The sequence below is a fragment of the Heptranchias perlo genome, chromosome 32 (assembly GCF_035084215.1).
Source record: "Heptranchias perlo isolate sHepPer1 chromosome 32, sHepPer1.hap1, whole genome shotgun sequence".
NCBI lineage: Eukaryota > Metazoa > Chordata > Chondrichthyes > Hexanchiformes > Hexanchidae > Heptranchias > Heptranchias perlo.
In genome coordinates, this window is record NC_090356.1 from 8566594 (window position 1) to 9143309 (window position 576716).

The 576716-nt window shown below is 44.5% G+C and overlaps 1 protein-coding gene across 2 annotated transcripts; it reads right to left on the reverse strand.

Moving 5' to 3' along the window:
* Positions 1-19523: 19523 nt before the first annotated feature.
* Positions 19524-404745, reverse strand: agrn (agrin). 2 transcript variants are annotated; one of them, XM_067970302.1, is made up of 36 exons: positions 404159-404745; positions 391824-392085; positions 188847-188894; positions 151652-151867; positions 139441-139665; positions 136871-137095; positions 133052-133258; positions 122831-123052; positions 109413-109607; positions 104017-104217; positions 98005-98150; positions 94379-94484; positions 89860-89967; positions 88086-88250; positions 86607-86750; positions 85578-85702; positions 80577-80682; positions 74915-75304; positions 72539-72670; positions 71217-71344; positions 70173-70287; positions 69910-70029; positions 66246-66611; positions 63392-63584; positions 60294-60509; positions 58272-58501; positions 55972-56106; positions 52084-52180; positions 50613-50777; positions 49002-49113; positions 41226-41342; positions 39881-40070; positions 35500-35587; positions 24148-24372; positions 23580-23683; positions 19524-22525 (listed from the first exon to the last, which is right to left on the reverse strand). In XM_067970302.1, exons 1-36 carry the CDS (start codon positions 404354-404356, stop codon positions 22368-22370), a joined length of 6180 nt encoding a protein of 2059 aa, XP_067826403.1. In that variant the 5' UTR covers positions 404357-404745; the 3' UTR covers positions 19524-22367. The 2 variants fall into 2 exon arrangements, with proteins under 2 accessions (XP_067826403.1, XP_067826404.1); XM_067970303.1 differs by lacking the exon at positions 122831-123052 and having other exon boundaries at positions 404159-404744.
* Between the last annotated feature and the right edge of the window lie 171971 nt (positions 404746-576716).

Genomic DNA, 576716 nt, shown 5'->3' on the forward strand with positions numbered 1-576716 from the left:
ACATGGAAAAGACAGCAAATGACCCGTTATATTAAAGACAGATAACATTTGTTCGCTGGTGGGGTAACGTGTAGCGTGACATGAACCCAAGATCCCGGTTGAGGCCGTCCTCATGGGTGCGGAACTTGGCTATCAATTTCTGCTCGACGATTTTGCGTTGTTATGTGTCTCGAAGGCCGCCTTGGAGTATGCTTACCCGAAGGTCGGTGGCTGAATGTCCTTGACTGCTGAAGTGTTCCCCGACTGGGAGGGAACCCTCCTGTCTGGCGATTGTTGCGCGGTGTCCATTCATCCGTTGTCGCAGCGTCTGCATGGTCTCGCCAATGTACCATGCTCTGGGGCATCCTTTCCTGCAACGTATGAGGTAGACAACGTTGGCCGAGTCACAGGAGTATGAACCATGCACCTGGTGGGTGGTGTCCTCTCGTGTGATGGTGGTATCTGTGTCGATGATCTGGCATGTCTTGCAGTGGTTACCGTGGCAGGGTTGTGTGGTGTCGTGGACGCTGTTCTCCTGAAAGCTGGGTAATTTGCTGCGAACAATGGTCTGTTTGAGGTTGGGTGGCTGTTTAAAGGCGAGTAGTGGAGGTGTGGGGATGGCCATAGCGAGGTGTTTGTCCTCATTGATGACATGTTGAAGGCTGCGGAGAACATGGTGTAGTTTCTCCGCTCCGGGGAAGTACTGGACGACAAAGGGTACTCTGTTGGTTGCGTCCCGTGTTAGTCTCCTGAGGAGGTCTATGCGATTTTTCGCTGTGGCCCGTCGGAACTGTCGATCGATGAGTCGAGCGTCATATCCCGTTCTTACCAGGGCGTCTTTCAGCGTCTGTAGGTGTCCATTGCGTTCCTCCTCATCTGAGCAGACCCTGTGTATTCGCAGGGCCTGTCCATAGGGGATGGCCTCTTTGACGTGGTTAGGGTGGAAGCTGGAAAAGTGGAGCATCGTGAGGTTGTCCGTGGGCTTGCGGTAGAGTGAGGTGCTGAGGTGCCCGTCTTTGATGGAGATTCGTGTGTCCAAGAAAGAAACTGATTCTGAGGAGTAGTCCATGGTGAGCTTGATGGTGGGATGGAACTTGTTGATGTTATCGTGTAGTCTCTTTAGTGATTCCTCACCGTGGGTCCATAGAAAGAAAATGTCGTCGATGTATCTGGTGTATAGTGTTGGTTAGAGGTCCTGTGCAGTGAAGAAGTCCTGCTCGAACTTGTGCATGAAAATGTTGGCGTATTGGGGTGCGAATTTGGTCCCCATGGCTGTTCCGTGTGTTTGGGTAAAGAACTGGTGATCGAAGGTGAAGACATTGTGATCCAGGATGAAGCGGATGAGTTGTAGGATGGCGTCTGGAGATTGGCTGTTGTTGGTGTTGAGTATTGATGCTGTCGCAGCGATGCCATCATCGTGGGGTATACTGGTGTTGAGTGCCGAGACGTCCATCGTGGTGAGAAGTGTTCCTGGTTCAACTGGTCCGTGGGTACTGAGTTTTTGTAGGAAGTCTGTAGGGTCGCGACAGAAGCTGGGGGTTCCCTGTACGATGGGTTTCAGGATGCCCTCGATGTATCCAGAGAGGTTCTCACACAGGGTTCCGTTGCCTGATACGATAGGACGTCCGGGTGTGTTGGCGAACAAATGTTATCTGTCTTTAATATAACGGGTCATTTGCTGTCTTTTCCATGTTTCTGCCTCTCTATCTCTGTTTTTTTTTGTGGTTTGTATATTCGGAGACCTTGTAGGTAACACCTGTCTGTCTGCACACTGATTGCCTTGGCAACGGGCAGTTGGAAAGAATGTCTGTAATCACCAGGTATTGTTCTATGATTTATAAATGCGAGAGGTTCGAGGATTTCATTTCCACAGCATTCACCTGAGGAAGGAGGAAGCCTCCGAAAGCTTGTGAATTTCAAATAAAATTGCTGGACTATAACTTGGTGTTGTAAAATTGTTTACAGTTATTTTCATGGAGGGATTAATCCATTTAAGTTAAATGCCTTAACATGCCTACCTGACCCATGCTAATTAGGTGCCCTCCCATTGACCAACTCTGCCAGGGTCAGTGCTGGAAGGTGCTGTGGGGCACAATCCCAGCATAACTAACAGGATTATGAACTGAGGAATTTTGGGGCCATTGTATTTCTGGGATAAGTAAATATGCAGGTGAGCCTTACAGCTTCATTGTATCTTGTGCTGCATCTCTAGCAACAGAATTGTGCAAAGACTGAACCTATCCAGGGAAATATTGACCAACTTGTATTACTTTATCAATGAGAGAAGAATCAATCTCCCTCAGGCAGTCAGAGTAATGACAGCTCTCAATTTTTATGCTACTGGTAGCTTCTAGGCCCCAACTGGAGGCACCCAGGGTGAGGGACTATTCATCCACAAAACAATAAAATAAGTCACTGTTTGACCATGCCTCTGTCATTATTTTAAAAGAGGGATTAATCCATTTTAAATAAGTGGCTTAATGCCTCCATTAAAAATAAATGGTTTGATACTTCCATTAAATGCAAATATAGGAATCTCATATGAACATGTTAAGCATTTGTCCATTGTCTCCAACATCACACGTGCACTTTTTTATTTTACATTTTCATTTTTTATTTGTTATGTGTAACATTAATGAACACTCAAAATTATTTAATATATCAATTAATATATCCTCTAAACTATGATAGCTGGCATCATTCCAACTGTTCTAAAAAACAAAGAATTGCACTATAATTTATCCCCACATATGTTACTATCATACAGTGTTAGTAAAAGTACATTTCTTTGCAGAAAGGAAAAACTTTCAATTTCACATTTTTGGATCAATATCTGGCCATGTTTATTTCAAGCTTCTGCGAGATGAATTTTCAGAGGGGAGGGAGGAATAATAATTCACTTAAAATATACTAGTACTTGAAAGATCATGGTCATCTTACCTGATGGAGAGTAGTGCACATTCAATAGTATATTTACATTTTCAAACCTTTGATTTTTAAAGAACATATTCTAGAACTTCAGCAAACTACTGTACCTTAATATCAATTTTCCTTATTGAGGTAACAACATATTGCAGACAACACAGGCAGACAATTCATTCCACAATATACATTTATTCTTCTAAAGCCACAGGGTGACTAAACTCTAACCGTAATGGATTATGACCCTTCCACCTACTTTGATTAACAGAGCTTTAGTTACTCTTTAATAATTTCCTTGAGCACAGAGCCATTGGTTCTGAATTTCTTGTTGGAATGTTAAGAGATCAGGAATGCAAATAACATGTTTTTTCTGTTTACAAATTCTAATTTAAATTTGAATTATGGACTCGCTCATACACCATGCCATATAATCTGTTAAAAATTAATCAAATTTTGGTATTTATAGCCAAGTGCCAATGAACTTGAACACTGTGCTTTTGTTCCAGGGGGAAAAATGGGCTCAATTAAGTTACAAAGGCTGAGTGTCTGGAGAAAAGATGTGACTCAAGCATCTTTGTCTCTCAGCTGCAAAAATCAATTTGTATCTGCTGTATGTAGTAATTAGGTTTCTCGTGACATTCAGTCCAACACAAAGACCCTTGCTAACTATCGGCTGCTAATGCTGTTCAGCATTCTGCCTTCCATCACAAGATCACAATACAATTATGCTTTGTGAAAAGGTCTGAAAGCCACATACTTTCCTTATGTTTTAAAATGCACAAGTTTTTAAACTTATTTAGAAACATATTCATTTTTGTTTATGGCACTGTATTACATAAATGCACATTAGGAAATCTGTAATACCAATTACTTAATTTTCTGCAGCATGTTCTGCAACATTTTGTTTCGTGACACAAGCCTTGAATTCAACTTACTCTCGGGTTCAGATGTGTTATTGTAAGAAGCTTGCAGTTCTTCTCAAGCAACATAATGTTTTATTTTTAAATATTTACTAATGAAGTTTTCCAACTAAATAGGTGTTGGAATAAGTTCTTAGTGTACAGCCATAAAACAAAGCATCCACAAACTCTAGCACAGCAGCAAAGCTATTGTTAGGATACCTTGGGTCCCCTTCAATACAGTGTATGTAGGAACCACATTGTGCTAGAAGAGGCTTGAGTCATATGCAACATGTTACTCTATGTTTACTGTTGCAGCCAAACTGTCATAATTTTCACTTTTATCTTTATTTTTGGGTACTCAAAATTTTAGGTGCCTGTGTGACGACAGTCATTGCAAGTTCTTGGCTTGACTTGCACAAGTGCATTTTATTCTGGAAATAAAATGCAAGAACTGTGTATTTTTATTTGACCACTGAACAAGTGCAGAATGATGGGTTACCCCCGCAATTGTGTCTGATGAGTAGCTCTGCTTTCTACTACTAATGTCCATGAAGATTGGTGTTAAAAGAAGCCGAAAAACAAAAAAAAAGCACTAGCAGTAAATTGTTGAATTTAGGGCTATCTCCCCCTTTATGCCATAGATGCTAGGTCAATTGAAGCTCTCAAAACTGAGATTAATAGATTTTTGGTAGGTAGGGGTATCATGGGATGAAGCAAAGGTGGGTAAATGGGATTGAGGTACAGATCAGCCATGATCTAATTGAATGGTGAAACAGGCTTGAGGGGCTGAATGGCTTACTATGTTTGTAGGGGGAATCATCACTTGGGATTGAGGGGACACACAGGAAGTACTTCAATGATAAAAATGCTCTCCTCTGAGAGGAGATATTCCTACATGTGTTGAGTGAAAAGCAGCCTGCGGGAGACATGGCAAACCCTAGCTGGAAAATTGTATCTAAATCAATTTCCCATTACAGTGAGCAAAGATCAGCATCTAAAACCAGGTGAATACTCCCCCTCAAGAGTGGCCTTCTCCTTTAATGACTAGTTTCCCACAAAATTATGTTTACGTACATATTGGGAGCTCATACCTAATATTAGTAGAATTTTTTTTCCAGTCCTCTCCTCGTGACACTGACTCATACTGGCATACTGGAGTACAGTTCCGTCAGTGCTAGCAGCCGCTAACATCTTGGCAAAGTGCGCATTCTTTAGATGAGTCTGGACAATGAAGGTAAGGATGTTATCCATAGGGAGTTCGTGTGTGGGGGGAGGGGGGTGGTGGGTGGATGGGGGAAGAGAAGAGGGGATTGTAGCTGAGCCTGTTCTTGCCCTCATCCAACGTCTTACATGTTAACATCCAGCAGATACTGCTTGGTAGGCAACAAAAGTATTACCCTGGTCGAGAGTTGCCAATGTAAATTCTATCACCCCTACAATTACGCAAGTTGCAACTCAATTTTTTTTTTAAATTGTTAAAAGTTTGATCATTAAATGACATCACATTGTGTAGTTGAATCTGCAAGCAGTAACTGCTTTGCATTAATCACAATGATATTATTGACACTGGAGTTTCATACCCTGTCTTGTGGCTACAATTGGTATTTGAACCTTTCACAATAGTGATCATTTTTGACAAATCCATTTATAATCATGTGAACTTGAATAAGGTCAGCTCAAACTCTCTTTCCAAATAAAACCGGCTGAAATTCCTTAACCTTTCCCCAAAATTTAAATTCTCAATCCTCCTGAATCATCTTTGTTGCTTGCCTTGTATCATATGCACTGACTTGAACCAAAGATTGGGGGAGCAAGATTGAGAAATCTTGCGCACAGTCAGATGAAAAGGCCATTAGTGAAACAAAAGTAACTACTAAATAGATGCCATTAAGCATCCATTAAAATTAATTCAGTAACCTTTGCTCTAGCAGTAGCTAGGGAGAATAGTCCTACTTAGTTCCTAAGTACATGCTGATCATCAGCACAGCCTGACTATCTGCTCCAGACAATGCATTTGAGAGCATGCTATGAATGAAGCGTCCAGCCTGGCCTGCTAAACTCCTTTGCCTGACCCAGTCTCTCTGCCTAGTCTGACTTGTATCTCCTCACTTGTGAATGCCCAGCTGCCTTTAAGTATGAGGAAGTCAAGGCTCAGAAAGTGACAACAGTAACTTAAATTTAACTATGATGTGGAGATGCCGGTGATGGACTGGGGTGGACAAATGTAAGGAGTCTTACAACACCAGGTTATTGTCCAACAGTTTTATTTGAAAATCACAAGCTTTCGGAGGCTTTCTCCTTTGTCAGGTGAGTGTGGGATTCCATGGAAGGTACCGCATATATAGTCAGAGAACAATGCCTGGTGTTCTCTGACTATATATGCGGTACCTTCCATGGAATCCCACACTCACCTGACGAAGGAAAAAGCCTCCGAAAGCTTGTGATTTTCAAATAAAACTGTTGGACAACAACCTGGTGTTGTAAGATTCCTTACATTTGTCCACCCCAGTCCATCACCGGCATCTCCACATCTTAAATTTAACTAACATCTTCAAGTTACAAGAAGTGTCCTAGCCCATGCTGAGTATGTACTGTAGTTCCTTTCTCCTCCTTGACTTCCTCACTTGGCAGCAGCTCTACAGACATAAGGGCAGAACGGAGGTATAGGCCCAGTTAGTTGGAGAGGCTGGGTGTGGCAGTGTAGTTGGGTGAGGGTCAGGCCAGGCAGACATTGGGTCAGACAGCAAGGTTGAGTGGGCCACAAGTTCGCCATGTAGCCATGCTTGCAAGTGCCTTATCTTGAAGCAGTTAGTTACCATAGAATAATTTGCTTTTTAAAAAACTCATTAAAAACAAAACTATAAAAATTACAATGCTGGAAATCCAACCACCACCAACAATGGTCTTGGAATTGCTTATCCTGCACCAATTAATCTCTAGAATACTTTCTCCAGGTTGCAAGTTACAACTTGAATCTTATCAAACAGTAAGACCTGAGCAAGGGCCAAACTTCCCACACATCTACCATTTTGAGGATGGTTAAGCAATGCCCTTTTACTGCAGTTATGTACTTTACTGGCCATTTCATAGATCTGAAGCAAAACAATGGCCCAGAATTTGCTGTCAAAATAACAGTGAAGCAAACGGTGCTCGCTGTTATTTATGCGCAAATCGCACAGCAACTTCGGACGAATTCAATGTGAAAATCCGGAGTTGATGTCAGAGATGTGCCGCTCCGCATTAGCTTTGCGAAAACAGCATCTCGCTGTCTGACTCACCATTGAAATGCATTGAATGGTGTGAAGTTCCTGTACTTGCGTGATAGATACGAACTAAACTTGCCACAGAAGGTTAGGGCTTGTCCATTTCAGTCTAAGTACCCTTTTTATTGGCGTGATAAGCATTAATTATTGCCAAACAACCTCTCTGTCACTGAAAATTTACTATTACAGGCGTGGAGTCTCATTCCTTTAGGTTTTAATTGTTCTTGGAGATTTTTTTTTTAAATTAATTTTTATTTCTTTTTCTTTCTCTCTTTTTTTCTCTCTCTCTTAATCCAATCTTTCTTTCCCTCTCTTTATTTCTCTTTCTGTACCTGATTTGACATTGAATTCACTATTCTAACTTACACGTCCTTGTTCAAACTCTGCGTTGCTCATTTCACAATCCTTCAATCTGATTGGTTAAGGAGATACACAGTTGCTTGCCCTGTTCACACAGATCCCAGATGCTCTGTAGAGGGCGCCGCGCTGTTTCCCTCTCGCATTTCCATCAACTTCCATAACAAAATCTCATGGAAGTTAAATGGGTATGGGCAAGTCTAACTAACAGTGGACGCCGTTCGTTGACCAGTTATAGCAAATTCTGGGCCATTATAACTCAATTACTTGGTTACAGTTTTTAAGTTAATGTTATTGATGTCTATTTATCTATATTATTGAAATGTTTGTGTCTGTGGGCATGATTTTGACTCTGAGCCGGGAAGGGGACGGGGTGGTCAAATTGGGGACGGGAAACTCAGAAGTATGATTTTGACATAAGGACGTCTTTTATTTCTTTTTGTCGGTTTGCCGTCCGACTGACTGGCCTGATTGATTGGCTGGTCTTAGTCGGACGAGAGACCTACCAGGGAGAGGACACGTTCAGGTAAGTCTTCAGGTAAGTCTTTGTTTGTATGGATGGGTGGGGGCGCATGGGTTGGCATGGGGGCATAGGGGTCACAGGGGAGTCACTCATGGAGGCAGAGATTGGGGGTCAGTCACTGGGGGGGCGTCGGGATCAGGGGTCATCACGGGGGTCCGCAATCATTGGGGGGGTGGAGATCGAGGTCGGGGGTCCACGATCATGGGGAGAGGGCAAAGATCGGGGTTGGGGGGGGTAGAGATTGGGGGCTGGGGACTGCAATCGTTGGGGGGGTCGCTGCAGGTAGGCTTGTTGGGCCTAGGGGAAGCACTCCTGCTCCTCCAGGCCCACAAGCTGTGCCAGAAAGGCACCTACCTGTTAGTTTCAGGCCTGCTCTCCTCCTTTCACGTGGCGTGAAAGAGAAGGTCCGGGAATCCCGCCCCCCACCCCGGAGGTTGAAATCGGAAACGGTGGGAAAATGGAGGCCCGCAGACTCCTTGAAAGGTTTTAAGGCCCAACCTGCCTCCTGGGAGCGGGTTGGTCGCCTGCCCCTCATCCCGCCCCGGTGAAAACCGGAAATGGGCGGGTTGGAGTTGGGTTGGGGGGCGGGCCTGAAATGGTTGCAATTTTGAACGCCCCCCTGCCCCCAACCCACCCGTGTTTCATTTTTTAAATCGTGGCCAGAGTGTCAGCAATAATGTATTGTTGTAACACGCTATAATTTCAGAGTGCCTCCAGCAGTACTGATTGGTCCATGCTAACCACATAATCACAGACCAATAATCAATTCCACAAGAATCCACAGGCAGTCATATTTGTTGTTCTGACTCTGCACATATTCCCATTTTACATATTAATTATCTAATTCATCTAATAAGTTTACATTTTTACATTATTTCTAGTGTTGTTTATCTTTTCTCCTGAAAACCAGGTTGTGTCCTACTCAGCCTCTCTCCTCTGACTGTGACTGCATACTAAGGTCCTGACCCACTTAGCCTCTCTTCTCTGACTGTGACTGCGTACTAAGGTCCTGTCCTACTCAGCCTCTCTGCTCTACCAGACCTATTCCAAGTTACATCCTGCGTCCAGCACGATTGTGGAGCAAGTACCTGGTAACTGAATATAAAACATGAATTTAAATAGCAAATTAGAAGAACTGAACATACAAGAAAATACAGAGTCAAACAAGGAAAAGAAAAAGAAAGAGAAAAGCAAAGCAAATTCAAAAAGTAAAATAAAACACAAAATGAAAAGTGTGTGACAAGCACATGGACTTGCAGACAGAAAGAGACCAAAAGACAGATATGGAGAAAGACACAAATTAAATGAAAGGTATTGTACAAGAGGCTTTTACTTCAGATATTTTCCTTGGGTTCAGCGCCAATGGCCATACTCCCTATGAACTGGAGTTTACGTTTATCTGCCTAATATCTGGGTAACTATAGCGAGTCCAGGGGTCACAGAAACCTTTGTCACTGTAGGTTGGCTTACTGATTTTATTGCTCCCCCACTTCCCCACGTGATTTCCTTGACTTCTGAAAGCAGTAGAATAAATATTCTATCAGACCATGGCTTAGGCTATAAACTACCAAACATATTTATTAAACAATAAATAGATGGCCAACAGTAGCAAATACAAACAGTAGATTTACAGTTATATACAGGACATTTCCTCCTTGGAATAAAATGACCAGTCACTTTTCCTGTGCTAAAATTTCAATGCAAGTGAAGTGTCTATGGATATTGTTGAAATGGATTTTCAGAAGGCATTTCATAAGGTTCTGCACAAGAGATTATTAGCAAAAATGAGAGTGCACGGAATTGGAGGTAACCTTGCAATATGGATCCGAAGACAGAGTATAGGGATAAAGGGTTTGTTCTCTGATTGGCAGGATGTGACAACTGGGGTTCCCCAGAGATCTGTACTGGGGCCTTGGCTTTTCACCATATATAAATGACTTGATAAAGGAATAGAGAGAGAGAGTTGTATATCTGAGTTTGCAGATATACTAAGTTAGGAGGCACAGTAAGTTGTGTGGATGGGAGTAGGAAGTTACAAAGTGACATAGACAGACTAAATGAGTGGGCAAAGCTATGGCAGTTAGAGTTCAATCTGGGGAAATGTGAGGTCAACCACTTTGGAGCTGAGAATGAAAAATCAGATTAGCAGCTGTGGAGGAGCAGAGAGATTTATGTGTCCATGCACAGGAATCTCTAAAAGCTAGTGCAGAGGTACAAAAAATAATCATAATGGAATGTTGGCCTTTATCTCAAGGGGGTCGGAATTAAAAGTGGGCAAGTGATGCTTCATTGTAGAGCCTTGGTCAGACCCTATCTGGAGTACTGCACTCAGCTTTGGGCCCTGAACCTCAGGAAAGATATATTAGACTTGGAGGAGATGCAGCACAGATTTACCAGAATGGTACAAGGTTTAAAGGATTAAAATTATAAGGATAGGTTGCATAAATTTTTTAAAAATTCAATCTTGGGATGTGGACGTCACCAGCAAGGCCAGTATTTATTGCCCATCCCTCGTTGCCCTTGAGCAGGTAGTGGTGGGTCTTCTTTTTGAACTGCTGTAGTCCATGTGGTGAAGGTATTCCAACAGTGCTGTTAGGTAGGGAGTACCAGGATTTTGACCCAGCAACAATGAAAGAATGGTGATATATGTCCAAGTCGGAATGGTGCGTGACTTGCGGGGGGGGAGCTTGGAGGTGATGGTGTTGTCCTGGAAAGCATCGAGCTTCTTGTGTGACAACTGGCAAGTGGAGAATATTCCATCACACTCCTGACTTGTGCCTTGTAGAATACAAATGTGGCTTGTATTCCCTTGAGTTTAGAAGGTTGAGGGGTGACCCAATCAAGATATTTAAAATGATAAAAGGATTCAATAGGGTAGGGTCAAAGAAACTACTTCCTCTGGTGGGGGATTCCAGAACAGGAGGGCTTAATCTTAAAATTAGAGCTAGGTCGCTTAGGAGTGAAATCTGGATCTCACTCCCCCAAATTGGCTGTGGATGCTGAGTCAATTGGAGCTTTCAAGAGTGAGATCGATAGATTTTTGTTAGGTAAGGGTATCAGGGGATATGGATCATAGGCAGGTAACTGGATTTAAGTTACAGATTAGCCATAATCTAATTAAATGACGGAAATGGCTTGAGGGGGCTGCATGGCTGACTCCTGTTCCTATAAGGTGTTGGCAGGAGGGAGAAAGGTGGATAGGCAGTTCAATTTGGAGGCAGCCAGGGACCTACAAAATTAGTTAAATAAAATGTGCAAATGATAGAATAGTGACAAAAGAAATAACTTGTATTTATATAGCACCTTTCACAAACTCAGGACATACTTTTATCTCTTTGATAAATAAACTAAAGACTTTTTAAACTCCTCCCATGCTTTCTGTTCACATTCTTTAATCTTATAGCCCCCTTTGGTATTCTTGCACTATTTATGGGTCAGCAGGTTGTTCTCCAATCTCTGCCTATTTCACTTATAATCCAGCCATTAATGGATGCACACAGGTTGCTTCAGAAGAGTTTACCTGTCTGTATTCCTTTTCTATGGTCAATTGCTGAATCTCTACCCCAATGCCACAGTCCTTGTTGGGTCTTGTTCCTAAAAGTTCTTATTTTCTAAGATTGGAAACCCATTTCCTACCACTGCATGGTATAGCTCATTGCAGCACCAGTGTCCCTCACTATCACAGTGCCCAAAAGATTATCTGTACATATTTTACCTTTTGTTTTTAACCAAAGAATCTGTCAGCAGATTAAAAAAACCCAGAATAGTTGATATCTAACAAAACCTGAAGAATTCCCTGCATTGCATTGCTATATTAAGCTCAATCCACTTCATTCAGTAATATGAGCTATTTGTGGTTGTCTACTCATGTCTGCTGTGGTCAAAGCTGAGACTGCCGTAACCACTATTAAAAGAATGGACAGCATTATTTCCTTTCCCTGGGCCATATTTGAAATGGTGCCTTCAGAAACGACCTACAAACATCGAAACTTGAGGTGTTATTCTGCTGCAACGCTTGACTTCTGTTGCAGTCCTGAAACAAAGATTTTACCAGTGCCAGAGAAGTAACTCATTCTCTACACACTGTTTGTTGTGAGGTTAATTATTGCAGCCCCAATCCACCCTGTGCACTGCAATATCAAGAGAATTCGAGTGGGAATGAGTCTCACTGGGGTCCTTAGTGAATAAGCAGAGAAATGTTTTTATTGTTTAGATAAGTATAGCCAGTTCAGTAGAGTAATGAGTTTCTGTTATTCAGTTGACCGGTCTGAAATGAGTACAGAATCCAAAGCTTTATAGTGCAACCCAGGGGAAAACATTCACTGTGGAGAAAATTCCAAACTATGATCTGGGGTTCATTTCTCCACTGGGTTTTTGGCTGAGTGCCCATTGCCATAGGCACTAAACCTGGCTGAGAATATCAAAAATGGAGGTGGCGATGGGAATTGCTGGTGCAGATGGAAGTTCACTTTCTCTGGAGAAAAAAAAAGAGAAAAAAATCTTTGGCAGCAATTTAATTTTTGTCACTTTCAAGCTTGCTAAAGCCAATTAAGTCCCATTTGTTGCAATTCTGGTTCCACTGACACTGCCCTTGCTCAGTAGAATTCTCTTGTGCTGTTTGCCCTTACTTTGAACTGGAGCATAAGTAATGGAAGTTCAGTAAATGCTGTGTACTTTACACAATGAGCAGCATTGGTATTTTGTGCATAAGCATAGAAGGTTATAAAAGGAGTACGGACTGCATAGAGCCTTCACGCCCCTGGTATCAGACATTCATTGTAACACATCTATCACTTCATAAGAACTTGAGAAATAAGAGCAGGAGTAGGCCATATGATCCCTCAAGCCTGCTCTGCCATTCAATAACATCATGACTGATCTTCTACCTCAACAGGTAGCTACTACCTGGATATGCCTATAGAGAAGCGCATGCAACACCTGTAGTTACCCAAGTGAGATGGTTACCGAGTTATGCCACATCACATGGTGCCACAGCTGGGGAGGCAATCCACCGTGAGCACTGCTGTGCCTGTAGCTCTTAAAATTATCACAGCCCTGAATTTATTGTGCTTCAGGTCATTTCAAGCCACCACAGTGGATTTGTCAGTAGTGAGCTGCCCCTTGGTACACCATTATGTACAAAATGTAAGTTCTGCTATAGCACACATCATGCTATGTACAATTTTGGTACTGAGCCGCAGCAGTAGAGATCCAGGCAGGAAAGACATCTTTGATACTGACAGTTTCCCAAGGGTGCAATTGCACACACAGACACATGCCATACAAAAATAGACAGGGATATTACGCAATCAACATTGAATTTCAATATAGATAAGTGGTACATTTTGGCAGGAAGAATAAGGAGACCACATACTCCTTTCTCCCTTATGTGTTTATCTAGCTTCCCCTTAAAGGCATCTGTGCCATTCGCCTCAACTACTCCTTGTGGTCGGGAGTTCCACATTCTAAAATAAGAGTCTAAATGGGGCAGAGGAGCAGTGGGATCTGGGGGTACAGATACATAAATCACTAAAAGTAGCGACGCAGGTTAATAAGGCCATAAAAAAAAGCAAACCATGCACTGGGGTTCAGTTCTAGAGGAATAGAATTGAAAAGCAGAGAAGTTATGTTAAACTTGTATGGAACCTTGGTTAGACCACACTTGGAGTACTGTGCACAGTTCTAGTCTCCATATTATAAAAACGATATAGAGGCACTGGAGAAGGTGCAAAAACGATTTACTAGGATGATACCAAAACTGAGAGGGGTTTACCTATTAGGAAAGATTGAACAGACTGGGGCTGTTTTCTCTGGAAAAGAGAAGACTAAAGGGTGACCTGATAGAGGTCTTTAAGATTATGAAAGGGTTTGATAGGGTAGACGTGGAGAAGATGTTTCCACTTGCGGGTGAGACCAGAACTAGGAGCCATAAATATGCTAGTCACTAATAAATCCAATAAGGAATTCAGGAGAAACTTCTTTACCCAGAGAGTGGTTAGACTATGGAACTCGCTACCACAAGGAGTCGTTGAGACAAATGGTGCCGATGCCTTTAAGAGGAAGCTAGATAAACACGAGGAAGAAAGTAAGAGAAGGATATGCTGATGGGGTTAGATGAAGTAGGGAGGGAAGAGGCTCGTGCGGAGCATAAACACAGGCATGGACCTGTTGGGCCGAAAGGCCTGTTTCTGTGCTGTACATTCTATGTAACATGTATCAACCGTGCGCATCCTTCACGTTAGTGCCAGGTCTTCTGTTTGTTGACTCTTGCTTTCTGCAACTTTTGAATATTCAACATCTGTTCCAGAGACAAGCTGTATGGATGGTCCCCAGGGGATCCGGCTATCCTCGTTGACCTTGGCTGATGCCAAGACAACCAATACCGCTGAGAAACACTATAAGGCCCATGACAGAAACACTGCTCAGTGAGCACTTGGTTTAAAGTCTTGAAGCAACAATTCTGCCACTTAATTCACCTGAGGGCACCTTGCTACACTCCCGAGATGTCGTCCAAAATAGTGATGGTGTGCTGCATGCGCTATGCTATCAACATTGAAGGAGAGATGCAGAAAGCCGATGACTTGGGGGAAATGACGATTGTCCTTTCTGATTATCTTTTGCAGTACTGTCCTGCGGCCTGCAGGGAAATTACAGTCCCTTCTTAGCCCCAACAATTGAAGCCAACGTTCCTGTATGATGACACTGATTTTGTCTCTTGCTTGTTTGAAAGAGGCTCGCCATCCTAATGTCTGTCAGGGTCAATGCATGTCTATTTCACTCACAAAGCCATAATGCAATATTTCATATGCAGTGACTATAGAGGAATTACTGATGCTGGTGTGTGTTAGGGTAGGGGCAAGGAGTGCTTCAAGTACAATGCTTTTAATGTGAGGGGGTTCCCCTGTGCTCACCTTCTGTGGATTCTTACAGGTGTTCCTATAGCTTTATCTCCACCTCTTAAGTGCTTCCCAGCCCAAGGGAATAGCTGCAGACACTGCCATATTTACTGGAGCATGAGGGTTGCTGGATGAAAAGGTTTGCTACTTCTATGCACAAACAAGGTTGAAGGCCATGAACCAGTCCCAGCACTGGCACAGAAAGTTGCTGCCCCTCATCAAAAGAACTTGGAGCTGTGTACACCAGAACAAGTTACGTTGGAGACTTGCCAGTAGGAATGCTAATTGTAATTTTTGTATATGGACATTGATCTATAAACCATAGGAAAAAGGATCAGATAGTGCTTGGACCTGTGTCAGTGGGGATCTTTGTGGCTTCACATTCCTTCATTTGTTAGTTGAGGCTCTCCGCTCTTACTGCCAAACTGTCAAAGCCAGTATTGACAGTTTCTTGCCCTCCACACCCAGTTTTATCCAGAGCAGCTAAGTACGTAGGGACTCAGTTTGCATGCACTGTAGCTATGCCTCAGAGTTTGCAGGTACAAAGTACCATGTCATCGTAGATCTGGGTGAACCTCTGCTCCGTGGTTCTAGCCAGTTGGCCTATGTTGCAGTGCACCTGTCTCTTGCATTCCTGCATAGCAGAGACTTGCATTCAAACTGCATTCCATGAAGCCAAATTATCTTTCCATGCCCACATGTTCCAGAATCTTTCATTCCAAGTAATCTACACAGAGATCTCCATCCCTAGGAATCATAGCAGGAGACATAGGCCTCCATAAAGAGCCTGCTGCCCTCTCTGCAGACTGCTCTGGGTCTGCTCTCGACCTGGTGCTGCACTACCATCACTGGGTTAAGTGTGCTCTTGTGAGAAAGTGAGGTGCTATTGCTTGTAGGATTAAGAGAATTGCATTGTAAAAGTGATGGTGTGGGCGACTGCGGGTTGTGTGGAGATGCCACGGGGCAGTACCTTCGCCTGTTGAGAGAGCACAAGTGAAATAAGCCGTGTTATACATGGTGCAATGCAGTCATAGCAATACCGTTGATGTAGAAAAGCCTGCATGCTTCTGAAGGCCAAGTAAATTTTCCATCTACGTAGCAGATACTATGGCTACACAAATACATACCTCCACCACCGAGGGGACAACTTCCATGAACGTTGCAAGCCCAATAAAGTCAAGCACGTGCCCTTCCCAGGGATATCACAAAAACGGCCACCACCAGTTCCTGAGCTGTAGCATTGGTTATCACCTTGGCCTGTATCGACCAGAATGACATGAAGATCACTATAATGCATTTTATGGTAGAGATTATACTTTGCATATATTCAGTTAAATGTTGTTTAACAATAACTATGCAGCTCACATTGTTCGTTTTTGCTACTCAAAATGTTAACATGCCACACAAAAATGAAATTGGCCTTGAACAATTTTATAATCACATTAACTTCCCATATATGCATCAAATGCTCAGCCGTTTTACTGCTGTGGGTTCCCGTAGTGTATTGGCTCATTTACTCATAAATGCCGAACCTATCACTTTATATGGCATGCCTTTGAGGTGACAGCTTCACTCATCTTGTTCCCTTAAGGTATACTGTATTAATTAGCTGTAGCTATAGCAACAGTACTCTTCTTACTCTACTAACTGAATAAACTATGCTGCTGTACAGTGCCATACAATTTCCATCACAATAATTTACCTTAATGGTTTTCCTGGTATCACTGAATTTTTTCTGCAACTGCTTCTCCTGCTTTCTGATAGTATTGACTCCCTGTGCCATCTCTTCAATTGCAGTCACCAAGCCTTAGTTATTCTATGACCTGCTGACCTAAAAATTTGTTGCTGGCAAGCCAGCAATTCATTCACATGTATAGATATAACATGGTAACAAAGCACACTTTCATGATCTAGCCAGTGGCCATAATCTTTCCTGTTTCTTTGCTCTCTGCAGCTATTTTATTGGCTGCAGTCATTTTTAATCACAATTATCAGGGCAGTTAAGGCACAATAGATGTCTAACAACCTATGGACTGATTGGTGCTTATTTTGTCGCTAAGGTAAGTAGTACAGATAGGGGTAGATTAACACCCAAGATGATTCGAGCTGCATTTGGGTTATGCTGGCAGCTGCTAATTGTCATTAGCAGCCTTACTAGTAACAACTCAACTAGTGGAGGAATTAGCCCCTAATGTGATGCAGGATGTTACTGCTGCAGTATAAAATATTGTGAGTTGACTCCTGTGATCCCTATGCTGTTGCAGGAAAACAGTAAAGACAGGGTAAATATATCATTGAGGAATATGTAAAATATTGCATATTAGGTGAAAGAATTAAATAAAGTTAGATGCTAGGCTGGGTAACTTGAAGTAGTAATGAGATGAGTTATGATGGGTCAAATGGCTTTTTCTCATTGTTGACATGTTCTTACATGTCTCTCCAAAATGAGGGTTGGGAGGAGGAATGCAAAGAGAATCAATTATATAAGGCCACACAAGAGCATTTGAGAGAAACTTGGAAGCTGGTCACTTGTTGAGCAGAGTTTAGTGTGTGAATGAGAGGACTGAAGCAGCAAAACAAATAAAACTAGGCCAGAATTTCTCTGACATTTCATTCTAAAACTTTAATAATACAATTCTTTGAAAAATACCAGTCAAGATGATAGTATTTTAAAAGAAATATACCCCGCATCCAAGAAGTTAATGGCCTACTTTTTTTCCTGTCGAAGAAGAGTAGGTCAAATGGTGGACCACCCCAATTGCAGTCAAGCAAGTTAGACATTCTATCATAGGGCTGCTTGACACTCAGATTTTCCCTACCTCAGTTAGATGAGATTTTAGCTAAGCTATTGGCTGAAACATCGTGCAGAAATAAAGAGTTCCTACTCAGAGGAAAGAATCATGCATTGCTTGGACAGCTCTGAGTCATGCTATCCAATTGAGTTGCAATGACAGCAATTGTCAAGACTCATGGCCCAGATCACCTCATTCCTCGTTCAGCTCAAGATGATAATTTTGATGGTGAGCGATACACACCAGAGAAAGGAAAATTGACTTTTAAAAAAAAAAGTTATATAGCTACTGATACACATATGCACCTTTTTCTCTCATTTAAGGTTGGTTTTACTGGGTGGTTTTACTTAGTGAAACAGGATTTGTGCAATGGCCTTATTTAGAAAACTGGCTCTGCACCAAGAATGCTAGCTGATGCTACCCCAATGCATAGTCTTGTCCCAGGTTCTGTGAGCAGTACCATCAACAGGCATAGGCCACACGTTTTTCTCTTGTGTTGTTACTGACTGGCGGCAGTGCCTTTGTTGTACCCGTGATGTACCAATGTTACATGAAGCAGGAGTGAATACTCAAAGGACCATGTAATTTTCCAGATCGTCCTGTACATGGCTTTACAGAATGAAATAACTGTCACCTCATGCAAGGGTTGGACTTTGAAAACAATAACTGAGAAAAAAAATTCTACAGAAAAGTTGCAATGCAGTAGATATAAACATAGAAATTATCATTTGCAATGTTAGCATAATACTCTTAACACATTTGTATGATACATTAATTGAGGTGTCAACCTGTGATTTTAAACATGTTAAATACCTGTTAAAATAGCAAATAGAGGAAGATGCATTAATAGCTTTTGTATGCCAATATCACAAGCTATAATTTCTAGGCACAGTGTCTTCTACTGCAAAGTTATTCCAAATAGCTGTTGCTGTGCAGTTTTGATGAAAATCATAAATAAAAACAGAAAATGCTGGAAATACTCAGGTCAGGCAGATTCTGTGGAGAGAAACAGGTACTTATGGGGAGGAGAGGAGGGAACAGGGGCGACTTGTCGCAGCCAGGATACCCGGCAGTACAAGGAATGTAGAGGCCCTGCCGAATTTAATGGCAGCACCTCATTTGAATGTTTTTTCTCCGTTCCATGGCTGGCAGACAGATTGAGAGACTGGCTGCCGGCTGGCTGGCCTGCAGATTGCGGGGAGGTGGTCAGCCTGGAAATCACAGGGGGTCAGCCAGGAGATCGCGGGGAGGGGGGAGGCTGATCGTCGGACCGCGGCAGGCTTGCTTGAGGGGCCGGGGTGGGGAAGCACTCCTGCTCCTCCTGGCCCACAAGCAGTGCTGGAAAAGTACTTACCCGCCGGCAGTTCTCACCTCCCTTTAGCTGCCAGGTTTCCCGAGCCCTGGGAAACCAGGCCTGCTGCCGTTAAATCTGAGGCATGCAGCCTCATTAACATATTTAAATTACTGACCCACCTCTTGAGTGCATGTTACCTGCCCCCAAACCCACCCTGGTTAAACTGGAAGTAGGCGTGTTGGCGGCGGGTTGGGTCGGGTTCCAGATTTTTTTAGGAATTTAACCCCCCCCCCCCCCCCCCGCTGGTCCTGGGGGTGGTTACAATTCCCCCCAACGTTTAGGTCGATGACCTTTCATCAGACCTGAAGCGTTAACTTTGATTCTCTCTCCATAGATGTTGCCTGACCTGCTGAGTATTTCCAGCATTTTCTGTTTTCATTTCAGATTTCCTGCATCTGCAGGAATATTTTGCTTTTGTTTTGATGGAAATCATATTGGGAGTAGGCCAGAAAATTCCTCCAAACCAACAATGCACCTTAAACAAACAATTAATTACCACTTTCCACACCAACAAGAAGGAAACAGAAATCAAAAATATTTGGAAGTTTTACACTTTATTTCATGATGATTGGACAAAAGACACGAGTAATAAAGTTAGTAATGGTTACATCATGCTGATCATATACTGTGCACTGTCCTTACAGATTAATTACAGCAGTTTACAATGGTCATGTACCTGAAAATACACTGTATGGAAACACATAAATAAAACCAGCAATTCTTTTTTAAAAAAAGGGCTTGAATATTTTTTACACTAGAGTTAAAACACCAGCAGTAAAACATCAAATAAAAATAAGTGCACAACACAAGGTGTGCGCGGTGAGGTTCACCACAAGATTGGTGAACTTGGCATTTAAGGCATTTCTAGAGCCCCCCTTTTCTCACAAACATTTTTGAAGACAAGACACAGCATTTGGAATGTTTCTGCTTATGTTCTATTTCTTCAATTCCCAACGTTGAAAAAACATACAAGCTCATTTTAGTGACCCCCTCAACCCAGTGACCAGCATTTTAGTGTTGTCTTCTCATCTGCAGCGGGCAACAATGATGAGGTAAGCAACATTATAAGGACAACAGACCACACACAGACTGCAAACCTCACCAGTCATTGCAAAGGGTCAGAGATTACATTAATAACCATAACAAGCAAAAATGAGGAAAAACCTGTAACCTAATGACAGTAGTAGTGACTGAAACCATGAGAACTACAAAGTTTAATTACTGGCCTAACAGATGGTAATATCACACAGTGAGGACCCATCATCTTTGCAAGTGATCTCATTGCCTTTCACGGAATAACTTTTGGCCAAGGTGTGCAATAAAACAACATACTGACTGCAGCACTGTGAAAGCTCTTGAAAACATCAGAAGAGCATTCCCTCATTCCCCTCCATGGCAATCACTTCTGTTTGTCCATCTTGCAATGATTTTACTTTGATGGATGGACGCATTCCATTTCCTGGTGATGCTGTGCCTCTTTCTATTCCTAACTGCATTCTTACAGGCTACCTCCTCACAGGCTTATACAATGATATGTATTCGAATGTTATACAATATAAAGAAATTCTGTGAATACACACTAGTTGTTAAGGCTGAATTTTTAAAAAAATACCTTCTATGGAAGAAAAAACATTTAAAAATAAATCAGACGATAGGGCCAGAAATAAAATAATTGACACCACTGAATAATGCCGATGACAAAATATCACAATCTGAATCAATGCACATTGCAGAGACCAAATTTTACAGCAGTCTAGACACATTTATGGCCACTCATGCCACTTGCAAAATCCTTGGCATATTTCATAGTTCATGAAAGCAAAGCTCATTTTCGCAAACTTTTTCCGACAGCCCGTTGTAATTTTAAATTACCTACTGGGCACAGCTTTACAGCAGTAAACTCACAACCTGTGCCCATGTGTTTTCCATTGGCCAAGTCTGCAGGTGGAGTACATTACAGCAAGCAGCTAAGGAGAAAATGATATTATGGGACTGGCTCAGTAGCATGCCACACATGGTACAAAGCTATTCGCTTTTTTTGAATGTTAACTCCAACGGGACGTCACACATCTTTATCCATTAATCTTAAAATGTAGGCATTTTTCTTCCAGTCCAAGACCATTAAAAAAATGGACCACCAGCAGGCCACATGCAATCTCACAAGTGTTAAGTGAAAGGTATCGGTTACATATTGGTCCATACTACATACACTATACACAGTGGGCAACACAAGTGGGAGGTGGTACAGTGGTAAAGTGTAACACCCACACAATTTGTGTCTTTACATATAAAAATATAGACAAATGGAATAGCGAATTCAGGAAATTATATCAGTTTGACTCCACGTCTTGTTTCAAGTGTCTTGTTAATGGAATGCAGTAAACGTTTACCTCAGTCTGTAGGACCTCAGCACAGAACCACGGGTTATTTTCTTATGCACAGGCTGAAGGAGCACTGCATGTTTTGAAAAAAGCTTTTTCTTGATGGAGAGAGAGGAGCAAGCTGCTCTAATAATATTTAATACATTTAATAGTTAAGAAATATTGAATGATCTGATCTAAATGATGTTTTTCTTTCCTGAAACTGCAAAATAATCAAAAGGTTTATATTTCTTTCCTCTTGGTCTCACCAAAAACATGTTAACTCTGAAGATTGAAAAGCAGTTGTGTTTATGAGTTTGTATTATGAAATAAAGAATTTTAAGAAAAAAATTAAGAACTTAGAACTATGTGAACTATCCAGACCTAATTTGAAAATTGCCACTCTGATTTTGGAAAATTGAAAGTGGATGTGTTAAAAAAGGAGATACTTGTCTCTTTAAATCTAGCTGCATATCTCTTTCTCTAATGATTTCTCATCTTCTATGGCAGGGATACAGCTTTTTCTCAAAACACCACTAGTGTTGGCTAGTTCAGTCTTGCGATATATCTAATCCTTGAACAAGTACATATTCGAACGTAAACGACACAAATTATTAAAAATATAGGAACAAAGAGACTGGAGCATTATTGTGTACAACAATTTGATGCAAAGGGTCAAATCTGAGTAAATACATTAGTGATGTTCAGACTGCAGGTAGCAAACACTATAGCATTTGACTCTTCCAGTTGCCATAAATAAGAAGAGCCTAACCACTAGTTCTTAGATTGTGAAGCAAAATGATTCAAAGAAGGCAGCAGGTAACACCAGCACCAAATTTCACAGGTTCAAGTATGACTGAATTAACTGTGTACAGTGTAATTGTAGCCTAGGACATTTTGATCGTTTGGTTCGCTTGTGAGATCAGCTTGATATACTGCAACAAAACATTTTCAATATAAAAAGCAATAAAAGTATACAAAAATAGAAAATAATTACAGCAATAGGCATGGCCTGTTCATTATTTGGCTGGACAGTGTAATATTGTGGGATTATTCAAGGCGTCTTCTACTAGCTGGAGTTCCTGACGATCAATGATTACATCCTTTATGCAGCCTATGAAACCAGTGCTGTAGGCCTTTGGCAGTCTATTTCCAAGTGCCAGCTTCTCAATTCCTCCTGGAAAAAGGGGGCAATTATCTGTGAGAACTGTGTACAACTTGCATGCTCTATGAAACTAAAAGCTTTGCGCAGATATAAATTGCTAATCCAAGCACTTTTGCTGAAGGCAGATCCCGCTGAATTAATGGGAATATTGCATTACAGGCCACAGAACTCTTGGTTCTAATGACACAGATCAATACAGTTGATCCCGATTAATGTATAACATAACCAGTGTGTTAAAATGGGTTATGCTTAGCTCAGGATGTCCATGGTCTGTATGTTTAGAAAAAACACACACACTTTGCAAGTCATAAGAAAATTGTTTGATCAGCACATTTACAACATTAATTGTCAACTGCACTTTGAAATTGGCACATGTTCAATCCCTGTCCACTCTTTGCACAGGAAACTTCACTGAGCAATTAAAATAGGAAATCTGAGTCACTGGTATAGGAAGTAGTAAGTGTTTCAAAGAGAAATTCTACGGTACATTCCTAAAATTTACTGCATACACTTACTACATTCTCTCTCATCTCAACTGAAAATTAAGTGTTCTCCAGTGGGTTTAACACATAATCAGTCTTTGTCCAACCCGTAGCCATTTATGAAGAACTAGTGAAGTCATTGCAAATTAAACATAGAGCTCAAGCAAACCAGACTCTCCCTCCCCCAAACAATACTATTCCACGATATCACTCTCACACTCACTTCTGAACCCTCAAACACACAAACCTGTCAACTCATTCACATAACCCAAGCATGCTAGGACATCTGCACTTGTTTTTCGTTTTGAACTTCAGGATCACTATAACAGGCAGTGTCACTTCCATAAATGGTAGCCTGGGGTCCCCTGGTGATTAGCTGAGCCAGACAGGCCGAAAAGGTCTTCGGTTCAATCCCTGGTCTGTGCTGAGTTAACTGATCTCAAATGAGCAGTTGTGATGGGAAGGGGTTGCTACAAGTTAGCTTCAAGGCGATAGGTTTCATTGAGGCTAAATGTTTTGCTGTCTGTTTACTGAGAATGTTTATGATGGAATTCTAAGCAGCATTCATCATCTTTCCAACTTACCAAGCCAGAGTGCTCCATCAGTGTCCAACTGTGTGGCGCCAAAAGGAGAAGACCCTGTCACAGGGGCTTCATTTCCCACCTGCAGAGTCCCATATCTGTGTATTCTGTTGGGTGACCAGAGAGGAGGAGAAAACCACTCATTTTAGTGAACGGGAATGATCAAGAATAATTCTCACGTTAGACAACTGAAATTAACAATATAAACCACTCACTAGTGTGCAAAAGTCAAAATCTGATCATCACACTGGACATTGTAGATCTTAAACCTTGGTTATACGAACCTAGAAATTAGTGTTCATGACATGAGGGAATGAACATTTAACACATTCGTGTGACATTCCTCTGTCCTCTATTTTAACAAGTATTAATTACATTTATTTTAATGGTTTGATGTCACTGCTAAAATAGTGGAGAAAGAAATGTCATAAGGATGCATTAAGCATTCAGCCATTAGAATTGGCAATAGTAATTTCTATAGATTTTTCTAGCTCCCCACCCTCATCTTAATTTTATCCGAAGTACAATTAGTAAAAATTCAAATCAAAGACACCATGCATGGTATATTTACCTGTTAGCTTTAATCCTAACCCACTGATTTGTGTTGACTGGAATTGTAGACCAGAGTATGACTGGTTTAGATCCAAGGTCATAGGTCATCTGCACATACCCATCAACTATAGCAAGTGCAATGTAGTCAGATTTCTCAGCAATTTTTCCACTCCACAGTACCAGTCCTTGTGTTGCTTCTGTTTTGATGCTCAGTTCGAAGTAATTAACTTGTATAGCTTTTTCACTGAACAGAGAAACAAAAATATATTAAAAACAGGCACAGAATTTCAAATCTGTATTTTACACAATGGAATGTTGTAGTGCTAAATATTCACGACAAAGTATCACCTTTAGGGTCCACTAACTCCTCCGTCACTGTGACTCAATGTAAATTATTATTCACTGCTATCAGTTCTTAATTTAAATTAAATATTGCCAAAAAATTGTCTAATGGCCTAGATTTGCGGCTTTTGGAGTTTAGATGCAATAAATATTGATGGGTTTTAGCCAGATTCAAGAAAGTGGGATATTTGCAACTAAATTTCTGTGCTCAGCTCAATCGCATATCTTCATGTACAGATTTGAACAGGGCTACAGGGCACACTAGTGGTAGGAGCAGAACATTGTATGTAAGTAAAATTTAAAGGAATGGATCAAATTAATGGGGAGTGTCGCAACAGGGTGACAAAAATTCTGAAAGCCTTTGGAGAGCCTCTCAAAAGGCATCTTTACCCATTAGCAGCCTTTACCGAGGCCGAAGAGGCAGGGGTCTAAGAGAAGACAGGCAAAAATGAAGGGATAGGAAACATGAGTCTGCAACGTGACAGAGCAGCCTAGTATCTAACCTCCTGTTTGAAGGCTGATAACGTGGAGGTACCACTGCATGAGACGGTTGTGAGTACGGTGATCCTCTGTGCCACTCCATGGTGCCATACCCATAGGTCAGCATTGCAGCATGCCTGCAAGGAGGTGGAGCCAAGTTTCAGGCCACAGCTGATTAATATCACTGGAAGTGCCAACCGTATGCTGCATGGTAGCTGCAGGTACCCTTGCAGAAAATGGCATAACTCTGCTTCTGCTTCTTTGCTGACCCAGATCCTAAGAAAAATACTCCCCACACCATTGCCAGGTGATGTTCCAGTGCCTGCAAAAATAGTTGGTGGTATCTTGGTAGGTATGCCCAATCAGGCTATATGTCAGCTCTTGATTACCCAGTCATGCCATCTTCTTCCAAGCGGTCAGACAGGATAATTCCCAGTGGGAACCCATTGGTGCCAGTAACAGCACGAGGACTGAAAAAGAATTTATAATTGACACAAAGGCTCATGAGAACCTAACAGCCATTTCTCTTCATTTGTTTAGGCAAAGAAATGACTGAAATACAGTTTCCCTAATATTACAGTTTTATTTCCCTAACCTTAATGCTACCTAACAACCCTGGACATGCGTTTCAAATGTTTGACATCCTGCACACTAGCATGGCAGGTAATGGCAAGCATGACTAACCAGCCCAAAATATTTAAAGGAAGTGCCCATCTGTTTGAGCTGGGTGCTTCCTCTGCCGTTGGTTTCACCCACTGGAGAATGCACTGGGGTGAAAAGTGGGCAGAGCTCTATCAAAGTAGGGGTTTCCATCCATTTTCCGCTCCTGGCCATTTGAATACAGCCTGATTTTTGGGTGTTATAAGTCGGAAAATCCAGGCTAGGCTAGTGAACCTAAGAGGGTTAATAGACCATACTGGTTATTAGCAGGGCCACAGACACAACTTCCAAAGGTACAGAACATTTAAAGACCAAATAGCATCAAACACATCATCATAAGGCCTTTAGGGTTAAAGGAACTGAGAGCAAACATAATTGCTGTGCAGTTTGACAAAACTATATATAATATAATTTGATATGGGTTTAAATATCATAGATTCAAATCCACACCAAATGAGTATTTATTAAGTGTTTATACAGGAATGCCAGTAATCTGATTTTAATGTTCACACAGTTTAGAACTGTAGTGTCACCGATAGATATATGCGATGAAGTCTCTAATGAAAGCTACAGCGTGTTATAGAGTCAACAAGCCAGGGAGATGCACTCTGTTTGCCTATTTGGGGAAGTTTACTCATCGAGGTGGCATCAGACTGCAAGAGCTGCAATCTGGGTTACTTGACAGGACACTATAAAATCGGCCCTGCAAGCTGGTTTTCATCCAATGAAAATCATTTTTGGATATAGTTGCTCCCAATTGCTAAATGAATAGTGGGAGCAGGGAGGCAGAAGAATAAATATTTGAAGTTTAAAAAATTATGCGGAAGGTTAAAACTGATAACATAGAATAGAGTGTATGTTAAATAGAGAAAAAGAGAGAGACAGACAGATGAATGTCTGTTTGGTTGGAATGGTGATTATGGCTGACATCAGCAATATGAAAGGGAGTTAGACAGGCATAAGGTGAGAATATTAATTGAGGAATGTATGTAGGGAACTGTTTGTTTCTGAACTCTGGAAATGGCTAGGTGAGCAGAAATGGTATATTCCAGTACTATATAGTTGTATATTTCTCATAAGGAACAAGACAATGGGAGAGATAAAAGAGCGAAGACAGGGCAAGCACAAATAATGACATGGAATACTCTATCAGAAACAGTGGTGGAAACAGAATACATAATAGCTATGGAAAGAGAAGTGGACAAATATTTCAAGAAAAATACGAAAGGGAATGGGGAATGAGAGCTGGCACAAGTATGAGGGGGCCAAATGGCCTCCTTCTGTGCTGTAAAATTCTATGATTCTAAAATGCCCTTGTAGCCATTTCTGTTATGTGAAAGTCAATGTCTCAAGACATCATCTAAAATAAAATGATAATTTTAATCATCAGTATATAGAGGACTGCTGTAATGTCAGAGTGCTCAATGACAAGATACTCTTTCAATCGATCCTGATAAATGTATATTATCAGGGTTGCATTTTTTTTTGTTGGGCGGGGGGTAGGAGAAGAGATGTACACTCTTTTTCTGATCAATGAGGAAGAACTTGCATTTATGTAGTGCCTTTCATGTCCTCAGGATGTCCCAAAGAGTTTCATAGCCAATGTATTACTTTTGAAGTGTAGTCATTGTTGTAATGTCGACAAAGCGTTAAATTAGGCAGCTCTTGATAATTATTTAACACAGCAACAAATTCCTAAACTCGTGGTAATTGTGTGAATATCTAGTGAATTCACTGGATAGTATAGATTTATATATCCAAATCAGACAGGCTGAAAAATTCAATTGTACAGCAAGTTCAAGTTAGCTCTCATTTTCTTTTTCAATTAGACCCAAGACATCGTGATGAAAGCCACCAGACACAGGAGGACAGCCACAGACAAAAGCAGTGAATGTAAGCATGGTGAAGACTCACCTTTGTTCCGAGGGATAGTCCATGAATTCAGGACTTAGGGGGCAGAAAGAAAAATGCATGCATGCAGTAAGTAGCAGTGAAGATTTTTTAAATTGCTGAATCATTAAGGGAAAGCTAAAGGAGACTATCTGTGAAAAGCCAGCTTTGACCTGCACTAACCAATATATGTAAGCTCTAAAATAAAAATCTGAAAGCACTGAGAATAGAAACATTAGAACTATTTTTTAAATTAAAGCACTCCAGACAGAATGGATCGTCAATAATGGGATCTTAATCTTACCAAAAGTAAAAATCAGGAAATACTAATATAAATGTAAAAGATAAAGCTAAAGAAAATTTACAGTAAAATGTTGGTGCAACAACATACTACACTGCTGGTGGAATAACAGGGTTCATCTGCCCCCTCCACTCCAACAGGCAGCTCACAATGGCATTAAAGGATGTTCAGGAATAGGTTGCCTGCCAACCTTTCTCAGCCACAGATGGTGTGTGAGACAAGCTGACCCATGGACGGAAAGAGATAGCTAATAGAAGGAAAGGAAATTTACCATCCAATTTTTAAAAAGACAACAAAAAAAAACTCTTAAAAGAAGTTGAATTATCATTCAGGGCCCCATTCCAGTTTGATCGCCAAGATTGTCAATTTACTGATCTCTGCCCTAAAGCGGGCAAGTAGAAAGGGACAGTAGAAATAGTTATGCTAAAAAAAAATCGGAAACATGGTAGCCTCCCCTAATGGCTCAGTGCTGAGTTAGCTGATCTGACATGGGGTGGCAGCATGCCTTGGCTTCCCCGAGCTGGAAGTGGGGGGAGAAACAAATCAGCCAAGGGTTACTACTCTTGATCACTTCACAGCGACCCCAACTGTAAAGTGGACATTGAGCGAGGGTAGGATCGGCCATGGTAGTGTGGCCTCCCCAGTCAAATAGCCTGCCGACACTCACTGTCTAGGCTGAGGCATGACGAATTTGTAGAACTGTACTATAGCACGTGGGAGCAACAAGGGGGGAAATTAGGAGGAGGACAGAGAATCAAAATGAGGAGTAACCATAACTAAAGACTTGAATTCTTAATCAAAAAGCAAAACCAGTTTTAGCTAAAATAAGTAATAACATCTATATCTGCAACACATATATGTTTTGACAAAAGCTTAAAAACGTCTGATGGATCATAAATGCTGCTAGAATGCATTCTCTGAGGCAGCACAATATATCATTTTGATACATAATATCAATATTTAATGATATATCTTAACAGATTTGCACTATTACATGGAGAGTCAATGATATAGCACATAATGATATATAATTGCACCAAAGTTCATGGGGTAGGTTTAGGAGTGGAGGACTTCTGAACTCATCAAGGTGAAATATGACTGTGATGGAGAAATGGAGCACTCTTCATTTTTACACTCAGTGATGGCATCAAGCTCTCCCAGGTTAGACAGATAGTGATAATTATCCAGTACAAGGTTCATTAGCTCTGGAAACTATATACAAGGAGATAGATACTTACCTCAGAGCAACATTTTATTACATGGATATCTGTTGTGAATCGCTGATTATAATCTTTTCGGAGGGGTTGCAATCAAGCACTACTCATTTTTTTAAAATTCATTCTCAGGATGTGGGCAGTGCTGGCAAGGCCAACATTTATTGCCCATCCCTAGTTGCCCTTGAGAAGGTGGTGGTGGGCCTTCTTCTTGAACCGCTGCAGTCCAAGTGGTGAAGGTGCTCCCACAATGCCGTTAGGTAGGGAGTTTGACCAGGATTTTGACCAAGCGATGATGAAGGAATGGCAGTGCTATATGTCCAAGTTGGGAAGGTGTTTGACTTGGAGGGGAACCTGGAGGTGATGGTGTTCCCAATGCGCCTGCTGCCTTTGTCCTTCTAGGTGGTGGAGGACATGGGTTTGGGAGGTGCTGAATTGGGCCTGAATGGACTAAAAGCCACTGTGCTTTATAAAGCTAGTCTGTAGTTTAAAGTAAATCCTAATCTAACCTCATTTAAATCCATTTGGTTTTAAGTTAGATTTCTTTGTAAAATATATTAAATAAAATAGACTCTTCAAAAGCCTGAATGTCGATATTAAATTTGCTGTTAATGGGGAAATAAATTTCTACTGTCAAATAAACGTTGCCCTATTCGGGTGATCACAAATTTAAATTTACTACATTAATATCCTGGTCAAACTTATGACATGCTCCAGGCACTCTCATGAGGACCATGTCCTCCATTGTACTATTGTATCCCCCTATCTAAGTACGTTCCTCTATAAGGAAGGGTATGATGAAGCTAAGAAGGGTTAAGATTCCAAAAGAGAAAGAGTACATTCCCCTTTGTTTTACTCGTAATGAAGAAGTGAAAACTTTACCAGATCATTTTAGAAGTGTTACATTTGACACCTGCTAATGATACAAGCTCCATCTGTTTCTACTGCACCATAGGAGGAAAGAAATATTATTGTATTATGACAACTGTCTTTGCTACCGCCTGCACGCCTTGGCACGCAGAAATCGAATGTCTCTAAGCAAAATCAACATTGTGCAAAAGTGTTGGCATTCTAATGCTTTGCTTTGATATTTCCCATTTTACAGTACATTGTTCCCTTCTTATTCAACCCAAACCATCATAAGCTGATCAGAGAATGTGAGGAAAAAAAATCAGAAGGTGTTGGAAAAATAGCAGATCCATCAACAAACTGAAGGAAAAAAATCTGAACCATTAATCTGTCTTTGCTCTTTTCAGATGCTGATGGATCTACTCTCTATTTTCAAAATGTAAGTTTTTGTTTCAAACTTGCAGCATTTGTATATTTTTCTTTTTATCTCCAAGAATGTGAAACAGTATGTCTGGAATGAAACCCATGACATCAGTGAAAAGGCCATTAAAAGGAACACCACATAAAATGGAACAAAAACAATAATGGGACATATTCAGGAATCTGTCCCATTATAGATAAACTTATTTAGTGTGTTGGCACCAATATGCTGCAGGAGAAAGCAAAACAATTGCACTTAAGCCAACACAATGTTGGGTGATGCTCTTAATTCATCACTTCAAATCACTCCCACCATTACCACTGCCAGAGACAGACCTGTAAACACGAATCCTTCGCCTCAGTATTTTGCACTCTCCAGATACAATCTAATTTTGGAAGACAAAATCCATAATTGCACTGTTGAGTGTTTTTCACAGTGCAAGAGGACATTGTATGAAAATTTCACACACCCACCACTGGAACTCACAAAAGGAACATCCCACCGTTAAGCAAATACTGATGGAGAATCCTTTGGAAGTGGTTCAGATAGCAGTCTAAAAATGCTGCGTGACTGTAGTCTGTACAAATGGCACAAAAGTGAACAATTAGTTCCAAAAATACTAAAAGCTTTGGTGTAACTAGTTGTTCTTCCCTGCATCCACCCCCCCCCCCGCAAAAAAAAACTTGTTGAGCCTAAGATCAGTGAAAAGTATTTTTACTTCATTTGAATTCTTGCAATGCAAGGCTTCCTCATGTCGTTTGTCACACTGTTTGCTGCAGCTATTTTCAGTGCAGCCTCTACCAGTTTGCATGCGTTTTCTGTGGAGAGTTGAAGTCTCTTTCTGATCACTATCAATATGTATGTAAACATTCTTTAGTAGTTTTACAGGCTTTGAATCAAAATCACACAAGTAATTTTCTTAAAACAATTCATAATTTTATAAAGTTCATTCTTTGACAATAAAAACTCCTTCCTAGCTGTAAAGGGATGACAACACTCAAATAAAACTAAAAAAAAGCACAAGCAGGAAATGCCAGAAATATACACGCAGGGTCAGTCAGCATCTGTAAAAAGATAAGTTAATGGTTCAGGTGTATACTCTTCACTACAGCTGTTCTGACGACGGATGTACACCTGAAACATTAACTTGTCGTCTCTCTTTACGGTTGCTGAGTGACCAGTTGTCTATTTCCAGAGAAGATGATCAGTTTTCAGCTTCTGCTCTTTGGATGTCTGAACTAAGATGAACCAAATAGCTTTCCTCGTTTTATCTTGTGAAAGGAACGCAACGTGTGTGGGCATGTTGCTACATCCAAAACTCTCAAAATATAACACAACATTTTCCACTTCCTGCTATGATCGCTAATTAACTGCAGATGAATGGCTAACTAACGGCAGATTTATCTATTGCTCCAGTATGTGCGCTCATGAAAAAAAAACATGTGTTTGGTGAAAAAGGAATTTGTCAGACCTGGTGAGTATATTACAGAATTTCTGCCTATTGAGGTGAAAGATGTACATGTAACCCAAATAATGCTCATTTTCAAACTGAATCCAATGTCAGATGACAAGAAATAATTTGCAAAGTATACTTTACTGAGGTGTCCGCTTAGAATCTGTAAATAGCATTGTAATGAGGGAGAGCTACATAAGAACATAAGAAATAGGAGCAGGAGTAGGCCAATCGGCCCTTCGAGCCTGCTCCGCCATTCAATAAGATCATGGCTGATCTGATCCCAACCTCAAATCTAAAGCTGAAGGAGATTTTTTTTTTAAATGTTTAGTTTGAGGTTTTTTTTGTTGAAAGAAATAACAAAAGTAAATCATTGCTATGTCTGCAAGGAAACAATCAACCACTTTGCTACTGCTACCACTAGAATTTCATTGACTTCTTAAAAACAATTCTGACTAGAAACACTTCAAATCAAGAGTTTCTCCCTCCCCCAACCCCCCACCTAGCAGCAAAAAGATGAAAGCCCTGATTTTAACTTGGGGTGCGAGTGCGACGTGCAGGGGCTGGAGCGGACGGGAAGCGGCCATGACGGTGCCAGCGGCCATTTCAACTCATGGGCCTCGTTACTATATTGCAGCACGGGCGCCCACCCAAACCTGGCGAGAACGACAAGGTGGCCAGCAGGCGGGAGAGGAATGTTGTGCGGCAGGAGAGAACTATCCCCAGCACAAGGTACGTGGTGACGGGGGGGCGGGGGTTGGGAACGGAAGGCGATCGTGGTCAGGGGAGAGGGAGGGAAGCCTGGGGCAGGGGAGACCCAAGGTTTCCTCGTAGGGCCTGGAGGAGTATGCCTGCTCCTCCTGGCCCACGATAAAACCGTAAAAAAATTAAAAACTTGAACTCACCTGGGCATCTTCTGGCCCCAATTGTGCCTGCCTCCTGGTTTCACTGGTGAGTCCGGCATTGTGCGCGACTTGCCAATCCATAGTAAAAATCATGTCGGGATCTAAATGACGTCATCGGACCCCGCCTTTTAAATATTAATGAGGCCCCTGCCTGCCGAAAGCCTGGCAGGTAAAATGGAGGTGGCCGCAAACACATTGAGAAATGCCCACCTGCCATTTTAACCACCCACCACTGCTTCAGGTGGACGGACAGATAAAATCGGCCCTTAAATGTCTGAGCATTTGTTTTATTCTCTGTTATAAAGCAGGTTTTAAAAAGCATTTTGGAACGTAATACAAAGAAACCATTGTTTGTTAAATAGGACGTTGCTCACTTACAACTTGCATTTATATGGTGCCTTTAACGTAGGAAGCTGAAATGTTGCAGCGATGAAAAATCGAGGATGCGCAAGAGGCCGGAATTGGAGAAGCACAGAGATCTCGGAGGGTTGTAGGGATGGATGAGGTTGCAAAAATAGGGAGGGGCACAGCTCTGGAGGTATTTGAACACTAGGATGAGAATTTTAAAATCGAGGCGTTGCCGGACCGGGAGCCAATGTAGGTCAGCGAGCATCGACCTGGGAGATAGGCGAACGGGACTTACAATGCATTCAGGTCTCACAATCTGAAGCAACAAACATACAGAATAATATCACTCTTATTTTTTTCAAATTAATGATCTTCAAACATGTGGCACAGTGGCCAGGGAGGTTTCTGCCCGTGCTACTCACATGCTGAGCTACTGATCTCAAGCAGGTTGCCAAGAGAAGGAAGAAGAAAGAAATAAAGGGATATTTTCCTGGGTTTGCGGCCAGGTGCAGCGAGTATCAGAATATTGGTTGAGTTCCTTTACAGGTGTGGGCTCCAACCTGCCTGATATTCACTGTGCCCTGGGCACAGACCCAGCTAAATTTTCCCTATGGAGGACGTCATCCAGAAGCACCTGTGTGCACTCCCCACAGCAACTAAGTCTCATGGTGGGCTGGGACCAGGTCAATCTTTCACTCATGGACAGTGCACTGCACAGAAAAACTCAAAGATCAGGGGAGAAATATAGTTTAATCTAAAATTAGGGGTTTTTGTGGTAATGAGAAAGAAAACTCTTATTCTTGCTACGCAATTAAAAATAGTCAAGTGGCGATCGGTGTGGGGGGGGGGGGGCATGCGGGGGAGAGGAATTAATATCCTGGCAACACCAGAAGTAATTTATTTCAAGCCATGAGATACATGTTGTGTTTCTGGCAGTGCATCACACTTAAAAAGTCTCCAGAAAACTACTGCAGGAGATACGGAGATCTGTGCACAGCCTTTGAAGACAAATGCATGAAATAGTCAGAAACTATTCGACATCTTCTATTAAAACTGCTTTTATTTTGCACAAGGCCCGTGCTACTTACTGGCACTGGCTTCTGATGCGCAGGTCTTGTGTGGCTGGATGCAAGGCCCTTAGCGAATCCCGGCACGTTTGCTCTTGGGTTGCAGCTGGCTGCACCAGATGTGTGCATCAGGCGACAGTGCCACTGGCACACGTCCTCGTACAATATAAAAGCAGCTTTAGTTATATATAAATTACTCAGGAGGGAAACAACATAAGAAGAACACACATTGGAAAATTGCAAAGTGTGAAAAGTCAATCATAACGCAGCTATGAAAGCTCCGACATGCCTGGGGTGCATTGGCTAATGTTTATATTTCATAACCTGCCACTCCCAACTGTGCACCTTTTACATACATGTCATCTCCTTGCATATTTGATATTATGGTCATGTAAGCATCGCAGGGAAAGGGATAGCAATATAAATGAGTTCAGTATCTGGACATTGTACTTACTCTGGAATCTCATTTGCAAGATGGCTTGAGAGTAGAGAAAATAAGGACAAAGAGACATAAGAGACAAAACAGACACCACACAATGATAAACTGGGACAAGCACAAGTTACAGTTATTGAAGGACAATTTTTAACAACCAAGATAGAACAAAGGAAGCTGGAAGGTTTTTTGGTGACCACAATGAATAACAAATCATTTGTGGATTATCGTAAGGATTGACCAGTTACATATGAACACTTAAAGTGACACACAATATACTTCAGCGTTAAAACAATTTAAAAACCAAAAGCCAGACTCTATGCTTTTGTGGGGTGACACTGGCCTCCCTAACCTGACTTAGCCTGGACTGACATTTGAACCCTCCTCACTTCAGTGCACAAGTTCTGTCAAGTCTTGGAAGGGGCTTCAGGGCTGCAGCTGCCTTTCAGGGCGAGTATCACCCTGTAGAAATTGATGTCTTATTTGTTGGTCAGAATGTGACCTTGAAGATGAACATAGCCCAATTTCCCTTGCTCCCCAAAGCAGGAATTGCAACCAAATGCAGCATGACTCCTGTGATACAAAAATCAGAACTCTTGCAGGGACTATTAGTTACAGAGATGAGAGTCTATGCTTTAAACGGATGTGCAAATTGGGGCTCAGACACGTCTACAGTTGTATGAGCAATGCAAAATAATCATTCTGGCTTTGGTTATTTGTTCCTGATATTTGTGGGCTTTGTCCTCAGCTAGTTAAAGAAGTGTGTTGACAAAATGGTGAAAAATATTGATGGGCAAATTAACTAAAACACCTCAATGTGTACCCAGTTCCATAGTGTTAAAGCAAAGGCCTGAGAGCAGGTGTGCTGCCTATTTCCTCAGGTGGTGAATGGTGCAAGGATACCCAAAGTTAGGGAGAAAATAACTTTCAAGTCAAGTAGGTTTTTGATTATGTCAAATACTGAACATTGTATTCAGCAATCATTCGTGTACGAAAAACATGACGTACCTCCTCGTTACTGAATTGTGATATTCTATAAATGTCCGTCCATTAAATGCTATAGATTCACTGTCCCCTGCAGACTTTTCCTCAAGTGCTGTAGAAATGGAGAAAAAAATAATAGTTCACAAAAATTACATGCAATTTTCATTTTCAGATTAAGACTGTTTTCAAATACTTGGCAGGCAATGAATGTCCCATCAAGGGCACTTGAAACACATTGGTTTCCAAGTCCGAACAGAAATGCATACAATGTAAAATTTCATAACTGAAAGGTCTCAAGTCATATCTTTAAGTAGCTTATGACATTATAGCATTTGCTTGTGGGCCTGTTTAGACACAAACTGAAATCTAGTCAACCCATATCCTTAGTAACAGGAGACCCAGAAATAAGGCAACAGAGCATGAGCTTAAAATAACGATGGCTTAAGCTTGTCACGCTTGGACACATCTCAAACTGGCTTCCCTGAAAGAGAAGTCCTGCTTTGTGGGGGAGACAGCTCCATGTCCAACACATATGAGCAGAAAAGCTGGGGTGAATTAATTATGCATCTGCTGTACTCAAGTGCACCCACACACATTAGTGTTTCATTTCCTGTCTGTTCTATAATTTGTAGGATATATTAATGACATTTTTTTTTAAAAAGGGATTTGCTGATGGCTACGTCAGCCACTACACTGCCCTATGTTGTACTGACTCATACAAACTAGGAAAGTCCCAGGTCTGATTCCCTTCCTGTATCGAGTTAACTGATCTGGTGGCTGTATGAACACTAACTGGCTGCAATTCCCCTGGTTTGGAGGGGTGGGGGAGGGGTAAATAAACCAGCTAGGCTGTCCACTCCCAATTATCACGAATTACCCCCTGCTGGGGAATGCGCCTGAGTGGACTCAGCGGATATCAAGCTCATCGATGGATGCCCCCCCCCCCCCCCCCCAATGATCGCACAAGCCCATTGATAATGCATTGCCTGGGCTCACACAGAGTATCGTCACTTGAGTGAAGTATCACATGGCACTTGACTTCCTAGAACTATAGCCCAGCACAAGACAAAACCTTCAAAAGAGGAGGGAAAAATCTAGCAGAAATAGAAATAGGAAAGTACTGCTTTCCTCCTGAATTTATATTTGTGAAGTTCAGTCACTGTTGGGTCTGAGAAAGAGGTTTCCGCAGGCCATGCATTAATGAAGGTTTCCCTTCGATAGTATTGACCAAAGACATCTGAATCAGTCAGTCAAAGTGGCAACAATTTGTACAAAAAAAGTCATGCAACTGCATTTAGCTAATTATTTAAAAAGTCATAGGCTAATGCTTAGATTTACACAAGGTCCAGTACTTGTAATGATCCTGTAACCATGTACAATATGACAAATACACGCATTACTCGTTGCTTTTAAGAGCATATCTGTGCATAAGAACATAAGAACATAACAAATAGGAGCAGGAGTAGGCCATATGGCCCCCTTGAGCCTGCTCCGCCATTTAATAAGATCATGGCTGACCTTAGACTTCAACTGCACTTTCCCACCCGATCTATCTCAGTCTTGAATATACTCAATGACTGAGCACCCACAGCTCTCTGGGGTACAGAATTCCAAAGATTCACAACCGAGTGAAGAAATTACTCCTCATCTCAGTCTTAAATAGCCGACCCCTTATCCTGCGACTATGTCCCCTAGTTCTAAGCTCTCCAGCCAGGGGAAACAACCTCTCAGCATCTACCCTGTCAAACCTCCTCGGAACCTTATATGTTTCAATGAAATCACCTCTCATTCTTCTAAACTCCAAAGAGTATAGGCCCATTTTACTCAAAATTAAGCAGAGGCATGAAGCAAGATGAAGCACAGGAGCTTTCTGTACACAACATTCATTTATCGATATTAACGAAGCAATTAGGGCTCCCATAATGGTCTGGTAAGTTTACCCAATGAATAGTCAAGGCATGCAGACCAGGAGTTTCCCAGCTTTGGTCGCCTGTCTGTGCCAAGTTAGTTGATCCATAATTGGGTGCCATGATTGACCTCCGCTGTAGGTTAGCCAGGAGAAGAATTAGCCAGCGTTCCCACTCCTGATCACTATGTGGTTGACCCCAGCTGAAAATGTGTGAACGTCAGGTGAGAACAGGAACAGGTTTGAGTTTGATGCACCGTACAGGTAAGGGGTCTGTCAACACCCACCAAGGTTGACAGGTAGGAAATGGCCACTTTGATAAGATACTGGAAGGTCCCTAGCACCTGTGCGAACTGCCCCCACCCCTCGAGAAAGGAGTCAATGGGCTCGATATTTGGAGGGAGGCGGGTTGGCAGCGGGAGGGTCGACTGGGAGCGTGGGTAACACGCCCAGTGAATTTGGGGTGCTCCGCACGCGATTGCAAGTAAATTGAAGCCACTTACCTTGGCTTCTGGGTTTCGCGCTGGAAAGCTGCGCAGCAGGCGGACTGCACACCCGCATCATAGGCTGTCAGCTGGAGGAGCCCTATTTAAAGGGGCAGTCCTCCATTGACTGATGCTGCAGAAAGGAGCCAAAATTACAGCATGGAGCAGCCCAGGAGGAAGGCTGCTCCCAGGTTTAATGATGCCTCACTCCAGGTCCTACTGGATGGGATGAGGAGGAGGTGGAGGACAGAGATCATCTCCCCGGCGGACGGGAGGAAGTGGCCTGCTTCTGCCACCACGAAGGCCTGGCTCGAGGTGGCAGAGGAGGTCACCAGCATCACCAACATATCACGCACCTGCATAGAGTGCAGGAGGCGCTTCAATGACCTAAGTAGGTCAGCCGAAGTGAGTACTCTTACTCATTCCCTACACTCCGTCTGCCACATCACTGCCCCCACCTCACATCTCCTTCTGCACTGCCAACACTACTCTATCACATCACTCCTCACACCCACTCAAAGCTTATCCTCATCTTACCTGCACTTACCTCGCCAGTACTCATCCTACCACGACCACTCAATCCAATCCTCATACAATCTCATGGCTCTATCTCATACTCACCCTCTGATACATCTATTTCATGGTCAGCCTCACCCAACCTGCCACTACCTGTGCTGCAGCCACAGGGCATGCATCACGTATGTGTCGCAGGAAGCGTAAGGCAAACGTGTCGTGAGCATGAAGGGGATGCACAAGGGTGTTTGAGGGTTTGTCATGGTTTTTACTTATATTTGATTTCTGATCAACTCATATTACATATTATATTGTCACCACTACTGCCACGTCTTGGCCATTCTTGACTGGCTTGTGCAATAATGCCCTTTCCTGAGGATCAACATGAAGACCCACACCTGATGCCACCCACTGTGTCACTGCAGAGTGGGTGCAGGTGTATTTGCAGGGCTCTTTTGTGCAGACGACTGAGAGACGCCGGCAATGTCCCTGGTGGCACCCTGGAAGGATCCGGAGGAGAGGTTGTTGAGGGCAGTGGTGACTTTGACAGTGACAGGTAGGAAGATGGTGCTCGGGCCAGCCGGCAGCAGCTCGGCAACAAGGAGGCTGCAGATGTCCAGGACTACATGTCGAGTGACTCTGAGCCTCAGAGAGGTCCAGGAAGCTGAGCCTCGGTCTGTAGACCCTGTGGCGAGGGTAGTGCCTTCTGCGATGCATCTCTCTCTGTGGTTGCCCTCCCTCCTGCTGTGCAGGTGGATGTGTCACAGCACTGTGTTGTGGAGCTCCACATGTCAGAGGTGGACGGCGTGGCCGGCGAGGCTGGTGATGCTGTTCGTCCTCCGAGAAGGTCATGACTGCAATTATGGCGGCCCCCATCTGGAAGATGTACGTTTGAGGGGGTCTGCAAGGTAGGTAAATGTGTCTGCACACCGGGGTTGAGATTGCAAGTTGGTGAATTTTAGTGTTAGGAGGAGGGTGGTGGAGGCCAAACTTTGTCCAAAGTGACAGAGTGGCCTCCTGCAATGAGTGAGGGTCTCCCCCCTCTGTCAAATAGATCTCTGCAGCTGCCACAGGCTGGTGACTGCAACACGTCCATTTCAACTGGGAGTGTTTCCCCCAGTACGGGTAACATGCTCAGTTTGGATGAAAATCCCACCCCTCCTAAAATATCCTCCAAATCAGGTCTGCTAATGACCTGAACTATCAAATTAATTGCTTTAAGTGGGATCCCGCCGGCTTTAATTGCCGGCGGGAGTCCCGTATGCGGGGGCTCCGCGCGCATCTAAGCGAGTCATTGGTGAACCCGGAAGTGGGCGGGTTGGAGCCGGGCTCCGGACCCGCCCCGGGAATCCCCGATTTTTGGAGCCCCCCCCCACCCCTGCCACAAATGCACCCGCTTGGATGTCTGAAAATCGAGCCCAATGTCTTCAGGGAGAAAAAACAGAAATGAGAAAAGAGGAGACAGCTACCAGATCTTCATACGAAACAGGGATTACTCTACCTTTTTCACACTGTGACCCCGAGAACCCGCGCTGGCACATGCAATCATATCCCCCGAGTCTTGGACTGCAGATTCCGCCATTGTGGCATGGACTACGCCTCATCGTGCAAGGATGCGAATGGTAGTTGGAGATCTCCATGGCTTTTCTAATGTTTTCTTTTTTAAGGAGTGGAACAGATTTTATTGAAAGCTAGGTACAAATACAGAAGAAAAAACAAAGATAGAAAATGGTTATCACTTTTTAAGCAGGAGAAAGACACAAAAAGCATTGACTGAAGAAAGTACCTCAGTGAGGCTATTTTGTTTTGATGAATTTAGTTCCAAAAATTCAAGCGTTTTATTAAAAACAGAACTCAACCCACCAACTAAATAGACATCATGGTGCAATACTTTGGAGCATAGGAACATAGCAACAGTCGGCCATTTAGCCCCTCGAGCCTGTTCCGCCATTCAGTTAGATCATGGTTGACCTGTATCTTAACTCCATCTACCTGCCTTGTTCTGTGATCCTTGATACCCTTGCCTAACGAAAATCTGTCAATCTCAGTTTTGAAATTTTCAATTGACTCCCGGCCTCAAAAGCTTTTTGGGGGAGAGAGTTCCAGATTTCCATTAGTCTTTGTGTAAAGATGTGCTTCCTGACATCACCCTGAACGGCCTAGCTCAAACTTTAAGGTTATGTCCCTAAGCATGGACTACACCTAATGGGATGCGGTTCATGTCTGTAAACTCCCACACTGCTGAATACCCAATCACAGCCATGTTGCTATGGTGAATTGCTAAGTGGAGGCCAGGTGCTCTAACCCCTCCCCTGATCACCAGCTCGGAATGCCTTTGGAGAGGCCCAACCCAAAAGTTTGCCCCTGTTCTTTTAGTGTAGTTGGTGCATGGGTAAAAAAGTATGGGTAAAGAGAGAAAAATAATTTGGGGGAAGACTGGGTTTCCACTCTTACAAAACAGAAAAACAAGGTGTATTAAACTAGGTGCTGAGCATTGAAGGAAAATAAAATGCACACTCTGGATGCCACTATGCCACCCCCCTTGGATTTTACTGTAATCATGAAAAAAAACATTGTTCTAACTCATTAAATAAAATTCAAGGTCCACTACAAAAATACATCCAAATCATGATTCATAGAACATATTCGCAACAAATTAAAAACTGAGTAATGGTCAGCGCAAATGCTGAGAAAATACACTTATGGTAAGAGTAGGCTCCGATCCAGGAGCAAGTGACTTGAAGTCAATTAGGGGGAACAGCTAATCATTTTGAATCAGTTCTTTGTCCTGAATTCCTACTTGAGGCCAATGCAATGAAGCTGTTAAAGGTTCTAAATATATTTACCTTCTGAATGGCTCCATTAAAGCCAGATGTGATAGCAGCTGCACGGGCAAATTTATTGAAATCCGGTGCTCCACCCACATACAAGGGTTCCTTGAGGTTCAGCGCTGTGTGTGGGGCCTTAGGACGAAGAACACCTTAGATTTAATCACATGATCTTACTGAGATGCTATTTGTTTAAATAATTATGCATCAAGGATGAAGCCAGTAGCAAAACATGGCACAATATTTCAGCTAAAAGTCAGTCTGTCACCGTAACGGTAAGGTTCAATACTCATAGTTCTTTGTTAAAACTGAAGAAGCTGCATTGCTGCACTAGAGGGATGTACCTAGAGCTTTTCACTCCAGTGTCACATTTTTAATACAAGACTAAATTAATTGTGTTGAACATGACGGACTGATTTTAAGCTTCAGTACGATTATTAGCGGTGTAAATCTGTTACGATGGAGTTATATACTAGTCAAGATATGGGATGTTGCTAGGAAGGAGACTTTCTGAACAAAACCCAAATACAGTTCATGGGAAGAACGAATAACTGAACAAAAATCTCGGTGAAATGGAATTGAAACCAGGCCATTCCGGTGTATAGCAATATCACTGATTAACACTACACTGTTAAAGTCTGTTTCTGATTACAAGTCAGCCATTTGTGGGGTTTTTCTGAGAAGAAATTCTACTTACCTCATTTCAACGCATGCTTATGATTGACAAGGGTAAAGCTAGGATACTTTATAACAGACGGCTATAAAAAAAAATAAAGCGGACCTTTTTGAAGTATCCTAATATAGAACTGCTTGCTTGCTTAAATTGTATGAACATTGTGCGAGATGGTTTGCTGTTAGTCGGGAAGGTGCTTAGTCAAACCCTCTTTTTCCTGGGCTCCCAATTCCACCCTCCCCAAAAGTTAGTGTTAAAGGCTTTCAAAAATACCAGCTAACAGCTGGTGTCTACGAGTAAAATTCCAGTTCAGATCACACCAGTGGCTTGTTCAAACTAGCATATATTTAAAATAGAGTCCTACACATGACAAGACAGGATTATAAATGGAAGTGTTCTTATTAATTAACAAAAACACTTACGGATGTCCTGGACTATTTACCTTCTGTTCTTCCTCCAATTTTTCAGTTTCAGCTGTCAGACATGAACTTAGGCCTCAGGGTAGAGCAAAGGCTCAACATTACTGTAGTTTAATGTAAATGTGCCAGATAACACCTTCTTTGGGGCAGGTGGTGTTTAAGAAAGAACGCTTTGCTTTCATTAGAAAGCGTACATTTCGTTTTCACAGTGCACAGTATTACTAAGTGGCAAACTTGGCCTTCGCAATTTCATTCAAAATCCATGATCATTTGTGAATATGCTAATGAATATTTTTTTCGGGGATTACAAATAAAATCCTTTTCACAATCCCAGTCAAGTGCTAAGATCAACGAGTAACCAGAAACAGACCATGGGTAGGCAAGTGAGCTCACGTGTGCCAAATGGAAATGCAAGACTAGATTAAAAATGTATGTGATGAGTGAATAAAGTCAAACAAATTCAATAAAAGCCGCATGGACACACACAAAAAGTAATGGCATGTTTCTCAGGTTAGTGGTGACCTTCCTTTTTTAAAGATAAACGTTAAAATATAAATACATTCTAATAAAAACTAATACAGGTATGTCGGTTTTTAATGCACAAAACATTACTGTACTTATTTTAAAGCCACTCAAGGTCTAAATAGCCACTTATTTAGCTTTTTTTAAAAACCGAAGGTATTACTAATTGTGAAATTCACACTGAAATGCTAAAGATGGATTTATGTTAATATTTTAACAAGGTGCAACTTTATTTTCCACTCATTCTGAAACTCACGATAATTTATTGGATCCTCAAAGTGGTAGTGCTCTATTCAAAAAGAGAGTGCTGGAAATACATAGCAGCACCATCAGTGGTAACTGCAGGAAGCAACTCACTGGGAACCTAGGTCCTGTTCCCTTCTCTAATATCAGGAAATTGGGCACATTTTCATGAAGCCTAATTGTGACTAATACGACCTCTTTATGAAGAACGTTCTTCCTGTGTCATTACTTTTTTTGTCAAAATAATTTCTGTATTTATTAGTGTCCTTATTCCACTAAGCTGGTAATTTTTTTTTATAACTTAGAAGTTTTATTCTAAGAGTATTATGAAATTCCACACTGGGGACAATGATAGCATAAATGTTCCCTATTTTCAGTTCATACTATGTTTGCCATGTTTTAAGAGAAAAAGACCGTTGACATGTACATTTGTTGGGAATGTTGTTATGACATAAACCAAAAAAAAATTCTGTGCTGTATGTAAAGTTTTTAATGGTTACTGGCTGTTTAGCTGATAAGATACAACTGTGTGTAACTCAGCCTTTATGGCCATTGCTCAGGTACTTCCTGTGGGGAAGTCATCTAATTTGGTTCATGCAAAGTTTGATTGTAGCAGGTGGTAAATCCCTGGCTCCTGCCCTTGCTAAGAGGCCAGATTGTCAAGGTCAGAATAAGACATTAAATGATAGGCTTTCATTTTCTTATACTTTTTCATTTCAGGTAGAACCCATTATCAGAACAGATCTACTATGAATTTTTAACATTTTCTATTTTATTTCAGACTATCAGAAGTTCAATTTTTCTTTTTATTTATGCAATAATATTCTATTCTTTTACTTCACTTTACCTAAAACCATACCTATTCCCCCACCTACGGTGAATGAAAATTCACATCTCAGAAGCTTTTTAGGAAGATGAATATAATGGTGGCATTCAAGTACAAGAACATGTGGACTTTGTGCTAACAAAGTCAAAAATGCTGCCACACTCTCTGTAGTAGAGATGAATTTGTAATCTATTAGTTTATAAAGATGTCAAAGAGATCAGATCATCACTAAACTAGTGGATCTTGCATGGTGCTCACAGCAAAAAACTGGGACTCTGAAAATTGAGTTTGTTGTAAAATAAGTGTACTTTTACTTGTCTCTGTATGTTGCTTCCTTGCTTATGCCTTTATTTTTCCTTTCTTAGGCTTTTATTTTCTTTTATTCCCCTCAATTCTTGCCAATTTTGGCTTGCTGTTCTATTCTTTCTTGACTTTATTCAACCTTTCTTCCATCTTTTATTTTAGTGCTTTGTCCCCTTTTGACACTGGTTTCATTTTTCCTGTTATCCATTTTGTTTTAGAATTATTTGCTTTTAAACGTTGTGCTTTTGTTCTGTTGTAACTCGGAGACCGAGCAGGTTGTGTGCTAACTTCTGCGCTGCCTGCAGGGAACATGATATGATGGCATAGAAATAGTTACAGAAGCAGAGGCTTTGAGCAAGGGTCGAGTGTAGGCGGCGGCTACGGTCAGGGAGTGTCTTTATTCAGGGCTGCCCATGCAGCTGGGGCACCTGGTAATGGTGCCAGAGACACTGTGGTTAGAAACCAACTGAGTTACTGCCTATTTCCTTCCCCTACCTGCCAGAGTGCAATGTGATAATACGAGAGCAGCAGATGACAAGGCTTTAGAATAGAAATTGAGTGCAGTGAGAGGCCCTAGCTTGGGTGTCTCTTCCAGAGCAATCCCTGGGGCCAGAGTCTGAGCAGGGCAACAGAGTCACTGTAGATAAAGGTGGTGGCAAAAGGAGATTGTTTGGTAATGCAGATCTGCAGCAGCTCAGACACATTTGAGTGTTTTGAAAGCACAGTTCGACACTGAGGCCAGAGCTGGACAGGAAAAGGAAAAGGCCATCTGGCATTACTATATGGATTGAGACACACCCAATCTCCACTTCCACTTCGCCTGCCTTTACTGTCACTAATATTTAATGTCCTGAATTTTGAAAAGACTATATAATGTAAAACTATATGTTCTACAACTACCTCTACGTTTAGCAATGGAATTGGATGAGCTTAGAATGGGAAAAAGTTGTGATTGAATGATGAAATCAATTTTTTTGTTTTTTTTTTACCTTACGCGATTTCTTAAATCCAGAAAGCACATCAGAATAAGTACAGAAAACACAAGAGAAAAAAGGGCATCAGTAAGGAGTAAGGTAAAGAATACATATTAAAACACACAGCACCCAGCCAAAATATAAACAACACTCTAATGGTTGCATGTCTTTTTGTGGAGGAAACGAGTTAGAGATAACAATTCTCCAGATGATTTGCATTAATTGCTCAGATAGTAAAAGCATTCACTACAGAGTTTTGGGTATCACTCATGGAGCTACATATATATATATATATACATATGCATGTGTTTGGTTGAAAATTAAAAAAATTCATTAAAACCACTAACCATGGATAGTGGCCAAGTGACCTGCTCCTGGGCCATTCTAAATAGTACGTGAGGGTAATGAAGGGGCTAAATTCCATTCCTACCTCCACTACCCCCCCACACTCCCCCATCCCACCCGCTCCTGGGGAAGAACCAACTAGCCTCCTCTCAGTGTCTCCCCCAGTATGGTGAGATGGGAAAATCACTGTGCAAACTTAAATCCTACCACTCTGTGGTACAGCACACTGGAACACCAACATGCTCCAACATGATAGCTATTTTTAAAAGATTCGTCTCTACACAATAACTTTTTCCATGAAACCTATTTTCAGCCTCTTGATTCAACTGGAATATATGTGTCAGGCCGCTGTATGAAGATCTACTGATCAATACGCACCCGCCTCGAAATTCGACCTCACAGTACCTGTTTTTCGGATGCTAAACGGCTTCCTAAACCTCCAATATGGCGGGCAGGATATTCATGGTCATTATGAGCCAGTAGTGTGCCGCCCACCATATTGGTGTAGGCAACAAAAAAAAAAATCGGCGTGCAGGGCCCACGCCTGAAACAGGCATTAGTCCCTTTGCATATTCAACAAAGGGGCCTAACGTCTGTTTGAAGCCCCCTCTGCAATACTATATTATTCTTATCACAGTCGATGCCAGGCAGACTGCAACCAACAAGATAACTTTTAAAAATATGCTTACCTGAATGTGGAGCTCGGAGGGGCAGGAATGCTCTTCCCGACCCCACATTAAAACTACACGGTCCACTGCTGCCCATCGCCCCCCCACCCGATCGCCGCCACTACCCCTCATCCCCGATCCCGGCCTCTGCCCACGCCGATCGCTGCTACCCACCCTTCCAGATCACCGCTATCCTCCCAACCTTTAATTACCCACCTGAGGGCCACTGCTGGCACCGCAGCAGCCCAATCTTCAAGTCCTCTTCACTGGTGAGTTGCCTGGGGATGCCTATTAGGTGTTCGAAGCTTGCTGGCTCAATGATAATGAAGCCCGAAGCCCAATTTCACGTGTGCCTCGGGCCTATCCATTCAGGCACAGGGATCATTCCCTGCGGCCCCATTTTTGGGTGCACTTGAATTTCTAGACCACTGCTTATAATCAGTTTATAACCAATGAAACTTTCAATATCCAGTAATAGAAGATGCCACCCACTTCTTTCCATCCCTGGTAGATTTAAAATGCTGACCACCTGGCAGTAAGTCATAGATGGGGGTTTTTATGAGGGAGGAAGAGTTTTTGGTTTCATGACTTCAGTGGTTTGGTCTATGCCTCATCGCACTTGCATGCACACACCACCCACACATCTGCTACCATCTCAAGAGCTCATAGTCTTAGCAATCCTCTGCATTCAAACCACCAGAAACTCAAAATCTTTGAACTGATACAGCAACGAGAACTCCTCCGCACATGAAGCCCTGACTAAAAGGGAAGAGTTTCTTTTCTGCTCTCCTGTATCAGAACTGGTCTTAAACTTCAGTGGTGAAATGATCCCTTTAGCCTTCATTAAGTTACTATGAATATTTCCCAGGCATTTCTTCTGCCTTTGGTCAGAGTAGTATATGTTCATTTAGCCTACCGGGTTGCCATTCCTATCCGCCTGCCCCTCCCCCCTCCCCACCAAGAGAATTTTGGAGCACATAAGTTATTCAGGATCCCATTCATTTGTAAATTCTACTCTCCTATGACATCCTAAGAGCACTGGGGTTTCATGCAGGAACTGTGTTTGTGGTGGCTATTTTGGTTGTCATGGCCACCAGGCTACTTGAATACAGAATACTCGGCCCACTAAGTAAAACACAGCTGATTAAGATTCGCACTAATAAAATAGAGAGAGGAAAGAAACAAGGGCAATGTAATCAAATAAATGACAACCACTAAAAAGTTTATTGTAAACCCTCAACTAATTCATTACCCTTAGTGGACAGCAGAATTTTGTTACTCTTCACTGGTTCCATTCACATCCCTGCAGGAGCCACTTGGAAGGGTTAGATGGTCTGGGCTGCAGGTTCCTTCATAACTACAGTCACCATTATTTGATAATCAGCCACCAAGTGGCGTGCTTGTGACAGAGTAAGATGACAGCCAGAATTTGCCTTCCCTCCTCATTACAAGCATTTTACAATTGGCATGCAGCATAGCCAAAACACCAATACCTTGCTCCAAACAATACTGAGATTCCTTGAGTAACTGGCAGCCCTTGCACAGAAACCTGCACTCCTCTGGTTGGGAGACAGGTGTCAGTGGTGGGAGAACCCTTTGGAAATTTAACTAGCAGCTCTTGGGTTGAACAGCAGCTTCAGTCAGAATATTCTTTGCAGTTGTATCAATATGCTCGTATTTTCAATCTCATACAACTGCTAAAAACATTTCTTGTATATTTCTGACAACAAATATATGTGGCTCTCAAATATAAGCTATTTTTCAACACTATCACTCAACATACCACAATCTTGGATATAGCAGGCATGGTTTAAGGTCGTATTATTAGACCATATAAACCATTTCAAGGCAGCGCAGCAGATTGGAGTGCCAATACATGGCACCATGGATTGGTGGGACATGGGTTTACTATAAAAAAGCAGAGCCCAGTTCCTTCCTCAGGGGAGGAAGGGGCACCCCAGCCCATTTTCAAATACCTCCTACTGGCTGGTTTCGGAGCAGCATGGCACAGGAAGACCCAATTGGGGCAAGTGGAGAGAAAAAAAACTGAAGAGAGAATGTTATCCTGAAAAACACATTCCTGCACCCCATTTATAACTCAAATTCCACAAGAGAAAGTACATAGAACACCCTCTCTAACACATCCTCTGCTACAGAACACTATGCTCTAGCACAGCCACCAACATGTATTGCATTAACACCCGCATTAATCCAGAAACCAAACCCGACACCCTCTTCCTCAAAAACCAGAAGCCCCAAGGTTACCTCAACCTCATCCCGAGAGAAATGATATAAAAGCCTGGAAAAGCTTCAGCTATAACTGGTTACAGTGATATTGACCAGTGTAGTCATGGCCTCCAAGTGTATTTCAGAATTTTTCTCCACCATTTAGATTGGCACAATTCTCTCATAGGAGTTTCTAGAGGAGGACTGCAGCATTCAAGCTATTCAAGAATAAAATAATTGAATATTTTATGGCAAACTTTTAGTCCATGGCACACCAGGCACCACAGAGTGGGTAGTTATATCAGGAATTGCTGGTTTGTGTATTTAAGTAGAGAAGACATCCTTATTTAACCATATGAAGGTGTTGGTTAAATCTATCCAGACATTGAAGAGTTGCTGCTTTTTGAATCAGAAGCTCATATCTATTGGCCCAAAGATTGTATAATTTGTTGAGAACCTGATGATAATAAACCGACAGAAACATCCCAGCCATAAGAGATAATCTGAAAATACAGCCGTAAAGTCAGACGTGACCTAGCACATTTGAAACCTGAATAATTTGCAGCTGACAATAGGAGGATTCCTTTCTACCTACCGGGGACTCGCCAGTGATGGGTTCACCCTTATTAATGGTCATTAATCCTTTCCGTCCATTTCTTTCAACAGTAACCACATTCCAAACATTCAATGGGATGCGTTCCTTACTCCTATTTTAAGAGAGGAAAATTATATAAGCCATTTTCAGCAATGAAAGAAAACAAGTAATGGCATTTCAAGTATTGTTAATTAAGGCAACAACCACTGCAGTAGCAACATTTGTATTCTATCACGAATACGTGCACACAAGAGCTGATTTTCCAAGTATGCACTGCCGACAGGGAGCTTTCTGCCGGCCACACATCAGGAAATTCTGCTCGCGATTTTCCTACAGTCATGTTTGGTGGGTGAGGCTCTCTGCTGCCCATGAATACTCGGAAGATTAGTCCTATGGGGCCAGTTCATTGGACTGGATTTCACAATCACATACAGAATGTAATTTAATGTGTTATGGATATACAATAGGAAAACAGTAGACATAAACTCTACCTAGGGTTACCAAGCCACCAGAATTGTCCTGGAGTCTCCAGGAATTGAAGATTAATCTCCAGGACACTGCTGGGAGCAACCCAGGAGAAAAGTCATCGGGGCTTTAAAATAAATCATTTTCTTTCAACACTTTTGTTTATTAGTTATAAAAATGCAGGAGTTGGAAAAGAAAAGGCTGTTTGACTAAAACTCAATTGGGTAATGAAGAGCCTGATCACTTTCTAATTGATGTGGGAAGACGTTGCCCACATGTTGGGTGACCAATGGGGGAACCGTGGGGATGGGGCAGTTGGAGGGAGGTCGTCACGTGATGAAACCTCTAGGATTACATCCAGCCAGAATTGGTAACCCTAACTTTACCCCATGAGTAAGGAAGGCTCCAAGTATATAGGACAGTCAACCAAGTAGGACACATTAAGGCCTTTTTCATGAACTTTATATCCTATTGTTTCTTTGCCAGCGTATGTTAGACTTTTGACCAAAGATGTAAATACGAGTGAGCAGTAGAGTTATTAAAAATGAATGCAGAACCAGCTATCATCTTTGCCAATATTTGCGAAAGATGGGTGAGTTAGCATGTTACAGGTTTAGCTTTCACAAACTTTCATTAAAAAAAGATTTAAAGTGTATGTGGTATTCTCATTGCTTACTTAGATAGCCCATAACATAATGGAACAACATTTAACTTATGCATGTGAATTCTCACCTGTGCAGGTTGTGATTTTTTTTTTCACCCAAATCTAATTAAAGCTATAAGCACTGCATAGAAAAAGATATAACAACAAAAGCTTGCATTTATATAGCACCTTTAACGTTGTAAAACCTCCCAAGGCGCTTCACAGGAGCGTTATCAAACAAAATTTTAACACTGAGCCACATAAGGAGATATTACGACAGGTGAAGTAGGTTTTAAGGAGCGTCTTAAAGGAAGAGAGAGAGGCAGAGAGGTTTAGGGAGGGAATTCCAGAGCTTAGGGCCTAGGCAGCTGAAGGCACAGCCGCCGATGTTGGAGCGATTAAAATAGGGAATGCGCAAGAAGCCAGAATTGGAGGAGCGCAGGAATTTGGTAAGAATCTTACTGCTACAGTAAATCAAGATATTGTACATTTTTCAGCATTACCTGATTACTGCTGGTCCTTTACCAAGGTCGTATTTAAACTCTAAGTAACCATCACGTAAATTTAATGAAACAAAGTCTCCACGGCCATCTGTCTTCTGCCCGTTGTAAAATATCATTCCACTGCGATCCATTGCCAAGAAGACCACCTCCATGGACAGCTTCTGACTGTAATCAAACATCACATTTACTGTCACATTAATAAATAGACAGTTTTTTTTCTCACTCATTTCGACTACCCTCTGGAATTCTACAGTCTCCCAATTCACTGTCCACATTCAGAGTCTGAATGGTCCAGCTAATAGATGGCTCCATGGTCACCATCAATATTATTCCTTCATCAACCCAGCAGCCAAGGAGATGCATTTGAAGAGTGAGGGAAAGCAGCCCAACAGCTAAGATCAAGAAACTGAACTTATTTTCCTGAACTTGGGAACACCGGTCTCCCAACTCATCAACCTAATGCTCCTGCAGTGTAGATAAACCCTAAAGTTCTTCCTCTTGCACCCTGAATATTTTTGAGAATGTATCACATCAAACTGCCAATTCCAAAGATCATTTAATCAGATATTGATAACAAAACAATGGGAAACAGCCTAGTTTGCTGCAACTGAACAGATGTCCCTCAAGCTGCTGTGTGGAAAAGTTGAGCAGTTTAATAGTTATTTGGTAATTTAAAGATTATTTAAACTTTCTACACCTTCCCACTTCGGTAGAATCTAGCGTCCCAGTGGTCCAAAGTTCAGCAAACCCCAAGTTAAATTATCAGTGCCTACTCTACCTCCCTAAAAGGAGTCTTACTCATGTACCAATACTGGAATAATAGAGATTTTGGTAAACAAGGTGACCATTTCATAACTGTACCATTATGGGGTGCCCAAATACTCCAACTGCAGCCTTACTAATGTCTTGTACAAATTTATCCTTACTTTCCTTTTTCATTCAATGCCAAACTATTAAAGCCAGAATCCCATTTACCTTTTTTTTATAGGTTTTTTCCACCTGAAATCCTACTTTTACAGATCATTGTATCTGAGCTCTTAAGATTTCTCAGTTCTTCCACTCCACTGAGAATTTCACCATTTAAGGTATATTTACCTTCACTGTTCTTTCCCAAATTGTATTACTTCACATTTGCCACTTATCTGTTCCGTCCCCTAACCTGTTAATATCTTCCTGTAGTCTTTCTGTATTTTTCCACACTGTTTGCTATGCCCCTAAATTTGTACGGTCAGCAAATATTGATTCCATTCCCTCTCACCTGACCATTTACAACCTTTTCAGAAGCACAGCAATCCAGTTTGAAAAGTAGCCAAAAGGGTTTTAATTTGGTAGCTAGGTTAAAAGATGATCATTGTACGTCTTTATTTTGGAAATTGTTTGGAAGAGAAATTTGGTGATTTGTAAACAGGGGCAGAGTACTGGCAGAGTCTAATTTTGGGTTTAGCACTTTGCTAAGCATCCTTGAACTCACAGCAAGTCGTTGACAAACGTGTGGATTCCATTCATTTCCAGGTATGAAAGTCCATTAAACTCTGGGATGAAGGCAGTGGCCTGGTTCTGCTCAGCTTCTAACACAAAAGAAAAGAAGTAGCTGTAAATATAACAAAATCAAACCTAATGTGGCATTGGCTTAGACCTAAAAATATTTCAAATAAATCTGACCCAACAACAGACAATACTGAAAAGTTTAAAATCTATATTTTAATTTTTCTTGCCATAATTATGGTGTGTGTAAATTTTATCATGGGAAGACATTGGAAGTCATACAGGATAACGCAAGACTAAATAAAATAGAAACAAAAGGTTATTCAGTCTAACAGTTATTGACATTGGGTGAGAACGGAATCAAGCTTGGCAGTGATGCCACCCATGGTGGAATAGTCTACTGGTACTCAGCATCTAGGCTCACAAATGAAGTATGGTCAATTGGATGAGATACCAGAGGACTGCTGGCTGCAGTGGAATTGCACCTCCGTTTCAACAAATACCTTCAGATACATGAGAGGAGAAAACTGGGTGGAATGTACTCCATCACAAAGGAGTTCTATCGGCGGCGGGGGGAGGGGGGGGGAAGGAAATTTCACTGGGGGAGGAAATTCACACAGTTGGGGGGGGGGCAGGGGGGAAGTTCCACTGGAGTGGTGGATCACTGGGGTTGGGCGGGGTGGGGGGTGAGGAGCGGGTTTGCGGGGAACTAATTAATACAATCTAGAAAAGTTTCAGGCTTGATCCTTGACATCAGTCAGAGTGGTAACGAAAGGCACTACAACTACTAGTTGCAGTGCTTCTGAGCTAGGGAAAAAGAAGAAAAGAAACGGAAAAAACCCTCAGCCAGGCCTCTGGCTCCTGATTGCCATCGAGTTACCCCTGCTGGATGCGTGAATATTCAGTGAGAACTGGACTGGATCTGTTCTAATCCCCCACCATGATTAAATAGCCTGCTGACACTCACTGTGTAGGCTTCCACATGAAGAAATGACACTTGGCTACGGTACTACAGGGCTTTGGTGGATACCAGGAATGAGCTCACTGCTTCCGCTCTCAGTTATAATTGATATGTATCCGAGTTAAAGTAGTCACAGTTCATTACACTAGCAGTTCAACTTCAAGACTTCCAATTTAAAATGGATCTCCAATGGCTCACAACAACAACTTGCATTTATCAATCAGCTTCTTACATGCAGGGAAAGCAATGCACCACCTTGTGTGTAGTGCGCCACACAGACCAGAAAAATCAGATTTGAATCTTGGTCTGTGCCAAGTTACCTTTTCTAGGGGGACAGCAATTTGGGCGCTACTGGACTACAAAGGGAGAAAAAAAAATGAGCTAGGGCTCATTACTGATTGTTGCACTGTGATTCCTGCTGAAAAGTGTATGTGTGAAAACTCTGGTGAGGACAAGATCAGGCTTGACTGTAATCCTATCCATGGCCAAATTATATGCCTCCATTCTCTGTCCAGGTTCATACATGAAAAATTGCCCCTTCGAACAAGTACCAGAGGCTGTCAGTGCTCTTAGAACTGTATCCTAGCATAAGTTAACCCATTCAGTGCAGGATTGGTGGGGGGGGTGGGCAGGGAAACAAATTGGGGGAAAAAAAGTTTTCCTGAAACTATTTCAAAGTGAAAGCAGCATTCTATATCTGCAATTTTGTCATATGGCATTCCATACTGTCACAAAACAACAATAAATCTCTATCTTGCTACATGTTATAGGGAAATAAATTTCCGTCACAATGCTATTAAATGTATAAATTTCTATTTATTAAATAGGCCAAAGGTTAAAAGAAATCTGAACGATCACTTACATTTGCAAGGTGTTGTTAAGACTGCATGGAATATTCTTACTCTCGAGCTCCCTCAATGAAAGAGTATCCACTCAACCAAGAACACAATATTCATTCTTTTAGCTCTTCTTCAGTTGTCATTTATAATTCAGCACACACTGCTTTGAACCTTGTCAACGCTATAGCACTCTGCATTCTCTTGGGAAAGGGTTGAATAGCTTGAACAACCCTCATGTAGCATGTTAAATGCAATGTAGAGTAGTTTCCCAAAATAATCAGTTTAAAGAGGCAACGTTCAAGTTCCAAGGGGCGGAAGGAGAACAAATGGTTTCAAACTGGTTTATATTTTATGTGCTTTTTTAAAAAAAAATGTTTGGGAGTAACTCTCTCCTGCCCGCCATCATAACTATATACTTCAACCTTTTGCCCCTTCATCTAGAAAGGCACATAAACCAGGTCACATCGGGCAGGAAAGTGGAGTTGAGGTAGAAGATCAGCCTTGATCTTATTGAATGGCGGAGCAGGCTCGAGGGGACGCGTGGCCTACTCCTGCTCCTATTTCTTTTGTTTTTAATTCAGCTAATAGAAACATATCCATAGAAGCAAGAAAAAGCCTTCTTTCTACTGACGTAAGAGTGACCCAGTTCAGTGCAGAGTGCAGCAAAACTGTCTTAATGGCCAAACAGCCGTAAGTATTAACTCAACTGTAATTTTGTAATGATGTGGAGATGCCGGTGATGGACTGGGGTTAACAATTGTAAACAATTTTACAACACCAAGTTATAGTCCAACGATTTTATTTTTAATCCCACAAGCTTTCGGGGGCTTTCCCCTTCCTCAGGCGGTGTGGAAGTGACAATTTCGAAATCTTCGCATTTTAAGATCACATAACAAAGCCTGGTGATTACGGCCTTATCTGAACTTAGAGCACCACTTAATGGTGAAGTAATGAACAGCAAGAACTGTGCACACAGATACCCAAGCCACCACCCACAATTTCAGCACGAGCCTCACCATTATCCTCACTTTTCCACCTGTCTAAATGAGTAGATTGTAGGAGTTTCACAATTTTTTTCTTCCAGCCTATCTCATGTAACCAAGTCCCCCTTAACAGCATGAGAACTAAGAAATTAGTATATCAAAAAAATACATCAGGTATGGAATAAGTAAAGACCGTTCAACTTGTGAACTCTTTTTCCTCTGCAGGATTTACACAATTTACACTTCAAGTGCTCTACCCAACTCAATCTCCTGAGTGAGGCAACCAATCAGAGATAAGCCTTCAAGAAGTTGAACCTCTGTAAATCAAGCAATACTCAAGAGATATTTGATTAAACTCAACTCTGACCAGTTACATTCCACAGATCAGACTTGCATGGACCAAGTGACACATGAATCCGCCATATTGCAAAGGTGCTATGATCATCTGTGTCTTTCCTTAAGCTTAGCATCTTCAATCCCCTCCCTAATCAGCTGTTTATTGAGACCTGCTGGATGCTATAATTAGAAACAGCAATTCCTTATCTCGCTTTAAAAGTGAGACCTATTCTAACGTATGTATCTTAGCTAATTACTGATGTCACTCTTAATGCTTCTCCAGTCTTGGCAGCATTTGGTCAATTATTCAGCTTTCTTTAAAAAAAAGCTAACTATTTTTGTTTTACACCAGAGGGAGAGGGAATTTTAGCCGAACTTGAAACTTGTCATTTTCTACTCATGTCCTCAAATCCCCAAGCAGCATCATAAACTACTGGCTTAAAAAGACTATGATCACATCCTCTCTCAAATTTCTCTTCTCCAACGATAAGTAACAGTGTTCACAGTGTCTATGTTTGTATTTTCACACCAGTACAAGTTTCAAAAGGCCCTTTTACATTAACAATCCATCATTAATCAATTTGTACAAATATTTTCAACTTGATTGCACACCAGTTTCTAATGAAAGTGCTCCTGACTGAACACTAATAGTTATGATTAATCTTAGTTCCAACTGTAACAATGCTGATCATTAAATTGAAGGCTGATGCTAACTTCTCATTCGCTTGATTTGAAAACTCCACACTAGATCATACCTCTTTCACAGAATTCTCCCTCACGTCCCATTGGACATTCACACTTCGCTCCGCCTTCAGGTAGTACCAAGCATGTAGCCGATGGATGGCATGGATTGGGGTCACATGGGTTGTGCTCATCTGCACAAGTTGGTCCTGGAAGGATGCAAAGTTAAATATAATTAACTGCTTCAGGCTATTAGCAACCAAATAGCATCTTACAATCCAAATTTACATTATACAGGCTAGCAAACATGGGGGAATTAAAACATTTTTAATGAGGAAGGCAAGCGACACTGGATTACTCTTGCGCACACTTTCTTATTAGGCAGCTCAAGAGCCGGTTTGGCAAAGACTTGTATGTTGCACTTTCTGCTCCATCAGCTAGAGAATGGGGCATGGAGGTGTGAAATCTGAACGATAGAAAATAAACAACAATGATGAAAGGAAGTCTGGTGGCAGAGTATTTTCTGTTCAAAGAACATTTTCCACTGCCCCAGTTCTTCAGAAACTCAAGCTTTGTGGCAGATTTCAGCGTCTGAAAATGGAACACTTTGGACACCCAAAGGCAGCATTCATTCACTCTGCCCCAGCAAGGTTCCTCAACTTAACCTCAGTGAGCACCTCTCACTGCACCTAAAGGTTTTTTTTGTTTCCAATGTCAGATATGCTTGTGACCTCTCAGACCAAAAAAGCCATTTCAGTGACGGTTCATGATGGACAGTTTTGTACAGTGAACCTCGGAACCTTTCAAACATATTTGAAGCAGAACCCACATAACTAAAAGAAAGGGCAGATTTTTCAACCTATCAGTTTGAGCTACTTCAAAACTAGGCTCCAAGGATAAAAGGACAGTGCATCAACCAATTGAGACATCCAGTTCCCTCTTAAAAAGGGCAATTTCTTATAAATTACTAAACATGCAGAGCTCAGAAGCCCAGTTCATTTTCAATACATTGAGACATCAGTGTCAACAAGCAAACGACTTTCATTTTTACTTCTATCCTTTGATGGATTTTTTTTTGTTGTTAGCTGTGTGCTGACACATGCAGAAAGCCATCATCATGCTTAAGAGATTCCAAACCTCAGCTACTGAGAATTGCACATAGGCACACTTTCTGTTTTGTCTGCTGTTGCTCTACGCGCTCTCCCTGTAGGGACACACCCCACTTAGTTAACAGGTTAGCGACAGCCAAGGCCTATGGAAAGTTTGCGCAAGGATACGGCTGGAACTTAACTTGTTAGAATTGAGCAGCATATTAGCACAGAACACCGGTAAGCTGCCTGTTGTTTATCCAGCTAGGACCACCCTACCTATTAAGACATTTGCCTTCAGGGTTATCTGGAGCCAAGTTGGAACAATCCCAGCTCCCAAGTGACAGGATTATTCACCCAGGACCCATTAATGAGCCAGGCTGGCTGGCCAATCACCAACAGTGCTGTGGAGTACTGCAGAACCTGCCTCGAAAAATAAAGAAGCAAATTATATTTTTAAGTTTTTAGCTCTAAGTGTGAAACTCCTTATCTCCCCTCCTCCTATAATCTACAAACTTTAAAAACCAAGCTTGACATCACTACTTTGTCATTTACCTTATCATCCCTCCCATTCTTGGTGATGTCCTGGTTGGATTATACAAACTGGAAAAAGCAATATTAAAAACCTGGCACCCAAAATTCTTGGGCCGGAGAGGGCAGTGCAATGGCAGCATTTGACATAGTACTGCCAGGTCTCTGCTCCTTTTTTCTCATGCTGCCAAATTCCACTGGAATTAGGCACGCACTTCACGGGTCAGCTCCCGCCACCACCGCGCAAACATCACCAGACAAGATGGGACTGGCAAGATGATACCACCAGTCAGAAGTCCCAGTTACCTCCAATGCTAAGTACGCTTGCATATGCGGCAAGACCAGATTCTGGCCGAAGTGGGGCCCATAACTTCCATCAAATGCCTGTTTCCCCGTGACAATTGATCGCAGAGCAGCTGGGTGCTGTTGAGAAAGCAGCAACTTTGAATGTCAATTTTTCCCATTTTTAAAAAATAAAAAAGTCTCTTATAGCCAGACCAGCCGGCCCCAAATAAAGGAGCTGCTCTGAAATTCTTGGAGCCATTGCCAGCGCGGATGATCCAGTGACACCAGAAATGGCCTGGTTGTCTATCCTTCTCCCACGCAAATAACCCTGAACCCAGGGTTTGGGATGGGGTCAGGGCTGCAACAAATTGGTGGCTGGAAGAGCCCAGTGATTTCGGGCCGCTGTGTACGACACTAAGAAAGAGCAATATTGTTTGATTATATTTTGCCTTAAGTGTCAAAGTGGTTACCTGAAAACCCGCTGACGCACTCACAGTGGAACATCCCTGCCTCCTTCACATGGCACTTGCCATTATTCTTGCACGGGTTGGGATGACAGGGGTTGTTTCCACACTCTCCTACCCCACTGCCATACAGGACATCACTGCCCTTTTCCTGCAAGTCATAGACCAGATTATTGACATCGAGCAGCCGGATGCAGCCCTTGAGTCCCTTTGTTGCTGCTGTTCTCTCAGTAACACTGGAAAAATAAAAAGCATTTTCATAAAATCTAGAGAAGTACCATAAGGCAAACAATTGACACTACTAGAAATGGAAGTACAAGTGTACAATGTAAAAATTCACGTAAAAACAAAAGCAAAATACTGCGGATGCTGGAAATCTGAAATAAAAACTGAAAATGCTGGAAAACATTTGTGGAGAGAGAAACAGAGTTAACGGGCATGATTTTATCGGAGAGCCGGGAAGATGGCGGGGGTGGGGGACGGGATTCCTGACAGGAAACCTGGAAGTACGGGTTCCTCGGACATCCTTACAATTTTGACGTAAGGACGTCTTTTTTTTTGTATATGTTTCCCACCCGACAGGCTGGCCTCAGTCAGGCAGGAGAAGGGGAAGGAAGAGATGTGAACAAGTAAGTGTTAGATGGAGGGAGGGGGTCATCAGTGGGGGGAGGAGGGGGTCATCAGTGGGGGGAGGGGGGGGATATCGGGGCTCAGTTATCGGGGGGGATCAGGGGTCATGGAGGGGCTCAGTCATCGGGGGGAATCGGGAGTCATCGCAGGGGTCGGAGATCGTGGGGAGGGGGGTCGGAGATCGTGGAGAGGGGGAGGGGGTCGGTCGACCACGTTTGTAGGGTTGCTGCAGGTAGACTTGTTGGGCCTGGGGGAAGCACTCCTGCTCCTCCGGGTCTGGCTCAGCTATGGTGCCCCTATGGTTGAATAGCTTGGCAACATTCTATCAAGGTTGACATATGAATAATAGTCACTTGGACAAGGTATCGGAAGGTGACTAGTCTGTGGAACTGCGTCCCAGCAAAGAGTGGAATTCTTCAGGACGATGGAAGGAGGAAATATATTTGTGAAAAAAATAGTAAAAGCAACACAACACTCTTTCCTCCTCTTATGCCTGGGTTTACCATATAGCACAAGTTAGACCATCTGAAATCTGACCATTAGTTTGCAATTGAGTGAGATAATCTCTATGAAGGGTAATGGACCTCTCATCACTGGGCTTGCAATCTCATTGGTGGAACCCGCCAAGTCCCCTTTATTACCCGTACTGTCACTTGAACCCCTGGTGGTTTTATAGATTCCATGTTGTCAATGGAGGATCAAATATGGATCGAGTATATTGAGTTTCGGTCAAACAATGAAGCCAAATCAAGGGCGAACAAAATGCAACCAAACCAGGATGTAGTTTCATACCAGACTCTCATCAATGGAACACTACAATAAATCAATCCTTTCACAATTCTATTTTTACTGACATTCCAACATATGATTAATATCGTTGAAAGAACTAGCACAGTCCCAGGAATGATTTAAGTGATTCTTATAGAATCATAAAATCATTCAGCACAGAAGGAGGTCAGTCAGCCCATTTTGTCTATGCCGGCTCTTCGGCTTTATAGGCCATTTACGACTAAGAATCTGCACTATTGCACTTTTTAACCACACTGACCCTGAAAACAGAAATGAGTTCTGCGGCAATCTGAACCCACCACATCAATACACCACAGATGAAGCGTGCATCCCCAAAACCTTGCATCTACCCTAGTCCAGTTTAATCTGGGCAAACATCACAGATGCATTTGCAGAACCCGTGCGGAGACTGAATTACCAAACTATAATAGGCACGCAAAATGCAATATCAACTGCAGTTATGCCCAGTAGCAGAAGCTTACGTTCAGCATACAGTCAGTCAAGTATTTCTGAAATTGCGAGGGCAGCTTGCAGTTATATAATAAAATTATTCAACCTGACATTCTAAATTGAAATGATTCCTCCTAGGAAAAAATAAAGAAAACTTACAGTGCCATTTCATCTTCTGGGGCTCCTCCCAGGAACAGATCTGTGTCCAGATTTAGTCCATCTGTTCCAGCAGGACTTTCCCCAATCACATGTGATTCACCGTCCACCGATAGCATTCCACTGCGACGGTTGCGATTCACGACTACTTGGTGCCACTTTCCAGGTTCTATCAGTGTTTTGCTGGTGATGATGCCGGTGCCAGAACCAGTGTTAAACCTTTAGGGGTTCACAGAGAGAAACAAATTTACTAAGGCAACATCTCGAAGCAGGTTGAAAATTCAGTATCAATCAGCATCTCGACTCTTCAAGCACTGGCTTTCTCAGAGGGCTCCCTTAAGCAATGTACTCGTTTATTGCAGTTTGTGTGTTGTAACAACCTTCAACTTCATATCAATTTCCCTTAGCTAACAGTTTTGTTAATAAAATCTGCTTATGATTGACACACCCCATTACTTACTACGGGCTAGTGATGGAAAAAAAGACTTGCATTTATATTGCGCCTTTCATGACCTCAGAACGTCTCAAAGCGCTTTACAGCCAATGAAATACGTTTTGAAGTGTAGTCACTGTTATAATGTAGGAAACGCGGCAGCCAAAGAGCGTACAGCAAGATCACACAAACAGCAATGCGATAATGACTAGGTATAACACCGGGGAGAACTCGTCTGCTCTTCTTCGAAATAGTGCCATGGGATCTTTTACATCCACCTGAGTGAGCAGACAGGACCTCGGTTTAATGTCTTATCTGAAAGACAATGCAGCACTCCCTCAGTACTGCACTGGAGTGTCAGCCTAGATTATGTGCTCAAATCCCATAGTGAGACTTGAATGCACAACCATCTGACTCAGAGGTGTGAGCACTAGCACTAAGCCTCAATGGAGTTGGCGGACTCCTCAATCTTCAGTCATTTACAGTTGAAGGAATGCTTCTGAAGGCTTCTAGTAGATGTTCATTGTTTACTCTGGGAAGTGTGGTCAAGTGATGTAACCAAAGGCAAATCCAAGTAGCAGTAATGTAAATGGAAAGGCAGATATGCTTCATTATGCTAATTGAATAGCTATGTGGTATTATGAAGGAGCTAGACTTATGCAATAGGCTAAGCATATGAATTACATTCTTAGCAAAGCAGCAGAGTTTGTTTTCCTGGGGTGGACCAGGCCTAGAAGTGATGAGAGCCCAAGTATTGACGACCATTCTGTATTTCAGTGCATCAATGTCGCTTGGACATCTATTAATGAGTTCCATTTGAGGAACAATTAGCATCATCATCTAATGGTTCAGGCTGTGTAAAATAAAACTGTGTAAAATAAAAGAAACTAAGACTGATAAACATACATTTCAAGTATGCTGAAATCTTTGGAGGTCCTATCACCCTCACCAAGAAGCAAACACATATATTTGGAAGCCGTCCACTAAAACTGAACTCAGATATTTGAGGGAATTTGTGCAGGTACTGCCAGTTTTTCCACCAAAGTTCGAGAAAAGTCTAATCATTCCCACTTCATCAGAAAATAACCTGGATGCAAACTGTTACCGTGTGTAATGCTCTGCCTGGTTAACACAAGCAGAGCATTAAGCAGTGGAATGCTCAGTTCGTACTGATGTGCAGTTAATGCCACTGCCCAAATACTCCTGGAGAAAGGACACTTGAAAGCAATTCTGAGAAGATGCTGAGGGTAACCTTGCATTTCAGCCCTACACGTAATAATCAGGCCATTTGTTTAACAGTACGGGGTAGATTTTCAACGCTGCCTGGGTGTAAAACTGGTATTGCGCATTTCAATGGAAGTAAAATGGAAGTAATTCCAATAACAGGTGGCCAATCTGCAATACCAGTTTTACAGCGGAGTGGCAAATTGAAAATCCATCCCTACATATTAGCAGACCCTTTAGAAAAAACACTGTGTACTTATTCACAGTATTAGGACAGCCTCAGAAATGTAACAGTTATTATCAACAGCATCAACTTGCAGGACATTTCATAAATAAGTATAAGGAAAATTAATGCTGAGCCAAGAAGGGAGAGGTTAAGAAGGATAATCGAAACCTTGATCAAAGAGATCGGCTTTGAGTTTTTTTTTAAAAAGGTGCAGAGAGAGGCAGGGAGGTTTAATGCATATGCTTTGACCTAATTTCTTTCTCCCTTAAGCTATACATGACTACATGGAGGATGCTAACATGGGAGAAGAAAAGGTAAATATGATTCTGGAGCTCAGTGAAGAGGACAGGCCAACTGAGTTGGGGTTATTCTAACTGGACATGTTCCAAGTTTTTTAAATGCTGGAAGACATTGATAATGTGGATTCTGGCAGGTTATTTAACTTAAACTGCAGTTGCAGCACTAGAAGACACATATACAAAGTTAGCTCTAGAAATTGAAAATGTCCCCTTCCATCAGTAGTAGATATCTGGAACAGACTCCCAAGAATGAATGCTGGGTGGGCATCTGGTTATAGAAGGGACTGAATGTTAGAGGGATAAGAATGTTCCACATATGAACACAAGAAGAAGACAAGGAAAGTCAAGTGTAAGAAAAGGCTATTTGGCCCATTGAAGCTCATCCAATTAGTATCTTAAATCTCCCATCATATCATCCAGCTGTATTTTAAACAATCCAGATGTTTTTGCCTCTACTACCATCTGGTAGATTATTGCAAACATTTATTACCCATTGAGATGATTAAATACTCTAATAGTTGGGATCTGGTGCTCTTGCGACCACGGTAATAGTTATCTGTGGAATCCTACTGGTAAGGGTGTAATAATATATTAATCCAATTTTTACACTAATGTCTCAAGAAAAAAGGGTCAACGCCAAGATAAAATTTCATATTTTCCTCCCTTGAATATTTAAATTAGGGAGAGTCCATGGCTGAGCAAATTGTATATGAGTTACAGTGAGACATGGATATATACAACATATGTGGTTACAATGGAATGTGTACTTTTATAATGTATATGGTTTGCAATGGAAGGAATGGTCTTTTCTTATTTCATGCTTTGCATAATTATAAAATTATCAAAAATACAGACCATTAATCACACCTTTACTTCTTGGGAAACAATTTGCTTCATTTAATAGTAATGCACATCTTACCTTAATTCCACATGGCCCCTGACAAGGGCTAGCGAGATGAAGTCTTTGCCTTTCTTCTGTCCATTGTACAACAGTAAGCCATCCAGGTCAGAGGCACGGAATTCCAGACTGATACGCACTGTGTAGTATGCCTTCATAGTCTTAAATGCCAGGTAAGACTTGCCACCAAACTCAGGTAAATAGTATACAATTGCTGTTAAAAATAAAACATGTCGTAACAGAATTCAAGTGTCAGCACCTGCTGTAGTTTCTGTACAAAGTACATTTTTAAAATTACTTATATTAAGGTGATTAACCAATTAAGTTGTATTTTCAAAGAAGACATCAAAACAGTTTATACACCAGAAACAATGGATAAATATCTTTTATACTTTTTATCTTTTTGCGTCCCTTTTAAAATAATTCTGTTACAGATGGTCTGTAACTAGTTTTTTGATGTTACCCTTTCACACTAATCCTAAATGAGAAACTTTTAAGAATGTTAGCTTCAGTTAGCTTCTAAATTTGAGTCTTGAGGACACTATATTAATTGTTAGACTCACTCTGTGAATCCAGGTGCCCAATGTTTGTAGCTTATTCTACAATTTAACAAGCCCCTTTATTACTTGTGTCTTTGACTCCCCTTGAACCAGTAACAATGATGAAATGATGAAACCAGGCACAATTTACACACTCTGGGAGATCTACAATTCCAATACAGAAAAACCCTGCTCCAATTTCTTTATAGCAAAAAAAAATTGGTATTACCATGTTCTAAAATGAAAAGATATTTACTGCAATAGTAATGACCCAGACTTTGCTGTGGCAGGGCATCAAGTTATTCTTGAGCTTGCATGTTTAGGTATTTAAATTTTTCATCTGGCAAGTTACTGAAAGTGCGAGCTGATAAAACCAGGCATCTGGGACCTGAGTGAACAGGGCAAGTAACTGGGTATCTCCTTAACCAATCAGACTGAAGGACTGAAAAATAAACAGCGCAAGGACTGAAAAGGAAGTGTAAATTAGAGTGGGTGAATTCACTCTAATGTCAAATCAGGTACAGAAAGAGAAATAAAGAGAGGGAAAGAAAGATTGGATTAAGAGAGAGAGAAAAAAGGGACAGAAAGGAAAAGTAAAACAAAATTATTTTTGGATTCAACATTTTTAAAATCTCCAACAATTAATATCTGAAGGAATGAAACGCCGCACTTGTAATATTTCATTTTCAGCACCAGAGAGAGGTTGATTGACAGTAATTAACACTTATTACATCGATAAAAGGGAACTTACACTTGAAAATAATAAGACTTAACTTTAGTTCGTATCTACCGTGCAAATACAGCAACTTCACGGCATTCAAAGCATGCCAATGGTGAGCCAGACAGAGAGATGCCGTTTTGCGGAGCTAGCGGCAGAGTGGCATTTCTTGGACAGCAACTTTTGGATATTCGCCTTTAACCGCGCATCTGCCTCTTGCCTGAAGCTGCTGTATCATTTGCGCATAAATAACGACGATCGCCATTAGCCGCACCGTTATTTTGACAGCAAAATCTGGCCCAATGAATTGCATGTGGTAAAATCATATAGCCAGCCTCTGAAGTAGTAGCTTGGCACAATGTGAATTTCAAGCAAAAAACACAGAAGATTATAATAAGGCGAATCAGCATGGACACCACTTCAAGTAACAAAAAAAATTAAACAGGTTGCTCAGCAACATATTTGTCTGAAAAAGACAGCTGATGAGGCCAACAGGTACAGAAGAGGAAAATAGGTCATACTTCAATCGCAGAATATTCAAAACATATGCACTTATTCAGCTACTTCCTTCCCCCAACCCCAAAAGAAAACCTGAAGGAGTTATGGGTTGCATCAGATGAAAAGGAAAAATTTACAGGGCTATGGGGAAAGAGCAGGGGAGTGGGACTAATTGGATAGCTCTTTCAAAGAGCTGGCACAGGCACGATTCTATGAAATTAATATGGTTTACGATTTACAGGACCATGCTGACGAAATACAATGCTAATAATTTGATGCACACTGCTCACTTGATAAATATCGTTAACTTAATAAAGGACTCTGGTTAGTCTCTTTAGTTCTACATCTTCTAGGTTCCCTCAAACAATAACACAGTTGACATGATAAAATAGGCTACATCATGCAGATCCACAATACCAACGTGACAAAAGCCTGATTAGGCTCTAAGGTGCTGTAGCGCAGAGTGGGCAGACCATAAGTTTGTGCCAGAGATCCTACAGGCAGAGTTCCTGATTTCAGCCATAGAGTCATTTGGAGGTGACAGGCAGAGGTTAGTCACTTTCTCACAAGAAGGGACGAAAACTGGAAGGAATATCATCTCCAAGCAGACCGTCACAGAACAGTGTTGGCAGAAGTCTAGAAAAAGGACACTGGCTCAGGAGTAAAATCTCTGAATGCAGATTCAATCACTGGTCTATGTTAAGTTAGCTGATCTCAGCCAAGATAATGGTAGGATGCTACAATTGGCCACATATGCCTGGGTTAGAGAAGGGGGGGGAATAGTGGCCACTGTCCACTCTCCTGCTTGCTATGCAACGATCTCTACTGGAAGTGTGCGAGAAGGGATGCCGGGGGAAGATAGAATTGGCCTCTGATGCGATGCCCTTCAGTCAAATTGTCTGCCACCATTCTCTAACAAAGTTGAGTAATGGCCATTTGGGTTGAGGTACCAAAAGCCAACAGTTGCCTCCTAAGGTCTACACCAGTTAAGAGTCAACATCATCAGGGGGAGTGAGGAAAAATTGGAGAGAACATTTCTTTTGGAAAAAAAAAGTCTCACCCTTAAAACCATTATTTAAAAAAAAATATAAGACCCCATTATCATTTCTGCATCTCTTACTTCGCTCACAAACAGCTCCTCCCTTTCCAGCCGGGCAGCTGCAAGTATAATCCTTCCCATCATCTTCACAGGTGCCTCCATGGAGACAAGGCTGGGAATCACAAGGCTTGGGAGTCTTGATAACAGGCGGTTTGGCTTGAACTTTCTTGGAGACAAAGGGCCTCCTGGTAGTGGCTGCCTTTGTGGTGGTTGAAGGAGTAGTAGAGGGCCCCTTGGTGTGCAGAAGAGGTTTAGGCCGTCTTGTGGTAGAGGGAGGCCGCTTGGTAAATGCCAGTGGGAGGGTGACCAGTGTAGACGCGGTGGTTACCGGGATTGTTGTGGCTGCTGTGGTTGTGCTGGTGGTTGTAAACAGCACTGGTGCCCAATCTAGAATAAAAATAATCAAATAGGAAAACTCATATACACACTAAATTAAACCACCTGTCCCATAAATGTATGGCAACAGAATTAAAAAGATTTATCATTTTGTTAATTATAACAACAACAATTTGCATTTATATGGCGCCTTTAACCTGGTAAAATGACCTAATGTGCTTCACAAGTGCATTATCAGACATAAATGAATTATATCCACACAATAACGTACTTTTTAGAATTAAGAATATATTTTTCATATACAATTCAGATCCTTGTATTACAATAATCTAGCTGATTTAATTTGTAGACCTTCCATTCAAAACTGCATTATTTATTAATCTTTGTTTGAGTCATACATTATCCAGGGAGGATAAAGATACTTGCAAAAAGGTAGCAGTAAGCCCCCTTTGTGACCCAAAATAACTAGAAAAGGAAAGGCAAAAGGGAGGTGGAGTAATACCAGCAGAATCGGGATTAATAGTTCTTATGGTATTAAGGGAAAAACAAGATTTAAGAAAACTACCCCTCCTACCCCAGATCATTTGGATGGTTTAAAGGTTAAGCAGTGAGCATAACATCCACTACAAGGAATGGATATAAAACACACAACTAATGCATATTTATAGTGCAGAACCTCTCTCTCCTCTGGTTGTCAAGACTTCAATACCAGTACAAGGTGACAATGGACACTCTTCTAGGTGTCTGTCACAGGAGAACAATTCAGAGCTTATGGCCTATGCAACACAGGCTTGTGAATTAGCACACAAGCTGCAAACCCAGTCAACAAACATATCCCTGATGCTAAAGGCCCTGAGCACATAAGAGGTGGGAGTATTCCATTCTTCTGAAGGGATGAGGGATGAAGCAAAACAAAATGCAAACAAAACACGGGGGTTCATTTCTAGAGGAATACAGTTCAAAAGCAGATAAGTTATGTTAAAATTATATAGAACCTTGGTTAGACCACACTTGAGAGTACTGTATAAAATTCTGGTGTCCATATCACAAGAAGGATACAGAAGCACTGGAGAAAGCGCAAAAAAGATTTACAAGGACGATACTAGAACTGAGAGAGTATAACTATCAGGAAAGACTTATCAGGCTGGGGCTCATTTCTCTAGAAAAGAGAAGACTGAGAGGAAGGAAGACTAGGAAGGGGTTCGATAGGGTGGACGTAGTGAAGATGTTTCCACTTGTGGGAGAGTCCAAAACTAGGGGGCATAAATATAAGAGAGTCACTAATAAATCCAATAAGGAATTCAGGAGAAACTTCTTTACCCGGAGAGTGGTGAGAATGTGGAACTCGCTCCCACGTGGAGTGGTTGAGGAGAATAGCATCGATACATTTAAGGGGAAGCTGGATAAAAACATGAGGGAGAAAGGAATAGAAGGATATGTTGATAGGGGGAGATGAAGTAAATAGAGTGGGAGAAGGATCGTGTGGTGTATAAACACACGGGCTTCCTCCCAGGGTCCAATGACCTGTTTCTGGGCTGTAAATTCGATGTCATTCAATGTAATTTCCAGTATGTGTTGCCAGTAGGCAAGTCTCACCATCAAGAGCGTCAAGTCAGAAAACTGCCCTTAGGAAGTGCACTTTTCCATAGTTCCAGAAGAGTTAGAATACAGTCCTAGACAAATGTTTTGAACATATGTAACATAATACTCAGAATAAAGTGCTTTTAAAATTCTGGCTTTTAACCAGGCAAATAGAATGCGATATTTTCTGCTTTAGATTCAGTAACAGTTGAAAGGAGCTCTACATCTGTTCTCTGTACTGTCAAGCGCCACAGTCTGTACATTATTTATATTATAGCTGCTGGGGTACAAGTGCTAATTGTGTATTGGTGCTTTCACAAGAGGTATGACGACTGCCAGAATTAAGTAATTACACTCAATGAATATAATTTGAATACATTTAAAATATATAAATTCAGAGGGAAGAACTTTTTTTTTTAAAGTTGCATTAGGAGCAGAGGAGATACAAATAGAAAAAAGACTAGCAGAGTTTATTTTATCGCTTCCTACCTGAAATGTTCCTAACCATGGAAACGGAATTGATTACGTCCGCAGACACAAACCCTTGGGCTTGAGAGAGGAAAACAGTGCAGAAACAGCAAGAGCATTGCAAAAGCACCAATGCCTTTCTTCAAAGTGGAACTCTGACCTTTTCCTGTTTTAAAATTTCAAGAGTGCATTCGCAAAACACAATGGCCTGTCAAGTGTACCACAGCTTGTACATATTGAGAACTTCAGACTATAACATTCCATCTTCCCACCAGCAGAGGGTGACAGTGCGACTCTTTCATCCAGTTTAATCTGGGTAGAACTACATAATTACAGTTATGCTCCATGCTGCATGGAACCTCCCAGACAATTTTTAGCAAATAAAACGAGAAAACAGCTGTTCCAGTTATCAGCCTAATCTCGGCGGAGGTGTTCTTTCAATAAAAAAATGTACATCTGCAGAGCACAGTCTGATCACAGTGAGGTCGTGTTTCCCAGAATGCGTTGCGAGATGTGCTACCCTTCCCTGGTGGTGAAAAAAGCAAGCTGAATTTCTCCACAGTACAGTACTGCAAGATATGGTTCAGGACACTTGGCAGAAGATGGTGTTCATTTGCAAACATTACAATTAAAAAATGGATAAAGAGCCCTTTTATATGACAGGCTGGTAGGAAGAAGGTATATTAATAGAAATCAAATGGTATTATTGGACTCAAAAACAGAGCACTAATCATTTACCCGGAATGTTATAGCCTGCACCTTTAAAAAGCAACACCAAAAGAGATTGCAGTGTGGTTTCCAAACCACACAAACCAAAAAGGTTCACGGTTCAGGCTTTTGCCTGTGGTATTAAGTCTTAGCTGAGGTGGTTGTGGTCCTGGAGGGATGAAAAAAAGAAACGATAATTGGCCAAGGCTCCTGCTCTCGGCTGCTTTGCACTGACCCTGCTGAAAGTAGGTGTATGGATGTCAAGTAATAATGGGACCTGGCTCAGGTTTGATGTCTCCCAAAGCTAAATAGCCCACTGACACTCACTGTAGGGGAAAAGTTTGCAAGCCTATGGGGAAAGGTCAGGGGAGTGGGACTAAATGGATAGCTCTTTCAAAGAGCTGGCACAGGCACGATGGGCCGAATGGCCTCCTTCTGTGCTGTATCATTTATAATATATAAACCCAGACATGAAAGATTGCTACCGCCTATAGAAACCTAGTCCAGAGAGAGTCTTCACCTTTAGCAGAGAAGGGATAAAGGGAGAAATCTGAGCAGGGGGAAAATGGAAAGAAAACAGAAAACACATTACCAAAGTCCACGATTTTGATGTTGTCCTGTTCTGGTTTCTTCACAACAATAGATTTCTTCCTGGACAGCCTCACCTGCTGAAGTAAAGCCTTTTGTACATCATGGGAAGTGTAAGTTGTTCCTGGGAAGATTATAAAACATAATATTGATATGGTTTGATAGTGCAACTAAAAAACAGGTAGCAAGAACAAATTTCCAGTAAACATTTTTGCTGTTTTCTTGCAATTGACCCATGTAATAGGTTGGCTCATTTTGTGTACTTACTTGGATCAAAATGGACTTCAACAATGGTACGCACAGAGTTGCTTGGTCCCAGACCACGGACTCGGACACTCTTAAAATCTTTCTTGACATTTGAGTTCCCCAAGAGTTCATTCAGCTGGATGGAGTTGAGATTGTGGGACACATAGTTAAACAAGCAGATGCTAGAAGTGATCCAAACTTGGCTGAAAACAATGTGATTAATCAATTCCTTTTCAGAAATAACCCCTACCCCGATTGTGCAACCAGAATTTTGTGAGGAGTAACCTCTTTGCACTTATTTAAACACATGCCATACCCCCAACCCACCTACTGACTGACTGCCTGCCCAATCTTAGTTGGGCCTACAAAAGGTGAGGAGTGCAGCCAATGTGGACTTAAGGGAAACCTGAGGGCGAATCTCCCTGCAAAATTCTCAAGCAGCTCCCAAAGATCAAGTGAAGAGCAATATTAGCAGATGCCTGTAGTGGAGGTTTTATAATGAGGACACAGGAGGGGGATAATGGAGGAAACCCCATTACTGCTTTGTACCATGTTTGATTTTAATTTTAAAACATTTTTTTTTTAAACTGAAGAGTATCGGCTATACACCTTATCCACAGAATGACAATGAAGATTTATTTTACTGCACAATAAAGGCAATAGCAGCCATGGACTGAATGGAGATGAATGGCATTCAGGGAGGATAAAGCATTTTCCACAGGTTGCTGGTGAGTGAAGAGGCCAACCCTAGCGTTCTGCGGCACTAATACTCAATTCATTTTTCATAGAGAGTAAAGATAGCTGACTGTGGGCCAATATCTTCCAATGCACGGCAAATAGATCAGCTTGGGAAATGAGATAAATCCACAAGTTAATGGCCATGATGCAGAAACCAGTACCCATCAAAACTTAGCAAGCCAATTTTTTTCATTCGTATGAACGGCCAGCTTTTTGATAATTAAGCTCTGCACTTGGTATCCCTGAACTTTGCTCTTCCTTGGCCTACTTATTTGGTGCAAATCAGAGGAGAAGAACATAATTCATCAGCTGTCAACCATCACTTACAGCACTTTCAATACTTCTGGCAGTTTCACCAAACAGTTCAGACTTGGGGTCATCCATCTCTGGTGTGTAAAAAAGTTCTTGACCCTCGACCTCTTCCAAAATGAGAACTCCTTGGAATACCTTAGTAGCTATTGAAAGCAAAAAAAAACAGAGGGAACCTGGCATTAGTCAATACCCTAGTGAGCATATGATAAATAAGACTGTATCACTGGCTGATTTCAAAGTGAATGGTTGGTAGTGCCAGTCTTAAGGTTAGTAGGATGACATATTCTTTGAATTAGTAGTTCAGAGGACGCTTAGAATAGGTGTACATGTAAATTTGGTTCGTAACGCAATGCCATAAATACCAGATGTTACCACAAGTTTTGCTCCACAGCTCCGAACTATTGAGGTTGGCAAGAAGTTAAGTAGACAAAGAGAAAGAATCGTTAGAGAAGAGACAGGTTTAAACCAGCAGGAAATGAATAAAGAAATTAAATTTCATTTTTACATAGAAATTAAAACACACTTTGCATCAGTGGCATTCAGATTCTGCACTTTCATGTAGGGATGAATACATCACTGATTGATTCAATTCCTTCTATTATATGAAATGTCATCATTTACTTAAGTTCTTGATTGGAGGTTATGGAGAGGAGGAATTTCTAACGCATTTGTCTGTAATGAATTCAAAATCTATAATCTTCAAAGAAGGAAAACCTATTTTCTAGTGCAATGTTCACACTGTTTTCATGTCAGATTATATTTTCAGAATTTTTGTAAATTTCCAGCCTGCCTTTTTAGGCTGGGTATGTACGTGTAGGTAATTGGGAAAGTAAATAAATTGCTCAGTTCACAACCTAAACAGCTGAAATATTTTAATTAACCAAATGAAAAAAACACTAGGGTTTTTTTGTTCCTGTGTGCTATTTCTGTGCTAAATTTTTGTGCTTAAGATAACACAGACAGAAATTTAACATCTGCATTAACCAATGCAGTAAACGACACATGGAGAAAATTGTATCCCACAGATTCACTACATGCTTTTTGTTTCTATATTGCTACAAATTCTGAGATTTTTTGGAATTTCTATTCCAGAATCAATTTTTAAGACAATAAAGCCTAAATTATCTGGGTACACGTTGGGGCAGCCCATGCTTTATTGATAGGTGCTGGCAATGGGCAAGGTTGCCCGCCATCAGCGTGCACTCGGAACATGACTCCCTCATAATGCAGTTCACTCAACACAAGGCATTCTGACAAACACTACAGAGCACGCTGGCCCTGGACAATCGCTAATTATCTCAGCCAAGTGTGGTTTTTGCATTCTTCATGGCACTTACGTGGACAGTTGTTTCCCTCACCATCCAAAGATGGTGTTTTTCCATCGGGGCAACAGCCGAACTCCGTGTTATCACACGATGACCTTTCAATCGGGACAGGTGTTGGAGCAGCTATTAAGGACTCATTGAAACCTATAGATAACAAAGACTAAACTGTAACCTAGGTCAACTGAATACTGAAAATTAGATGCCATTAAATGCATCTTTTTAATATTCTACTTAAGCTTATACGCTCATTAAAAATAATGGATCTGATAGTCCCACGAATAAAAACTGACATTAAACCTTGAAGCCAGTTATTTTAACATTGTTGTATATTATATAAAGTTATGCTGTCCATATATTAATGCTACATAATAAGACAAATTGGAATAATTTTTATTGTCTAAATCCTGATCATATTATCCCATTCTCTAAGACATAGGTGGTGAAATCGAGTGATATTAGCGTATAAACATTTAGCACAAATCATATAAAATTACTTTGTCCACTATTTTAAAAGAGGAATTAACACATTAAAAAATAAATGGTTTAATGCTGTTAAACCAATGGACAAAGGAATTTCGAACAAATCGGCATGATGGGCCGAACGGCCTCCTTCTGCACAGTAAGATTCTATGATTGAACATTTGGATAGTGCGATTTCACAATTTTCGTCCCTAATCTTGAGTATTTTATAAAAATTGGGTTTAACAGAAGAGAAGAGTGAACTTTTATCTCGCATTTGTAAATGACACACCACAGAAAAAATGTTGCCTTGACAACCGATAACACTCTACGATGTCATGAGGTCATTGCATACCACACGCATCAATCCAGTAGGGTTGTCATCACAGTCACTTACTTAATATTCAGAACATTGTTAAATGATGTTTTATAGCAATACACATGGCACAAACAAAGAATAGGGTGCAATTCTGTATGTAGTAGAGGTTCGTCAGACAAACCCAATGGAAGGCATGAATTATTTAGTTGCGTCTGCCTGCTTGATAAATATTATATCCAATGAATCCTACTCTGCACCTTCTATTTACAGCAACGGGTTTTAATGTATATTCAACTTAACAGAATTACTTGAAAATACACTAAAGGCAATTCTTGCACTGCTTTTGAATTACAATTTTACATTCTAACCTTCAGATTACAGCAAATAGGCGCAGACTAAGTTCAACTGCAACAAGAGCAGAGGTATCACACATCTAACCGTATAGTTGCTGGGAGCACAAAATGGTAAGTTTTACTTTCAATAGGAACGACAGATTCCCTATAGCTAACTGCATGTTTGAAAGGCTCCAGTTTGGCAAGTGGCCGATGACTTTGCATTTCAAATTTTAAAAACAGAGAGAGTATTTTAGGCAGCAATGTTGCATGGGAGATGGCCACACACAAACTGTAGGAATTTTTTTTGAAATTTTACTACTGGAATTTGTGCTGACTCACAAGACTCATTTTCAGGCTATGCTGGGTATAATATGGCCTTATGGTTACATAGGAGAGTCCACATGTATAATGGCCAAGCTGTCACTTCTAGAACCCAATTTCTGTCTTTCATTTTGTTGGGTAGGGTTGGGTTTACTGAGCAGTTTTTTTTTTAACATTTCTCCTGTACCAATTTTGATCGCCTAAGGTTGGGGGGGGGTGGGGGTGGGGAGTGGGGTCGAAGAGGAATTTCCCAGATTTTTTCCCCCAAATTGGCCTGGGTTTTTGGGTCTGGTTTTTTGCCTCTCCCAGGCGGTCACATGGTTTTGGGTGGGGTGGGGAGTGTATATATTGTGATGCACAAGGTGTCACAAATTGTTTGGGACAGCCTGGATGGACCAGAAAGGGTCTTTTCCTGTCTGTCATTGTTTGTATGTTCATTGTTCGTGCTTCAGGCTTTGTACGTGTTGTTCCATCATTGATACAGCTCTCAACTGCAGTTAGCAGTTGTAAACCTTTACACATAAAGTGGTAGCATTAAATTTCGACCAGATTTACAATTATGAATTTCACATAGTGATCAACTCATTGGCTTAGATCCATCTAAACTGCTGAAGAGTATTTCAGCTTTCAAAGGCGGTATAACATCCCACACTTAAAGCAGTGCTGTATGATCACACACCACTAAAAAGGAGGGAACTCTTGCGAAAAAGTAATTGTGTTTTCCTCCTGTAACCTAGAGTTGAGTTGCTTTGTGCCACCAAAGTCAACTTCTTTTTTTGGAGGAGAGGTGAAAGAGATACGAGGCTGGCTTTAAAAGTTAAGCCTGTATACATTTGTTCCAATAATTCTAGGACATCATAGTTCTATTTTAGCACTCTGTGCAGCACTCCACAATAAACAGACACTCTCATTCATCTCCGACTTATCTTACCAAACATTATCAATTCACATTACCCAAAGGCTCAACTCCACTAGCTTCTAGATCACCACTTGCTTCAAGATCTGTATCCCCACTGAAATCCCCACTGCCTGACTGATCAGGGGGTTCAGATGGATTGACTGAGGTCGTAGGCCGGGCAGTGGCAGGGTAGGCAGTGACAAAAGGACCTCTGGTTATCGTGGATGTCTTGGCTCGGACATGTGGTCTCGTGGTGTGTGTAGGCCATGCTGTGGATTTAGGATTGGGCATTGCTTCAAGGAGTGAAGAGTTCGTCTTTTCAACCGGTGCTGAGGGTATGATTTCTTCCCTTGTTGAAGATGTGATTGTTGATGGGGACATTTTCAGCCATTTGGTTGTCTGAGCAGAGTGTGTGGTAGGAGCAGTGGTTGGTCTCGATGGAGTTCCTGTATAGAGAGGTGAGATAGTTTCTATAGTCACAGAAGTAAATGAAGGGATGTTTAGGAAAGCATAGCACCAAAAAACATATAGGTACAGCAGGCTTTAAGAATCGGATCCTCAATTCAGGAAACCCCTTTATCCTAAAAAAAAAGGAAAGTGCATTTTAAGCTATGTACACACAGCTTAGCTTCAAAATTTCATCAGGCAGATAAGTGAATCTAACCATGTGGAAGCATAAATCTCTTGCATTGTCTTTAACTCTTTGAGACTGAACATCCAGTGCAATTTGCATGAAATATAAGATGGTTATGGTTAATTGCAGAGAAACAGATGGTCTTGAGTCATTTTGGGCTCCTACACAAGAGACACAACCATTAGCCCATGTAAAGGCCCCCAGAACAGTGAACAGACTTGCAAGCACCTCAATAAAGCATCTATTATTTTTATTGCCTTTGTTCTCAACAAATGGTTGTTTTTATACAAACGCGACTATAAAGAACAAGGAGGTTATGAACTCGGGCCAGGTAACGCATGAGTTGAAGTTTCACAATGGATATTTGACCTGGCAAATATAAAATTATAGGAGGGAAAAAAATCTAGATATTTAAATACAACACCCATGTGGTGTTTTTCAGAAAAGAGAGGTAAAGTACCCTATATTTTATAACTAGCATATAGCAGCTGCTCTACTCCCTGAAAATCACAGCAGTAAATGTTTTTCTGCATCAATGGCCATTATGGCTACGTAACACAAGACTGCCGTGCCCGCCCATGTCATCACGACAACTGTCTAGGTCTTCAAGAGATCATGGCAGACATTTGCAGGCAATGGCAAAGTCCAGAGCTGCAGGAAAGATTAGGGCACTGTAGCCACTTGTAAGTGACACAACCGTACATTCAAATCTGTATAAGATGACCATTGCACTGGGTCCACGTTTCAGAATGTGAATCAGATACTTCCGATGACTATTGCAATAACTATTTGAACTTCCGTCGTCGTGATCTGGCATGTTTTCCAAACCTGGACACGTTTGGGCCTCAGAATTTGCTTCCAACCGTAATTCCATAGTCAACAGCTTTTTTTAAAATTCGTTCACGGGATGTGGGCGTCGCTGGCAAGGCCGGCATTTATTGCCCATCCCTAATTGCCCTTGAGAAGGTGGTGGTGAGCGAGATTTTACAACTGAGTGGCTTGCTAGGCCATTTCAGAGGGCAATTAAGAATCAACCACATTGCTGTGGGTCTGGAGTCACATATAGGCCAGACCGGGTAAGGGCGGCAGGCTTCCTTCCCTAAAGGACATTAGTGAACCAGATGGGTTTTTATGACAATCCGGTAGTTTCATGGCCATCATTACTGATACTAGTATTTTAATTCCAGATTTTTATTTAATTAATTGAATTTAAATTCGCCAGCTGCCGTGGCGGGATTTGAACTCATGACTCTGGATTTTAGTCCAGGCCTCTGGATTACTAGCCCAGTAACATAACCACTATGCTACCGTACCGTAAAGGTGATTTATTTCTACTGCAGTTCTCAAAGGGTTAAAGAGGAAATAACAGCATTTTAATTCACAGGCACCGAAGAGAAAACAGCTAGTGGATTTCAGAGTGTATTTTCCACAGTAGTGTCTCGTACACGATTTACTGAACAATCGTGGCTCTCAGAACAACTGGTACAAATAATTGTGGACCTAACAGAATAATCTGTAAGAGAAAAACGGTGTAATAATCAGTGAAACCTTGATTTTAAAAAAAACTGCAGGAGCGGCAGAATAAGGTGGCAGTACGCACTAACTCATTAGCATTAACATAGAATAATGGTTATCAGAAGTTACATGTTACGTGCAGCCAGAAGTTACTACGTGGCACCTCCCCTACTGGCTAAGTCAGTAGATGAATTGCCCGCTGTGGTGCTGAGCCATGCAGACCAAGAAGGTCCAAGCTTCAATCCTTTGGACTTTGCTAAGTTTTCTGGTTTCAGCTGGGGCACTACTTAGGGCGCTCCAATTTGCCTCAGGACTAGGCTCAGCTCTGATGCCCTCTGCATCTGAGCAGCAGCGCCAATGCTCAATTGTCTGGTTTCACACGTGACGAAATGCCACTTGGGCACGGTAACGTATTCCAATATTCTCCCTCAGGGGAGCGAGGGGGAATATTGGAAAAGAAACGTAAAATAAAAATACAAGAGGCTATTTGTGACATGACATGAACTCCATCAGATCGGGCCAGAATTTGTTGCAAATAAGGGCAAGCTAAAGGCACTCGGTGTTAAAGAAAAATCCAGCAATTTGTGGCAAGGAAGAGCTACTCCGTGAGTTGCGTATCACCGCAAATTGCTGGATGATTTTTGCCGCTCCGCCGTCAGCCTCGTGAAAACGGCAGCTCCCCCTCAACCTCCCCGTGAGTGTTAAGAAATTGCTTGATTTGCGCCATAAATACGAATTAAACTTGCCACAGAAAGTTAGGGCTAGTATTTCACGGCGTAAGGACACTTAATGATTTTTTTTATTCGTTCATGGGATGTGGGCATCACTGGCGAGGCCGGCATTTATTGCCCATCCCTAATTGCCCTTGGGAAGGTGGTGGTGAGCCGCCTTCTTGAACCGCTGCAGTCCGTGTGGTGAAGGTTCTCCCACAGTGCTGTTAGGGAGTCCCAGGATTTTGACCCAGCGACGATGAAGGAACAGCGATATATTTCCGAGTCGGGATGGTGTGTGTCTTGGAGGGGAACGTGCAGGTAGTGTTGTTCCCACGTGCCTGCTGCTCTTGTCCTTCTAGGTGGTAGAGGTCGCGGGTTTGGGAGGTGCTGTCGAAGAAGCCTTGGCGAGTTGCTCCAGTGCATCCTGTGGATGGTACACACTGCAGCCACTGTGCGCCGGTGGTGAAGGGAGTGAACGTTTAGGGTGGTGGATGGGGTGCCAATCAAGCGGGCTGCTTTGTCCTGGATGGTGTCGAGCTTCTTGAGTGTTGTTGGAGCTGCACTCATCCAGGCAAGTGGAGAGTATTCCATTACACTCCTAACTTGTGCCTTGTAGATGGTGGAAAGGCTTTGGGGAGTCAGGAGGTGAGTCACTCGCCACAGAATACCCAGCCTCTGACCTGCTCTTGTAGCCACAGTATTTATAAGGCTGGTCCAGTTAAGTTTCTAGATTTACGTTCCTGCAATGCCACTCAACCTTGGAGGCCCAGAAAGGGAACAATTGAAACTGGAATCTCATTCCTGCAGGTAGTAAATTGTTCTTAGAGGTTTTTAAAATGTTTTCTTACTTTTCCTTTCTGTCTCTTTTTTCTCTCTCTTAACCCTATCCTTTTCTGTATTTAATTTGACTCTAATTCACTATTCCCTAACCCATCGCTTCTTTCTCTATCCTTAAATTTCATTGGTTAAGGAGATAGGCTGTTGGTCGCGTTATTCACCAAGGTCTCAGATGCCCTGTTATCAGCTCGCCCTTCCAGCAATTTGCGACGCAAAATTCATTGGAGCTGAAGGGTAAGGAAAAAAATTCAACTCACGGCACACGCAAATTCTGGGACATTATTACCTTTACATTAGTCCAGTTGATTGTTGCTGTTTAATTTTAATATAAAACATATATATAAATAAAATTCAGAGAGTTGTAAGACTCGGTTTTCGCCCTTTTTTTTGCTGGGAGTGACGATCAGGAGTTGACACAATTTGCTAACACGTTTCACATCACTGGTCCGTGCTGACGGTCAAAGGGAAGGATCAACAATTGTTAAAATAATGCACATGTATCAATAATCTGCAGTCTGATTCCTGGAAAATCCTATAACCACTTTATAGGGTAAATTCACCGGATGTTGCGTTCTCAGCAGGGAGCTAAGTTCAAAGGGATCACTTGTTGCTGATAGGGTTTCAACACAACAGCGGCAATTCCCTAAACCACACTCCCTTCAAGCATAGCTCCTCACCAGGTGTGTGGGACTGCTTTACCATGTATTTTACTAACATTGGTCTCTGGAGGCTATTTCCCCGTACAGCCGCTGCATCGAGCCCAAGGCCTGCACAGCATCTAGTCAGACACTAGCTGCTTTTTTCTATTTGAATTCCAACTTCATTGTAAGTTCTGGCTGCAAATAGAACACTTAGATGGAAAATATTCTTCTGCTATCTTACTTTTCATGTGAATTTCTATTGGGTTCATGAAATTGGACATGAAAGTTGCCTATCTTTGGATCCAGTACTCAGAATGGATTCATGTTGGTGACTGAATTTCCAAAGAATCTTTTGTACTTAAGCATGTTCTTTGCAGATATATTTTTACTTTGATTTCAGTACAGCCTATCAGTCCTAATTTCTGATATCAACTTGGACAGCTGCATTATGTTCAGCCAAAACCCTAGCTATAGTTAGAATAGTAAATGTTTATTTGGTTCGATATGCAAAAAATTCCGTTCCAAATTACTTTGCATGCAGGTTCCACCTGGTTTACAGAACGGAGGAGCATGGATTCAACAAAGTTACAACAAGTATGACAGTGCAGCAGAGCCTCGCCATCATAAGGTCAGTCATTCAGTCTTTTTTGCCGGTAGGAGGCCAACAGCAAACGCAGAATCGAGTCAACCTAAAGCAGCTTTTACACCAGCCCTCGTTTAGTTTGGATTGCAGGAATCACAGACACAGCGGGCAGGTTTTCGTCTTCACTGCTCGGGCATAAGTCTGGTGGAGAGGAGCGCCCTCCCATTGTAGAACCCGTCCGATCTTCAGTCCATTGATTTCAAGCAGTTTCTACAACTGGGGCGGGGGGGGCGGAGAGATCTGCTCCCTGCTCCGTCAGATTACCACCCAGTCTCTAAAGGGTCGATTTTGCTGGTGGGATAAAGGAGCTGCAATTATCAGTGTTAATGGGGGAGAGGTGCTGGCTCACAAACTGGAATCCAAACTGAACGAGCACTCGTGTAAAAGCTGATTCAAATCTGCACTTCTTCGAGGAATCAAAAAAAAAATCTACTCTCGAGTAAAGCATTAATCAGTAACATCACCTTTCCAATGGGCTTCTTCCAGAAAGGCTTCACTCTGTATTCACATGCCATGTAAACAGGGCTATATTGTCATGAGAAGAAGTCAGTGAATTTTTCTTTATTCAAAAGAGGGGACATACTGCTTTTTAGTTCTGCAAGCTTCATTTGGGCAGGCAAATCCAGCACAGGGAGATTCAGGCATCTATGGCAACCATCCATAGTTTTGTTTCCCTCCTCCCTACTTTTCCCTTCCAAGTTAAAATATCACACTGTGCTTGGTGAACTTCCTTACCTTGACAAGGCCCCTGGTGTGTAATTGTGATTACAGTGCCCTGGCGGCATGCAATGGTTTTGAGCTGGCACTCGTCAGCGTAGGTTATACCATCGGAGCCACAGACCTGATATGGTACAAGGAGGCAAATAAGCAAAGGTTGCATACACATCACGATTAGAATTACATGCTAAAGAACATAGAAGCATAGGATCAGGAGTAGGCCATTCAACCCCTCGAGCCTGTTCATCATTCAATTATAAACAATTTTACAACACCAAGTTATAGTCCAGCAATTTTATTTTAAATTCACAAGCTTTCGGAGGCTTCCTCCTTCGTCAGGTGAACGATGTGAAAATGAAATCCTCGAGATGAAATCGCATTTATAATTCACAGAACAATGCTTGGTGAGTACAGACAGTTTTGTAACATCACCTTTCCAATGGGCTTCTGAGTGCTTGGTGAGTACAAAACTGTCTGTACGCACCAAGCATTGTTCTGTGAATTATAAATGCGATTTCATCTCGAGGATTTCATTTTCACATCGTTCACCTGACGAAGGAGGAAGCCTCCGAAAGCTTGTGAATTTAAAATAAAATTGCTGGACTATAACTTGGTGTTGTAAAATTGTTTACAATTGTCAACCCCAGTCCATCACCGGCATCTCCACATCATCATTCAATTAGATCATGACGGATCTGTACCTCAACTCCCTTGATACCCTGACCTAACAGAAATCTATCTATCTCTTGAAAACTTCAACTGACCCACAACACACAGCCTTTTGGGGGAGCAGGTTCCAGATTTCCACTACCCTTTGTGTGAAAAAGCACTTCCTGATTTCACTCTTAAATGGCTTAGCTCTAATTTTAAGATTACGCCCTCTTGTCCTGGATTCGCCCACCAGAGGAAATAGTTTCCTTGTGCCTATCTTATCTAATCCCTTGATCATACCTCAATTAGATCACCCCTCAACTGTCTAAACTCAAGGGAAAACAAGCCAAGTTTATGCAAGTTGGCCTCATGATTTAACTCTTTAAGCCCTGGTATCATTCTAGTGAACCTGCGCTGCACCCCTTCCAAGGCCAACATATTATTCCTGAGGTTTGGTGCCCAAAATTGAACACAGTACTCCAGATGGGGTCCAACCAAGGCTCTGTACAACTGAAGTACACTTCCTCACTTTTGAATTCCAAGCGCCTTGAGATAAAGGATAACATTCCATCAGCCTTTTTGATTACTTTTTGTACCTGTGCACTAGCTTTTGTTCATTTGTGTACATGGACGTTTAAATCCCTTTGCTCCCCCACAGCTCCAAGTCTCTCACCATTAAGAAAATATTCAGATTTGTCTTTCTCAGATCCAAAGTGGACGACCTCACACTTCCCCATGTTGAACTCCATCTGCCATAGCTTTGCCCATTCACTTAGTCTATGTCCCTTTGTAACTTCTTGCTCCCATCCACACAATTTACTGCACATCCAACTTAGTGTCATCTGCAAACTTGGATATACAACTCCCTATTCCTTCATCCAAGTCATTAATATATAGGGTGAAAAGAGCTGAGACCCCAGTACAGATCTCTGCGGAATGCCACTCGTCACGTCCTGCCAATCGGAGAACAAAATCTTTATCCCTACTCTCTGTCTCCTCCAACCAACCAACATCACAAGGTTACCTTCAATTTTATGCACTTTTATTTTTGTTGAAAGTGTCTTGTGCGGAAACTTATCAGAAGCTTTCTGGAAGTCCTTATTGACAACATACATAGACAACCCCCTATCCACCATGCTAGTTAGTGATCTCCTCAAAAAATTCAACAAAATTAGTCAGACATGTCATACCCTTCATAAATCCATGCTGACTCTCTGATCAGCTCATACATGTCCAGGTGCTTAGTCCCTCTGTCCCTGACGATAGGTTCCAGTAACTTCCCCACACCTAATGTTATAACTGACAGGTCTGAAGTTACGTGGTTTTTTCCCTTTTTAAATAATGGAGTGACATTTGGAATTTTCCAATCCAAAGGCTCAATTCCTGAATCGAGTGAGCTTTTGAAAATTATGACGAATGAATCTGCAATTTCCTCACCTATTTCTTTTAATACCCAGGGGTGGAGATTTGTCGATCTCAAGTCCCATTATTTTCTCCAGTACCATTTTTTAAACTTATATTAAACCCACTAAGTTCCTCCCCTTGGCTTATTTTTAGGTTACCTTGTACCACTGATATTTTGTCCTCTTCCTCCACTGTGAAAACAGATATAAAGTACGAATTTCACAAATCTGCCAATTCCTTATTATTCATTATAGTCTTGCCTGCTTCTGTCTTTAATGGGCCCTTTACTCTCTTTCTTTTAATTAATTTATAAAACTTTTGCTATTAGCTTTGATGTCCTATTTTTCATATTCCTTTTTTTGCACCTCATTACCTACTTTGTATCCCTTTGTTGCTTTTTATAGCTCTCCCAATCTGATGGAATTTTTTCCTTGCGTTCGTGTAAGCCTTTTTTTTAAGCTTGATACTGTCTCTTACCTCGTTTGTTGATCATGGTTGCTTAACTAGATCAAAAAAGAGGGGACTGATGCACTGTACCAGGCTTAAAACCTCCAAGTATTCCGCTCTAAGTCCCAAGGAAAAACAAATTGCCCCTAATACTGTGAATATTATCAGTCTACATGAAGTCAGGCTCTGAGCCTGACTGATACATAAGGGATGGTAGCAGACAGGACAAAGTGTGCATGAAATTTGGATTTGGGAAGTGGGAATGGTGTCAGATTATTAGTAAATGCAAGGTTATATCGACTTGCCAGACATCACCCTCCAACCAGACCAATGACATTGGAGAAAGTGTAAAATCACCAAAAATTTTCAAAAGTAGTAAAAGTTCACTAAAGACCTATACTAGACTATCACTAAAATGTCCACAAATGGCACCAATTTGCAGTGAAACAAATTCCAATAAACGGTGATAAAACTTGCTGTTAACGGTCAAAACCTTCGCCAACGGTTAGAGCAAAAGAACCAAAGTCTTATATAAAAAGTGGGCAGAAAGATTACTTGATCCAAAATGGCAGTGCAGTGGGCATCTATCTCAAAGTGATTGTGCCCTTAGGTGATTCTCTCCCCACCCCGGTACAATACCAAGAGCTATTTGTATGCACAAGTTGAAAAATTAGGAAAAATTACCTTTACACAAATTTAGAACTTCTGATTTTACAACAACTTGCATTTGTAGTGCACCTTTAACAAAATAAAACATCCCGAGACTCTTGACATAGCAGGGATCGGACTAATTGGCAGCGGATTTAGGAGAGTTGATCAAATGTATGGCCGAGGGGGCTTTGAACGGCAGGGAGAGGAAAGAACAAATTTACGTTTATATAGTGCCTGTCACATCCTCAGGATGGCCCAAAGCCAATAAATTACTTTTGAAGTATAGTGAATGTTGTTATGCAGGCAAAGGCAGCAACCAATTTGTACACAGCAAGGTCCCACAAACAGCAATGAGGTAAATGATCAGTTAATCTATTTTGGCTGAGGAATTAGTTTAGGCAGGGACACCGAGAACACTCAACTGTTCTTCTTTGAGTAACGCCGTGGGAAAGATGGCAGCTCGAACAATGCTGCATCCTCGGTGCTGCACTGAAGTTCCAGTGCTTAATTCCCAAAGTGGGACATCAACCCACAATCTCCTGACTCACAGGTGAGTGTTGTAATACTGAGCCACGTTCACACTTCATTGCAAGGCAAAGTGGTTTGGAGAGGGAAGAACCAGAGAGTAGGATCTAGATATTGAAAGCTGTGCCACAAATGAGGAACACCAGGAGAAGGGGAATGCACAGGAGGCCAGAATTGGAGGACTGTATGCCATGGGCTGGAGGAAATTAGAAAAGTGGGGCATGGCATGAAGGGATTTATAAACAACAATAAAAATCTTGAATTTGATGCATTTGAAACAGGGAATCAGTGGAGTTCAACAAGGAAGAGGGGATAGATGAGCGAGACTTGGTGAAGGACGTGATATGGGCAGCAGAGATTAGGATGAGTTCAAATCTGTGTAAGGTGGAGCTGGGTTGAATCTAGCGACAACAAAAGCATGAATAACGACTTTTGGTGATGGAGAATAAGGAAGAGGTGGAGACTGTCACATTGTGGCGAAAGTATGCGTCTTAATGATGGACAGAATATGGGATTCGAAACTCAGCTCAGGGTCAAACAGGACACCAAGACCGCATAGTGTCTCCTTCAGCCTGAGTGAGCCACTGGAGAGGCGAATGAAGTTTGGATCAAGAGTACAGAATTTTTGGTGGGACTCAAATGAGATAGTCTCTGCTTTCTCAAAGTCCCATCTACAACTTGGTCAGACAACACAGAATTGTTCATGGAAGTGAAAGTGGCGGCAGAAAGATGGAGCTGGCGGTCATCAGCATACATATGGAAACTGATCCACGGATAACATGTCCGAGGGGCAGTATGGAAACGATGAAGATGAGGAGGGCAAGGGTGGAACTGTGGGATTCTCTGATGGTGACAGAGCAGCACCAGGAACCAACACTGGAGATGTGCTGGAGAAATGCATGATAACAAAGAATTCAAGAACTTTGGAGAGGAATGGGAAGTTAGAAATGGGACAGTCGTTGGAATGGACAGGAGGTCAGAGTGGGTTTTTTTTTTCTGAGGGGAGTGATGACGAGGGTTCTGAAGGAGGGGTACAGAGCTTGAGCTAAGGGGGCCATTTATGATGTCAAAGAGCCCTAGGCAGTCGATGGAGCAGGATTTTAATGGAATAATTTGACAAGTTCACATTCACGGTGCATTGCTTTGTTGACCAGGAGCACATTTTGGGAATTTGGGTGGAAAATTATGGGGACCGTTTCCCCGAATTACCGGTAGGCACTCTGACGGGAGAAGCTCAGAACCCGGGAACGCAAATTTATTAAATATACAATGCCATGGTTTTCTCCAATTTGGTAATTTGGGGCAAAGGTGAAAATAAGAATGACACCAATGAAGTCTTACCTTAGACTTTTTACTTTCTGGGCAAACGGGAGGGGGACATTCACAATGAGCTCGGCCAATACCCTCCACACAAGTTGCTCCATACTGGCAATGAAGATCAGCACATGATTTGGAAGCAGATGGGTCTGTGGGAAAGTGGAAATAAAATTTATTCAACTCTCCCTTCATTCACTTTCCGGATATTTTTGATGCATTCGTCATCAGGGCAGCAAAGTCAGGAAATCAAATACTATTTCTCTCTGCACCTAGTGACGTAGAACCAACAAAGGGGCAACAAAAGACCAACAGGCCCATCAACGCTCACCCTCTAAAGTGGAGGTCAGATGTAAGATAGAGCTCCACTTACACTGCTCCTTAGAAAAGCACCTCTGTTCCTCACATTTTCAACAGTCAGTGGCCTTGTAGCCCAACGTTTGCATTTGTAGGTAACTTGGCTCTCTAGAGATTCTTAAAATAGAAACAGAAAATGCTGTACATTCACAGCTGGTCCATCAGCATTGGTAAAGAAGGATAGAATAATGTTCTGGGAGCGGACCCCTTCATCAGGCCATGAAGGTTTGACAAAAGGTCTGCAATCAAACATTAATCTGCCTTTTCTCTCTTTAGACATTGACAGACCTGCTGTGTATTTCCAGCATTCTCTCTTTTTATTATTTTATTCCAATTGCTTTGTAATCATTTATATTCATCTCTTTTCTATATAGGCTGATATGTTCATGATTTTTTTTTTAACCTGACCCAATCTACTGCACAGCTCAGGGTTCTACTGAATGACTTGATGCTAATTATCACCACAATTCTGGGTGCTCAGAGGCTTCACAATTCTTGACCTCCTGAGAAAAGTGTTGTCCCACCTGTTTGTTGGGTTGCAACCAATGGGACAACACTCTGTCCACTTAAACTCTCTGAAATCTAACACTTAAAGGGTATCTTGTTTCAATAAAACCATCTCAACGTTCAGGTTTTTACAAGAAATGTTTAACAGGAATTTGCTTACTGTACCCATCAATGTGCTTGAAATGCTCTCACCTTTATCACAGCCATTCTGCCCCAATTTACTTCCATCAGGACACTGGTTGCACTTCATTCCAGTGATGCCTGCTTTGCAAGAGCACAGGCCAGTCATCTGCTCACAGTCATCCCGAACAGCCCCAACAGAATCACAACTACATGCTGTGCAAGGAAGAGAGGGAATGCAACAATGCGTTACCGCAGAAAGATACAACAGAAACACTGTCATAGCATCAGTGGCATGTGACAGAATCTAAATCAATAAGAGCTTTCAACTTCTCTGATCCTTAAAAAGATTCAATTAGGAATAAGCCAGTGCCATGATATAGTATAGAAAATCTGTTCTCTTCAAAATAAAGGTGTCAGTGCTGGAGAACTAAACATATTTCCATTTCTGACACTCACACCAATCATTTTCTGGTAAGTTATAGCACGGTTAGATCTAGAATAAAGCTCCTTCTACTCTGCCTCAATAATGTACCTCATCACCCACTCAACCTGCTGCAACAATAGTGTTTCCACTCTGATGAATTTATGCCTGTTAAGAACTAGGGCAAGACTGCCCCAAACTCTTTTCATTTTGGATTCTTGCAGATTTAATTAAAAAATTACAATATTCTACCCTTCTCTCCTGAAGGTGCTCACTCTTGCTGGGATTTGGTTCCACGGACATTGACAGTCATTGTCCAATTGGCCATTCTTCTGTTGTGAGCCCAGTGTCAGTAGGTTACTTGATCATGGAGGGCATGAAAGCGCACACACAGGCACACATGCACACACACACACACGCGCGCACACACACACGTGCGCACACACACACACACACACACACACACACGTGCACACACACACACACACACACACGTGCACACACACCTTCCACTAGATGTCAATGGATAGCGAGCGATCAGGAACAAGGACATTGTCTGATGGTCCCCTCCCTAGTCTGGGATGCTGAGACTGATTGCAGTGTCCTACCTGCTACCCTGGCTGAGACATTCATAATTTCAAAGCCCAATCTGGAATGGATTTAGTTACAGGTTCCAGAGGTGAAAGAACTCACTTCCTCAAGATGAGGTGATGAGCAGCGGTGACTCACTAAAGTGGACTTTGTTTGTGTGTAAGCCTGAGCGATGAGTGTTGGTCCCCTAGTATCCACACTCAGACACTTGCAGCAAGGGTCACTAGATAATATTTCTCTTTCCCAGTGAGAACACTGAGCTCAGTTGTAATACTACCATTACCCTCACTGGCCTACATAAGGGCAATTAGGGATGGGCAATAAATGCCGGCCTCGCCAGCGACGCCCACATCCCATGAATGAATTAAAAAAAACATAAGACAACACAGGTCCAGCACTTTCCTGATGTGTGGCACAGTATCATGTCAGGTGGTACATTCATTGATCCATTTGGGCAGGAGAGGAATGGGGGAAGTAAAGAGGACTCCATCTTTAGATTCTACACTACAACTAAAGCGCCCTTAAGATTCACTTACGAGTACATCCGCTCTTCTCGTCTATGACGATACCACGGAAATTCCAGAACCCAGGTTCACAACGGTCACATTTCAGGCCGCCCACACCTGGCTTACACGAGCACTGACCAGTGCTTGGGTTACACGTTCCACTGTACGATCCATACTTATTACACTGACAGGTGCCTGGAAAGGTCACATCAAAATCCATTCTCCATTACTCTCTTTGTTTGTAATGAAGCAATTTTTTTTATTTGCGAATAAACTTTCAAAATGAGTACACAAAAATAATAAGAGGCTAGACAAAAGTACTGGGTGTTAAAACAAAAAAGGCACACCGTTCCATGAATTGATCCATGTTCGGAGCGTATGCCTGGAACGTTAGCACTTTCTTGCATGGGGGTAATTTTTGAATTTTGCACATCAGAAGTGGCTTTCCCCACTGAGAGCACATAAAAGAAATGTGGGCACAAATTACCCATTGTGCACATTTTGGTTGGATACTCATAAGCATGACATGGCAGTATACATTGTGGATGTGCAAAACTCCCCAGTAGGATTGCAAAGTCAAAGAATGACTCCTTCTGTGTGACTATCCCTTTACAATACAGTAGTCACCATAAACCCGAATTTAGGTTCCATTGACCCAAATGGGGTCTGAAAATCTTCCACCCTACTCCGCTGGCGGAAGTGAAACGCAGTGGACATCCATGAACTCTACAGAGGGCCCCCACCCCACAAGTGCTGGCAGACAAGCAGATAAGCCCTCTTTATAGGAAGGCCAAGCCGAACAGGCGAGTAAATGGATTTCCGGGATCTCCCCGGTCAGGACCCCGGCCCTGGAGACCCCACAAGACCCCAATTTGACCCTGTGGAAGACCCGGAGACCGGGATCATCCCGGCGTCCAGGTTGCTGGTCAGGAGGGAGGCTGGGCCGAGGAAAGTCCTGGTGTGGAAAATTACTCCCTTTGGCTTTGGCTCTGCTCGCTCTGATGTCAGGGATCTGTGCCCCAGTCCTCACGGGAAATTGCTGGTCTGGGCTGGCACTGCAGTGTATCTGGGTGTCACAATTCAAAAATAAACAGGATATATACACAAGCTCATCATCATTTCACCACTGGCACCGCACAACATGCCAGAAATAAAGTTCTGCATCAACAGTCCAGGGACCTTTCAGTCCCCAGGGAAAGAATATCTCATTGGTGAGGGTGTTGCCGTTATTCTGTCTCTCATCAGAGAAGCCTGCCTTCTGTGGTTGTGGAACTCAAATTATGGGTCTTTCAAGTTCAGGGTGTTAACTGCAATAGGAAACCACCATATGATAAGATATCCGTTTGCTTAAAGCTACTTATATTACAGTTTTTTTTGTTGTGGATAGAGGAAACTGGCATCTATGCACCCTTGTCCCGATATATAGAGCATCCTTGTTCTGGTCTCTGAGCAGCCCTGTGGGAGACTGGTTCAGGATCCAGGCCTGAGAGCTCATCCTTAGTTGGGTACACAATGCTCTTCTGAATAGTCAGAAATTCTTCTTGCACAGGTACGGAGAGAAGCAGTTCCAGGAAACGCTCAGTGCAGCCTTCTTCCTGAAACAGCAGGGATAATTCTAATTGTTGCTGCAGGACACTGATGAGAGTACAAACATGGCAAAACCATTGCCTGAATCAGACAGTAGAGTTTCATCAATACATGCCACCTGATTGTGCAATCAACTGCAGGAGAAGCAGTCCCCTACAGTCTGGCTACACCCCTGCAAAGCAAAAGCAGTTAGATGTAACACTGACATACAACTCACTTGGACAACCAGCGAGGCCGACTCCTTGGGCAGCAGTTACATTATCAAGACAACAGCCGTAGACCGATTTGCTGCAGTGCTGTTGTGGGGCAGATGGCGGTATTACAACTGCAGAAAGAGAAAGCAAAGAATTAGATTAAACAGATAATGTATTGGACACATTCTAAAACAAATTTGCAAAACACATATTTAGTGCCGATTTGTGTTTTATATGACGGACATAGAATGTTTGTTTTGTCACCAAGTTTCTTCTGTTCCCTCCTGTACTAAAGCGATTGAATCTTTGCTGGGGTACAGGAAGATGGTGGGTAACATGCAGTAGGTTGGAGGTAGGTATGCAAAGTTTGGCAGTAACGGGGACAAAGTTGTGGTGTTTTGGAGCGGTTTTGATGTGGGCGTTGGATTTTGATCAAACTGGGAGATGGTTCTGGTATGTAGTCATGACGTGGCAGCGGACACTGCAATTTAGTACGGGGAGGGAGGGTGGACTATGGGATTTGATTTATCGAATGATTCTTGCGATCGGGCAGTAATGCTGGGGTAGGTGGGGGAAAGAGTTTGTAGGTTTGGCAGTACTGGGGGTTCCCAGAGTTATGACAGCACTGGTGGAAGGGGACCATTAGGGAGAGGAAAGTACCAGGTGCTGTCAGCATGGCCGACTGTGGGAGGGTACGAGGAGTTAATGGCCTGCAGGGAGCTCCACCTCTCTGTTGCGCATTTCCAGACCGCCAGCTTGGTTCCCAGACTGATGGCAGTTTTAAACATGGAATTGTGTGCTAACTAAAAGACTTTTAACACAGAATAAATATGTGTATGTAACATATACACTCACAAAAATAACTAAATATTAAAACTTTGTGCCATCTTGAAAAAGCCATCATGTCATCAGTAATAAATATGTACAGCAAGATATTCCAGTGGTTAAAAAAAAACCTCTGCTCCCTTTTAATTTAACCTGTCCACTGGTAGAATTACTTCCAGGCCATACTCAGGGTTTTGCAGTGTTTCTGTATCAGCTTTGGTTTACTGATGTGTTTTTAATGCAATTATATCTTGTTTCATAGCACTTTAAACAACTTAAGTAGGAAAACAGCTGATCCCAGCCATTTCCAGCCCACATTGCATCTGGTTCTACACTCGAATCACATAGAGTCATAGAGTTATACAGCACGGATAGAGGCCCTTCGGCCCATCGTGTCCGCGCCGGCCATCAAGCCCAGTCTAATCTAATCCCATATTCCAGCATTTGGTCCGTAGCCTTGTATGCTATGGCATTTCAAGTGCTCATCCAAATGCTTCTTGAATGTTGTGAGGGTTCCTGCCTCCACAACCCTCTCCGTCAGTGAGTTCCAGACTCCAACCACCCTCTGGGTGAAAAAGTTATTTCTCAAATCCCCTCCAAACCTCCCGCCTTTTACCTTGAATCTATGCCCCCTTGTTATAGAACCCTCAACGAAGGGAAAAAGCTCCTGAGTATCCATCCTATCTATGCCCCTCATAATTTTGTACACCTCAATCATGTCCCCCCTCAGCCTCCTCTGCTCCAAGGAAAACAAACCCAATCTTCCCAGTCTCTCTTCATAGCTGAAGCGCTCCAGCCCTGGTAACATCCTGGTGAATCTCCTCTGCACCCTCTCCAAAGCGATCACATCCTTCCTGTAGTGTGGCGACCAGAACTGCACACAGTACTCCAGCTGTGGCCTAACCAGTGTTTTATACAGCTCCATCATAACCTCCTTGCTCTTATATTCTATGCCTCGGCTAATAAAGGCAAGTATCCCATATGCCTTCTTTACCACCTTATCTACCTGTTCCACCGCCTTCAGGGATCTGTGAACTTGCACACCAAGATCCCTCTGACCCTCTGTCTTGCCTAGGGTCCTCCCATTCATTGTGTATTCCCTTGCCTTGTTAGTCCTTCCAAAGTGCATCACCTCGCACTTTTCCGGGTTAAATTCCATTTGCCACTGTTCCGCCCATCTGACCAACCCATCTATATCGTCCTGCAGACTGAGGCTATCCTCCTCGCTATTTACCACCCTACCAATTTTTGTATCATCAGCGAACTTACTGATCATACCTTTTACATTCATATCCAAGTCGTTAATGTAGACCACAAACAGCAAAGGCCCCAGCACAGATCCCTGTGGTACCCCACTGGCCACAGGCTTCCAGTCACAAAAACAACCTTCGACCATCACCCTCTGCCTTCTGCCACTAAGCCAGTTTTGTATCCAAAGTGCCAAGGCACCCTGGACTCCATGGGCTCGTACCTTCTTGACCAGTCTCCTGTGCGGGACTTTATCGAAGGCCTTACTGAAATCCATGTATACCACATCCACTGCGTTACCCTCATCCACACGCCTCGTCACCCCCTCAAAAAATTCAATCAAATTAGTCAGACATGATCTTCCCTTGACAAAGCCATGTTGACTATCCCTGATTAATCCTTGCTTCTCCAAATGGAGACTAATTTTGTCCTTCAGAATTTTTTCCAATAATTTTCCTACCACTGATGTTAGGCTCACTGGCCTGTAGTTCCCCGGTTTTTCCCTACTCCCCTTCTTGAATAATGGTACTACATTAGCGGTTCTCCAGTCCTCTGGCACATCCCCTGTGCTACAAGCTGCTTGAAAGTGAATCCAGGGAACACTGGTAGGCAACAAACATACTGTGGTTTCACAGTTCCCTTATCTTAGTTGCAAACTCTCAGTAACAGATCGACAGATCATTTCTGCAAGACATGGTCAAATCTTCAACACTGCCATTGTTCAGGACCCAGAATGTTAACACTAGTCATGATGTTGCCTGGCATTTCTGGATTGGGTTTCTGTTACAGACCAGAGTCACATTTTCACAATAATGTCACAAGGATGTAGTGACTATACTGGATCATTTAACTCATGTTTCTTAGTCAAAGTATTTTTCTGCATTATACTTGTCTGGTCATAACTTATGATTTTGTCTCTGATTGAGTTACATGATCAGCTTCACTGGTGGTAACATGTCATTCAGTCTCCTCAGTGACATCTCGCACTCCTACTGAATGGGAAGCAGATTAGTGTGGGCTGAACACGGCAAATAGGATATTAAAGGGTTGTTGGTGAGTTAGGTGGCTGTAATTCAACTGAGGAGCTCTGAAGGTGTCCAAATGTCAGAATGATGACGGTGCAATTCATGATTGGGAACCTCAAGCCTGAATTATAGCCTTAAATTTACACCAGTTATTTTGGTCATTTACTCAAATAGCTACTGATTAGTTTAAGAGGGTCTCACCATCAGCAACCCCCTCAAAGATCAAACAGTTACAAAAAAAATTCAACAAATCCAACATTTTTTTTTCCTTTATATATTTTGTTGCTAAGCACCATTAGAAGTTTTTTTTGGATTTCTTCACTGTGGTAGTGTGATGAAGTTGAACTGACTCCATAATCTAGGCTCCTTCAGTTCAACAACAACTTACATTTATATAGCATCTTTAACGTAGCAAAAACGTTACAAGGCGCTTCACAAAAGCGTTATCAAACAAAATTTGACACCGAGCCACATAAGGAGATATTAGGACAGGTGACCAAAAGCTTGGTCAAAGAAGTAGATTTTAAGGAGCGACTTAAAGGAGGAGAGAGAGGTGGAGAGGCAGAGAGATTTAGGGAGGGAATTCCAGAGCTTAGGGCCTCGGCAGCTGAAGGCACGGCCGCCAATGGTGGAACAATGAAAATCGGAGATGTGCAAGAGGCCAGAATTGGAGGAGCACAGAGATCTCGGAGAGCAGTAGGGCTGGAGGAGGTAGCAAGTGTTTATTTAGTTCCTCTCTTTACGTTGGCCTCATTATCTCCAACCCCTCATAATACTATTAATGTCAAGGTTTTCTACAGCAATGAGCTGGCACAGGACTGACACACCACAATCTGCGCCGCAACATCTGAAGTGGGTTTGTGCAGGAGCGGTGTTTGCTTTGCAGGGTTCCCAGGCAAAGGTTCGGTTTGGAGCCCCTCCATTTTATAGACAATGATACTAAATGCTACCTACTTAATGTGGTGTCAAATCCATATACGTACGATCGTCAAAAGGTGTGTTTGCAGGTGGTAATATAAAAATAGTTGACAAAATGATCGGGAATCAGCTTGTGTTTGATCTTGGCAGAGGTGGCACAAATGAAAGTGTAAATAAACAGATTGTGACTCCATGGCAACAGATGGCCACAGTACAAGGTATTAAGAGCTTTTCCTGACAGCTGACTACTGGAACACATTAGAAATAATTCTCTAGAGATCTTCGGCAAGCTAAATTACTTATCTATTGTCATTGTATTATTGTGCTCCATTGTAAAGGAAAACCTTTAACTTGAGGGAGAGACTCGAGGAGATGTTATCGGAACAATGTCATGGTTGAGTTCCCTACCCTATATAAAATGTCTGCATGAATGATGGTACTAATTAGATTACAGTGGATTGGTGATAGGACGTGTGTGTGTGTGTGTGTGTGTGTGTGTGTGTGTGTGTGTGTAGACAGGACTCACCCTCACAGGAGCCAGGCATAATGACGTGGAGGTCCTTTTGTATCGCACAGCGTGTCATCCTCAGTGCACACTCGTTGTCATAGGTCACCCCATCAGACCCACAGACCTAGCCAGAGAAAGATAGTCAGTCTCATATCACAAAGGAGAAAAAAACAAATTTTAAAGGAAAAGTACTAAACACTGTTAAAAAGTAGCATTGGGCAAACTGAAACATCTGTTCCAAGTTGGATATCTACAGCATTCCCAGCAGAATCAAAAAGGGACAAAACCTTGAACAGAAATATTTCTGAGGAGAACAAAAGGAACTTTGTTCATTTCACAAGCTGTACAACATTTTGTTACAGCATTTTTTCCCCCTTTTGAGGAGGAGGCTAGTTTTAAAGATATTTTCTCCTCTTCCTTTGGGTCTCCCTGTTCTACACATTATCTCCAGCCTAGTGGGCGGGTGAGCTAGTCTTTGCTAATGGTTCTCCAAAATCAGCTACTAAAGTACACACAAGAGGGGGTCTCAAAGCTCCTTGCTCCCTTCCTGGCCTCCACTAAGCGGCTGGGATAAAATAAATCAGTGTGCAGGTCATAGATCCATGTCATACATACTCTGTGGTGTAACATATTGGGCATTAAATGTGTAGCGTCACTGCACTGCCCTGAAACTGATCAAATATTTACTAGCCTCGTCCCCAAAGTTTATCCACTGAGTAGCTGAGCCCTAAAGAACTTGCATTTATATAGCGCCTTTCACGACCTCAGGACGTACCAAAGCGCTTCACAGGCAATGAAGTCTTCTGAAGTGTAGTCACTGTAGGAATGCAGGCTAGGAAGGTCCTCTATCTATGCTAAGGTAGCTGATCTCAGCTGGGACAGCAGGAGGAGTGCTGCAATTGTACTTAGTGCTTCTGGGTTAGGGTAAGAAGCATTTGGCCAGGGTTCCTCCTCCTGAATGCTATCCAACAACCCCTGCTGGAAATGTGCATGCCTGGACATTGGATATGGATCACAATAGCCTGCTGACACTGCCGTGCTCAGATTTAAATAACAGCCACTTGGGTGAGGGACGAGAGGGCACCTGGGGCCTGTGGAACAGTACCCCAGCAATGAGTCCATGCCTTCAGGAAAGGAGGCAAGAAAGCTGAAAAAAAATTAACGGCCCACAAAATCAACAGAAGAGATTGAAAGTTTTCCACTCTTTTCTCCCTCGCCTTTTAACACCTTGACTGACAAATATAAATATGGGTGCTGTACTGGTTGCTATTGACAACACCTTCACCAAGGCTTTCCAGATTACAAATTCCATGGGGCCAAGGTTTGGTCCTTTGTTTTGCTGCAGGAGGGTGGAAAGGAATCTAAATATCAATGAAAATTTCAATGAACCAGAGGGAAATAGGCTATCAATTCAATAATGTAGTAGCTGGGAGTTGCAGTCTCTAGTGGCAAGAACAGTACAGGTCCAAATGGATTTACATTTGACCTCTCACCTCTATTTCAGGCAATTAAAGTCACAATGATGCTTTTAAGCCTAAAAGTGCAGAGCAATTTATTTTACAACGGAAAGAAATGAATAGTACCATGGGATCTTATACATGCACCTAAACGGGTGGATGGGGACTCGATTTAATATCTCATCCGAAAGATGGCACATCTGACAATGCAGTGCTGCCTCAATACTACACTGCAGTGATTATAACATAAGAAATAGGAGCAGGAGTAGGCCAATCGGCCTCTCGAGCCTGCTCCGCCATTCAATAAGATCATGGCTGATCTGATCCTAACCTCAAATCGAAATTCATGTCCAATTTCCTGCCCGCTCCCCGTAACCCCTAATTCCCTTTACTTTTAGGAAACTGTCTATTTCTGTTTTAAATTTATTTAATGATGTAGCTTCCACAGCTTCCTGGCGCAGCAAATTCCACAGACCTATTACCCTCTGAGTGAAGAAGTTTCTCCTCATCTCAGTTTTGAAAGAGCAGCCCCTTATTCTAAGATTATGCTCCCTAGTTCTAGTTTCACCCATCCTTGGGAACATCCTTATCGCATCCACCCGATCAAGCCCCTTCACAATCTTATATGTTTCAATAAGATCGCCTCTCATTCTTCTGAACTCCAATGAGTAGTGTCCCAATCTACTCAACCTCTCCTCATATGTCCACCCCCTCATCCCCGGGATTAACCGAGTGAACCTTCTTTGTACTGCCTCGAGAGCAAGTATGTCTTTTCTTACGTATGGACACCAAAACTGTATGCAGTATTCCAAGTGCAGTCTCACCAACCAGCCTAGTTTATACGTTCAAGTCCAGGAATGGGACTTAAACCCACAATCTTTTAATTCAGAGGTGAATGTGTTACCACTGAGCCAAGATGACACAGCATGATAAGCAAAAGTCATTTGCCTTGGGGAGTGTAAAAAAAAAGTATAATGGCATTGAATGGAAATGGCATCGATCTATACAAGTTCTAAATCCGACCCAGTGCACGAATGCTCTGGGTGATAAATTTATAAAAAAGGTTGCATATAGTGACACCATTAAGTCCTGGCTAGAATGGAGATGATTGGGTAATTCCCCATCAATCACTCCTGGAGGCCACACTGCTGTAAGTGACTGGGATTGATTTTACGCACATAATTTGTATTATGTAACTATCCTCCACTCACTGCATTTTGTTGGAGAAATAATCCTGCTTTTATCAGGAGACTTTGCTGTAGTTTTGGTCATGAGATCTGTTTACTGTAGTTCATAGAAACTCTGTTTAAATAGACTCTGCTGAGTAAATAGACTGTTTACTATAGTACGCTGTTTAAATAAACTCTGTTTGCTGAGTAAATAGACTATTGACTGTAGTGCGCTGTTTAAATAGACTCTGTTTGCTGAGTAAATAGACTGTTTACTGCAGTGCGCTGTTTAAATAATGTTTGCTCTAAGTCCCTCCCTGCCTCCAACTCATTATTAACTCAGTGGTGTCAACATTCACTTTGTTTAAAAAAAATCTTAACAAAATGGGCCTCAAATTGACACATATGGTTATTGAAAAAAAATCAATGCAAGTTCCAATAAATAATAGTAATGTCACTGCTGGCATCCCCCATTAATCTCCCTGGTCACTGCAGGATTCAGTCCAAAAGAGGAAGGAAACAATATCTATGCCCATTGTGAGGCACAGAGGTCGACAGGTGTCGAAGTTATTAGGCAGAATGAAATGGTTAGTTAGGTAACTGAGCTTGAAATTTGTCCTGCTCTTTGTGTTAAGTCTCACCCATGAAGAAAAGTTTACAGTCAATAAAATGTAAAACTGGGCAAGCTCATTTTTTATTAGCATAATTCTTCCTTTCCGGAAAGGTGCATTTCAATAGAAGGCTCATTATATTGGGACGATACTGAAATACACATTTCAAATTAAAAACTCTCGATTTCTGTACTAAAGTAGCCTGAAGGGTTACCTGAGTGGCAGCATTTGTAATTTATAAGTACAGGAACAGTAGGGTAGCTTATCATCAATCATCAGGATTCCTTTTGTTTTTAAAAGAACAACAGGGATAAAGGAATCACTTTTCCTGACATTATTACAAGGCTTCATCTTAATTTACAGAGCTGCCTGCAGCGGTAACGGAAACCAGAATAGTCATTACTCACAGGATTCCGAGGGACGTTGCGACAGAAGAATTCACAAACACATCGGTCATCCTCTGTGTCCTCATCCCACATTCCTCCATACTTCCGGCAGCGTTCCTGCTCGCATTCATTGTCCTCACCTGATCCAGACCCTCCAGAACCACATTCTGTCAGAGCAAAAAAGACAAGGGGCCCGATTTTACCAGGGGTGCGGGTTCTCGGCGGGTAGGCCAGCGCGCCCGGTGAAATTAGTGGGTTGCCCGCGTGATCGTAGCAGGCAACACACTAATTGGATCCACTTACCTGCTCCTCCGGGTTCCCCGCTGCTGATCTGTGCGTCGGGCGGGCTGCGCATGCGCAGTAAGATCTGTCAGCTGGAGGCGCTCTATTTAAAGGGGCAGTCCTCCACTGACAGATGCTGCCACAAACAGCAAAAATTACAGCATGGAGCAGCCCAGGGGGAAGGCTGCTCCCAGTTTAATGATGCCTCACCCCAGGTATCATTAGATGGCGTGAGGAGGAGGGGGAGGACAGAGATCTTCCCCCGGCGGGCGGGAGGAAGCGGCCTGCCTCTGCCACCAAGAAGGCCTGGCTCGAGGTGGCAGAGGAGGTCACCTGCGCCACCAACATATCGCCCACCTGCATACAGTGCAGGAGGCGCTCCAATGACCTCAGTAGGTCAGCCACAGTGAGAACACGTAGTCTATCCCCTACACTCCGCCTGCCACAACACTGCCCCCACCCCACATCTCCTTCGGCACTGCCAACACTACTCTGTCACATCACCCCTCATACCCACTCAAACCTCATCCTCATCTTACCTGCACCTACTCACCTCGCGAGTACTCACCCCGCCACTACCACGCAACCCAATCCTCATACAATCTCATGGCTCTATCCCATACTCACCCTCTCGTGCATCTCTCACACGGCCAGCCTCACTCAACCTGCCACCACCTGTGCTGCAGCCACAGGGCATGCATCACATATGTGCAGTAGGCAGCGTAAGGCAAACGTGTCGTGAGCATGAAGGGGATACACAAGGGTGTTTGAGGGATTGTCATGGTTCTTACTTCTATTGAATTAAAGAACAACTCACATCACACATTATATTGGCACCACTACTGCCATGTCTTCGCGAATCCTGTCCGGTTTGTGCAATAATGCCCGCTCCTGAGTATCCCTATGAGGACCCACCACTGATGCCACCCAGTGTGTCACTGCAGAGTGGGTGTAGGTGTATTTGCAGGGCTCTTCTGTGCAGACGACTGAGAGACATCGGGGGTGTCCCCGGTTGCAGCCTGGAAGGCTGTGGAGCAGAAGTTCGGGAGGGCAGTGGTGACTTTGACAGCGACAGGTAGGAAGATGGTGCATGTGCCAGCCAGGAGCAGCTCGGCATGAAAGAGGCTGCAGATGTCCACGGCTACATGTCGAGTGACTCTGAGCTTCCGTGTGCACTGCTGCTCAGAGAGGTCCAGGAGGCTGAGCCTCGGTCTGTGGAACGTGTGGCGAGGGTAGTGCCCTCTGCGACGCATCTCTCTCTGCGGTAGCCCTCCCTCCTGCTGTACAGGTGGATGTGTCACAGCATTCTGTTGTGGAGCTCCACGTGTCAGTGGTGGACGGCGTGGATGGCGAGGCTGGTGAGGCTGGTGATGCCGTTCGCCCTCCGAGGAGGTCATGACTGCAGCTACGGCGGCCCCCATCCGCAAGATGTACATCTGAGGGGGTCCGCAAGGTAGGTACATGTCTCCGGACCCCGGGGTAAGTGTGCAGGTTGGTGACTTCGACCATCAGGAGGAGGGTGGTGGAGGCCAAACTTTGTCCCAAGTGACAGAGCGGCCTCCTGCAATGGCTGAGTGTCTCCCCCCCAACCTGTCAAATGGACCTTTGCAGCTGCTACAGGCTGATGGCTGCAACACGTCCATTTCAACTGGGACTGTTTCCCCCAGTGTGTGAAACAGTCCCATGTTTATCCAAAATCACACACAGTCCCTTAATCAGGTCAGTTAATGACCTGAACAACCAAAGTAAATACACTCAAGTTGCATCCCGTTGGCTTTAATTGCCTGCGGGATTCCCACCAGCGGGGGCTGCGCACACACCCCCGTACGTCAGCGCGGAACCCGGACGTGGGCGGGATCGAGGCGCCATCCGGTCCCGCTCCGGGATTTCGGGATTTTCGGGGGCCCCCCGCCGAGAACGCACCCGTTAGCGGGTGCTAAAATCGGGCCCAAGCAAAACACTACTGAGATGTGACATTGGCTCAGAAAGTGAAGCTAAGGGGGCAATTTTAACCCTACCTACCTGGTGGAAACCGGGAGGGTGGGCAACTTAAAATGCCCCCCCCGTGAGCCACCAGGATGCCCGCCATCTGATTTTTAACTTGCTCTCCCAAGTAGGGGGCCAAGGACGGCCACCCAAAGCTTGTGGGGTCCTTCCTTTACATATACATGTCATCGGGACCCGACTGCAATTTTAACTCGGGCTTGAGTGGAGGAAAAACAACTCTTATCTTCACAAAGAACAATGATCAACAAATGCCAAGGCCAGGGATCCGAACACTGCCATCTATACTGGAAATCAAGCCTATCCCTGTTCCAGAAGAAGGATGTGGAAAACTTTTATTTGTGTGCTTAGAAATGTAAAACAAAGGTATAGAAGGAAAGAGAGAGGTAAGTAGTAGAACTAAAGAGTCACTAAAGGGGAAGATAAGCCTGGTTGAGCATTCTAGTGTGGGCTCAATGGTGAGGTGATTATCACTGAGGTCAAGATTTTAGTAAACATAAATGTGCGTTTGGAGAACGTGTTCTGAATTATGGCCACATATGTTTTGAATTAATAGAGTGTTACATTTAACAGTGTTCTCTGACAAGTTTAATGTGAACATAATAAACATTCCCATTTATATGTTTGCTAACATCAAAATAAACTGCCAAAGCAGCAAGTAACCAAGTACCTGCTCCCCATGGAACAATGTGTAAATGCACCTTCTGTTGTGTATTGAGTGATACAGACCACGATCGACTTCAAAAATCCTCACTCTCAGATCCTTTCATGTCCTCGATTTCAATTCCTTCCATCACCCAGCTCTTCCCTTTTGAAGAGCTCTGGCCAAAGTAAGTTAACACAGGCGATGAAAGTAAGTTAACACAGGCGATGAATCATTGAGAAACCCTCACCTCAACCAAGAGATTAATTTCACCACCAGGCATTGAACCATGTTTAGAATTAGAGAGTTGCTTTCTAAAGCTACACTTTATTTAGAACTACTCCGTTAATTAAATATTAAAACCTTGTAGAAATGGTCATACTTTGCATCCTGTTTATAGATTAGTCATCTGTGTTCTTCACAGTTACAATCCTCCATAACAAACCCTTATTTAACCTGCACAGGTCTTTCTGGTATAAACATTTGTACATCTTTCAACACCAGAAGAATCAATGCCATATTGATCTCTGGGTATAAAATAGCTAACTGTTTCCACTAAACCACATTTGACACTTTAAATCAATGCTGTTTTTCCCACACAACACTCAGGAACAGGCATAAAGCAAGAATTTACTTTTAAACTTTCAGCCCACCCCCTCCAACTCTTTAACACGAGCAAATATCAAATGCTCACATTTCTGTTTACATTTAATCTTTCTTGTTGTTAATGGCTTTCTTCCTACTTCTGCTACAATTTTTTTGTACTTAATGTTGAAGAGGTTTGTGGAGCCAGTGTGTCATTAGTCTACATTATCGAAATGAACAGTAGCATTCCTACTGTTCATTTAGATAAGGGGTAACTAGGTTGTTCCTACTCATATACCAAGGCTAGGAATCTCACAGCACTAAGTAAATCACAGGCCTCCTTATTGTTTCCTGAGCCTTGGAAATCAGAGGAGATTATATAACATGACAGGGGCAGTGAACTAGGAAATTTGAAATGCACCAGGTTATCTATCTGTGAGTGCAGTGCACCAGGTGATCAGCATTCTACATGCTTGGCTTCCTGTACTTTGTCCATTAGCCCCTGGGCAGAAACTCATATTGAACAAGTTTCCACTTGAGCAGCAATAAATCTCTTTAAATATCTCCAAACATTGCCATTGTCCACATTGGCAGTCCTGGGCTTCTTAGCAGAGGACTGACTATTGAGCTAGTTGGAAAAGAGAATGGCAGTCCCTTTGCCAAACCAGCTGGGGGAGAGGGGGTCAGGGTCAGGGGGAGAGGGGGTCAGGGTCAGGGGGAGGAGGGGGCAAGGGACAAGGAACTGCCTCAAACCAGAAAGTACAGTAGGAAAAAGATTGGGAAAGTCTAAAGGGGGGTTTAAGGATTCTCCCACACAAAGCCAATTGGAAAGGACGTTAAATTTCACCAAACCTTTCAATTCCAATGGAGCCAGTCTGACAGTACATGTTTCAGAAAGGGGAAAGGCCACATTTTCATTTTTTAGCCAACTTAAAGAAACTTTTAGCATAGGGGGGGGCGGGGAGCAATAATTTAGTACATACGCAGGTTCGGTCAGCTGCATCATCCAGCCTCCTGCTGCGATGAGTAGCTGGTCTTTCTATTTAATGAGTACTTTTGGCAGAGTGTGAAAGACCAATAAAGCTGTCTTAATAATTCCTGCAATGATTCCCACTGTCTGGAACTTGGCTTCAGTGGACTGATGAGTCTAGCACATGGTCAAGGACATTGCAACTGGCAAGTGCTGGTTTCCCATCGCTTTATGAAATAACTATTGAAACATATTCTATGAGGCTGCTTTGTGCTGTTTAGATGAAGCCATATAAAATTTAACAATGGTTAGCAGCAGCTACACTGCAGATTGAATTGCCATTTCCCAGTAAAACCAAGCACAAAGCACTCCAGTAACACATTGTTCATGGTACATCACCACTCTGTTTATACAACAGGTGTTACAATAAATCCTGGATCTTACCAGACTTCAGTGAAGAATGGCAAGAGAATCATTCTTTCTGTTCAGTAGCCAGAACCCATCCTAATTTTTCACCCTTCGCAGCCCCCTTCCCACCTGTCTTTGTCCAGTGTCATGAAACAAAACATTGACACTCTGGGACTCAATTTACAAAAAGGAGACTATTCCAGACTGAAACAGTCTCAGAAATTCAATAGCTGTTCTCCATTATTGGCTTTCTCAGTAGGGCCATCAGCTGCAGTGGGGGAAGCAGAGAGAAAGGAAGCTAACATGAGATAACAATGGGGTGTTACGAGTACCAAGGGTGCCTCAGCAATCCTCATTACAGTAACATTTTTATTCTAAAACATTATCCAGGTTCCAGTGTTAACAAAAGCTTTGAATTAAGCAAATGAGAGGGTACCTTACTGAGATATAGAACATACTAAGTGAAGTAGAAAAAGGTTAATCCTGAGCACTATTTCAAGTTAACTCATGGCTACAGGACAAGAGGACCAGGTATAGACTGGTAAAAGGCAAGCTCAGGACTGATAGCCTGAAACACGTCTTCACACAAAGTGATTAATATCTGGAATGGTATGATGGGCAGGGTAATGGAGGCAAAAACTCTGGAGTCATTCATGATGCTGTAATGGGAGGATGGGCTTGATGGGCCAAATGGTCTCCCTCAGCTATACTTTGATCTTTGCGAGTTTCCTGTGTTACTGGGGCTGAGTTATGAGTTGTCTATGGGGGCAAACTAGCCAGGTTAGAAATAACGGAATTGTGAGGATGGAATTTTACTCATTTAACTTTGGGGGATCAGAGGGCATAGACAGCATTTCAACCTCACCCTCTGGAGGTTGAATAGGGGGGGGGGGGGGGGTACAGTCCAGATTGTGGAAAGAATGGGTTTGATGGGACAAATAGCCGTTTCTTGTTTCATGCATTCTGTTTTCCTTATAAACAGAGTACACCGTGGTGGGGGGGGGTGGGAGGAGAATATTCCATTCATGATCCAATCTTCATAACTTGTTCAGATATCTACCGTGAAATTACCCAAGTAGTGCAGTACTCCACACCGTCCTTTCACAAAAATGCAACACGCTAATTTACATGAGGTTCATACCATCATCACAAGGACCTTCTTCTGCAACCTCAATTTTCTTTTTCTGCTGGCAGGAGGCAGATTGCAGATCACAAAGGTGCATGTAGGTGATACCATCGCTCCCACAGACTGACGAAATCGGTTGGTTCTTGCACCTTCGGCAAACACACTGGCTGTCGACGCACTTTGCTCCAAATGAACATATGGCGGAGCCGCATTGCTCTGAGAAATGCAACGGTGAGAAGGTGAACAAGTACCAACAGAAAAGAATGGGAATAAGACAACATTGAGACGTTTTTATGCACCACCCGAAAAGGTATTACTCTGCTGTAACAAGGAACTTCAACAGGCAACAGGGGCTGTGACTGGAATAATTTCGAGTTTTAGAAGTTAAACAAGCTAGATGCCTGCACTAGATCCATTCTTAAATAAATCATGATATTCTAAGAGGGATACTTTAGAAAGTACCAAATGACCTGTCCACTTCTGCAGGAGATTTCTTGTCTCTTCCATCACATGAATTAAATTGCTCCCAAGTGGTCCAGTGAGCAAATACATCATGTGGTGTAGCACTGAAACATACAGACCAGGAGGTCCCGGGTTTGACCCCTGGTCTGTGCCGAGTTAGTTGATCCCAGTCAGGGCAGCAATTGTGGTGATACAATTGACCTCTGCACCAGTGGGCTAAGGAGGTCGAGAAGGGGGGGGGGGGGAAAAAAAAAGCAAGGGATCCCACTTTTAATCACCATCCTGTGGACCCTTGTGGGTACTGCAGAAGAACAGTTGGATTTAGCCAACCATCTATGTGAGCGTTGCGTGAGAAGAGTTGGGCTTAGTCAACCAAGGTCAAATAGCCAACCAACACTCATTGTCTAAGCTGACTATGAGCTATGAGATTGGAGGCGTGCTGATACCTATGGAACCATACCCCAGAAAAAGTCCCGAGGGATAAAATTGGAACAAAGTAATTTTTAAAAGGCACTGGATGAGCACTCTGACCCCACATTACAACACAGAACCCACATTGTGGCTGCAGTAAAATGATAGTCATACTGAAGGCCTCAATCAGTACACTAATACGGGGCACGCCACATCTCACACCTGTAAGTTCTGCAACATGGCAAATCTCTCTGACCACCAGGGGCACTGCTGAGCAGAGGCGAGGTAATTTCACACGGTCAGTAACAAGGTCGCAGAAATAATCAAGGGGCTAAATCACCTGCTCCCCTCTGTCTGCCATTGACAAGCAAAGGCAGGGATCTGCCTGACAGCAGATTACCTCCCAATCTTCTTAGCTGCAGAATGGTGCATTAGAATTGGCACAAGGCCCTCCCTCCACTTGGAGAAAAACTGTTTAATTACCAGATTTGGGGGGGGTGGGGGGGGGGGGGGAAGAAAATTTAAAATATGAAATCACAACAATCTGTACATATCAGCTTTACTAGATTTTCCTTCACTTTATTCCACCACCCTCCCCCCTACGCTATATTAGTTTTGATTTGCCTTTTTACAGGGATTCTCACCTCCTTGTGCCCTCCTTCAGCTGGGAGGGTAGAGTGACAGTGGGCACAGCCAACTTCAATGCCACCAGTAATGCTGCTCTCTGACAAGCTGACAGATGTCACTTGTGCAGCAAATAACACAAGATGTCAGTCTTTCTCCAGCACTGCACCAAGAAGCTGAGCCAACAACAGGCTGAGGCTGTGGCAGGCAACACAGGGCTCCAACCCACAATCATCCAGCTGGGAAGCAGTAATCAGCGAGGTTGCTGGCCTATATTGATCCTCCTCCCCCTTTTCACCTGGCTAAGTGTTATGCGCCCCCTCACTCCCTTCAGGGAAATCTGATTGAGGCTCTGCCGCAGCTAAAGGTTCTTTCAGTCTCATCTGCAATAAACTGCAGCAATTCCAATGACCTTTGTAGCCAGTCTGCGGAGGCTAACATTCATATATACTGCTAACGTTGTGTACCATTGTTTAAAAAGGGAGCGAGGGATAGACCGAGTAATTACAGGCCAGTCAGTCTAACCTCGTTGGTGGGCAAATTATTGGAATCAATTCTGAGGGACAGGATAAACCATCACTTAGAAAGGCACGGAGTAATCAAGGACAGTCAGCGGGGATTTGTGAAGGGACGGTCGTGTCTGACTAACTTGATTTAATTTTTTGAGGAGGTAACAAGGAGGGTCGTTGAGGGTAGTGCATTTGATATAGTCTACATGGATTTTAGCAAGGCTTTTGACAAGGTCCCACATGGCAGACTGGTCAAAAAAGTACAAGCCCATGGGATCCAAGGGAGAGTGGCAAGTTGGACCCAAAATTGGCTCAGTGGCAGGAAGCAAAGGGTAATGGTTGACGGGTCTTTGTGTGACTGGAAGGCTGTTTCCAGTGGGGTTCCACAGGGCTCAGTACTAGGTCCCTTTCTTTTTGTGATATATATTAATGATTTGGACTTAAACTCGGGGGCATGATTAAGAAGTTAGCAGATGAGACAAAAATTGGCCATGTGGTTGATAGTGAGGAGGAAAGCTGTAGACTGCAGGAAGATATCAATGGACTGGTCAGGTGGGCAGAAAAGTGGCAAATGGAATTCAATCCAGAGAAGTGTGAGGTAATGCATTTGGGGAGGGCAAACAAGGCAAAGGAGTACACAATAAATGGGAGGATACTGAAAGATGTAGAGGAAGTGAGGGAACTTGGAGTGCATGTCTACAGATCCCTGATGGTAGCAGGACAGGTAGATAAGGTGGTTAAGAAGGCATATGGAATACTTTCCTTTATTAGCTGAGGCATAGAATATAAAAGCAGGGAGGTTATGCTGGAACTGTATAAAACACTAGTTAGGCCACAGCTTGAGTACTGTGTACAGTTCTGGTCACCACATTACAGGAAGGATGTAATTGCACTAGAGAGGGTACAGAGGAGATTTATGAGGATGTTGCCAGGATTGGAGAATTTTAGCTATGAGGAAAGATTGGATAGGCTGAAGTTGTTTTCTTTAGAACAGAGGAGGCTGAGGGGTGATTTAATTGAGGTGTACAAAATTATGAAGGGCCTAGATAGAGTGGATAGGAAGGACCTATTTCCCTTATCAGAGAGGTCAATAACCAGGGGCCATAGATATAAAGTGATTGGTAGAAGGATTAGAGGGGAGCTGAGGAAAATGTTTTCACCCCGAGGGTGGTGGGGGCCTGGAACTCACTGCCTGAGAGGGTGGTAGAGGCAGAAACCCTCAACTCATTTAAAAAGTACCTGGAAGTGCACCTGAAGTGCGGTAACCTACAAGGCTATGGACCAAGTGCTAGAAAGTGGGATTGGGCTGGGTGGCTCATTTGCGGGCGCGCGGACACGATGGGCCGAATGGCCTCCTTCCGTGCCGTAAATTTTCTATTATTCTATAATCTATGATTCTATACCTTCTGCTCCCTGTGATAAAGAAAAGAACTCACAACTGCAGTCAGTTTTTTTCCAATCTTCAATGCGGTCAAATGATACAGTACAGGGCATGTGCATTAAATCAATCAGTTGGGGAAAAGCATGATCAAAAAAAAAGGTACATTCCAATTAGCTTTTAACTGGATTGCTTCTAATTCAATATTGAAACATAAAAATACATGAAAGGATGGGACACTGCAGCCTGCACAGCTGCAATCAGTGGTACTCTCAGGTGGGCCCCATCAGGAGACATGCTTAAAAGGGAATTGTCTTCATCAAAAGGTGTTTGACAAAACATTTTCTTTTCATTTATTTACAAACAGACAATGCAAAGTGTAAATATCAATTGCACATTGTTGCACCACTTATTGTCCTGGTCAATATTCATCCCTCAAACAACATCACTAAAACAGATTATCTGATCAATATCACATTGCAGTTTGTGGGAGCTTGCTGTGCGCAAATTGGCTTCTGCGTTTCCTATAACAGTGACTACACTTCAAAAGTACTTCATTGTCTGTGGTGCGCTTTGGGATGCCCTGAAAGGCATTATTTAAATACAAGTTCTTTCTTTCTTAAGCAGGCATCATGAGATAACCAGCTGCTAGGTCTTTCATGGGTTTGCATGGCAATAATCATGGAATCATAGAAAGTTACGGCACAGAAGGAGGCCATTCAACCCATCGTGTCCATGCCGGCCAAAAAAGAGCTATCCAGCTTAATCCCACTTTCCAGCACTTGGTCTGTATCCCTGCAGGTTACGTCACTTCAGGTGCACATCCAAGTACTTTTTAAATGACTTGAGGGTTTTTGCCTCTACCTTAATGTCCCCATAAGTACTGCAGGAACTGATTCCTGTTTCTCCCCATCCAGGTGAGACAGTGAAGCTCATCTCTGGAGAGAAGCACAGGCAACACGAAGAATTGGCTACTGGGCTGCCCAACAAACTAGATGCTTTTAACAGATTAATGATGCAATTACTGCATTTAAATAAACCTTTCATCAAAACTAGCACAATATGGACTTCAATAATAACTGAATAACATTCATCTCTTTTTGTCAATGTCACAGTGCACTAGTACCTTTCAGTGAATCTGTTAATGCATCAAGGACATAATGTGTTTTGTCAGCCATCAGACATGAAACATGGCTCAAAACACAAGAACATAATAATGTGAGAATGTTATGTACATAAAAATATCAAAATGCAAAGTGAGCTCAAGGCTCTTTGTTTAGGACACCACTCAAAGCTTCTTCGACAGCACCTCCCAAACCCGCGACCTCTACCACCTAGAAGGACAAGGGCAGCAGGCGCATGGGAACAACACCACCTGCACGTTCCCCTCCAAGTCACACACCATCCCGACTTGGAAATATATCGCCGTTCCTCAAAATCCTGCAACTCCCTTCCTAACAGCACTGTGGGAGAACCTTCACCACACGGACTGCAGCGGTTCAAGAAGGCGGCTCACCACCACCTTCTCAAGGGCAATGAGGGATGGACAATAAATGCTGGCCTCGCCAGCGACGCCCACATCCCATGAATGAATAAAAGAAAACCCTTCAGTTATCATTACTAATAAAACTATTTGCATTTATATAGTGTCTTATCACATTGAAATGTCTCAAAGTACTTCACACAATGAATTACCCTTGGATTGCAGTAAGTATTATGTAGGTAGACGCAGCAGGAATTCTGCATCGGCAACATCCCGCAAATCGTAATGAGATGTGCGACCACTTAATGTGTTTTGTGGTAGTGCTGATTAAGGGAGGAATGTTGGCCCAGACACTAGGAGAACTCCCTACTCATCTTCGAATATTGTCACAGGATCATTGGCATCCATCTGAACCACACGGAACAGGCAGGCTGAGCCCCGATTTAACGTCACATCAGAAGTTGGGATTATGGGCCTTGTAACTCGGTCCCAGGTATGGGTTAATCTCTAAAAATGCAAAAAATTGCAATGCAAGAGGACTTACTGCATTCTCCCTGGGTTGCTACTTGGATGTCTGCTTGCTTGATACAAGCCCTAACGTGCAGCTCACATTCATTCTTGTACGTGCTGCCGTCCGTGCCACACACCAGCTGCTTGGAGCTGACACATTCTGTAGAGCAAACGCACTTTCCCGTCTCTGCCTCGCAGATGGCACCAAATTGGCAGTTTCCACAGCGATCTGGAAACAAAAAAAAAACATGACGACATCACTCGAATGCTAAAGTAACCCTTTTTCCTTGCAGATCAGCGTCAAAAAAAAATTAAAAATTAAACAACACAAAAATCCAAATTGATTCATAGACAAGTATGTACTGAAACTGTGCAGTAAGGTACTCAACATTAGGAATATACAGATACTGAATATGCTAAGATATTTCATAGTTCCCTGTTTTTGACTCCTCAGTACAGTTTCCTGATAACTTGAGGTTGCAGTAGAGCCCCAGGAAGCAAATGCCACGGTGTCCAACCACAGTAATCAGGTTGCATTTTGCAGAGAAAGTTGGTATTATTAATAAGGTGACAATATCACATAGAATGTACAGCACAGAAACAGGCCATTCGGCCCACTTGGTCGATGCCGGTGTTTGTGCTCCCCATGAGCCTCCTCCCACCCGACTTCATCTCACCCCATCAACATTTCCTTCTATTCCTTTCTCCCCCACATGTTTATCCAGCTTCCCCTTAAATGCATCCATGCTATTTGCCTCAACTACTCCTTGTAGTAGCAATAAGGATCAACTATTTGGAACAACAGTTCCAAATGCAGACTACACTATGAAAGATTTATGGGATGACTGCCAGCTCTGCCTTGATGCTCTTAAGAATAGAATAAATGACAAGAATGATATAGATGAGATAAGCCATTTGATCAATCCAACCAGATAAAAGCCTATTGTCCCCCCATCACAGCATCCAACTGCTACTTAAATAATTCCAAGGTTTTCACCACTTACTCTGTTACTACTGAGGTCATTTTTGGTTCCTCTGAATGGGAAAGAGTTACAGAACAGATTGAAGGCTGAATAGAAATGTACTGCATGCATACAGCTAAAAAAGGGAAATGAGGCCTTTTGCTAACCTGAGTAGGAGCTTCTTTATCTCAGCCTTGATTTTATACATCTCCAGCAACAAGCTGAATGAGCAGAATCCATTTACATCACTGACTCCAACAGCAACCAGCAACAGGCACACTTAGTTACAAAGGATAGACTTCCAAATACAGGAGTAATGTTGCTTTGCCAAGAACCAACAGAAAACAAACAGTAAACTCTAATGTCAGCCTCCAGTAAGGCGAGTACCTGTTCCCCAAGAGGGAACTGCTCCACTGAATCAATGGCAGCCATTCACATGGATCTATTTTAATAAAGTTTTCTTTTTCCATTATAGATAGTGAACCTCCCTCTGCAATACAACAAACCTTCTAAAAAGAGGCAGTCCCCTAAATAGGTCACTGGAGTACTCTTCTTCCCCTGAGGCACTTCAATCATTAACAAATCAATGCAGACGTATTCGTAACTAGCTGAAGAAATTAATTGATAACAGTAAATACTATTGTGTTTCAAGTCTTTGTAAAACCTACATGGTTCACAAGCTTGATATGAAACACGGACTCATGTGTCCAACAGTGTAGGTCGTGAATCCATTAATCAGTTTGATTCAAACATGAATTCTACTTGACTCACAATAATCTAAACAAATGGTATTGAATTTATGGAGACTTGGGATCTGATAAGAGATACTGGCTCAACAGATCTCTTATTGTGCTAGTCATGGCAGAGAGGTTACTGGGAGGGATTTACTTTGGTGAAGTAATATACAGAAGGGTAAATTCTGCCAGGCCCTGGACATATTCAATGTACATCAGAAAATCGTAGGTGCGCTGCCCATGATTTTCGATATGCATGACTATGTCAACATGAGAATAGCACTCCATACTGCACCAGTGCGATACCTTTTCCATGTCCCACACCAGCTATTCTCTGAGTGAGATTACCAACTAGTGCCAAATTAGGGGCAGTTTTACACTCTAGGCCCATGCCCAGGAAGAGACGGCACAAACTCATTTCACATACAACTCTTGCAGCCAGCTGACACAAAGTGGCATTTATCCCATCAACCTGGGCTGGATTTGGACCCAGGTCCCAGAGGTGATTTGGATCCAGGTCCCATAGGTGAAAGGCCAGTTTTGAATCCACTGTGTCAACCAGTCCCCTCCCCATCTCAGGGGAGATAGAATTTAATAAAATGATTTCCTTCAGATAAGCAAACACCCTCTACGCATGATCCAGTTCAAGGTTACACTCGCTCAATTGCAATATCCATTTGTACATTTAAATTAAGGTCATCTCATGTTCAAATGTGATGGTTCGATATCAGCATCACCTGTCTCCTGAGTTATAGAGATAGCTGTTTCAATAGCATCTCAGATTGTTTATTAAGGCGTGTTATTGATAATACACTCAGCCCTGCACTAAAATTGCAGAGAGATTAATAATAGTACGTGACAATGGGTAGAAATTGGATTCAATATAAAACCTTAATGGAATGTCATTCTACTTGCTACACACAATAAGCTGTGAAGAATCCAACAGCCCAGACTGGCACAGAGGCCACAGGTTCTACGCAGCTGCCATAATTCACATTAACAGAATATTATACATCAAATGGCAAGATTAAGCAGTTTCACAGCGAAAATGGAAAAGCAGCAAATTGAAAATAGACACATTTATGCGGAAATAATTTAACCCATAAAATTAGTAACAGCCACAAAGTTATCCCCCTGGGAAATAGTTGTTAATTCAGAAAGTTCTTGAAACCATTCAAAACCAATTGAAACATGAACAGAACCAAAAGGTACACTCGACTGTGCAAAAGAGACGTTGTAAATTGAAATTTTCACCGGGGAAGAGATCGTGGTGGGGGGCAAGGGGGAGAGATCGCGGTGGGGGGCGGGAAGGGGGAGAGATCGTGGTGGGGGGCAAGGGGGAGAGATCGCGGTGGGGGGCGGGAAGGGGGAGAGATCGTGGTGGGGGGCAAGGGGGAGAGATCGCGGTGGGGGGCGGGAAGGGGGAGAGATCGCGGGGGGGGGGGAAGGGGAGAGACCGCCGGGGGAGGGGGAAGGGATCGCCGGGGGAGGGGGAAGGGATCGCGGGGGGAGGGGGAAGGGATCGCGGGGGGAGGGGGGAAGGGATCGCGGGGGGAGGGGGGAAGGGATCGCGGGGGGAGGGGGGAAGGGATCGCGGGGGGGGGGGAGGGATCGCGGGGGGGGGGGGGGAGGGATCGCGGGGGGAGGGGGGAGGGATCGCGGGGGGAGGGGGGAGGGATCGCGGGGGGAGGGGGGAGGGATCGCGGGGGGAGGGGGGAGGGATCGCGGGGGGAGGGGGGAGGGATCGCGGGGGGAGGGGGGAGGGATCGCGGGGGGAGGGGGGAGGGATCGCGGGGGGAGGGGGAGGGATCGCGGGGGGAGGGGGGAGGGATCGCGGGGGGAGGGGGGAGGGATCGCGGGGGGAGGGGGGAGGGATCGCGGGGGGAGGGGGAAGGGATCGCGGGGGGAGGGGGAAGGGATCGCGGGGGGAGGGGAAGAGATCGCGGGGGGAGGGGGAAGAGATCGCGGGGGGAGGGGGAAGAGATCGCGGGGGGAGGGGGAAGAGATCGCGGGGGGAGGGGGAAGAGATCGCGGGGGGAGGGGGAAGAGATCGCGGGGGGAGGGGGAAGAGATCGCGGGGGGAGGGGGAAGAGATCGCGGGGGGAGGGGGAAGAGATCGCGGGGGGAGGGGGAAGAGATCGCGGGGGGAGGGGGAAGAGATCGCGGGGGGAGGGGGAAGAGATGGCGGGGGGAGGGGGAAGAGATGGCGGGGGGAGGGGGAAGAGATGGCGGGGGGAGGGGGAAGAGATGGCGGGGGGAGGGGGAAGAGATGGCGGGGGGAGGGGGAAGAGATGGCGGGGGGAGGGGGAAGAGATGGCGGGGGGAGGGGGAAGAGATGGCGGGGGGAGGGGGAAGAGATGGCGGGGGGAGGGGGAAGAGATGGCGGGGGGAGGGGGAAGAGATGGCGGGGGGAGGGGGAAGAGATGGCGGGGGGAGGGGGAAGAGATGGCGGGGGGAGGGGGAAGAGATGGCGGGGGGAGGGGGAAGAGATCGCGGGGGGCGGGGGAAGAGATCGCGCAGGTGGGAAGTGGAGACCCCGCCGGGGGAGGGGGAGAGGGAGAGAGATCGCGGCGGGGGGAAGGGGATCGCGGCGGGGGGAAGGGGATCGCGGCGGGGGGAAGGGGGAGAGATCGCGCCGGAGGGGAGGGGGAAGAGACCGTCGGGGGAGGGGGGAGACCGCGGTGGGGGGAGGGGAGAGACCACGGGGGTGGGAGGGGGTGAGACCCTGTGGTGGGTGGGGCGGAGAGACCGCCAGGGGAGGGGAGGGGAGGGGATGGGGAGAGACCGCCGGGGGAGGGGTGTTGAGGGGGAGACCGGGGGAGGGGAGGGGGAAGAGACTGCCGGAGGTTGGGGGGAGGGGGAGGGATCACTGGGAGGAGATCACAGGTCGGCATCAGGTCATGGGGGAGCCGGGCGATCGCGGGGTGGGGGGAGTGGAGTTTCGGCAAATCGCAGTAGATTTGCTTGGGACCCGGGGTGGGGGACGGGAAGGGTGGGGGGAGCACTCCTGCTCCTCTTGGCCCACAAGCAGTGCTGGAAAAACACTTACCTGCTGGATCCGGCAGTTCTCGCCTCCCTTTAGCTGCCAGGTTTCCCGAGCCTGGGAATCCCGGCCTGCAGCCGTTAAATCAAAACAGCTGCTAAAATCTGAGACATGCAGCCTAATTAACATATTTAAATTATTGACCAGCCTCTCGGGAGCAGGTTACTCGCCCATCCCGGTTAAACCAGAAGTAGGCCGGTTCACAGCGGGTTGGGGCCGCCTTTCACATTATTAAGAATTTAAGCTCCCCCCACCCCCACTGCCGTCCTGGGGGAGTTAAAATTCCCTCCAATGTCTCAGAACTGATTCTCCTCCCTCCTGTCCAATTCTGATGGTTGGTGTAGGATAATGAGGGGGGGTGGGATGAGGAAGGTGGGAGAATTACCCTTTAAATAGAGGCGGTGCTTTGAAATTGATGGTTATGAGACATTAGGGGAAGATTTCCTGTATGTCAAGGGTAACAAAATCAGAATCATGTTCTTCATGATGCAGTTACCATTTTATTATATCAATTCTGAAGACAAAATCTTCATTTCGTTGTCGCGGCACAGTAAAGGATGCTTTCACTCAACATCCGACTGTGCTCTATCTGACTTGAAATTGCTCATGGCCCAGACTGGTCCCATTCTCCAGTGCTCACATCTATCACCTTGATGGTCACAAAAGTTCACCAAAAACAGAAAGTGAACAGAGTTTATTCCCTACATTTACCTTCCCATTTAAGTACTGTAAAACACATCTTCGATTTTTCTCCCGTTGTTTCCCAAATTTAAGAATAAAATTTTGGGAGGCATGTCAGATTTTGTTTTTCCCATTAATTTAAAAAGAGATCCTAAATATTCAATAAGTTTGGTTATAATGGATCCCATGCATATCGTGCCCTACTTCTGTTTTTATTTCTGAAGAACTAATTAGGTTCCCTTTTGTAATCTGGCATCACATCTGCACTGTCAGCTTTGCCAGTCGGTGCCCATTGTCTATTTTAGACACAAAATTTGCATTCCATCATTCTCCTTATTATCACTGTCTTTGTACATCAGTCTGATGCAGTTCCTTCTAAAGGAACATACAAGCAAAGCTCTCGGAAACTAAATCGCAGCAGTAGCTCCGAGTAATGACTTAATTTGCAGTCGTTCTACAGCGAAAATGGTTGGTCTTGAACATTTCTTTGCAGCATTCTGAAGTGACAGTATGTGTTCTCTGTCACTCTTCCCATCAAAGTGGAAGTGAAAAGTGAAACCCGCTTGAGGTTACATTCTGGAAAAAGTGGACTTGCAGTTCCCGGGGCTGAAATCGCGGTCAAATTTTGAATGCTGTTGCTTCTTCTCAACTCACCTGTAAAGAACCCCACGACTGATGCTGGTCATCAAACAGAGGCCTCAGAATAACAAATGTATCACACATCAGGACAAGCATCAAAATCCTGAACTTTGAGTACAAAGATAAGGGGGGTGATTTTAAACCCCATGAACGGGTGGGTTGGGGGCGGGTGGGAGTTGAAAATAGTTGTTTTTTGGGATGTGACCGCAACCCGGCTTTATCTCTGGGTTGTGGTCGCATCCCATTGGGAATGCAAAGTCGGAAAATTTTGCGGTTGCGACCCAAAATAAAAACCCCAACTATTTTCAACTCCCACCTCCCCCCCGAACCACCCATTGTTGGGGTTTAAAATCACCCCCAAGGAGTTCCAAACACTAATCGTTAAAATGGAGTGAATATTGATACCACTGTGTCAGCCAATAAGTTGGGGGCAGGGCGAGACTTGCAGTAGTGCGGCGGTCTCCAGATGCGATTGCCGGGAGACTCACCCAATCATCTCCATTCGGGATCAAATTTGTTGGGAGCTACTCTTGTACTTCTTCGTTATGACGGTCCCATTCCCAGTCCAACTCTGGATTCAGCTGCTCCAACCCACCTCTGGGCCCATCTCTCTCCTTTCAGGCCACAGCCTCATCATATCCAGCCTATCCCGCAGTCAGGCCCCCCCACCCACCACCCAGCCTCAGTTAGGGGTTGCCAACTTTCGTTGGACGTATTCCTGGAGTTTTCATCACATGATCCACCCCCCCACAACCGCCCCACCCAGTCAAACAGCCATTTATCCCCCATCTCCAATATTTTTATAACTAATAAATGGAAGCGTTCAAAGAAAATGAAAGAAAAAACACACCATTTCTTTAATGTCCCTAAGATTTTTTTCCCGTATCAGCCAGGAGATTAATTCCTGGAAACTCCAGGAGGGTTGCCGACCCTAGCCTTAGCCCCAGACAAGCCCCCTCCTATTCTCAATGCCTGCGCGACACTCTCCAGCTCTGCGTCCACCTCTAACTACAGATTATATTTTTGTAAAAAGGAGTATCCACTACTACTGACTGGCAGTAAACATTTATTAACATGGCTTGTTAAGACTGCAAAATAACTCCCCAAAGTGACTAAAAATGAAAATATCCAGGAATGAGATCAGGTAAAGAAGCATATGTGTGTGTGTGTGTGTGTGTGTGCGTGCGTGCGTGCGTGCGTGCGTGCATATTTACAACAGCTCTCACACAACTGTTGCCATTGCAACACTAATCAGATCACAGCAGGGTTATATAAATTTATTTAAAAGGAAACACCAACCTATTTTTCTTACAAAAAGAGGGAGCGAATATGAGAAGAATCAGAGAGATATACAGACAATTTGCATTTAGATAGCGCCTTAGGGGAAGTCATGTCTGACAAATTTGCTTGAGTTCTTCGAGGATATAACGTATAGGGTGGATAAAGGGGAACCAGTGGACATAGTGTATTTAGACTTCCAGAAGGCATTCGACAAGGTGCCACATAAAAGATTATTACTTAAGATAAAAAATCACTGGATTGGGGGTAATATTCTGGCATGGGTGGAGGATTGGTTATCGAACAGGAAGCAGAGAGTTGGGATAAATGGTTCATTTTCGGACTGGCAACCAGTAACCAGTGGTGTTCCACAGGGGTCGGTGCTGGGTCCCCAACTCTTTACAATCTATATTAACGATTTGGAGGAGGGGACCGAGTGCAACATATCAAAATTTGCAGATGATACAAAGATGGGAGGGAAAGTAGAGAGTGAGGAGGACATAAAAAACCTGCAAGGGGATATAGACAGGCTGGGTGAGTGGGCGGAGATTTGGCAGATGCAATATAATATTGGAAAATGTGAGGTTATGCACTTTGGCAGGAAAAATCAGAGAGCAAGTTATTTTCTTAATGGCGAGAGACTGGAAAGTACTGCAGTACAAAGGGATCTGGGGGTCCTAGTGCAAGAAAATCAAAAAGTTGGTATGCAGGTGCAGCAGGTGATCAAGAAAGCCAACGGAATGTTGGCTTTTATTGCTAGGGGGATAGAATATAAAAACAAGGAGGTATTGCTGCAGTTATATAAGGTATTGGTGAGACCGCACCTGGAATACTGCATACAGTTTTGGTCTCCATACTTAAGAAAAGACATACTTGCTCTCGAGGCAGTACAAAGAAGGTTCACTCGGTTAATCCCGGGGATGAGGGGGCGGACATATGAGGAGAGGTTGAGTAGATTGGGACTCTACTCATTGGAGTTCAGAAGAATGAGAGGCGATCTTATTGAAACATATAAGATTGTGAAGGGTCTTGATCGGGTGGATGCGGTAAGGATGTTCCCAAAGATGGGTGAAACTAGAACTAGGGGGCATAATCTTAGAATAAGGGGCTGCTCTTTCAAAACTGAGATGAGGAGAAACTTCTTCACTCAGAGGGTGGTAGGTCTGTGGAATTTGCTGCCCCAGGAAGCTGTGGAAGCTACATCATTAGATAAATTTAAAACAGAAATAGACAGTTTCCTAGAAGTAAAGGGAATTAGGGGTTATGGGGAGCGGGCAGGAAATTGGACATGAAGCTGAGTTCGGATCGGTCAATGCCCTGTGGGTGGCGGAGAGGGCCCAGGGGCTATGTGGCCGGGTCCTGCTCCGACTTCTTGTGTTCTTTAGATTTGTGGTTGGGATCAGATCAGCCAGGATCTTATTGAATGGCGGAGCAGGCTCGAGGGGCCGATTGGCCTACTCCTGCTCCAATTTCTTATGTTCTTATGTTCAACGGAGTAAAACGTCCCTCAGGAGCGATTATCAAACAAAATTTGACACCAAGCCACATAAGGAGACACTAGGACAGACCAAAAGCTTGGTCAAAGAGGTAGGTTTTAAGCAGCGTCTTAAAGGAGGAGAGAGAGGTAGAGAGGCGGAGAGGTTTAAGGAGGGAATTCCAGAGCTTAGGGCCTAGGCAGCTGAAGGCACGGCCGCCAATGGTGGAGCGATTAAAATCAGGGATGCGCAAGAGACCAGAATTGGAGAAGCGCAGAGATCTCGGAGGGTTGTAGGGCTGCAGGAGGTTACAGAGATAGGGAGGGGCGAGGCCATGAAAGGATTTGAAAACAAATGGGACTTGGTCTGAATTAGGATACGGGCAGCAGCGTTTTGAACGAGCTCAAGTTTATGAAGGGTGGAAGATAGGAGGACGGCCAGGAGAGAATTGGAATAATCAAGTCTAAAGGTAACAAAGGCGTGGATGAGGGTTTCAGCAGCAGTTGAGCTGAGGCAGGTGTGGAGACGGGTGCTGTTACAGAGGTGGAAGTAGGCAGTCTCGGTGATGGAGCGGATATGTGGTCGGAGGCTCATCTCAGTGTCAAATAGGACACTAAGGTTGCGAACGGTCTAGTTCAATCTCAGACAGTGTCCAGGGAGAGGGATGGAGTCTATGGCAGGGACCGAAGACCAAAGACAAATGAATATATGAGAGAGCAATACACTAAGAGACAGTGGAAGACAGACAGAAAGGAACGGAGGTAGAATTAGAAAATAGGAGCACAGAGACATAGTTACAAGAAGAGATTTTGAGAGCCATGTCATGGTAGATCAGCTAATCTAAATGAAGCAATCTGAAACACAAACTTTAATGCCTCGTTTTTTCAGGGGATCATGTCCTGGATGTGTTGAGCAGAATTCCCCTCATCCCACTGGTATAGAATCATACAGCACATAAAGAGGCCGTTCGGCCCATTGTGCCTGTGCCGGCTCTCTGAAAGAGCTATCCAATTAGTCCCACTCCCCTGCTCTTTCCCCGTAGCCCTGTAAATGTTTTCCTTATTAAGTATATATCCAATTACCTCTTGAAAGTTACTCTTGTATTTAACTTATCAGCAACAAAAATGAAATGTCTATTAGGGCAAGACTACAGCCGGATAAATCTCATTTCATTTGTCACTGTGAACTATCCTGAAGTGACAAGCAGGCGTTAAGACAGTCCAGGATTGTAATGGATATCCATTTGCCCAGGTCTCTGAACCCAGGAGAAAATACATAGACAATTTGTGTCAGTATTCAATGAAGACTGCCCTGTGACCTGTGCTGCCCTCAGATCTGAAATGGGACAGCCAAAAATTGATTTTTTTTTTAAAAGCCTAATGGGCTCCAGTCCCTCCGAAACCTGACGACGTCCCTGCCGTCTTTAACACTGAACGCAAAGATGGAGTAGCAGCAAGAAGGCTGATGGAGTGTTCATGTTTTCATGTTCTGCAGTCCTCACCTTACACATGACTGTAACTGGGAAACTCATCGATAAGAGAGTGGGAATAACCAGGCCTTAAACCTACCATCATCTAGAACACGGGTCTCCAACTCTGGCAATTCAGCCACCAGGAAAACTCACTTCTATTTGCACTTATATCCCTTATTTGCTGGTTTGTATTTTGTGGGCCTTGAGGTTTTGAAACAGCTGTTGTACCATTGGTGGGTAAATCCATTTTGAACCAAAAAAGGATCGATCCGAGTATTTTTTAAATAGTGAAAAGTTAGGAACAGTGGTGGTCCAAAGAGATTTGGCAGTCCATGTGCAGAGATCACTAAAATGTAGTGATCTGGTACAAAAAATAATTAAACAGGCTAATGGAATGTTGGCCTTTATAACTAGAGGGCTAGAATATAAAGGGGAGGAAGTTTTGCTACAGCTATACAAAGCCCTAGTTAGACCACATCTGGAGTACTGTGTACAGTTCTGGGCACCGCACCTTAGAAAGGATATATTGACCTTGGAACGAGTGCAGCGCAGATTCTCCAGAATGTTACCAGGACTCCAAGGGTTAGATTATGAGGAGAGATTACATAAACTGAGCTTGTATTCCCTGGAATTTGGGAGGTTAAGGAGTAATTTGATTGAGGTTTTTAGGATTTTGAAAGGAATTGATAGGGTAGATAGAAACTTTTTCCGCTGGTGGGGGAGTCTGGGACAAGTGGACATAACCTTAAAATCAGAGCCAGGCCATTCAGGAGAGAAGTTAGGAAACACTTCTTCACACAAAGGGTGGTAGAAGTGTGAAACTCCCTCCCACAAAAAGTAGTAGATGCTAGCTCAATTAATCATTTAAAATCTGAGATCGATAGATGTTTGCTAGCCGAGGGTATTAAAGGATATGGAGCCAAGGTGGGTAAATGGAGTTCGGGTACAGATCAGACATGGTCTCGTTGAAAGGCGGAACAGGCTCGAGGGGCTGAATGACCAACTCCTGTTCCTGTGTAAATCCTAAATCAGAACACCTAGATTTGTCAGTATCAGCAACTTGACATATGTGTACAGTCACAGGCACAATGGGCCGAACGGCCTCCTTCTGTGCTGTATGATTCTATGTAAATTAATGGGAACATGAATGAACTTTATATGTAGCCCGAGGTTCACTGTACGGACCTAGGTGGCCAATAAAGACAAAAGTTTAGACACCCCTGACGTAGAGTATGTGTGGGCCAGGTAACCAGCAAACTCACAGAATACTGGGTACAGATCTAGGCCTTATAATTTTTCAAGGATAATTCATGACTTTGTACTGCTCACAAAAATTGTTTTTAACCCAATGCCCATTTTTCAAGCAGTAAATGAAGTGAGCGAATCATTCATTACTAACACAGAGTCTGGAATAAATCCATTAATCAGTCCATTGTTCTGTGGCCTCAGATTAATAATACCACAGAGGCCATCAATCCTTTGTTGCACAGCAATAAAAAGCATAAGCAATACCTGCTAAATAACTAACAGCCACTCAGCCAGACACCCACTCCCTCCTCTTTTAATTTACTCTCTGACCTCTTTCAGTCAGGAGCCACCTGGTAGCCCCAAAAGATTAGGTCCATCTGCCCATCTATCTGGAGGACTGGGACATATGTTGGCAGCAGTTTACCAAGTGACCATAGAGTAGGAAAATCAATTACTGAATAACCATTTCAACAGACTACATGAACAACCCAACACACTTTTTTCTCTCCACCTGCCGTCTTTCAGCTTTACGCTCATGGCAGGCATAGAATCCAGTCCTTTCCATCATAAAAGCATCTCTATTCACACAGTTGATAGCAGCCTTGAAGAGGGAGGAGACAACCATCATCTATTTCCTCAAGGTATTCCACCTGAAAGGCTAGCCCAACTCACTGCAACCAGTGTTGGTGACCTTGAGAGTCGGTCAGTACCATGGGTTTCAACCTGTGACTGTCTGGGCAGTGAAGCCCATGCTGTTATTCCCAAACTATCAGATCAGCCGCCTCATCTAAAGCCCTTCGTGCTTCAAGAAATTCTAAAGTAATATAGCAAAAGAGTGGAGCACAGAACCAATTTGTCTGCAGGATGGGAACGTGTGATACTGAAAATGGGACCAGACCAAGGTCGCCAACCAGAGTCTCCAGGAATTAAAGATTAATCTCCTGGACACTGCTGTGAGCAAAAACCCAGGAGAAAAATCATAACGGCATTAAAACCTGTGGGGTTTTTTTTATTTTCTTTGAAGACTTTTGTTTATTAGTTGTAAAAATATTGGGGATGGGTTTAAAAAAAAGGCTGTTTGATTGACAGTCAAGAATCATACAATCAAGTGATGAAGTCCGTTCGTTTCCCAACTGGTGAAGGAAGACGGTGAGGATGAATGTGTCGGGCAACCAATGGTGGGAGTGTGGGAGTCGGGGCGGTCAGAGGAGGGAGGTGATGTGATGAAACCTCCAGGAATATGCCCAACCAGAGTTGGCAACCCTAGATCAGACAGGATAGCATTCAAAGACAAAATGCACTGATGAGCAGAAAGAGAAAATACTCATCGGAGTCTGTCTCCGTTAGGGATGAATGTCGGCTGGGTGCTGACCACTGTTTACCATTACCAAGTATTCAAGAGTGTGACAGCATTGTGCTCCATCTCTTGATTTCTCCCCACATCCTAAGATAGGATTCTTTTCTTGTTCACTTCATAAAGACAATAGGCTGGGTGAATCCAGTTAGGATTCGAAGCTAGGACGCTGGGAGTGAGGCACTCAATCTAATCTGACACTCCATGTGGAACATTATTATGTATATTAATAAATAACTTGATTATATCCTTTTGAATAACCTTAGTCAGATAACTAGAGTGGGAAGGAACGGAAATGGCAACAACCACTGGGAATGGAATCATTAGAAGCCTAAAAGACAAGTTTGCATTCGTGAAAAATGGACAGAATAGAGCCGAGAATTATTACACTACAGGATTTTGCACTGCAAAACTGGCGAGGTTAGATTTCCAACCCATTTCTTTCTAGTACAAAATTTCTTATACAAAATGCAAAAAGTAAATTGTGGAAATAAAATTAACAGCTATTAACACTTTTATTTTTTAAAAATTCAGGTACGGATTTGAATAACTATATTTTCGACTTACCACAAGGACCCTTGTGTTTGATGTTGATGTGTTTTTTCAGAATACACGCCATGGCCTCTAATTCACACTGATTTCCATATGTATACTCATCGCTGCCGCAAACAGGCTCGTACACGTTCTGGCAGGTCTGCTGGCACTCACACACAGCTTTGTTATTCTTCACAATGCATTTGGACCCAAAATAACATTCAACGTTCAGGCAGGGGCTTATAGTGTTAAGGTCTGTTTGAAGAAATCAAGCAGGAGGTTATTTCAAGGTTTTATTTACGCATTGCCATTTGAAGTGGCTCGGTTTACAAGTGACCAATAATCAAAGCCTTCCAGCATTTTCTTCATCCATCCTGGCCTTCTACTCAAGAGTACAAGGACACCTCATCTACTCCAGATCTGTTCTCACACTTTAGGTCAGGGGGTGTCCAAGTTACAGCCCCCTTGGCAATCTGGCCCATGAAACCCAGGCAGCTCAGTTTCTTTTCCACTTATATTTCTTATTCATTGATTCATCCTGTTAGAATTTCAAGGGACTAGAGATTAGAAAAGGGTTGTTGCCTCATGGTGAATACATTCTAAGACAGAAGACCTGGATTTATTAGTGTCAACAACTTGCGATGACATAAATTGATGAAAACATGGATTTTAAAATTTACTTTGCCCCCTCGACTCTCCATGGCTCGCACCTAATTAGCCCATGACGTCAAAAAAATGCAGACACTCCTGTTTGAACTTTTGTTTACATGTTCCCAGGAGCGGTTTCCTAAACAGTTAAGTTATATTAAAGGGGCTATATCATCTGGAAAAGTTTATGCACGAGTCCAAACTAGATTTGTAAACCAGGCATACCTAATGATGTAATGTCACCAACAACCGTTTACTTACAGTGTTGTGAATTTTGCTGAAATTAAAGAACTGGAGCAGATACAACACTAGCTGCAATCCAAATGGCTCTCCAGTCACAATTGAGGTGACTTTTTAAGTGCTGACTGTTATACAACTGGCATAAAAACACCAATAAATTGCTGATTGACTGGGCTGCTGACTGGTGTAATATCTCATTTACATTATACCCCTGGTGCTGTACTGCAAGCTCAGCATTCAAACATCTGCAAATTCAGGAACTATACTCTACACTGCAGGTCTTTACGATGAGACATGACTACGAAACAAGACAGGTGACTCCAGGCTGCTCTCATGCAGCGCTTTCTCCATCTACTGCCTTTGTTCCTGCCACACTAAATTTAAAATAAAAGTTAAAGTTTTTTTTTTCTCTTTAGCTTATTTCAACTTAAGTATAATAAACTGGGGGGCAGTCAGCTAAGGCGGGGAAAATACAATGTGAGGGAGGGTGACTGGGACACTGTCAATTTGGTAGTGGAATCGATCTTCCTATTTACACCAGTCAGCTCCCATGTACCTCTGAACTGTCCCAAGCTTGACTCTACCTCTTCAGGCGTATCTCGTGGACTGGGAGCCAACTCAGGAAGAGCCAATTCAGGATGTCAACAGTGCAAATGGGAGCCAAATTTCCACTTACTTCACCTCCCATTCGCTAATACAAATAGGCCAAACAGATTAATCAGGCAATGCCAATCTCCCTCTGAAAAATACCACAAGAAATAAGGCACAGCTCAGTGTTTGGGGATGAGAGGGCGAAATGCAGCAAAATATACTTCTCACAAACAGCTGTCGGGGGGGGGGGGGGGGGAAAGAGAGTGGGGGGAGAAACAGAACCTAGAAACCTTTTGCTTAAATCTCTGCCTGTGCCCCTCTTGCTCTCCTGAAAGTTCAAATTCACAATACGGATGATTCCAGGGTACTGGAAGGCCCCACTGCCCCATGCACATGGGCATTATTCACCTATAACCTTAGACAGAAGATGCCAACTGGCTATTTGACTGTGGCAGGCATCATTGTCACACCTGATTTTGTTCTCAATGGACACCACTCACTCACACTCACTCAGAGGACTTGCAGGGGTCACTGGAAGAACCATAGTGGATTGTTTCTCTCCCTAGCCCAGGAGCACTGAGGCCAATTGTGGTGCCTCAAATCGCTGCCCCAACTGAGTTTGTTATTTTTTTCAAGACAGAGGATGTGGAAACCATCCAGGAAAGCTGGGACTGATCAAAAGTGCTGACTGATTTTGATCCATTAAAACACCCTTTCAGGACTGAAAAGGTTTGGTTGTTGGAAAACAAAATTGGTTCTGCAGGTCTCATTAGAACATCAGGTTCATCTGCCCGAGCATCATTATTGCCTACAGTTGGAGTCTTAGAACAGCTGTAATACCTCACAGCTGCATGGGCAAACTTTTGGTAAAATGTGAGAATAGAGCCCAGTTCAAAATTTCCGTCGTTCAGACTTCATGAAAGAGCAACATTTTTAAACCAGTTACATGGCTCTGATTCTATTTTGATGTCAACAGTGCAACAGTCACAACTCACAGTCAAAATGCCAACTCAGCGGTAAGGAGAAAGCAATTGTGGCATTGGTTGGGCTAACGCAGAATAACGGACCAGAGTGCCCCCCATCATAATTACTGTGACATCTCAGATGGTTATTAAAACGGCTTGTGTCACAAATACTCTCACTTTAGTGACCATCAATAGTAATCGATAGTGCTGCAGGCAGGGCAGCACTTTTGAAAAATCCGCAATAATCTTGTTGAGTTTCTCCATTACTACTTCATAAGGGAGCTGGGGATAGTTTCGAAATCACATGTGGCCTTTCCAATGCTGCTGCTAAACTGTGCAATCATTTGTTGACATCACCAGAACTTGATTATAGGTTCAACAAGTCTCTCTCTTGCCATTTAAATCCCATTGAAATCAATTCAGACTGAAGTACACTAGATCAGTGTTTCTGACTGAGCTTTCAGTAGTGCAGTGAAATTGCTGATGTGTAGAAACAATGCTGGGTTTAAAAGAACACTGTGATAACTGAACGTACTGAAGGATAACTCCTGCAGCTAATCTAATCTTCCACTTGTGAATTAAGAGGGAGAATAACATTAAATTCTAATATGCCTATCTGTTTAAAGGGCTCTAAACAAACCTCGTGCTCTTCTGCACTGAACTGGTTGTAAACTGCGATACAAGCTACAGTATTTAGAATAAATAAGGCCAGGGAACAACTTCTTTAGAAAGATGTGAACATCTGGATTGTACTGCTGGCCTCATTACACAAGAGCCAAGTGCAAACACAGAATGTGGAGAGGCCACTTACCCTGCTGCTTTCCACGGATCAGGTGCGATTCGCAGCTCTGTGGTCTTAGCCCGACACATTTAGTCTCCTGAGGAAGGTGAGTGTAATCTCCTCCTCCCTAAGCCCAGATGTAATCAATCGAACAAGACCAATGTTGCTCAACCCAAACTGGTTGCTTCCCACAAGCGATACTCCAAAGCCCCAAATGGACCAAGATGTCCATGTGCAGCATTTAATTATCTGCACGCACACATATCCCTCTTCTACTGCATTCTGCACCACATATGCACCCAGATCCTTTCTGAACGAGTTAAATGAATTGTAGGTGTTAACAGCTTTTGATAGGGGGAGATTAGTTTGACCAATTTTACACTGTTTCTAGATCAACAACTGTAGTCATAGGCTCTTACAGCGCAGAAGGAGGTCCATCATGCCTGATCCAGCTCTTTGAAAGAGCTATCCCATTCTCGGCTCTTTTCCCATAGCCCTGCAACTTTCTTGCCTTCAAGTATTTATCAATTCTCTTTTGAAAGTTATTACTGAATCTGATTCCAGATCAGAACAATTCACAGTGTAAAAAAATTTTTCCTCATCTCTCCTCTGGCTCTTTTGCCAATTACCTTCAATCTGTGTCTTCTGGTTACCGACCATCCCCGTCACTGGAAACAGTTTCTCCTTATTTACTTATAGTCCTCAAAGGGTTAAACAAAGCCTTGCTAGACCATCGACTTTCTCGGTTGATGTTAAGGGGCAAGCTAACGTGACAAGCAGCCAGTTCTTTAAAAACATCTCCTCTCATCCCCCACCACTCCCCTCCCCTCACTTACGATCCCGACTGTGCGAGCAGTCTCAAGGCCATCAGAGCACCAGCAGGCGTCTCCAACACATATGGAAACACTCGCCAAATGATGCAGGGAGAAATAATTCAGCTCAGCAAGCCACAAACCCTGGTGTTAATGCTCAGACTGCGTGTGCACTGGAAGAATGAAGATCACCACCAAAAACCCGAAAGAGTAAGAAAGCTGGGTAGTCGAGCACACTGTAAAGCGATGCTCCATAATAATAATAAAGATCGATACGTACACATGTGAGGCACGCAGATCCCACACACGCAAAGCAGCAAAACAACTGGGTGTTAAAAGAATCCTCTCGGTTACAATAATTTTCTGCCCTTTTTCTCCTACTGCCCCTTCTCCCTTCCTCTCCTGACAGCACTGGTTTATACTGGGTTCCATCCCTCTCGTACTATATATACACAAATGGTCATTCTTCATGCATGAGGCTGCTTGACCGTGGGGGTTATCACAGCCAAGACCCATCACATCATCAATCAGCATCCATGCACAAGCACTCAAAAGACAGCTGGGGGTGAATTGGACAAGGGCGGGGATGCAAAACAGGCAGATTTGCTTTTGCCACCTGTGAAAGGACACGCTCGATATCGTTCTATTGAAGTCGATGCAACTGAATGTGGGTGGGGCGTATAAAGGACGGCCAATACGATACCGCCTGTTTTGATACCCACCCATGTCCAATTTGACCCCTCTTGCGTTTATATACCACCATTAACACAGGAAACATCTCAAGATGCTTTACAGGTGATGGTGTGGGAGGAGGGAGATGCAAGGATAAATATGAAATAGATAAAAAGGATAAAGGAGCAGAGGCTGAGCTATGGTAGGAGAGTTGGGAGAGGTGACCAAAAGCTCAGTCAAAGGGGTGCGTTTCGAGGAGACTTTTAAAGGTGAAGAGATGAAAGGCTTTAAGAGAGTGAGTTCCAGAGATTAGTGGCCAAAGCAGCTCAAGCTTTACCGTCCATGGTGGGGTGAAAGGAAGAGAGGGTGCACGGGAGGCCAGGGGTGGGGGACTGAAGGCTGGGGGAGATTGTCAATAAAGGGTGGGACAAGACTTTGGAGGGATTTGAAGACAAGAACCAAGAATTTAAATTCAATGCACCTGGGATGCGTGGAGCCATCGTTGGTCGGTGAGGATCAGGTGGCGGGCGAGCTGGGCTGGATGTGAACGCCCGAGCTTTGAACAGCACCATGTTTCTAGAGAGTGAGGGCTGACCTGGAGGACACTGGAGTCTTAGCTTCAGCAGGGGTCAGTGATCAGGAACAGACACCATGGCTGGTATTTTTCTCCCTAGGTCTAGGGGTGCTGAAGCCATTTGTAGCACCTTCCCCCCTCCCCCAATAATTTTCAGTCTAGTCTTCGAAGTAAGATTTGGTTCTTCGTGACATATCGTCAAAATTGGCATGATGAAGAATTTTAGGGATCAAGGCATCTGGATGTCTTAGGATCTGGAATGCGCTGCCTGAAAGGGCGGTGAAAGCAGATTCAATAGTAACTTTCAAAGGGAATTGGATAAATATTTGAAAAGGTAACATTTTCAGGGCTATGGGGAAAGGGACTAATTGGATAGTTCTTTCAAAGAGCCGCCACAGGCACGATGGGCCGAGTGGTTTCCTTCTGTGCTGTATTTTCTATCCTGGAGATGTGGATAATGTTATTTTAAATTAAAGTGTTGATGATGGCAGTCTGGTAATTGGCTTCACTCATTGCCTGTTAAGGATGAAACAAAAGATAAAATAGTTTCCTTATATAAATTAAGGGAGCAGCTTCTGGGCGAGGTCAGGAACGATTCTGAAGACCCCTTGTTTCTGTGGTGAAGCTTCTTGTGAGACAGGTCTCCATTTTCTACAGGCTAATTCCCCAATCGGGCGTTACAACGCAGGGAGCATTGGCAGGGAAATCACGGGCCTGCAGGTTTTCCAAGGTTACTGAAGGTCAGATTCAGTGAGAGAGGTGATTGAGAGTCAATCACCTCTGAAACAGAACCTTATCACATTATAGGGCCTTGCTGTGAATTTGAGTTACAACCAATCGCATCCGCCCAAGGGTAAAAGGTTGCAGCACCTTGGACAGTCACTTCGTAAAATGAAATTGTATTTGTTGAAGTAAAAAAAAATGCGCACTACAAACTGAAAAATCAGATGTTGACAGGTGTCAGAACCCGTCCCACTATAACTGTGAACCTGATACCTAGTAAGCAGTTAAATCACAAGGGTTTCTGCTCATTAACCCAGTAAGTACAGAATGTACGGGTTTCAAAATACCCACACCATGTAGCATGGACAGAGATTATTTCCCGAAGCTTCTAATGATGAATGTGACGGGGGGTAAAATTTGAACAGTCCAGACTGAGGAGTGCCTTGATGCTTTTTTTACTGAGAGGGTGTGGGATGGGGGAAATAAAGGGAGAGAGGAGATATCGCAGGGCAAACTACATGCACATAAAGATTACTGAAGGGAAGTACAAGACTAATGGGCAAATCACGCTGCGGTTTATCACTAATGAATGCAGTAACGCCTTCAGACTTCTGGTATGTTAATGAGCCAGCTAACTCTTTCAAAAAATAAACCAGTTAATGCCTTGGTTACAAGTGGATAAAAGAATTTCATACTAAAGCATGTATGCTTACATGTCTTAACTAATGATCGCTAAAACTCTTCTTGATGTCAATTCTGACGATATATCGTATCACAAAAATCTGATTCATACTTAGAAACTGGACTGAAAATTAATACACTTGTTACTAATCACAGATTAGCAGCAAGAGGGTTGAGTTGGGGGGTTGGGGAGAGATCTTTAGGGGCTGACAGCTTCCTTTTGGAGATTGAAGAACAATATCCTCAAAAGGTTACATCATTTTTGTGTCTTTAGGATTTTGGACATCACGTAGAATTAATAAGGACCCCAGGTAGCCTGAGACAGGGACATTTACAAGTGAAGCACATTTACAATGTTCAGTCTATTTTTCAATGCAAATGCCAGCAGTAGTTGCAGTAGTTAAATGAGATGATGAGGATAGATTGATGAAATTGAACACATTTTAACTGTATACAAAGGATGACCGTGTTCTGCTTTGTGAATAAGTACATTTTGCTCCAGTTAAGTATTCAGCAGCCCCCACCCACTGTAGGTCAGTAATTGCTTTACCTTGGAACAATCGATGCACAGACATTACAATATGAAAGAAGCTGTCAAGACACTACAGGATGGAGCTAGCATCGTGTCTAATGAACATTTCGAATCCGATTTACTGTCAATCTGTCTGTGAGTCCCACTTTTTTTTTAAAAAACACCCTTTATGCAAACTTGCATAACATGCACACAGGACAGCTTGCAATCAGCACACCAGGCATCTGGGTAGCTGTTACATGCACAGTTTAAGAAGCTATGATTCATGAAAGACAAGTGTGGTCCATGCATGACAGAAAGAGGCACATACAGGAACACATACACACACACAGATACTGTAGGCCCAAATCGCCCACAACCAGCAGTTTGGGGGATTAATTTATCTCATCACTTTTTTAAACAAAACTGTACAGAATGACCGAATCATTTTGAGAATTGGCCTCGTCGCTACTTGGAACGCAAGGCTCAATGATTATTTGAAGCTGAGCATTAATCCCTCTGCTCCGGCCAATTTGCTGTCTAATTGGCACGGTCTGCTACTGAAACCCTCATCCACGCCTTTGTTATCTCTAGACTCAACTATTCCACACTTACACACACATTGGCAAGGTGTCACTGGATAGCAACCGGGAGCAGGAACTCTGGCTGCTATTTCCTCTTCCTTATCCCATGATGTGGAGATGCCGGTGATGGACTGGGGTTGACAATTGTAAACAATTTTACAACACCAAGTTATAGTCCAGCAATTTTATTTTAAATTCACAAGCTTTCGGAGATTTTCTCCTTCCTCAGGCAAATGTTATCCCATGCATAGCAGACAGCAATTTAGCACCTCAACTGCTGCTTCTAGCTGAGATCAGATAACTCAGTGCAGGCGGGAGATCCAGTCTGACACCTTCTACCTTATATGGCTCAATACCACAACAAGCAATGTCTTAACTGATCGGCCATTATGGGAGCCAAATCGTTAGGTTACAAACTATACAGAAATAAAATTAAAACCTGAAACCTGAATTTGTTTATTTCCTCACAAAATCCCATCTATCATTATTCTCGGCTGCATCAAAAAAAAAACATTCCTCGTGACTGGCATTTTATGACGAGCTGACAGGAAGGAATCTGCCATCGAGGTGGATCAGACATTACTGCTTTCCCCTGAAGTACAAAGTGCTCCATCTAGTTGCATGGATCGACACGCACGCTTCTGAAGCTCAGCCAAGGACTGGATTGGAACTGGAGCCCTCCAATTAGGACGAGGCTCTATCGTCAGGGTAGCTTAAATATTCTCTTGCCCAGTTTGATACCAATCGAGTCCTCAATTTATGACAGTGGGGTTTCATGTCGCCATCTGTCGAACTGCTGTGCCACAAACTTCATGCATAACACCAAGAGCACGAGAAATATTATCTGAACAGAAATGAATTCACTGAAACGTTTAATGATCAGATATATTCAGTAATGCAGCCGTCCATTCCTATCCCATGCAAATTGACTGTTGTCAGAAGGTCTTTTAAAGATCAACTTAGCCCTTACACTTGTCTGAATATACGCAAAGGATTTCGTCATTTTTTAATATAATTGTGGTTTAAAAGGGGCATAGTCTTTGTTAATTTTTAACAATTCATTCTTGGGATGTGACCGATGCTGTCAAGATCCATTTATTGCCCTTGAGAAGGTGGTGGCGGGCCTCCTTCTCGAACCGCTGCAGTCCATGCGGTGAAGGTGTTCCCACGGTGCTGTTAGGTAGGGAGTCCCTAGATTTTGACCCAGCGTCGATGAAGGAACGGCGATATATTTCCAAGTCGGGATGGTGTGTGACTTGGGAGGGGAACTCGGAGGTGATGGTGTTCCCAAGCACCTGCAGGCATTGTCTTTCTAGTTGGTGGAGGTAAATGTTAGACAAACGAATCCGTCAAAGACTGGAACCTGATTATGTATTTATCAGATCGTGTCACAAATACATGACTGTTCGGAAAACCACACACAACCATCTGAGTTGGTGTTCCCTCTCACTCACCAACTCAACAAATCCAAACAGGCAGGACTTTCCCCCCTCCCCGCCCCCATATCTTGCAACGTGCCAATTTTAGGAGGAAAATATTTTGAAACCAGGATCTTTTTGGAACTACAGTATCAGAAAAGGTACAAGCAATGCATTCTGAACAAAAAGAGCCCTCCAACCTTATAGAAGCTCTCTAGCTCCTTGTCAGCAGAAAGCAGGAGACAGAACATATCGAGAGCTTGGGGATGTATTATTTGAAAGATCCAAAACAAAAAATACACAATCTTAGAAACATTATAATTCATTAAAAGCAATCAAGAGCTCTTTTTTTTTTTAAAAACTGTCCTTTCTATATATTAAAAAAAAAGGGTGGGGGGAACTGAGGGCAGCATTTGAAACGATAAGCTCCTTTCCTGTAAGTATTTTTTTTTGTTGCATTCTTAAGAGCAAATCCTTCAGGGTCGGGAAAAACCTGACCTTTCCCCTCACTTGACAACTTCTCCTGACCCTGGTCCAGCAGGGCCACATTCAAGGTCCGAAGAGCCCCTCACAGATAAGGTCAGAGGTCGAACTCGCAGAGACAGTGGCGCGCCGCTCCGACTGTGATTGGACAGTTTCCGAGACAAGACAAAAAGAGGTGATCGTCAGTGAGACACTGCATACGAGAAAACACATTTAAAAAAAAAGAACACACTTGAAAATGCAGCAAGGGAAACACGCTGATGGAACTGTGGCCTGGCACTACCAAATGTAATGGGCACGTAGAACGATGTTTTAATGTGACGTGATGGGAATGGATTCAGAGGAGAAATGGGAGAGTGGTGAACAGGAACTACATTGCAACATTAATCCTACTTCGCTTCTGTCGAATTGAAAAGACAACATTTAGGGACAAGGGAAAGGGTATTTTTTTTAAAGTCACAATGAAGCAATGCAAGTACGCAGCATTTTACAGAGGTCACGGCAACACAGAGCTTTACATCCCAGGCAAAACGTTCGGTTGCTCGGCAGAGGGGTCGCCACTGCTACTTACCGCATGGGCCCTCATATTTGACTGGAATGAGGGCTCTCTGCTGACACTCGGCTTGCTTGCGCTCACAGTCATTGTTGTAACTTTGGTTGTCCTGACCGCACACAGGCTTGTAGGCCCCGTCGCAAACGATGCGGTCACAGGAACAGCGGACGCTACCCCTTCGGTTGAGGCACACGGCGTTGAACTTACACTCATCTTGGCACTTGTCTGTAATCGAAACAGCGAGCAGATTTTAACGCTACAGTAGGAGACTCTGCGGTAGAGACCTGTGAGATGTTAGGACAGCAGAAGGTTGTACAGCTCGACAAAAAGTCACTTTAATAACGATTCCACCACCTGAAGGGATAATGCTAAATCTGTACAAATCATCGGTTAGGATAGTGTACTTAGTTTTGGGGTGCCTTACTTTAATTTAGGAAAGATGCCAAAGGGTGCAGAAGAGATTCACTAAGATATCAAGGATGAGAGGCTTTAGTATTGGGAAGAGACTGGGGAAACTGGGCTCTTTTCATTAGAACAAAGAAGGTTAAGGGGAGAGCTGATAAAGCGGTTCAAAATTCTGGAAGGTTTTTATAAAGTAAATTGGGAAAAACTGGTCAATTAGTTGGTAAGTAGAGGGCTTAAATTTAAGATGGATAGTCACTGAAGGGATAAGTTAGGGAATAAAATTACTCTGAGGGGACATGGAACAGCCTACCAGAAACAGTGGTGGAAACAGAATCCATAATAAAAGGAAAGTGGATAGATATATGAAAAAAAAACTTAGAAGGATATGGGGAAAGGGCAGGTGAATGGGACTAAGTGGATAACTCAGAATACGCACAAGCACAGTGGGCCAAATGGCTTCCAGCTGTGCTATGAAGTTCTATGATTCTATGAAGAGATCCTTATGATCTCAGAAACAGATGTGCATTTGTGACTCTCCGTTAGATTGCAGTAAGGAACAAAAGGATTTCAGGGTACCGCAGGGTGGTAGGGCGTAGGTTTCGTTCCTCCGACTCCAGCTCCACTGAGACAATGGGACAAGGCTAGGCATCTCCCTGTTGGGGTGGGTTCGTGGAATCAACGGGGAGTCGCTACCTGGCAGGTGCCAAGAATGGCAGTCTCTGAGCAGATTGCCACTGTGCTTACTTGGAAACCGCAGGTCCACAGCTCTGGGAGGGGGAGAGGAGGGAAATGTGGCATTTATATGGTGCCTTTGATGACCTCAGGATGTCCCAAAGTGCTTCACTGCCAATGAATATTTTGAAGTGTAGTCACTGTTGCAACGTATAGAAACTCAGCAGCCAATTTGCACACAGCAAGGTCCCACAAACAGCAATGAGACCAGACAATCTGTTTTTGCTGATGTTGGTTGAGGTCTAAATGTTGGACGGGGCAGAGGGAGAACTCCCCTGCTCTTCGTCGAATAATGACGTGGAATCATTTATGTCCACCTGAGGGCAGACAGGACTTCCGTTTCACATCTCCTCCTAAAGACGGCACCTCTGAAAGTGCAGCACTCCCCCAGTACTGCATTGAAGTATCATCCTGGATATGTGCTTAAGTCTCTGGAGTGGGGGTTTAAACCCATGACTTTCTGGCTCAGAAGCAAGAATGCAGCCACTGCACTAAGGCAAACACCCTTGTGAGCGGTGTATATCTTACAGGGGTCATTGTGAGGTGAGGCTCCCAGCACGAGGCCTCGCTAAGTGGGAGCAGGGGTCGCAGAATTGATCCAATAGTGTTATTGGCCCTGTCACCATCCCACGTTCCCAGCTAGTGCTCCACAATGAGAGACGGCAGGGGATTGGGATTAAAAAGATGACGGGTCCAGCAAAATGGTGCAGCTGTGTTCAATAGTGTAGCAGTTGTGGTACCGAACTCGCAACCCAGAGGTCCTGAGTTTAAAATCTCATCTCGGCACATCATGAAATTTAATCCAATAAATCTGGTACTTCGTGGGCTGGCATTATAGAAAAATTAACATGATAGCTGGTGGAACGCGGTAAAAACCCTACTGGTTCATTCATGCCCTTCAGGCACGGGAAGCCATCACCCCTAACTGGTCCGGCCGACACACGGCTCCAGTCCACTGCTGTGTAGGTGACTCTTAACGCCATCTGAAGCAGTCCAGCAAACCACTCAAGCTGTGAAGATTAGTGCTACAATGAGTGCAGCCCACTACCACCTTCTCAGGGACGGGCAATTAACATAGCCTTGCCACTATCATCCACAGCTCGAGAACAAATAAAATAAAACTTAATTCTGCACTTGGTCTCGTATCGCCTGAGGATAGGGGCCAGTGAGAAAAGAAACCGGTTGAGTTTTGTGCTCGCTGACCTACATTGGCTCCCAGTCCAGCTACGCCTTGATTTTAAATTCCTCATCCTTGTTTTCAAATCCCTCCATGGCCTCGCCCCCTCCCGATCTCTGTAACCTCCTCCAGCCCTACAACCCTCTGAGATCTCTGCGCTCCTCCAATTCTTGCCTCTTGCGCATCCCCGATTTTAATCGATCCACAATTGGCGGCCGTGCCTTCAGCTGGAATTCCCTCTCTAAACCTCTCCACCTCTCCTCCTTTAAGACGCTCCTTAAAACCTACCGCTTTGATTGTCCTAATATCTCCTTATGTGGCTCGGTGTCAAATTTTGCTTGATAACGTTCCTGTGAAGCGCCTACATTAAAGGCGCTATATAAATGCAAGTTGTTACATAAGAACATAAGAAATAGGAGCAGGAGTAGGCCAATCGGCCCCTCGAGCCTGCTCCGCCATTCAATAAGATCATGGCTGATCTGGTCCTAACCTCAAATCTAAAATCATGTCCAATTTCCTGCCCGCTCCCCATAACCCCTAATTCCCTTTACTTCTAGGAAACTGTCTATTTCTGTTTTAAACTTATTTAATGATGTAGCTTCCACAGCTTCCTGGGGCAGCAAATTCCACAGACCTACCACCCTCTGAGTGAAGAAGTTTCTCCTCATCTCAGTTTTGAAAGAGCAGCCCCTTATCCTAAGATTATGCCCCCTCGTTCTAGTTTCACCCATCCTTGGGAACATCTTTACCGCATCCACCCGATCAAGCCCCTTCACAATTTTATATGTTTCAATAAGATCGCCTCTCATTCTTCTGAACTCCAATGAGTAGAGTCCCAATCTACTCAACCTCTCCTCATACGTCCGCCCCCTCATCCCCGGGATTAACCGAGTGAACCTTCTTCGTACTGCCTCGAGAGCAAGTATGTCTTTTAAGTACGGACACCAAAACTGTATGCAGTATTCCAGGTGCGGTCTCACTAATACCTTATATAACTGCAGCAATACCTCCCTGTTTTTATATTCTATCCCCCTAGCAATAAAAGCCAACATTCCGTTGGCCTTCTTGATCACCTGCTGCACCTGCATACTAACCTTTTGATTTTCTTGCACTAGGACCCCCAGATCCCTTTGTACTGCAGTACTTTCCAGTTTCTCGCCATTGAGATAATAACTTGCTCTCCGATTTTTTCCTGCCAAAGTGCATAACCTCACATTTTCCAACATTGTATTGCATCTGCCAAATCTCCGCCCACTCACCCAGCCTGTCTATATCCCCTTGTAGGTTTTTTATGTCCTCCTCACTCTCTACTTTCCCTCCCATCTTTGTATCATCTGCAAACTGTTGTTGTTGGGGAGCATCCAGAGGGATTTTTTTTGAAGAAAAATTTGTAAATATGTTAAAATTAATCAGTAGATACAGCACTGAATACGTTTAGAATATCTGAACTTAAGAATTTGACTTCCACACAACAGAGCAGGTTTACAAAGACAATCTACGAGTTACAGTGTGTGACAACTGACCTCTAGCCTGACAGGGTCCTGAGCGAATTTTCTGAAGGTTAATGCCTTTGATGGCTCCTATTCTCTCCATGGTACACTTGTTGTTGTAGGTCTGCCCGTCGTCTGCACAGACCGGGTTGTTTTCCGTTGGGCAGCTTTCAGGTCTCGACAGCACCTCGGGTTTGCGAGCCCTCGGGTGTACGCGGCATGCCTTATTCAGGTCGTTCTGGGCATCTTTGCAAGGGTCTGAACACAAAGGAAGAAGAAGTGCAGTTACAGACCGGTGAGGATCCAAGCATTACTCCCCTATCTGCCTGTCAGTGTTTTTAATACCATATGCACTGAGGCACTGAAGCTTAACACCCATTTATCCAACAGCTGCAAACTCACAGTTATGTGGAATTACATAGAATTTTACAGCTCAGAAACAGGCCATTGGGCCCAACTGGTCTCGGCTCCACACGAGCCTCCTCTCACCCCTCTTCATCTAACCCAATCAGTATAACCTTTTATTCCTTTCTCCATCATGTACTTATCTAGCTTCCCCTTAAATACATCAATATTACAATTTAGCTTTCGAGGACAACACATTCCAGGCATATTTAAGGGGGGATTTTACGCTCCAAGCTGCCAGCTAGGAGCTTCACCCACTGGGAGTGCAAAGCAGAAATTCAGACATTCACCGCCTGCAATTTTCCAACTGTTCTTTTTCGGTTGGAAAAGCACGCACCCAAATTTCCGATTCGCGATACTGGCAGCACAAACTTGTAAAATTGTAAAAGACACATGATCCTCGCTCTCTGATAACTGCGGCATTGACTGCACGGTGAATCAGCACCAGTCAGTCATAACACTCAAATGCGTTTCTTAGAATCACCTTCATCCATCACTCCTCCTTACCGCAGAGTGTGGTTCTCAGCATTAGTGGTGGTCTTGGCTCTCGATTCATGCTGATTTGGTAGTTCTTAGCTGGCATAGTGTTGGTGTGCCATAACCAGCAACACTGGGCTAGCAACAGGAAAATATGCCAGGGCTCCATCAAGTTGCCAATTCTTCCCAGAGTCCATTTCCACGGGTGCCAGTCGCCCTCCAGAACCTCACTCCATCAGCCATTCTTCGCATGGGTGACTCAACAGCAAGCATTGGCAGGCTGTTCTTTTGTGCAGGGCAGTACAGCCAATTTGTGTGTATATATTGGGGTAAATTTTAACTTCCAGCCCAGAAGGGAGCAGGGGGTGGGGGGGAGGGAGCTTTCCGGGTGTGAAACCTGGAAGGAAAGTGGGCGGGTCGCGATCTGTGATCACAACCATATGATTGCACTTGTGGGTTTCGCACCCGGCAGCCAGCCCAATTGACGAGTTGGGGGGGGTAGTAGATCGGAGGATTGGGGGGGGGGGTTTGGGGAAGAGGTCGGGGGTGGCCAGGGAGATTGGGGGAGGAGAGCTGGAGGTAGGTGAGGGTCCACCATGGTGGTAGGGGGGGGGTGTGGGGCATTGGCCAGTCACTGGGGTCCTGTCGACCAGGTGAGCTTGTTGGGCCTGGATGAAGCACTCCTGCTCCTCCAGGCCCACAAGTAGTGTAATAAAGGCCCTCACCTCATGGATCCGGCCCTTCCTGCCTGCTTTCACCAGACGTGAATGGGAGGCGATGGGAAATCCATGCAGGTAAGGTTAAATTAATTTTAATGTTACAATCCACAAAATTTTGAGTACCTCAAGTATCTCAATGAAGTACACTGCCCTTTTAAGTATCGGCCTGCCAGCTTTAAGTGGAGGTGGGACTTCCTGGTATCTGCTCTTCACATGCAGACAAAACTGCCTGGGTTAAACCCAGAAGTGGCCGAGTTGGAGCCGGGATGCGGTCCCGCTCTGAAAATGGAGGATTTTTACTCCCCACCCGCTCCCAACCCACCCGTTCTTGGGGCTTAAAATTTACCCCATTATAACACCCACACACCACAGTAGGACACCAATGAGGGGCAAGGCTCTGGCCGATACTTCTCCTCGCTAGCCCAGGGCACTGAGGCCAAATGTAACTCCTTAGGAACAGCAGTAGCCCAGGCCATTCAGCCCCTCAGTCCTGCTCCACCATCCAATCTCTTCATGGCTGATCTGCACCTCAACTCCATTTTCCTGCCTTTGCTCCATATCCCTTAATACCCTCGCCTAACAAACATTTATTAATCTCACTTTTGAAATTTTCAATTGACTTACTATCCACAGCCTCTTGTGGGGTGGTGGGGTTGCTGGAGAGTTCCAGATTTCCACCATCCTTTGTGTGAAGAAATGCTTCCTGACATCACCCCTGAAAGGCATGGCTCTAATTTTAAGGTCATGCCCCCTTGTTCTGGACTCCCCCAACCAGAGGAAATAGTTTCTCCCTATCTGTCCTCTCAAATTCTTTAATCACCTTAAACACCTCATTTAGATCACCCCTTAATCTTCTATACTCAAGGGAATACAAGCCTAGTCTATGCAACCTGTCCTCAATTTAACCAGGGACTAACTTATTCCACCCAGTGGTCTAGTGACTTTTTTTTTCCCTCCGGTAACTTAAAGATTGTTCCTTCAGATTTGCTCCTCCTCACTCACCGCAGGGCCCGTCGGACTTTTTGTACACGTTCTTGTGGTCGTCGCAGGCGTATTTGTTGAGCTCACACTCGTTTTTGTAATCCTTGCCATCACTGCCGCAAACCACCCTCTCCACTTCCCTGCTGCACGTCGTGGGGCAGATGCATTTGGCCGACTGGCCATCGGACGACTGAATACAAGTGCTGCCGTATCCACAGGTCACCTCACTGCAGGGGTCCTTCAAACCTGAGATACAAAAGAAACAAGTGGCCTTTAAAGCAGGTACAGTCAAGCATCTCCTTTTGATTTGAGTTGCGCAGGTCATTGTATTGTTGGTTCTATTTAATTGGGTGCTTTCCAGCTCAATTTGGAGTGCAGTTATACTGCAGCTTCTGCATTGCTGCTAAGCAATACAGAAGTGACAGTGCAACTCAGAGCTCTATTGGACTCTGGAGCCAGTGGTACGAGACCTCTCTCTTACTCTGCTTGGGCTTGATGTCACATGGTGTAGAATTGCAGTGAAAGGTCAAGCTGGGCAGTGAAAGGTCAAGCTGGGCAGTGAAAGGTCAAGCTGGGCAGTGAAAGGTCAAGCTGGGTTTTAAAAATGGTCAGGGTGTTTGTTGACCTCCAGTTACTTCATAAATTAAACTCTCATAACATGTTCAGGGTTTACCATCCAGCAGGGGCCTCTGTACATGTGTAGACAGAACTCTGCCCAGAGTGCAATTCACAGTCAACAGGATAACTCTGGAGCTGCTGACCGTGAATCACAACTTGTGCAGCTACTGGCCTGAGACCGGTAACCCAGCACAACGGCAGCTCGTTTGCTACTGATAGCACTTCTAAACTTAGAGGCAATTTGCAAATATAAATGAAGCAGAGCTTCTGCCATTAGAGGTGGGTGGTTTTGATCCTTGCCTCCGACAGCAGCAAAAAGTAACACCAAATGGCTTGCTGTTGGAGCCAGAGATGGCCAAAAAAGATGGCTGCTGCTGGGCTGAGCAATTGTAGCATTCTAGTCTGCCTCCATTCAAGTGGTACAGTGGTTCAAGTAGTAATGTGGCTCAGTGGTAGCACTCGCGCCTCTGAGTCAGACAGTTGTCGGTTCAAATCCCACTCCAGGGATTTGAGCACAAAATCTAGGCTGACACTCCCAGCGTGGTACTGAGGGAGCACTGCATTGTTGGAGGTGCCGTCTTTCAGATGAGAGGACGGACCGAGGCCCCGTCCGTCCTCTCAGGTGGACGTGAAAGATCCTCTGGCACTATTTCGAAGAGGAGCAGGGAAGTTCTCCCTGATATTCTGGCCAATATTCATCCCTCAACCAACACCAAAAACAGATTATCTGATCATTATCATATTGCTGTTTGTGAGATCTTGTTGTGCACAAATAGGTTGCCGAGTTTCCTACATTGCAACAGTGACTACACTTCAAAAAGTACTTCATTGGCTGTAAAGCGCTTTGGGACATCCTGGTGTCATGAAAGGCGTGGTTTTAGAAACCACTTTGCAAGATGGAGGGAACAGCTTTTGGAGCAGTGGCACCAGGAGCCAGTACTGGGCGTGGTGGGTCTCCAATGTGAATGCAGCACAAAATCGGCAGCCAGATGACTGGAACCAAGGCGGATAGATGGAGTTCAGATCCAGATCAGCCACGACCTAATTGAATGGTGGAACAGGCTCGAGGGGCTGAATGGCCTACTCCTGTTCCTACGTTGATCACTGGCTGCCCCAGCCCACAATAATCTTTGGGGGTGAACTGCGGAAGCTCAGAGGGATTACCTTCGCCCTTCAATAAATACAACGGCTGATTTCCCGATTCCAGCGAGGTGTGGCGCTCGCAGTGAGCGCTGGTCAGGAATTCGCGGGCCTGCAGCCCCGGATATTCCATCAGTTTCCCGGCCAGCACTCGCAGTGAGTGGTGCTCCTCGCTGGGAGCGCCCAATCAGGGAATCAGCCCCACAGTGTTTATTAAAAAATTACTCTGTGAAAATTAATGCAGCAAAACTGGATACATAATTGGGAAGATTAATGAGCTAAAAATTAATTGATTAATAGTTTTGTCACTAAGCCAGCTGGTATGGTCATGCTCCAGTACCAATACACACCCAATACAGTTCTTCACCCCTCATGCTGACAACTTCAATAAAGTCAGCAACAAAATACGCTCGCTGCTTTTAATGGCTAACTGCAGCAGCTGACACAATATCAACCATACCACACGCAAATAGCCATTTCTCTGTGTCTCGCTGGGCCTGAACAGCGATAGCTTCTTATTTGGCTCTCGGGGAGATTGCGTCCGAGTCCTCGCTCAGCATCAACATTGAGACGGAGTCCTGCACCTTTTACTGGCCGTCAGCCAGGAATGTGAACATTTTTCCTCTCAACAACTATGGGACACCGAGGCCAATTTTACACCCACGACCGCTGTGCCCGGGTGAATTGTGGGAGCACCTTCACCACCCAGACCGCAGCGGTTCAAGAAGGCGGCCCACCATCGCCTTCTCAAGGGCAACTAGGGATGGGCAATAAATGCCGGCTTCTATCAGCAACGCCCATAACCCCAGAACGAATATATAAAAAAAATAATCAGTGCATATTGAGGATCGGTTTGTATGGTTCACTTCCAAACAAGGCAACGTGCTTACTAACTGAACCCTGGGGAACTATTCCTTCAGTTTTAATGCATTATTGTAGTAACTGATACATCAACTAAAGCAGTGCCGTCTGACTGACAGAGGGTTCATTCAACACAAACATCGGCAAGGTTGCTCTCCTCACTACTCCAACAAACCACATCCATAGTGACTGCCAGGGGGAATTTCAGTATTCAGAGGGTTAGTAAGAATATATTCTGATTTATACGAGTGTTTAATGAAACCCAGTGCAGATTTTCCACTGATCTTTTAATTACAGACAAAAATCAATGGAACCGATTGCCACAGGTTTAGCTCAGACTTTACAAATACAGCTTGCTGGGATAAATATCATGGGGAATATAAATAATAGCCTATCCAGGGTGGGGGGAAGAGACTGTGAACAAGCGAAGACGCTCGATTGGAGTACCTTGGGGCATGGGTTTCAGTTCCATCATCACTGCACCGTGTGGTGATTGGTGTTAAATTAGTCACCATATGTCCCGACTTGGACATGTATCGGCCGTTTCTTCATCGTCGCTGGGTCAAAATCCTGGAACTCCCTACCTAACAGCACTGTGGGGGAACCTTCACCACATGGACTGCAGGGGTTCAAGAAAGTTCACCACCACCTTCTCAAGGGCAATCAGGGATGGGCAATAAATGCCGGTCTTGCCAGTGACGCCCACATCCAGAGAATGAACTTTTAAAAAATTAGGTCCAATCTAAGTTTGCGGAATGGGGATGGAGTGGGGAGGGGGATATCAGTGAGTTAGACATTGGTCGCCATCGGATCTGGTTTCAATCCACTTTGTGTGTTGGCTCTAAGGTCATAAGTGAATTGAGTTTCATAGACTCAAGACAATTCCTGGTGGACAAGGGCTCACAGTACTGCTCGTAAATTGACACTGACTGACAACCTTGCTCAACCTGGCCTTAGGATTGGTATTAAAAGTGGGAAATGTCACACTGACAAAGAATGATGTGCAGCCGAGGTGCACAGAGCAGAGTGAAGGGATCCTTACACTGTATCGATACCTGACCTGGGAATGATTGATGCTGACACTGGGTCCCAGAAATAGGAAAATGTTCCGTTGCCTGGTGCTAATGTCCCTCGCCTCCATTAGTGTAAAAAATAAAATTTAAAAAAAAAATCACACTTTCACTGCCAGGACATCTTAAAAAAAAATTGTAACCTGCGACAAAATAAATCTCCAGACTATGGATCATTCAGGAAATGTTATAAAATATTTCTGCTCCTCTGCTCATTATCTAGACAGCCCTCCATGTGGAGATATTTATCCCATCACCCTGTGGGCAGGATACATCCTCCATTTTCCGGGATTCGCTGGCTGTTTCCCCTCCCCGGGGAGCTTGATTAATTGCAGTTTTGATAAAAATGATAACTGCCGTTAATCACTTAACAGCCTGTATCAGTGCCACATGTTTCAGAAGGTACCACATAGAGATTGAATCACTGTCAACTGATTGTAGGAGGTTCCGTCGTCCATTGTAAGGCATTGAGCTCACTGCTCCCTCACACTGTGGCAGGAAATGCTGCTGCTTTTAATCACAAATGCGCTGCCCCACAATCAACTCTCGGTTCTTAAAGTTGACTCTCCAACATTCACAAACTATCTATTTGTAGTGATTGTGAGAGGAAATGTACATTTCTAAAGCTAATAGGGAATTCTCACGTTCAACTGGGGCAAGATCTCTGCGAGGGGAGTGAGGCAGAGGAGTTTCACGTCACATGTAATAATGACGTTGATTTTCCTTCCGCCTTCTACCTGGACCCAAGATCATCTGAAGTGTTGCTCCGCCAGCCCTGACCTGAACCTGCTGGTATTTCCAGGTTCAGATTATTACCCTAGGCCCAACACTCCCCTGGTGCAGGTCCATCCCTTGGCAGGGCCTTGCACGTGGAAGGCAAGCCCAGGAGGCCCGCAGCAAGGATAATGGCCTCCAGCTTCAGGACCTTCTAGATGCGGTCAAAAACAGCAACCAGAAGTCCCTTGGGCCCTGAAAACTCTGCTGCACCTGCAGGGAAGAAGCAGCCTACCTGTTTTGGGCCTCCAAGACCTTGTTCCTAGTCCCTTCTCAGATTGCTGGACCTGGATGGGCTGGGTGCAAGGAGTAAGGTGCACTATAATAGGATGCAGCTCTGTTTAGGCCTCTGCCAAATGGAGGCCCAGGAAAATGAGATGGGGGTGGGTGGCATTCTGACACAATTCCTGCCTAATTACAATTAGAACTGCTCTGGATGCAAGTACCCCGCTCCCCCCAAATCTATTTCTTAATTTATGTCAATAACTTGGATTCAGACGTTCAGTGCAAACTGATCAATTACATGGATGATACCAAACTAGGGGGGAAGCTGGATCTGAACACACTGCTTAAGGACTACAAAATGAGATGGACAAAATGTGTAAATGGGCAGATCAACGTCAGGTGAAATTTAACATGAAAAAGTGTAAAGTGCAATGCACAGAAAAAAGAATGGGCGAGGTACATACTTCCAAGAATGATGCTGAAATAGTCCCAAATTTTGGTCAACTACATACGCTACAGTTCACACCAGGGATGGGAATAAAGAGAATCACAAAACAATTAAAGAACGAAAGGCGATGATGTTTTAGTCACCAAGTAAAGGAGATGAAATACAAATAATAAAAGACGCTTGCAAATTGAGCAATGTCACCTGCAAAGCTCTGATAAGTGAAAATTGGAATAGTGGATAATGGTTTTTCCACTGTATTCAAATAACCTTCCGGCATAATGTACCTTCCCTTCATTGAAAACAAATGAGTAATTAGCAGTAGGGGAACTTTAAAAAAAAAATGTATATATCAAAGCAAGTCTTATTAAAATAACTAAATCTCTCAGTATATAATTAAATGCAATTCGCAATGGCTGGAGCAATTTAAGTAAATATTCTACAAAAGCGTCACCTGTAGCAAATGTCTGATTTAATTATCACTGTGGCTAGCTCTCATCAAGCTTCCACTGGTTCACTGCCGACCACCTCCTCAACTGTGTATTGTTGTTTGACAGGAAGCCTGTTTCGTGGCACTGAGAGAAGAGTCACATCTAATTAAGGAGACAATATTCTTGCTGCTGGCGGATGAGCTGTATACCACAACCCAGTAATTATCAAACTTACCCACTAACGCTCAATACTATCGTTCACACATTCCTAGCACTTGTCATGATGGCTGGAACGTCAGCAATTCTGCAGGTTATTGATGGCATCCACACGCTGAACCAAAAAAAAAAATCTGTTGCATAATTCATACTGAAACCTCGCCTAAAACTCCACTCTGGTTCTCACTCTCCAGCCTCATTCATATTATCCTCCTTGCCTGTCCCAATGTAGCCGGTACATCTCCTGGAATGACTGCTCCTATCCCTGCACAGTCAGCTCAGTAGTGCCCCAAGGTTCTATCTGGGATTCTCTCCTATTCCTCGTTTACATACTACCTCTTGGCAACATTATCCATAGGTATGGGTCCCACTTCCATATAGATGCTGCCAACACCCACCTCTACCTCCCCACCAGCACCCTCGACTCCACCATCACTGCTGTGCAGTTTGACTGCTTTTCCGACGTCAAGGCATGAATCAGCCTGAACTTCCCTTAATTTAACATTGCCGAGGCTCAAGCAATGCTCTTAACGCCCACCAGAAACTCAATAGTCTAACCCACAACTCCATCCCCCTCTCTGGCTGCTCACGCTCACGCTGAATCGAATGGTGTGCAACCTGTTTGACCCTTAGCCGAGCTTCCAACCCCACGTCCTATCAATTAACAATAAACCTTTCCAACACTGGCCTCCCATACATCAACTCATACTTGTCCACAACTCCAACACTTGCATCCTAAACCACATTAAGCCCCACTGCCCCATCAACTCCAGCCTCAACAACAACAACAACAACAAACTTGCATTTATAGAGCACCTTTAATGTAGTAAAACGTCCCAAGGCGCTTCACAGGAGTGATTATCAAACAAAGTTGGACACCGAGCCACATAAGGCGCTATTAGGACAGGTGACCAAAAGTTTGGATAAAGAGGTAGGTTTTAAAGAGCGTCTCAAAAGGAAGAGAGAGAGGTAGAGAGGCGGAGAGGTTTAGGGAGGGAATTCCAGAGCTTCTGGCCTAGGCAGCTGAAGGCACGTCTGCCAATGGTGGAGCGATGTAAATTGGGGATGCGCAAGAGGCCAGAATTGGAGGAGTGCTGAGACTGTAGGGCTGGAGGAGATTACAGAGATAGGGAGATCTGAGGCCGTGGAGGGATTTGCAAATTGAGGCTTTGTCGGACCGGGAGCCAATGTAGGTCAACGAGCACAGGGGTGTTGGGTGAATGGGACTTGGTGCCTTCACCAATTGCCGTTGGCTTCCAGTCCCCCAACACAATGAATTCAAAATCCTCATCATTGCTTACCCCACCCTCCTCTGCCCCGCTGCGTCATTAAGTACCCTGCACTCTTCTGACTCTGGCTTTCTCTGCATCCCCCACTCTGCACTCTGGGAGAGCCTTCAGTCGCCTGGGCTCTACCCAAACCCTTCAGCCTTGCTCCCTCTTTCCCCAACTTTAAAAGCCTTCTCACCACCTACCTCTTCAACCACATCCGTGGCCACTTCCCCCAATTCTGCTCCTACTATTGCTGGCTGTGCATTCTGCTGCACAGTGCCTTGGGATATTTACTAGGGTTCCATAAAAACCCAAGTTGCTGTTGTCCTACTCCGAGACCGCAGCCAACAGCGGTTACTAGATGTAGAACCATACAGCACAGGAGGCCATTCGGCCCATCATGGCTGTGCCAACTCTTTGAAAGAGCTGTCCAATTAGTCCCCTGCTCTTTCTGCAAATTTTGTTCCAACAGCGTGGGCTGGATTTGAACCCAGATCGCAAAGATGAGAAGCCAGTATCTAACCCACTGCACCATCCAGTTCCCAAAGAAAGTATTAGATATAGGTTGAGGGGGTGTAAATCATTCAGAAAGTACAGTGGGAGGTGAGTTTGCTGGTCTCAGTTGAATTGGGGTGCTTTAACTTGCTACAGTGTCTCTGGTCTAAGAAGGGGGGAGAGAGAGGGGAATGAGTCTGAGTCACTGCTCCCAATCCTTTCCTGTGAATCCTACTGTGACGTGCATGCATATGGATTCTGGATGAGGACAAGATTGGACTTCAAGAGTAGGGGAGAAAATTTGGAAAGGGAGGTGAGGGGGTGGCGGAGGGGGAGGGCGGAGGGGGGGGGAAGAGAAGATAGAATTACATAGAATGAACACCACAGAAACAGGCCATTCTGCCCAACAAGACCATGCCAGTGTTTATGCTCCACACGAGCCTCCTCCCTCCCTACAAATATATAAAATATATTATATATACACACACACAAATGTATATCTCAATGGGTGACACCAACAGTAACAGCTGCTCTTCCTACTTCCTCCATGGGGTGGCGGTGTTATCGCATTTTATAAATAAACAATATTTCAGCAGTAGCTGTAATCCTTGCTTCTTCCAGACGTGGCACTGTGGCCTCTCTCAGCCTATTACAATAAACACAGCGAAATGACATTTCCTCTGATCAACCATGAACAATGTCACAGTAGATTCACCGTTGTTTAAGAAAACTAGTTTGAGAACAGAACAATAACTTTCCAGTAGCAATCACCCCCTTTAAAAGGCCCTATATGACTTCTTAAAAAAATGACGTGCTTGTTTGAATTTCTGAGTCAAAGTTTGGAGCTGACTGCCTCCTCACGCTATCCTAACCATTTGAAGAAAATTACTTTATAATGGCGTTATATTTCTGCCAGTGCCAATCTGCTGTGACATCACTTCATTCAAACTCAAGATACATTCTGAGCTGCAGTTATGTTATCAAATACTGTAAGGGAAAAGGTCAGTCTAATTTACACAGTGACTGCAGAATTTAAATCTCATATTCAGCACCCCAGGCACAGCTGCTGTGAGCTGGGCCCGGCCAAACACCTCATTAACTCATCCCGCACAGCCAGCTTTGGCATAAGCAGCTCTGTGCAGACAGCCTGGGACCTAATAAACTTCATTACAGGAAACCCACCAGGTCGGCCTTTTGCGCCGCTCTCCGGGAGCACAGACGGTCAGAGGTGAAGAGGCCAAAGTAACACCAAAAGAATCATCAACGCAAACCATTTCATATAAAGTCCAAACTGTGAGCCCCCAGACCGCGCGGCCCTCCTCAGGCCGGAAACCCTTGAGGCAGCAGTTAAATTTAAATCAGGCTCCCAATTGCACAGTGGGAGCCTGATTTAAATATGTTGAGGAAATGTCCCGCCTCTCCACGACACGCGACCCGCGTACGCAGCAGGTTGGCGTCGCGTTCTGCGGTTTTTAGGGTTCAACGCCCCCCCCCCCTCCCCTCCTCCGACCTCCTCCCCCCTGTCGTGGGGGGGGGGGGGGTTAATATTGAGGCCAATGTCTATGTTAGTTACTTCAACCAAGCAAAATTCGCTGGCTGCATCTTCCAGGAAAGAAAAATTGGCTGCAATTTTCATAACACCATGGGAAACAAATTAAAACAATTGTGCGGTGATGCAGATGTAATGAAGCAATAGCAAAGTGTTGGAGCAAAGCTAACTAGAGGTCGCTTCACAGTTGCAGTCATTATCCCTCTTAAAGTAGATACAAAATAGAAAGCTCTAACTAGCAGGAATCACTGAGTGAGGTTTGTTACAATAAGTGCTAATGATCTTTCACAGTGTTAAAGAGCTGCTGTTGATCAGGAAATGGAGAGGCGACATCTAACGGAAGAGGAAGATTGCCAAGTGAGGTGAACTACAAGCACCACAGAGGTCGGGCACCAGAGGTCGGGCACCAGAGGTCGGGCACCAGAGGTCGGGCACCAGAGGTCGGGCACCAGAGGTAAAGTACTGGTCCTCTTACTGCCAAGAGTGCCATTTCTTATTGTGCTGGTTGGGATTTGTTGTAAACAGATTCCCTCGCCTCTCTTCTGCCCTCCAATTGAGTACTGCGTTGCAGTTCTGGGCACCGCACCTCAGGAAGGAGATATTGGCCTTGGAGGGGGTGCAGCGCAGATTCACCAGAGTGATACCGGGGCTAAAAGGGTTAAATTCTGAGGACAGGTCGCATAGTCTAGGTTTGTATTCCCTTGAGTTTGGAAGATTAAGGGGTGATCTAATTAAGGTGTTTAAGATGATTAAAGAATTTGATAGGTGTAGATAGAAAGAAACTATTTCCTCTGGTGGGGGAGTGCAGAACAAGGGGGGCATAACCTTAAAATTAGAGTCAGGCCGCTCAGGGGTGATGTCAGGAAGCACTTCTTTACACAAAGGGTAGTGGAAATCTGGAACTCTCTTTCCCAAAAAAGCTGTTGAGGCTGGGGGTCAATTGAAAAATTTCAAAAGTGAGATTGATAGATTTTTGTTAGGAAAGGGTATTAAGGGTTACGGAACCAAGGCAGGTAGACGGAGTTAAGATACAGATCAGCCATGATCTAATTGAATGGCAGAACAGGCTCGAGGGGCTGAATGGCCTACTCCTGTTCCTATATTCCTATTTGTCTAATAGGAACAGCTCATGATGTCTCATAAAATTACCAGATAGACACAGGTGAGGAAGGAAAGGACTAACTCGCAATTATATAATCACACTTTTCACGTCCTCTCAAAGTCCCAAAATGCTTCACAGCCAATTGATTACTTTTGAAGTGCAGTCACCGTGGTTAAGTAGGCAAACATGGCAGCACAGAGCAAGGTCCCACAAGTGAATAAAATGGCCAGCTAATCTATCTTTAATGATGTTCGCTGAAGCAAGAATGTTGGCCTGGACACCAGGAGAACTCCTTGCTCTTCTTGGCAATATTAGCAGATGACCATATAAGAGCTTGTATGCTACTCCCCTGCCTGCTATTTTAATGCATAAGAGAAATATCACAGTAAGTGTGTTAAGCATTTGCCAACAGTGGTTTCAAGCCTTCATACAGAACAAAACGCAAAAAAAAATTTTTGCGGAGGCAAAATGAACCAGCTCCTGAATCATTTGAAGTGTTTATTTTTAAAATTCATTAAAAAAATATATATCTGTCAAGCAGCAAATCTTGCCGTTTGAGGACAGGATGCGATGGATAGAAGGAGCGAGATAACAGCAAAGAGCAGCAGCCACAAGGTCACTCGAGCAGAATGTTAAATCAGCACAGCTTCTTATCGCGATGAACTCAAAGGGAAGTTCCCCCATGTTTTGGCAGGCTGGAAGGGCAGCATTGCGATACAACAAACCTGGTGGGGGACAGGCTACAGACCCACGTGCCCTTGTGGAGAGAGGCAATTGGAGAGAGGCTCTGATAACAGGTTTTTTTCTGTTGGATTCTTGACGAGCTCGCCAGACGTGGAGAGAAATCTCACCACTTGGTCGGTTGGCGAGAGCAGATTTCGTGTCCAGTAAAACATTTATAGTAACAACCAGCAAAAAAAAGGTGTCATTCTCCAGTTTTATCCTCCCCTCCCCCTGATCCCCCCACGCCCCCCCCACCCCCCCAAAGGCTTGGATCTTTAGGGGTAGTGGGCGTATGGCTCCACTATGACAGCTTACTTCCTGTATCTTGCCCCCAAGCGAGCCAGAGACAACAACTTGCATTTATATAGCACCTTTAACACAGTAAAACGTCCCGAGGCGCTGTATTTAATGCTGCTCGCTCTACTTTCTGGAAGCGCGATATTTAACGCTGTACCCTGTAGTTTCTGGGAACTCTGCGTTTAATGCTGTACCCTGTGGCTTTTGGGAGCCCTGTATTTAATGTCGTACCTCCCAAAGCCTGAACAAGATCTTTTTCACTTCTGGATGTGTGTGTTTCTCTCATTTCTGTTGTTCAGTTGGTAACACATTCCCTCTATAATCATAGAACATTAAAGCATGGAAAGAGGCCAATTGTGCCATCTTGTTTGCCTCAGCTCCCTGATAAGCCTATCCACATAGTCTCATTCCACTTTCGCTTACCATTTTTTTTTGCCGCGAATATGTGTCCACTTTCCTTTCAAAAGCTATTGTGGATTCTGTTACCCCCGCTGTTTCTGGTAGGGCAATCCATGTCCTAGCAACCCTCTGTGTAGAAGAGTTTCCCCTAACCTCTCCCTTTGAGACAGAAGGTTGTCGGTTCAAGCCCCAGTCCAGTACTTGAGCACGTAATCTAAGCTGACACTTTAGTGGAGCACCGAGGGAGTGCTGCATTCTCGGAGGTGCCGTCTTTTGGATGAGACTTTAAACTGAAGCCCCGTCAGCCTGTTGAGGTGAGCATAAGAGGCAATGTTCGAAATGTGATCTGGCTCCATTCCTCCCTCAACCAACAGGACCCAAAAAAAAGCACAGATTAATTCATCATTCATCTGATTTGCTGTTTGTGAGATCTTCCTTTCACAATTAGCTGCCACATTTGGCTAAATACCAAGTGACTATGCTTCAAAGGCAATTCATTGGCTGTCAAGTGCTGATAAAATGCCAGATGAATGCAAGTCCTTTCTTTGCTTGTAGCTGGATGTTCTTGTTAAAATCGAGACATCGATTGTTTTCCGAAATAAATCTTAAGACTTACCGCAAGGTCCTTTGCTAATAACCTTGATTCTCCGCTGCTGGATGCACTGGGCCATGTCCAGCTCGCACTCGTTACTGTACGTGGAATAATCCGACCCACAAACCGGGGCCACGACAGATGGGCAGACGCCTTTCTTGCAGACGCACATTCCCTGGGCTGGCTCTTTGGGATCTTTTTCACAGACGGCTCCAAAGCCGCAGAGGAAACCTCGACACACTGGGGAAGGAAGGGGAGAAGGGCGTCAGAGACTTCACCTTTCTGATGGTTACAGATTCCGCTCCACTGCACAAATTGGATTGAGGTTAGAGTTAGAACGCAGTGTGAAATGCTCATCAATTGATCAAATATAATGCGAGTAGAACAATGTTTTCCAAGCATTGAACAGTGATAGGGTACAAAAATAGCAGAGATTGTACCTGCTCAAACATCTAACGCTGCAGCAACATCAGCTTCAGAGGAACATTAGGAGCAAGATTTTTGACTGAAGAATGAGACCACTGAGCTTCAATTATTTTTACATACATAGTATGTACAGCACAGAAACAGGCCGTTTGGCCCAACTGGTCTATGCCGGTGTTTATGCTCCACACGAGCCTCCTCCCTCCCTACTTCATCTAACCCCATCAGCATATCCTTCTATTCCTTTCTTCTTCATGTGTTTATCTAGCCTCCCCTTAAAGGCATCTGTGCTATTCAACTGCTCCTTGTGGTAGCGAGTTCCACATTCTCACCACTCTCTAGGTTCAGTTTCTCTTGAATTCCCCATCTTATATTTATGGCCCCTAATTTTGGTCTCCCCCAACAAATGGAATCATCTTCTCTACTTCGACCCTATCAAACCCCTTCATAATTTTAAAGACCTCTGTCACGTCACCCCTTGGCCTTCTCTTTTCTAGAGAAAAGGCCCCCAGCCTGTTCAGCCTTTCCTGATAGGTATAACCTCTCAGTTGTGGTATCATCCTTGTAAATCTTTTTTGCACCTTCTCCAGTGCCTCTATATCCTTTCTGTGGTATGTACACAGTATTCTAAGTGTGGTCTAACCAAGGTTCTGTACAAGTTTAACATAACTTCCCTGCTTTTCAATTCTATTCGAAAGAGAGCGATAGCTCAAAACAGATTAGCTTTCTAAGTGTCTTTATATTACTTTTCTGGTTTTCGGTTCCTAGAGCTGCCCTCCATCAGACCCTGGCCAGAAACGGAGTGGAGGACCTGATGGCAAAACCAGGCTTAAAGTGGGTCTCCTACCGCCGCTGGGACAAGACACGACGCGGCCCCTTTTACATTTCCAAATGAGGCCAACGATGAGGGAACCGTGCGTATGGGGTAGGGTCAGCTTTCAGAAGGCAAAAATATCTTTTAACCGAGATTGGAAACTTGACAAGTCTGCTTGAGCACGGCGGCAAACACAGAAGATACTGGGCCTGCACACAACGGGTCTGTCCGCATCTGACAGGAGTAAAGGCAGGTTAACATTTGGGCGCAGACCCTTCCATCAAAACTAGAAAACGGCATATAAACAAACCGCTCTACAGGGCTGAACAAAACGAAGGAGGGTAGGGAGAGAAAACAGGTAAATGCCAAGAGTCAGAGATGCTGACTCCTGTCACAGAGAGCCAGCGACTTGGTTTAATGTTCTCCAAATCGTTCTTTTTAAAAGAAGTGAAATTTGGTGAATGTTTTTAAAGGGATTTTAAATTGCTAATTCTGATCAGGAGGCACTTCTTCACACAAAGGGTAGTGGAAATCTGGAACTCTCTTCCCCAAAAAACTGTTGAGGCTGGGGGTCAATTGAAAATTTCAAAACTGAGATTGATAGATTTTTGTTAGATAAGGGCATTAAGAGATACGGAACCAAAGTGGGTAGATGGAGTTAAGATACAGATCAGCCATGAGCTAATTGAATGGTGGAACAAGCTCGAGGGGCTGAATGGCCTATTCCTGTTCTTATGATGAATGATCTACACCTGACACATTAACCTATCTTTTCTCCTTATAGATGCTGAGAGATCTGCGGTACATTACCAGCATTTTCTATTTTTGTTTCAATTTTCTGGGGTGTTTTCCATCTCTTTTTATCTGCCTTGGTTCCGGTCAGAACTTTACGATGCCAATACGAACCAAGGCAGCCCATAATACTTTTGTTGCAATTCAATATTTCTCATTACCCCGAGGTCAGGTCCATCTTTAACGTCAATTAATCAAGTCTTTGATCTGGTTGTCCGCTGGTGCAAGCTTTCATTACTTGGAGTTTTATTGTAGGATTGATGCATTATTCTTCAGTTGTGGCAGCTTTGTAATTCCAGTACTTGTAGATACAGGTAATTGGAAATAAACAACTGTGTGTCTAATGAAGAGGTTCCACAGCGCCAGATCACACGGCTCTAAAGTCTCTTCTATATTCTTGATAGGTACAATTTCCAGAGGTATCCTTAAAATTGTGCCCACCATTCAACAACAACACTGACAACTTGCATTTATATAGCGCCTTTAACGTAGTAAAACATCCCTCGGCGCTTCACGGGAGCGTTATCAAACAAAATTTGACACCAAGCCGCATAAGGAGATATTATGACAGGTGACCAACAGCTTGGTCAAAGAGGTGGGTTTTAAGGAGCGTCTTGAAGGAGAAGAGAGAGGTAGAGAGGCGGGGAGGTTTAGGGAGGGAATTCCAGAGCTTAGGGTCTAGACAGCTGAAGGCACGGCCGCCAATGGTGGAGCGATTAAAATCGGGGACGCGCAAGAGGCCAGAATTGGAGTCAGCACAGAGATCTCTGAGGGTTGTAGGGCTGGAGGAGGTTACAGAGATAGGGAGGGGCGAGGCCATGGAGGGATTTGAAAACTCTGATAGAATACAATATTGCACCCCGATTTGGGGGGGGGGGGCATTGGGTTAGACACCGGCCTTTCACCTCTGGTTCGAATCTCACCCAGGTTGAATTCTCTTCTATTTGTTAAACTGCAGGGGTCCTATGTGAAATGAGTTGAGACAGTCTCAATCCAGATGCTACTGGGCTTGGGCCCCCGTAGGACAAACCTGGAAGTGTCTGGTCTCCTCTGAACCACACCCAATCTGACGTTGGAGGGCTTGATGGGGACACTAGATGCCAGAAATGGAAAATGTTCCACTCCTCAGCACCAACATCCTTCAACTGGATGAGAACAAAAAAAAAACCTTTCAAGTATTCGTGTAAGACTACAACGGTTTCTGCAATGCTTTGATCAGGAGTTGCTGTCCCGCCCAAGAGCTGGAAAAGTCGTAACTTTAAAGGTTGAAATGATTTGTTTTTCTCTTGTACGGAAGCCGCACTGAGAAAGAAGCTCCAAGGTCAATGGCTAAGCGTCAACTGAGATGGATTATAATTGGTATCTGGAAGTTATCGCTCCATTACCTTCTAGTAGCTGGAAGAAATTCCATCATTTTCCCTTTTACCTGTAGTTATTCCCTTCCCTCAAAAGATTAAGTTGGCCTGTCAGAAATGGGACGCTTAATGGTCAATTGGTCTCACCCTGGTCACACACATCAGATTCTAAGTACCTTAAAATGTCTGAGAGCCCAGTGAAAATTTGATCATACGTCAAGAAGAAGCTATTTGCTGTGTTTTCTCCCCTCATTTTAAAAAAAAAATGTCCCTAATTTCTCTCCTCAATTGCCCCAGTACAGTTTCATGGGTGCCGGCAACTCATGGAACCTCACTCATGCCCATTCTTTGCGTGTGGAGTCGGTTGGTGAGCGTTAGCAAGTCATTCAACCATTAAAGGCATGACAGCGGAGCCCACCCCTGTTCTCATCGAACATGCACATAACATGCACTTTCTAGTAAAAGGTCACTGCATTGGGAAGAAGAACAGAAACCATGGGCGACTTTCCCGCTTCCCAGCTCCGAGGCACAGACCAGGAAGCAAGCCTGGGATCTTCTTGTACCCATGGCTTAGGACTCAGTGGTAGCATACACCTTATTAGAGAGCTTTCACACGGCAGCACTCCACTGAAGGGTCTGCGGTAGCCCATGGCAACTAGAAAGCCTTTAATGTATTCCCATGAGGAACCAAAGTTTTATAATTTCCATGTTATCCAGTTGCTAAACTCAGATCAACTTGAAGAATACAAATGCCACGTTGTAAAAAGGAAGCAATTGAGCGCAAGTCTCCAGGAACAGGAATTCCATCCCACCCCAAGAACTTTGCATTGTTCCCTTTCACAGAACCCATGGTACACAGACTCACACAGTCCCCACAGGCACCCATTAATAATTCAGACTGATTACCAGCCCCAATTCAGTCACATTTTACCCACGTTATCCCCTCCAGAGCGGAAGGTTCCAGAAGCTGGCTCAGCAGATTCCAATATTTCATAAATAAATATTTGACCCAATTAAATTGTGACTCAAAGACAAAGGACACATTACCCTTTTTTAATAAATTTAATTATACATAAGTCAATGGATAAACATGAAAGTCAAAGCCTCCCTCTATTCTCTCCTCCCCAAAATGCTATTAAACTTATATCAAGGTAATGGTTAGGCACGTTCACTTTTCCGGTTTGCCTAGGAATACAAATCAAAGCTCTCATTACAGCTACAATTCTGCCTCCGTTCTCACTGCACTGACCCAGATTGAATGTCATGCACCAGAACCAATTCCCACTGACGCTGGCACTCTGCGAGTTTAAAGGCACAAGCTGAAGGGCTCAGTAGAGAAGGCACAGAAGCTGCTTGGTGATCAGCACCATTATTCACAATACGCACAAACACCCACTGTTAAAGGGGCACCCTCTTCAATGAAGAGTGTTGGCAATTTCTTTTTTTAGTATCTTGGGATGTTAAAGGCACTACATAAGTGCAAGTTGTTGTTGGGGAGGTAACTAAGCCCCCCAAAAAAACGTGCATCATTTCCGTTCAACCAATGATGTGATTCTGGTTAGTGCTTGATGTGTTTGTAAACAAAATAACATTTCCTAAACACTTCTTCATCAAGACAAGGATCCTTGTTTTTAATCTTCTAATCTGCTCCTCTTTTCTTTCGAAGGGGCTGGGATTTGCTTTCTCAGGCACCGGCAGACCCCGGGTCCCTCAGCGGAAGCGGCCAGCCTCCGAGCGTGAATTTAGACAGCGAGTGCCGGCGGGTAACCCGCCTGTCGAGTGCAGCTGAGCGGCGCTTGACCCCGTTATCGTCGAACGTCCGTGAGCGCGGGGCACCTCGCAAACACCGGGTAGCAATCAGAGGCAGGGACCGTGGCTGGCTTTTCCTGCCTCTGGCTTAGGGATACAGCGGCGAATCGTAGCGCTACCACCAGTGAAGCATTCGGAGCAGGCTTGGGGCAGTGGAGTGGAGAGCGAGCAGTGAGCACAGGCAGGGCGCGGTGTGAGTGGAGATCACAGGCGGGAAAAGAGAAGGCTGAAGGGTGACGTGATCGGGGTCTTTAAAATTATGAAGGGGTTCGATAGGGTAGACGTAGAGATGTTTCCACTTGTGGGGGAGTCCAAAACTAGGAGCCATAAATATAAGATAGTCACTAATAAATCCAATAAGGAATTCAGGAGAAATGTCTTTACCCAGAGAGTGGTGAGAATATGGAACTCGCTACCACAAAGAGTAGTTGAGGCGAATAGCATAGATGCATTTAAAGGGAAGCTAGATAAACACATGAGGGAGAAAGGAATAGAAGGATATGTTGATAGGGGGAGATGAAGTAGAGTGGGAGGAGGATCGTGTGGAATATAAACACACGAGCTTCCTCCCAGGGTCCAATGGCCTGTTTCTGGGCTGTAAATTCGATGTCATTCTATGTAATTTCCAGTATGTGTTCTCGGTGTGTTCTTGCCACCAAGAGCGTGAAGTCAGAAAATCACCCCTAGAAAGTGCGTTTATCTCTGATACCACAAGGAGTATTTGAGGCGAATAGCATGGATGCAATTAAAGGGAAGCTAGATAAGTACATGAGGGAGAAAGGAATGGAAGGATATGTTGATAGGATTAGATGAAGTAGAGTGGGAGGGGGCTAGAGTGGAGCATAAACACCAGCATAGACCAGTTGGGCCAAATGGCTGTTTCTGTGCTGTAATTTCTATGTAATTCTATGGAAATAATTATAATACCATGCCTTGAACCTTTTAAGTATTTATTTTGTGGTGGCGTAATCCTTTAATTGAAGAAATACCAATTATAAGCCTGGAAATAATGATACAAGAATCAACAGTGGAGTGTCAAGGAAATTAAATAATTCAATGACTGAGCCTAGAAAATATACACTCAGAAGGAGCAACTTGCCAGCGCAGTAAAATATGAGGAGAAGAGGAGGTCAATTGAAGTCTCAGAGACGGGCGAGTTGGGATAGGCTGGGAATGGGACGCAGAGCAGTCACTCCTTGGCACGTTGAAGTGAAGGACTGGGTAGCTGAAGAGGCCCAGGCTAGGACAAAGGCTGTCAGAGGGCAGGGGTCTCATTCTCATCTCAGGGTAGGTGAGTTGGGAACCGGAGGGACTGGGAGAAGGACCACATACGCGCACAAAGACACGGTGGGACAAAGTTGAGCAGATGGACACCAGGGCATTCTTGCGGTGAATGGATTCAAAGCAAGTCTTTGTCCAGTTGTTGGCTGTGGAAAGTGGAGTGCGAGCCGGGGGTGGTGGGAGGGGGAAAGAGTATACACTAAATTCTAAATGGACACTAAAGCCTGGCAGGATGTATCACCTTGCATAGAGGACGGGGGAAGCAGAAGGTTGAGGTTTGACACCAAGTTTATCGATAAATCTGATATTTTTCCTTGTGTGCTTGTTACCTGAACTTTATGTTTCGGAGTTTATAGTGGGATGAGTGAGGGGACTGTCATGGTGGCAAAATTGGCCAAAACGTTTTGTCTAATATGATTGCTGAATAACTGAAATGCAAAATAACCAATTAGTAAGGAGAAAAAGAGAGACTTAAAGCGAGAGGGAACCTGCATTTATATAGTACCTGTCACATTCTCAGTGCAGTCATTATTGTTAAGTCGGCAAATGCGGCAGCCAATTGGCTCACAACAAGATCCAATAACCAGCAAATGGTTTATTTGATTGAATGAATGACGATCAAATCATTTGTTTTGTTTTGGTGGCGTTGGTTATGGGGAGGGGGGAATGTTGGCCAGGACACCGGGAGAACTCCCCGCTCCTCTTTAAATAGCGCAGTGGGATTTTCAACATCCATCTGAGCGGGCAGACGGAGCCTTGGGTTTAACACCTCGTTTGAAAGACAGCACCTCTGGCAGTGCAGCACACCGTCAGCGCTGCGCTGAAGTGACAGCCTGGATTACGGGCTCAATTTTAAACGTAAATTGCGGGTGCGTTGGGGGTGGAGGGGCTGCGAAAATTGCAAAAATGCAGAGCGGGTTCAGAAGCCGGCTCCAACCCGCCGACTTCCGAGTTTCCCACAGACGCACCTGTGTGCACGCGGGCTTCAGGCAAAAATAAACAAGATAAATTAAATAAAAAACCATCGCACAAAGTTAAAACACAAAATCAACCTAACTTTCCACCCTGCTCCGATGTCCGATTTCTCCTTCTCAGCCCCCGATGTCCCCCCACCCCCGATCTTCCGCTCTAGCACCGGATGAGGTCTCTCTCTCTCATTCTCTCTCCTCCCCCATCCTTGGCATTGCAGCATCTTCACCCCCGCCCCCTCCACTGCCAACCCACCACCATTTCAAAATTGAGCCCCATGTGTTCAAGTCCTTAGTGAGGCTTGAACCCAAAACCTTCAAGACTCAGAGGCAAGAATGCTACCAACTGACACTTGTGAGAAAGAACAGTGACTGACAACTTGACTGGCTCTATGTATGATGCCGGACACAAAAAAATTTTAATATAAAGTTATCTAACCTCCTCCATATTTCAATAACTGTGGTATTTGATAGATTTCCCTTCCTACAGGTCTTTCTAATTTAAATTAATCTCCTTTCCCAGGGTTTTGCTGCTGCTCTCACCCATGGACTTCTTTGCTCCACTCAATTCCATCTTTTTTTTTTATTCGTTCATGGGATGTGGGCGTCGCTGGCGAGGCCGGCATTTATTGCCCATCCCTAATTGCCCTTGAGAAGGTGGTGGTGAGCCGCCTTCTCGAACCGCTGCAGTCCGTGTGGTGAAGGTTCTCCCACAGTGCTGTTAGGAAGGGAGTTCCAGGATTTTGAACCAGCGACGATGAAGGAACGGCCGATATATTTCCAAGTCGGGATGGTGTGTGACTCGGAGGGGAACGTGCAGGTGGTGTTGTTCCCATGTACCTGCTGCCCTTGTCCTTCTAGGTGGTAGAGGTCGCGGGTTTGGGAGGCGCTGTCGAAGAAGCCTTGGCGAGTTGCTGCAGTGCATCCTGTGGATGGTACACATTGCAGCCATTGTGCGCCGGTGGTGGAGGGAGTGAATGTTTAGGGTGGTGGATGGGGTGCCAATCAAGCAGCTAATTATTACCAGGACAATTTGAGTCATTATTTGGCCTTTTCAAATTCCATCTTCCCACCCTTACATTATGAAACAATTTTTTTTATATAATTAAAAATGGTTGTTGCTTATTCCACAGGCTTCTTCATGCCTTGCCCCAGTTTACTCTTTCATTTTCCGCCTGTTTCCCAAACGAATGGCAATGTTTACAGGTTCTCCTTATCTAGCTGACAAAAGGCATGACCTGCTGAGAGCTCATTCTGCCATTATATTCATATACTCGCACTAGCCAGCGCAGCAATTACTGGATAATGATCAGGAAGAGAACGCTGGAGGAATTTTTTCCCCTCCCTCCATTGTAGCCTAGGGTTGCCAACCCTCCAGGATTGTCCTGGAGTCTCCAGGAACTAGGAACATAAGAACATAGGAACAGGAGTAGGCCATTCAGCCCCTCGTGCCTGCTCCGCCATTTGATAAGATCAAGGTTGATCTGTGATCTAACTCCATATACCCGCCTTTGGCCCATATCCCTTAATACCTTTGGTTGCCAAAAAGCTATCTATCTCAGATTTACACTTAGCAATTGAGCTAGTATCAATTGCCGTTTGCGGAAGAGAGTTCCAAACTTCTACCATCCTTTGTGTGTAGAAATGTTTTCTAATCTCACTCCTGAAAGGTCTGGCTCTAATTTTTAGACTGTGCCCCCTACTCCTAGAATCCCCAACCAGCGGAAATAGTTTCTCTCTATCCACCCTATCTGTTCCCCTTAATATCGTATAAACTTCGATCAGATCACCCCTTAACTTTCTAAACACTAGAGAATACAACCCCAATTTGTGTACTCTCTCCTCGTAACTTAATCCTTGAAGTCCGGGTATCATCCTAGTAAACCTACGCTGCACTCCCTCCAAGGCCAATATGTCCTTCCAAAGGTGCGGTGCCCAGAACTGCTCAAAGTACTCCAGGCACGGTCTAACCAGAGTTTTGTGTAGCTGCATAACTTCTGCCCCCTTGTACTCTAGTCCTCCAGATATAAAGGCCAGCATTCCATTAGCCTTATTGATTATTTTCTGCACCTGTCCATGACACTTCAATGATCTATGTACCTGTACCCCTAAGTCCCTTTGGACATCTACTGTTTTTAACTTTTTACCATTTAGAAAGTACCCTGTTCTATCCTTTTCTTATCCAAAGTGGATGACCTCACATTTGTCTACACTGAGTTCCATTTGCCACAGTTTTGCCCATTTACCTAATCTATCAATATCGCTTTGTAATTTTATGTTTTCATCTACACTGCTACACTGCAGATTAATCTCCTGGACACTGCTAGGAGCAACACCGGGAGAGAAAATCATAGCAGCGTTGTTAAAATTGTGTGGTTTTCTTTGGACACTTTTCTTTTATTAGTTCTAAAAATATTGGCGATGGCGGGGAAGTGGGGGAAGGCTGTTTGACTGGGCGGGGCGGATGGAGGAGGGCGGTCATGTGATGAAAGCTTCCAGGAATGCGTCCAACCAGAGTTGGCAACCCTATTTGTTATAAATGAGCGCAGGTGCTATCACCACCCCAGCCGAGACCAGCTAACTCGCCACAGATTGCAGGATGAAGTTGGGACCTTCTCGATATGTACCACACCGGATAGGGCATTTACTCAGCCACTGGGAGTTCAGAATTTTTTTTTTAAATCACGTTCTCTTCTGTAGTGAGTCCAAGTGTCTGTTTGGCTCTGTTGGTCGCACTCCTTATCGCGGAGTCAAAAGGTTGCAAGTTCGAGCCCCACTCCAGGACTCCATAATCTATGCTGATGCTTCAGTGCAGAACTAAAGATTGCATTTATATAGCGCCTTTCACGACCTCAGGAGATCCCAAAGCACTTTACAAACAATGAAGTGCCTGGATGAGTGCAGCTCCAACAACACTCAAGAAGCTCAACACCATCCAGGACAAAGCAGCCCGCTTGATTGGCACCCCATCCACCACCCTAAACATTCACTCCCTTCACCACCGGCGCACTGTGGCTGCAATGTGTACCATCCACAGGATGCACTGCAGCAACTCGCCAAGGCTTCTTCGACAGCACCTCCCAAACCCGCGACCTCTACTACCTAGAAGGACAAGGGCAGCAGGCACATGGGAACAACACCACCTGCACGTTCCCCTCCAAGTCACACACCATCCCGACTTGGAAATATATCGCCGTTCCTTCATCGTCGCTGGGTCAAAATCCTGGAATTCCCTTCCTAACAGCACTGTGGGAGAACTTCACCACACGGACTGCAGCGGTTCAAGAAGGCGGCTCACCACCACCTTCTCAAGGGCAATTAGGGATGGGCAATAAATGCCGGCCTCACCAGCGACACCCACATCCCATGAATGAATTTTTTAAAAGTATTTTTTGAAGTGTAGCCACTGTTGTAATGTAGGAAACGCGGCAGCCAATTTGTGCACAGCAAGATCCCACAAACAGCAATGAGATAATGACTAGATAATCTGTTTTACTGATGTTGGTTGAGGGATAACTATTGACCAGGACACTGGGGATAACTCCCCTACTTTTCTTCAAAATAGTGCCATTGGATCTTTTATGTCCACCTGAGGGGGTGGACAGGGCCTTGGTTTAATGTCTCATCCAAAAGATGGCACCTCCGACAGGGCAGTGCTCCCTCAGTACTGCACTGAAGTGTCAGCCTGCTCAAGTCTCTGGAGCGGGATTATGAACCCACAGCCCGCTGACTCAGAGGCAAGAGTGCTACCAACTGAGCCACAGCTGACACTGTTAACTAACAACAACAATTTGCATTTATAGCACATTTAACATAGTTAAATGTCCTGAGGCGTTTCACAGGAGCACTATCACACAAAATTTGACACCGAGCCACATAACGAGATATTAGGACAGGTGGCCAAAAGCTTGGTCAAAGGTTTTAAGGAACAGAGAGAGGTAGAGAGGCAGAGAGGTTTAGGGAGGGAATTCCAGACCTTAGAGCCCGGGCAGCTGAAGGCACGGCCGCCAATGGAGGAGCGATTAAAATTGGGGATGCGCAAGAGGCAAGAATTGTTGGAGAGCAGAGATCTCGGCGGGCTATCGGGCTGGAGGAGGTTACAGAGATAGAGAGGGGAGAGGCCATGGAGGGATTTGAAAACAAGGATGAGTATTTTAAAATTGAGGCGTTCCCGGACCGAGAGCCAATGTAGGTCAGCGGGCACAGGGGTGATGGGCGAACGGGACTTGGTGCGAGTTGGGATACGGGCAGCAGAGTTTTGGATGAACTAACAAGTTGCTGCATTGACAGGAGTGCCGCTTTATCGGATCAGGCTGTTCAGGCGGATATAAAAGATCTTGTGCCACTATTCAAAAAAAAGAGCAGGGGAGCTCTTCCAGTGTCCTGCCCAACATTCATCATTTAACCATCCCCCCACCAAAAAATGATCAACTAGTCATTCATTTCATGTGTCATTTGTGGGGTTTTACTGTGCACAAATGGCCACCACATTTGGCTGCGTCAGCAGTAATTCATTGGCTTGGAAGTTTCTTGGGATAGCGTGAGGATGAGAAAGGCGCTGTATGAATGCAAGTTCTTTCTTTCTGTAGCCCCATTTGCCCAATGCTGTCTATGAAACTTTGAACGGAGTTTGAACTTTGCATGAAATTATTTGACTTTGACGGTGGAGGTACAATTTGTAAATATACACGTTTTACGACAGATTTACTTACACATCTGTTAACGGGATACAAGATCTATTAGTGGAATGAGTGAGGGGACTGTGAATCTTGTTTTTGCCACACAAAAGTGTTTCACAGCTTAGATCTACCTTGCACTAGACAACAATAGTTTTGCAAATCCTCCAAAAACCCATGTCTTTGTGCAGTTTGCTTAAAGTCCATTCCAACCTTTTACAAAGAGCAGAAGCAGTTCAAATTGATGTGACAGACACCAGGGCAAGTTTTGTCTGTCACTTAAATCCCACTTAATGCGAGTGTACACAACCGTGCATGAGTGCTTTTTTTTTTAAAAAGGCAAATGATTCCTCTATTCCCAAGGAACCCAGTTCCCTTGAGCCAACTTAACAAAGACTTTTTGGCAGTGCATGGTGTCATGTGTTGGAACATGTGTAGGAAAGATAGAGCAGGAGGTAAGAGAGGAGGGGGAGTTGCGTTCTTGATTAGGGAGAACATCACGGCAGTAGTGAGAGGGGATATATCCGAGGGTTCGCCCACTGAGTCCATATGGGTAGAACTGAAAAAGAAGGGAGAGATCACTTTGATAGGATTGTACTACAGACCCCCAAATAGTCAATGGGAAATTGAGGAGCAAATATGTAAGGAGATTACAGACAGCTGCAAGAAAAATAGGGTGGTAATAGTAGGGGACTTTAACTTTCCCAACATTGACTGGGACAGCCATAGCATTAGGGGCTTGGATGGAGAGAAATTTGTTGAGTGTATTCAGGAGGAATTTCTCATTCAGTATGTGGATGGCCCGACTAGAGAGGGGGCAAAACTTGACCTCCTCTTGGGAAATAAGGAAGGGCAGGTGACAGAAGTGTTAGTGAGGGATCACTTTGGGACCAGTGATCATAATTCCATTAGTTTTAAGATAGCTATGGAGAATGATAGGTCTGGCCCAGAAGTTAAAATTCTAAATTGGGGAAAGGCCAATTTTGATGGTATTAGACAGGAACTTTCAGAAGTTGATTGGGAGACTCTGTTGGCAGGCAAAGGGACGTCTGGTAAGTGGGAGGCCTTCAAAAGTGTGTTAACCAGGGTTCAGGGTAAGCACATTCCTTATAAAGTGAAGGGCAAGGCTGGTAGAAGTAGGGAACCTTGGATGACTCGGGAGATTGAGGTCCTAGTCAAAAAGAAGAAGGAGGCATATGACAATGCATAGGCAGCTGGGATCAAGTGGATCCCTTGAAGAGTATAGAGATTGCCGGAGTAGAGTTAAGAGAGAAATCAGGAGGGCAAAAAGGGGACATGAGATTGCTTTGGCAGATAAGGCAAAGGAGAATCCAAAGAGCTTCTACAAATACATAAAGGGCAAAAGAGTAACTAGGGAGAGAGTAGGGCCTCTTAAGGATCAACACGGTCATCTATGTGCAGAACCACAGGAGATGGGTGAGATCCTAAATGAATATTTCGCATCAGTATTTACGGTTGAGAAAGGCATGGATGTTAGGGAACTTGGGGAAATAAATAGTGATGTCTTGAGGAGTGTACATATTACAGAGAGGGAGGTGCTGGAAGTCTTAACGCGCATCAAGGTAGATAAATCTCCGGGACCTGATGAAATATATCCCAGGACGTTATGGGAGATTAGGGAGGAAATTGCGGGTCCCCTAGCAGAGATATTTGAATCATCCACCGCTACAGGTGAGGTGCCTGAAGATTGGAGGGTAGCAAATGTTGTGCCTTTGTTTAAGAAGGGCGGCAGGGAAAAGCCTGGGAACTACAGACCAGTGAGCCTGACATCTGTAGTGGGTAAGTTGTTAGAGGGTATTCTGAGTGACAGGATCTACGGGCATTTGGAGAGGCAGGGATTGATTAGGAACAGTCAGCATGGTTTTGTGAGAGGAAAATCATGTCTCACGAATTTGATTGAGTTTTTTGAAGGGGTAACCAAGAAGATAGATGAGGGCTGTGCAGTAGACGTGGTCTACATGGACTTTAGCAAAGCCTTTGACAAGGTGCCGCATGGTAGGTTGTTACATAAGGTTAAATCTCACGGGATCCAAGGTGAGGTAGCCAATTGGATACAAAGTTGGATTGACGACAGAAGACAGAGGGTGGTTGTAGAGGGTTGTTTTTCAAATTGGAGGCCTGTGACCAGCGGTGTGCCTCAGGGATCGGTGCTGGGTCCACTGTTATTTGTTATTTATATTAATGATTTGGATGAGAATTTAGGAGGCATGGTTAGTAAGTTTGCAGATGACACCAAGATTGGTGGCATTGTGGACAGTGAAGAAGGTTATCTAAGATTGCAACGGGATCTTGATAAATTGGGCCAGTGGGCCGATGAATGGCAGATGGAGTTTAATTTAGATAAATGTGAGGTGATGCATTTTGGTAGATCGAATCGGGCCAGGACCTACTCTGTTAATGGTAGGGCGTTGGGGAGAGTTATAGAACAAAGGGATCTAGGAGTACAGGTTCATAGCTCCTTGAAAGTGGAGTCACAGGTGGATAGGGTGGTGAAGAAGGCATCCAGCATGCTTGGTTTCATTGGACAGAACATTGAATACAGGAGTTGGGATGTCTTGTTGAAGTTGTACAAGACATTAGTAAGGCCACACTTGGAATACTGTGTACAGTTCTGGTCACCCTATTATAGAAAGGATATTATTAAACTAGAAAGAGTGCAGAAAAGATTTACTGGGATGCTACCGGGACTTGATGGTTTGACTTATAGGGAGAGGTTGGATAGACTGAGACTTTTTTCCCTGGAGAGTAGGAGGTTTAGGGGTGATCTTATAGAAGTCTATAAAATAATGAGGGGCATAGATAAGGTAGGTAGTCAAAATCTTTTCCCAAAGGTAGGGGAGTCTATAACGAGGGGGCATAGATTTAAGGTGAGAGAGGAGAGATACAAAAGGATCCAGAGGGGCAATTTTTTCACTCAAAGGGTGGTGAGTGTCTGGAATGAGCTGCCAGAGGCAGTAGTGGAGGCAGGTACAATTTTGTCTTTTAAAAAGCATTTGGACAGTTACATGGGTAAGATGGGTATAGAGGGATATGGGCCAAGTGCAGGCAATTGGGACTAGCTTAGTGGTATAAACTGGGCGACATGGACATGTTGGGCCGAAGGGCCTGTTTCCATGTTGTAAACTTCTACGATTCTATGTACTGTCACACAGTGCTGGAATATGCCAAATGCAGTGCAGTGCAGTGCTGGACACAGGTTTGATTCCCCCACACTGCTTGTGTTCTCATCTCAGCCACGTTGCCATGAAGAGATTTACCCAAGGAATCAACACTGGGGCTGCTCCATTCTCTAGCAGCCAATTCAGAGCAGCGTTGGCTGAGCTGGGAGCAGGTTGTCCAATTACACAATCAGCTACAGCTGGTGAATGGCCTAGGAATGTCGGAACAGCAGTGAGAAAGAAAGCAAGCCTCCCATTTATATAACATCTTTCACAACCTCAGGGTGGCCCAAAGCACTTTACAGCCAATGAGGTACTTTTCTGAAGAGTAGTCAGTGTTGTAATGTAGGAAATGCACAGCTAATTTGTGCACAGCAAGGTCCCACAAACAGCAATGAAATAAATGACCAGTTATTCTGTTTTAGTGATGTTGGTTGAGGGATAAATATTGGCCAGGACACTGGGGACAACTCTCCTGCTCTTCTTTGAAATAGTGCCATATACGTCCACCTGAGAGGGCAGACGGGGCCACGGATTAACGTCTCATCCGAAAGTTGAGTGGACCATCTGACTCAACAAGTCTGCTCTGCCTTTTTGCTAGAGATGGAAATTCCCTGCCTTCTCTCCCTGTCTCTTAATACCTTTACTTAAATATCCCCCATTTAAACACCTCAGCTCATTCTGCAACTGTGGCCTTCTGAGACAGTGAATTCCACAATCTCACAAACCCTTGAAGATTTTTTTTTTCTGGATTCATTCAACCGGCTTAGTTTAAATTCCAAATTCTAATTACGTCCACTTGTTCTGGATTCCCCAAGGGAAGAGTCGTTCCCGATTTAACCTGTCGATTCCCTTCATTATTTAAAACATCTTAATCAATCTGTGTTGTAGCCCTATCCCTGTGGAGCAAAGACACCCCCCTCTGCAAGGGCAAGACTGCTGAATATACTCTCAAGTGTCTTGTTTAGTCTCACTGCTTCTCTATCGTTCAACCTGTAAATAAATGTGTTTGTTTTAGCCTGCACACATTGCCCTGATGAGAGTAGTCAATTCCACCTTTCAAAAGTCAGAGAAACTTGGTGGGCATCTCATGTGACTGTCAGTGGTCGATACAATTAAGGAGCAATTGGTAATCCCAGGCACACTACCTCAGACGCAGCACAGATAAGGCCGCAAGTCGAATGAAACAAGACTATCTCTGCTTATCGAGACCGTCCTTTCACAAGAAAACAAGGAACACAAGGCAGAAGAGTTGGGAGGAAGTCTGAAAGTTACGGTAGATGAATGAATATTTCTTTTACTGCCCCTCCACCAATCAGTGCACTTGGGTTTTGATGCCATTAAGATGCATCAGTACTTTGAATTAATTGTAGTCTTGGCGTGCAATAGTGACTGAGGGGAACAGGATCGTTAAATAATTCTGTTAAATTAAGGGTGCATGGGGATATCAAACCATCTGGAGGACTCGCTACTCATTAACTTTCTAACAGATCCAATTGCATATTTCACTCAAAAACACAGTCTAATGGAATGTTACTATGAATTCAGTTCATTTTAACATTAAAAGCTTCAGCCATAGTCCTAGTTCCCAGTGATTTAATCAAGATGCTATAACACTGCGTTTTAAATGGGGGTTTTTTCTTGCCAATTTTCTACCTCCCCCTCAAAGCACTGACTCCTCGTTGGGTATGGTGCTAAGTGGCCGTTACACAAGTGACCCTTGATGGTGAGTGTTGGCAATTTATTCAACCTTGGGGGCATCAGAGGCACCGTACAATTATGATCTCTGCAACTGATGGAAAACGCCAAGATGACAGGTTGGTTAGCTGAGAAACATAAGTACAAGAGTAGGCCATTCAGCCTCTCGAGCCTGTTCCGCCATTCAATTAGATCATGGCGGATCTGCATCTTAACTCCATTTACCTGCCTTGGTTCTGTAACCCTTAATACTCTTGCCTAACAAAAATCTATCAACCTCAATTTGAAATTTTCAATTGACCCTCAGCCTCAACAGCTCTTCAGGGGAAGAGAGTTCCAGATTTCCACTACCCTTTGTGTGAAGAAGTGCTTCCTGACATCACCCCTGAATGGCCTAGCTTTAATTTGAAGGTTAAGTCCCCTAGTTCTGGACTCCCCCACCAGAAGAAATAGTTTCTCTCTATCTATCTATCCTTTAATCATTTTAAACACCTCAATTAGATCATCCCTTAATCTTCTATACTCAAAGGAATGCCTAGTCTATGCAATCTGTCCTCAAAATTTAACCCTTTTAGACCCTTTATCAGTTAGCCTGAGACAAACTACTAATTTGTTAGAAGCCCTAAAATAGAATAGCAGATTACAGTACTTCATGTAACTTTACTTCATCTACGTAAAAACAAAGTTCCAAACAGTTTTCTTCCAAAACTTAGATTATGCGTCCATGATGACGAGTTTTACGTGGAACTGAACTCTTGTGGAAAACACTGAAAGACAAAGACCACCAGCCCAAGGTACATACCCCTCTTCCCTCCAATGTTCAAGCTGGTACAAAGGAAGACACAAGAAGTACCCTCAACAAAAATCAAAACTGTCAATAAAATTGATTGCAAAGGCATCGGGGCAGAGTCTCAAGAGTCCTGACGCAAACAATTCACAGAGCTTCAGGACAATAAAAAAAAACTGAGCCTTGTTCACAGGACCCCCTTAAGATAAAATTCTCATCCTTGTTTTCAAATCCCTTCATGGCCTTGCCCCCTTTCTATCTCTGTAACTTCCTCCAGCCCTACAACCCTCCGAGATCTCTGCGCTCCTCCAATGCTTGCCTCTTGGGCGTCCCCGGTTTTAATCGCCCCACCATTGGCGGCCGTGCCTTCAGCTGCCTAGGCCCTAAGCTCTGGAATTACCTCCCTAAACCTCTCCACCTCTCTGTCCTCCTTTAAGACGCTCCTTAAAACCTACCTCTGTCCTAGCATCTCTCTATTTGGCTCAGTGTCCAATTTTGTATGATAACGCTCCTGTGAAGCATCTTGGGGGGTTCTACTACGTTGAAGGCCCTATATAAATGCAAGTTGCTGTTGTTGTAGCCCAGTGATCAATATTAGTAACAGTGACATCAACACACTCAACAAGCTTACAGAGTCACCATCTTCCCTCCACCCAGAGAAACAATAAGAGCCAAAAATCCGTCTCAAAGCATAGAGGCCATTTTCAAGTTGTTACAATATTGGTGTAGCTCCAAATGCCAGAAAAAAATGTGCAACGTAGAGATCCTCGTGCCTGTCGTAGCTAGATTTATATTTATTGCATTGAGTCGGCAAGGAGGAACACATTCATTTTCTTAAAAGAAAACCATTACTGCAATGCTCCACATTTTTCATTGTTGAGATCCTGTCAAGAATGCGACAAGAGTGCACTGCACAGCTGAACAAGTGCCATTATAACGAATGGCTGTCACAACAATTTGAGAGTGCACGTGAGGGGTTGATGGTAGGATTACAGCAATATGATCTCCTATCTGGAGATCCGCCCTTCTATCTGGAAGGCAGTGACCGAGCCCTCGTTAACGGGATCACTGGAGTGAAGGTAACGGAAGCTGTGGTAGGCTGTCCAACCCACCCAAAGAAGGGTTAATGTCATCTTCTGTTAAAGCTTATAGTAAATTAAGAGAGGCACTTCAATGAGAGAAGGCAAAATAAAGAGTGAGCATATGAAGGAAAACAAGAGGGTTGATTGTAAACTACAGATTTTCAAACTGGGATCTCCTAATCCTAGGGATTCTGTGAGGGGAACCAGCAAATTTTTTTGAAGTCATTTGTATTTTTCTATATTTGTTGACTTATGGGCACATTTCAGTTCCTGGACTCCAGGTGGGTTTGCCAACTCTGGTTGGGTGTATTCTGGAGGTTTCACCACATGACCTCCCACCTCAAACCGTCCCGCCCCCACACTCCCGCCATTGGTCCATCCTCTGGGCACACAGCCTTCCCACGACCAACTGGAAAATGAACAAACTCTGTTACCCAATTGGATTCATCTTGACTGTTAGTCAAACAGCTTTTTTTCCCCCAATTCCAATATTTTTTTACAAATAATAAATAAAAATGTTCAAAGAAAATGAAAAAAAAAACATAATTTTTTTAATTCCCCTATGATTTCTCTCCCGGGTGTTGCTCGCAACAGTGTCCTGGAGATTAATCTTCAATTCCTATAGACTCCAGGACAATCCTGGAGGGTTGGCAACCCTAATCCCAGTACATGCCCAACCTGATGCCATGAGCAGACTGCAGCACATTTGAAGGTTTCATCTGAAATAGAAAATGATCAACGGGGAACAGAAGGGGATGGGGAAACAGTAGAGAGTGGGGAACAGCGTGCAAGGCAGTCGCAAAACTTGTGATTCGCTCTCAACTCCGTTAAATTTTGTAAGCTTCAACGTAAATACTTGCAAGTAACATTGAAAATGTAATCACACTGAGTGAATCAGGGTTGTTGGACTCGCAGAGGTATAAACCGTTGCATGGAATAATTTTTGCATTCGGAGGTAGAAGGTATTATGGATTGGGTATTTTTGAGCTGCCTTGTGGCTGCATGAGAAATCACTGTCCCATCAGCTGCATGAAATGATATCATGAGAGGAAAAAACTAAATTTGCTAGTGCAAGAATTGGTAATCTCCAATTATTGTGAAATTGTTCTCGCGTAAATACGTCATTGCGATTGGTCTTTAATCCAGATTCTGCCTGAGCCAAAAGCAACTAAATTATTCAAGTCCCTCTCACTAATTATAGAGTAAGGACCTGGTCCTTGTCTCAAAAAGTTGGACATCCCTGCTGTGTATGGGCAGAAAACACATTCCCTAGTGATAGTACTGCTCTCCTCTGGGTAGCGGACATTCTCCTTCAGAAATTAGGAAAGGGAGATCCCCTTCATTCTGTTCATATTTGCAAAAAGTCCCGGAAAGTGTCAATATTAGCATTCTTCCACCATCAGTAAGGCTCGAAAAACTGATGTAAACTAACGTGATTAGCAGTTATTGAACACGTAGTCACATGTCCGCCACAAACTGTCCTGTATCACTAATTTGGAAGAGATTTGAGCGGTACTACTGCCAGCAAGCACTTCTATCCAACGATCACACCATTTTAAAACTTCAGAAAGCCCTACTGAAAGGGCTGAAAGCAGACCCCCAGTGCACAGCCATGTTGGATATGGATGTTGCTACGGAAACCGTGGCATAGAGTGGTTCAACTATTACCATTATAACCCTGCTCCTCCCCCATAAGACTGTTCGCTCACAAAGGATAATAAATATCAAAAGAAAAATGTTTCACATTACAAATTTAAAAAATAGCAAAACAGCAACTATGGATTTTTTAAAAATCTAGTATAAAACAATGCAGCTATTTGGATCAATAGTATGTCATTTAGTTATGAGGAACATGTCTGGGAAGAGTGGCCCTTTTTATATACCCATATTGGACGTTTAGCTGTACATACTCTATAAATATTTTTGGTGGGTGAATGAACAGTAAAAAGGAGGAGGCATAATTTTGCTTCGAGTTATTTAGTCAGTGAAGGTTTGTCAGTACTATACATGTGTTGCTCTGTTACAAGCCTCAAGAGACATTCCTGCATCAGCTCCTGCTGTTGCTTAGCAGAATTACCAAGCCAGCTTTCAAAACTCATTTCCTCTCCAATTTATCATTTTCATCATCCCTCTAAGCAGGAGCAGCAGAAGTATGGACATACCCAGCACCAACCACGATCGTCCAAAATAAAAAGGAACACGTGCTGAAGAAAGCATGATCGGCACAGAGGTTAAATGCTGTGCTCCCGTGCCCATCACGAGGCACTCTGGCCTCTGGGCTGAAGATTCACTTCAACAAAATCAAGGCTAGCAGACAGACCAAGCACCTCTCGGACTAAAAATCGGTGGTGCTGAATTCTGAACATCCTTTGTATAAAGGCATATTTTCGTCATTGCAATGACATTGACTCACAGCAGTGTTCCCTGTGCAGATCATAAAGTTACCAGCTCACCCACAAATCGGCAGCAACAAAGACCCACTTTTTTCCTGGGTCTCTGGATCTGCTACCGGCACTCCAACCTCGACCCTTGACCTGCTGAACACACCGTGTCAACGTGCTTGCACTACGATTTGAAATTGATGCAAGTACACGACACACTGGGTCAGCTTGGTCCTTGCTCCGGCCAGAATTCTGACCATCTTAAAACTGAAATCATGTTCCGAGAAGGAACATACTATTCTGTGCCATTGGAGGAAGCCAATTCAGAAAGGGCAAGGCTGGTTTTCTGTGGGTGCCTCCAATGGATCTAGAGGAAAGCAGAACCATTGGACAGTATATAAAAATGAGAGACCAACATAGAGGTGTGGATCTGATGCTGATCTCAATAACCCTGGAGTTGGTACCAAAACACTAAAACCATTTGTACCAGTTTTAAAAGTAACAACGTTGGTGGGGGAGGCAGAGAGGTGGGAGGGAAAGAGCAGGAAAGAGACCGAGAAGCAATATTCTTGTCCAGTTTAAAGAAGCCCACTTATTTATTAACACTCTATCAACTAATTTCTTTTGCCCCCCCTCTTGCTTCATATAGCAGAGTATCACTTGGGGGCACGATATTGGGCTGTCGACTGCAAATTATTCCATTTCGGAGTCTGTGTTTGAAGAGAAAAGGTCACCATGAATACTGTATGAGAGCTGGCTGTTTGTCACCATGGTGATAAGTGAGGCCTAATATCCAGCTGAGACCTTCATCTGCTTCCATTTACCCCGTGGGCTTAAGTATTGTTGCACTGTGACAGTTTAAAAAAAACACACCCAATCAAAATATCTGATATTCAGATTATAGTTCCTATCATAGTTTTTCTGTGCCAAATGATTTTTGATATGAAATTTGTTATGCATAGGGTTAACTACTCTGAAGCAGCATGACAGCCGATGTTAATTTTTTTTTACAAGTTGCTGGCAATTTTATTTTCCCTGGTGGCAACACATTTCAGTCCAGGCTGACTGTAGAAACACGCTGATTTAGATACTATTGCTGTCTTAATTAGCCATGAGTGAATGGCCTGTCACTGAATAGTAGCTCAGTGTAGGACAAAAAGGAAGAGAGAGAGAGGGAAAAAAGAGAGAGAATTCCCACTTTCAATACAAGGACAAAGTGCAAATCTGACTCCATTCAAATGTTTTGTTTTTGCTACTGAACCTACATACACACGCACAGATACATATTTATTACAGGGATTCCAAGCTTTTAGATAAAATCCAGCGGTCTTGAGGACATCTTAAGATTTCAATGTTCAATCACGTGTCATTGTGGTGAGACATTGGAAGCTCATGATTTTCTTCCCATCCAATCCTGGTTCAAGTTTGCATCTCCCTGGCTGGAGTGTCACCATTCACAACAATCTCACCTCCAGTAGTCTGCTGGTAACATTGGAAAGCTTTTTGTGTGTGTGTTTGTTTGTGTGTGTGTGTGTGTGTGTGTGTGTGTGTGTGTGTGTGTGTGTGTGTTTTTAATATCTATATTAGGAGCCTACACACCAACTGGAACAGGCCATTTTGGTCCATCTGGCCAGCCCCAGAGATCCTTTAATATTAGATGCACTTTGAACTCTGCTGTGGTGATGATATCTTTATAAACTCAAAAGATGGGAAGGGGGCAACATTGCATTAAACTGAAATTGCTGGATCTTTGATTTACGCAAAAATCGTTTTCTTCGCATCAGACTAAATGCGGAGCAGTTTATTTTTTCATTATCTTTGATGCTTTATGTTACTGAAGGAAGCATGAACTCTTCATGGGACATTTAAGAATTCTCTGAGCAAATAAAAATGTACAAAAATGTCTTGGGATGTAGAATATAACTGTCACTTTAGACTATTTAGTGCTGAAATGTGCTCCTTGCGTCTGTATTGGAAACGGTAATCTCAATTATCCCTTACTACCATCGGGTATGTACAGTGTGACTATGCACCATGCAGGAACAGACATGCCTGGGATGGCTAGAAACCTCCAACTTGAGGCGAAAAGTTCAAGTTGAGAGACACTCTGCAGTTTGAAATAAATCAAGACTCGCATTCATCTGTAGTGAATTACACTGAAGTACGGTGAGCGGTCACAGAATCGTAGAAAGTGTTGCAACATTCAATGATTCTTGGTAGGTAGGCAGGCAACCATTTTGCAATCAGCAAGATCCCACAAGCAGCAATGAGATGAATGCCCGGATAATCCTCTTTTTCTCGTGTTGTTGACCAAAGGAGGCATGTGGGCCAATAGAAGCCCATGCTCTTCGAATGGTACCGTAGGATATTTAACTGCAGGAACAGGCAGATGAGGCAATGGAGTAATACAAACATCTGAAAGATGGCAGCTTCAACAATGCAATGCTCCCTCAGTAGAGCATTTGAGTGTCAGCCCAGATTACGTGCTCAAGCCCTAGAGCGGGGCATGATCCCACGAGCTTCTGACTCAGACGACAATGCTACCGACCGTGTCAAAGAGGCAAATCTCATGGAAAACCAAATCATTTTCATTGTGAATTTCCAGTGTAGCTTTTCATGGAAACTCAAAGCTGGGGGTATTTTTCCCTGTAATTGTTGTATTAAGGTAACATTTTGTTTTGGATTGGTCACTGATTTTTTTTCAAAATTACAAGCACCCACACACTATAGTTGTATAATACAAGTATTTTTATCTGTTCCTTCACTTTAGTGTTTCAGTTCATTTTGAGTGCATACTATCTCACTATGTATCAATTAGGCCACCGGTTCGAGGCAGATTGTTCCAGCAAGGAGACTGAAGATGGAGTTTTGTTAGCAGAGGCTGAACAGCTGAATAGAATATTGTTTTGAACCTGAATTATTCTTTTTTTTTCAAATCAACCTTGGATTACAAAGAACCCTAAAACAAGTTCAAATGTAGGAACATCACACAATAACGTCCATTTATCAACTAAAATGCAGCATTGTTTCTGAAAGATCAAGTCCGTCCATACTGGAAACAGGCCAAAGTGAACAAAGGCGACAGTGAAAAATGGTTTATGTGTACGTCAAAACAGCACTGACAAAAACTCAAAATTGAAAAAAGAAAACCCACCTCAGCCTATTGCCGTGGGCCCCATTTTTATAGACATAAATCTCAATGTTTTGACATTTCCAATCTTTGTATCTCGCATATTTTTGTTCTTTCAGTAACTGAACATCAGCAGAGTAGGACACCAGCATTAAAACACCGAGGTGCTAACAACAGGTTTATGATTTCTTCAGCTGTTTATGAAAAATATATATATATTCCCCTTCTTTTTCCACCAATTTTCTCCCCTCCTGAACATAAAACTGTTGTCTCCTTGCTGGGATAGAGTTTCAAGCGTCCTAGGCACACTCTGCTATCCTACCTCAGTGGTCATTATTCACGTTGAGCCCCAACAGTGAATGTTTGGTTGGCCATCTGACCTCAGAGGATATCTCCGCCAAATCCAATCCTCTCCCCACACAAAATCCACACATGCTCACTTCCAATAAAAGTTTGTGGGGAACCAGTCAGAAGCAGGAACCGGGTCTGATATCAAACATGGAATAATCCTTGTCTGTATGGCTCAGTCTTTATTGCCTTAACCTCGCTGTGATGCGGAGATGCCGGTGATGGACTGGGGTTGACAAATGTAAAGAATCTTACAACACCAGGTTAAAGTCCAACAATTTTATTTGAAAATCACAAGCTTTCGGACGAAGGAGGTAATCTCCGAAAGCTTGTGATTTTCAAATAAAATTGTTGGACTATAACCTGGTGTTGTAAGATTCTTTACATTAACCTCGCTGAGCCATTTGGGAGCTGTCACAAACAGACAATGGAAATTTGTTGAGACCATCAACAACCAATGGAAACTGGAACGGACTCGTGTTCATCAACCAACCACTGCAACATATGATGCATAAACACTAGCTCTTAAATGTAAAGTGAAGCCAGCAGTACAGTAATAAAAAGACCTTTCCCCCACCCTACAGTCTAGGTTTAGCACCCTACCATACAGACCAATAGGTCTACCATACAGACCAGAAGATCTCCTAGGTTCAACTGTCTGGCTTGTGCTGAATCAGTAAAGACAACAGATATGGAGGTCTTATTTAGCTTCAGCGACCCTGGGCTGGGATTGGGAAGGGGAGAAAAAACACAATCAGAGTTCCCACTCTCAATTGCTACCCAATGACTCTTACTGAAAGGTGCACAAGGGTTGGAAATCAAGTGAGGACAGGATGGGACTCAGCTGTGTTGCCCTTCAAGGTAGATTAGTTGTCTGATACCATCTAGGCTCACATGTGCAGAATGGCCTCTCTAACCCCCCTAGAGTCAGCACCTCAGGAGAGAGGAGGCTAAGCAGCTTGAAGTTGTTGTATATCTGGCAATTTCAGTTTCCATCATCTGGAGGTAGTTTATTAAGTTTGAAGCACAACCCTTGCATGGTCCTCACTGTCTTTGTAAGTGGCCCTGCGAGCCTATGTGCTGGAACTAGTGACTTGTGGTTTGTTTGGAAAGAGTTAATGAAAAAATACTTTCATAAACACCAGAATTTATTGTACCTGGAAGGGCTGAAATAGGCTAAAGAACTTCAATCAGCTAAATCAGTTAAATCAAGGCAATTGCATTCTCAAAATTGAAATGATGTCAACTCATTGCTCTATTTCTATGTAACAGTTGGTTAGTCCAATTACCCAATCAAACTATCATTTGTGTCACATCTGCGAAGAGCAGTTTTATTTCAAGCAAGTAATCAAAGTTGTCAGTTGAAAGCATTTTTGGAAAAGAAAGAAAATTAGATCCATCAGAGATGGTCAATTAATCTGGGATATATGTAAAAAGGCTTTCAGGAACAACTCAGACTTCACTAAATCAGAAAGACCTGGATGTCAGACATTTAACTCAAACACTGTGCACCCATGTTCCCACCTGCCCCAGATGAACAAATTTCACTCCAATTTTCTCCTACTCCTTTCATACGCCCCGTTCAAACACTTGTGCAGTCAGAAGCACGAGCAAACTAGTTGCAGTTAATGGGTAAAGTCTCGCGGTGCACTAACGAACTGCACCATCATCTATTGTTGCAACTCCAGGCCGACATTCAACGGTTCCTTCTGCCCCAAATGGTGGCCAGGGTTGGTCAGTGTCACACTGGAGAAAGGGAGGCCTCCGACCCGTGCTGCTATTGCCACCCGCCAGACTAGAAAATGCATTACAGCAGCCACAAAGATCAGTCAGGCACAGGTGGCAATCTTTTGCGCTCGGTTGACAGACGTTTCTGTCGAAGCACCAATCCCAGGTGTCAGCCATGACTCAGTTGGTGGCACTCTCGCCTGAGTCAGGAGGTTGTGGGTTCAACTCCCACTCCAGGAACTTCAGCACATGATCTATTTCAGTGCAGTGCCGAGGGAGTGCTGCACTGTTGGAGGTGCCGCCTTTCAGAGGTCTCTCAGGTAGATGGAAAAGATCCCACGGCAATAGTTAGAAGACAAGCAAGGGAGTTGTCCCTGGTGTCCTGGCCAACGTTTATCCCTCAACCAACGTCACCAAAACAGGTTATCTGGCTGTTATCTCTGCTGTTTGTGGGACCTTGTTGTGAGCAAATTGTCTGCGTTTCCTACGTTACAACGGTGACTATACTTCAAAAGTACTTAATAGCCATAAAGCACTTTGGGGTGTCTTGAGGTTGTTAAGTGCTATATAAATGCAAGTCTGACATTTTTCTTTTAAATACCAGTCAACTTCCATAAACAAAATGGAAGGTCTGGGTTGACAGTTCCTTAGCATTGCTGACAGAGTCACACAATCTTCAAATGGACCACTACCTTTACAAGCTACTGTCATCATGAATACGGTTTGATATGATGGGAAGTGATGACCTTGTTAAATTTTTTATATACATTCCTTCACCGTCACATTCAATTTTTATCTGTTACCATGTTATGACACTGCAGTGCCACCACTGGTTGGAGAATGCAATTACATAGTGACATGTTTACATAGGTAAGTTCCCATTATAAATTTGGACTTGGGAATTTATAACGGAAATATAAAAATAAGAGAATGTATAACTTTACTGAATTATGTGTGGTGCAATCAACCTTCTAACCTTGCTTTACCTGAAGACTACACTTGGTCCCAACTCCTGCGCAATGCAAGAGATCAACTCGTCTTATTAATATTTAAAACACTTCTTCTTCACTACGTGTATCTTTTTATTTGTCAACCGGAGGAAAATGGTGTGTCATTCTACATGAAATAAAATTCTGTGCAATTTGACTTTGCAACAGACTTTAAAAAAAATTGAAAAGCGAAGAGCATTTGCATCTACCCACATCACACTCACTCCTCTTACATTCACACGATGCACCTCTTTAGTCCAGATGACACATCCTGCCTTGTTGCTGCCACTTTCAGCACAGTCTGCTTTACGAATAATTTAACAAAACTACACAACATACATTAAATAAAGAGCAGTAACTATTCTAAAATAGTTCCCTTCGCAGGAAATCTCTTGTGACAATTAAAGGCTAATGAAGCTCTCCCTGATGGCGAGTTGAGCAAATCCACTGCATCTTGTGAGTGAACCACACAGATCAGGAAAGTTTAAGATTCAATCCCCGGCCTGCGCTCAGTTAAATGATCCGGCCATGGATTGCTAAAACTCGCCTGGACGAGGGAAGAGAATACAATCAGGCAAAGCTCCCACTTCCTACATGAAGCCCTGCTTTATAGTTTTTAATTGCATAGAATTACATTCAATTTACAGCTCAGAAACAGGCCATTCGGCCCAACGGGTCGATGCCAGTGTTTATGCTCCACACTAGCCTCCTCCCACCCTACTTCATCTCACCCTATCAGCATAATCGTTCTATTCCTTCCTCCCCTGTGTACTTATCTAGCTTCCTCTTTGGGATGTCAGACAAGGACAGGACTAGATTTGATCATGATACCTCACCCCTCCTCCACCCCTAGCTCAATGCCGCACACTGCCTGGATTCATAGGCGAGGATTGGCCCTCTGGATGAGGTATTGGAGGGCCATCAGCACCTACGGGGCCATACCTCAGCAAGAGTCGATCATTTCGAGAAAGGAGGGAAGAAAACTGGAGGGGAAAATCTTACTGGATCATCGAATCCCCAGTCTGTGAATTAAAATATGGAATTGGCTTATTTCAATGAGAATAGAAACTCACTTAACATTCTAGTTACAGTTCCTTCACGCTCTTCCCGGCCCCATTTAACCTACACAATGTGGCGGAGATAAGCAATACTTCTGTTCAATTAGGAAGCACTAAAAAAAAAACTGTATATCTGAAATAGAAACAAAAAAATGGAGGAAATGCACAGTAAGTCCATCAGTATCTGAAAACAAAAGCCAGTTTTACGTGTCGGTGTAGAGTTCTATCAAAATGCTCAAAAAACATTAACCTGTCTTTTTTTCTTTCCACATGCAATTGGACCTACTGTGTATTTCTGGAATATGCTTCTTTATACTGGGTATTACTTGAATGAATCAAGATTTTCTTTAATTGCAATCCTTATTTTAACCACCATTTTATGTACCTTATTTTAACCACCATTTTATGTACCTTATTTTAACCACCATTTTATGTAGGTGTGGGTAAAGCAAAATCAACAGCAGCTCCCTGAAAATGTTCCCTGACTGCAAATGGAGGTCCACCAAGCTTTAATAGGTTTCATTCACCTGGCTCCCTGGTGTCAGTTTCATTCAGGGGAGGAAGCGCCAACCTTAGCGTGTTACACAAGATGCTTTAATACCACGAAAAGTCATCTCTTTTTTGCTCTGGGTGAATACTTTGGCCGTTCAGGTCAAGAGGCAAAACGTGATCCTTTCATTACGTTTTTCTGTCAAAAACTAATTTGAGCAGCTCATGGTGCAAATATCATCTGCAATGTGTGGAGATTACACTGCAGCAGTGCCAGCCTAACCAGTCACTTCATATCTGCAATAACAGAATCCGCTGCGATATCCTATTTCCAATATAAAAATGTCTACTGTGTGTCTGTCACACTCCAGACACCAGACATCACCTCTGTTACAGATGCAAAAACCATGTTTTAAAAAGAGAAATAGCCAGTAACTGCCCTAGAGTCTAAAATTTACAAGCAGTTGTAACTGCTCTCTGACCCCAGTATTGTATAAATATCTCCATTTTCTTAATTAGAGCAATGACTTTAAAGGCACAGGGTTAGCAACTAAAGAATGCACCCATGATCAAGACTCCAGACTGTTAGCAATGCCACGGGTAATCCAAAAGTAAGTATATAGTAATCATAGAACTACAGGGAGATTGGCCCCACGCTGGAGTCAGGAGTTTATCTCGTCGTTCGTGTTGTGAGCCAGATAACAGCAACATGTGCTTGCCCTACATACTGAAGGAGGTTGTGTTCGCTGACCTACACTGGCTCCCAGTCCAGCAACGCCTCGATTTTTAAAATTCTCATCCTTGTTTTCAAATCCCTCCATGGCCTCGCCTCTCCCTATCTCTGTAACCTCCGCCAGCCCTACAACCCTCCGAGATCTCTGCGCTCCACCGATTCTGGCCTCTTGCGCATCCCCGATTTTCACTGCTCCACCATTGGCGGCCATGCCTTCAGCTGCTTAGGCCTTAAGCTCTGGAATTCCCTCTTCGCCTCTCTCTCCTCCTTTAAGACACTCCTTAAAACCTACCTCTTTGACCAAGCTCTTGGTCACCTGTCCTAATATCTCCTTTTGTGGTTCGGGGTCAAACTTTGTCCAATAATGCTCCTGTGAAGTGCCTTGGGACATTTTACTACGTTAAAGGCGCTATATAAATGCAAGTTGTTGTTGAAATGAAGAGCTAGAGAGAGAAGAAAGGCTGAAAACATCAACGATGGGGTACTGTTCCCAGTGAGAGGCCAAGTGGTACATTATTCTACTGTGGGGGAGCGTTGATTCTATTTAATTAGATGGATTTTTTTTTAAGTTAGAGGGGCTGCCTCCCCTGGAGACACTTCTTTTTTTAAAATAACTCTTATGCTCAAAGGAATGAGGGACAGTAACACTGGGAAATGGAACTCCTTCCTAATTTAGTCTTCCCGAGTCAGAGTTAAGCATTCTCACATTAAGTCTAGTAAGGTTAAGTGCAGAGTAAAGTTCCCCCACTATTCTGCCCCAGTCTCAGAAGAACACCACCTGTCTTTTGGATGAAACATTAAACTGAGGTCCTGCCTGCCTGTTGAAGTGGACGTAAAAGATTTCATAGGCACTTCTTCTCCAAAGAAGTGCAGGGATTTCTCCTGATGTCCTGGCCAAAATTCATCTCAATGAACACCATCAAAACAGATTAACTGGTCATTTACCTCGTTTGCTGTTTGTGGGATCTGGCTGTGCACAAACTGGTTGCCACACATACCAACAAATCAACAATGATTACACTTCAAAAGTAATTTATTGGCTATAAAGTACTTAGGAATGTCCTGAGGATGTGAAAGGTGATATATAAATGCAAGTTCTTTGTAACTGCACCAACCATTTCTTACACTTGTCATCTGCAGCTAGTTTATAGCCGATGAAAACTTGTTTTTTCTAAACTTTCTTTTCCCTCCATTTTAAAGGTGGAAGCAAGTTTAAAGTTTTGTTGATATAGAAAAAAAAGTTAGGAAAACTAAGATAGTTTTAGATTAGGAAGAAAAAAATAAAATTGAAGTTAAAACACAAATAGGACAATGGCAATGGAAGGGGCAATGGGAGAAAGAACTCAATGGGGGTGATTTTAAGACGGAGCCGGGAAGGGGGCGGGGGGTCAAATTGAGGTCAGGAAACCCATTAGTACGGGTTTCCCGGACATCCGTACGATTTTGACGTAAGGACGTCTTTTATTTTTGTGTTGTTGGTTTCTTGTCCGACAGACCGGCTGATCGACTGAGACCAGCCTGTCAGACGGGAGACCAGCCAGGGAGAGGATGTCTTCAGGTAAGTCTGCAGGTAAGTCTTTGTTTGTATGGAATGGGGGGTGGCACGGGGTGGCACGGGTGGGCACAGGTGTTGCGAGTCATGGGGGATGGGATCGGGGGTCAGTCACGAGGCGGGAGTGTCGGGATAGGGGGTCATCGTGGGGGTCCGCGATCGGGGGTCGAGGGGTCCGCGATCGTTGGAGGGTCGGTGCAGGTAGGCTTGTTGGGCCTAGGAGAAGCACCCCTGCTCCTCTGGGCCCACAAGCTGTGCCCAACTAACTGTTAGTCTCGGGCCTTCTCACCTCCTTTCACGAGGCGTAAAACAAAAGGCCCGGGAATCCCGGCCCCCCAGGGTTAAAATCGGAAATTGGTGAAAAATGGAGGGCTGAAGCCTCCTTGAAAGGTTTTGAGGCCCGACCTGCCTCCTGGGAGCTGGTTGGTCGCCTGCCCCTTGTCCCGCCCCGGTGAAAACCGGAAATGGGCAGGTTAGGGGTGGGTCTGAAATGGTGGCGATTTTCAATGCGCCCCTGCCCCCAACCCGCCCGTTTTTTAATTTGAAAATTGAGCCCAATGTCTTATCTGTAGTTTACATTATTCCTAGTGTTTATCTTAGTAGTTTGAATTGCAGTAATAAAGCTTTTCCTGAATATCACAGCATTCTGTGCATAAACGGAATACAAATCATTCAGCCCAGGTTACAGGAGTTTCCCTCGGCCTATCGGCAGCCTGAGCACTAAACCATTTTCTTTCTGATAGGCGATTTTAAAGTGTAGTCAAATCACCATTGGAAATATTCTCATCATCAGAAACTACCACTGAAATAGAAAGGAGAAAGAACTTGCATTGATATCGCACCTTTCACGATCTCAGGATGTCCCAAAGCACTTTACAACCAACAAAGCACTTTCTGAAGTGTAGTCACTGTTGTAATGTCGGGAAACGTGGCAGCCAATTTGCGCACAGCAAGATCCCACAAACAGCAATGAGATAAATGGCCAGTTAATCTGTAAAACGTAGAATTCGGTACACAATCTGAGGGGGCACTCGCGGACCATCCCCTCTTCTCCTGTGGCCCTTGGCAAACCTTCCACAACATGTGGGCTTTGGACCTCCATTCAAGGCCTGCCTACCCTGGGATCCAGCATTGTTGCCTCGCTGTTTTTTGTTCTCCAGCAGAAGGTATAAAGAGTCCGTCATTAGGGGGCAGGGCTGGACCAGCATCTGCACAGTAAGTGAAAGGGGGCCTATTAAAAGAGACAGCTGGGTGCGTGATATTTCTTCCCTATGGGGAAATGCTTGGCCTTCACGTGGCTGCTGCTCACAGCTGCACGACTGAAATCACTGTGTGGGGAGACTGCTGGTGCAAACCTGCGTCCTTGTCAGTCACTCCTGTGGTGTGCGGGCGAGACATCGATTGGGATTGGGGCGTTTGACAAAATAATTAGCGACTGTTCATCAGCAATTTCATAAATGCAGAAACCCTGATTGGGCAGAGAGCTTTAGCAATATTTAGTGTCCAGTTGGAATATTGTGAAGACAGGATAATGTCCCTCACTAAACACGAATGTAATTGGGGATTTGCAAGCATGGTGAAATGCGTAATCCAGAGAATAAGGAATTTGGGAAAAATAACAATTGAGGGGAAATGTGAGCGGCTTTTAACTGTCAGGAGTAAATATAATGGGGCAGAGACAAAAACGTTTGGCGTGTTCAATTTTCAATCCTGAAAGCAAAAACTTTCCCTCATGAGGCATTTGCTTAAGTGCAACGAAGCCGAAATTGAATTTGTGAAATCTTCCACTTTCCACAGAAAACCTACACCATAAAAGCACTTACTTTACTCTCTCTCTTATTTGCCATTGTTTCCTTTATGTAGAAAAGCAAACGCAAAGACCTTGAGGAGATTGCAGGTTGACTTCAAAAACAGCTTCTATTTATTCCGATCCCAGTTAGTCCTTTATTTTATTATCAAATACACAAATCTCAAAGCAGTTAGATGAGCCCCAATTTTCAACAAGAGAAAGGTTAAAGTCCATTGTCAGTCTTGCCACCCACTAGCTCTGGTACTGTGAACTGGTAAACAAAATCCTCCAGGCACTTAAAAGGTTCGTCTTGGATCCAATTAACTAAAAGCTGCATTATCTACATTAATTATTAAATTTGTTGTTGCTCAGTAACTGGACAGAAACGATGCTCAAGCCATGTCACGACTGTGGTTTATTTATAATGGCGGGCTGATTTATCTTAATCCCTTAATAATTACAAGTTGCACAAGGAACAAAAAGTGCACATTTCTGTCAAGTTGCTGAAAAAAAAAGAAAACAGGAAAGAAATGTGCAGGGAACTGAGCTGGCCGCTTGCCAATATTGCTAATAGTTGCTTTGTGTGGCAAAACAACATTTTAATCTGCCTAATAATATGCCAAGAGGAACAGTGTCACAACTTCATGGCATTTAAAGTCACAGCACCCAGCGCTCAGATTGTTCAAAGTGGGAGTTTGAAATTACGAGTGCCGTAAACCGACTTTACAGACCAGAATCTGTTTCCCTGCATTTGCTTTCACATCGGTGGCTGTGATCGTCTGAGCTGTGATTAACACACAGGTGCCACTGACCTATGCTTCATGCCTGCTCACCCCTGCCAATTACAGAACTGGCAGCTCGCAGAACAGAATGGAGGTTGGCACCTCTCAGTAAACTAGACGCTCAGTAGAATTTAAAAAAAAATACCTTGATGTTTGACATGCATTTCTCTTGATGGCCGGAGGTACATCATTCATCGTGTCAAAAATATACATACTGTAAAAATATATTTTTAAAATGGCCTACTGCAGCTTCAAATATGGCCAATATATTTTTCGAAGGATAAGGCAAATAATTTATTATCGCTCGGATATCATTATTATCACTCTTCACTTTTTATGCAATTGTGTTGGCCTCAAGCAACAAATGGTACAACACGCAGTGAGTGCAGACACCCATAGGATGTTCCACTGCAGTCAATTCACCTGCCCTGCCTACTGTCCAATTTCAGGACGAGTAAGGGGATAAAAAAATGATCGAAGATACAGATGCGGTCTATCACCACAGTAGCGTGTTACAACTTTCAATAATACATAGAGCCTACTTTTGGAACACATGCAGCCAGCGGGATTGCATATCGGGAAATCCCCATGGATTTTCCGCCCATAATGGATGGAAGCCATCTTTTAATGTCTTTTATACAAAGTCTGCTAGAGATTTCTAACAAGAGCCTCTCTAGGTCATCGTTTTCCAATTTTTGCTGCTCTTGAGGGTTCAAAGATTAGCATCAGTTCAGTTTGCCAAGCGTTAACATTGCCCACATTCTCCTGTTAGCCAGTGCATAAAATTAAATTGCCAAAATTTTTTTTTAAATATTCGTTCACGGGATGTGGGCGTCGCTGGCAAGGCCAGCATTTATTGCCCATCCCTAATTGCCCTTGAGAAGGTGGTGGTGAGCCGCCCAATAGCGTACAATTTGCCGAAAAAGTGTTATTGGAGGAGAATTTAGGAAATATAGAGACAAGAGTAGGCCATTCAGCCCCTCGAGCACATTCCGTCATTCATTTAGATCATGGCTGATCTGTATCTTAACTCCATCTACTACCCACCTTGGTTCCATATCCCTTAATACCCTTGTCTAACAAAAATCTGTCAATCTCAGTTTTGAAATTTTCAATTGACCCCCAGCCTCAACAGCTTTTTGGGGGAGAGAGTTCCAGATTTCCACTCCCCTTTGTGTGAAGAAGTGCTTCCTGACATCACCCCTGAACGGCCTAGCTCTAATTTTAAGGTTATGCCCCCTTGTTCTGGACTCCCCCACCAGAGAAAATAGTTTCTCTCTATCTACCCTATCAAATCCTTTAATCATCTTAAACACCTTAATTAGATCACCCCTTAATCTTCTATACTCAAGGGAATACAAACCTAGTCTATGCAACAATTTCCATTGGCTGCATGTATAAAATTACCAATCCATATTTTTAAGCTGTGTACTATGCAATAATTTTTTTTTTCAAATACACAAATTTTTCCCCCTCAGTTCCCTTGTTAGGGAGCAGAGTTAAAAAATAATGTTGGTATCTAGCCTTATATGTATTGGTCCAGATCAGTCCCCTAGCTCTGGGGCCAGACAAAGGGGATGAAAGGTTCTTTTACCTTCAACAGCTGTTACTTGTCCTCGACGAGATGAGTACAGACTGTCTCGACACAGATCCCAGACGATGCAAGTCCTCAGCATGAAACTGCTCTGAATGGTGCCGCACTGACACTAATTGAACAGTCTCGCTGTATGTGGCACGGATGGTTCGTATGGAGAAATAGCACTTTGCCACCATGTAACCCACTTCTTGAAGGGCAGCGACTCTTGCTGGCATCCCTCATTGGGTTGCCAACTCTAGTTGGGTGTATTCCTGGAGGTTTCATCACATGACCTTCCGCCTCGAACCATCCCGCCCCCACACTCCTGTTATTGGTCCATCCTCCAGGCGCCCTGTCTTCCCACAGCCAATTGGAAAGGGAACAGGCTCTTTTGATACCCAATTGGATTAATCTTGACTGTTGGTAGAATAGCCTTTTCTCCCCATCTCCAATATTTTTATAATAAATGAAAGTATTCAAAGAAAATGAAAAAAACACAATTTTGTTGATACCCGCTATGATTTTTCTCCCGGGTGTTGCTCACAGCAGTGTCCTGGACATTAATCTTCAGTTTCTGGAGACTCCAGGACAATCCTGGAGGGTTGGCAACCCTAATCCCTCTGGTACCTCAGCCAAGTGGCCATTGTCAATGTGCGTGCCTGGACTGTGAGGCATTCCAGGAAGGAAAATGGGAACCTTGGCTGACTTCTCACTGCCTAGCCCAGGGACACTGAGGCCAATGGTAACATTGCAGTCACTGCTATACAGACCAAGAAGGTCCCTAGTTTCATACTTGATCTGTGTTGAGTTGAGTGAGTTAGCTGATCTCACCAGAGCTGGCAGTAAGGAAAGTAACAACTGGCTCAAAGCAACAAAGCAAAACCAAAAAAGAGGAAAGGTCGGATCATTATCCTGTGACTAACATAATTGCACATGTTTGGAACAGGGTTGCCAACCCTCCAGGATTGCCCTGGAGTTTCCAGGAATTAAAGATTAATTTCCTGGACACTGCTTTCAGCAACCCTGGAGAACAATTATTGGGCCATTAATAAAAATGTTTTTTTTTTAAATTTGCTTTGAACACTTCTCTTTATTAGTTATAAAAATATTGGCGATGGGGAGAAAAAGGCTGTTTGATTGACAGTCAAGATTAATCCAATTGGGTAATGAAGAGTCTATTCACTTTCCAATTGGCCGTGGGAAGGCAGAGCACCGTGAGGATTGACGTGTCAGGCGACCAATGGCGGGAGCGTGGGGGCGGGGTGATTGGAGGTGGGAGATCATGTGACAATACCTCCAGGAATAGGTCCAACCGGAGGTGGCAACCCCCTCGTGTGGCAGTCGGGTGAGAGTCGAGCAAGACTTACAAACCCCAGAGTCAAGTATCCCATCAACATGCACAGCCCAGATTCGAATGTGAAGAAGGGAGACGTAGGAGAGCATATCAGGAGCGCTCCCTTATCCCAGGATGAGCCAGTGACTTCAGGAGATGAGGAGTGGTAAAAGGATTGGAATTTATTTTAAAAGGCATTATAATGCAGGCCAGCGAGTTACCGAGAGTAAATAAATCAGATTACCTGTTTTTATTACAGGGAGTCCCAGGATTTTTAACAAGTGCTTTGAAGATCGCATTCTGCGATTCGGTTCCATTTTTGCCTGATTATAAGCTCACAGTTATACTTCAAACCCAGGGAAGAGACGTTCAAACACTCTGCACCCAAACAAAACACTAATTTAAAAGTTCTTCCACCTGTGATTTGCAAAGTTGTTCCTTTTAAATCTCGAGTAAAGTTCACTTACCATCCTGTGATGTTGGAGGTGCTGGAGTGAAGTTAATCACAGGTTTATCTGGGAAAGAAAAAAAAAACACAGCGCCATTACAATTCATTCAACGTAACCAAGAATATCAGCCACAACATAGGCCCTTACCCCAGAGAGGATTCGAGTAGGAAGCATTTCAGCACCTTGCTTCAAGCAAGTCAATGATTTACTTCATTCGGAGTGATTTAAAGATTTTTCTATGGTTCCGTGCGTTTCCCCAATTGTTCTTTATAACAAACACCATCAGACAGACATTTGTAGAAGCACATTTATAGATGTATCGAGTACTGTCAAACCAGTAGTGTCACACAGTTACATTTTTCTTCTAAACAATTATAGGAACATGAGTAGGCCATTCAGCCCCTCGAGCCTGTTCCACCATTCAATTAGATCATGGCTGATCTGTATCTTAACTCCATCTACCTGCCTTGGTTCCGTAACCCTTAATACCCTTTGCCTAACAAAACTCTACCAATCTCAGTTTTGAAATTTTCAATTGACCCCCAGCCTCAACAGCTTTTTTTTAGCTAGGTCAACTGAAAATTTCAAAACTGAGATTGATATTTCAAACCTATAGATGTCGACCCTTTCAAAAAATGCTTGCTTAGAAAAAGAAAGATCTGGCTACCCTCAACCATTCTGAAGAGTGTGCATCGCGATTAGGAAAACCCCTTAGCGTTGGATATCCACACCTGGTGAACTCCACCCCTCGCAGCCCACCTTCCCAAGTGACTATTCTTCATGTGCGAGTCCAGTCAGCGAGTGTTGGCAGGATATTTAATAGAACAGCAACCTAGCGCACCTGACCTTGTCTCAGTTGACAACCACACACTTTCCAGCAGGGGTTATTGGATGACAATCAGGAGTAGCAACCACAGCTTATCCCCAGGCACTGAGGACAATTATAATTTGAGTCAGCTGTGGCTCAGTGGGGAGCATTCTCACCTCTGAGTCAGAAGGTTGTGAGATCAAGTCCCAGTCCAGGGACTTGAGCACAAAATCTAAGCTGACACTCCAATGCCAGTACTGAGGGAGTGCCGCACTGTCGGAGGTGCCGTCTTTCGGATGAGACATTAAAACGAGACCCCCGACAGCCCTATTAGTGCCCCACTAGAAGAGCAGGGGAGTTCTCGCTGGTGTCCTGGCCAATATTTATTCCTCAACCAACACCCTAAAAGAGATTATCTGGTCATTTATCACATTCCTGATTGTGGGACCTTACTGTGCACAGGTTGTCTGCTGCGTTTCCTACATTACAATAGTAACTACACTTCAAAAAAGTTTGGGACGTCCTGAGGTTGTGAAAGGTGCTACATAAATGAATGGAGGTCCAAAGCATATGGGGAACCAAGTCTGCCAAGGGACATAGGTGAAACAGAGATGGGCCTCGAGTGGCCATATTCTGAGTACCATTGGGTCAGTGGGTAAATGCCCCAACTGAATAAGCCATAGAGACCAGAACAGTCAGCGAGTGTTGGCAGGATATTTAATAGGACAGCAACCTAGCGCACCTGACCTTGTCTCAGTTGACAACCACACACTTTCCAGCAGGGATTATTGGATAACAATCAGGAGTAGCAACCACAGCTCATCCCCAGGCACTGAGGACAATTATAATTTGAGTCAGCTGTGGCTCAGTGGGGAGCATTCTCACTTCATGTATGAGCCCAAGCTGTGAGTGTTGGCAGGTTATTTGACCATGTGGGGGGATGGTGGTGGGTATCATTTCTAAGTTTGATCCTTTCCTAACTAATGTACTGTTTAGAATGGGGCTTTTTTTTATTTGTTCATGGGATGTGGGCATCGCTGGCAAGGCCAGCATTTATTGCCCATCCCTAATTGCCCTTGAGAAACCTTGCTCTGTGCTGAACTGCTTATCTCAGTTGGGACAGCAATGGATTGCAACAATTGGTTTCAGTAACCCTGGGCTGAGCACAGGGGAAATCAGTCAGGGTTCCTGAGCCCCATTCTAAACAGTACATTAGTTAGGAAAGGATCAAACTTAGAAATGATACCCACCACCATCCCCCCACATGGTCAAATAACCTGCCAACACTCACAGTTTGGGCTCATACATGAAGAATAGCCACTTAAGTGAGGTATTAAAGGATCCCTGACACCACCAGAACTGAACCAAGCAAGAGACAGTGTCGAGAGAAGGAAGAGATGGGGAGAAAAGAGAGGGGGGGAGCGAGAGAAGAGAGGGGGGGAGCGAGAGAAGAGAGAGGGGGGGAGCGAGAGAAGAGAGAGGGGGGGAGCGAGAGAAGAGAGAGGGGGAGGGCGAGAGAAGAGAGAGGGGGGGAGCGCGAGAGAAGAGAGAGGGGGGAGCGAGAGAAGAGAGGGGGGGGCGAGAGAAGAGAGGGGGGGGCGAGAGAAGAGAGGGGGGGGCGAGAGAAGAGAGAGGGGGGAGCGAGAGAAGAGAGAGGGGAGAGCGAGAGAAGAAAAGAGAAAGGGGGGAGCGAGAGAAGAAAAGAGAAAGGGGGGAGCGAGAGAAGAGAGAGGGGGGAGCGAGAGAAGAGAGAGGGGGGAGGGCGAGAGAAGAGAGAGGGGGGAGGGCGAGAGAAGAGAGAGGGGGGAGGGCGAGAGAAGAGAGAGGGGGGAGGGCGAGAGAAGAGAGAGGGGGGTGCGAGAGAAGAGGTGGGGAGGGGGTAGTGAGAGGAGAGGGAGGCATTACCATCACTGAATCCCCCAACATCAACATCCTGGGGGTCACCATTGACCAGAAACTTAACTGGACCAGCCACATAAATACTGTGGCTACAAGAGCAGGTCAGAGGCTGGGTATTCTGCGGTGAGTGACTCACCTCCTGACTCCCCAAAGCCTTTCCACCATCTACAAGGCACAAGTCAGGAGTGTGATGGAATACTCTCCACTTGCCTGGATGAGTGCAGCTCCAACAACACTCAAGAAGCTTGACACCATCCAGGACAAAGCAGCCCGCTTGATTGGCACCCCATCCACCACCCTAAACATTCACTCCCTTCACCACTGGCGCACCATGGCTGCAGTGTGCACCATCCACAGGATGCACTGCAGCAACTCGCCAAGGCGTCTTCGACAGCACCTCCCAAATCCGTGGCCTCTACCACCTAGAAGGACAAGAGCAGCAGGTACATGGGAACAACACCACCTGCACGTTCCCCTCCAAGTCACACACCATCCTGACTTGGAAATATATCGCCGTTCCTTCATTGTCGCTGGGTCAAAATCCCGGAACTCCCTACCTAACAGCACTGTGGGAGAACCGTCACCACACGGACTGCAGCGGTTCAAAAGGCGGCTCACCACCACCTTCTCAAGGGCAATTAGGGATGGGCAATAAATGCTGGCCTTGCCAGCGATGCCCACATCCCATGAACGAATAAAAAAAACTAGTGAGAGGGGGTGGGGGGGAACGAGAGGAAGAAAGGGAGTGGGAGAAAATAGAAAAGAAAATTACACAAGGCATCTCCAGTTCTTTCTCTTGCCCGGTGACAAAGGCCAAGACCTTAAACACAGTTTAATAAATGGTCATTCTTCATCAATATCAGAAATGTAAATAAAAAGCATTTGAATCAAGCACATTGAAAAGCTGAAACGAATGCTTCCTGAAAGAAAATGGCCAACACCATGGTAACTCATTAACATATGAAACAATTATAAAGGATTAAATAATAAAACACAAGCTGAAAACGATGGGAATTATTCAGAAGCATATTTACTTTTGATGCTCCTATGGGAATTGGTTCCTAAACCGTTTTACCCTGATGCCCCATTGAGCTATCCCACCTCAGGGTTTCTTACTGCCACATATCATTGTTGAGCTGGAAGATCTCATGGACGTTTTCATAATTTCCAATACTACCTCTTAATTAGATCAGAGCTGCTCTTACTACAGCAAGAAGATTGACAGCCCAATCAGACCAAAGGGACTCATCTTATCCTAAATGCAGCTGGGTAAGCTCTTAAAGCTCCTATATTACAACAGTCACTGCATTTCAAAAGTACTTCATTGGTTGTAAAGTGCTTTGGGACGTCCTGAGGTCATGAAAAGCGCTATATAAATGTAAGTTTGTTCTTTCTTATTACAGACACCCGCCCACTACAGGAGTCCAGCTAATTGCAGATGGTTCAGTTCTGCCTCCATTGGCTGCACTCAATCAGGATTTGCAATGCACTGTGGCATCGTAGACCCATAAAATTACAGAGAATAAGGTACCGCATTGTAGACTCACAACTAAGGACAGGGCATATGGAGTCAGGGGACAGGTAGCAGAATGGATAGCAAGCTGGCTACAAAGCAGAAAACAAAGAGGAGGGGTTAAGGGTAGCTACTCAGATTGGCAAAAGATGGGAAGTGGTGTTCCACAGGGATCGGTGCTGGGACCACTGTTGTTCACCATTTACATCAACGATTTGGACTCGAGAATCGGAAGTACAATTTCAAAATTTGCAGATGACTTGAAATTGGGGGGGGTGCAGAGGAAGAATGCATTAAAATGTATGAAGACATTAATAAACTTACAGAGTGGGCCTGTAATTAGCAAACGAATTTCAATATAGATAACCGTGAGTTGGTGCATTTTCGTGGGAAGAATAAGGAGACCACATATTGTTTGAATAATAAGAATCTAAAAGGGATCTCGGGGTACAGATACACAAATCACAAAGTAGAGTCGCAGGTCAATAGGGCCAGAAAAAAGGCAAACCAAGCACTGGGGTTCATTTCTAGAGGGATAGAATTGAAAAGCAGAGAAGTAATGTTAAACTTGTGTCGAACCTTGGTTAGACACTTGGAGTACTGTTAACAGTTCTGGTCTCCATATTATAAAAAGAATATAGAGGAATTGAAGAAGGTGCAAAAAAGAGATGCTGAGGTATCTCTACTGAGGGAGTGACCTGATAGAGGTCTTTAAGATAATGAAAGGGTTTGATAGGGTAGATGTAGAGAAAATGTTTCCACTTGTGGGGGAGACCAAAACTAGAGGTCATAAATATAAGATAGTCACTAATAAATCCAATAGGGAATTCAGGAGAAACTTCTTTACCCAAAGAGTGGTTAGAATGCGGAATGCGGTACCACAAGGAGTAGTTGAGGCGAATAGCATGGATGCATTTAAGGGGAAGCTGGATAAGTGCACGAAGGAGGAAGGAATAGAAGGGTACGCTGATAGGGTTGCATGAAGTAGGGAGTGAGCAGTCTCATGTGGAGCATCAACTCCGAGTGGCTTGTTTCTGTGCTGTAGGCTCAATGTAACTCAATGTGAGAACGACATAAATGTGCCGGTGTTTATGCCTCCTCCCACCCTACTTCGTCTCACCCTATAAAACTGTGGGTTTAGGCTTCTGTTATTAGATGTTAGGCATCCTGTACATGCAGGAGGCCGGTCCTCGGTATTTGTACTCTATAATTAGGTCTGCGTTACACAACAAAGCACAGTGGCACTAGAGACCAGCACCTGCCGGAAAGGTTGTGACAGAGAGACAGAGGAGTCATTTTCTTGAGACAGCAATACTTTACGAGGGCAAGTGTAAAAGTTCACTGTCACTTCACGATTGGGACTTGACAACAACAACAACTTGCATTTATATAGCTCCTTTAACGTGGTAAAACGTCCCCCAAGGCGCTTCACAGGAGCGTTATCAGACAAAATTTGACACCGAGACGCAGAGATATTAGGACAGGTTGTCTAAAAGCTTGGTCAAAGAGGTGGGATTTAAGGCACGACTTAAAAGGAGGAGGGAGAGGTAGAAAGGTAGAGAGGTTTAGGAAGGGAATTCCAGAGTTTAGGGCCTAGGCAGCTGAAGGCCCGGCCGCCAACAGTGGAGCGATGAAAATCAGGGATGCGCAAGTGGCTAGAATTCGAGGAGGGCGGAGATCTTGGAGGGTTGTAAGGCTGGAGGAGGTGACACAGATAGGGAGAGGCCTAAAGCACAACCATCAAACTACCTCAAATACCGCAAGTGAATGGCTCTCATCTTGCCATTTTGCTCTATTGACCAGCCTGGAATTTCAGTCTTTAAGCATCATTAACCTATATTTAGATATGGAATGAATACCTCTCAACTGCCATAAACATGCCAACTTGAATCTTCTTAATAAAGACCAATTAACACTAGTAGTGCGCCAGCATTCGTGTGGTGGGAAATCAGAAAATTAATTTTAAATGGAGTAACGGAGCATCAGATGCAAGAATAATTGAACAATTATGAGCATTAAACTTTTACGTACATCCAGTATGGAGATGAAGGGGTTAAAAAGACCAACATACTATCCTCAAACATAAGGAAGGTTAAAGGTTACTGAAAAAAATGACCGTGTATTCTATTTAATGACCCATTGCCCTCCTAATGGAATATCATTAAGCTGCCGCACATTCCAGTCACTCAGATCTCTGATATAGTAGATTTTGTGTCAAAAATTCACTGTGGGATTTTCTAAGCTTTGCATTTGATCATAGCAATAATTGCACTAAAGCTATCATTCTATATCCATTTCATTGCAGTCTGGTACATAACCAATGATTATATAGTATGAATGGGAAACATATTTGAGACATAAATCACAGCTATGTCCCTTCATTATTTCAGCGTGAATTCAAAAGAGAATGAAAAACTAGCTCAAATATCCGACAACACCACGTTAGAGAATATCCATGATTTCCCCAAAAAGCTACAAGACACTGCCCCGGACTCCATTCACGTAAAGTTCACCAGCCCACAACGCCACTTCATTCAACTGAGGCTGCTGTTGTGCCCAGCAAATGGAGGGAGACCTTGAACCATGCCTGTGGGATTGTACAGCTGGGAGTGCCAATGGGCCTCACTGGGTCCACAGACATCTCATAGCCGATGAACAATGCAGCCGGTCTCATTTACATCACCCCTAATGCTTGCTCTGCATGCATCAGTCCAGACAATTTACCGGTGGACTGGATTTGAAGTGGGAATGGCATCAACAGCATGTCTCTTAAATGTAATTCAGTTGACAATTAACATCCCTTCTCCTGATGATTTTTTTGAAAAACATGTTTGCTTGAACAGTGGTGGGTAGCAGATGAAGCTGGCACGAGGTAAGGATCCTAAGGGAGCTGAACATCAGCAGCCATCTCAGCATGTGGAAACTTGGTCCTAACTTGGCCCTCGCTGAACTACAATTGCTCCCTGTTCCCGATAAAAAAAAGGAAAGACTTGCATTATTTATACAGCACCTTTCGTGACCTCAGGACGTGCCAAAGCGCTTTACAGCCAATTATGTACTTTCGAAGTGTAGTCACAGTTGTAATGTAGGAAACACGGCAGCCAATTTGCGCACAGCAAGATCCCACAAACAGCAATGAGATAACCACCAGATAATTTTTAAAAAATATATAAACTAATGTTGGTTGAGGGCTAAATGTTGGCCAGGACATCGGGGAGAACTCCCCTGCTCGTCTTCGAAATAGCGTCTTGGGATCTTTTACGTCCACCTGAGGGGGCAGACGTGGCCTCGGTTTAACGCCTCATCCGAAAGACAGCACCTCTGACAGTGCAGCACTCCCTCAGTACCCACAACCTCATGGCCCAGAGGCGAGAGTGCTACCACTGAGCCAAATTTAAAACCCTTGTCCTCATCTTCAAATCCCATCGTAGCCCTGCCCACCTTATCTCCGCTTCATCTCCCACACCCTTCAGTCCTCTGACTCTGGCCTTTTGTGAATCCTCTTCCCTTTGCTCACCATTGGTAGCATAGCCTTCAGCCAACTCTCTGGAACTCTTTCCCGAAATCCCTCTCGGCTTTCCCACTTTCTCTCCATCTTTAAAAAAAACTCCACAACCAACCTTTCAGTCACTCTTCTAACTCTCCCACCATGGCTCGGCATCCTTTTATCTAATTTATATTAATTTTCTTTCCTCTGTCTTGGGGTGTTTTATACGAGAAAGACATTTATATAAATGCAAGTTGTCATCAGTTCAGCTCCCTCACCATTCTGGTCTCAATAATTTCTCCCAGCCACTTCCTTAATGAAAGCATCAGAACTCAGTTTAAAATGGTTGAATGCAAAACAAAAGCACAATTCTTTGCCGTTTGATTTTTAAAATGGGTATTGATGGCGAGACTCCCCTTTTTAAATTCCACCCCACCCTAAACTATTCTGGCGCGGAAGGGGAGGGACAGTGTGATTTGTTGTGAATACGTTTTTTTTTCTAAAGGATCTTTTTATGGAGCTGCTGGAGCCTGGCCTTTTGTTACAATCATTCCCTGTGGTCCTGCCAGATACCAGAGTCATCAAGATGCTACCCAATTGTTCGGAGGGAGGGGAATACAGGAGGACAGTGGTTCAGAGGTGCACTTGATCCAGTGCCGTGCACCGCAGACCCACAGCTCCAAAAATACCAGAGCCAAACTGATTTAATCCCAGCTACTGTGAACAACTAGCAACCCACATCTAAATCCCTCCAAATGTGACCAACTTATAACGGTTCAGGTCAAGCCCACCCGTAGTCAGGAAGAAGAAGTGATGCTGAGACTCACGTGTGCAATCGTCCTTTCCTTTGATTTAGAACAATGCTATGAAGCAATCATGAATGGTCAAGTCATCCTGCACCGTAGAACACAGGCTTGATATATTCATCACAACACCGGGCTAATCATTCTGCAGTTAAATCCTTTACATTCATAGCGCAAGCTATTTTTTTTCCTCCTGCCATCTTCCTACCCCCTTCTCCCAAAGTAGCTGACTCTTGCTGGGGCTCCGCAGGCGCTGGACACCCTCCAGTGTTTTGCCTAAATGGCCATTCTCCATGCATGAGCGCAGGTGGTGAGCAGCCACCAGCTATTCTACCACAAGGGAGCATCTTAACCGTCCCAGTTCTTCACCCAACATCTGCATGCTCGTAACTTTCCAGTAGAAGTTACTGGGTTGCAATCAAGAGAACTGCCCCACCTCTGGGAACAAGGGTACGGAGGCTAGTTGTAGTACCCATGTCGCATCCTGGCTGAGATCAATTAACTTAGCAGAGACCGGGAGAACCTAGGACCTTTCTGGTCTGTAATGTTCAGTACCGACCGCCAGGCGCATTATCCAACTGGACCACCAGGACAAGACTGCTATTTTCAAACAGGAAACACTAGTAAACTGACCCACCATCAAAGTCTTTTTTCCATTTATTATACAATTGTCTCAAATCTCCCCATTTGGCATTCTATGCTTCTGAAGGTGTTAATTAAAACCTTTTATTAATCTTTCCTTCAAAAGAATAATATTTGCATATAAAGTGTCCTTTGCTCTTATGATATTACAATTATTCCTTTGAAGATTGCAGTGATACATCTACATCAGAAAGCTAATGAAGAGCTTTGAAGTACAGTAGTTTCCAAATGTCCCCATTTGGAATTGATTCAAATGAGGCAGCTAAACACCTAAAAACTATGATCTTTATATTGTGAGTTACAGTAAATTTCCTTTCTCTCTCCTCTTTTAGTTATTTTCTCACCATTCTCAATTGCAGCCCCAAGTCACACACCATCTCAATGCAGGGTGGGTATCTACTTCCAACCATTTCATCCGGTTACATTCTCTCCTTAAGGAAAGATGTAAGGCCTCTAATTGGTGCTGCTCCCTGGTCCACTGGTTGAAATCAGGAAGTCACCATGTGAGCAAATCGTCAGTGCAAATTCACAGTTTACTGTGGCACGGAGAGTCACTAACCAGGGCAACTTACGGCCTTTTTGATAACATACCTTGTGCAGTTGGGGGAGTGGCACTTAATCATTGAATCGTACAGCACAGAAGGAGGCTGTTCAGCCCATCGTGCCTGTGCCAGCTCTTTTCCCATAGAGGAGACCCATGACCTACAAGTGCTGCTGTTCTTGTTGACCTGTTGCAAAAGGAATGTAGTGGGCCTGCTATAGGGCATGCTAGAAGGCCAATATGACGGAGGCCTGGGCTTTCTGCTGTCTCAGATACCAACTCTCAGGACCCATTAGCACTCAGTCCCTAGTCTCCTTTTGAAGGTGTAAAGTTCTACTTACTACTGTTGGGTGCTTGTGGTGACAGGAGTATTCCATGCCCATCCCATATAGCACACGTTGCCAGGGTAAATCTGCTTTAAGGCTAGAAATGAACCCAGGCATACCACCTTCTTCAAGGTAGCAGAGCTTAGCTGTGCAACTACATAGAGATTAAAAAAAACAACCTGAATAATTGATGTAAGTCATGAAAAGTAAATTGTACATTAACAATTCAACATGATTTAAAACAAGGAACACTGCTGAATTCTGCATTCAGCTGTCAACTATCTTTGAAGACTGGAAGTAGCCCAACGTACAATTGTTGAGGAAGAGCAGGACGGCGAAGCCCAGCGTAGACGTAGCCAACAGAATCAGGCAGATGTTGCATGGGATCATGAAGTACCGCACGACCAGAGAGACTTTATGCTGGTACATTCTGTCCCGATGTGCAGGGGGCGTGGGATACCGGCCGCTGGTCATACCACACACAGTTCTCCTCACAACCCGAGACAATAGTGAGCGCGAGACCCAGGCCTCAAGGCAGGAAACAAAACTTTTCAAATCACTGCTTCCATCCAACCTTCTTCTAGTTTACGGACATGATGTTTAAGACTGTGAGAAACTGGCCAAAGCTGGTCAAACATCTTCCACATCTCTTCAGTTTCCATATTCCCTCAGAAAATGATCCATGTCGCATTAATCCGGTATTTATTGTAAATTCACTTCCCTTTTGGAGTAAAGCGGAGGCAAAAAAAAAATTCCCAAGTCTTCAAGTGGTGCATATCGTGGAGAGACCAATTCTGTTGCTCACATACAGCATGACAGTCCCTTAATAAATTCACACCACATGTGAAAGGACTGCAAGGCTGTAAGACAGCAGACAGGCAGTTCATCCAGCGACTGCCATTGCCCGTTAAAAATGATAAAAGACACCACACAAGGGACAGGCTTAGCCACAATAGCTTCCTAGGGTCAATTGGCTAGCAAATCTATTCGCAAAGAATGGTCCTCTTTCAGCCGTCCCATTGTGACGAGTTTACTATTAAACAAAAGTGCATTTTCACCTTTATTTGTATTCACTTCTGAGTCCCAAGCCAGTTGATCTCAAGTCAAATTCTTAAGAGGCATTGTCTATCTCCCCACAATACCAAAGCTGCTGTTCCAAAATCCACTTGTCCTCAGTGTCACAGTTGCACAGATTTATCTCCTTACACCCAATGCCTAACTACCCTCCTTAAAAATTGAACCAAGAATACTTATCTGTATGTAGTGAAAACCGGCAGCCTTCTATGTTGGTTAGACACTGACCAGGCAATAGTCACGACTACTGTCTAACAAAACAGAACCTCTGCTTTCTAGCAACAAACCATCTCGTTTCAGGTGCAGCACAAAGTCTCTTTACTGCCACTGAATTTTTTTTTTAAAAAGCAAGATTTTCAGCTTCTGCCTTTGCTAAATGCTACCGAGAGACAGCATGCCTGAAAAATATGGGCGTGGGGCAGCTTTCAGGAATCAAGTTTAGTCCTTTCAGAAATCTGCTGGTATTCCCCTTGTTTTTGAACAACTGTCTCAATCACGCCTCGTTCTTGGAATGTGCCTGCTCCGTACGATTGTCATTTTGCTTGTCTTACGACTTCAAGCACTCAAGTTTCACCAGTTTAAGCTGAAGTCTTTGGTTTCAAGTGCCAGAAAACGTTTCCTGGTACATTTACCTCAGGAATGGAAGCTTCCTTTTTCTTCCTGCAAGAAGCACCTTTTAGTTTCTTTTCTCTCTCTTCACAATCTTCTCATCTTACCACGAGCCAAACCCCCTAAAGGCAGCAGGTAGTCCGTGACCTCCCCTTCTGAAGCAAAGCAAGTACGAAGACCGACAAGCATTCAGTCCGTCGTCACAACAAAAGACCTCGGCAGTTTATAGTCACGGCTTTAGACAGAAGCTTTTCGCCGCTCTGCATGCACACAGCAGAAGAGGCATCGGCAACAAAGAGAGCTTTTGGGAATTCTCTCCTCATCCTCCTATGGGAGTGCCGGAGCAGAGTGAGCAGAAAAAACCGGCCAGCAGGAATCGTTAAGCACTCACTACAAACACATCATGCTCTCCTCTCCCAACTAACATGCAGTCCCTTGTGTGTGTGTGTGTGTGTGTGTGTGTGTGAGTGACTGACAAAATGCTTCAAGGAAAAATCACGCCTAAGCAAATGGAAATGAAGCCCTCGTCACGAATCCTCTCTCGTAACTCAGAGAAACTTCACCTTTTGGGAGGGGAGGGGAGGGGGAAGGAAAAGGGAAAAAAGAAAATGCATTACTGATAAAGCTGTTGAGAAAGGGAGGAGCTACACCCCAGCTGTTTCAGCTCCAGCTTTCAGAGTTTAATGGAGCTCTGCCTCCTGCACAATACTTGCACTTTTCCAAAGCACATATTAATAATCTTGTTGTTATCCAAATGAAGAATATAATAAAGCAGGACGCTGACACAATAGAAACCTATTAACAGGATAGCAGATCTAAGATTCCCCAGACACTCCCAGCAACCAGAAATGCTTCAAGCAACACAAAGCAATTGGGGTCAGTTTAGACTGGCAGCTGTCTGTGCTTGTCTGGGATCATTTAACATACAGTTCATACTTCAAAAATCCCTGAATTCTGGCACAAACCTGACTCCAAGGAACTACCCATCAGCTTTTATTTTTAATAGTTACATTTTCCCAGTGTCACCCAATGTAGACTTTTACTATCGAGGTGTGGCAATTGCCTCAATTAATTCCGTGAAATGACGACATTGCTTATCTGCACTTTCTAGAATGCCAGGCATAAATGAAAAATTAGTGTTAAATATCGAAAAAAATGCTCTTCAGAATGTTTGCATAATGCAATTTATGGTTAAACATAACGTCCATCACCATAGGGCTGTTATTTTAACAGAAGTACGTAGAGTCCCCTTCTATTACAACTATGCCTCCATGGGGTGCGGCGCGACATAAACGTGACAGAGTTGCATCCCTGCAGGGGGCTGCCCCCTCTCGTGATGTGTTTTTTTTTGTTTCGTGTCCCTGGAGACACTCCGTCAGCCGCGACAAATCTGACGCAGCTCGTCATTAATCCGACTGTGTTGTTGTGGATGAGCTGAGCTCCTGCTTCACAGTGCTCACCTGATAGGGCCTTCCCCTGACACGCTGCAGCCAGAATAGTAAAGTTATGAGCATGACTTGATATCAACTGTGCAGTTCTGTAAATATTAATGAGGTATCGCACTGTAACGTTTAAAGCCCGTTCGCGAGGTCCTCTTAACACTGGAGTAGGAACGTCACATAAAAGCTTTAAAGCAACTGTACAGCTGCAGTTGCCCTAATCCCTGATTCTACCCTGCAGTATAAATTAGGCAAATTTAGCCCAATGGGAAATAAGTCCTATTTAGGAACAATCTCTACGCTTTAAATGGGAGAATTAATGACTGTAATCTACACAGATTTTTCCAGATTATTGGACTGAGGACCAAATCCCGTAAAGGAACACTCCAGGGTGCTTCTCCCCAACCCCCAGACCCCCAAATCAGCAGGACGTTACTCGGGATCTTATCTGATTTGGTAAACCCAGATGCGCAGTTTTGGCTTTGCCACCTTTAAAAAAAAAATGAAAGAACTTGAGGTTCTCCGAGATGGAATTGCGCCTATGGTTCGTAAGTCAATTAACTGCTTTGTCTGGAAGTACCACATTCAAAATGGATAGTCACACACAGAAGCGACTGGGAATGTGCAAACAGATCACTCCATCGATCCGAAGGGAGATGCAGCACAAATCGTAGGCACAATTTACACATGGTGCACCTTAAGAGTAATTTTGTTTCAGCGCAAACAAGACTAAACCTATAAGGAATTTGGCAGACGTGGTACCATCGAATTATAATCTGAACACCCACCCGTAGATTTTGCTTTAAAATTGACTTCCTGCTCCCTGCAGAACAAAATTTGCTGGTACATTAACAGACACTAGCGATAGCAGCATAAGGTTACCAGAGATCATGCATTTGAAAGCCTTGACTGAAGACTGAAAACACCTACAGATCCACTTACAGCACGTGACACCCCCCCCTCAGAGCAGAACAAAGCCGAGTGCTCAGCGGGTGTTAAATTTCAAAAACGGGAAAAGCCCTGAAACCTGCGTTAAGTAACTTAAGATACTAAAAGGGCCGACCACTCCGCATGTTTAATTACTGGACATGTCCACAATCTGCCAAAGAGGGTGACAATCATTATAAAGACAGCTGGGATTTCAATGGTGCGCATTCTGCTCTCCCCTAAGTGCACATCGTGGTGTTGGCTGTGCTGACTATTCAGTCTGCCCATTTATTCAACAACACAACTTATTGCTGAGGACATTATAAGGCGCAGTGTACTTGAAGTGCCTGAATTGTTCAGATAACATTTTACATTAAGGAAAAATATGGGGCTGAAACCTACATTCTGAATGAAAACCATGTTATGAAAATGGATCTCAGCATGATTTTTGCCTATAATGGGCACTACATTATATCAGTGTTAAAACCCGTGTACAATATACGGGATTTAAAAAAAAAAGACATGGAAACATATAGGAGACGAATTACACAGATAGTCAAAGGTCTGGATGGTACAGTATTTAAAAAGCCTCGGCGCAGTGGGTAACACTCTTGCCCGAGTCAGAAGGTTGTGGGTTCAAGTCCCACTCCAGAGACTTGAACACATAATCAAGGCTGACACTTCAGTGTAGTACTGAGGGAGTGCTGCACTGTCGGAGGTGCCATCTTTCATGAGTCGTTAAATCTAGGCCAAATCTCACCACATAGGTGGACATAAAAGATCCCATGGCACTATTTTGAAGAAGAACAGATGAGTTCTCCCTGCTGTCCTGGCCGATATTTATCCTTCAACCAACATCACTAAAACAGATGGTCTGGTCGTTAGATCATTGCTGTTTGTGGGACCCTGCTGTGCGCAAATTGGCTGCCGTGTTTCCTATATTACAATAGTGACTACACTTCAAAAGTACTTCAATGGCTTTAAAGCGTTTTGGGACGTCCTGAGGTTGTGAAAGGCGCTATATAAATGCAAGTCTTTCTTTTTCCATCATCACCCTTGGGACTGAAGCTCAAATCCAGCTCACACCTATGGGATTAAAGTTTTCTCCCTGCTACCTGCAAGGATCCAATGAGAAATATGCATGGGCAGTCTCAATCCAGTCACCAGTGGGCACAAGTCTGATTTCCAAGCCAAAGGAAGCAATACAAATGTTACTTTCTGTGATTGATGCGGCCATTACTGTGCGGCCTAGGACTGCCAACTCTGGTTGGAGGCATTCCTGGAGGTTTGATCACGTGACATTCTGCCCACGTGATGTCTGATCACTTGACATTTGATCGCATGACCTCTACAAAAGTCATTGCATTTACCGTATAACGGACGGGTCCCCTGCAGTTGAGTATTTTTGTTCGTGTTATCGCCCCAGCAGCTGTTGTGCGAGAAGTTCCAGGAACCGGGGGGCCAACTGCGAGCAGGGAATCCGAGGGCAGAGAAGAGGGAAAACCAAGGAACTCCCCCTCCTTTCCAGAGACCCCCCATTTAGGAGGTCCCGAATGCTGAGACTCCCCGAATGCCGACTGTACTCCATGCGGTCGAGGCTCTCTGTGGGTGACGTCACCGAGCCAGAGGCTTCTCCAACAACAGCTGGTGACATCACTGAGCGGGGCGGGGTGGGGGGGAGGGGAAGGGAGGATGCACTGCGGAACTCCTGATCCTGGGAAACCTCCCGTCATCCCGGGAGAATTGGGAATCCTAGTGCCGCCCCCTACAGCCAGATAGATAGACAGAGCACCACTAGCTGCTCCAGAGGGTCTTCAGGTCAATCTGTAAATTGCTGACAGGAGCCCCATTCAGGAGGTGGGAATCAGGTTTGGATGGAATGGGTTGCTACCTGACTTTACCAAACTCACTCAGCTGATGCAGCAAGTGACAGACAATCTTACAAATCAAGCTCATGGCCTAGAATAGAAGACAAAAATTCAATGGCTTAACTCTTGCCCTGTTGAGAGGTACAAGAAGAAAGAACTTGCATTTATATAGAGCCTTTCATAACCTCAAAGCGCTTTACAGTCAATGAAGTACTTTTAAAGTGTAGTCACTGTTGAAATGTAGGAAACGTGGCAGCCAATTTGCGCACAGCAAGGTCCCATAAATAGCAATAAGATAATGACCAGCTCATCTGTTTTGTTTTTAAGGTGTTGGTTGAGAGATAGATATTGGCCAGGACACCAGGGAGAACTCCCCTCCTCTTCTTCAAAATAGCACCATGGGATCTTTTACATCCACCCAAGAGAGCAGACAGAGCCTTGGTTTAATGTCTCAATAGAAAGACAACAACATAGCACTCCCTCAGTACTGCACTGGAGTGTTAGCCTAGATTATGTGTTCAAGTCTCTGGAGTGGGACTTGAACTCATAACCTTCTCGACTCAGAGATGAATATGTTACCCACTGAGCCACAGCTGACACAAGGTAAAAGGTGGTTTTCTTGCTCTTAGTTCATCTTAAGAACCAACAGCATCTCTACAGAATGACTTGTGACTCAAGTTGAAAAACACATTTCTGAAACAGAGACAACTTTTATTCATCAGCACGCTTCTGAATATAAAATTGTTTGCAAATAGGTTCATGAAACATTCAATTTTGCAGCATCAGAATTTCAAATTTTGACCCCATTTAAGGATTTAACTAAGGATTTGCTAACCTCAGTTTGCAGGGTCCTACTTTGCCTCTAACATTCTGAAGTGCACGTTTCCAGAATCTTTCTTCACTCAGTGCCCAATTGATGTATTGTTGATATATATACACATTTTTAAAGTCATTACATTGAGCTTTAGTACTTCTTTGTCGAAGCCATTTTATTATTTCCCTACCTGTTTTCGCACTGCTTCAGACATTTCTCTAACTATTGCAAATGCACTGGGTACGTTAGATGCAGATCTCTTGCCATTTTAAAGTCACCAGGTTTTTTTTTTATGGGTTTCTATGTTTGACTAAGGAAAGCTACTTAAAGAGGTTTTGCCACTGCGAGTCCTTTAGAAAAACCACAGCAAGCTGTTAACAGAATTGCGCACTGATCCACATAGCAGGAGCCTTTTGAGCAGCAAATATCGGAAGCTAATTTCAAACTTTACACATGGAATACTTGAAAAAAATCTTAAATCTATGCTGAATTGCAATGTTTTTTGCTCTCATTTGCTTCCCTCTTCTCTTGCCTTTTGAGATTTGGTTGCTTGTGCTTGGGTAGGGTTGCCCGCGATTGGGCGCGGTTATTTTGGAGTTATGCTTACTCAAGTTGTGGGTAAGGTCGCCCGTGCTGGGGTACAGCCATCCACTGCCCTCTGGTATCTCGCTCCGAGTAGCAAGACAGTAAATGTCAGTAGGCTATTCTATTACGGAGGGCAAGGCAGCCAAGCCAGAAACCTGTACTTACCCAGTGTCTGCACGCACCCATTTATAGCAGGATAGCAAACAAGAGCAACAATCCAGACTGATTTTTCCCCTCTCTATATCAGGGGTACTGATGCCAACTGCAGCACCCAAACTACTATCCAAGCTGAGAATAGCTCACTCAGCACAGAAGACGTTTTGGTCTGTATAGCTCAGTGACCTTTACCTACTGAATCATGAGTGATAATGTTGAAGAATCAGGATGTACAGGCATGATCCACATTATAGCTGCAACAACAACATGCATTTATATAGTGCCTTTAACATAGTAAAATGGCCCAAGGCGCTTCACAGGAGTGTTAACAAACAAAATTTGACACCGAGCCACATAAAGGAGGTATTAGGACAGGTGACCAAAAGCTTAGTCAAAGAGGTAGGTTTTAAGGAGCGTCTTAAAGGAAGAGAGAGAGGTAGCGAGGCAGAGAGGTTTAGAGAGGGAATTCCAGCTGAAGGCACGGCCGCCAATGGTGGATCGATTAAAATCAGGGATGTGCAAGAGGCAAGAACTGGAGGAACGCAGAAATCTCAGAGGGTTGTAGGGCTGGAGGGTTGTAGGTTACAGAGATGGGGAGGGATGAGGCCATGGAGGGATTTGAAAACAAGGATGAGAATTTTAAAGTCAAGGTGTTGCCAGACCGAGAGCCAATGTAGATCAGCGAGCACAGCTATGGTACATCACTTATATTGTAATGCTCGTGAGCACACACTGCATTGTGTGGCAATGTGCATGAATATTAATTCCACAGTAGTCACCAGGCTGCAACAAAAATTAGTTCTGCAGCAACTAATTTGTGATTGGCACCTGTTTCAAGTTTAGGTTATTGCCTCTTGGGCACAATAGTCATTCCCATAAGCAGCATGAACGTCTTACGTTTAGGGGTGTAACAATAGTATCCCCTTGAGATCTGATCTGGATAATCGTGTCTTTTGCACTCATGCTTCGAAAGTGGCCAAAAAAAATTTGCCAAGACGAGGCCAAATACTTTATTTCACAGCACATGGACAGACAGAGCAATGGTTATGATTGAAATAAATTAATCCCAACAATACAACTTGCCTTAATAATACAAAAATAATGAAATTGCTACCCCACAAGTGGGTTAAAACTTGACTTAAACAAAGTAACTCCTAACCTCCATTCTCCTTCTGAGCATAGCCAAAGCTTACCCCCTCGCAGCTTTCCGCTTTAAAAACCTGACTGGCTTGGCAGGCTTTCTGAACCTCATTATCTGCCCATGCCTTTGTCTTTAATTATATCTCCCAGTGATCCCAGCTGGAGGGGCTCAGGGACGACTCAATACACCGGGCATGAGGTGTTTACCACTTGACAAGACAAGCTGACAAGTTGCTTATCGTTCAGCCTTCGGGGGAAAATAATCTCCATTAACATATTAACTACGTTTCATCTAGGTGTGTTTTCGTAAAACTTGCGCGAATACACTATGCTTTAAAACCCCAACATTTAAAAGTAACTCTTTATACAAATCCCTTCTATGGAAAAATGGTCAAAACCCCCCCCCGTAATGTGACAGACACACACACTACAATCATCTGCAATATCCGATAAATTGTACTACTACTGATAGCGGTGGAATTGTGCCCAGTACGAGTCAGCGCCTACAGCAGGGGAGGGAAGCAAACCGGACAGGGAGGGAACAAGAAACCAAACTCTGGCTATATTGACTTTCCGCTTCTGCTGATTAATTAACCGTTTGCAACCGTAAAATGAATTGCAACTGCGAGCACAAAGGCAGCGGTGAAGGTAAACTGCCGGTGAGCATGACAGTCGATAAGGAGCTAAGCAAAAGTAAAAATTCAGTGTCCAATGAGGTGCAGAGAGCTGCACTCAGTGCAATGCAGCAGCACAAATGCTTAGAACAGGCACTTGGGAGTCCTGTGGGATTAGGAAGTACCATCATTGTCGCACTGAAATACATCATTGGGCCACAGTTAACGTGTTTCCGTGTGATTGATTTTCTGTTTGAATACTCTGTGCTTTTGGTTGTGGTGTACTGTGGATTCAAATCACAAATTATCTCACTGAAACATACAAAATTCTTACAGGGCTCGACAGGGTAGATGCAGGGAGGCTGTTTCCCCTGGCTGGGGAGTTCTAGAACCTGGGGTCACAGTCTCAGAATAAAGGGTAGGCCATTTAGGACTGAAATGAGGAGAAATTTCTTCACTCAGAGGGTGGTGAATCTTTGGAATTCTCTACCCCCAAAGGGCTGTGGAGGCTCAGTCATTGAGAACATTCAAAACAGAGATCAATAGATTTCTAGATATTAAAGGCATCAAGGGATACGGGGATAATGCAGGAAAATGATGTTGAGGTAGAAGATCAGCCATGATCTTGTTGAATGGCGGAGCAGGCTCGAGGGGCCGGATGGCCTATTCCTGCTCCTATTTCTTATGTTCTTAAATTCCCCATCAAGAAAAAACACTTTTTTTGGGGGGGGTGGGGGGATGTAGGCAAGCAGTAAATTCCATGAAGGTTCTAAATTTTTGTCAAACAAGCATGAAAAGAATAAATAAAAGCTGTACTGAACAGGACAGCAGGGGAAGTGGGAGTGGGTCAGACCAGTGGATATCATCTATGATTGAAGATGAGGGTGAGGTGTGGAGATATGGTTTTGTGTAGCCAGTTGGTGTGATCTGGAACGCACTGCCTGAAAGGGCAGTGGAAGCAAATAAGCAAATTCAATAGTAACTTTTAAAAGAGAATTGCATAAGGGGAGAAAATTGCAGGGCTATGGGAAAAGAGCAAAGGAGTTGGACATCCTGCATCATAGGATCATGAAATCTGACAGCACAGCAGGAGGCCATTCAGCCCATTGTGCCTTTACCGGCTCTGGGAAAGAGCTATCCAATTTGTCCAACTCCTTTGCTCTTTTCCCATAGCCCTGCAATTTTCTCCCCTTATACAAACTCCTTTCTCAGCTGAGCAAATGGACCAGAGCCAGGGCAGTAATGGAATGTGCTCTACAAATATCCAAGGGCTGGGAGGGGAACTCGAAACATATTCCTGGGATCCTGCTTCTGATCACTATCCACTCCCGGGGTGTCCAAACCACAGATCACATGCAGCTCACAAGCCCTAACATCAGGTCCAGGAAGCCTTGGGAACTGGGTCTATATCAGATAGACTTCTTACTCTTTCTTGAATTTGAATTTGGAACGGTCTCTCTCAGTGCTGTTCCCTAACTGGTGGATAAATCCTGAATTCGAACACCAAAAGCAACTTGCATTTATATAGTGCCTTTAACATCGCAAAACTTTCCAAGGCACTTCACAGGAGCGTTAACAGACAAAATCTGACACCGAGCCACATAAGGAGATATTAGGACAGGTGACCAAAAGCTTGGTCAAAGAGGTAGGTTTTAAGGAGTGTCTTAAAGGAGGAGAGAGAGGTGGAGAGGCGGAGAGGCTTAGGGAGAGAATTCCAAGATCCTTAGTTCCACCACGAGATATGTGAATCTATTTACATTTACATTTTATACCTGGCTGACAGGGCTTCATGATACACACCTCAAAAAGCTCATAAATACAAAGAGTGTCAGCTGAGGATAGGATTAAGCTTTTCTGTAACGCCCCTCGAGTGGTCAAAAAGACTTGAGGCGACATACTGTCAGCACCTGTGGAACTGTAATCCCAGCAAGACTCAGGATGGAAAGGGTAAAAAAAAAAATAACGCACAGATCAAAAAATAAATGAACAGTATGCACCAGGAGGTGGAGATACATGGACCTACTCCCCTACCCCTTTCCCACAGGATGAGTTCCTCCACTTTGCTACCCATTCAAATGAGCGGATATATATCGGTGATTTCTTTTTTTAAATCTATAATTTCAGCTGCATCTAATGCCGTTTACTTGTGGCTTTAAAGTAAAACGATAGTTTAGACACATTTAGGTCTGGGTGCTAATTCTCAATACACAGTTGCCAAGTCATTAGCGGAATTATTTTTATTATTCAATTCTGTACCAGGACCCAAATCTCATTTAAAAGACTGATTAACCAAGTTGTGCACTGAGTTGCCTCTAGGGAAATCAGTGAATCCTTTCTGTTTCTATCCCCACCGTCTCTAATGAATTCTTATCAGACTACCTCTTGCCTGATTTAGAATGTGCATCCAACAATATTTTGGCCTAGCTCAGTCCCTTCAGCGTGGCTAAGGGAATCGGGCCATTCAGATCACATTACACTGGCCACAGCTCCATTAATCCTTTCCTACCGTAACTGGATTAAAGTGTGACTCGGGGAGGGAGGAGAGGGTCAAACATCGACAGAATGGTGAACAGCTTACATCGACAAGTAGCCAAGCTCTCCGGTAAACTCAAATATCGCAACAGTTAACCATTTGGGACGAGGCCTCGCTGGATTCACACCAAAACAAATGGATTCTAATCCAGCAGTTTTCCTTGCCAATTTTCACCCTCCCTTCCCCAAGTAAAGTACAACCAGTTCCAGTCGTCTCCTGGTGCCTCACCCCCCAGGTGACCATATATTCATCTGCAAGCCTCGCCAGTGAGGGGCAGCAGGCTTCTCCATTGCGGAAAGCTCCATAACCAAGCCCAGTGGTGTTCTTACCTGACGTCCCACAAGCATACACTTTATCTGGGGCCATTGCATGGTGATGAAGAGTGGGAGCTCTGGCTGATTTTATCCTCACTGACCCAGGACAAATATAGCGTCCTTACCACACTTCTCTCCCCCTACCCGCCCACCACCCCCCCCCAACGGAGATCAGCTACCTCAGTATTGAGGACATCAGGAGATGTAATGGATGTCAAGCATATAATTTTTTCAGATTTGAACAAAAAGCCTCCAAAGTGATACTGAAATTGTCTTATTATTTAATTTGTACCATTTCATCCTCCTAAAGACCACACCTCGAGTATTGTGTGCAGTTTTGGTCTCCTTACCGAAGAAAGGATACACTTGCCATAGAGGGAGTGCAGCGAAGGCTCACCAGACTGATCCCTGGGATGGCAGGACTGTTGTATGAGGAGAGATTGGGTCGACTCGGCCTGTATTCACTCGAGTTTAGAAAAATGAGAGGGGATCTCATTGAAACATGTAAAATTCTGACAGGGCTAGACAGAGTGGATGCAGGGAGGATGTTTCCCCTGGTTGGGGGGTCCAGAACGAGGGGTCACAGTCTCAGGATACGGGGTAGGACATTTAGGACTGATTTGAGGAGAAATTTCTTCACTCAGAGGGTGGTGAACCTGTGGAATTCTCTACCACTGAAGGCTGTGGAGGCCAAGTCACTGAATATATTTAAGAAGGAGCTAGATAGATTTCTAGACACAAAAGGCATCAAAGGGTATGGGGAGAGAGCGGGAATATGGTATTGAGATAGAGGATCAGCCATGATCATATTGAATGGCGGAGCAGGATCGCAGGGCCAAATGGCCTACTCCTGCTCCTATTTTCTATGTTTCTATTAAAGGCACCATCTCTCGTTAGGGTTCCTCGGGTGCTGGCAGTCTTCTAGCAACTCGCCCAAATTGCCATTTTCCTGGAAAGTTGAGCGTTGACAGGCTGCAGGGGGGGGGCGGGGGGGGGGGGGAGATTGAGTATCATGGCTAATGTGCTCCCCTCACATTCACACGTGTACTTTTGAGCTCGGGGGGGGGGGTCACTGGATAGTGAACAAGAGTGGGAACCTCCTTAGCTCATGGACGCTGAGCCAAATTGCAGCATCAACACTGCACTGGTGGAAATGAAACAATTCAGCAAACACCATGCCTTGGACTTCAGAGGTCCATTCAGCTCAGTTCCACACCACACTACATGATGACAATGATGTATTAATTATTGACATCTATATTTGTTGCTGCAGGATTAACCATGCAAAACTCCCCTCCTAAACCCTCCACCTGTCTCCTTGTCTCTCTGCCTTCAATTAAAGAAATGACTTAATCTGGCTGATACACATCATATAGACTGTCTGTTGGTTTAATTCAAGAAGATTTTATATTGCAAATATTTATTGCTACTGTTGTGCTTAGATGGGGGAACATCTCACAGTTCACCCAAAGTGATTAAAACAGGTTAATTAGTTCCTAGGAAGGTGAGGTCAAGTCATTCAATTCAAATACAAATACCTTCTGTGCTTTTTAAAATATAGATTTGTTGAAAGTATATATTTGACTGGCAGGTCTATTTGAGTTTGAGAGCTACATTTTTGAATTTCTTTTTCTCCAGCGAAACTTCAAAGGATTTTGAAAGAAAACCTTAGGGAATCGAAGACCGGTTGTTCCATCCTTCTGGGAAAGATCAAGTGCAAGAGAGAGAGAAAACGACTGAGAGAGCGAGCACGCACGAGAACAAGAGTGAAACAAACCCTCACCATGCAAGGTTATGGTTAATGATCTCATTTGAAGTCCAATTTTAGCACAGGAGGCAAAACTCTTGTTTTTTTTTATTCGTTCCCTGGGCACGCTACAAATACCTAGACACTGGGCAGGTAAAAGCGCACTCCATCTCATGAGAAAGAAGGGAGCACTACAGGAGTGATCCTCAGCACTAAAAACAAGAAAACATCTCAGGTAAAAGTCCAAAAAGATAACAGGCACTAATCCATTAGGAAACTCTCCTTCTGCACAATCCGATTGGGAAGAATTGCTTCCGCCCATCCCCCGCCCCTCCCCCCCCCCCCCCTTCAACGATACAGACAGGAAAATTAATAAGTCAAAGCTGGAACTGGACTCTCAGCCACTCTTCAACTGAGCGTCCAACACTCCACCAGGCCACACAAAACTGATGGTCAAAACAAACAGCACTAGAAGGCCAAATAAAAAAATAAGGCAGAACAGAATTTTCAAGCAGGGAGATGGTGCTAGAATAAGAGCCACTTTTGAACATTGACCAGCCAGCATGGATTCATTGTTGGAACCTCAAGAGATATACCTGTTACTGAGAACTTCCCAACCAGCTCCAGATAACCCTGTAAGCCATAGGTTTAGCATATATGTAATCAGTTATGCTCCAATATATACTTGGACATCCCCAAGCCATTGCAGTTGCCAACATGCGCCTAAGATCTCTGGGCTGAGGGACGTGGGGCGTTTTCCTATGGGACAAACCGAGGCTTCACCTGTCCGGATTCCCAATAAGGGTTGCACGGGAGGGGTACTCTCCTCACAGCTTGGTGACTGTCACAATTTCAGACTTCCCCTCAGTTAACTTTCCCCCATTCAGTGCCAATGTCCATTCCAGTAAGCGAGGATTCTGCCCGTTTCAGACACCCAGCTGACCAAAAAAAAACAAATAAATGAACAAAACAACAGCCAAACGCTAAAATTTCTTCAGTAAACACATGAGGAGATACATTAATGCTCAGGAGATAAACATTTAATGGAATTGTTACCTAATGTCTATCTCACTTACAGTTACACGCTGTGAACAATAAATATTCCTTCACGTGCTTTTCCCCTTTTAAGCGAGCTCTCTGATAGATCATGTTTTAAAGTTCACACCTGGCTGGCAGCCTCATTTTGTTGCCCCATGCAAATAATCCAGAGACATAAGATCTCCCAGGCATGAAAGTTAATGATGCGACCTTTCAGTCAGGCCAAATTAAAGCCAAAACAACATCAAAAATCCCAATTGCCAGATTCCCATAAACATCTGACAGGGGCAGAGAGGAAATAAAAAGACTAATTGAATTTCTACCAAATCCAAAGGTGAAAGCGTAGCAATTAAATCGCCATGGAAGGCCCAGCCATCCAACCGGGCTCTAATCTGTTTCAAATCAAGTCCCACTGGGTATCTCACTGCGAGACAGGAAGAGCTCAATCAACTTGGAGACATGCCTCGAGCACCAGGCACACTGGGCTACGCCACAGCAACCCCTTTGAACAAAGGCCTCTGAAAACAGGCGGACATGATCCCTAACCGCTGGAATGAAGATGAAAAGTATAAAAGAGCTAATTGCTGCATTATCCAATTTGCTGAATTCAAAGTCAATAAAAAAGTGAAAATTTAATCTGCCTGAAAAAACCACAGCGCTAAAAAAAAAAAATGAGAATCTATCCTAGTATAGGAACCTTCCTTAAAATACCATTCGGTACATAATTTGGACATAGCTTCAAGGACTTAATTCTGTGATATCCCGTTGTTGTAGCAGTAAAGCATCATAGATGCCGCACTTCAAAATTTACATTTGACTCGTGCTGATCCCATGCTTGCTTTGCTTTTGTTCCATTTTCGCACGCCATGAAGTGGGTCTGGGTTAATTCCAGCTACTCGTGATTCTGTTAACAACCCCGAACTGGTGGCCAAACACAGAACAGTGGTAAGTCAGTCTACACTGCGCTCATGCACCTCGCAGCAGCCCGGTCAGGAACCCGGGCCATTTCTGTCAGGCAGTGGTACTCATGGAGGATTTGGGAGGTGTTCGATAGAGCAGCATAATTTAGACAGACAACAACAACTTGCCTTCAACATAGAAAAATGTCCCAAGGCTCTTGACAGAGGCGTAGTCAGCCAAACAATTGACACTGCGCCAAAGGAGGAGATATTAGGAGGGGTAACTGAAAGCTTGAAACTGAAACCCTTTGGTTTTAAGGGATAGTCTTAAAGGAGGAGAGATAGAGAGGTTTAGGGAGGGAATTCCAGAGCTTAGGATCTAGATGGTTGAAGGCACAGCTGCCAATGGTGGGGCAAAGGAAGTGGGGAATGCACAAGAAGCCAGAGATGGAGGAATGCAGAGTTTCTGGATGGCTATAGGGCTGGAGGAGGCTACAGAGAAGGGTGAGGCCATGAAGGGATTTAAGCACAAGGATGAGAATTTTAAATTGGAGGTGTTGGGGGGCCGGGAGCAAATGTAGGTCAGCAAACACAGGGGTAATGCGTGAGCGAGACTTACTGCGGGTTAGGATACGGGCAACAGAGTTTTGGATAATCTGAAGTTTATAGAGGATGGGAGGCCGGCCACGAGAGCATTGGACAAGGGACTTGGCAGCAGATGAGCTGAGGCAGGGGCGGAGAAGGGCGATGTTATGGAGGTGGATGTAAGCATCCTTTGAGATGCAGATGACCTGGGGTCGAAAGTTTTGCTTGGGGTCAAATAGGACGCTAAGGTTGCAAACAGTTAGCTTCAACCCGAGACAGTGGCCGGTGAGGGGGATGGAATGGGTGGCGAGGGAACTGAGTTTGAGGCGGGGTTGAAAATGATGACTTCAGTCTTCCAAATGTTTAACTGGAGGAAATTGCAGCTCATCCTGGAATGGATGTTGGAGAGAGTCCTGAGGCAGTGGAGGGGTTGAGAGAGGTGGTGCAGAGGTAGAGCTGGGTGTTGTCAGCATAGCTATGGAACCTGGTGCTATGTTTTGGATGATTTCGCCGAGGAGCTGCATGTGGTCGAGAAATAAGAGGGGGCCAAGGACATATACTTGGGGGATTCCAGAGGTAACGGTGTGGGGGCAGGAAGAGAAGCCTTTTATAAGTCTTGGGGAAGCGATCGAGATATTAAGATCAGAAAAACCAGCTAGAAATGACCCGAGTTTCTTCTCCTTTTTATACATTTTTGATACTTTGAAGTATGATAACTGAAGAGTGAGCTGTTTAGCACGTGGGCTGTTTAGCACGTGGGCTGTTTAGCTAAGTTAGCTGAGCTCAGCTCCTGTAGCAAAGGGGCCAATACAGTGAACGTGTGTTCCTGGGGTGGTGGGGTGAAGAAAATCAACTCGGGTCCACGCTCCTGATTACTGCTCTGCAACTCCTCCTGGAAGCATTGATGCATGACTATCAATCAAGGGCAAAGGATTGGGTGGGATGTTCTCATGGTGAAATAGCCCACCAACATTTACTGTCCATGTTCATGCATGAAGAATACCAGAACCTGTATTGTATCCCAGCATGAATCCCCAACCTCAGGAGAAGATGATTAAAAGGGGGGAAAATCTATGGAAAAAACAAACTCTGGTAAACTCATTCTCGGTGCTGTTCCCTCCCAGAGAAAGCCCGATAACATCTGCCGAATGGAAATCCTGAACAACCTCATGAAACAGTCCCGACTGTTGAGGAAGAATTTTTCCAACAATACCCATGGGATGTGGGCGTCATGGATTGGTGTAAATCTGGAAGTTCCCCAAGAACCGAATAGTTAAATGAACTGCAACGTCATTGGTAGGACACCATTCAGGACTTCACTTGACACCCAGGGGCCACCAATTCTGAAAATTACTCGGTTGAATGGAGAATCCGACAAATAACCCTCAACAAGACGATGCCTCATTCAGCCTCACCTACTAAACAAGTACTGCCATGTCCCCCAACTCAGCCCACCATGTTGATACTGTATAAGGCCATTAGAAATTTGCTCACAGAGATCTCCATGCAATCCAGGAGTCCAACCATGATTTAAGGAAGTATAAGCAACTCAAAACTAGGGGGTTATAAATATAAGATAGTCACTAATAAATCCAATAAGGAAATCAGGAGAAACGTCTTTATCCAGAGAGTGGTTAGAATATGGAACTTGCCACCACAAGAAGTAGTTGAGGCGAATAGCATTGATGCATTTAAGGGGAAGCGAGATAAGTACATGAGGGAAGAAAGGAATAGAAGGATATGCTGATAGGGTTTAGATGAAGTAGGGAGGGAGGAGGCTCTTGTGGAGCATACGGCATAGACCAGTTGGGCCGAACGGCCTGTTTCTGTGCTGTACATTCGATGTAACTCCATGTAAGTGAATTATTCAAAAGGTGTTTAGAATGTTGAACACTGTGCCACAAATAGTGGTTGAAGCAGAGGCCATAAAATCTTTTAGAAGAGAATTGCCTAAAAAGGAGGAATATTTAAAAGTGAGGAATGAGTAGGAGAGTGGAGTTGAATTAGATGGAGAAAAACAGCAACACAGACTGGATGGTCTAAAATGTTCCAAGTTCCATCACTAGTCTGTGTTGACCTCAGCATCCTTCGATGGGCGGGGGGAAAACCAGCCAGGTTTCCACTTCCGATGGCTATCTGTCACTCATACTGGAAGGGGAGACTGGGCAAGGACGGATTCCCCCCGCCAACATTTCATCAAGTCTCATACCTGCATAAGGGGCCAATGGGCTGGCCAGTGCCCACAACATTTAAGAATAGGTGAAGCAGGTGGTTGAAGGGAAGGAGAATAAAACAATGGGCAAACAGAGTAGACAAATTGGATTAGGACTACTGCCCATGTGGAGGATAAACACTGACTAGTTGGGCTAAATGGCCTGTTACATGTTGTAATTTCTATGTAACTCTAGGGCATGGGCACTTGAAAACAAAGTCAACCCAAATCAACTAGCAAATCAGACGGGAGCTCATCAGAGTAACACAAATAAATTCATTAAATGTTCATACAGTAATGCATTTTATTCCCACCCAATATTTCCCCTCCTCGCCTGAAGGCATTGACTCCTTCATGAACCATAGAAAAGATACAGCACAGAAGGGGGCCATTCGGCCCATCGTGTCTGTGCCTGCTCGAAGAACAACCAGGTGCCCATTCTAATCCCACCTTCCAGCACCCGGTCCGTAGCCCTGCAGCTTACAGCACTTTAGGTGCAGGTCCAGGTACTTTTTAAAAGAATTGAGGGTCCCTGCCTCCACCACCAATTCGGGCAGCGAATTCCATACACCCACCACCCTCTGGGTAAAATAGTTTCTCCTCATGTCCCCTCTAATCCTTCCACCAATCAGCTTAAATCTATGTCCTCTAGTTCTTGAACTTTCCGCTAGAGGAAACAGGTACTTCCTGTCTACTCTATCTCGGCCCCTCATAATTTTGTACACCTCAATCAAGTCACCCCTCAGCCTCCTCTGCTCCAAGGAAGGTATGGCTGCGAGGGTCAACACTCTGCCAAATTCTACGACCTGCATCTATTTCTGCATACTGACCGTTCTAACGTAGCAAAGTAGTTCTGATACGATCTTGACATTATTAACCTTTTAAGGCTGCAATCGCAAAGTTTTCAGTTGATTCTGAAAAGCCTCTGCTCTCAAATTTGGTTCCCACTGCCTGGGATTTGGCTGGATGCGGCTGGTCCAGTTAAGCCTCTGGCCAACGGTGACCTGCACAAGGTGTTGATGGAGGAGGACTTGGCAACGATGGAGGTGAAGGGGAGATGGTTTGGTTGGCGAGATGGCTGGGTTTTCTCTTGCTCGAGGTAGATGATTACCATCTGAAACTGAGGCCTCATCTATCTGTTGAGGTGGGCATGAACGATCCCATGGCATAATTCAAAGAATAGCAGAGCTCTCCTGCTGCCCTGCCCAACATTCTTCCCTCAACCACCACCATCAGAAAGAGATTTAACAGGCCACTTCGCCTCCGACCAACGTGGCTGCAACAACATTTCAACAAAACGATTCACTGGACGTGAAGCACTTTGGGGCAACTTGAATGACATGATAAGACACTACATCGAGACATGTTTGTTCTCTCTCATGCCTTTCGTAGGCCTGTGAGGGAACGCATTTGAACTTCCACCACATTGGGGATGCCCCTGGGTGGTGGGGGCATTTCCAACCTCACTCGGGGATGCGGCCTCAGGGAGAATGAATGAGTTGGGGGGATGCTGAGGTTTTAAATGGAATGCATGGATTTTCTGCGGTACAGACTGACAAGATGTTAAATACGGCTTCAGAGAGGATTTCTTTTTGTTTGAGCATCAAAAGATTAAATTTAAATGCAAATGCTATCCATCTTGTCTGCTTATCTTACCAATTAAAGCAGTTTAATCACTTTAAAGATGAAGGATGACTTTACTCCGACGAGGCAGACTCTGCCGGCGATTGGCCTTGCAATTTTTATTGATTAATCTTGTACGTGATGAATGTTAATGCTCCTCGAATTCAGCACGAGCTGTCTGGTGATAATGAGATTCGCCAACCAAACCATCAAAAGAAATAAATCCAGAAGCCTGAATTCCAGTCAGAATGCCTTTAACGGTGCTTTTGTACTTTGCGAGATCCCTGCCAGTAACACCTCATTCTTCCCGTCTGCTGTTCCACTCCAGGGGCTTGAGCACAAAAAATCCAGGCTGACGCTCCAGTGCAGTACTGAGGGAGTGCTGCACTGTCGGAGGTGCCGTCTTTCGGATGAGATGTTAAGGGGCCAGTCTGCCCTCTGGTGGATGTAAAAGAACCCACGGCACTATTTTGAAGAAGAGTAGGGGAGTTCTCCCCAGTGTCCTGGCCAATATTTATCCCTCAACCAACATCACTAAAAAACAGATTATCTGGTCATTTATCTTATTGCCGTTTGTGGGATCTTGCTGTGCGCAAATTGGTTGCCGCATTTTCTACATTGCAACAGTGACTACACTTCAAAAAGTACTTCATTGACTGTAAAGTGCTTCGGGATGTCCTGAGGTTGTGAAAGGCGCTATATAAATGCAAGTTCTGTCTTTCTTTTCTCAGGGAGTCTCGACAGCGACTGCACGAGACCCAAATTTCAGCAACTCAGCAGCACCAGTGGAACAGAAAGGACCCGTATCAGGGTTTCTGGCACGTCGTCCAATTCAGCCCCAACCCAGACTAACAGAAAAATATTCAGTAAAATAAATCTCGAGGGATTCTGAAAGTCAGAAATCTACACGTTGCTGTAACGTGAAAACGAGCTCGTGTAGAACAGCCACCTTCTCTTAACGTTTCCCTCGCTTTGAATAATTTACCCTACATTAACGCAGTGAAAGCGCTTCTGATTTTTTCCGTTTGCACGTGTTGGGTGAGTTCGGGGAACAGCAGCAGCACCAGGACAACTGAGCATGTGCGGGATTTAAGGCGGTCCTGTTGCCCCAACACTGAGTTTCCTACTTTCTCACTGACCTTCTCTGTTGGCCATTGGGAGGTCAGTGCAGGCCAGGAACCTGAATATCTAATTATTGGCCTGTGCTGAGCACTGAAAGCAAGATGACTTCCACCAACTATTTACATTGGTTTTTGCACCAGGAGGTAGGGAACAAAACCAACTTGCAAAAGGTGTGCTCCCTTATTTATGTATTTTTAAAAACCTGTAGCTTAGTCTTTTCCACATCCTTCACATGCAGAGAGAGAGAGATAAGATCACTTCTGCGGGTATCACAGGGTTGGATCCCGAGCCTGGCTCCAAATGGGCAAGAAAAGGAGACACAGAGAGAGAGAGACAAAGAAACCAAGAGAGAGAGAGAGACAGACAGAGAAACCAAGAGAGAGAGAGAGAGAGAGAGACAGAGAAACCGAGAGAAAGAGAGAGAGAGAGAGACAGAGAAACCAAGACAGAGAGAGAGAGAGAGAGAGAGAGGACGGACAAGGGGGGAGAAAGAGCGAGGGGGGAGAGAAAAGAGCGAGGGGGGAGAGAAAAGAGTGAGGGGGGAGAGAAAAGAGCGAGGGGGAGAGAAAAGAGCGAGGGGGAGAGAAAAGAGCGAGGGGGAGAGAAAAGAGCGAGGGGGAGAGAAAAGAGCGAGGGGGAGGAAGAGGAATTGAAGAGGAGAGAGAGAGACGAGAGGAAAGAGGAAGGAAAGGTATAACAAATGCAGAAACACAATGCAGAGTATTCTATAGAGCCAGACAGATTTGCAGCAGGAATGAAAAGTGTCCTTTCCCCTTGGTGACACTAGTACAGGCTGTTCAGAAGGTGAACTGTAGCTCCAGGTTTTAGCAACAAGCTTCAATATCTGTCGAAATGCACTGCAGATTTTGCACAAAATTGCAAATATATTTAGACAATTTTAACTGCCACCCCAGGAATACAGCCCTGTACCAGTCTCCCACAAATAAGGAAGTAAAAACTATATAAATAGGTTAAAGATGCTAATAAATGTGTTGCTATGGGTGGAGAGCGGGGCAGTGAGATTAGTTTTGGACTGCTCTAAAGCAAGAGCTGGCACAAGCACGATGGGCCAAATGGCCTCCTTCTATGCTACTAACCTCTATGAAAATATGGGGCTGTTTTTAATGTTTTTGCAAAATTGAAATGGTGAGGAAATTATACAAATTAGAATGCAGCATCAATTAATTGCGTAGAGGCTACAATTTAAAAATCATCCTTTATTTCAATATGTGGAACAATAGTGCTCCTTGAATCCAGAATATTGATTGCTGGTCTGAAGCAAACCTGCAATTACACATCACACGGCTCTGCTGGTCATCCATTGCCACCTGCTGGAGCCTAGTTGTATTACACAGGAGGATGTTCTTACAAAAAGCCCCAGTGTTTCGGATTTCTCCCTCTCCTCCACCTATCCCAACTTCTTCGCCTTTCTCTGCTGCAGACGACGACTCTCACTAGGGTACATATGCAGTGGCAGCCCTGGAGAGCCTCACCTAAGTGGCCATTCTACGTGTTAGTGAACAAATCAACTTGGGAATAGGGTCGCCAACTGCGGTTGGACATATTCCTGGAGGTTTCATCACATAGCCGTCCGCCTCCAACCACCTCACCCAATCAAACAACATATTTCCCCCCATTGCCAATATTTTTATAACTAAGGAACGAAACTGTTCAAAGAAAATGAAAAAAAACACACAATTGCCTCCAATGATTTTTCTCCCGGGTTTTTGCTCGCAGCAGTGTTCTGCTGATCAATCTTTAATTCCTGGAGACTCCAGGACAATCCTGGAGGGTTGGCAACCCTACTTAGGAAGGGCTTGGAGAGTGGGGGAAAATTGTGCTTACGTGCAACACATTCAATCTTCAAACTCATTCGACTGAAGTTAAAGTACCAAATTAAAACTCTGAAGGGGTTTGCCAATTTTCAAGAGGATGACGTTGTGTTGTATCTTTTTTAAAAAGAAAATTTAAATTCATTCTCTGGATGTGGGCATCGCTGGCAAGGCCGGAATTTATTGCCCATCCTTAGTGGCCATGAGAAAGTGGTGGTGAGCCGCCTTCTTGAACCGCTGCAGTCTGTCTGGTGAAAGTGCTGTTAGGTAGGGTGCTCCAGGAACAGCGATACGTGTCCAAGTCGGGATGGTGTGTGACTCGGAGGGGAACGTGCAGGTGGTGTTGTTCCCATGCACCCGCTGCTCTTGTCCTTCTAGGCGGGAGAGGTCGCAGGTTTGGGAGGTTCTGTCGAAGAAACCTTGGCGAGTTGCTGCAGTGCATCCCGTAGATGGTGTACACTGCAGCCATGGTGCGAGGGAGTTTCTGTTATCCCAAGCATGTACACCAGCATCCTGGCCAAGACCTAATGAACCAGCACTCCGTCTATCAGTCCCTGAGGTCCCAGTGGATGTTAAAGATCCCATCACTATTTGAAGAGTTTATCTAGTGTCCTGGCCCACATTCCTTCCTAAACTAAGAGAGATCAACTGCTCATTCGTTCAATTGCTGTTTGTGGGATCTTGTTGTGTATGCAAACAGTGCCAAGAATCATTGCTCTTAGAAGTGCTTTGTGCTGTTTCTCTGAAACAGGACAATAAACTGCTATATAAAAGCAAGATTTTACTTTAATAGACTGCAAATATAAACATTCTGGCCCTGAGTGTTATTTGTTTGTGTGTGGGAGGGGGAGGGAGAGATAAGGAATTATGCAGACTGCAACTTGACTGACCTCAACCAGAGTGACCACTATCTTTGCTGGGCTCGTTTCACTGGAACCATCTCTTCCCACATCTCCCCTGAACGGAATCTGCAGTCATGGTTACAAAAGTAGCAAAGCATTTCATGCTTTCCTCCCTATAAATGAATGTGCCAGGACAAACTAATACTGGTCATTCTAACCAGGAATTTGTGCCAAACAACACAACTGTGGGAGAATGCTACTCAGCCTCTTCTAATCTCAGAACTGCTTTCTCAGCACTCACGAAACATCTAACTCAAACAGTTTTCCATTCAAATCATGGTTTGTCTAACAATTAGGCCTCAGTCTTGTGGTTAACTCTTTAAAACAACCAATAAGGTCGAAGTCCTCAAGCTACTCTGGTGTCTTTCCCCCATGAAATTTTAATAATTCTGTCTCATCCCCAGAGCAATCCTTGTATAAATGGGTTAGATGAAGAGGGGCAGGAGGAGGCTCATGTGTAGCATAAACGCTGGCATAGACCAGTTGGGCCGGATGGCCTGTTTCTGTGCTGTAGACTCTTTATGTAATTCTATGCAACCTGGTTCTAGGCAGAAACCAAAACTCAAAACTTCACATCGCCTTGCTCCCATGTTTATTTTATTTTTTCTGCCACCACTTATAGTCACTTCTATACTGGTCCTGGTTTAGCTGGGACCACCATCCCCGAGCCTGGCCCCAGCATCTACACTGCTAAATCCAGCTCCCTCACTCCAATTTCTCGTGGGTCTACGTATCAGTCAGTTAAGGGAGGTGGATTTAGCAGTGCAAACAGGACCAACTCCTGCAAACTAAAACAGGGCCAGTGTAAAAGTGACTCTCCCACCTTGACAACTCACAATTCCCATTGCTAAAGGGAGGGAAACTGACTAGTTTATGTGAAATTTGCAGAGACCAGGGGGATTGGGGAGAGGGGGATAATTTTAATCTAACTCGCCAAGCAGGAAACCCACGGACAGTAATATCGGGTGGGGTGTAAAGCCAGGCTTGCACCCGATCCCATAAACTGATCACCAAGTTAGGTTAAAATCGTCCCCCTGATGGCAGTTCTTGAGACATGGGCCTCCGATGCTATAGGGCTCACCAGATCAGGTTTAGATGAAATAGGACCATCAGTCCATCTGATTTCATCCTTCCAGATACCAACCCCACCTATCTTCCCATTGCAGCCTTTGATGTCCATCTCAGCAAGTAAAAATGACCTTGGACCCTGGTTTAACGGCTCATCCAATGGATACCATCTCTGACAATGCAGTCGTCTCTCAGTACTGTTTTGGAGTTTCAGCCTAGTCTAGGCACTCAGACCCACAACCTTCTGACCCAGGGACTGGGGAACTACCAACTGAGTCAAACAGATGTTGTTGGAGAGTCGAATCATTTACATTAAACGGCGCTTGTTCTATTCCTGGGAGTGAACTCCACGCGTCACTCACCCCTTTTATATATTCAGCTTGGAGTGCTGGTCTCCGATGTGTAACACAGAGACCAGAGCGCTAATACAGGGCACCATCTCCACCTTCTGTTTACTTTGGCAGAACAGTTATCTTTAATCTGAGGGAAGATACATTTTTATGGGTGTACAATCCCATTGGCTTCCTTAAGGTCCCACACAGGACTCATCCAACAGAGAGAGACCAGTGAGCCTGCAGTAGGCCGGACTCCTCCAGTGTAAACACTTAAAAGATCGTCAAATATGAAGATTACACTCCCACTATCGACGGAACTCTGTCAATCTGGAACTACCTTTACACTGACCTGGACTGGCTACACACACTTAGATTAATGGTAGTTTAACTATTGCTAGAATCTTGATTATGGGTCTGTCCCCTACAGACGCCAAGAGGTGCATGCTCCTCTTTGTTGTAACGACAGTAGACCTTTGGCGAGGCAGGATTTCTGCCTGCCTAATGACTGTACCCCTGACCCCGGCCAATTTCCTCTTGATGAGGCCAACTAGCATAATTTGGGCGGCTGGTCCATCACGGCCGCTTCGGCCGAATGCAATGTACTCCCCCCTCCCCGTGTCACAGTTTAGAGTTGCCCAGCTCATGTCAGGGTTCCTTGGTCTGTAACGCTAAGAATCCAACAGACCCGGACAACACTAGACATTGAAAGAGCCACATTTTTATAAGGTACTTACAGGCAGGAATCTATTACATGTTCGTGGGACACATGATCTGCTTCCAGATCATTATGAATGCTGATAGGAGACAAGCCTGAGTGATGCAAATCGACCTGGCAACAGATCGAAGGAACACATTCCGCCTTCTCTCAGTGCGTTAATGCACCAACATCCTGTGTCACCAAGATATTTCCAAGTAATCCAGGTTCTCAGGGGAGAGAAAAGAAACATGATACAGTGCAACTTATGCTTCTACCAACTAAAAGTGTTGCTTGGTAGCATTCTCAACTCTGGGCCAGAAGGTTGTGGGCTGAAGTAACACAATGGGAGCTAAGCATTTAAACTAGGCTGAGACTCCAGCCCGGTGTCATGTTGTTGAAGATTGGAGAAGAGCAAACTGGCTTTATACAGCACCTTTCTACAACCTCAGGATGTCCCAAAGTGCTTTACAGCCAATTAAGTACTTTTTGAGGTGCAGTCGCTGCTGTAATGTAGGAATACGGCAGCCAATTTTGCGCACAGCAAGATCCCACAATGAAGTAACGACCAGATAATCTGTTAATAGTGATGTTGGTTGAGGGATAAGTATTGGCCAGGATGCTGGGGAGAACTCCACTACTCTTCTTCGAAATAGTGCCACTGTTACGCCCACCTGAGAGGGCAGACGGGGCCTCGGTGTAACGTCTCCACCGCAAAACGGCACCTCCGAGAGGTGCAGCACTCCCTCTGGGTGTCAGCCTGGATTATGCGCTCAAGGCATTAAACCAAGGCCTGCAAACTTTAAAGATCCCATTGCATTAGTCAAAGGGCATGGGTTTCTCTCACCGTCCTGGCCAATATTCTTGCCTCGACCAACACCACCGTGACAAGAGTGACTGGTGAATCATCTCAGCGGCATTGTGCGATCTTTCTGGCTCAGAACGGCTGCCTCCTTTGCCTAATGAGTTGCTGCCCATCGAAAGTAAACAGGCATTCTGACGATGTGCTCTCGAAGCCCACGCCTTTCTTTATTTCCATGAAGTTATTCCGCTAACACACTTGCAAGAAGCTAGCAAGAGGAACAAGATGGAAGAAGATTTTAGCTCGTTCTGATCCTCACTCCAATCTCTGCCAGACTTCCAGACGCAGTTTTAATCGCACTTTCAGTCACTCTTTTTTTTTAAAAACACAGGATTAAAACGTCCCAATCAAGAATCTTCATCACCTGCTACATTATATTGAGACCACATGAGACCACCCTCGAGACCAACACCCAGGGCATCGAGAAACTGCTGTCAGTCTGGGAACTTATTAGAAAATAGTAAGTGTATGCAATAGGACGTGTGAACTGTGTGGCACTCGGACACTTGGAATCGGTGAGCTGGACTGGGTTTCTATGATGTATGGCCACCAGGTGGAGCCTGTGCCACAGACCATTCCCAGTTCCTCTTTTCCTATTTGAATAATACTGGATGTTTGGAACATTTCAGCCAGTGTTCGGAGAAGGACCCCCTCTGGCTGAGAAACCGGCCGTTCCCAGATCTATTACAGAATGGCATTGTTCCACAGATCTCACTTTATTTTTTTTTAAAAAGAAAGTTCCCTTTAGCTTCGTCGGGCGTGCTTTGGTCCAGTTTTCCCGATCAGCACTGCTCCCTCTCCAGTCCATCACATTCGCGTAGAGCGGTTAGGTTTTGTGCGCTGCTGTTTCTCTTCGCAAGCGGTGCTGTTATACGACAGCTCTATTCAAGAAGGTGCAAAAAAAAAAAAGATTTACAAGAACTGAGAGGTTATACCTACCAGGAAAGGCTGAACAGGCTGGGGCTCTTTTCTCTAGAAAAGAGAAGGCCGCCTCATAGAGGTCTTTAAAATTATGAAGGGGTTTGATAGGGTAGATTTAGAGAAGGTGTTTCCACTTGTGGGGGAGACCAGAACTAGGGGCCATAGGTACAGGATAGTCGCTAGTAAATACAATAAGGAATTCAGGAGAAGCTTCTTTACCCAGAGAGTGGTGAGAATGTGGAACTCGCTGCCTGATGGAGTAGTCGAGGTGAATAGCATCGATGCATTTAAGGGGAAACAAGATACATACACGAGGGAGAAAGGAATAGAAGAATATGCTGATAGGGTGAGATGAAATAGGGAGGGAGGAGACTCGTGATGGAGCATAAACACCGACATAGACCAGTTGGGCCGAATGGCCTGTTTCTGTGCTGTAAATTGTATGTCTTCATTTCAGTGGTTTTCCAACTCCCTGACGTATCGATAGTTTTCAACAGACAGTTCAGGCGAATATTTGGGAAAATTGTGAGTTTGATTGGTTGGCAATTACTTATTAACAGTCCGCTCTAGTTTTCTCCCTGCTCCCACTCCTCGAAATGTTGACTCCTTGCTGTGCTGAGATTCCAGCACTCACTCAAGAGACCATTTTTCATTTGATCATAAACAGCAACTGTTGGCAGGATGTTAATCATGGAGGGCAAACACAAGCCCACTCCCAGTCCAATTCCACCCCGTCCTCCCTGAAACCCGCAAATACCAGCAGGGGTCACTAGGGTCGCTATCTGGAGCTAGCCCTCTGGTTTATATTTCTCCCTCTGTAGCCTAAGGCACTGAGACCACACGTAGACCTTGAACGCAGAGGTCAGCTAACTCAGAACAGGCTGCCATCATTAACAAGATTGGGTTCACATAGTAATGTGCTGAATCTGACATCCTCTTGGAGAGTTCACCCACCCAATGCTCCTGAACTCAAGGCGCCTCGCCACTGACTCCATCCCACTCTCCAACCAAATGTCTCAGGCTGAACCAGACTGCTCGCAACTGTAGCATCCTGTTCACACCAGAGCTGATCTTCCAATCTCACATCCTTTCCAGCACAAAGACTGCCTATTTCCACCCCTTTAACATTGCCCACCCCCGTCCCTGCCTCAGCCCATCCACCGCTGGAACCCTCATTCATGCCTTTGTCACCTCCAGGCTTCATTAATCCAATGCTCTTTTAGCTGATCTCCCATTCCTACACCTTCTATAAACTTCAGCTCATCAAAAACTCTGCTGCCCATATCCTATCCGAATGCCCGCTCACCCATCACTCCTGTCCTCACGGGCTTACACTGGCTCCAGGTCCCCCAACACCTCAAGTCCTTGTATCTAGATCCTTCAATGGCCTTGCCCCTCCCAAGCATATCCACTGACCCTTGCTGGAACAGGATAGGATTGACCTTAGTTTCAAGATGTCCCATAGTCATTAGCCTGCTGACAATCATTGTCAAGTTTCACATATGGATAATAGTTAATTGAACACGAGAGCAATGCGAACTGTACCCCTGTACCCCAGCAAGGATCGGTGGGGATAAAAGAGGGGAAATAAAATGAAAACCTATCGGGGGGAGTTTATTCGAAAAAAAAGGAGTGCACCTATAATGTCACTCATTCTTTCACTGACTAATCAGAACTAAGCTTATTCGTTGAAAACAATTTTTAAATCTCAAGATTGGAAAAGACTTTCGGTCCATCTAGTTTGCCTTCCTGCTGTCCCAGCAGTTGTTACCGATGACGTGCTTCTCTTCACGATATTTGGCCCTACATTCTCCCACAGTGAGCTAATCCAAAATCCAACCATCCTCTCACTTTATTTAACGCCCATGAGTCATTCGGAAGAGAAGGATTACAAGAATATCATGCATGAGTAAAACCGTTCAGCCCATCTTAATCCAGAAAGGCTCTCCAACCAGGTCATTGCAGCACCTAAATGTTTATAAATAATTCCTGAGCTTTTGCTTCCACCACTCCATCTTAAAGCCCGATTGCAAGTGATGATCACTCTTTATGTGGAGAACGTGCTAATATCAGTCATAAATTTACTTTCTACTGTTTTGAACCCATGTTCCTTTATCATACTCTCCCAACTTAATTTATTTAAAGTTATATATAGATTTATCTTTTCCCCCATTCCCTTATCTATGATATATTCCTCCAAAGGATCACTTCTCAGACACCTCCTTATCAGGTTGAAAATCTCAAGTTTCTTCGCTCTTTCCTCATAACTTAGTCCTCTGACAGTAGGGATCAGTCTTCTGGCTCTAGTCTCCACTGCCTACAGCATCTGGATATTTCCTTTAAGGTGTCAGATGTGGCTCAGTGAGTAGCACTCTCACCTCTGAGTCAGAAGGTTGTGGGTTCAAGCCTCGCTCCAAGCACCTGAGCATAAAATTTAGGCTAATACTCCCAGTACAGTACTGAGGGAGTGCTGCACTGTCGGATAGTGCCATCTTTCGGATGAGATATTAAACTGAGGCCCCTGTCTGCCCTTTCAGGTGGACATAAAAGACCCCATGGCACTATTCAATAGAAGTGCAAGGGAGTTCTTCCTGATGTCCTAGCCAATATTTATCCCTCAACCAACATCACTAAAACAGATTATCTGGTCATTACCACATTACTGTTTGTGGGACCTTGCTGTGCACAAATTGGCTACTGTGTTTCCTACATTACAATGATGACTACACTTCAAAAGTACTTCATTGGCTGTAAAGCACTTTGAGGCGTCCTGAGGTTGTGAAAGGTGCTATAGAAATACAAGTCGTTCTTTGTTTCTCGTCAACCAAAAATGAACAGCGCTCAAGGTTAGCGTCTGGTTGTACACCAGTGATCACTCAAACCCTCATTTGCAGCATAGCATTACTGAAATAGATTAAATTCGCATCAAATAAAAAACCCTCACTATGCCTTCGACCTCCTTTCTCCTCAAAAATGTGCGGAAACCATCTTTCAATCGGGTATCCATGGTTAAAAGGGACAAAAATCAAAAGGCCTCGTGTGCTTGAAAGACTGTTAATTGAGACAAGAGAGTGGCCAGCGTGCTCTTTAGATTAGCTTCTGTCTAGCAAGGATCATTATTCAGCTGTGAGAGAGACTGTAGGGGATGCTGGGAATCACAGTTTAAACAGATGCTGGGTCCACTTTATGAGGCAAACAACGAATTATGTTTCGTGTCCTTCAAAGGCGACTTAATTAAAAAGCCCCAACAGCTGGTAAAACTCCAGCGATTGGCCAATCGGTAATTCGGTCTCCGGGCAGCAGCTCAAACAGTACAGTACCACGTGTAGTCAAACACAATCATTGCACGGGGCCAAAAACGGTCTCCGTTTTTGAGGGCTCACCTCAGTTGTTTAAACTCAGGGCTTCGTTGGATAGAGAGAGAGAAAAAACATCGAACAAAAGTTTTGTCAAACCCAAGGCAGTTAGAACAAGGTTTGTCTTACATTCACAGAGTCCATGGAGATTCTTGCACCAGACAGGCATCTCTCTCATAATATCAAAGGGAGCTTTAAGATCGCAGCTACCAGCTAGAGACTGCTCACAGGCAGTCACCAGTTCACAGGGCCTAGCTGAAACTTGACATCTTCTACCCAGGAAAGCAATGCGCTCGCGTGTCCACGATGTCGAAACATTTCAATCCATTGCAGGTAGGTGTAAACTGTATGCAGGAGGTCCAAGGGGACTTTATACACCTAGGAGGCTCGTCCCACGTTGATCTGGAGTCAGGTCTGGCCCCGACTCTGGATTTACACAACTTTGATATTGGTGTAAAGCAGAAAACCGCTGCTGAGGCTATAACGTAAATACTCCCAAAGCGCCAGAGAAACAAAACCTGTGTTAAAGGAACATATCAGCGTGAACTGAAGACCTTTCCCACTGACCCTGCTGTTAGTTTTAAACTCTCTTGTTTGAATATGATGCAGTCTGGTGTGAGTATTTAACCCTCAAGTCAACGGAAGACAAGTTAGAACTTAAAAGAAAAACTGGTCATTCATCTCACTGCTGTCTGTGGGGCATTGCTGACACAAGATGGCTGCCACATACTGCCTACTTAACAAAAGCAACTATGCCTCAAAGTAGTTCATTGTGTGAAGCGCTTTGAAAAGTTTCAATGTGATGAGGAGTTATAATAGCACAAGTATTATTATTCTAAGCATTATTTTCAATTTAAAAGTCAAAAATTTTAATCGAGGGTAAATTTTATGATGGCAAGTCTTGTACACCGAGAGCGCACATACACTTGCACTTTCCAGTAGGGGCCACTAGATAGCGATCATGAGTAGGAACAATGACTGGCGTTTGCCCCTCCCTGGATCCAGAGGGGCTGAAGTCAATCATTGTGTTGCTACTATTGCCCCATTGTCCTCACTCACTCAGGACAAAGGGAAGGTTGAATCGGAGAACTTCGGAGGTTTGGTATGGGTCAGTCCCATGTCACGCCATTTACCCACTGGAGGAATTTGGAGAGTAGTTGAGTTCAGCCCAGATAAGGGTTTCACTGGTACATGGGCTGAGGTAGGAGTGGCAGGGGGCAGGAGAGCCTTGCTATGATTTCTTGAAACCAGCGGAGTTTAAATACCCCTCCCCTCCACACAGCACATGTTCTGCACCTCATTTTGTGACAGCGGAGAAATCGACTTGTACCATTCCATCTTTGGGGTGACAATGGGGAACAGAGAGATAATTTAAAAATTCAGTGACGCTGGGCTCCCAGAGCAGAGAATCTCTGGAGGGTAGTGTAGGTCAAAGAATCAGGGCTATAGTGTTATAGCCCTATCTCTTGACATGTGCCCCCATCTAGCGAGACTCCACTCTGCAAGTGAAGCCTCATCGAACTTGCCCTGTCTTCTAGAGTTCTGTTGCACAACTTTCCAGAGATTTGTCTGAAGGGTGTAAAATATGATAAAAATATAAATGGGTACTGAATCACAAGTTAAAGAAATTGCGGTTTTCTCCTTTTGGGTTATTGCATTCACCTGTTGTCCACTTTCAGCTCATTTGCTTTGAATTTGTTTGCCTCTTCACAAAAACACTCGGAAAGGTTGCAGATCAATCTTTGCTCCTTGTACTTTTGCAAAGGATCAAGGTCACAGAGATGAATTATTTAGATAATTTTGTTCCCATTATCTTAGAAACAGAATTGTCTCTGCCAACTAATTACTTCCCCCGTCTTTCCCTTGCAACCTCCTTAATGTGCAAGTACACGAAGCAAGATCCTGATTGTCGGTGAAAAGACAAATCAGATTGTGGCAAATGACCTGGAATTAGACAAGACAGAAATGTGAATGAAGCATTGAGTGTCTGAAGGAAAGGAGTAGGTTTTGTCCGAACTTTAAAGCGCCGTGCATTTCCAATTAGGAAACAAAAAAACAAAAGCAAGTTTCCATAGAAATTTGTACAAATCTTCACTCTATGACATCACTATTGCCTGGAACTCCATGCACTGAAGAATCAGGAGAAATCTCCATCAGCTCCAAGATGCAATAGTTTGAGCTGGATTTCCCCATAATGCTGCAATACATGATTCAGAACACCTCGTACAGACAGACTGTATGAATTGTTGATATTTACTTTGCTTAAAGTAGGGTTGAATTCTGCTTTATGACCATAAAAGTGTCAGCTGTGGCTCAGTGCCTCTGAGTCAGAAGCTTGTGGGTTCAAGTCCCACTCCATTCTGAGGGGTGGACAGCCTGAGGTTGTGGTCCATATCGGTGCCAATTATATAGGAAGAGGGATGAGGTCCTGCAGGCAGATTTTAGGGAGCTAGGAAAGAGATTAATAAGCAGGGCCTCAAAAAAGGTAGGAATCTCTGGATTACTCCCGGTGCCATGCACTAGTGAGTACAGAAATAGGAGGATAGTGCAGATGAATGCATGGCTGGAGAGATGGTGCAGGAGGGAATGCATCAGATTCCTGAGGCATTGGGACCAGTTCTGGGGGAGGTGGGACCTGTCCAAGCTGGACGGGTTGCATCTCAACAGGGCTGGGACAATTATAGTCACGGGGAGGTTTGCTAGTGCTGTTGGGGAGAGTTTAAACTAGCTTGGCAGGGGGATGGGAACCTGAGTGTAGATTCTAGAAGCAGAGCTGGAAATGGAAGGCAGAAGATTAGTAAATGAGCTTGGAAGGCAGAGAAAACAAAGGCTAAAAAATAGACAACAAAGGAGTTTGGCAGTGCTTAATGGTATATACTTCAATACAAGGAGTCTAGTGAATAAGGCAGATGAGTTGAGGGAACGTGGAATTATGATATCATAACTATTACTGAAACATGGCTTAAAGAGAGGTAGGAATGGCAGCTCAACATTTTTGGTTACAGGGTATTCAGACGAGGTAGAGAGGGGGATTAAAAAGGAGGGGGGTGGCAATATTGGTTAAAGAAACATTTATAGCTGTGAGGAGGGATGATATGTTAGAAGAATTATCAAAAGAAGCCATATGGGTTGAGCTAAAGAACAAAATAGGGGCAATCACACTACTGGGAGTGTACTATAGACCACCGAACAGTCAGAGGGAGGTAGACGAGCACATATGTAGGCAAATTTCTGAGAAGTGCAATAACAATAGGGCAGTAATAGTAGGGGAATTCAACTACCCTAATATTAACTGGGATACAATCAGTGTAAAATGTATAGAGGGTGCAGAATTCTTAAAATGCACTCAGGAGAACTTTTTTAGCCTGTACATAGCAAGCCCAACAAGAGAGGGGGCAGTTCTGGATTTAGTTTTAGGGAATGAAGCTGGGCAGGTGGAAGGAGTATCAGTGGGAGACCAGTTTGGTGGTAGTGATCATAATTCAGTTAGATTTAGTGTAGTTATGGAAAAGGACAAAGATAGAACAGGAGTAAAAGTTCTCAATTGGGGAAAGGCCAATTTTACTAAGCTGAGATGTGATTTAGCAAAAGTGGACTGGAAACAGCTACTTGAAGGTAAATCAGTGTCAGAGCAGTGGGAGGCATTCAAGGGGGAGATAGTGAGGGTTCAGAGCAAATATGTTCCCAAAAAGAAAAAGGGTGGGACTGCCAAATCTATAGCCCCCTGGATGTCAAGGAGCATACAGGGTAGGATAAGGCAAAAAAGGGAAGCTTATGTCAGATACCGAGAGCTCAATACTGCAGAAAGCCTAGAGGAGTATAGAAAGTGCAGGGGTGAAATTAAAAAAGAAATTAGGAAAGCAAAGAGAGGACATGAAAAAATATTGGCAAGTAAAATCAAGGAAAAACCAAAGATGTTTTATAAATGCATAAAGAGCAAGAGGATAACCAAGGAAAGAGTAGGGCCTATTAGAGACCAAAAAGGTAACCTGTGTGTGGAAGGGGAAGACCTGGGTATGGTTCTTAATGAATACTTTGCGTCTGTCTTCACTGGATAGCTCTTTGTCGGCCGGCACAGACAGGATGGGCCAAATGGCCTCCTTCTGTGCCGTAAATGTCTATGATTCCACATGTTTTAATGAAAAAAGCCCCTATTTGTACAAGTTTTTCCACTGTATTTCTTCACACTAGGTAGCATGCTAGTAAATCTGTGCTGTACCCTCTCTAAAGCATCAATATCCTTCCTATTGTCTGGAGCCTAATACTGCACATAGTTCACTAACGAGGTCTTATGAAGGTTTTATATAGGCTCATCATTTCCCTCTTGGCTTTTAAGTTCTATACCACTTGTGATAAAACCTAGAATTACATTAGCTTTTTTAAATGGCTTCATCAACCCGAGGTGATGCCTTTAACGTCCTGTGAACCTGTACCCCCAAATCCATTTGCTCTCGCACAGCACCGAGCCAGAGTATAATTACTGTTTATTTTACCAAAATACATCACCTCACTCTTACTGAATTCCATCTGCCACATTTTTAGCTTATTCCCTCATCTTAGCCTTCTGCAGTTTCTTTTGGTCTTCTAAAGAATCAACTATCCCTCCTATTTTGGTATCACCTGCAAATTTTGACACCACTCCCTCTGGGCCCATGGCCAAATCAATGATTTACACAGTGAATGGAAGAAGTGTTTCCAGAACTGAAGCCTATGGGACACCACTGCCTACATCCAACCACTCTGAAAAAACTGCCTTTATCTCCTGTTCTCTCCATTCTAAACTATTTTTAATCCAGTTTGCTATCCTTCCCCTAATTCCATACTCTTCAGTCTTCTTTAGTAATCTCCTGTGCGTCGGAGGCCTTCCTAAATTCCAGATACACCATATCCACAGCATTTCCCCTATCTGTCATGTCTCTTAACTCCTCAATGAATTCTATGAGGTTTGTCAAACACAATCGTCCCTTGTGAAATCTGCGCTGTGCTTCTATCAGTTTTCTCAATTTCACCCTTAGAAACTCTAAAAATTTTCCTCACCACAGATGTTAAGCTAACTGGCCTGTCGTTACCCAGATTAGCTCCATCTACCTTTTTAAAAATGGGTACTACATTGGCCTACTCTCCAGTCCTCCACAGTGAATAGAACCCTGAAATATAATTTCTTGGGCCTCCGAAATTTGTCTCCATCATCTCCCTCAGCATCCTGGGAGATATCCGTGCTTTGTCATCCTTTAGCCTGATTAACGCAGCCACATTTTTTTTCTTTTCATCCATCGTAATATCACTCATCTTGCTCTTAAACACTTCAGGATTCACCTCCTCTCCGATATGCTTCTCGTTAGTAAAGACCGACGCAAAGTACTTATTAAATACCTCTATTTTTTGATCAGCTACAAACTGACAATTCTCTCCTCTCAGGGGTCCCACCATGCAGTTCTCTTTTTACTGATATATTTCACTGTTCCTTTTGATGTTTTCTGAAATTTGTCCTTCCTACTCCCCCCTTATCTTTCCTTATCTTGCTCTCAACCGCTTTTTAAAAAATTTTCATATTCTCCTTTAGGTTTTTAATTATTCTTCTTCTGGTCCTTATAAGATCTCCTCTTCCATTTTAATTGGTTTTTTAACCTCTCATTTATCCATGACATTATAATATTAGTAGTTTCCCTCTGTTTTTTAAAAAATGGAATATGCTTATCGTACCGTTGCAATCTTTAATCCCGCTGTTGCTCCACAGGTCCATGTACCAATGTCTCCTTCCACCTCACCTCAGTTAGCTCGCTCCTCATCTTTCTAAAATCCGCTCTAATCATATCTGATGTTCTAGTTTCTTTTCCCCTTTCTAGTTGGGTCTTAAACTTTATCTTATTGTGCTTTCGACTCCCAAGGTGCTCACCCACATTTAGCTCATCTAACTGATCGACTTCATTACTCACATGCTGACAGAGTTAGTGATAACGCTGACAGGGTGAGATGAAGAGGAGTGGGATGAGGCTCATGTGGAGCATAAACGCTGGCATGGACCAGTTGGGCCGAATGGCCTGTTTCTGTACTGTAGACTCAATGGCTAGGATTTTGACTCGGAGCCAGGAAGTGGGGGGAGAATCGAATTGCGGACGGGAATCCCGGAAGTAGGGGCTTCCCGGACGTCCTTACGATTTTGACGTAAGGACGCCTTTTAATTTTATTGTCGGTTTCTTGATTGACAGGCCGACCTCAGTCGGATGGGAGCAGGGCAACGAAGAGGACGTGAAAAGTTAAGTCTTCAGGTAAGTCTTAGAATGTATGGATGGGCACAGAGGGCACCGGGGGTGCGGGAACGAGGTCAGTCACCGAGGGAGTCAGTCATTGGGGGGTGGGGGGGAAATCGGGGGTCATGGGGAGCGATCATCGTGGTGGCCCATGATCATTGGGGAGGGGGGTCCACGATCGTTTGGAGGAGGGGGTGAGTCGTTGCAGGTAGGCTTGTTGGGCCTGGGGGAAGCACTCCTGCTCCTCCAGGCCCACGAGCTGTGCCAGAAAGGCACTTACCTGCAGCCTTGGGCGTTCTTGCCTCCTGTCACGCAACATGAAGGAGAAGGCCTGGGAATCCCGGCCCCCAGAGGTTTAAATCAAAAAACCTTTCAAAATGGAAGCCCATGGCCTCCTTGATAGTTTTTAATGACCATCTCGCTTCCTGGGAGCGGGTTGGCTGCCTGTCCCTCATCCCACTCTGGTGAAAACAGGACATGGGCGGGTTGGAGCTACCATAGAACCAGAGAAAAGATACAGCACAGGAGGGGGCCATTCGGCCCATCGTGTCCGCGCCGGATCGAATTGCAATTTTCAATACCCCCCCTCCCGCCCCCAACCCACCCGTTTTTCACGGTTAAAATCCTGCCCAACGTATCGATGTATGTAACTCGTAACCAGATCTAGCCCTTGTCGGCCCAATAACATACTGCTTGAGGAAGGAGTCATGTACACATTTTAGGAATTCCAGTCCCTTTTCTTCATTTACTTCCTCTCTGTCCCAATGAGAATTAAAATCTCCCAGAATGATAATTTTGTTATTCCTACTCAACTCTCTAATCTGACTGCAGAATCCCTCTTCCATTTCCTTCCCACAATTTGGAGGCCTGTAATATACCCTACTGATGTAACAAGTGTTTTTTTAAAAATCCAACCACGCTGACTGTCTGTATTCCTTCCTCGTCTACAGCGTGTGTTCCCTCTTTTTACCAATATTGCCACTTCACCTCTCTTCTTACCTTTTCTATCCCTCCTAAATATATTTCATCCCGATACATTTATTTTCCATTCCTATTCAGTTTGCCACATGGTTTCTGATAATGCTATTACGTCTAAACCTTCCTGTAAAATGATTACTTCCAGTCTCCCCAGTTTATTTCTCACACTATTGCAATACATGCATTTTCATCGATATTTTTCTCTTTCTTATTAAAACACTACTCCTTTTCCCATGATTTTTTTTGTCTAAACTGTTCCCGCCAAACAACTTGTATTTGAAACCATGCTCTGATGATTCGGGTTGACCCTCGTTTACACTGCAGAGACTTCGGTGAAACGGATAGCAATCAAGCATGCACACAGCCATCTGACACGTGCGGCTCGCGTTCATTTGCTGGCCATGAGGGTGGGCGGTTGCAGAGACGAGAGGGACCACACAGCCCAGCAATTTGCATTGTCCACCACCAGTGCTTTGTATCTAGGGACAGGGTTGGGGAATCACTTCACAAGAGAGTGTTCCATGCTTTTAAATTCATGTAAGCCACCTTTTTAATGCAAAGCATCATTGTATAAATGGACCTTTCTGGCTGAATGCATGCTGCAAGCACGTTGATCAACCAGCTTGGACGCTTGTGAGGTGAAATCCTGCTTACACAAAAGGCTGATTTGCTTCCTCTCGCCCTTCCGTAGCCCAGGGGCACTGAGGTCAATTGAACTTCCTATACAGGTGCCCCAGCTGAGACCATATCACTCAGCACAAGCCACGCATCGAACCCCCCTGGTCCGTGTGGCCCAGCTGGTCATCAGATAAACACGCTAAACCACTGGGGCAACCTCCACTTCCTGACCTTTAATATAAACTCTGCCAATTACACATGGCAGGGCTGGGCTCTCATTTCAAGTCCATTTTGGTGCCAACTGGTAGTGTGAATTCTTAACATAGGACAAACAACATCACTACAAGTTGATCACAAGAAAGTCTGCAGTTGATTAGATGAAATTCAATGTCTAGTCCGCAAGTCATTCTGGATCAAACATCTGGAAGAAGGAATGCAAAATGTTTCCGCTCTGTAATTTTAGTGCTCGCCAAAACTTGTAGCTGATTGAATATCACCGATGGAACCAAAAACTACTAATAAGAGACTAGCCCTCACCCTGTTTGTTTGAGTTAAAGAACAGATTGAGCCTAAATACAGTCAAATGCTGGTTTCCTTGAACTTGCAAGGTCATGAAATGCTATCCTTGGATTAGGTTTCTGTAAACTCCAGATAAAATGTCAATTGGCAAAGCTTTGCACCACAGGTCATTTAAATTATCAACTCAGCAATGGGCAAGAAAAAGAAGTACATGCACAGAATACATGCCAAAAATCCAAGGATTTTTTTTAATTTGTTCATGGGATGTGGGCGTCGCTGGCGAGGCCAGCATTTATTGCCCATCCCTAATTGCCCTTGAGGAGGTGGTGATGAGCCGCCTTCTTGAACCGCTGCAGTCCGTGTGGTGAAGGTTCTCCCACAGTACTGTTAGGAAGGGAGTTCCAGGATTTTGTCCCAGCGACGATGAAGGATCGGCGATATATTTCCAAGGCGGGATGGTGTGTGACTTGGAGGGGAACGTGCAGGTGGTGTTGTTCCCATGTGCCTGCTGCCCTTGTCCTTCGAGGTGGCAGAGGTCGTGGGTTTGGGAGGTGCTGTCGAAGAAGCCTTGGCGAGTTGCTGCAGTGCATCCTGTGGATGGTACACACTGCGGCCATGGTGCACCGGTGGTGAAGGGAGTGAATTTTAGGGTGGTGGATGGGGTGCCAATCAAGCGGGCTGCTTTGTCCTGGATGGTGTCGAGCTTCTTGAGTGTTGATGGAGCTGCACGCATCCAGGAAAGTGGAGAGTATTCCATCACACTCCTGACTTGTGCCTTGTAGATGGTGGAAAGGCTTTGGGGAGTCAGGAGGTGAGTCACTCGCCACAGAATACCCAGCCTCTGACCAGCTGTTGTAGCCACAGTATTAATGTGGCTGGTCCAGTTAAGTTTCTGGTCAATGGTGACCCCCAGGACGTTGATGGTGGGTGATTCGGTGATGGTAATGCTGTTGAATGTCAAGAGGAGGTGGTTAGACTCTCTCTTGTTGGAGATGGTCATTGCCAGGCACTTGTCTGGCGCAAATGTTACTTGCCACTTATCAGCCTGAGCCTGGATGTTGTCCAGGTCTTGCTGCATGTGGGCATGGACTGCTTCATTATTTGAGGGGTTGCGAATGGAACTGAACACTGTGCAGTCATCAGCGAACATCCCCATTTCTGACCTTATGATGGAGGGAAGGTCATTGATGAAGCAGCTGAAGACGGTTGGGTCTAGCACACTGCCCTGAGGAACTCCTGCAGCAATGTCCTTGGGCTGAGATGATTGGCCTCCAACAACCACTACCATCTTCCTTTGTGCTAGGTATGACTCCAGCCACTGGAGAGTTTTCCCCCCGATTCCCATTGACTTCAATTTTACTAGGGCTCCTTGGTGCCACACTCGGTCAAATGCTGCCTTGATGTTAAGGGCAGTCACTCTCACCTCACCTCTGGAATTCAGCTCTTTTGTCCATGTTTGGACCAAGGCTGTAATGAGGTCTGGAGCTGAGTGGTCCTGGCGGAACCCAAACTGAGCATCGGTGAGCAGGTTATTGGTGAGAAAGTGCCGCTTGATAGCACTGTTGACGACACCTTCCATCACTTTGCTGTTGATTGAGAGTAGACTGATGGGACGGTAATTGGCCGGATTGGATTTGTCCTGCTTTTTGTGGACAGGACATACCTGGGCAATTTTCCACATTGTCGGGTAGATGCCAGTGTTGTAGCTGTACTGGAACAGCTACAACACTGGCATCTACCCGATTGAAACAAACTTGATGGGGTGCATGGGACGAGGGGGAGAAGCACCAACACTTAGTGCAGTTAGTTCTGTATAGGTTATGCATGTTAGATAGTCAGATTCACTCTGGATCAGAAGGTTGTGGATGTCAGCCCCACAACAGGACTTGTGCCCATATTTTAGGCTGCCACTCCAGTGCAGTACTAAGTACTAGCCCTAGAGTGTCAACCTTTGGTTGAGACTTTAAACCAAGATCCCATCCACCTGTTCAACAACAACAAAATCTTGTATTTGTATTGCGCCTTTAATGTAGAAAAACATCGCAAGGCACTTCATTGAGGTGTAAGGGTCTTAAAGGAGGAGAGATAGGTGGAGAGGTTTAGGGAGGGAATTCCAGAGCTTAAATCCTAGATGGTCGAAGGCATGGTCTCCAATGGTGGAGCGAAGGGTGTGGGGGATGCACAAGAGGCCAGATTTGGAGAAACAGAGTTCGCAGAGGGTTGTAGGGCTGAAGGCGATTTTCGAGCGAGGGAGGGGGAAGAGGCCATGGAGGGGTTTGAACACAAGGATGTAAGCTTTAAATTGGAGGCGTCAGGGGACTGGGAGCCAACGTAGGTCAGAGTTTTGGATGAGTTGAAGTTTATGGAGGATGGAGAATGGGAGGCTGGCCAGAAAAGCATTAGAACAGTCAAATCTGGAGGTGACAAAGTCACAGATGAGTGTTTCGGCAGCAAATGGGCAGAGTTTGGGACAGTGATGGGCGGCTACGGAGGTGGAAGAAGGCAGTTTTTGTGATGGAGTGGATATGGGGTCGGAAGCTCAGTTTGGGGTCAAATAAGACACAAGTTTGTGAAAAGTCTGGTTCAACATGGGAAAGGTCGGGGAGGGGGATGACGAGGAATGGAGTTTCTGAGTGGCCCAAAGGCGATGGCTATGGTCAGCCCAATGTTTAACAGGAGGAAATTGAGGCTCAACAAGGACTGGATGTCGGAAAAGCAGGTCGACAACACAGACGGTGGAGGGGTCGAGAGAGATGGTGGAGAGGTAGAGCTGGGTGTCGTCAGCGAAAACATCTAACCTGACGCCATTATTTTTGGATGATGCCACCAAGTTTCAGCATGTAGATGAGGAGGGAGCCAAGGATAGATCCTTGGAGGACTCCATTTGTGCAGGGGCAGGAAAAGAAGCCATTGCTGGAAATGCTCTGATGCGATAGGTAAGTATGGAACACAGTGAGAGGAGTTCCACTCAACAGGACAATGGAGTGGAAGCATTGGAGGAGGATGGTGTGGGCAACCCATGTCAAAGGACACAGAGAGGGCAAGAGGAAAGATAGTGCACCATGGTCACAGTCACATAGGATGTCTTTTGTGACATTTGATTAGGGCCATTTCAGTGGCAGTGGTGGATACCAGATTGGAGAGATTCAAACATGGAGTTGCGGGATTTGGGATGCAGTAACATTCAAGGACTTTAGAGATGAAAGGCAGGTTCGAGATGGGGCAGTAGTTTTGCAAGGACAGAGGGGCACAGGGTGGGTTTCTAAGGAGGGGGCTGCTGACAGCAGGGGCACAGTAGCATGGGAGAGGGAACCATGTACAATGTCAGGCTGATGTTGGAATGGAAACAAGACGATGATGGGGTTAAGTATCCTGGTAAATGAGATCAAATTTGCCAAAGGGCCTTCTTCATCTGAATTTAGTAATTGGCAATAACGAGGAGATTAAGCCTGCAGCTGTCACCTGCACTCAGGTTATGGCAGGTACTAGGCTGAAGGAGAGGCTTGGTTGTTAGAGTTTGTCAAAGAAACAAGTTTAGGAATCTGTAACACTGAGGTACAGAAGCAATAAGCAATTTCTGCATTACTTATAGGGGAAACAAAAAAAATCAATTTCTCCAATTAGCCATGAATTGATGATTTGTTAAAAATACCGGTCTCAATCCAACTCATTACTACCCCTCAATCTCACTCAAAGAGGGCACAGGATGGCTGGTGTGGGAAATGTAAAAATATCAGACTGGTGCAGCAGAGGCTCCTCTTCTGAGGTTGGGACTGAAGCACATTGTTGGTGCAGAGTAGATGGAGTTTTTGTCTCTATCCAGCCATGCTCTGAGTGTGTTTTAATGAGCACAAAATTCACCCTGAAAAGTTAAGCAAAATATGACTCTCAAATACTATGACTTTTTGATAAGAGTCAAAACCCATTACTCTCAAATCACCATGTACCACAAGCAGACCAGATCTCATATCAAGTTCAATCACATTTTGCACCCCTGTCTGACAGTGTGTGATCTTACTACATTTCCACTACAATCCTTGAAATATTCTCTGGATGCGCTATCATCTAGGAATTAGTCAAAGTGAAGGCATAACCCCATGGATCCAAAACAATGATTGTTCTTGTAAATGAAGGAATGGTTGAGATAAGACACCAGTTACTCACCATAACTAATCTTCCTGTGTCCTAAAAGCAGCACAAGATAAAAAAAGGAAAGACATAGAGTAAGAAAGACAACCCCAAACTGCTTCACATCCAATGAATTACTCTTGCAGTGTAGTCATGGTTGTTATGCAGCTAAACACAATTTGCACACAGAAAGATACCGTCAGCAACAAATGAAATGAATGGCCCATTAAACTGTTGAGGGAGAAATGTTGGCCGGGACGCTGGAAAATCTCCTTCCATCAGTGCCACAGGATGTGAACAGACAGTAAGGATCTCATTTTAACATCTCATCTGAAAGACAGCACCAACAATGCAGCACTCCCTCAGTGCTGCTGGTGCATCAGCCTAGATCAGGTGCTCAGGTCCCATCAAAGGACTTGTACCCACAACCTTGTTACCCACTGTATCAAGTTGATACCCATATCCATTTAGACAATTATATTTAGATAAATACACCTTCCAGGAGCACAAAGTAAATATATTCTCATGACAGTTTGAAAAAAAAATGATCAGCATCAATGTTTCATGCAACTAAGCGAAGATGGGGGTCTGTAACAAAATTAAAGATTAAACGACCAACCTTTCAACTTCAGCATTATACAGGGGCATTGTTACAGTCTTCCTGAGCCTGCTCTCTCGAGACCCCCACAGCGTGCAAGAAAACTAATGGTAGTCCCAGTTACACTCTTCATTATTTACTTCTCTTGCTGTCAATGGTCAAGCCTAGCCATCAATAAATTGCCAATAGCTTCCTCCTCCTTCACCTCGCTTTGACCTCCCAAAAAGGTCCTAGGTTTTCATAGTGGGCAGCGTATCATTTATAATAACATCTCATCAAATACAAAATTCATGGCCAGATTGGTATAGTTTGTTTAAAGGGGAGTGACTCTTTAAACACTTTAAACATAGAATCGTACAGCACAGAGGAGGCCATTCAGCCCATCAAGGCCTGTGCTGGCTATCAGTTTGCAGTTTTCATGGAAAATTGGATAGAATCGTGGACCAATTCTTGAAGTATTCTTTGTTGCTTCTCAATACGCAGCCCATATAAAATCCCGTCATTAATACATTGTTCGACACGACCCCTGGAAGAGAGGGATGCTGTCTACCATCTAGAAATTGGTCAAAGTGACGATATAACCTAATGGGTTCAAAAGTAATATAACAGTAGTTGTGAATGGAGGAATGATGGGCTGAGATAACACACCAGTTACTCACCATAATTAATCTTCCTGTGTCCTTTACGCAGCATAAGATAAAAAGGAAAGGCAGATGAGAAAGAGAAAGACAAAGCTTAGTAGTGACTTCAAGATACACTTAAGATTGAAAAACACTGAATTATTACTTAAAGGAGCAGCTTTCTTAAATGAGGGCATATAGTAAGAAAGGCAACCCAAACTGTTTCACATCCAATTAATTACTTTTGCAGTGTAGTCATAGTTGTTATGCCACCAGACACAATTTACATACAGAAAGATCCCATCAACAAATGAACTGAATGGCCAATTAAACAGTTGAGGGAGGAACGTTGGCCAGGACGCTGCGAGATTCCTTGTTCTTCTTCCGATAGAGACACAGGCTGTGAACGCACAGCAAGGATCTCATTTTAACATCTCATCTGAAAGACAGCACCAACAATGCAGCACTCTCTCAGTGCTGCACTGCTGTATCAGCCTAGATCAGGTGCTCAGGTCCCAGCAGAGGACTTTTACCCACAACCTTCTGACTCAGAAGCAAGTGTGTTACCCACTGTGTCTGGTATCAGCTGGGTTGTACCTCGGTGTCAGGATCGGCTGCTAGGTTGGCAACACTTTCATTTTTATTTATTATGATGAGTTACAAGAGTGCTGGGTGTGTGAGGAGCACAAAGCAAATATATTCTTATGACAGCTTGAAAAGAATGGCAATCAGCATCAGTGCATCATGCAACTAAGTGAAGATGGGGCCTGTAAGAAAATTAACGATTAAATGACCTACCTTTCAACTTCAGCATTACACAGAGGCAGAGCTATGCTCAGCAACAGTTACCTGTGTCTGGCTGTGTCTCCCACTTACTCTCCCACTCTCCATCTCCCCATCTCTCTTGCTCTTCCCCCTCTCCATCTGCCCTTCTCCCCCTCTCTCCCTCCATCTCCACCTGCCTCCCCCCCTCTCTCTCTGTCTCTACCTGTCTCCCCCCCCCCCCCCCCACTCTCTCTCTCCCCGTCTTGGTCTCCCCCTCCGTCTCCCCCTCTCTCTCCATGTCTTGCCTTCCATCCCCGTCTCTCCCCCTCCATCCCCCTCTCCCTGTCTCTCCCCCTCTCCCTGTCTGTGCACGTGTGGAGAAGGGCAGAGTGGGCGCCCAAGTGCAACCCGAGATCCTGAGATGAAGTCGTTGACACTTCTACCATCCTTCTGTCTAGACATCTCACCTCTGCTCAGCGCTAAGCCTGCTGTGTTCGACAGATCAATGTCTGAGGAAGTTGGACCGAAAGTGTCAGCTGATACTGGGATACTAAACTTACCCTAATCTGTAACACAGTGCACTAACATGTCACACTGCAGGTCTTCACTCTCCCACTATTTTGCTACTGTTGAACCAGCAGCTGAAAATCAACCTTTAGTCATAGTCTCTCTTTGCCTTAGTGAACTACAACACCGTACAAATTAGCATCAAACTGTCTTGCATTAAATGTTGGGCCACTAAATGCTCCTCTACAGTTGCTAACTGGAAGCAATCTTCTACAGTGCAGGTGAGAACGGAGGCGGAACCAAAGCAGTCTCTTTCCAAGGAAATCAGAAACAAATGGACGCTATCTATTGCAATGACCGAGCTCTTATAATATTTTGGTCAAAAGGAAATCTTTTAAATACACATTTCCTTGTTCCAAGCCCATACGACCCGCTATTCTGCCTTTGTTGGTAAAGCTGGCCGACAATGACACTCTGTGAATTGATAACACATGTCGAAATCCCTGGAGTGTTGTTGAGATAACATATGTGCGCCTGGAAAAAAAAACTGTAAAAGACACAAGGAGGCCTGGTGTGAATGGGAACTGATTTATATTTCCATGGAAAAGTGAATGTGCTGATGGAGGGCAAGGAATTTGAATCTACAGGACGGTATTACAATAAACTTATCACTCAACAAACATTCAGAGAAAAGATTTGTCTGCCAGCTCCCTCGGCATTGGGAAACGATTCCAAGCCGTAACATGGTTGCATAAAACAACTTTTAAAAAGTGCATTTCATTTGACTCAAAAAAGGCTGAGCATTTGGCTCCCTGTGGTTCACTATATTCTACTAGAGCAATAAAAGCAGCACCAACCCTGCTGGTCCGCCAGTAAATGGACTGAAAGTAAGATCTTCCTGTAAGGATTAGCGAGACAACAGACAGCGTTTTTACCCACTAGCCCTTTGAGGCTGCTGCTCGAGTTCTGGCTATCGTTGACATTCAAGTTTACCAGCTGTTTGATAACACTCCTGTGAAGTGCCCAGGGACGTTAAAGGCGCTATATAAATGCAAGTTGTTGTTGTTGAATGCCAGGAGTTGGTTCAGTTCCAATTTTGGCCGCTAGGTGGGATTCCCTGCAGCAAAAGCACTCCCCAGGCCAATGGGAGGAAAATCCCTGACTACCAGCTCACAGGAGCAGAGAAAATAGTTTCCTTTCCCCAATAGAGACAGGAACAAAATGTATTTGCGAAGGAAGCAAGCGGCTTCTTCACAAAAAAGGAAAAACAAACTGTACGGCTGCGAGCCACAAGGAAGTGGGTTGTTGCTTGCCATCCAGTCAGGACCTGGTGCAGGGAGAACCCAAAACAGTATTCAAAACCATTTTTCTCTCCTAAAGACATTGGCTGCTTGCTGGGGTACAGGGTGACTGATGCTGGTCTCTGTCCTGTATCCTGTAACCGACCATTGTCCACGTGTGAGGTTTGACAACGAATGTAAGAAAGCTGTTCAAGGTGCAAAAAAGATTTACAGGGAAGATACCAGAACTCAGAGGTTATAACTGTCAGGAAAGACTGAACAGGATGGGGCTCTTTTCTCTGGAAAAGAGAAGGCTGAGGGCTGACCTGTTAGAGGTTTTTAAAATGATGGAGGGGTTTGATAGGGTAGATGTAGAGAAGATGTTTCCATTTGTGGGGGAGTCCAAAACTGGTGGACATAAATATAAGATAGTCACCAATAAATCCAATAGGGAATTCAGGAAAATCTTCTTTACCCAGAGTGATGAGAATGTGGAACTCGCTATCACAGGGAGCAGCTGATGCGATTAGCATAGATGTGGGATAGCATAGATTTAAAGGGAAGCTAGATAAGTACATGAGGGAGAAAGGAATAGAAGGATATGCTGATAGGGTGAGATGAAGTAGGGAGGGAGGAGGCTCGTGTGGAGCATAAACATTGGCATAGACCAGTTGGGCCGACCGGCCTGTTTCTGTGCTGTTAATTCTATGTAATTCTATGTAAGTGAAGGGGCATCACAGCTGAACCCAATCCTGTTCTATCCCCTTCTCTCCTGAATGCAGTGATTTTTTGCTGGGTTACAACTCTAACCCATTCAATTGGCCATTGCTCTTTTTCAAGCCTCGATAGTGAGTGTCAACAGACTATTCTACTACGGGGGGCATTGCAACTGAACCCAATCCCGACCTCACCCAATATCTGCGCACCCACACTTCCAGCAAGGGTCACTGGACAGCAATGAGGTGCGGAACTCCTGGCTAATTTACCCCTCCCTAACCCAGGGGGCTGAGGGAACGCTTTTAGCAGATATGCTGCTGCCACTAAGTCAGGGATTGCACACGTGACCTTCCTGGCTTCTACAGCTTAACTACGCATTGGATAAACTTACTCAGCCATCAGAGCAGCCGATCGATTAGAAAAAAAACAATTTAAAAAAAAATTTGGACTTAAGAGCTCAATTTAAACAACAAAATGATCATTACGGAGGGGTGAGCTTCTTTGAAAGGTGGAGAAAACCCCCAACTATTGTGTTCTTTTCTTAAAAAAATCATTCTGGAGATATGGGCATCACTGGCTTGACCGGCATTTATTGCCCCATCCCTAATTGCCCTTGAGAAGGTGCTGGTGGGCCTTTTTCTGGAACCAATGCAGTCCGTGTGGTGAAGATGCTCCCACGGTGCTGTTAGGCAGGGAGTTCCATGATTTTGACCTAGCGACCATGGTTATTTGCTGCAGAAAAACACAAATTGATTCATGCTCCATCAGTGCCGACGAACTGGGCAATGAATTTATCTGGAATTGCTGAAAAGCATCAACCCCGAAGTCCACAATACAGGGGCAAAACACCCAATAACATTTGGGGGGGGGGGAGAAAAAAACATGACTCCCTCCTGTAGCACAAACAAGTTTTTCTTTTCGGAGAGAAAAAAAAATCTGCAGAAGCTGAGTTTAGTGCAGAAAACACCTCCGTACTGCTCCCTTCCCAACATCCTCGGGGATTGGCAAAGACGGCCCATGCTGAAACCATTGCCATGGCAACTAGGCTTTCATATGGAGATCACTGCACTGAACAGCCTTTGATTGGGCCTTTTAGGAATGACAGAATACGAACAGGTCACTCAATGGAGCACTGCAGGATATTTCAATGGCTTGTCTGCAGTTGTTCCAAAACTGAGGTTAGTGGACAATACTGGAATGTAAATCAGATAACACAAACACAATGACTGTGGAGGTTCTTTAGTCCCTTTTGCATTATGGTAAAAACCAAACAGTTTATACTTAGATATACAAACTGTGGAGCTTTGGAAGCTGCAAGTGCAGCATTTTATATTCAAAAGTCCATTATGGGAAAACTGATTCAGGCACTCTACTTGAAGTGTTGTAGATTGACACCAAGGGGCTGCCATAGAGTTTCAAACTTTTCAAGCACATAATACCAGGAGTTGGGAGACGAGGCGGAGCAAAGCGAGAGAGTGAAGAGCTTTGTTCTCTGAACCATTTTCAGTCCGAGAGCTTTTATTTAAAAAAAAAACCTACATAGGATCAAAAACCGGCTCTAATGGAGAAAGTCGAGAAATAGTCAATGCTGATGAAAGTGGAAAGGTTGGGCTCTTGTCCAAATAGCAAAGATGCTGTTTTATCAAAGGAAAAATGCACATAAAAACCGTTAATGCCTTTCTGTTTCTGCCACAGGAATTTTACAGGGAAAAAACCCCCAGATAATTCATGTTCCCTCATCTATTACGACCCCATTAATGATTCTGTTCATACCTTGCTGCCGAGCAGTAATGAGGTCACTGTAACAGCAACAGAACATTCCTCTGTTTATCACATCCCTGTCTTTTCATCTCTCACTGAGCCCAAACCCATCACGTCTACCTGTGCTTACAGCACTGTCTGCATTGAGATCCAAGCATCAAAAAAGCCAGTCAGGTAAGTTTTCCAGCACCACAGGGAGCTCACAGAGCCTGACCCGGGCAATCAGATGACTTGAATGAAGCTGCTGTGTGCTGCCAAAACCCAAACAAGCTATCGGTGGTTGGGGGGGCCTGATTGATGAGCCCGATCATCAGTCCACCCCCAGAGAGATGGAAACCCACCTCTACCTGGAGCGCCAGATCAAATGGCCTCAGATGAACATGTGAATGAATTAAGAAGTGCCATAGAAACAAGGGTTGTCACAATATTGGATTCCAATTGGGCTGAAATTTCTTTTCTGCAGCGACAACTTTCGTAAACTTAGTCTGACCAAGAACAGAACAAAATAAAATAAAATAATCCCTGCCAACAGTTTAGCAGTTCCAATTTTTCCACATTTATTGAAGGTCAAACGTACCAGTTGGACATTATAGGAGGTGTCACTGGATGGTGACCAGCTGTGGGTGCTCAGGCTGACTCACCCCCTCATCTCCCATGCTCAGCCATACTGTCCCAGCCACAGATGTCAACAGCATCATTTTATTTTGGGAAGAACACTCCTGACATTCAGTCATACTGTGATCCACGCTGAATTGTTGTGAGCGCCTTGGTGGCTCAGTACGTAAAAGCACGGCCTGTGTGGTTCCAATAGTCCACACAGTATGTTTCCCTGGTCACCAATTTTGGCTGGGGTTGGGGATGGGGGGGTGGGGGGGGCCGAAGAAAATGTTTAATTACATTACCTGTGCAGTTGTTCATCTGAGCCAGGGCAGTGGCTGGGACAGTATGGCTGAGCATGGGAGATGAGGGGGTGAGTCAGCCTGAGCACCCACGGCTGGTCACCATCCAGTGACACCTCCTATAATGTCCAACTGGTACGTTTGACCTTCAATAAATGTGGAAAAATTGGAACTGCTAAACTGTTGGCAGGGATTACCATTTAAATGCATTACTGAGATTATGGAGTTGCTACCTGATTGATTGGAGTGAAATACAGACTTGTCATCAGCTGGACAGAGACTGAGGCATGCCAGAGCTTCAGGAATTAGGCAACAACGATAATACAATTAAAAAAAGCTTCAAAGACACTCCCGAGGAAACCACATACGCCTCACCTGCTGATTAAAAGTGCCCATTTTAATCTGGACGGGTGCCTGGTGCTGAGGTCCAGCCACTGTTCACTGATTAGGGATCTAACAACTTCCTTACGTTCAAAGCCACATCCCAACATTCAACAGTGTTAACTCATTGATGAAACCACTCTGTTTATTCTTCAGGGTGGTTTCACCAACTTGGTCGGATGGGGCCGGGGCGGGGGGGGGAAGAAAAAAGGAGAAATGTAACCATGTTATTAAAATAAAATGTTGCCACAAGCCCACCTGCCCAAGATCCATGTTGTTTTCCGCTTTTCACACCAATTTTCCCCCCCTTCCTGAAGAAGTCAACTCCTTGCTGGAGTATGACTCCCTAATCCTGGGCCACCGCGATTAACTGCAGCTTCCCTCTAAGCACTAAAGCTGGGAGCGGTTTACTCAGTACAGGCCAGGGATTGAAGGCCTGTTGGTTTTAACCACTCTTCCTTGGTCATCATTATTTATTGCATTAAAGGGGTGATGCGTTCTACTTAAATGCCCCATAATCTAAAATGTAATAAAGGCAGGTATTTGGCCTGTCTCAGTCACATTTTGTCTGAGGGTGATTATTTTTTTTCTGAAAAGGTGTACGTGATAGTTAAGGAAATGGAATCTGGAATATTGTTACAAATTGAATTGTAAGATTGGGTGAAGGGGATACAAGTTCAAGCCAGATGAGGTAGGGTGGGAGGAGGCTCGTGTGGAGCATAAACACCACCATGGACCTGTTGGGCCGAATGGCCTGTCTCTGTGCTGTACATACTATGTAATCCTATGTAAAAGGTATCTGTGATATTCACCTGAGATGCAGAGACTAGGACAGATATGAGTGCCAGCAAGATACATCTTCCCCCACCCCCCCTCCCCTCCCCTCTCCAACATTGTATATTTATGTTGGTACTATATCAGGGTGAGAGTATTATTGGGCTGAGAGTATACTCCAGTAGGGTACTGGGGGCGAGAGTATACTCCAGTAGGGTACTGGGGGCGAGAGTATACTCCAGTAGGATACTGGGGCAGAGAGTATACTCCAGTAGGATACTGGGGCAGAGAGTATACTCCAGTAGGATACTGGGGCAGAGAGTATACTCCAGTAGGATACTGGGGCAGAGAGTATACTCCAGTAGGATACTGGGGCAGAGAGTATACTCCAGTAGGATACTGGGGCAGAGAGTATACTCCAGTAGGATACTGGGGCAGAGAGTATACTCCAGTAGGATACTGGGGCAGAGAGTATACTCCAGTAGGGTATTGGGGTGAGAGTATACTCCAGTAGGGTACTGGGGTGAGAGTATACTCCAGTAGGGTACTCGGGTGAGAGTATACTCCAGTAGGGTACTCGGGTGAGAGTATACTCCAGTAGGGTACTCGGGTGAGAGTATACTCCAGTAGGGTACTCGGGTGAGAGTATACTCCAGTAGGGTACTCGGGTGAGAGTATACTCCAGTAGGGTACTCGGGTGAGAGTATACTCCAGTAGGGTACTCGGGTGAGAGTATACTCCAGTAGGGTACTGGGGCAGAGAGTATACTCCAGTAGGGTACTCGGGTGAGAGTATACTCCAGTAGGGTACTCGGGGCGAGAGTATACTCCAGTAGGGTACTCGGGTGAGAGTATACTCCAGTAGGGTACTGGGGGCGAGAGTATACTCCAGTAGGGTACTGGGGTGAGAGTATACTCCAGTAGGGTACTCGGGGCGAGAGTATACTCCAGTAGGGTACTCGGGGCGAGAGTATACTCCAGTAGGGTACTCGGGGCGAGAGTATACTCCAGTAGGGTACTCGGGGCGAGAGTATACTCCAGTAGGGTACTCGGGGCGAGAGTATACTCCAGTAGGGTACTCGGGGCGAGAGTATACTCCAGTAGGGTACTGGGGTGCGAATATACTCCAGTAGGGTACTGGGGTGAGAATATACTCCAGTAGGGCACTGGGGTGAGAGTATACTCCAGTAGGGTACTCGGGTGAGAGTATACTCCAGTAGGGAACTCGGGTGAGAGTATACTCCAGTAGGGTATTGGGGTGAGAGTATACTCCAGTAGGGTACTCGGGTGAGAGTATACTCCAGTAGGGTACTGGGGCAGAGAGTATACTCCAGTAGGGTATTGGGGTGAGAGTATACTCCAGTAGGGTACTCGGGTGAGAGTATACTCCAGTAGGGTACTCGGGTGAGAGTATACTCCAGTAGGGTACTGGGGCAGAGAGTATACTCCAGTAGGGTACTGGGGTGAGAGTATACTCCAGTAGGGTACTCGGGTGAGAGTATACTCCAGTAGGGTACTCGGGTGAGAGTATACTCCAGTAGGGTACTCGGGTGAGAGTATACTCCAGTAGGGTACTCGGGTGAGAGTATACTCCAGTAGGGTACTCGGGGCGAGAGTATACTCCAGTAGGGTACTCGGGGCGAGAGTATACTCCAGTAGGGTACTCGGGGCGAGAGTATACTCCAGTAGGGTACTCGGGGCGAGAGTATACTCCAGTAGGGTACTCGGGGCGAGAGTATACTCCAGTAGGGTACTCGGGGCGAGAGTATACTCCAGTAGGGTACTCGGGGCGAGAGTATACTCCAGTAGGGTACTCGGGTGAGAGTATACTCCAGTAGGGTACTCGGGTGAGAGTATACTCCAGTAGGGTACTCGGGTGAGAGTATACTCCAGTAGGGTACTCGGGTGAGAGTATACTCCAGTAGGGTACTCGGGTGAGAGTATACTCCAGTAGGGTACTCGGGTGAGAGTATACTCCAGTAGGGTACTCGGGTGAGAGTATACTCCAGTAGGGTACTCGGGTGAGAGTATACTCCAGTAGGGTACTCGGGTGAGAGTATACTCCAGTAGGGTACTCGGGTGAGAGTATACTCCAGTAGGGTACTCGGGTGAGAGTATACTCCAGTAGGGTACTCGGGTGAGAGTATACTCCAGTAGGGTATTGGGGTGAGAGTATACTCCAGTAGGGTACTCGGGTGAGAGTATACTCCAGTAGGGTATTGGGGTGAGAGTATACTCCAGTAGGGTACTCGGGTGAGAGTATACTCCAGTAGGGTATTGGGGTGAGAGTATACTCCAGTAGGGTACTCGGGTGAGAGTATACTCCAGTAGGGTATTGGGGTGAGAGTATACTCCAGTAGGGTATTGGGGTGAGAGTATACTCCAGTAGGGTACTCGGGTGAGAATATACTCCAGTGCTACATCAGCGGGAAAACTACAACTTTTTTTTTGTAAATAATTTCAAAATTGCTTATTTAATGCTCGCCAGTGCTCCTATTTTGACTTGTAGTGTTTAGTTTGTTGAAATAAAATGTGGGAAAAAAAACATGTCATCCTACTTCCAACAGAAGCTTGACATTAAACACAAAGCATATCAGCTAATCTGTACTCAGAGATCATTCATTGCCATCTATCTTAGTCATTCCCCTTCTTAATCTAACACGTTTCAGGAGTTGTTTTTTCACGAACTAAAGCAATTGATGGAATCCAGAAAGTATGTCGTCAAAACAAAACCACGGAAGACCATTGTCTGCCTGAGACCAGACGTTGGCTTCAGTTTGTTTTAAATAACGTGGCTTACTCTGCTGTGGCCCCCAATCTGTCTCGTGCACTATCAAGTAAACTATCACGTCAGGCTCTGGCTGCGTCTGCTGATAAAATTGTTTGTAGTGTTTGGCAAACCTACATTGCCTGTATTGGACAGTCTGCATGAACTGAATTCAAACTGTAGAGAAGCTAAAATGGCCAATTACAATTAGACCCTTTTTGTTTCTGTTAAACTGATCAAAACTGGAGTTACGAGGGGAGAAGCAGATACGTGTGCATTGGAATCTTGGGCCAACTCTTATTATATATTCTCGTTTAGGTCGTGAGCAGAAACTCCCTTTGTGTCACTTTATGTTCTGAGAAAACCCAACCGGAGACTACAATTTTGCAGCTTATTGCTTTGCATGAATACGGTCTGATCTCCGTTGGTATTGTTCATTGATAAGTCTGGGTTGTGATGGTGAGCTGCTAACTTAGCCTATTCCCTTTAAAGCAATTTCTGAGCTAGCCTGTCCCTTTAAAGCAATTGCTTACCCGGCCTGTCCCTTTAAGGCTGGTGCTCGAGTGAGAATCCAGGTAATGGTAGTTGATTGTAAATTCCAGAGCTCAATTAGGGGTCAGTAAATTGCTTATAAATTCAGGCCATCAGTTGAGAACAACCCAGGATAAAACGCTTCTTTTTATTTAAAACCATAGGTGATTTTACACCAGTAACAAACTGGAGTACGATAAAACTCACACTGGGTTGGCTGCAGAAACTACACTTTTATTTCAACAGACGATATATTGGGTGTATTGAAGTTAAACTTCTAAGTAGGAACTTAGCCATACAGACCAGGGAAGTCCCAGGTATGATTATTGCTCTAAGCTGCATTAACCGTCAGCTGGACTCGACACTTCCAGCAAGGGAAGCTGCAAAATAAAAAGTCGGCCAAGGTTCCTACTCCTGATGGCTATTTAATGGAAAGCGCAAGCATAGGAACGTAGGAATGGACAGGAACCAGAAAAGATCATTGAAGTCCACCTGGCCCGTCCTGGTGGAAATATCATATCCCACAATATCTCTCGGGTCCCTCTATCAATTTATTTTTTGCCAGATACTTATCCATCTGTCTCCTGAATCTCCTAAAACAATCACTGCCTCCCTCAGCACGTCATTCCATTCATTCACCAACACGCGCGTTGAATTCAGGCCAGGATTGGATCAGGTTTAGTTGTGAGCCCTGAGCCCCCTCCCTCCAACGTCTCTACCTCAAAAGTCCAAGGTCATGCATGAGAAATGGTCACCTGGGCAAGGAACCAGATTGTATCAGGAACTGGACTCCAGAGTGAGGAATGGAGAGAAAACTCAAAATAAAAGAGGAACTAGAAAATAGAGGGCAACTCATAGTATCAGGAATAGGCCATTCAGCCCCTCGAGCCTGTACCACTATTCAATTAGATCATGGCCGATCTGTATCTTAACTCCATCTAACCGCCCTAGTTCTCTAACCCTTAATACCCTTGCCTAACAAAATTCTATCTATTATGGGAGAGTGTTTCAGATTTCCACTACCCTTTGTGGGTCTTCAGGAAGACAAAACTGTCAAACGAGTGTCGTGTAACTAAAGGAAGCTGTTTATTACAACCCATTCCCCTCCAATTCAAGTGAATAGGTTGTGCTGCTCTGCTCAGAATCTAACAGATCATTTCCTCATCAGGAAATGCATTGGCCTGGCATTTATCAAACAGTCGGACCTTTTGAACCGAACAGAAAATTACCACATCCAGCCAGGTGATTGGCGAACAGTGACAAGTGAAACGCACGAACAAAGATGTGGCCATTTTAAACAATAACCTGTGCCAAAACCAAGTAGGTGGGTGCACCAACAGGGTCAAGTTTAACCAAAAGATGGCCGTCTCGAAAGTCCGAAGTATCACGCACACATTATAAGGGCAGAGACTGTTTCACCGAAACTCAACACACATCAAAAAGCACCGTCATTTACATTCAATGGTATTATAAGATGACAAGTAGGTCTCCCTACAGGTGTAAAGACAACAGCCTAGAAATTGTGCGACTGAGAGTGCAATGGGGCACGACTTTGTTTGCCCTTGACTTAAACCCATCCCAAATTGTGGTGATGAGGTTATTCAACTACAGTCACCACCGCCAAAAGTCCGGTAACTCACTGTCCTGGCTCATTCATGAGAAACGGCCACTCCAACCATTAATCTTTACGGACAGTAAATCACAGGCCGGGGGTGTGTAATTTCCCAGTACCTGCTCTCGGCATATACCATTATGTTTTGCTTTTGCTCCTCTTTCCCTCAACGCTCCCCCCACCCCTCTCACACAGGCACAGAGTTAAAAGCCACCTACGCAGATCACAAAAAAAGGATACCATAAAGAATACCGCCTGTTTAAAACAAATTATTTCCTGACAGATTCAATGCTTCAGATCAGTGACTCATGTTCAGAGTGTTTTCAATGGCTGTGCTTAAAGCAATGATAATCCAAACAGACATGATTAATTCATAGCCGCAGCAAAGTTGGCTGCTGACTCACTGAGGCAAATTATCCTACGGTCTTCATTAGCCTGCTCCGTAGGGAGTCCCCAATGCACAAGCAAACTAATGGTGGTCTCAGATACACTCTTCATTATTTACTTCTATTGCTGCCAATGGTCAAGCCTAGCCATCAAGAAATTGCCAATTATCTTCTGCCCCCATCTCCTCTCTTTAACCTGCCAAACAAGTTCCAGGCTTTCATAGTGAACAGAGAATATCATCTCAAAAATAAAATTACACGGTCAGATTGGTACAGCTTGTTTCAAGGAAAATGGCCATCACTTTGCGGATTTCATGGAAAAATGGATGGAATCATGGAACATAATTCCCAACGCCAGTTATGATCCCAGAATCTCAACTAATGAAAATGAAATTTTGTTTATTCAGACCTCTAAACTAATGGCCCTCAACAGGATTCATTTTAGCAACTTGAACCATGTTATTATTGAACAAACATTTAACCTGTTTGTATCAATTTACCCGGCTACTATTTTAATCCATGATTAAACATAAATGGGTAGAACATCCGTTAAAATAGAAGACAGAAAAATGATGAAACAAAGTCAGGGGGGCGGGGGGTGCAGTCAGATAATAATAATAATATCGCACAGCCGCCATTTCCAATTTAGTAAGGAATTTTAAACTTTAAAAAACACTGCTTGGAAATGTCAGCATCAAAAATTCCCTCCTACGCCCCTTCTCCCGAGAGAGCTTTAAAACAACACGGTGATGAGATATCAAACAGCAAATATTTCACATCCGATTTCCTTTTAAAGGTACAGGGAGTCTAACAGAAACAGATGTGAAGTTAACAGGAAATGAATCTTTTCAAAAACGGAGCTTTAAAGTGGCTATCCCGTTACCAATAGTGTGGGAAAATATCTCTATGCCAACGTTAGAGACCAGCCCAACACTTAGTGGGTTAAACTGGTCATTCCCATCCTCCTCTTTGCAGATTCCCTGTTGCCGTGTAGTATGAAGACACAACACACTTGCTACTAGGTCTGTGCCTGAAAGGGTGCCAGGCTACTTCCCCCATTCTAGTTAAAAAAAAAGACTTGTGGGTACTTAAAACATCAAATAGAAGGCAAGAATTCACTTTCGTTAAAGTAAGAAAGAACTTACATTTATATAGCATTTTTCACGACCTCAGGACATCCCAAACTGCTTTATAGCCAATAAAATGCTTTTTGAAGTGTAGTCACTGTTCTAATGTAGGGAACGCGGCAGCCAATTTGCAAAGTCCCACAAACAGCAACGCGATAATGACCAGATCATTTGTTTTGGAGATGTTGGTTGAGGGATAAATATTGGCCAGGACACCGGGGAGAGTTCTATGTAATTCTATGCATTAAGTGTGATACAGAAATTTGCGTTCAACAGTATGTGATGCCTGGAGTACTTTAGATACATGGATGGACAGATATTGAGCCCAGCCAGTACAATGGGGTTAAAGATTTCAGTACAGTAAGGAAATGGCTATGCTCAAGTGACAAATATTCATATTCGATTTCCCCAAACTTAAAGGTATGATTTATTGATGGTAAAATAAGTATGGACATTGTCAGACTATATTTTATAGTTGGGGACCATGGAACGATTCATCAGACAATATAATCAACTTGAAGAAAAAAAACGAATTAAAAAAATGAAAGGACAAATATTGAATTGGACCGGACTGTTCTCCATACAAAAGCAGAATTTGAAATGCAAAGCATTTAAGTGGTTTCTACAAGGTACTGCCAAGTCACCAAATCAACCTCTTAAACTGTCACGATGGTTAAAATCATCAATGTTCTGCTGTTCCCGTGTGTTGTGCTGATCTGCACTCTGTGCAGTCCTTGTAAATTTTGTTCAGTTCCTCTAAGCAAGCTCTCAGGCTTCACTGTACGACTCCCAAGGGGTCACTTAAAACCAATTTATCTAAGTGTTGGGATTGATCCTGCAAAGGGAAAATTAAATTACTGCAGTCCTCCTAATTTGATGCACATCTCCTTCCAACGGCCCCAGATGAGGCAGTGATAGCCTGTCTGTAAAGAACGCAACACAGAACTACATCTGACAAAAGAACTGGACAGAATGGCAAGGTTATTGGAGTGAACCACACTGCTTCTAGACCTACGTACTCTTTTAATGCCCTTTTTTATTAAAAGCCACCACTCATCCAATGTCCATTATTCAAAAGGTTCACTGGACTCTGCAAAACCAGAGCCCATCCATGAGTACCGCCCAGGTAGACCTCCCTGCTGATTTTCACCCTTTCCCTCCTCAGCTTGAGGTGCTTTTACCTTGAAGGAATGCCAGTGCGACACAACATGTGGTATTCTCCCTCCATTGGCTGCACTCCTAAGTACAAACCATGTGGCCAACAAAGAACCCTAGTCATTGTAACCTATGGTGATGTGGGCCTACGCATTTACAGACAGATCACTATCTCCTGGTGCACAAGCGAAATGCAGGGATCTAGCTCCATGAGTCTGCATTGTTTTGCAATCAAGTCCCCGTGTTACACAGCTGCGTCAAAAGGTCTCCAGAGACTAGCAACCAAAAACAAATCTAAACAACAGGGAGTGTTGTAGATAAGTCGCTCTCTCCAGAATGGAACAAAAATAAAAGTAATTATTAAAGAGAAAACAAATCATGCTGGAAATACTCAGGGGGTCAGTCAGCATCTGTGGAGAGAAGAGATGAGTTAACATTTCAGGAGTAGATGCTTCATCAGAACTGTTCTGAAGAACAGTTTTTGCTTGCCCTTGTGCAACTCTTCTCCTTCCCCTGGCTCTCACATTAGGGTCGCCAACCCTCCAGGATTGCCCTGGAGTCTCCAGGAATTGAAGATTAATCTCCAGGACACTGCTGCGAGCAAACTGGGAGAAACATCATCGGGCATTAGAAGAAAATGCACTTTTAAAAAAAAAAATTCTTTGATTACTTCACTTATTAGTTATAAAAATATTGGAGATGGGGAAAAAAAGGCTGTTTGACAGAGAGTCAAGATTCATCCAATCGGGTAACGAAGAGGCTGATCACTTTCCAATTGGTGCGAGTAGGCGGAGCGTCACAAGGATGGACATGTTGGGCGACCAGCGTGGGGGTGGGGTGGCAGGCGGCGGGAGGTCATGTGATGAAACAGCCAGGATTACTTCCAACCAGAGTTGGCAACCCTACTCCACATCTGAGCAGAGACAGGGCATTAGTCGTGCAGGGAGAATTGCAGCCGCAAAGCGATGCTCTTTCTCCCTCTGGCCACTCAAGTTAATTGATCTTGGATTAATCTGGAAAAAGCAGCTGCTCTCGAAGCAGGAAATATAAATCCAATTCATCTTTCTCTCCCTTCCACAAAATCCACCGCCCCCCCCCCCCCTTCAGTTAGGATGTAGTGTCCAGTTTTGGGCACTCTACTTTAAGAAGGATATCAAAGCCAAAGAGATAGTACAGAAGGCAGTAACCAAGGTGATACCGGGGAGGAAATACTTTAATTATGAGGCGAGAATACAGAAAGCGAGGCTCTTCTTTAGAGCAGAGAAGGTTAAGAGGAGATCTGATAAAGGTGTTCAAGATTATGAAGGGTTTTGATACAGTGAATAGGAAAAAACTGTTCCGACTCGTCAATGAATTGGTAACTAGAGGACATAAACTTAAAAAGGGGAATGGGACAAAATATGTACCTCTTTCAGTGGACCAGCACAGGCTTGATGGGCCGAGTGGCCACCTTCTGTGCTGTAAAATTCTACAATTTTATCAGGACCCATGCTGGGGTATACGGTTCCAGGGTGCCTGTATCTCCTTGACATTATTGAACTTGCGAAACTCGATTGCCTACAAATGATATCGGCAGGACGAAGCTTCCCAACTCTCAACCATTTTGTTTCAAGAAAAAGGGAAAACCATGTGAACGGAAGAATGTTTGAGAGTCGTTCTTGTCCAGGCCTCTTGTGGATCCACAGAGTAGACATTTTGCTTCCATTTCTGTGCTGGCCAGCACCCGATTTTCCCTTTTAACGGGTAGACAATTGGGTGGTGGCCAGCCGAGAAGTGGACAACACCAGCTGTTCTCTAGAATCGTGAGCATTACTAGGGCTTGAGATCGGCCACATTGAAAAACTAGTGAATGTGAATGCCGATACTTTAAAAAATAGATTATGAAGAATTCCAGAAATGGGTAGGTACATCGATGCATTTTGAGGGGAAGCTAGATAAGTACGAGGGAGAAAGGAACAGAAAGATATGCTGATAGGGTTAGATGAAGTACGGAGGGAGGAGGCTCGTGTGGAGCATGAACAATGGCATAGACTAGTTGGGCCGAATGACCTGTTTCTGTGCTGTAAATTCTATGGGCAAATGTATCACCCTTTGTGGTACAAGGACCCTACAGACAGGGAAGGTCCCAAGTTTCATCCCTGGTCTGTGCAGATCTTCTGCCAGGGTGTTTTTAGTGATGCTATATTTGGCCTAAAATAGCCGCAGACTTTTTGTGGGGGTGGGGGTGGGGGTGGAAAGAGAGAATGAAATCAGTCAATATTCTGACCCTGTGGTCCGTGCAAGTGTAGATGCCGGGATTGGCTGTGACGTCCTTCTCCCCTTGGCTGCTGGCGCTGTTTTGACTTGTATATGAAAAATGGCCACTTTGGTGGATTACTGCAAGCTCGCTGGCACCCAGGGAATGGTACCTCAGCACAAGTCAACGCCTACAGGAGCGGGCAGACAGCTGGAAACCAATGCCCCAGTAATTAAAATAAAATCTTACAGAAGGACAGAGACTGACAAATCTAAAGTTTGCGTTCTTTTAGGACCTGTCTAAAATCTACTACACAACGCAACTCTCGATCTTACATCACCGGAGGGCTAAGCAGAGTTCAGCCTCTACCATAAAAGAACATTTTTAGAATGACAGCTTTGTGTCCTTACAATGAGACATTGCTTGAAAAGAATGAATGTGTGGTGTGGATATGACTGTTCAACCTCACAAACAGTGAAAGACTGAGGCTCAGTGTGTAGTAATATATCATGTGATAAATTTAGACCCCAATCCAATGAAAAGAATAGACCAGATAACTGTGAGAAATCTCAGAGGCAGGCAGTCCAAAATATTCAACCTCGGGATATATCTAGATTCCCTTTCCAGAAACTCTACAGCTTCAGACCATTATGGCTCAAAGCAACTTTCTAGTGAGGTGGTTCACTTGGAAGAACACGGTCATCGGAAATATACAGCTTGACCTTGAAAAAGATTCATTCTCTGTGTGGGTTGCTGGTCTTGTAAATTACAGATTTCCGCCCTGACTTGGTCAACAGTATCAAAGGCTAAAGTAGCCTTGGGAGTCTCCTGTGATTTAGAACAGAGACAGGAAGAGACGGGGACACACACATACACAGATAGAGACAGAGACAGAGACAGAGACAGAGACAGACAGAGTCAGAGAGATACACACTTGAAACACAATGGCACAAGAGGGGGAATGTTCATTTGTAAAACGGTAAAGCTTTGTGTCAGCTGTGCTCTCAACACAAAAAGCAATAGCGCTGGTTGAGAATGGAGAGAACAGCATCCAGCACAGCAGTGAAACGCAAACCGCGCCTCAACATGTACTTTTTGGACCTCCACCCACGTACAGCATTGTAAATGCACTTCTGTGATCTGTAAATGTACATCTGTAACCCTGCCCCCTCCACGGATGCAATTCCAGCTGTGTCCAAGCGAAGAGGGGCTGCTTTTTTTAAAAAAGCATAAATTCGACTTCCCCAGCTCTTACTCTATATTGCTCACGCTATCAGTGAGTCCGTGCAGACGCCATCAGGAATATTAGTTTACCTGACAAATGTTATCAACAAAAGGAAAAACACGCACAGGGAAATTTCCAGCCCCAGGTGGTTCTGTGTTGTTTCATTGAATATATTGATCGAGGGGACTTGGAGATTAAGATCAAATTAAGTGGAAATTCGACATGCCCTGAGGAGTATCCCTTTCACTGGTCCTAAAGGTGCAACTCTTAATTAGGGACACAGTTCTCTTATGCGTGACATCAACTTTGCATGTCAACTATTTTAATTATGCTTCCAAATACAAAGAAGACTTTACAGACATGATGTGGAGATGCCGGTGATGGACTGGGGTTGACAAATGTAAAGAATCTTACAACACCAGGTTATAGTCCAACAATTTTATTTGAAAATCACAAGCTTTCGGAGGCTTTCTCCTTCGTCAGGTGAATGTGGGAATCCTTGAACGTTTCGCATTTGCGAAACGTTCAAGGATTCCCACATTCACCTGACGAAGGAGAAAGCCTCCGAAAGCTTGTGATTTTCAAATAAAATTGTTGGACTATAACCTGGTGTTGTAAGATTCTTTACACTTTACAGACAGGTAGCCTCTTGTAGAGAGAGATTCTGTTAACATTATTACACAAGGTTGACTATCTTCTGGCCATGGAACAGTGGGACAGTGTTGTTATGAAGTTTATTCAGTATATATAGTTGTGGTTGGGGGGAATTAAAATGAAACTTAAGCCAATACATTCATCATGGGATATTCTCAAGCTGCTCTTATATTGTTCTTATAACTCTGATTCTGTGTCCGTGGTGTCCATGAGCTGGCTTTGGGTCTGCATTCTCACAAATATCCAGAAGCGGGCTCCCAGAATCAGAATTAAAACCATTTTAAAAGCAGCTTTAATTCACCGTCTCAAACTTTATCCATCTCTTGCTTCCCCATTGACAGATGATCAACATGCTCCAACGATCTAGTGAAATCGGAGTTACAACACGGAGTACAAATCAGCCGCAGAGACAAAGCCCTAGGAGATCCCACCCCAGCCTTGCTAGCACCGGCCTAGTGTGCCCTTCACAAAGGAAAGAATAAAAGGAAGCTAATACAGTGTGTGATATATTAAACCAGGCTCTCTCAGTTTCCAGGTTAAGAATACTTCCATTGAGTCACTGTTCATTTTATTGGAAAATGTTCACATCAAAAGCAGACAGAGATATCCAAATAAGGTTCATTTCACTATTGATGACCATCCGATGTTACCTATTTCAGTGGTAGTTCCAAGGTCTACTTTTGAGGTAACGATTTCCTTCGGTTTTCCAATAAAACCCTTTACTCGGATTTCAGCGAAGTGGGCAGGTGAAGCTTCTGGGCTATCCACTTGAACTGCCTTCCACACAGAGGGCAGCCAACAGCAGGATGTTAGGAACAGTTTGGGCGCTGGGCAGAGGGGCGCCAGATGCTGCAAAGGGGAGGCAGCAGGATTGGTAATCTGGAACCAGGCGGTCAACTGGGCCCCAAGAACCTTCTTCGTCCAATCCTATTTTCTGAACTGTGAAGAAATACCCAGCAGCATTATTATAGATTGTGCCCTTCCAAACTCGGTTTTGTGTCTGGAAGGAATATTTTGATCTCGAGAATACCGTGATATAGTACTGGTGAGTACAGGTCTGCGTTGAGATGTGGCAGTACCGGGAGTGATGACTAAGATAATAAAGGCTTGGTCACTGATTTGACTACTATTTGTCTTTTGGAATATATGCAGCGGAGAGATTTTAGTAACCAAGCAGACAAAGCAACAGAACTGATGACAATTAAATTCCAATTCTGTCCCAAAAATGATTGCAACCAAGCTGGTGCATCAGCAACAGAGCCGGGTGTTGTTGTAAGGTCTGCTACACGAGGGTCACTGGACACTTGTACATTTGATGCTTCTGTAACCGGGATTGCAGAACACTGACATCCATTTTTAAATTGCTAAAACTGGCTTCCTTATCCCAGTCTTATGGAAATATAATTCTGCTGTTAAGGGCAGGGTTTTAGCAATGTAAACTTAGAGAACGTTGGTCTCCTGCAAGTGAGTCTATCTAAACAAGTGATAAACAGGATGAATAATGTAGACTGCCTGGTGCAAATCACCCTCAGGCTAGGAGACCAAAATGTTTGGAATTCCTTTTTAAAAAGGCAAAACCTGCACCGTTGCAAGTCAATACAGTGATGCTCAAAGACTAGGGGTCAAGAAGTCCACTTCCCAAACCCATTCCAACTTGGATGGGAAAGGGCTGAAAACCAATTTGCTTCCACCACCCTGCTTACGCTCCCCCCCCCCCCACCCAAAGTCACTGTTTGTGGAGTGAATCCGAAATGGAAATTTATTCAGCGAGTTCCCCATCGGCTGAATGGGTAAATGCACCAAATGCATCGATATGGAACCAAATAACCCAAGGGGGTCCAAGAATTGATCCCTGTTCTCTTTATCCCTGGACTGGGGAGTAGAAAACACACGCTGTTCCTGACTGTTGCCCGTTGGCCCTTTCTGAACACTACCTGCTGAGCTGCAATATTCTCCACAGTTGAGTAGCCTATCGACTCTCTTGGCTCAAGACGAACTGCCACTTGGGTGAGGTACCAGGAAGCAGTTATAACCTTGGAGCTGTAAGCTCAGTGAGCCAATTTTTTTTATTCGTTCACGGGATGTGGGCGTCGCTGGCAAGGCCGGCATTTATTGCCCATCCCTAATTGCCCTTGAGAAGGTGGTGGTGAGCCGCCTTCTTGAACCGCTGCAGTCCGTGTGGTGACGGTTCTCCCACAGTGCTGTTAGGAAGGGAGTTCCAGGATTTTGACCCAGCGACAATGAAGGAACGGCGATATATTTCCAAGTCGGGATGGTGTGTGACTTGGAGGGGAACGTGCAGGTGGTATTGTTCCCGTGTGCCTGCTGCTCTTGTCCTTCTAGGTGGTAGAGGTCGTGGGTTTGGGAGGTGCTGTCTAAGAAGCCTTGGCGAGTTGCTGCAGTGCATCCTGTGGATGGTACACATTGCAGCCACTGTGCACCGGTGGTGAAGGGAGTGAATGTTTAGGGTGGTGGATGGGGTGCCAATCAAGCGGGCTGCTTTATCTTGGATGGTGTCGAGCTTCTTGAGTGTTGTTGGAGCTGCACTCATCCAGGCAAGTGGAGAGTATTCCATCACACTCCTGACTTGTGCCTTGTAGATGGTGGAAAGGCTTTGGGGAGTCAGGAGGTGAGTCACTCGCCGCAGAATACCCAGCCTCTGACCTGCTCTCGTAGCCATAGTATTTATATGGCTGGTCCAGTTAAGTTTCTGGTCAATGGTGACCCCCAGGATGTTGATGGTGGGGGATTCGGCAATGGTAATGCCGTTGAATGTCAAGGGGAGGTGGTTAGACTCTCTCTTGTTGGAGATGGTCATTGCCTGGCACTTATCTGGCGCGAATGTTACTTGCCACTTATCAGCCCAAGCCTGGATGTTGTCCAGGTCTTGCTGCATGCGGGCTCGGACTGCTTCATTATCTGAGGGGTTGCGAATGGAACTGAACACTGTGCAGTCATCAGCGAACATCCCCGTTTCTGACCTTATGATGGAGGGAAGGTCATTGATGAAGCAGCTGAAGATGGTTGGGCCTAGGACACTGCCCTGAGGAACTCCTGCAGCAATGCCCTGGGGCTGAGATGCTTGGCCTCCAACAACCACTACCATCTTCCTTTGTGCTAGGTATGACTCCAGCCACTGGAGAGTTTTCCCCCTGATTCCCATTGACTTCAATTTTACTAGGGCTCCTTGGTGCCACACTCGGTCAAATGCTGCCTTGATGTCACTCTCACCTCACCTCTGGAATTCAGCTCTTTTGTCCATGTTTGGACCAAGGCTGTAATGAGGTCTGGAGCCGAGTGGTCCTGGCGGAACCCAAACTGAGCATCGGTGAGCAGGTTACTGGTGAGTAAGTGCCGCTTGATAGCACTGTCGACGACACCTTCCATCACTTTGCTGATGATTGAGAGTAGACTGATGGGGCGGTAATTGGCCGGATTGGATTTGTCCTGCTTTTTGTGGACAGGACATACCTGGGCAATTTTCCACATTGTCGGGTGGATGCCAGTGTTGTAGCTGTACTGGAACAGCTTGGCTAGAGGCGCAGCTAGTTCTGGAGCACAAGTCTTCAGCACTACAGCTGGGATGTTGTCGGGGCCCATAGCCTTTGCTGTATCCAGTGCACTCAGCCGTTTCTTGATATCACGTGGAGTGAATCGAATTGGCCGAAGACTGGCTTCCGTGATGGTGGGGATATCGGGAGGAGGCTGAGATGGATTATCCACTCGGCACTTCTGGCTGAAGATGCACCACACTGTGTGGTAATGATCACACGAATCAGGAAGGCCCCTGGTTTGATCCTTGGTCCGTGTGAGTTGATTGATCTCAGCCAAGGTAGGAAATGTAGAGGGAAGAAAAACTAAATCAGTCAGAGTTCCTGTTCCTTATTGCTATCAACTGCTCCTTCCTGCAAAGTACCCGTGTGCAATTGAAACTATATTCAATTGTGATTGCCTGACAGCACTCACGATCTAGGCTTGACATGTGAAGAATCTTCACTGAGATAGGGTACTGCAGAATGAAGTTGCATTTGTAGAGCGTCCTTCAAGGCCTCAGGACATCCTGAAGCGCTTCAGAGCCAATGAAGTACTTTTGAAGTGTAATCACTGTTGTAATGTAGGAAACGCGGCAGCCAATTTGCACACAGCAAGTCCCATAAACAGCAATGGGTTAAATGGCCAGATAATCTGTTTTGGTGGAGTTGGCCAGGACACCAGGAGAATTCCCCTGCTCAAAGGATTCCCATTGCCTGTGGGACTGTCCCCCAGTGAGAGTCAGTGTCTGTGGGATGGTACCCCAGTGAGAGTCAGTGTCTGTGGGACTGTACCCCAGTGAGAGTCGGTGCCTGTGGGACTGTACCCCAGTGAGAGTCGGTGCCTGTGGGACTGTACCCCAGTGAGAGTCGGTGTCTGTGGGACTGTACCCCAGTGAGAGTCGGTGTCTGTGGGACTGTACCCCAGTGAGAGTCAGTGCCTGTGGGACGGTACCCCAGTGAGAGTCAGTGTCTGTGGGACGGTACTTCAGTATGAACCAACCCCTTTAAAAGAAAATAAATGGAGAGGGGAGAAAAGTTAAATGCTGCCTTCTCATCAACAAAACTTCTCAGCATTTTTCCTGCTGTGCTGTTTAGCTTCCACTTGTGTTCAAATGTGCTTCTGCCCAGTTGCTTCATGCCACCATCACTGATGATCAACACTACAGTAACACATGACTGTACACAACACAGACTGGTCCCTTGTTGCGAATCAGACACGCTTTGGCAATAAACCAGCTTATTCTGCCTAACAGAGTACGGTGCACATATTGCCAAAATATGTCAGATTCACACCTGGCAGCAAGGGACCAAGTCTAAAAATAAATGGGATCCTCACACTCCTTTTATACTCAGCTACTTCCATGGCAAGTGTGTCAATTTTTGTGCCAGTTTCTGATGTGATAAATTTGCCCCATTTATGGTGTGGGACAGGTTTGGCACCAACGAGGAACTGTGAACCTGTGAGATTCAGCCTTGTGCAGACACACCAAAGTTCTGAGCATAACTCTAACCCCACAGCACATTCACAAATCTCATGCATTTCTTCATTAGAGCAAAGCTGCATTCACAACGGTATGGAGCTGACTGGGCCTTCTCCCAGTGGTGGGGTAGGTTCCATACAGGCCACCAGTGCCAAAAGAAAGGAAGAACTTGTGTTTCCATAGCTTCTTCCGTGACCCCAGGACGTCCCAAAGTGCTTTACAACCAATGAAGTACTTTTGAAATGCTGCCACTGTTGTAGGAAATGCTGCAGTTAATTTGCGCACAGCAAGATCCCACAAACAGCAATGTGATAATCACCAGATAATCTGTTTTAGTGATGTTGGTCGAGGGATAAATATTGGCCAGGACACCAGGGAGAACTCTCCTGCTCTTCTTCAAAATAGTGCCACGGGATCTTTTACATCCACCTGAGGGGGCAGACGGGGCCTCGGTTTAATGTCTCATCGGAAAGACGGCACCTCCGACAGTGCAGCACTCCCTCGGTACTGCACTGAAGTGCCGGCCTAGATATTGTGCTCAAGTGTCTGTAGTGAGACTTGAATCCACGACCTTCTGGCTCAGAGGTGAGGGCTACCCACTGAGCCAAGGCTGACATGGCTAGCACAATAATGGCCCGTATTTGGTAGACCACCAGCTCTGCCTGTCTGTGGCCAGATCCCAAACCAGCCAACCTGTCCTGTGAGCCACCGGCACATGCGGTACATATTGGCCAGCTGCAGGTGTCCAGTGAATGAAAACCCCATTTCAAGAGCTTGTCACTACCTTTAGCTGTGAGGATTTGTACTGAGCTCCCACAGACAGTACTCCTACCATTGGGGGCAACATTGTGGTATAAAAGGGGACACCAGTGACAAACACAGCAATACGGCGAGAAAAATCATCAATATCCCAATATACTCGAACCTACCGGATATGTAGATATGTACTCAACACAAGATCACTCGAGGAAACCACAGTTGGGAGTAAAACCACAATTATGAATGAAACCACACATTAATTTCCAACTAATATCTTTGGGCATTTAGATGTGATGCAGACAAGACCACCTAGAACCACATAGTCATTTATCGGATAAATTACTATGACTAATATAAAATGAGGCAAACATCACAGCAGCTGCAAATATGTTTGGATTTGCTGCGATAAAAATCTAGTCTGGAGATGGGATCAGGCGCAAACAAGCTACAGTACTTGGCCAAACTGATGGGTTTTAAGAACCGTCTGTTCTCAGCCTCTTAGTTCAAGAAGTTAGACAGTAATAGGAATACACAGCCCATGAAACGGTCCTCATACAGCACGACTCACCGAAAAGGAATACTAATTAGTCAGTGGTTCACGGAACAGGCTAGGACCGTACAAAAGGGTTCTTTCCAAACTGCATGAGTCATAATTCTGCTTAAAGTGACTTTTTGTTTCAGAAGTTTGAACTTGTATTTTTTTTTGGAGAGGTTTTGTTTCTTCCTGGTGAAGGGGAAGGCGTGCCCAGTGACAGCACGGAGCAATCTCAACTCTTGTGTGGGAGGAGTGTGATGCACAGTAGAATGCAGTTAGTGTGACTGTACAGCAACCTTACAACAGTACCCCCAACCGCACAAACATAATATTCCCATCACTACCACCTACCATTCCTTGGGTCTGTCTGACTAAGAACGCCAACTCATGGAGCGTCCTGTGGATTCACCCCAGCCGGTATCTGAGCAGAGACTCGTCACGTTTGTATCACTTAGGAAACATTTATCCCACCAGTCTAGGCTGGATTTGACCCCACGCTCCAGAGATGGAAGAACAATGTACAACTCAAGGCATTACAACAACAATTTGCATTTATATAGCGCCTTTAACATAGTAAAAAGTCCCAAGGCACTTCACAGGAGCGTTATCAAACAAAATTTGACACCGGGCTACATAAGGAGATATTAGGACGGGTGACCAAAAAGCTTGGTCAGAGAGGTAGGTTTTAAAGGAGGAGAGAGAGCTAGAGAGGCGGAGAGGTTTAGGGAGGGTATTCCAGAGCTTAGAGCCTAGGCAGCTGAAGGCACGGCCGCCAATGGTGGAGCGATTAAAATCGGGGATGTGCAAGAGGCAAGAATTGGAGGAGCGCAGGGATCTCAGAGGGTTGAAGGGCTGCAGGGGGTTACAGTCGCCTCTAAAATTATTAGCAAACATTAAGGGATAACTCCCCTCATGGCATGAAGATAAAAGGACTGCCCAGTTCATACAAATCAGCAGACCCCAATCTGCACCATGTTAGCTGATCTCAACTGAAGCACCAATTGGGGCACAACAGGCCTCAGCAGATCTGGGCTATAAAGAAGGAAAACAACAAACTATCAGCCAGGATATCCATTCCTGGTCTCTATCCAGACACTCCTGCTGGAAAATGTCCATATGTGGATGCCAGCTGAAAACAGAAAAGGGCTTGGCTCTGGTGCCCTCCATATGCAATCCCAGCCCACTCTGTTCTCAAGACCACATTAAGGGCACTCCTCTACCACCTTATCTGTCTCTGCTTATATGCAAATATTCAAATTGAGAAAAAAAACATTTCCAATATCTACAAAAACAGAAAATGCCGGGAACACTCAGCAGGTCGGCCAGCATCTGTGAAGAGAACAACGTTAATACTTCAGTTATGGACCTTTCAATGGAACATTGAAAAACATGTTTTAGGCCATCCTGGCGAGGGATGGAGCAAGTAGTGAGTCTGTACGTCATTAGTGAAAAGGAGACAGTGCCAGTAGGTTGGTTTGTCAAAGGGTCCAAACCAGAAATATTAACTTTGTTCTCTCTACAGATGCTGCCTGACCTGCTGAGTGTTTCCAGCATTTTCTGTTTTTGATTACGATTTCCAGCATCTGCAGTTGTTTTTTGCTTGCTACAAAGATGAAATTCAGCAAAGTTTTAGATTAGTACTAGCCAATCTCGGCAACTAAAAGTGAAGGCGCCTATTAAAGGAACGCTATCTAAGTTGCTGGGAGGGACACCAGCCACACGCAATTTGTTATATTTTCACAATGCAGTGATTTATTTTCAGCGGATTCGCATCATTGGACCCGATGGTTGGCAGACACAGAAAATGGGTTTGCAAAAACACTTCCCTCAGAAACAATGCCTCTTTAAAGTATACATCAACTGGAAATTCAAAATTGCTTCCAATCAATCTTATTCACTTTAACCGCAATTCCTGTTAAGCAGTTTTGCCCAAAATCACCCTATACCAGGTTTCCAGCTCGAATTACATGACTGCCGAGTGTAGATTGTGTGACTAATGCGATTTATGCAATCTGGCCAAGTGCAAGGTGAAAGAGCCACAACAAACTCCGTGAAATGCAATCTCTTCTTGCAAATAAAAGCTTGTCCTAGAATTTCGCATTACATTCTTATTAAATGTTTCATCAATTTCCAGCAAGTAAAATGCTAATAGAAAACAAATAAAAGGTGGTACCGAGTTCAGATTTATTGTATTGGACATCAATCTTTTGGTGAAAGGTCATCAGTCTGAGACATTAACTCTGTTTCTCTCTCTACAAATGCAGCCCGACCTGCTGAGTGTTTCCAGCATTTTCTGTTTTTATTTTACAATCTTTTGGTGTAGTGTTTCAGAACAGTTTCGACAAGTGTGATATGGTTCACATCTTTGGGAGGATCCATTTTGGAGCCTCTTCTCCTCTGTACACTTGGCCTCAGCAGTTTCTGTTCAAGTGGTGTCCGTTTGGCCCTCTTAGTAGCAAATTTGGGTCAAGACTCTGCAGGTTGTGGGTTCAAACCCCACTCCAGGACCTGAGCACATATCCTAGGCTAACACAGCAGTGCAGAACTGGGACAACGCTGCTTTTCACATGAGATGTTTAACTATGGTTCTGTTGCTGTGGTACTGGTGGATTTTAATGATCCAATGGCACTACTTAAGATGGGTGTTCTCCCAGTATCCTGGCCAACGTGCTTCCCTCAAATAACACAACCAAAAAAAAACAGATTATCAGTCATTTATCTCATTGCCATTTATTGGATCTTGCTGGCTTCAAACTGGTTGCCACATTTGCCACTGTGCGTCAAGGAAAGTGGAAGTGAGAGTCAAAAGAAAAACAGATAAAGAAGAAAGTACAGGTAACTGGTGCTCCTACATTATCTATCCTAATTAAGATGATATATAAGCCTCTGCCTTCATTTTATTTGGTCAACTGCAGAACAAGTTGTTTAGAAACATACATGGAAGAAGAGGGCCAAGTTCAGTTGACGGTCAAGTTGGGGGGGGGGGGGGGGGGGGGGGGGGGGGGGGAGTGTCAATATGAACCAGGAGGGTTAGAAGAGGGAGTTGGAACAGGTACAGTGTCTCTGTGAACTGGATCCAGTGAGGGTAGAATGCCTCTGAACTTGAGTGGGGGAGGGGTTTGTACATGGGTAACTCTTGGGGGAGTGATGGTCTGATGCAGCTTGGGTCATTCAATAGCACTGAGAAGCTGGGACCCTGGATAATTTTCCCCATGGACCCGGAAGCCAAGTGCCCGGTCTCAGCCGTAAGAGCGCCATTGTGGTATGGTACCGATCCAAACAGACTGGGAAAGTCCAAACTTGGGATCTTCCTGGTCTGTGCCACAGCACTGGGGCATTTATCCACCAAGCAATCGGGGAATTCCACAATTAGGCTTTCAGCTAGTTTCGAGATACTTCTGGTGTGGAGTTTCAAGGCAGATGCCTGGGGTAAGGGAATGGTACTCCAACAGATGATTCACAAGATACAAACTGAAGTGGTTTAATCTCACCGCAGGTTATTGAGAAACTGCATACCCTGCACACAGTACATGCATTTCCACACTTGTTTTCATGTGCAGCAACTTGCGATCCAAGCCCATCAGCAGTCGTGCAAATAAGACTATTTCGACCTGCCTGGGCTTGTAAGAAAATATTATGCATCTGATCCCAACACTTGCCATCATGAATTTGACTGGAAAGTCCACCCAGCCTGTTGAATTGTGACACGGTATTTCTAAACAGCAGCAGGTTAATGGAGTGGTAAATTAATCCAGCACATTAGGTTGCAGAGACTCCAATGCCTTTTAGCACTTGATGCTTCAGCAACAATGACTTGCATTTATACAGCTCATTTAATGTAGTGAAACATCCCAAGGCGCTTCACAGGAGCGTTATCAAACAAAATTTGACACCAGGTCACATAAGGAGATATTAGGACAGGTGACCCAAAAGCTTGGTCAAAGAGGTAAGTTTTAAAGAGTGTCTGAAAAGGAGAGAGAGAGAGGTGCAGAGGTTTAGGGAGGGAATTCCAAAGCTTAGGACCTGGGCAGCTGAAGGCACGGCAGCCAACGGTGGAGCGATGAAAATCAGGGACGCACAAAAGACCAGAATTGGAGGAGCGCAGAGATCTGGGAGGGTTATAGTCAGTCCTCACTGATTTGTGGCTGGACAGAGATGGAAACCTGCACAGGTGGAGAATGCTGCTAGCAGTGAAGCTAGCCAGATGTCCCAGGTTCCCCATTTTAAACAAAGAATCTGCCCTTCTAATTTGCAGGCTACATATTCCCCTGCATTAGTTGTAAAACTCATCGGACTAGCTGTCTGCACCTTTCATATCCCCTCTAGCAAGAACAAAAAGGAAAGTAGTTCGAAACCGGGCAATATATTTATACATGCTATACAGGATTACACAGTGGAGTGTGGTCTAAGGCGCACTTCAGGGTTGCAAAGCTATTAGACTGCCCAAGCTCTGATCTCACAGTTTATGACATTATCTCAAGCCCCTTTGTGCATTATTGCTGACTGTATTATATATATTACATAGGGAAATAAATTTAGCCTGTGACCTGTCCAAATATGAATACAAATCAACCAACAATCTGTACCTCTCCCCAGTTTTCAGATTCTCTCTCTACCTGTTACCAAGGGGAACTACAATGGTTCCCATCCCACCTGTAACACAAAAAGTAAAAGCCCCCATAACCCGTCTTTTCAGAAATGATGCCCTTCTGGAAATTTGAAACCTGCTTTGTTGATGAGGAGAAGTGCTCAGTAAATGAAGGCTGCAACAAAACACAAACAAAATAAAGAGCACTTCAAAGAGCCAGCGTCAGAGCCAAACCTTTGAACCTGCTCTCCAACATCGAGGAGGTCAGTCTGATAGTTTGTTCAAAGAAGCACAAAGAATCCAGAGAGGTTCTATAAGATCTGGAAATTTCCACAATATTCAGATCAGAGGTTTGTAACGCGCGTGTATAATTAATATATGTTGAAAGCTGGAGCATGAAACGCAACACCTAAACAGTCTTGAAGTCCCTGTAGCCGACAATGCAAAACTGGATCTGATTCTGAAGCCCATTCTGTGCCGGGAGCGGCTTTAAAAAAGAGATGCATAGCGATTGCTAGAACTCATACAACTGCGTGATTAGTTTCTTAATACTGCCCCGTTAATTTATTAATGAAACAAGCAACATCCGAGAGCCAGCAGCTATGTAATGTCTGCTTAGTAGAGGAGCAATAAAGGCTGAGGTCTTTCGTATTAATTTGGTAACATAACTGCGCAGTTATCACAGTAATAATGAGATTCCCCACAGGGTACAGATTTTTAATGCCACTAAATATCAAACGAAGGCTCCGTAATATAAACCAAGCTGATCACTTATAAATATGCGTCAGCTGGTCAAAGTGTGTGCCTCGAAAATGAAAGTGATTTCTTTCACTTTTATTAAATGCAAGTTGTTGTCATTAGTACAGCGCCTTTAACGTAGTAGGAAGTTGGTGGCATCTGTGGAGCAGTACTCCGACAACCAGCTGTTGAGGGGAGGGCGGGGAAGGAAATTGGGGGAAAAAAAATGCGGCACTTACCATCTTAACTTTAAACGATTACAGTTTGGAGAAAAATAAGAAAATGCCCGGTGATAATACAGGGAGGAAAAGGTCAATGCTCGTCAATGGAAGTGGTGTCACGGGACAGAGATTAGAAGCTGCGGTTGAACACCAATTTTCACTGGGCTAAGACCATGCTGTAAACACTGGATCAAATTCAGTGTTAATTATTGTGACACACCGAAGACACTGTACCAGCGTCGCATGGGCACAAATTACAAAACCTTGAAGCACATTAGAGGACAGGCTCTCCATACACTGTATCCCAGCCCTCCAACAGCCTGGAGAGAAATATGTTAATTGTTACCAGAAAAACACAATTTTTAAAAATTCATTCTCGAAATATGAGCGTCACTGGCAAGGTCGACACTTATTGGCCATCGTTAGTTCCCAAATGTGGCGGTGGGCCTTCTTCTTGAACCGCTGCAGTCCGTGTGGTGAAGGTTCTCCCACACTGCTGTTAGGTAGGGAGTTCCAGGATTTTGACCCAGCGATGATGAAGGAACAGCGCTATAGTGCCAAGTCAGGATGGTGTGTAACTTGGAGGTGGTGTTGTTCCCATGCACCTGCTGCCCTTGTTTTTCTAGGTGGTGGAGGTCGCGGGTTTGGGAGGTGCTGCCGAAGAAGTCTTGGCTTCTACTATCCTGTAGATAGTACACACTGTAGCTACGGTACGCTGATGGTAGAGTGAGTGGATGTTTAAGCCGATGGATGGGGTGCCGATCAAGTGGACTGCTTCATCTTGGACAGTGACCTGAGTAAAAACCCATCACCAAGGAGTCACCAAACCAAGCTACTGATAAATGCAGGCAGGTAGAGTTTCTCTTTTCACGGTATGGAGTGTGCACACTCTCTCTGTAGGGGTATATCCCACTAAATAGCTCCAGAGAGCTCAAGCACAAATTGCCAAAAGCAAAGGCATGGGACGGTGACATCTCAAATATCTCCCTCGTTGATTGCAGGCTATCTCGCCATAAAATGATAAAGTAAACAATAAAAAAAATAGAAACACAAGTGCTGCCAATTTTTAGCCCACTACTTTTTTTTCCATTCAGTAGGATATTCAAATGTCTGAAAAACCTCCATGATCAAGAACCTGCTGCAAGATAAAACCAATTTATGGTTTCCTCCAAATTGGAGGTTCGAGGGGGGCGGGGGGGGGAGGGGGGGTTTACTAGATCGTGATCAGGAGCAGGAACCCTGGCTGATCTTTCACACTCTAAATCGAGGGACAAATGGGGCCAGTTATAGTGCCCATGGCAAAGATCAGCTAACTCAGCACAGACCACGGGTGATCTAATCTAGGTGTTTAAAGTGTTAAAAGGATTCAAGAGGGTAGATACAGAGAAATTATTTCTTCTGGTGGGGGAAATCAAGAACAAGGGGGCATAATGTTAAAATTAAAGCTAGGCCATTTAGGAAGGAAATCAGGAAGCCACAGAAAGGGGAGTATTAATCTGGAACTCCTTCCACCAAAGGGCTATGGATGCTGGGACAGTTGGAGCTTTCAAGACTGAGATCGATAGTTTTCATCAGATGAAGAGGGAATAAACTACTAATGCCACCTTCAGTTAAAAATCCTCATGGACACTCATCGTCTAAGGTCACACACTGATGGATGTAGAAGTTCTTCAGCATAAATCAGTGCCTTTGCCTTTAGGAGGAGTGGGGGCAAAAAATTGAGAGGGGTGTAGGGGGGAATCTTTAGGAATTCCAGTCCCAATTCTGCTTCATTAGATCATCTTGCTTTATTGAACTGAATACAACGATGTACGTTGATTTGTTATTTTCCAAAGTGAATGGAGATGATGTGAGTCTTTCATCACAGACGCTCAGATACGGACTTCAGAATCTGATATGGATTAAGGGTTAGATGAAGAGGGGTGGGAGGAGGCTCACATGGAGCATAAACACCAGCATGGATCTGTTGGGCCAAATGGCCTGTTTCTGTGCTGGAAATTCTATGTAAAAAAAAATGATCAGTCGAAAATTTAAAACGGTACATTTTTTAAAGACAGTGAGGGATGTCATCGATTTCAGCTACCAAGGTCTCAGTTCAACACTAGGTTTTATACCATGGGCCATACTACATTATAAATCCCAAATTTACTATCACACTGCATGACTGGTCTCCATCTGCACCTGCACCTGCACCTAGATGACAAATTGGCTATTGCCCACCCAAATTGTGTTGCAATGTCATTGAGTGACATCATAACAACAACTTGCATTTATATAGCGCCTTTAATGTGGTAAAACATCCCACTGTGCTGCACAGGAGCGTGATCAAACAAAATTTGATACTGAGCCACATAAGGAGATATTAAAACAGGTGACCAAATGCTTGGCCGAAGAGATAGGTTTTATGGATTATCTTGAAGGAGGGAAGAGGTGTAGAGAGGCAGAGAGGTTTAGGGAGGAAATTTCAGAGCTTAGGACCTAGGCAGCTGAAGGCACAGCCGCCAATGGTGGATGCGCAAGAGGCCACAATTGGAGGAGCACAGAGATCTCGGAGGGTTGTAGGGCTGGAGGAGGTTACAGAGATAGGGATGGGCGAGGCCATGAAGGGATTTGAAAACAAGGATGAGAATTTTAAAATCAAGGCGTTGCCCGATCAGGAGACAGTGTAGGTCAGCGAGCACAGGGGTGATGAGTGAACAGGACTTGGTGAGAGTTAGGATACAAGTTTTGGATGAGCTCAAGTTTTTTTTTGGAGCGGAGGCTTATATGTGACAGCTTCATGAGATGATATTAAGGGAGTACGGCTGACAAGCATGGCCCCAGCAGTGCAGCACTTTTACGATGCAGTTAGACCGGCAGCACATACAAGGACCCAGCGGAAAACGGGCATTACTGGCTGCCAGTCGAACAAAATCTGTCGAGATCTGACCATTGAATGAAGCATCACTTGACAGTACCTCTCCAAACATTGGTCTAAATCAGATCTGTCCAGAGATGGGCTGCAGTCACCTACTGCATGTTAAATTAGCACAGTGCCAGATTTGGAATAAGACATGCAGATACTAGGTGGATAAAGAAAAAAGCAAAAACGTTATCCAACTCGGCCTACTCTAATCAGTCTGCAGGATTTATGTTCATTATGAAGAACTCCCCAGGCTATTCTGTCCTTGGAGACTGGTAGAAAGCAGCCTGTAGTAAGAAACATGGTCAGAACCCTGCACGAGATAAAACGACAAACAGGTTTTAATAACCGTTTATTCCCAAAAACCTTAATTATGACAAGAAACATATACGTGATTTAAAAAAAAAAAATACTTCAAAAGAAAAGGCTCTTCCCTTGTGGTGAAACTCACAATGAAAAGAAACAGTATGTGTTGGAGTGAGAATGATTTAAGCCTTGTATACAACTATGGTAATAATTCACAGGCTGTCCTCAATAACCGTCTTGTGTCCGTTAGTTTTCACAGAGCCCAGATTATATAAAACAAATGAGGCTCCACAATGCCAGCCAATGAGTGCAATGGTTTCTGGGAAAATGGCCAACCATTCCAGTGTCCGGGAGCCCAGTGCAGAATGTGACGCTGTGTCACAAGGCTCGTTGGCTCTCAAGTCCCTGGTCAATTCCTTGGGTTTCGTTCCACACTGTCCAATTACAAAAGCGACTTTCTGCCAGAATGAAGCCTTTTTAAAGGAAAGAGGTGCACGTGGGAGCAAAAGGAGTCCTTCTCTGGCTGGTCATGTATTTGTAATCACTATGCTATGAAAAGAAAGAAAATAACTTTCACTTCTATAGCACCTTTCCTGACCTCAGGATGTCCCAAAGCACTTCAAGGTCAATGAGGTACTTTTGAGGTGTAGTCACTGTTGTAATGTAGAAAACACGGCAGCCAGTTTGCACACAGCAAGGTCCCAAAAGCAGCAATGAGATTACTGACCAGGGAGGAAAAATATGTTGCTGCTCTCTATGTAGTAATTCTGGAAGAGGAACTTCTGGCAGCGTTACAGGCTGTGTACGATGAGGGGAATTATTTGCCTCATGTGCATTATTTTTTAATTTCAGAAAAAAGCCCAGTTCATTACAAATTCAGGTCAGTGATGACTCTAATTTGGTAAATTGGTTACTTGGCAAAGAAAGTCTTAGCAAATTGTTTTGAAGGAAAAGATTTGCATTTATGTAGAGCCTTTTATAACCTTAGGTCATCCCAAAGTGCTTCACAGCCAAGGAAGTACTACCAAAGGGTAGCCACTGTTATAACGGAGGGAAATGCGGAACCAAACTTGCACACAGCAAGATCCCACAAACAGCAATGAAATAAATGACCAGGTAATGTTATATTGAGGTTGGTTACAGGATAATTGTTGGCCAGGATAGAACTTCCCTGCTCTTCTTCGAATAGTGCCATGGAATCTTTTACATCCACACTTTAGGAAAGATGGGGCCTCGGTTTAATGTCTCATCCGAATGGCATTATTTTAACACTGGTGGTAATGTTTTTAAAATTAATGGCAATTGAAACATGAGGCTTATGACGCGTCCTTGGGTACCGTTAGACTTCCAATATTTAGATCTCACGGTCATTCACCGTGCGAGTGTCAGTTGGCTATTCGATCCTGGTAGGTGTGACAGCTCAGGCCAACTCTGTCCTTGCCCGTACACACTGATCAGCAGGAGTCACAGGTAAGTGAGCAAGAACAGAACCTCTTGGTGATCATTATCCCTCCCTAGCCCAGGGGTGGTATAGCACCTCAGCTGCTTGTGCCTGATCGAGATCAGTTAAGTCAAAGACCATGAATTGAGCCCGGCACAGTCTGGTGCGTATGGCTTGCTGCTCCACCTACAGTGCCTTCAGCCGCAGGGCCACTTTCCTAATTTTTAAACTATACTCTCTGAGGACAGCAATATTAGCTACTACTAAGGAGCTTTTTCCCTTCGTTGAGGGTACTATAACAAGGGGACATAGATTCAAGGTAAAAGGCGGGAGGTTTAGAGGGGATTTGAGAAAGAACTTTTTCACCCAGAGGGTGGTTGGAGTCTGGAACTCACTGCCTGAAAGGGTTGTGGAGGCAGGAACCCTCAACATTCAAGAAGCATTTGGATGAGCACTTGAAATGCCATAGCATACAAGGCTACGGACCAAATGCTGGAATATGGGATTAGAGTAGACAGGGCTGATGGCCGGCGCGGACACGATGGGCCGAAGGGCCTCTATCCGTGCTGTATAACTCTATGACTCTATGACTCTACCCTAAGACTAAACTGGAGTTGTTCTCCTTAGAGCAGAGAAGTTTAAGGGGAGATTTAATAGACGTGGTCAAAATTATAAAGGGCTTTGAATAGAGTAAATAAGGAAAAACTGTTTCCACTGGCAGAAGGGTCGGTAACTAGAGGACACAGATTTACAGTAATGACAAAAGAACCAGGAGGCGAGATGAGGGGAATATTTTTTAACGCAAGTGAGTTGTTATGATCAGGAATGCTCTGCCTGAAAGGGTGGAGGGAGCAGATTTAATAATAAATTTCAAACGTGAATTGGATATATACTTGAAGGGGAAGAATTTGCAGTGCCATGGGAAATGGGACTAATCGGATAGCTCCTTCTGTGCTCTCTCATTCTATGAAGACATTAAACAGCACATTTTAATCAGGATTCTGCTGCATTTACTGATTCCACTCTGAGGGGTAGGTGTAATTAATGATTATGCTAAAATTAAGAATAGACTAATGCCTTTTAATATGGAGAAATGGTGCTATTCCCTGAAATTAGGCAGTAAAGCAAATTCTGATACAGTCATGCTTAACTTGCTCCCCATCCCAACAGGACGAAAATGGAGGACACTTAAAATTCATTGAACTAAATTTAATGTATAAAAAAGGTGATATTTTATGAGTGTTCTACAAACATTTAATGAGCATAAAATTTAAAATTCGGGAACATTCTCCTGATGATCTTGTAGATGAAGGCAGCAGGAGATGAAGCACTAAACCCATATGGACCAGATGATCCAAAGTCCAGTTCCTAGTCCGTGGTGAGTTAGCTGATAACGCAATATAGAAAATGCCAACAGTGCTGAGACCACAGGATAGATGCAGATGAGGGAGGCTATTCAACACATCTTAGTTCATCCATGCAGAAAGATAGAACATTTCCCCCCCCAATCACAACATTCAATTGTTATTTATAGGATTCCAGGGTTTTGCCTCCATTACTCTATCCACAAGTCCATTCCATGTGTTGGCCACTCTTTTGGGTGAAGAAAAGAGTGGCTCTTTGGCTGATGTCAACCACCACCACCACCACCAAGAACAACTTGCATTTATATAGCACCATTAGCTTACAAAAATTCCTCAAGGGTGGTTCACAGAGGCATAAATCAGACTAAAATGGACACCAAATTTAAAATTTGGCTTTTATTAGTTTGAACCAGTGTCCCCTACAATCATAGATTAGTTTGAGGTAATGTTCCTGATCTATTAGTAAATGGAATAGAAAAGATAGAAGATTATTTCCTTCCAAGACTGAAAAGCCCGAGTGTTTCCAGTTTTTTTCCTCATAACTTAATCCTGTGACACTAGGGATCAGCCTCGTGGTTCTTCTGTGAACCGTGTGCAGGGCTTGAATATCTTCCTTGTGTCTTGGTGACCAGAAATGGACACAGTAATGTGTGTGTGGTCTAATCACAGTACTGTACAGTGTGAGTATGATTTCTTTTTTTACTTGCAAGGTTCGGTTTTGACTACATACTTCAACATTGTGTTGGCTTTGTTGCTTGCTGCATTGTAGTGATTGGACATGAGGGGCTCAGATTTAAACTTAAATTGCAGGTCTGTTAGGGGCAGGAGGGCTGCGAAAATTGCAGAAATGCAGAGCGGGTTCAGAAGCCGGCTCCAACGTTTCCCACGGACGCACCTGCACGTGGGCGTCCTGGATCCGGAAGTCCCGCCGGCAATTAAAGCCGACGGGAATGATAATTAAAGAACCAAATATACCTGAGGTACTTAAGGCACTTTACTTGTGACATAATAGGTAGTTAGAACGATTTTTAAACTCACCTGGGCGGCTTGCCCACAGCTTCTGACTCACGCCTGGTGAAACCAGTCGTGAAGGGCCGGATCAGGCAAAAATAAACTAAATAAATTAAATAGCAAACCATCGCACAAAGTGAAAATACAAAATCAACCTACGTTTCCACCCTGCTCCGATGTCCGTTGTCTCCCTCTCCGATCTCTTCCCCCCCCCCCCCCCGCCCCAGATGTCCCCCTGATCTTCCGCTCTCCCCCCCGATCTCCCCCCCACCCCCCCGCCATGTCCCCCCGATCTTCCCCCACCGATGTTCCACTCTCTTTCCCGCCCTCCTGATCTTCCGTTCCAGTGCCGGATGATGTCTCGCTCTCTCTCCTCTCTCTTTTCCCCCACACCCCACACCCCACCTCCGGCATTCCAGCTCCCGTCGGCAGCCAGCCTGAAACGTCAGAAACGCTAAGTTCTTTTTAAATTCGGGTTTGCCTCACGCACCATCTCCCCCGTCATCATTTCAAAATTGAGCCCGACTGTTCGTTGGCTAAAACATCTAAATCTCTTTCAACTTTAGCTTGTCAACATCATTCATGGAGTACTGATACTGCCCATTTTTTTCTTCCTATGTGCAGCACTTTACACTTGTCTGTATTAAATTTCATCTGGTCATTCACTTATATATTTTGTCCAACTCATCTAGTAGTTCCTGAGCTGCCTCCTCGGCTTAGTATCATCTGCAAATCTGACCGGATGGCAGTGAGCTTCTGAATCCATGTCGTTAATGTAAATTAGAAACACCATTCGCTGGAGTAACGCCCTCAGCATTTGCTCTCACCCTGACTCATCTAATGCTGCTTCCTACTCTTCAACTAATTTCTCAGAGATGTTCATAAAGCAGTCACTGCCTTGTACCACCCTCTAGACCGTTACATATTTAATGGCCACCTTCCTGTTCGTCGCAGTTGCTTCTAAAATGTTTTTATATATTCAATCTTCACCATAATTATTCAAAAAAAACTCAGTCTTGTTCGTTCATTATCAGATTACACATTATAATTACTGGGTTATTATCTCAACGATGAAGCACTTGCTGATTACTCCAAAGGTTTGACTAGGTTTGTTCAATGCCCTTGGGCACCGTCTTCCAGGTTTTGTAGTACCACTGGATCAAATGTCCAGGCTCCTAAACGGTTTACTAAATTATTACTTTCTTCACTGTCGGCAATCTCACTTTTAATCAAAACACAAAGCTTGTCTCAACGAAAGCTGTGAGATTGGAAATATAGGGATATAAGAATCCTGTAACCTCTCTGGGTTGCGTTATTGTATCAGTTGTTGCATCAATGTGGATTCAATACAAGACCATTTACTTGGAAGCTGTTTCGGATTGAGTGTATCTGGCTTTTTCTTCACCTTTAACCTTTGATTGACATTCTTTCCTTATATGGGCTCATCAGAATTGGGAACTTAACTGTTTTAATCAGCTGATTCTGCCTCCATCCAAGTTAGCTAGAATGGCAAATACAACAGTAACCTAATTTTGGCTAACATTGTACCCAGTGATAAAATAGTGGCCTTGTCAGGTTAACCATTCTGCTTATTGTTAAAGTGTGTTTTTACCTGGTTGGGATCATAAGATTAACAATTCTGCCACCAAGATACAAATTAAATAAGAAAGGAGACAGGACAGGTGGATCATTGCACTACATTACAACAAGCTTCATACCTGTGCACTCCTTGGGGACATCCTTTAATCCTTTGCTTCTGTCCAGGGTGTTAGCTTGGCTTAGTGGTAGCACTCTCACCCAAGTGAGAAGGTTGCGGTTTCTAGTCCCATTCTAGGACATGAGCATATAACACGGACAGCCACTCCAGTGCAGTACTGGGGTGGGGAGTGCTGAACTGTCAAAAGGTGCTGCCTTTTAAAAGTTAAACTGAGGCATTGTCTGCCTGGTCAGGTGGACGTAAAAAATTCCATGGCACTTTGAAGAGCAGGGAGCTCTCCTGGTATCGTGGCCAACATTCATCCTCAACCATCACCATCGAGAACAATTTGCATCTGTATAGCACCTTTAACATAGAAAAAGTACCTCATTGGCTGTAAAATGCTTTGGGACGTCCGGAAGTCATAAAAGATGCCATATAAATGCAAGCTCTTTCTTTGACAGTGTTATTTTGACAAAGACTTGAATTTATACTTTTCCTCTGGGCACCGATACATAATGACAAATAGACTTAGTTATCAATTCAATTTCTAACTGAAAAGAATGTGAAGTGAACTCTTGGAAGGGAAGGACAGTGCCCACAAAGCTCAGTAGAAATAGAAAAGTGGCGGGGGTAAAAATGCTTACACACCGACGTTAGAAACTACAGGACCTTCCAAGCCGACCCTGTGGGTTAGTCCACCCCAGTATTCAGTTAATGAAATGGAGGACGTACAGGGTTCCACAGAGAATAGGAAAGAAAAGAAGGAACAAACAAATAAACAAAGATGGAGAGAGGAAAGAAAGGCAACACCCTTCACATCCCTAGGATGTCCCAAAGTGATTCACAACCAATGGAATACTTTAGAAATGTAGTTACTGTTGTTTTTTTTTAAAAATTCGTTCATGGGATGTGGGCGTTGCTGGCGAGACCAGCATTTATTGCCCATCCCTAATTGCCCTCGAGAAGGTGGTGCTGAGCCCAGAGTTACTGTTGTGTAAGCAAATGAAGTCCTGCAATTGCACGTATTATGAAGAACAAAATGTTAAAGGACCAAAACTACTGGGAAGCCATTTAGGATTAAGTTTTACCATGTTTTTGTAGCACATGGTCCAAGAGTTTTGAGGGTTTTAACTGATTGATCACAAATCAGTCAGGGCACCTTTTAAGATGTCAGAACACAACCCAACACTGAACTAGATTGAATGGTGTCATTACAAAGACATGGGACCATCATGTCATTTCAGTTCAAACTTGAATGGTGCATTATCTACAAAAAAAACCAAAAAAAAAGCTTATCTAGTCATTTGGCTCATCGCTGTTTGTAGGAGCTTGCTGTGAGCAAATTGGTTGCCACATTTGCTTACAGTGTAACAATGACTACATGTCATTGACCGTGAAGCACTTTGGGATGTCCTGAAGTTGTGAAAGGCACTGTAGAAATGCACGCTCTTTCCTTCTTTCCTGTAAAGGCAACAGACTGCTTTCCACCTGCATTACAGGCAACAGACACAGTCAAACCAATCCTGTTACTCAAGATGACAACCCACAGAACCATCATTCGCTTCCACGTCATCATCAGTGAAGACAAGTGAGCAGTTCAGCTCATAACTCAAGTGAACGTGTGTCGTAACAACATACGACCTCCAGTAAAATGTTACAGCGCAGCAGTACTTCATGATCCACCTAGCCGGGTCTTTAGTACATCCACAATTGCAGCTATTAACTTTCATAGCTGGCTGTGGAGAAAAAAAATAAGTTTTGGCCCCAGATATTAAGGTTGGTTGTATTTGGCTTGAAAAAATTGGAAATCTGGCTAATTAACAAATCAGAATTAGCCGAACAAAGCAAGATTACATGCTGCCAGGTTAAGTCTGCCTCAACGTCACCCATGAAACCTTTCTGGCAAAGTTAGCGAAGAAACATGTTCAATGCCATTGAGAGCAGGAGGAAACAGGAACAGACAGGTCATTGAAAACAATAAGGCTGTAACATTCTTTCTGATGAATCTTGACAGACAAACAGGCCTTCCATTCATGAAAGCAACTTCGCTGAAACTTCCTTGTCACAAACAGAAACCATGCTTTGTCAAGCTGCCATCTTTACGTTGCTGAGCTGTCGAGAGGTTGAAGTAAACTCAGAGGCAGAACAAGAGGCATATTTTAAGGATCCACTCCACAAAACACTTGCAACCATTATAAAAGCACTGGACCCTATGTTTGTGCATAGCAAGAACAGACATGGGTGTAGATCTGTACTTTTAATAGCACCTTGCACAAACAAGCCCAACCAAGAACGACAGATTTTTATGATGGACAGAGATTACCACTTAAATCAGCACAGGTACTGCCCTTTGGCCAGGCAACACAATCACAGGTACAGTTCGACCATCAGATTACTGTAGAAAACATCTCTATTCATAAGAATATAACGTACTAAACAAATAAAACCCCTCAAGTCCATCAATCCAATTGCTTCCACTGACCTTGTAGAACTGGAGAGCGACCAATGTAATACCCATTTTCAACAAGGGAGACAGAGTTAACCTAAATGGCCTGTGGTTACCCAGGTTAACATGTGTGGCAGGGAACATTTTTGAAATCTTCAAAGATTAAATTACTAAATATCTGAGTGGGGAAAATAATTAGAAGCAGCCAACATGGATTTCAGACAGGAAGAAGGTGCTTGACAAGCAAGATGAAGTTCTTTGAGGAGGTGACCAAAAATAATGGACGGAGTAAATGCAATGGATGTGGTGTACATGGACTTTTCAGAAAGCCTTTGACAAAAGTACCACACAGGAGACTACTGGAGAGGATTAAAAGGATATGAAATTAGGGATATGAAGATAGCAAATTGGATTAAAAACTGCTTAGAAGGGCAAAACGGAAAATAGAAGTTAAACAACAGCAACTTGCATTAGCGTCTTTAATGTAGCAAAACATCCCAGAGCACTTCACAGGAGAGTAAATCAGGCAATAATTGACATCAAGCCAAAGGAGATATTAGGACAGGTGACCAAAAGCTCGATCAAAGAGATAGGTTTTAAGGAGCATCTTAAAGGAGGGGTGAGAGAGGTAGAGAGTCGGGAGAGGTTTAGGGAGGGAATTCCAGAGCTTGGGGCCGAGACAGCTGAAGGCAGGGCCAGCAATGTTGGGGCAAAGGAAATCGGGAATGCACAAGAGGGCCAGAATTGGAGGAGCACAGACATCCGAGAGGGCTGAGGGCAGTTTCTCTGAATGGTTGGAAGTAGGTAGCGGTATCCCATGTGGTTCTGTTCTGGGAGCGCTTCTGTTCACTGCGTACATCAATGATTTGGAAATGCAGCTAGATGGAGTGGTATCCAAATTTGCAGACAATAAAAATAGGAGACACAGTAAATAATTCTGAGGACCAAAGGAAGCTGAAAGGAGCGTCATAAGATGGCAGAATGAGTAAAAACGCAACAGATGGAATTCAATGTCAGTAATGTGATATGGTTCATTTTGGTAAAAATATAAGCTAGAATTCTACTTTGAAATGGTGAAAAGCTGGGTGATGTTGAAGAGCACAGGATTTAAGGCTTCAGGTTCACAAGACATTAAAAGAAGCAGCTAAAGTGAATCAGGCCATAAAAAGCTAATGGAATACTGGATTTAACGGGGAAAAGTATAGAACATAAAAAAGTGGAACTGTTATTATAAATCTATATTTATCAATTTAAATTAGAGAGATCAGAATTAGGGGGCATAAATAAAGTCACTAATAAATCCAATAAGGAAATCAGGAGAAACTTCTTTACCCAGAGAGTGGTTAGAATGTGGAACTCGCTACCACAAGGAGTAGTTGAGGTGACTATCATAGATGTGTTTAAAGGTAATCTAGATAAACACATGAGGGAGAAAGGAATATGCTGATAGGGTTAGATGAAGGAGGCTCATGTGGAGCATAAACACCGGCATGGACCTGTTGGGCCGAATGGGCTATTTCTGTGCTGTATGTTCTATGTAATGTATATAAAAACTTAAAACCATAGTAGTGTGTGCAGTTTGGAGCTCCACACTATAGGAAGGATGTTGAGCCAATAGAGAGGGTCCAACATAGGATCACTAGGATGCTGCCTCGATTTGTAAAATTTGGGTTGTTTCATTAAAACAGAGGAGATTATAGGATGATTTGATAGGGGTGTTTAAAATTATGGAGGGATGGGACAGGCTGACAGGGCGAGCAGCATTTGTGAAGTGCAGGCCATAAAATCACTCACATTTACAGCACAGAAGGAGGTCATTCAGCCCATTGTGTTCTGCGCCAGCACTTTGCTAGAGCAATCTAATATTAATCCCATGGCTCTGCTCTCCGCCTTCAAAAGCTGATTTCTTCCCTTAAAAAAGACGCAATGGTCTCCACCTCAAACACACCCTCTGGCAACACATTTCATAATCTAATAACTTCATGTCAATAAATGTCTCCCTGTGACTGGTTTATCAATTTAAAAACTATCACTGACTGCCTAACCAGAGGAACTGGTCTTTCCCTAATCACATCAAAACCTCCCAATTTTAAAAACTTCTATTAAATCTCCTCTTAGCCTTCTCTGTTCCAGTGGAAACAGCCCCATTGTCTCAATTATCTCCTTACAATGAACATGGGAGCAGCTCAGCTGAGGGCCAGTGGTTGCAGCGAAAATTGTAAATAAAGAGGCACCAGTCACATCTGGGTTTGAGGACTTCCTGGCCCATCCTTTGAGTAGCCCTGCACTAAATGATTAAAATAAGGGCACAAAACAATTGCAATTAAAAGTAAAAATACTGGGGAAGCCAGAAATCAGAAATAAAAACAGAAAATGCTGGAAAACACTCAGCAGATCAGGCGGCATCGGTGGAGAGAGAAACAGGGTTAATGTTTCAGGTCGTGACCTTTCATCAGAACTGAAACCTGAACTATTTCTTTCTCCGCGGTTGCTGCCTGACCTGCTGAGTGTTTTCCAGCATTTTCTGTTTTCATTTGTAAGTACAAACTTTTAAAAAGTAATTCTGTTCCCTTCTCCCCGCCCCAGTTGCCCTCAAAGTCTCTTCTTGCATTCCAGCCCTGTCCTATTTTTAATTTTAACTTTCATTTTGCACTTTCCTGCCAAATCTAACTTTTTTTTTTAAAAAGTACAAAGTTTCAGCTTTTTTCTACTAACCCTCCATCCTTTATTTTGGAGATGGGAGCACGTTTTTTTTTTAAATTCTGGCTTTCACTGGCCAAAAGTTAACTCTAAAGGCTGACTTCCGTGCCAATCAGTAGCCTAGACTGGGAGGTTTGTTACATTGCCTCACCAGGTCAATCCTTGATGCACAGGCACATCGAAACAGGACGCAGCTCTGTCAATGACCAGTCACGTCAGCAGCCTTCGGAGTCAAACACTGGCCAGAGTGAATTTGCCTGTGGTGCTGAAAGGGTTAACAACGGATAATGCTTTCTCATCCAACCTCATTACGACGCAGAGAAATGTTTTTACCTACCACAAAAAAAGTGTTAGACATTTGTTCACCTCGATACTGCCAGCACGTTATTCATTAATATTGCCTTAGAACAAAGGAATTCAGGACTGTAGGAGGAATTGTAAAGATTCCTGAAATTGCAGGGGGGGGGTTGCTCTAAATAACATGAAAAGACCATTCACTTAAGAGCCTTTCAACTTCAGAGCACTTCTTGTTCCAGTCTGTGTACCTAGTGCATTAACCTCGCGTCACAAACCAAAGGCTCAGACACCATTACGTTGGAGGTTTCGACCTGGAGAGATAACTGCTAAATTACCTTCATTATATAAAAAGTTATTTTTAGATGCATCCCTCCATGTCAATTTAGAAACTCCATTAACCAGCAGAAAACACACCACGGAAGGTTGAAGCTGTAAACACTTCGCACTTGAAGCTTTAACAGTATCTTACATCATACTGTGGCAGTGCTCACTACTTGGGTAGAAAAATGGGCTTTTATGACTATGGTGAGAGGGGCTCTTCAGAAAAAAATAACCATTAACTCACTCCAGAAAGAATTGGATCTCTATTTAAAAAAGAAAAAATTGCAGGGCTATGGAGAAAGAGCAGGGGAGTGGGACTAATGGGCAGCTCTTTCAGACAGCCAACACAGGCACGATAGGCCGAATGGTCTCTCTGTGCTGTACAATTCTATAATTTTATAAAAAGGAGCAGGGAGAAGTTTAGTTCACTCAAGTAGAAGTGGACGCACCACACTGTAACTCCGCTAATGGTTGTCATTTGTCCAACTTCATGCAGACTCTGGGTAAGACAAGCTACCAGTCACGGTGCAACAACCCATACAAATCCTGCAAATATCTACTCTCACTACTGCCAGAGTACTGCAGTTTTTCACAACAGATCTGCACATTAACACATCACTTGCTACACCCGAGCTATAGTTGTTTAATGGGCGAATTTATGGTCACTCCCAGGTCCAATTTCAGGATTAAAGTAGTCAAACTAACAAGCAAACTCTTGTTCTTTGTTTGGAGTATCTGGGGGTGGGGGGTGGAGAATAAAAGGAAAAGGGAAGGGATGTGATATGTTTGCAGGTGAGTACAGCCAGTCATTTTCGGGACTAGGTTATGTGAGACAGTTTTGCATAGCAATATCAAAAATGGCGTGTTTCTCCTGTTCCTGCCTCCATCAACATTTCAAGATGTTTAAAAACCTTCGTCGGTACAAACAAAAGCCAGAAATCATGGAATAATGAGAATGCGCTAACGAACAGCACCTCACTCGCCATAATCTGTAAGTACAGGAATTTATGGCTTGCAAGCTAACAGCTCCCAAACACCCAGGCCCTAATCAAACTAAATTCGTACACATTCTTTACCCTTAACACAGACCAAATCTTGATTCACTCCATGACTTTAGTCAGTCCTCTGAATTCTGATAAAATCCCTGTAAATCTTTTCTGCACTTTCCCCATCCTTTTTGTAGTAATGAGATAGAACAGTGCCCAGTACACCAATTGTGGCCTAACCAAGGTTCTATATAAATTTAACATTACTACCCCACTCCTGTGTTTGTATTCTATTCCTCCAGAAATTAAACCCAGTAATTTGTTTGCACTCTTTATGGCCTGAATAGCTTGAGGGAGGAAGAAAGGAAACTCAAGGTACTGTTACATTGTACTAAGGGAACCCAGGGCAGTGAGTGGGGATTAAAACGGAAACATGTGATGGTTCACCGCTCCAACCAAGGCCCATTGTGTACATCAGCCTTGAAATTCCCACTGCTAAACAGAAGGGAATCCAATTGTGCAGGTTTATTGGTAAAGACCTAATGATAGCACAAAAAGCTCACCAAAATCTGGGCCACAGAGTCTCTGGAGGTGGTGAAGTCCTTTATCAAGTACTGCCTATGGTGGGAGTGATGTTTATCTGCCATCCATAGAACTGTCTCAACATAACTTGTGCCTAAAAACAGACTTGAAGCACAATACGGATTTTTAATTCTGTTTGAAGTCTAAGTTGTATTCTCTAGAGTTTAGAAGGTTAAGGGGTGATCTGATCGAAGTTTATAAGATATTAAGGAGAATAGATAGGGTGGATAGAGAGAAACTATTTCCGCTGGTTGGGGATTCTAGGAGTAGGGGGCACAGTCTAAAAATTAGAGCCAGACCTTTCAGGAGTGAGATTAGAAAACATTTCTACACACAAAGGGTGGTAGAAGTTTGGAACTCTCTTCCACAAACGGCAATTGATACTAGCTCAATTGCTAAATTTAAATCTGAGATAGATAGCTTTTTGGCAACCAAAGGTATTAAGGGATATGGGCCAACGGCAGGTTATTGGAGTTAGATCACAGATCAGCCATGATCTTATCAAATGGCGGAGCATGCTCGAGGGGCTGAATGGCCTACTCCTGTTCCTATGTTCCTAAGTTGCAGGCCTACTTCCAGGCATCTTATAATGCCGATCTAAGCTGTCCACCACAAGGTGCACAGTGCTGGCCAAGAGATGTTTTTCTTGCAAATTTTTCCTCTGACATTTTAAGGGCTCCTTACAATGTGATCATGTGTACGGAGTCGTACAACACCAGGTTATAGTCCAACAGCTTTATTTGAAATCACAAGCTTTCGGAGCTTTGCTCCTTCGTCAGGTGAGTAAAGGGTTCCGTACATTTGTCCACCCCAGTCCATCACCGGCATCTCCACAACAATGTGATCATGGCCCAAGGCGACTTTATATCAGGTCAAGTTTTCCTTTAATGTAGGCCAACCAAAAAAAAACCGCTCACGGCACTCAGTATAATCTCGATTCTCTTCCACATCCCTAATGCTGTGCAACCTTCCTTCTTGAACTTCATGCTTCTCTTCTACACAAAAGGCATTTAAGCTGAACGTTTCGGCCCAAGGCTGTGATGTACCAAATTTCTTCTTGGATCAAGGCATTTATGGAACTTCCTGCATAAACGTATCAAATCATGACATTATAATCCTAACCTTGGCTGAAAAAGTACCTCTCAAGTTATTACTACAAGGGCTTGGGAAGGGGGAGTGGGCATGTTCGCAAAACCCTTTTGCTACAATCCTCTGTAACACAGCTGTTGTCAAAGCCAAGGACCTACCCTTTATTCAGTCTTTTCAAAAGAACTCAAAGCAAGGGACTCAGAACTAAAGTGGCAACAAGGGAGGTCATGAATAAAAACTTTGAAAGCTTCTGATACAAACCATTGCATGGAAATCACTACGGGAGCATGGGATGGGCCCCAGCTGTATCAAACCCCAGTGAGGCAATAATACACGATGACTACTTCAGTTTATTATACAAACAAGTCGAAATTCTCTCAGGATACAACCATGTTTTGACATTGGGAGTCAAGCTCCTGCCACACACCAGCTGATAACACTAAGTGATCCCGTCTCACACACAAATCACCCAACAGTCTGTCAACGAGCTTTAAGTTTATCAACAGAAAAGCATTAAAATGAGACAAGGGTCCCTGTTGTAACCTGGTTAATTCAACGTACCCTCAAACTATCTGACAGACTTGCAGAATATAAAACCAGCTGGTCAGCTGATGTCGATTCACAAATTATACTCAAGGGGCTTAAGTCGCTGCCCTCGTCAAACATTGCCCTTCAAAAACAATTCTCAACACAACTGCAACCATGTTCTGATCTGTTCACGACAAGGATGAATACAGTCATCCTTTGCTGCACTCAATTCCATGAGAGAGAAAGACAGCCGTAGGCACTGGACTGAAGAGGGTAGCGAACATTCACAAACCTAGAATAGGTCATGTTTGAGCTTGACAGAATTCACATCCAACGCCTGTTGACATTGAAAAGAGCAATTGGCTTGAACCGAAGCTAGGAGGTACTTTTGGTTTTTTTTTTGTCATGGACTGAAAGTTGATGAGGATTACTGCTGTGTCACAAATGGAATATTCAGATACGAAAAAGAGAATCAGCCCTCGATGTGCTCCTCAATTTGTTAATTGTGTTGATCCTATGACATCGTCTGATCAGGAGAGTTAATATTTCAATACAGCAACCCCTCCACCCCCTCTAAATCGCAACACAAAATCCCATTGAAATCTAAATATGTAAGATATATTCTGTTCTTGAGAGTAAGGAAATGGGAGAAGAGATTTATTTAGAAACCATTTTGAACTAAGGTCAAGACATTTTGATAACATATATAAAGTCAGCTGAGCAATATTTGATGCTTTCGTAATGGGGACTGGAATAAAAAAAAATCCTTTATAAAACAAAAAATGAATGAAAATTACCGTTACAAGTCATGTGATATTCAGCGCCAGCTCTGAATTTATTTGTGGGAGTCCATAAAACCCACCTGACATACAGGACTAACCATTCTATCAGCTGGTGTAAAGATGATTACGGCCACAGAAGGAGCATTCACTTTGCGGCCTATCAGACTGTTAATCAGCCTGCGAATCCTTGCACTACTTCTCGCTATTCTCCAAGGGAAGAGTGCGAAGATACAAAAACTAATCACAACTTCTATCTGCAAGAATCCTAACATGAGTTGAGTTCAGGCAATCTCACTCCAGTTCCCACTGGGTAAGGGACAACTGCAGAAAACTAACTAATTTGACACTAATTGGCAATCGTAAGCCATAGGCTGGTTGCTGTAGGAACTGGGAGTGCCTACTCACGTGGTAGGGATGCTCGTGAGGTTGGACTTTAGGCATGTTGTTTGGACAAAATCGATGGAGCTTTACTCTGCATTTAATTGCGCTATACCTGATGCAGAGTCTAACACCTTCTACTCTGCCCAAAAATGTCCCTCAGCCACAGCCTCAGGACACCAATCCTTACTGCCCCAGTGTGGTATTTTTCTATTTCCCACACCAACTACAGTATGGCCTCTCCGAGTGACATTGCCTGTTTAGTGCCAAATTAGAAACAGTTTTTGACCAGTCTGCTCTCAAAGGCACGGAAATGGAGGTGAGGTACAGATCAGCTATGATCTCATTGAATGGCAGAACAGGCTCGAGGTGCTGAATGGCCTACTCTTGTTCCAAAAAGAGAAAAAGATACCTCTAAGAATTCAGCTCCGTGAATTAGACTAAATTTAATACCTATTGTACCGAGGGATTACAGCAACAGTTAATTTATAGCAAGCTACAAGGTCTAATGGAAATCTTAAGAGGTAAAGCATTATCTCAGTTATAGACTCAACATCCTGTAGCAAATAGAGTTAGTAGCGACTTTTAGACATAGATGGCCTTTAATTCTGGACTGTTCATTGATACGAGTAGATATTCTGAAATAGTTTAGGTCACTTGGGGGCACGTCCATTAGCCAATCACTTGGACACAATGCCGGCTCGAACACTAACAGTTCCCCTGCTTGGGGCCATCTATCAATATCTATTAATGATCTTTTGGGCTTCAATGCCAGAAGGCATGAGGTCGGTCTTTTTGAAAACTATCAGTGATCTTACCTGGAGGGAAACCAGCCAATCAGGAGGAAGGCGGGCACATGCAAGAAAGAAAGAAAAAAAACTCATTAGACTCACTGACAAAAAATGCCAAGTACATTTCAATTAAAAACATTCATCACAAGCTTGACAGTTACCAGTCCTTTTATCATCTACCATATTGGTGCACATATAGACCACCTTTACAAATAAGCTTCACCCCAAATTTCATACCTTTCCTCCAGAAAAAGGGGTTGTGGGGGGGGGGGGGGGGGGGGAAGAAACGAGAGGGAAATGTAGTCGCATTTAGGTCACACCCATGACTCATCTGTTGTGTGGCTTCAAGAGTTCAACCAGGACTTACAGAAACACTTACACTAGCTTGAAAGCCACGGTCTTAACTGCTGACGCGCTGCAGAGTTACACAAACTGACAATTTCTGAAGTGCTTCAGTGGTAACACTGTGTTGGGGATTAGGACATTATGATCCATCCACACTGATTCATTATTATTGTACGAATTTTGGTGGAGCGTTCTCCCGTATCCTGGCCAATACGCATCACTCAACCAACATCACTAAAACAGATTATCTGGTCATTATCTCATTGCTGTTAGTGGGACCTTACTGTGTGCAAATTGGCTGCCACGTTTCATACTTTACAACAGTGACTCCACTTCAAAAAGTACTTCATTGGCTGTAAAGCACTTGGGATGTTCTGAGATTGTGAAAGATGCTATATAAATGCAAGTCTATCTTTTTTACTGTTCTTCAAAATAATCTTTAACCTCCTCCTGGGTATGCACCAAATTCACCAACTTCAAAATCATCTTTATCCATTTATGTTTAAAAACAATACTATTAAATTTCAGTGGAGACATGGGTGGGAGGGGCACTGGCGTGGGTGGGTTAATAAACCTCTCGGAGGGGATGTAACAATAACGGTTCCTATGATAAAACCTGCACCTACTGCAGCAAGTTAGCCAGAAAGTGAGAGTCTCTCTTTGCACTAAAGGAGAACCTGACCAAACTCATCCCTAACAAGGTTTCAGAATTCAATCAGCCAGCACCATAATTTGAAGAAATACCTACACTAGCCCAAAGGCTTATCATCTTAATTACTGCCGTGCAGATTACACAAGCCAATCATTTTTAATTCACTAAAGTGCTGACACTGTGTTGGGGATTAGCACAGTTCTACCATGTTGGTGCATTATTGTCATTGTGTTCCATGTTTTGGTGGAGAATATTTTTCCTATAATATAAACGTATGTTAGGCTGATAGCTATCGCCAGAACCTTTGGCTGTTGCCTGTTTAGCTGAGTATCTTCCTTCACATCTGAATGTGCAACTTCCGCTTTAACTGGAGCTGGGCCAGGGCTCATCACCAAGAATCTTGCGTCTTCAGTTTCAGGAATGAGATCGTATCTGGGCTGGTCCTCCACACTCATCATTTCATGCCTGCCCTAGGGGAATGTTTTTTAATCTCAGAAGTGTGACACTTCAGGTTTAAAAGAAACACATGTGTAATAACTTAAAAACGGTTACGACTTTTGATATTGTCAACGGGAGTCGGGATTTTACCCACTCAGCACAAGATAACCCTGGAATTCAATGTCCTAATGGGCACGTGACCAGTGTTGGAAATTTACTGGTGTAGTACTGAACCACATAGGACTGGAAGCTTCCGTGTTCAGACGTCTATACTGGATTAGCTGAATTTGGCTCTGCGTGTGGCAGAGTGCCACAGTCAATACCTCTAGCTCAGAAAGGGGCGTGGGGAAAAAGGTACTGACATCAAGGATAAAATCTAATAATTCTACAGACAATCGAGTCTGCTTTTTTTTTTAAATAATTCATTCCCAGGAAATGGACGTTGCTGGTAAGGCCGGCATTTATTGCCCATCCCCTAGTTGCCCTATACAACTGAGTAGCTTGCTAGGCCACTTCACAGGGCAGTTAAGAGTCAACCACGTTGGTGAGGGACTGGAGATATATAGGCCAGACTGGTAAGCATGGTCGGTTTCCATCGCTAAATAACATTAGTGAACCAGTTGGGTTTTTAATGACAAAATGATAGCTTCATGGTCAATATTTTTACCGATAAGCATTATTTCTATATTTCCTTTTAACTGAATTCAAATTCTTAAAACAGCCATTGTGAGATTTGAACTCATATTCTTTGGATTACTAGTGCATAACCACTACACTACCATACCCTCCTGCTAACCTTTAGCGTTCAAATCTGAACCTGACATGACCAGATAAAAAGAGTCACTTTAACTACAACTATCACCTATATCACCATGGAGATTGGGATGCTCAACCCATGTATTGTGTCCTTATGCAGGCAATATCATTTTTCCTTCAACCACTGTGGAATACTGATTTATTCGGAGGTGCTTCACGTCTTGCAGATTGATTTAAGGTATAATTAAATTCAGTTTGCCTGAAGGCTAACAAACCTCTCCAAAGAGCAGGCTGGCATTTGATTGTTTTTACCAAAGGATGGGAGGTGGGACTGCTTCCCAAGAGTATGACCTCCATCACGGCTGTTATGCACAGCAGTGCCAATGCCCATCAGTTATCTAAATTGAAAGGGAACATTTCGGCTTCAAACACCGTTTCAGAATCACAATGGCATCTTCAACCCGCTGAAACTAGTTTCGCTGGTTTTAAATTTTCTTTGACCTTTTCAACACAAGAAATACTAGCAAATAGGGACATGAAAATACATTGTATTTACCTGCAACATCTTTCATGGCATGAAGGGACATGAGTTTAAACTATATAAAAGTAGGAATAGACTGAGTGTTGGGTGGTTCTTCTTTTCCCAGAGAGTAGTGAGCCTCTGGAATGCATTGCTGGCTGGTGTGGTGGCTGCTGACTCTCTGGACACCTTCGAGAGGGAGATGGACTGGTTCCTGACTGGGGGCAGAGATTGCATCATGTAGAAGGTAAATGGTCTTCACTGATAACACTTGGTCCATGTGATCTCCTGGACTGGTTTCGGTCACCTGAGGGGGTCGGAGGGGAATTTTCCAGAGTCTTTTTTCCCCTTATCGATCCTGAATATTTTCCTCTGTTTTTTTGCCTCTTCCAGGAGATGACATGGCTGCGGGGAGGAGGTGGGGGGGAAAGGAGGGAGAAGAAGTGTTTAGTCAAGATGCTCCAGCCATCATGGTGTGGGGCAGGCTTGAAGGACCAGCTGGTCTTTTACTGCCGGTCAATTTGGTATGTTTGTAGGAATCATTTCATGATTAAGTATCTGATGGCTTAATATGTCAATGTACTGGGTGGTGTACTACTGAATCACAGGACAGGAAGCTCCCAGGTCCAGTCCTCTATACTGGATTAACTGAATTTCGATCTGTGTGTGGTAGAAGTGTCACAGATGATCTCTCTAGCTCAGAAAGGGGCCTGGGGGAAATTCACTCCTGATTATTAACCAACGAACCCTGTTGAATGTCAGGCAAGGACAGGATCAGCCCCCTGTCGCGACACCCTCCCACAGCCGCTCAACATTCACTAGCTAGGCTCACGCCAGAAGGGCACGAGGTACAGACAGGGCTGCCATGTGCCGTGGAACCAGACCCCATCATTAAAATGTAACGGCAGGCAATTCTCACGCTTTTTCCAAAACTCAAAAGATTTGATGTATGAAGTATTCGGCACCTGATTGGAATTTATGAGATTCATAAATGCGATACAAAGCATCAGAATCACCAGTTAGCGGATCGCTGGTTTATGAAACCGAACAGTAGGCGGTACAGTTGAATAAAATACTGCAGCTTTTAACATCTTTCTGGAGAAATTTTTTTAAAATGTACGGACGTGCTAATTAGGACTGCTTGCACAGGAACTACAGAACTTTGAAAAATTCTTGCACAGCTAAAAGCAATCTCCTCTCTGCAGACATTTATCATAGTGAAAGGCAAGGAGCATGTGTACAGAGTAATGAGACGCCAAGTATTCAGGAAACATAGAGCCTGTCAAAGCACTGCATCTAATCCAGTTACACAGCACTCTTCATTATAGAATACTGCGGGGGATATATCAGCTGATGTTATTGAAAACTCCATTCTCAGGAGAAATGCTTGTAACAGTGGGTAGATTTATTGATGACACTCAAAGTCAATTGTGGTTGTAAAACCAAATCACTCTAATTGAATCCTTGGAACGTTACACACTACTCTACCGTAATGCAGTCAGTCACTGATATTAATATTACAGTGTGTGTCGCTTCAGGAGAAACAACAAACCCAAAGACCTGTCAATGTAATTATTTGTCTGGTTTCTGGAGGTCTCACCTGGTCATGTTGCTGGGTCATTTTTATGTTGATTTCAAAAGGACTGCCGCTTGAAATGCCCAAATCGTACACTAGCGTAAAGCAGTAGCTACCTCATTATTTTTGCCCCACTGGTTCAATGAGGAAACACACCACCCGCCAGCTCCCAGTCTGTGCCCAGTGAGCTAATCTCAGCCAAGCCGCTACGACTCTGCCTCAATGGAAAGGGGGCGTAGGGGCACATGATGCCCACCCATGGGGCAGATAGACAAGTCCCAGTCAGAGCTCGCACATGGCCACTTGGGTAAAGCGCTAGAAGGCTGCAGACATCATGGGACTAATTGGATAGCTCTTTCAAAGAGCCGGCACAGGCACGATGGGCCTGGAGAGAGTAGGGCCTCTTAAGGATCAACAAGATCATCTATGTGCGGAACCACAAGAGATGGGTGAGATCCTGAATGAATATTTCACATCGGTATTTACGGTTGAGAAAGGCATGGATGTTAGGGAACTTGGGGAAATAAATAGTGATGTCTTGAGGAGTGTACATATTACAGAGAGGGAGGTGCTGGAAGTCTTAACGCGCATCAAGGTAGATAAATCTCCGGGACCTGATGAAATGTATCCCAGGACGTCATGGGAGGTTATGGAGGAAATTGCGGGTCCCCGAGCAGAGATATTTAAATCAGACAGCTACAGGTGAGGTGCCTGAAGATTGGAGGGTAGCAAATGTTGTGCCTTTGTTTAAGAAGGGCGGCAGGGAAAAGCCTGGGAACTACAGACCGGTGAGCCTGACATCTGCAGTGGGTAAGTTGTTAGAGGGTATTCTGAGAGGCAGGATCTACAGGCATTTGGAGAGGCAGGGACTGATTAGGAACAGTCAGCATGGTTTTGTGAGAGGAAAATCATGTCTCACGAATTTGATTGAGTTTTTTGAAGGGGTAACCAAGAAGATGAGGGCTGTGCAGTAGACGTGGTCTACATGGACTTTAGCAAAACCTTGGACAAGGTACCGCATGGTAGGTTATTACATAAGGTTAAATCTCACGGGATCCAAGGTGAGGTAGCCAATTGGATACAAAATTGGATTGACGACAGAAGACAGAGGGTGGTTGTAGAGGGTTGTTTTTCAAACTGGAGGCCTGTGACCAGCGGTGTGCCTCAGGGATCGGTGCTGGGTCCGCTGTTATTTGTTATTTATATTAATGATTTGGTTGAGAATTTAGGAGGCATGGTTAGTAAGTTTGCAGATGACACCAAGATTGGTGGCATTGTGGACAGTGAAGAAGGTTATCTAGGATTGCAACGGGATCTTGATAAATTGGGCCAGTGGGCCGATGAATGGCAGATGGAGTTTAATTTAGATAAATGTGAGGTGATGCATTTTGGTAGATCGAATTGGGCCAGGACCTACTCCGTTAATGGTAGGGCGTTGGGGAGAGTTATAGAACAAAGAGATCTCGGAGTACAGGTTCATAGCTCTTTGAAAGTGGAGTCACAGGTGGATAGGGTGGTGAAGAAGGCATTCCGCACGCTTGGTTTCATTGGTCAGAACACTGAATACAGGAGTTGGGATGTCTTGTTGAAGTTGTACAAGACATCCCAACTCCTGTGCAGCAGGTGATCAAGAAAGCCAACGGAATGTTGGCTTTTATTGCTAGGGGGATAGAATATAAAAACAAGGAGGTATTGCTGCAGTTATATAAGGTATTGGTGAGACCGCACCTGGAATACTGCATACAGTTTTGGTCTCCATACTTAAGAAAAGACATACTTGCTCTCGAGGCAGTACAAAGAAGGTTCACTCAGTTAATCCCGGGGATGAGGGGGCGGACATATGAGGAGAGGTTGAGTAGATTGGGACTCTACTCATTGGAGTTCAGAAGAATGAGAGGCGATCTTATTGAAACATATAAGATTGTGAAGGGTCTTGATCGGGTGGATGCAGTAAGGATGTTCCCAAAGATGGGTGAAACTAGAACTAGGGGGCATAATCTTAGAATAAGGGGCTGCTCTTTCAAAACTGAGATGAGGAGAAACTTCTTCACTCAGAGGGTGGTAGGTCTGTGGAATTTGCTGCCCCAGGAAGCTGTGGAAGCTACATCATTAGATAAATTTAAAACAGAAATAGACAGTTTCCTAGAAGTAAAGGGAATTAGGGGTTATGGGGAGCGGGCAGGAAATTGGACATGAAGCTGAGTTCGGATCGGTCAATGCCCTGTGGGTGGCGGAGAGGGCCCAGGGGCTATGTGGCCGGGTCCTGCTCCGACTTCTTGTGTTCTTTAGATTTGTGGTTGGGATCAGATCAGCCATGATCTTATTGAATGGCGGAGCAGGCTCGAGGGGCCGATTGGCCTACTCCTGCTCCAATTTCTTATGTTCTTATGTTCTTATTAGTAAGGCCACACTTGGACTAGAAAGAGTGCAGAAAAGATTTACTAGGATGCTATCGGGACTTGATGGTTTGACTTATAGGGAGAGGTTGGATAGACTGAGACTTTTTTCCCTGGAGAGTAGGAGGTTTAGGGGTGATCTTATAGAAGTCTATAAAATAATGAGGGGCATAGATAAGGTAGATAGTCAAAATCTTTTCCCAAAAGTAGGGGAGTCTATAACGAGGGGGCATAGATTTAAGGTGAGAGGGGAGAGATACAAAAGGGTCCAGAGGGGCAATTTTTTCACTCAAAGGGTGGTGAGTGTCTGGAACGAGCTGCCAGAGGCAGTAGTAGAGGCGGGTACAATTTTGTCTTTTAAAAAGCATTTGGACAGTTACATGGGTAAGATGGGTATAGAGGGATATGGGCCAAGTGCAGGCAACTGGGACTGGCTTAGTGGTATAAACTGGGCGACATGGACATGTTGGGCCGAAGGGCCTGTTTCCATGTTGTAAACTTCTATGATTCTGTACTGTAAGATTTCATCGGTGAAAAACGTATCTAGGCACCAGACAATAAATGGGAGAAAATGGGGGTGAGAATCAAAAATAAAAAAACAATCTCTAGAATATGCTTCTGTAAAGTTACAAAATGATGGATGGATCTAACCAGGCTGCAAAGACGACAGCGTCGTAACTGGAACGCCATGTCAGCATCTAATGCAGAGCTAAAAATAGCTGGAGAAAAATAATTGGTGCAGTGCAGAATCTACCCATCAAAATCACTGACATTGATGCATCAGGGTAGCATTAAGTGGGGGCGCAAAAGGGAGGGGCAAGCTCCCATTGTGCTTATTCTCATTAGTACAGGTGGCTCAACGAGTGACACAACTTCTAGATGAAACAAATCAACACAGTGTCAAAGTGTCAGGTTACTCAAAGCACATTGCTCGTGTAGCCGAGACACTACGAACCACAGGATAAATGCCAGGGAACCAGAATGAAGTTCAAACGCCTGCTGAAGCTGGAGGTTGTCCCGTTAGTGTTATTCTGGCGGGCTTTAGTTATCAGAACATGTGCAGACTGAAATGTCAAAATACTGTTAAATGCCATTCCAGTAAAAGACAGTAATGAGCTTTTGGGCCCCGCTATGCATTGTTCATAACTATCAGTTTGTGATAACCCTGAAAACAATGATCGCAGCTATGCAACTAAGTTATATGGCAGCCAATAGTTTCAAGCAAAACAAGAGATATTGAGCAGGGAGTCACAAGGCTGCAGTCCAATCATAGGGTTCAAATGATATAAAGAGCGTGAGAACGAAGCTGAAGTGGATTATGAATGTTTTTCTGTACAGGAATTGATTGCAGCCTGTTTATTTTCCATAATCATCTGTTATTTTGTATAACGTGTGCAATTGGGAAGAGCACTCAATTCAATATCAAACCAAAGCAAATTCGCTTGGACCATTTCAGGTTCAACAGTGTAAGTCACGTACATAATGTGGTGATAGTGGGGGGGTTAACCCCCTCCAATCTTGGTGGCTGCAGGAGATTGTATGGGCAATCTTCAAAGGTGTACCCCCAGTGCAGAGCCTCACGCACAGGGAGCACTAATTGAGAAGTGACAGCCGTGCTCATGGATACAAAAGGGTAATGGAAATCTGGAACTCTCCCTGAAAAAGCTGTTGAGGCTGGGGTTTGATTGAAAATTTCAATATGGAGATCGATAGATTTTTGTTAGGCGAGGGTATTAAGGGTTACGGAATCAAAGTGAGTAGATGGAGTTAAGATGCAGATCAGCCATAATCTTATTGAACGGCGGAACAGACTCGAGGGGCTGAATGGCCGACTCCTGTTCCTATAAAAAGAACCTGGAAATAATATGTTGCATGGCTTACTCAAAGGGTATCCTGACCTACTGTGAGCAGCACCATGGGAGATCTGCTAGCATGACTATAAAATGGCAGATGCTTTCTTTTAAAAAAGGAATTTTAATAAAGCTTTTAGAAATTGGGTTCTCAAGAAAGTAAATTTGCATATACTTTATGAATCTATGACTATATATTATGTATTACATAGAATTTACAGCACAGAAACAGGCCATTTGGCCCAACCGGTCTATGCCGGTGTTTATGCTCCACACAAGCCTCCTCCCACCCAATCAGCATAACCTTCTATTCCTTTCTCCCTCATGTGCGTATCTAGCTTTCCCTCAAATGCATCTATGCTATTCGCCTCAACTACTCCTTGTGGTAGCGAGTTCCACATTCTCACCACTCTCTGGGTAAAGAAGTTTCTCCTGAATTCACTGTGGGATTTATTGGTGACTATCTTACATTTATGGCCCCTAGTTTTGGTCTCCCCCACAAGTGGAAACATCTTCTCCACATCGACCCCACCAAACCCATTCATAATTTTAAAGACCTCTATCAGGTCACCCCTGAGAAAAGCACCTGTTCCAGAGAAAGGAGCCCCAGTCTGTTCAGCCTTTTCTGATATGTATAACCTCTCATTTCTGAATATTGTCACCAGACAAGTGCCAGGCAATGACCATCTCCAACAAGAGAGAGTCTAACCACCTCCCATTGACATTCAATGGCATTACCATCGCCGAATCCCCCACCATCAGCATCCTGGGAGTCACCATTGACCAGAAACTTAACTGGACCAGCCACATAAATACTGTGGCTACAAGAGCAGGTCAGAGGCTGGGTATTCTGTGGTGAGTGACTCACCTCCGGACTCCCCAAAGCCTTTCCACCATCTACAAGGCACAAGTTAGGAGTGTGATGGAATACTCTCCACTTGCCTGGATGAGTGCAGCTCCAACAACACTCAAGAAGCTCGACACCAACCAGGACAAAGCAGCCCGCTTGATTGGCACCCCATCCACCACCCTAAACATTCACTCCCTTCACTACCGGCGCACTGTGGTTGCAGTGTGTACCATCTACAGGATGCAGTGCAGCAACTCGCCAAGGCTTCTTCGACAGCACCTCCCAAACCCGCGACCTCTACCACCTAGAAGGGCAAGGGCAGCAGGCACATGGGAACAAGACCATCTGCACGTTCCCCTCTAAGTCACACACCATCCCGACTTGGAAATATATCACCGTTCCTTCAATGTCACTGGGTCAAAATCCTGGAACTCCCTTCCTAACAGCACTGTGGGAGAACCGTCACCACACGGACTGCAGCAGTTCGAGAAGGCAGCTCACCACCACCTTCTCAAGGGCAATTAGGGATGGCCAATAAATGCTGGCCACGCCAGCGATGCCCACATCCAATGAACAAATAAAAAAAAACATTTATACATATATTTTATGAAGCCATTCTCTAATTAAGTGCGCACACATTTTATGAAAGTGTACATTCCCATACATACTGTACTTTCGCTTATACTGGCCGCAAGGTGTCTGCGAGAAACATACATCAACACATCTAGGCTTCTCGACACGATTGCGTTTGACTGGGAGTGATATGGGTCGGTTAATTTGGTCTCAGATTTCAGGCAAAGAACATCAATAAAGAGCACAACCACCTCTCCCCTGACTTTCAATGGCCCCGCCTTCGCCAAGTCCCCCTTTGAGTGTCACCAATCAACAGAAACTTAACTGGATCATCCATATCAACACTGCAGCTGCAAGAGCAGGGCAAAAGCTGGGTGCTCTCGCAACAAGTGGCTCACCTCCTGACTCCTCAAATCCTCTACGCTACCGACAAGACTCAAGTCAGGAAAAGTCATCATTCCCTCTGGGAAGGTGCAAGACAACACTCAAGAAGCTTGATACCATCCAGCAGAAAGCAGTCTGCTTGATTTGTCAGCCCTGCAACTGGACTCAATATCTATCCTCTCCTCCGCCAGCACAATGTGGCTACAGTTTGTACTATCTACAAGACACATTGAAGAAACTCACCAAGCTGACTTTGACAGCAGCTCCCAACTCTGTGACCTCTACCATGGAGAAGGACACGAGCAGCAATTTCATGGGAACATTAGCCAGGTCACAAACCGTCCTGATTTTGACATATTTCACCATTCTTTGATTGATGCTTGTGTCAAAATCCTGGAATTCCCGAACTAACACCATTGCAGAAGCATCATCGCCACAAGGACTTTAACCACTGATCATTAAAAGAGTGGATAATTTTAGAAGATGTACATTTATCATTAGTACAGCCATATCACACGGTTAACCACAAAAACAGTTTCAGCTGTTACCATACTGAATGTTACACATCCATGTGTACTGGAGTCAGCCTTTCTTTTAAACATCAGCCTTTGAGTCTGTAGAAGTCAACAGGTGCTTTGCGTTCAGCATTTCAGGAATTAGACTTGCTCATTACAGTAACTGTTCCAGAAATCACACAATGCATGGCACTGTCAATTGTGCTTCATCATCATTTGAAAGCAACATGGGAAGGAAGGAAGGGAATCTGAAGGAGAAAATGTAGGTCAGGTTCTGAGAGACATGCAAGGGTCAGCATTCAACATGGAGGACGATGAACACAAATTACCCACCATCCTCCCACATGCTTTCATCACAAAGTCCACAGCTGCTGTCCATGGGGTTATCAACCCTCCAGGATTGTCCTGGCATCTCCAGCAATTGAAGATTAATCTCCAGGACACTACTGCAAGCAACACCCGGGGAAAAAAAAATCATAGGAGGCATTAAAAAAGTGTGTTCCCCCCCACCACTACTTTCTTTGAACATTTTCACTTATTAGTTGTAAAAGTATTGGAGATGGTGGGGGGTTGGGGGGAGGGGGGAGAAAGGCCGTTTGACCAACAGGTCAAGATTAATCCAATTGGGTCACAAAGAGTCTGTTCACTTTCCAATTGGCCGTGGGAAGGCAGTGTGCCTGGAGGATGGGCCAATGGCAAGAGTGTGGGGGTGGAAAGGTTTGAGGCAGGAGGTCATGTGATGAAATCTCCAGGAATACACCCAACTCAAGTTGGCAATCCTAACTGTCCATTTGTTTGCAGAGAAACTAGCTGTAATAAAGACGTTCCCGATCAGCAATTAGACTATTGCCAGTAGAATAACATGTTGGATGCCAATGCACTCAGCCATAGTTGTGGTCCTCAGCTGTTTCATTAGAAGACTGAGGTGTATACAGTTGTGAGTTCAAACTGCATGGTGTAACATAGGCTGACTCTTTTGTGCAGTACTAAGGGAGGAATTAAATCAAGGCCACATCTGCCTGTTCAGGTGGATGTAAAAGATCCCATGGCAGTATTCAAAGAGCAGGGAGTTCTCCCAGTGTGCTGGCTATCACTTCCTCCATCAACCAACGCCACCAAAAATGGATCAACTGGCGATCCATTTATTTGGTGCGTGTAAAATTAGGACTTATTCAAGAATAAACCATGGATGGCACACACCAGGAGGCCCCAAAATAAGTTAGACTCACTGCAATCCCACCCCTCCATCTCCAGTGCCTGCTTTTTGTAATCTGCTTGCATCCTGGTTTGTGGTACAGATAGCATCCATTGCAAATAAATCTTGCATGGGGTATGAACGCCCCCAGTATGCTCACTCTGGACACCAATCCAATTCAAAAATAATGGGAGAGTTCCAAGGGAGTTACCAAACTGTAATCTAATCAAGGGGTTCAGACAAGGTCACAACCACAAAACCAAAACATGAGCAATTCTGTCAACATCTGGACCCCAAGATTAGATTACAGTCTCCAACTCATTCCCTTTAAATTTAAATTTCCTTTTCCTCACTTCTTTAAGCAACATATTTACACCAGCACCCACTGACTGTGAATATACTTTTGCGTTACCAGTGAACAAAGACAAAATCAGAGATTTGGCATCAGGACCATATGGGTGACTTGAGTTTAGAATTCATTCCCATCAGAATCCTAATGTTTCCAGAAATATTTTTGCTGGGCATTTGTCAATAACACACCAGCCACAGGAGTGATTTATTAACGTGTTATCAGTGCTGGGATTGGTTTAGGAACATAGGAACAGGAGTAGGCCATTCAGCCCCTCGTGCCTGCTCCGCCATTTAATAAGATCATGGCTCATCTGTGATCTAACTCCATATACCTGCCTTAAGGGCCTTTAAATTCTCTTGCAGGCATATTTAGAAGAAAGACACTGATATTTCTGCCGAGCACAAATTAAATTGGTTTTTTCTTTTCCCAGTTCTGCCTGGGTGACTTCCAGATGACTGACGTGTGGATTTACCGAATAGCAGTTAGTAATTATTATTCTTGGCAGACAGTGATTTGTTATTTGTGTATTGTACTGACAGCAAGGATCATCTTAAAATAACTTAACACACCATAGAAATGTTACTTGCCACTAATTAAATCTTGTACCATAATTAGGTTCCAATTCTATTACCAAGATAAAAAAAAGTGTGCGATGTAGGACCAAGGGGAACGATATGGATGGCTAGAACCTAAAAAAGGTAGACAATGTTATTCGTGCATGCCAGCCAAACAAGTTTTGTGCAGAACATGGGCATCTGGAACCCCACGTCGACGTTTAATGTGGACAATCAAGAGGAGCAGGGCCAGCATCCCATTCGAAACCCCTACCTTCAGTTCAGAATCCCCATCCATCCCTGCTCCTCCATTTTGATGGCCGCACACTGCTGCATCTCTCGCACCAAGTGGGACAGGACTGGAGTGAGGGCGGCCATTCTGCCGACTGAAACAGTAGAGATGTGTGGAGGTGCCTCCCGAGTAAGAAAGAAACTGCCGAAAAGGAACCAGTGTTTTAATTGTACCATGAGAGAGAGCTTCTCATTCCCCTCCCACCCCCGGTCCTGCCAACGTGTCATTCTCTGCAGGGGAGGCTGCTCCAGATTCCTAGTCATATTAGTACAGGAGCTGGGAGTCTCCCAAAACGGATGGGTATTTTATTCATTTTATGAATAATTTGGCCTTAATTACTGGCTGGTATTTGGATACTCTGCAGCACTGTCCACACCTGCTTTGAAAATGCCCAAGCTGTAACCTGAAGTTCTCCTCACAATCACACCACTGACGCTGCTATCTCATTGCTGAAAATTAGTTTTTTGGGATCCACGACGAGAACTTTCAGGATAACTCGTAAGCTTGGTTTAAATTAGAAATCACACAGCAGAGGAAGCTGCCATTCGGCCCATCGTGCCTGTACCGGCTCTCTAAAAGCTATCCGGTTAGTCCCACTCCCCCTGCTCTTACCCCATAGCCCTGCAAATTTTTCCCTTTTTAAAGTAGGAATCCAATTCCCTTTTGAAAGTCACAATTGAATTCTGGGACTTAAAATAATTGTTGATTTAAAACGGCCACCATTTCCAGTCTTGCTCTTTTCTCCCTTTCCTAGTGTCCATTTCTGGAAAACTAGCATACAGTGATTATGTATTCTGTATGCAATGTAAAAATGTAAAAAAAAATTCACCTCAGATTTTTTTTTTTAAAAAGATAGCTTGCAGCTGTTTTGCAAGAACAGAAGAATACTGTAGCCAAGTGTACAATAACATCACATAAGCACCGTCAACTGTTCATGCTTTAAATCAGCATCTCCTTCTTGTAGGGTTCATTGGTACAGTATTCATACATTTACACACAGATCTGTTAGTTAGTGTTAACAAGAAGGTTTAGAGGAGACACAGTTTTGGTCTGCTGGGCATTTTAAAGCAGTAGGGTTTTTAAAAAAAAAATGTAAGTCTGCTTTGTAAAGGATTTCACAAATCAATATGGAGCAAGAAAGATTAAAAGTCCCACAGGAATAACCCGGCTCTGTACTATTTTATTGAAGCCTTTAAAAGAGATTCTATTTTCACGTTTAAAATAGCTGAAAACGGAGAGACAGAGAGAGAGATTGTGTGTGAGTGAGTGATAGGGAGAGGAAAGAGAAGCAGAGAATGCTCCCAGACTCCCCCAAAGTACGTCTACCCTGGTTAGCAATTTCCGACTCCACGACTGCTGCAAACTACATTCACGTATAGCAGGGTAAATGAACTGAAGTACAAGTGATTGGATTTGGGCTAAATCTGCATTTGCACTACGACAGAGCCCCTGCCCTGCTGCACTTTCAGTGTAACTGTTTTCTTCCCCATGTTATATTCTGATCTGCTTTCGAGTCATCAGCTTTTCTGAGGTTGCCTCAACTTTACTTTGAACAGTTAGCCAATTTTTGCTAATGTTGGTATGTACGGTTATATGATGGGACTTTTAGTATTACAAGGTTTGTGTCTGCAGGACATTCACAAGTCAAGACATTGATCTCAATTAAATATACATTATATAAAAATTTCAAGTGTTACTATTTCAAGTGCACTTTTCTGAGAGATATAAAGGCTTCACAAAGCACATCAGATTCAAAGAGACATTTCCTGTCCATGTTGAAGGACCAAGCCTGGAGTTGAAAAAGAAACAGCAAAGTTGTCCTGATGTCCCTGAGCCACACAGAACAGAAAAAGTCCCGGGTTTGATTCCCAAACTGTGCCGAGTTAGCTGGAGCGATGACAGGGGTGCTACAATTAGCCTGCCATCCCCTAACTGAAGAGCAACCTGACCCGTTCCTGACTGTTACACAGTGACCCCTCCTGAAAGTTGTGTCTGTTGACCCCAGGGACAATCCACCACAGTTAAATGGGCTGCTGCCACTATCAAGGCTCAGCTGTGAATAATACTCTGTGGTGTGGTTCCGAAGGCCGACTACCACCTGGAGAAACTATACCCCAGTTAGAAGGAGGAGGAAAATGAAAGAGAATGAGAGGAAAGAAAGCAGAATAATATTAAAAAATGGAGAAGTTTGGTGGTTTCTTCTCTCTCCTCTCTCCCAAGATGTATTTCCCCTCACCTTTCCTCAAGGTGTTGGCATATTGCTCCATTTGCCATCAGGTACTTTACCTAAGTGAACACTCTTTATGCGAGAGCTGAGGCCCTAGAGCATTGGCGAGCTGGTCAACATTGATCCAAGCATAGTGTTCGAGTCCTCTTCCTCTCTCTATTTGCTTCGTTCATTTAAATCACAATATTTAGGAAAAAAAACAAAAAAGATTGCAGTCATCACTGATTGTACCATTCCTAAACTTACTGATATGAAGAATGATCAATTCTGGATTTATAAAATGTGAACAGGCATGTAGCTCAGGATGAAGGGACAGAAGTAGGAAAATTACACATCATCTTTGCAATGTTGGGTTTAGTTGCCAGAGAGACAGTAATATGTAATAACAAAGTGGTACTCATGGGCTTTATAGCATGTAAACCCCACAATAAGAATCATATTGTCTACCCAGTCCTTTCCTTCCTCAACTAACTTACCAGCTAAATAAAATTGCACCTGTTCCTTGGAGTTCAAGAAAGACCCGACACTTGGAATAGCAGAGTTCAAGGCTGCCCCAAATGGAGTGTACTATAGGTAGGGTACCAAATCTTATATGGCAGGGGTCAGCAACTTTGGCAAATCTTAACATGGGGGCGTAGGGCTAACATAAAATTACGCTGTGAGTATTGACACCACTGTCAGCAAGTTGCACTGTGTCAGCCAATGAGTTGGAGGCGGGACTTACGACAGGATCTGCAGTGCGGGCCCCAGGCGTGATTGACAAGGAATTACCCAATCATCTCCGTTCTGGCCGGGACTAGCGCTGTCACCATAAGCAGTCTGCAATTAACCCACCAACGCTATTATAAAGGTTCTAATATCCATCACAGACTGATAATGTCTTGCTACCAGGGAGTGAGGAGAGGGAGAATAAAAGATGCAACAATAACGTCAAGCAAGCTATTCAAAATACGCTTCGACTGCTTTTTAAAAAGTCAGACTTCATTACCACATGTTCAATAAAGGGGGTTTTCTCTATTGTAGCAGTGTACTATTTATTGAGTGGGGTTGTTTGAAAAGGCCCATTTACAAGCTGCTAGTTTAAATGCTGTGATCTTATCAGTCTATGCATAAGCAGGTAATGAGTACTTCTGTCTAGACTTATCGGAATGAAAAGCCCAGGGTTTTACAAAGAAGAACTTAAACATTGAAGGTCAAATTTGCCAATGAGCAAGTAACTGAAGCTCTCCAGCAGTGCTGCCCACAGAATGTTGCTGTAGGATTTTCAATATGGCAGCTGGGGAGCTAAAATCCAATGGTGACAATGACCAAAGTGATTTTTCCCCCTTTTTCTTTGCCCTTCTCCTCATGATAGGCTCTAGTTATCAACCTCCCTCTGGTACGTGTGCCCATTCATCATAAAAGAGCCTAGACCGTCAATGTTGGCAAAGTACTTGAGGACACCACATCCAAACAAGATCCCATCTTGACCAGGCATGCACACTTTCCAACTGTGGTCATTGAGAGCGCAGAGCAGGAGTGAGAACCATGGCTGACGCTACTCAAAAATGACAGGGAAGCCAATAGGAAATGGAAGTTCAGGCATGGTGGAGTTTGAATGCATTGTACTAGAGTACCAGAAAGCATGCCTCCACTCAGGATCCCAAAATGGTTGGTTTCAATCTCAATTATGCCATCAGAAGCTTGCACCAAGTAGAAGCCACACACTTATAACACAATCATTCTGGTGCATTTCCTTGTTGCCGTGCAGACCTAGCAGTAAGGTCTCTTGTTCATTTAGTCCTAGCGCTCTAGTATTGGGTATTATTGCTGTAGCATGCTTTAAGAGCTAAGCCTGAAGACTTCCTCATGACTTTGACTTATTGGGACAGTCAATCAACTTGACTGGATTTTATGCAGATGAGGCTCCCCATTGTAAAATTGTCACTGCAGTACAAATGGTAATGACAGCACTCAGAATATGTACAGATTAACTGGAAGAAAGTGAAATTTTATGATGTCTCAAATTTCAACATGTGGAGAAATGAAGCTGCAATATACAATAACTTGCTTTCACATAACCCTGTCCTGACCGGGTAGTCCTTCAACAAATGAGTTTTGCAGATAGTAACCAGCACAGTATCAGGCTTCTGAAACAACCTGCACAACCAACCACAGACATCTGCAGAGTCCTGGGTCAGGGGTCAAAGTTCGAGGTTAACATTGTCATGGCATGACACAAGCATAATAATTTTAAGATCATGCAGAACTGAAGGCGGCAATCCTTTGTCTCCGGGCAGCTAGAGAGACGGAGATTCAGGGAATAATCACCTTCAGATGCACGAGAACAAGATAAAAGGGGTCATTTTAGGTTCTTTCATCCAAAGTGGCCACTATCCCACTTTAATGCAAAGCTCTCCAAAAGCTTAAGTGGGCAAATAAAAACGATTTGCATTTATATAGTGCCTTTCACGACCTCAGGATGTCCCAAAGGTCTTTACAGCCAATGAAGTACTTTTGAAGTGTAGTCACTGTTGTAATGTAGAAAATGCAGCAGCCAATTTGCACACAACAAAGTAACATAAAAGAGCAGTGTGATAATGACCAGATAATCTGTTTTCTGTGGTGTTGGTCGAGGGATAAATATTGGCCAGGACTCCAGGGAGAATTCCCCTGCTCTTCTTCAAAATAGTACCATGCATCTTTTAAGTTCACCTGAGGGGGCAGACGGGCCTCAGTCTAACATCTCGTCCGAAAGACGGCACCTCTAACCGTGCAGCACACCCTCAGTACTGGCACTAAAATGTCAGCATAGATTGTGTGTTCAAATCCCTGGAGTCGGACTTGAACACATAACCTTCAGATTCGAGGTGAGAGCACTACCCACTAAGCCAGGACTGACACACCGAAAAAAAAATGCTCCACATGGTGTCATATCGAGCCACACACAACAGAAAGATCAATATTTGATACCTGTGCTGAGTTAGCTTGCCTTCCAGAAAGGGAAGGGGCACACAGTTTCCCCCATGGTTGAATAGCTGTAGACAATCAGATGAAGATTTGAGAAAGGTACAAGAGAGCTGTTGGTGTCTAAATTCATACCTCAGCAAGTCAGTGCTTTTAGGAGAAGGGGGAGGAAAACAGGAAAGATCTCTAGATTAAAAAGATTAATCACCCTGGGAGTGCATCGTTTACATTATATAAAAATTAAGTAAAAAAAAAACCATTGCTTTAAACAAAATGTAACTCAATTTAAATCAAATAAGTAATTTGATGAAAAATGGCTATCGTCTATAATGTTAAAAGTTTTGCATATAGCCGACACTTCCTGTGTCACACTTAACTGATAATAACCCCATTATAAAACAGCAGATCGTCCAACTCACTGAGCATTATAACAGAAGCTCGGTTAGTCCCTTTAATAAATACAGAATTAAAAGTATAGGGCAATATCAGAAAAATGTTCACAGCTTTATACAAAAGGTCACTAGGCCTAGAACAAGCCTCCTCTCCCCACTGATCAAGCACTCACTGCCAGCTGGTGTAGCCTGGATATAATAAGGCATCAGTCAAAGAGCTGTCAGGAATCAATTAACCCAACTACTCCACTCTGAGCTTACTAGGGTAAGCACTTCAGCCAGTAATTGAATCTGCCACATTAAACAAACAGAATTTCTGGAGGGAAGCTGCAAGGCAAATTCTGATACAAGTGGCATCCATAAATCAGTTATTTTATGACTGGACAGAAGTATATTTAAGTACTAGTCCCACAGCTGTTGTCAGCTGCAGTCCATATTCAAGAAACATTGCCTGCTTGGATTATAAAAATGCCCCACTGGATTGTGAATGAACAGACCCGGCTTCGTGATACTCGGTCCCTGCCCTATTACTGTTCCACACAGGGTGCATACCTAATAACACAGCTGGTGGTACCGTGCAGCCGAGTTTTACAGACCAGCTAGTCCCAGGTTCGACGCCTGGTGTTTGCCGGGTTGACTCATTTCAGATGAGGTGGCAATAAGGTAGATTGCAATTGGCTTCTGCACTCCTGGGAAATCAGAGTGTACGCTCCTGATCACTATCTACACGCAAAGGGTGGCAGAAGTTTGGAACTCTCTTCCGCAAACGGCAATTGATACTAGCTCAATTGCTATATTTAAATCTGAGAGAGATAGCTTTCTGGCAACCAAAGCTATTAAGGGATATGGGCCAAAGGCAGGTATATGGAGTTAGATCACAGATCAGCCATGATCTTATCAAATGGCGGAGCAGGCACGAGGGGCTGAATGGCCTACTCCTGTTCCTATGTTCTTACTATCCAGTGATCCCAGGTGGAAAGCATGAACATTTGGAAGTTAGGTAAGAATAGGAGTAGGCCATTCAGCCCCTCTAGCCTGTTCTGCCAATCAATTAGATCACGGCTGATTTGTATCTTAAACTCCATCTATCCGCCTTGGTTCCGTAGCCCTTAAGACTAACAAAAATCTGTCAATCTCAGTTTTGAAATTTTCACTTGACCCCCAGCCTCATCAGCTTTTGGGGGGGGGGGAAAGAGTTTTCCAGATTTCCACTATCCTTTGTGTGAAGAAGTGCTTCCTGACATCACCCCTGAACAGCCTAGCTCTAATTTTAACGTTATGTGAGGCCCTCTCCTCCATTTACAGCCTTTGATGTACAATCACATTGGAGCTGGTAACCCACTGTGGAAAAGTGCATGTTGCTAATTGTGCTAGTAGTTTACTTTCTGAATTCTCTTTTCCTTAGTATTTTTAGATGGCGGCACAGGAAATATGGTTTAATGCAACTTATTATCAATGGCTATGCTTGACAGGTGATTAAAGTTCCAGCGTCCTTTCTCCGGGCTTGTAATTTACATTTACTATTTTTGTGTCTTGATTTTTTTTTTGTGGTTTCACCACATGACTTTCCGCCTCCAACACCGGTCGCCCAACACGTCCATCCTTGTGGTGCACTGCCTTCCCACACTAAATCAGAGAGCAAACACACTCTTCACTACCCGACCGATGATTCTTGACTCTCAGTCATAACAGCTGCAATATTTTTATAACTAATAAACAAAACTGTTCTAAGAAAATGAACGAAACACAACTTTTTTTTTATTGCCCCATTGATTTTTCTCCCGGTTTGCTCACAGCAGTATCCTGGAGATTAATCTTTAATTCCGGTTAAGAGTCTGCCAGAAGTTCTGACACAACTACTGCTATTATAGGTTAATACAGCTGGAATTAGAAGATAGAGTGCATACTAGGATATGGGGATAGGGCGGGAAAGTGGAGATGAGGTGGTAGATCAGCCATGATCTTACTGAATGGCGGAGCAGGCTCGAGGGGTCGTATGGCCAACTCTTGCTCTTATTTTTTTATGTTCTTATACTGGTGGATGGCGTCCATGGGCTGAAATCCCCTGGAATTAATCGACAATGACCGAGAGTCTCCTGAATGCACTATAGGAAACAGTGAGTGGGAGGTAATAACAATGGACTGTTCAGAGTTCAGGCTGGCCGGGGGGAGGGGGATTTCCACCCTCCCACTCTTTTACTGGGCACACCACCGGAGGTCAGCAATCATCCAAGCGTGTGAAGAATTAAACTGTGGAAATATAATACAGCTTTTTCAATCTCCCATCAACAGAATTAACCATAAGATGAAGTCAAAACATTTATCTACTTCTAATCCTGCTTTTAGAAATTCGTTTTAAGCAACAGTTGGTTCCCGTGTTTGCTCTATAAAATACATGCATGACAATACCTTATATGGAGATACATGTGTACCCACATGTATACATACCTTATATGGAGATACATGTATACATACACCTCTTCCTCTCTCCTCTTGCTGCATGCAAATTGGCTGCTATGTTTCCACCATTACAACAGTGACTACACTTCAAAAGTACTTCATTAGCTGTAAAGCTCTTTGGGACATCCTGAGGTCACGAGAGGCGCTGTAAAAATGGAAGTCTTTCTTTCTGCTCTCAACCTACACCTACACCTACACACCCACACACGTCTGGAAATTACACCAGCCAATAATATTATATTAACACAACCATTTAAATCAATCGCTTTTGTATTTTACATGGAATCATTTAAAATAACCAAGTCTGAAAATAGCAAACCGTAGAATGGTAGACCACAGAGGTTACACATTCATACGAATATTTAACAAATAGGTCCACTGGACATCATAAACTGAAATATTAAAGCTAAAAATCACTCAAATGCAAGTCTTTTCTTTGATTCCAGGCTCCCCTTGAAAATAACTCCTCAAAACAGTGGTTCTACCTCCATTTGTTCTGACCCACTTTGTAGTTATTGGAATAAATTAGGTCACGATGTACAGTCCACTGAACTAGTTAAAGCTGTCGCACATTAATAGATTCAGCAGTTTCACAGTGAGCAATTATTAAGATGTTGATTCGGGCAGGCAGCTGAACGCAACCTATAATTCATATTTGGAGTCATTTACAGGCCAAGCAGTCTTCGAAGGAGACTTCTCAATTGGGCAAACAGCCTCCAAACAGATCTACAAGGTGCAAATGTCAACATATCTGGAGTTGTGATAATTTCTCCCTCTTTTGGGTGCACATTCAAAAGGTGAACAACTACTTGCATTTATATAGCGCCTTTGACGTAGTAAAACATCCCAAGGCTCTTCACAGGAGCGATTATCAGACAAAATTTGTCACCGAGCCACATTAGAAGATATTTGGACAGGTGACCAAAAGCTTGGTCAAAGTAGTAGGTTTCAAGGAGCGTCTTAAAGGAAGTCAGTAGTTCCTGAATATAATAAAACTACACAAGCCTTCATAGTACAGAGTTCAATTGACACTATTTCTATTTTTGGTACTCCTCAGTCACCACCAACTTAGCTGAAGTAAACTTCCAGCTGATCTAAATGGAGGAAACAAGCTAAATTGGGAAAAGTTAAGTGATAACACCCTTCCTCCCTCCTGCTTTGGTTTCCAATTTTTTTTTTTAAAAAGGGCAATTTCAAAGATAAATCACAACTCCAACAGGAGCTACACAGCGGATAATGCAGACGCCCACAGTGAGGGAGCCCTATATGATTGAGTGTGAATAATATGGTGGTAATCTCATGGGATCCAAGGTGAGGTAGCCAATTGGATACAAAATTGGATACAAAATTGGCTTGACGACAGAAGACAGAGGGTGGTTGTCGAGGGTTGTTTTTCAAACTGGATGCCTGTGTCCAGCGGTGTGCCTCAGGGATCGGTGCTGGGTCCGCTGTTATTTGTTATTTATATTAATGATTTGGATGAGAATTTAGGAGGCATGGTTAGTAAGTTTGCAGATGACACCAAGATTGGTGGCATTGTGGACAGTGAAGAAGGTTATCTAGGATTGCAACGGGATCTTGATAAATTGGGCCAGTGGGCCGATGAATGGCAGATGGAGTTTAATTTAGATAAATGTGAGGTGATGCATTTTGGTAGATCGAATCGGGCCAGGACCTACTCCGTTAATGGTAGGGCGTTGGGGAGAGTTATAGAACAAAGAGATCTAGGAGTACAGATTCATAGCTCCTTGAAAGTGGAGTCACAGGTGGATAGGGTGGTGAAGAAGGCATTCAGCATGCTTGGTTTCATTGGTCAGAACATTGAATGCAGGAGTTGGGATGTCTTGTTGAAGTTGTACAGGGCATTGGTGAGGCCACACTTGGAGTACTGTGTACAGTTCTGGTCACCCTATTATAGAAAGGATATTATTAAACTAGAAAGAGTGCAGAAAAGATTTACTAGGATGCTACCGGGACTTGATGGTTTGACTTACAGGGAGAGGTTAGACAGACTGGGACTTTTTTCCCTGGAGAGTAGGAGGTTTAGGGGTGATCTTATAGAAGTCTATAAAATAATGAGGGGCATAGCTAAGGTAGATAGTCAAAATCTTTTCCCAAAGGTAGGGGAGTCTATAACGAGGGGGCATAGATTTAAGGTGAGAGGGGAGAGATACAAAAGGGTCCAGAGGGGCAATTTTTTCACTCAAAGGGTGGTGAGTGTCTGGAACGAGCTGCCAGAGGCAGTAGTAGAGGCGGGTACAATTTTGTCTTTTAAAAAGCATTTGGACAGTTACATGGGGAAGATGGGTATCGAGGGATATGGGCCAAGTGCAGGCAATTGGGACTAGCTTAGTGGTATAAACTGGGCGACATGGACATGTTGGGCCGAAGGGCCTGTTTCCATGTTGTAACTTCTATGATTCTATGATTCTATAATAAGATAACCAAGGACTCACAAAAGGGAGAAGATATCTGCAGTTTGCAAAAATGCTTGGGAGAAAATGTCAGTTCCTAGAGGCCGAATTGGTTAACCAATAGTCTGGACTGTGAAAGTGCCACTGCATCAGGTGCATATACACAGCAGAAAGCGCATTAATCAAACCTCTGCCTCTACTCTACATCAAAAACTGCACAGAAAACACAGAGCTCATTTATTTCCAAAAAAAACCAAAAGTTACTTGTGCCAGCATTTAATAAAAACAGTGCATTAAACTTTCTGGCACTGGATCAATCAGACGAGTTCAGGCTAGTAGCTGAAGTCTTTCTAGTGAACCATTTTGACATTAAAAAAAACGCTTCAAAACTTCAACAAAAACAGAAAACAAGCGATCGACAGCGAGCTCTGCTCTTCATTGAGTGAAAACGGCAAACCCTGGAACAGAAATACCATCCAAGATCTGTAAAGCACACAAACGGAAAAGGGACCATCATGTTCTGCCACATGCTCTTCAAATGGGATCTTGCCGTTTCTTCAATTTAACCCCAGAAAAGTAGACACGAGTAAGCAAGGTGGAAAATGCCAACAGATTTGGTCAGCTTGTATCAGTATTCTTAAATCTTGCTCCAGTCCTAAAATGTATTAATGGATATTGGCTGGGGTTTCGATCCATGAGAGTTAGGCGGACTAAGAGGCAAAAGAAAAAAGAACTGAACATGCATTTAGATCGAGCCCAATATCCTCAAGACATCAGGCAATGAATTACTGTTGAACTATAGTCACCCTCATTATGTAGACAAACCAGGCAGCCAACTTGCATACAGCAAGGTCCCACAAAACATTAAATGAGACACATGACCAGATAATCTGTTTCTGGTGGTGTTGGTGAGAGCAGAGTATCGGCCAGGATGTTCCATGCACTTCTTCAAACAGTGCCCACTAATACGCCCTGGTTTAACATCGCTTCCGAAGGACAACACCTCTGACAATGCAACACTCCCTCAGTACTACACTGAAGTGTCATCTTCGATGATATGTTCAGATCTAAAGGTGGTACTTGAACCCACAACTTTTTGACTCCTTTGGAAAGGTTTGCAAGCAGCATTATTCCAGATGTGCCACAGTGGGCTGGTTTTGGAAAATCAGCAGGAGAGAAAGTAAATTGAAGGCACCCGCCATTTTCATTGTCAATCATTAAATTCAACAACAAAAATGGATCCACCTTTTATGAAAAAGAGGAAATGATACATACCTCTAAAAGTTACATTTAACAACCCCTTTCAATACTCTATTAGCTCTATGATTTATGCTTCTGAATGGCTGAAGAGAGGCAACCATTTTGTTAAACCCCACCTCCCCATTTAGCTGGATTATGAATCGAATGCTGATCCAGCCTGCTCCCCCCTCTAAATTCGTAACATCCCGAGAGGTGTTCATCAAACCAACTCCCAAACCACCTCTATCACATGCTTGAACACGAGAACATGAAAGCACTGAGGCCCGAATTACAATGTGTAATGTTTAGGATCATAAGGGAATTCATGGCAATATCCTGCTCCTTTACACTACAGACACACACACTCAATACTCCTAGATCTGGCTATACAGCTGTCTTCTGAATTGGATTAACATGGAAGGATTCATCACTTTTTCATCCAAGAGATCTCTAGTGGGGTAACTGTGTGTGCATCTAGCGGGAAGTGCCAGCAACACGTATCAGATACTTGGGCATACACAGCCCACCATTTTACATAGCATTTACAGCACAGAAGCAGGCCATTCGGCCCAACTGGTCTATGCTGGTATTTTTATGCTCTGCACAAGCCTCCTCTCAGCCTACTTCAATTTTCTGACGGCTGGTGGGGGGAGATCTCATCATATATGAGCCTTTATATATTAACAGGTATCTCCAATCACAGAACAAATAGTCTTTGACCAGACATTTTGAAAGATGAAAAAAAAAATTTTCCATTTGCTGCAGCCAAGGTTTAAAGCAGCAAACTCTGTCCATCTGAAAAGAAAATGTGTAAGCTTGAGGCTCAATTCATGCTCCCATTTAAAAATGTGACCAAACCCTTTATGGTTTGAACATACAAACACCCACTGTTACTGCATCTTGGATTAGTCGATTTTAAACAGTCGACAGTCAAAAATCAAAACTACTGTAAAATTAAGGAATTCTTTAAAATGCGCAGGCAACGAATCCCATTTTCTTATACTGTCTCAGCAAATTTCATGGAAATCTGACACAGATGTTGTGTTCCGCACTAGATGGTACCACAACTCCTTTCAAATAGTAATCCCAGCTGCAATCAAATCTGTGTGGGTGGATGAGGGAAGTCGCCCCATTCACACTGGGGAGGGGGCAGCTCTGCTCATGGCTCCTATTGTTTTTTTTAAAGATTTTAAAAACACGCCTGGGGTCAAATCCTGCCCGGACTGAATTGGATGAAAGTCTCTTCTATCTGTTGCTCATCAGGATCCCAGTATATCTGGGATGGAACATTTTTTCAGGGTCTGTTGCATCCCTAACTCTGTGCACCTCCCACCTCATTTCCTGATGGCAGGAGTCCAGAGTGTGAAGCTGTCCCTCAATTTGGCACTAATTAGCAATCTGGGAGTTCACAAGAAGCTGCTGCGGGAAATGGAAAGTAAAGTTAGGGTTGGGTACACTACTGGCACACAGTAGAGAGAGCTTTACTCTGCAGTTATCTGACCTAGCAATACTCAACACCAGCAATGGGTGCCTGATGGTTTACATTCCCCAGGACAGACATCCCTCCTCACCTCAATAAGCACAAAATTCATGGGGGCAGGGGGAGGATCACATCCGTAGCTGTTGCCTGGGGAAGACCGTTTTTAATTCTCCCGAGGAAATCTGTAGGAATTGGCAAGGAATATGGACAGGAACAACTGGTGATGAGCAGGATAATCTGAAACAAGATTGCTGCGATTTGGTACCAGCAATGCATCTAAAATGGCCACGATCTCCAGCCAGGGAACATCCCGATTAAAACAGCGCCTGAATTTCACATCAGGTCTGACCTCATTTTCCCATTACAATCTGGTACACGCCCTCGTAAAGCAGGAGGAGGCTGGATACAGCCTTATATCACAACAACTTACTGGCGAGTGGGGAGAAAATTGCGTGATGCCTCACTGAAATTCTGAAAACACGTGTTTCAGCACGAGTGTGGAGACAGAGAACTGCCATCTGGTATCCGGGGGTAAGTTAGGATTTAGCAACAGCAGTTGCCAAGATTGACCCAGCTCATGCAAAATATTTCAGATCCAAGCAACCCGAGATATCACTTGGTTCCTGTGGCGCCAAATTCGCTCGATTTATGCTACAGGGTAGAATTAATAGAGCTGGATCTTGGGTGCAAGCATGAACAAGATGTGTGTTCACACCTGCGTTATAAAGTTACATTCATGACTGCCAATTTGGATATGGACCTTCCCAAATATGGAGTCAGAATAAAATGGCAGAGCCAATGGCAGGTGGTGCCAGTAGCAGCCATTTTGTTTTGGGGCCAGTCCTTTGCCCTTCAAGGGATGAAACTAAACCACAGAATAAGGTGGTCCTCCCCATCTCCAGAGGCATATACATTGCCTCTTTTATACACCAGTGCCACCTCTGTGAATTTAATTACGTGGAGAGACTAGACAAGCTGGTGTTGTTCTCCGTAGAGCAGAGATGGTTATGGGGAGATTTAATAGAGGTATTCCAAATTCATGAAGGGTTTTGATAGTTAATAAGGAGTAACTGATACCAGTGATAGAAGGGTTGGTAAACAGAGGACACAGATTTACAGTAATTGGCAAAAGAATCAGAGGCGAGATGAGGAGAATTTTTTTTTTTAAACGCAGCTAGTTATGATGATCTGGAATACACTGCCTGAAAGGGTGGTGGAAGCAGATTCAGTAATAACTTTCAAAAGGGGAATTGGATAAATACTTGGAAGGGGAAAATTTGCAGAGCTACAGGAAAAAGGGCAGGGTAATGGGACTAATTGGATAGCTCTTTCAAACAGCTGGCACAGAAATGATGGGCCGTACGGCCCCTTCTGTGCCGTAACATTCGATGATAACATCTCCAGTCATGATTTGCATGAATGTAAATGGGGCATTACTGCACTTTGTAGGAGGTAACTTTGTGTTAAATGCAGCAATAGCCTGTTCGAGGCACTCCCAAGTGAGACAATTGCAATCTCTCAAGCCAAGGGAACGTTGCAGCAAGAGAGATCGTTCAGCTGCAGCACAATCGAGTTTACTGTTTACGGTCACAGTAACATCTGAGCTCATTGCTCCATGCTGACATTTGCAGACCGTTTGGAAGCTATCGTTTCCTGTGACAAGTAAACTGTCACGTTGACCAGAGGAGCGTTTGTTTGCCACAAGTTCAATGCTAACAAATGCCTCGGAAGAGAGAGTACGTCAGAAAGGAGCCTGCATGTTGAATTTCCCCCATTGTAATTGAAATTCCGATTGAAACAGCTGCACCTATTCTTCCAGCACAGCCAAAGGTTCTGACGGTTTTGTTTCCTAGAATTCACAGGCCAAGATGCAACCCCACCAGAGGGGGGAGGGGGACGGAAGAAAAACAAAACCCGCGTGACAAGCTAGAAGACTTCCAACAGGTCTTTTCTGTGCGTGAAGCAAACATTTCAAAGAGCCAAACTCAGCTGGGGGAGGAAGAAACCAGCGTTGGAACTGCACAGTCTATGAAGCAGAATTCTTTATTCTCCTCAGACATATCCACCAGTATGGGACGGTTACATAAAAGGAAGTGAGGAAGGAGCAACATGCACTGCTCTTTCCCATATCAAAGGCTTATTGTGCGTTTTGTGGCCAAAGTTCCTCCCAGCTACTGTAGGCATCATTTGGTTTTCAATGGTACACACAAGGTAAAGATAAAAGCTGGAATTAAATTTTGCATCTGAAATGTTTGTCGAGCAATTTCTAATGTGTCCACAAAGACAAAAAAATTGATTAATGCTTTCCAGATATAAATGTTAAAAAGATTTGCTGAAATTGAAAGCGACAAGGATCCTTTTTAAAAGCTTAAACATCAAAGTATACTCGGGCTTGTTGTGTGCTGCATTCACCAATGTTATCAGGTCTCGGATGTCCTTTGAAGAGGAAATTATTATACATAATTATATGCATTTACCCCATCCCAGCAAATCAGCATTTAAATGCAAAAAAGGCTCATTAGGACAGTACAGTTCATTTGTTGCTCACATTGGTGACATAGAAAGTGATGAGATGAGTGAGGAATGGAGCTTGTGCTGATTTTGATATTTTAATTGATGAGGTACAATATGTCCATTGTAAAGATGCTAAGTAATGGGGACAAAGCAAGTACGGATAGGTTGGGGGCCTCCAATTTTCACACATCTAGTGAGTGGACCATCCATCAGTGCACGCGGCTGTTCACACAACTTGAATGAGAACACGTAGGGCAAGAGTACGCACTCCTCTAACAGTATCCAGCTTTATATTTACGGAAACACCCAAAAACACACAGCACACAGTCTCAATCTGCACATTGTGTTCCAATCTTCTCCTGATGTACTTTTTTCCAGTTCCTGAATGGCTATTACCAACTGTATGCCAACGAACTCCGCAAATCAGTTTATTCTTCCATGCAATATACTTGGTAACATTAATTTTCTATGTGTTTATTGTTTTTCTTCTCAATATCTCTCAGTCGTCCACTCACTCATGGCCAACCTATTCTTAGGCACTTCCTAATGCCACTTTATGGCCAGTTACTAGGAGGTACTATGAATGGCCCAGCCTCTTTGCCAATGTCCCCCACATTGTTTATTCCAATGGGGTAAAGATCTGCATCATGTCACACCATCCTCGTAAAACTCATTTTGGTATCCAAACATTACATGTTGTAACATTTAAAACTACAAATTGTTGTAATAAAATATAAGATTTTGAATGCATTATTATACATAGTCATGCTTAACCCATCATCCCAAGAGTCTATCAACAGGTTAAGCTACAACAATGGCCGTTCAGTTTCCCAGTCTTTAGATACGCCTCTGAAGAAACGTCTTCAAAATAAATCTCCTGCACAAACAGCATCCTGCACCACATCAAGGATATAGAACACAATGACTGACAGCTCTGTCCCGACAACTGCAAACAGATGGAAAAGGGGAGGTGAGGAGACACGCACGAAACCAAATGCCTCCTCCTATTTCTTCCCCTAAAACAAATTAGCAATAAAGATACCAGACAATGGGCTCACTTGAAAACCCTTACAGCTTTGGTCGGATTCGACAGGTTATCCGTTTACCTCAGATTAGCATATGAAGTGATCTATATTGTGTAAGGCACTGAATGGACATTTGAACCGTCAGGAATAAATATAATTGCTGCCTTGAAAGTTATTACAAAACAATAAGCTATACAAGCAGAGATCCACCAAGAAGTGGCCTACTGGAGTACCGCCAGCAGTTGCTTGGAACGAATTAGCCCATTCACAAGCAGGAGCTCAAATAGCCGGGGTGGGAGCTTGTACTCGAGCTAAGCTTGTTGTGCGATACCAGTGAGAAATGTTGCATCGTGCCTTTCTTGTATCCAGCTGTTCTATTTCTATATCCCTGCATCTCCTTTTGATACTCTCTCCCTTTTCAGGTTCCCATTTCTCAGGCAGCAAAAACTCAGAGGCGAGAGTGCTACTACTGAGCCACGGTTCACACCTTGGTCTGAAAGGCAGAAGGAGCCAAGCTGAATGAATGTAGAATTTTTTTTTAACCTTCCGTTGTTCAATCATCTTCTCTCTCTCTCCTGAAAGCACTGCCTCCCTCACTACGCTGCAGTTACAAAGGCTGTGGTCACCCTCTAGTACCTCACACAAGTGGCTATTATTCATTTGTGAACCTCCCATTGCAAAAGACTTGCAGATGAGCCCAGTCCAATCTTTACCCGGCCTCTCCACACACACAGTCGACCAGGGGCCACAACTTAATAGCTGACCTATCCAATATCATTCTTCAAATGATAGGGATCCTTCCCATACCAAAAGTGTAGCCTAGCTTGGTAGTACATGGCTTTCCTACAATCCAAATGCACATATAAATGTTTCATGGCTTTGCAGACAGGCAATACACACACATACACATACACATACACAATGTGCTCTGGGTGTTAGATACTGAAGTCCCCCACCAAGAGTGGCTCAGTAGCACCACTATTGACTGAGCCAGCAGAGTCCTGAAGGAAATAGCTGCTAGACTGGACCTTTGACAGGTGGTGAGCGAACCAACACAAGGGGAAAAACCTACTTGTCCTTGTCCTCACCAATCTACCGGTCGCAGATGCCTCTGTCCATAACTGTATTGGTAGGAGTGACCACCGCACAGTTCTTGTGAGACCAAGTCCCATCTTCACATTGAGGACACCATCGTGTTGTGTGGCACTACCACTGTGCTAAATAAGATAGATCTGTTCTGAATCTATCAGCTCAAATCTGGGCATCCATGAGGCGCTGTGGGCCATCAGCAGCAGCAGAATTGTATTCCAGCACAATCTGTAACCTCATGGCCCAACATATCCCTCACTCTACCATTACTAACAAGCCAGGGGATCAATCCTGGTTCAATGAGGAGTATAGAAGAGCATGCCAGGAGCAGCACCAGGCACACCTAAAAATGAGGTGCCAACCTGGTGAAGCTACAACACAGGACTACATGCATGCTAAACAGCGGAAGCAACATGCTATAGACAGAGCTAAGCGATCCCACAACCAACGGATCAGATCAAAGCTCTGCAGTCCTGCCACATCCAGTCATGAATGGTGGTGGACAATTATACAACTAACGGGAGGTGGAGGCTCCATGAACATCCCCTTCCTCAATGATGGCGGAGCCCAGCGAGTGAGTGCAAAAGACAAGGCTGAAGCATTTGCAACCATCTTCAGCCAGAAGTGCCGAGTGGGTGATCCATCTCAGCCTCCTCCCGAGATTCTCACCATCACAGAAGCCAGTCTTCAGACAATTCGACTCACTCCATAGGATATCAAGAAACGGCTGAGTGTACTGGATACAGCAAAGGCTATGGGCCCCGACAACATCCCGGCTGTAGCATTGAAGTCTTGTGCTCCAGAGCTGGCCACGCCTCTAGCCAAGCTGTTCCAGTACAGCTACAACACTGGCATCTACGAGACAATGTGGAAAATTGCCCAGGTATGTCCTGTCCACAAAAAGCAGAACAAATCCAATCCGACCAATTACCGCCCCATCAGTCTACTCTCAATCATCAGCAAAATGATGGAAAGTGTTGTCGACAGTGCTATCAAGCGTCATTTACTCACCAATAACCTGCTCACCGATGCTCAGTTTGGGTTCCGCCAGGACCACTCGGCTCCAGACCTCATTACAGCCTTGGTCCAAACATGGACAAAAGAGCCGAGTTCCAGAGGTGAGGCGAGAGTAACTGTCCTTGACATCAAGGCAGCATTTGACCAAGTGTGGCATCAAGGAGCCCTAGTAAAATTGAAATCAATGGGAATCAGGGGGAAAACTCTCCAGTGGCTGGAGTCATACCTAGCACAAAGGAAGATAGTAGTGGGTGTCGGAGGCCAATCATCTCAGCCCCAGGATATTGCTGCAGGAGATCCTCAGGGCAGTGTCCTTGGCCCAACCATCTTCAGCTGCTTCATCAATGACCTTCCCTCCATCATAAGGTCAGAAGTGGGGATGTTCACTGATGATTGCAGAGTGTTCAGTTCCATTTGTAACCCTTCAGATAATGAAGCAGTTCGTGTCCAGATGCGGCAAGACCTGGACAACATCCAGGCTTGGGCTGATAAGTGGCAAATAACATTCGCACCAGACAAGTGCCAGGCAACGACCATCTCCAACAAAAGAGTGTCTAACCACCTCCTCTTGACATTCAAAGGCATTACCATCGCCAAATTCCTCACCATTGACCAGAAACTTAACTGGACCAGCCACATAAATACTGTGGCTACAAGAGCAGGTCAGAGGCTGGGTATTTTGCAGCGAGTGACTCACCTGACTCCCCAAAGTCTTTCCACCATCTACATGGCACGAGTCAGGAATGTGATGGAATACTCTCCACTTGCCTGAATGAGTGCAGCTCCAATAACACTCAAGAAGCTCGACACCACCCAGGACAAAGCAGCCCGCTTGATTGGCACCCCATCCACGACTGTGGCTGCAGTGTGTACCATCCACAGGATGCACTGCAGCAACTCGCCAAGGTTTCTTCAACAGCTCCCAAACCTGCGACCTCTACCACCTGGAAGGACATGGGCAGCAGGCACATGGGAACAACACCACCTGCACGTTCCCCTCCAAATCACACACCATCCTGACTTGGAAATATATCGTTGTTCTTTCATCGTCACTGGATCAAAATCCGGAAAATCCCTACCTAACAGCACTGTGGGAGAACCTTCACCACACGGACTGCAGCGGTTCAAGAAGGCGGCTCACCACCACCTTCTCAAGGGCAATTAGGGATGGGCAATAAATGCCGGCCTTGCCAGCGACGTCCACATCCCATCAAGGGAGGGAGGCAGACAGAAACAGAAACACACACACACACAGAGAGAGAGAGAGAGAGAGAGAGAGAGAGAGAGAGAGAGAGAGAGAGAGAGAGAGAGAGAGAGAGAGAGAGAGAGAGAGAGAGAGAGAGAGAGAGAGAGAGACAGAAAAACAGAGAGTGCAAGAGAGAAACAAAGGGAGGGAATATTCAACTACCTGAGCTAGAATTAAATTTAAGTTCAAGAGGTGAAAGACAAGAGAATGTTGGACTCATGCCTTTAATTAATTGCACATTTAAAAAAAATAGAACCAAGGTTTGTGCCCACACTGGTACTCGAATGGTCCGTTATCCCCAGCTTCCGAGTTTGTAAGCAAGTAAAAGAATGTTAAAAGATACTTACAACCCCAACGATACAGTGAACTACTGCAGCTAAAATGACACTGCAAAACTAACTGTTCCTCCTTCAGGCTAATGCAAGTGCAGAGGACAGACACATTTTACTGTTTACTGTGAAGAGTTCAATATTAGATACTTCAGTCTTGGGTCAATTCCACGATTGTCATGGGTCAGCACTTCTTATATTGATACCTCTCACTCAACGTCAAAGTCATCAACTTCAAGGACCACTCTTTCAAGCGCTGCAGCTTTTAATTGGGTTTAAGTGCTGCTCCTTTGGAAGAAATATTTCAACACACTTACGCTTAGATAAGCCCCAGGTTTCCAAGATACTGGTAAACACACAGCAGATAAAACCTTGAAGCAAACTGTGGAAATTGGAAGCCACTGGCATCAGGCAGCTCCTACATTGAGACGTCTAAAGCTGATCTGTAAACACGCACTGTTCAAAAGATAATCTGCAGCAAGAATGATTAACCTCCAACAGACAGCCAGGCTTTGTGGCACAAAAGCTAGATAAATAGGACAGCCTCAAGAAGGTCTCATCTAAGGTTGCCAACCCTCCAGAATTGCCCTGGAGTCTCCAGGAATTGAAGATTAATCTCCAGGACACTGCAGCTTCTTTTTCCCCATTTTCTTTGAACATTTTCATTTATTAGTTGTAAAAATATTGGTGATGGGGGTGGGGGGGGGGGCGGGGTAGAAAAAGACTGTTTGACCAACAGTCAAGATTAATCCAATTGGGTCACAAAAGAGTATGTTCCCTTTTCAATTATCCGTGGGAAGGCAGTGCGCCCGGTGGATGGACCAATGGTGGCGGGAGCATGAGGGCGGGACGGTTTGAGGCGGAAGGTCGGGTGATGAAAACCTCCAGGAATACACCTAACTAGAGTTGGCAACCCAGAGTCTCATCTCAACAGCCATTTCTACACGGGTAAATTCACATCTTCAACACTTCATTCACAGCAGTACAAGAATGATCAGCGGTTCTCATCCTTTAGTTCACAACCAAGCTGTGTATGTATCTATAGTATGTATGTATCTATAGTATGTATGTATCTATAGTATGTACGTATGTATCTATAGTACGTATGTATCTATAGTACGTATGTATCTATAGTACGTATGTATCTATAGTACATATGTATCTATAGTACATATGTATCTATAGTACATTATAGTACATTTCAGTATCTATAGTACATTAATGATCTTATTGTGGCGCTGTGGGCCACAATAAGATCATTAATGTACTATAGATACTGAAAAGCATAAGAAAAATGTGTGCTTTCTCTGTGCTGACAATAAGCAGCCTAGAATTTAGTGTACAACTATGCAGCAGCAGCAAATATTATTCAAATAGCAACATTTATATGAACCACATCACACCACCCAACAGCTCAAGTGAGCCATTCACCTCAGGTGCATCATTTGAATAGGCCAAAAGCAACAATCTAATTGTTCCTGTGTTGTATTATAAGAGTATTGTATCCACATGGCCTGAGGATGTTGAAACAGCAACCAGTTATAGAGCAACAAAGGTCCCAGGGGCGAAAAAAAAAAAATCACATGTCTGCCCTCGGGGAAAGAATGATGAACATTGTAAGGACATGGAAGAGGGGAGGAGTAGAATTGAAGGAAACACAATGGGACAAATTTTGCTGTGGCAGGGCATCCAATGATACTGCCGTTAGTTAGACTTGCCCTTTGCAAGTTTAGGTTTTTAAACAAAATTTCCATGGCAAGTTGCTGAAAGTGCGAGCTGATAATGTCGCAGCGAGGGAAAACGGGCATCTGGGACCCGAGTGAACAGGGCAAGTAACTGGGTATCTTCTGCTTAGCCAGTGAGATTGAAAGGTTATGAAATTAACAATGCGGGGGCAGATAAGGACATGTAAATTAATTAGAGTGGGTGAATTCAATGTCAAATCAGGTACAGAAAAAGAAAGAGGGGGGGAAAGAAAGATTGGATTAAGAGAGAAAAAGAGACAAAAGAAAAAAATAAAAAAAGTAACATTTTAAATTTTACAACCTCCAACAATTAAAACCTGAGGAATGAGACTCCACACTTATAATAGTTAATCTTCAGTGCCAGAGAGGTTGATTGGCAGTAATTAACACTTATCACATCGTTAAAAGGGTACTTAGACTGAAACGGACAAGACTTAACTTTCTGTGGCGAGTTCAGTTTGCATCTACCGCGCAAATACAGGAACTTCATTCAATGCATTTCAATGGTGAGTCGGACAGAGGGAAGCCGCTTTCGCGAAGCTAAAGGTGGAACGCCACATCTCGGACAGCAACTTTTGGACATCCACATTTAACTGTGCATCTGCCCCTCCCTGGAAGCTGCTTTACCATTTGCGCATAAATAACGGCGAGCTCCATTAGCCTCACTGTTATTTTGACAGCAAAATCTGGCCCAACGTTTCCCTCCCTCAATCTTTGTATTTTCATCTCAACAACTGTGGTTTCAGAGATCCTACAGTTGCACAGACTTTTGCGGAGCAACATCTAGCTAACCAAGGTGCAAACTTTTTGATACCAGTGGTCAAACGACAGGAGCGATTTATTGATCCCAGCTCAACGTTACAGTCCCACTTTCCTGCTCTTTCCCCTTAGCCCAGCAAATGTTTTCTTTTTGTGTTACCCAATAGCAATAGAGGCACTGCAAGTGGCTTGACTGTCCCTGGGTTTAGGAAGAGGAAAATTGGTCACGTTTCCCCACAGCTGATCATTATGCAGCAACCTTTGCTGGATCTGTACGTGCGCGCGCACACACCCAGCAAGGACAGGATCGAGCTTGGCCGTGAAGCCCCCATCCAACACAAGTTGAATAACCTGCCAGCACTCACTAATGAGGAGTCACACACGCGGTCACTTGGGTAAGGTTGCAAAGCATGATCCCTGCTAGAAAGAAAGCCTGTGAGAACGTAGGGTGATGTAGGGTCACGGTTTGCTGCAATACATCTCCAGGTTCAAGACGCCGACTGAATCTCCCCTTTAAGGCTCACAGACGAATATTGGCCACGTGGGGCCATGTGCCAGCAAGGACTTGACGTCAGGAACGTGCAAGAGAAGGGGTAAAAGAAAAGTCGAAAACTTGATATTTTGCATCTGGTTGACACAAATAATCCCTAAACCGTGATGAAAAGGTTAAAGTGACATTGCGCAAATTTAACTGAAAGCAGTGGGGACAGGTGTTCCTGTTACTCAATTTCAAATTCTTCTACGCGGTACTCAGAGCTGTGAATATTCAATCTGGCATTTAACCTGCAGTTCAATGCAGGTAACATTCTTGGTGTTTAAATTACAGAGCCCGTGTACCAGTGAGCTTGTTAACACAAGCCCCATCCAACATTCCTTTTCAGGATTAAGCAAGTCTTATACAATTCTTCATCCCTGCTTTAATCCGAGATGGATTTAATATTCTTGCATTGGAAATCCAGGGGTTTCCTTCTCTCTCCTCCCCTCCTCACCCTCACCCCCACCCCCCCCCCCCCCCAAAAAACACCGTAAAGGGAGCAATACAATGTGAATAAAAGATCTTGAAAGACATCTTCCCCCCCCCAACTCAATGCATTGAGACATCCTGGGATACAGCTCCAGTACCTCAACAAGTTCTTCATACACAAGCTTAAATTATAGGTGTTGGCAGGATATTTGACTGTGGATAGCATCACACTCAACCCCAATCCCATTTAGGCCAGACATGCACACAAAAACAAAAAGGCACACAAACTTTTTTTTAAAATTCTTTTATAGGATGTGGGCATCGCTGGCAAGGCCAGCGTTTACTGCCCATCCCTGCCAGGATCTCTAGATAGCAATAGGATAAGCAACTTAAGTTGATTTCCCCTCCCTGGCCCAGGGACACACCAGCTGACTGCAGTACCCCTACTGCCTTCCTAAATTAGATCAACTATCTCGGTGCAGACCAGGAATCGAACCTGGGATCTGCTGGTCTATATGGCTTGCTTTAACTGACCAGGTCATTAGGTTAGCTCAAAGGCATTTTTACCAGATTTTTAAGACATGGTTCCAAGGGAGGACATCGCGATGGTCAAATAAAAACAAAACAACTGCTGTAGCTGGCTCTTACTTAACTTTCTCATCTCCATTTAAATTTTAAATAAAGCTGTTGGACTATAACCTGGTGTTGTGCGACTCCTTACATTTGTCCATCCCAGTCCATCAGCGGCATCTCCACATCATATTTAAATTCTATTCACCCAGCACTGCTGTGCAATATTACCCAATCTAATCCATACATTAGCACAAGACCAGCAATGGGTGGTTCTCATGTCAATCTTTCCCTCTTTTTTTTGGGGGGGAGCAAATTAGATTGGGGGGAAACAGAGTAATGAAAAACCTTGGTTGAATCAGAAGGAAGGGAGAATTGTAAAGTGAAACCAAGACCAGGGTCTCCCCATCTATGATCTATTAAACAAGCAGTGCTATTGACTCTCTCACCTCTACCCCACAAACTGCCTGAAGGTGTTTACAAGATGCAACCTTAAAAAGTCTGTCATCACCACCTTGGTTTTACATAGCCCCTCTTATGGTTCAGTGGGTAAATACACAAACCAATATGCAGCAGAGTCATACAGCAAGGTCCCAGGTTTGATTCCCTTGTTGATCTCAGCTGCGGTAGCAACATGGACATTAAAATTGGCCTCAGCAGCTCTGGAATGGAAGGGGAAGGGGGAGGGGTAAAGAGGAGGAAGATGTAGCCAGGATCTCCACTCCAGATTACCCAGTGACCACCCCCACCTTTTAGAATTACACTTATCGGTCTTACTTGTGCTAGACCCCTAAACTGTCAATACTTATTGCCTGGGTTCAAACAGGGAGAATGGGCACTTGGGTCAGGTACCCGATGGCTACTAGTGCCCATAGAACCATACTCTGACACCAGACGGTACCTTTGGGAGACGATGGATGAAAATTGGTAGAAAATTAGATTTACAAAAAATATGGACATTTGACCTCTTCCAATTCATAACTGGCACAAACTGCTCATCCATCCCATCCAAGCACTCAAAGCAAAACATTTCGGTAATGTCTGACTGTAACATGAATCCAGCTTTTATAGGCTTCGAATTTTTGAGGCTGATGAATCGTTAAAGTGGGTCGGGTGGGTGCGTTCAAAAAAAAAGCTGTAGTGTCTGTTGAGGCACCGGGGAAATATCTGAGCCAGAATTACAAGTCAGTTTAATGTACAGATTGAAAACAAAGTTTCCACTCCACATCACAATAATGAAGCACTAGAGACATAGGGCATGTCAAGCTCATGCAGTTAGTGTCTGTAGGAGGACACACTTCAAGGGGAGCAGGAAGAATGGCCATGCTTTTCACTGAAGGAGAAGAACAGCTACTTGCATTTACTTGGCGCAGTTCACAAAACTCAATGTTCCAAAGTGCTTCACAGCCAACAAAGTTAGAGTGTAGCCACTGTTATAATGTAACAGTGGCAGCCAACTTGCATACAAGGTTCCACAAACACCAATGGAGATTAATGACCAGATAATCTGTTTCAGTGATGTTGGTTGAGGGATAATTATTGGCTAGAGCACTGGGAAGAACTCCCCTGTTCTTCTTCGAAATAGCGGTAAAGGATTTTTCTTTAAACATTAATCCGAGAGGACAGACTGGGCCTCGGTTTATCGTCTCATCCAAAAGACAGCCTTCTCTCAGTACTGCACTGAAGTGTCAGCCTAGGTTTTGTGCTCAAGTTTCTGGAGTAGGACTTGAAGCCACAGCCTTCTGATTCAGAGGTGAGAGTGCTACCCACTAAGCCATAGCTGGAGGGTTCACCCTTTCCTCATTACTTTAGTCCCCTAAAGCCCGAGTTGCATTTGTACTGGACATTTTGGACATTCTTTGTGAAAAGTTGCCATCTGAGCAAATAATGAATTTCACCAGTTGATAACAATCCAATAGGAGAAACACAATTACCTATTAAGAAGTGCCGTAAGCTGCGACATGGATTGATAATCTAAGCATGTGCAACGTACAATGCCTAAAATCCTTCCCAAACTTTACATTTCCCCTCAATTTTTCACTCTTTTCCTCATCAAGGCATCAACTACATGCTGGAGCAAGATTCCTAGGCTCCCTTTGACCATTATTCAGACTTGAGCTTTGACAGCAAGTGTTGGCCGAGCCCAAACTTCACCAGGCACTTTCAAACAGGAGTTGTTGGCCGATTTTCAGTTCAGAGTGGGGTTCAAACCTGGCACCTCCGTGGTTTTTAGGGCTCAGCTACTCCATGAACTGTGAGCTCACAACTTTCCAATGGGAGATATTTCAGAGGGAGCAATTCCAAATGAAATTGATGAGAGGTCTTTAAGATTATAAAAGGTTTGATAGGGTAGACGTAGAGAAGAGGTTTCCACTTGTTGAGGGAGACCAAAACTAGGGGCCATAAATAGAAGATAGTTGCTAATAAATCCAATAGGGAGTCCAGGGAAAACTTCTTTACTAAGAGATTGGTTGATTGTGGAACTCTGAGCAGTTGAGGTGAATAGCACAGGTGCATTTAAGGGGATGCTAGATAAACACATGGGGGAGAAAGGAATAGAAGGTAATGCTGATAGGGTGAGATGAAGAGGGGAGGGAGGAGGCTGGTGTGGAGCATAAACACTGGCATCGACCTGTTGGACTGAATGACTAGTTTCTGTGCTGTAAATTCTATGTAAATGCTTTGTAAAACTGTGACCAAAAATGGTAAAACAAGTTCATTGTGATGGACCATACCAATCCCTAGTGCGGGCTTCATTCATGCAGACAGAAAGGGAAATGGAAAAGTATTTCCCACATCCTTTTCCTTTCTATGCTATTCATTCTCTCAACTTGATCGTGCCAGCCTTGTTCTACTTACTCGCACATTCTTGCAATCCCTTTGGGTTCTATCTTTTTTGTTTCTCAACCCTTTCAAAGATTCATTTTGCTTCGTTAAGCAGTAGGAGATAAATCACATTGCAAAATATTTGCCCAGGCCCAGACAGTAAAAAACAGGCACCAGTAAAGTTTTCATTGCCATTTCCACGGTGACTGGTTAATTTCTTTCAGTACACTCTACTGGTTTACTTAAAGTGCTATTGTCCTCAACTTGCCAGTCTTTCATCAGGGCTGTGAATACCCAGTGACAACTATGGTGGATTTGATTTTTCTTCAGAGCTTGCATCCACAAGCAAAACACTCCCTATTCCTTAGAGGGTGCAGAGGAGATTTACCAGAATAGAACCAGGGACGAGGGGCTTCAGTTATGTGGAGAGACTGGAGAAGCAGGGATGGTTCACCTTAGAGCAGAGACTGTTAATGGGAGATTTAATAGAGATGTTCAAAATTACAAGGGGATTTGATAAAAATAGATGGGGAGAAACGGTTTCCACTGGCAGGAGGGTAACCAGAGGATACAGATTTAAGATAATTGGCAAAAAGCCAGGGGAGAGACCAGGAGAAATTAATGCACTGCCTGAAAGGTGGTGGAAGCAGATTCAATTGTAACTTAAATTGGATATATACTTAAAAAGGAAAAATTTGTAGGGCTATGGGGAAAGAGCAGGGGAGTGGGACTAATTGGCTAGCTCTGTCAAAGATTCTATTCTATAAGCAATGCTTAGAGCATCCTGCAAACCATTTGGCCGACAGCCAAAAAGATTCTGTATCGAGTATCCAGGCCAGATAGTCCAACCTGGCAATTTCAACTCATTTAGTTAGCAGTCCCTGCTGAATGCTAGTCCGCCTTTCATTGTCCAAAGGTTTTTAAGTTATGCAGTATCAGCAGATTTCAGTACTGTTATATGTTGGATCACATCACAAAATATCTGGGTTTTTTGTGGCTTCTTTAAAAAAGACAGGGCCTAGGCAGCTGAATGCAAGTCTAAGTTCTGGAATTCCCTCTCTAAACCTCTCCGCCTCTCTACTTCTCTACTTCTCTCTCTCTCCCTTTAAGACACTCCTTAAGACCTACCTCATTGACCAAGCTTTTGGTCACTTGTCCAAATATCTCCTATGTGGCTCAGTATCAAATTTTGTTTGAAAATCGCTACTGTGAAGCGCCTTGGGACATTTTACTACATCAAAGGTGCTATATAAATGCAAGTTGTTGCTGCATTTATATTGTGCCTTTCACGACCTCAGGACGTCCCAAAGTGCTTTACAGCAGTACTTTTGATGTGTAGTCATTGTTGTAATGTAGCTTCTCATTTGTACCTCTCCATGTTCTCTTGGGCTAAGATTCCACACTACTGCCAACATTTTTCATTGCAATGGTGACAAACAGCAGTTTCGCAGCATTACATTTTTAGCAAAGTTGCCACAAATGCCGAGCTCTAAGCCAAAAGAAAAGTTAAAGCGAGGGACCCCCCCCCCCCCCCAACTATTTTTTTAGAATGGACAATGGTCCTGAATCTCGCCTCAATGCAACAATAGATAGGATGGGTAGATTCTCAGTCTTTTCACACAGTGAGATAGCTCACACGCCACGAATGCTCATCAGAAAGATAGCCCACCGTGCAAGGTACCCTGCCACACCAGAGGACTTGAAAAATCTACCCTAATGTAAGCAAAGTAAAAGCATTAAACTATCCCTAAACTTCCAACCAAGAGAGAAAATTTCAACATCCAGCAAATCAAGACGACAAACTCCAGGCAAATTCAAAGTGGCAGCAGTTGAGAGTTCTGTCCCAATATTTAGCATTTTTTTAAAAAAATATTGGTGATGTCATGAAACAATGAAAATGGATAAACCCCAAGAGCCCCAAATTAACCCCCCTTTTCCTCCCCCTCCCCAGAGATAGAGCCACTAAGTCCCACAATCACCCTCCACCTGCCCACTGTGCCTCAGCAGATTAAAAAATTCCAGTACTGATTTTCAAATAACCTGATGACCTTGGCTCACCCGAGTGACCTCCTCTAGCTTTATATGCCTGCCTACACCCTCCACTTCTCTAACCCTGGACCTCTCTCCCCCCACCCTTTGCACCATCCTTGGTGGTTGCTTGTTCAGCCACTACATTCCCACCCACAGAACACTATCTGGTTTCTTCTGCCTTGCCACCTCCCTCCCTGCTTTTCAAAACCCTCCTCTTCCACCATCCCTTCAGCTCCCTATCTTAGCCTCTCCATTCTTTTGGTCCCTCTTTTCGCATGCTTGGTGGTCACCAGATATCCCTTTCCTTCTTACGATAAAGCACCCTGAAAATTCTTCCATACAGGAAGCACTAAGTCCAAGTTGTTGTTTGAATTATTAACTGAATTCAACATGGGCACACAGAGTTATAAAGGTGGATTCTGGGAAGTCAAACTTGGGAGCCGTTTCTGAATATATGGTCAAAAAAAAAATTCATCAGGCCCTGGAATTAAATTGCATCCATTAATCACATTGTGGAATTCTCAATGCTACAATTTTTCAGGTAATTTTATACTTTTGTCTTGCTAGAAATGCTCAAACATTCCCATGACTCTCTATGTATATGTGCGATAGAGTTGACAACTCTGGTTGGACCTATTCCTGGAGGTTTCATCACATGACCTCCCACCTCGAAACGCCCCTCACACTCCCGCCATTGGTCCGTCCTCCGGATGCACTGCCTTCCCAAGGCCAATTGGAAAGGGAATAGACTCTGTTACTCAACTGGGTTAATCTTGATAGTCAAACTTCAAAAGGCTGCCGATTCCAGCTCTAACCAAGCCTTTTTACCACATCTGTAATATTTTTACAATAAATGAAAATGTTCAATGAAAAATAACTTTTTTTTTAAATGCCTCTGCGATTTTTCTCCCGGGTTTGCTCGCAGCAGTGTCCTGGAGATTAATCTTCAATTCCTGGAGACTCCAGGCCAATCCTGGAGGGTTGGCAACTCTAATGTGTGAACGAGTTTTTTTTAAAAAAAAACATGAGCAGTATTTTTTCTGGCGATGTCCTGTCCAGTCACCTCAGTAATCAGTAATTTTTCCTGGTTTGACAGCTGCTGCTGTGCGAGGAGGAAGGAAGGAAATTCGAACAAGCTTCTAGTCTGTGCATCACAACATCTTGAGGGGGGCCTGTGATCTCACCAGAACTGTTTTACACCAAACAAGCACCAATTCCAGGAAATCCAGCTGCCAAACAGAACCTTCTCAAATAACTTCAAACGGCTGCCGATTCCAGCTCTAACCAAGCAGAAGGTGGGTGGGGAAGGGGGTGAGGGACACACGAGAAGGAAATGTACAGCTTAAGATAACCAGATAACTCTCTGCAGACACTGTCTCAAAAGAAGCCGTGCTAGCTCCTTAATTGTTCAGGGAACTTTTGACTGGAGTCGTCCTGAATCCCCTCCCATCAAATTGTGCCCTCAAGGCAAAACCAGCCACGGCCCTCTTTGCTTTCAGATCAATGATATTTGTGCGTTAGGGGTCAGAATCATTGATATCCCCTTTATATTGTACCAGTGCTGTGATGCAGCAGAGTCCAAATATTTTTCTTGGTGGGGCCATAGAGATGTGTCCCATGGTGTGTCCAGGGTGGGGAAAAAAACGGACGGACGTCTAAAGTTTAGCCCCTTGTTTCCATTAATTTGCATGCATCAAGTTGCTGATACCAACAAATCTTTGGTGTCTGATTATGATTTCACCACCAATAATGCAATTACATCAAGAGCCCTCATCAAACCTCCAGGCCAAATTCAAATAGGTTAAACTAACAAGAAATATAAAACAGGAAAAATAGAGACTGAGTTGTCTGGGCTGCGAGGGTCACATGACCAGGCCCGCAGGGCTCCTTAAGGCCCTGGTGTCACAGGTCGGACATATCTGCTGTACTGCACCCGAGGCTCTGTTGTTGACTTTGGAGAAGCGGAGGACAGCCAGAGAGTTTCTCCTCCCCCTGCTCCCTCCAGAAGTAACAGTGCTGCTGGTGCAAAACACAAATGGCTGGTACCAGCTGCCATTTTTTCTGCTTGCAAGCAGGCTGAGATTTTTCATACAATTTTGCAAGACTGGCCTGTACACGTCTTTGCCAGCCAGGAGTGAAAGTTACAGTTATGATTTTCAAATAGCCGCATACCTGCAGCCCCAGTAAATAGTAGATGCGGTTCTGGAGCATTTCGGGAGGGCACAAGACAACAGAGTTCAGCTGGTTCAATAGAAGCCAAAGCAGAACCCTCATGTGAAGAGTCTTCAGATCTCACCACACATCGGAAACTGAAATAATCAGCTCTATATCCTTCCCTAAATAATAGGAGTTTGCCACAATCATCATTTCCTGTATAACTAATATCCAACATTTTCATTCTTTTCCATTTTTAAAATAGTTTCTCTCTACACACCTTCCACAAGCCTCTCAGGGCAAAGCAGACAGAATTAGGTTCACCCCTCACTTGGGATGTTCTATCTTTCGGATGAGACATTAAACCGAGGCCCCGTCTGCCCTCTCAGGTGGACGTAAAAGATCCCATGGCACTATTTCGAAGAAGAGCGGGGGAGTTCTTCCCCAGTGCCCTGGCCGATATTTATCCCCCAACCAACATCACTAAAACAGATGATCTGGTCATTATCACGCTGCTGTTTGTGGGATCTTGCTGTGCGCAAATGGGCTGCCGCGTTTCCTACATTACAGCAGTGACTACAGCCAATGAAATAGTTTTGGAACGTAAAGCGCTTTGGGACAGCCTGAGGTTGTGAAAGGCACTATATAAATGCAAGTCTTTCTTTCTTTCCAACAGACATGCTCCAGCAAGAGTAAAATGGTTCACCTCTGCTAACTCAATACACTGAGTCCAATGATTAGATATTTTAAAAAGCCTTAATTGATGGGGAGAAAAAAAAACTCGAACAGCAAGGCCTCTTTCATTGCAAAGTACACATATGACTGGTTTCTGCAATACCAAGCACTGCGGTGAACAGAATCATCGCCTTTGGCAAATTAAAAACATTACCAAGTGCTTTTAAGGGCTCTGTGCATTTAACAAGGGCACCATAGACCATTTAACTTGATCTGAACAGCTCACAATTTAATAATGTAAAGTCCTCCCTGCTTTGAAATGCATAGACCGAAAGTTAAAAAAAAACAGATCAAGTTGGATTTCAAAGAATTTTAATGAAGAACGTTATACTAACTTGAAATCCGAGATAAACGAAACATTGCAGCCAACAACCAATCTCAAATAAAAGCAAATACCTACAGACTCTTCCAGCTCAAGGCCTCAATATGTAATATTTCCCCCTGCATTGCCTGGTGTAGGTCTGCTGTAGAGACAAGTCGCTATATTGAAGCTCAGAATGAGAAAGATACATGAGTTAGCCTGACCTGAATCTGGGGCCGGAATAAACAGTCCGTGAGTAAACACTGTTCTCAAGTTCAAAACCAGTCAACATAAACAGTGCAGTCTACTTCCCAAGGAGTGAACATTGCACTGCCTGTATAACATGCTCAAAGATCCCATATTAACAAAAGGTCTAAATGGATGGGGAGGAGGGTGGAAAAACTAGTGTACTGTTAACTTTCAATACCCTGCAGAAAATTCTCTCAACAAAGATGCCTCTCTCACATAGCAACGACTGACTGTAACAGGAGCCTCGGTCGACTTGAAAGTGGGTGAAGATAAAATGGCGCCGGGTGTGGAATGGAGCGGCCTCAGGCGGGTAAGTGGACCCGGCCTGATCTTAGCCCCTCCCCCCGCCACCATTCTTGCTCGGCAAGGGGGTGGGGGGGGATTAAAATCAAGGGCATAGTTTCAACGTAGAGAAGATTTTAGAGAAGTCTGCATTGAATCCCCTTGCGTCGGACCAGGGAGCATCTGATGAGGACACTGGATGGAAAGGATTTCCAACACCATCATCCTTCACCTTGATTAGCACAAAAAAAGCAACGTCAATTTAAAAAAAAATGCGAGACTTGACACAAAAGCATCACTGCAGACACACAACCAACGTACACAATGAGTCACACAGGGGGTGCCCCATTATTGATAGCTCTGCTATTCAGCACGATCTTGGTTCCCACAGATTTAACCAATATCAGTGGCTAGAAAAGTAGGTTTTTTTTTGGAGGGAGGGAGAGGGAATCTTTAATAAATATCTTAAGTACGCACACCTGGCCGATGTGCCATAGCAACAGAATTTATGCCCACTCAACAATTAGGGCTATTTTGCTCCATATCCTAGTTACGAAGTCTATGCTACAAGCAGAACAGATACAGAACATGCCTGAGCTGAGAGTAATGCAGAAGGTCCTTTGCCTCAACACCTGATTAGCACATCAGTATCACATTTGAATAGCTTTTGTTAATGTTGATCTGGTTTGATTTGGAATCTGGGAACCTGGGTCTCGCCAGCCTACTGCTGGATTGAGTGGTGTAAATGCTGGGGACAATGCTCTGGTCTTGTGGAATTCAAACTGAAAAGCCACACAAACATGACAGTCACCTTAGTCACACAGATGGCATAGCATAACTGCCAATGTGAACTATCAGGCAATCAGGCTCTCCCATCCAGTTAAATGGTTTAAATCGGAGAGTTGCAGCTCGATGCTGGTCAGTGATCTCAGGCTTCCATGGCTGGAGAATAAAATGTCCCATCCTAAAAAAAAGACACACAGGATAGAGAGAGGACAGAGCCAGGCAGAGACACACACCTGCCTCTTCCTTTTAGGATTTTCCGATAACAAAATGAATCACTGAGTGCCTCAAATGTCATTAACATTGAAGGTAAAACCCTGGAGGAAGCTATTTCTGGATTCAGTCACTCTGCCTCCTGCTGCCTGCACAGCCTTTGAAGTGGCTGCGGGAGTACAGTATACATCTGCAGGGCCAGACTGCCAGGCCAACACCTGTCCACCACTCATCATGCTTTTTGATCTTGCCTAATTTGAAAGCACCAGCATCCTTTGCCTCAGCCTCACATGATGTATTGTATCTCTGTAACCACTTCCAGCCCGACAATCCACTGAGATCTCTGCACTCCTCCAATTCTGGCCTCTTGCACATCCCCATCTCTCCACCATCCCCATCTCTCCACCATTGGTGGGCGTGCTTTCAGCTGCCTAGGCTCTGGAATTCCCCCCCTAAATCTCTCCGCCTCTCTACCTCTCTCTCCTCCTTAAAACCTACCTCTTTGACCAAGCTTTTGGTCTCCTGTCCTAGTATCTCCTTATGTGGCTCGGTGTCAAATTTTGTTCGATAATTGCCGTGGGACGTTTTACATTAAAGGCGCTATATAAATGCAATTGTTGTTTATTTGTGAAAAGATTCAGGGTTTTAATCCCTGATCACTATCCAAGCATCAATGCAGACATGTACTTGTGTGTAGACAATGATTGGCTGCAATACCATGCCCCTCCCCCCACTCCTCCTCTCCTCTCCTCTCCTCCCCTCCCTCCCCATCACAGTGGCCGACGATAATCTCGATACCTCAATTGGCCATTTCGTATGAGTGTCTAGGAAGCCACCACTCCTCTGGAACCAAACCCCAAGCCAGTGCTGCTGTGCTCAGGCAAGAGGATAAAATATATTTAAAATGCATAAATTGACACGGCTTTACAGAGCACTGGTCACACAAAGCTACTTTCAGGACTAAAACATCTTTCTGCTGTGCATTCTGTCACCAAGCCTTTCAAATACAACACATTATGTGAAGCGCTCCACACTCCAGTGGAAATTTTGTTTTATTGTCTCCTGCTATACACTTCCACCAAATGTTCCGCAGGCAATCCTGCCCGTGCCAGTTAAAGTATTATTGGTTCATTAAAATGCAGTAAGTGTTCATTGTTTATTTTCCACACTCTTTGCGTCATTACTTGGCAGTGAGTTCAGCAAAAATAAAAGGGACTCACCAAAATCAAGAGACCTTTATTTTGTTCGCATCAACATCACAACTGATTTGGACACTACAAATTCCCCTGGTACATACGCTTGGTATTTTATATTGGTCAACTATAGGTGAATGGGAATGGTTCTCAGCTCCATTCTCAAATTGCAGAGGACAAACAACATGCATTTATATAGCGCCTTTAACATAGTAAAACAACCCAAGGCGCTTCACAGGAGCAATTATCAAACAAAGTTTGACACCGAGCCACATAAGGAGATATTAAGACAAGTGACCAAAAGCTTGGTGGACCAAAAGGAGAGAGTGTGGAGAGGTTTAGGGAGGAAATTCCAGCGCTCAGGGCCTAGGCAGCTGAAGGCACGGTTGCCAATGGGGGGAGACTGTGCAAGAGGCCAGAATTGGAGGAGCACAGAGATCATGGGGAGTTGTAAGGCTGGAGGAGGTTATAGAGATAGGAGGGGCGAGGCTATGGAAGGACTTGAAAACTAGGATGAGAATTTTAAAATTGGGGAGTTTCCAGACCAGAAGCCAATGTAGGTCAGTCAGCACAGGAATGATGGGAACTTCAGGGATCATAGCAACCGCAGTGAGCCCTTGAAAGTTAAGGACTCAACGCATACACACAATACAATACGCTCACCAGATCTAGGACTCGGCCATTACCTCAAGTCTGGTTAAGAAACTGTTGCTCTATGCGGTTGGATAACAATGACGAGCATGATCAGGGTAATATCTGAAAAGTTCTTTTGCCTTATTGCAACTATCAGGCTCGACCTACAAGTGCAGTCGTTGAAACATCAACCTTGCTACCACAGTACATAAGAAATAGGAGCAGGAGTAGGCCAATCGGCCCCTCGAGCCTGCTCCGCCATTTAATAAGATCATGGCTGATCTGATCCCAACCTCAAATCTAAATTCATGTCCAATTTCCTGCCCGCTCCCCATAACCCCCAATTCCCTTTACTTCTAGGAAACTGAATAAATTTAAAACAGAAATAGACAATGATGTAGCTTCCACAGCTTCCTGGGGCAGCAAGTTCCACAGACCTACTACCCTCTGAGTGAAGAAGTTTCTCCTTATCTCAGTTTTGAAAGAGCAGCCCCTTATTCTAAGATTACGCCCCCTAGTTCTAGTTTCACCCATCCTTGGGAACATCCTTACTGCATCCAACCAATCAAGCCCCTTCACAATCTTATATGTTTCAATAAGATCGCCTCTCATTCTTCTGAACTCCAATGAGTAGAGTCCCAATCTACTCAACAGAGTACAGTTTCTCTTGGATTATACAAATCAGACTAGATGTATATTCTTCAGAAGAGTTGTCCCTTCTGCACCCCAAATGCATCAATATCCCATCTGGCTTTAGCTTGAGAGTTGTTCTTCCAATTGGTCTCCTGATTCTTGCTGGAGCACAGGTCCACAGGAAGCCTGGAAGCTGATGGTATCTCACCCAGTGGACAGCAAGCTGCCATGAAGGGCATCTCAGCAGAGGCCAATCTTATTCTCAACAAACATCCACAGACATGCATTTTCCAGCAGAACTCATTGGGCTGTGATCAGGATTGGGAATCCTGGCTGATTTCCCTTCCCCCCCCACCCCGATGTCCGCAGCCTGGTGAAGGCGAAGTCCATTTTAGTGGCCCAAATGCTACCTTAGCAGAGATCGGGGGGGGGGGCGATTTTAAACTCCAAGAATGGGTGGGTTGGGGGCGGGTGGTAGTTGAAAATATTTTTTTTTGGGTCACAACCGCAACATTTACGGACTTTGCATTCCCAGTGGGAAGCCTGTACTTTAACGCAACGACGTTGAACCCTGAAATAAAGCCGTTCTTGGGGTTTAAAATCACCCCCAGATAACTCAGCACAGAAGGGAGATGAGACTTTCCTGTGTCTGTCAGTCTATTACCACAGGTCCATCAGGGAGCTAAAACAGTATTTGTTTAACCTCAGATATGTCTGCTAAACTAGTTAAAAATAGCAATCATCAAGTAGGAGCCTTAAATAGGGTTCACAAACCACACAGATCACAGTAAATCGTTCTGCTGCAGGAGCAAGCTTCTCTTTAAAAATGACATGGCAAAGTGCTGAAATTCGTTCTATAATCCAAGCCTAGATACAGCACAGATGTTAATAAGATTTGGACCCAGAGTGTTGAACACTTCGGTAAGGTATAGTCCCCCAGCTGTATTACACAGCCCATGCAGTGCATTGGGGCAACAGCAAGAAAAATCCATACACAGCTACATAAAGAATTACATCGTATTTAAAGCACAGAATCAGGCCATTCGGCCCAACTGGTCTATGCTGGTGTTTATGCTCCATTCGAGCCTCCTCCCACCCTACTTCATCCAACCCTATCAGCATATCCTTCTGTTCCTTTCTCCCTCATGTATGTATCTAGTTTCCCCTTAAATGCATCGATGCTATTCACCTCAACTACTCCATGTGGCAGCGAGTTCCACATTCTAACCACTCTCTGGATAAAGAAGTTTCTCCCGAATTCCTTATTGGATTTATTAGTGACTATCTTATATTTATGATCCCTAGTTTTGGACTCCCCCACAAGTGGAAATATCTTCTCCACATCTACCCTAGCAAACACTTTCATAATTTTAAAAGCCCTCTATTAGGTCACCCCTCAGGCACGGGCACAATGGCCGAATGGCCCCCTTCTACACACACACATATTTGGGATTCAAGTGAAAGACTTTTTTGTGTTAAAATAAGGCATTGCAGGAAGATTTCTGAGGCAACCCTGTATGAAATGTCAGGCAGCAATCAGACTTCTCCAATTAAACTTTCACCATTTCCAAATCAAAAACACGAATCAGCCAGATGAGAAACAATGTTTTAACTGTACAAGTTAGTCTTCGCTCTTGTGCCCTAATTACAATCCTTTCCAAAAACAGTCCAGATGTGCAACTTATCCCTTATTATTATTTCCAGCTGTGAAGGTAAGTGGGAACTCTATAGCTCAGACTCTGGGAATACACCTTTCATAGAAACTTAACCAGACATACCAGAGCTAAAATCTTCAATGTCCGAGAAGGATGTCACGGCTTGGCAGAAAATTGCTCCCAGGGGACCCGCATGAAACCACAACACCGGAAAAGCGGATTGGAAGTTATTACTCAGCTGTTGAGCAGCTCCCTTGGGGCTTGTCCTCTGGTCCTAAGATAACCATGTAGTTTCTCCGCTCTACAAAGCCAATTTTAAAAATACACTTCAAACCCAGCACTCCCGAGGCAATAGTCATATTTACCGTAGACATAACTTTTAATAAAGCACACTCCTGCACAGGAAGGATCAGTGGAATTAAGCCCAGTTAATCTAACTAAAAGTACTGACTGCGTTTTATTTAAAAAAAATTACAAACACTGTCCAACATTTTACATCAAGCCCATTGTAGCTGTTTTAAGATAATTGATTCAGGTTGGCCTTAATTTTTTTTTTAAAAAACAGACTTGAGACGGTAGTTTTTTTTCATGGATGTGGCGTTTGGCTACTATTTTGAGCCAATATTATAACATTCTTTGTTTATTCTCCATTATCGTGGTGGTGGGGGTGGGGGGCGGGTTGGAGCTTCAAATCCCAGGTCCATCCATCTGACATTGTTAAACATTGGCGTTTCTAAACTGAACCACTTGATGGAGCATCTGAGTACAACAAGATACTCCCAGGGGTGAAGGAGGCTTAAATGATAGACAAGTTTTTAAAAAAAGACAAGCGTACAGTTTTACTTGGGTTGATTAAGGTAGCGGTGAGGTTCGCTGTGGACTTCAATCCAGACCCAAATCTATCTTTTTTCTCGGCTGAAGAGGAAAAAAGTGGAAGCTCCTAGTTATTTTTATATGTGGTAACTTTGGTGCATTATTTTGCTGCCAATCTAGTTATCAAAAAAATGAATCATCGTAAAACTGCACGTCTGGAACTTTGTGCTGAGTTCCCTTCTCTATAGAGCTTCTCCATACTATTGTACACCAGACTTGTTCAATACAAAGGCTTGCGAGAAGGATTATTATACACAAAAAGGTTATTTATTCTCCCTTCTGCTTAGATAGCTCCAACTCATTAGGGATATAGGACATAAGAACAGGAGTAGTCCATTCAGCCCCTCGAGCCTGTTCCACAATTCAATTAGATTATGCTGATCTGTAATTTCAACTCCATTTAGCCACCTTTGTTCCAATTTCCTTATCTAACAAAAATCTGTCACTCTCAGTCTTGAACATTTCAATTGATCCAACAACCACAGCCTGAAGGAGGGGGCGAGTTCCATGTTTTCACTACCCTTTGTGTGAAATAGTATTTCCTGATTTCGCTCTTGTATGGCCCAGCTCTAATTTTAAAGATTGTGCCCTCTTGTTCTAGATTCCCCCACCAAAGAAAATAGTTTCTCTGTATCTACTTTATCAAATCCCTTTATTATATTAAACACCTCGATTAGATCACCCATCAACCTTCTAACCACAAGGGTATAGAAACCAAATTTATGCAACCTATCCTCAATTTAATCCTTTAAGTTCTGGTATAATTCTTACGAATGTGTGCTGTAACCAACTAAAGGCAACTGAAGCATCATTTCCTCACTTTTGTACTAAAACCCCCTTAAAGACAGAGGCCGACATTCCATCAGCCTTTTTGATTACTTTTTGTACCTGTGCACTCGCTTTTAGTCATTTGTGTGAATGGACACCTAAATTCCTTTGCTCCTTGTCTCTCACCATTAAGAAAATATTTCAATTTGTCTTTCTCGGATCCAAAGAGGATGACTTCCCCCATAGAACTGCATCTGCCATAGTTTTGACAACTCACTCAGCCTTGTCACTTTTTAACTTCCTTCTCCCATCTACACAACTTACTGTGCCACCTAACTGTCATCTGTAATCTTAGATATACAGCTCTCTATTCCTTCACCCAAGTCATTAATATATATATGGTGAATAGCTGAGGCCCCAGTACAGATCCCTGGGGAACACCATTTGTCACATCCTGTCAATCAGAGAACTAACCCTTTATTCCTAATCTCTGTCTCCTACCTCCCAACCAATTACCAACCCATGTCACAAGGTTACCTCCAGTTCCATGCACTTTCATTTTTGCTAATAATCTTGTGTGGAACTTTATCAAATGTCTTCTGGAAGTCCATATAGGCAACATGCTCCCCTATCCACTGTGCTAGCGACCTCAAAAAATTCAACTAGATTAGACAGGACCTATCTTTCATAAATCCATGCTGACCCTCTGATCAGCTCATACTTGTCCAAGTGCTCAGTCACTCAGTCTCTGGTGATAGATTCCAGTAGCTTCCCCACAACTGATGTTATGCCTGAACAGAGACTAGGCAATTCAGCACAAACCTAGGTTTTCGTGGCCTGTATGGCCAGCAGTTCATTTACCCACTAACTCAGCAGGAAGCTGTGCCAGTTTTCAGTGAACAATTGCTTTGTTGCATGTCCTAAATGAATACTTAGTGCAGTCTAACCATAAAAGAACGTTCAATTCTTAAGTCACAATAATAGACACAATTGTACAGTGTGTGATACCATTCAGAGTCAGATAGCAACAGGACAAAGTGTAAAGACTAAAACTTCATTGATAATGCTCTAACTGTATGCACACTCTATATTCTCCCATCCCCTTTGAAGCTGGTTGTGAAAGTGTCTGGGAGAATGTGAAAATGAGGGGCTTGACTTAAGAATGAATGGCTGATTCATCCATCTACAAAACCCTTCTTGACTCGCTCAAAATAAAAAAGTTACCAAAATGGATTTTGTGTGTGTTACATACAGGCTTAAGAATTCATGTGGTTTTCTGGACACATGGAGACAAACCCCCAGCGCCTCTGCAACCTTCTGCTACTGCAGATCTCACCATATTTCAGATAATAGGACGCTCCTGGTTAGCCCATTGCACTGTGGCAGCAGGAGGCATTCATCCAGTGGATACTCAACATTGTCATATTCTGTAAAGAGGTTTTAAGTCATTCCAAGAGAGAGTATGTAATATTATAATTCAATACAATACACTGAGGACAGCTCATGACCATTGAAAAAGTGTGAATTATATATGGAAATAAATGACAAAATAGATCTGTGTTTAGCAGTTTATACCTCAGGCACCTTCATTTAGTGTTTTAATCTAAAAGTTAACCTTTCAATTGGAAGATGATCAGCATCCAGTTCCAGCAGAGGCTAGGGAAATGCTTCAGGACATCGCTACAAGCTCAGCCTATGTATGTTACTATAGCAACAGTTGAGCGGTCTAAAAGGTTTTGTGTTCTGCAACCATCATCCTTTTAGTGCTTACAGTTCCTGTTAAAAGGGAGATTCATGCCCTTCTTGACAGTTTTCAGAAGGCAACACAAATGGCCTGCTCTAAATCTCCCATTTAACTGGCGGTGAGGAAATTTCCACCGTCAACTTTTCCGTTGCAAGGTTTACTTATGCTTAAATTAGCAAAAACATGATCAGTGACATCTTTGGTGGAACAAACCAATTCTTTCTTTCCACTTCTAAATGTGGCAACTCATGGAACGCCGCTCCACGGGAACGCTGCTCCACGGGCTCCGGGAGTCCTCCAGTACCTCTTTCAAGCGGCCAATCTTCACCAGTGAGCCTACAGTCAGTCAATGCTGACAGTTGACTCAGCCACGAGAAGAATATTGTAGCTGACCCCAATCTTGTCCATGCCCAACATGCACAGACAAACTTTCTAGAAAGGGATGTCACTGAAAGGTGACCACAAGCAGATTTTCCTTCTCCCTAGCCCAGAGATACTGGGCTCAATTAATATCCACCCACGGCAACCCCACCCCCCCCCCCAACCCAGATTGAAAATCAGCCAATTCAAACCCACTATAACTCAGAACCACAACGGCCAATAATTTGTCAAGAATCAGTCATTAGGAGCCACTTGTTTAAACCTGAACAATGGCTATGAACAGCAAAACTCTTTGTTTTGAGAAAGACCAGATTCACTTGCCACCTTTAAAACATGATTAAGTCATTTATCAAATGTATCCAAAGTTTACTTTCCTGTGGAAACCAGGGCTCCTTTCCTCCCCCCCCCCCCCCAATACATTCCAGCCAAAAAAAATTTTGGGGAGAAAAAAACAAGTGTGTGTAATGCGGAGCACTGTTCTAGACCCCACCTTGTAGTACACTGTGTCCAATTCTGGTCACTGCATTGTATTAGCCATGGCTAAGTGGTAGCACTCTCGCTTCAGAGTCAGAAGGTTATGGGTTCAAGCCCCACAACAAGAGACTTGAGCACAAAATCTAGGCTGACACTGCCGGAAGTGCTGTCTCTTGGATGAGATGTTATTCAGAAGCCCTGTCATCCCTCCCCGGTGTTCTGGTTAATATTTATCCCTCAACCAACATCACTAAAACAGATTATCTGGTCATTATCTCATTGCTGTTTGTAAGACCTTGCTGTGTGCAAATTGGTGTTTCCTACATAACAACAGTAACTACACTTCAACAGTACTTTATTGGCTGTAAAGTGTTTTGGGATGCCCTGAGTTTGTGAAAGGCACTATATAAATACAAGTCTTTCTCCCTTTTATGAGAAAGATATCCAGGCACTGGAGAGGGTGCAGCCAAGGGCAACTAAACAGTTAGCTGGGATTAGGCACATGAGTTACAAGAGGCTGCAGAAGCTGGGAATGCTTACACTGTAGGTAAGATGCTGGGGTGATCTTATTGGAAAGTATACCAGATCCTAACTGCTTGCCCAGTTGTGTTGAACCTCTACCCTTGGCTGCAGTCCCACACACTTCAGTCGCTTCTGTGTTGTAGGTAAATTCATCCAGTTTTGGAAAGGTGATGTCCATTCCCAGCGATATGTTTACATGACGGAGTGCAGCCAAGAGAGACTGCCAGCTGGACTCGTTAAGACATAAAACGCTTCCTTTACGAGAGCTTTTCTGGTTCCCAGCTGGGCTGCCACACACTGGAACTGACTGCAGAGAAACTGGGAGGGGGTCGGGCAGCCAGAGTGTGTACGTTTTCATCAATTAAGACAAGAAACTCCAGCATTCAGGAAATTGGGGACTCGTGGAGTTTAGTATCCTTTGTAGGCTTGGCCCTGGCATTGAGCCAATGGCAGATTGTGCAAAACAAATCTTTTGTAGAAAAATGGTAAGCCAATGTAGGCAAATAAACTCCTACTTGCCAGATGTGGCAAGAGATCTGCAACATGGAATCTACCCAATTATTACCAACAAGCAGCCAGTACAAAGCTTTTTGGTTTACATGGAACAGGAGCACTGACACCCCCAACCACCTGCCCATGGTCTTTGAATATTTACAGCAACTTATTCACACCTCGCATTGAAAAACATGACCCTTGAAGTGTCTTTCCTCCCCCAACACACCAAATCTTCATATAATTAATGGACGCACGTCAGCAACAAGGCAACTTGTCTCATGTTTTGCAGTAAATGGAGGATAGGGAATTTTAAACTCTTATCACTGTGTGGCAGAGCACGGTACTTCCACCATCAGCAAATAACTCCACCTTCATTCACCCGACGCCAGCTCTAGACCCACAGTCTCACGAGTTGGCGCCTGCTCTTGGTATAAAGTGGCTTTTCGATCATGACAGTGCCATCAGGTCTTGCATAGCTATTGGCAACACCAATAAATTCACCAAGGGTCTTCTTCACTGCCAGCCTCAACGATGCCAGCAGCTGCACAGGGCCCATGTGTCAGGAGTCAATGTTACTAGAACAATAATAAAAGTAGCACAAGTGTTTAAAAGGAACAGAAATTCATAATTGTGTCGATCAAGGCTCCCTTGTGAATAGCACAGAACATAGCACTTATGGAACTATGCAACAACTCATATCAGTGACCAGTGCTATTTATTAAAACCATTACAATATGCAGAGAGGGAGATTTTATGAATGAATCAATAACGAGAATCACAAACTACGCAATGAAAGAGACTGAACAGATCCCTTTCCAGCAGCAGTAGCTCCTCACTTCCTCTCCCCTAACCCACGCACAGACCCTTCTGAAAACACTAAAAAAAAGTTCTTCCCCAACCCTCACCCCCATGACCATCAGTTAAGGGGGAATCTGTTAGAGGTTTTCAGAGGATGAATTGTGAAAGACTATTTCTACTGGTTGGCGAATTGGTAACAAGCGATCATTAGAAGAACAAAGAGGGAAGTTAGAAGCCAGTTGAGGGTTTAGAACATGAAATGCTATACCACAAGTGGCCACTGAGGCAAAGAAAATATCATTTAAAAGAGAATTGGATAAGTGTTTGAAAAAGAATATGAAAAGGGACACAGAGGGTCACAGGGAAAATGGGAAGAAAGTGGATAAAAGTAGTTAAAAAGCTAGCATCAAAAGGTGTTTAGTTGAATGGGGCAATTAGTTGAATGGCCTCCTTCAGTGTTGTAGTTTCCATGATTCCTCAGTCAGGAGATGGAGTATAGACAGAATATTCACTGGAGTTAAACTTCTCCAACTTTACCTCTCCCCACCTGCCCGCCCCATCCCCTTGTCCTGAGTTGGGAGTTGATGGTCGGTCACTTCTCAATCCTTCATTAAGCCAAACCTCTCTGATCCACTCCAGATTGAAATTTGCCAAGAAACCCATAAATATCTAAATGCATCCAAGCAGGACGAACCAGCAACGGATTTTTAGCCCGCTTGAGCGGACTGAGGAAATGGCCCTGAAACACAAATGCACAGCCTATCAGTGCTGCACTCTTACTTTTCTGCCTGCTGTTATTCCAAGTCAAGCCCGAAGAGATACGATTCCAGTTGCTAAGAAGGGAGGCAATCCAGCTCTACTTCAGTTTCAACCGGAAACCCGATGAGAGCCCAAGAAAATATGGGTCTCCAAACCCATTGAATCTCCAGAAGTTGACTCATTCATATTACAGTGTTGTCAACTGTGGGAGTACTATATGCCTACACTCAATATGGCCTCATCAATATCGTTACTTTTCTACCAGCCACTGGGGCTAGCTCTAGGAGCCTTACCGATCTTTGCTTCAGTACCAGTCCGAATCCCACTAAATTTACACCAGTACATTAATCAGAGCCAGTCTGAATCGCCCAGTAATCTGGTTCACCCAGACGTCTCTGCTAGCAGAGTAATTCAGAGCAAAAGCGGAGGGCTGAATTTGGCAGGTTTGAAACAGGACCCAGATCAATTTCCCTTACCCTCCTTTGTCTACCACAACCAAGATTGTGGGGGAGGCAGGAAATTGATCAACAAAAGGTTTAAACTAAAATAGAACACAATTCAACTTACTTGGAACTTTTAGAAACAGCCAGCATTCTGTCTGAAAGGAATCCCAGATATAATCCAACACAATACACCCACTTCCAGATGAAAAATAAAAGGAAGATGTATGGTTTGCACCTTGCCAGCATCAGGCATTTTCCGCATTGATGAACATCTTATAACAATGGGGCAATTCTTTACACCTTGCGTAAGTTGAACGGCTAAAATAACTTTATGCGGGCCCCCCTTCCATCCTCATCTCTATTCCTTCCCCTCAGCTTTTCTCTCCAGCCCCTTACAGGCAAGTTTGATAGTTGTGTCTAGGACTCCGATTCTGTCGCACCTTTAAAAAGATGCTTTTATACCTGCCTTTCTTTTTATCCCACTTGGAGGAAGTGACCTCCCAATGTGCCGTTCTCCTCAGTTTAGATTTGCTTCTGTGGTTCAGTCTCCAAGTCAGCTGGGCTCCACTGTGTAACAGAGACCTGATTGCAGAGGAGAACAGACACATGGTGAACCAGCTCCCCAAGTTTTAGATTGCATGGTATGAAGCACTTGATCAGGTGGTCGGATCTGTTCTCCTGAGTCTCCAGTACCATTAGTTCTCTGCACGTCAGGGGTAGGTTCAGTGGTCATTGACAAAGGAAAACTGCCCATCTCCTGTTATCTGCACTCCTTCAAGGTAAATGAACCTTGGCCTACAGTTTCCCCCCTTCCTCTTCTTCTTCCCCCCCCGACCCACCAACAATAGGAAACATTCCAGACATGCTGGTGTGGAGAAAGGATGACCCAAACATGAAAATTTGGATCCTCTTCTTGATCATAGCTAGCCTGCTACAGTGAAAGCCAGATGTAGCAAGCAGCTAGTCTCCGGAAGAGTGGGAGTGAAGAAGCACAAGGTTAAGCTTAGAGGTTAGGAACATAACATTTTGAGGATGGGGTCGAGTATATATATGAGGTTGCTGTGTGCAAGGCTGGGAACAGGGGACTAATGCTTCGGCTGAGGCCACTTTCGGATGCAAGAGGCAGAATCTTACTGCTCTGTACATTAACGTATTAGTATTCTCGTCATGTTGAGTAACAACTGAACTTTTCACCTTTTTCCAAAAACCTACCAGGCACAGTTCCCAAAAGGATAGTTTTGATCTCCGTTCACACAATGTTAACAAAAAATGATATATATAAAAATCTTATCTTCGCCCCCCTCTCTTCCCAAGCTATATTGGGGGGGAATAAAACAAACTGGAATTTTGTCAAATACAAGGGAACAGCAGTGTGGGAAAAGATTACAGCTGTTTATTTTTGGATCCTGAAGAGGACTGGATATTCAGTCCATCTCTAGTAACTGGCAAAGAGCGACTGACTTTTGGGTCTTCCTTCATTTTTTGGTCTTCCATCCTGTATGCAACCCCTCACACCCTTTTCTTTACACAGCTTACTATCCAACAACGAAAAAGAAAAATTGGCATTTTGACAGTTGAGAATCGAGACTGTTTCCAACACAGAGTCACAAACTCACAGCTAGTGTACATAACCTAAGCCAACACCAGTGCAGTGCAGAGGGAGAGCTGTATTGTTGGATATGCCATCTTTTGGATGAGATAAGACATTAAACGAAGGCCCCAGCTGCTTGTTCAGGTGGATGTTAAAGATCTCCTAGTATTATTTGAAGAGCAGGCAACTCTCCTGATGCCTTGGCTAATAGTCCTCCTTCAAACAACGTAACTAAAAACAGTTTTACTAGTCATTCATCTCATTTGGTGTGCATAAAACAGTTGCTGTTATGTAGTCAAACAAAACTTCAAAAAGTAATTTATTTACTATGAAGGTCTTTTGGAAATTGAGTGTCATGATAAAGGTGTGAGATAAATGCAAGAAATATTGGGCAAAACTTTGTCAGGAGCATAAAAGGTAGTAGTGAGTTGGCCACCTTTTATACACCCCATCCAATTGTCCTGGGCGTACAATGGGCGGGCGATCTGCTACCACCCGATTTACGCCCCCAAACTTTCGCCAATCATTTTTGGACGGTTGGTTTAATTGAAACTTGAGCACCTCCACTCTCAATCTACCCACGTCATCTTCATTTCCCACGTGCAGGTTCAGTCAGGTTATGGAAAGGCTCAACCCGTGTCCTTGTCGTAGGTCGAAACGGACTACGGTGGGCAGGGACTGGAGGTGAGCAGGAACGTGCAGCTACTGTTCCCACAATCCATCCACATCAGGAATATTGCCAGTTTAACAGCAGCAGCCCACGGACACAGCAGCAATCAGCAAGCTCACTACCTAGCGTAGACCCAGTACATTCCTACATTACAACAGTGACTACACTTCAAAAGTACTTCATTGGCTGTAAAAGTGCTTTGGGACGTCCCGAGGTCGTGAAAGGCACTGTATAAATGCAAGCTCTTTCTTTCTTTACACAACCACGAACGCCCCAAGTTCGATCGCGAGGACGTGCAGAGTTAGCTGCTCTCAGTTAGGGCGACGGTAGGTGAGTCATTACTAGCTTGAACAGCCAAGGCTAGGGAAGAGGAGAGAAAAAGGCTGCTGCTCCTGACTGCTGACCAGAGTTTGAGTCTGAACCTACATCTGAGCACATAATAAGACCAAGATGGTCATAGCATTCAGCAACCTTTAAAATCAGAGCCACGCGCTTTAAGAGAAAACAGCACTTCAAAAGATCAGATTGCTTTGCAAGTAGAAAGCCTCTTTTTCTAAGTGGGTGGGGGAATAGAGCAAAAAGAGAACAAGAAGAGTGAGTGTGAGTGAGAAAAAGAGTACAAGTGAGAGAAGCATGCGCATGGATTGAAAGTTGGGGGGATTGGGAAAGGAAGAAAAGAGAGCAGTTAAAGTTAAATACATTTTCAGAACGAGTCAAGGACATTTTACTGCTTGGCATCCTCGCCTAAATTTAGTCGTCAGTTAGCATCAAAAGTAAATCAAACTGATGTCATCGGAAACAATTCAAGGAAGTACAAAAAAAACCCACTGATTTGAAATAACATAATAAAATCAGAGAATGATCAAATGACTACCCACTACAGCATCGCTGACAGGGACTGGTCCTTTGAGTAGGAGACAGGTTGGCGTCTGCTAAAAACTGCTTTTACCTTCAGGCAAGAGGTGCAACAGTTCAAGGAGACTGTCCAAACACTCACCAGCCCCGCAGCCTGTGTGTCTTGATAAATGACGTGCATACTGATTCGTATACTCAAGGAGAGGTGTGTGTGTGTGTGTGTGTGTGTGTGTGTGTGTGTGTGTGTGTGTGTGTGTGTATATATAGAGAGAAAAAAAAGAGGGGAAGGATGCTTTTACGTTACGGAGGACGACAGCTGGAGGTAGACTCAGTTCTCACTCTGCCAACAGTGCTTCTTAATCTAAACAATTCGGCTTCTGAGGAGTCAACGGAATCATTAAAAAAAACTTGCATTTATATAGCGCCTTTCACGACCTCAGGACATCCTAAAGCATTTTACAGTCAATTAAGTACTTTTTGAAGTGTAGTCACTGTTGTAATGTAGGAAACACGGCAGCCAATTTGTGCACAGCAAGATCCCACAAACAGCAATGAGATAAACGACCAGATAATCTGTTTTAGTGATATTGGTTGAGGGATAAAAATTGGCCAGGACACCAGGGAGAACCCCCCCCACTGTTCTTCTTCGAATAGTGCCATGGGATCTTTTACATCCACCTGAGGGGGCAGACGGGGCCTCGGTTTAATGTCGCAACCGAAAGACAGCACCTCCCGACAGTCCGGAGTGGGACTTGAACCCTCAAAAATGTGGATAGACGAATGTGCCACTGGATTAAGTCCTCTGATTTCTGTGAAGTAAACGCACAAGCCAGTCCTAGAAGTTTGCGCTCTGGGTCTCTGCCATTACACAGCAATGGCCAGCATTGCTGACAGTGACCAGCTCCTGACAAGCAGTGAAAGTATGGGAAAGCAGCAATCAGAGGTCACTCGCCTCAAACAGAGCCCTTGCACCCAAAAAGCAAGATACTGCAGACGCTGGGAATCTGAAATTAAAAAAAAAAAAAAACAGAAACTGCTGGAAACATCCAGCAGGACAGGCAATATCTGTGGAGAGAGAAAGTCAGGGTTAACATTTGCAGTCCATGCCCTCTGGTTAGAACCTCAGAAGCACAGGACGTAAAAAGCATTTTCACAAGGAATGTCGTACAAACTGCACAAAAATTGAAACAGGTGACTGACTGCTCGAGAGGAACACATTAAAAAAGTTTTGTTTACAATAAATATTTAGACAGTGGTTATAGACTTAAGTCAGATACCTGATTCCATGCCTATTAGTGGTTTGGAATCAGCTGATCGTGTATCCTACTTGAAATCAAAACAAATTGCAGGTTTTGGAATATTCGAGCACTAGCTTGTCGCTGTGAATTTAAAAAAAGGTCTTAAAACCATAAGTCTGATTACTTTATGAAAGGGGGAGTTATTCTGTGCTTCTGTTTTCTGCTCTCAGCGACTCCTCTGAAAGAGTTGGGGGGGGGGAAAAAGAGAATTAAGAAAAGAGGGACTCGGAGATGTGCCCTGACCGTGCTCTGTGTACAGACGGACAGAAGAATGAAGCTAATCAGGATGCAGACCACATTCCAGCTGATTCTTCAATCTTCACTGTAGGACGCTACCGGGGTGGGGGAGGGGGAAAGGCAAGGGCAGATTTCCAATCTCTCCACATTCTTGGGAAGTCTGCCTTTGTGCCTTAAGAGGAGATTGTTCAATCTCATTAGATAAACCAAGCCAGTGTCCTTCATCCCCATTTCCATACTGCATTATACAACGTGCACCATGTACTGCAGTGGCTCGGAGCCAGCTGTATTTACACCATTACTGTTATATTAATTACCCTTTCGATGCAAAGAGCTGGTTCAATTGTCTGACCCAACCCAGATTCCCGGACAAAGGCAATTTCCCAGTTTCACACGCTTTTGTACTTGTTTTTTTTTTTAAAAAGGATTCTCCAGTGCTATTTCTACACTTGGAAAGGCAGGTCTGATAAGACTCAGCACCATTCATAAAGAAAATAAAAACGAGAAAAAGGATGGAACAAGAGCTGAATGCCTGCGCCTCCTACAGTTCAGCTGACGAGTGCAGTAATCCGGTGTGGAACCGAGACACAAGCTGCTTTTAGTGCCACCAGCTCCCGGCACAGGTCTAGGGCAGCCCGGAGAGAACTGCAAAGTAAAACTTGCCAAAGGCTTTCCGGACCACCGGCCATAAAAGAATCCAGCAAGTTTACTTTGGTCTTCTTTCTGGGTGAGAGACCCCCGAACATTAGGAGCCGGGAGCACTAGCATGGGATGAAACCAGCGTAAAAGCAGCTTTGCAGATCAAGGGAAGTCCCAGGTTCGATCCCTGATCAGCTTAGTTGATCTTAAGTCTCAGCGTCCGAGTTACTGGGAGGGACAGTCAAGACAGCCAATGCACGTCAAGATCAGGCTCGACTGGGATTTCTTCTCCCCTCCCACGGTCATCTTTATCTCGGTTCACACACGAACAGCCTTGGGCAAGGAACCATTGAAATGTTCCCCAGTATTGGTTCCTTCAGGAGGAAAGTGGAAACAAAAAAGTCTTCACAGTTGCTGTTGAGAAGAGAGGCACACTAAAATTTGCAATCTTTAATTGCATGTTCATTTTGGAGAACATACTCGAAGAGAAAGGGGAAGGCAGATTACTGAAAAATCCAGTATAATGTTTAAGGCTCCCCATTTATCCTTTTGGAAGAGAAAGAAAGATTTGCATTTCGATAGCTCCTTTCATGAACCCAGGAAATCCCAAAGCGCTTCAACCAATGAAGTGAGTCACTATTGTAAAGTAGGAAAGGCGGCAGCCAATTTTTTTTTTATATTCGTTCATGGGATGTGGACGTCGCTGGCGAGGCCGGCATTTATTGCCCATCCCTAATTGCCCTTGAGAAGGTGGTGGTGAGCCGCCTTCCTGAACCGCTGCAGTCCGTGTGGTGCAGGTTCTCCCACAGTGCTGTTAGGTAGGGTGTTCCAGGATTTTGACCCAGCGACGATGAAGGAACGGCGATATATTTCCAATTTGCACACAGCAAGGTCAATAAGATAAATAGCAATGAGATAATGACCAGATAATCTGTTTTAGTGGCGTTGATTGAGGGATAAACATTGGTCAGGACACAGGGGAGAACTCCCCTGCTCCTCTTCAAATATGATGTGGAGATGCTGGTGATGGACTGGGGTTGACAATTGTAAACAATTTTACAACACCAAGTTATAGTCCAACAATTTTATTTTTAATCCCACAAGCTTTCGGGGGCTTCCCCCTTCCTCAGGCGGTGTGGAAAATGTCCACACCGCCGGAGGAAGGGGGAAGCCCCCGAAAGCTTGTGGGATTAAAAATAAAATTGTTGGACTATAACTTGGTGTTGTAAAATTGTTTACTTCTTCAAATAGAACAATGGGATCTTTTACGTCTGCCTGAGAGGGCAGACGTCTCAGTTTAACGTCTCATCCGAAACAGGAAAATTCCCAGCATCTCAAATACAACCACCGCCAGCAGCAGTGCCATTTCTCAGGGCACAGTGGTCCTGAATGCCAGCCATTCTATACAGGGTGGAGATGCAGGTGTTTCCCATTAGTATCTGAAGGCCTTACAAACTAAAAACAGAGAAAGTTCCAATTGTGGAGCTCCAAACGGATTGGCAGATACAAACTCGTGCACATGGTGTGTGTTGTGGAGAACAGCTGAAACCTAAAATGATTTCACACTGCAGGGAAAGAATGCACTTTCGACCACAAAGCCCTTGACCGCCAACAAAGTACTTTCGAAGTGTAGTCACTGTTGTAATGTAGGAACATTCACTCCCTTCACCATAGGATGCACTGCAGCAACTCGCCAAGGCTTCTTCGACAGCACCTCCCAAACCCGCGACCGCTACCACTTAGAAGGACAAGAGCAGCAGGCACATGGGAACAACACCACCTGCACGTTCCCCTCCAAGTCACACACCATCCCGACTTGGAAATATATCGCCGTTCCTTCATCGTCGCTGGGTCAAAATCCTGGAACTCCCTTCCTAACAGCACTATGGGAGAACCTTCACCATACGGACTGCAGCGGTTCAAGGCGGCGGCTCACCACCTTCTCAAGGGCAATTAGGGATGGGCAATAAATGCCAGCCTCGCCAGCGACGCCCACATCCCATGAATGAATTAAAAAAAACGCGGCAGCCAATTTGCGCACAGCAAGGTCCCACAAACAGCAATGTGATAATGACCAGATAACCTGTTATTTTAGCGATGTTGGTTGAAATATTGGCCAGGACACCGGGGGAGAGGCACAAAAAAAAGACAAATTCAAAAATGGAACTTTAATCTATTAATGGAATTACATTCCAAGATAAAGAAAATGCCATCATCCTTTGACGTTCGTCTGAAGACCCATTGCCTGATTCCCAGCTCACTGTGGGTCACCCTGTAGTCTATATGGCTGGGATATGCAAGTATATTGCAAATATTCCCATTGGGGCTTTTTTTTGCTCCATGATTGGGGCAATTAAGGCAACAATTTTAAAGCTAACATTTCAGGTCAATCTCTTTTTTTCACTAACCCCCTCTCTAAAAATACATTAAGTGTGCGCACAAACCAAATCATTATAGTTCAGACATTGCATGGACACAGCAACAATTGACTTCCAATATATTTCAAGCCGTACAACAATATAGTGATTTTAATATAGTATAAACATCCCAAGGCGCTTCACAGGAGCGTTGACAGAGACATATATAGTGAGATATTGGGACAGGTGATCTAAAACTTGGTCAAAGAGGTAGGTTTTACTGGAGACGGAGGGGAAGAAAGAGAGCAAACAAAAAAAGAGCGAGAAGGTAATATCATAAATGGGAAATTTCCCACATTGGGAATGCCAATTAATAGACTTCAACTGTTTGTCAGTCTCTCTGCTCAGCACTGTTTACATTCCGGAGTGCAGCACATGACTTTCACAGCACACAGTACGAGGCTTGTTCTGGTGATCTTCGGGAACCTGTACGCCAGAGGTGGCCTTATACAAGCTGCACAACTCAAAGACGACAAACCGACCCAACACACTGCTCTTTCAAGGCGCCTAATTTGCAATGTTGTTTAGTCTCAGTCCACAGTGGCACGCTGTACCTGCACCATTCTTCTAAGTTAGGAGGGCAGGACAGCACAGCCCCGAGATGTGGAGGCCTTAAAAAAAAAAATGGTTCATTTATTGACCCAGTAAAGGCACGTACCTGTCAAGAGTGTCTGTGAAGACCAGGACACTAACTGCAACTCTCCAGTCAAATGCTAATACTGGAGCTACAAAACAAATGTATGTGTATGACTGGTTGTTCATTATACACAGAGGGAAAAAACCTAAGGGCCCAGAATTTCCAGTAACCTTGCACATTAATGGCACATCTGCATTGTACGCCATGCAGATGTTCCACAAAAATTATGGCCCAACAGCAACTTGCATTTATATAGCCCCTTTAATGTAGCAAAATGTTCCATGGCGCTTCACAGGTGCGTAATCAGACAAAAAATTGACACAGAGCCAAAGAAGGAGACATTAGGACAAACGCTTGGTCAAAGAGGTAGGTTTTAAGCAGTGTCTTAAAAGGAGGAGACACAAAGAGGTTTGGGGAGGAAATTCAAGAGCTTAGGAATGAAGGCACGGTCGCCAATTGTGGAGTAACGAAAATCATTGAGGCGTAAAAGGCCACAATTGGAGGAACGCAGAGATCTCGGAGGTTTGTAGGGCTGGAACCTTTGATGGCGAGTGTACTGTTAAGAGTCAGCTCTGTGATGTAAAAGACAGAAAGTTCTGCGTCAGAGGCACAGAAATCCTCCCCAAATTAGGGTTTTGCCAGGTGCCTCAATCGGAAAGTGCACGAAGTTAAATGGGCGTCCATCAGCAACATATACCATCAGGTCCAAGAATCTTGGATCTGCCTTAGACAGTTCAACTTCTCACCCTGCTCATACAGGCCATCAATCTACTTTTGCCATTGCTAGTCCTTATGAATCTACACTCACCTTGACGGACATTTGCAACTTCCAGTAACTGCTAGATAACAAGAAATTGCATTTATATAGCGCCTTATTACATTCTTGAGATGTTTCAAAGCACTTCATGACTTCCTGAGTCGTGCAACAGTGCTGATCAACTGAGGCAAGCTGACATTAGATAGAGAAATGCTGGGAATAATCAACACACAGTCCATACTATATACTCAGTCAAATAGCCACCATCCACTGTCTAGGGTCACATGTGAAGAATGGGCAACTGGGCATGGTACCAGATGGTTATTGACACCCAAGCAAGGAGTCAATGCCTTCAGAAGAGAAGGTTAAAAAGAAGACGACGCAGTTTGTTTTAAAATTCTTGGCGAATCCGCCAAGTCTCAAGGGTTGCCCCCTGGCTTCACGAGTCCCATGTGTACAAGCCTCGCACCCCACTCAGCACAATATAAAAGCATTTTGAGAGCTACAAATGTCCACAATTTGAATTGACATTGAATAGTTAACCAGGAAGTGGGGGGGGGGGGGGGTCTATTTAAATTGGGATCCGAGGAGAGAGACACTTTAATGCAGACCCACCACCTCCATGCACCACTCTGTTCCTGCTCCTAATCAAGGCCTAGTGCAGGCTGTGTATTTTAAATTGGGCCCGCACATTTCTTTATATTCTGGTTCATCGTTATGATTGGTTAAATTATAGAGTTGTACAATATATAAATAAATAAAATTAATTAATTAATTAAATAAAGTGCTGTTGCTGATTTTCACTCTTGGGCTAAGGGTAAAAGCCATTTGTAGCATTCTGGCTGAGATCAACTAACTTACGACAATACTGAACCAGAGACTCTCTGGGTTGTCTGGCCCAGTTGTACACTGCCTTTACCAACACAGCTGTCAAGGGGATCATTCTGGAGCAAATAGGATACATTTTGTTAACTGAATACTGTCAATGAATTACTCCTCTGCAATTCTACTCACTCAAAGAAAGAAAGACTTAACATAGAAACATAGAAAATAGGAGCAAGAGTAGGCCATTCGGCCCTTCCTGCTTGCTCCACCATTCAAAATGATCATGGCTGATTGTCTAACTCAGTACCCTGTTCCTGCTTTTTCCCCATATCCCTTGATCCCTTTAGCATTAAGAAATATATCCATCTCCTCCTTGAATATATCTAATGACTTGGCCTCCACTGCCTTCTGTGGTAGACAATTCCACAGGTTCACCACCCTCTGAGTGAAGAAATTTCTCCTCATCTCTGTTCTAAATGGCATATCCCATATCCTGAGACTGTGACCCCTGGTTCTGGACTCCCCAGCCTTTGGGAACATCCTCCCTGCATCTAGTACTGTTAGAATTTTATATGTTTCGATGAGATCACTTCTCATTCTTCTAAACTCTAGTAAATATAGGCCTAGTTGACCCAATCTCTCCTCGTACGTCAGTCCTGCCATCCCAGGAATCAGTCTGGTAAACCTTCATTGCACTCCCTCCATGGCAAAGACCTCCTTCCTCAGATAAGGAGACCAAAACTGCACACAATACTCCAGATGTGGTCTCACCAAGGCCCGGTATAACTGCAGTAAGACATCCCTGCTCCTGTACTCAAATCCTCTTGCAATGAAGGCCAACATACCATTCGCCTTCCTAACTGCTTGCTGCACACCTGAATGCTCGCTTTCAGTGACTGGTGTACAAGGACACCTAGGTCTTGTTGCACCTCCCCTTTTCCCAATCTATCACCATTCAGATAATATACTTGCATTTACATAGCACATTTCATGACCACAGGACATTCCAAAGCACTTTACAACCAATGAAGTACTTTTGAAGTGTAGTCACTGTTATAATGTAATGAACACCATAATGTTCAACACTAAACAGTCACAACTATTACACACAACACAGTGAGGGGGGTCAACAGATAGTCAACATCTGAAGAATTATAGCTACAGTTACATGATTCTAGGAGGTCGCTGGCTAGAGAATAGTCATCTTTCGGCACGGCTCTCCTTCAATTATACAGTGAGTAGGTTCCATCTGATGTCCAGGCCAATTCAAATAGTAAATACTGTCCCATACCAGTCAGTCCCTAATGTTGGCACTGTGACATTTTCTGTTCCGCGTACAATGGTCAAGTCCAGTGGCGTACTTGTGCCATGGCTCAACTTTACACCGTGACCCCAGCCCTACAACCCTCTGAGAACTCCAACGTTGGCCCCTTGTACATCCCCCACTCCCTTCACCCCATCACTGTCAGCCGCTCTTGAATTACCCCCCGAAGCTTTTCCGCTTCTCCACCTCTTCCTTTAAGACCCGCCTTAAAACCCATCTCTTCGACCAAGCTTTTCATCACCCCTCCCGATATCATCTTTGGCTCGGCGTCAATTTTTGTCCGATTACGCTTCTGTGAAGCACCTTGGGGACATTTTTCTACATTAAAAAAGATCCTATATAAATGCAAGTTGTTGTTGCACGATACAAGCACACTGACACATCGAACCAGCTCAACTCCTTTAGAAGGCAATCGTCGCAGGTCAGCAGATTGGGAGACACCGGAAACTCGCCATGACAGCAGTGGGTCAGGTGGAGGTCGTACCAGCATTTGCTCGTACCAGTCGACTAGGTGATACTATCTTGTCGATGGCAGCCCTTCAATGCAAGGGCCTTTAGCAATGCTGTAAGATCAGGAAGTTTGAAATGCTGTTGAACAAACAAATGCTGCATCAAGGAGGTAAGCGAAGAAATACAAAGTTAAAGCCAGATAAAACGAGCAATTGCTGTCTACATTGGAATGTCACACTTGGATAAGAAATCTGTTTTACGAGATTCCACAAAGCAAGGGGACATCTAAAAAAAACTACAGGCACTAAGTGATTATGTAGATGCCGTCAACTCCCACTACCAGCTAAACAAATTCATTGCTGTCTCCCCTTGGGCTCCTCATCAACTAAGTGCATTGTTAAGAACTGAAAGACAGAGGTAGGCCTTGGGGCAACAACAAACAGCTCTGTTTTTATAGTCCTAATGACTGACTTTAGTAGCGTTAATTTTTAAAACATTACCTGTAGTTAAAATGCCCAGCACAACAAAAGGCTCATTTATAGACACCCTTTCGCAAAGTCAATCCCCACCGCATGCCCAATTCCAGTTTTATAAGCAACATTTATTTTTAAAATTAAGACAACTGCTGTAAGGGAATTATCGGCTGACATTTCTCGTGCAAACATTATCCAATAGGTTTTGAGAGGGTACTGAACACGGCAGCTTTCAGAGTCAAAACTTCGACTAATCATAGAATCATAGTAGGTACAGCACAGGAGGCGGCCAATCGGCCCTTCGTGCCTGTGCCGGCTCTTTGAAAGAGCTATCCAATTAGTCCCACTCCCCTGCTCTTTCCCCATAGCCCTGTATTTTTTTTCCCCCTTCAAGTATTTATCCAATTCCCTTTTGAAAGTTACTATTGAATCTGCTTCCACCACCCTTTCAGACAGTGCATTCCAGATCATTATAACTCACTGCGTTAAAAAAAAGTTTCCTCAAGTCGCCTCTGGCTCTTTTGCCGATCACCTTAAATCTGTGTCCTCTGGTTATTGACCCTTCTACCACTGGAAACAGTTTCTCCTCCTTATTTACTCTATCAAAACCATTCACGATTTTGAACACCTCGATTAAATCTCCCCTTAACAGTCTCTGTTCTAAGGATGTTGAGGATTTAATTACATAGAATCTATAGCACAGAAACAGGCACTGTGTAAAGAAATCCCTCATTTGATCTGTTAGTAGCTATCTTCTATTGATGCCTCTTATTCTAGACTAGCCCACAAGTGGAAACTTTCTCCACATCCACCCTATTTAATCCCTTCACAATTTTAAAAAGAGCTCGATCAGATCTCCTTTCCACAGGAAAAAATGAGCCCCAGCCTGTGCAATCTTTCCTGATGGTGCAGAAAAGATTTACCAGAATTGCGACCACACAACTTTCTCCTGTGCTTCGAAATCCTTTCTGCAGTATGGAGACCAGAACTGTTCCTAGTACTGCAAGTGTGGCCTAACCAAGATTCTATATAAATTTAACATTACATCCCCACTTTTGTAGTCCATTCCTCTGGAAATGAACCCCAGTACTTTGTTTGCACTTTTTATGGCCTTATCAATTTGCATTGCTACTTTTAGCGATTTATGTATCTGTATTCCAGAACTCTTTGCTCCTCTATCCCATTTAGTTTCTTACCTTCCAAGGAATGAGTGCCCACCTTATTCCTCCTACCAAAATGAACCTCCTCACACTTCGCCATATTGAATTCCATTGGCCATTTATCCGCCCGCTCTGCAAGCCTGTTAATGTTTTCCAGGATTATGGCACTGTCCTCCAAATTATTAGCGATAACCACCCCCCACCCAATTTGTACCAACTACAAATTTTGACACCATACTTCCATTCCTGAGTCCAAATAATTTAGGTATATCTTTTGGTGGCCACATTAATGAATCTAGTAATTTACTAACTGGTATTATACCTTTCTGTTCCCTTTCCCCATTCTCCCTTCCCAGTGATGGCGTGCTAGCAATGCCATTATGCCATGAATTTACCAGAGCTTATGGGATCATGTGCCACAGGATGAGCCAGTCAGACATTCTAGTGCAGGAAGAACTTGCATTTATATAATGCTGTATAACATGCCAAATAATTACTTTATTTTGTCAGTTACCTAGTGCTGAGGGTATACTGCATTGTCAGAGGTGCTGTGCTCGAGATGAGACATCAAACCAAGATGGTATTTGCCTGTTCAAGGCGGACGTTAAAAGATCACATCATGTGGGGAATTCTCCTGATGTCCTGGTTGGCATTCTTTACTGACACCAAAACTGCTGCTGCAGAATGGCTGCTATGTTTGCCTACATAACAGTCACTGCACTCCAAAAGTAATCCAGTGTATGAAGCATGTGATAAGGTGCAGTATCCAGTTATTCAGATTAAGTAACTGGAACTTAAAAATGCACCAAGGCTTTTTAGTACAATTCAAATCATCAGGAGAATAAACTGCATGGTTAAATCCATTCCTGAGCACATGCAAGTTTGGGTGTACATAGATATGGATGCTGATATAAGATTCCCTACAATTGTGGCCCACTAGTATAGGAACACCCAGAAACCTGGCCTGGTTGGGAGGTAGCCCCAGAATGCGCCAGTGCTGCTGTACCATCGGTTTATTGCTGAATGTTTACTGCAGCACAGGAAACCACGATATTTGAAGGCTTCATTCATTCATATCCCTTTCTCTCTGCCCCATTGATCGAGAGTGTACAGTAGGGGGAGGAATCGGAGGTGATAGAGCTTGGGGGTATGATCTCATGGGACCTGCTTTTAAAAGAAGCAAACTTTCTGGGCACCAAGTATTGCACCAGGTGCTGGGGGAAATGTGCCAAACAGCGTGCTGCAATTGGTAGCGTGGGTGGAGGAAAGGAATTGATGCCATTTTGCCCTTATATACACATGAATCCACCCACAAACTTGGAGACTCTACAAGACAAATTCAGACAGGACGCAGACCAGCCAGAGATACAAGGCAACAGAACCTGGCCCAATTTTCCAAATCAGTTACATCCACTTCAGGGATAAGCAAACGCAAAAATCTAACCTAATGCATCAGAGGGACTACAAGAAAGAAACTCTCAGCTTGACTAAGTAATGGTAAGTAACCCAGTGGAAGTCACAGCAACCTTTAGGGGATCACAGGCACAATATGATTACATTCAACATGTTTCGTAGTGCCCAGGATCACCCAGATATCAATTTATGTTTTAAAAAGTCAACCAGAGAGAAGAATTAAAACAGGTTGAAAATTATTTAGTAACACCTCTGTAGAGAACAAGGGGAATACCTTCAAAAAGGCAGGGGGAACATGCAAGACAAATACATAGCGAATGTAGGCTCAAAAGACAGGACTTGAAATCGATCAACAAGACAACCAAATGTGGTGGGGCAGGTCGTTGGGGGGGGGGGGGGGGTGCGGGGGAGGAAAATTAGCTTCATAGGGCCTGCAGGAAGGAGGGAGTCCAAGGGAAAATTACAGGAAACCTCAGGGGCAGGTCAAAAGGATGGTCAGTAAGCAAAATGTGAACTGAAAAATGAGTGTAGATGTAGATGCTAAACACAACAATACCATAATGCACAAACACAGTCAAGACACGAGAATCTTAAGAGTTCCAATGCAGATAAAACAGAGGATGAGCAGTGAAGAGTCAATATAATGACTGACTACTTCCTTAGAATATTCACCAGAGAGCTCAATAGTAATATGTCCTACTGTGAGAATAATCCATGTAGGTTTAAGGACTTTGGAACATCTACCTAATTGATACCAATCAGGCTTAAAGGGCTCAAAACTAACAAATCCCCAGGGATGGATAGTATCTCCCCCAAGACATCAAAAGAGACCAGGGATGAAACTTATGAAGTGCTAACAATTATCATGAGAGGGAGAGCGAGAGAGGGTTGATCCCACTAAATTGGAAACAAGCAGATGTAGTGTACAAGGGGACAAATCTAATTTGAGCATCAATGGACCCATCAGTCTGTTAAAATTAGAGAGTCAACCATCAGGGGTCAACTTGTATATAATTAATCTGATAAATACAAGTCAACATGGCTTTAGAAGTGGAAAACCGAACCAGATGAACCATCTGGAATTTCTTTTGAGAAAGGGACAAATCAAGTGGCCCGCAGAAAACCGTACGATATATTGAAATTTACCAGTTTGAAAAAAGTTTCTCATGAACGGCTGCGACTTAAACTAGTCCTTCAGCTCGGTCAGAGGTCTGATGAAGGGTTATACCTACAGATGCAAATTGAATAGGATGCTTAATTATATTGTTCCGTCAGTTGAGTGCAACCTCATCCACCCTGCCTTTATGAACTCCTCGTGTCTTATGCCCCCACAAGCACCCTCTGCTCCTAACCCCTCCCTCAATCTATCCGTTCTTCATCCCATCCAATCATTCAGCCACTCTGCTCCTGTCCTCTAGTTCCTTCCACTTTACCACCTCCCCACCTGCTTTCAAAAAGCCTGTTCCTTGTCACTGCTTTTGGTTCCCCATTTTCCCTTTTCTCTATGCTCGGTGTCCTCCTTAATATTTACTCAAACACATCTTCTTGCACGTGTAGTCATCAGGAATCCAGCCCGAGAGGAAACCAAGGCCACGACGTCGCGTCCTGGCAGATGTACAGCAACACTATTTTGAGGTTGATTTCCACTCGTAGAATCATACAGCACAGGAGGCCATTCAGCCAATCGTGCCTGTGCCGGCTCTTTGAAAGAGCTATCCAATTAGTCCCACTCCCCTGCGCTTTCCCTGAATTTTTTTCCTTTTCAAGTATGTTCATTTACATCGAATTCCCTTATGAATCTGTTTCCACCGCCCTCTCAGGCAGTGTATTCCAGATCAAAACAACTCACTGTGTAAACAAAAAAAAAATCTCCCTTCTGGTTCTTTTGCCTATTATCTTAAATCTGTGTCCCCTAGTTACCGACCCTCCTGCCAGTGGAAACTGAGTAAATAAGGAGAAACTATCAAAACCCTTCTTCATTTTGAAGACCTCTAACAACCAAGAAACCCCAAACTTGGATGCACTTCCTTTTAACCTTGCTGGAACTTTCTTGATTTGCACCCTATCATCGATCGGTTTAAATATTTACCATTACTGTTTAACAGTTCTATTTGCCAATCTTTGGTTCTAGTTAAGCTGGACCACATCTTTTTCCATTTAGTTACAGTTTGCTTCTTTTCCCAGTTAAGTATCCATGCCATCAACTGTTCTTTTGCTATTTTTATACTGAACCTAGTTATATTGTGGTCCCCATTTCTGAAATATTCCCCTCCTTTTAGGTCACCTACATGCTTTGCATTATCACCCAGATCCAGCCCACAAAATGCCAACCTGACGACAACAACAACTTGCATTTACATAATGGCTTTACCATAGAAAAAAATCCCAAAAAAGGTGCTTCATAAGAGGCATAAGGAAAAGCAGATACAAAGTCAAAGCAGAGATTAGGAGGAGTGACCAAGAGCTTACAGCAGCAGCATATTGACTGAAAAGGCAGTCTTGAACCCACTGCCTAGGAGCAAGAGATCAGATGTCAAAAGAAAAATTATTATTTTTAAACAGCGCAGTGTATCCAAAGTTGAGCTTCTTTGGAACACATTGTGGAATCATAGCCAAACTCAATCGCGTTCTTCTCTGGTCGCTCATTCAATCTTTTCCATCAAAAGTCACTGGATAGTAATCAGGAGCACGAACCCTGGTTAATTTTCCCCCCACAAGTTAAACTGCAGCACCCCATTATCCCAGAGATCGAGTGGGAGACCCACCAGCTTTGAAATGACTCAATTCCACACCGTCTACTCACTGGGCCATAGGGTAGGCTGGCTTTCAGTGCTGAACCAGTTGTGCGCCTGGGAACTAGCTCAGCATGCTTAGTGAAGACGGGGCAGTGGCACCCGATAGATCAGTGTCCGCATTACCACTGGAACAACTGAGCCATCGGCCCATTTACAGTGGTGAGTGCATCCGGCTGGAGGAGGAGGAAGAAGGATGTGAGTTTGGCATTGGCTGAACTCTAGGCAGTAGCCATAAAGATAAACTCTAGCTCTCGGAACCAGTGAGACAGTGTCCAAGAGCACTTAGAATGATTACGGCATTCATTTCAGCCTTTTCTTCAAGGTTAATAAGTTTGACTTCCCATCCTTGCGCTGTGAATGAGTGGTTCACTCAAAGGTCCTCACAGATTTAAAATAAACTGTTCAACCCTTAATAATGACATTGGACCAAAGATCAATAAACACCCTACACATCCTTTCTTCTCCAATCATATGTAAAGTCTCTGTTCTATGCCTGCTGTTCTTCCTCTCATTCATCCAGAAGATTCAATGACTGAACTGGCAGAAAATTACTGCTATATTTTCCCTGATGGCCTTTCAAACAATCTCCTCTTCTCTGCACAAGGAACCTCCCCCTCCACCTATTCAATCAGTTCAGTTTAAGAGATGTATAAATAGGGAGTTTTAAAAAACTACAAATGCTGAAAAAACACACCTCGGGTCTATTAGCATCCGTAAAGAGAAAAGACAGGTTTATCAGAATTTATGGTTATACTTTAACATCCTGGGGGTCACCATTGACCAGAAACTTAACTGGACCAGCCATATAAATACTGTGGCTACAAGAGCAGGTCAGAGGCTGGGTATTCTGTGACGAGTGACTCACCTCCTGACTCCCCAAAGCCTTTCCACCATCTACAAGGCACAAGTTAGGAGTGTGATGGAATACTCTCCACTTGCCTGGATGAGTGCAGCTCCAACAACACTCAAGAAGCTTGACACCATCCAGGACAAAGCAGCCCGCTTGATTGGCACCCCATCCACCACCCTAAACATTCACTCCCTTCACAACCGGCGCACAGTGGCTGCAATGTGTACCATCCACAGGATGCACTGCAGCAACTCGCCAAGGCTTCTTTGACAGCACCTCCCAAACCCGCGACCTCTACCACCTAGAAGGACAAGAGCAGCAGGCACACGGGAACACCACCACCTGCACGTTCCCCTCCAAGTCACACACCATCCCGACTTGGAAATATATCGCCATTCCTTCATCGTCGCTGGGTCAAAATCCTGGAACTCCCTTCCTAACAGCACTGTGGGAGAACCTTCACCACATGGACTGCAGCAGTTCAAGAAGGCGGCTCACCGCCACCTTCTCAAGGGCAATTAGGGACGGGCAATAAATGCTGGCCTTGCCAGCGACGCCCACATCCCATGAATGAATTTAAAAAAATATTTGAAGGCTATATTCTATCATTAGCACTAAGATTCTCCTTAATAGAAACTGGACCCACTATAGGAACACCTCAATCTGATTGGACTATCCTCAATTGACTCAAGGCCCACTGGAATGTTCCTCAATCCTCTACACATTCCCATTCCTCCCTCCCCTTCTCAAAATTTTCTGCTAATTTTCACCTCTCAGCTCCTGAAAGCATTTACCCCTGCTGGTGTCAGTGCCAATGGGTACTGACTGCCCACTACCAACTCTCACCTGTATTATGATTTACGTGTGCCTTCACAGGGCGTTGCAGCAAGCTATTTAACAGCACAGAGCCTGATCTTGTTCTCACCCAAGGAACATGTACATGCACTTCACTGGAAAGGCAATTTCCTCCTCACTAACCCAGAGGCATTGATGCCAATTGTAATGCCCCCTATCGCTGCATGACTGAAATCAGACTGCCGATCTCAGGTCTGTATGGCTGAACTACCCACCTGAGCCATTGGTGAAATTCAACATTTGTTTAAATAGGAGTGAGAAGTCTTCTCTCGAGCGTTAAATTATTTGCACAGTCGGCAATTTCAAATGCTCATTTGTGAAAGATACGAGTGCATATGACCTTTGATACTCATTGCACAATTCCCTTCTCCAAGTCTTTACTATTGCGATCCTTCCTGCAAGGGTGGAGCAGTTTAGGTCAACAGCCTTTAATGGTGCGCCACCCTCAACTAAGACGAGTTGTGTTTCCTTGTGGTAGGACATGTCCTTCTGACCAAATCGCCTCAACGTGGGTACAAATTCCTGTTTTTACTGGGCAGACAGCAAGAGAAACCCAGTTACGCTGGTCCGATTATTCAAGCTCAAATAACGATTGCAGCAAGAATAAAATTAGTGAATTCCAACTCTCAGGCCCATCAGGTTTTTTTTTAAAATAGTAATTTCCACGGAAAGCTTTGCTACTTGAGGTATAGGCCCACCAGCAACAGCAGTTCACCCAAGTGCCCATTCTTCATGCATAAGCCTATACAGGAGGAGGATGAGGGGAGAGGAGATGATCATCAGGGTCACCATGTCCAAGCACAATTATTTCTTTCGGATGTGTCCACAGAGGAGACATAGTCCCACCTGTTTGTTCAGGTGGATATTAATGATCCCATAGTACATTCAAAACAAGAGTAAGGAGGATCTGGGCTAATATTCCTCCCTCAGGTTGTGTGGTCATTCAGTTCATTGCTCTCTGTAGGGCATTACTGATGCAGAATGGCTGCCATGTTTGTCTACGTAACAGTTACTGCACTTCAAAAATGTGAAGTGCTTTTGACATTTCAAAGACATAACATGCTACCCAAATATTTTACTTGGATGTAATTTACAGAAGGGGGTCGTGGGTTTCACTTGGTTGCAACTGGAATTGGACCCTGGCCAATTCCTCAGCTTGGAGTCCTCACTCCCACAGGATTATGGAGGTCACCCAGACCAGAGACCAGTTAACTGAGCTAACGCTTGGCATCAAAGCAGAGACTTTCCAGGTCTGTAATTCCTTTAACAGCACTGGGTAGTGCATTTCCTAACTATGCCAATCAGTCATTGAGGGAAGGGTAGGAAAGAAAGAGGGCGGGGGTACTACGTTAACAGGTGTTTAAAAAAAGACCTCTCACCCAGCCTGGAGTTTCTCATACAGTTAACTTGTGTCTCAAATCTTGGCCAGAGCCCCATTAAACCAAAGCTTCTCTGGTATTTCAAACATTTCATTACAAATATCTGGCAGTGGTGCTGCTCCGCAATCTCAAACAGCAGCTCTCCAGCCATGTTTCAGTCCAACAGATGTCAAGCTAAACAGAAGAGCAATGGCTGTATGTAACCAGCCACATTTCCTCAGTGCTCAGTTGGACTATTTATCACAAGACTATACAGACAGTGAAAGTTGCAAGAGCGCCAAAGTAATGCAGGATTCTACAAAATTCATATTTTTTTTTTTTTAAAAAGTGTTGGTAGACATGATCTATTTACAGATGGAAGTGAAGGTTTAGATTTACATACACAATAAAAATGCTTTTAAACGTTACTTTGCATTCCCACAAAAGTTCAATGGGTGAAAGCACCATTCTGTGTGGTCTGATTCTTGACAACCCTGCAAGAACTCTGCGTTCCTCCAACTCTGGCCTTATACATCTCCCACTCCCTTCACCCGACTAATGGTCGCCCTGTCTTCAGCCGTCAAGGCCCCAAGCTCTAGAATTCCCTCCCTAAACCTCCCAGCCTCTCTCTCTTCCTTTAAGACCCTTCTTAAAATCGACCTCCTTGACCAAGCTTTAAATCACCCTTCCTTTGGCTCAGTGTCAATTTTAGTACAATTACATTTCTATGAAGCCTCTTGATATGTTTTTGTTCATTAAAGGCACTCTATAACCACAAGTTGTTGTTTAGTAAGTTGTTTAAACATTCCAGGCTTACCCAAGTACAACTGAGCCAGACAAACCAGGAAAGATCCAAATTCAATCCAAAGTCAGTATTGAGTGAGCTGATCTCAGGTGGCAACAGGGCAACTACAATGACCTAGGATGCCCACTGCTGGTTGCTATTCTGAGACTCCTACTGGAAAGTGTGCTTGTATAGACAAGGATTGGGTTCAGTTGTGATGCTTCCCCATGTTGAATTGCCTACCAACTCACTCTCCAATATAGTCTATAAAAGGACTTGGGCGAGAGGCAGTGGCAGCCATGGGACGCACTTACTCCAGCACGTGAGTACCTGCAGGAAAGTAGGGGGCCATGAGGCAATTCATAGGCTGGCATCTGCAGTAGACCACCTGACTCTCAATCAAAGGAAGTAGCATAATGGTGGAAAAAGCTCAGAAGGAAAAGGGAGGGAGGAAAAGAACTTTCTGATTTACAAAGTGGACAATCGACAATTACTGCAGCAGCAGACTTCCTGGAAAATTCTACCCTTCTAAAATTAAACAGACTGGATGAAGTCTGTACTCCTTGATGTCATCCTCATCCTAACCCCACCAATAAAAAGCTGACCAGTCAGTGGGAAACGCAAAGCTCCTGTGGCTCCTCACAGTTTACCAACGTTTCCCGGTTAGCCTGGGAATTTCTCACCTCTTGCAAGACCTCAAGGTCAGAGTACTGGAGGAGGTGGAGGTCTTGTAAAGTTCAACAGAAAAAAAAACCTGTGAATGTCTACAGCTCCTGAAGCACAATGCATTAAGTGTAGAATCAGTGACTGTTCTATCTTTGTCAGTGTAGCAACTTTTTGGTCAAATATAAACTTTATAGGAGCTGAATTGGTGTAGAATTTTATGGGTACAGAAGAGAATGGTGCCAGGGATGAGGGACTTCAGTTACGTGGAGAGACTGGAGAAGCTGGGGTTGTTCTCCTGAGGACAGAGAAGGTTAAGGGGAGATTTGATAGAGGTGTCCAAAATCATGAACGGTTTTGACAGAGTAAATTAGGAGAAACTGTTTCCAGTAGCAGGAAGGTCAGTAACCAGAGGACACAGATTTAAGGTGATCGGCAAAAAAGCCAGAGGCAACATGAGGAAACATTTTTTTTAACGCAGTGAGTTGTAATGATCTGGAATGCACTGCCTTAAAGGGTGGTGGAAGCAGATTCAATAGTAACTTTCAAAAGGGAATTGGATAAATTCTTGAAGGGAAAACATTCAGAGCTATGGGGAACGAGCAGGGGAGTGGGACTAATTGGATAGCTCTTTCAAAGAGCCGGCACAGGCATAATGGGCCGAATGGCCTCCTCCTGTGCTGTACCTATTATGAATTGTCAATCGAGAGATCTTCCACTTCCTCAAAGCAAAGTCGCCCGGAGCAACCTGTAGCTCAATGCATGAAGAAAGTAGAAGGCTCCCTAGTGACAGACTGCTTACGTGTGCAGTAGGTCTTTGCTTCAATGGATACAGTTTAAACTTCGCCTCTTAATTTAAGAGAACTTGCATTTATATAGCACCTTTAACCCAAGCCACTTCACAGGAGTGTTCATAAAATTTGACACCAAGGAGATATTAGGACAGGTGACCAAAAAAAGGTAGGTTTTAAGGAGCATCTTAAAAAGGAAGTTGATAGTTCCTGAATATAATAAAACGACACAAGCCTTCATAGTACAAATTTCAATCGACACTATTGTTTTAGTTATACCTCAATCACTACCCAATTTAGCTGAGAGAAGCTTCTAGCTGATCTAAATGGAAGAAACTAGCTAAATTGGGAAAGTTAAGTGATAACACCCTTCCTCCCTCCTGCTTTGGTTTCCAATTACAAAAAAAGGAATTTCAAAAAGATAAATTACAACTCCCATCAGGAGCTACAAAGTGAATAATGCAGAGGAGGTGGAGAGGTTTAGGGAGGGAATTGCAGAGCTTAGGGCCTAGGCAGCTGAAGGCATCGCCTCCGATGTTGGAGCAATGAAAATTGGGGATGGACAAGAGGCCAGAATTGGAGGAGTGCAGAGATCTCGGAGGATTGTAGGGCTGGAGGAGGTGACAGAGATAGAGAGGGACGAGGCTATGCAGGGATTTGAAAACAGGAATGAGAATTTTTTTTAAATCGAGGCGTTGTTGGACTGGGAGCCAATGTAGGTCAGCAAGCACTCAAAGCATTTAAGATTCATTGCTCCATAGGGACACCCAATATTCCCTAGGTCAGATGCAAAACCATGCAGTGAATTTGGTCACTAGAAAGGATAAATAAACCACTTGGGTGTCACCCTTGGCTCACTAGTAGCATTCTCACCTCCGGTTCAGAAGGCTGTGGGTACAAGCCCTGGTCCAGTGATATGAGCACACAATCTAGCCTGACAGTGCAACACTCCCTCACAACTCCAATAGTCGGAGGTGCCATCTATGGAGATGTTAAACCAAGGCCCAGGCTGCCCTCTCAGATGGGTGTTAACGATCCCATGGCTCTATTCAAAGAGTAGGGGAGCTCTCCCCGGTGTCCTGGCCAACATCTATCTCTCAACCAACATCACCAAAATAGATTATCTGGTCATTTACTTCATTGCTGTTTGTGGGACCTTGCTGTGCGCAAATTGGCTGCTGAAATTTTCCTATATCAGTGATTAGACTTCATAAGTACTTCATGTACTCAAAAGTTTTTTGGGGCATCCAAAGGTTGTGAAAGGCGCTATATAAATGAAAGTTCTTTTCTTCTTTAATTGGTCAACCCAATCCATACCACTCCGCCTATTAAGCTGGAAAGAAGCGTATTATATAACCTTATTACAATCCTAAAATGTTATAAGAGATGATACTTAGTGATCCTACACAATACAATCAAGCACCAAATGATAAAGACAACTGGGATTGTCAGATCCTTAGACAATTTCATATTTAGCTGCTCAGTCTCTGCTTACAAACTCCACGATGTAAATTTATTCACTTATCCGGTTCGCATTCAACAGGTTGCCTAAATGAAACATACTTATTAGTGTTAAGGCAACGACTAAATTCTCGTGCTGAAACCAATATACCATTATATTACTAGTTATCACTAGCTAATCCCATTTTAGAATATAAAATGTGTCTTCTTTAGAAGCAGTTGAAAGCAAACGTTTCGTTGAGAACTCCTGTTGATGTGGCCTCAAAATTTCATTGCAATGACACGAATGCCCACAGCATAAGCGTCTTGGGACATTTCACTACCTTAAAAAGGTGCTATATAAATGCAAGTTGTTGTTTACAGCATTGAAATGGAAATTGCTGTTGTCCATACAAGGAGAGTTCTGCACAAAATGTGTGGGCCCAGGCTGTTTCTAACCAATAACCAGCCCCATCTTCCTAATTTTTTCCTCTCCTCAAGGCACCGACTCCTTTTGCTATACAAAGTTCCAGAATTGGTGGCCATCCTGATAACTCATCCAAACAACCATCCTGCAATTCTAGATAGCAAAGGTTGACAAATGGAGACATCACTGCCAAGTTTGACCAGACTAGTGGACAGGTACAAAAAATTATTTAAGAGGCTAATGGAATGTTGGCCTATAACTCCAGGAGTCTGGAATACAAGAGGGGTGGAAGTTATGTTTGTTATATAAAGGTTAGACCACATCTGGAGTACTGTATTCAGTTCTGGGCACCGCACCTCAGGATGGACATATTAGCCTTGGAGGGGGTGCAGTGCAGATTCACCAGAATGATACTGGGGCTAAAAGGGTTAAATTATGAGGACAGGTTGCAAAGACTAGGCTTGTATTCCCTAGAGTATAGAAGATTACAGGGTGAGCTAATTGAGGTGTTGGAGATGATTATAAAGGATTTGATACGGTAGATAGAGATAAACTATTTCCTCGGGTGGAGTCCAGAATAAGGGGGCAGAACTTTAAAATTAGAGCTAGACAGTTCAAGGATGATGTCAGAAAGCACTTCTTCACAAAGGGTAGTGGAAATCTGGAACTCTCTTCTTTCCTTTCCCTTCCCTGCCCTGCCCTCCCCCCCAAAGCAAAAAACTGTTGAGGCTGAGGGTCAACTGAAAATTTCAAAACTGAGATTGATAGATTTTTGTTAGACAAGGGCATTAAGGGTTGTGGAACCAAGACGGGTAGATGGAGTTAAGATACAGATCAGCCATGATCTAATTGAATGGCAGAACACCCATTTCTGTTCCTAATGTACAGCAGGGTTCACTGGACATTGATCAGGAACAGGAAGCCTGGATGTACTTTTTCCCCTTGCTGGCTCAGGGAGGTCAGAAGTCAGTTGTAGCACTGCTGCTTGGCAGTGATCAGCTAACTCATCGCAAACCAGGGATTGAATCTCAATTTCCTGGTTTAAATGACTGTTCTACAGCAGATGGAGCTCAATATTGTCTTTTAAAATCAGACAATTCATTCAGGACAACACATTTTCCTTTAACATGTTATCGTAGCATGAGTGCCAAGTGACAGAATGGTAATGTACACGGTTACATGCACCAGGTTTACTCCCTACTCCAGTAGGACACAGACCTCTTTGTTCTCCAGGCATGCTGAACCTCACCCAAGTTTGTGAATAGGTGCAACACACAAAACCGAGAATCAGGCAATTTTTTCATGCATGAAATAAAGCTTCAGTTCCACTCCCAAAGACATTAATCTTTTACGGTATAGTAACTGTTGGGCACTGCGGCTCTTACCTACTTTTAACATCTTAAAGATTAACTTCTCTCTGCAGAAACAATTTCCCGATCCTCCAATTTTCTTCCCTCCTCTCCAAACGGCATTGACTAATGCTTGGGCACAGTTCCATATGGGGTGTCCTCCAGTGCTTCATGCAACTGGCCAGAGACTGTTGGCAAGCATGATTTGTCCTCATTTACACACTATCCTGGACAATGATTAGGAGCAAGAATCCTAGTTGCTTTTCTCCCTTCCCTAGCTCAGGGGCATAGAAGCCAATTTTATTACACCTCAGTTGAAAATCAGAAATTTACAGCACAGAAGGAGGCCATTCGGCCCATCGTGTTTGTGCTGGCCAAGAGCCATCCAGCCTAATCCCGTATCCAGCTCTTGGTCTGTAGCCTTGTAGGTTACAGCACTTCAAGTGCTCCTCTAAGTACCTTTTAAATGTACTGAGGGTTTCTGCCTCTACCACCCTTTCAGGCAGTGAGTTCCAGACCCCTATCATCCTCTGGGTGAAAAAATTTCCCCTCAACTCCCCTCTAATCCTTCTACCAATTGCCTTAAAATCTATGGCCCCTGGTTATTGACCTCACTGCTAAGGGAAATAGGTTCTTCCTATCAACTCTATCCAGGCCCCTCAATTTTATACATCTCAATTAAATCGCCCCTCAGCCTCCTCTGTTCCAAAAAAAAACAACCTCCGCCTATCCAATCTTTCCTCATAGCTAAGATTCTCCAGTCCTGGCAACATCCTTGTAAATCTCCTCTATACCCTCTCTAGTGCAATCACATCTGTAACGTGGGGACCAGAGAGCAAATAACTAAGCAGAGTGCTCAAACCTGGGATGTTCCAAGCACCATTTGACAGATATTCTTACGATGCAATTATATTACGGAGTGAAGCTGATGCCAGATGTGGTGCTCTCAATCGACTGCATTTCCCAGAGTAAACAGATGGACTTTCAGGAATCCAATTGCATTGTAGACCCAGGATGGTGAGCCAATGGCCTTAATATTATCCCCCCCCACAACAGACAGGAGTGGGGAGGGGGGGTTACAAAGGGGAGCGCTCCCCCAGCCCCTTAAGGAAGCCTTCGACCTCCCCCCTAAGCACCAATCTCCGGCCTTCGCCCTTCCCAATTGCCTCTCTCTCTTCCCACCATCACCACACCCCCCCAAATCTCTCGCTCCTTCGACCCCCCCCCCGATTGCCAGGGACAGCCGTCCCAAAGCGGCCTCCTGCCACTGGTTTTCACACCCTGCCAGTCAATTTGTCCCGGCTGCCGGGCGGGCAATGGAAGAAAATAATTATAATGAGGTTGTGTTGGGTAAGTCTATTGGGAGAGTTCCTGCTTCCAGAGAGTTATTTAAAAGATAACAAAAAAAAAAAACCGCAGGTGCTGGAAAACAGGCAAAAACAAATTTTCTGTTTTTTTTTAAAAGATGACTTGCACTGAAAATTACACATGTGGATTAAGCTCAGCTACAACATTCCTGCCCCACAAAAATCAACCCTCACAGACTGGACTTGACCACGATAAAACCAAGCACTTCTGCGAGATATTGGGAGGTCCACTTGGACCATACTCGAGCCAGATTCCATTGCCACCACCTTCAGGGGGAAGAGGAGAGAATGGGGAAGGGGGTGAGGGCGGTTGTGGATTACAGCACATGCAACCTGTGACATGTACATCTTTGTTCTCATTGTATTAAGGAAATACCTATGCTTATGACAGCTGGAGGCTCACTCTTCAAATTCCAGACAGGCAGATGAGCTTTCAGTCTGCGGTTGGTGGTTCATTTTGTAAAAGGAAGGAATTTTGGCAAAACTTGAATGTGAGCAAAAAGAGAGAGAGAGAGAGAGAGAGAGAGAGAGAGAGAGAATCGTTTGGGGCAAAGTGAGTATTTCGCTTTTACATTAATCAGGTGCAAAATGTAGTTTTACTTTGTTAAGCTGCCAAAACAGCCAAACAAAGACACGTCTAGAAACAAAAAAAAACAATGCTGATGAGTGATGGTGGCCACCTAAAATTCCAGTTAGTTACCAAGTTTCCGAAGCAATCTTTCCACCAAGTGTATAATGAGCTGACCCTCAACTCCCTCCCTCCAAATAAATAACTAATATAAAAATGCGACAAATATCAAACAAGGAGCAGGAAAGAACTTTTTATTTCCCTTATTTTCTCCCTCACCCAAAGACACTCATTCTTATAGGGTACAGTTTCCATGGTCACCAGTACTGCCCACTGGTGCCTTACTCAAGTGGCCAATCTTCGAAGGCCCAATACTGCAAGTTCGAGCATGAAGCCCTGCCAGACATGAATCAGAGACAGGGTTATAACACGATAAGCTCCGATTCTCCATCATGCACTCCCCGCTAGTAATACTGTACTGGCAGAGCCTCGGTTTCAGCTCTGGAGAGCCTGGACACTGAATCCGTGATCATGCAAAGCATTACAGCCAAGACCAATCCTGCCTTAACCTACGGTTCATATAGATGGACTTTCTAGTATTAAGCAGTCAGCAGCAAGAACCCAAGCTCATTTTCCCCCCTTCCTAGTCCAGAGATGGCAAGGTCGATTGCAGTTCCCCAACTCTTATCAACTAACTTATCACAGGCCAAGAATAAAACCGATACTGCATTTGTCCATTAATACCTTTGAGGGAAACTGGTTAAGTCAGTCATGCATAAAACCTTTCCTTTTCCAAGCTAGTCCTCCCTCACTCGCCCCCGCCCCCCCGCCATTTCATGCACCAACTGTGGCATAAAAGGAAGTAACCTTGATGCGCCCCAAGTCTCCACCAATGCTACCAGGAGGTGAGGGAGAGAAAGACGAGCCCAGTGATCACTCTCCCTCCAATACCGCCTTTAATTTGGAAGCCTCAGGTCAAGCCTCGTGGCCTCAGCTGGCTGTTCTTATCATATGCAAATTCTGATAAAGCAGCAGGAATTTCAAACATGCAAGTCTTACCAATTCCCAGCTGATGGGATCACTGAATGAAGTTGTATCAGGTCAACGCTCAATTCACCTTTCAGGATTTCCCCGAAAGCAGCCAGTTACTGGGCTTTTAAAAAGTAAAAGATTTTGCCCAACAGTATATGAACCAATTTTAAAACAAAGCGCGTGTTTTGAGGTAAAACCTAAGTTAATTTACCCACTCAATTTTTGCATGCTCCACTATATTCCTTGCTCCCTCATTTCTTCCCCCCTCCCCCCATAATTGTCTCACCTCTTGAAATTACCAGCTCGTGCTACAGGACAGTTCCACAGATGCCAGAATCTCTCACTCACCTCACCTATGCGGCCATTCCTAATGCGCGAGTCTAGGTAGTGAGCTAACTGACATCACAGCTCGATTGCGTCCTCGTCTGGTGTCTCATGAACACGTATTACAAGGGTTATTAGACCAATTTTCATTCCCAATAGCTTTACCGACTGAGATTAGTTAACTCAGCAAGTAGTTAACTCAACTCTCCCTCTAACCTGAATGACTTGGTGCTACCTCAGCATTTGAGGGATGAGGGTATAGAAAAATGGAACTTGTGTCCCACTGTTTCCAGGTCATGGCTTTTCATTACCCACTAGTGGAGCTCTTGTAGCACGGACAGATCATGACCTGGAGGGTTGGAAGCTGGGACCCAGACACTGAGCAACGTAGATGCCTAATGATGGTACTGCCTCCATGTACCACAAAAGTGCATACCATGGAACCTTGATGGCCACATAAATAATCTTCAAATCCATGATTGCATTATTCTATCTCAAGTTGCTGATCTCAGTATTCCGATTTAAATGAGGCAATAGCACTAAATCTCCAGGTCCACAAAAGTCAAAGCAGGACAAACCAGTAAAGAAGAAATAGTAGGCCACGTTTCAGAGTCCTTGCGCAGGCCGAGGAACCTGGCCCGCCACAAGTCAGGAAATCGCAAGTCCGAGGCGTTCATTTATTCCCCAATCAATCAGTGCTTGTGACAAAGCAGGTAAACTCACCACGGCAGAGAGCTTGGGAAAAAAAAAATCTATTCTTATAAGTACAAACGGGACCGAGTTGTCTCGTCTTTGAGTGTTAAACTTCCAGGGCTTGGAGTTTGCATAGGCCCACAGGCCACAGAATAGACACCCCTGGCTTAAGGATTTTCACATAGACAGGAGGTAACACAAGCAAACTTTCCATCCAATTAACCAAAGGATTTGCAGCAAATTCAACTAATCTATGGGATTGTTCAGCTGTGTTGCAGGGGAAACATTTGGACTGGAGCCCATCTCTAATGCCAGCTCTTCAACAAGGCATGAAATAAGCAGCAGAGCACAGCAACAGAAGAGAGATACTGCTAACCAGTTTTACACACTTATTCATTCTGGATCAGGGTCCCGATAGCAAGTGCACTGCCGAGGGTGGAACGAAGTCATACAAACCAGGAAGGCCCCAAATTTAATTCTCAGTCTGCGCCATGCTTTCAGTCATCTCTTGTACCATTGTCTGCTGTCCATATCTCCTCAGGTGAAACAATTTGGGAGGTTTGCTACATTAAAAAGTTCCTAAATAAATGGAAGCTGCTGTTGAGTTGGTTGATCTCAGCAAGAGTGGCTACAATCAGTCGGCACTCCCAATGTTATTTCCTGAGAAGCACAACGTGCAGTTAATTTAAACCAGCCAATACTTTATTTAAATTGGATTTTCATCAATGTTCTGCATTACAGGATTAGTGGCTAAAACCCCCAAAGCTTAGTGACCATGTATGAAAGAAGGTGATTCCCATTCTAGAAAGGCTGGATCATATTTTACATTATGTTTCTCCCCACCCCCAACGTATGGGCACAATCATCAATGTAATTTATACCACACTGTACTTTAAAATTCGATTGATGCTACTTCTCTGCCAAAGCACACAGCAAAGAACAAAAAAAGTCTCATCCTCATTATTACAAATTAGTGGCCAACTCCATTTAATTCATTTTGTTGTTTAGAGAAGCAAAACCATGGCCAGAATCCCTGATGGCTCAAGGGGCAAATGCACCAGATGGTGTGGTGGAGAGCAATTTAGAGCAGGAATATCCATGGTTTAATCCCCAGTCTGAGTAAAGTCATCCCAACTGGGGCAAGAGCAATGCAGTGTCTGCAGGACAAAAAGGAGTGGGGGGAAAAAAAAGTGGAAAAAAAACAAAGAAAGACTTGCATTGATATAGCACCTTTTAACAACCTCAGGATGTCCCAAAGCCAATTAATTACTTTTGAATTGTAGTCACTGTTGACACAAGATAGACTAGAGCTGCTTTCACATTACGAGACCTGCACCTCTGGTTTCTGATGCATCCACCTCACCAAGCTGACTGCAACCCAAAAGGTAAGCGTGCCACATTTGTTAAGACCAGCTGCCAGGAAGGGCCACTGCAAACCAGATTTATGTTCAGGTTATAGCCATCAGAGTAAGACCTATACATTGGAAACTACTCCTGTGTCGTCACTGGCCTCAATGCAAAACATCTAAAAGAAAAGGAAAATAAACTGAAGGGTCTACAGTTAAATTATCTTTTCTCTTTTCAGACACAACCGCTGCTTATTTCCAGGATTTTGCTGGAAGTCATTTCTGATCACTATTCAAGGATCTGCACTGGAAAGTTTCTCTACAGACATCAGTGAGGGTGGGTTAGGGTTAGGTTGTGATGCTCCTCCTGCCTCACCATGGCTGCCTACGCTCATGCATCAAGAATGTAGCCATGATGTGGAGATGCCGGTGATGGACTGGGGTGGACAAATGCAAGGAGTCTTACAACACCAGGTTATAGTCCAACAGCTTTATCTGAAATCACAAGCTTTCAGATAAAGCTGTTGGACTATAACCTGGTGTTGTAAGACTCCTTGCATCAAGAATGGATCACGTAGCTGAGGTACTGGACTTGCAGCAAGAGTCTGCATCTCTACAACAGGAGGGAAGAGGAAAGGTGCCTAAGGTTTTTGTAGGAGTTTTAAAGAAAAAACTGAAGATTCTTCCCAGTTTTTGTTATTCGCAATTACATGCTTTGTTGAATCCATTGGCGTTTGTGGACAGGATCTGGCTCAGCCATAATAACCCATCCCCTTCCACTTGAAGGATGTGGCAACGTTCAAGGCTCATCATCAAATGACAGCCATCGGGGGCAAGGTTCCAGAGGACAAGAAGGTGAGCAGAGCCCTGGAGCTCGAATCCACCAAGTAGTCGATGCCTTTAACGAAGGGGAGTGGAGAAATAGAAGCAGGACTCATTTTAGGGCTAGTGTCTTTTCCTAAAAATTAACAATCTATAATGTGTGAGATATACGCATACTTTAGGCATAGAGCACCAATTCTATAGATTATACTAGGGATTCCAATAGACTTGTTGGCAAGTAGAAACTGATCAGGGAATGTGTTTTGTACATATCCTGATTGAAGATGATAGCCCATCAACTGAAGAAACAAGTCAACAGGACAGCTTCCCTGAAAATAAATCCATCCAGCTATGTAGCACTGACAGGCCAGAGAAACAAATCGCTCACACCCATTCATAACATTTCATTAAAGCAGCATTGTTTGCACAACTAACAAGCAGCAGCACTGTAGCAAGTCAGCCATCAGGTAGCAACTCAAGGCAGATACAGATCAGAGAGTCCATCTTGGCTTATTCATCCAGAGTAAAGTCCCCTCCACCCACCTCTTCCAATCATCCCATCCAGCTACTTTAGGTACACGTGAAATGGAACTTGCTTGGATTTGGGAAGGGAGGAATCAGTGCCTAAATACGCTCTTCATATTCACACAGCTAAAATCGGCCTCCCTTTCCTGGCAGCAGAATTGCAGATCACACTGCAGTCTGTTGCTCCAGAATAAAGGGAGTGGATTTAGCAACAACGACTTGCATTAATATAGCACTTTTAACATAGTAAGACGTCCCAAGGCACTTCACAAGGAGTGTTATCAAACAAAATTTGACACTGAGCCACACAAGATGATATTAGGACAGGTGACCAAAAGCTTGGTCAAAGAGGTAGGTTTTAAGGAGCGTCTTAAAAGGAGGAGAGAGAGTGAGACAGAGAGGCAGAGGGGTTTAGGGAAAGAATTCTAGAGCAATGTAAAACATGGGGAGCCAGTGCATGGCTCCATGCTCCTGCAATCCAAACTGAACAAGCCCCAAAAGTAGAAGCACATCAAAAGGAGTTTAAGGTTTTTGCCTCCACTAGCCTAGTGGAAGTCCGTGCCTTGTGTTGATCACTGTGAGATGAGCTTCCCGACACTACTGCTAAATTTGCCTTTTGCTGGTTTGAACCTCCTGTCCTGTCACATACAAGGATATTCCTCGATTCGCCACCTATCACATGACAAGTCAAGCTTTAATCAGCTAATATAATCAAATGTTGTTTGACAATTAGTTTAATGACGTGATTTCACATTCACTGGAAGCTTTAAAATACATACCAGAGCTAAAATAGCACATATGTCAGGTGGCAAATGGTACAAACAGGGATTAGATTTTCCCTTCCATATCAGTGGTCACTTTGATAACACTTGGAACTTTTAGTCCAATTTTCCATCTCCTTCAAATCAGAACTCATGTAACAAAACCTGAAACCACTTAAAAAAATATATACACATCAAAAGGAACCTGTCAAGTGTGAAGTGTTTGCAGGTCATGATACAGGTCCTGAGCTGGTAAGGGAGGTGGTTTACCCTTTACACAGATAATCTTGTTTCCTTGAAGTAATTCAGCTTCACTAATCTATATTAGTAGCGAGGGTCTCCTACTAGGAATTTGAAGAGTTAAATCCCTGGCCCAGATTCTAATCAGTGCTTGGATGATCTCATTTGGAGTTAATGGAATACACCAACTCAGCCTTGTTCAGAACTGGAGCACTAAGACTTCATTTGAAGGAAGATTCTGTGCCCTTTCCTCTCCTTCCATAATAGACATTCACGTGAAATGACGTAGCTGTAGATTAGGGACTTAACTATTGATCCAAGTATTGCAGAAACCGACTGACTACTGCCCGTGTGCCGAGGGACAGTCTTTCTGCTGATGACCGCTCCAATATCCCTGCACACCATTTCATTCACTGAATATAGACTATAGCGTGGACTTTACCAATTAGTGAGCAATAGAACAGAGGTGTTCATGATTTTGGGGGTGAGGGGAATGCAGAATACACTGCCCACTGTGATCCTGAATCACACACATCAGAACGGCCCTAAGTTCCATCCCTAGTCTGTGCCCAGTTAATTGCTCCTTGCAGTGGCAGAAGTGTGGGGGGGGGGGGGGTGCTTCCAATTGGTCTCATCTTCCTGGGATATGGAGGTAAGAAACAGTCAGGGTTTCCCACTCCTGATCAACATCCAGTAACCCCTATTGGGAAGGGCATGTGGAGATCGGTGGATGACAGGTTTGGACGCATCTCAGAAGCTTACCAGCAACTCATTGCCTAGGCACACATATGAAACTGCTACTTGGATATCAGAGGTGTTAGCAAAGATTCATAGTCCACACAAGTCACTTTCTCCCCCTCATCTGCCTATTCTGAAGGGAGAGAGGAAAAATATAAAAGAAACTATTTTGTTAAAGATGCAGCAACAAAAGACTACATGGGTTAAGCCAGTGCTTGTGATAGCAGTGATTGTATGCAGGCTACAGCTCAAGCACCAATTGTAGCATCCCTACTACTGTCCCACCCCACAAAGCACAGGTTGGTATTGGAACCAGAGAACCTTTCAGCTCTGTACCAAAGCGGGCAGTGCATTCCTCCCCCCACCCTCCATAAATCAAACACACTTTGTTCTATTGCCTACTAAACAGCAAAGTCAGGGCTCAAACCTGCATTCAACAGGTGAATAAGTTGGTTGCTGGGGTATTAGAGCTCAAAATTGCAGGCTTTAGAAGGAAAACTTGCTCCTCCGCATATCGAAGTGAACGTGTGGGCAATAATGCCCTTTGAACATGTTGACAAATTCAACTTCTACTATCCTTGGATCAATAGTTAAGCCCCCAATGGCACATGGAGGGGAAGTATTTGGAAGGAGTCAACTTAGTTTCAGTTCTTAGCAACATTCTGGCCCGAGTCAGAAGGTTGTGGCTCCACTCCCTACTACACCACTCGAGCACATAATCTACACCGACAGTGGAGTGCTTCAATTGTCAGAGGTGCCATTAAACCAAGGCTCCGCCTGCCTGTTCCAGTGGACATAAAAGATCCCATGGCACTATTCAAACAGCAGAGAAGCTGCCTTGGTCAATATTCCTCAATTAATACCGTAGAAAAACAGTAACTGCTCATTCATCTAATTTTTGTCTGTCGGACCTTGATGTGTGCAAATTAGCTGCTTCAAAGTATTTCATTGGCTGTGAAGTGCTTTGGGATGCTCCAAGGACATATGGTGCTTTATAAACACAAGTTCTTCCTTTCATCCATCATATTTCATCTTACCTCCAAGCCAACCACTCAACAAACCTAATTTGAGAAGCAGCTTGCAAACCAAATAATTCCACTCATAAAATGAATTCTGCACACCTGGGTCATGGTGAGGGAGATAATGGACCAATATTGTAAAACAAAAGTCAGTACAGGGCGCGGAAAGAGTCAATTTCAACAATAATGAGGAACAAGACAACAACTTGCATTTATATAGCGCCTTTAACATTGTAAAACATCCCAAGGCACTTCACCAGAGCGTTATCAGACAAAATTTGACACAGCCACATAAGGAGATATTAGGACAGGTGACCAAAAGCTTGGTCAAAGGAGTTGGTTTTAAAAGGAGGAGAGAGTGGTAGAGAGGCAAAGAGGTTTAGAGAAGGAATTCCAGGGATTATTGCCTAAGCAGCTGAAGGCACGGCTGCCATTGGTGGAGCGAAGAAAATCGGGGTGTGCAAGAGACCAGAATTGGAAGAGGGTTGTAGGGCTGGAGGAGGTTAGAGAGATAGGGAGGGGCGAGGCCACAGTTGAAACTGACTCTTTCCACAATCTAACGAGGGAAGCACAGATACACAGAATACGAGTACTGGGTACAAAATGGTCACTGCTGTAACTGAAGTGTTGCATTGAAAATCACTTACTACAGAGCTCCTTTGACAAATTGGTTATTTTCTCACCACTCACTCACTGTAGTATTGTGCCATACAGACCGGTTGGTGCCAGGTACAATACCCAGCCTGTGCCAATTTGGTGAACCAAGAGGAGTTGCTAATATATTGTGTTAACTATGGCTCAGTAGTAGCACTGTAACCTCAGAGTCAGAAGATTGTGGGTTCAAGTCTCACTCCAGAGACTGAGCACATTACTTAGGCACTTTAGTGCCGCACTGAGGGAGTGCTGCACTTTTGGAGGTGCCGTCTTTCAGATGAGATGTTAAACTAAAGCCCCGTCTGCCCTCTCAGGTGGACATACAAGATCCAATGGCACTATTCAAAGAAGATTTTCCTTTATTAGCTGAGGCATAGAATATAAGAGCAGGGAGGTTATGCTAGAACTGTATAAAACATTGGTTGGGCCACAGCTTGAGTATTGCGTACGGTTCTGGTCACCACATTACAGGAAAGATGTGATTGCACTAGAGAGGGTACAGAGGAGATTTACAAGGATGTTGCCAGGACTGGAGAATTTTAGCTATGAGAAAAGATTGGATAAACTGGGGTTGTTTTCTTTGGAACAAAGGAGGCTGAGGGGAGATTTAATTGAGGAATATAAAATTATGATGAGACTAAATAGAGTGGATAGGGAGTACCTATTTCCCTTAGCAGAGGGGTCAGTGACCAGGGGACATAGATTTTAAGTAATTGGTAGAAGGATAAACCGGAGCGGAGAAGAAATGTTTTCACCCAGAGGGTGGTGGGGGTCTGGAACTCACTGCCTGAAAGGGTGGTGGAGGCAGAAACCCTCAACTCATTTAAAAAGTACTTGGATGTGCACTTGAAGTGCCGTAACCTACAGGGCTACGGACCAAATGCTGGAAAGTGGGATTAAGCTGGATAGCTCTTTTTCGGCCGGCACGGACATGATAGGCCGAATGACCTCCTTCCATGCTGTAACTTTCTATGATTCTATGAGTACTCCCCAGTCTCCTGGCCAATATTTATCTCTCAACCAACATCACATCACCAAACAGGCAGACAGTTCCTCGATTTAACAATTCATCCAACAGACAGCGCCTCCGCCAATGCAGCACTCGCTCAGAACTGCACCGAGTTAGTTTCAGTATCCTTGGGCACAGGAGATGAGACAAAGGGACAACAGCCGCAGTTCTCACTCCTGTTCATTCTCCAGTGGTTCTTGCTGAAAATCATGCCTGTGCAGATGTGAGGCAAGGACAGAATCAGCGATGCCCTCACATGGTCAAATAGCCTCATTCTCCAGACTCATGAGGAAAGGCCACCATACCCTTGTAAGAATCAGAGCCTTCAGGAAAGGAAGCAACCAACCATTTTTTTTTAAAAAGCAGACAGCAACAAAGGGCGATAAACAGCAATGAAGATCACAGCAACATGCACAGTCTTTGGGATATCAGAACCTCTTAACTGCGTTACTGCTTTGTAACTGTCTCATTTAATCTACAGAAAACATCGGATTCCATCAATTTTCTTCTATAAAAAGGTTTGAAAGAAATATGAATTTTTCATAAACCAAATTTTATGATGAGAGGAAAAGATTTACTTCATATAATTCTGACTGGTTTATAATGTGCACAATTACAGCTTGGGAGTCTGAGCAGAAAATTAAATTACAGCCTTTGAACAAAAATATATACTATGATCAATCTCAATTCTAAAGGCATTTTTTACAGCTTTCTCAGCTAATTGCAGTAATCTCCAGTGCATCAGCGGTGATCCCAATGTTACAGAATAAGTCTTTGGCTGCTTGATCCGTCCACCTTCAATTCAAAAGGTCCCAATTTATTTTCACTAGTCTTGAGGCAACCAGAAGTTTTCATGTACTTGGACTTGATTTTTGAATAGAACAGAGTTGCCATTTTTAGGACAGGCAAAAATGACAACACCTTAATTTCAAGATTCATTTTTGCCTTTAATTTCCCCCCCCCTCCCCCAGTTACCATCTCTTTTATTCCTTCCTCTTGCTCTGGTACACCTCTACAAGTTCTGGTAACCCTCTCATTTCCAATCCAAGCGGACATTCTTTGTGTGTGAGCCTAGACGTGGACAGCCAGCTGATGCCACAGATGGAGGAGTGATAGACAAGCCCAGTTCTGTTCTGAGCTGACTTGCACGTAGGCAGGCTTTCCAGCAGGGGGTCACTGGATCGCAATCATAACCAGAACACCCCCTACCAGATTTACCCCCTTCCCCCTAACTTAGCTTAACTCAGTTGGTCGCACTCTTGCCTCAAAGTCATCTTCAAATCCCACTCTAGGACTTGGGTACATAAGATGACAATTCTTCAGTACTGAGGGAGTGCTGCATTGTCAGAGGTGGTAAAATGTTAAACCAAGGTCTCGTCTACCTGCTCAGGTAAAAGATCCCATATCACTATTCAAAGATGAGCAGGGAGTTCGCCAGTTGTCCTCACCAACAATCCCCCCTCAAAACACACATTAACTGGACGTTTATCTTATTACAGTGAGTGGGACCTTGCTGCGTGCAAATTGGCTGCTACATAACAAAATGGTGACTTCACTTCAAATGTAGTTTAGATAGAGCCTTATTGAGTCTCTTGGTGTGTTCAAAGCACATCATGTGCAGGAGCAGGAGCTTGACTATTGGTCCCCGCGCCTCTACAAAGGGGGCAACTACAAAGTTCCCTACGTCTGATCCCTAGTCAGTGAACGGTATGGGAAAATGCACCTGTGAGTATGTTGGAATGAAGATACAAACAGGCTCAGCTGCAACATCCTCCACATTGGAGCTACCTGCCAACATTCAGCATGAAAGCTGCCGATTGGCATTACTTTCAACGTATTTTAAACTGAAGTAATTCCTCACATGAGGAAGGGGCACTTGAGCCCAGGTGTCGGGGGGAGGGAGAGATCTGGAGAGATGGGGTGGGAAAAACAAAACAAACACAAACTAAAGAAAGGAAAAATAAACAGGTCCAAACCTTCCACGCAGTTCTCCACCTCCTCCAGGTTTCGAAGAGTAATCCTCATGAGGCTGGAGCTGAGCATCAACTCGTTTTTGTGAGCCGGCCACATAGTCTTCGGCGCCAGGTTCACGAAGAAAATCCGTGTGTCGCCCGTGGAAACTTGATTGTCGCAAATTAAAGGATCACCGAAGCCGCAGATCATCACTTTATTCCCACCGTCGACGAGGATCTCATTCCTCACCGTCTCTCTGCCTTTCAGGTACCTCCAGACCCGCACCTTCAACACACAACAGAACACACATTAATTCTGAGCAGTCAGTGCAAGAGTCAAATCTCCATGTAACGATGCATTTATAGACTAAACAGAGCCGTGTCTCAGCAGGTACCACTCTCTCCTCAGAGTCAGGAGGTTGAGAGTTCCAGGGACTTAAGCACAAAAATCTAGGCTGACACTCCAGTGGGGAGCGCCGCACTGGCAAGAGTGCCGTCTATCGGACGAGACGTTAAACCGAGGCCCCGTCTGCCCTCTCAGATGGACGTAAAAGATCCCATGGCACTATTTCGAAGAAGAGGAGGGGAGTTCTCCCTGGATTCCTGCCCAATATTTATCCCTCAACCATCACCACAAACAGGTTATCTGGTCATTACCACATTGCTGTTTGTAAATTATATTATTCTGCGATTCCTACATTACAACAGTAACTACAATTCAAAAGTACTTCATAGGCTATATAGCACTTTGGGACATCCCAAGGTCATAAAAGGCGCCATGTAAATGCAAGTCTTTTTTCTTTTAACCTCTTGCACTATTACATGAAGGCTACAATATTGGAATGCCAGTAAACTATTGTTAAATTGCTTGTTCTTGATACAAAAATTTGGTTTATTATCTGGTCCATAAGTGGAGCTAGCAGCTCATCTCTTACTTTGATATTGGTCCTTTGGGACTCACTTGCTGACTGTCCCTGGCCTCTTTTGATTCTTACCGATATTCAGGCATTCTGCCTAGGTTCAGTTATCTCCTTGTTCCCTGGAGCGTTTTTCACCAGGGTTGTGCTTGGTTAAACATTTACCTGTGACTGCTCTATGGCCAGTACCCACATGGATCTTGCTTGGTGTAATTTCCAACCCAGCTTTTGCCCTCTAGTCACTCTTTAGGAATCTCAATGCTAAATATTCAATCCTGTTTGATGTCACCATTTGTCACCTAAATTCACTCACACAGTTACTGCAGTAATCGCTCACTGGCTTGTCACTACTATTCGTGGCTTTGACAGGCATCTGATAAAAAGACCTCTTTTTCAGGCGCAGATTGTTAGGTCTTCACATGTCTTGTGCTCACAATGCTCCTTCTGCCCCTCCCAAAGTAAATACACCAAGTAGTGTGGTACTGAGCCACACAGATCAGGCAAGTCTCAGGCTTGATCCCGGTGCTGAGCTAGCTGATCTCGGTCAGGGCAGTGAGTACTATTGTTACCCTCAGTTTTTCCAAGTTAAGGAATGGAGCAGGAAGCCACTTCTAACATCGGTACGCAGCGAGTACTGTTGAAAAGGACTTGTGCACAAACATCATGATTACACTTGTAATGGCCCTGCGCCACAGAGTAGCTTACTGAGTGAGGGGGGAGATTTTCCTCTTCAGAACTTTGGTGCAAGAATTCAGTGCGACCCAAGTGCTTATCACAAACTACACCTAATTTTCCTCCCATCAAAACTTATTGGAGGGAAAAAAAAAAGTGCAAGTTTGCATCAAGAGTTTATGTCCCAGCAAGCTCTTACACTCGAGCCCCCTAAAGAGGATGTCCATCCCTCAACGTCTAGGCTAACACACGGAGAATGACCATTTAGGTGGCGCACTGGAAGGTTGCCAGCACCCACACTCAAAGTCAGTGCCTTCAGGAAGCAAAGAAAAACCAGAGATGCTTTTGTCCTGAATGCCACTTAGACCAATCCAATACCCACCCCACCCCTAATCATCTAGGTTCATGTTAAGACAATGAATGACACGTGAAAGCAATTCATCCAACCGACAGTGCAATGCAAGCGTGTCTGTGTAACATCACACAACTGTTTAAATGTGGGAGATGCAAACAGAACAGGAAACCACAGTTCGTGAGACACTAAGCAAAGAGGTGTTTGATCCAGGCACAACTCCTCTGGCAAATTGGCAGAGACATTTAAAAAGGAAGAACTTTTATATTAGCACCTTTCATGTCCTCAGGATGTCCCACAGCACTCACATCCAAATAATTCATTTTGCAGTGTACTTGCTATTTTGTAAGCAAACGAGGCAGCCAATTTGGCAACAGCAAATGAGATGAGCGACAACTTAAAATCAGTTTTGGTGATGTTGGTCAGGATACCAGAAGAACTCCCAGTTCTACTTCAAATAATGCCATGGGATCTTTTAACATCCACCTGAACAGGCAGGCAGGGGCCTCAGTTTATCGTATCATCTGAAAGACAGCACCTGCGACAATGCAGCACTCCCTCAGTCCTGAACTGGAGTGCCCCGATCATGTGCTCAAGTCCTAGAGGGCGGCTTGAACCCACAACACTCTGACTTGAGAAACTGCTACCAATTGAGCCAAACTGACATTTAAATCCAAGGTGTGGAAGGGCAGGCCGGAGGAGGGATCCACCTATTTATAGTCGATGAGCAGAATATATAGCCCTAGAGCGCACAGGTGACAAACTATTACACCCATTTCCTGGACTGCTGTCATTTAGTACTGACTCATGCAAATGGTGGCAGAGCAATACATAAATGTACAATTCCCATCTCTTGCATGTGGCTTGTTGCTGCCATATTATGCCATTGCCAGAGAAGGTTGCCCTGACTCCAGTGGCAGTGCAGTCATTTGACCAAGGTGGCACCAGTGCCCCTGGTGTCATGAAGATCCACCTCGAGAAGTAATTCTTTTTCCCCCCAGTACCGCTGGTGGCAATGAAAGAGACACTAATAGCCCATTCCTACTGCAAAACCACTTGCACTGAAAACTGCTCTGGAATCTGAGCTGGCTCTCTGGGTTTCAAATTCACCCCCATTTACACTGAATTAGAATTAGAGCCCCAATGCAATGTGAAAGTCAATTATAGATAGAAGTGTTGGCAGGCTATTTGACCACAGTAGGAATCACTCAAGACCAAATCCTGTCCCCACCCAAAACCCACACACATTTACACTAGAAATCAGTGAAAAAGTGGTCAGGAGTGGATTCTGAGGAAGAATCCATATCCAAAACGTCTCGACTGTTCTCTGCACAGATGCTGCCTGGCCTGCTGAGCGCTGTGTGTTTTTGTTTCAGGAGTGGGAACAGGATTTAGAAACAAAGAAAGTTAACGTGCAGGTATAGCAAGCAATTAGGAAGGCAAATGGTATGTTGGCCTTTATTGCAAGGGGGTTGGAATACAAGAGTAAGGAAGGCTTGCTGCAATTATACAGGGCTTTGGCGAGACCATACCTGGAGTATTGTGTACAGTTTTGGTCTCCTTACTTAAGGAAGGATATACTTGCCTTCGAGGAGGTGCAACGGAAGTTCACTAGATTGGTTCTTGGGATGAGAGGGTTGTCCTATGAGGAATGATTGAGTAGAATGGGCCTATACTCTCGAGTGAAGAATGAGAGGGGATCTCATTGAAATATAAAAGATTCCGAGGGGACTTGACAGGGTAGATGCTGAGAGGTTGTTTCCCCTGGCTGGAGAATCTAGAACTAGGGGGCATTGTCTCATGATAAGGGGTCGGCCGTTTAGGACTGAGATGAGGAGAAATTTCTTTACTCGGGGGTTGCGAATCTTTGGAATTCTCAACCCCAGAGGGCTGTAGATGCTCAGCCATTGAGTATATTCAAGGCTGCAATTGATAGATTTTTGGACTCTAGGGGAATCAAGGGATATGGGGATCTGACGGGAAAGTGGAGTTGAGGTCGAAGATCAGCCATGATCTGATTGAATGGCGGAGCTGGATCGAGGGGCTGTATGGCCTACTCCTGCTCCTCTTTCTTACATTCTTACCCTTTGCCCCTTGCCCTTTCACTAGCCCAGGGTTGCAAGGCCAGTTGTTGCATCCCAGGTTCTTTCCCAGAAAAAAAAAATCAGCACCGACAGGCAATGGAACCTGGGGGCTTTCTCAATCAGTACGGCTCAAACTACACATCGTCTTTACCACAGAGCTTTCAGAATGGCACAGAAGTTGTCCTTTGAAGATGCAATAAACTGAGAAATGGGCAAAAAAGTTCCATGGGACCTGGTCTTGTTTAGAAACTGGCCCTGGCTCCACTGTAGTATCAGAAAGCTTTCTCCCTCTCCCCAAAGTATTGTCCTTGCTCCAGAATCTTTGTTGCGATGCAGTTGCTATGGCGACAGCTAATGCTCGCTACTGATGAGGGCGAATGTGCAGCTGTTTGTGGGAGAGAGGAAAAAAAAACACAACAGAATGAAACCTCGAATTACCTGCAGGAAATGAGTTCCAGTTGTGTCAGCTCACTAACACGATAAATTCTAGATTTGATGCAGGTGAGAACCATTTATCACATCACTTAACAGGCCACATACGTTGTTCAACAGGTCAGACTGCCATCGCTCACGGTTAGAATGTTAACTCAGCCCAGTTACCCACCGTTCTGAGCTGCCAATCTCAGTTCAGAAACCAATGGTGGAGGCAAAAGAGAAAGCAATGCTTTCATTTCACTAATAGAACAAGATTAATTTACTTTTAATCTGTCTGCTTCTTTAAATGCAGTTACCGCAATGTAAAACTGTTCAAAACTTGGTAAAGATTAAATAACCATAGAAATTACAACGTAAAATGAGGCCATTTGGCCCATCGTACCTGTGCCAGCCCTTCAGCTGCAGCCTTCTCCTCTAATTCTATTTCCCTGCCCTTTCCCCAAGTCTGTTTATATCCTTCCTTTTCAATTACTTATCCAATTCCCTTTTAAATGATGTTTAGACTCTGTCTCAACAGCCACTTGTGTTAAAGTATTCCAAGTCCCAATAACCCTCTAAGCAGTACTTTTAAATAGTTTCACTACTGTTTTTTTCTCCTATTCCTTTTCAAAAAAGTCACCGACTCGCACTGCAGTAAATTCCACAGACAGCCGCGGCCCTGCAGTATTGAACCAAAGCAGCCGCTCTGCACGTTTGAGCCTAGACAGTGCGAGTCATTGGGTTACTTGACAACGGAGGGGTTTCAACAGAGAAGCCTCATCTTGTCCTCACCAGACATCCAACCACACTTTTGAGCGAAGCCACTACCTACTGGCCAAGAGTAGAAACATTGGCTGATATTTTCCCCACCTAGGCCAAGAATAATAAGGGCAACTGTAGTTCCTTTAATCACCCCCCCCCCCAACACAACTACTGTCCCAGCCGAAAACTTTTAGAAGCACTTGTAGATTGGTTTCAAATACTGTCTCCGAGAGTGCATTGTCTATTCATTACCACCCTGTTTACATGTCCAAGAGTGGGAACTGCCTACCTACCACCATTCTACAGCTTAGTACGCCCAAGCAAACACAGGCTCTGCTACATACAGCTCTCCTGATTATAGCCACCAGCCCCGCCCCACTGACAGCCCACTCCACTCCACTCCACTCCACTCCACTCCACTCCACTCCACTCCACTCCACTCCACTCCACTCGGAAAAACAAAAAGTTATCTAGGGTTCCTGTCCTTGATCACCATCCAATGGTTCCTACTTCAAATGTGCGTGTGGAAACTGGGTGAGGAAAGGATCAGGTCCGACGGTGTTGGCCCCACCATTGTCAAATGACGTTTATCCAGGATCGTACAAAAAAGTAGGTGTCGTACCGGAAGGCTGCTACACCCCAAGGAACTGTCAAATAACCTGCCAACACTCACTGTCTAGGTTCACACATGATAAACGGTCACTTGGACAAGGCACAGAGGAACCATCTGCCTCTCCTGGAATCATGGGCAACATGGACATGTTGGGCCGAAGGGCCCGTTTCCATGTTGTAAGCTTCTATGATTCTAAACCACAACCCAAGTCAGCACCCTCAGGGGAGATGGGGAGAAAAAAACTTAAAATAAAAAGTTGTAATCAGCCATATAATTTAATTATATTATCATAGCACATAGGTCAGCTTTGCTTTGTTGGTTAGTATTCTCGTCTAAGAGAGCTGTAGGTTCATGCCCTGCCCTGGGGCTTGAGCATATAATCTAGGCTCACACTTCAGTGCAGTACTGAGGGGTTGCTGTATTATCGAAGGCATTTTCTTGCTGAAACTTTAAACCAATGCCCCCCCACATCTGACTGCTCAGATGGTCGTGAAAGATAAAGTACAGTATTTTTTTTTTTAAAAAGGAAATTCTCCCAGTGTCCTGGCCAATATTCCTCCCTCAACCAACACCACCAAAATCAGATTAATTGATCATTCATCTCATTTGCTGTCTATGGGGCCTTGCTGTGTGCAAACTGGCTGTTGCATTTGCTGACATAACAGCAGTGACTACACATCAAAAAGTAATCTATTGGTTGTCAAGCGCTTTGGGACATCTGGAGAATGTGATAAAATGCCATCTAAATGCAAGTTCTTCCTTCTGTCAAGTCAATTCTCATCACTGTTCTTTCAGGTGTTTATTTAGAACGAGGTCAGTCTCATGCTGTTGCGGTTGACTTTTAGCTGCTGCTCATAAACACAGTGCTGGGAAGAGTTTATTCCAATCCTTCAACTGAAATCCAAGCCAACTTTTGAAAAAAAGGATTGATTTACAAGTAAATGGAAGGATTTTCTCACTCCAGCCTAGTGCAGATTGCAGGCTCCAAATTTGCATTTCATATCAATCTGGAACTGATCTGAAGTGAAGTTTCCTGTGTTAAATGTTGCAATCAACCTGCCCCGAAAGCAAAGGGCCGTGGACTGCTGGTGTGGAGTCCCCCCCGCCACCCTACAGAGGTAAAGGGTGGAACCTCTGGACATCTGACCGCATCAGGGAGCCACTTTTTTTTTTTTTAAAGTGGGCCTCACGAGCTGTGGTTGGGTTAGCTTCTTGTTCCGCCAATCACACAGAACAGTTTGTGTACTTCTCACATTGATCGCCAAGGGGCCTGCGGAGAGCAGCGTGAGGCGAGGGAGTGTGGTGCATGAAGATGGTTGTTGCTGTCCCAAAACTGGATACGAAAAGTAAAAAAAATGCACCATAACTACCCACGGTGCAAATGGAGGCTGCATTTATTCCAAAGTTTGGCCAGCATAAGAAACCACAAGCATAAAATCAGATCTACTTCTAGAGTGGATCCCTTGTTGGTACCCAGGGCAAGGATCACCACTATTCCTCTGCGACATAGCAACACATCTTCTACCCAGTGATCACTAGAATCTTCTCTCTAGTTTTGCCGACTAAAATAAAAATTGCACTTCCCCAGTACATTACATGGCACGGTACTGAGGAATTCATATCAGGAAGTTGCCAGTTTAGTTTTTTGGTCTGTGCTGAGTTACTTCAGATTACCAAAGGGCATTGGCAGGGCACTACACTACACGTGGAAACATAGAAAATAGGAGCAGGAGTAGGCCATTCGAGCCTTCTCCGCCATTCAATATGATCATGGCTGATCCTCTATCTCAATATCATATTCTCACTTTCTCCCCATACCTCTTGATGCCTTCTGTGTCTAGAAATCTATCTATCTCCTTCTTAAATATATTCAGTAACTTGGCCTCCACAGCCTTCTGTGGTAGCGAATTCCAAAGATTCACCACCCTCTGAGTGAAGAAATTTCTCCTCATCTCAGTCCTACCCTGTATCCTGAGACTCCTCATTCTAGACCCCTGAGCCAAGGGAAACATCCTCCCTGCATCCAGTCTATCTGAGGTAAGCTCAACCAGCTTACCTCAAGTCTTTAAGCTGGTTGAGATGAGGCAATAAATTTGTCAGGGCTCTCAATGACAACTTGCATTTATATAGAGCCTTTAACATAGTAAAACATCCCAAGGTGCTTCACAGACCGGGGTTGGGGGAGGGCACATCAGACAAAATTTGACACCGAGCTACATAAAAAGTGATATTAGGACAGGTGACCAAAAGCTTCATCAAAGAGGTAGGTTTTAAGGAACATCTTAGAGGAGAGAGAGGTAGAGAGAAGGGAGTACCATTCCCACTCCTAATAGTTATCCAGTGCTGGAGTGGTGTGTTGCTGGCAGGTAAGGACAGGGTTAGGCTCTGTTGTGCCTCCCCACCCCTGTCAAAAAGCCATTGCCCGGCTCATGGATGAAGCTTGGGCGGGGTAATGCAAGTGTGTTACTCATGGAATGATGGGGGGAGGTGGTGGGCCCCGACAGACAAGCCCAATCCTGCCCTTACCCAATGTTCCCACACTTGCACTTTATAGCAAGGGTCACTGGACAGCATTCAGCAACAGGAATGCGGGCTGAATTTTTCACTCCCTAGTCCGATGGCTTGGAGGCCATTTGCTTATAATTCAAGTGGTATTTTGATCGCTGGAGCTGAATCGTGTGTTGCCACTTTAATGCTGTGTTTTCAGTTGCCTGGTGACCAAACACAATGCAGCTACTGGGTATAAGTTTAAAAAGTCTCAATATATTGAAAATGTTCAGTCATTGCCAAAACACTTCTCAGCAACAACTTGCATTGATATAGCACCTTTAACTTAGTAAAATATCCCGAGGCTCTTCATAGGAGCATTCAGACTAAATGTGACACCGAGCCACATAAGGAGATATTAGATCAAAAGCAAAATACTGCGGATACTGGAAATTGAAATGGAAACAGAGAATGCTGGAGATACCCAGCAAGTGAGGCAGCATCTGTGGAGAAACAAACAGAGTTAACGTTTCAGGTCGATGACCTTTATTCGGTTCTGGCACGGCCGCCAATCATGGGGCAAAGGAAATCGGGGATGCACAAGAGGCCAGAACTGGAGGAACGCAGAGTTCTCGGGGGGTTGTAGGGCTTTGAACATAAGGATGAGAATTTTAAATTCGAGGCGTTGCACCAGAATCCAATGTAGGTCAGCGAGCACAGGGGTGATAGGTGAACACGACTTGGTGCGAGTTAGGATATGGGCAGCAGTTTTGGACGAGCTGAAGTTTATGGAGGGTGAACACTTCTTGCAGGCAAGAGTGATGCAAAGGTTAATAAGAGTTAGCATGATGCATCGTATGACGTGGTATTAGAGTAACCACAGTTCCCTCCCAATTGCTATCCAGGGACGCAAGTGTGTGATGAGAACTGGGTCAAGATCTAGGTTGTTCCCTACCCAGTCACATTGCACGCCAAGATTCACTGTCTAGGTTCACACAAAGAATGGTTAGTTGTGCGAGGTACAGGGTCATAACCGGAGTTCACAGAACTGTACCCCAAAAGGAGCCAGCGCCTTCAGGACAGATGGGACGGAAGCAAAAGCAAGATGGATTAAGAGTTGACATTCGCGCTCTCTGCTGGATTTCACGCTATTCAGGATTACCTGCAGACTTACCCAAAGCACTTGCTTTTGTAACCATAATACAAGAGCAAAGTGTGAACTTGAATGCTGAAACACTTTTCAGCTTCCAAAAGGAACTAAACACCACACATTGTAATTGCAGTCGTTCTAACTGGAACGGCCGTTAGTTGCAGGGTAATTCCAAGTTGTGCAGAGAAAGTGGAAACAAGGAACAGCCCATAATTCCTATGGGAATTGGCAGAATGTTACGGGCACCTGTGTGGGCAATGCAGTGTGGTCGTGATCTCAGAATGGCAGGGAATGATGCCAGCTTCTTTCAAAGGCTCAATTGGTAAAGGCAGAGCCATATAGACCAGAGAGTACATAAGAACAGGAGTGGGCTATTCAGCCACCCGAGCCTGTTCTGCCATTCAATAAGATCATGGCTGATCTGTATCTTAACTCCATTTATCCACCTTGGTTCTGTAACCCTTAATATCCTTGCCTAACAAAATTCTATCATTCTCAGTTTTGAAATGTACAATTGACCCCCATCCTCAAAAGCTTTTTTTTTGGGGGGGGGGGGGGGGAAAGAGAAAGAGGAGAAGAAAGCCTTCCAGATTTCCACCACCCTTTGTGTGAAGAAGTGCTTCCTGACATCACCCCTGAATGGTCTAGTTCTAATTTTAAGGTTATGCCCCCTTGTTCTGGACTCCCCCCACCTGAGGAAATAGTTTCTCTCTATCTACCTTATCAAATCCTTTAATCATCTTAATTAGATTACACCCTAATCTTCTATACTCAAGGGAATACAGAGCCTAGCTTATGCAACTTGTCCTGGTAATTTAACCCTTTTAGCCCCAGTATAATTCTGGTGAATCTGCACTGCACCCCCTCCAAGTCCCAGCTTCAATTCCTACTCCAGGTTGAGTTGGCTACTCACTGGCCTGTGGCAGTAGGGGTACTACAACTGGCCTCAGGAGTTCCCCAACCCCTGCAAATCAAGGGGCTAAGGAGGGCCGAAAAGAAGCATCACTGATCGCTATCCAGTGAGCTCTGCTGTACAAGTGCATGCACTGTGCAGGATAACCTGCACCTACCACACACACACACACCCCACCAGGTACTGGAGGGAAGCCAGTGGCTATGGAGCAATATCCCAACACAAACTCCTACCTTTGAGAGACAAGATAAATTGGATCAAAATCAGTACTACTTCAAACAGCATTCTGCGGATATCCTTCACAGAGTAAAGCCTAATTATTGACAAGATACTTTTATGATCCTCTGCCATAGCTCACTCAGTCCAATGCGGAGCCATACAGATCAATGCGGTCCAGTTTCGATCAGTGATGAATTAGCTCATCTCAGCTGAGGCACCACTATGCGCAAATCAAATAATGTCAGTGTACCTGGGTGAGGGTGGACGGGGCGGGGGATGAACATAAATGTCAGGGGGGGGGGTTACCACACGCAGTTCTGACGAAAGGTCTTCGGCCTGAAATGTTAACTTTCCCCACAGATGCTGCCTGACTTGCTGAGCTCTTTCAGCAATTTCTGTTTTTATTTACTTGGTCACCAGCCGCTCCTCTTGAAATAAGTGCATGTATGTGTGAGTTAAGAGTTAAGAGCAGGCTGTGACGTCCCAGTATGTTGAAATAGTCTTCTGACACTTACCGTCAAGGCTCATGCATTAAAGAACGGCTAGTTAGGCGAGTTACCAGAGGGCATCCAGCATGAGTCACCACCTTCAGGAGAGATGGGGAGCAAATTGGGAAGAACTTGTATATTTTGCTTCTCGCAAGGGAATCCCCACTGGGAGAGTTTCTCTTCTACGCTACCAATAACCAGAACAGAAGCTTCACACGGACTGCCACTCCAACTACCCACTCATAGTCTACCTAAAATTGAACCATTGAATTCTGAGAGTTAAGAACTGGTGCCCAGGCACCAGAGTAAAAAAGGAGAAAGACCTCTCCCCTTTCAATACTGTAACACTGAGAAATTTCAATGCCCATTGGGATTTTTTTTTTCAAAGTGTCAAAGTGTCTAATTCTAAAGCAAAGTTCAGATTTCCTCCCAAAAAGCTCAGCTACAGCCCACAAGATGTCAACCAAAGATGATCCTTATAAAGCTATAATCTTTCAAAATGTTTGAGTTTCAATTTTAAAATGAAAGTCTAATGTAGTGTAGAACCAATCTCAATGGAATGCTGCAGTCTGGTACACTCAGAAATACAAGTGATTAACACTCAACAAACTGGTTACTGGTACAGATCGGGATTCCTATGCAGGGCTGCTTGGGATGTTGTTCCTGCAGCTACAGTATTTAAAGATTTTGTCTTTGTAAGTTTCAGTGCCCTGCAGCCATGTTAATTTCAGCATGCTCCAGCCCTACTTTACAGGAGAAATGGTTTAGTCATTGTAACCCTACTGAAAAGGTGAAATCCAACACAACCTGGAACTTTCCTAAACTTCAACAAAGCTTTTTTTTAAAAAAACTTGTACATAATCCCAACTCTTTCGCCTAATCTTTTTAGTAATCCAATCAACACCTTTAAATAATGAAAGTAGCTTTTTTTAAAAAAAAAAGTACAATAAAATCTCCAACCTACCACAACCCAGGAGATACAAGAGAAGGGAACCTTTCACTAAAATACAAATTACGGTGTAACATTTAGCTCGCCCTCAAACCAAAAAGGCCGTACTTTTCCACGGTCTGATAATAGTATTGTAACCCTCGGAAACAATGATGAACTTCCCCTGCAACCTTTACTTTAAGTAAGATTTAAACGAGATAAAACGCGTTAATAACTATGCTGATAAGATGAACTATAAATGCAACAAGTATTGTATATTCCGCCCCCCACCCCTTAATTAGAGAGTAAGTTTCTTCAGTGAGCTTCACCCAGTACATTCTCTCTCTCTCAAGCCCTTACCTTGCAAGAATAGGTATTGTGAACGGGATCCACATTCATAATCTCCTCTACTGTTCCAGTTAAAACAACGTTCGCCTCTTCTTCCCTGCTCTCCAACTCCTTCTCTGGGCACAGAGAACAGCAGACATGTATAGCAAGAGGCAGCAGGACTAACAGATGAATGGAGAAAATCCGCCTCTCGGCGCCTTCTCGTCCCATGGTCACCGATAAACACACACACAAAAAAAAAGTAGAGAGGAAAAAAAATAAAATTAAAAAATAAGGCTCTTAAAATAACCAAGTATTGAGCGTCTGGTGTGCTCGGTGCTTTCGCTGATTCCCCGATCCCGGCTCCTACTCTTGGTCTCAGCCGGATTTAAGACATCGGGTGCTGCTACTTTGTTGCAAACACCCAGGAAGAGAGAGAGAGAGAGAGAGGATGGGGAGGAGGAGGAGAAGAGATTTGTTCCTCTCCCAACTTGAGCTAGCGGCGCTCAGTCGGAATGCACAAAGCTGAGGCTCGTTCTCTCTCTCTCACTCACTCACTCACTGGGCTCTTAGATTTGCATAATCAGATTGCAGAATACTGATCGGTCTACAACCTCCCTCTCACTTCACTTCACTCACTCTCCGCTGCACAGCTTTTTAAAACGCCACCCCCCGGAAATGCAGCTAAAAAACCTGGGCGTTAATCAATAACCGCACGCCGACGTGATCAGACTACTCCACAACCCCCCCACCCCCCCATGGGTATGGAAGTTATAGAGACTTTCAGGTGGAAGTTAGCGATAAATAATAAATTCATTGGGGGGTTGGGGGTTCCTCCCTATTGAGGAGCGCAATACAATATGTGTTTCTATGGGGGGTTTTGTTTAGTTATACAAGTTGTAGTTTGTGGAAGTGTCGGTGGAGGGGGCGGGTTTACCTAACCTAAGGAGATCGAAGGAGAGGCACCAGTGAGTAATGGTGCACAGTATAAGTTTAGGAGGCAGTTTCGGTTCCCCTCCCCTCACCTAAAAAATAAACTTGTGGAGTGTGAATTGGCTGCAAACTTGACTGCAAAGTGAGACCATCTCCTCCTCCAGGAGAGTCTCGCTCCTCTCAACTCCACTGTTAGGCTGGGCTCTGATTCTGGATCTAGGTTCACTTGCTCCATAACTTGCGTCAGTTTTAAGCTTGCACCAATAGCACCCTTGTGGTGCGAATGGTCTTTTTGCATTAGTGAGAGGATGCTTGGTATTCACTGGCACTGCTCACGGTCGCCTGATGAAAATGTGTCATGTGTTTGATTTGCTCGGCGATGACTTGTGTTCTCTGGGTGACTGTAGGATTTCTGATTCGTGTCCTTGCCTGATCGCTTGCCATTGTATTCATATCAGTGTCTTGAGTTCTCAGTGCTGGTAAACTCTGGGTGTTGGCAAAGATCCTAGACTAGTTAAATCCCCGATTGACCTAATGAGTAAAGTGACCCCCTCAAGTGTAGCACTAATCCATACAGACCAGATGATCCCAGATTCGATCCTCTCCATGCTAAGCTAGCTGATCTCAGATAGGATAGCAGTGGGAGTGTCATAATTGGCTTCATTATTTCTGGGCAAGGAAGAAAAAAATCAGTTGGGGTGAGATAAAACAGCCAGGGTTCCTTGTATTGGGTGATTCTTGTTCGATAGTACATGTCCTTCGGTGCTGTAATATTCTATGATTCTAATTGGCTGCCAACACACACTGTTTAGGCTCAAAATTACTTTGTATGGTATTGGAGGGACACCAGTGCATTGGCTCCCAATCCGGCAACGCCTCAATTTAAAAATTCTCATCCTTGTTTTCAAATCCCTCCATGGCCTCACCCCTCCCTATCTCTGTAACCTCCTCCAGCCCGACAACCCTCCGAGATCTCTGCACTCCTCCAATTCTGGACTCTTGCGCATCCCTGATTTTCTTCACACCACCATTGGTGGCCGTGCCTTCAGCTGCCTAGGCCCTAAGCTCTGGAATTCCCTCCCTAAATGGCTCCACCTCTCTCTCCTCCTTTAAGTCGCTCCTTAAAACTGGTCTCTTTGTCCAAGCTTTTGGTCACCTGTCCTAATATCTCCTTATGTGGCTGGGTGTCAACGTTTGTTTGATAATACCTCTGTGAAGCACTTTGGGACGTTTTACTATGTTAAAGGTGCCATATAAATGCAAGTTGTTGTTGTCAGCGCCTGCAGGGTAGGACAGAGAAAACTGGAAGAAAGATGATGCTCCCCATGTACAGAGATCTGTGATTTCTGTAAAGAGAGTATTAGAATTACTAGTCATGCCCATGGAATACAAGTCCATTCTTTCCTTCTCCCCTCCTTATGTTGACTTCAATTGGAACTACAGCTCTGCAGCAACCCTATTGTACTTTGCCCAAGGTGCAATTCTCCGTGCGATGCCTCTAAACAATGCGTGCTGTTAGACTGTGAACAGCAAAAGAATTAAGCTCAAACTTGTCCTCACCCCATGTCCACACCTTCCAGCAGGAGCAATCATGAATGGGAGACCTGGCTGATTATTTTCCCCTCCCTAGCCCTGGGACACTATGCTCCATCACAGTAATTACATGAAAATACTCGCATTGAGCTTTTGAGATGGCATCGAAACTATTAGTATGAAACCCAATTTGTTTCTTGCCTTCTGAGCACAAAATTACTTTCTTTTAAAGTAGCTCTACCCTGTTGACTTCCCAATGGCTCAGTGGGTAAAGGCATGGATTAGTGTAGTAGCTGAGCTTTATAGACTAGATGGTCCCTGGTTCTGTGCTGGATTAGCTTATCTCATCTGGGGCAACAGTTGGAGTGGTACAGTTAGCTTCAGTATCCCTAGGCTAGAGAAAATTTAAAAAAGCCAGGATTCCTGCTTCTATTCTATAATCAGTTTATCCAGAGCTCTACTGTTTGTATCCTAGCCACCCAACTTGTGCTTATCCATTAACCTTCTCCTTGCTGATCTCAATTGGCTCCCAATGCCTCAAATTCTTGTGTTTAAATCACTCTTGCCTCACCCCTCCCTATTTCTTTAACCCCCTCCGGCCCTACAACGCCCCCTCGAACTCTCCATTCCTCTAACTCAGGCCTTTTGTGCATTCCCTCCACCCCCCCCCCCCCCCCACCCCGTTTCCCACCATTGGTGACGCGCCAACACCTACCTAAGTCCACACTCTGGAATTCTTTCTCTAAATCCCTCAGCCTTTCCCCCTTAGAACTAACCTCTTTGACCAAGCCTTCGGTAATCGTTCCTAATATCTTTTACTTTGGCTTGGCGTCCATGTTCCTTTATGCTTCTAGTGAAGCATCTTGGATGTTTTTCTATGTCAAAGGTGCTATATAAATGCACGTCATTGTGTCCAGTGATTCTTACTGGGAAAGTGTTGTGTGCGTGCGTCTGATGTCCTCCACAGTCAAATATACTGACACTCACTGTTTAGGCTTACCTGTGAAGAATAGTGACTTGAACAAGGTACCAGAGGAAATTATATCCCAAGCAAGAATCAGTGCCTTCAGGACAGGAGGGGAGAAAAAGGAAGGAAGAACTGGGAGGGAGGGAACTCCATTCTATTGTGTTGCTGGCTGTGGAAAGCAGGATATTTTCAATGCTGAGTGGGCAGCAATACTTATTGAAGGACAAACGTTGTAATAAGGGGTTTAACTTGCAGATTACTGGGATTCAGCCCTGTTCATAGAATCATACAACACAGAAGGAGGCCATTCGGCACATCGTGCCTGTGCTGGCTCTTTGAAAGAGTTACCAATAGTCCCACTCCGCTGTTCTTTCCCCTTAGCCCTGCAAATTTTGAATAAAATAAATTTTCCTCATCTCCCGCCTCTAAACTTTCTATATGCAGTAACAATGTTTTCTACACGAGCACTTTCCATGTATTTATGTAACGCTAGGTTATATATGTATATTTATATTCTTTCTTATTTACCATTTTCAGATTCCCAAGACATTTAGCTATTTTTCTGTCTGCAACACAGAACACCTGTTCCCCGGGCACAAGTCATTGTATTTGACACTGAAAAATAGATCAGGAGGTTGGAGCTCAAAGCATGTGAATTCTTTTCCTTTTTAAACACTATGAACTATTTTATTGTTAAGTTTGCCACCTGGATGGTTTTTTGCCAGAAATGTGCAGCACCATTTTAAGAGATACACATTCTGAGGACAACTGGGGCAGTGCAGCTTGTCGGGACTCATGCACTAATCTCCCCCGCTGGAGGATTTTCCAATGAGAAAATGAGCCATACAGACTGGGATAGGCCCAGGTTTGATTCCCCCGTCCGTGCTGACTAAATTCATTTAGTTGGGAGTGGCGATAGTGAAAGTACAGTTAGGTCGGGAGATTTCAACAGGGTTCCAACTCTTGATCACTACCTAGTGATTTTTAAAAATTCATTCATGGGATGTGGGCATCGCTGGCGAGGCCGGCATTTATTGCCCATCCCTAATCGCCCTTGAGAAGGTGGTGGTGAGCCGCCTTCTTGAACCGCTGCAGTCCGTGTGGTGACGGTTCTCCCACAGTGCTGTTAGGAAGGGAGTTCCAGGATTTTGACCCAGCGACAATGAAGGAACGGCGATATATTTCCAAGTCGGGATTCTGTGTGACTTGGAGGGGAACGTGCAGGTGGTGTTGTTCCCATGTGCCTGCTGCCCTTGTCCTTCTAGGTGGTAGAGGTTGCGGGTTTGGGAGGTGCTGCCGAAGAAGCCTTGGCGAGTTGCTGCAGTGCATCCTGTGGATGGTACACACTGCAGCCACAGTGCGCTGGTGGTGAAGGGAGTGAACGTTTAGGGTGGTGGATGGGGTGCCAATCAAGCGGGCTGCTTTGTCCTGGATGGTGTCGAACATGTTGGAGCTGCATTCATCCAGGCAAATGGAGAGTATTCCGTCACACTCCTGACTTGTGCCTTTTAGATGGTGGCCTCCTGGAAGCGGGCATGTGCGGGCATCAGAAGATAGGATTGGGCTTGGCTGTGACTCACATCCCCCACCCCCTGCCCCCCAGTTCAGTCAAATAACATGCCAACACTCGCTCTCAAGGCTCACCCATGAAAAAACGGGCACTTGGTCAAGGTACCAAGAGGGCAATGATATCTTTTTTTAAAATTTGTTTTTGGGATATGGGCGACACTGGCAAGAATGCACTATTATCCATCCCAGTTGCCCTGAGAAGGTACCCCTACAAGAGGGCCAACATCGACAGAAGAAGAAAGGGAAATTATTCTTAAGAATAAAAGCTCTTCACGCTGTGAGGTGCCAATCTCAGTGGTGCTGTCGTGGGGGGGTGACGCAAATAAGGAAAGAATAAACATTTGAAAAAAGAATCAGTTGAAGAAAAGCGCCGAGTTTTGAAAGGGGTTGGGTGTGGGGAGTATCACTTCTTCTCCGCCTTAAGTCCAGAAGGTTTTTGTGCACTTTTTCAGATGCAAAAAACAATCAGCTTCTTGTTGACAAAAAGCAAGTGTCTGCCAAAATCCTTGGCATCTGCAGCAGCAATTCAAAGGGGTCCTGTGATCAACACATCATTTGCATTTCCGAATTACCCAGGGATTGGCCACCTCTTCATTCTGACCTCTCTCTGATGCAGAGTATACAGCCTGCCCAATACAAAACACTGACACTTAATCTGGGAGGATGAGGCTCAGTAATGAAGCTGAATGCAATATGGAAGTATTTTTAATTATCTAGAAAAATGTTCCCAGGTCTAAGAGCTGATGAGGCCAGGTGTGCACTACACTTTGCAGCAATTGGTTATTCAGAGGAAATAAAGAAATATTTGCATTTTATATAGCACATCATCAAATGTTTCAACATTTCTCACACAATAAATTACTTTTTTCAGACTGACTATTGTTAATGCAGCAGCCATTTTGCACCGGCAATTTCCGACAAATAGCAATGGGATGAATGACCAGTTAATCTTTACAAACTCCATTGACCCAATCCATCTCCCCGGCCACTGTCTGAGGCTGAACCAAACTGTTTGTGATCTTGGCGTCCTATTTGTCCCTGAGCTCAGCTTTCGATCCCATTTCCTCTCCATCACCAAGACCGCCCACTTCCACCTCCGTAACATCGCCCATCTCCGCCCTTGCCTCAGCCCATCTGCTGCTGAAACTCTCATCCATGCTTTTGTTACCTCCAGACTCAACTATTCCAATGCGCTCCTGGCCAGCCATCTACCTTCCACCCTCCGTAAACTCTCACAAAGTCCCGATCACCCATCACACCTATGCTCACTGACCTACATTGGCTCCCAGCCCAGCAATGCCTCGGTTTTAAAATTCTTATCCTTGTTATCAAATCACTCCAAGGCCTCCCCCTCCCTATCTCTGTAACCTCCTCCAGGCCGACAACCCTCCAAGATCTCTGCCCTCCTCCAATTCTGGCCTCTTGCATATCCCCGATTTTCATCGGTCCACCATTAGCAGCCCTGACTTCAATTGCCTAGGCCCTAAGCTCTTGAATTCCCTCCCTAAACCTCTCTACCTCTCTCTCTTCCTTTAAGACGCTCCTTAAAACCTACCTCTCTGACCATGCCTTTGCTCACCTGTCCTAATATCTCCTTATGTGGCTCGGTGTGAAATTTTGTTAGATAATCACCCCTTTGAAGTGCCTTGGGACATTTTATTACATTAAAGGTGCTATATAATTGCAAATTGTTGTTGTTGGTTGAGGGAGAAATATTGGCCTAGAGACTGGAAGAACCCCCTGCTCTTCTTTGAATTGTCCTCAACGTCCATAAGAGCAGGTAGACGGTTCCTCAGTTTATTGTCTCATTCGATGGATGGCACTTCCAACAGTACAGCACTCCCTTAGTGCTGCACTGGAGTGGCACCCTAGATTTTGAGTTCAAGCTCTGGTGAATGGCTTGAATCTAACTCAGATGCGAGAGTGCTACCAAATAAGCTAGTCTAAGAATTAGGAGCAGTTGGGGGTGGGGTTGGGAGGAGTTGATGCTTATTGCAGAGATAGAGATTTTTAAAAAAGATGTCCACACACATATAATTTGATACAGTCTCTGTCACTACATCACTCTAGCTAGTGTTTTAACTGGGAACTGACATTCCAGTCTGTGGGTGGTGGCTAATAACTAATCAATTCCCCAAACACAAACTAATTTGAGGTTCTCTTGATGTTGGCCTGTGAGCAATGATAATTTAGTTGACTATCCAGGAGGAAGTTTTAATGCCGCCTTAGAAGCAATTGATGAATCACAATCAATCAATACTTTGCTTTGTATTCCAAAAACCATCTGGAACATTCACTACTTTTATTAAGGAAATGGATTTAACAGACATTTTGGAGGGTGTCCAACCCAGAGCTCATGAATACTGTACTTGTACTCTTGTTCTGACTCACAAACTGCAATTTCGTCTGAGGAGAACTTATGAGGTGATAGATGTGAAGACTGAGGCTATTGCTTAACAGTCCGAGTGTAAGCCCCATGACCATCCAGTTATGGTGCATTCATATTGCACAAGTTTAGCTGATAAAACTTCACTTAGAGAGTTAAACAGGTGTAAAGACCCCAAACTGTCTCCAAAACAAAGTGGAGCGAGACTCCCTCCTCCAGGGAATCTTACTTGCTTCACTTCATCCAGGATTCCCACTCGTGATCACTGTCCAGTGACCCCTGTTGGAAAATGCTTATGCATAGAGCTTGGCAGCAATCCCTTGCTTGGCTGGATAGGCTGCCGATTTTCACTGCCTTGGCTCAGATATGATGAATGCCCATTTGAGGTGAGGTACAGGGAGATGTCTGGTGCCTGCGTCCTCAGGATATCTGTAGCAAAGTAAGCACTGTGACTGTTTGGCCACACAACCAAACTGATCCTGTCAGGACCAGAGTAAATGTTTATGGTCGTGGACTGGTACCTGGAATGGGTCTATTGAAACACCACCACTCAGTATAGAAAAATCACACAAACAGGCCATAAGGGATTTTGGTTATGCAATTAATTATGAGAACTTCTTTGTCTTGTTGATGTGTTTTGAGCATTAATTTATGTATTTAATATCATGTTATGATGATAATAAACGTGACATCAGTGAACAGACTATAAACAAGCCTTATAACTTAATTAAGATTCTGCTGTAAATTGCAATAAATGAAAGAGAATCAGATGTTGTAGAAAAATGGCAATATTTAACTGGATTATACATATATATAAATTATGAAGTATAAATATATATATAAACACAAATTGTTGTTGGGGTGAGGCTGTGTACCTGAAGTTGTGGTCAAGGTTTGTGTCTATTATTTTTCCAGTTCCTGCTCCCCTCTCTAGAAGGCACTGGCAGTCTTCTGGTCAGTCCCGTGTCCAAGTGCCCATTGTTCTCATCTTAGTTTAGATAAACACAGACTGATTTTCCAAATGCAAGCTACTGGAGGGGAGCCTTGCCAGCCGGGTATGTGTACCAGGAAACTGCGGGTGATTTTTGGTCCATTAATTTTAATCGACATAAAAAATGGTGAGCAACCCACCTGTGATTTTCCCAATTATGTGCAGCGGGTGGACAAATTATCTCTACTGTCAACAGGCCATTCGGGGTTCCAACAAAAAACGCAATCCTCGCCCAGCAGGGTGATATGGACCCGCTGATCACTATCTGTGGTCAAATTCATATTCTTTGTACGTGTGTTTGCCCTTTTGCTACAAACAGCGAACAGAGGAAATCTACCCCTTCCGCCAATCCTATCACATAGGCGCACGATCGAGCAGGAGTCCCTGGGCAGCAACCAGGCGAGGGGAAGTGTGACTGATTTTGCCACTATGTAGCCCAGAGAATCAAGGCCCACTGTAGTACTGTATCCCAATGGTGGTTACTCGGGCAAGGTATTGCAAGCAATCATGCAACTGAACCTCAGCACGAGTCAGTGTCTTCAGGAGCAGAGGGAGGAACAAAATCCTTTCTTTTATAATTTTCTACTCCTCCTGTCCTGCTGGGGTACAGTTCACAAGTGTAGGCAACCCTCCTGTATCTCAGCCAATTGGTCACCTTCATGTGTGAGCCTAGACTGATAGTATCAGCAGGCTATTCAACCTTGGAATGCATCACAGCTAAGCTCCGTCTTGTCCTCATCAGATGTCCACACTCATGTGTACTTTCCATCAGAGGTCACTTGATAGCAATTGGAACCAAGGGCCCTGGCTGATCATTTCCCCCTCTGTAGCCCGGGGGTGCTTTGGCCAACTATAGCACTCCAATTGCGGAGAAGAGCCTTCTCAGCACCAAATGGAAATTGGACCTGAATCACGTCAATCTGTATGGTTTATTACTCCACCTGGCAGTGCCTTTATCTACTCAGTCACCCAAGAAGCATTTCAGTGTTTATGTTGCTTTGTCAAATTAATAGTACTGAAATGAAACTATTCCAGACATCTGAGTAACTTTATTATTCTAATATCGAGGTTTGTTTCAGTGTTGCAATGTGTAAGTTGAGAAGTTGTGAAAAAGTTGGTAGGCTCTGGAAGGCTGGAATTCCCTGGAGCTGTTGGAAGTCTACTGGGTTGAGATCACGCTGAGTGATACTGGTATATGAATGCTTTACATGCCCGTATGAAATTTCTCTGTTTGCTGTTTTCACAGTGTCGGTTTTATTTGGTGTCTGCACAGGGGGATAACAAAGAACGGTAAGGCAGGTGGCAACAACCTCAATATCAACCGGTCGCACTCGCTAAGGCCGGTAGCAATGTGGTTCTTCTCGGATGCCAGCCTTAGTGAAGCTGGCAGGTTTATATTGCAATTGCTGCTGGCTGTGTTGAGACCACACTTTGAGAACTGGTGGCACAAATACCATCTGACACCAATACAAAAACAACCAGTAGCGCTAACCCGTTTATTCTGGGTTATCATCGCTGTTGAAATAGTGGAGAGATGAATTTCGGACCATTATGTTAACACATCTATAGGCTAAAATATTGCAGGACTTAATAAATGAAAGTAATAGTATAAAGGTGCTTTTATATTGCACTAGTGCAATATATAGTATTAGTAGTGCAATATATGGTATTAGTAGTGCAATACATAGTATTAGTAGTGCAATACATGGTATTAGTAGTGCAATACACAGTATTAGTAGTGCAATATATGGTATTAGTAGTGCAATACATAGTATTAATAGTGCAGTACTTAGTATTAGTAGTGCAATATATGGTATTAGTAGTGCAATACATAGTATTAGTAGTGCAATATATGGTCGTCTCACGCTACCATCCACGAGCTAAATGTAAAACACTTAAGTCACAGAAATGTCTTTCACTAATATGAAAATAGAAAATACTGGAAAACACGCAGCAGGTCAGGCAGCATCTGTGGAACGAGAAATAGAGTTAATGCTTCAGGACGATGACCTTTTATCAGAATTGATGAACCTTTCAGGTCGATGACCTTTCATCAGAGAAATGTTAACTCCGTTTCACTTTCCACAGATGCTGCCTGACCTGCCGAGTATTTTCCAGCATTTTCTGTTGGTATTTCAGATTTCCAGCATCCTTAGTATTTTGATTTTGTGTTTCACTCGGACTGGCAGACCAGGAGACCTACTAGAAATAGGACCTCCCCATGGCCAATCTTAGTAAGTCCCGGCAGTTGTACATTCTGCCTGCTCCGGCTGCATGAAAGCTGCACTTCGGGAACTAAGCGGCTGGGGTTGCCAATCCTCCAGGATTGCCCCGGAGTCTCCAGGAATTGAAGATTAATCTCCAGGACACTGCTGCGAGCAACACCCGGGAGAAACATCATAGAGGGCATTGAACAAAATTGTGGGGTTTTTTTTCCCATTTTCTTTAAACATTTTCATTTATAAAAATATTGGAGATGGGGGAAAGGCTGTTTGACCAACAGTTAAGATTAATCCAATCGGGTAACAAAGAGTCTGTTCCCTTTCCAATTGGCCGTGGGAAGGCAGTGCGCCCGCAGGATGCACCAGTGGTGGGAGTGTGGGGGCAGAAGGTCACCTGTTGAAACCTCCAGGAATTCACCCGACCAGAGTTGGCAACCCTATTGGTGGCTCAAACAAAGGTCTTGCACAATATAAAAGCATTTTAAAACAATGTTCAGTAGAATTCTGTTTAAAACGGACTTGTTTCGAAACAGAATTGCATGTCACAGGAACAACAGAATTAGATCAGTTAGAAAATGGCAAAAAAATCTGCCTGTATCAGATTGACATGGAGGTCACTGTATGTATATATTTGTAGCGTTCTCTACTATGGCTCTAGCACACCACAGAAATGTTGCAATGCATTAATGTAATGGGATTCGACTGTTCTGGTCAACCACAAGTAATTAATTCCACGCTGTGAGCATAAGCATAAAACAAACCAATTCTCCCAGAGGGTTGAGGGAAAAGCTAAACCATTTGGTTCCATTTCTGAGGGGAGTGAGGGTGGGGGCGGTGTTATGCGCCTAAGTTTAGCTGATAAAGTTGCTAGTTTTATTGCAAGAGACTGTGTGAAAGAACAAACACGAGCTGGAGCCTGTAACTTTCTTCCAAAGACACAGACTGCAACATTTATTGCTGCTTGCCCTCGTAAACTAGGCAGCAATGCGGTGCAACAGCAGAATAATGATCCACTTTCAGTTAACGCTGTACAGAGGCCTCTCTGTGGTTGTACCACCTGATATTTAACTAAAAGAACTTGGCATTTATAAATCGTCTTATCAGAAAGCACTTAACATACAATGAATGACTTTGAAATCCAGTGACTGTTGTAATGAAGCAACCATTTGGTGGTGACCATTGGGAGAGGAATGTTGGCCAGAATACCAAGAGAACACCCTGGTCTTTGAATTGTGTCATGGGATATTGAACAATTCATACTCTGCTGATGAGGCACTACCTCCTTACTGTGTTGGAATGTTAACCAAAGCTCAAGTCCTGCCCTGGGAGATTCCACCCACAGCTCGCTAATTGTGAGGTGAGAGTGCTATCAAATGAGCCAAGTAACGTTTCAAAAAATAAGGGTTACACCAAGATATTTGCCAATGTCTGCAAATTCTCAGGGGCACTCATTTCTTCCAGTGTTCCCCCTCCTGCGCTCAAGTCATGCTAGTGTGTGGTTCCACGTGTCCTCCATTTGACCCTGAGCTGAGCTTTCCACCCCATATCCTCGCCATCACCAACACGTCCTACTTCCACCTCCGTAGCATCTCCGCCCCTGCCTCAGCTCAGCTGTTGCCGAAGCCCTCGTCCATGCCTTTCTTACCTCTAGTCTTGACTATTCCAATGCTCTCCTGGCCGGCCTCCTGCCATGCACCCTCCGTAAGCTCGAGCTCGTCCAATACTTTGCTGCCCGTGTCCTAACTTGCACCAAGTCCCGTTCTCCCATCCCCCCCCCTCCGTGCTCGCTGACCTACATTGGCCCCCGGTCCGGCAATGCCTCGATTTTAAAATTCTCATCCTTGTTTACAAATCCCTCCATGGCCTCGCCTTTCCCTATCTCTTTAACCTCCTCCAGCCCTACAAGATCTCTGCGCTCCTCCAATTGTGGCCACTTGCGGGTTCCCGATTTTCTTTGCACCACCATTGGCAGCCATGCCTTCAGCTGCCTCGGCCCTAAGCTTCGGAATTCCCTCCCTTAAACCTCTCCACCTCTCTATCTCTATCACCTCCTTTAAGACACTCCTTAAAATCTACCTCTATGACCAATATTTTGGTCACCTGTCCTAATATCTCTTATGTGACTTGGTGTCAAATTTTGTTTGATAACACTCCTGTGAAGTGCCTTGGGACATTTTACTATGTTAAAGGCGCTATATAAATGCACGTTGTTGTTTCTTTGTGTACGAGCCCGGACAATCAGTGTCATCAGGCTACTTTGAGTCAAATCCTGTCCTCTCCCAATGTTCAAAGATATGCTCTTACCAACAGAGGTTGCTGAATCATAATCAGGAATGGGAAGCTCTGCCTGATCTATCCCCCCTTTATAATCCAAGGGTAATGAGGCCTGTCGTAGCACCCACTACTGCCAGCCCAGCTGTATCGCAGAATGCTGAAGTTTTTCTCTACTTAAATTTCTTTTCCAGAAGCCTATTGTAAAGTTTCCAACTGAACTCTCTTCACGTCCCACAGTTACGTAACCATCTTTCTGACAAAATATTACATAGAATGTACAGCACAGAAACAGGCCAATCAGCCCGACTGGTCTATGCCGGTGTTTATGCTCTACACGAGCGTCTTACCACCCCTCTTCATCTAACACTATCAGCATACCCTTTGATTCTTTTCTCCCTCATGTGCTTATCTAGCTTCCCCTTATATGTTTCTATGCTATTTGCTTCAACTACTCCTTGTGGTAGCGAGTTCCACATTCTGACCACTCTTTGGGTAAAGAAGTTTCTCCTGAATTCCCTGTTGGATTTATTGGATCTTATATTTATGACCTCTAAGACCACTGAGAATGAGGAATGGGGTTGGGGAGAGAAGGAGACTGGGGAATGGGGGTCGGGGAGAGAAGGAGACTGGGAATGGGGGTTGGGGAGAGAAGGAGACTGGGAATGGGGTCAGGGAGAGAAGGAGACTGGGGAATGGGGTTGAGAAGAGAAGGAGACTGGGGAATGGGGGTTGGGGAGAGAAGGAGACTGGGGAATGGGGTCGGGGAGAGAAGGAGACTGGGAATGGGGGTTGGGGAGAGAAGGAGATTGGGAATGGGGGTTGGAGAGAGAAGGAAAGAGAGGGAGTCAGGGGAATGGGGGTCGAGGAGAGAAGGAGACTGGGGAATGGGGACGGGGAGAGAAGGAGACTGGGAATGGGTGTTGGGGAGAGAAGGAAATTGGAGAATAGGGGTTGGGGAGAGAAGGAGACTGGGGAATGGGGTTGAGAAGAGAAGGAGACTGGGGAATGGGGACGGGGAGAGAAGGAGACTGGGGAATGGGGTCGGGGAGAGAAGGAGACTGGGGAATGGGGTCGGGGAGAGAAGGAGACTGGGGAATGGGGGTTGAGAAGAGAAGGAGACTGGGGAATGGGGGTTGGGGAGAGAAGGAGACTGGGGAATGGGGACGGGGAGAGAAGGAGACTGGGGAATGGGGTCGGGGAGAGAAGGAGACTGGGAATGGGGGTTGGGGAGAGAAGGAGATTGGGAATGGGGGTTGGAGAGAGAAGGAAAGAGAGGGAGTCAGGGGAATGGGGGTCGAGGAGAGAAGGAGACTGGGGAATGGGGACTGGGAGAGAAGGAGACTGGGAATGGGTGTTGGGGAGAGAAGGAAATTGGAGAATAGGGGTTGGGGAGAGAAGGAGAGAGAGGGAGTCAGGGGAATGGGGACAGGGAGAGAAGGAGATTGGGAATGGGGGTTGGAGAGAGAAGGAGACTGAGAATGGGGGTTGGGGAGAGAAGGAGACTGGGGAATGGGGGTTGGGGAGAGAAGGAGATTGGGAATGGGGGTTGGGGAGAGAAGGAGACTGGGAATGGGGGTTGGGGAGAGAAGGAGATTGGGAATGGGGTTGGAGAGAGAGGGAAAGAGAGGGAGTCAGGGGAATGGGGGTCGAGGAGAGAAGGAGACTGGGGAATAGGGGTCGATGCTTGAAGGGGAGTAATTCAAAATGAGTCTGCGGAAATATTATTTCAGTGACCGTGTGGTCTATCTATGGAACAGGTTCTCTAGGGAGATGACGATACAGTTAATATTGATTCAAATGTAAATTATATAGATGTCTTTCAGAAAATTATATTTTGGGATACAGTATATGAGTAATTTGAGAAATGACGTGGTAAGTGCAGCAGGCTTGGGAGGAACAGATGACTTTGGACCTAAGGTTCCCAAAGCTCTCCACTACTGGAGTTTTCCTCACTTCATGTCTGGGTCTATTGTGGAATAATTGATAGAGATTGATTGCTACGATTAGTCAACAACTCCATAATCATTGTATCATAAGACAGAGACCCTCAACTCTTTTAAAAAGTACCTGGACCTGCACCTAAAGTGCTGTAAGCTGCAGGGCTACGGACCGGGTGCTGGAAGGTGGGATTAGAATGGGCACCTGGTTGTTCTTCGAGCTGGCGCGGACACAGTGGGCCGAATGGCCCCCTTCTGTGCTGTATCTTTTCTATGGTTCTATGGTTCTCTATAAAACTACCAGGATGGTAGAAGGCAAACTAGATGGACCTTGGTCTTTTTTTGTCTAACAATTCCTATGTTCCTATGGCCGAGAATTGAATTCGGGGCCTTCCTGGTTTGTACGGCTTAGAGACAGTAGAATATCCAGGAATTGGATGGACAGAACTGGAGCATGATTACAGCGAGGGAGAGGGGTGGGGAGGGCGGGAGGGGATGCAATTCGAGGTGGAACCCTTATTTGCTGGGTCTCTGCCTCTCCCTGAGGAATTGCGTTGGGGAGGCACAACTTCTGACTTTAAGGTACCAGGTTGCAACTTGGAAATGCTTGGTGCTGATCCTGGGGAATACGTTCTCTTCACCGGCACTGACATCCTTCACCTTGACAAGGATAACTGCCTACCGCACCCCCCCTCCCCGCCCCCCCGCCCAACCTCATCCAAATAAAAAACAAACGCATTAAAGACAATCTGCTTGCAGCAGAAGATCAAACAATTCAATTCAATATTGTGTCTGAGATAACAGGGCTGCAGGTAATCGGAACAACATGTGTTTCACTTGTTCTCCGGGCACAAATGATTAAACACAGTGGAAGAACCTCAAGGTCTCCCACTCTGGTTTAAGCCGCACTGCACGCGGACACCCCTGAGCCACACATTCAGTGCAGATTTATTTTCCACGATATGAGTTAAAGCATGACAGCCGTAATGACTATCATAACAATGAAGTTGTAAGCCAAGGCCTTTGATACAATAACTCCCCCAAAAATCAGAAATAACATTGTTTAACTCCAGGACTGACATCAAATTATCCTGATTCTCCTCCCCCCACCCCCCCCCCAACCCAAACAGCACGCTGTTTCCAGTTTGTGCGTAAATTGTGTATTCTCCATGTGATGCATTCCTCCCCTTCAATTCCTCTACTCTCCTCTCCTGAAAGCGCCAGCCCTCGCTAGCTATGGTTCCAAGGGGCAGCAGCTGCTCTCTGATAACTCATCCAACTGGCAATTATTCATGTGCAAACCCCAGCGCTTTGCAAAAACAATGTTATTGCTTCACTTCACTGCCCTCCTTTCAAGTGTTCACCTGTGGATATGTTCCGCAAACCTCATTATGACGGTTACATTGTTCCTTTAAGGGATATTTTTAACCTTTTAATGAATGTTATTTTGGGGGATGTGACCTTTGGAGCAGCAGAAACAAAAGATATGAAGGAAGGATTACCTCGAGCTTGTTTTAAACAGAACTTCCTTACTATGAAAGGAGGTTCACCATCCTGAGGTCTTCCAGAGGTGAACTCTTGCTCTCTGAGCCATAGGGACTTTCGAGATCCAGCTTTAAACGTCAGTCTGTGCTGAGTTAGGAACATAGGAACAGGAGTAAGTAGAAATGGCTTACTCCTGTTTCTATGTTCCTAACTCAGCACAGACTGTTCCACCATTCAATTCGATCACGGCTGATCTGTACCTCAACCCCATTTGATACCTCAACAAAAAACCTTTGCTCTGTATCCATTGATACCCTTACTTAACAAAAATCTATCAATCTCCATCTTGAAAGTTTCAATTGCGTTCTCAGCCTATTTGGGGAGAGAATTCCAGATTTCCGCTCCACTTTGTGTGATGAAGTGCTTCCCGATTTCACCCCTGAATGGCCTAGCTATAATTTTTAGATTATGCCCCGTTGTTCTGGATTTCCCCATGAGAGGAAATAGTTTCTCTATATCTACCCTATTCAATCCTTTTATCATTTTAAACACATCAATTAGATCGCCCCTCAATCGTCTATACTCAAGGGAATACAAGCCAAGTTAGCTGAACTCAGCCAGGAGAGAGCAGTAAGTGCGCTACAACTGGCCATAGCCCTCCCGGGTTAAGGAAAGAAAGAACGTGCATTTATATAGCGCCTTTCATGACCTCAGGACCCCCCAAAGCGCTTTACAGCCAATTAAATACTTTTGAAGTGTGGTCACTGTTGTAATGTGGGGAGAAGTTCGGCCCAGGATTTCTGCTCCTGATTGATATACAATGACCCCCAGTGGACACTGTTGAGGACATCATTGGGTTCAACTCTACTGCCCCTATGGATGAATAACCTCTAGCCATGTTCAGACATGAACAATCGTGCCCTGGATGAGATACCAGAGGGGCTGCTGCTGTTTATGGAATTATACTGTCCTGCTCTCGGGGGAGAAGAAGTAAATTGGAAGGCAAAACTGAAAGAGTAAACATGAGTGTTAACCTAACACTGCTGTCCTTTAGGCAATCTGAAAACAACGCTGCTGTAGCACTATCTTACTGAATAATTAACAAATGCTGTCTGTTAAACATTTCATAAATAGTTATTTAATGTATTCGCAGTTAATTACACTAAAAACACATTCGGATTAGATACTGTGGTAAAAACAAGGGTCAGGATGAAAACTTCCATCCATGTTTTAATGTGTTCATTTCGTGCAAATTAACTTTGAACAATAAATACCTACTTATTACAGTAATTATTTGCGACTCTGCCACACAGCTGTCGTGTCTCCACACTGTTTCGACAGGATTTCGCCTTTTGTACTGCCGGTTTCTGCCACTCCTCCCCTGACGGTGCTGACTCTGGTCGGGGTACAGTTTTACAGGTGGCCGTAGCCATCCAGTGCCTCAGTCAACTGGCCATTCTTCATACGTGAAGCCTCGGCTTCATACTCTCTGCCAGGAAGTAGGGTTGATTTTTTTCCTCTCGCTACCAAAGGAGCTGAGGATAATTGTAGCACCCCACTGGTGGTTAGGCTGAGATCAGCTGACTCAACATAGACCAGAGGGTCAAGTTTGCAACCTTCTTTTCTGTCTGCCTTCCCACCACACCAAGAAATGCCTTTATTCACCAGGCCACTGGAGGAGCTGTTCCATTTTTAACAAATTTCTCCCTCCTCTGCTGAAGGCAGCTACTCATGTTGGGGTATAGTTCCACAGGCCCCATTTGCTCTCCTGCACATCATCCAAGTGACATTCTGCTTGTGCGAAGCCAGATAGTGAGTGGCTGGCAGGCTATTCATCCACAGCTGGCCTGATGCTGTCCTCACCCGAACTCCACACTGGGTTCGCCAACCCTCCAGGGTTGTTCTGGAGTCTCCAGGAATTGAAGATTAATCTCCAGGACACTGCTGCGAGCAAACCCAGGGAGAAGGGAGGGAGGTGGCAAGTCAAGGAACATAGGAACAGGATTAGGCTATTCAGCCCCTCGAGCCTGTTCCGCAATTCAATTAGATCATGGCTGATCGGTATCAAAAGTGCTGAAGGAGGAAGTTCCAGTTGTTGGGGAGGTAGTGGTTGCTGATGGTGGAACAGAGGGAGCAGGAAACAAGGAATAAGCCTGTGCTAGAAGAGCAGAGGGTGTGTGTAGGGACATATGGATGGAGGAGATCACAGATCTAGAATGGGGCAAGGCCAATGGAAGTAATTGAAAGGAAGGACAAGGATTTCGAAATCAATTTGGTGGGGCACAGAGAACCACTGCAGCTTGGTAAGTACGGGATGGTGGGCCTTTGTAAGGGTAAGGGCATTACATTCTGGATGGGTGGTTGTTCACGCGGAATGGAAATGGGGGGCTGGCAAGATGAGCAAAGGGGAATCGTGTCTTAAGATGATAAAGTTATGGACTAGGGTTTCAGAGGAAGAGAGGTAGGGTGGAGATAAACAAGGTTTCATAGGTGAAAGAAGGTGTTCTGGATAATAAACTGGATGTAGGGAAGGAAACTGAGCTCAGTTTGAGTGTGAGAATTTATGGATGGTCCCTTAACATTGGTAAATCTTAATGTTTCAACTTGAATGTGAGAATTTATGGATGGTCCCTTAACATTGGTAAATCTTAATGTGTCAACTTGAATATGAGAATTTATGGATGGTCTCTTACTGTTTCAATGAATCAACCAGTTAGACCTATTGAAATGAGAGGTTGCAAGCAGAGGTTGAGCTGCTGAATATGAAGTTGTTTACAGCTGCGATAAAGCGAGCCGCTGTCCCGTTCTCATTCAATGTTGCGTTACTAGAATCCCTAAGAACAGTATGAGATAAATTTTGTGAGGCCCTGCACGCACTCGGTGTATATCAGAAAATTGCAAGGAATGCACCCTTATTTTTCCGATATGCGCTGGCTAGGGTTGCCAACTCTGGTTGGACGTATTCCTGGAGGTTTGATCACATGACCTCCCGCCTCCAACCGTCCCACCCCCACACTCCTGTCTTTGGTCGCCGAACAAGTCTATCCTTATGGCGCATCCTCCCAGGCCAATTGGAAAGCAAATAGACTCTTCATTACCCAATCTTAACTGTCAATCAAACAGCCTTTTCTCCCATCTTCAATATTTTTATAACTAATAAACAGAAGTGTTCAAAGAAAATGAAAAATACATATACTTTTTTTTTAATGCCCCTGCGATTTTTCTCCTGCTTTGCTCGCAGCAGTGTCCTGGAGATTAATCTTCAATCCTTGGAGACTCCAGGCCAATCCTGGAGGGTTGGCAACCCTAGCGCTGGCTGCATGCAAGGCCCCACTGGCAGTATAGGGCCTTCCAAAATGTACCCTCATTATTTAAAAATAGCCCGGAACCTGGAACCTGGAACCTCCCTGGACTGTCGGGCTGGGTTACGCACAGCCTCTACCTCCATATGTTTCCTGGCTCTGTCCTGATTTCAATAGTAAACAGGAAAGGTATGTCGGAAGATGTTTAAATTAGAGAGCAGCTGCGATTCAACGTGGATATGTGTAAAATAATTAAAGGAGCACTAAGGAACCAAAAATAGGAAAACAAAGAAAATTGCTCAAAACGCAAAGCAGGTCAGTCAGCATCCGCAAAAAGGAAAAGGTGGCTAGTGTTTCCGGTTTGAAGTCGACTCCTGTTCATTTAAAGTTTTTTTTTGCTTGGAAATAGTTCAAATGAGCCAATAATTTAAATTAAGCAACTTTGAATGAAGGGAATTAGACGGTTTACCTTTTATGAGCGCTCAAAGCTAACAGCCCCTTCATCAGAATTGAAAACTTTCCAGTCTCTAGTTCTGATGAAGGGGAGACAAACAGAATATTACCTTGTCTTCTGTCTTAACAGGTGCTGACAGACCTAACATTTTCTGTTTTTTTATCAGAAACAGGGAGTGCGTGTGTGAAACGGAACAGTGGTACAGTGTGCTGATCAGGCAAGTGATCTAGCGGACAAATCTAACAAAGTGGCAGCACAGTGCTGAACTGGAGTGAGGAGAAACAAGACACTGAGTTGCATTAGCAGAGGGTTAAGGTAAAGAAAGAATTTGCATTTATGTAGCACCTTTCCAGTTCTCTCAGGATGTCCCAAAGCGCTTCACAGCCAATGACGTAATTTAAATGAAGTTATATTTTATGTAAGGTGCTGGTCAGACCATGCCTGGGGTAATGTGTGCACTTCTTGTCTGATCACCAAATCAGCGGAAGGATATCCCAGCCGAGCTTCAGTTTACGAGCAAACCAATAATCCTGTGGAGGATAAACTGAGGAAACATCAATTGATTTTAGTGGAAAAGCCCCCCAGAAAATGCTCAGCAGGTTGATCAGTATCTATGGACAGAACAGATAAGTTAATTTTTCAGGTGTTTTTGTTTCAGATTTCTAGCAATCTCACCTCTGAGTCAGAAGGTGATAGGTTTCAGCTCCAATCCGGAGATTGAACACGTCGGCCCCAATATTTACTCGCAGCCGAGAAGAAAGCGGTGCGGGGGGGAGGGGAGTTTCAGACGGGAAACCCGGAAGTTAGAGTTTCCCGCATACCGTGACGATATTGACAGTCGGGCACCTTTTATATTTTTTCAACAGGTTTCGTGCCTGACAACCAGCCAGATTGACAGGATGTGGCTGCCTGTCGGGCGGGAAAGCAGCCGGGGAGCTATCGGGGTCTTCGGGGTTTGGACAGTGGTGGGCGGGGGGTCGGGGAGAGATCAAGGTCTTTAGGGTTTGGACCGGGGGGGCGAACGCGTAGGGGGGGAGGCAAAGTCGGATGTCATGGGGGGGGGTATCGGACATCTTTGGGGGGGGGCAGTCGGAGATGACGGGAGTGGTGAGGGTATCACAGGATGTGTTAAGAGGTTAGTTTGAGGGGTCCAGGGGAAGCACTCCTGCTCCTCCTGGCCCACAATCAGTGATGTAAATGTATTTACCTCATGGATCCGGCCCTTCTCGCCTCCTTTTACCTGCCGGGATTCCTACGGCCAGGGAAACCCGGCCTCCCTGGGTTAAAAATTAAAATTTAGGTATAACGCAGCCTCCTCAAAAGATTTTACAGACGGACCCGCCTCCTGAGAGCGGATTGGTCGCCCGCCCCCCACCCCCGGCCCACCTCCGTTAAAACCAGGTGGGCGGGTTGGAGGCGGGTTGGGGTCGGGTTTGAGAAATGTACAATTTTTACTTCTCATCCGCCCCCAACCCACCCGTCCTTGAGGGCTAAAACTCCCCCCATAATCTAGGCTGACACCTCAATGCAGGACTGAGGGAGCACTGCACTGTCGGAGGCGCCGTCTTTCGGATGAGTCATTAAGCTGAGACCCCGTCTCAGGCAGACATGAAAGATTCTATGGCACTATTCGAAGAAGAGCAGGGCAGTTGTCTTGGTGTCCTGGCCAATATTCATCCCTCAAATGACATCAGATTACTTGGTCATTTATCTCATTTGCTACTTGTGGGACCTTGCTGTGTGCGAATTGGCTGCTGCATTTCCCTATATTGCAAGAAGGACTCTGCTTCAAAAATACTTCATTGGCTGTGAAGCACTTTGGGACGTCCTGAAGATGTGAACGGTGCTGTATAAAACACAAGTTCTTTCTATTTGCGTTTTATTTATATTGATTTTAGTGGGTTTGGTTTGGACGGACTTGGTTGCTCCACTTTATCCGAGTGCCCGGATTAATTGCACCTAATGTGAGATAGCAACATACAACGACCATCATCCCAACACAGCTGAAGACAAGATGAACGTGACAGAAACTCAGCTACAAATGAAAAGAATGTACCGTTCGAGGCGGTAGTTTTACGCTACGTGCCGGCAGTGTTTGAGCCTCCCCTGTCATCAGCATGAGCTCGTAAAAATTATCCGTTAATATAAAGTGAGATTTCCAAAAAATGGACCCCGCTTACTGTCATCCAGTTTGTTAAAGTTTGTACAGTTCATCCAGCTAACCTGTTGCTGCTTGTTAACACTTTAAGTCTTTTCAGGGTTGGCTGTTGATCTGCCCTGCTGTCACTTAAATGCATTTTAAAGTTAACAGTTTGGCAGGCAGGCTGTTTTTTTTTCTGCTAAAGCATGCCACTAAGAGAAACCCTTTACACATTCCTCTCCCACTTGTTTTTGGCACAGTCTGAGCATTCTTTTAAATTCTGAATTGTGTTCTCCTGATACAGCCCGGGCCTACCCTTCCAGTGCGAGGAAAAAATGTTCAAATTGGTGATTAGTTATGCTACAAGTCCAGTATCTATGTGATTCCTTCCCTCTCCCCCACCCCCAAAGCACAAATATTTTCCCCTCTCCTCTTTTAAGTCCAACTGTTTCTCTCAAGTCTTGTAGTGTTCTCTAGCCAAGAGGTCTGAAAGGCAATGGTGTGCTCGAATCCCTGCCTGTGCTGCCTTTTTGAGAGTGGGGACTCAGCTATGAGCAGAGGGCACAATTTGTAGCTTAACAGGCTCGGGGGTGGGGGGGGGGTTCAGGACTTGCTGTAGGTATCTTGAGGCTTTGGGTTGTCACAGGTCCTTCATTTATTCCATCCACTCTTCCAACTCAGGTCTCTTGGCATCTCTTCCTCCCTCCACTCCACCACCAGCGGCAGAGCTTTGAGGAATTACACCCCTTGCACTCTGGAATTCTCTTCCTAAACCACTCTGCATGGCTACATCTCTCCCACCTACAAGAGCTTTCTCAACCAATGCCTTTGGCCACCTTCCCCGACTGTTCTACCAAGTGAATGTGTCCTATACCCCTAGTGAATTCCCTTGGGATGTTTTGCTATGTTAAAGGTGCTCTGTAAGTTGTCTGATACAAAATAACCTAGTATATTTAGCACAGCTGGTGACACTCATCTCCAATGTAGAAAGTCATGCCCCACTCCAGTACTTGAGCACACAATCTAAGCTGACACATCAATGCAGTACTGAGGGAGTGCTGCATTGTCAGAGGTGCCATTTTTTCAATGAGACATTAAACAGAGCCCCTGTCTGCCCGTTTAAGTAGATGTAAAAGATCCCATGGCACTACATAAAGAAAAGCGGGGAATTCTCCTGTTGTCCTGTCCAACATTCCTCCTTCAAACACCACCAAAATACAGATTATCTGGTCACTCATTCATTTGCTGTCTATGGGACCTTGCTGTGAGCAAGTTGGCTGCTGCATTTCCCAACACAACAACAGTAGCTACGGAGTAGATTTCCCCTCCGATGGTGTTTGAGCAGTCAGTGGATGGAGCAATTGTTCTGGCCGCTGGACCATACGGATCGAAGTCCCGGCCTTATTTTACATAGATTTACATAGAATGAAAACAGGCCATTCAGCCCAACTGGCCTATGCCGGTGTTTATATTCCACACGAGCCTCCTCCCACCCTACTTCATCTCATCCTATCAGCATATCCTTCTATTCCTTTCTCCCTCATGCGTTTATCCAGCTTCCCTTTAAATGCATTTATGCTATTCGTCTCAACTACTGTGGTAGTGAGCTCCACATTCTATCCACTCTCAGAAGTTCCTCCTGAATTCCCTATTGGGTTTATTAGTGACTATTTTATATTTAAGGCCTCTAGTTTTGGTCTCCCCCACAAGTGGAAACATCTTCTCTACATCTACCCAATCGAACCCTTTCATAACCTTAAAGACCTCTATTAGGTCACCCCTCAGCCTTCTCTTTAGTAGAGGAAAGACCTTCAGCTTGACATAGCATTGGAGGGCTGCCCAGGAGTTGGGGTCGCTGACAGGCAGCCCACCCAATTGGGGCGCGATATTCCCGCCTGAGACCCGCACTATCTCAAAGGGAGGTGTAACGTCACCCAGACGAAAGTGTTTCCTGCTGACTTGAAATGATTTCTGAGCAACTGGTATTGGTTCAGTGCTCCTGAGAAGGCTAAGTTCTGTTGTTTAATTGTGCAATTTGTGAGCATTAGCTGTTTGCTGAGCGGCCCTGAGAAGGCTAAGTTCTGTGGTACAATTGTGTCCTTTCTGAGCATTAGCTATTTGTTCAGTGGCCCTGAGAAGGGTTTGTTCTGCTGTATAATTGTGTCCTTTCTGAGCGTTAGCTGCTTGCTGAGTGGCCCTGAGAAGGGTAAGTTCTGCTGTTTCTCTACTTGCTTGCAGCATTTGCAGAATGCCAAGGGCCAGAGGTCCAAGATTCAGTGAGATCGTGGTGGAGGGACTGGCGGAGCAGGCGTGGGAACAGAATCAGCTCCTCTTCCCCAAAGATGGCACCAGGGTCCCAAAACATACACAAGCAGCAGTCCTGGAAGGAGGTTGCTGAGGTGGTCAATGGCCGCTGCATTACTCCGACGACAATGTAGGAAGAGGCTTAATGACCTGACCAGGACAGTAAAGGTGAGATTTAGGTCTTCCTCTCCCCATTTAGATGAGTCCTACCTTTCCATTACAGTTTGTTGACACCTCACCCCCCGTGTATGCTTCACTCTTCTCCTCCCAGATCTACCACCAACACTCCAGTCTCTGCCCTTGCTTAAAATTGCACTTTGATGGCAAGTATGTATAACATACTGGGCTGGCTAGAACCTTCTCCCTGCGTACACTCTGACTTTTTTTAAATTGAAAACTTTTTTTTATATATATAGATGAAAACATACCTTCCTGTGTCTCCACTCTTCCCCACTCCTGTTGAGGAAGGCTGATTCAGCATGCGGAAAGGCAGTCTCTTGTTCATTCCTCCAAAGGTCTAAAGGAAAGTAGAGGCACAGGACGGTATATAAACATAGAGAAGCTGTGTACAGGGTCAATTTGGCTTTGCTCTCCCTAAACCCAAGGTGTTACCCTATTTTATCCCAGGTTTTCTCCCCTTTAGTAAATTCCTACTAGGGTAGGACATGGTTGACAGGTAGGGGTGTCACCTTTCACCAAAGCCAAAACCAGAGAGGGGAGCGGGACACAGCACCAGGGGTGTGATTTATCATGACTAACATCATAAAGGCAAAGCGATATAAACCGTACCCAAGTCAAAGCCTTGAGGAGAGAAGATGAGAAAGTTGGAAAAGTGACTTAACGACATACAACTCCAAGGCCTCGAGCGCATGAACGCCTTCGTGAGCGATATTTTCTCGCGCATCGCAGGTGAGGCTTCCCGCCTGACCCATTACAGTAAGCTCCCGGGAGATCCGGACTGTCGTACGCCTGCTGTTGCCGGGGGGGGAGCTGGCCAATCGCGTTGTGTCAGAAGGGACAAAGGCAATGACCAAGTACACCAGCTCCAAGTAAAACTCCACAACATATTGAAAAACGCAACTCACTGTTGCCCAATTTGGTCTTAAATGTAGTGGGCTGTATTCACTTAGTAAGTATCCATTTAGCAATGAGAAAGTACTCCATTATTCCCTCTGCTTATAAAATACAATGTTGCTTGCTGCGAAATGGATTGTAAATTCAACCTTCGTCATTGAAAGATTTATTACTTACCTTTCTGGGAAAATGACATGATAAAATCTCAAATCAATAATATTACCAGTAAGATTTGTTTTTCATCATTTAGATTTATGATGTATTGAACAAATGCCAGAGTAAAGTTTAACTGCAGACACAGGAGAATTGTGGATTGTTAGAAGGAATCAATATGTTAATTAGTGTGCATCTATTAAGTGACTGGGAAGGAATTAGACTTGTCTCTTGTAATTAATTAGAATGCATGTAGCCTGCTATAACCTGCCCAGAAACAAATGAAATGTTTTTTCTGGTAACAGTAGCCAGAAAAAAAATGCTCATTCATTTTCTGAAAGTGCCTGAGACTGCTAAATGACCAAGAACCTTGAATCTCGCTGGTGTATTAGTGAAAACCAGTGCAATCTCATTAACTGTTCTGAACAAACAGTGTTCCTTTTTTTTAAGAGGGGCACTAAATTAAAAATTATAAAAATTACTGGAATTCTTCAAATTGTTGAGCAGGTGAACAAAGGGTTAATGGTTCAGAGTTAATCAAAAATATTTCATGGTTACCACAGACAACCAGGCCCCAAACCAAAATCACTGCCTTGAGTTTGCCGTGAGCTGACCAGCATAACGCTAATGAATTTGCTAGTCTTGGCTCTCCCCGATCGCTCAGCCCATGGATTAGCTGGACCCATAGGAGGCTAGGAAGACCCCAGTTTAATCTCTGTTCTGTTCAATCCCCGTGCAGTTAGCTGATTTTAGCCAAGGATGAGGCAGAGGGCGTTACAATTAGATGCAGTGTCCCTTTGTTAAAGAGGGGTAAATCAGTCAGGTTTCCAGCTCCTAACCATTATCCAATGGACCGCTGTGTGCATATGTGGACTTTGGTTGAGGATGGGATTGGCTTTTACAGTTGAATGGGAAAGGAACCGGGGGTGGGGGGGGCTAACGGTTGCATGGATCTTTACTGCAACAGGAGGGAAGAAGAAAAAATTAGCTAGTCTTAGATTAGTAACTCTTGGTGCTTTGGGCCTCAGTCCAGTGAGAAGCAATGCTCCTGACAGTCAGAAGGTGCCAGGTTTGATTCCCAGTCTGTCCTGAGTTAAGCTCATCTAAAACCTGGGCCTTTAGTAGCAAAGGTCCAGATTTCGATTATTAGATCTAAAAAAAAACCTACTGTGTGCTTGAGGCGAGTAGACCCATCTCGTCTTCTCTTACGTTCACACAAACCTGATTTGTGCATCTTTATAAATGCAGCAAACTCCATGTTTAAGACACTCCTCTGTCCCAAGCCTCCTCCCATCGTCCTGACCCCTGTCTGGTTTTGTACTGGACAAATTTCCATACACACTGCTGTTAAATGTACACCCTGGGAAGTGGAATAGAATCAAACTGGATCAAAGCTGGATTTTGCCAATTGTTTTCCTGACACTAGATTCATGTTCTAAGCGCACTTTTCTGTTCCAGTGTTCCCAGTGCTCTGCAGTCCCATCCTTTGGTCCTGCAGTATTAGTTACTGTTTAAAGGTCCTTCATTACATGATATGTCAGTTGTTTGTCCATAAAAGGTGAGAAGTCAATGTGCCCTATTCAATAACACAGAATAATTGTTCATTTAAAGAACCATAAGAAAAATCAAAGAGAACAAAAGACCTTCCAGCCCACCCTGGCTCAACCCTCTGGTATTCTGAAGCAGCTTTTATATTGGTGCCATTTTCAAATTGCTGTTTGTGGGATCTTGCTGTGCGCAAATTGGCTGTCGCGTTTCCTACATTACAACAGTGACTACACTTCAAAAATACTTTATTGCCTGTAAAGCGCTTTGGGACATCCTGAGGTCGTGAAAAGCACGATATAAATGCAAGTCTTTCTTTCTTCTTCAATGGGGTGTTTTTGCCACTGCTCCTGAAGGATGGCTGTCATCTAAACCCGCACGATTCGAACATACGAAGATACGAAAAAGGACAGGAAAAGATCAATTGGCCCGTCGAGCCTGTCCCATCCTGGCATGATGTAACTTCTGTACACTGTCACCCCATTAAAGAACTTAACGTACTAAAATGTCCCAAGACGCTTCACAGGAGCGTTATCAGACAAAATTTGACACCGAGCCACATGAGGAGATATTAGGACAGGTGACCAAAAACTTGGTCAAAAAGGTAGGTTTTAAGGAGCGACTTAAAGGAGGAGAGAGGTTTAGGGAGGGAATTCCAGAGCTTAGGACCTAGGCAGCTGAAGGCACAGCCGCCAGTGGTGGAGTGATGATGGGGGGGGGTGGGGGGGGGAAGGGATTGCAATCTCCTCGGAGAGGCAAAAATACAGAAAAAAAATCCTTAGGCCAATTTAGGAAAAAATTCCATCTAATTCCTCTCTGACTCCCGAAGTCAATCAAGCAAACTCCAGGAGACCACAGAGACCTGATGACACAGCTCGCAATGGCCAATTTACCTTCTATGTGTAAATATGTTTGCCACTCTCTGGAATTCGTCCAATTCCCTTTTTTAAATGCTTGCAGCGAATCCACTCTCACTGCTCGTGCCAGCAACTTATTCCAGAGATCGATGAGTCTCTGCAAAAAGAAGGACCTGCTGGCATCCAAACTAGCTCTATGTTTTTGCAACTTGTTCCTGTGTTCCCTAGTCCTCCCCTAACCTACCTAGCTCAGCCAGCATCCAGGAAGACCCAGTAAAAAACAGATCTTCCTGAATGCTCCACCTTAGTGAATCAGCAGGTTGAGTCTGGGTTGCCACTGGCTGTGTAAGACCACAGCTTCAGGAATTGGTGGCACAAATGCCCCACCTACACCAAAATGAAGGCAGTTTAACTCTCCGAGCCCACTGTCTGACTGTACTCTGAATGCCCCTAAAGGCTGCCTCTTCATTACCCTGTCTGCCAGTGACGCTGTGGGGTAAATGAAGTGGCGCAGTGAGCTACTCGAAGAGATGGCTTCCCTCAGTGTCTCTACAAGAAATGCCAGAGCAGCAATGTCAGGGCTGTCTCTGACAACTCCAGCCACTGTTTTAACAGGTGAATTGTCTCCCTTCTCTTCCTCTCTGTCTTTCGGAAGAGATGAGGCCCCGTCTGCCTGCTCAGGTGGACGTAAAGGATCCCACAGCACTATTCGAAGAACAGCAGGTGAGTTCTCCCAGTGTCTCGCCCGATATTCCTCCCTTAACTAAAACCAGCAAATCAGATTACCTAGTCATTCGCCTCTGGCTGTTTGTGGGATCTTGCTGTGCACAAAATGGCTGCCACTTTTGCCTACAAAAACAAAATTGGCCCTGAAGCACTTTGGGACGTCCCGATGATGTGAAAGACGCTACATAAAACACAGGTTCTCTTTCGTCTTTCTCTCCTGGAGCCGTTGACTTCTTGCTAGGCTACCAGAAGATAAAAAGGAAAGTGGAAACAGTTACATTGAGTGAACTTCTTTATCATAACAGCTTCCTAGAGCCTCCCAGAAACATAACAACTTGGCAGTAATTTCACTGGGAGGGGAAGGTGGGGGGAGGTATACGGGGACCAAGATGGAACAAACAATCATGAGGATGCAGGAAACATTCTTAAATTATTGGAAGTGGCTCTTTTTCCGCTGGTAGAATTGGCCCCTGAAGATTAATTGATTGGTGTCAGGTGAAAGTTAATTTGCTGAATTTCATTTTGAATTTATGATCCACTTCAGAATGGACGGATTGCAATTGGGCTCCTAAGATGTAGAAAGAACCCCTTTGGGTTTCACTGACAGCACCGGTGTGAGACCGTGTACACATAACATTCTATTGATAAAAGGCACCTCTGAGAGCTGAAATTATTCATTACAATTCTTTATCCTGACTTGTTGGAAGGAACAGATGAGGCTGGGACTGATAAAAAAAATTTCTACCTTCAAATTGTACTCATAAACTGCTTTAATAGTACGCAAAGACCCTAGCCATCAGGACATGTTTTGCAAAGCAAGCTGCAATCCTAAAGTATACTTGCTGAGATTTGCCAAGACTGGTGGCTGAAAATAACAACACCAACTTGCATTTGTGTAAAGTGGGAGAGGATTTAGGAGAGAGACTGGACTGAGTGGTAGAGGGTTCAGGAGAGAGATAAACTGGTAGAGGATTTAGGAGAGAGATGGACCAAGTGGTAGAAGATTTAGGAGAGAGATGGACCGAATGGTCGGGAGTTTAGGGCGAGTTTAGGGGATTTAGGAGAGAGAAGGACTGAGCAGTACGGGATTTAGGATAGTTGATCAAAGGTGCAGTCTCTAGTTTGGAGAAGGTTTTCAAAAGTAGGGAGGGGACTTGCAAGGTGAGAATGTTTAGAGAGGGAGTTCTAGAGGGTGCAGCCAAGACAGCTGGAAGCTCTGCCACAAGAGCCCAGAGTCAGAAGGTCATAGGGAGCAAGCTGGGATATAGGGCTGGAGAAGGTTCTGGAGGTAGGGTGGGGTGAAGCCATGGAAGGATTTGTAAACAAGAACAAAGATTTTGATTTTGGGTTGTGTGAGACAGCGAGCCAGTAGAGGTTGTGAATCTTTGGAATTCTCTACCCCAGAGGGCTGTGGATGAGTACATTCAAGACTGCGATCGATGGGTATTTGGACACTAAGGGAATCAAGGGATATGGGGATCGGGCGGGAAAGTGGAGTTGAGGTCGAAGATCAGCCATGATCTGATTGAATGGCAGAGCAGGCTCAAGGGGCCGTATGGCCTACTCCTGCTCCTATTTCTTATGCTCTTATGTTCTAGGTCAGTGAGGAGAGAGATGGTGGGTAAAAAAAACTCTGGGAAGACACAGTTTTAAAAGGAAGTTGCAGCCAGCCACGTAAGACCTGGGAGTCAGGAGCCAACACATTTCAACAGGGGCGGAAAGAGGGGGGTGGGGGGTCATTGGACAGGGATTGGGAGTGGAACCTTGCTATCGCTAGCCCACTTGATTGAGGTCAATTGTAGAGCCCTTCCCAGCTGGGATCAACAAATTCAACATAGAATGAACTCTGAACTTGGGACCCTGTGGCTGGTTTGATACAGTACCACACCAGGTGGGAGGGGGAGGGGGGGTGGGCTTTAGCCACTAAACCATCCCAGCCCGTCTTCCTTTTTTTATTTTTTAAATGGGTTGTTCACAAGGAAACTGGTTGATTTTTTGCGTTTTAAGGAGAAAGCAGTGCTCTTAAAAATGTTGAGGTGACATAGGACATAGGAATAGGAAGAGGCCATTCAGCCCCTCGAGCCTGTTCCGCCATTCAAAGAGATCATGACTGATCTGAATCCTAACTCTATTTACCCGTCTTGGCTCCATATCCCTTAATACCCTGGGCTAGCAAAAATCTTTTGATCTCACATTTGAAATTATTAATTGAGCTAGCATTTTTGTGAGGGAGAATTCCTCACTTCTACCACCCTTTGTGTGAAGCAGTGTTTTCTAACTTCTCTCCTGAATGGCCCTGGCTCTGATTTTAAGGTTATGTCCCCTTGTCCTAGACTCCCCCACCGACGGAAAAACTTTCTCTCCATCTACCCTATCAATTCCTTTCAAAATCATAAAAACCTCAATCAAATCACCCCTTAACCTTCTAATATATTGATTAGACATATATAGGTAAGGCAACTTGAGGTTACAGTGTCTGGTCTATCATTTTCTCCAATGCTCTATTAAAGAAAAGTTGCATGCATTTTGAAAAGTAAAATGATATCGACCCTCAAAGATTAGCATCTGATCTATCCAACAATGCCAGCCGTATGCAGGAGGAAGAAAGAACATGCATTTGTATAGCGCCTTTCAAGTCCTCAGTATGCCTCAAAGCCAATGGATTATTTTTGAAGTGAAACGGAGCTGAATCCAGGAATAAACTAAGCAGTTGACTTGTCAGAAAGGCCCAGTACCACATGAGGTCACATATTTACCCGTTCAACAACCTGGGAGCTTTTATGATAATGAGATTTTTATGGTATTGAGATAGAGGATCAGCCATGATCATATTGAATGGCGGAGCAGGCTCGAAGGGCCGAGTGGCCTACTCCTGCTCCTATTTTCTATGTTTCTATGATTTCAGTGTGGAGGCTTCTTACACGAGCTTTATTTGTGTCGCAACGAAACTATGCTTGAGTCACAAAATGGAACACAAATGCATTGCTGCTAGGGTATAAATGTGTATGCCCTCCCCCTTAAAAGCCAAACTGACCTCTAGTTTATTCCGAGGGTGGTCTGTGCTGTTAAGTGTATTATACTTGGGTTCACTCAATGGTTCGGCAAGTTTATGTAGTGAGTAGCTGAGTTATACACACCTGGGAAGGTTCAATCCCTGGTCTGTGTCCCATTAACTGACCTCACATAGGGCAGCATTAAGGGCGTTACAATTTGCCTCAGTGACGTTGGGGAGGGGAAAATTAGTCACTTATTGCTCCTGTTGGCTATCCAGCAACCCCTGCTAGAAGTACATGCGTGAGGATAATCGTTGAGGACAAGACTGGGCTTGGCTGTGCTGCCCCAATGTCAAAAGGCCTGCTGACACTGAGAGTCAAGGGTCACAGTTCACAGGGCACCTGAGGAACCTTGGCCCAGCACGGACCCAACACCTGAGGGAAGGAAAGATAAAAAAATACTGTATTATATTAACCCATGAGCTACTTATCTCCACATTTATTGAGTTAATCACAAGGGTCTGTTACTATTTCACCAGGGTCTAGGTTAAATTAACTTTTCTTGTGAGTTTTGTTTCAAAATCCAGTCACATATTGCAGCAAAGCTATCACTTTAACAGGAAATTAATGGCTCAATTTTTCACCTTTATAAATAGTAAGCAATTGTTTTTCATCGGAATGGGTCAACTCAATGTCTCATTATTCACTAAACTGTGGAATACAGCCAGTGTACCTTATCATGCTCTTAGCAGGTCTTAAACATGACATCCATCATCAATAACAAGCTACTTCTTTATCGGCCTTTCACGTGTCAGGGATTCTTTGAAACTGCGTTTGTTGGGTTGGGTGTGGACAAATTTGGGGACTGGGTGGAATGGTTAGGGCACAATCCTTTCACCATCGGGGAGCTGGATTTATATCCAGTCCATCTTGATGGCCGTAGTCTCCTTTCTCTCTCATCTCAAAGCAAAGTGGATTTGGGTAGGCTCAGTCCTAATCCTGCTAGCGTGAGTGGCTTGCCCATAATTTAACACTAACTGGTGCGTACAATCAGGCCACAGATACGACTGGAATAGGAAATGGAGAAGACACCATGGTGCAGTAAAGGGACGGGCTCTTCCGAGGATAGATTTAAGGAACTAGAAGCGTAGAGGGGAAAAAAAAATCCATGGCTCGATTGGTAAAATCAGCATGTGACTGAGTCTGCAGGACAGGAGATGTTCAGACTCGATTCCCAGTCTGTGCTGAGTTAAATGCGTCCGTGCTTAAGTCCGTGAGTGTCCAGGCTCACAGATGAAGAATGGCCACTTAGGGGAAGTGCCAAAGGACGGGGATGCCAACTACCATGGCTCAGGACCCCAGTACAAGTCGGCACCTTCAGTCGAGTACAGGAGCAAATTGGAGGAATGATTGCAAAGAAAAGAATTGTATAACAAGTTCATGTTCAGAGAATACTGCGACTCAGAATGCTCCATGGATCCACGTCTTATAATAATGATTATTCAGCAGGAAAAGCATACAGAAAATCAATTGTACAACTACTGATTGTGGGAGAAATCATTTGCTTATTTCAAAAGACCAATCGGTACACCAAGGTTCAATTCCACTGAAAGGGCCTAAATGCCTTAAATGCTCTCAATTCTCTGTGCATTGTGCACTTTTTTCCCCCTGTTCAGCAATTTTCTCTCCTCCTGTCCTTCAGATGCTGACACCTTGAAAGATTTGCATTTGTAAAACGCCTTTCACGACCTCAGGACATCCCAAAGCACTTTATAGGCAATTAAGTACTCTTGAAGTGCTGGGGAACAGCTCCACAGGCATGAAGTGCCCTCCGATATCGTGCCCAAATGTGGCCATTATTCATGTGTGTGAATCTATATAAAGACAGTGAGTGTTTAGAAGGATACAGAAGGATTAGAAGGATGTGCTGATAGGGTTAGATGAAGCAGGATTGGAGGAGGCTCGTGTGGAGCAAAATGCCAGCATCGACCAGTTGGACCGAATGACCTGTTTGTAAGCTGTATATTCCATCTAATTGGCAGGTTCTTTGACCGCGGGGTGAGGAGGGCAGAGAGAGGGGGCATCGCTGCTGAACCCAATCCTGTTCTTACCTGATTTCCATACGCATGCACTTCCAGCAGGAGGACACTGGATGGCGATCATGAGCAGGAACTCCAGCTGGTTTTCCCTGGGGTGCTTAGGTCAATTGGAATGGCCCGACTCTCACCACTCCAGCTGGGATGAATTAAGTCAGCACTGATGGGGATTGAACCTGGTTGCGTATGACACAGCGACTCGCTGGATAAACAGTGAATAAACCCTACTGGATGAATTCACTGAACCAATGGGACACTTGCATAGTGCATTTTTATAAATAGTTTTTCTCCAGGCTGTAAGGGTGTGTGGAGGACAGCTACAGGAGTTGTGAGATGGACATTATCTTGGCTGCAAGATAGGTCAATATGGAAACAGGTGACCGGCCTCTAAGGAGATGATGGTACAGTGAGGCAGAATTGTGGAAGTGGTCGTAATTTAAGTAATAAAGTGATTATTAATTATCTTCTACCTCTACAGCTTTCTTCCCCTACTGCTCTTCTTCTGAGACCTGTGATGTGTGCAGTGTAGACCCTGGGAACTATCTGGTATCTCGCCCAAGTGCCCATTCTTCAAGTCTGGACTTTGAATTTTAATTGTGGGGTCGTCAAAACCAGGCCAATTCATCTCCTCACTTGGTGTCTGTACACATGCATTTCCAGCCAGAGGTCACTAGATAGCAATCAGGAGTAGGTACTTTGGCTCATTTCACTTCTACCTGGCTAGGGGTGTCAAGGGTAATTTGAGTGTCCATTGCTGGCCAAGCTGAGACAGGCTGTGCCTCTGCACAGAGCATCCTGGTTCTAGTCTTAATGGCTCTGTGCCCATCACATGGTTCATTTACCCACTGACAACATGAATTGCCCTTTTATGGCAGGTGAAATTTAATACAGTAAAGTACTGCACACAGGAGGGAAATTGGGCAACATACATGTTCCACTAATGGTATTCGAATGTCTAAGGGTGCAGTTGAAAAAGGCCTTAGAGTCTTAGCAAACTCGATGTCAAAATGTGCAATTAATGCAGAGGAACAATCAATAAAAGCAAAAGAATATTGAAGTCAGAGGAAGCCATGATCAAACTGTACAGAGCTCTGGTCAGATCGCTCTGTGTCCAGTTCTGGTCGCCGAGGCACAAGGGAGACTTTCAAGCACTGGAGAAGAGCCAGGAGTCCAATCCAAGCTGTTATAGGCTTGAGTTACGAGGAAAGACTGGAGAAACTTGGGCTTTTCAGCCTTGACAGGAGGCATCTGAGGGGTGATATTCTAGAGGTATCAAAGGTAGGAAAAGGTAAATCTCGAAAGCTACTTTAAGTTAAATTGCGAGAGTAGAGGAAGAGGCCACAGGTCCAAACTAATAAAAGGCAAATGTAGGAGTGATATCAGGAAGTTCTTCGCACAGTGAGTGATCAATGCACGGAATAGACTTCTGGATATCGTGGAGGAGAAAACCCTGGAATCTTTTCAGAACCAATTAGAAATTGCAATTGAGGGACTTTAGGGTCATTCTGGATGGATGACTTGAGATGGGCCAAATGGCCGTCCTCATCTGTAATTATTTTGTCATTATTTGATAATATTTTTTCCCCATCTTATCTTTCCTGTCATTTTTCTCCCCTCCCTCTCTCCCGAATTCCTTGTGACTCCTTGCTGGGGAATAGTTCCACAGGCAACATTCACCTTCTCTTTCCTCACACGAGCACCTAATATTCACGGATTGTCAGCAAGCTATTTGACAGTAGGGGCATCAAAGCCCCTGTCCTCACCCACTGCCGACTATGTACATGCACTTCACATAGTGGTTGCCAGCTGGTAGTCAAGAAGGGAAATTCCATTTCCCCTTTCTAATTCAGGAACACCAATTATCGTGCCTATAGTGACTTCCCAGCTGAGATCAGCTAACCCAGCAAGACCGGTGCTCGAACCTGGGACCTTCCTGGTCTCTGTGGCTCAGCTACTTAACACTTCAACCAGCTCAGTCAGCGGGGAAGTGGGTTACCTTTCAATGCCTATTAGTGCAGTGCCGAGGGAATGCTGCACTGTCGGAGATGCTGTCTTTTCGTTTAGATGTTAAACCAGGGCCCCAGTGCCAGCTCAGGTGGATAGAAAAGATCACGTGGCACTATCTGAAGAGGAGCAGGAAGTTCTCCTGGTGTCCTGGCCAACATTCCTTCCTCAACCAGCACCACTAAAAAGCAAACGATCTGGTCATTAATTCATTTAATGTTTGTAGGACGTAAATTGGTTGCTATGTTTACCTGCATAACATTGGTTGTAAAGCTCTTTGGGATGTCCAGATCATCAGCCCAATTGGACAGTATTGGATTCTCAGTTGGCACAGTACACATTTGAATCCTAACTCCCATCCTCCCACTTGGCAGTGTCTTTGCCAACCTGGGCCGGCTTGGCTCTGGGAAGAATGGAAAATTGAATGTTTTCAAGGACCTCCTCCTGGCATCAACAAATGCAGTTGATAAGTTTCCATGGAGATGTCCCAAGGTCTGATTGTCTCGCTCTCTGCAATCATGTAGATAGTGTGGATGTACTGGTTTGCTTCAGAGAGAAAGGTAGGGATAGCACTAAATCAAAAAGAACATTAACCTCTGATGGATAAAACAGTATCTGATTTCAGCAGTGCGGGGTGCTGGAGTTATCAGGGAGAGGTGTTCATCAGTCTACGTCTCACTAATGCTGTAATCTGTGATTTGTGATGAAGTGAGAAATTGGACCTTGAGGCAAATTCTTCTATAAAACGTTCAGTGTATATTTATCTCCTCAAAGTGATTATCAATCAAGGCACATAAAGGCTGTCTGAAAGGCTGAGATAAGACGACTATGAAGATTTCGTTTTGACAGTTCTTAGCTTTAACCAATTTCCACCAACCAGAGTCCTAAGATACCCACTAGCAAGGAACATTGATCAAGAAGGGGGTGTATGATGCTTTGTCAGCACCATTTGTGCCTTGGTTAGTTTTTTAAATTGGTCTTTCTGCTCCCTTATTCTGTGGCATTTCTCTTCTGAAAACTGACACCTGCTAGAGGTACAGTCCCCTAGTTGTGACCTCAACCAAGTGGACATTCTTCAGACTAGATTTTACAGATGAGCACTCCTGGCACTGAGCTACATGCGACAGGAATGTACAATCAGGAATTTGGAGGTGAGCACATTTTGGGTCAATGGACTCGCACCAGCTCAGCACAAAAACCAAAATGAAAGCAGCTTAGCTGAGCGCAGACTTGGAATCTGACGGGGATGGTGGGGGTAGGTGGGTTACGAGATGTGTGAATTAATTCTACACCAAGTGATTATTGTATCCAGCAGGGGGAACTTGTCCTTTGACTTTTATCCGCCTTTAAGACGCTCCTTAAAACCTACCTCTTTGAGCAAACTTTTGGTCACCTGTCCTAATATCTTCTAATGTGGCTCGGTGTCAAATTTTATTTGATAACGCTCCTGTGAAGTGCCTTGGGACGTCTTACTACGCTAAAGGCACTGTGTAAATTCAAGTTGTTGTTGTTTATTCTCTACCAATGTGGAACAAAGCTGCCCGCACGCACCCCGCTGAGAACTTAACCCCCCTGCACTTTATGGCGCAGCAGCATGCAGAACATTTGCTTTGCCGATCAGCAGCTCGCCCTGATCAATGAGATTTGACTCATAGTGAAATACTGCAGCAAAGAGAAAGAGAGTAAAAGACATGCTTTGGGAGTGTTAAATCTGCAGTGCCTAACATAGAGTAATCTGACATTATGGAGATTTAAAAGGAGCTATTATTGGTAATCATTTTAAGTGAAATTAGAGGGATTTGATGAGGCTTTAAAGGAAACCACAAGGGTAAAGCACTTATTCAATGAAATATGCCTTGTCATTATAAAAATTCATTAATTATAGAACAGGAAGTTTTCCTAGTCTGCCATTTTGGACTCCTGGAGACAGGAGCGAGCTAGACTTTAAGACGCCACTTGAGGTCTTCCCAATCTCATCATTTTATTGTGTAGAAATAGACATACGTTCTGGTTTAAAGGAGGCCCATCGTGATACTGAAGTGTTTGGCAATCATTTTCCCATCTGTATTTTGAAAAACTAATGTAATTACATAATGTGCATCAAAACATGCAATTTGTTGCAAAAATGGTGACATTACGATGACGATGATTAGCATCTTGCAGCTAGTGTAAGAACAGCACTGGGAGACATTTGGGAACAGATCTTTTGCCCATGTTCTTGTCTGGGGAGAATTAACAGAGGGCGACAAAAAAATAACCTTTACAAAGATATAAATGGTGAAAAAGTCCAGAATTGGCTTCCACAATGGCACGACTGGTTAAAGCAGTGAGTATTTGAACCATGCAGATAGGATGATTCCAGAGTATATTCCCAGCTAGCTGATCTGAATTGGGGCAATGGTAGGGCTGTTACAACTGGCTTCAGTGATCCTGAGCTGAGGGAGGAAACACCGTCCAGGGCTCTCTGTTAAACCGCTGACTGGTGACCCTGCTAGAAGTGAACATGTACGGACATCGTGTGAGAAGAGGACCCCCACCCCATAGCCTTCACAAACCCAATATAAGGACCTACCACCAATTAACCCTTCAAAAAACCAATTCAGGCACCCTCTGCCCCTCAACCTTCAGAAACCCATTATAGGGGCTCGCCACCCATCAGCCTTCATAAACCCAATATAAAAACTCCCGCCCCTCCGCCTTCATGAACCCATTACAGGGGCCCACAACTGCCAACATTCATACCTGAACCGATAGCAAGGCAAATTATCTGGTCAATTATCTCATTTTGCTGTTTGAGGGACCTTGTTCTGCATAAATTGGCTGAAATGTTTTCCTACATAACAACAATGACAGCACCTCTAAAGTAATTTATTGGCTATAAAGTTCTTTGGGATGCCCTGAGGAAGCGAACGGTGTTATATAAATGCATTAAGCAACTAACGGAAGGAGGAGGCTTCATGATCATCCCCATCCTCAATGATGGCAGAGCCCAGCACCTGAGTGCAAAAGACAAGGCTGAAGTGTTCACAACCATCTTCAGCCAGAAGTTCCAAGTGGAGGATCCTTCTCGGCCTCCTCTTGAGGTCCCCACCATCACAGATGCCAGTCTTCAGCCAAGTTGATTCACTCCATGTTATGTTAAGGAACTGCTGAGTGCATTGGACACAGAAAAGGCTATGGATCCCGACGACATCCTGGCCGTAGCGTTGAAGACTTGTGCTCCAGAACTAGCCGCACTTCTAGCCAAGCTGTTCCAGTACAGCTACAACGCTGGCAAATACCCAACAATGTGGAAAATTGCCCGGGTATGTCCTGTCCACAAGAAGCAGGACAAATCCAACCCAACCAATTCCCATTCTATCAGCCTACTCTCAATCACCAGCAAAGTGATGGAAGGAGTCATCAACAGTGCTATCAAGCAGCACTTACTCATTAATAAGCTGCTCACCGATGCTCAGTTTGGGTTCGGCCAGGACCACTCGGTTCCAGACCTCATTACAGCCTTGGTCCAAACATTGACAAAAGAGCTCAATCCAGATGTGAGGTGAAAGTGACTGGCCTTGACATCAGGGCAGCAGTCAACCGAGTGTGGCAACAAGGAGCCCTAGTAAAACTGAAGTCAATGGAGATCAGGGGAAAAACTATACATTGGCTGATCATACCCAGCACAAATGAAGATGGTTGTGTTTGTTGGAGGCCAATCATCTCAGCCCATGGACATTACTGCAAGAGTTTCTCAGTGCAGCGTCCTAGGCCCAACTATCTTCAGCAGCTTCATCTATGACCTTCCCTCCATCATAAGGTCAGAAGTTGGGCTATTCACGATCACCAAGACCACTACTTTCACCTCTGTAACATCACCCATCTCCACCCCTGCCTCAGCTCATCTGCTGCTGAAACCCTCATCCATGCCTTTGTCACCTCTAGGCTTGACTATTCCAATGCTCTCCTGGCCGGTCTCCCATCTTGCACCCTCCATAAACTTGAGCTCATCCAAAACTCTGCTGCCCACATCCTAACTCGCACCAAGTCCCGTTCACCCATCACCCTTGTGTTCGCTGACCTACGTTGGCTCCCGGTCTGGGAACACCTCGATTTTAAAATTCTCATCCTTGCTTTCAAATCCCTCCATGGCCTCACCCCTCCCTATCTCTGTAACCTCCTACAGCCCAACAACACTCCGAGATTTCTGCGCTCCTCCGATTCTTGCCTCTTGCGCATCCCCTATTTCAATCGCTCCACCATTGGCAGCTGCCTAGGCCCTAAGCTCTGGAATTCCCTCCCTAAACCTCTCCATCTCTCTAACTCTTTCTTCTCCTTTAGGACGATCCTTAAAACCTACCTCTACCTGTCCTAATATAAGAACATAAGAAATAGGAGCAGGAGTAAGCCAATCGGCCCCTCGAGCCTGCTCCGCCATTCAATAAGATCATGGCTGATCTGATCCTAACCTCAAATCTAAATTCATGTCCAATTTCCTGCCCGCTCCCCATAACCCCTAATTCCCTTTACTTCTAGGAAACTGTCTATTTCTGTTTTAAATTTATTTAATGATGTAGCTTCCACAGCTTCCTGGGGCAGCAAATTCCACAGACCTACTACCCTCTGAGTGAAGAAGTTTCTCCTCATCTCAGTTTTGAAAGAGCAGCCCCTTATTCTAAGAATATGCCCCCTAGTTCTAGTAAGTATCTCCGTAAGTAGCTCAGGGTCAGATTTTGTTTGACAATCGCTCCTGTGAAGCGCCTTGGGACATTTTACTGCATTAAAGGCGCTATATAAATGCAAGTTGATGTTGTTATTGTTGTTCACCGATGATTGCATGGTGTTCAGCTCCATTCGTAATTGCTTAGTTAATATCTAGGCTTAGGCTGACAAGTGGCAAGTAACATTCATGCCACACAAGTGCCAGGCAATGACCATCTCCAATGAGGGAGAGTCTAACCACCTCCCCATGACATTTAATGGACATATATTGCCTGTTCCCTATTGTTGCTGGGTCAAAATCCTGGAACTCCCTACCTAACAGCACTGCAGGAGCACCTTCACCACATGGACTGCAGCGGATGAAGAAGGCGGCTCACCACCATCTTCTCAAGGGAACTAGGGATGAGCAGCTGATGCTCAACCCTATCCCCAGAATGAATTTAAAAAAAGTATATAAATGTTTAGTTCAATGCAACAAACGGCGAGTGAGTGCTTTAAAGGTTAAAATACAGATCGGGTAAAAGCCAAATTTATCTCCCCAGGTGCTGCGTTTCACTCTGGAATGGATCCAGTTGATACTTGTTTGGTTCTGCTGTGTACTGTTACAGTTTGTTGTACAGTGAATCATATAAACACGCGGGGCACCGCAGCTGGCCCTCTGCATCTCTCACCGTGGTGATTCATTTATCAAGGTGGATGGTGGCAGCACAGAGGAACAGGCATTTTTTTTAATGTTTGTTTTAGTCACAATGTCTGGCACGTCCAGGTCAGCTAGGCCTTGGGTTAGTTGCAGTGTCCTTTAATTTTGGGCATTTTCTCCCCTTCCTCTGTGAGAGGTGCTGCCCTATGCCGGGGTGCGTAGTCACAGGTACTGAATACCGGTAGCCATTCTCCACGTGTGAGCCTGGACATTGTCAGCAAGCTATTTGACCTGTGAGGGCGTCCAATCCTGTGTTTACCCAATGGCCAAGCATGTACACTTTACACCTGTGGTCACAGACAGCGATTAGCGAATGGGAACCCTGTTTATTTTTTCCCACAGGAGCTGAGCGATCAATTATAGCATATCTAGCACTGGCTTGATTAACTCAGCACGGATTAGGGATCAAAGCTGGGACTTACCTGATCTGTACCACACCATTTACCCACTCAGCTCATTATAAACACTGCTGAATAATGTCTTACTAATAATGTGTAAAGCAGTGGCAGCGTTTGCTGGTGAAAAATCTGTAGGTTTAGTGATTTTCTCCTTCATTGTCAGTTTGGCCCAGTTGGTAGCATTCTTGCCTCTGAGTCAGAAGGTTCAAGTCTCACTATAAACTTGAGCACATAATCTAACATGACACTCCAGTGTAGTATTGGGAGAGTTCTGCGAGACGTGTGTTTTGGATGAGATGTTAAACTGAGGCCACATCTGTGTTGTAAAAGATCCCATTGTTCTGGCCAACAATCCCTCCCTCAATCAAAAACAAGTCAGATTTTAGTCTTTTTTATGCGCTAATTACAGCACAGAAACAGGCCATTCAGCCCAACCTGTCTATGCCGGTGTTCATACTCCACACGGACCTCCTCCCTCCACACTTCATCTCTCCCTATCAACATATCCTTCTACCCCTTTCTCCCTCATGAACCTCATCTAGCTGGTTACCACTTCATCATGTTGGTTACCATATTTTCCAACATAACAACAGTGACTGGGTTTCAAAAGTAGTCAACTGGTTGTACTTTGGGGTGTCCTCTTACTTGTATTTGTGAGTCTGGAGCCTGAAGAATGTAAGGGAATATTATAGCTTAAGCCAAGTTGCCGATAGACGGGAATTGCAAGTCAGCAGGGCTCAGGTACAGAGAGAGTTGCAGGTGGTATAACTGAATATTGCATGCAGCTGGGACATAGCAGAGGTACAAGATTGTTCTCAAACACCATTGGCAAATCTCAGAAACAGCCTCCATTTTCCACCGTGTCTGTCCTTCCACTATATGTGCTTGTGTCGCTGTCTTGGGCTATGCAGGTCTTGTGTTGGTGTGGCTGAAACCCAAAAATAGATCTTCTAATGGTGCTGTCAAGTAATAACTAATTCTGCTCAGTCTAATTTTAGTTTGGACTCATAATTGGGCATTTGATGTGACCATCACTCCTTCTGGCTTCAATTTGATGTCGGAGAGAACAGGAGAGTTCCAGTATAGCATGGGTCGCTGGGTCAAAATCCTGGAACTCCCAACCTATCCCGACCGAACAGCACTGTGGGAGCACCTGGACCACAGGGACTGCAGCGGTTCAAGAAGAAGGCCCACCACCACCTTCTCAAGGGGCAATTAGGGATGGGCAATAAATGCTGGCCTTGCCAGCGATGGCCACATCCCGAGAATGAATTTTTAAAAATTTTTCCTGAAGACTGCATTTTAAACACTTGAGCGCAGTTTTGCTTCAGTTTAGTAGGGCCTCCCATTTAATGCTGATGGCAAACTGAGTACAGTCCTTGTACATCAATATTTGTGGAAGTGTTTATGCATGACAGCAGAAGATTGACGTGTGCATACAGACCTGAAACATCCCTCGACAAGCTGGAGCATCAAGAGGTAGCTGTGACTGTTTGGCTGTGCTTTTTCCATTGTGCGAGACCCGAGTTAGTGGTGCCAGCTCGCAATGTGTGCGCCTCGCGTAGCTGAAAGCAAACTCATTGGGGATCCGCTAAAGCCAACGACCCAGAAAATGGGTCTTGTTGACTGACGGCTTTAGTGAATCCCACCGAGTTAACGTTCGGGCTGCAGCCAGCTGCACCAGTCTTGCGTGGCACAAGCCGCCACCATTAGCACATGTATTAGTGCAAAATAAAAGCATCTTTTCTCTCTTCTGTGCCTTTTGCACTCTGGACACTGATACTCAGTGTGTTAATTGTATCCAAGTGATTTATATCAATTAGTGTTAATTGTATTCAGGTGGTGTGTATCAATTAGGGACTCTGTGGTATCCATTTATAAGAGAGCTGATCTAGGGTGTGGTGTGGGTATAATTTGGAGCTCTGCGAATAAAGGTACATGAAGACCAGGCTTGAGTATTCTGTTCTTCACCCACTGGGCTATCCAATTTTATAACAAGCACACTCCAGTCCATGCACTCTGATATAACTGTATGATGAATGACAGTGTCAGTACCTGTCGTATTACATGGGTGCAGTGCATTGCCGATCCGAGCTGACATCCCATCTTGACACCATTACTTTTACTCCTTTTTAATTATCTTTTTTTTTCTGTTCTCACTGATATTTTGCACCAATTTTCTCCCCTTTCCTGTTGAATCTTTGCTGGGGTACAGATCCGCAGGCACTGGGCGCCCCGGCTTCGACTGAGTGGCTACTTTGTACGTGGATCTAGACGGCAGGTGGCGGGAGGCTGCTTGACTGCAGAAGGCATCGTTGTCGTGCCTGATCCTGACTCCACCTGAAATCCACACACGGACACCCAGCAAGGATCACCGGGTGACAATCGGGGCGGGAGCCCTGGCCGATCTTCCCTTCCGTAATCCAGAAATAGCCAATTTGTGCACAGCAAGCTCCCACAAACAGCAAATGAGACAAACAATCAGTTAATCTGTTTTTGGTTGGGTGAGAACTTCCTACTTTTCTTCGATTAGTGCCATGGGATCTTTTACGTCCACCTTATAAGGCAGATGGGGCCTTGGTTTAACATCTCATCAGAAAGACGGTTTCTGTCTCCACGGATACTGCCTGACCTGCTCAGTGTTTCTAGCATTTTCTGTTTTTATTTCAGATTTATTCAAGTACTTTGCTTTTTGCCAAACTATTATCAGTTGCGTTAGTCTAGAAAAGTGGAAAGTCGGTGAGATACAGTCTTGTTGATCTCAGATACAGTGCAGGCTACACATGCAGCCCAGTTCGGATCATCTCTGATAAGGCGAGACTTTTTGGGAAGTACTTTCAATGTGAGGCCCTTGCCCATGGACACATTCTCGCTCGTTATCTTCTAATTCTCTCTTGTATTTCTTTTAGAAATTAACAGTTAAAGGGGCTTCTTCACAAACAGCAAAAGATGTTCATTTGACTCACAAAGAAGTCAAACAGACCACACACCATGGTCTGAGAATAATGCCCCCATCCCAACCCACCACTGAAGTAACTGATGCCAAGCAGTAATTTGTTTCTCTCAGTACATTAATTTTATTCAGTGAACTGTTTTTTCCTTTACCAATTTTCTTTCTGCCTCTCTCCTTGCTGGGGTTTCGTTCCATGGGTGCCCTCCGGTATCGCGCCCAGGTGGCTATTATCTATGTATGAGTCTCGACAGCGTGTCAGCAAGCTATTTGACCATGTGTGCCATCACGGCCAAACTCAAACTTGTCCTTGCTGAAAATCCACACACCGACACTTCAAGCAGGGGGTCACTAGTTAGTGATCAGACACTGGGGCTGATTTCCACTCCTAGCCTAATGGCACTGAGGCCAATTGTAGTCGGGGGGGGGGATTACACGCATTGGCCGATGGGGCCTCGGCTAAATATGGGGTATCTGCCAGGGGTCCCTGGCCAATATTTATCCCTCAACCAACATCACTAAAACAGATTATCTGGACATTATCGCACTGCTGTTTGTGGGATCTTGCTGTGCACAAATTGGCTTCCGTGTTTCCTACACCACAACAGTGACTACACTTTAAAAGTACTTCATTGGCTGTAAAGCGCTTTGGGTCATGCTGAGGTCGTGAAAGGCGCTATAAAAATGCAACTACTATTTTTTTCTTAGGTTTCCCAAAAGTATAAAATAATTCTTCACTTGCACTATCTTCATGTTTTAACGCAGACTGTTGTGGATCTCTGCAAGCATCCGTGGCTCCCAGCACACATTACAGCTCTATTATCCATTAAATGGCTTTACTTAGATACAAAGCAGATACCAGCTATCCCTGGAGGCACTAGACACAATCACGAGAAATGATCAGAGTATCCGTTACTGACAGGTCTGATGTGACTTAAAAGGAGAACATGTGAAGGATACTTCAATCTTTGTCGCTCCCTCTCTCCCTTTAATGCTGCACTGTGTGACCAGCAATGTGAAAATACTGACTTAGATATTCATCTTTACTGCATGGGGATTAAGCAGTGGCCGGGAAGAACATAGGGAGCAAAATCCAGCATGGAGGAACCCACGCCAGTAAAAAAAAAAGAACTTGTATTTATATAGTGCATTTCACAACCTCAGGATGTCCCAAAGGGCTTTACAGCCAATGAGGTACTTTTGACGTGTAGTCACTGTTGTAATGTAGGAAACGCGGCAGCCAATTTGTGCACAGCAAGATCCCACAAACAGCAATGAGATAATGACCAGATAATCTGTTTTAGTGATAATGGTTGAGGGATAAATATTGGCCAGCACACTGGGGAGAACCCCCCCCCCCACTCTTCTTCGAAATAGTGCCATGGCATCTTTTACGTCCAACTGAGAGGGCAGACGGGGCCTCGGTTTAACATCTCATCCTGAAGGTAAAAAGCTTCAGCTTTGCAATTCAACATAAGGTGATGTAGCGTGATGGTGGTGGCATTACAATTAGCCTTGGGATCTTTTACATCCACCTGAGAGGGGAGACGGAGCCTTGGTTTAACGTCTCATCCGAAAGACGGCACCTCCGACAGTGCAGCACTCCCTCAGTACCGGCACTGGAGTGTCAGCTTAGATTTTGTGCTCAAGTCCCTGGAACCCACAACCCTCTGCCTCAGAAGCAAGAGTGCTACCGACTGAGCCATGGCCGACAGTAACAGAGCCCGCTGGAATTAATGGTAGAAAATCCGGAAAGTTCTGTGAGGGGCAGGCGATCCTGCCAGATTTTCCTTTCTGTGCTCCACCCAGTCGGTGTTTAACGCTCAGGCAGTAAAGATGGAAATCTACCCCAGTGTCTCCATACTGAAGCTCAATTGTACTCAAAAATATTACTTACTGACATTAGTCTTTGTTTTCATGAGAATATGATCGGTGAAACCTTGAAAAAAAAATTTGGGGAGTGAACAGTGGCCAGAAGGCAAGATCTTTGCCAATGGTAACACATTCGAACACAATCTACACTGTGCATGGGTAGGAACATAAGAAGGACACGACAAAGGCGAACCAAGCCCGCTAGACCCTGCAAAGTCCTCCTCACTAACATCTGGGGACTTGTGCCAAAATTGGGAGAGCTGTCCCACAGACTAGTCAAGCAACAGCCTGACATAGCCATACTCACAGAATCATACCTTACAGCCAACGACCCAGACTCTTCCATCACCATCCCTGGGTATGTTCTGTCCCACCGGCAGGACAGACCCACCAGAGGTGGCGGTACAGTAGTATACAGTCAGGAGGGAGTGGCCCGAGGAGTCCTCAACATTGACTCTGGACCCCATGAAATCTCATGGCATCAGGTCAAACATGGGCAAGGAAACCTCCTGCTGATTACCACCTAACACCCTCCCTCAGCTGATGAATCAGTCCTCCTCCATGTTGAGCACCACTTGGAGGAAGCACTGAGGGTAGCAAGGGCACAGGATGTACTCTGGGTGGGGGACTTCAATGTCCACCACCAAGAGTGGCTCGGTAGTACCACTACTGACCGAGCTGGCCGAGTCCTGAAGGACATAGCTACCAGACTGGGCCTGCGGCAGGTGGTGAGCGAACCAACACGAGGGAAAAAATTACTTGACCTCGTCCTCACCAATCTACCTGTCGCAAATGCATCTGTCCATGACAGTATTGGTAGGAGTGACCACCGCACAGTCCTCGTGGAGACGAAATCCCGTCTTCGCACTGAGGACACCATCCTACGTGTTGTGTGGCACTACCACCGTGCTAAATGGGATACATTCAGAACAAATCTAGCAGCTCAAAACTGGGCATCTATGATGTGCTGTGGGCCATCAGCAGCAGCAGAATTGTATTCCAGCACAATCTGTAACCTCATGGCCCGGCATATTCCTCACTTTACCATTACCAACAAGCCAGGGGATCAACCCTGGTTCAATGAGGAGTGTAGAAGAGCACGCCAGGAGCAGCACCAGGCGTACTTAAAAATGAGGTGCCAACCTGATGAAGCTACAACTCAGGACTACATGCATGTTAAACAGCAGAAGCAACATGCTATAGACAGAGCTAAGTGATTCCACAACCAACGGATCAGATCAAAGTTCTGCAGTCCTGCCACATCCAGTCGTGAATGGTGGTGGACAATTAAACAACTAACGGGAGGAGGAGGCTCTGTAAACATCCCCATCCTCAATGATGGCAGAGCCTAGCACATGAGTTCAAAAGACAAGGCTGAAGCGTTTGCAACCATCTTCATCCAGAAGTGCCGAGTGGATGATCCATCTCGGCCTCATCCCGATATCCCCACCATCACAGAAGCCAGTCTTCAGCCAATTCGATTCACTTCACGTGATATCAAGAAACGGCTGAGTGCACTGGATACAGCAAAGGCTATGGGCCCCGACAACATTCCCAGCTGTAGTGCTGAAGACTTGTGCTCCAGAACTAGATGCGCCTCTAGCCAAGCTGTTCCAGTACAGCTACAACACTGGCATCCACCCGACAATGTGGAAAATTGCCCAGGTATGTCCTGTCCACAAAAAGCAGGACAAATCTAATCCGGCCAATTACCCCCCCATCAGTCTACTCTCAATCATCAGCAAAGTGATGGAAGGTGTCGTCGAAAGTGCTATCAAGCGGCACTTACTCACCAATAACCGGCTCACCGATGCTCAGTTTGGGTTCCGCCAGGACCACTCGGCACCAGACCTCATTACAGCCTTGGTCCAAACATGGACAAAAGAGCTGAATTCCAGAGGTGAGGTGAGAGTGACTGCCCTTGAATGCCCTTGCATTTGACCGAGTGTGACACGAAGGAGCCCTGGTAAAATTGAAGTCAATGGGAATCAGAGGGAAAACTCTCCAGTGGCTAGAGTCATACCTAGCACAAAGGAAGATGTTAGTGGTTGTTGGAGGCCAATCGTCTCATCCCCAGGGCATAGCTGCAGGAGTTCCCCAGGGCAGTGTCCTAGGCCCAACCATCTTCAGCTGCTTCATCAATGACCTTCCCTCCATCATAAGGTCAGAAATGGGGATGTTTGCTGATGATTGCACAGTGTTCAGTTCCATTCGCAACCCCTCAAATAATGAAGCAGTCCGAGCCCGCATGCGGCAAGACCTGGACAACATCCAGGCTTGGGCTGATAAGTGGCAAGTAACATTCGTGCCAGACAAGTGCCAGACAATGACCATCTCCAATAAGAGAGAGTCTAACCACCTCCCCTTGACATTCAACGGCATTACCATCGCCGAATCCCCCACCATCAACATCCTGGGGGTCACCATTGACCAGAAACTTAACTGGACCAGCCATATAAATACTGTGGCTACAAGAGCAGGTCAGAGGCTGGGTATTCTGCGGCGAGTGACTCACCTCCTGACTCCCCAAAGCCTTTCCACCATCTACAAGGCACAAGTTAGGAGTGTGATGGAATACACTCCACTTGCCTGGATGAGTGCAGCTCCAACAACACTCAAGAAGCTCGACACCATCCAGGACAAAGCAGCCCGCTTGATTGGCACCCCTTCCACCACCCTAAACATTCACTCCCTTCACCACCGACGCACTGTGGCTGCAGTGTGTACCATCCACAGGATGCACGGCAGTAACTCGCCAAGGCTTCTTCGACAGCACCTCCCAAACCCACGACCTCTAGAACATAGAAGGACAAGAGCAGCAGGCACATGGGAACAACACCATCTGCACGTTCCCCTCCAAGTCACACACCATCCTGACTTGGAAATATATCGGCGTTCCTTCATCGTCGCTGGGTCAAAATCCTGGAACTCCCTTCCTAACAGCACTGTGGGAGAACCGTCACCACACGGACTGCAGCGGTTCAAGAAGATGGCTCACCACCACCTTCTCAAGGGCAATTAGGGATGGGCAATAAATGCTGGCCTCGCCAGCGACGCCCACATCCCATGAACGAATAAAAAAAAAGGAAGATAGGCCATTTAGCCCCTCGAGCCTGTTCTGCCATTCAATTAGATCATGGCTGATCTGTATTTTAACTCCATCTATCCGCCTTGGTTCTGTAACCCTTAATACCCTTGCCTAACAAAAATCTATCAATCTCACTTTTGAAATTTTCAATTGACTCCCAGCCTCAACAGCTTTTTGGGGGAGAGAGTTTCAGATTTTGACTACCCTTTGTGTGAAGAAGTGCTTCCTGACATCACCCCTGAATGACCTAGCTCTAATTTTAAGGTTATGCCCCCTTGTTCTGCACTCCCCCACCAGAGGAAATAGTTTCTCTCTATCTACGCTATCAAATCCTTTAATCATCTTAAACACCTCAATTACATCACTCATTAATCTTCTATACTCAAGTGATTTGTGCCCTTCTTAATGCTAAAGGGATCAAGGGATATGGGGAAAAAAGCGGAAACAGTTAGAGTTAGACGATCAGCCATGATCATTTTGAAGGGCGGAGCAGGCCCAAATGGCCTACTCTTGCTCCTATTTTCTATGTTTCTAGCTGGGAATTGGTGAGGTCAACAGAAGCAACCCTTGTACCACTCGGGTTGAGATCAATGGACTCACCTCAGGCCAGAGGACCAAAGCTCAGACCGTCCTGATCCATGTGAGTGGGAGCCACGCATTGGGTTTTGGTTCTACTTCATAAACATCGGGGCCAGTGACAAACTGGAAAGCAGGCAGCCGGGCCCACTCTTTGTTCAACAAAGCAAATTATTCTAACTGGTCTTCTGACTGATGTAGATGGGAGTTTCACCCTCTCCAGAATTTGCCTTGATTATCAGGAACACCACACTCTTCAATTCCCCAAAACTATCTGAGAGGCAAATCACTCGCAGTTTGAAGGTTACTGCAGTCATATTCACAATCCAAGATTCAAACAAATAAAACAATTTACAACTGAATTTTCACACTTGGTCCAACAACATGGCCTTTCACTTGCTGGCTCTAGTGTCAATCTCTCCTGACAAGGACACTTGTTGTGTGGCACTAACAAAGTGCCTGTAATATCGAATGTGGAAATAACTGCCTTGAGCTCCCCCCAATGGCGTGCTGAGTAATTACACCACCCCATGTTGGGGTTGAACAACGATACAAACCAGTAAGATGCCATCTGGAGTAAATGTCCACTCTCACGGTCACAGACGCACCAGGTGAGTTTTGTTTTCGAGATGTGGGATTCCATGAAATAAATAGAATCTTGATGCCATCGTGTGGTCAAAATGTAAATTGTCTGGAGAAAGAATTTTTTAAAAAATCAATAAATTAAATATGGGTCCATCGTACTTAATTAAAAAATTTATTTCCGATTTCTCTTTTTTCAATTCTCTCCTGCTGGCTCCCTGTCTCTCAGTATTGATCTCATCATCCTCAACTTCATCTTCAAATCCCACTAAGGTCCATCTCCGCCTACCTCAGCATTGCCAGATGTATATCCCAGTCACACTCTCCTCTGACTCTGAATTATTGCTCATCTCCTCCCCATCCTTCTGCTACATTATCGGGGGGCCGATCTTTCAGTCAATACACTCCTGTCCTTTGAAACTCTTTCTCAAGACCACTCAGTCTTGCTACTTCTCTCTCCCTTCCTTTTCAAAACTTCCTTAAAACCTTTAGTTGCTATTGGTTTCCCCATCTCTTTAACCCCACTGCACCTCAGGAAGGAGATATTGGCCTTGGAGGGGGTGCAGCACGGATTCACCAGAATGATACCGGGGCTAAAAGGGTTAAATTCTGAGGACAGGTTACATCGACTAGGTTCATAGTCCTTCGAATTTAGAAGATTAAGGGGTGATCTAATTGATGTGTTTAAGATGGTTAAAGGAACTGATAGTGTAGATAGAAAGAAACTATTTCCTCTGGCGGGAGAGTCCATTATAAGGGGGCATAACCTTAAAATTAGAGTCAGGCAGTTCAGGGGTGATGTCAGGAAGCACTTCTTCACATAAAGGGGAGTGGAAATCTGGAAAACTCTTCCCAAAAAAGCTGTTGAGGCCGGGGGTCAATTGAAAAATTCAAAACTAAGATTGACAGATTTTTGTTAGGCAAGGTTATTAAGGGTTACGGAATCAAGGCAGATAAATGGAGTTAAAATACAGATCAGCCATGATCTTATTGAATGGCGGAACAGGCTCGAGGGGCTGAATGGCCGACTCCTGTTCCTATGTCCCTCTGTTTCTCCTGCTCACTATCCTCCTCTCCCCATTCTAAAGAGCTTTGAGATGCTGTTCCTCATGAGGACGCTGTCTAACCGAAAGTTATTGCTATTGAGCGAGGGAAGGAAAGGCAGGACAGATTCACACACGTTATTCATTGATCAGTGATTATTTATTTGCTTCTACTTCACAAATCTTTATGCTTTGGGCAGAGTTTGTATTTCTACAATCAATTATGAGCCTCCCTCTCAAATGTATACCTGACCTGTAAACGAGTAGTAAAATTATAACACTTAGATGGAAGACCACAGGCTATATCAATGAGTAAAGGCTATCGATTGTATGAAAATCAAATGGCATTTAGTGTCAGGACTGCTGCGACTGTGCTGTTCCCTAAATTGTTCCATTTTGCCCTGAGCTGAGAGAGCAGAACTATGCTGGAATTTAAAAGCATGTGAAAGTAGCTCCCCACATGGCTTAATGGATAATTGCACCGAGTTGTACAATCTGCCAGTGTGACAGCTTAATTGTTTCTTGAGTGAGACTGCATAACTGATAGATGGCAGATCCTGACTCGATACCTTAGATCAAGCCTGTCTAAACTTTTCATCTTCAAGGGCTACATAGGAATTGTTCGACGAAAAAAGAACAAGATCCTTCTCGTTGGCCTCTTATCATCCTGGTAGTCGCAGGATACAATGATAATGGTGTTGTTGACTAATCATAGCAATCAATCTCTATCAATAGTCTACAACAGATCCAGGCATAACATGAGGAAAACCCCCAGTGAAGAGTGGAGCTTTAGGAACCATAGTTTCAAAGTCACCTTGTTCTTCCCAAACATGCTACACTCACCACATGTCATGTCTCAAATTACACATACTGTATCCCAAAATACATACAGAGCCTCAGTGGCTACACATAGAAAGAAAGAACTTGCATTTATATAGCGCCTTTCCCAACCTCAGAACATCCCAAAGCGCCTTACAGCCGATGAAGTACTTTTGAATTGTAGCCACTGTTATAATGTAGGAAGCCAATTTGCACACAGCAAGATCCCACAAATGAGATGAAGACCAGATAATCTGTTTCTGCGATGTTGGCGGAGGGATTAATATTGTCCAAGATATCAGGGAGAACTGCACTGCTCTTGTTCAGAATAGTGCCATGGGAACTTTTACATCCAGCTGAGAGGGCAGACGAGGCCTTAGTTTGACGTCTGTTAATGAAAGACGGCATCACCGACAGTGCAGCACTCCCTCAGTACTGCACTGGAGTGTCAGCCTGGATTATGTGCTCAAGTCTCTGGTGTGGGACCCACAACCTTCTGACTCAGAGGCAAGAGGACTGCTACTGAGGCAAGACTGACACCTAACTTGCCTCCCTCCACCTGATGGTGGAAGGGATTAGGCCACCCAAAGCATGCAGTTCCTGTCCAAGCCCATGAGCACTGTTCTGGGGCATTAACATGGTTTAGGTCCATTCCCTGTCCTCAATGATAGGGACCTTCTGCCTATTGATAGAGATCAACAGTCTCTGATTGCTTCTAAACATTCTGGGAGGGTGAGGACGATGAAAATGAGACCTTATCTTTCTATCTTCAGTCTGCAGGCTTTCCAGTTGGCATTTGGCGGGGGGAGGGGGGAGGTGGAAGGGGCGGAGGGGGAGACCATAGTAGCATGTTTCACTGGGCACCACTGCACGGGGACACCCAGCAAGCATTCTTCTAGGAAGATGAGGTGGGAACCACCCCACCCGGCCCATTGAGGAAGCCCCGAAAATCTCAGTGCAACATATAAAGGGCAGAGGCCCGATGAAACCGCCCAGGGAAGTGGATGTTCTCTAAGTGCAAAAGCTTCGCCCCACAAAGTATCAATCTATAGGGCTGGGTCCTGGTGAGGGCAGGGACTTGCAGGGAGAATTGGTTGGGAAACCGCAGGCCCACAGCTCCTGATTTCCCCTTTATTAATTTGACTGGATGGGAGAATACCGCTCTGCGTTACAGTGAATTTGATGTTCACACCTTGCAATACTGCGCCACTGTTAAAATGGCATTATTGAAAGAACTGAAAGTGCCGGAAAGGCAGAGGCCTGCAAATCTCCGCAGCCATAAGTACGCCAGAGCAGAATCCCCGGCCACCCTAACCAAAGGCCGGAGACCCCATCCCAAATCCCGGGGAATGGGGTCATTTGCATATCTGGGACAGGCTGCAGGCACCTACAAGGGGGCATCAATGGTGCCCAACCAGGCCCAATCTATTCCACTCTGGCAAGGTGTACAAAGCCTTGCAGCTCCATTTGAGGATCCCCCCTCCACTCCAAGACCCAAATGGGTCAATGAATAAGTTTTGGATCCCACTGGAGCTGCTCCGACTACAGTAGGTAATGATCCACTTCAGAAAGGCCTCAAAGGGACTCAAGCCAGATCTCAACTGATGGGAGTTCCACTGAGGCCTTTCAAGGAAGGAAAGGGAGAAATTCCCAGGGTATCCCGGGAATTCTCCCCCACATAATCTCTTGATGGAGGGGGAGGGTGGACGGGGGGAGCGAAAGATCAGCTTACAGGGCCCCCCAACTGAAATTTAAAGGTCCGGCCTAAACAGAGCAGAATCTAAGCCAGGATCCAGCCTTTAAGGACAGACTGCTGCCTTTAATAGCTGTCGGCACCTGTTAATCTCCCCTCTGAGCCTCGTGGTGTTCCCAGCATGTCATGCAATAAGCACTGAGCGTGCCATAAGAATATTGCAATGAGCTGACCTTGTATTATGAGGCTACGTGGGCTGCAGGCATGCCTGAGGAGCAGTGATTGCCAGGAGCACGTTATCGGCCCCTATAATTCTTCCCCTCACCACCCACCAATTTGTAATTTATGTTCTAGCCTGTTTCACAATGTGGGACATTCCACAATCAAAGAGCAACAGATCTTGCTTTCGCTATTGCCTCATTTTGATGGCCGTGGTTGAACTCATTGTGTGTGTGTGTGTATATAGGGGGTGTGGGGTGGAGGGGTGTGTGGTGAGAGGGGGGCCTGGTGGGGCGGAGCTGTGAGGGGGAGGGGTGCGAGGAGGAAGTGGGGGCCGCTGTACTGTTGGAGGTGGCCATCTATCGCATCAGACGTTGCACCACTCCTGCCTCATACCAGTTTATGGGACAACACAATCACTCCCTAATACAGTGGCACTCACGCCCAGAACCCTGTCAAAAACACATTAAGTCAGTTAGAAACTGTATGGGCCACTGTTGTCCTGTCAGAAGAGGGCACTCTCCAACAAGCAGTGTGCCGTTTACTGTGACTTATGCGGAGCCCAAACTTAAAAACTTTTCCACTTATCAAAGTGTTGATACACTTTTTATAGTTTTACCTGAAAGAAACATTAATTCCATTTATACTGCAAACTGGATCTCAGACTGGTGCTGGAAAATGCGTGATAGTCACTTTCATGTCATGGTATTAACGGCACAGGTTCTGTGTCTAGATTCAGTTTCAGCTTCAACCAAACTGTTGGTGCAGCAGTACTGAAGATTCACCAGAATGGTACCAGGGCTAATCATGAGCACAGATTGCAGAGACTAGGCTTGTATTTCTTGAGTATAGAAGATACTAATTGAGGTGTTTAAGATGATTAAAGGATTTGATAGGATAGATAGTGAGAAACTATTTCCTCTGGTGGGGGAGTCCAGAACAAGGGGGCATAACCTTAAAATTAGAGCTAGGCCGTTCAGGGGTGATGTCGGGAAGCATTTCTTCACACAAAGGGGAGTGGAAATCTGGAACTCTCTCCCCCAAAAAGCTGTTGAGGCTGGGGGTCAATTGAAAATGTTAAAACTGAGATTGATAGATTTTTGTTAGGCAAAGGATATTAAGGGTTATGGAACCAAGGCGGGTAAATGGAGTAAAGATACACATCAGCCATGATCTAATTGAATGGCAGAAGAGGCTCGAGGGGCTGAATGGCCTTTTTCTGTCCCTGTGTTCCTAAACCCAACAAGACTACAGTGTAGAGTACCTGCATCAGGGGCTACATCTCCCCATCTCATCTGCCTTACCCTGTTCAACCTATCATAGCTGGCCCATTAATGTCTGCCTCAAACCTTGCTTCCATCTGCCATCCATTGCACGTGCCTCAATTTTACTTCTTTTGTTTACCTGCTAATTTTCTCCTGCGTACACTGACCCCTGGGGGGCGATTTTACTGTCCTCACCCCTTCCCCCGTGTGCTAGTCATGGTGCTCTTTGCCTGCAGTAAGGTTGCCAACTCTGGTTGGATGTATCCCTGGAGGTTTTACTGCATGGCATTCCACCCCTCCCCCCACACTCCCGCCATTGGCCGCCCAAAATCCCAATCCTCACAGCACACCATCTTCACACGCCAATTGTAAAGTGAACACACTCTTCGTTTACCCAATTGGATGATTCTTGACCGTCAAGCAACCTTTTTCCCCCAACTCCTAGATTTTTATAACTAATAAACAGAAGTGTTCAAAGAAAATGAGAAATAAAACACAATTTTTTTAATGCTCCCTCTGATTTTTCTCCCTGGGTTTGCTTGCAGCATCCTGGAAATTAATCTTCAATTCCTGGAGAGTCCAGAACAATCCTGGAGGGTTGGCGACCCTAGTCAGCAGTGACCTTAACCTGCCTGTAGTTCTGAGTTCAGGGTATTATCATGCTCCTGACGTGCCCCCATCGCAGGCCCACTCCCAGTAAGGTCTTGGGCCTAGAAATGGGGGGGGGCAGAATTACAGGCCTGCAGCAGCAGGAATGGCAGTCTGTCCAAACACAGTAGCCGGAAGGCCTCCAGACATGAAAGCTTCTGGGGAGGCTATAAAAAAAAGGTTTTACTTACCTATTTAGGCCTTCTTGCATTGCTGCTTGCTGCTCTCAGATCCTATCATCTGAGGAAGGCTTATTATCGACCTCTTTTGGTGCATCTCAATGTGGACATGGGGGAAGGAAAATAGGGCAGGAGGCCTTCCCTTGGGGGAAGTGCTGAAAATATCAGGGCATCATGGAAGGGGAAGAGATTGGGAATCACTGGTCTCTGCCTCCTTTTTCTTTCTTTAATGCCTGGGAGTGTTCCCAAGGCTCAGTGGAGGGGAATATTGGGTCACGGGCTAATTTGTGAATTGAATACTGAAATAAGATGCAAATGCTTAGGTGACAGATACTAGACTGGGTTCCTTCCGTTGGCCTGTCTATCAGTCTGTTTGATGTCTTGTAGACAGCATGGTTAAACAGTAAATAGAAGTTAATTAGAGGTTTCATTAGAAGAAGATAAGGATTAAAGACACCAGGAATTGGCTTTAGGAAAAAGGGCACAGCAAATAGTTTGTGCCCTAACAAAAATAGATAAGATTAGATCTGGTGTCGGCCTTGTGTCTCAAGGATTGGAGTAAGTGATACAGACCGTTGTAGGAGGTAATGATCGAACTGTCTTGTGCTTTAGTCTGACCCTGCCTTGAATACTGCGTCCAGTTCTGGTCGCTCAGAGATGAGAGATGGGAGATGTTCTACCACTGAAGGCAGTGCAGAGAAGATCCTCGAGGCTGATCCTCAGGGTCAGGGGTCTGAGTCCTCAGCAAAGACTGGAGAAACTTGGGCTTTTCAGTCTGGAAAGGAGGCATCTGATTGGTGCTCTTACAGATTGTTAAGGGTATAGAAAATGATTAAGCGGAATATTACTTTAAATTAAACTGCGAGAGTCGAACTAGAGGGACACAGATTCAAACTAGAGAAGGGTACTTTGAGGACAGATTTCAGGAAATTCTTCTTCATACAAAGAACAATTGGATGCTCCAGGGGGAGTGGGCGATAGGATCTCTCTGGATGAATGAATCAAATGGGCCGAATGGCCTTTCTCATTCATAATTGTCTCGTAACTGTAGGAACCAGTTTTTCCTCTGCATTTTCCCTCCCACTTCTGAAGGTGATGAGTTTTCTGGAGTACAGTTCCACAAGTGCTGGCAGCCTTGTAGTACCTCAGCTAAGTGGCCATGTTACAGATGTGAGCCTTGACAGTGAGTGTCAGTGGTGCATTTGACATTGGAGAGCGCACATCTGTGCCCGATCCTTGTCCTCACCTGTCATCCACACCTACGCACTTTGAAGCCGTGGGTGAATTCCATGCCACTGAACAGGGACTGGACCCTTCATGATGACACCCAAACTGTCGTAAACTCTGAACAGCTGGATGTTGCTGGTCAGGTGCTTTTACACTTTGGAAAGCAGCTGACTCCTGATGCACAGATCTCCCTCTGTCGGCGGCAATACATAATGCCACAAAACCCTTTAATGCAAAACTGTGGGTCTACAATTCTGCAAATCTGGGTCCACGATCCTGCCCTCGGGTACTATAAACACGGGGAAGCAGGTCCCATGCGTTTGCTGTCTGTAAAGCAGAGAGAGGCCAGCACCAGCTCCCCCAGTCCAGATGTAAAACCAGAAGAGTAGGGCCTAACTTCGCTGGCCCGAAACATAATCCAGTCTGAGCATGAGACGATGAGGTAGGAGAGAGTGGGATTTGAAATGATTTGACCTGAAACCTGCTACACTTAACTTCACAGCTATATGGCAGTTGCTATGGAAACCTTTCTCAACGGAAAGCCATGTCACAGCCCAACTATCACGCATTATGTAAAGTACCAACAAAGCACAACTGAGCAATCTATTATATATTAAATTCAATATGTAGGAGCCTGCGCTCCATTGAAAATTCCTATGTAAACATATCCTTATGGGATTTCCCATTATAAAAGTGGCCACATTTTATTGCAATTGCCTGTGCTGTCACACCATCTCTGTCACTGAGTGTCCTACAAGGTACTCATCAACGTTCAGCTTGCAGTTGCAGGCTTCTCAGGGTGACACCAGTTATCCAGGACCATTTTCCCTCCTCATTTCTTTCAATGACTTTTAAAACTTCTTTTTATATATATATATATATAAAACATATTTTTATACCTTTTAAATGCTTCATGGCCTGTCCGCAATATTTTCAATACTCCATTCGCCGGTTGGCCCCCACTCACCGTTACCATGGATCCGCCCGTAATATGAAGGTTGACCCCCTGACTTCCTGGTTACTGAATTTGCGGGGAAACAGCGGAACACGAGGAGGCCAATTACGGACAAGCACAAAATCCATCAGGATCAACAACCTAGCAGGGTCAGCGGGAGCGATAGAAAGCAGAGGTGGGGGGAAGACAAGGAATATCAGGCAGACAGATGGGGCCAGAGAGAGGGAGTGAGAGAGTGAAATCAAAGGAGATAGAGAGATGTTCATAGCTCATCTCCATCCCTCCAAAAAAAAGAGCAGAAATCAGTGAAAAAACAAATTCAATGCACAAAGGAAAATCAGGAATAACGCAGAGATTCCTGGCAGGAGCAATAAAAAAAAAACAGGGACTGATGACACAGGGAGAAATCATTGGAAAGACAGAATTGCCTGACAGAAACAAATCAGGGTGTTTAAAAAAAGAGGGGATACAAATTCAGAGAGGTGGGGTTCGAAAGAAAGAAAGAAAGACTTGCATTTATATATCACCTTTCACTGCCTCAGGAGGTCCCAAAGTGCTTTTCACCAATAATAACAACAACTTGCATTTATATAGCGCCTTTAACATTGCGAAACGTCCCCGAGGTGCTTCACAGGAGCGAATATCAGACAAAATTTGACACCGAGCTACATAAGGAGATATTAGGACAGGTGACCAAAAGACTGGTCAAAGAGGTAGGTTTTAAGAAGCCTCTTAAAGGAAGAGAGAGATAGAGAGGCGGAGAGGTTTAGGGAGGGAATTCCAGAGCTTAATGAAATACTTCTGAAGTCTAGTCACTGTTGTAATGCAAGAAACATGGCAGCCAATTTGCACACAGCAAGATCCCACAAACAACAATGAGATAATGACCAGATCAGAGGGATTGTTGGCCAGGACATACTTACGAGATAAATGACAACCACCTCTTGGTTTGTAATGCTCTCCTCTTATGGCCTCTAATTATCTTCACCCCCAATCTCTAACCCTTGTCACACACGTGACCTCTAACTCTCCCCTATGTTCTCTCCGCCCCTGACATCCACTTTTACCTTCACCCTTGCCTCCGCCATGCTCCCTACCTGTCCACTCCGTCGTCCTCTCGCCTTCAACATTTCAGCTCTCCCTCTGCCCTCATCCAATTATTCCCCACACTCTAACCCCACACCACCTGCAAACTACACCTTCCTCTCGACTCTTGTCTGTGCAACACCCCGGGTATTAAAAAGAGGGAAGAAGCCCAGTTCTTTTTCGTAATGTTTTTACTGGCTTTGAGTTAACCTGGAGAGACAGAGGGGAGACAAGCGGCTGCCAATCTAGAGAAACTTCCAACAACAATTAATCCCAGGACCTTTTTAGAGCACTTCCTTATAGTGGATACCTGAGCAATGGTCTTACCATCACCCCTGTGCTCGCTGACCTACATTGGCTCCCGGTCCGGCAAGGCCACGATTTTAAAATTCACATCCTTGTTTTTAAGTCACTCCTTGGCCTCACCCCTCCCTATCTCTGTAACCTCCTCCAGCCCGACAAACCTCCGAGTTCTCTGCGCTCCTCCAATTCTGGCCTCTTGCGCATCCCTGATTTTAATCGCTCCACCATTAGCGGCCGTCCCTTTAGCTGCCTAGGCTCTAAGCTCTGGAATTCCCTCCCTAAACCTCGCCGCATCTCTATCTCTCTTCTCCTTTAAGACATTCCTTAAAACCACCTCTTTTACCAAGCCTTTGGTCACCTGTCCTCATATCTCCTTATGTGGCTCGGTGCCAGATTTGTCTGATAATCGCTCCTGTAAAGCACCTTGGAATGTTTCACTACATTAAAGGCGCTATATAAATGCAAGTTGTTGTTAAAGGGACTGGCCTGTCTAGTAGCTAAACTTTATAACCATTTCCAGACTACCTGTGAGCAACACCATAGACCATCTAATGATAAACAGCAATAGTATCTGCATTCATATAGCACCTTTCACATCGAAGGGTCTCCAAGTGTATCACACAATGCATTGCTTTTTGAAGTGCACTGACTGTTGCTATGTAGGCCAACGCAGTTAAAAAGAAAACTGCAATGATGTTCAGAATACAGTTCTGAAATTCCATTGAGACTCATTTTGGTGGCAATCACCAGCCATATGCCATACCTCCACAAGAGGGAGCCTGTAACCCACGCATGGAATCTGGGTCCAGACGTACATTAATCACAATTCAATCACTACGGGGACATTTTCCCCTTCCCCCTCCCTTGCCTTCTGACAATTTTCTCCCTTCCCTTTTCCTCTCCTTAAGGCATTGACTTCTTGCCACCTGTGGAACTGTATTCCAGCAAGGAGTCTACGTCTTTTAGAGGAGAGGAAGAGGAAGCTGATGGGAAAAAAATTCATCATATATCTGATTGGAATTTGCGGCCATAATATATATAGTGGAGGACAAGACTTTCTCCCCTCCCAAAGGAACGTGGGGAGCACTCAGTGCTGTGGTTCATTCTGTGTAAAGGTAGTAACCATGGGGTAAAGATTTCACCGCTCTCCTCCTTGGTGAATGCAAAACAGCACAATTCCAGCCTGCAATTTTCCATCCCGTAAAGTTAATGGACAGAAAATCGCGGACTGGGAGATTGTGGTTTTACGATATGTGCTCCCGGCGTGTGCCAAGGAGCAGCATATTGCAATTTTTAACTCCGAGTTAAACTCCAAGTTGGATAGATGGATCTCACGCACAGGGGGTACTGGTCACGGTGTAGCAACATCGTAAATGTATTCAGAACGATTTCCTCCATTCAGTATTGCTAACAAAATCGTAAATGTGCTCTTTTAGAGCGTGTTTATGGTTCTGTTACCATAGCGATCAGAGGCGACTGTCCCCCTGGGTTTGTTCATTAGGGACATTGGGAGCTTGCTCAGGATGGCCCAGGAATTATCACTTTTCACACATCCTTTCTATCTCCTTAGGTTATGAGAAACTGCAACCTTCTATATCAATCTCGCACTTTTCCCTGGTTAAGCACTTTCTTTGAATCATGTACTGTGCACATTCTCGATCTCTGCCGGACAATGGTAGGAAGCAATGACCTCTGAACTTTACAGGACCTCGGTAGTTGAAAGGTCAGACTTGGAGAACAACTCGTCATACACCTTGAAATACCCAGGCCTCAAAAGAATAATTCAGCTTTGCCCTGTTAATATCTTCCAGAAGTGTGCCAGAAGGCGACTTGCATTACTGAAAAGTGATGTCCAAAAAAAAAGGAGTGACCTCTCCATGTGTGCTCATGGGCTTCAGATGAATTTAGACTCGGAACTTCCTGGAGCTTTTACTGTCACATATGGGGAGTATAAAACAGAGTCACAACTTGTTCATTTACGATCGGCCCCAGGAGAGAGAATGGGAAACACATTGAGTTTGCTCTGTTTATAATCATTGTGCTGTAATTTTAACAAATTACTTTAAAAATAAGTTAAAATGATATACTTTCCCCATGGTTTAGTGAGTACATACATGGCCTAGTGTGACACTTAAGTTGTGCAGATCAAAATGGAAGGGAAAAAACACCCCTGCATTTATGCAATGCTTTATCATAACACTCTCAGCAATCCCCAAAGTGCTTCAAGAGTACAAACAATTACTTTGAAGTACAGTGATTGTTGTTATATAGACTGACGCAGTGACCGTTTTGCACACAGAATGATCCCACAAACAGCATGAGATGAGTGACCAGCTAATCAGTTTTTTGGATGATTCTGGTTGAGAAAACAATGCTGATCCGGGCACCAGAAAGTCTTCGGTTCGATCTCCAATCTCCGATCTCAGACATGGGTGGCAGTTGAGGGTGCAACAATTGGAAGGTAGAGTTAGAGAGGGGGAAACTTTCCAGGTGTCTCCCCTCTTGTCTTGGAAATGCTGACCCCTGCTGGAGTCCAGTTCCACAAGAGCTGGCAGCCTTCTGGTATCTCACTCACTGTCTAAGCTCATCCGTGAGTGTTACCTGGCCGTTTGATTATGAGATACATCACCCATTGGGTGTGGACATCCAGCGGGGGGGGGGGGCCATTGTATACTGACCAGGAGCAGGTACTCTGGCCGATTTCTCCCTCCATAGGTGCTTGCAACTGTCCAGTAGCTCATCCAAGTGACCATTCTTCAAGTTTGAACCAAAGCAGGAAGTTGGGTTAGGTTATTCGACTACAAGAGGATCAGAGCTGAGCCTGATTGTGTCCTGATCCAATGTCCACATTTCTGGCATTGAATAGCATTCAGGAGCAGGAACCCGGGCTGATTTTCCCTCTCCCGGGTTAAGGGTTGCTGTGGCCATTTGTAATACCATCACCATCACGCTACATTATCTTATATTGAATTGCAAATCTGCAGCTTAACTTCAGGATGAGATGTTAAACCGAGGCCCTGTCTGCCCTCTCAGGTGGACGTAAAAGATCCCACAGCACTATCTCGAAGAAGAGCGGGGGAGTTCTCCCCTGGTGTCCTGGCCAATATTTATCCCTCAACCATTATCACTTAAACAGATTATCTGGTCATTAGCACGTTGCTGTTTGTGGGATCTTGCTGTGCGCAAATTGGCTGCTGCGTTTTCTACATTACAGTGACTACACTTCAAAAGTATTTCATTGGCTGAAGAAGGTCTTTGGGAGGTCCTGCGGTCGTGAAAGGCGCTATATAAATGCAAGCTCTTTCTTTTTACCTAGCGAGTAGCTGAGCCGTACAGACCAGGAAGCTCCCAGGCTCGATACTAGGCTCCTACTGAATTAGCAAATTTCAGCCGGGGGCACTGTAATTGGTCTCAGTGCCCCTGGGATAGGAAGGGGAAAATTACCTGAAGATCTTGATCCTAAGAACCCCGTGCTGGAAAGTGCGTACATGTGGATGTTATGCAAGGACAGGTTTGGAATCAGCTGTGATGGCTCCCGTGGCCAAATAGACTTCCGTCTCCCCCGGTCAAGGTTCCTGCATGAATAATGATCACTTGGATGAGGTTGCTTAGTGCCCATTAAATAATATTCCAGTGAGGAGTCAACCTCTTCAGGAGTTGGGGGGTGGGGGGGTGAATTCTTCCTGGGCCAGAGACTCACATGCCGGGAGTGCATATCAGCATGAATTAATTGATCGCACGCTCCTAGTGGGGAGACCTACACACAAAGGGAGTCCAGGTCGGAGATAAGGCTTTAACACTGTAGTGCTGGTTGTGAGATCGGAAAATTCAGGCCTGTTCAAACCTGGAGGTCAATCTGCCCTAAAACGTGAACATTTCTAAATGAAATTCAATCAGAATAAACGTAGCCTCAAAAGTAATTAAAGGATTGAAGAGGGATTTGCAGCTCCATTTAATCCTGAATAGCAATTGTCTTCTACGTTGAAATAATGGGTTACAGTCGCCATCCCTCTGGTGTTTCTTTGACTTGGTGAGACAGCAGTGTATTAACAAATGCCAAGAAAACTTACTTTAGCTTTGAGTTAAAGCAGCTTCCCGCTGGAGCCCCAGCTGTTCTTCTGCAATGGCACACAGTTACTATGGTAACAGCTCCTGTCGCTATCCTGCCTCTCCAGATGTCAGCAATGTGACTGCTCAGTGCTCTTACAGTGCCAATTGCTGGAACCATATTGAGTTAAGGACACTTTGAGTCAGCCCTTGAGGGGGAAGGACCTGTTCAGTGCCTCTTTCTCCCTTCTGTACAGTGACTGGTCCCTGATGTCAGCCCATCTGGTTCCCTGATGTCCCAAGTCCTGTCACAGCATTCCTGAAATGCTGCAACAGTTTCTGCCAATCCCCTTTGATGCTAGCCTTTTCCTTCCTTCTGAATAGACAGTTTCCTAGAAGTAAAGGGAATTAGGGGTTACGGGGAGCGGGCAGGAAATTGGACATGAAGCTGAGTTCGGATCAGTCAAGGCCCTGTGGGTGGCGGAGCGGGCCCAGGGGCTGAGTGGTCGGGTCCTGCTCCTACTTCTTGTGTTCTTTAGATTTGAGGTTAGGATCAGATCAGCCATGATCTTATTGAATGGTGGAGTCAGGCTCGAGGGGCCGATTGGCCTACTCCTGCTCCTATTTCTTATGTTCTTATGTTCTTATGAATGGGCGAACGAATTAAGTTACCATTGCAACCCCCATGTCTGTGCATATTCTACCATATGCGGTATAACATGGAATTACATATAGACCGCAACCAGGAAACAGGCCATTCGGCCCAACTAATCCATGTTGGCGTTTATTCTGCACACAAGCAGTAGCCCTAATCTCATATGCCTGTCTTGTTCCCTTATCTCTTTATTCCCCTTTCCTTCAATCATCTATCTAACCATCTCTAAACAAATATAAAACCTGGTCCAAAACTAAGGGCCCTAAATATAAGATAGTCACTAATAAATCCAATAAGGAATTCAAGAGAAACATCTTTACCCAGAGAGTGGTTACGATGTGGAACTTGCTACCACATGAAGTAGTTGAGGCAAATAGCAGAGATGTATCGGAGGGGAAGCTGGATAAACACATGAGGGAGAAAGGAATAGAAGGATATGCTGATGGGGTTAGATGGAGTAGGGAGGGAGGAGGCTTGTGTGGAGCATAAACACCGACATAGACCAGTTGGGCCGAATGGCCTGTTTCTATGCTGTTAATTCTATGTAATACTCTTAAATGTAGATGTAAGCCCCAATTTTAATTCCCCGGGAGAAGTCTTGCGAATGGGGACCGAGGTGCATGGCAAACCGTCCAGCTTTCCACAGCATGAGGCCAGGAAGATTTGAACTCTCGGGCCTCACCTGCGTAGGCCCCAATCAGTCTCCCGTTCAAACCCTGCAGGAAGCGCTCACTGGCCGGCGGCCGGAGTCCCGAAGGAGCGGCCCCCCGGCACTCAGGTAAGCGGTTGGGAGTGGGAGAGAAGGGTCGCATAGCAATCGGGGAGGAGAAGTGTAGCCTGGAGCAGGGGAGGCCCAAGGTTTCCTTGTGGAGCCTAGAGAAACACTCCTCCTCCTCCTCGCCCACAAGGACACCAGAAAAATATAAAATTAAGCTACCTTTCTGGGCCTCCCCTGGACCCAGTTCCTCATGCAGCCAGATTCACCTGGCAGGGAAGTGATAACTGATTCCCTCACCAGGCCTCAAGTTAAAATTGTAGCTGGGCCCCGATGATGTCATCGGAGCCGGATCTGCATATTTTAGAAAGGGCCCCGCTGCCACTCACCTGCTCGAAAGAGCAGGTTAAAATTGCAACCCGCAGGAATCTGAGGGCGTTAGCTGCTGCGGCCATTTTATCTGCCTGCCTGCCTATTTTCTGCTGGGTGGGCAGCGTTAAAATTGGCTCCATATTCTCTGCTTCTCTCACTAACTCCAGTAATGCAATCCACAGCCTTACAACCCTCTATGTAAAAAATGTTTCTTCTGCTCGCTGCCTTAAATCTCTTACATTTAATCTTATATCCATATCTCTTTGTTTTATACCCTTCAATCGCTGGAATCTGTTTCTCTCCACCCTGTCCCAGCCAGGACCAGGTACAAGGAAGTGGCACAGGTAGTGAGTGCCAATTTGCTAATGCCCAGGGCCCCTCTCCAATGCAGGATGAGGTTCAATTCAAATCCGGGTACGGTAGCATCGTGGCTATGTTACTGGACATGTAATCCTAGAGCCCTCGATTAATAATCTAGGGAACATGAGTTCAAATCCCACCATCGCAGTTTGAGAATTTGAATTCAAATGAAAAGCTGGTATCAATAAAAGTGACCATGAAGCTGTTGGATTGTTATAAAAACCCAACTGGTTCACTAATGTCCTTTAGAGAAGGAAACCTGTCATTCTTACCCTGCTCCAGTCCCACACCAATGTGGTTGACTCTTGCATGCCCTTAGAAGTAGCCTAGCAAGCCGCTAGAAAGGAAATCAAGAATAAAACTGGATGGCCAATTGGCTGCAATGGAATCAGGACTTAACAAAGGCACACCCAGCCCAGTCAACCCTGCAAAGTCCATTTCACTAACATCTGCTGACTGATGCCACAGTGGTGGTGATGAAACCAGTGTAGAATATAAATGGAAAGTTTTTAAGAACAAAACTAAACATGTGGAAGACATCTGTGTGCCCAAAGTCAAAAGAAGGGAGTGTGGTAAGAAAAAGCCAAGGTGGCTGACTGGTCAAGTACAAAGATAAATAAGACGTAACCAAAAATATTTCCAAAAAACTAAAGTCATATAGTTTGACGTCGGTAATAGGGAAGATGCTTGAGGGAATCATTAAGGATGCAATATATGATTACTTAGACAGAGAAGGGACAGAGAGACACAGACAGAGACATTGTGATGAGGTGGAGAGCGTGGCACACACAAAGGGAGATTAGAGAGACAGACAGTCAGAGGGAGAGAGTTGTACATATAAAGGAGGATGAGACAGACAGAGAGAGATGATGCACGGGAAGGGAGATCAGACAGACAGAGAGACATGCAGACAGGGAGAATGACACACAAAGGGAAATGAAGCAAACAGAGAGTGGCACAGACAAATTGAGATGAGACAAACAGACACAGAGTATGTGGCACACGCAAAGGGAGATGAGACAGACAGAGAGACACCATGCAACAGAGAGTGTTGCATACACAAATGAAGATGAGACGGATAGAGAAGAAAGAACTCCAGAGAGAGAAAGAGAGGCCAAAATGTAGTTTAGGCAATTCAATGCAAATGACATAAAGCACAATAACGTTTGTTGTCTTGTTCAGTGTACCGACGTCAAACTAATGGGCCTATAGTTACCCGGGTCCATCTTATCTCCTTTTTTAAAGATTGGAACTACAGCCATCTTCCAGTCTCAGGGAACTCTGGGACACTGCATTTTGTCCCAGAGTGCAGTGAGCTATTAAAGATACAGGCAAGGGTCTCGCACAGCACAGGTCCTATCTCCCACCTCCCTGAGAACCCTCGGGTAGGTATCATCCGGACCAGCTGCCCTAATGATGGACTGGCTGCCATTACACTTCACAATTATTACATTATCCTCTTTAATGATGAATGCTTGACTATATATGTATTCTTATTTGATACTTATGATTATGGTAAACAAGAAGTAATAATATTCTGAAACTGGCCATATTTCAGCAAACCTTCTGTTACAACTCAACAAGGGCAATTAATGTTTCACAATAATAAGTAAACACTTGTAGGAGTGTGAATAAGTCCTCTGAAGACTCACTGGGTAAAGACACTGCTTGCTGCAGCGCTGGTAGCAGATGGCCCCATCGTGGTTCGATCTCCGGCCTGTGTTGAGTCTTCTGATCTTAACTGGGACAGCAGGTAAAGTGCTATAATCAGTGGAAAGAAGAAAAATAAGCCATAGCTTCTGCCCATGATCACTATCCAGTGACTCCTGTGTGGATTTCGGGTGAGGACAGATCAGTGCTCGGCAAGGACACTCCCGAATAACACTCACAGTCTTAGACTTACACATGAAGAATTCTGGCCTCTTGCGCATCCCCAATTTTCATCGCTCCACCATTGGCGGCCGTGCCTTCAGCTGCCTTGCTCCTAAGCTCTGATATTCCCTCCCTAAACCTCTCTGCCTCTCTACCTCCCTCTCCTCCTTTAAGATGCTCTTTTAAACCTACCTCTTTGACTAAGGTTTTGATCACCTGTCCTAACATCTTTCTATGTGGCTTGGTGCCAAATTTTGTCTGATAACACTCCTGTGAAGCGTCTTCGGATGTTTTTACTACGTTAAAGGCGCTATATAAATGCAAGTTGTTGTTGAATGGCCACTTGGGCAAAGTACTTTCAGATGTCAGCACCAGTGGAACTCAGTATTAGTCATTGCTTCCAGGAGAGGAGGGCAAGAAAGGAAAGTAAATATTTGGAAAGACTGGTTAATCATTTAGCAGGAATTGGTGGTGCTTAAGTTGCTCAGACATCATTTAAACAGAGATCTTAACTGCATTCATGCAGAGTCTCATAAGATCTCACGCATCTAGTGTGTGACTCACGTACATCGTGCCCCATTCACATAGACGAGTAAAATTAAAATCTCACACTGTTAAATGCTCAGCATTGCTCACAAACGCCCTGCCCTTCCGATGTAATTCCCAACTCCCTACTATCACTTGAATCTTTTAAACAAAATAATTCTGTTCCTTATTATTTGGTAAAATAGAGGGAATTCCCCCTTGGACCAAATTGGTGGCTTCCTGACCTTTTTTGTATGTTTACATGTCTGCATGTTTATAAACTTAATTCAAAGCCACTTTGTTCAAGTTATCTGATGGTTCAATTTTATTTCAGCAAATTTAGTACAGATATCAAGAAGTTCTTCATGTAAAGACTAATCAACAGTTGGAAAGGACTTCAAAGTAGGGCAGCAGACCCTGGAATCATTTAAGAGACAGCGGGATGCTGCGATGGGGGGGAAGTGTAGGCTTTTCTGGATGGACGAGTTAAGGCCGCATAGCCTTCCTCTCCTCTACTGATCTAGTGAATAGCAGTGCTGAGATTGGATCTGAAGTCGTTTGTTGAAGATGATGAATATTTATTAAACCCTGGATGATCACGTTGGTACAGCATGAAATTTGGAGCTGATATTGGGATGTGAGGGAAGGGGCATCACAGTCTTAGATATGATCCAAGACAATTTGCTATAGCTCCCCTCGTGGCTGAGTGAGTTTATTCAGTGAGGAGTCACTCGATAAGAAACAGGAGAGGGAAATCCTGGCTCTGTTGCGGCCAACAAAAGTGTCCCCAACTCAACAAGGCGTTGCCTTAAGCTGGATGGAAAACTTGAAACGTAACCAATGAGTAGCTGACCCATTCAGATGATGTGTTAGCTGAACTTAGCCAAGGCAGCAGTAAGGGTGCAATTAATGGTCTCAGTGTCGCTAGGAATAGGGCGGGAGGAAAATCAGTCAGGGTTTCCATTTCTGATTGCTATCTGGTACCCTTCCTGATCGGAACTATATCCCAGCAACAGCCAGTGCCATTGACAGAAAAAGGAGGAACCTTGGAAAAGAGATATATTTGATTAACCTTATGGTAATAAAACTACTGTTAAGACATCCGTATTACGTTTGTAATGTAATTGATTCTTGAGCATCACAGTATGAGGTTGACACTTCAATGGAGTGCAGCATCGTCAGAGGTGCCATCTTTCTGATGAGATGTTAAATCCGAGGCTCTGTCTCCCTGCTCAGGTGGATGTAAAAGATGCCATGAGTCAATGAAGAGCAGGGAATTAGCAGGGAGTTGTCCTGGTGTCCTGACAAACACACCTCCCTCAACCCACACCATAGATTGCAATCGACTCCTCTTAATTCAAAATCACTTAACCCAAATTATCTGGTGGTTCTAATTTTTGTAGCACCAAATTCCCACCAAATTCTATTCCTTGATTCAAATGATTGGATAATGCAATTTTTTTTATTGCACAAAACTGCTTCGGATTGTCAGTAGACTGTATCTGGTCATTTATCTCATTGGCTGCCATGTTTACCAACATTACAACAATGACAGAAAATGCTGGAGAAGCTCAGCAAGTGAGGCAGCATCAGCGGAGAAAGGAACAGAGTTAACGTTTCAGGTCGAAGATCTTTCGTCAGAACTGGAAGATGTTAAAGGAGTTAAAGTTTTTGAGCAAGTAGAGAGGCAGGGAAAGGGGGGAGGGAGGAAAGAACAAAAGGGAATGTCTGTGATAGGGTGGAGGGCACGAGTGATTAAATGACAAAAGGGATGATGGTGCAAGGCAAGGAAAGTGGTGATGGGACAGGTTAAGAAACAAAAGATTGATCAAGAGTCGCTGTAAATGGCAGCTCTGACAAAAGGTCTTTGACCTGAATCATTAACTCTATTTCTTTCTCCACGTATGCTGCCTGACTTGCTGAGCTTTTCCAGCATTTTTTGTTTTTACTTCAGATTTCCAGCATCCGCAGTATTTTGCTTTTGATTACAACAATGCCGACACTTTAAAAGTAATTCATTGGTTATGAAGCACTTTGAGATGTCCTGAGCACATGAAAACCACTATATAAATGCAAGGGCCTTTTTTTAAAGCAAGAGTGTTATAGTATGGAGGTACAGCATTGGTTAGAGATCCTGGCACTGTAATGGTTAAACAGTCATAATCTGTATCTGGAGCTTTGTGAAAGAGGAGCAGTGTACCTTTAAATGCCCACAATCTCCACTGTGATTTATTGTACAGTAATATAATTATATGGGTGGGTACCAATAAAGCGGAGATCCCAGCCCAAAGATGCATTAGGTTCCAGATTATAATGATACCATTCTTCAGTTAACCCACTGAATAAACAATGCGGATAGCAAATGGAATGTTATATTTTACGGTCCTGATGCAGAGGCAGTGGGATCAGAGTGCTGTGAGCTTTGTGCTCACACAAAATCGTGCAGGGCTGACATTGCTAGATCCTCCATTTTGTTTTCAAGGCAAGCTCCTGGCCCGAATTGGGCTTGTTGCTGCGAGCTCACCAAATAGGATGGAAGGGGCGTCCAGTGTCAACTTTAGCTCAGTTGGTATCACTCTCGCCTCTGATTTAGAAGATTCAAGCCCCACTCCAGAGACCTGAGTACATAATCTTGGCTGACACTCCAATGCAGTTGTGAGGGAGTGCTGCGCTGTTGGAGATGCCCTCTTTCAGTTAAGATATTAAACTGAGGTCCTATCTGTCCCTCTCAGGGGGATTACACTATTTGAAGAAGAGCAGGATAATTCAATGTGTCCTGGCTAACATTTATCCCTCAACCAGCACCACCAAAATAGCGTTAAATTGTTAGTTGTCCTTGGTCATTGCAACGTAGGACTTTAGTGCCTGCAGGTATTATTGCTGGTATAGTGGTGGGCAAGGGCTGTCCTGCTCTGGTACTGCTGATCTCCCTGGCATTCCTTCTTTCATCTTGTACTATTTCAACCATGAAAATTAGTATTTGGTGAACAGTGAAACCAGCCCTTTCATTAATTTTAACTTGACAAGACAAACGCTATGGAACTCTGCAGTTTGCACTTAAATGCCTTGTTGCTCACAGAGCTCCAATGCAAGTTTATATTGTAAGAGCCCTTTGATATCATACTTCTTTTTTAAGCACTTTCTGCTCTGTTTAAGTCTTGTAAGTGCTTCAGTTGTATCTGACTTTTTGGTGATTTTGCAAATATCCCCTACAAGTTCTAAAAAAAAAAATCCAAAATTAAATTAAAAGGACAGAGAATAAAACATTCTGAAAAAAGCAAAAATCATCAATAAAAACATTTTAAAATATAAAAATTAAAAATGTTACGCAAAGGGTATCTGCTCTTTCAAGAGCTCCTTTACATATGGAACGTCTCCTTTTGTCCACTCCAGATGGACGAGCAGAATGCACAGTGCAATCCCATCCTAAACAGATGGGAAATCGCAGGGTACTGTATTCAAAAGCATTAAAATAAATTTAAATATTTCAATGAAGCTCCCACACATTTCCGGCTTAAAGATTGTACGGAGGTCCAGTAATACAGGGCTCTGAAGAATATTCTGGCCCATGTTCGCCCATTCTGAGCCAGCACCACCGGCCATGGGGAAGGGATAATATACACTGCGCTGACCAGCACGGCAAGTGTTAAATCCGAGTCAAGGACCTTTCAAATCTTCAGAATGCCAATTGTGATGGGAAAGTGCTTTTCCTATGCTGATGTGCATAATAGAGACAGCATGCTGGCCCCAATGGATATTCAGACCCCCATCGCCATGGCATTTACTGGAGAAATGAATAGCTCATTAAGAAGGCTACTGCTCCTTGTTGGACCAACTTGATGGTCAAGTGACCACAAACGAATCAATTTAAAATCCAGAGCAGTCGGTGACCACTTGAATGCTGATTACACACAAACAATCTTCTTTTCACCTGCTTTTCCAGGAAGTTTTCAATTGAGTTTCGGATTAGACGGATTATTTTGAAGAATTCTTTCTTTATCCGGTTTGTCTGCTGTGAGGATCCATTGTTGAGAGTGGGTGTGTGGGGGAGGAGGGGGGAAGTCTGTTTCTCTTTCAGGGTAAAACTGTTGGCAACAGGAAACTTTTAGCTGCGTATTAATTATTCAGGCCCCTTACAACAGACCAGGAGAACAATGTCGGTCGAAGAATACCAGGTGAAATAAATTGCGCACTAAGTCAGCTAACCTCAGGTCAGATTCTTATTTCTATTTTGACCCTGAAGTTGTTAACATGCACGTTCCCCTTCGAGTCACACACCATCCCGACTTGGAAATATGTCGCCGTTCCTTCATCGTCGCTGGGTCAAAATCCTGGAACTCCCTTCCTAACAGCACTGTGGGAGAACCTTCACCACACGGACTGCAGCGGTTCAAGAAGGCGGCTCACCACCACCTTCTCAAGGGCAATTAGGGATGGGCAATAAATGCCGGCCTCGCCAGCGACGCCCACATCCCATGAACGGATAAAAAAAGTACTGGACACCAGGATGCAGGTGTGCACCTGTGACACACTCAGTTCTACACTGGGCTGCATCAGGGTGACACAAAGTGGAGGGGTGAACTGCGTCTTTAAAGAGAAGGACGAAAACCAGAGGGAGAGTTATCGTGAGCCTCACTTGTGCACTCCTGTTGCCTGCCTTATGGTGCAGGATGGCAAGAAGCATTTGGCTCTCCCTGGTAAATATAGCACAGCACTGCGGAAAAAAAATGTGGTGACATTTTGTTTATCTCATTGAAAACAGGGGAGATACTGGATAATAAACAACAACAACTTGAATTCATAGAGGTCTTTAATCTAGTGGCAACATCCCAAGGCACTTCACAAGAGCGTTACCAGACGAAAAATTTGACATGGTTCCGTTCTTTATTGCACGTTCTTTAGGCAAGTACAGTGGAGTGAGACATACAGACCAGTCCCAGGTTTGATCTCTGGCCTGTGCCGAATTAGGTGATTCCAGCCAGGGCACAACAACAGACCATGGTGGTTAGTACTCTGGATTAGGGAGGGTAAAATCTCCCCAGACTCCTGCTACTGTCTGCTCCTCTTAATTCAAAGTTGTTTCATCCCAAAATATTTTTAATTCAATTTTTTTAGCGTGCTCTGCTATTTATGTTGCTTAATTCAAATTATTGGATAATTCAAATTTTTAAATGCAAGCATTTTCTTTCGTGTATTAATCATGCGACGGCAAAGGGCAAGTATGGAAGTGAGGTAGGAAGGGGTTTCCCGGTCCATCCGCCTTATTTTCCTCAAGGCTCTCCGGAAGGGCACGGTATGCCGGCTTGCAGTAGCAGCAGCCTTTCTGATCCCAATTCTGGGCATAGGTCCAGGCCAGGGGCTGAGCCAGTGCTGTGGGCACATCAGAGCCCAGATCAGAGAGCCCAGGTAAGGTGTCACCTGTGGCTCAGTGGGTAGCCCTCTTGCCTCTGAGTCAGAAGGTTGTGGGTTCAAGTCCCAATCCAGAGACTTGAGCACATAATCCAGGCTGACACCTCAATGCCAGTAGTGAGGGAGTGCTACACTGTCAGAGGTGCCGTCTTTCAGATGAGACGCGAAACCGAGGCCCCATCTGCCCCCTCAGGTGATCCCATGGCACTATTTCAAAGAAAAGCAGGCGAGTTCTCCCTGGTGTCCTGGCCAATATTTATCTGCTCAATATTTCATTGCTGTTTGTGGGATCTTGCTGTGCGCAAATTGGCTGCCGTGTTTCCTACATTACAACGGTGACTATACTTTAAAAGTACTTCATTGGTCGTAAAGGGCTTTGGGATTTCTTGAGGTTGTGAAAGGCGCTATGTAAATGCAAGCCTACAAATATAGGTGGGTTCAGGTGTGGTCAGGTAAGGCACAGTGCACTTCAGTTGCTCCCGACTAGTGCTCTGGGGCAGGGAGGCAAAGGAGTGTGAATGTTGGGTGAGGACAGGATAGGACTTAACTGTAATGCTCCCCACAGTCAAATAGCATGCCACTTGTCACTGTCGAAGTTGACACATAAAGAATGGCCATTTGGTTGAGGTGACAGAGAGAGGTGGCCACCTGTCCAACTGTAGCCCAGGAAGAGTCATCACCTTCAGGAGTAGAGGGGAGAAAGTTGGAGGGAGAGAGAAACAAACAGAAGATTATAAACAGATGGTGGAGCACATTGGAACACCAGCTAGTGACACCACCGCGGCACTGAACACAGCCTTGATTCCTGACAGCATTGAGTTCGTCCTTTCAACCTCTATGGGGAGGTGTCAAGGGGGAACCAGGCACCTTATCACGGGCAGAGAGGGAAGAATTATCTTGTGCCATTCCTAAGCACCATCTACATAAAAGCTGCTTCAGAGGTACAGTGGTGAAGCTCGGGACCTGGGTCACCAGTGCCCACAGCTCCAAGTGGCACAAGGCCTCGAGGCCTGGGTCACCCATGCCCACTGCTCCAAATGACACAAGGCCTGTAGAGGCCTTGGGAACTGGGGGAAAAAATAGAGAGATTCACACCCTCACAAAACTGACAAAAAAAGGCCAAAAATTTAATTTAACAAGAACTCTGATGTGAAGTTGGGCTTTGCTCATGGCATTTAAATTGGAATATGTAGGAAAAACTGTGTTTAATTCAAACTAGAGTCGATTATTGCCAGGTGATCACTAAAACCCCAGCAATGTGCTGCATAAATAGCCTTGAAATCTCTTCCTTTCCTGTTAAACATAGCTGCAGGGAACCTTATGTCAACATAGACGTGTTCAAAGCTTCTAGATCACTGGAGGGAAAAGCCGCACAAAAAGGTGTACAAATACTGTAGGCACTCATTAATATTTCATGAAAGACAAAAATCTATTCATTAAAATGATTCTCTATTTTTTGATTTCAGTCACACTGAACGAAAAGCTCAACAGGACAAAACTCTGTACAGAGAAACACTTTGTCTGCGGCCTAAAGGTTACATAGATAAAAGGGGCCTGCTAAAGAAAGGAGGTAATTTCTTGAGGGATAAGAAATAAAGGAAGAGATTATTTCTACTGGCATGTGTCCTCTGAAAAGAGAGAGGGTTTGTGGCCAGTTTGATTTAACAACTGTCAGGAATAGATTAACTAGAACACACTTGAACAGCAGCCCGTTTGCCTTTGGAGATTTCTGTGGCGTGTGGTTTGATGTTGGATTTCCGTGCAATACTGAGAACACTTTCAGGGCCTGAGAACCAAAGACAGCTCGCCTCCTTTTATGCAGATAGTCCGTCACAAAGAGAAAGTGGATCAAAATAAGCATTTCGATTCTTCTGACGTCTTTGTGAGAGTAACTAGAGCCAGACTTGAATTTGCGAAATGATGACCAACTTCTTTGAAAGGAGGGTAAGTAGTGTCACTTTGGGGTTGGGTTTGGCTCTGAGGTGGCTTGCTCGCTGATGGGAGATTGGAACCAAGTTGACCCTTCGTGGCAGACTTTGTAATCCAATACCTGAGCCAGGCAGGTCCGCACTACTCCATGACAATGTTAATGATTGACCAGCCAACCTGCATCATTTATGGGATCCGGATGGGTAGACCTGTCACTGGACTCTTTCCTTGAAAGCCAGTATCCTAATAGTCAAGCAGTGGGAAGATTACCTGTGCTCTATAGTGGTAAACTGTGCAGTTTTAGCTGATTAAACTCCAGACGTGCCCCTGCTACAATTCACTTGGAAGTCCCTGAATCTTGACTTTAGTCAAGATGCCATTGTTGGCTGGCTTTAGGCAAGTGGGGTGTGTTCCTATGGGAACCATATCAGACAAGCAGAAACTTGACTTATGTGGACTCCTGGGTTGTTTGGTTTGGAGGTTCTTAATGATGATGATGGGTTTCCCTAATGTCAGACACCAGGCTGTCCAAAGGAAAAGAGGCGCCCCAATGGCTTAATGAGATAGTTGTACTGGAACACAAACAGAAAGTGCTGGAATTACACAGCAGGTCAGTCAACATCTGTAGAGAGAAAAGACAAGAACCCTTCTTCAGAACTGAAAACTGAAAGATAAACATTTTAGTGGAATTGCATAATTGGTGCTGAGGCAGAGAAAGAGACATATACATAATTCACCACAACAACAAATTGCATTTATATAGCGCCTTTAATGCAGTGAAATGTCCCAAGGCGCTTCACAGGACCGTTATCAAACTAAATTTGACACCGAGCCACATAGGGAGCTTTAGGATAGGTGACCAAAAGCTTGGTCAAAATAGTAGGTTTTAAGGAGCGTCTTAAAGGAGGAGAGAGAGGTAGAGAGGTGGAGAGGTTTCGGGAGGGAATTCCAGAGTTTAGGGCCTAGGCAGCTGAAGGCACGGCCGCCAATAGTGGAGTGATGAAAATTGGGAATGCACAAGAGGCCAGGATTGGTGCAGCGCAGAGATCTCAGAGGGCTGTGGGGCTGGAGGAGGTTACAGGGATAGGGAAGGGTGAGGCCATGGAGGGATTTGAAAACAAGGATGAGAATTTTAAAATTGAGGCGTTGCCGGACCAGGAGTCAATGTAGGTCAGTGAGCACAGGGGGATGGGTGAACGGGACTTGGTGCGAGTTAGGAGACGGGCACCAAGAGAACGTTAATGAGTTGATTGGCCTACAGCCTGCTTGAGGGAAAAGTGGACAACTGTTAGATGATATCTCAGTAAAGAGATGGAAAGACTTTTAAAAATAAACAGAACGTGAGAGGCCTAGCCAAAGAAAAAAGGGGGAAAAATTAGGGGAAAAAAAAGAAAGCCTGAGATGAGGCTTAAAATGAAAAGTGAATTGATGAAAACACGCAGTGCGTTTGTCAGTCCCGCAAGCAGAGAAAACAGGCCAGCACTAAGGTTGGAGACCCCACTCTGTGCTCGGGCGAGACCTAGAATGTCAACCTGCCTCTCCTCCCCCCAGAAACTGACAGGACCACCACGTATCTCGAGAGCACCGCTTACAGTAAAGAGGATGGTGGATATAGCTGAGGTCTGAAGTTACTAAAGTCAGTGTTCAGACCAGAGGGCTGCAGAGTGCTGAAGACCACTGCATTCTCAAAGGGCAACTAGGGATGGGCAATAAATGCTGCCCTTGCCAGTGACACCCACAACCCGCGGAGGAATAAAAAAAGATGAGATGGTGGGGGTAATTCCGTGATTTTGTGCTTGCAGTGGCAGGAAACGTATGTTGGAAATAGCGCGATAAAATTGCAGCCCTGATTCACCAAGAATGAGATTGGTGGACGTGGGGAAAGATCGCTGTAAGAAATGAGATCATAACAGTCTGGGAAATAATGGCTTGGGCATTTGGGCCAGGATACCGGATACCGGAGACTGGTGCTAGCCACGGAGCAGTATCCCAACAGGAGTCGGTGCCTTCAGGAGAAAAGGGGAGAACATTGAAATACAGGCTTTCACTTTAAATAGAACAATAAGATAACAGAATGGCAATAATGGAAAAATGTAAAAATCAATACAGCACACAAAGCGTGCTCGCAGGCAATTAACGGGGGCCACGTCAACAAGACGTCTTAATCATTGGCTTCTAAAGGTTTGAATTGTTTTAATCATTGACGTTTCCAACATTCAGATTGCAAGCAGCTTGATTAACACATGGAAGGTTCATAATCAGAGTGTCACAAAGGCAAAGCGTGCCAGTGCTGCTAGGAAAGTTGCTCTTTGACCTCTAAGGTCACTGGCGACATTTCTTCTCCAATACAGTAATTTGACAGAAGGACCTTTTTTTTACCCCCAGTTTAACCTTTTTATGAAAGACCTTTATCAGCAGAACAAAGCTGTGGTCCTGTCCCAGTTGTCACTTGATCTGCATTCTTTTCTCATCTTTTTGAATCAAGTAAGAAAGCAGGAGGATGTGACTTTCCCTTCAGACAATAGTGGGAGTAAGTGCCCTCTGAACCATGCCTGACCCTATTTGTCCTCTTATCAGGTTGCCGATAGCTGTGGGTGGTTGGGTATCAGCTACAAGTACACAAGGGTGTTGTGTTTTTAAATGGCACGAGGAGTTTAGAATGTTTTCATTTGCTTTGTTTTTGGTGTCACAAAACGAGAGGTTCATCTGCCACATTGGGCCTGCTGAACAGCTGGAGATCACATGACAAGAACACCTAGCAACTGAGGTTATGCCAGCAAGTAAATTTTAAAAGAAAGGGAAAATTCAACTTGTACGGTAGTTTCATGAATTTTCTCCCTTACTCTCCTGAAGATGCAGACATATGGTTCCATGGACAGAGGAAGCATTTGCCCAAATGGTCCGTTCTTCAGCTGCCTAGGCCCTATGCTCTGGAATTCTCTCTGTAAACCTCTCTACCTCTCTCTCCTCCTTTAAGACGCTCCTTAAAACCTACCTCTTTGACCAAGCTTTTGGTCACCTGTCGTAATATCTCCTTATGTGGCTCGGTGTCAAATTCCGCTCCCGTGAAGAGCCTTGGGACATTTGCTACGTTAAAGGCGCTATATAAATGCAAGTTACTGTTATTCTTCTTCATGTGTGAGCCCATGCAGGGAGTGTCGTCGGCTGGCTCCCATAGTGGACAGCATCACAGCAGAGACTGATCCACACCTTCTGTCTGTGGACTTTCAGGAGATATTAGGACAGGGCTTGGTCAAACAGGTAGGTTTTAAGGAGCGCCTTAAAGGAGGAGAGAGAGGTAGAGAGGCGGAGAGGTTTAGGGAGGGAATTCCAGAGCTTAGGGCCTAGGCAGCTGACGGCACCATGAAAATCGGGGATGTGCAAGAGGCCAGAATTGGAGGAGCGCAGAGATCTCAGAGGGTTGTAGGGCTGGAGGAGGTTACAGAGATACGCAGGGGCGAGGCCATGGAGGGATTTGAAAACAAGGATGAGAATTTAAAAATCGATGGGTTGCCTGCCTGATTTCTCTCTCCTTAGCCTGTGGCTAATACTTGCACCTCAGTAGGGATTGAAGCTGGGACTTTGTTGATAGTACAGTCAAGTCAGAGTACATCTAAACCTGACAGAAGCCTTATTATTGAAGCACTGATTGAGGCAAAGTTTATGTTAAGGCTACCTACTAAAAAATGGTAAAACGTCACTGAAAAAAACCCCTGGTAAATACTTCATCTTTTGTGATCCATGTGGTCACCATGGCAGCAATTCCTCTTCCAGCTGACTCTTTAGTTCTCCTACAGTGACACGTGGTTACTATGGTAACGGCTGATGCCTTTTCCTGTTGCTCCAGATGTCGGCCATGTGCTTGCACTGAGTATGTAGGCTGCCACTAGCTGGAACCATATGGAGTAAAAGGGAGTTTCAGGCTGTCACACCGCCCTTGGGACAGATGCTGCTTGTATCCTCTCCCCATCCATCTGCAGCTAATGGGCCGATTCATCTATTGTATTTTCACCGTCTCAGATCATGAATTGTGGTTTCTCCCTAAATTCCTGAGGTAGCCGTGTTAAGACTCAGCCTTTTAAATTATTAATATGGATCAGATAAAATGATACACAGGCACTAATGGATAGCTGGGAGTAATTACTGACCAGTAATTACTGACCAGATGATTTTGTAAACCACATCAATAAACTAACTTAAACTGTCGTCTGAAGCCCGGGGTGAGATGACTGTCTTGAAACTATTGAAGATCTCTGTTACACTTTTTGATGTAGACTGTTCACTTAGGCTCCCCTGATGGTTCAGCTAGGACGTACAGTGGCCAGGAAGGTCCTAGGTTTGACCACTGGTCTCTGCGGAGTCAGCAGACCTCAGCCGCAGCAGTGTGTAGGGAACTCAGTGTCCCCCCTGAGAGGGGAAATATCTACCAGCGCTCCCCCATCTGGGGAAAGAGCAGGGGAGTGGGATTAATTGGTAGCTCTTTCAGAGAGCTGGCACAGGCACGATGGGCCGAATGGCCTCCTTCTGCAGTGTATGATTCGATCTGATTGCTGTCTTATCGTGTTTCATCGAGTCTACAGCACAGAAACAGGTCATTTGGCCCAACTGGTCAATGCTGGCGTTTATGCTCCATACGAGCCTCCTCCCTCCCTGCTTTATCTACCTCTATCTGCATAACCTTCTTTTCCTTTCTCCCTCGTGTGCTTATCTAGCTTCCCCTTAAATGCATCTATGCTATTCACCTCAATTACTCCATGTGGTAGCGATTTCCATATTCTAACCACTCTTTAGGTAAAGAAGTTTGTCCTGAATCCCCTATTGGATTTATTAGTGACTATTTTATATTTATGACCTCTAGTTTTGGACTCCCCCACAAGTGGAAACAATTTCTCTACGTCAACCCTATCAAACCCTTTCATTATTTTAAAGAACTCTATCAGGTCACCCCTCAGCCGTCTCTTTTCGAGAGAAAAGAGCCCCAGCCTGTTTAGTCTTTCCTGATAAGTGTATCCTCTCAGTTCTGGTATCATCCTTGTGAATCTTTTTTGCACCTTCTCCAGTGCCTCTGGTGGCTCCGGCTGGAAAGAATGGTGTCTGTGGACATCAGGTGAGGACAGGATTGAGCTCAGATGGTTCCTGGCCTCCCAATGTTGAATAGCTTGCTGACACTTCTGCATGTGTTAATACAAGGAAAAAGGCCACTTGGATGAGGTGCTGGCGATCAGGTAGCACTCGTGGAACCGTACCCCAACATGATCGTTCAACAGAACCGTACCCCAACATGATCGTTCAACAGAACCGTACCCCAACATGATCGTTCAACAGAACCGTACCCCAACATGATCGTTCAACAGAACCGTACCCCAACATGATCGTTCAACAGAACCGTACCCCAACATGATCGTTCAACAGAACCGTACCCCAACATGATCGTTCAACTGAACCGTACCCCAACATGATCGTTCAACAGAACCGTACCCCAACATGATCGTTCAACAGAACCGTACCCCAACATGATCGTTCAACAGAACCGTACCCCAACATGATCGTTCAACAGAACCGTACCCCAACATGATCGTTCAACTGAACCGTACCCCAACATGATCGTTCAACAGAACCGTACCCCAACATGATCGTTCAACAGAACCGTACCCCAACATGATCGTTCAACTGAACCGTACCCCAACATGATCATTCAACAGAACCGTACCCCAACATGATCGTTCAACAGAACCGTACCCCAACATGATCATTCAACAGAACTGTACCCCAACATGATCATTCAACTAAACCGTACCCCAACATGATCATTCAACTAAACCGTACCCCAACATGATCGTTCAACAGAACCGTCCCCAATATGATCATTCAACTAAACCGTACCCCAACATGATCGTTCAACAGAACCGTACCCCAACATATTCGTTCAAGAGAACCATATCCCAAAATGATCGTTCAACAGAACAAAACCCCAACATGAGCATTCAAGAGAACTGTACCCCAACATAAGCGTACAAGAGAACCGCACCCCAACATGATCGTTTAACAGAACCATAACCCAAAATGATCGTTCAAGAGAACCGTACCCCAAGATGATTATTCAAGAGAACCGTACCTCAATATGATCATTCAACAGAACCGTACCCCAACATGATCTTTCAACAGAACCGTACCCCAACATTATCATTCAACTAAACCGTACCCCAACATGATCATTCAACAGAACCGTCCCCAACATGATCGTTTAACAGAACCATAACCCAAAATGATCGTTCAAGAGAACCGTACCCCAACATGATCGTTCAACAGAACCGTACCCCAACATGATCATTCAACAGAACCGTACCTCAATATGATCGTTCAAGAGAACAGTACCCCAACATGATCATTCAACAGAACCGTACCCCAACATATTCGTTCAAGAGAACAGTACCCCAACATGATTATTCAAGAGAACCGTACCTCAATATGATCGTTCAACAGAACCGTACCCCAACATGATCATTCAACAGAACCGTACCCCAACATGATCGTTCAACAGAACCGTACCCCAACATGATCGTTCAACAGAACCGTACCCCAACATGATCATTCAACAGAACCGTACCCCAACATGATCGTTCAACAAAACCGTACCCCAACATGATTGTTCAACTAAACCGTCCCCCAACATGATCATTCAACAGAACCGTACCCCAACATGATCGTTCAACAAAACCGTACCCCAACATGATCATTCAACAGAACCGTACCCCAACATGATCATTCAACAGAACCGTACCCCAACATGATCGTTCAACAGAACCGTACCCCAACATGATCATTCAACTAAACCGTACCCCAACATGATCATTCAACTAAACCGTACCCCAACATGATCGTTCAACAGAACCGTACCCCAACATGATCATTCAACTAAACCGTACCCCAACATGATCATTCAACTAAACCATACCCCAACATGATCATTCAACTAAACCGTACCCCAACATGATCGTTCAACAGAACCGTACCCAACATGATCATTCAACTAAACCGTACCCCAACATGATCATTCAACTAAACCGTACCCCAACATGATCGTTCAACAGAACCGTACCCCAACATGATCGTTCAACAGAACCGTCCCCAATATGATCGTTCAACAGAACCGTACCCCAACATGATCATTCAACAGAACCGTACCCCAACATGATCGTTCAACAGAACCGTACCCCAACATGATCGTTCAACAGAACCGTACCCCAACATGATCATTCAACAGAACCGTACCCCAACATGATCGTTCAACAAAACCGTACCCCAACATGATCGTTCAACTAAACCGTCCCCCAACATGATCATTCAACAGAACCGTACCCCAACATGATCGTTCAACAAAACCGTACCCCAACATGATCGTTCAACAGAACCGTACCCCAACATGATCGTTCAACAGAACCGTACCCCAACATGATCGTTCAACAGAACCGTACCCCAACATGATCGTTCAACAGAACCGTACCCCAACATGATCATTCAACTAAACCGTACCCCAACATGATCATTCAACTAAACCATACCACAACATGATCATTCAACTAAACCGTACCCCAACATGATCGTTCAACAGAACCGTACCCAACATGATCATTCAACTAAACCGTACCCCAACATGATCATTCAACTAAACCGTACCCCAACATGATCGTTCAACAGAACCGTACCCCAACATGATCGTTCAACAGAACCGTACCCCAACATGATCATTCAACTAAACCGTACCCCAACATGATCATTCAACTAAACCGTACCCCAACATGATCGTTCAACAGAACCGTCCCCAATATGATCATTCAACTAAACCGTACCCCAACATGATCATTCAACTAAACCGTACCCCAACATGATCGTTCAACAGAACCGTACCCCAACATGATCATTCAACAGAACCGTACCCCAACATGATCGTTCAACAAAACCGTACCCCAACATGATCATTCAACTAAACCGTACCCCAACATGATCATTCAACAGAACCGTACCCCAACATGATCGTTCAACTAAACCGTCCCCCAACATGATCGTTCAACTAAACCGTACCCCAACATGATCATTCAACTAAACCGTACCCCAACATGATTGTTCAACTAAACCGTACCCCAACATGATCGTTCAACAGAACCGTCCCCAATATGATCATTCAACTAAACCGTACCCCAACATGATTGTTCAACAGAACCGTACCCCAACATGATCATTCAACTAAACCGTACCCCAACATGATCGTTCAACAGAACCGTCCCCAATATGATCATTCAACTAAACCGTACCCCAACATGATCGTTCAACAGAACCGTCCCCAATATGATCATTCAACTAAACCGTACCCCAACATGATCGTTCAACAGAACCGTCCCCAATATGATCATTCAAGTAAACCGTCCCCAATATGATCGTTCAACAGAACCGTCCCAATTATGATCATTCACAGAACCGTACCCCAACATGATCGTTCAACAGAACCGTCCCCAATATGATCATTCAACAGAACCGTACCCCAACATGATCGTTCAACTAAACCGTACCCCAACATATTCGTTCAAGAGAACCATATCCCAAAATGATCGTTCAACAGAACTATACCCCAACATGAGCATTCAAGAGAACTGTACCCCAACATAAGCGTACAAGAGAACCGCACCCCAACATGATCGTTTAACAGAACCATAACCCAAAATGATCGTTCAAGAGAACCGTACCCCAACATGATTATTCAAGAGAACCGTACCCCAATATGATCATTCAACTAAACCGTACCCCAACATGATCGTTCAACAGAACCGTCCCCAATATGATCATTCAACTAAACCGTCCCCAATATGATCGTTCAACAGAACCGTCCCCAATATGATCATTCAACAGAACCGTACCCCAATATGATCGTTCAACAGAACCGTACCCCAACATGATCGTTCAACAGAACCGTCCCCAATAAGATCATTCAACTAAACCGTACCCCAACATGATCATTCAACTAAACCGTACCCCAACATGATCGTTCAACAGAACCGTACCCCAACATGATCATTCAACAGAACCGTACCCCAACATGATCGTTCAACTAAACCGTCCCCCAACATGATCGTTCAACTAAACCGTACCCCAACATGATAGTTCAACAGAACCGTACCCCAACACGATCATTCAACAGAACCGTACCCCAATATGATCGTTCAACTAAACCGTACCCCAACATGATCGTACAACAGAACCGTACCCCAACATGATCGTTCAACAGAACCGTACCCCAACATGATCATTCAACAGAACTGTACCCCAACATGATCATTCAACTAAACCGTACCCCAACATGATCGTTCAACAGAACCGTACCCCAACATGATCATTCAACTAAACCGTACCCCAACATGATCATTCAACAGAACCGTACCCCAACATGATCGTTCAACAGAACCGTACCCCAACATGATCATTCAACTAAACCGTACCCCAACATGATCATTCAACTAAACCGTACCCCAACATGATCGTTCAACAGAACCGTCCCCAATATGATCATTCAACTAAACCGTACCCCAACATGATCATTCAACTAAACCGTACCCCAACATGATCGTTCAACAGAACCGTCCCCAACATGATCATTCAACTAAACCGTACCCCAACATGATCGTTCAACAGAACCGTCCCCAATATGATCATTCAACTAAACCGTACCCCAACATGATCGTTCAACAGAACCGTACCCAATATGATCATTCAACTAAACCGTACCCCAACATGATCATTCAACTAAACCGTACCCCAACATGATCGTTCAACAGAACCGTACCCCAACATGATCATTCAACTAAACCGTACCCCAACATGATCATTCAACAGAACCGTACCCCAACATGATCGTTCAACAAAACCGTCCCCCAACATGATCGTTCAACTAAACCGTACCCCAACATGATCTTTCAACAGAACCGTACCCCAACATGATCATTCAACAGAACCGTACCCCAACATGATCGTTCAACAGAACCGTACCCCAACATGATCGTTCAACAGAACCGTACCCCAACATGATCATTCAACTAAACCGTACCCCAACATGATCGTTCAACAGAACCGTACCCCAACATATTCGTTCAAGAGAACCATATCCCAAAATGATCGTTCAACAGAACTATACCCCAACATGAGCATTCAAGAGAACTGTACCCCAACATAAGCGTACAAGAGAACCGCACCCCAACATGATCGTTTAACAGAACCATAACCCAAAATGATCGTTCAAGAGAACCGTACCCCAAGATGATTATTCAAGAGAACCGTACCTCAATATGATCATTCAACAGAACCGTACCCCAACATGATCTTTCAACAGAACCGTACCCCAACATTATCATTCAACTAAACCGTACCCCAACATGATCATTCAACAGAACCGTCCCCAACATGATCGTTTAACAGAACCATAACCCAAAATGATCGTTCAAGAGAACCGTACCCCAACATGATCGTTCAACAGAACCGTACCCCAACATGATCATTCAACAGAACCGTACCTCAATATGATCGTTCAAGAGAACAGTACCCCAACATGATCATTCAACAGAACCGTACCCCAACATATTCGTTCAAGAGAACAGTACCCCAACATGATTATTCAAGAGAACCGTACCTCAATATGATCGTTCAACAGAACCGTACCCCAACATGATCATTCAACAGAACCGTACCCCAACATGATCGTTCAACAGAACCGTACCCCAACATGATCGTTCAACAGAACCGTACCCCAACATGATCATTCAACAGAACCGTACCCCAACATGATCATTCAACAGAACCGTACCCCAACATGATCGTTCAACAGAACCGTCCCCAATATGATCATTCAACAGAACCGTACCCCAACATGATCGTTCAACAGAACCGTACCCCAACATATTCGTTCAAGAGAACCATATCCCAAAATGATCGTTCAACAGAACTATACCCCAACATGAGCATTCAAGAGAACTGTACCCCAACATAAGCGTACAAGAGAACCGCACCCAAACATGATCGTTTAACAGAACCATAACCCAAAATGATCGTTCAAGAGAACCGTACCCCAACATGATTATTCAAGAGAACCGTACCCCAATATGATCATTCAACTAAACCGTACCCCAACATGATCGTTCAACAGAACCGTCCCCAATATGATCATTCAACTAAACCGTACCCCAACATGATCATTCAACAGAACCGTACCCCAACATGATCATTCAACTAAACCGTACCCCAACATGATCATTCAACTAAACCGTACCCCAACATGATCTTTCAACAGAACCGTCCCCAATATGATCATTCAACTAAACCGTACCCCAACATGATCATTCAACTAAACCGTACCCCAACATGATCGTTCAACAGAACCGTCCCCAACATGATCATTCAACTAAACCGTACCCCAACATGATCGTTCAACAGAACCGTCCCCAATATGATCATTCAACTAAACCGTACCCCAACATGATCGTTCAACAGAACCGTACCCAATATGATCATTCAACTAAACCGTACCCCAACATGATCATTCAACTAAACCGTACCCCAACATGATCGTTCAACAGAACCGTACCCCAACATGATCATTCAACTAAACCGTACCCCAACATGATCATTCAACAGAACCGTACCCCAACATGATCGTTCAACAAAACCGTCCCCCAACATGATCGTTCAACTAAACCGTACCCCAACATGATCTTTCAACAGAACCATACCCAAACATTATCATTCAACTAAACCGTACCCCAACATGATCATTCAACTAAACCGTACCCCAACATGATCATTCAACAGAACCGTACCCCAACATGATCGTTCAACAGAACCGTACCCCAACATGATCGTTCAACAGAACCGTACCCCAACATGATCATTCAACTGAACCGTACCCCAACATGATCATTCAACTAAACCGTACCCCAACATGATCGTTCAAAAAAACCGTACCCCAACATGATCGTTCAACTAAACCGTCCCCCAACATGATCATTCAACAGAACCGTACCCCAACATGATCGTTCAACAAAACCGTACCCCAACATGATCATTCAACAGAACCGTACCCCAACATGATCATTCAACAGAACCGTACCCCAACATGATCGTTCAACAGAACCGTACCCCAACATGATCTTTCAACAGAACCGTACCCCAACATGATCATTCAACTAAACCGTACCCCAACATGATCATTCAACTAAACCGTACCCCAACATGATCGTTCAACAGAACCGTACCCCAACATGATCATTCAACTAAACCGTACCCCAACATGATCATTCAACTAAACCGTACCCCAACATGATCATTCAACTAAACCGTACCCCAACATGATCATTCAACTAAACCGTACCCCAACATGATCGTTCAACTAAACCGTACCCCAACATGATCATTCAACTAAACCGTACCCCAACATGATCGTTCAACAGAACCGTACCCCAACATGATCATTCAAGTAAACCGTACCCCAACATGATCGTTCAACTAAACCATACCCCAACATGATCATTCAACTAAACCGTACCCCAACATGATCGTTCAACAGAACCGTCCCCAATATGATCATTCAAGTAAACCGTCCCCAATATGATCGTTCAACAGAACCGTCCCAATTATGATCATTCACAGAACCGTACCCCAACATGATCGTTCAACAGAACCGTCCCCAATATGATCATTCAACAGAACCGTACCCCAACATGATCGTTCAACAGAACCGTACCCCAACATATTCGTTCAAGAGAACCATATCCCAAAATGATCGTTCAACAGAACTATACCCCAACATGAGCATTCAAGAGAACTGTACCCCAACATAAGCGTACAAGAGAACCGCACCCCAACATGATCGTTTAACAGAACCATAACCCAAAATGATCGTTCAAGAGAACCGTACCCCAACATGATTATTCAAGAGAACCGTACCCCAATATGATCATTCAACTAAACCGTACCCCAACATGATCGTTCAACAGAACCGTCCCCAATATGATCATTCAACTAAACCGTCCCCAATATGATCGTTCAACTGAACCGTCCCCAATATGATCATTCAACAGAACCGTACCCCAATATGATCGTTCAACAGAACCGTACCCCAACATGATCGTTCAACAGAACCGTCCCCAATATGATCATTCAACTAAACCGTACCCCAACATGATCATTCAACTAAACCGTACCCCAACATGATCGTTCAACAGAACCGTACCCCAACATGATCATTCAACAGAACCGTACCCCAACATGATCATTCAACAGAACCGTACCCCAACATGATCGTTCAACTAAACCGTCCCCCAACATGATCGTTCAGCTAAACCGTACCCCAACATGATCGTTCAACTAAACCGTCCCCCAACATGATCGTTCAACTAAACCGTACCACAACATGATCATTCAACAGAACCGTACCCCAACATGATCGTTCAACAGAACCGTACCCCAACATGATCATTCAACAGAACTGTACCCCAACATGATCATTCAACTAAACCGTACCCCAACATGATCGTTCAACAGAACCGTACCCCAACATGATCATTCAACTAAACCGTACCCCAACATGATCATTCAACAGAACCGTACCCCAACATGATCATTCAACTAAACCGTACCCCAACATGATCATTCAACTAAACCGTACCCCAACATGATCGTTCAACAGAACCGTCCCCAATATGATCATTCAACTAAACCGTACCCCAACATGATCATTCAACTAAACCGTACCCCAACATGATCGTTCAACAGAACCGTCCCCAACATGATCATTCAACTAAACCGTACCCCAACATGATCGTTCAACAGAACCGTCCCCAATATGATCATTCAACTAAACCATACCCCAACATGATCGTTCAACAGAACCGTACCCAATATGATCATTCAACTAAACCGTACCCCAACATGATCATTCAACTAAACCGTACCCCAACATGATCGTTCAACAGAACCGTACCCCAACATGATCATTCAACTAAACCGTACCACAACATGATCATTCAACAGAACCGTACCCCAACATGATCGTTCAACTAAACCGTCCCCCAACATGATCGTTCAACTAAACCGTACCCCAACATGATCTTTCAACAGAACCGTACCCCAACATGATCATTCAACTAAACCGTACCCCAACATGATCATTCAACAGAACCGTACCCCAACATGATCGTTCAACTAAACCGTCACCCAACATGATCGTTCAACTAAACCGTACCCCAACATGATCATTCAACAGAACCGTACCCCAACATGATCGTTCAACTAAACCGTACCCCAACATGATCGTTCAACTAAACTGTACACCAACATGATCATTCAACAGAACCGTACCCCAACATGATCGTTCAACTAAACCGTACCCCAACATGATCATTCAACAGAACCGTACCCCAACATGATCGTTCAACTAAACCGTACCCCAATATGATCATTCAACTAAACCGTACCCCAACATGATCATTCAACTAAACCGTACCCCAACATGATCGTTCAACAGAACCGTACCCCAACATGACCATTCAACTAAACCGTACCCCAACATGATCATTCAACAGAACCGTACCCCAACATGATCATTCAACAGAACTGTACCCCAACATGATCGTTCAACAGAACCGTACCCCAACATGATCGTTCAACAGAACCGTACCCCAACATGATCGTTCAACTAAACCGTACCCCAACATGATCATTCAACTAAACCGTACCCCAACATGATCGTTCAACAGAACCGTCCCCAATATGATCATTCAACTAAACCGTACCCCAACATGATCATTCAACTAAACCGTACCCCAACATGATCATTCAACAGAACCGTACCCCAACATGATCGTTCAACAAAACCGTACCCCAACATGATCATTCAACTAAACCGTACCCCAACATGATCATTCAACAGAACCGTACCCCAACATGATCGTTCAACTAAACCGTCCCCCAACATGATCGTTCAACTAAACCGTACCCCAACATGATCATTCAACTAAACCGTACCCCAACATGATTGTTCAACTAAACCGTACCCCAACATGATCATTCAACTAAACCGTACCCCAACATGATCGTTCAACAGAACCGTACCCCAACATGATCATTCAACTAAACCGTACCCCAACATGATCGTTCAACAGAACCGTCCCCAATATGATCATTCAACTAAACCGTACCCCAACATGATCGTTCAACAGAACCGTACCCCAACATGATCATTCAAGTAAACCGTACCCCAACATGATCGTTCAACTAAACCATACCCCAACATGATCATTCAACTAAACCGTACCCCAACATGATCGTTCAACAGAACCGTCCCCAATATGATCATTCAACTAAACCGTACCCCAACATGATCGTTCAACAGAACCGTCCCCAATATGATCATTCAAGTAAACCGTCCCCAATATGATCGTTCAACAGAACCGTCCCAATTATGATCATTCACAGAACCGTACCCCAACATGATCGTTCAACAGAACCGTCCCCAATATGATCATTCAACAGAACCGTACCCCAACATGATCGTTCAACAGAACCGTACCCCAACATATTCGTTCAAGAGAACCATATCCCAAAATGATCGTTCAACAGAACTATACCCCAACATGAGCATTCAAGAGAACTGTACCCCAACATAAGCGTACAAGAGAACCGCACCCCAACATGATCGTTTAACAGAACCATAACCCAAAATGATCGTTCAAGAGAACCGTACCCCAACATGATTATTCAAGAGAACCGTACCCCAATATGATCATTCAACTAAACCGTACCCCAACATGATCGTTCAACAGAACCGTCCCCAATATGATCATTCAACTAAACCGTCCCCAATATGATCGTTCAACTGAACCGTCCCCAATATGATCATTCAACAGAACCGTACCCCAATATGATCGTTCAACAGAACCGTACCCCAACATGATCGTTCAACAGAACCGTCCCCAATATGATCATTCAACTAAACCGTACCCCAACATGATCATTCAACTAAACCGTACCCCAACATGATCGTTCAACAGAACCGTACCCCAACATGATCATTCAACAGAACCGTACCCCAACATGATCATTCAACAGAACCGTACCCCAACATGATCGTTCAACTAAACCGTCCCCCAACATGATCGTTCAGCTAAACCGTACCCCAACATGATCGTTCAACTAAACCGTCCCCCAACATGATCGTTCAACTAAACCGTACCACAACATGATCATTCAACAGAACCGTACCCCAACATGATCGTTCAACAGAACCGTACCCCAACATGATCATTCAACAGAACTGTACCCCAACATGATCATTCAACTAAACCGTACCCCAACATGATCGTTCAACAGAACCGTACCCCAACATGATCATTCAACTAAACCGTACCCCAACATGATCATTCAACAGAACCGTACCCCAACATGATCATTCAACTAAACCGTACCCCAACATGATCATTCAACTAAACCGTACCCCAACATGATCGTTCAACAGAACCGTCCCCAATATGATCATTCAACTAAACCGTACCCCAACATGATCATTCAACTAAACCGTACCCCAACATGATCGTTCAACAGAACCGTCCCCAACATGATCATTCAACTAAACCGTACCCCAACATGATCGTTCAACAGAACCGTCCCCAATATGATCATTCAACTAAACCGTACCCCAACATGATCGTTCAACAGAACCGTACCCAATATGATCATTCAACTAAACCGTACCCCAACATGATCATTCAACTAAACCGTACCCCAACATGATCGTTCAACAGAACCGTACCCCAACATGATCATTCAACTAAACCGTACCACAACATGATCATTCAACAGAACCGTACCCCAACATGATCGTTCAACTAAACCGTCCCCCAACATGATCGTTCAACTAAACCGTACCCCAACATGATCTTTCAACAGAACCGTACCCCAACATGATCATTCAACTAAACCGTACCCCAACATGATCATTCAACAGAACCGTACCCCAACATGATCGTTCAACTAAACCGTCACCCAACATGATCGTTCAACTAAACCGTACCCCAACATGATCATTCAACAGAACCGTACCCCAACATGATCGTTCAACTAAACCGTACCCCAACATGATCGTTCAACTAAACTGTACACCAACATGATCATTCAACAGAACCGTACCCCAACATGATCGTTCAACTAAACCGTACCCCAACATGATCATTCAACAGAACCGTACCCCAACATGATCGTTCAACTAAACCGTACCCCAATATGATCATTCAACTAAACCGTACCCCAACATGATCATTCAACTAAACCGTACCCCAACATGATCGTTCAACAGAACCGTACCCCAACATGACCATTCAACTAAACCGTACCCCAACATGATCATTCAACAGAACCGTACCCCAACATGATCATTCAACAGAACTGTACCCCAACATGATCGTTCAACAGAACCGTACCCCAACATGATCGTTCAACAGAACCGTACCCCAACATGATCGTTCAACTAAACCGTACCCCAACATGATCATTCAACTAAACCGTACCCCAACATGATCGTTCAACAGAACCGTCCCCAATATGATCATTCAACTAAACCGTACCCCAACATGATCATTCAACTAAACCGTACCCCAACATGATCATTCAACAGAACCGTACCCCAACATGATCGTTCAACAAAACCGTACCCCAACATGATCATTCAACTAAACCGTACCCCAACATGATCATTCAACAGAACCGTACCCCAACATGATCGTTCAACTAAACCGTCCCCCAACATGATCGTTCAACTAAACCGTACCCCAACATGATCATTCAACTAAACCGTACCCCAACATGATTGTTCAACTAAACCGTACCCCAACATGATCATTCAACTAAACCGTACCCCAACATGATCGTTCAACAGAACCGTACCCCAACATGATCATTCAACTAAACCGTACCCCAACATGATCGTTCAACAGAACCGTCCCCAATATGATCATTCAACTAAACCGTACCCCAACATGATCGTTCAACAGAACCGTCCCCAATATGATCATTCAACTAAACCGTACCCCAACATGATCGTTCAACAGAACCGTCCCCAATATGTTCATTCAAGTAAACCGTCCCCAATATGATCGTTCAACAGAACCGTCCCAATTATGATCATTCACAGAACCGTACCCCAACATGATCGTTCAACAGAACCGTCCCCAATATGATCATTCAACAGAACCGTACCCCAACATGATCGTTCAACAGAACCGTACCCCAACATATTCGTTCAAGAGAACCATATCCCAAAATGATCGTTCAACAGAACTATACCCCAACATGAGCATTCAAGAGAACTGTACCCCAACATAAGCGTACAAGAGAACCGCACCCCAACATGATCGTTTAACAGAACCATAACCCAAAATGATCGTTCAAGAGAACCGTACCCCAACATGATTATTCAAGAGAACCGTACCCCAATATGATCATTCAACTAAACCGTACCCCAACATGATCGTTCAACAGAACCGTCCCCAATATGATCATTCAACTAAACCGTCCCCAATATGATCGTTCAACAGAACCGTCCCCAATATGATCATTCAACAGAACCGTACCCCAATATGATCGTTCAACAGAACCGTACCCCAACATGATCGTTCAACAGAACCGTCCCCAATATGATCATTCAACTAAACCGTACCCCAACATGATCATTCAACTAAACCGTACCCCAACATGATCGTTCAACAGAACCGTACCCCAACATGATCATTCAACAGAACCGTACCCCAACATGATCGTTCAACTAAACCGTCCCCCAACATGATCATTCAACTAAACCGTACCCCAACACGATCATTCAACAGAACCGTACCCCAATATGATCGTTCAACTAAACCGTACCCCAACATGATCGTACAACAGAACCGTACCCCAACATGATCGTTCAACAGAACCGTACCCCAACATGATCATTCAACAGAACTGTACCCCAACATGATCATTCAACTAAACCGTACCCCAACATGATCATTCAACAGAACCGTACCCCAACATGATCATTCAACTAAACCGTACCCCAACATGATCATTCAACTAAACCGTACCCCAACATGATCGTTCAACAGAACCGTCCCCAATATGATCATTCAACTAAACCGTACCCCAACATGATCATTCAAATAAACCGTACCCCAACATGATCGTTCAACAGAACCGTCCCCAACATGATCATTCAACTAAACCGTACCCCAACATGATCGTTCAACAGAACCGTCCCCAATATGATCATTCAACTAAACCGTACCCCAACATGATCATTCAACTAAACCGTACCCCAACATGATCGTTCAACAGAACCGTACCCCAACATGATCATTCAACTAAACCGTACCCCAACATGATCGTTCAACAGAACCGTCCCCAATATGATCATTCAACAGAACCGTACCCCAACATGATCGTTCAACAGAACCGTACCCCAACATATTCGTTCAAGAGAACCATATCCCAAAATGATCGTTCAACAGAACTATACCCCAACATGAGCATTCAAGAGAACTGTACCCCAACATAAGCGTACAAGAGAACCGCACCCCAACATGATCGTTTAACAGAACCATAACCCAAAATGATCGTTCAAGAGAACCGTACCCCAACATGATTATTCAAGAGAACCGTACCCCAATATGATCATTCAACTAAACCGTACCCCAACATGATCGTTCAACAGAACCGTCCCCAATATGACCATTCAACTAAACCGTCCCCAATATGATCGTTCAACAGAACCGTCCCCAATATGATCATTCAACAGAACCGTACCCCAATATGATCGTTCAACTAAACCGTACCCCAACATGATCGTTCAACAGAACCGTACCCAATATGATCATTCAAATAAACCGTACCCCAACATGATCATTCAACTAAACCGTACCCCAACATGATCGTTCAACAGAACCGTACCCCAACATGATCATTCAACTAAACCGTACCCCAACATGATCATTCAACAGAACCGTACCCCAACATGATCGTTCAACAAAACCGTCCCCCAACATGATCGTTCAACTAAACCGTACCCCAACATGATCTTTCAACAGAACCATACCCAAACATTATCATTCAACTAATACGTACCCCAACATGATCATTCAACAGAACCGTACCCCAACATGATCATTCAACAGAACCGTACCCCAACATGATCATTCAACAGAACCGTACCCCAACATGATCATTCAACTAAACCGTACCCCAACATGATCATTCAACTAAACCATACCCCAACATGATCATTCAACTAAACCGTACCCCAACATGATCGTTCAACAGAACCGTACCCCAACATGATCATTCAACTGAACCGTACCCCAACATGATCATTCAACTGAACCGTACCCCAACATGATCATTCAACTAAACCGTACCCCAACATGATCATTCAACTAAACCGTACCCCAACATGATCGTTCAACTAAACCGTACCCCAACATGATCATTCAACTAAACCGTACCCCAACATGATCGTTCAACAGAACCGTCCCCAATATGATCATTCAACTAAACCGTACCCCAACATGATCGTTCAACAGAACCGTCCCCAATATTATCATTCAAGTAAACCGTCCCCAATATGATCGTTCAACAGAACCGTCCCAATTATGATCATTCACAGAACCGTACCCCAACATGATCGTTCAACAGAACCGTCCCCAATATGATCATTCAACAGAACCGTACCCCAACATGATCGTTCAACAGAACCGTACCCCAACATATTCGTTCAAGAGAACCATATCCCAAAATGATCGTTCAACAGAACTATACCCCAACATGAGCATTCAAGAGAACTGTACCCCAACATAAGCGTACAAGAGAACCGCACCCCAACATGATCGTTTAACAGAACCATAACCCAAAATGATCGTTCAAGAGAACCGTACCCCAACATGATTATTCAAGAGAACCGTACCCCAATATGATCATTCAACTAAACCGTACCCCAACATGATCGTTCAACAGAACCGTCCCCAATATGACCATTCAACTAAACCGTCCCCAATATGATCGTTCAACAGAACCGTCCCCAATATGATCATTCAACAGAACCGTACCCCAATATGATCGTTCAACAGAACCGTACCCCAACATGATCGTTCAACAGAACCGTCCCCAATATGATCATTCAACTAAACCGTACCCCAACATGATCATTCAACTAAACCGTACCCCAACATGATCGTTCAACAGAACCGTACCCCAACATGATCATTCAACAGAACCGTACCCCAACATGATAATTCAACAGAACCGTACCCCAACATGATCGTTCAACTAAACCGTCCCCCAACATGATCGTTCAACTAAACCGTACCCCAACATGATAGTTCAACAGAACCGTACCCCAACATGATCATTCAACTAAACCGTACCCCAACACGATCATTCAACAGAACCGTACCCCAACATGATCGTTCAACTAAACCGTACCACAACATGATCGTTCAACAGAACCATACCCCAACATGATCGTTCAACAGAACCGTACCCCAACATGATCATTCAACAGAACCGTACCCCAACATGATCATTCAACAGAACCGTACCCCAACATGATCGTTCAACTAAACCGTACCACAACATGATCGTTCAACAGAACCATACCCCAACATGATCGTTCAACAGAACCGTACCCCAACATGATCGTTCAACAGAACCATACCCCAACATGATCATTCAACAGAACCGTACCCCAACATGATCATTCAACTAAACCGTACCCCAACATGATCATTCAACAGAACCGTACCCCAACATGATCATTCAACTAAACCGTACCCCAACATGATCATTCAACTAAACCGTACCCCAACATGATCGTTCAACAGAACCGTCCCCAATCTGATCATTCAACTAAACCGTACCCCAACATGATCATTCAACTAAACCGTACCCCAACATGATCGTTCAACAGAACCGTCCCCAACATGATCATTCAACTAAACCGTACCCCAACATGATCGTTCAACAGAACCGTCCCCAATATGATCATTCAACTAAACCGTACCCCAACATGATCGTTCAACAGAACCGTACCTAATATGATCATTCAACTAAACCGTACCCCAACATGATCATTCAACTAAACCGTACCCCAACATGATCGTTCAACAGAACCGTACCCCAACATGATCATTCAACAAAACCGTACCCCAACATGATCATTCAACAGAACCGTACCCCAACATGATCGTTCAACTAAACCGTCCCCCAACATGATCGTTCAACTAAACCGTACCCCAACATGATCTTTCAACAGAACCGTACCCCAACATGATCATTCAACTAAACCGTACCCCAACATGATCATTCAACAGAACCGTACCCCAACATGATCGTTCAACTAAACCGTCCCCCAACATGATCGTTCAACTAAACCGTACCCCAACATGATCATTCAACAGAACCGTACCCCAACATGATCGTTCAACTAAACCGTACCCCAACATGATCGTTCAACTAAACCGTCCCCCAATATGATCATTCAACTAAACCGTACCCCAACATGATCATTCAACTAAACCGTACCCCAACATGATCGTTCAACAGAACCGTACCCCAACATGATCATTCAACTAAACCGTTCCCCAACATGATCATTCAACAGAACCGTACCCCAACATTATCATTCAACTAAAACGTACCCCAACATGATCATTCAACAGAACCGTACCCCAACATGATCATTCAACAGAACCGTACCCCAACATGATCGTTCAACAGAACCGTACCCCAACATGATCGTTCAACAGAAACGTACACCAACATGATCATTCAACTAAACCGTACCCCAACAAGATCATTCAACTAAACCGTACCCCAACATGATCGTTCAACAGAACCGTCCCCAATATGATCATTCAACTAAACCGTACCCCAACATGATCATTCAACTAAACCGTACCCCAACATGATCGTTCAACAGAACCGTACCCCAACATGATCATTCAACAACCGTACCCCAACATGATCATTCAACAGAACCGTACCCCAACATGATCGTTCAACAAAACCGTACCCCAACATGATCATTCAACTAAACCGTACCCCAACATGATCATTCAACAGAACCGTACCCCAACATGATCGTTCAACTGAACCGTCCCCCAACATGATCGTTCAACTAAACCGTACCCCAACATGATCATTCAACTAAACCGTACCCCAACATGATCGTTCAACAGGACCGTACCCCAACATGATCGTTCAACAGAACCGTACCCCAACATGATCGTTCAACAAAACCGTACCCCAACATGATCGTTCAACTAAACCGTCCCCCAACATGATCGTTCAACTAAACTGTACCCCAACATGATCATTCAACTAAACCGTACCCCAACATGATCGTTCAACAGAACCGTACCCCAACATCATCATTCAACTAAACCGTACCCCAACATGATCGTTCAACAGAACCGTCCCCAATATGATCATTCAACTAAACCGTACCCCAACATGATCGTTCAACAGAACCGTCCCCAATATGATCATTCAACTAAACCGTACCCCAACATGATCATTCAACTAAACCGTACCCCAACATGATCGTTCAACAGTACCGTCCCCAATATGATCATTCAACTAAACCGTACCCCAACATGATCATTCAACTAAACCGTACCCCAACATGATCGTTCAACAGAACCGTATCCCAACATGATCATTCAACAGAACCGTACCCCAACATGATCATTCAACAGAACCGTACCCCAACATGATCGTTCAACAAAACCGTACCCCAACATGATCGTTCAACTAAACCGTCCCCCAACATGATCGTTCAACTAAACCGTACCCCAACATGATCTTTCAACAGAACCGTACCCCAACATTATCATTCAACTAAACCGTACCCCAACATGATCATTCAACAGAACCGTACCCCAACATGATCATTCAACAGAACCGTACCCCAACATGATCGTTCAACAGAACCGTACCCCAACATGATCGTTCAACAGAACCGTACCCCAACATGTTCATTCAACAGAACCGTACCCCAACATGATCATTCAACTAAACCGTACCCCAACATGATCGTTCAACAGTACCGTACCCCAACATGATCATTCAACTAAACCGTACCCCAACATGATCGTTCAACAGAACCGTCCCCAATATGATCATTCAACTAAACCGTACCCCAACATGATCGTTCAACAGAACCGTCCCCAATATTATCATTCAAGTAAACCGTCCCCAATATGATCGTTCAACAGAACCGTCCCAATTATGATCATTCACAGAACCGTACCCCAACATGATCGTTCAACAGAACCGTCCCCAATATGATCATTCAACAGAACCGTACCCCAACATGATCGTTCAACAGAACCGTACCCCAACATATTCGTTCAAGAGAACCATATCCCAAAATGATCGTTCAACAGAACTATACCCCAACATGAGCATTCAAGAGAACTGTACCCCAACATAAGCGTACAAGAGAACCGCACCCCAACATGATCGTTTAACAGAACCATAACCCAAAATGATCGTTCAAGAGAACCGTACCCCAACATGATTATTCAAGAGAACCGTACCCCAATATGATCATTCAACTAAACCGTACCCCAACATGATCGTTCAACAGAACCGTCCCCAATATGACCATTCAACTAAAACGTCCCCAATATGATCGTTCAACAGAACCGTCCCCAATATGATCATTCAACAGAACCGTACCCCAATATGATCGTTCAACAGAACCGTACCCCAACATGATCGTTCAACAGAACCGTCCCCAATATGATCATTCAACTAAACCGTACCCCAACATGATCATTCAACTAAACCGTACCCCAACATGATCGTTCAACAGAACCGTACCCCAACATGATCATTCAACAGAACCGTACCCCAACATGATCATTCAACAGAACCGTACCACAACATGATCGTTCAACAGAACCATACCCCAACATGATCGTTCAACAGAACCGTACCCCAACATGATCGTTCAACAGAACCATACCCCAACATGATCATTCAACAGAACCGTACCCCAACATGATCATTCAACTAAACCGTACCCCAACATGATCATTCAACAGAACCGTACCCCAACATGATCATTCAACTAAACCGTACCCCAACATGATCATTCAACTAAACCGTACCCCAACATGATCGTTCAACAGAACCGTCCCCAATCTGATCATTCAACTAAACCGTACCCCAACATGATCATTCAACTAAACCGTACCCCAACATGATCGTTCAACAGAACCGTCCCCAACATGATCATTCAACTAAACCGTACCCCAACATGATCGTTCAACAGAACCGTCCCCAATATGATCATTCAACTAAACCGTACCCCAACATGATCGTTCAACAGAACCGTACCCAATATGATCATTCAACTAAACCGTACCCCAACATGATCATTCAACTAAACCGTACCCCAACATGATAGTTCAACAGAACCGTACCCCAACATGATCGTTCAACAAAACCGTACCCCAACATGATCATTCAACAGAACCGTACCCCAACATGATCGTTCAACTAAACCGTCCCCCAACATGATCGTTCAACTAAACCGTACCCCAACATGATCTTTCAACAGAACCGTACCCCAACATGATCATTCAACTAAACCGTACCCCAACATGATCATTCAACAGAACCGTACCCCAACATGATCGTTCAACTAAACCGTCCCCCAACATGATCGTTCAACTAAACCGTACCCCAACATGATCATTCAACAGAACCGTACCCCAACATGATCGTTCAACTAAACCGTACCCCAACATGATCGTTCAACTAAACCGTCCCCCAATATGATCATTCAACTAAACCGTACCCCAACATGATCATTCAACTAAACCGTACCCCAACATGATCGTTCAACAGAACCGTACCCCAACATGATCATTCAACAGAACCGTACCCCAACATGATCATTCAACAGAACCGTACCCCAACATTATCATTCAACTAAAACGTACCCCAACATGATCATTCAACAGAACCGTACCCCAACATGATCATTCAACAGAACCGTACCCCAACATGATCGTTCAAGAGAACAGTACCCCAACATGATCGTTCAACAGAAACGTACACCAACATGATCATTCAACTAAACCGTACCCCAACAAGATCATTCAACTAAACCGTACCCCAACATGATCGTTCAACAGAACCGTCCCCAATATGATCATTCAACTAAACCGTACCCCAACATGATCATTCAACTAAACCGTACCCCAACATGATCGTTCAACAGAACCGTACCCCAACATGATGATTCAACAGAACCGTACCCCAACATGATCATTCAACAGAACCGTACCCCAACATGATCGTTCAACAAAACCGTACCCCAACATGATCATTCAACTAAACCGTACCCCAACATGATCATTCAACAGAACCGTACCCCAACATGATCGTTCAACTGAACCGTCCCCCAACATGATCGTTCAACTAAACCGTACCCCAACATGATCATTCAACTAAACCGTACCCCAACATGATCGTTCAACAGGACCGTACCCCAACATGATCGTTCAACAGAACCGTACCCCAACATGATCGTTCAACAAAACCGTACCCCAACATGATCGTTCAACTAAACCGTCCCCCAACATGATCGTTCAACAGAACCGTACCCCAACATCATCATTCAACTAAACCGTACCCCAACATGATCGTTCAACAGAACCGTCCCCAATATGATCATTCAACTAAACCGTACCCCAACATGATCGTTCAACAGAACCGTCCCCAATATGATCATTCAACTAAACCGTACCCCAACATGATCATTCAACTAAACCGTACCCCAACATGATCGTTCAACAGTACCGTCCCCAATATGATCATTCAACTAAACCGTACCCCAACATGATCATTCAACTAAACCGTACCCCAACATGATCGTTCAACAGAACCGTATCCCAACATGATCATTCAACAGAACCGTACCCCAACATGATCATTCAACAGAACCGTACCCCAACATGATCGTTCAACAAAACCGTACCCCAACATGATCGTTCAACTAAACCGTCCCCCAACATGATCGTTCAACTAAACCGTACCCCAACATGATCTTTCAACAGAACCGTACCCCAACATTATCATTCAACTAAACCGTACCCCAACATGATCATTCAACAGAACCGTACCCCAACATGATCATTCAACAGAACCGTACCCCAACATGATCGTTCAACAGAACCGTACCCCAACATGATCGTTCAACAGAACCGTACCCCAACATGTTCATTCAACAGAACTGTACCCCAACATGATCATTCAACTAAACCGTACCCCAACATGATCGTTCAACAGAACCGTACCCCAACATGATCATTCAACTAAACCGTACCCCAACATGATCGTTCAACAGAACCGTACCCCAACATGATCATTCAACTAAACCGTATCCCAACATGATCATTCAACTAAACCGTACCCCAACATGATCGTTCAACAGAACCGTCCCCAACATGATCATTCAACTAAACAGTACCCCAACATGATCATTCAACTAAACAGTACCCCAACATGATCATTCAACTAAACCGTACCCCAACATGATCATTCAACTAAACCGTACCCCAACATGATCGTTCAACAGAACCGTACCCCAACATGATCATTCAACTAAACCGTACCCCAACATGATCGTTCAACAGAACCGTACCCCAAAATGATCATTCAACAGAACCGTACCCCAACATGATCGTTCAACAAAACCGTACCCCAACATGATCGTTCAACTAAACCGTCCCCCAACATGATCGTTCAACTAAACCGTACCCCAACATGATCATTCAACTAAACCGTACCCCAACATGATCGTTCAACAGAACCGTACCCCAACATGATCATTCAACTAAACCGTACCCCAACATGATCGTTCAACTAAACCGTCCCCCAACATGATCGTTCAACTAAACCGTACCCCAACATGATCATTCAACTAAACCGTACCCCAACATGATCGTTCAACAGAACCGTACCCCAACATGATCATTCAACTAAACCGTACCCCAACATGATCATTCAACAAAACCGTACCCCAACATGATCGTTCAACAGAACCGTCCCCAATATGATCATTCAACTAAACCGTACCCCAACATGATCATTCAACTAAACCGTACCCCAACATGATCGTTCAACAGAACCGTCCCCAACATGATCATTCAACTAAACCGTACCCCAACATGATCGTTCAACAGAACCGTCCCCAATATGATCATTCAACTAAACCGTACCCCAACATGATCGTTCAACAGAACCGTCCCCAATATGATCATTCAACTAAACCGTACCCCAACATGATCGTTCAACAGAACCGTACCCCAACATGATCATTCAACAGAACCGTACCCCAACATGATCATTCAACAGAACCGTACCCCAACATGATCGTTCAACAGAACCGTACCCCAACATGATCATTCAACTAAACCGTACCCCAACATGATCGTTCAACAGAACCGTACCCCAACATGATCATTCAACTAAACCGTACCCCAACATGATCGTTCAACAGAACCGTCCCCAATATGATCATTCAACTAAACCGTACCCCAACATGATCGTTCAACAGAACCGTCCCCAATATGATCATTCAACTAAACCGTCCCCAATATGATCGTTCAACAGAACCGTACCCCAACATGATCGTTCAACAGAACCGTACCCCAACATATTCGTTCAAGAGAACCATATCCCAAAATGATCATTCAACAGAACTATACCCCAACATGAGCATTCAAGAGAACTGTACTCCAACATAAGTGTACAAGAGAACCGCACCCCAACACGATCGTTTAACAGAACCATAACCCAAAATGATCGTTCAAGAGAACCGTACCCCAACATGATTATTCAAGAGAACCGTACCTCAATATGATCGTTCAACAGAACCGTACCCCAACATATTCGTTCAAGAGAACAGTACCCCAACATGATCGTTCAACTAAACCGTACCCCAACATGATCGTTCAACAGAACCGTACCCCAACATGATCATTCAACAGAACCGTACCCCAACATGATCGTTCAACAGAACCGTACCCCAACATGATCATTCAACAGAACCGTACCCCAACATGATCGTTCAAGAGACAAGGGGGAAAAATTGTTCATTTTTTTTGGTGTATTTCGAAACGCTATAAACATCGCAAACTTTATTTGTGGTTTATATCAGGAGTTTTGTTTTACCCATTTTTATTTGTGCAGGAACCACATCTCACTGTTTGTGCCCGAATGTGCCCAGATTATCTCAGTCAAGTTGTCAGCCCGTTCCTCCAGACTGGACTCACACATGAGGAATGGCCACTTGGCCAAAGGATGGGCAGCACCGTGGCACAGCATCCCAGCGTGGGGCAGCGCCTTCGTTAGAGAAGGAGGGGAGGAAATCGGCCGAACAAAGTCTTTCGGACTAGCTGGAGGATAGATTTTATAAATTTGCGGGAGACTCTTGTACAGGGACTGCATGTTGGAAATTCGGGTGTGGAGGTGGGCTGAGTCCCATGCTTAAATTCCAAGATGTGAAGCTCAGTTCAGGAGAGTGAAATTCTAAATTCTGCCTTTATAATGAAACACATAAAAATTAGCTGCAGAAGTTGCCTTTTAAAATGCAATTGATTCTTTTGGTCACAATTTATCTCCCCTCCGAAACATCCATTCACTGCAGGCACATGCACAGCTGTATTGCAGCCTTCTTTCGCAGTGTTTGTGCAATGTATTCCCTTCCAAGCAACAGGTGAATGAGGCAGCTGCAGGACATCTTGACTACAGTTGGGATACAGTACGCTCCCGACAGAGCTCATGTGAGACAGACATTATTCCTACTGTCAACGCAGCTGGTTTCTTCCCCTCTATTGTGTGTCGTTTAATCCAACCCATTTATCAACTTTAGCAGCACGTGCCAGCATGTGCTGGAGTTCACCCTGACACGCCACGAGACAAGTGACCGCCTAGTCACTCAATGACCAGGTCAACCGTGGAGAAAATCATCCTCTGCTTAGGTTAACTGCTTGAACTGTGACCCCGGTGTCCTTGGCCAATATTTTACCCCTCTACCAACATCACTAAAAACAGATTATCTGGTCATTGTCTCATTGCTGTTTGTGGGATCTTGCTGTGCGCAAAATTGGCTGCCGTGTTTCCTACACTATAACAGTGACTACACTTCAAAAGTATTTCATTGGCTAGAAAGTGCTTCGGGACGTCCGGAGGTCACGAAAGGTGCTATATAAATGCAAGTCTTTCTTCTTAGAGAAGGAGTTACCAGATAGTGACCATGAGCAGGAATCTTGGCTGTCACTGCTGTACTGACAGTGCTTCAGTGAGGTGCACTTGCCTCTTAGATCATTTTCATTTGGTCCTGTCTCTGTGCTGATCCCAAATCCCAGCCGTGTTTGCACTGCTACCAGTGTCAGTCCTAGGGGCTCATACAGTGACTACACTTCAAAAGTACTTCATTGGCTGCAAAACGCTTTGGGGCGTCCTGAGGTCATGAAAGGCGCTATATAAATGCAAATCTTTCTTTAATACGGGGGTCGCAGCAAGAAAATCACCATTCTTGGCGGAGGTGGGGGGAAGTGTTCTCAAAATGAACACTTTTTTTTCCTGTTTCCATTTATTATTCTTTGCTGGTTTTTTCTTGTCCTCTCCTGAAGGTGTTGACTCACAGTGGAATCTGGGGAACTTCCACTACTTCATTCTAGTGGCTATTCTTCATGTCTCTGCCTTCACAGTAAAGGGATAAATCGATGAGGCTCCCACTGCCAGTGCAGAGTCTCGCCAATGCGACCGTGGGTTTAAGATAGAGTTATAAAGGTTAATGCCCTGACTCTTCAACCCATTCTTGGCGCTGGCGAGACTCTGTTGCTTACTGCGGCACCTCGCAAAATGACCCCTCAAGTAATGGCAGGCTATCTGACCATGGGGGGCATCACAGCCGAGCAAAACCTGTCCTCGCCCACCACACCTGCACCTGTACACTTCGAGCAAAGGTCAATGAAGAGCAGTCAGGAGAGGGAACATTGCTCGATTTTACCCTCTTGTCACCTGGGCACTGAGACCAACTGTAGTTCCACCTTCCTGCCATCCTGGCCAAGGTTAGCGAACACAACACTGACCAGAATTGTATTTGGGACCTTCAAGTAAGTGTGGCTCAGTTATAAGGTGCCTTTACCAACTGACTTATCAGGGGACTCATGCTACAATGAGTGCTGCAACAGTCACATAATGGGGATTTTTTTGGGACTCAAATAGAACACTCATAACACTGTATGAATATTAAAGATGCGATTTGACAGATTTCCAGTATGTTTTGTGCCATGACCGTACTAGATTCTGTTTGGAATGCTAGGAAGGAGTGGTCATGCAATGTGCTCGTGTTAAAGGCACCACGTACAGTGGTGGAGATAAAGGGGCAATGCACAGCACCAGTGTTAAGGAACAGTGCAATTGTTAAAGGGGCCGCACAAGGCACTGGTGTTAAGGAACAGTGCTGGTGTTAAAGGGGCAATGCACAGCACCAGTGTTAAGGAACAATGCTGGTGTTAAAGGGGCAATGCACAGCTTCTGTGTTAAGGAACAATGCCAATGTTAAAGGGGCAATGCTCAGCACCAGTGTTAAGGAACAATGCCAATGTTAAAGGGGCAATGCACAGCACCAGTGTGAAGGAACAGTGCCAGTGTTAAAGGGGCAATGCACAGCACCAGTGTTAAGGAACAGTGCCAGTGTTAAAGGGGCAATGCACAGCACCAGTGTGAAGGAATAATGCCGATGGTGCAGAGCACCAGTGTGAAGGAACAGTAGTGATGTTAAGAATTACATTCAGAGCCAGTGTTAAAGATATCACACATAGTGGAGGAGTTAAAGGAGGCGGTGCACAGCACTGGTGTTAAGGAACAGTGCCAATGTTAAAGGGGTTGTACTTAAAGGGATCACTGTCAGCAAAAAATGCCCATGTTAAAATCACCTTAAGTACCAGACCCAAACGAGGAGGAGAGGCAAGAGCTGAGGGGGAAAAATAAATACCCCATTAATCATTCAATCTCCATTATAATGGAGACACATTACAAAAGCCTAAATACCAAAGAATAGGCCACACCACAAACCATAGTAATATATCTCATTTACCCCCTCCTTTTTGCTAATTAGATCTCATTCTATTGTCAGATGAGGTTTACACATGTAGATGCTGTAATTGTGCCTGTAAATGGAAATTAATTGATTCTGATTCAAACCAAAACCAGGTTAAATCAGCATCGCCATTCAAATGTAATCAACACATTCAAATGTAGCCCTAGAATCCTGGCATGTTAATGTATTTGTCGTGGGTGTCACAGGATAAATACAGATGAGGCTGGTCATCATATGTCGCTTTTCTATTGGCATTTGTTTAGGTCAGATTTCAAGAAGCCAGCGTCGCTGCTCATTCTAGCTCCTTCATCCTGGCAGCAGGCTGGTACACCCATGAACAGCTGGGCCTAAGATTCTGGAGCCTTTTATACTATAGTTCACCCATTGCCCCTGTGCTCGCTGACCTGCATTGGCTTCCGCGGGGTCTGGCAATGCCTCGATTTTAAAACTCTCACCCTTGTTTTCAAATCCATCCTTATCTCTGTAACTTCCTCCAGCTGTACAACCCTCCGAAATCTCTGCGCTCCTCCAATTCTGGCATCTTGCTCCACCCCGATTTTCATCGATCCCACCATTGGCGGCCGTGCCTTCAGCTGCCTAGGCCCTAAGCTCTGGAATTCCCTCCCTAAGCCTCTCTGCCTCTCTACCTCTCTCTCCTCATTTAAGATGCTCCGTACAACTTTGATCTTTGACCAAATTTTTTGGTCATCTGTCCTAATATCTCCTGGTGCGGCTCGGTGTCAAATTTTTGTTTGATAATCGCTCATGCGAAGTGCCTTGGGATGTTTTTACTTTGCAAGTTGCCAATTGTATTGTCAGTCTTCCTGTAGAGCGGCAGCAAAGTCCATTCTGGGAGCGACCGTGACAAATTGACCGCTGCGCTCGCACACCGTAGTTGCGTCATGATGTCAGCCTGTTATGCCATGATGTCATCATGAAACGGACATGTATGTGTTGATGCAGTGACCAAATGCTGTGACATCAGTGGAGGAGATTGCACTGCTGTCAGTGCAGTGGTTTTACTGGCCGCAGCTAGACTTGCAACAGGTGCTAAGAGCAGGGAAAAAAATATGTCTTCCTAACTGGTTAACAAGATCCATTGTTTTACCTCCAACTGGCTGCCAGGAGGATTCCCAGGATCTATCAAGGTGTCAGCCATGGCTCAGTGGTAGCTCACTCACCTTGGAGTCAAAGGTTGTGGGTTCTAAGCCCCACTCCATAAGACTTGAGCACATAATCCAGGCTGACACTCCAGTGCAGTACTGAGGGAGTACTGCACTGTCAGAAGTGCCATCTTTTGGATGAGACATTAAACCAAGGCCCCGTCTGCCCTCACAGGTGAACATAAAAGATCCCATGGCACTATTTGAAGAAGTGCCTTTGAGTCCTGGCCAACATTTATCCCTCAACCATCACCACCAAAAACAGATAATATGATCATTTATCTCATTGCTGTTTGTGGGAGCTTGCTGTGCACAAATTGGCATTTCCCTACATTACAACAGTAACTACACTTCAAAAGTACCTAATTGGCTGTAAAGCGCTTTAGGACATCATGAGCTTATGAAAGGTGCTATATAAATGTAAGTCCTTCCTTTCTATATAGAAGCCAGCAGCTGATGATTAATATAAATGCAGGTCTGTTACTGGGTGTTGTATTTAACAGTATAAACGCAAGGGGACACTCCACAAAAAATATCACCCCATTATATTTGCCATTTGATTATTACTAGGACAGTAAAACACTGAAAATTATATCTTCCTCACATATTGATATTGGAATCAATTCTTTTTTTACTCCTAATTCCTTTTTAAAACTAGATTTCCTCTCGGTGATTTTGACACTGAGCTGTCTCGTGTGTGCTAAGGAGCTGGGCCAGGTTCAGCACACCGAGGAGAGCACAGGAGGAGTTCATTGTTCCCACAGCTGAACCCAAGAAAATGTGGATCTGCAATGAGAAGGAACTCGGAAGAGGGAAGGTGAATGCACAGATCAAATATAAACTATTAGACACAGAGGGTGGTGCACGTTTTGAGGAGGCTGACAACAACAGTAATTTTAAGAGGGAATTGGACAGGCATTTGGTGTGAAAATCATTTGAGGGACGTAGGCAGTGAGCAGTGTATTCTGTTTCTGAACTCCCGGGCGGTCACATGGACCAAAATGGCCTCTTCCAGTCCTGTACATTCCTTCGTTGCTATGTTGGGCCTATAGAGGAGTGTTTGCTTAGTTTAAGAAGTACCATGGAGATCCACAGGTCAGCAGGAGCCACTTAAATAGATAAAAGCGCCTTACAATTATTCCATAGTTTTTGCCTTCACTATCCCATGTGGGCAGTCCATTCCACATATTGATCTGCCTTTGTATGAAGAACGACCTAAAACATTGCCCTTCATGAGTTTGAACCTATGCCCCCCTTGCCACAGTTTAGCCTGAGGTAGTTCGGGATGTATCTTTTCTATATCATTTAATTTCTTATCTACCTTAAGGTCTCCTCTCATTTCTCTCCTTTTCAAGGTTTCATCCCAAAAGAGCAGGAGATAAAAAGCAATTTGAAAAACAATAAAAGATAACAGAGTTTATGTTATTGACAGATTTAGCGATATCGCTCAGAATACATCACAGCTCGTTTTGTACAATGTTATATTTTATTCTTTGTTTTCTGCTTGGGGACATTTGCCCCACAGCTGTTTCCCCCCCCTCGCCTGTTGTCCATTGCTATGACAAATGCAGCCCTCCTGCTTCCGATGAATTCAGGCCACATGTTTTGAGTACATTGAGAGGCTGAGTTTGTGACACATGCAACAGTGGATTGACAAACTCCACAGTCTGCTGTATTCTGCACTTAAAGGCACATTACAGTCTGTCTACACAGAAGGGGAACGTGAAGGACTACCGATTTTTGTTAAGTGAGAAAATCTCTGTCACAAACTTGTTCTTTAATCTTTAACCTCCTAATGTAGGCTGACACCTCAGTGCAGTGGATCCATTTCATCAGGTCCCGGAGATTTATCTACCTTGATGCGCGTTAAGACTTCCAGCACCTCCCTCTCTGTAATATGTACACTCCTCAAAACATCACTATTTATTTCCACAAGTTCCCGAACATCCATGCCTTTCTCAACCGTAAATACCGAGGGAGTGCTGCACTGTCGGAGGTGCCGTCTTTCGGATGAGACATTAAACCGAGTCACTGTTTGCCCTCTCAGGTGGACGTAAAAGGTCCCACGATACTATTTAAAAGAAGAGAAATCAGGAGGGCAAAAGGGGGACATGAGATTGCTTTGGCAGATAAGGCAAAGGAGAATCCAAAGAGCTTCTACAAATACATAAGGGGCAAAAGAGTAACTAGGGAGAGAGTAGGGCCTCTTAAGGATCAACAAGGTCATCTTGTGGCGGAACCGCAAGAGATGGGTGAGATCCTAAATGAATATTTCGCATCGGTATTTACGGTTGAGAAAGGCATGGATGTTCGGGAACTTGTGGAAATAAATAGTGATGTTTTGAGGAGTGTACATATTACAGAGAGGGAGGTGCTGGAAGTCTTAACGCGCATCAAGGTAGATAAATCTCCGGGACCTGATGAAATGGATCCCAGGATGTTATGGGAGGTTAGGGAGGAAATTGCGGGTCCCCTAGCAGAGATATTTGAATCATCCACCGCTACAGGTGAGGTGCCTGAAGATTGGAGGGTAGCAAATGTTGTGCCTTTGTTTAAGAAGGGCGGCAGGGAAAAGCCTGGGAACTACAGACCGGTGAGCCTGACATCTGTAGTGGGTAAGTTGTTAGAGGGTATTCTGAGAGACAGGATCTACAGGCATTTGGAGAGGCAGGGACTAATTAGGAACAGTCAGCATGGTTTTGTGAGAGGAAAATCATGTCTCACAAATTTGATTGAGTTTTTTGAAGGGGTAACCAAAAAGATAGATGAGGGCTGTGCAGTAGACGTGGTCTACATGGACTTTAGCAAAGCCTTTGACAAGGTACCGCATGGTAGGTTGTTACATAAGGTTAGATCTCACGGGATCCAAGGTGAGGTAGCCAATTGGATACAAAGTTGGATTGACGGCAGAAGACAGAGGGTGGTTGTAGAGGGTTGTTTTTCAAAATGGAGGCCCGTGACCAGCGGTGTGCCTCAGGGATCGGTGCTGGGTCCGCTGTTATTTGTTATTTATATTAATGATTTGGATGAGAATTTAGGAGGCATGGTTAGTAAGTTTGCAGATGACACCAAGATTGGTGGCATTGTGGACAGTGAAGAAGGTTATCTAGGATTGCAACGGGATCTTGATAAATTGGGCCAGTGGGCCGATGAATGGCAGATGGAGTTTAATTTAGATAAATGTGAGGTGATGCATTTTGGCAGATCAAATCGGGCCAGGACCTACTCCGTTAATGGTAGGGCGTTGGGGAGAATTATAGAACAAAGAGATCTAGGAGTACAGGTTCATAGCTCCTTGAAAGTGGAGTCACAGGTGGATAGGGTGGTGAAGAAGGCATTCAGCATGCTTGGTTTCATTGGTCAGAACATTGAATACAGGAGTTGGGATGTCTTGTTGAAGTTGTACAAGACATTAGTAAGGCCACACTTGGAATACTGTGTACAGTTCTGGTCACCCTATTATAGAAAGGATATTATTAAACTAGAAAGAGTGCAGAAAAGATTTACTAGGATGCTACCGGGACTTGATGGTTTGACTTATAGGGAGAGGTTGGATAGACTGAGACTTTTTTCCCTGGAGAGTAGGAGGTTTAGGGGTGATCTTATAGAAGTCTATAAAATAATGAGGGGCATAGATAAGGTAGATAGTCAAAATCTTTTCCCTAAGGTAGGGGAGTCTATAACGAGGTGGCATAGATTTAAGGTGAGAGGGGAGAGATACAAAAGGGTCCAGAGGGGCAATTTTTTCACTCAAAGGGTGGTGAGTGTCTGGAACGAGCTGCCAGAGGCAGTAGTGGAGGCGGGTACAATTTTGTCTTTTAAAAAGCATTTGGACAGTTACATGGGTAAGATGGGTATAGAGGGATATGGGCCAAATGCAGGCAACTGGGACTAGCTTAGTGGCATAAACTGGGCGACATGGACATGTTGGGCCGAAGGGCCTGTTTCCATGTTGTAAACTTCTATGACTCTATAAGAGCAGGGGAGTTCGCCTCGGAGTCCTGGCCAATATTTATCCTTCAACCAACACCTGAAATGGATTACCTGATCATTATTTTATTGCTGTTTGTGGGATCTTGCTGTGCACAAATTGGCTGCTGCGTTTCCTACATTACAACAGTGACTACGCTTCAAAAAGCATTTCATTGGCTGTAAAGCACTTTGGGACGACCTGAGTTCGTGAAAGTTGCTATGTAAATGCAAGTCGTCCTTTCTTTAATACGTGGTTATTTTCAAAAAGTTGACAGATTCCGGTAAGACAGGAACTCCAAATAGTCATTAGGCCCAATTACATTTTTTTTAAAATAGTCTCTCTGGGGTAAACATAACGATTTAACACTCACAGTACGTACGGAGTTGGACAATGGGAGATGATCAATCCAAGTGTGGAGGTCAGTTGCCTGAATCTCAGTCCACCTCATTATCCAGCTATTAAAATTAATGGTTGGATGAAGTAGGACGGGAGGAGTCTTGTGTGGAGCATAAACACCGGCATAGACTTGTTGGGCCGAATGGCCTGTTTCTTTGCTGTAAATTCAAGTGAATATTACATAGAATTGCATTGAATTTACAGCACAGGAACAGGCCATTCGGCCCAACTGGTCTATGCCAGTGTTTAAGTTGCACACGAGCCTCCTCCCACCCGACTTCATCTAATCCTATCAGCATATCCTTCTATTCCTTTCTCCCTCATGTACATATCTAGATTCCCCTTAAATACATCTGTGCCATTCGCCTCAACTGCTCCATGTGGTAGCGAGTTTCACATTCTCACCACTCTGTGGGTAAAGTAGTTTCTCTTGAATGCCTTATTGGATTTAATAGCGACTATCTTATATTTATGGCCTCTAGTTTTGGACTCTCCCACAAGTGGAGACATCTTCTCTACGTCTACCCTATCGAACCCCTTCATAATTGTAAAGATCTTTCTCAGCCTTCTCTTTTCTAGAGAAAAGAGCCCCAGTCTGTTCAGTCTTTCCTGATCGTTATATAGGATATGTAGTGGAATGTTACCAAGGCTCCAAGGGTCACATTATGAGGAGAGATTACATAAACTGAGCTTGTATTCCCTGGAATATGGGAGGTTAAAGGGTGATTTGATTGAGGTTTTTAGGATTTTGATAGGAATTGATAGGGTAAATAGAGAGAAACTTTTTCCGCTGGTGGGGGAGTCGAGGACAAGGGGACATAACCTTAAAATCAGAGCCAGGCCATTCAGGAGAGAAGTTAGGAAACATTTCTTCACACAAAGGGTGGTAGAAGTGAGGAACTCTCTCCCACAAAAAGCAGTAGATGCTAGCTCAATTAATAATTTAAAATCTGAGATTGATGGATTGTTGCTAGCCCAGGGTATTGAAGGAAATGGAGCTAAGACGGGCAAATGGAGTTAGAATACAGATCAGCCATGATCTCATTGAATGGCGGAACAGGCTCGAGGGGCTGAATGGCCTACTCCTGTTCCTATAACATTTCTTAACTGTTCTATTAATATTTCTCTTCTTCATGGACCAAAGAGCTGTACAGCGAGATAGCTCAGAGGGTGTATGTAATGTCTGAAGTAGTAAAAGGTTGTACAGACCAGAAGGTCCCAGGTCCTCTCTCCTGAGTTGGCTGATCACAGTTGGGCATGGATGAGAGTGCTACGATCGGCCTGTGTAAAGAGTGGGCTATCAGCCTGGGTTCCTGCTCCTGATCATTATCCAGGGCCCAATGCTGGAAGCGGATCCGTATGGACATCGGGAGTAAACAAAATCAGGATTGGGCTGTGATGCCCCGAGTAGTCAAATAGCCCTCAGCTGCACATTTTCAAAGCCCACACGTGACTAATGACCATGCAGGAGGGTGACTGAATCCTGTGAAGCCAAACCCCAGCAAGGAGCCAAATGTCAGGAGATGAAGGGATAAAAATCAAATGAAAACTACCCCCTTCGTTGATATATGAGACATTATGGGCAGCAAAAGCTACATTTTCTCTTGAACAAATCTTTCACTTTCACTGATTCTGACAAGATTGCAGCAGCTTTAATGGGGATATGCCGGTCGTTCATCACAGAATGTTTCATCACACACTTTCCGAGGTCTAAACTGGGTTTAATTTTCATTGCGTCGACACTTCATCAGTATGTGGATGGGCAGGTTTTGATTTTTGCTGGAATCCAGTGTGTGTAGGCGGAAAGAATCAAACGGTCAAAAGCTGCTGGAATCCCTTGCTGCCGATGGGAGGGCCGCACCGACCTACGCCCCAGCGACACATTCCATACCTTCTGTCGAGCAAAGAATGACACCCGAGGCTTCCAGCGTCCTGACTCAAACCAGTTCCACTCCCGTTCGTCTTGAATGGATCTGAAGCTCAGCCTCTCATTGACAGTTAATTGCTTTCACCTAAATAATATGTGCATGTACGCACAGCAAGGGAATGAAAGGAACAGCTGTTCTTAGGTATTCTCTCGCACGTCCCCGATTTCCTTCGCCCCACCATCGTGCCTTCAGCCGCCTACGCCCTAAGCTCTAGAATTCCCTCCCTAAACCTCTCCGCCTCTCCCTCCTCTTTTGAGACGCTCCTCAAAACCTACCTCTTTGACCGAGCTTTCGGTCACCTGTCCTAATATCTCCTTATGTGGCTCGGTGTCAAATTTTGTCTGCCAACGCTCCTGTGAAGCGCCTTGGGACGTTTTACTACGTTAAAGGCGCTATATAAATGCAATTTGTTATTGTATTCCTTCAAACACTGAAATGTCTGATCACAGTTGGGCATGGATGAGAGTGCTACGATCGGCCTGTGCAAAGAGTGGGCTATCAGCCTGGGTTCCTGCTCCTGATCATTATCCAGGGCCCAATGATAAAAGAAATGGGTCCCACCTGTGGGGTTAGTGCTAAATACACTGTATTACGCCATGGAGAGCTGGCAGAGCCCTGCCCTGATCCCCAGTCTGTGCTGTGAATGCTGATTGCAGCTGTGGCCACACAGTGAAGGGAGTACAATTGAACTCAGCTGTTAATTGTATCCATGTGGTTTATATCAATTAGTATTAATTGTATTCAGGTGGTGGGTATCAATTGGGGACTCTCATATCCATTTATAAGAGAGCTGATCTAGGGTATGGTATGGGTGTAACGTGGAGCTCTGTGAATAAAGACTTGGAGGCAACGGAAGACTGAGCTCGAGTATGCTACCCTTCACCACCTGGCTATCCAGCTTTTTACACCAACACCCCTGCTATAAAGGGGAGAACTCAGCCAGGATTCCTGCTCTAGTTATCCCTGCTGTAAACTGTACAGGAGTGGACATCCAATGGGGACTGTGAAGTCCAACTCAGTCAGGGTGGGGGGAGGCTTGTGTGGAGCATAAACACCGGCACAGACCAGTTGGGCCAAATGTGCTGTAAATTCTACCCGAGTAGATCAGTAATAATTGCAGTCCAAGCTCACGTAGAAAGAAGGGCCACTTGGGTTGGGTATTGGACGGCTATGGCATAGCACTTCTCCATGAGTCTCTGCTTTCATGAGAAGAAGGGGGGGGAAGAAAACTGAAGATATTGTGATAACGAAGGACAAAGGGGGTGAAATTGGACATGAAAAACGGGCCATAACAAATCGGCATTGAAGTCAATGGAAAAGGATGCAAGGATGCTGGGTGCAAGACTGCCTGTCCGCCGATTCATCGCTTGTTTTGCGCTGTTCCCGACGACCAATTTCACCCCCAATTAGGGGTCGCCAACTCTGGTTGGACGTATTCCTGGAGGTTTCATCACATGACCTCCCGCCTCCCAACAGCCCGACCCCACACGCCCGCCATTGGCCGCCCGACACATCCGTCCTCGCGGAGAACTGCCTTCCCACGTCAACTGGAAAGCGAACAGACTCTTCATTACCCAATTAGATGATCCTTGACTGTCAGTCAAACAGCCTTTTTTTCCCAACTCCGATATTTTTATAACTAATAAAACAAAAGTGTTCGAGGAAAACGAAAAAAAAAACACACAATATTTTTAATGCCCTTTTGATTTCTCTCCTGGGTGTTGCTCGTAGCAGTGTCCTGGAGATTAATCTTTAATTCCTGGAGACTCCAGGACAATCCTGGAGGGTTGGCAACCCTACCTCCCAATGTTCCTTAACTTCAGAATAGTATTCCCTCGCTGCACCAATGCGGCTCAAGATGCTGAAAATGTTGTTCGTAGTTAAGCTTTTTCTCAATTGTCTATTGTGTTACTTTGATATCGATTTTTGGGGTCATTTTACTGCCTTTCTGGTGAGGAGCCTCGTCGTATAGCCCATGGAAAATTATGGGCAGTGTGTGCGACTTGAATTTCTGACTTACGTTCCTGGCGGGTTCGGACAGATTTGTAAAAGAATCCCTTCAATCTCACTGTATCATCTCCTGTTATACTCGAATTAACAAATAATATTTGACTTGAACTACCAAGAGTAACTGTTGCATAGAGATTGTAAAGGAAGAATCTCTTTGTCATTGGAAGGGATAGGATACAGCTTCCAAGTTTCCTCTCCAGTGCTAACCAAGTTAGTAAAGTCTTTTTCTATGGTCTAGTGGGTGAAGGAACCTCCCAGTATAACATTAAGCCATATACCAGTGCACTGTGGCTGCAGTGTGTACCATCCACAGGATGCACTGCAGCAACTCGCCAAGGCTTCTTCGACAGCACCTCCCAAACCCGCGACCTCTACCACCTAGAAGGGCAAGGGCAGCAGGCACATGGGAACAACACCACCTGCACGTTCCCCTCCAAGTCACACACCATCCCGACTTGGAAATATATCGCCGTTCCTTCATCGTCGCTGGGTCAAAATCCTGGAACTCCCTTCCTAACAGCACTGTGGGAGAACCTTCACCACACGGACTGCAGCGGTTCAAGAAGGCGGCTCACCACCACCTTCTCAAGGGCAATTAGGGATGGGCAATAAATGCCAGCCTCGCCAGCGACGCCCACATCCCATGAACGAATAAAAAAAATAATAGGCCCGAAGGCCTGAGGTTTGATTCTCAGTCTATGCTCATTAGTGGACTGCCGCTAGGGCAAGATTGGGGTGTTATAATCGGGCTCAATGTCCTTGAACTAGGGAGGGGTGAATCAGTCAGGGTCCCCGCTTCTGATTGCCACTCAATGACCGAGCTGAAAGAGGTATGTAGATGCTAGGTGAGGAAAGGGTTTAACCAGACTGTGATGGTTGACTAGCTGAGTTTAATACTGTCCTCACCAACATGCGATCAGAATTGGGAGCCCTGATGTTTTTTTTCTCTCTCCCGAGCCCAGGGACACTGAAGCCAGCTCTAGCACGCTGCACAGAGATAGAACCTGACTAGCACATCAAAGGGAGCTTTTCTGGAGCGTTCTTAATACCAAGCCCTAAAATAAAAGATTACATTTTTCAGACGTCGCATAGTATAAATGTCCTCAATTTGATTTTAAAATGAAAAATTCAATCTTTACATGATTTGCGTCACCCTGTAAAATTTTGTGTGACGTTTGGAATGCCCTAGCGGAGGCCTGGCAACACTGTACCTTTAAGATGCTCCATTCAGTGCCACAAGGAAAATTACAAAGATGACTTGCTGACGTCAAGTTTCACTCCGCACAATCAGAACAATTTGCTTCAAGCAACCAGAAAATTCCATAATCTCTTGTTACAGAGTTAATGTGGACTTTTAGATATTTTCCCTTTAACGTTTCTGTATTATGATTGAATGCTGCTCCGCTGCTATACATAGATCTCTGTGCGTCATGCGGAGAACATTTTTGATGGTAATCACAGTGATGTGTCCCGACTTGTTGGGGACAAGACTGGTTTATCGTGAGCACTGGTTTGCATGGAATACTATTCTGAAGTTAAGGACAATGGAAACCTGCCACATCCTTCTATGAATGACAGAGATCAAGCCTGCTACAATTTCCTGTGCTCACAGGTCCTGTGAATTGCATCTTCCCAGAAACAAGTACCCACAGATCCACCAGCTATCCACAGGAGCCAGGCTACCTGTTGGCTGTATTTATATAAAGTCACTCCATACCAATTTAGTATAACTAGACTAAATTAGACAAAATGCAAAGGATTCCTGCTTCTGTGCAATTCTGAACCAGTTCCCTCAGCTTTCTATGTTGTCCAGTACCCATTGCAAACACCTCAGATCAATAAAACCAATAATGTCTTTGAAAGTAATAACTTACAAATACAGTTCTTCGCTTTCAACAGGACAGGGGGACCTTTCAAACCTGGGAATTTCCTGGTCTGTTTGGCCACACCATGCACTGCATGAGCTAAGCTGACAGTGAAAGTAATTTTAACCGAACTCTCTGAGCGGGAAACCCATGAGATCGGGTGAACGCTGGTTTCAATATTAGTCTCCAGTGACTTACAATGGAAAGTAAAACCAACGTTGATCCCTTCAGTTTCCCGACGGGTGGGCCTAGGTTAAAATTTCCCCCAAAGTGTTAGTGGCAGCACTCACCTTTTGCTCAGTATGGTGTGCCTGCAAACCCCACTACAGAACTTGAACACGTAATCTAGACGGACACTTCAGCGCCGTACTGAGGGAGTGCTGTATTGCCGAAGGTGCCGCCTTTTAGATGAGACGTTAAACAAAGGCTTTTTCCACCTGCTTAGGTGGATATAAAACATCCCATGGTGCTATTGGAAGTTGAGAAGGGCATTCTCCTCAACCAACACCATCAAAACAGATTAACAGGTCGATTCCCTTGATGTGTGTAAATTGTCTACAAAACAACAGTGACTACACTTCAAAAATTATTCAGGTGGCCTTTAATCACTTTGGGGCATCCTGTGGATGTGAAAATCGCTAGATGAATGCAAGTTCATTCTCTCTTTCTTGCATTCACCCACTGAGCCCTCTGGGGAACAGCAAAATCAGGATCTGTTTCTGTTTTCAACCCTGCTGCGGATAAAGTTACTGCAGTCCTCGATTCCGTGACCAGTGTCCGTGGTCAGTGTCTTTCTGACTAAACTGTTCTTTCAGTGTCTCAAGTCATCAATCTTACATGTGCACTAAAGGCCCTCTCCCCTCTCAAAGCCTGCTCAGCACCACTTGTCAGATTCATTGTTACAGTAGAAAACAAAACAGAGCGGCCTTAGGATCAATTAAAGCCTTGACAATGCCACATTGAAACAGGGCAGTCGTTCCTGGATCGGGAATGACTCCCATCTGTCAGCAGCGACTGTGAAAGCTCAGTACTAATCAAGTCCTGCCACAGAAGGGAAGGGCCCATCATTATGCCATTATTTTTCTCCATTTAGAACCTATTAGAGGAAAATCCAGAGCCGTTCTGGGCCTTAAGAAGAGGAGGAAAAAAATCCTTGCGAACTACTTATTCTTAAAAGGCAATGGCCTTGCGATGCGTAGGCACTGGGAAAGGGGGCATGTCAGAATTGAGGCTGGCGTAACTTACATTTAAGGAGTTATGTTGAAACCCACTGTTGTGTGCGCGCTGATACACAGGCTCGCTGTTAGCACGATCAGCCACTGGAATCCAAAATATCGGCATGGCCACGACGGAAAAGAACGATATTCTGCGACACCGAGCAAGTTATGGCACTTGAGCGGGTGGCAGTGCCCATTTGAAACTTTCACACCCCTCGGAAGTGATCGAAGGGTGGCGGAGAACTTTTGGTGATGGTCTCTACTTTGAAACCTGCCTCCTTGACCAAGCCTGTCCGAGCATCTCCTTACGTGACTCGGAGGCAACTTTTGTTTGATAACGTTCCTGGGAAGTGCCTGGGGACGTTTTGCTAAGTTAAAGGTGCTGCCTGAATGCCAGTTGTTGTTGTTGGTCGCAGCCTCCTGCATGGAGTCTTTGTAAATATGATTCTGATCTGGAACTGCTCCTTTTATACAAAATCACAGCAAATATGCAACCAGAGTGTAAGATCGAACGGGAACTTCTGACACGTCCCTGTCCAATCTGATAGAATGTTCCGGTCACCTTTGTTTAACCTCCCGGGTGAACCCTTTCAAGCTATTTGAGGAAAACAAAGTATAAACGACTGGCCTAGCTGTTAATGCACATTCTTCCAATTTCTAGAAAGGTGTGGGCAGCGTGTTCACGACTTCTTTCTTCCCCCTCGTACAATGGTGGGAAGGGACGACCTGTGACCCCTATCGTGACCTCTTCTGGATTGAGGTCGGGACTGCAGCAGTTGTGAGGATAAATAAACGGAAGTGTGTGGGAAAGGAAAAATCGCAAAAAATCAGTTTCTCCGCTAACGAACAGTTTTAATTTGTTGGGCGTAATGTCAGTGAAGACAGAACTCAGGGAGGCCCCGATTTTAACTGGGGGGACCGTTTAAAGTGAGTGAAACTTGGTGTCAGTTCAAAACTCAACCACTGCAGCAAAAACGAGACCCGGGCTATTTTAACACCCAGGCCTCGTTCAAATGATGCTGGCCGACTCCTCACCCGTTCTGGGCGGGAAGCGGCGGAGATTTGCGCCGCCAATTGAGCAGGTAGGTGAGCGAGATTGGTCTGCCAGGCTGTGCCTCGGGGGTCCCCGTGATTGGGAGGGGTGGGTGGGGGGGGCGAGGTCAGGGCAGGGGAGGCCTGAGGTTTCGCAGTGGGGCCTGGCGGAGCGCTCCTGCTCCTCCTTCCCCCACAGGGAATTTTTTTTTTTTAAATTAAGTTGTCCTCTGGCCTCGATCCACTTCCACACTGGGTTGGCCTAGTGGCAAACTCGTTTCCCATTCGGGCCTCCTAGTAAGAATTGCAGTCATGCCCCAACATGCATATGTTCAAAAGGACCTCGCCAGCTTTGGTCGGGTGTCCTTTCTGCCAGGTGGGGTTGGGTTAAAATTGCAGCAAGTCAGCTGCAGAGCGGGTAAGTGACCTGGGCGATTTTAACTGCCCACCCACCCGGTTTCTGCCAGGTGGAGTAGGGCCACAATCACCCCTTTCAAAAAGACACTTGCTAAAACCACTGAATATACAGAACAAGGAGCTCCTCTAGTGGCCCATTCCTTCCCCCACCCCCCGCAATGTTTCCTCTACCTCTCCTGAACTAACTGCTCGCAGGGGGATAGCTCCACAGGTGCTGGGAGCCCACATCAGCCATATGAGTGTGGAGGATGGGTACAGGCAGGCTACTAGTCCTCAGAGCTCACCCACGGACCTGCACTGTCCCGGAAAGAGTTACTGGATAGTATTCAGGAACAAGAATCTTTGCTAGCTCAGAGGTACTGAGGGCCAATTGTTGCAGTTTTTAATGGGCATAGGCCCACAGAGAAATATTTCCCCTAATTGAGCACTAATTGCATTTAAATTAGCAATTTGAGGCAGAGTGGAGGTGGAAAAATCTCCGGTGCTTTTCTGAGATTGGAACTGATAAGTATTGAGGGGGAAAAGAATAGAGGGAGGTGTATCTTACATCAAAGTAGTTCCATACCTGTCCTGGGAGGGTTTGATGCTGATACTGGGTCCCTGAAATGCAGAGTAGTTATATTTCCCAGTGCTAAAATTCCTCATCTTGATGAGCAAAAGATGCAGCCGGCATTTTTTTTTGAAATACTTGTGAATCTCCCTCTCATTGTTAACAGTAAGTCAGGTGATGTGTTGTTTATAACAATAGAAGGATTGTACCATGTAACACACAGTCTATTATTCTGTTGTATTATGGAAAAATGTTTAACACAGTCTGTCCTCTTAAGACCACAAAGTCAAATTGCTGTTTATGGACCTAAGGCATACCAGGAACCTGGGAGGTAGGGCACTGAATAAAATCAGGAACTGGGAGATGAGACACAGAGAAACACCTGGAACTGGGAGGTAGGGCACTGAATAAAATCAGGAACTGGGAGATGAGACACAGAGAAACACCAGGAATTGGGAGGTAGGACATAGAAAGAAAAAAAGAAAGACTTGAATTTATATAGCGCCTTTCACGACCTCAGGACATCCCAAAGTGCTTCACAGCCAATTAAGTAACAGCGATGAAATAAATGACCAGATAATCTGTTTTGGTGATGTTGGTTGAGGGATTGGATACCAGGGAGAACTCCCCTTCAAAATAGTGCCACGGAGCCTCGGTTTAACGTCTCATCTGAAAGACGGTTGGGTAAGGTTGCGTCCTGTTAATAACCCATGGCATTGTAACAGTTGGACGATAAATTGCTGTTCCTGGTGTTCTGCCTTCATTGTCAGCTCATCACTCAAACGTCGGTGGATTAATTCTGCTGCTATGTGACCAAAGTGATCACAAGAAAGATAATCAGACTTTACAAGCAAGTTCACTACACTGGCTGACTCATCTTGGTTGAACCTATTTCATGTTTGCAATGTAAACTGCGTCACAAAGCATCACCCTGTCGCATGCATGCAATGGCATTGTGACAAAAAATGGTACAACTTCTCTAACTCTGTTTTTAAAAATCAAATGCCCTCCTCCCCTGGAGGTACTTACTGGGGTCAAGTATAATCCCAATGACAATAGCAGCCCTCTGGGACCTTGCCACAAGTGGCTGTTATTCGAGTGTTACCCTGGACAGTGAGGGTATTCAAACACTCTTTCCTCTGAGTCAGAAGGTAGTGGGTTCAAATCTCACTCCAGAGACTTCAGCACAAAATCTAGGCTGACACTCCAGTGCAGTACTGAGGGAGTGCTGCACTGTCAGCGGTGCCGTCTTTAAACCGAGGCCCTGTCTACCCTCTCAGGTGAACGTAAAAGATCCTGTGGCACTATTTTGAAGAAGAGCAGGGGAGTTCTCCCCGATGTCCTGGCCAATATTTATCCCTCAACCAAAATCACTATAACAGATTATCTGGACAAATACACATTACTGTTTGTGGGATCTTGCTGTGCACAAATTGGTTGCTGAGTTTCCTACATTACAACAGTGTCTACACTTCAAAAGTACTTCATTGGCTGTAAAGCGCTTGGGGACATCGTGAAAGGTGCTATATAAATGCAAGTCTTTCTTTATTCCCAGGCCAAGCTTGATCCTGACCTCACCTGACAGCCACACACAAAACGATCACAAGATAAATAAAGGTGAGGGAGGTCATTCAAGCCCAATTTACCTCACCCACCCGAACACTTTTAGTCACCAGAGATAGATGGGGATCCCTGGTGCATCTTACCCCTCTCCCCAGCTTGAAGACACGAAAGTCAACTGTCGCAGCCTTAGTGATGCCCCAGCTGAGATCAGTTAACTCAGCACAGACCAGGGATCAAACCTGGGATAAAAACAGAAAATGCTGAAATAACTCAGCAGGTCAGTCAGCACCGGCGGAGAGAGAAACAGAGTTAACGTTTCAGGTCGATGACTTTTTGTCGGAACCTGGGACCGAGTTAAAAACATGCCGGAATTCCTTTTGCATTGTGGGGTTCACATGAAGTGCGCAAAGTTGCTTGTGCCTCGTCCTTAAGGCTAAGCCATCAACTGAACGTCTTTGTGCGTTTGTAACAGCTCCCATCTATCTGTCACCCTATAGGCACTGTGCATGGGGGTAACCTATGTTAGGCTGAGTTTAACTGTTAAAAGGGAGTGTAGAGCTGCACACTCTGTATCGAGTTAGCTGAGTTCAGTCAGAGTAGCTGCAAGGTCACTGCAGTTGTCTTGAACATCAGGAAAAGGAAAGTCAGCCAGGGTTCATGCTGCTGATTGCTTTTCAGTGACCCCTGTTAGAAAGTACACGTGTGAATGTCAGGTGGGAGACAGGGGAAAGGTTCATCACGTGACTAGGCCCAGGATTGTTTTGACTTTAAAAGAAAGAAGAAAGTTCCTTGATTTTTGAGCAGGTTTATTTTAATAAAAATAAAACAAAAATAAGTTGCATTTGACTTTACTTCTTGCTACAGTCCCACAGAAGGCTCCACGATTAGGGCCCAGTTATGAGAGGAGATCCATGAGGCTCTGTATTGGGCCTGTTGGTGTTGACCATTTTCATTAACGATCCAGAGGACAGTTTAAATGGGGCCATTCTTCTATTCACGGAAGATACATAATGTGCCCAATGGTTAGTAATTCAGATAAATCAATAGGTTGCAGTCAATTTAGATAAGTTAGGTGAATGGGCCTGTATAATTTAATGAGTGGACAAGTGTAGTGTCATGCACTTGGGGTTAGGAAACTCCAGCTATATCCATACCATGCAGGAGTACCCAATAAAGGTAATAACTCAAGATAGAGGGGGGTATCAGTTGATTACTCATCAAAGGTGCACAAGCAGTGTGAGCTGGCAATAGGGGAAGCAAAAAGGGTATTAGATAGTATTGCGAGATCTATTAAGGATGAGAGGAAGACCATACTTGGGCAATATAAAGCCCTGCTATGTCTGTAGTTGGAGAGCTAGATTTGGTCCCCACACATAGTGAAGGATATCGAGGCTTTGAAGGACGTGCAGAGGAGGGTGAGCAGAACTGATGCAAAATCTTCGAGTCCTTAGTTATGAGGATAAGCTGCAAGATTTAAGGTTATTTACTTTGGAGAAATGCAGGCTTTGAGGAGAAGCGATTGAAGTTTTTAACATGATGACGGGATTGGATACAGTGCGATTAGGTAGGTTATTTGAGATGGATAGGTATGGTAGGATGAGGGGTAATGCCGATAAACTTTGGAGGCAAAGAGTTAGGTTAGATACCAGGAAGTATTTGTTTTTGAAGATGAGTCACAGGTAACCGCTATCTCCTGGAGTTTTGCTCGATTGCCATAGGGAGTTGGATAGGAAATTTTCTGAATTGGACACAGTTTTTTTTCTTTTCTTTTGGTTTTTCTCAGGAGACTTCATTTCTAGGGAGTAAGTAAGCAGTATGAGGTAGCACCATTGACTTAATGGGCGAGCTCAATGGGCCTAATGGTGATTTCTCTACCTTTTCATGTTTTTGGTATGTATGTATGTTGCTCACATGTATGCAGCTATGTACCGTCATGTGTTTATAGATTTGCTCATATGTCCATTAGATTCTAAGAATTTCTGAGTAAACAGTAAACGTCCCAGTCTTGGTCTCCTGACTCTTTAACTAAATCTCTTGAAGAAGAAATGCCCTTCAGTATTTGTCTGCACTTCTCGACATAGGGTTTGGTTGTTCTGCTCTCAATGGTTGGATAGTTTGCTGACACTTCATAGAATGGTACAGCACAGAAAGAGGCCATTCGGCCCATCGTGCCTGTGCCGGCTCTTTGAAAGAGCTATTCGATTAGTCCCGCTCCCCTGCTCTTTCCCCACAGCCCTGAAAATTCTCCCCCTTCGAGTATTTATCCAATTCCCTTTTGAAAGTTACGACTGGATCCTTTCAGGCAGCGCGTTCCAGATCCACTTGCTGCCGAATCTCACACATCAGGAATGACCACTTGGGTAAGGCACCCAGAGGGCTGTCAGCGACAATGGAATTGTACCACAGGATAAGACAGCACCTTGAGAAGAGGAGGGGACACGGAATGGGCACAATTCCACACCGAGTGACCTTTGTACCAGAACCTGGAGTCGGACCAGGCAAGTGACACGATACATGTAGAGACATTTAGTGCTAATACAAATATGTACAATATTTACTGGGTATGTACAAGTATGTACAGAGTACATACAAATAGAGTATTATCCAACTATCAGCAGCTAAGCCCAAATGCCTCTGTGATTCACTGAAATACTGGCAAGTTCCAACGAAAAGCTGGTGAAGTGCTTTGTCCCTTAAAGGGGAAGGAAAGTGTCATAAACATAGAATCATGTGGCACAGAAGGAGGCCATTCGGCCCATCGTGTCTGAGCCGGCTCTTTTGAGAGAGCTATCCAATTAGTGCCACTCCCCTGCTATAGAATCATAGAATCATACAGCATGGTGTACGATTCTATGACTTTCCCACATAAATAGCCCCATTTTCTTAAACTGATTGTCTATTAAAAAGCATTTATAAATGTTTACTATAGAAAATGTATCCACGCCCCCAGCAGTTCTGGGTGCGCAATACTGGCCAGCGTGCTACTTGGTGAGGCTTCTTTGCTAAGCCCCGGCCTCCACAAGCTGACCACCCTCAATGGACGCCCATCCAGTTCTCTGTCAGAACTTGCAGCAGGTAGTGAGCAGGATGTGGACAAAGAACACTACAAGAAGAGACTGCAATTCATGTCGTCCCTCAGCCAAGATGAAGAGGCACCAATAGGGACAGTAGAGAGCACCTCAGCCCGAGCCCTTGATACTATCTCAAATAGAGAACGCAGAGGCACAGAGAAAGTGGCAAAGATAATGAAGTAAGGAAAGGGAAGGGAGAAATCTTCCTGTTTTCTCCCTTCCTCTCCTGAAGGCACTGACCTCATGTCCGGGTATCATTCTGTGGATGGTGGAAACCTTCTGATACCTCAACATGACCATTCTTTACGTAGCAGGGTCCACTGCTCGCCCCGGCTGAGATCCCTCAACTCATCATCAGACCCCCGGGAATCAAAGCTGGGACCTTCTCACTCTCTATGGCTCAGTACATGTGATGAATTCACCTGCTGGAACCAAAATGAAAGAATGAACTTGTACTTATACAGAGCCTTTCACGACCTCAAGACGTCCCAAAGCCCTTCACAGCCACGAAAGTACTTTGGAAGTGCAGTCACTGTTGTAATGTGGGGAAACGTGACAGCCAAATTGTGCACAGCAAGATCTCAGAAACAACAATGAGGTAAATGAGCAGCTAAACTTTTTTAGCGCTGTTGGTTGAGGGATAAATGTTAAGCCTGTTATTTAATCACAACTCATTTATGTTACTTGTGCCTTATAGTTGCTAATGTGAGCAAAAAGATGGCATGAGTGTAAAATGGGAGGAATATATACCTTATAGGATAGAAATTTATTTTAACAAGTTAGCACCTCTGTTAAAATAGCAGACAGAAGAATGGTATACAAGTTTAGTAAGCATTTTCCAGCTGTTACTATCTAGTTCATGTATTTTAATACAATGACTGGGTTGTCGACCTAGATACACAGAAATACATACATAGAAGTTACACCACTGAAACAGGCCATTCGGCCCAACCGGTCCATGTTTACCCCTAATGCGAGCAAATGGTTCTCATCAATTTACCTACCCTGATCTCATATCTCTTCATCCCCTTTTCCTTCATCCATCTATCCAATCTAATCTTGAATGTTGACACAGTTTCAGCCTCAACCATTAACCTTGGAAGTGAATTCCACAGTTTCACAACCGTGTGTGTAAAAGTTTCTCCTGCCCTCTGTTTTAAATCTCTTGCATTTAATCTTGTCTTTATGGTCCCTCGTCCCTCAGCTATTGGAAACCGTCTGCTTCTATCTACGCTGTCCCATCCTTCCATAATTTTAAACACTCCGATCATATCGCCCCATAACCTGGGTTGTAAATCCAGTTCACTTACTGTGTTGGAGACTGATTTCTCAATCTACCACTAGAGGACACTGCGACACAACTGTGTTCCTTTAAGAACAACAAACTCTTAAAAGTTCTCTGCTGATGCCATGGTTACCCAGCGCCATATGCGGTCGGTTCCTCGTCATTAAAAGTCGTTTTTTGCACTTAAAAATGTAAATTATTCAGTAATTTGAATGAAGCGACTTTGGATGAAGAGGAGTAGACTGAACCCCAGTGCTGACTCCCTGGTAAGGCACAACAACAACAACTTGAGTTTGTAAAGCACCTTCATCGAGCGTTATCGAGCGAAATTTGACACTGGGCCACATAAGGAGATATTAGGACAGGCGACCAAAAGCTTGGTCAGAGAGTTAGGTTTTAAGGAACGTCGATGCCTCACTTAAGTAGCTGTTACTCACGCGTGGGCCTTGGCAGTCATAGTTGGTAGGCAGGCCAATCGAATCTGGAAAGAGCTGGGTTCCTGAAGCTCTCAGAACTTGCTGCGACTCTGTCCTCTGCCATTAGCTCTGCCTATTCAGTCGTGGGAGGCAGGCGCCACAACTAAAAGAAGAGCTTGCATATATATATAGCCCCCTTTCACAACCTCGGGACGTCCCAAAGCGCTTTACAGCCAATGAGGCACTTCTGAAGTGTAGTCACCGTGGCAGCCGATTTGTGCACAGCAAGATCCCACAAACAACAATGAGATAATGACCGGATAATTTGTTTTTTTTGGTGCTGTTGGATTGAGGGTTAAATATTGGCCAGGAAACTGAATGTAGGTAATTGAACGGGAGCCTGACATCCACACAAGGGTATTTCCACAAGGGTTTGCCATACCCACCGAGGTCAATTGTAGCAGTCTTACTACTGACCCTGGCTGACATCAGCTGGGCCGGCAAAAATGGGGGAATCCAACCTGGGCCCTTTTTGTTCTGTACTGGGCCCGTCCGGCTACTCACCGGATAAACTTGTTGAGTCATTTAACTTAATTGCTGCAATTACTCCCAGTACCAATTACCATTTGGCAATGTTTATCTCTGAGCTGGAAAGATTTAAATTACTTCCCTGTACTATAAATGAATTAAATGAATTTATGGTAACAATATTGCATGATGTTGTCTGTGTTGCAGTGATTGAGCTCCCAGCTACAATTCTTGGTAAACATCACTAGAGGGCACTTGGTGCCAGGAATTTATCAGCAAGTCAACTCCAGCACCAACGGGGCCCTCTCCTCAATTATAATAATGGTAATTTGATGTTAGTAATAATGAAAGCTTTCAAAATAAATGTAATTAAGCTTTTTAATTTAAAACATCCCCCTTTCCAGCAGCTTCTGACAGTGCTGACTCACGTTGATGTGCAGTTCCACGAGTGGCATCAGGCCTCCAATAACTCATCCGACTTCATGTGAGCCCAAACTGAGTGTTCGACTACGGGCGGCATCACAGCCCAGCCCGATCCTCTCCTCATCAAACATCCGCACGCGCTCGCTTTCCAGCAGGGGTCGCTGGATAGCAATCAGCAGCAGGGATCCTGTCATTGACACCTGCTGGAGGGGCCTTTATGTGAACAGCGGGTGAAAATAGAATTGGACTCAGCTGCGATGCCCCCTCCCCCAGTCAAAATGCTTGCCAGCACAAATTTGTGTGAGTTCCTAGAAGCTTCACCTGACATTTACACACCCTCTTATAGGTGGTCTACTAGATAACAATCCCCTGATTCCCCCTTCCCTAGTCTCTACCATTGCCTCGGATGAGATCAGCTTACTCAGCACTGCTTGGGGATCAAACCTGCGATCTTCTTGATCTGTATGTCCCAGTGCCACACTATCGGGGACCCTGTCAGTAGAGTTAATGAATCCTGATGGAATCATGGATCTTACAATGTATTTATAGACTGGAGACAAGTTCAGTGTGATTGGAAAACTGTCACCTGGACACAAACACCACTGAAACGTCTTCAGTGTCACCAATGCCCCTTTAAGGGGAGTTGGGGTCTTATCCTCTGTTCAATGGGTGGAACACAAAATGGCCTCCAGGAACTTCACCTACTGGCCCATGGGAGCCATTTATTTAAATATTAAAGTTCACTGCCAGCGGGAATTGTTTGTTTTTTTGGCTGTTGATGAAGTTAAGCCCCAGAGCAATGAGTATGAGCTGGGATTTTCTTTTATAAAGATATAGGGGGCAGATTTTGACCTTGTGCGAGTGTAAAATGGGCGATAGTGTATCGGCAGCCCATTTTACAGCTCTCCCGATTTTTATTGCCATTTTAAACAAGATTTTTGAAGAGAGTGAGAGATGGCGGAAGGAGGATCCAGACAGCGGGAGTAAGATGGCCCTCACGTCGATGGTGGAGGGGGTGGAAGGAGAATGTACAAGAGGCTGGAGGAGGCAGAGTGGAGAGCGTGAATGGAGACATAGGGCTCTGGAGGCGGGTTGCTGCGCTAGAATGGGATGAGGCCACGGAGGAAGTTGGAAGCAAGGAGGAGGACTTTGAAATCAATGAACCTGGCAATCGGGAGAGAGTGGAGGGCAGGGAGGGCAGCAATCAAGGGTGGCTGAAAGGTGAGTGGGACTTAGTGAATGGACAGGATGAAGGGAGGCAAAGGTCTGGATGAAATGCAACTCGGGAGGCTGATGAGATTGTTAGGGAAGTTGAGCCCCAAAGTGATAACGGCATGGATGATGGTTTCAGAGAAGTGGGGGTAAAGTAGGGGTGAGATGGAAGTGGGGGTAAGGTAGGGGTGAGATGGAAGTGGGGGTAAGGTAGGGGTGAGATGGAAGTGGGGGTAAAGTAGGGGTGAGATGGAAGTGGGGGTAAAGTAGGGGTGAGATGGAAGTGGGGGTAAAGTAGGGGTGAGATGGAAGTGGGGGTAAGGTAGGGGTGAGATGGAAGTGGGGGTAAAGTAGGGGTGAGATGGAAGTGGGGGTAAAGTAGGGGTGAGATGGAAGTGCGGGTAAGGTAGGGGTGAGGTGGAAGTGGGGGTAAGGTAGGGGTGAGATGGGCGATATTTCTGGAGGTGGAAGTCGGTGATCGAGAGTGAGATTTTTTGTAGTCTGTAAATCCTCCTCCTCTTCACCCCTCAAGGCAGTAATCAATTCATTGCTGCATTATTGCCAAATTTGCACAGTGACATTAAATTAATCCTTGTGTCACATTTTTCTCACAGTTTGTAAACCAAGTGCTGCTGTGGTGAACTGATTTTCCAGCTTGCATGCCGTGCATTTCTGCTCTTTCTTCAGGTGAGCCGTTTTATCCTGGTTTACTCTCTGGTCTCTCTCCCCCACAACCATCGCCCTGTGTTAGACCCTCCTACACCTGTAGACGGTTTCTGGGTTTAATTAGTGTGGGGCTAATTGAGCGAGCAGCACAGTGAGTGTGATGTTACAGCCCGCGCCCGAAGGGGATTAACTCACTCGTTATTTTACCACGGAGGAAATGTTATTTTACTCTTCCAATACGATAGCTGCTCCGACACTGATCCCAGGATCTGATAAGGTGGCCACTTCTCTACAGATAACTCCAGGGTCACATTGCAAAGAAAACACAGACTGGTTGTGATAAGCAAACTGTTTGCTGAAAGATGTATATCCTCACTCCCGTCATATATTAAGCAGCATTAAATTCCATGCATCTCTGGGTGAGTGCAGGATGAGAGTATAGACTACACCATTATATGTGTGGGCATGTGTCTGTATGTGCACATGTGTGTACCCTAGCGCTTGACAGAGAGACTTGCATTTATATAGTGCCTTTCATGACCTCAGGATGTCCCAAACTGCTTGACAGCCAATTAACAACTTTTGAGGCGTAGTCACTGTTGTAATGTAGGAAAGGCGGCAGCCAAAATGTGCACAGCAAGATCCCACAAACAGCAATGAAATAAATGACCAGATAATCTGTTTCAGGGATAAATATTTTTACAGGACACCGGGGAGAACTCCCCTGATCTTCTTCGAAGCAGTGCCATGGGATCTCCAGAGGACGGCACCTCCGACAGTGTAGTACTCCCTCAGTACTGCACTGGGATAGTCAGCCTGGAGCTCACATCTCTAGAGTGGGACTTGAACCCATGACATTCTCACTCAGAGGCAAGAGTGCAACCTGATTGAGCCAAACCTGACACTTGTGTGACTGTGTACACATGTGCGTGCGTGTCAGTCAGACTTTTACAATTAAACTGCATGGTCAGAAAATCTGGGGTGGGTGGGCCTGTGACTTTCTGAGATGTGCTTCCAGAGGGTGAGGCTCGGTACTGGGTCTTGCATTCAGAAAATCGGTTCTGAAGTTTGTCTGTAGTTCAGATCACAAGAGAGCAACGTCTGTGCATTGCCTTCAAACTTTTACTTTGCTGCAGTATTGGGCAGATACGTCATCCCGCTGCACCAGTTCAATGAGCAGGCCTTTCCAAACAACGCACCAGTCACCTGGTAGATGCATTTGACTTAAAGCAGATTGACTTAAAGAAGAAAGAACTTGCATTTATATAGCGCCTTTCACGACCTCTCGACGTCCCAAAACGCTTTACAGCCGATGAAGTACTTTCGAGGTGGAGTCACTGTTGTAATGTAGGTAATTGTAAACAATTTTACAACACCAAGTTATAGTCCTTCCTCAGGTGGTGTGGAAATTGTTTACAATTGTCAACCCCAGTCCATCACCGGCATCTCCACATCACGTAATGTAGGTACATTAATACTTGGACTCCAGATCGCAAACACTAGCAGTTCCTAAACACAAGCTGCCAACCACAGTGCAAACAGCTGCAAGTGCCACAAACCAACTTTCAAACTCAAGATTTGAAAGAATCTTTAAATATTTACTGGAAATTAAAGAAACAAAAGAATGAATTATAGATCATTTGTAAGTGGTATTTTCTAGAGATAATAACAGTGTTGTAGAGAATAATTTGCCCTGTGGGGTTGTTTCATGAGTGTCTCTCACCTTCTACATAAGTTAAATAGAATCAAGCTGTTTATAGTGTCAAGTTTATGCCAGAGTGAGACCAGCGTGGACTAGAAAGAACTTTACAGTGTGATCTGCCCATTCTCAAACCACCTCCTAATCACACCCAGACCCGGCACTGTGTATACTGTCCAGTATTTAATGGGGATACCAGCCAATGCCTCTGTTACAATATTTGACAGAGTATTTCGAAACAAATTGATATTCAGGTAAATTTTCCAGGTCTCCACGCCACATGGGAATCTTGCTCGAAGGGAGCACCCCAACAGGTGCAAAGATCAGCACACCTGATTCGGACACTCCCGATTTTCTGGTTCTTAATTTCAGGGGATGGAAAAGTGGGATTGTTGGCGCGCTGACTCCCACGTTCCATTCTCTAATGGGCACCCACATATCCAATAATAATAACAATAACTTGCGTTTATATAGTGTCTTTAACGCTTCACAGGAGCGTTATCAAATAAAATTTGACACCAGGACTGGTGACCAAAAGCTTGGTCAAAGAGGTAGATTTTAAGCAGCGACTTAAAGGAGGAGAGAGAGGTGGAGATGCGGAAAGGTTTAGGGAGGGAGTTCCAGAGCTTAGGGCTTCGGCAGCTGATTCATGGCCGCCAATGGTGGAGCGATTAAAATCAGAGATGCGCAAAAGGCCAGAATTGGAGGAGTGCAGAAATCTTGAAGGGTTGTAGGGCTGGAGAAGGTTACAGAGGTAGGGAGGGGTGAGGCCATGGAGGGATTTGAACGCAAGGATGAAAATTTTAAAATCAAGGCTTTGCTCGACCAGGAGCCAATGTAGGTCAGCAAGTACAGGGGTGAGGGGTGGGCGGGACTTGATACGAGTTAGGATATGGGCAGCAGAGTATTGGATGAGCTTAAGTTTACGGAGAGTGATAGGTGGGAGGCTGGACAGGTAAGGATTGGAAGATCCAGACTCTTATGAATATCACTGATCAAAATCAAACCCAGAAGTTACAGTTGGCCATTCCTCTATCCGTTATTTTAGTGGAGACCTTAACCCTATAGTGGGCAGAGGGCTGTCATACAAATGCACCAATCATTCATCTACCAGTGCCACCAACAGTCATTTCTAGCTTCTAACTAGGAAACAATAGCTGCTGGTCAGACTAATAATATTCAACAGGCTCTGGACAAATTAAGTAGATAGGCTAAAGAATGATGTGGAGATGCCGGTGATGGACTGGGGTGGACAAATGTAAGGAGTCTTACAACACCAGGTTATAGTCCAATAGCTTTATTGGAATCACAAGCTTTCGGAGCTTTCCTCCTTCGTCAGGTGACCTGACGAAGGAGGAAAGCTCCGAAAGCTTGTGATTCCAATAAAGCTGTTGGACTATAACCTGGTGTTGTAAGACTCCTTACATTAGGCTAAAGAGTGGTAGGTGTCATTTACACTGGAATACTGTGCGTTAAGCTGCATTGCACATGAAACACCAGCACATAATGAATCGACAGCCACAATCAACCTGGAGGTAGGAAAGGAGACGGGTGTGATTGTGGATCATTGGCTATTGATCAAAGTGTCCAATTAAAGTGAGGTCATGGTCACCAAAGCCTATCATAACCCACAGATGCAAGATTGCAGAATTCAATTTGAAGTTGAAACGTGGGGGAAGGCGATTGGTTTTAACAAAAATCGTAAATGCATTAACAAAGTTCATTTACAATTTCATTGCCTAACTCTAAAAGAGAAATCCCTTCCTTTAAACGGAGGCTCCCAAATTCCTCAGGTCACGAACCCCTGGATCTTCTGGTTGTGCAACTGAGAAAAGCTGCGTTAGGTAACATTTCAAAAGTAATTCTCGTCGCGATGAAGCATTGAGGTGTTTTGGGATGTTTTGCCAGCGGTAGAAGCGATAGGCCAGTTTCAGCACTCCAGGGGCAGAGAGGGGCAAAATTGAACAGGTCAAAACCCAAAGTTTCCATCCAGTAACTCTTGCTGGAATGGGCACCTGTGCGGGATGTCAGGTGAGGACAGGACTTGACAGTGATGCCCCCGTGGTGGAATATCCAATAACAAATTTGCATTTCCTGGATCCCTATGAGAATTCTCAACCCTACCACGTCATGGGAAGACAGATGAATTAGGTTTGCATACACGTCACACTCTGGGATTGAAGGAGCAAGTTCCACGGTGTTGTGTCTGCAGACATTTAAAGCATGCGTACATTCTGTGTTTAACAAACTCAAACCAGTAACGAGGAAGAATCCCAAGGAGCCGGCCCCAGGACACTTTCATATTTACACTGATACAATCTATAGCTGATTGGACCTGAGTGCATCGGATGCCATTGTGTTGGAACGAGCTGAATAAATGAAGCTTGGGACTGGGGACTTATTTACATCTGGAATTACAGCCAGATCTGTTTGGGGGAAAACAAACCAAGCCAGGGGAAAAATAAAACAGAGTTGAACCCGCGAGCTGGGTCTCATGAATTACATTGAACAGGCTGAGGCCTGACACAGAAGAAAGTTGCATTGTCAATCCATTGACATGCATCTATTTTCCATCGTTGCGAATTGTACAAACGGTGGTTTGGTGGCAAAGCAGCCGTTTCCGCCTGTCTGGTTTTGGACCGGAAAGTAGGGACATTTTTCCGAGCTCGCATGGCTGACAGGAAGCGTCGACCACCAGCTCTCAGGAGGACAGAAAAGATCCCATGGCACTCTATCAAAGAGGAGCAGAGGAGTTCTCCCCGGGGTCCTGACCAATATTTATACCTCGACCAACATCACTAAAAGCAGGTGGTCCAGTCATTATCACATTGCTGTTTGTGGGATCTTGCTGTGCTCAAATTGGCTGTCGCATTTACCACATTGCAACAGTGACTACACTTCAAAAGTACTTCATTGGCTGTAAAGCGCTTTGGGATGTCCTGAGGTTGTGAAAGGCGCTATATAAATGCAAGTCTTCCTCTGTTTTTTCTTACCGATCTTCATCCTCAAGCATAGGAGCTGCTTTCACACGCACGCTCTCTCCATTGAAATTGAATTAGAGAAGAGTAGAGTCTGGGGTGACGTCAGGAAGCATTTCTTCACACAAAGGGTAGTGGAAATCTGGAACTCTCTCCCCCAAAAAAGCTGTTGAGGCTGGGGGGTCAATTGAAAATTTCACAACTGTGATTGACAGATTGTTGTTAGGCGAGAGTATTAAGGGTGATGGAACCAAGGCGGATAAATGGAGTTAAGATACAGATCAGCCATGATCGAATTGAATTGCCAAGCAGGCTCGAGAGGCTGAATGGCCGACTCATGTTCCTAGCAGACAGCTTCAGTTGAAGAACCAGCACCAACATAAGCAAATGGGCCAAATGACCTCCTTCTGTGCTATAATTCTGCGATCTGTATTACCCATGGAGCCAGAGCAATATCTTTAATGGAATTTCATTACAAAAATCCCTTTCCGCTTAAAACATATTTTTGATTCTATAGCCAAATAAGTTTAGGTCCAGCCACCTCTTTCATGTGGAGTCTGTAAGAGAACTGGCAGCAGGGCCAATAGTCAGAAGATTAATTTATAGAAAGTCCTTATGGGTTGTGGTATTTTAAAAGTTAAAAAGCTGGGATTGATTGAAGTCTACACACTCGGCAGTTAATATGATCTCCACCCTCTCGAAAGGAGCTTTGCAAAGGAGTGAGTAGCCTTTATTTAATAGGCCTTTAATATTATGACATTTCCATCAATTCTAAATGAGGAGGTAGGGCCCACATCACAAAGCAGGCGCAGGCTGCATTACCCAAGCTCGGCAAAGAATTCCAGAGGTCAGCCAGGTTCTTTCGCTGCTGATGCGCTCCTGAAGACAAACGGTCTGACCGGCCAACGACACAACTTCCGTGGGCCTCGTGTTCTGCCCTCAGTGTGTCCAGCTGCTCCTGAGGCTTGCCAAATGCGCTGAACCAGTGCAGTGCGTCAGTGCGCTTGTGTCGGGATGTAAAATAGTGTCGTGACACGAGCATGCTGAGGCAGGGAACTGGCTCAGTGACAATTCCCAAGCCCGCCTCAATATTCCCAAGCTCACAGAATCCAATTAAGAACATAAGAACATAAGAAATAGGAGCAGGAGTAGGCCAATCGGCCCCTCGAGCCTGCTCCGCCATTCAATAAGATCATGGCTGATCTGATCCCAACCTCAAATCTAAAGAACACAAGAAGTAGGAGCAGGACCCGGCCACTCAGCCCCTGGGCCCGCTCCGCCACCCACAGGGCCTTGACCGATCTTAAAAAAAAACACATAAGTTCCAAGAACCACAATCTTTAATGTAGATCATATTATCACCTGGGCCCCTCCCTCCTCCTGTAGACCTGTTGTAGAAGACCAAAAAGTTTCCATTTTCCATATCAGTTTCTGATGCTCCTAGAGGAGAAAGGAGCAAAATCACAATGCAAACACGGGAGCGAGATTCATGAAGGTTGCCCTGACATCACTCTCTCGCAACTGAATTACAAGGTAAAAGGGTTCAAAGGATAATAGTCGGTATATGGCCAATGGTTCCACGTTACCACGCCTTTTAAGAATCCCCCTTCCACCAGTGAGGTTGGTCCTAATGCTAGGGCAAGACTGATTATAGCTCAGTCAATGATAACCTAACGCCACTCTGTGAGCACAGCAGCCATTATTATTCCCCCACTAAACACAGGCCAGCTCATGTGCCTGGGGTATGGTTCCAATTTTAAGCGAGTTACCAAGTAAATGTTTTTTTTTGAGCCTGACCTTAGGCCACGTTGATTGGCACATATTCTCTGGAGGTGCAGGCTGGGCCCTTCCTCGAGAAAACAGACAGCAGCCTTCAGCTCTGTACTTTGGGTTGTAGGCCCTGTGTTTAAATGGGAGTATCGTGCTTGAAGGCGTAGTGTGCAGTTGGGGAAAAATGCGTTTGAAAGAAAATATTTCTTTACATAGAGGGGTGATTTGTGTTGCTAGTGGGAAGCCTTGCCCACCTGGAGCGCAAATTGGAAATTCGGCCGGCTGCTGCTGCGTGAAATTAGAAAATGATCCCATATGTGTTCGATTTGAGAAACTGGTATAAATCAGTAGCAAAGTATGATGGACATTCTTTTTTTAAAAAACTGTAAAACAGTTATACAGTGCCTTTCCATGTCCCAAAGCACTTTGCAGCTAATGATGTACTTTTTGAAGTGTAGTCACTGTTGTAATGTAGGAAACACAGCAGCCAATTTGAGCACAGCAAGATCCCACAAACAGCAATGTGATAATGACCAGATAATCTGTTTTTCAATGATAAATATTGGCTAGGATATCAGGGAGAACTCCCCTGCTCTTCTATGAAATAGTGTCATGGGATTCTTTACATCTACCTGAGAGGGCAGATGGTATCTTATTCTGAAGGACACCCTTAGTACTGCATTGGAGTGTTAACCTAGATTATGTACTCAAGCCTCTGAAGTGGGACTTGAACCCACAGCCCTCATAACTCAGAGACGAGAGTGCTACCCACTGCGCCACAGGTACTTAGAGCTCAGTATTACTGAGCCTTATAGACCAAGGAGGCCCCAGATCAATCCCTAGTCTGTACTGGGTCAGGTGATCTCAGCCGGGGGAGCAATGGGAACAAAAAGCAACAAAAAAAAAACTGCAGATGCTGGAAATCTGAAACAAAAATAGAAAATGCTGGAAACACTCAGCAAACAAGGCAACATCTGTGGAGCGAGACATAGAGGAGTTACCACTTCAAGTGTCGACTTTTGGTCACGGCAATCCCTCAATAAAGGGTCCGCATCTGACATGTCAATTCCTCGGTTCCTCTCTCCACAGATGCTTCCTGAGCTGCTGAGTGTTTCCAGCGTTTTCTGTTTTTGGTTTAAGGTGGCAACAGCCTTCTTTAATTTACCTCAGTCCCTGAGCTAGGGAGGGGTAAAGTCAGTCAGGGCATAAGAGCAACGACTCGGGTGGAGGGAATCTGCGGGATGTGTCCCTACTCTTACCAACCTCAGTTGGACGTATTCCCTGAGGCTTCATCACAGGGTCTCCCTGCTCCGCCCGGTCAAACAGCCTTTTTTTTTATCCCCCCTCTCCAATATTTTTATAACGAATGAACGTAAGTAGTCAAAGAAAGTGAAAACAAAGCGCACAGTTCTTTCCCAAAAGCAAAATACTGCGGATGCTGGAAATCTGAAATAAAAACAGAAAATGCTGCAAAAGCTCAGCAAATGAGGCAGCATCTGTGGAGAGAGATGCAGAGTTAACGTTTCAGGTCGAAGACCTTTTGTCAAAACTCATTATTTCGTCAGAACACAGTTCTTTCTAACGGCCCCTATGATTTTTCTCCTGGTTTGCTCGCAGCAGTGTCCAGGAGATTAATGTTTAATTCATGGAGACTCCAGGACAATCCTGGAGGGTTGGCAACCCTATGTGCCCCCCCATTGATGTTTTTTTGGCGATAGTTATGCCCCCTTCCCACTTTGCCAAATCCCAGAGTTATCCCTGATATCCTGCCCCCTTATTCCTTACACACAGGGGGCAATTTTAACCTAAGCCGCCTGTCGGAAAACTAGCGGAATCGGGTGCAACACTCGTTTTACTCCCCCATTGACGTCAACGAAGAGCAAAATCAGACGGTGTGTTTTTGCAAGACCATCTCGCCGGCGAGCAGCTTGTTTTTTTTTTGCTCTCTCTCTTCTCTCGACAAGAGTTCCATTTCAACAGCGTAAGCCAGCACTCAGCAGACCGCACGTCACACACTGAAGGTTATTTATGTCGCCAGTCCGGGCCAGGCAGGCTGGAAGCAAGTGTCACCTCCCACTGTGGCCTGGGCTGGATTCCAGGCACCTTTTAATGACGAGAAACACGGCAACAGTTTTCTTTTCTTCCTTGTTGAAATTCCTGAAGAAGAGAAAAAAAAAATGCCCCCCAATACACTTGAGCAAGACAGAAACTGTGCAAACAGCAGCTCGGTATAATGAGAAGCGTCTGTGGGACCCACAGCTTGACCCTGGAGAACAGTGAAATGCTATTAATTTGATGAGGTCCCGCAGTTCGCTCACCATAAAAATTCTCAGCATCAATTTTCCCTGATTTGCTACCTTATTGTGCAGCATGTAGCTGTGGCAGAGCGAGAACCTGGTAACTTGGGGAAACCATTTTTAACTCCTTCTAGTCAACAACAACCTGCAACTGTATAGTGCCCATTCTCTCAACAACAACTTGCATTAATAGAGCACCTTTATGATAGCAAAACGCCTCAAGGCGCTTCACAGACGCGATTATCAGGCAAAATTTGACACCGAGCCACATAAGGAGATATTAGGACAGGCAAACAAAAGCCTGGTCAAAGAGGTAGGTTTTAAGGAGCGTTTTAAATGAGGAGAGAGAGGTAGAGAGGCGGAGAGGTTCAGGGAGGGAATTCCAGAGCTTAGGGCCTAGGCAGCTGAAGGCACGGCCGCCAATGGTGGAGTGATGAAAATCGGGGATGCGCAAGAGGCCAGAATTGGAGGAGCGCAGAGATCTCAGAGGGTTGTAGGTCTGCAGGAGGTTACAGAGATAGGGAGGGGAGAGGCCATGGAAGGATTTGAAAACAATGATGAGAATTTTTAAACTTGAGGCTTTGCCAAATCCAGAACAATGTCTTATAAGGGATAGAGGCAAACACTTAGCAGAAGAAGGGAAAGATAAAGTTGGCGTGGTGTTGGTGGGGGGGGTGGAAACAGGGATTTAAGAAAGACTTGCATTTATGTAGCGCCTATCTTGACCTCAGCATCAATTTTCCCTGATTTGCTACCTTTTGTGCAGCACTTTACAATCAACCAAGTATATTTTGAAGTGTAGTCACTGTTGTAATGTAGGAAACGCAGCAGCCAATTTGCACACAGCAAGGTCCCACAAACAGCAACGAGATAATGACCAGATAACCTGTTTTAGGAAGACGTAGACAAACTATCCAGAAGGGCTCGTGAATTGAAATGTTGCATTAACTCCTCTAATTGCAGGGAGCAGCTAGTTTTTTTTTCAGCCATGGGTGTACATTGCAGGTTGTTGGGGTTGTGATGCTGTTCCTTGGTGAATTCGTCCAGCCATTTTATCCCAGAGCTCTGACTGAAAGATTCCTTTAATGAAGCAGGTGTAACCAATCAACTAAATGGCAGCTCACATGAGTAAGAAAGAAAGGACAGATCTTGCATTTATAATTGCATCTTTCACATCCTCAGGACGTCCCAAAGCGCTTTACAGCCAATGAGGTGTAGTCACTGTTGTTTTGTAGGCAAATGCAGCAGCCAATTTAAACACAGCAAAGGCCCACTAACAGCAATGAGATGAATAACCAGGTAATTTTCTTTTTTGGTAGTGTTGGCTGAGGGATAAATATTGGGCAAGACACTGGAAGAACTCCCTTGCTTTTCTTTTGAATAGTGCCATGGGATCTTTTACATTTGGCTGAAGACATCTCATCCAAAAAGACAGCACTACTGACAATGCAGCACTCCCTCAGTATTGCACTGGAGTGTCAGCCTCAATGACATGCTCAAGAGCGGGGTTTCGAACCCATAATCTTCCAACTCAGAGATGTGAGTGCTACCTCTGCACCAAGACTGAGTAGTAAGGAACGCTTACTGAAATGGTAGAGATAATTTTCTGACTTTGTTCTGCAAGGGGGTGGGGGAGTCGGGGGGGGGAGGGGCGGTGCATTGGCCACTGGGAGTGCATGTTGGAAATTTGGGTGTGATTTTCTGACCATTTACATTAATGGTTGTTAAACTGTACACTGTGCAGAGGCCAAATTTCCGATACGTTTTCCTGGTGCGCGAGGCTTTCTGTCAGTGATGTGAAGTCAGAAAATCATCTATTTACTTCACAATATCTGAGGTAGCACACATTATCGCCATGGTGAGCACATACGTGACACTTCTTGCAAGTCCTAGGGGTGCCAGTGCTAGCTGAAGGTTTGTATCTGCGCAGGAAGGTGAGAAATGAACGTGCACAAATAATGCTCAGACAAATAATCGATTGTTACAGGGTTTTATTTTTAAGTTAATTTATTCCTTCTCCCATTTTTGAGTTATTTTAGCTTAAAAATTTCTGTTGACACTAAACCAATGAGTGCTTAACACACTCGTATAACGTCCCTCTATCTGCTATTTTAGTGCAGGCGTCAATCTATTTATTTTTTTCTCCATCCCGGGGACAGGGAGAGAGAGAGAGAGGGGGAAGGAAAGGGGTATGGAGAAAGGGAAAGGGAGGTAAAAAAGAGTGGGAGGGAGAGAAGGGGGAGCAGGGGAAGGGAGATGGGGAGGGGGAGGATTAGGTGTGAGGCAGAAAGACGGAGGATGGGGAGGAGGAATAGAGGGAACAGGGAGTTATAAACCAGCTATCATTTAAAACTCCAAAATATGTAAGACAAGTTACATTGCTTTAAAGTATGTTAATGGCGTTATCTTCTGACAGTCAACTGTTGATTGTCCCTTGTTAAACATGCATTGATTTATTAACATTTTTCCCCCCAATTTTCTCCCCATCTCTGTTAATAACACGGAATCCTCGCTGTTTATGGGTTCACGGATACCAGAAGCCCCTTTCAATACCCCACCCAAGTGCCCGTTCTTCCTTTGTGAGTCTCTTCATTTCACACACTGGCCAAAGTGGGTGAGGTGACCCCTGCCTCGCTCTGGGGGGAGAGGGAGGAAGGACAATGGGATGGGGGCCCATCGTGGGCCAGAAGCGGCCTCCAGGGAGGAACACTTCTGCTCCTCCTGACTCTACATCAAGCTGTAAAGAAAAATGTTGTGCTTACCTTTTTTTGGTGCTGGCTGCTTGCTAGACTGCATCAACGACAAGAAAACCTGCCAATTTAGCCAAGGGGATCCTAGAACAGGTGTCACGCCCCTCGTATACATATGCAAGGGGTCTAACGCTCGGTTTAGGTGACCGCCCGTATGGGGTCGGATGTATTTAAGGCGTCATTGGGCCATGGGACATAGCCCTGCGAAATAGGTACGTTTAGGCCTGGTTTTCTGCCAGGAAAATGAGCGCATCGAGGACCAATTTTTACCCCTGTATCCCAACAAGGGATGAAATTTGTGAGACAAGAAAAAACAAATATGAATAACACAACAGGATGCAACTAGTGACACACAGATGCCTCCCTCACTGACACACAAAAGGACTTTGGGCGCCAATAGGCAACAGACTTCCCATAACTTAATGCGAGGAGCAGCAACTACTGGATCAGTAAGTAACGGCTAACTGTGTTTAAACTGCTCGGCTGAAGGGAAGGCTCCAGGAAACGAGCCCGGGGCTGGTTTTACGAATGCCCGCCTGCTGGTGAGCGAGGCTGCCCCCCAAACACGTTCCTCAAATCGGCCCCTGTCCGGGAGACAGTTCCACGGGCGGGGAACGTGGCACGCAAAGGTTCGCAAACGGATTTCTGTGCCGATGGCTTCGGAGGCAAGAGGACGAACAGCATAACGGAGGGTAATGAAAGAAAAGTCCTCCTTAGGATGAGAAGTGGAAGTGATTGGGATGGAGCGTCTTGAAGATTAAGGCGGCCAGTGGGGGCCCGTTATGCAGGTGGCTGCTGTCAGGTGCTTTTCTCTTTCAGCCCTGATTGGACGCACAGCATGGCGATGAGCCATTGCCCAGAATTCTGCAGCAGGTAGTGTTTTATCAGCGCCGTTTGCCTCTCTCAGGACTGAGGCAGCAGTCCAGCTGGGCAGGGCGTCTCGACCTAGTTAATAAACTCCGCAGTTCACCACCCTGAGGTGCTTTCTCAGTGAAAGAAACAGGCATTCGAAGCAAAGGCTCCTCAGCAGAGGATAAAACATGTAGCCAGTGGGAATGTTAATTTACTTTTTCTGTCACTATTTACCACAGGCTTCTTTATTCATTCTCCGCAGGAGCCTGAGACTCGTAACTCCCACTTTAATGAGAAACAACAAATCAGACAGCCAAAATATAAAACACCCACAAGCAGTTGGTCGGAACTGGTATATGCTGCACTAAATCCACAACAATGTTCTTAAGATTGATTGTTTTTTTTGTCGCAACTACCTCTTCTTTAAGCTGAGTGATTAAAACTTTTAATTAAAGTCAGGAATTAATAATGAAATGGTACCTCCTGCATCACCGGAATTTGTCAGGATGCCCCGGTGTTACATATAGCCCAAACTGCACACAGCCTCTTCCAAATGTTGCGCCAACTAGTTCCCTTCTTTTTTCCCCCCTCCTCCTTTCCTGAAGGCGCTGACTCTCGCTGGGTTACAGTGCACCAATGCCCTGCCCTCTCCTACCTCACCCAGATAGCCATTCTTCACATGACATTGAGCATCAGTGAGCTATTTGACCAACCGTCTTTCGGATGAGACGTCAAACCGAGGCCCCGTCTCAGGTGGGCGTAAAAGATCCCATGGTGCTATTTTGAAGAAGAGCAGGGGAGTTCTCCCCGGTGTGCTGGCTAATATTTATCCTTCAACCAATATCACCAAAACAGATTATCTGGTCATTTATTTCATCGCTGTTTGTGGGAGCTTGCTGTGCGCAAATTGGCTGCCGGGTTTCCTACATTACAACAGAGGCTGGGTATTCTGCGGTGAGTGACTCACCTCCTGACTCCCCAAAGCCTTTCCACCATCTACAAGGCACAAGTCAGGAGTGTGATGGAATACTCTCCACTTGCTTGGATGAGTGCAGCTCCAACAACACTCAAGAAGCTCGACACAATCCAGGGCAAAGCAGCCCGCTTGATTGGCACCCCATCCACCACCCTAAACATTCACTCCCTTCACCACCGGCGCACTGTGGCTGCAGTGTGTACCATCCACAGGATGCACTGCAGCAACTCGCCAAGGCTTCTTCGACAACACCTCCCAAACCCGCGACCTCTACCACCTAGAAGGACAAGGACAGCAGGTGCATGGGAACAACACCACCTGCACGTTCCCCTCCAAGTCACACACCATCCCGACATGGAAATATATCGCCGTTCCTTCATCGTCACTGGGTCAAAATCCTGGAACTCCCTTCCTAACAGCACTGTGGGAGAACCGTCACCACACGGACTGCAGTGGTTCAAGAAGGCGGCTCACCACCACCTTCTCAAGAGCAATTAGGGATGGGAAATAAATGCCGGCCTCGCCAGCGAGGCCCACATCCCATGAACGAATAAAAAATACAGTGACTACATGTCAAAAGTACTTAATTGGCTGTAGAGCGCTTTGGTTCGTCCTGAGGTTGGAAAGGCGCTATATGAATGCAAGTCTTTCTTTCCTTCTTTCTTTCATGGGTGGTGGGTGGGATCATGGCTGAGACCAGTCCTCTCCTCATCCCATGTCTCCACACATACTTTCCAGCAGCGGTCACCGGATAGTGATCAGGAATGGAACCGCGGTGCGGTTATTTTTCACTGCTTAACCCCGGACAATTGTAACTCCCACAGAGCTCGCCTTAAACCGTTCCACCAATCAGTTTTGTTGTGCGTAGACTGCCAGGGAGCAGTTAGCAAAACCGCGCTCCATCACCAAGACCGCCTACTTCCACCTCCGTGACATTGCTCGATCTTCCACTCGCACTTGTTGGCGAGCTGCCTGCTACCCTCCGCAGCCTACTGGATCGATGATAATCAGGCCTGAGGCCCGAATATCGGGTGTGGTTCAGGCCTCAGCACACCCGATATTGGGGCCACGGGCCTGATTACCATCGATCCGGTGACCTGCGGAGAATAGCAGGCAGCGGGAATGGCAGATCGATGCGCTGTGACCCCACCAGCAGCCCTCAGGTAAGTAGTTAAAGGAGACCAGGAAAGGAGGGGCCGATCGGGTCTGGAGGTAGCGATGGCCAGAGGCGAACAAACGGCAGTGATCGGGAGAGGGGGGAGCGTTGGCCGGCAGCGAGCCCGCCATCTTTGCACTCCTGCTCCTCCCGGCTCCACGTTCAGCTAAGCATATTTTAAAAACTTACCTTGTTGGTTAGGCCGCGTGTAGACCCAGTTTTCCTGAATGCAACTGGCTGCCTCAGGGCAAACCGATCTTGGAGACTGGGCCTCAAACAGGTGTTCGGCTCCTTATTCGCACATGCAAAGGGGTCTAACGCCTGTTTCAGGTGTGGGCTCTGCATTTTTTGGCCTTTACCAATATGGCGGGTGGCGTACTTTTGTCTCGTAATGAGTGTGCACCTCCTGCCCGCCATATTGGAGGCTTAGGAGACTGTTTAGCACACGAGAGATGGGCGCTGCCTGGCCGAATATATAGAATTTTGTTTTTGCAACCAACACCTGTGGGACCATTTGAGTCAGAAGAGCGGAGGGGGTTTGGGGGAGAAACCTGGTTGCGTCTGGTACCTTGGCCGAGTGGCCTTTGACGGCAGGCTGTTCAAGATTGAGAGACATCATGGTTGCACCTGACCCTGTCCTCCCCATAGGCCACCCTCGCGCACTGCCGGCAGGGATGACTGGAGACCGATCGGGGCGGGTGGTTGATTCCGAGCCCCACCAGCTCAGGGTCACTGAGGTCGCTTGTAGCTCCCCCTATGGCTGCCCTGCCCGAGATCACATATAGCGCCTATTGTAGCCAAATCCGAAAAGTAATCTAGAGGATTGTTTAATAGGAGGACGAATTGTTAATAACTGTAATAACAAATTAAACCTGAACATCTTTCCACACACGCTGCATGTTGGCTTACGACCGGTACTCGTACCACGAATGGAAGATGGACTCCCTCTGAAGGGGTGATTTTATTAGCTTGGGCAGACAATGACTGTAATAAAGCACTAAAAACACTTTCATTACCAACTAATGATGGTGCTCTTGATGTACAAGGGCCTTAGTTCATAGCCTGAGATTTTGCATTAGTGACTTGAGTTCACACCATGTAATACAGGCCTCCGTCTACAGTGTGGGCCTATAGTGTAACACTAGCACTTACAAGAGACAAAATGTAGGTAGAGGGCTCGATTATTTTCTCTTGCTTTTATATTGTCACAGTATACATCATGAGGAAACTTGTGAAACTTCAGTCATTTTTATTTTTAATTTTCTCCCTCCTTCTCCTCAAGGCTCTTTTCCCTGATCAGCTACAGTCCCATAGGTGTTTTCAGCCTTCCTTTGCCTCACCTAAGCAGCTATTCTGCATCCTCGTTTTCAAATCCCTCCATGACCTCACTCCTCCCAATCTCTGTAACCTCCTCCAGCCCTACAGCCCTCCGAAAACTCTGCGCTCCTCCAATTCCGGCCTCTTGCGCTGCCCCGATTTTCATCGCGCCACCGTTATAGAATTTTCCCCCCTAAACCCCTTCACCTTTCAACCTCCCTCTCCTCTTTAAAACCCACCTCTTTAACCAAGGGTTCAGTCACCCCTTTGGCTTGGCATCCATTTTTGACCCGTGAAGCGCCTTGGGACGTTTTTCTACATTAAAGGTGATCTATAAATGCAAGTTGCTTTCGTTGTTGTCTTCACATGATGACTACACACGGCACATTTTCTAGCAGGAGAGCTTTTAGCGTTGGGAACACTCTGTGATTTTACACACGGTGCACTTAACCATTAAACTATGGGGATGTCGTAACACTTCTAGTTTAGTGGGTAACATGATAACATTGCTGCAATGGCATCCATCGGTCTTTCTGTTAACCAGCCCATAATTGGTTGCTGGATCCAGCTAACAAGATGACCTTGGTTCATTGCACACTTGAAGTAACAGCAGGTATTGAGGAAAATTATTGAAAAAAAATATAATCTACAAATAAACTCATCGGCAACCTGTATTTGGTGCACAACATGTACATATATTGAAAATGGGAATTAATCTTGTTTTTGCAGTCGAGGCCTATATGGATTTTATGGCATGTTTGCATCCCAGGCCAGAGTTGTTTTAAATCAGATTCTAATTAAACATTATCTATTTGTAAAACCTAATTCTCCAGATAACATAAGCTAACTGGATGGAAGCTATCACCATCGACTTAGGCCAGCCTTCTCCTCAGGAGAAGAACAATGAATGGCCTCAGACAGTCCCACTGAGACAGGCTGCTTGGCGTCAGGCCTTTCGGGATAAGCCACGCTCCTGCAGGCTAAGACAAGGGAGTTAGGCCCATCCGCTGAGCTGGTAGGAGAGAACAGTCCTGGGGATCCTATTACCCTCGCTCCTTTAGCCTCACCTCCTGGGGTCTGTTCTGTAAAAACCTTATTTGTCTGGTAAAACTTTGACTACAGCAGACATGCAGGGGGGCTTGGGTCAATATTGGTTTTGTGAACAGATGGAAAAATGTTGAAATGTTCAATTCTATTCGGTTACCACTGTGCTATTTGTTTCGGGCCTGAAAGGCCCAGGAGTCTATTAGTGTAAACAGCCTTTTGTCTTAATGCTAAGGCTCTGGTAGGAGGTAAGAGCCCAAAACAAAAGTCACAAAGATTAAAGTCTAGCCAGGAGTGCAAAGGAATGAAAAAAGAAGGCAGGTTTCTAGGCTTTGCGAATAAGAAAGAAATCAAGACACACAGACTATAATTGACCAAGAAGGAGCTATGTGTAGTAATCAGATCACCACCATACATGTTTTTATTGGCAGAAGCTGAAGTTTTGTTTTTCTTTCAAATAATATTGGCCCGTACAAATCTAAATAGAACCATAGAAGTTTACATCACTTTACTAGCTCTGTACAAGAGCAATCCACAACTAATCCCACTGCCCTTCTCTTTTCCCCATAACCCTGTATCATTCTTCTGCTTCAAATATTTATGATGTGGAGATGCCGGTGATGGACTGGGGTTGACAATTGTAAACAATTTCACAACACCAAGTTATAGTCCAACAAATTTATTTTAAATTCCACAAGCTTTCGGAGGCTTCCTCCTTCCTCAGGTGAACGCCGTTCACCTGAGGAAGGAGGAAGCCTCCGAAAAGCTTGTGGAATTTAAAATAAATTTGTTGGACTATAACTTGGTGTTGTGAAATTGTTTACAATTGTCAAATATTTATCCGATTTCCCCTTAAAATATGCAGTAGTCTCTCCCTGCGGCAAAGCATTCCAGCCTCCAATAACCCTCTGCATAAAGACATTTCATCCAACCTTTCTCCTCACTCTCAGCCAAGATTTTAAATTGGTGACCCCTCGTCACTGACTCCCAACCAGACGAAATATCGTCTCTCCATTTACCCTATCAAGTCTCTTTATAATTTTCAACGCCTCCATTAAATCACCTCTTCACCTTCCCGCTGCAAGTTTCTCAAGTCTCCCCTCATCACTTTAGTTATAACTAAAACCAGAAGTTCCTGGAATGTCAGGTTATCTTTGAGTTCCTCGGTTGTCTTGTGTCCTGGACAAAAAAAAAAAATGATGGCTTGCATTTACATATCACATCCCTGAGAAGTGTCTCAAACCCACTTCACGTACTACAAATTACTTTTTTGATTGTTACATGGGGAAACAAGGCAGCCATTTTGCAACCAGCGAGACCCAAAGCAGTAATGAGCAGAGGCGATTGGCAAAAGAACCAGAGGGGAGATGAGGAGAATTTTTTTTATGCAGCGAGTTGTTCTGATCTGGAATGCACTGCCTGAAAGGGTGGTAGCAAATTCAGTAGTAACTCTCAAAAGGGAATTGGATATATGCTTGAAAGGGGAAAAATTGCAGGGCTATGGGGTAAGAGCAGGGGGGAGTGGGACTAATTGGATAGCTCTTTCAAAAAGTCGGCACAGGCAAGATGGGCCAAATGGCCTCCTTCTGTGCTGCATGATTCTATGATTCTAGGTGCCGGTTAATCTGTTTTTCATGCTAATTATTGGCCAAGGGATAAAACCTCCTGCTTCTTCTCAATCTGTAGGAAGTGTGCGTAGCGTGAGGATTGATTGGGATTGGTTGTGATGGCTCACACCCTCGAATTGCCTGTCAGAACTCATTGTCCAGGCACTGATGAAAATGCAGCTAAAGGAAAATGCAAAAAAAAAATGGTAACTTTTCAACTAACAATAAAAAGTGCTACCCTGCCTTTAAGAAGCCTTCTCCCACAGGCCAGGCTTTCCACACACTGCTATGTCTGTTCTGCATGGAGGAGCAATGCCAATGGTGAGGAGGAGGCAAAAAAAATCAGCTTGAAAAGAAAGAAAGAACTTGCATTTATATAGCGCCTTTCATAACCTCAGGACGTTCCAAAGTTCTTCACAACCAGTGAAGTACTTTTGAAGTGCAGTCACTGTTGTAACATAGGAAACAGGGCAGCCAATTTGCACACAGCAAGGTCTCACAAACAGCAATGAAATAAATGACCAGATAATCTGTTTTTAGGTGTTGGGTGAGGGATAAATATTGGCCAGAATGTCGGGAGAACTCCCCTGCTCTTCTTCGAATAGTGTCACGGGATTGTTTACGTCCACCTGAGAGGGCAGATGCTTAACACTTACCTAAGTTTGCAGTTTTATTGAGGCATGCACAGGTCACCAGCGCAACCTTCAAACACCAGGGAGGTTTCTTCACTGCAAAATCTGGCAGCTGAGAATCGCAACCCATATCCATCTCCTAACAAGGCTCCAGATTGCAAGCAGATCCTTACAGAATCAGGCAGTCGATGCATAACCCCAGGAGATCAACAAGGAATGAAATCGTGGAAAAATTAGAGGATAAAAAGAAAGAACTTGCATTTATATAGCGCCTTTCGCGACCTCAGGTTGTCCCAAAGCGCCTCACAGCCAAAGAAGTACTTTTTGAAGTGTAGTCACTGTTGTAATGTAGGAAACGTGGCAGCCAATTTGCACACAGCAAGATCCCACAAGCAGCAATGTGATAATGACCAGATAATCTGTTTTTAGGTGTTGGTTGAGGGATAAATATTGGCCAGGACATTGGGGAGAACTCCCCTGCTCTTCTTCAAAATAGTGCCTTGGGATCTTTTACGTCCACCTGAGAGGGCAGACAGGGCCTTGGTTTAACGTCTCAACTGAAAGACGGCACATCCAACAATTCAGCTCTCCCTCAGTCCTGCATTGGAGTGTCAGCCTAGATATTGTCCTTAAGTCCCTGGAGTGGGACTTATACCCACAACCTTCTGACTCGGAGGCGAGGGTGCTGCCCACTGAGCCACGGCTGACACTCAAGCATACTCTGGGGTGATGTTCTAATTAATTAGTCAGATTTGCTGCTGTAGAAAAGGTGGTTACAATGTGGGGACAGTTTCTGGATAATTCCAGTGAAATTCTAAGAACACCCCTAAAAGATCCAAGACGCAGAGTATCAAAAAGAAGAATCAATGGGAATCGACGGATTTGAAAACTGATTGCATAGGGTCAAAGTTAGCTGTGTTTCAAAAATAGGGAACAAGGTAAAAATATCACATGTCTAGTTAAAGGAGCACCGTTGTCACCTTGTTGGGGGGGATGGGGGGCACGGGTGGAGGTGTGAGACCAAGAACAAGCTCTTGTTACTGTCACTGAGATGGCGTCATAGACAAATGATGAGTTGGCGGTTGCATTCTACGAAATAAAATAGAATAAGTATCATGACTGTTGCCTTGGTTATGAGGCACTGACTCGTGCTGGGGTAGGGTTCTGTAGCCCCCGACAACCCTTTGATACCCCCACCCAGGTAGTCATTCTCTATACACAAGCTGAATCAGAGAGTGTCGATAGGTTAATTAACTGGGAGCGTTACAGCTGTCCATTCCCAATATCCACACAACACAGCAACAACAACTTGCATTTACATAGAGCTTTAAACATAGAAAACAGCCCAATGGGGGCCATTTGATAACAATCAGGAGCTGGGACCCCGGGTGATTCTGTTTCCCTCCCTAGCCCAAGGGCGACATAGCCAATTACAGTTCTGCTGCTGCTACTGAGGCAGAGATCAGCTCACTCAGCACAAAGTGGAGAATTGAGCCAAGAACATTTCACCACTTTTACATTGAATTACATCGAGTCCACAGCACAGAAACAGGCCACTTGTTCCCCACACGAGCCTCCCCTCACCCCTCTTCATCTAACCCTATCAACATACCCTTCTATTCCTTTCTCCCTCATGTACATATCTAGCTTCCACTTAAATATATCTATGATATTCACATCAACTATTCCATGTGGTAGCGAGTTCCACATTCTCACCACTCTCTGGGTAAAGAAGTTTCTCCTAATTCCTTATTGGATTTATTAGTGACTGTCTTATAGTTTTGGACTCCCCCACAAGTGGAAACATCTTCTCTCCATCTACCCTATCGAACCCCTTTGTAATTTTAAAGACCTCTATCAGGTCACCCCTCAGCCTTCTCTTTTCTAGAAAAAGTACCTTAAAGCCTTCACTACCTTCACTAGAAGCCTGTTACACACATTTAACAGTATGTGGGAGAGATTTACTTTAAGTATGGCATTAGGCTTGATTATATATATATATAATATATGATATTAGGGATCAGCGACTTCAGTTATGTGGAGAGACTAGAAAATCAGAGATCACTTGAGTGTTGATGCAGATAAAACATTTGAAAACAGCAACAAAAACATGCTTGCATTTACATGCCACCTCTAACATCGAAAAAATGTCCCAAAGCACTTCACAATCGAAAAAATTGGACGCTTGGTCAAATGGATGGGCTTTAAGGAGGGTCTTAATGGAGGAGAGGGCGTTCCAGAGGCGGAGGGATTTAGGGAGTGCCTTTGAGAGCGTGGGGCCTAGGCAGCTAATGGCACGGTCACCAATGGTGGGGCAAAGGGAAAGGGGGATGCACAAGAGGCCAGAGTCAGAGGAATGGGGAGTTTGGGTAAGCGGTTATAGGGTTTGAGGAGGTTACAGGGATAAGGAGGGATGGGGCAGTTCCATTATTGACATTGTCTCCACTGTATGATGATGAAATGGGAAGAATCTTATCAGAACAACAGTCTGTGTTGAGGAACTGGTCAATCTGCAACTAACATTCAACAAAAAGAAATGTACTTTTAGGAAATCCAGCTCTCTGAAGTTACTTCTTTTCCTGTAACTTTCCTGCTGCATGTGCCGTGTCATTACAAATAATCCCCGTGAAGCAATAATCTTTATCACCCCCACAATTAGTTGCCCACTCCCTGCTTTTCCCTTTCATCGCTACAGGGAACGACACAAGAATCTTTTCTTTTGTGTTTGACCCCAGGGCTTCTTCACACAGTCTCAGGGAATGCTAGTGTCCCAAACTTCATGGCCCAGTAAAACGCCACTCTTTGTCTATCATTCCGAGCTTTCAAATTGGTGTCTACTCGGCAATTTGAAGTTTGTGCAAACACCAGTCGAGGCCTTTAGCGGGACATTGAGACCGATCTTCTGCCCTTTTAAGGTATGTGTTGGGAGCGGAATGAAGGGAGAGAAAGCTGCCACAGGGCCATTTCATCCATGGGAGAACCTAAGGCCCACGACTGCTGCTTCCCCGGGGCCTGGTACCACCTTCCCCATGATGGCTCTGGGAAGCAGCGATAATGCAGGCTAGATGGTCTCCCCCGCCACCAGTTACATGAAGTGGGTGGGGATAGAGGCCAGCAGTGGTCCTGGCAAGTGGGGGAAAGGAAATACAGGTCGGGCAGTGAGGTGGCGGTAAGCACCACCATCTGCAGCTTCCTTCATTCTTCACCAATATCCCACCCAATTTTGTGCGGGATCGTGAGGCAGAGTCCCAGCCATTGTCTTAGTGCGCTTTTTGTAGGTTGCCTTCTAGAGTGATTTGTACATGTGCCATTCAATTAAAAACAAATTTCCCCCCATCTCTCCTGATTCTGTCACTAGGGCACATTTCCACATGGACTGGCCACTCTCCTCTGCCTTGGCCAAGTAAAGAAAGAACTCGCATTTATATAGTGCCTTTCCTGTCCTCAGGACATCCCAAAGTAGCTCACAACTAATGTTGTAATTCTGCCCAATTTGTGCACAGCAAGATCCCACAAACAGCAATAATAGTCTGTTGTTGATGATATTGGCTGAGGACGAGTGGGTGGCTGGGACACTGGGAGAATTTGCTGCTCTTCTTCTTCAGAAAAGTACATTGGTATCTTTTACGTTCACCTGACAACAACAACTTGCATTTATATAGCGCCCTTAACATATTAAAACGGCCCGAGATGCTTCACAGGAGCGATTATCAGACAAAATTTGACACCGAGCCACATTAGGAAATAGTAGGACAGGTGGCCAAAAGCTTGGTCAAAGAGGTAGGTTTTAAGTAGCGTCTTAAAGGAGGAGAGAAAGGTAGAGAGATGGAGAGGTTTAGGGAGGGAATTCCAGAGCTTAGGGCCTAAGCAGCTGAAGGCACGGCCGCCAATGGTGGAGTGATTAAAATCAGGGATGCGCAAGAGACCAGAATTGGCGGAGCGCAGAGATCTCGGATGGTTGTAGGGCTGGAGGAGGTTACAGAGATAGGGAGGGGCGAGGCCATGGAGAGATTCTAACGCAAAGATGGGAATATATAAATAGAGGAGTTGCCGGCCCAGGAGCCAATGAAGGTCAGCGAGCACAGGGATGATGGGTGAACGGGACTTGGGTATGGACAGCAGGGTTTTGGATGAGCTCGAGTTTATGGAGGGTGGAAGATGAGGAGGCCGGCCAGGAGAGAATTGGAATAATCAAGTCGAGAGATAACAAAGGCATGGATGAGGGTTTGAGTGAGGGGTGGAGATGGACGATATTACAGAGGTGGAACAAGGTAGACAGGACCTCAGTGTAATGTCTCATCGAAAGTGGCCATTCCTAGTGCATGCGCCTTGCGAATAAGTAGTGGCAATCTCAGCCAAACCTGATCCTATCCTCACCTGGCATTCGCTTGTGCACTTGGGATTGGGGGAAGGATATACCAAGCAAGAGCGGAACGTCGAGGGGAGAGAGAGCTGAGCGTAATTGTGAAACTCCTATCACAAACCACCCCCCACTTCAATGAGACCAGGGAATTTATTTGAAAGTATTTTAAAGTAGCCAGCAGGTTCTTACCTCCCTCAAGTTGGAAATTACTGTCCCCCATTGTTTTGCTATAAAGTATCGTTAACCGCACTGAAGTCAATGTTTCTGATTAATGAATAAAAGTTGGAAATTCCAAATGCTTCTCTATCTACATCCATTGTATTCATTCCTGTTACTGAGTAAATTCAACTGTTAATCCTGTCAGAAGAATGTTATCCTCACCGCTGATAACAAAAAGGAATTAAAGGGGAGGTCAGAAATAATTTCTTTGCACAGAAAGTGAATAGAATGTGGGAAGCCCTGACACAAATATAGTTGTTGTTGAAAATTTGATAGTTGCTTGAAAAAGAGAAATGTGAAAAGGTGTGAGGGAGCGAGCAGGAGAGTGGGATTAGACTAGGTGGTTCATGTGGAGAAAAAGCACTGGCACAGGCTTGATGGGCCAAATGACGTCTTTCTGTGCTGGAATATTCCAGATTCGATAAGTAAGTATAAAAGAAATAACTTGCGTTTATATAGAGCTTCATCACATCTCTGAGAAACGTCTCAAAGCATTTCACGCACGATGAATTACTTTGATGTGCATTTACTATTGTCTAGGCAGCCATTTTGTGCACAGCAAGATCCCACAAATAGCAATAAGAACAGGTTGCTGGCTCGTGCGGTGAACGCCAATTCGCTAAATTCCTGCAAGAGAGAGCTGGACCTGTTCCTAGCTGGGGCGGAGATAACCTCGTATGCAAGGTAGGTTATCCTGTAACGTAAATCAGGGCCACTTTGATCTCCGGGACTAGTTTCAATTTTCTAAAGGAGTCGGAGAGGAATTTTCCAACATTTTCCCCCAGTTAGCCTGGGTTTTTATTTGTTTTTTTTGCCTCAACCAAGAGATTAAATGGCACTGGGTGGGTGGGGAGTATCTGTATTGTGATACACAAGGCGTCACAATTATATGGGACAAGCTGGATGGACCAGTGGGTCTTTCCTGTCCCTCATTTTCGAATGTTTGACTATTTAATTTAACCTGTTTTTTGGTTGGTGTTGGTTGAGACAGCAATGCTGGCCTGGACTCCGGGAAGATCATCCTGCCCTTCATTGAGTAGCGCCAATCTTTAATGTCCACATGAACAGGTGGACGGGGCCTTGGTTTAAGGTCTCATCTGAAGGACGGCACTTGCAACAATGCAGCACTCCCTGAGTGCACTGCACAGGAATGCCAGTGCCTGCAATTGCACAACAGCAATGTAAATGTTGAAGGCTGGTTCTCAAGAATTTTTCCCCTGTGAGTCTCAAATTCTTTTGATAATTGGATAATGTGGTGCAGAAGATCAGTTATTCGATGAACAGGAATTGACTGTACAAACGAATGCGTTATTGCCTGGAGGGATTCAAAGGTTCATTGTAACACATGCTTGCACACGCTCCCATTGAGAAAGAAGACGCAAGAGGGCAGGAAATATAAATATAAACATCTGTGATTAACGGAAGTGGTCCCAAGTGAGCTGTTGCCATAAAGCAAGCCTTCGTAGCGTCTTACTCATGCCAGACGATGCTTGGTGCGGTCAACTGACACTGTTGTTTTGGTGGATGATGGATGCCTTTTCTAATGCTTTGCTTTATGCTGGCAAAAGGTCACAACTGTCCTCATAATTGGAGATCCCACAATCACTATACAACAACAACAGCAACTTGCATTTATATAGCCCCTTTAACATAGTAAAAGGTCCCAAGGAGCTTCACAGGAGCGTAATCAGACAAGAATTGACACTGAGCCAAAGAAGGAGACATTAGGACAGATGATCAAAGGCTTGGTCAAAGAGGTAGGTTTTAAAGCAGAGTCTTAAAGGAAGAGAGAGAGTTGAAGAAGTGGAGGTTTAGAGAGGGACTTCCAGAGTTTAGGGCCTAGACGGCTGATGGCATGGCCGCCAGTGGTGAGGCTAAGGAAGTGGGGGATGCACAAGAGGTCAGAGTTGGAGCAACGAAGAGTTCTCGGAGGGTTGTAGGGCTGGAGGAGGTTACAGAGATAGGGAGGGGTGAGGCCATGGAGGGATTTGAACACGAGGATGAGAATTTTAACATCGAGGCATTGGTGGACCGGGAGCCAATGTAGGTCATTGAGCATTACTTAGGTGCGAGTTAGGATATGGGCAGCAGAATTTTGGATGAGCTCAGGTTTATGGAGGGTGGAAGATGGGAGGCCGGCCAGGAGAGCATTGGAATACAGGTGCTTTAATATTGGCAATGGTTTAGTTTTGGAGCGAGAGGGAGAGTATTGCGACAACTTTCTATATTTACAATGCGTAGACCAGCTCCCTGTGAGGGAGTGATGCCTTTGCTGTAGGTGCTGACTTTTGGATGAGATGCTAAATTGAGGCCCCATCTGCCTGTTCAGATGGATTTAAAGTAAATGAGCAGGGAGTTCTCCTGGTGTCCTGGCCAACATCACCACCTCGATCTGTTACTCCGATTTTTGTCCTTGTGAATTTATCATCCTCATGTTCAAATCCCTCCAAGGCCTTGCCCCTCCCTATCTCTGTAACCTTCTCCAACCCTACAACCCTCCGAGATCTCTACGTTCCTCCAACTCTGGCCTCTGGCAACCCTACTTCCTACGCCCCACCGATGTTTTGTGGTGTTGGTCGAGAGAGGAATGTCAGTCAGAATTCCCTGCTCTTCTTCGCGGGATCTTTGACATCCTCCTGAACCACTGGAACAGGAGGACTGTGCCTCGGTTTGTTGAAAGACAGCAGATGCAGGACCCTTTCAGCATGATAGATGTGCCTCAGCAGAGTCATCGTGTGAAGGCACTTACAGGAGTGCAGTCAACTGCAGGCACGCGAGCAGGCCTCCCTCTGTTGGCTGCACTTCAAAGTATAGAGACGTCCAGGATCCTGGATCCAGCTGCACTCTAGACCCCACAAGCCAGTTTCAGTTATATAAATATAGAGAGCTGTTACTGTGAGTTTGATTGCGAGGCTCTTTTAAGAAAGAAACAACTTGCATTTAGGCAGCACCTTTCACGACCTCAGGATGTCCCAAAGCGCTTCACAGTCAGTGTTGTAATGTAGGGAAATTTGCGGCAGCCAATTTGTGCACAGCAAGGTCCCACAAACAGCAATGAGTTAATGACCAGTTAGTCTGTTTTACTGATGTTGATTGAGGGATAAATATTGGCCAGCACACCGGGGAGAACTCCCCTGCTCTTCTTCAAAATATTGCCACGGGGGTTTTTTTTTAAACTATCGGTTGAATTTTGGGAGAGCAGACCAAAAAGAGCACCACTCTCCTGAACTTCCACCGCATTCGCGCCGTCAGTCTCCCGCTGAACCGGCGGCAAGATGGTTGCTCCTGCGCCGAGCGGTCGTGACAAATTGGCCATCGTCTGTGGAAGATGTGTTTGTACTCTCTGTCCACGTGAGATCAAGTTCCTGGGATCTCGGAGTACACAAACCAGCCCAACTCCCACGCAGTCAGTGACAGACTGTTATCCCGAAGCATCTTCTCCTTTCCGCCTCCTCACACTCACTGTGTGGAATGTGAGTGATACGTGTCTCACACCTTTGCAGCGAAGTACTCAGCCCTTTTCAGAGGTTGGTGACAGTCCCAACACTGCCTTATTCACCAGCTTCTCCTCTCCACTCACTTGTTAATTTAACCTCTCCTCCCATCAAACTATTACTTAGCACCTAGTGATGACGGGCTATCAAGATTCAAAACTCACAGGCACATCCTGTTTAACCTCAGCTCGACCAGAGGCATCCTTATCCTGACAGCAGAATCATAGACCCTGCACCGGGTTTTAGGAATGTGAACACAGGGAGGCAGCATATGGATGCCTCTCCCCTTTGATCTTAACTACAGAAGCGCTAAATGCATAAGCACCTCAAGAAGGTGATCCCCTGCCTGCGTTGAGATAGCTGATCTCAACCTGGGCAGCAGGTAGGGCCATTTGGCCTCGGTACCTCTGGATTAGGGTTAGGAAGAGGTTGAATTATCATGCAAGCGAGTGGATTGGAGAAGCTGGCCAACAAGGCAGTGTTGGGACCGTCACCAACCTCTGAAAAGGGCTGACTGAGTACTTCACAGCAAGCGCTGGCCAGGGCTCCTGCTCCTGCTCGCTATTAGGCACCCACTGCTGCTTAAGACAGTGGGTGAGGACAGGATCAGATTCAGCTGTGAATATTCTTCTGGTTAAATAGCCTGCCGACAGACTCTGTCTGATACATGAGGAGTGTCCACTGGGGTGAGGTTCCAGATGGTAACCGGCATCTTCAGAAGAAGAGAGCTAGGGGAAGGAGAGGATACTGGCAGATAAGGGGGAGTACTGAAAAAGGGATAGCTTGCATTTTGGAGGTTGGATTAAAACTCAATAATCCGACCACATGTTGGGAATATATCAACAGGCAAAATTGTCACTGGTGTCATCAAAACCACCTCAGGGATTAGCTTTATGCCAGCGCCAGTGTAGTAGACTCAGGGGTCAATTCCCTCTCCCTCTTTTGCAGGAGTCAGATCCTTGTTTTCTGTGTGATTAAAAACATGGCCATATATGGGAATGGGTCGTCGGGCAGACTTCCCGAGTCCCTGCCCATTGCCTGCAATGCGCACCTGCAACATGCGAGGTCCTCGCATTGGGTGAGAGCTTGGGAAATCTATCCTCGTACACACACGCAGCCATAAAGTAAGATTTAGTCTGTGCAGTGACTGCCCCCTCCCCTGAAGAGCTCAACTCAACTCATCTTTGTGGATTTGATGTATTGAGCACGGATTATGACTTGAGTTCATTTAAATAACAACAACAACTTGCATTTATATAGCGCCTTTAACATTGTAAAAACGTCCCAAGGTGCTTCACAGGAAATAAAATGTGAGACTGTATCTTTCTACAGAAAGAATTTCCATTTATTATATAGCTCCTCACATCTCTCAGAAACCTCCACCGAACATGAATTGCTTTGAATCGCTGCGACTTGCTTTGTCCGTGAAGTTGGCAGCCATTTTGCGCACAGCAAGGTCCCACGAGCAATGAGATGAACGTGCAGTTCATCTGTCTTTGAAAGCGCACTCCATTTTCTGTTGCCACCCTGCTTAAGATGTAACAATGCCTTTTCTCTCTTCCTCTTAGAAATTCGTCCTCACAACTTCTTTTATTAAAATTAAAAGACACCAAACTGACAAGTATCCCCAATGCAGATCTCCTTTTAGAAATCTGCTGCACTCGTTTGATTCAAACTGCGGAAGTTCACCCAGCTGCTGTTAATGCAAAGGTAACTATACCGTGGTGCTCTGATCTCGCGAATGCTGTACCCACCTGCTAGGCCACTAACCCCCTGGTTTATTTACCTGCCCGGTATAGTCCAGTAAGGCGCTAACTCAGAATACAGAAAGTCATTCTCTGTGCACGTGCGCAGCGCCATGACATCAATGCAGGTCTTCATTTTAATCTGAGCCTTTTCATCAACAACTTGCATTTATATAGAGCCTTTAACTTGGTAAAACGTCTCAAGGCGCTTCACAGGAGCGTAAACAGGCAACATTTGATGTAAGCCATCTTTCAACACGATGTGGAGATGCCGGTGATGGACTGGGGTGGACAAATGTACAGAGTCGTACAACACCAGGTTATAGTCCAACAGCTTTATTTGAAATCACAAGCTTTCGGAGCTTTGCTCCTTCGTTGGACTATAACCTGGTGTTGTACGACTCCGTACATCTTTCAACACGACTACTACAGTGAAGAAGGTTATCTAGGATTGCAACGGGATCTTGATAAATTGGGCCAGTGGGCCGATGAATGGCAGATGGAGTTTAATTTAGATAAATGTGAGGTGATGCATTTTGGTAGATCGAATCGGGCCAGGACCTACTCCGTTAATGGTAGGGCGTTGGGGAGAGTTATAGAACAAAGAGATCTAGGAGTACGGGTTCATAGCTCCTTGAAAGTGGAGTCACAGGTGGATAGGGTGGTGAAGAAGGCATTCGGCATGCTTGGTTTCATTGGTCAGAACATTGAATACAGGAGTTGGGATGTCTTGTTGAAGTTGTACAGGACATTAGTAAGGCCACACTTGGAATACTGTGTACAGTTCTGGTCACCCTATTATAGAAAGGATATTATTAAACTAGAAAGAGTGCAGAAAAGATTTACTAGGATGCTACCGGGACTTGATGGTTTGACTTATAGGGAGAGGTTGGATAGACTGAGACTTTTTTCCCTGGAGCGTAGGAGGTTTAGGGGTGATCTTATAGAAGTCTATAAAATAATGAGGGGCATAGATAAGGTCGATAGTCAAAATCTTTTCCCAAAGGTAGGGGAGTCTATAACGAGGGGGCATAGATTTAAGGTGAGAGGGGAGAGATAAAAAAGGGTCCAGAGGGGCAATTTTTTCACTCAAAGGGTGGTGAGTGTCTGGAACGAGCTGCCAGAGGCAGTAGTAGAGGCGGGTACAATTTTGTCTTTTAAAAAGCATTTGGACAGTTACATGGGTAAGATGGGTTTGGAGGGATATGGGCCAAGTGCAGGCAATTGGGACTAGCTTAGTGGTATAAACTGGGCGACATGGACATGTTGGGCCGAAGGGCCTGTTTCCATGTTGTAAACTTCTATGATTCTATGATTCTACTGACGACATGACGTCAGATGCAAAAAATCGTTTCCCCACATTTAGTGGGTCAGAAGAGAGGGCGGGGGGTGGCGGGAGGTTCTGCGAATCTTGCGGCAACTCACAGGACAGGTGAAAAGTGCCCCCAGAACAAGCTAGGTCAGGTCTGTCGAACCTCCAGCTGCAGCCCAAGATGGGAGAACTGTAGGTTTTCCATCGGCAGCACTTTTGCAACATAAAAATGTTTGTGGCGGATTATTTTATGTTTTAGAATCTATGGGGGTAGAAATTTGTCTTGGGCAGCAAAGTTAATCAGGCGTTGTTCTACTAGCCGCCTGATATGCTGCCCGCCCGATACACAGCCCCGTCACCTTCAATAGAGTTAGCCGCCCGATACACAGCCCCGTCACCTTCAATAGAGTTAGCCGCCCGATACACAGCCCCGTCACCTTCAATAGAGTTAGCCGCCCGATACACAGCCCCGTCACCTTCAATAGAGTTAGCCGCTCGATACACAGCCCCATTACCCAATCGTAACGTATAACAGGCAGTCGATGTGATACCACCTGTTTAACCCAACTGCCCGAGACAAATTTCCACCTCCATGTTTCCTGATAATTACACTTATTGTAAAAGAAAATAGATGCAATGCAGGTAGTTTGACAGCGAAGGAGAGATTTTTGCACTTTGGCACTTTTATACTTGCTCTTTTGGGTTGGAGTCCAGGAAACCAGCATCTCTGAGCCAGGTTCCCCGTCTTTACACGACTAAATCTGTCTCCCTTCTCCTGAATTGTAGGACCAGTTTTTCATTTCTGACACCCAGATTTAACAGTAGGAATATTGGGAACTGGCTCACGGAGGCAGCTCTCGCAGAATCCGACCTTAAGTTTGCAATGGGGCCCCGGCCAGCCATCCCTGAAAACGGGCGCCTTATCCCCATCCAGTCCTTGTTAAACACCATTGAGTATAATTCAATAACGACCATTAATTAACTGCCTCAGCCTCTCCACACCAAAGTGTGTGAAGACTATTTGCATTCTAATCACTGGTGGTGAGGGGAAGCATTATTTTGTGTCCTAGGTCCTGCCAGTTTCCTGATTGCATAATTAAAAAGAGAAGCCACAGCTTAGAAGCTGTAATACTTTTTACACTAATTTCCTGAGTCACAATGGGAACAGGACAATGCGAGTGTGACCCATGCAGGCTAAGCAATTGCTTTCCTCCCAGTCTCTTCCTGTCAGTGGGTTACTGAGCACATTTGAATGGAATTTTTCCCACAGGCTTTTGAAGTGTTCTGATATAATGGCAGCCCGGGTGACGGGAGGTACATGGGTCTCCCACTCTCGACTGTACCCTACGCCTTGGAAAACTGACATATCGTAGAGCTGGGTAGATCTGCAAACGTCCCGTGGGATTAAAGGAGCTGATTTCAGCAAAGTGAATGCAGGGACCTGGCCCACTTTTTTATACTCTGGCCATTCCCACCCCTCCTCACCCCCCTGCCATTTGTTTAGTCTGGATTCTGGGAGACCGAGGGGGCAATTTTAACCTAACTCACTGGGCGAGAAACCCATGGGATCAGGTGGAACGCTGGTTATAATCCCCACCCAATATTGCTCTCCACATTCTTCAATGGAGAGTAAAATTGTGCTGGGTGTAAAACCAGTGTTGCACTCGAACCTGACTGTTTCCCGACGGGCGACTTTCCCAACAATCCGTGAGCTCCTCCCAGAGTTTACACTGCTGATCCTGCTTCTCTTATCCCGATGGCACAATTGTACAAGAAACCGAGACACGGGTGCGAATGTTTTGGAATCTGAAGTAAAGGAACGGCCTCTGTTTAAGGAACCCGAGGGGCGACTCGCGATCCAGTGGCCCTCATGGGGAGTGTATCTTGGGAAATTACAGGTGTGCAGCCTCTGATTTTCGGTCCATTCATTTTAATAAAAGGAAAAACTTGCATTTTAGCGTCTTTCATGACCTCAGGACATCCCAAAGCGCTTTACAATCAATGAAGTACTTTTGAAGTAGTCACTGTTGTAATGTAGGAAACGTGGCAGCCACTTTGCGCACAGCAAGGTCCCACAAACAGCAATGAGGTAATGACCAGATAATCTGTTTTAGAGATGTTGGTTGAGGGATAAAACTCTCAAATGACAGAACTCCCCTGCTCTTTGAAATAGTGCCATGGGATCTTTTATGTTCACCTGAGAGGCTATCTCTGTAACCTCCTCCGTCCCTACAACCCTTCGAGAACTCTGTGTTCCGAGAACTCTGTGCGTTCCCCCACTTCCTTCGCCCCACCATTGGCGGTTGTGCCTTCAGCTGTCTAGGCCCGAAGCTCTGCAATTCCCTCCCCAAACCTATTCGCCTCTCTCTCCTCCTTTAAGACGCTCCTTAAAACCTGCCTCTTTGACCAAGCCCTGTCCTAATGTCTCCTTCTTTGGCTCGGTGTCAATTTTTGACTGATTACGCTCCTGTGAAGCGCCTTGGGACGTTTTACTACGTTAGCGGCGCTATATAAATGCAAGTTGTTGTAGACCCAGTGAAGGAGCCTACACCTTCAGACGAGCAGGGAGGAGAGAAAATTAGAGGGGGATGGGGAATAGCTGCCCACAAACTCATCTAGTTTCAAAGCTTCACTACCTGTTACTATTCCTGATATTGCAATGATGTTCACTGATGCCGCATTGATAGATTATAGCACAGCCGCTGAGGAGGCAGTCACATTCCAGGTCTCCAGACCCACAGCAATGTGGTTGATTCTTAATTGCCCTCTGAAATGGCCTAGCAAGCCACTCAGTTGTAAAATCTCGCTACGAAAAGTCATAATAAGAATAAAACCGGACGGACCACCCGGCATCGGACCACTGGGCACCGGACACGACAACGGCAAAACACCAAGCCCAGTCGACCCTGCAAGGTCCTCCTTACTAACATCTGGGGACTTGTGCCAAAATTGGGAGAGCTGTCCCACAGACTAGTCAAGCAACAGCCTGACATAGCCATACTCACAGAATCATATCTTTCAGCCAACGTCCCAGACTCTTCCATCACCATCCCTGGGTATGTCCTGTCCCACCGGCAGGACAGACCCACCAGAGGTGGCGGTACAGTGATATACAGTCAGGAGGGAGTGGCCCTGGGAGTCCTCAACATTGACTCTGGACCCCATGAAATCTCATGGCATCAGGTCAAACATGGGCAAGGAAACCTCCTGCTGATTACCACCTACCGTCCTCCCTCAGCTGATGAATCAGTCCTCCTCCATGTTGAACACCACTTGGAGGAAGCACTGAGGGTAGCAAGGGCACAAAATGTACTCTGGGTGGGGGACTTCAATGTCCATCACCAAGAGTGGCTCGGTAGCACCACTACTGACCGAGCTGGCCGAGTCCTGAAGGACATAGCTGCTAGACTGGGCCTGCGGCAGTTGGTGAGCGAACCAACACGAGGGAAAAACTTACTTGACCTCGTCCTCACCAATCTACCTGTCGCAAATGCATCTGTCCATGACAGTATTGGTAGGAGTGACCACCGCACAGTCCTCGTGGAGATGAAATCCCGTCTTCGCACTGAGGACACCATCCAACGTGTTGTGTGGCACTACCACCGTGCTAAATGGGATAGATTCAGAACAGATCTAGCAGCTCAAAACTGGGCATCCATGAGGCGCTGTGGGCCATCAGCAGCAGCAGAATTGTATTCCAGCACAATCTGTAACCTCATGGCCCGGCATATTCCTCACTCTACCATTACCAACAAGCCAGGGGATCAACCCTGGTTCAATGAGGAGTGTAGAAGAGCATGCCAGGAGCAGCACCAGGCGTACCTAAAAATGAGGTGCCAACCTGGTGAAGCTACAACTCAGGACTACATGCATGCTAAACAGCGGAAGCAACATGCTATGGACAGAGCTAAGCGATTCCACAACCAACGGATCAGATCAAAGCTCTGCAGTCCTGCCACATCCAGTCGTGAATGGTGGTGGACAATTAAACAACTAACGGGAGGAGGAGGCTCTGCAAACATCCCCATTCTCAATGATGGCGGAGTCCAGCACGTGAGTGCAAAAGACAAGGCTGAAGCGTTTGCAACCATCTTCAGCCAGAAGTGCCGAGTGGATAATCCATCTCAGCCTCCTCCCGATATCCCCACCATCACGGAAGCCAGTCTTCGGCCAATTCGATTCACTCCACGTGATATCAAGAAACGGCTGAGTGCACTGGATACAGCAAAGGCTATGGGTCCCGACAACATCCCAGCTGTAGTGCTGAAGACTTGTGCTCCAGAACTAGCTGCGCCTCTAGCCAAGCTGTTCCAGTACAGCTACAACACTGGCATCCACCCGACAATGTGGAAAATTGCCCAGGTATGTCCTGTCCACAAAAAGCAGGACAAATCCAATCCGGCCAATTACCGCCCCATCAGTCTACTCTCAATCATCAGCAAAGTGATGGAAGGTGTCGTCGACAGTGCTATCAAGCGGCACTTACTCACCAATAACCTGCTCACCGATGATCAGTTTGGGTTCCGCCAGGACCACTCGGCTCCAGACCTCATTACAGCCTTGGTCCAAACATGGACAAAAGAGCTGAATTCCAGAGGTGAGGTGAGAGTGACTGCCCTTGACATCAAGGCAGCATTTGACCGAGTGTGGCACCAAGGAGCCCTAGTAAAATTGAAGTCAATGGGAATCAGGGGGAAAACTCTCCAGTGGCTGGAGTCATACCTGGCACAAAGGAAGATGGTAGTGGTTGTTGGAGGCCAGTCATCTCAGCCTCAGGGCATTGCTGCAGGAGTTCCTCAGGGCAGTGTCCTCGGCCCAACCATCTTCAGCTGCTTCATCAATGACCTTCCCTCCATCATAAGGTCAGAAATGGGGATGTTCGCTGATGACTGCACAGTGTTCAGTTCCATTCGCAACCCCTCAGATAATGAAGCAGTCCGAGCCTGCATGCAGCAAGACCTGGACAACATCCAGGCTTGGGCTCATAAGTGGCAAGTAACATTCGCGCCAGATAAGTGCCAGGCAATGACCATCTCCAACAAGAGAGAGTCTAACCACCTCCCCTTGACATTCAACGGCATTACCATCGCCGAATCCCCCACCATCAACATCCTGGGGGTCACCATTGACCAGAAACTTAACTGGACCAGCTATATAAATACTGTGGCTACGAGAGCAGGTCAGAGGCTGGGTATTCTGCGGCGAGTGACTCACCTCCTGACTCCCCAAAGCCTTTCCACTACCTACAAGGCACAAGTCAGGAGTGTGATGGAATACTCTCCACTTGCCTGGATGAGTACAGCTCCAACAACACTCAAGAAGCTCAACACCATCCAAGATAAAGCAGCCCGCTTGATTGGCACCCCATCCACCACCCTAAACATTCACTCCCTTCACCACCGGCGCACTGTGGCTGCAGTGTGCACCATCCACAGGATGCACTGCAGCAACTCGCCAAGGCTTCTTCGACAGCACCTCCCAAACCCGCGACCTCTACCACCTAGAAGGACAAGGGCAGCAGGCGCATGGGAACAACACCACCTGCACGTTCCCCTCCAAGTCACACACCATCCCGACTTGGAAATATATCGCCGTTCCTTCATCGTCGCTGGGTCAAAATCCTGGAACTCCCTTCCTAACAACATTGTGGGAGAACCGTCACCACACGGACTGCAGCGGTTTAAGAAGGCGGCTCACCACCACCTTCTCGAGGGCAATTAGGGATGGGCAATAAATGCCGGCCTTGCCAGCGACGCCCACATCCCGTGAACGAATTTAAAAAAAACATCCACCTGACATCAACAGCCTGGCAGTTCATAGCCAGTGCAGCAGCATACACGTAACGGGCTGCCCCACTCACTGCCCTTTCAAATAGCACTTTACTTCAATCACCTTAATTTGTCTCTCGCCTCACAATTATGTGTGAAAGATTAACTTCTGTCACTGTCAGCATTGCACATTAGCTGCTCTGTGTCAGTTGGTGACATTCACACCTTCGACAGCTACCAGCCAGTCCTCTGTGTCTTTCTTTCATCTCGGGACAGTATTACTTTGGCACCTTTCTGTAGGCCAGCAAAAGAAGTTGGGTTACTATGAAGGCTTGTGCCTGTAGTCACTACAATGGTGCAATGTTTACAATACACACCGTTAACCTTTTCTAACTCGGCCACACGTGTATGGGGCAAAGGTGGCAACAGATAGGGGTTACGGGGAGCGGGCAGGAAATTGGACATGAAGCTGTGTTCGGATCGGTCAAGGCCCTGTGGGTGGCGGAGCGGGCCCAGGGGCTGAGTGGCCGGGTCCTGCTCCTACTTCTTGTGTTCTTTAGATTTGAGGTTAGGATCAGATCAGCCATGATCTTATTGAATGGCGGAGCAGGCTCGAGGGGCCGATTGGCCTACTCCAGTTCCTATTTCTTATGTTCTTATGTTAGATAGGCGCTGGTGGACTTATTGATTCCCATAACACGTTTGTAGCAAGTTGGCACCAGACACCTGGCATCAACAACCAGTGAATTTCTCTAGCACCCAATGGAGCTGTTGAATGCCAGTTCATGAGATAATCACACCAACAATGACAACAACAACTTGCGTTTATATAGCGCTTTTAACGTAGTAAATTGTCCCAAGGCGCTTCACAGGAGCGATTATCAAACAAAATGTGACACTGAGCCACATAGACAGATATTAGGACAGGTGACCAAAAGCTTGGTCAAAGAGGTAGGTTTTAAGGAGCATCTTAAAGGAGGAGAGGGCGGTAGAGAGGCGGGGAGGTTTAAGGGAGGGAATTCCGGAGCTTAGGGCCTAGGTGGCTGAAGGGTCAGCCGCCAATGGTGGGGCAAAGGAAACTGGAGATGCACAATTGGCTAGAATTGAAGGAACGCAGAGATCTCAGAGGGTTGTAGGGCTGGAGGAGGTTCCTGATGTACCGCCTGAGCCCTGAATCCACAGCAGTAGAGAATGGAGAATTTCAAACACTGGTCCAGGGCCACATATCAGGGGCATAGATAAGGTAGATAGTCAAAATCTTTTCCCAAAGGTAGGGGAGTCTATAACGAGGGGGCATAGATTTAAGGTGAGAGGGGAGAGATAAAAAAGGGTCCAGACGGGCAATTTTTTCACTCAAAGGGTGGTGAGTGTCTGGAACGAGCTGCCAGAGGCAGTAGTAGAGGCGGGTACAATTTTGTCTTTTAAAAAGCATTTGGACAGTTACATGGGTAAGATGGGTATAGAGGGATATGGGCCAAGTGCAGGCAATTGGGACTAGCTTAGTGGTATAAACTGGGCGACATGGACATGTTGGGCCGAAGGGCCTGTTTCCATGTTGTAAACTTCTATGATTCTATGATGCAACCAAATAATACATGGACTGAGGACTGAGTGATGGTACGCTGTGTATTTTGCAGGCTCTGCTGGGCACCATGGTGCCATTTACTTATTACCACCCTGCGTGCATACCAGCAGATGCTGTCTGGGTGAATCAGAAACTGTTTTTATATCAGTCTCTTAAGTTGGGTTACGGGACTCCTGCCTCTAGGAGTTGGCACTCGGTGCTTAAAGAAAGAACTTGCATTTATTATTGTGCCTTTCACATCCTCAGAATGTCCCAAAGCGCTTCACAGCAAATGAATTAATTTTGAGTCAGTTACTGTTGTTTTATACGCAGCTGTTACAGTCAATTTGCGCACAGCAAGGTCCCGCAAACAACAATGAGATAATCTGCTCGGGTGGTGTTGGTTGAGGGATAAAGTTGTCCAGGAAAGTTCTCCTGATCTTCTTCTAACAATGCCATGGGATCTTTTAGATCCACCGGAGAGGACAGATGGAGCCTCAGTTCATTATCTCATCTGAAAGACGGCACCTCTGACAGTGCAGCACCTCCCTCAGTGCTGCACTGAAATGTCAGCCTAGATTATATGCTCAAGTGTCTGGAGTGGGTCTTGAACCTAGACAGAGACAAGAGTGCTACCAAAGGTGACATATATGCTGTTTAATATGGTTGTCACAGGCTGGCGGTGCACATGTAGATCCAGGCTGAGTATACACGTTTATCGCAGGGCTAGAGAAACCAGACCCCTTAAAACCTGACTCTTTGACAAAGCCTTTGGTCACCTCTCTTAGATTCCCCACAGATGCTCAGTATCCGTTCTTGTCTCCCTATGTGAATCGCCTTGAGACATTTTTCCACGATAAAGTTGGTCCATGAAGAAAGAACTTGTGTTCATAAAGTGCCATTCACGTGCTCGGGACATCCCAAAGTGCTTTACAGCCAATATCTTTGTCCTCAGTACCTGTGGGTTAGGGCGGGGTGGGGTGGGGGGTGGTGTGGGGAACTGAGCCAGGTTCCCATTCCTAGTTACTATCAAGCGATCCTAACTGGAAACCCACGTGTGAAGACATTGAGTCCGATCAGGTTCAGCTTCAGATGTGATGCCTCCCACTGATGCTGAATCACTGTCAGGACTCACACACAAATAACGAGACACACGGCTGAGGTAACGGAGGGTGACTGGTGCCCGTGGAACTGTCCCCTAGCAAGAAGCCAGCACCTTCAGGAGAGGAGGAGGGGGGGCAAAATTGCCACGGAGGAAAAAAAAAGGTGCATGTTATATAGCTGCTTCTATATCGGCGCCAGTGAGGTGTTTGTGCTGCTAAAGTGCAGATGGCAAATCTAATGTCAGCCTACCAGATGCACTACGGCTGGCATCGAGCAAGACCAACGGGATGCCAGGCTTACCGAATCCTGGCGGGTTTACATTGGCTTTGCTGTTGGTTGAGTGGCACCTGCACTTTATGGAGCAAACACCCCATTGAAACTGATATATTAACACCTTATAAAACTCAGTCCTTCTTTACGAAAATTCTAATGCATGAAGTTACTCGGGTGGAATAAGTTCCTTCAGTTCCTTTCTCATTCATTTCTAGTTAAGTGTTCAAGATTATCTTCTCTCACTTGCAGTGTAAAAGGTTTAATGACTTTTTTCTCTCAGTGCTGCATTTCCTCCTCTCTGCTAATATAAAGAAACCATTTCCCATCATCTGCTTTTGTCTCTTGTGTATTCCACACTCTTAGTGGCAGCCGAAGCCAGACTCCCAGAAACGTGTGGTCAGAGGATGACTCACAGACAGGGACGTGGGATAGACTTGGCTCTGGTTCAGGATATGCATATGATGCATGAATAACACCTTCAATAATGCACTCACATCAAGCCTGATGAGAGAGAAACCACCCCTTGTCTTTCCCCTGTCTACACTCTTGTCCTCTGAATAGCCATTATTTTGTCGAATACACAATTTCTTCACCCTGCTCGTAAAAGCTGACTGAGATCCTGACTGCTGACTACATAGATCATGAAAACTAATAGACGTACAATGTCCCAGTAAAATATCCTTCACTATTGTGAAGTGCTTCAAAGGTTTTCACTATTAAAGATGCTGTATAAGAGGAAGTTATTGTTGATGCTAGAGTCAGTGAACTACAGGTAGTTTAGCTTAATCATTACCTTGTGTGAGATTGATTGTCCCAGTAACACAGATATATCTCAAAGAAAGTACAGGGAAATATATGAGGTAGTTTTATAAATCTGTGCGCCCTGCTTGGGACTTCACTCACTAGGAGCTCATATCTAGAATTTGGGACTGTGCCGCATGGAAGGCAACAACTTGCATTTATATTGTAAAATTCTCATCCTTGTTCTCAAATCCCTCCGCGGCCTCGCCCCCTCCCTATCTCCTGTAACCTCCTCCAGCCCTACAACCCTCCGAGATCTCTGTGCTCCTCCAATTCTTGCCTCTTGTGCATCCCCAATTTTAATCGCTCCACCATTGGCGGCCGTGCCTTCAGCTGCTAGGCTCTAAGCTCTGGAATTCCCTCCCTAAACCTTTCCACTACTCCGCCTCTCTCTCCTCCTTTAAGACGCTCCTTAAAATTTACCTCTTTGACCAAGCTTTTGGTCACCTGTCCTAATATCTCCTTATGTGGCTTGGTGTCAAATTTTGATTGATAACAGTCTTGTGAAGCGCTTTGGGACGTTTTACTACGTTAAAGACTCTATATAAATGCAAGCTGTTGCTTTTGTTGTTGTTATATAGCGCCTTTAACGTAGTAAAACATCCCAAGATGCTTCACAAGGAGTGTTATCATATAAAATTTGACACCGAGCCGCACACAGAGATATTAGGACTGGTGACCAAAAGCTTAGTCAAAGAGGTAGGTTTTAAAAAGCATCTTAAAGGAGGAGAGAGAGGTAGAGAGATTTAGGGAGGTAATTCCAGAGTTTAA

Bases quoted from the DNA above. Each gene is read 5' to 3' on its own strand.
- agrn (XM_067970302.1), bottom strand. From the start codon at position 404,356: ATGGGACGAGAAGGCGCCGAGAGGCGGATTTTCTCCATTCATCTGTTA. The intron at 40,071-41,225 runs GTAAATATATTT...ATTTGTACCTAG, and splicing joins TTAATGGAGCCATTCAGAAG to CTTTCAATAAAATCTGTTCC. The intron at 35,588-39,880 runs GTAGAGTAATCC...CCATTTCTACAG, and splicing joins GGGGTCACAGTGTGAAAAAG to CACTTGAGGAAAAGTCTGCA.